Below are 576,716 nucleotides of genomic sequence, written 5' to 3'. Positions count from 1 at the left end.
TGACTCGCAAATTAGATCATTTGCCAATTATTTAAAGTGCAGCACGTACACATACATACACACATTGTACGTGCAATGAAAAAGGGTAATTGCTGGTAACTTCCTGGACAGGAGTGAGGCACAATGACACAGGGTACTGGAACAGCAAAAGTAAATATGCGTGTTTGGTTTGCACCGTGGCTTGTGGATAATGATGTCCAACGTTTGTCTCCACGTGCAGGGAGCTTGAGCAGGAGTTGGATGCTGCACGTTTACTATGGATGCAGGTCTACACTCACTGGACTGGAATGGGCCGATGTTGATACAAATAAACAACTATGAGGTTACATTGGGAGCGGTTGAGCCAGAGGCTTGCATCAGGACAAGCGGAGCCCAATGGACTTAGTTGATATTGGTGTAACGATGCGTGGATCCTTCAGCTCACTGAACATGCGTAACATTGTATATATATTAAACAATTTTTATTTGTGTTTTACCCATGTGTGGTGTACGCACCGTGGTGGGTCTATTCGCACACCGTACGACGTGAAGCAAATATTTGAATCTGAACTCGAATCACCGTTTGCTGAGCACAGAGCCAAAGCAGCCAGCAACAAACAGCACCACCGAATGTGTAATGAGTACTATTAACACAGCAACACAACTCATGTCACGTGCTACAGGCAAGGGATATTGCCGAAAACGTCACCTATGATATACCTTTGTCTTTCACGGCAGTGTTAATAAAGGACGTGTTGGGTTTTTAATTGTTGTTAATTTTGCTTGTGCACCGATGCCAACCCAGCAGCAGGAGCAGCATCGCCAATTAATTTGTTTAACTTTGAAGACTTAATAGACGAGAGGACAATGCATCGAATTTCCGGGGAGTTGTCGGGCATCTTCGTGGGCATTTGAAAGCAAACAGGTACGCAAGTCACTTTGAAAAAAAAATGTGAATAAAGGAAGTTGTCTTGCGTCATATGGCATTGCACGGGAGGCTTAGCGAGGGGTATTTCATCATCACACACATGTTCCCACCATTAAAGAGAGACCCCCATAAACAAACCCACAGTAGTTCAAGTGCCAAACGCGACTCCCATGCTTTACATTTGTTTTCCATATCCACCCCCGCCCCACTACTGAAAAAAGCCAAGAGGTTTCTTTTTTTTCCAGTTTTTTTTTAAACATGTGTTTGGTATTTGAGCTGCATGTTTATGAGATGGAACAGTGGTAGCACAGTGATTCACTCGTTGCATGCTGAACCCGGTGACCCGAGTTTGATTCTCTGCCTCGCGTAAAGGGTAAAATCAGAGGAAAGTGGTGTCCTGACCTGATCCCAGGCCTACTTTCATCAACCCGTACTGACTAGGGGAAGTAGTTAAACAGCCCCCACCTCCAACATAGTATAGCTAGGCCTGTGGCCTGCAGAGGATTGACAAATTGTTGTAAGTAATTATACTAAAACGTCTCATCTCAGCAAAGCACGATTATACATGTGCGTTTTAAAAGATGGAATTCAAGTCGAAATGGTCATTATATTATGAGCCGAATGGTGAAAACGGAAAACGTGCAAACTCAGAGGGAGTACATTAACAGCATGCATACATCAATACAAATGTACAATTTAATGCGAATGTTTGAAAGGCTTTATGTGTTGTACAATACAGGTACGGTATTGAAATAGTAATTGCATTGTTGTTCCAAATGGGTCCACACACATAAAAAAACAGCAGGGGGCAGGCAATACCCTGTAACCCGAGCCTAGCCTCTACATCAAAGGTCTGCCTTATTCTCCATAGGATTAGCGATCGAAAATGTCATAATTTCAAGTGAAGGGAAATGCGTAGGTGGCTGTGTGAGCACGCGTTCGTTGTCTTCCATGGCAATGCACGATTATTATCTCACCTCTCGTTTGGGCAATGTTGACATCAGAAGCCCCCAAAGTGGAATGTTCCAATGCCCTCTCTCTCTCTGAGAGATTGATAATCGGGGTGTACTTTCACATTGCGAAGTCAACGTTTAGAGCACTGGTTTTCCAAACCCGTGGTCCGCAGGCTACTTGCTGGTGGAGGCTCTGCAAGACCGTTGGAAAGCGGCCCGAGGAACGGCTTCAGAAACGAGGATTGTTTTATTTCACAAAACGCCCATGCGTTGTTTTTTTTACTGCCCATTGCACAACTAGCAACATCAGCCACCTCGTGAATGAGTCACGGATAAGCGAGTTCATCATCGTTATACCTTTTAAAATTAACAATGTATGGCGCTTTTTAGAGCCGTTTTCATTTGATGTAATTTAAAAAAAAATTGGTGGTGGTTGTTGTTGGTGCACCAACATTTGCTGTGGCTTGCCTGTGGCCCTCGTTTTCCAGAACTGTTGTGGACCACTGGACTGGAGGTCAAGCACAACGCATCCAGGGCCACCCGAAACATTGTGGAAGCAAGCGCATTAGCTACGTTAGTAAATGGCATTCGGCCAATTGCCTCCCTTAAGCAATGTGGATAATGGAGCTGAAGAAGCCTGCAGTGTAGCTACGGTCCGCTGAACCGTGTAGTGGAGTATTGCATGGTGGTGCAATTTGACTGTCTAACTTCACATGACATCTCCTGATAAATTGGTTGTCTTTGTTAGCCCCTACATCCAAAATAATCATTTTCATGCCTCAACTGTCAATTCCAGTGACAATTCGTTGGAACAATTCCGCACAACAATTTAAGAGCCACGCTTTTATATGCCAATTTCCTACTCGGCGCCCGGACACATGGTGTACGCGCACTTAATGTGTTTATTTATTTATTTACGTTCGCGCACGTACATTATGCATTAACATGAATTTGAAACATATCTATCTGTTGGTTCAAACCGACACCGGCTGAGTTCCAGGTTTTTAATGCGAGAAGCCATCCGCGATGAAGCCAAGGTCTCACCAAGTGTCGTGAAGTGATGGTCTAAGCCCGCTGACCAATGACTGCACGAAAAAAAATCACATTTAATTTGGATTTGCATTTGATGTGTCTATTATATTCCTGCTCTTGAGAATTATAAACATGCCGGTTTGGGCAATCGCGTGACGCATGCATCAGGGTGCTTGGGGAAGTGCTGCCCCCTGGTGTAGGTGAAGTCAGTCGATGGGATTTCAGAAGGAGTTCTGTGATATCTGCTGCTGCAGCAGACTGTTCTCACTGCTCTGCGGTAGTTCCGAACGGACTGTGCATCTCATGACATGACGCCCCCAGCACAATCAAGAAAACACGAGGGACAAAAAAAGAAACGAATCTGCATGCTTCGAACAAGTCGACTCCGCAGTCTCTAAAAATAAAACTGAATTATTTGCACCCCACGTGTTTATGTCATCATATTTATTTGTTTAAAACAATGTCTAAGTGGATGGATTGGCAAGCATAACGTGCCACCTCTCTTGTCTCCCCAGTGCTGAAGTTTAAACACCGCACTGATTTGACTTAAACACAAGGGGGATTTTGTATGTATCTTATATGTACTGTATCTTGAACTTATTTCGCGCCATGCGTAGCCAACCGTACTCATTGGAGGCGCCGTTGTGACGATGAGTTCCAAGTCAGCCTTCGCTGTGTGAAACGTAACCGTTTCCCCTCTCTGCTACCCCCAGTAATCTTGAGTTCCTTCTCACTGGTGATCCGTGCTGACAACTCGTGACCCCTGTTCAAGGTTCACGATCTTCCCCTTCTTCCTCGGCCTTCGTCGTGGAGGAAGACATTCAAACGCTTCCTTGTGTCCCTCGTGACGCGCACGTCCCACTCACGTGTGTGCGTGCAGCATCACGACGAGAGATTGTTTTCGGAGAGACGTGTACACTTAGACAAAGCCAAGACTGTTCTTGCTGTTATTATGCACAGCTGGGGAAACGAAACATTTCCTGGAAGCACAGTGCAGTGTACCCTAGGAGTGCACACTGTGAGAAACTACTTATTAAGCTAGGATAGCACACAAGTAGGATTATCACCTCTGCTGCTTTTGCTAGGCAGCTGTCAATCCAATATCTGTAAGTCTTCCCAGGACACATTAAAGGTCAGGTTTTTTGTCAGTTGCATAATTATAGACCAATCAAGACGATGCATTTACAAGCGATTCTCCCCTCGACTACAATTGTGAGATATTATAATTCCATGTGTCTGTACCTCAGAGGCCACAACCCTATTCGCAATGTGCTATGAATAATCGGGGCTATTTCCTGAAATGTCACCTATTGCACGTTCTCTTGAAGGCCACTCAGTGTTAGTGACGAATGTGTTTGTCTCGACATAGCATGGGTGGTAAAGCCAGCGCCAAACCTGCACACCGCTGTCTCCCCAGTGCTGATGTTCACACGCCTTACCAAGTACTCCAGGTACGTATTTTAAAGACAGTAATGCACACCTTCCCCACGCCCTCTCTCCTCCCTATAGGCTGAACAGACTGTTGGGGCAAGTGTTTTATAAGGCTGAGTCTACCCCGGGTAGGCTCAGAACCGGTTCAAACATTCGCGACTGTTATTGGTCGCAACTTTAAACAAATATAGACAACACGTTCTACTCAATTAAATAGACTTTTAATACATGTTTTCTCCTACAACATCAGAGTGCAGCGCACTACGATGACAATAGTTTAAAGCGATTTGAAGCATTTTTTTTTGCGGGGGGGAAGGGGCAGAGCTTTGTGACGTCATATTTGAGGGGGGGTCTGACTTTTTGTGACGCCGTGTGACGATGGGGGGGGGGGTCAAAATCGTCCAAAATCGCGTGACGTCATTTATGGACGCCCCCATAGCTTAGTATTTGTGTATGTATGTAACGCTTTTTTTAAGAGGAGACAAGTTTTGAAAAAAAAAAATCCCTCCCGGTCAAAGCCGGAGACTTCCTGCTAGTACTTTATACTAAGACGAGACACACACACGGGCGACTACGAGAGGTTGTGACCATGGCGAGTGAGTGAAATGAGGAAGTGAATCATCATCATCAGCATTGCAGCTGTGCCCTGCGCTCTTTAAACTTGCCCGGGCAGTAGTCGCGCGCTCCAATCACCGTTGAGTCGCCGCAGGTTTTACACACGGTGGGGGGTGGTGTGAGTGGGTGGTGGTGTGGGGTGGGGAGGTGGTGGCGGTGTGTGTGGGGGCGGTGACGTTGAAGTCCCGTGAAACAACCAAGAAAAAAACCGACTCGTCTGTCTCCTTGCTCGCAGGGGCCGCGTACCATCCAAGCAGGAAGGGAACTCAACTTACAGCGACCATCCCCCCCCCCCCTCCATCATCGGCGAGTTCCTTCCACGCTCGAGGCAGACAACTTGCTATCACGCCAGGTGGAAAGAAACTCAACAAAAGTTACTTTTGACGCCGGTAAGATTCTCTTCAAGCCGAGTTTACTTTCGCACTATCACAACAACAGGAAACTACAACGACTAAGTCTTGGATGCGGCGTCGTGAACGCTGATGTTTTGCCACTCCACTCCACTCACGAGTAACTGGGGTTTTTTTAAAAAAAAATTTTTGCTGCGCGTTCTTTTCCGGCGCCGCTCGTTTGGAGGAGCCGCCGCGGTTATGGGGCAGGCTGCGTTCTTTCCTCGTCGATGTCCACAACGGTAAGCCACCGGTTGTGTTCTCGAGCCAACCTGAGCATTAACGTGGATGGAGGGGGGAGGGCAGTAAGTCAGTCGCACGAAAGGTAAAGAACAATAGCAAAACGTCAAGGTCCCATTGCATGGCATGGCAGCAACGTGTGCCAAACGGGAGGGCCTGTATTCGATCTTAAAAAACAACAACACGAGAGAAATGAACATAGTGTATATGCATTCACGATGGTTTTTCAACGGCACAAACGGATTCGCGGATTTATCTATACCCCCGGCATTGTTTGGGCCAGCCTCGTCAAGTCTGTGCTCCTTGCCTCTCGTTACACGGTGCTTTCATTAAGCGAGGCTTTGACAAGCCCTAATTGGGACTCCCCGCTGTTGGGAATGATGTTTGTGGCTCAGTTCTTCACTGTTCCAAATCGAATCTCTGCGCGCGGGATCTGTACTGAATGTTGAATCGGCCCACGCTGGTTTTAACCCCTTCATATTCTGTTGAACGCCGTAAAGCGATAGAATCAGTCCGTGAAATATTGACTAACAAATTATGATAATGACAAGTAGGTGTTGTGTCATGCTCAAATAAAGTTACCCTGGGGTGCCACGGTGGCGAGATGTGAACTCCCTCGCCTGGTATGCAGGAGGTCGTGGGTTCGATCCCGACCCTGACGTCTGTATATTTGGAGTTTGCATGTTCTCCCCGTGGTCGCGTTGAGTTTTATCCGGGTCCTCCGGTTTATCCCTCCGCATTTAGAAACATAGTATTTGGCTGCTATACATTTCCACGTGATAAGCCGCTTCGGCGAGCTATCATTGGTGATAGCCAGGTCGCTTCTGAAAAATAGCTATATAGCTCAGTGGGCCTTACGTGGTAAAATAAAAAAAAAGTTTAGCTTCATAGTTTACGGTAAACATTGCCGTACCAGCAGTTATGGAACAGGGATCGACGTTTTAGCGGTTTTGACTCCATGCTAGATCCATACGAATGTCCCCATGCTGTAACCAATCCTCGAACACTCCAGTAGGCAAACCAATACAAAGATCCCCCGTGTACCCTAAACAGGCTTTTGGGGCAAGTGCTTTTAGCGAGCACCTATGAATGCCAGCACGGCACTCGAGGGGGTGGGTGGCCAGCACCACGCCCGACCGCCTTTGTCTCTCCAGTGGTGATGTTTATGCATCACACCAGGTACCAAGGTTGAGGCTGAGTCGACCTAAGGGAGTCCCAGGACGGGTTCATTTAATCGTCACTGGTATTGGTGGCCGTGAACGGGAATCAAACTCAGGTCGCCGGGTTCGTAGCGCAGAGCGCTAACCGCTACACTACCGCTCCCCATGTTGTAACCAAATATTCTCACACTGCAGCAGGCTTGCACCACAGGCACATGCAGCGATTTGGGAATTAACGCTAACCGCGTGGCATCGCCTACCATTGGTTGCATGAGGATGACGCGTATCGTCGATGCTCCCTTCATATTTAACCTCATGGGAAAATAGGGTTGCGTTCCTGGGTCCGAAATGATCACCTTCTCCCTCTTGTTTAACTAATTCTATCAAAGTCCCAACCTTGTTATTGTGCTACTGCAGCAGTTCTTAACCTGGGGTGCGAGACGTGCCGGATTTGTTATGGAAGGTAAATCATCGAAAGACAAATTAAGCATGGGCACGTAATTGCAACTTTTTTGTTTCATAAAACCCTGTGTATTTGTTAACATGAAAAAAATACCGATTGAGAACCAAATGGGTGTAAACATGAAGCACCACTGTGCCAAGTGATGCCGAGTCTCTCTCAATTCCGTGTGTGTGTACACTCTTTTTCAATTTCACCGCAACACAAACCACTCCCCCCCTCCCCCTGTCTCCTTTCCTCTTCCCGGGGCCCAAATATTCGCACCCAAAGCTCGCTCCTATCACCGTCACTTGAACGTCAACGATTCACCATCTAGGATTCTAGGCGTCCCTATGGCACCGTCAACGAGTGGATGGACAGATCCATGCAACAATGTGTGGGACATTTGCTTTGTATGTATGTTGAACTTCTTTCGCATCGTACATAGCCAATCGTGCTAATCGGATGTGCAGGGGAAGGACAACACACTAAACACAAAAAACACTTGGAAATGAATTCGTTTTCAGTGCAGTGGGTGTTGAGTGTTACATTACACTGTGTAATATTTTTTTGTTGGTCCTGGGTAGTAAGTGGAATTTCCTAATTGCTTATGCCTCAAAGGTACAGAAAATGGATATTATTCCCCACAAACTTTGCTTTTGTGACCAGGACATTGATATTTCGAAATTTATCTGTTTTCAATGAGAAAACGGGCGAATTTGTGTCTTTCGTTCACATACAGTCCTAATCACAAAAGCAAAGTTTCTGGGGAATAATAGCCATTTTTCTATACCTTTTAGGCAATTCTGTTTGTAGGGATTACAACTGCAATACACGACTTCAAAACTTGGGCAATTATGGAAGGCAGAGCAGGATCTAAATAATGAAATAAATAGTCGAGCGATAGCAGTTTCAAGTGCTTTTGTGAAAATGTATTATACAACTCGTTGCTTTAATTAAAGGCGCTGAACAGATGTGGCCGATATTACAGTAAAGTGCTGACAATCATAATTCAAACAAGAATTATCCATGCATGGCCAGGTGTAACACCTGGATGGTCTGTGCGTGTGTGTGCTACAAGCGACATGCAATTACTGCTTCAAATTTACAGATACTCAGAGGCAATACATTGGTTTAATACGTGTCATCTGAAATATATTCAGTCCACATTCATCTAGATTAACCGGTCTCTCGTGGAATAGTGAGCATATATGTTTCCAATAAGATACATGTATACAGCACATTGGACGGTTGCATACAGGATGCTTGTGTTGTGTGTGTTTAATTATGGGAATATGGGAATTATTTTCATTAACGTTGTAATTTCTCACTTTTGGTCACTTGCACTGAAATCTGCGAATGGGAATGTAAAGCGGTGAAACGACGAATGGGGGAGATTGATGCAACCACGCGGCCTCTTCCACTGATTTCTGCAGGTGCCAGATGTAACTGATGAATTTAATCAAGCTGGAATGTTTCCCGGAGTATAAATTGAATTGATTCTATCTCGCAAAAGAATTGTTTGGGGGGCAATGCGTGTGTCCATTGTGGCGCAAATGACATCTGCGAGAAATAATTGTCATTCTACTGTGAACTTAGCAGACACAGTTAATCAGGTCACCACCCACCGCTGCCTGGGTGCAGGGGAGGTAATATCGTGAGCCTAAATGGGCACTGGAAGAATTTTGTGAGCTTCATTCACAGTACGATGACACCCATTCGAATGAGCTCAAGGCTATTCGGAATACAATTGCCAGATTATTACGCCGGTATTGAACATGGGATGTGACCTATCATTCCATTACATGGTACGGAACATGTAACAGCATGAGCACATGTATTTCACGATCTGTTTATAAGTAAAATCGCATTCTCTTTTACATTAATAATGATCGCGTGTGCTGGCATTGTATCTTCCCAAACGTTGCCTCGATGGCTTGGGAAAACTCAATGTCAACAAAAAAAACACTGCTCTCGTGCTGCACGCAAAATGTATAATTATCTTACAACTGTCAATTACACACACACACACACACGTTATACTACGTGCTTTTATGTAAAGAATGTACAGCAATGGGTTTGTTTTTTTAAGTGAGAGCAGTGACCTGGTGGGTGAGAGCAATGCGCTACGAACCCAGTAACCAGTGACCTGAGTTCGATTCCTGGCCACGGCCGGTGTCCAGCAGCAAGTGGCATCTAAACCGGTCGCTTCTCTTCGCACACTCTCACGGACCAGCTTGGTGGTCATGGCAAGTTGGTGATACTCGTGTGGAGAGGCCTACGTCCAGCGGCGGATTGACAACGAGCAGAACCTTCATTAATATATAGATGTACAAACCTGAGCTTTGCGTTCATTACAAGAACACCGATCTCCCCCCCCCCCCCCCCCCCCCCTCGGAACGTTTCTAAAGCACATCCACAGATGATTCTTTTTTTTTGCCACGTCATTCGAATGTGGTGTAACCCACAAAGCATCACACAAACATCATCTAATGCGGTGAGCGCACACAGCAACAACAAGCATGTTCCACGACTCTACTCGCTGCCCCATTACGGATGGTGCTTGCATGCTGTTTTTAATTCAAAACACAGCAGATACACTCATGCGTCCATTACTTTACCTTGGGGGTATGATGTTGATGAAATATGGGGAAACAATGTTGCGTTTAATGATACTGACACAAGCTCTCTCCCCATTAGCGGTGCACACTGCGGTCTCTGTCAGACAGAGTTTGGCGAACAATGCGTGGTTGACCTCCCGCATCTGCAGACTTCTGTTGAATGCATTGCAGTGACGTGGTGCAGCTTCCACTCGTAGAAACGGCACTGCAAGGGACATTTAGTTTGTTTTTGTCCAGGGCTATGGATACATCTACTCAACAAACCTAATTGGGGCTGTGAGTGTCCTCGGGTCAGGGAATATGTGTGTGTTTTCATCATATTGTATCTGTAAACCCTCCATGTACGTATGAAGCACCTCTACCTGCAGAGTAATCCATTTATAGATAACGCCGCGAAAACAACATGAATATATTTATGACGGAAACTACATTTGTGTTTCAAAGTCTCTACATGTTTCCCACCATTCTGAACACGTTCACTTTGATGTAACGGCTCATACTCTCCTCTGTAAGATGATAAAAAGCCAACGCTTGCACTTTGTTCAGTCGCGTGTTCAAAAACAAACGGGGGGAGGGGGTCACTCAGGAACCACTGGAGCATCTATAAATGGATCGATAAACGTATCCAATGCTGGTTTTCAATTTCCAGCCATGCATGTTTGTGGCGAGTGGTATTTGTTCTGGTTTCATCATAATCGGCCGTGATTTTACCCATTGCTGTCCGCTGTTACCTCAAGGTATACTCCACATGAAATGCATACCTGGTGCATCGTGTTACTATCAGGACTGGGGTGAGAATGGCAGGCTGGGTATGGTGATGTCCACACCATCCATTATGTACCAGCCATGTCATCATTTACCCATGTCTTGACATTTATTATAATGCAAGTTATTCGATCACATTTTTGTGCCATCTCATTTGCATTGTTTTTACTTTGTAATGTATCTCAGTTAATCCTAAGTGTAAGATTGGAAAACAATTTGTGTATAATTTTGCACGTATTGTAAATATATTCTCGTGTGCACAAATCTACGCGTGTATCAAGAGCATCGATTTTAATCAATCGATCCATCAACGTTTGTACCATGAATATTGTACCATGTTAAATCTTGTAGGGCACTTTTCCGTGTACACTAATCTATTGGCTAGGTAGGGGAGTTGTCTTTATGCACCGGGGTGACAAAGGCAGACGGGCTGGGTACTGGCGACACCACCCCTTCGGCTTGCCATGCCGGTCTTCATAGGTGCTCGCTAACATCACTTGGCTCAGCAGTTCGTTCACGATATACGGGGGATCTTTGTTTGATGTTCGAATGTTTAAGTGCATATTTGCGTGTGTACTTGTGTGCACATGCATACTGCTGGGACTGCCATTATTTGTGAGCCAAACCAGACAACCATAATCGCTGCCATATGCCGAGCCATGTGCACTTGAAAACTCGCTGCATGCGGTGGCATGTCAGATAAGCGGGGTGGGGGGGGTCAGAGTTGGCTTCATCCCATGCTGAGCATCCTTTAAGAGGCATTTATGAGGTTATGGCCTCCACAGCCACTTTGCAAAGGAAATGTAATGCCGGGCGTGGTCCAGTGGCTTGTGTACAGAGTGGCTTATCAAGAGCCGATTACATGAGACGCAGGCTGCTCCATTTGGGGCAGCAGGGGAATGGCCCATGTAACTCAATGTGTTAACTCCTTCATAAATGTCGTTTATAGCAACAATACAGAAATGTAACTTTAAATACGCAAGTAATTCAACACGCTGCGTTAACCATTGTAATGAATGCTGGTAATTCCACATTCATGTGGTGGGTGGGTCTGAGCCAATAGGAGAACCACCGTTTAGTTCCCTGAATGGGGTAGTTATTGTATTTCTGCAGAGATGATCGGCTATATCGACACCCACATTTCTAAATTCAAGGTACGTGTACTAATGTGCCACGTGGCTCATTAAGCGATTCTAACTTAAAATGTTTGGGTTGTTAAAACAAATCTATTACATTAAAACAATATCATTAATCTCTGGGTTTGAGAGCCAATGATACTGTACATTTAATACAATGTTAATGTGTACTGAATTAAGTGTTTTCTTTGGAACTGGGCGTTGAAAAAAAATTAAGCCGCATAAAGTTTCGAAATAAAGCCATCTTTTTTTAAAGGTAACCTGGAGAAAAATGTGCAAGTAAGGTTGTTTATAGAAGCACCTGCAGGCATGTTATCAAACTTAGATCGATGACATCCCTGGAAAACATCATCCATCCACGTGGCAAAGCTTGAAGCCATGATTAGTTTCAAAAGTCATGCATAATTAATGTGCACTTTTATGGAAAATGGATCATTAACTTGTCCGGTTTAAAATGCGGGACGTTTCATTTGTTTGGAGAGCCCATAGAATTACACAGAAAAGTGATTGCCTGTTTCCTTAGACATATGGTCCTATCTCAGTTGCATAAAGGCAGGGAAAGTACTTCTGGATGCCAGCTGTTTGGGATGTTCCAACAGCAGCAATGAGTTAGATGCTAAATTTGCAAATGTATGGCCCTGCAATACTATGCAGCTATGCTCAAATCACTACCGGCAGAAGGGTCCCCACTCGAGATAGCTCTAGAGAGCCGCTCTTGGGGGGGGGGAGGGGGGATTTTGGCCTTCTCTTCCACGCTGGACCGACGTTTTGAAAGAAGTCAGCGCCCAAACTTTATACCACCACACGCGGCCTGCCGATCGACTCGCTCTGCTGTACCCATTTGTAAGACTGGCTGGACGGAGGCAGAGGACAATGAATACATTTGCAGAAATGTTTCAGCTGCCTTGGCGGGAGACAAAGCAGCGACCTATGCATTCCAAGTACAGCGCGCTAACCACTCTGGCGCGGCGGCATCCACGGTGCGCGCCCGCAGACTAAATCAATTGCGAAACAGCCGCCTGGCAATGTGTACCATCGGAGCGCCAACATCGGCGCCGAGGAGCAAGTCTGTCAGCCGCAGCCCCTGAGCGGGTCTCACGACGTAGGGCCGCAGCCAGACTCTTTAATTGCACACCCATTAGTGCCGAACAATTCCTTCTGTGCCAGATGCGAGAAATTCAATCAACGCACTGCCAATGTAGCTTTCCCCTTCAATCTGGACAAAGACTCTTCGGTGCTCTCCTCGGTAGGTTCGGTGGCAGTGCCGCTGGCCCAGAGGCAGCCAAGAAAGGGAACGCGCTCTAGGGGACGACTTAACACATGGACACGGTGATGAAATGTGGGAGCACTGTGGTGTGAAGAGTGATTACAGCGTCACTGGACCAGAGTCACTGGCATATTGTCACGAGCCATTCAAGCAGCAGTGGAAAGACAAACGTGCCTTTATAACCTACTGACGACAGTGGATATAACCACTTGCCCCCCCCCCGTCCCCCCCCCCTACTGCCGAGGCCTATATAACCTCGTGCCATGGAAGCTCTCTTGCATACTTCAGCAGTTTTTTCTTGCTGTGGTTGTCCCACCTGATGACGGTTGCTTGTGTTGCGATCGAAACGTCGTGATCTATTATTTTTCTACCTACGTGACTTTACCGAAAGAACCAAAGAGTATTATATAACCTGTTGATTTCTTATATCCATGAACAATGCACCTTGCTGCATTACACAATACCATACTGTACTGAGTAACATTGCACGTCTATGGTATTCAAATCAAAGTTCATGGAGTGTCCTCGCGCTCTTGCTATTAAGGTGTACTTCTGAGCTCTATAGGGAGCCTTGAGCCAGTCATGGACACTCGACATTTCCATGACGTGCACCAGTCTCATTCTTGAACACATCTCCTTTGGCTTGCACAGTATTTGACATTCTGGGTCAGTGTTCTTCACTGCAAGGCCCCCGCAGGCCCACCGGTGTGGCCCCTTGGTGGCCACGAGCGCGGCCCCTGTCGTGCGGCCCCCTACAATACACAACATGTGAACACCCCCCCATCGTCGTCGTCGTCCTCTCAAACACCGATGGTTTCAAATGTGCGTCGGCCCTCACACTTGCGATGTCTTAACGGCGACAGTTGCCCCCCCCTCCCCTCTGAAAATGAGTGAAGAACACCGCTCTAAACGTCACTGACGAGAGATACCCAAACCAGGCCCGGGCCTCCACACTCTTCACCAATAGGCACCGACCAGCACGGTGAGGTATGGTCAAGAAACAAACCCATGACTGACATGGCATGTGGAGGCCCGTCATCCAGCAGTGGATTGAAAAAAAGGGCCGTAAGTTTTTTTTATTATTAATTTTAAATGGTTTACGTCTGTTTTTGGAGATGCAAGGCAGGGAATCGCAAATCAGTTACTCGTCAGGGTAGGTACTCTTTTTAGCTGCTGTCAAAGGGACCATAAAAGTGACACTGGCTATAAATGACACACAAATGGAAGGCAAGCTGTGACCACAATGGCTTGGCAGCTTGTACAAGCCACTGGTATACAAATGTCCATGCACAGCACAGCAAAGATGTCAGTAACATCATCAGTGTTCAAAATACACTCTTGTGTATTGTAGAAAGCCATATATCAACGTATTTGGTGCTTAATTTGGGCCAGAATGCTCCCATGCTATTTCCCCATATTTGTGTCCTTGTCATACTTTCGTTGTTGTTATTATGGGAATATAGGATGAATACTGGGAACAATAATGTAGGCTTGTTGTGGATAGGTGTATCGTGTACTCTCGAGGTAGTAGTAGTGCCTTGCACCAACAATCCCTACTACAAGCTAGCCTAACAACATTGTGGAAATTATCGGGTGATAAAATTAGTACGTCAACGTATTCAATTAACGAGTTCGATTTCAGTGGCCAATGTTGCCATTTTTTTACATTCGTAATGTTACAAGTTGCACTAATGTGTTGGAATTAATGCATTGTGGAGTTTAAAAAAATCAATTGTTCTGTATTGAGTAATATGCAAGCATTGGCACACCGAGATTAATTCCGGTTTACATATAGAGAGATTTTTTTTTTATTATCATGGAATAACTGTATCATACTAGCATGAAAAACGAAGTAACAATGACTTTGAAACGCCTCCACTGACTAAACCGTCTGGATGAAACCATAACAATGATCCTATTGCTTATCTCCTGACTACATTTTCAAGCATGATGGGATGTGTAACAAACGTGGAAAGGAGGCTTATGCTGTGCTTTTTTATTTTAAACGCTTCACACCATGCACATTACATTTCAGCGCTACCAACAGCATCACTGAAACCCTAACATAGGGCCAGCTCTCACCATCACAACACATGACGCCATTATAGCAGCGAACGAAAAGGCTTGAACGGTAGCACAGTAGCTAGAGAACTTTGTTTTTGACGCTGGTGGCCAGAGTTCAATTCCTGACCAAGGATAAACACGAATGATATCGGAACCGGGTCCTGGATGACTCTTTCGGCAAACCGCACTGACAAGCGCGGTGAAGTATGGTCAAACAACCCTAATACTGACACGTCATGGGAAGGCAATTAATCCAGCAATGGAATGGACAAAGGACTGTACATTAATATCGCGTGAACAATTTTCACTAACAAATAAACACTCTCCTCACCTCTTGTATATATGTAAGGCACACTCTCAAAATAACGAGAGAGAGTATTTCCAGAAGGTAATTTCGGACACAATCTCGAGATTGTTCCTTGCTCTTAGCGAGAGTCAGAGCCGCCTCAACAGCCAGTGGTGCCCTTCGTGGCCATGGAGGAACGGGGCCTTGAAGAGCGATCGAGAAAGACAAACGTGTAAAGGGACAGACAGACGTAGACATAGACATAATATTTGCGGGAATAAGTGAGGCTCCTGTAATTGTGCATTTTGCACGTGCGTGGAAGAACAACGCCGATCACAATTGATTTATTCTTTTGACTTAAAGCATTTCCAGTGTTTGAAGTGCACGTTTAAATTACTGTACAGCACGCTTGATCACATCTCCTCGTCCCACGAGTTTTACGTTTAAACACTCGGAGAAAAAAAAGCCGTTTTGCCACGTAGCAAATATTAAACACATGTCAAGATGGAGTTTTTCACGGCACAGAATGTGCTTTCTTTATTTTTTTTGTTCTTTCTACATTTCTTTAATATTCTGAGCTGTAACTGGAACAAATTGTTTTCAATCGAATGCACTCCGGAACAGCACACGTGACTAGAGACAAGGTGAATTGATTGGAGAAGCAAATCAAATACCAAATGGCACGTAGCCAGTCAAATCATTTATTTGGTGTGGTTATGCCAAGTTTACAAGATGCTCAAGCCATTAAAGTTGCAATTATGTGGCCAGTTGCATAAAACACTTTGCTTGTTTTTCAAATCGTTTGTAAAAGAGAATGAGGCTACAATTGGCGCCAGCAGCAATTTCAGTGTCGTCCTCGGTTAGATTCCCTCGCCTGCCTCCGCTCCCTCCACTGGCTTCCCATCGCCATCGCGCCTCCACTCTGGGTCGTCCATCGTATCTCTCTCCTCCGCTCCCGTCACCCTTCACTACAGCTCACGGTGAAATTCTACACACAGCAGCGTGACTCACAACCTCCTCCCTATACCAAGGACCGTCACTGCCGGGCAATATTTCTCTGTGGCAGCCACCGTAACTCTCTCCCCACTCCTGTCACCCCCCGCACTACAGCTCACATTAGAACTCTCCGTAGCAGCGTAACTCGCAACCTCCCCCTCCTGCTCTTCTCTCCACCAAGTACCAGGAACTTCACTGCCTGGGCGTGACAGCTCCCACCGTCTGGAATGCCATCCCGTTTCAAATCCGCAGCAGAATTCAATCTGCCCCGACTTTGAAGAGGCGCATGAGGGCTCCACGTCTCTCGCCTTGGCTTTCGAGCGACACTGAGCTGGGCTTCACACCTCCGCAAAATAAAACATTGCGTGCGTTATAAATCTCATTATTCTTAAGGGTGAGAAAAACTCAGCTCAGCTATTTTTTTGCATCTGTCCACTGAGCTCGATGTGAATGGTTGTGACATACGTCCTATACAAATACAATTCCTGGCCATGGCTAAAATCGGTGAAGAGTAAAATCCGAAGTGCTCCCGGGCTTACCAGTGTGGTAAATTTAGGGTTAAACAAGCCCCATGATCAACGCGGCATGAGAACACCTGATTTCAGATGTAGATTTACAATTATTATTAGTGTATTCTTCTTATTTATAAACATCAAGTTGCTGCTTTAGTAAACTCATCAAATAATAGGCTAAATGAAAATAGTATTTCTAACCGCCACCGAGATGAAAGGAAGATCACAGCATTTCAGTTGACTGGCTTTGACTGGCTTCATGCCAGAATAATATGCAACAAAGTACTGCAGTGTACAGATTTGTGTTAATTAAAAACATTCTCGATGTTAAAATTGTTTCACTGCAGGTGTGACAGCAGAGAGTGTTCTACTATTTCCATCGGTGCTCACTCGGCATATAACCTCGTAGTGGCATGAAATAACGACACATCACACAGAAGGCAAAGCGGTTATATTATATATGTATGTAGTTGAGCACATCATTTGTGAACCTCACTAGGTGACACGGTTGTTACATTGCTCAGAGCGCAGTGGTCAGAGCGCGTGTGATACAAATCGGTGGGTTACAAGATCAGATCGTGGTCAAAGGGTTGACTCCAGCCTTTCGGTTCTCGACGGTTGATAAAACGAGCACCAGGTCCATTGAGATTGTGCTTTGATATGATTCGCATCCGTTAAAAAACGCGAAAATTCCACCATCGGCTCAATGCTATAAACGTTAGATGACTTAATCTCCATGCCCATTTCAGTAGGAAACACTTTTGACTTTTTTACATCACAATATTTGTTTTTCGACCATGCAGACAACCGATTTAAAACCATCGTTTGTTGCAAGCCACTGACGATCAATGCATTTATCTGCAGGTTTCATCATGAATGCACAACTCCTCTTCCTATTCAAGTCACTCTTCTGGATGCTCGTCTTCCTGGGGAGACCAACTACACAGCAGCAGCATCGCCAGCAGCAGCACGGGGTGAAACTGGGCTCCATCCTCAAAGGCAATGCCTTCACAACGGTGTGGAACGCCCCCACAGAGCTGTGCAGCAAGCGCTACAACATCAGCCTGGACCTCAACATCTTCGACATCGTCATCAACCCCAACGAGTGCTTCTGCGGAGACAACATGACCATCTTCTACCACACGCAGCTCGGTTACTACCCGTACATCGACGAGCACGGGGCACTGAAAAACGGCGGCGTTCCGCAGAGTGGTGACCTCGTGGGGCACCTGGACAAAGCACGGGAGGACATCCGCGCGAAAATAAAAGGCAAGGATTTTGAGGGCCTGGCTGTCATCGACTGGGAAGAGTGGAGACCCCAGTGGAGCAGAAACTGGGGCAAGAAGGACGAGTACAGGAAGGAGTCCAAGACAAAGGTGAAGCACGCTCATCCGAGCTGGCCCGAAGACCTCGTGGCCAAAGAGGCACAGAAGGAATTTGATAAGTCCGCGCGGGATTTCATGGAGCAAACGGCGCGGGTGGGGCAGAGCGAAAGGCCGGGTGGTCTCTGGGGCTACTACCTCTTCCCGGACTGCTACAACTACGACTACAATAAGACGGGGCCGGAGTACACGGGCCAGTGTCCAGACGTCGAGCGCGTGCGGAACGACCAGTTGCTCTGGCTTTGGAACAGCAGCACGGCCCTCTACCCATCCATCTACCTGGAGAGGCCACTCAAGTCCACGAAGTACGTGCGCAAGTTCGTTCACCACCGCGTGAAGGAGGCCATGCGAGTGGCCAGCATGCCCAAGCCCGGTTCCATCATTCCCGTCCTGGTCTACGCACGGATTGTCTACACCTACACCCTCGACTTCCTCTCGCAGGTGTGTGGGCTGACTCGACTATAAGCTCGACCATTGTTCATTGCCAGGTCTGCCGGGCGACTGGTGGCCCCTGGTGGCCATTAGTATGGTCTCTGATGTGCAGCCCCCGACAATACAAAGAGTGAAAACACCCCGTCATCAGCGTGCCATCAAACCCCAATGGATTCGAATGTGTGGCGGCCCTCGCACTGATGATGTCGCACCGGCAAAAGTGCCCCCCCACCCCCCCCCTCTGAAAATGAGTACAGAACACTGAGCTAGACGCTCACGGCCTAGCAGATACGCCGTTAAGCCTGGCATGAGAACGCTGCTGCTGCTGATGTATGGATTTTGAGCTTCTTCTGCACCGTACGTGGCCAACAAACTAAACACAAAAAAGCAGTTCTAAAGGAATGGGCGTGGAGATTAGTTGAGTTTGAAAGTAGCTTTTGCAGCATGCTGGGCAATGTTCCCCAAGGAAACTGTCCTCGTTTTTAACAATATTAACGGTTTTTTTTGTCTTTTGTTTTCGCTGCTTTTGCTGTGCTCGCACACCATGGAATCTCCCGCGTAAATATAGCCGGGAAACTCGCTCAGCGGGAGCATCCGTGTAACGGATCAAATTAACCCCACCTCAAAGTAATTCCAAGGTCAAGTTAAAATTGTACCTCGTATTTAACTTGGCACTGAGCATCACAATGCATGCATGGGTAGGGAGTTTGTAAGTAACTGTCTGTATCTTAATGTAAAACTTTATCCTAAAATACAATGCATAGCAAAGGTTTCACTGCAGGGCTTGACTGAGTAATTGTATTACTGCCAGTGTTCTATCATTACAGAATACAGAGCGATCTGCACTAGAATAAGCTCCATTAAATTATAACCGTGATGAGATTCACCAGGGTGAACAACTGAACGATGCACGCCATTTCCTTCAGCGCGGGGAATATCCTCGCCCGCGGAACCATTTTATGACATCAGCTCGGGCCAATTGGCCGCACAGAAATAAATGCGGAATGAGATTTCCACTTTCGTGGGCTGCTGGAACTGGGCTATGGAAGCACGACTTCCGCAAATAGTCGCGAGGTAAATCATCATCCACCGGTGCAGCTGAGGGCAGGTTTGCGTAATATGCACCGATAAGCTGAGCAACGTCACGAGGAATCGAGCTGCTCAGCTCTGGGCTCTACCCTCAGAGTGTGCGTCGCCGAAGGTGAAATGTAAACCGCTGCTACGTATTTTGCTCCGCCACTTTTCGGAAATGTGCATGGGAAGTGTAGGAGCGCATGCTGCTTGCGACCTCCTGCAACCCACTCAACCTCCCCCACCCTCTCATCATAATGCACCATGCTTGTTCCTCCAGATGTTTGTGCAACTTCCCTAGAGCTTTCACGACAAGCAATGAATGGGTCCGAGGTATGTGTAGAAACCAAAATAAAACGAAATATCATTCTGCTTGGATCGCTGCCACGATGCTGTGCGCTGGATTAGTCCCCACAGTGTAGTTTGAGGGCTGCCCATCGCAAATTTCTCGTGCGCAAATGGCAGCGGGAGGTAACGATGGCTAGACTGCCACGATTGGTCCAAACAATGACTCCTTGTTGCGGTACAGTCCAGCCTTCTGCTGTCTACATTAAAAACGCCACAGTCTTGGCCTCATTAAACCCGTGGTCGGTCATCGCGAAGGATGTTCGAGGAATGGGCGCAAGAATTGGGGGTGTCTTTTTCATGTGCCAGAGTGCGCTTGGCTTCCCGTTACAGCGACATTGTGACCTGCCGAGCGACGAACTTTCCCCCCACCCACTGATACTGTTGAGTGGACGAAGGTTGGTGGGGGTGAATTTGAGGATCTTGCGCCAATGTTTCGGCAGCAGCACCAGGAAATCAACCTTGCAGCCTCCAGATTACAAGTGCAGCGTGCAAAACCATGACACCATTGCAGCGTTGCTTGCACACTGTGCGTTTTGTGTCATCGGTGTTACTCCGCCATGATATTCCCCAGTAGACGTGAATTACCGCACGGCCCCCCAAATGATTGCGCACGTTAACCCTGCATCATTGTCATTCTGCAGGTGGATTTAATGCACTCCGTTGGAGAGACTGTTTCTCAGGGAGCATCTGGGATCATTCTCTGGGGAGACCACCTCTATGCCAAGTCGGCGGTAAGGAAGAGCGACTTCACGTGACCGTGTGTAATGAGCCATCCAGAGCCCCGGGTGCACGTGACTCTCAGAGCATTCAATTAGGATTTTGGCAACAAATCTGATGGCCTCGCTAACATTTGCTATGGTTTGCAATCCATTTGTCAATTTACATTTTAACCTCTTGACATTATTTCGGGGCACGACAAGTACTCATTATGCAAGTAAAGTGTGATCGACCTCAGCAACATGTTTCGGTTGACAAGATTTAATTTGTTAGTGCTGGAAGGGGATTTTTTAAAATGCATCTAAAGTTGTGTCCTGTCAATCGATGACATTTTTTTTAACTCGTAGGATTTTTTTTTACTTTCCACAACGCAATACCAAGTACCAACAACAGCAACGAACCTATGCGGTCGCTGTTTTATCACTTTGCTTGTTTGCTGTGCAGAGATAAGAGCAGCCGTGCAAAGGAAGGAACTAGGAATTCTGGGATATTGTGCACATTTTTTTTTTAATGTCTCAATTTAGGCTCCTAGATGGCCGTTTTCTAGATTCATTTTTGAAAAATGTGTTAATTATCTACACGTCCCTGCTGGCTGTACTCCAGTAGACGCTTTCTTGCCTTGTTCTTCTCCCGTGCCAAATTGACCAATCATCCTCTTATCTCTGCTCCTCTCAGCTACCTTTACATTGGATTATCCCATTATTAGCTGTCACGGCCGGGCATCTTTAGAGGTCAGTGTGCGAAGCTGGCATCGCTGACTTCATATCTGGTCACCAATGACTGTGCAAAAATACCCATCACATTGTATTCTCCACTTAGTTTTGGCTAAATTCCAATTATGAGGAATTACATTTTGGTTTGACTGTCGTGCGATGAACATTACTCTCACATGCAGAGGCAGCGGACGATCCCTTTGCCCCACTGTGTTGTTCAGAAACCATTTGAAGGAATATCAGAGGTGGTTTTGTGATAGCTGCTTCCACGGGCCATTTTCTAACAATATTGGCCAATTTATATGGTGATACTGCGCAATTGTGCACTAGTCCAAGTAACAAAAAAACACTTTAGCAAATAGCGCTGGGTTATTTGCTGCCTTGTCTGCCTGTCTGCGTGGCTGCCTAGCCGCGTGTCACCGGTAAACGGTCCGTGCTCATCCCAAAGGCAACACAGCAGGTCCAGTGCCGAACCCAGGCATTGCAAGCAGCAGTTACAGGAATATCCTGCCGTCACTTGTCCCGTTGTTTGATTTAACTCGACCTGGCAACGAAAGGCATGAACCAGTGCCTCACAGAAAATGAGGGCCTTGGTTCGAGTCTCAACCCGGGGTGCCTTTCTCCGTGGAGTTGTTTGTTCCCCCCCCCCCTTGTTCTGCATTTGGTTTCCTCCAGGCCCTTCAGTTTCCTCCTATAGCCAAACAAATGTATTCATTATTTTCACTTCTTTCTCTAGCTGCGGACTCGAGTAGATGCTCGCCTCTCTCATTTCTCGCTCCAGCGCCACGTTTGCCAATCATCCTTTCATCTCAGTATCATTTGCCTAGTTTTTGCCTTGAAGCCATCCAGTGCGATGTAATACAGTAACGTGCTCTCTGAGAGATCCGAATGAACTCTTTGTCTCGTGAAATGACGCCAATAGCACAATTTGGATAAAATTGTGGGGGAAGAAAAGGAGAAAAAATTACGTGGCTAATTATGGTGAACCCAATTTTTGACAATCAAAATTCTGAAAATTGTAAATTGCCTTCCCTTGCATCCAATTTGTGGGAAAATATGGATATATGGTATCCAGTTCTCACCATCATTATCACCATGGGCAAGGCTCGTATCAAACATCACTTCAGAACTGGCGGCTAATTCATTGCATAGTTCGACCCACAGTATGCATGTTAAGACTATGAACGCATTATTCAGATGAGTACTCGAAGTGGTCAGAGGTTACTGTGAAAAAAATAAACAGCTTGACAGCATTGTATTTGTAGCTTTATGTTGGATACTCTTTATAGAGGTTTTAAAATGACCAAGCAATTCAAGGGAATTAATGTTGGGCAATTAATATGCAGTGTGTGATGCTCTGATAATGAATGGGTTGATGGTTTTCCCTCCAATCCCCACTTACTCTCAGCCTCAAAGGAAAATTCAGCTGCAACAGCCGAATGGTTTCTCTGCATTGTTATACTTTCTAATTAACCAGGAGTAATTATAAAAATCTCATTAGTGTTTGCTAGGTGGGGGTGGAGAAAAATGTCTAAATATGCGGAGGAATGTTTTTTTCCCCCATTAAATTAAACTTTGGGCAGTTTTCCAAAAAGACCTTTGAAAAACCTTGGCACTGACCTTGAAACAAAAAGGAAATACCTTTAAAAAAATATCTGAAAGTGTGCCCTTCCATTATGTAATCGCTTCATGCTTAATAGTTTAAGTATGCAAATGCATGAAGGAGTTTAATGTTTCTTATTCTAAATATTATATTGCATATATATCTCACTGTCTCGAATACGCAATAAATGCCACATCAATTGTATTATTTCACATATTTGAAAACCATTGTTCGAGGGGTGAAGTTTGCCAGGTACTTTTTATCCCAACATAAGAAATATTCTTCTTTGGTTCTTTCGGTAAAGTCACGTAGAATGAGAATAAAATAATAAATTAATAAAATAAAATAACACAGTGAGAATTTTATTGTGTTATTTTATTAATTTATTATTTTATTCTCATTCTACGTGACTTTACCGAAAGAACCAAAGAAGATGAATCCTTGCAGTCACGAAAGCTTTAAATCGAAATATAAGAACTATTCCCAGAGACTTGCTCATGGACTCATTTGCGAACTCAATTCACCACCAGGTACGTGAATGATGAAGGGAGATGAATGTGTTGTAATCGCCTTCGATGAAAATTGAACCCCAAACTTTTTATTACATGATGGCTTATGTAGATACAGAGCAACAACTACAATTTCACATTCAGGCGGTCAAGCCAGACAACCGCGTCAGGAGCAGCAGAGTGTGCCGCTGACATCAATGTGACGCGTTTTCATTACGTTCGCGAGATGCTCGCATTTCACCCAAGAGAAGTCCCTCAGTGTTCAGTCGGAGCATCCAGGGCCTATCTCTTTGGCCCTTAAGAGGGCCATTGGCGTGGCTTGCGTTGTTGCTCTGAAGACCGGGATATCGATGATCGATGTTCGGTCGCCGCGTTGACTGTATTCGTCGTGATCTCTCACTTAACAGAGTGGGCCGCGTGAAGGCTGCCATCTTCCGCTCCTATAATTTGATGATGCGAAAACAAGAGTCCTTTTCCCGCACCTCCGATTAGCACAGTTGGCTATGTACGGTGCGAAAGACGTTCAACATACGTAATGCAATATCCAGGGAAGCCTCGCTGGGTCTCAAAACTCTTTTTTATGAGGTCCTGAATTATGATCCTTTGATAATTTATTATGGGAAAAAATAACTGAGCAATGCCCAAATAGGTCGGCATCCTATTTGGTGTACTGTACTTACAACCATTAGCCACCTATTATTCGAGCAAACTGGGATATTCACGGAAAATGTAGATACACTTAAGTCTATACTACAGCACGTACATGCGTGATGCCAATGATTACATTTTAAAAGTAACCATGAAGAGGGTGTCTTTACTGTGTTGGATTTTGTCATTTTAGCTTGAGCCTCAATGTTGCAAAGAAATGTTGCTGACGGTACACAAAGTATATGTCCTCCAGAATGAATATCAATGACAACTAAGCAGAAAAATCAACAACCTAGAATATTGCCGGCTAGAATTGCTTTATTTACTTTTATGTAAGCCCAACCCTATTTACCATGATAATTAATACAAAGTTTAATTCTACTTTATTGCTGCCGTAAGTCGAGGTCGTGTTAAATTGGAAGCTTGACTTCTTTTTTTAAATCAGTGTGGTCAATGAATGTTAGTTAAGTTTTGCAAAAAAAAAACTTTTAAAACATTTAACTCGGCTTGAAGTTTAATGAACTCGCGCATTGATTTAATTAATTATAGCAAATCACAATCATTCATCAATCACAATTATAATCTGCCCATTATAATCTCATCATATCCTGAGGCCTACAGCTTGAGGCCTATTTAAAAAAAAGACATCGTGCCAAAATTATTCTGGTATAACCTCATTCGATATGAACACATTAATGCGTTATCTCCACGTTAGATTTACCAATATCTGAAGCAATTTACCCACATTCTAACAAAGAAAATCCAACGTTCAAAGTGGCTGGGCTTGAGCTCTCAGTCACAAATTGAACAATTCCAGCTCTCAAGTGAGTAGACTCAGCCACTGCTATACAGAACACAAAGGACAATAGCAATTGCAATCAGATCACAACAGGAATTGTTTAAATTGGACCATCCCTAATACGTGAACATCTGCAGTGGTGAACTAGCATCTTATGTGTGCTACATAGGCATGGCCTTAATATAAGATAACTCTTCTTATCCATCACCCTATTAACCACCACTCCTATTATCTCCAGTAGCCACTGGGTCCAGAATAACTCCTGTTGTCCAGAGGCCATGATTTTCCAATTATGAGCAACTTTCCCACAGTTCATTGCAGAACAGCTTACAATAATGTGCCCGTTCTCGTACCGTTAAGATGGGGTTATGAAGCGAGTATTTCCAATTATCCACAGATTATTTAAATGCAGGTCTTGACTAGCCCCTCTTTTGTCTGCATGCACATTGGAAACAAAAACCCCATAACATCATAGCTCCAATTGTGCACAAGTTTGCCACGAATAAAATTGGTTAAGCAGAAAATTCTTCCAAAAAGGATTCAGCGGGGATCCTTTTTGGATAACCCCTCGGACAATAGGAAAAAAATATAGTTCCTGGCATTACTGCCGATTCGAGGACTCATCACGTACACAGGCCTCAGTCTAGGCAGCCATGTGATCTCGGTCCACCCTTGTGGACTCCTCCTGGCGGTAGCGAGCCCGAGTACAGCGCGTGACTTTCAGCACTTTAAGTAGCAGTTGCTTATTAAATTACTCAGTCATTCGAGCAATGAAGTCAAATGGAGAATAAATTAGCGTGCGCGGTCAACTCAATTACGTTTCTGCACTACTGCAGCATACGGACGGCTGCTCGTAGGTAATTAAGTGTGTAATGTATCACAGGTGTAAAAAAAAAATACAAAATAAGCCATGCAAAATGTTCCTTCTTCTAGTTCATACAATGCACAAGGACTCCACTCAGAAATAAAAGGCTGTTTACATTACTGCGAGTGGTAGAGGTGGCCCGGTGGCTCACAAGTCAGAGCACTAAGCAGCCATCACAAGAGATCCTGGGTTTGAATCTAGACAGCTGCTTATGATTAAACAGTGTAGCGATTTGACGGTCAGCAAATGGCTGTACAAGGAAGAAAAAAAAACATTACATCTAATTCGTTTTTTGCCTTTAAATTGGCTAAGTTCCAGGTATGAAGTGCGCAAATGTCGGTGTTGAACGTAAGCCCCCACATCGGTGTGTAAATGACGGCGAGGACACCATAAAGGTTTACTTTGGGGGGGGGGGATCGAAATGAGAGATCCTCGTTCACAGCCATGCTTTGACTCGAGGTGCAACATTGCTCCGAGGGGCTTGTCAGTGGATTCTTAAACACATGACATGACACCTAAAGCAAAATTTGGACCATGATGTAAAGTTTTACTTTTATTATAATTACTATTATTTACAAGCACACGAATTATCTGATTATGTATAAATTCAGAATCGGAATATTTATTTATACTGGAGGAATCCGATAAGCTATAAAGCTCATTTTGACAGATGTACAGTAGAGTGGTTAAGAAGGTTACAACAACAAACAGGACAAAAACACGATAGTCGTGCAAAATACAGGAGAGGCAAACAAATCGCCCAAACACATAAAAATAAAAAATAAACCATCCCCATCCGACCAGGCAAAGCCGACTGAGGTATTGACTTATTTTTCAAAAGCGACCTCGCCACAAATGATAGCTCAACAAAGTGGCCAATCATTTGGGCATTTATAGCAGCAAACTAATCCAAATAATCTCAATGCATGTTTCTAATTTCAGGACATTGGCAACATAGCATAAATACTGTGCATGCGATTTTTTAAAATGTGATCAAACAGGAAACCAATATGAATGTCTGAATTACAATGCTCCATGCTGATCTCAACTTGGCAGCTTTATAGGCTTAGGGCATGTGAAACCCGAGCAAGCCAACGTTTTACACGCCGTAGCATGCTGTTAAATATCATGCCACCCGCTTATATTTGATGGTGTGCTGCGTCCGTTGCATTCTATCAGCCACCCCGATCCGACGAGTTTGATATCTTTAGCAACCAAGAGCTGCCTCGATTAGTCTGAGGCAATCGTAGCGCTGTGGGGAATTAAAACGTGACAAAGTAAATAAGCAGATAACGTCTCCCTATTTATATAATGTGCATTATTTCCCGCTTTTTAAAATTTACTATACAAATTACGCACAATGATAACTATTATTTCACGGTATGTATTGCGTAATTTTCCGCCCAATTGGGACCCCATAGCGTGTGATTTCCAGCCCATCAGCATCGATGGTAGCAAGCCTGACTGCTGATGAGACACTGCATGTCAAAACCAATCGAGAGTTTGCTGGTATTTGAGTCAATGCTGCTGAAATGATGCACTCCCAGATGGTTATGCGATTGATGGGTTGAGTAAAAAATACTTTAGTTTAACACGTAGTAGGCTTTCACGACCAATATTATCCATAATAGAGGGGGGGGGGGGTTGGGGGGGTTAGATCACGTAAATATTCACGTGTCGTTTACTCTCCAACACGACGGTTTACTGAAGTAGTAACTAATTGGCATGTTTTTTTTTTCACATGACAGACGTTACTACTCGTCTGTGTCAGGTGGTGAACGGGTTTAACAACACATTTCTATTCATGCGATATAACAAAAAAAAACACTTTTATGAAGAATGCTTTAATTTTTAGTTTCACGTGAAGAGACAGACAGGTGAAGGAGACATAACGTCTGCTCATTTAACCAACTTCTGATTCCGAGAAAGCCTGCAGAAAATGTACATTGACAGTATGAGAACTCTCTCTTACGTTCTGCACAGATGGGTTGTACTTGAAATGAACATTTTCTACGGGCATATTTTGTGCTGTTGTCCCCCCCCCCGCACATCCGATTCACACAGTTGGCTACATACGGTGCAGAATAAGTTCAACATACGTGCATAAACAAACCTGGTTGGTTTTGCTCTTTTCTGTCCTTTAGAGTCACCTTGCTGCCCACCAAGGAGACCTCGCACACCAGGGCCCAATCATTTGCAATACACAAATGGCCTGATTATAATTGCGATGAAAATGCGGCGAACAATGGGGACCCGGCACGTTTCTCAAAAGCCAACTAGACACCTGCAGAAAACGAACTGTTCGCATTTGCAACAGAAATAGTTTTCTTCTTCGGGTCAGGTTAACTACACATTTAGGCCAAGGTTATGGATTGCACACCGTCATGTATTTGTCGAGGTTGGTATCCTCTGGAATACTTGATTATAATTATATGTGCACAGACTTATAATAAAGCGCCAATATTATATATTTGGGCCGTGCAGTTCTGGGGTCCTTTTGGGATGTGCAGAACCTCGTGGGACAGGTAATATGATCAGGGTGGTCAGTATCCACTGGGGTGGGTGCTGTGCTTTGTGATGGTGGACAGGCGACAGCCTTTGATCCCTTGTATGTACGAACTATTTGGTGATGCTACTGCTGCATTGACAGTGTGGTGCCCAAAGGACAATGAACTATCGAAAACTCAACATGTTCGTCGAGCACACTGCCTCAAAGGAAACAAGTATGTCATTGGCAGCGTTTTTGGGCAATGACCTTTTCTTCACATAAACATGGGCCATTGCCTGGAACGTCACCTGATTAATGTTTTTTTTTCATTTCGAGGTGGTGTTAGTCACAAATGTGTTGTTATTTTTCTGCCCTGTGAACCAATTGGATGTTCAAGCCACGGTGCTTCTAAAACCACACCCCTGCGTCTTCCCCACCTCCCTTGCTCTTCTGTCGCACTGCATTTTATCCCCCGCATTTGCCCCGCAGTATTGTCCGTTATACATGCTCTGTCCAATGCTTTGAGATGAAGTTGCACTTAGGTATTCTTTGGGTCTTTCGGTAAAGTCACGTAGATAGGTTAAAAGAAAATAACAAAAAAATACCAAAACTACGACGTTTCGATCACAACACAAGCGATCATCAGCAGGCTGTTTTAAAGGTTTAAAATTGTGTCATAAACAAAGTGGGCGGGGCTAGTGATGCTAATGTGAGAAATTAGCACGGAGGTGGCTGTTAATGTGAGAGATTATCTAATTCTCCACGTAGAGGCCGTTCTGTGATCTTACATTAACATGTCAATCTCTCACATTAACATAGCCACCTCCACTTAGAGGCCGCTCTCCGATCTGACATTAACATGTGAATCTCTCACATTAACATAGCCACCACCACGTAGAAGCCGCTCTGTGATCTTACATTAACATGTTAATGTCTCACATTAACATAGCCACCTCCACGTAGAAGCCGCTCTGTGATCTTACATTAACATGTTAATCTCTCACATTAACATAGCCACCTCCACGTAGAAGCCGCTCTGTGCTCTTACATTAACATGTTAATCTCTCACATTAACATAGCCACCTCCACGTAGAGGCCGCTCTGTGATCTGACATTAACATGCTAATCTCTCACATTAACATGCTAATCTCTCACATTTAACATGCTAATCTCTCACATTAACATAGCCACTTCCGTGCCCTCGTTGTGGAGGTCACCCTCCGATCTTACAGTAACATGCTAATTTCTTACATTAACATAACTAGCCCCGCCCACTTCGTTTATGACCATTGGGCTACGCCCATTTTAAACCTTTAAAACTGTGTCTGCCTCAGCAGCTGTCCCCCTTTTTGTTCTCTTCCTGATGACGAACGCTTGTGTTGCGATCGAAACGTCGTAGTTTTTTGTTTTTTTTGTTATTTTCTTTGAACCTATCTACGTGACTTTACCGAAAGTCCCAAAGAATATGAATTCCTGCAGTCACGAATGCAGGAATTACTACAATTTCGGAGATGCCAGCAAGCTCTTTGCTTCAAATTAACCTCCCGAAATGAGTATTTTACTTAAACTTAATGGAACGCATCGTTCTTTTGATACATTTCTACGAGACTGAACGGCACTTTAAGAAATGGAGATGTAACTTTTTTTTTAATACCCTGGGAAACTAGCTGAGTGCATTTAAACCGAATTGCTCTTTACAAAGTGTCTCTTAAAACAAACATGGCTTGATGCAATACAAATGTGCCTTTCCCTGTATCTGGATCAAGGTTGTACACTTCTATGGGCTCGACTGGTTACGTTTTAATGTCCACCAATGTTTCCCAAGGCCCTCCACAAATTGGATGAGTGTTACACTTACTTCTTGATGGGGGATGGCAAGGAAAGATGGACCGACTGTACACAGTGTGCACTTAAAATCGTTCCACTTGTTTTATTTACTCAATAAAACTAAGATGACTCTCTCGTAAAGGTGTCAACTGCAAGCCGGTGTGCCCCCCCCCTCCCGTAAAGATGTTAAATAAAATATTCATGTAGCTCCTGTTAAGCAAACTAAAGTTTAACGACGTTTAACAGGTGCTTTGTATCAAGGATAGAAAAAATAAAACGTGATTTGATAACACTGACTTGAGATTGTAACGTGGAATACACATTCTTGGTTCTTTCGGTAAAGTCACGTTGAAGGGAAACAATAAAGTAATAAAATATATAAAACAATAAAATTCTCACGACGTTTCGACTGCAACACAAGCAGTCATCATCAGGTGTGATGATCAGGTGTGATGATGACTGCTTGTGTTGCAGTCCAAACGTCGTGAGAATTGTATTGTTTTATTTATATTTTATTGTTTCCCTTCAACGTGACTTTACCGAAAGCACCAAGAATATGAATCACTGCAGTCACGAAAGCTTTAAATCGTGGAATACACAGTTTATTAAAAAAAATGCATCTGGCTTGCCCGTTTGACCTTACATTAAAACCCTATCATATTGCGAATACTTAATTCGTGTTGACTAGCCAAGCGTAATTGCGTAGTTTTTATTTAAATGTTTCCTTTGTTATTGACCATGACCTTCATCAAAATTGTCCGACCCCGCACCTCCTATTCCTTCCCGCGCACCTGCGATCAGCATGGTCTGCCGACGAAATAAGTTCAATGTACGTACATAAAGAAAGAAGTTCAATTTCGATTTAAAGCTTTCGTGACTACAAGGATTCATCTTCTTTGGTTCTTTCGGTAAAGTCACGTAGAATGAGAATAAAATAATAAATTGATAAAATAAAATAACACAATAATATTCTCACGACGTTTCGGCCACAACACAAGCAGCCTTCATCAGGTGACCGAAACGTCGTGAGAATATTATTGTGTTATTTTATTTTATCAATGTATTATTTTATTCTCATTCTACGTGACTTTACCGAAAGAACCAAATAAAAAGAAGTTCAACGTACGTACATAGAGAAGAGCGGCAGCTGTGCTCTGCTCGTTATGAAATAAAGTCCTGCCCACAGTTGCCACACTTCATGGTCCAGCGCTACAATGATCCATCTCACTCCCGCTCACGAGATAATTTCATCGCTCCGTCTCCACAGTGGTTGCCCTCTCGGGTGTCCGACTATTTCGGTGGCGAGATGTCACCTACCTCACCTGGTATGCATGAGGTCGCGGGTTCGATCCGGACCCCCGACGCCTGTATATTTGGAGTTTGTGCGTCTCCTCTCCCTGTGGTTGTGCGGATTGTTCTAATGGTGCTCCGTTTTTTTTTTCCTCCGCATTTATAAACGCGCCTTTAGAGTATTTGGCTGCAATACATCTCCACGTGATAAGGGACTTTGTTGAGCTATCATTTGTGGCCAGGTCGCTTCTGAAAAAAAGCTATATAGCTCAGTGGGCCTTACTTGGTAAAATAAAAACGAGTTTTTAGTTGTTTTGCTTCCACTGTCTTGTCTATCAGCTGTCATCGATCCCTTATAGCGGACATGGCCTGCCCCAAGCCCAATTACTTTCCTTACGAGTCAATATAATGTCTCGAATTGGCATTGGCTCTCCAGTCCATCTACTCCTCTCTCTGCGTCTCATTCCAATGATGCACCCGTTCCTGCTTCTTTGCACACTTTTCAGCTCTGCGTTACAGTTTATTTGCCAGTGTCCATGTTTTCTATCTTTATTTCAGAGCCGGTGATACCCACTGAATTAAGCATTCTTCTTCGGTCTCATTGGTTTGTTGATTTACATGATCAAGTTCAGTTTCTCAAAAGCACTCCTGCCTACTCTGTCTTGCATCATCATCTCTCTCTCTCGCATATTTTGATCCCAGTCTGCCATCAATAATTGCCCTAGGTGTGCATGTTTTCCAGTCATGATCCTCCCAAAAAATCTATATATTTTTTTAGCAATATTATCTTATTCCAATGGAATCATGGTTGCATGTTATAACCACACTGTATATATGCAAACATTTACAATTTATAATCCTTCGCATGTCTTCTATAAATCATCCTTTTTGTGCGTGTCCATTATAAAATATAATTATCATCTTATTTGGCTATTACCCAGTAAAACAGAGGAAAATGGATCGTATAATAAACACCACTCACCATACATGCTACATATATACGCACAGTTTGCATATATATAATGGATAACAAGGTTGTAACCAAGCGTGGAGATGCATGGCAGAGATGGCCCGGCAACTGTACATGTGTTTCTACCACTGCAGAATTTTCCCGTTTTACAAATTGTGCTGCAATTCAACTTTAAGTGGGGCGTTCGTGCATAAAAGTCGAGTGACGTACGAGCGATCTCGGCGAGCACAGCTTCTGCGAGCGCAGCGCTCGCCACAAAACGCGCTTCACATCCAATTTGCGAATGCGCGTTTCACTGGTGCAATTTTTACGGCCGGCAATCAAGAGATATCTTCAATCTGCGTCGCGTGATCTACGTAGGCATTGCTGACAAATGAGACGCGAGCGGACGAGGTGGCTAGTAGCTCAGCGTGACCTGGTGAATTGAAAGGCTTTGGCATTGCTCAAGCATCCGTAACGCGATTTGTTTTTTCGGAGTTACTAGATACTTCGCGATGCAAAAGTTACGAGAGGACACTGCGGTGCAATCAATGCAGCGCTATCTCACTGTGTGCTTTGTATAGCAAGCGAGCAGACGCAGCTATAATACATTGCCTGTAGTTTTCTAGACTTCCTTAATCCACAGACAAATGGGTGGGAACCGTTGCATATAATTGGCTTCATTGGAAAGGCAATACACAGTACATGATCTGAACCAAATACCCATTCACTTTTTTTCAAATGGGTTTACACAGCAATATTACTTGTTGTCGAATAAAACTTCACCATAATTATCAATTTCCATCCAATGAGAGGGTAACATAAGACATCTGCACAAATTCGCATGGACAATATCACTGCCTTGCTATTATCTAATACAGCAATGGAGGCAAATGGCATGCAATGGGGTTGTATTAAAGGTGACGCTGCTCAAGTCCACATTAGCTAACCACACAATTTAGACGGATGTATGAAGTCACGATTAGAACTGCTGCACGTTATATCACAACAAGTTTCTTGCAAATCCTGGGTGCCATTTAAAGATGAAGATAGAATAACCTAGTGGACAACGTTCTGGGATAATTGCGACTAACTGATTCAATACATGATAAACATTTTTTTAAATAATTATTATTACGCGTGCTTGCCCAGGTAAGCCTCACGGAGTCTCAAGACTCTCTTCAGGGGAGTCGGGCAACATGATTAGAGTAGTTTGTGAGTGGTGTTTTAAAATGTGTCAAATTCGGAGCATGATGCCAGCACACACAGCGGCCGCTTTCTTTGCGAATGACATCGGGGCATCTTTATTGTTCTCTACGAATTTGATGGCACGCTCACATTCGCATGTATTTTTTTAAGGTGTTTTTATTTGTATTGTTTATATACTGTCTAATTACAAACATGAACCTCTGCATCAAACAGCGAAAGTGCAACCGCACGACCATGTCCCCGCACGACCATGTCCCCGCACCAATATAGCAGCCAAACGTGTCACGTAGCTTGGAACAATGAGGCGGCACACCCCACAATTGGTATCTTTGAACCCGAAGCGAATGTCCCACATTCATACGGCAGGAGCTAATCTATCTAAAAAGAAAAAAAAACTTTGACACCAGATCAATGACGGCTTGAAATTACAATGGAAATGGATTTGAACTCGTGACCTTTTTGATTGCGAGTCAATTGTTATCACGTTATGCATTGCTTGAGCTCGGCTCCACGCCTCAAATGCGTCTTAGGTCCGCAACATTGCATGCATTATAAATTGCATTATAATATAAAATGTATCATGTATCGCATTATTTTTGTGGCAGTCGCCTCCTTGTCCATTTTGGCTTTACCAAAGAGAATCTTAACAAAGCGGTGAATTGCATTATGCCTCCACATCGCCCGCGATCTCGAGATTGCGATGCCAGGAAACTTTTTGCTGACTTTGACATTCATCAGCGTGGAGGGCAGTCGCCAATTTTAGTCGTAAATATGCTTAAAAGTCAACCTTGCTGCTTGTGACATCTTTTGAAGTCTCACTTGGCAGCTTTGGCACCTTGAGTTAGTGCAATGTCAAGCACTGTAGAATATGGCACATGCAGTATATTAGCCAAAAGGAAGTTTAGCTAAAACCAGACAATGTTTGTAACTTCACAAACTAAAAATGCCTACAGTGAAGTGAAACTGCGTACGGCAGTCTGGTTTTTAACCCCCGGGCATTCTACCCTGATCTGAATGAAGAATTACAGCCTGGAATGGATAACTAAGATATATCTGCAGTGTCAAAGTCAGATTGCCGAGTCAGTACCAGAGGGATGGTTGGTTCAAGTCCTGTGGTTCTTTTGAATGAAGAATTACAGCAGTCAATGGATAACTCTGATTGCTGCCGTGTCAAAGTCAGACTGCCGTGTCGGTACCAGAGCGATTGCTGGTTCAGGTCCTGTGTTGCTTTGCTGAGCTACGTCTAAGGAAATCCATGGCCTCAAACCCTGCATTGCTTCTCGATAAACATCGTCACGTGTAGCCGATGTGATAGTTTAAGCGCGGTCACCCTCCTTGGTGGCAAAACATAAAAATCCATCTCCTCCAATTGATTTTTACAAATGTAAATCTGAGTAAAAACATGAAACGACATTTGACCAAACATCAAAAGGAGCAGCGCCTTTGTGTGTGCGTGTGTGCGGCAGGTTAAGTAAGACAAGTGGCCTCATCTGTTTTCACAGTTTCTGTCAACGGTAAAGTTGAACGTGGCCACGTCAATCGTTGTTTTGCGAGGACGGCTTGTTCTCTTTTGTTGCCGTGTTTCCTCTCGAGAGAAAATCAGTAGGAGAGTGCTCTCCTCCAACGCACGAATCCGTCAAAGATCATCAATGAGTAAAGTCCTCTATTGTCAATTTTTTTTCTCTTCACCCCTTATTCAGTCGGTGGTATGTTGCTGTAACAGATTCGTGCTTGTGTCAGCTGACCAGAGGCGGATTGGGAAACTCCCCGAGGGAGGAGGGGCAGGTCCCAAAACTGCAAACCTTTTAAATAGGGCTCTACGTTCCTACGAAAAATGTCCTTCCCCCGCACCTCGGATTAGCACGGTTGGCTACGTGCGGTGCGATATAAATTCAACATACGTACATTCATACAAACAGTAATATTCACATTGTGGTTCCATGTATTGCATAGAGCAGTAACATGCAACAAAGGCAAACTTACCAACGTATCACTGAAATAATGCAATGTGTAATTTTCACAAAGTGCCCACATCACATTTCGTCTTTTAAAGATCAATATTACATTTTGTGGGATCTCCAGTGGGGTTGTTGGGGGGGGGGGGTGTCAGGTGTAAAGCCCCCCCACCCCCCCATCTCCCCCCCCGCTTTGTATCCAACACTACGGCAAACCACCGGCGCTCACTTTGTAACGCCGTGGCGTGCGTATCCCTCCAGGACAACTGCCGGGCGGTGAAGGCCTACGTGGACGACATCCTGGGGCCGTACCTCATCAACGTGACTGCCGCCGCCAAGCTGTGCAGCGAGGCCCTGTGCGAGGCTCACGGGCGCTGCGTGCGGAAGCACCCGGCCTCCACGGCCCACCTCCACCTGAACCCCGCGAGCTTTCGGATCGTTGCCCCGGGGGCCTCCGCCGACCGCCGCCGCGGGAGATGGCAGGACCGGGTGGTCGGCCAATTGCACCGCAGCGACGTGCGCGACATGAAGGAGGCGTTCCGGTGCCAGTGCTACGCGGGGTGGGAGGGGGCTCACTGCGAGCTGCCCATGGGTCGAAAGAGAATGAGCGCCTGCCACGTGGCCCTGCACAACTGCTGGGTGGTGGGACTGCTGCTGTTTCTTTTCCTCGCGATGTAGGTCGCTCGCCCGCCCGCGGCTGCGTGCAGCAAGGAGGAGGGCCCACGTGGGCGTACGGCCGCCGTGCGACGTCGTGTCGCGATGCACTCAGTTTACACGGGCGTGCCCCGCAACGAGTGCGGGTGTGTGTGTGTGCGAGTCCTCCACACCTATAATACTATACATACGTAAAGTAAAAGGTACAACGGTGCGGTCTGCAATTGTGTAATCGCGACACTGCTCGTGGAAGGGTCTCCACCGCAGAGAGCCCTTAACGGGTGTTTTGGCCAACTCTTCCACAATGACCGGATGTCTTTGAAGAGGTGGAAGTGCCCACACTTTACCCCACCACGCTGCTGATTGACCAGTTGTGTCGATCCTCGGCTTTACTGCTGGGTGGGAGATTTCATAAACCTGCTGCGCCGGGAGATCAAACCGGAGGCATCCGGATTGCATGTCCGGTGTGCTAACCGTTACACCACAGCAACACCGTGCAAGTAAATTACTTGAATGTGTATTTAACGAAAAAAAACCCGAAGGGAACGTTTACATCTGCATTATTTTCACTCACCACAGCTTTCAACTATCTGGAGACAAGAGACAATGTATATTAACAGGCTAATCTGTGACTTGTTGAGGCCAGAGGCACGGTGCATATAATTAAATTCATCTATGTGTTAACATCTCTCAATATCATGCTATTGGGTACTGATATATAATCATTATGATGCCTGTGTGCAGATGTGTAGCATTTAATATTGAATATAAATGTGTACTAACTTGTATAAATATTACAATGTAGCTGTAAGTGTATAATCATAGACACATATTGGTGAAAAGATTATGGGAATTATTGACACTTTTATAAATGTAGATTGCAATATGTATTATAATCCTAATAGAAATTCCCTTTCAATTATGTGTGAAACATGTTTTTTTTTTCTAGTTTGCCATTATAAGAATAAAGTTTGCGAACATTTATGATACGTTAACATTTTTTGGTTTATTGTCGAACTTTGGAGGCCAAAGGTCAAATTTGAGAGGTCAACACAGCCAATGCTTGTTCTGTCTGCCAGATCCTAAAGTTATTGTTAATGGATACCAATAATAATTTATAAATAATGCTTGCATTTATATTGCACCCACAATGTAATAAAACATCTCAATTGACGCATTACCTTCAAGAATTGTGGCCAGTTGCATTACACACCTGAACATTTTTTTCTCAACTTATGCAGCTGTGAATGATAAACTTAAGAAAAATGTACGCTTAAATTGTTTATGCAATCAGCCGCTGCTCATAAAGTATCCTTACGTCTGACTTTAGGTCTTGGTTCAAATAATTTTCAGATATTTTAACCAAACATAATGAGCCATTATATCAGAGTAATGGTACATTCTCATTACAATGTGCCTATTTAATATGGAGATGTTTACTACATTAGTCATGGTTAATAAATGAGAAGTAGCTATTCTCCTGGGGGAGGAATGTTGGCAGAGTAATTAGTGCACTGCATTATGGGACATGGTAACCGAACTTAAATTCCTGGCCATGGCTAACATCAGTGGAGTGTGATATCTGAACCAGTTCTGGGCATCTCCTAGGTCAGTTCAGCCTTACATGAGTACCTGGTATGGTGTGCAAACATCAGCAATGGGGAGACAAAGGCACCTACTCCATTCCTTCATCAACCCATACTGTCCAGCATTTGTTATGTTTAGTCAAACATTAATGTATGTTGAACTTCTTTCGCGCACCATACGTAGCCAACCATGCCAATCGGATGTGTGGGGAAAGGACAACAAAAAAACATCTCCAAAGGAATGGGGGAGGCCTTCACCCACAAGTGTATCTTCAGAGGGAAGTATGAAATTATACCGGGGCTTTCTAGAACACTCTCTAGTGGAGGCTTTTCTGTCAGTAGTGGCGGTGAGCAGCAAGTCATCGCAGGGTTGCGCCGATATATACCTTTTATTATCCTCGGGCCCAGCCAAGTCATGCTGAGACAACCCAGATATGGCGAATGTTCTTACGTGAAACAGGCAGTGCTAGATTTACTGGTGCCCTCGGGAATGTGGAGGGTGGTGTGTTGGGTGGTGTGGTGGGTGGTGGCTATTTCATCCCTGAAACACATTTTTAGTGTACTTCCTCACACTATGTCCTGCCCGAGGCAAGCACCTAGCCCTAATGCCACGACTGACGTAAATCTGTAATGTTAAACAAATTACTTGGCGATGCTGCATTGGCAGTGGAGCACAAACACAATTACAAACAAAATAACCCGACATATTTGTCAATAACGCTCGTGGACCGAAACATATATATAAAATGGGTGATGTTTTTGGCCAGTGCTTGTTCTTCATGGCATGTTTGTGCTATTCGTGTGCTGTTAAGAAGGGCCATTGCTGGAAACATCGGCCATCACTTTTTTCTTTGAAGGCTACAGAGTGTTATTGACAAATGTGTCGAAGTTTTTGTTGTTAAATTTACCATGCGGTCACCTCAGTAAGGTTTCAGAATTAACAAATAACAGCTCTAACAACTAACCTATGGTCAAAACTCAGCAATGCAAAAAATAAAACCAAGCCAAGTAATGTGATGATTCGTGCCAAGTGACACACTTTATGGATGTTTTTCATTGCACAAAATGAAAAAAAAACTCTTCACAGTGGTTATCATAGGTCATAGTTCAATAAAGAAAACATCAATATTAACGTAATTTCTTCGTCGCAAATCACGTGCACAAAACAGATGACAATCACTCCGGAGGAGCATTGCCTGCTCCCAGTAGTGGACAGAAAATTAATAACATTCTCAAGGATGATGATAACATCGTGGAAGTAAGATTGACATCTGTAAGGCATTTTAGACAATGGTGCCAACAAAGTGGGCTGCTTTTGTCCACACAATAAATGAAAAACTTGAAATTGTTCATTATGACAATGAATTTGAGTTGACTGGGTTGTCCACAGAGCTAATGGATGTTAGAACACTCAGCTGGGAATGTTCAGTTTCTGGGTTCAAATCTGGTTTTAAGCCACCCATGATTTTCCTGGGTACTCCTCAGTGGCAGCTGATTGATTTACCAATGTCAGTAACACGACCATAATACTAAAGGGCTTCTTTTTACTTAACATTTTTGTTTCTAGCTCATGAGGGTTTCTCCCAAGCGGTGAACACTCTGAACAGGGAACTATAAAGGCACTGGGTGGATAAAGAAGCCAAGTAAAATAATTCTGCAGTAATGCGATGTTATTTGTTCAGGCTTCGTTCATCAACACGTCGTGATTTTACACTTTTCACGTTTCAAGCTCCACAAGATCATTTCTCTATTTCATAACATGGTAACGATGATGACATGGCCCCCATCCGACGGCTCAAACACCTGTGAAATATGATAAGAATATCTTACAATATTAGAACAGGTGAAAACGGAATGTGAATGTATTGCATTCAGGGCCAGATTAAGATTGATGGGCCTAGGACTAATAGGAGAGACGGGCCTACGTGGATTTCAAAACATTGTCAAGAAGTCATCAAACATTCACCTATGTAAAATTCATACATGTATTCGAATCAAGGTAATTTCTTCAAACATAAATAACTCACTTCACTCCATTTCTTCAAGTGTATTTTTTTCCTTCTAACTTTGGCTGTCAAGCAGTCATGGATGAATGATGTCATCGTAATTCAAAGACAGAAATTCCGATAGCGCTGCTACCTTCGTTCAGCTGTTACTTCAACATGGAAGGAGGGCCTACAAACATATGAGGGCCTAAGGCATTATTTGGCTATGGGTTAATCCGTAAGAGGTGTTTCGGTTAAATCGCGTAATTATAAATGTATCGTGAAACCCGCCACCACCCGATACTGCCAATTAGTAAAGTTTGTCACGTAAACAAAATATGACAATTCGTTACTAGTTCAGCGGACCGGTGTGTTGGAGAGTAAACCCACAACATTAACAATTATAGTCCGACGTTTCGCCAGTAATTGCAACGAGCATCATCAGGCGACAGCCAGAGTTGGTCGCGGAAGCCTATGTGTTAAACTGAGTTAATGTGGCCGTGACTGTATTGGTGTATTACACATTTGATAAAAGCAAGACTTTTTCCCAGGAAGACTTACTGATTTTCCAGGACAGCTAAACCCAAAAAGAGAACTATCTTGGAAGAAAAAAAAACAGGTGGCAACCCAAGAAAAAGCTGATGATTATATGACACAAACCCAAAAACATCACAATTGTAACGTAATCATAGAAAACAAGATTCTTTTAACAACAACAACAACATCAACAAAACAGAACCTAAATAAAAATATCAAATCTTGGGGATGGGAGTGGCTGCCATGGCGATGCTCTCGAAGGCGCACTCGTCATTGCCACGGCGGATCCTGAAGTAGCCTCCCTCTCCCCAGCCCTCGCCCCAGCTGTTCTTGACGATCCAGAAGGGCTCGCCGGTGCCCTCCGGGCCCGCCGCGTCCGTGCCGTAGCCCACCAGCAGCACGGCGTGGTTGGTCTCCTCGAAGGGGTTGAACTGATCGCGCAGGCCCGTGTGGTGGTAGATGCCGCCCTGGTAGGCCATGAAGTCGTCGTACACCTGGAAGCCGATGGCCAGGGGCCCGTTCTCCACCAGCTCGAGACGCATGAGCTCCTCGCTGCAGGCGCCGTAGAACCCGCCCACGTAGTGGTAGCGAGCGGTGTAGTAGCGCAGGCAGCTAGGGTCCTTGGGGAGGCACTTGCTGTCCTGGCCGATGTACGGGTAGCAGCTTTCCTCGATGACGCCGAAGTCTTGCGCGAACTTGCCCGCGATCAGGTACGGGAACCCGCCGTCGCAGCCTGGTCGAGTGCGCGCGACACAAGGGCGTCAGCGAATCGTCAATAATAATAATAATTGTCATGCCATATAACAATATATAACAATAGCTTTTACCCCTTATGGCAATAACACAGGTGTTAAGATGTTAAAACCACCAAACAGAATCCCTTTTCAAGGAATCCTGTCTGCATTAACCACACGTACTTGTGGTGAGCATGCAAACAAAAAACATGCTCTAATAAAATGTAATGCATTGTCTTTGAAACTGATTGGTCCACAACCAGAGACAGCTTTCGTTTGAGCCTAGCCTCAAAGTGTGAGACCAGAGAACGCCAAAAGGCGAACGGCACAAAGACAATGCACTATCAGGGCATTTATATTATGCCGTGATGAGAATTGAGAAAAGTCAGCTGTATATATGTTGAACTTCTTTAGCACCGTACGTAGCCAACCGCGCTCATCGGAGGTTGCGAAAGTCGGCTTGGGTGGGGCTTGTCATGCCAATGGATGGTGGTTGATGATCAAAAACAATCATGGATTGGCAGCCGAGGGATGGAACACGTCAGGGGTAACGTCCACTGTGGAGATGGAGCGATGTACAGGTGCACGGGGGATTGTTACATTGCAGGACCATGAGAGGTGGCAGCAGCTTGGGGAGGCCTTCATCCAGCAGTGGATTGACCATGGCGTATGATGATGATGATGATGAATATTGCATAGAAAGGCTTTCCAAAGATGATGATGACAATGACGGTGATGATAATTGTGCAGGCTTTGATGATGAGAGCGGTATGTGTTGTTGTTGGTGGTGCTTGGTGGTGGTGATACAGATGCCAATTAGGGGCTGGGTGGCCAGCACCACGCTCGGCCACCTTTGTCTCCCCAGTGGCGATGTTTACACACCGCACCAGGTACTCATTTGAGGCTGACTCGACCGAGAGGAGGCTCAGCACCGGTTCGGATAATCGTCACCGGTGTTGGCCGCCCAGTTCGTAGCGCCATGCTAACCACTACACTACCGCTCCCCCGACCCACACACACACACACAAATATCCATCCGTTCACCCATCCTTTTTTCCCCTGCACCTCCGATGAGCACGGCTGGCTACGCACGGTGCAAAAAGCATTCAACATACGTACATTCACATGCATGTATCCATATTCCCGCGGCATGCATTCAAACAGACGGGGTTTGCCCCACACGTGAGAACCCCTCCACCTTGCGAGTAGGGGCTGCACGAGACGATGTGCTGGGGGCTGAACACGGGCTGCTGCGTGTTGTTGCTGAGGATGCGAACGCGAGCCTCCAGCATGGCCATGGAGGCGAAGGAGTAGCAGCTTCCACAGGCGCCTGTTCGCACGGAGCACAGCGTGCAACACGTTACACGTCAAAGACATAGGTCCGCCGTCACAGCCTTCATCAGACTGCTGGGGCAAGTGCTGTTAGCGAGCAACCGATGAAGGCCGGAACGGCACACGAGGTGGGGTGTGGAAAAAACACCACGCCCGGCTGCCTTTGTCTCCCCACGTGCTGGTGTTTACACACTATAGCAGGCACTCATTTTAGGCTGAGTCGATCTAGGAGATGCCAACTGTTATTGGTCGCGAGCGGGACTCGGACTCGGGTCGCCGGATTAGTAGCGAAGGTCGTAGACCATTAAACTAGAACTCCCTGCTCTATATATTCACACATGCACACAGATATACATATATACAAGGCAGGAATGGGTTACACATGCAACCTAGTGAATACTCTGTGTGAGAATTACAGATATATGTCAGGTTAAGTTCCCCCACCCGTGCTCAAATTAATGTTGTGCAGTGCCCATCCGTGTAGTTTTGCGGCAGCGTGGGAGTCAATTCCACATTCTCAAAGGAGGGACAATATTCATTTGATGACCGCTGCAGCCTTCTCACCGATCGTAGCAGACTTAGCATGTGTACTCTATAGGCACGTATGGATGCGTCAATTAAATAGCTGAAATAGATTTCTTAGGCTCACGATGTATGTAGTGCGAGATGCGTGTGAGAATGTATCATTTTAAATGTTGTATTAAAATAGTACGCTCACGCTACATTTACACCGAAGGAGTGAAACGACCGATTTGTAAGAGATGGAAAAAAAATCGAGACGAAAACCCTTGAATCGTTTCAACATCACGAATCGTGAAAATGTAACTTATTACTGGGCGGCGATTTTTTTTTTAACATCCCAAGTGTGCAACTTTAATTTTACTGGCACCAGATGGGCAGTTGAGCTGACCAGAGCCAGGATTTGAACTTGTGCGTCTATAATTGGGCACCTGTTGGTCTGCCATCTGAGTAACATCCAAAGCTAAAACATACGAGAGCACTTTTCTTTCAAAACTTTCTATATTAATGTCCTTGCATTAACGTTCGTTACTAATTGCTGAATATGTAATGGTTACCAAAAGTAAGAACTTTTTTTTTTAAAAACACACCTCTCCTTTTTAGCCATAAAATGAAAACTCCTGTATCATAAACACCCTTTCAAGATGCTCACGTGTTACTTTTTTACGAAGCATAATTTCCCCAATTACGTGTGGTCTCATGGCTGTTTAAAATATTAACCTCATTTCACACCACGCAAAAATAAAAATCTACTTTCATGTTCTCTAGTCATGAATTGTACCAGCGGGGAAATAACCAATTTAAAATATCCTTGCCCATCTCTTCATTATACATACTGTACCTATCATTTTAAAGGCCATTACTGTTATTATAAAACCTATATCGACTATACCGTTGTAACAATAAATATAACAATAGCACATAAGCCCTGCTCCGCAGGGTCATATCACCGATACATTAACTATGATTGCTTCAAGGGTTTATGGCGCATTATATTGGCCTCACTGCTGTGATGCTGCATATCATTTGGAAAGCTAAATTCCGGAGGAAAAAAACACATAATCCTACAATGACAACACAATTACACGGAAGCTTCACTTCATACCTTTTCTTTTCTCTCTCTGGCTTAAGGTCGCTGTGCTCAAAGAGCTACGTCAACATTCTTATTTCATTTCCAGCTCGTCCCTATTCTAAAGCCCAGGGGGCGAGATCCTTATTTGTTGGACCAAGAGCTCAATAGAAAAAAAAACTGCACGCGCACGTTTGTGCGGTGCGATGTGTGCGCGCGTGTGGATTGTTGACGCTACGTTTTGTCATCGTAATAATTGAACGTAGCGTCATTCAAGCAAATTGCATCTCGAAACGTCGACTTATTTAACCACAGACGAGCGGTGAGACAACCGGAACCGGTTGCAGATTAACAGGAGGTATTCACGTATCATTATGGTGCACTTTAACCCACATTGGAACACATTTATCTTCATCGCAGGCATGTGTACCTGGGTTTATGGCTAGTTTTCAAACTGTTTAAATTGATGGGCGGTCAGTACAACGACATTTTTAATATGTCCATGAATCACAAAACGTACCTGTGCTGCTTTTAATATAAGTATATGAAGCCTAATTTTCCATTAATTTTTCTGATTTACAATGTCCTTCGATGGGCAAGGTTTTGACATTGATGGCTCGAGGGAAATGGACTGTTTTTGATTATGCCTCCCCCCAAAAGAAACATTTGATATAAACAAAGGACATTATGACACGTGCTGTTGACGCAGTCATGATCACGTGTAATAAACAAATGTGTTATCAGTGTATATATATATTTTTGATTTAAAGCTTTCGTGACTGCAGGGATTCATATTCTTGGTTCTTTCGGTAAAGTCACCACGTAGAAGGGAAACAATAAAATAATAAAAATATAAAACAATGAAATTTTCACGACGTTTCGACTGCAACACAAGCAATCATCATCAGGTGTGAAAACCACAACAAGAAAATTTGAAAAAAAATTGACATTCTAGCCAAATGTCCCTTAAGACGAGGGAGTACCCACACTTTACCCCACCACACGCCACCTGCTGATCGACGGACTGTGATGCACCGATGTTTTGTTTGCTGCTGGGTTGGCAGAGGTGGGGGGATTAAGAAACGTGACTCTTTCTTTTGTGTTCCAACTGCCTCTGGATTCCACGTGCAGTGCGGTAACCATTATCCATAATACGAACCGACTACAGGCGACAGCCTGATGAAGCTGCTTGCAATTACTGGCGAAACGTCGTACTCAGATTATACATGTTGTGGCTTGGCTCTCCAACACACCGGTGCGCTGTACTAGTGACCAATTGGCCACGTTCTGTTTACGTGACAACCCTTACTAGTTGGCTGTGTCGGGTGGTGGTGGGTTGAACGACACATTCATATATTTACGCGATCTAACCCAAAAAAACCTCTATTACGGATGATATTGGTCGCCAAAGCTTACGTGTTAAACCGGTAACCATTACGTACCGTGACATCATCCCCCCCTGTATATTATCGGTCTTTTTGAATTATTGCCCGTCGCTTTTCCCAATCGTCGGCCAATTGTGCTAATTGGCGTGACGTCTGCAGACGACAGACCCACCGAGAGATCTCTCACATACCCGCTGCGTCACGTTGTATTGGAGCACCCCCGCCGAAGGCAATCTCACTACAACTATTTCCTGAAATCCCTCCTCTTTTCCCACGCGAGGGCACGGCAAACTTTCTCCTCGTGCTCCGCTAAGGTGGAAATTATCGTTGTGCGACAGTTACACCGATAAGTTTTCACTTAATTTTTGTTTTAATATTTTAGCCATATTCAGTGAGAAAGTATACTTCCTTTGAGCTGTCATTGGCGAGCGAGTTGAGCCTGTCAACTCACTGGGCTTGGAAACCTGGTTTAATTATGGTTGGTGACATGGATTTAAACCCAGAATCGCGGGGGTCCCAGTTCAATGCTATAACCTCTGAGCCACCTGACCACTTCAAGTATTCCATCTTTTGCTACCTTCAATTGAGTACAACGAATATATAACCCAGACAACATTCCCTCCCTAAACTGCATGTTGCCCGATTCTAATGTCGCAAGCACTTTAAAGGTGCCATTTCAGAAGTGTAATTGGAGTTTCAGATGCATAATTCCGTACTCGGTTCGTAACGGACCTTCTATTGCACACAAATTACCCGTGAGCACTGCTAACAAAATAATTGTCATATTTGATGCTAAGGCAAGAGTTTAACCTCAGCATTAATATTCATCAGCCTTAAATTACGAACGAAAAATAATAATGGCCAACTTCATAGTATACCGGTTGTTAAACAGTAATAGGCAGGTAAAATAATAATTATTCACGTGAAAATGTTATGGGTGAGGAGAATAGTTGCGATATGGGTAATGCCTACAAAATTGCTTCATGTTGCAGATAACATAGCCGGTCTAGTGGTGTTGACCTTAGCCTAGGGACCATGATTTGACAGGTCACTCCCATATGTCAGCCCCTTAATAATGCATCGCTTTTCAGGTGCACAATAAATGCACCATTGTCACAATATAATTTAACCCCTGCCGCCCATTCCGAAACACAATGTTTATCTACATAAATATGAGTGACACATCCTGGAATAGAAAAAAAAGAATTGTGCTTCTATATTGTTTCCATCTCTCTCAGAAATGTGGCCATTTACACCCACGCGTCTGTGGGTGTGATTTGCTCATTCAATCCGCCAGAGGGTGGGTCAGGCATTGCTGTTCCATAGCATGCAATGCCAACGGAGTAAGCATGCATCAATATTAGCTGAAAGGCGAAGGTGCATTTTTCTGCAATTCCATGCTCAGGCCACTGCTGGCGGAAAGACCTCCACTCGAAGCAGCTCTAGGGGGTATCTACCCAGACATCTTGGAAGACGTGGGAGTGCCCACCTTTGACCCCTTTGAGCGAGACCTGCCAATCGACTGCAGTGTTATCCATCTCTATGGCTGGATGGACCAACGGACTGGAGGAGGAGGAGGAGGCGTGGAACGGAGAGGAATGACGGAGGAACTTCAGAAACGGGCTATCCGTGAATGCGAAATGTTGGAGGACTCTTGCCATAAGTCCACGGGCCCAGCAAGTTGGTCACCTCCTCCGATCTGCCTCAAACGGTCTCCTTGTGAAGCCGGTCGTCTCCTCGAACCAGACGAACGTCGTTTCTCCGCCGCCGCTCCCGATCGTTCGGGACTCACTCAACTCCTCCCCCCGCACCGCGCGTCGCCCTTTCTCTCAGAATCTATTCTCCCACGCCTGTGCGTCTCCGTTTGAAGTCCAACACGTAGGAATCCGCGCTCCCGCGGTCCTGCTGACAGCAGGGTGGTGCAATCAGCACGATCCCCCCCCCCCCCCCCTACACAGGAACACGAGGTTCTAGGACGTAGTCCGTGCAGTATATATGCCCACCCCTACCCCCCGCCACCGCCCATTTTTCTTTCCCAGCGATTTGTGCTCTGTACCGAGCTGGTGTAGAGCTGTACTACAAAAAAAAAGAAGTTCAATACGTGGGCGTTACGTGCGTATGTATGTACGCCGAATTTCTTTCGCACCGCACGTAGCCAACCGTGCTAATTGGAGGCGCGGGGGGGGGGGGGGGTGGGTGGGGGTAAGGACGAGAAATGAAACACAAAGAGCAGTCCTAACGGAAATGAGTTCGGGGGGGCACCTTGGTCGCGCACTGGCGAGACGTAGCTGACTCCACGCACGTCCCTCCAGTCCCACGCCGCGGGCAGCACGGCCGCTCGCCTCCTCGTCTCGTCGCTCGCAGCAGCTGCCCGGGGCCGGCTGGGGATCGGAAAGGGGGGCGGATGGGGCGGTGGGGGGGGGGGGGTCGGGATGTGGGGATGGGAAGTGACACAATGCGCACGTCATTCCGTACGCGTTCGCTGTCACCGCTGCTACCTGTCCATTATCGCACTCGTTGACTCCGTCGTTGATTTGGAAGTTACATTAAAAAAACGTATCAACGAATAAGTAAAATAACTAATTAGAAAGTATAGCCATGCTTGCACGCGCAATCGGGCAGTGCCAATTTGCGCTGGCAGCTCAAAAAAATTGCGGTGGAAATTCCACATTCCCATGGCGCTGACCAATATCACCATGTGATGCCCACAGTTGAATTCCCCCGAATGTTATGAGGATAAAGCAGTGAGCTGATCCCCAAATGGGAATTTGAACTTGAAACCTTCTTGATCGTCAGTTGTGTGCGCTGACCATAGTAAGATGGATTTACAGCCAACCCACATCTGGACGAAGACATCCCAAAGCTGCACCATGGGCGTTGTTTGACCACACTTTGCAACGATGTTCAAGTACAAGGATAATGAAAGGCGGCAGGAATTGAGCCCAGATCACCAGGTTCATTGCACAGTGCCCTCACCACGGTGCCAGCATTCCATCTGTATGTATAACGATGTACACGTATACATAACTTGCACAACCCTCACTAACCTGTGTGGTGAAGTATGGTTAAACAACGACCATGACTGACACAGCAGGAAGATGCCTTCACAATTTATACATGATGGTGGGATTATTGCTACAAGCTATATATACACACACAAAAAAAACACAGACACATGCCCATTTAACCATGGCATGTTGTGGAACTATTTGTCTCGGCATAAAAACTCGGAGCTGAAAAATCGGTGATGCCAACGACGTGAGCATGAACCCCCTTACCTTACAATCCTCCCTCCCACCGCCACCCATCACAAAAACAACCAATAACAACAACAACATAACCTCGACTTCAATTATACGGGGACTGCCGCTGCCACGTTCAACTCACACCGTCCACTCGGAGCCTCCCGAGCCGGAGTTAACGCCACGCTGTGTTGGGAAGCGGGCTCTGTGTACATTCACTGCGGGGGAATCCAAAGGGAATTAACCCCATGGTTGCCAATTTATGGCAACATCTTAACGATGCCCAAATGGGTGCCAGGCATTGTAGCTTTTAGATTCCCTACACCTTAAGTTATTGTCCATCAACTACACAGCAATGATAAGGCCGAATTAAGCCTTCCCATTATGACTTGCTTCAGTGGCTTCATTCATATTTAACCGCTTATGTTATCATGATTGTTGTTGTCAGCCTGTAAAATCCCACTGCTAGCCAAAACGCCATCCATTCCTTTCCTTATTAATTCCTGTCTAGTAGTGACCTCTGAACTGTGACTCTGTCTTGTCATCTCTTCCGCTGTCTTCATCTTCCTTTTCTGTCCTCTGCTTGCTAACTACTCCATGGTTAATTTATCCCATCTCTCACCAGTTGTTCTCATGACGTGACCTGCCCATTATTTGCATCTCATCCTTAACCATGTCCATTCGTTCTCATTCCTTGCACTTTAGGATCTTTCCCCATAATTGCGAGTTAATGGACTGGACGGCGATGCAAAATAAATGACTATAACTTTATTCATATATGAGTTCACGTTATTTCTATATACGTTTACAAATAGCTACATTTTAATCTGCGATCTATAAAATATATTGATGAAATCAGCTCATTTCCAGATGCTGCATGGATTATTGCATCGCGACATTGTGAGGGATGGTGATGCTTTGTGGAGGTCTTCATCCAGCAGTGCATTAATCATGCCTGATGGTGATGGCTGTATAAGAGTCAGGCCTATTTTTTTTAAACGTTTTATTTTTTATTTTACTAGATGCGTACATCCCACACAGCTATTTCCAGAAGCCACCTGGCCACAAATAATAGCTCAACGAAGTGGCTTATCGAGTGGAAATCTATATCAGCCAACTACTCTAAACACGTGTTTGTAAATGTGGAGGGAAAAAACCGGAGGACGTGGGGAAAAATCCACGCGACCATGGGGAGACGGAACATGCAAACTCTAAATATAAAGGCATCAGGGTCTGGGATAGAGATTGGACCCACGACCTCCTGTACACCAGGTGAGGCAGTTAATATCTCACCACCGCGGCGCCCCAAACAAAATACCGCCGCATGTAAACAGGTCACTTGTGAGTTGACCGTGAGTCGGTCATCCGAGGCACCACACCACAGGGCCGCGCGAGAATGAGGAGAGTGAGAATATCTCCAGGACATTGTGCGGGTGCTCACTTAGGAATGATCGAGCCAGTTCCACCCGAGCGCCGCACAATCTCTTCCATGGGTCGCCTCTCCATGTCCAGGTAGCGCCCCGCCCTCCACGAAGACTGCGCCGAGTTGATGGCATGGACGAACGCCGGGTTGTACTCGTACAGCTTCTGTGGCTCGCTGCGGGCAACAGAGGTGCGAGAGGTGCTGGGTCAAGGGGCATCGTAGCGCGCCGGTCCTGTCACTGGGTTCCCATTAAGGAGCAGGGGTAATAGCCCAGCTTTTATTATGGGGCATTGTAGCCCGCCTGGCTGCTACCGGGTTTCCACAGAGAATAAGAGTAAACACCCCCAGCTTATTCATATTGTGATGTATTTGTCTACGATGACAGTGTCGTGTGCTGTGATTTATACGGCGATTTTACAGAAATGTCCTCATAACCGGGGCTTAAATTCAGCCGGGTCTATATTGGTCAGTGAAGTGTAAAATATTGACGCACCCAGCACACCACGTCCCGTATACGTCTCGCTGTGGCTGTTAGTCACGTGCCATCTACACCAGGCTACCAGCGACCCGGGAAATATTCAGTGAAAATTTCAGCCCGGATTATCACTGTCTGTCGATTAATTCCATTAAGTGGATTATATATCAATTAAAACTATTGACTTCATTCTAAACCCACTTATACCACAACAAATTTGAAGGCCGTTTCACGTGTGGGATACAATATTGGTAGCATTTAAAAAAACACACAATTCAATTGATTTCCAAACAATGTTTTTAGCAAACATATGACACTGATTCTAACCGCAGCAGCAGCAACAACAACAACAAAAAACCCCTGCAAACCCATGACCTCATCATCACTACGTTGCCTCTTTTCCTGGCTGACCTCTTCTGAAGTCTCCCACATTATTGCTCCCTTCCTCTGCCCTGGCCACGCTACTCGTCTCTCCTCATCTCGCCCTGCAAATTGTGTTTCCTTTGCCGGCCTCACACACACACACACACAGACACGCGGCGTTGCTTTGACCTCCTTCTTCACAGCCTGCAATGGTAAACTCATTACACACCTCTGCCTCCCCACCTGATTACATGTTTTGCAGTCTTGCAGGTCAATTTCTTACCACTCTCGGATTTGCATTGCTAATAATGATAGGGTTCAAAATGTGTTTTTTTCATTATTACGTTATTGTTTCCCATGTCAGTGTTAGAGCCCATTGTAGCCTTTCCATATTAACTATAGACGGCAATTTTCTCCGGGCGCACCTTGCACAGTTGCAGAAAATTGAGAGAAATGCAATCAAGGCCCTCTGATCCATTGTCAGGACAAGCCCCTCTTGGCTGGACTACGGAACCCCATGGCTCAACTGTCACGCTCTGTCTCTCCGTTGCTGATCTGCAATCATAATTTCTTGTACACGTTTTGTGAGCAACTTCAGACGCGATACAAAAATATATATAGAGTTGGGAAAGTGAAGCCTGGGTATGCAAACTGGGTTAGCTTGTTTTATGTCATGAGAATGAACTAGATGGGCAATGGGAAGCTTATTATCCTCACGATTATTGTCATCATCATTTGTAATGGGAAACTCATTATCCTCGTGATTATTGTCATCATCATCATTTATAAGGGAAAGAGGAAAATGCAATCCTATATGTGCATATCTATACACGCTCCTGAGAGACAGCTCTCAAATTAATCCGCTCCTCTTAATCTCACTGTACTCGGAGCAATAAAATTGATCTTCCGTTTGCATAATAAAACACCAACATAATAGGCATTATGAGGGTTTTGTTGCATTCTCTAGCATTTAAATCGCTATTCTGGCGAAATAATTATATACATAGGAGCACGAGTGGAAAAGTGAAAGCAATTTTAAATGGACCATGTCAGCTACGTGTCCGTCACTTCCACCTCTTCGGCATTGCTGCCTGTTAAAAGTCTTCCGAACTTTTTGTCTGCCATTTACTCTCCAAAATGTATTTCTCACGTGGGAAATCCAGGGGCAGCCAGTAACCCAGCTAGTCTTGGTGGCAGCGGCCACGAACAACAGAGTTACCAGCCAGGAAACTCGAGGGATAGATTGCGTTTAATAGTAGTGTGTTTATTCTATAACTGTGTGCAGGAATAGCATGCTTCGATTACATGCATTTGTATATATATGTGAAAATACTACGTGCTTATACAAATACATAGCTACGTATATGTCGGTAGTTAAGTACAAAACGTAAAATTACAGAAGTCAGCACAGTTTGTCGTGTAACAATGCATGGGCAATTAAATTTGCGCTGCATTATTGAATTAAATTGAACCATGTGTAATGCACGAATTTGAAACAGCCTTTTCAAATCAAATAAAATCACTCTGGCCAATCAGTGGAAGCAGATGGTACATGAAGAAACATTACCCTATGCGCATTGATATTAATTCCATTAAAGTGGCTCTTTGGAAGTCAATACAAGGTTATGTGTTCCACATTTCCCATGGTATCATATATATGGATCCCTCAGCACTATTAGGTTAAAACTACATGTCAGGTGCTGATGTTGATCGAAGTTTGCCCACCAAAAGCCATGGATAACGCATAAAATCTAACTTTGACAGCTCATTAACCGCGATAACGATTTGTACTTTGTGGATAACAAAAAAAAACCTGCTGTGTTTTTTACAGCTGTTTTTCCAAGGACATATTTCAAGAGTAAAGTACACTTAAATCCAGCATTGTCCTGTCGCTTATGGCACTTTGCATCAGAGACGTTCGATACGCCAAAAGTGGTCTCCGCTTTGTGGCTCCCACTTCAGTCATGGTCTAGATATTGTTTCTCCCTCTCTCTCTCTCTCTTCACGCCTGCCAATTTTAAATGCTTAATGCGTGTGGTGGCGGCTATCTAAACGGTCATCGTAAGTGAAAAGCAATTCAAGCAAACACGGGGTAATACGATTACGTTAAATTGCAAGTGACTCGTGTGGAAGCTATCGATATGCATAAAAGCAAAACAATCAAAACCCACCACAACATTTCTCCGAAGCGACGATGGTCTGCGGCATGGCTTTCTGGGACAAAACAAAGGATGCACATTAAACTACTTGTGCCAAGGCTCGCTTAACCAAGGTGGAAACGTAGATGTTTACAGTTGAATGCTCAAGTGGATTAATTCAGGATCACGTGCGAGCCAGAGAGTGAGCAGGCAGAACTGCGCCCCAAATACTGGGCTCCTATCTCCGCAAGGAAATCACATGTACAAGCTATATCTCACTTTGACCTTGTGATGAATCACTCAAACATGTGCCCAATGAAGCAACTATTATATTTATTTATTTTTTCATATTTTACAGCTCTTTGTCAATCCACTGCTGGATCAAGGCCTTCCCATGTGTCTGTCGGCCATGCCCATAATTCACTGTACTGGTCAGTGCCCACTGGTGAAATGGGGACCCGAGACCGTTCATATATCACTCGCTACCTATGCTAGCCATAGCCAGAAGTCAAACCCAGGCCGCAGGATTCACAGCACGATGCACCAACCTTGGTGGTGGAACCGCTCCCCTCGGTCCCCATCACACTTTGTGACAATAATGAAAAAAAATTGAAACGAAATACACCTTTCTTACCTTTGCGATGCCCCCGACTCCTCGCTTTGTAATGGGAGCCTACGACCCACAAATCACCCTGAAAGCACCAGATCCCGTCGGATCTCAGAAGCCAAGCAGGTCTTTAGCCTGGTTAGTATGCGGACGGCGGACTGCCCGGGAATACCGGCTGCTCAGGCGGTGCGTGCGGCACACGCACCTTTTGTAGGTGGCGGCGTCCAGCGGCGTCGACCTGGGGACACTGGGCCCAGAAGAAACGCGCTTGCCCTGGAAGCAGGCCCAGTTGTGGCCCAGGCTGTCGTGCACCCAGCCCGGGAACGTCTGATCGCAGTAACTGATCACCTTACCCCCGGCCTGCTCATACTGCAAATGCACAAAGACACCCCCGTGTAGCGTTAACATGCTGTTGGGGCAAGGGCCGTTTGCGAGTAGCACCTGTGAAGGCCCCGCACGGCGCACAAGGGGGTGGGTGGCCAGCAACCACGCCCGACCGCCTTTTGTCTCCTCGGTGCTGATATTCACACAACAACACTTGGTAACTCATTGAAGGCTGAGTCTACCTAGACGAGGGGCTCAGGACCGGTTCAGATATTTGTCACTCATGTTGGCCGTGAGTGGGACTCGAACTTGGATGGCCGGGTTTGCAGCGCATTGCGCTAACCACTGCGCCACTCGCTCGCACTGCACGCGCACGCACACGCACGCACGTAGACGGTCGCACATGCGGGGATTCACATACGCGCATGTCAACGAGCGAGCGCGCGAGCACAAACACGAGCAGACGTTGTCGGCTGCGCACGCGGGTCTGTACCCCGTGTTGTTTGGCAGCATGTCCGGCGTTTTGCCCCATGTGCTGGGGAACGGTGGCGAGATGTTAACTGCCTCGCTTGTTGTACAGGGAGGTTGTGAGTTCGATCCCGAACCTGTACTTGGAGTTTGCATGTTCTCCCCGTGGTCGCGTGAATTTTCCTCCGGGTCCTCGGATTTTTACTCCGCATTTAGAATAAACGTGCTTCCAGTGTATTTTGGCTGCTATTAATGTTGCACATGACGATGAGCCACTTCGACTGGGCTATCATTTGTGATAGCCAGGTCGCTTCTGAGAAAAGAGATAATAGCTCATTGGGCCTTTCTTACCTGGTATAAACAAAATAAAATAGTTTTGGTATTTTTTAAGGCCTGTGGGTCCCGTCACAGTTGAGAGGAAACTGAATTCGTTGGCGGTGACCTGTGGAATGAGTCGCAGCGTTTAAAGCAGCATGCTGCCCACCGCTGCCCCACATCACACCAAACTCCCAAGACCGATTTCAGTTTCTCTTATATGCCGTGCGTGTCAGAATTAGTGGAATAAAAATAATAATGTTAATATGTAAATAATGAAATTCCCTCATGTGATGAGCCATTTCGTTGAGCTATTGTTTGTGGCCAGGTCGCTTCTGAGAAAGAACTGTGTAGCTCCGTTGGCCTTACACATGGTAACATAAAAAAATAGATTAGTTTCAAGTACTTGCTTATTCAGAGAAGCTCCCAGCACGAGGAGGGGAACGTCGGACATAACGACGAACACCATACGCGGCGTTCTCCATTCTTACATTTTGCCATTGCCCTGGATCCATTGAAATTGTGAAAATTATTTAATAATGCAAAGATAGCTTGTGCTAGTTATTTTTTATTGTTCCCAACAAACGCTCCATGTAACTCGCAGCTAAGAATACAAGCTGTAGAGACTGAATAATGGGGGGGCCATATATTAGAGGAAATCTGGCTGTTGACCTGAAATCCCATGCCCTCCAGAATAAGTGCACCCCCGCATGTATTTGTTATTTACGATGTTAGGTGCATGACTTACGTTATTTTCGAGTAATGCATCTTGAATATAGACTGTCTATTCAATCAGCAATGGTCTGCCAGCAAATCCACACTGACAAATGAGATATTGTACCTGGGCCGTACATCACAGTAAAATACTGGAAGTAAATAAGCGAGGGAATAAACGCAGGGGAAAACAAATGAATAAATCGCTCATTTCCAGCGGCAGCGTGCCTCTGGACCAAAGATGAGGGCAGTTTGGTTCACAAGTCAAATGTACGAACTCTATAGGGCAACCTCCTACTCCGACAAACATTCACATTCTAATTTACAGTGCAGTATTGCATCACTTTCTACCAGCCTCGTAAATTTCCACATGTAAATAACTCGGACGCATTGGCTGTGTAGCACACACAGACTCTGAATATCACAGCTGTCTTACTTGACACTGCCGTATAGCAGATGCATATGTAGCGGCAGATGCATTTTATTTCACGGGCGGAGTGGTGGCAATGTTCAGTGCGCTGCACGACAAACCCTGCGACCTGAGTTGGATTCCTGGCCGTGGTCAGCGTCAGTGAACCAGTCCCGGGCCCTGTCCCGTCCGCTGACCCCCACTGAGAAGCAAAGTGAAGTATGGCCAAAGGAACCCCGTGACCAACATTATATTATTGGTAGCCCTTTCATCTAACCCGAGGTGCATGCACCCCTGGGGGTGCAAGACATGGCCAGATTTTTTTAAGAAGGTAAATAATCGAAAGGCAAATTAAGCACGGGCACGTAAGTACAACTTACTTTGTTTCATCAAACCCCTATGTGTTTGTTAACAGGTCCCTGCAGGGTGGGCTGGTAGGACAAGTCTCTGCGCTGTCTATTGCTGATTTTACACCCAACAGCACGAGATTTCACTTCGTTAAAGTATTGAAAGGGGACAGACGGACGGACACATTAATCTATTGCAGGCTGGTACACTCAGTTTACAACTTCGTTCCTACCAGTTATATATATAAAACTAATTAACGATTAAGAACCTGGGGTGCAAGGCTGCAGTTAAGGTTATGAACCACTGACCTATACCATTGGATTGACAAAGGGCTGCACATTTTTTAAAATTTCTATTCATATATATTATTTCAGGTTGTGGCGATTCGTTTTTTGTTTGCATCAGTTGTCTGTTTACATAAGGCTGCAAGACAACGTCAGGCAGTACGCTCTTCATTCACGTCTGCAGGCGATGCGCTGTCTGCGCACGATTCAATCTGTGCCTTGAAAGCCAGTGGGAGGAATGACGCAAGGCAGCTCTCGGCCCTACCAAGTGTCAGAACAATAGTGGCAACATGAACACATCCGAATAAAGCTTCCCCGAAAGCCACGGCACACCCATGCGCCACGCGTAGACCTGCCGAAGGGCACTTTCGGTGCGGTGAAATGCAGGCAGCAGATGCTCTTTAAAAACCCTCCCTGACAATTCTGGGTTGTAGCACTGCTGGGAATGGTGCAGTGTAAAAAGAAAACTGCTGCACAGCTGCAGAATGTATTGAAAAATGACGAATACCAACCCCCTTTGCATGCCCTGGGAATCCCGGCTTAGAAAATAACCATTTGATTTATTATTTGCAGAAGGCACGTACGACCCTTAATGCAGCTCAGCCCAGCTTTCGGAGACGTCTTGTTCTGACAGAGAGGGCTCTTCTTTTGATTGTTCAGTCATTGTCATGCATTGTCATTTATGGGTGTGGGCTCTACTAGCACATGCATAGACAAGCCAGCATCAGCCCATACTACAGATAGGGTCATGGTTTTGTTTACCTCGGTCAAAGGTCATTTGTAGTTGGCAGCACATCATCAATACCGCAAGTCCCGGGTTCCTTTGAGTTGAAACAGATTCTCTCTACAAATAAATGTACTCAAGCAAGTGGTCTGCCTGCCAATACTGCCTCACATAAAGGCAACAATCAAGTATGTTTGTATAAGGTGTATAAACAATGAAATAGTTACTTGATAATTTCGTTAAAAATAAATATCTTGCAGGAGTTTGGCAATAATTGTTTGCAAACCTTCACGAACCCTCCCACTCTCATAGTTCACGGCTGACCATAACGTGTGTGACCTCCACACCTTTTTTGAATAAAGCTGCCCATTTAAATGCAGATCCAGCGAGTCAGTCAGATCACGTCCGACAAGGCCCAATAAGCTAAGAAGATGTCTTTAAATGGCCGACCGCTCTTTGTTGGGTCTGGAGATGGTGCAGGTGTTGGTGAGGCTCCTTCACCACCTCCACACCCGCAGCCTCCTCCACCTCCTACACCAGCCACCTCCTCCTACACCAGCCACCTCCTCCACCAGCCTCCTCCTCCACCAGCCTCCTCCTCCTACACAGCCACCTCCTATCAAATCCTGGAGCGTCTCCAAGGCTGACCTCAATATGACAAACAATAGGTTTGAGCTGTCTGTCAATCTGTTGCTGGATGAAGGTCGCCAGGTGCTATATCGGTCATAGGCATTGTTTAATCATTATTCACCACGCAGGTTGGGTGAAGTGGGGTGCCAGGACCAGTGCAGATATTGCTTATCAATGATGATAGCAATGACCTGGAATCAAACTCAGGCGACACTGGGCTGACCGCACAACGTTCTAACCACTGTGCCACTGCTCTCCCAGCATTGTAATACGAGCGAATAAATTAACGAATGAGAATACCGCAACAAGGCTTAAAAAAAAGCTACATCAACGTGCCGCTGACAAAGAATAATTTGCCAATTTTTTTTTGTATCCGTCAGCACCTTCCTGGTCAACTGAAAGTCTAACGACACTGCGGGGACAACGCTCCTTTCAGCTGACAGCACGAATGAGCTCAGAGCGACAGAGCAGCACTGTGAAGCCTGACTTTGGTTAAGTTGGCACCAAAAAAAAGCAGGCATATGACACCTCGAGTTACAACAGGGTCTCATGACAACTTGCCATGTCGTCAGCACGTGCCCAGTCAGCGTCACGTGAACTTGAAGCCCTAATGCTTGCCCTTGTTCCAAGTCATCTGACAGGAATCACGTATGTGTGTGTGTGTGTATATCAGGATGACAGGTAAATAAATACCTCAAAGTGCCTTGCGGTGTTGTGATTGATTGATTTGCAGTGCAAGCGTGGCTGCCCTAGACCCGCGGTGTCAAAGGCACATCGTGCAGCGCAGTATTTCTGTTTTTTTTAATATCAATTCGTTAATGATCACATCCAGTTCGAAGGTACACTTAAACAGACGTTGCCATTTTCTATGAACTGCTTTAATTTTCTCACATTATCAGGCAAGCGGGTATAATCGCAGTACTAAATAAAGCGAAGCACATTTTGCCTCGACCTGAATGTCAAAATTTGGCTGCAATTTGATTTAACCCTTTCTAGATTTGAAGCTTTCGTGACTGCAAGGATCCATACTCTTTGGTTCTATTCGGTAAAGTCACGTAGGTAAAAAATAAAACAACAAAAATCACGACGTTTCGGCCACAACACAAGGAAGTGCTGTTGTCCCGACAGTTCTGTTCCTTCACCTGAAGAAGGCCACTTGTGTTGTGGCCGAAACGTCGTGATTTTTGTTGTTTTATTTTTTACCTACGTGACTTTACCGAATAGAACCAAAGAGTATTAATTTAACCCCTTCATCTGCTATTGAGTGTACCTGTGGAAACTTTTGGGACACGGAGAGTTTGTCAACTATAGATCCACTTATGTCAGCAGCACTTGGGGAATGATCGTAGTCTATCCAATGATGGTTGGTGTTGTCATTCATCTACACAGCAAAGGCACTGCTAAAGTAACATCAAGACTCGAGTCGCCATGAGGACTAAACATCTGCAGATCATCAACAAGGTCATAGTTGACATTGCCAATGCGCCATTTAAGCATTCAACAAATCCAGAGGCACTGATGTTTATTTTTCTTTCAACCTGATCAGTGTCACTCCTTGGTGCCAATTTGTGTTTAAATAGTATCTAAACACAACGACATTCCCAACACAGTGTACAAAATAAGTCGAGTTTAAATTATGCTGATGGGACAGCTAGGCAGCGCCAAGTGCCGGTTTCTTCATAGTCATACATTTACCCTGACAACAGCTGTTATCCCCGCACACAGGAGATTGTGGGTTTAATGCCAGACCCTGTCGATGCATGTCATTGTATATTTGAAGCCTGCGTGTTCTCTCTCTCCCCGTGGTGGCAGCATGGATTTTTATCCGGCTTCCTACAGCTTAGCCTCCTCCTCCACATCGAGAAACCACACAGCGTTTAGATTATTTGGCTGCTGTCATGAATTCCCAAGTGTGATGAAGATATAAGCCACTTCGACAAGCTATCATGCGTGGCCAGGTCACCTCTGTAAAAAAAATATATATCTTAGTAGGCTTAACCTGGTAAAATAAAATAGTTTAGCTTGTATCAGAAATATTAGTTGTTGTTGGCTTATTGACAGCAGCAACGTATGGTAGAGATATCTGGGAGAGATGGTTGATGTATTAACATAAATATTTAACAAAAATATGCACATAAGTAAACACTGACCAACTTGGGGATGCAGACAAATAGCTGGACACAGGGTGCAGAGGCCTTCATCCAGCAGTAGACTTCCGCAGGGATGTAAATTATTTATTATTCAAGTTTTAATTAGTATTAAAATGCGGTTATACTCATACTCTTTGGTTTTATTCGGTAAAGTCACGTAGGTGACTGTTCCACCTGAAGACGGAAGCTTGTGTTGCCTCCGAAATGTCGTGATTTTATTGTTTTCTTTTATTTCATTTTTCCCACGTGACTTTACCGAATGAAACCAAAGAGTATGATTCCTTGCAGTCACGAAAGCTTCAAATCTAGCGGTTCTACTCAATTGTTTGAACACAATCAAAACTGCACAACACTCCAAATCTATACAACTTGCATGAATATTGATGTATTATAAATCGAATAAGGAAGCGTTTTAGTCGATGCATTAAATATATATCTCTGGAATAGATCCAATAACTTGCAATACAGGTTTACCACTGATATGCACAAAAAAACAGCTCACCATCAGGAAAACTGAGACAGAAATATACACACAGCAGGCTAATGTTTTTTTAAATACCTTTTTTTACAGAGCAGACAATGGGCAGCCAATGCTAATGAATTAAGGTTGGAGAGCTCACCTTATATGCTAGGTAACTTTAAATACTTTCAAGGAATGTTGACACGTGGGCAATTTTGAATGCACAAATGTGCTATTTTTAAACAAGTACATAATGAGCGTTACATTATTCAACAGAAAAATATAGATGCGTTAACTTATTTAACTTCATAAATAATACAAATTATTATGATTGTTGTTTACAGCCCTATGTCAATCGACCACTGCGTAATTGCCTCTCCACACAATATTGGTCAAGACAGTTATTTGAACATAACTTTACCATGCTGGTCAATACTGGTTTGGTGCAGCACCGGTTCAGACATCACTAGTGACTAATGTTAGCCATGGCTGGGAATCAAACTTAGGTCTCGTGAACCACTGCCCCCTGCTCCACTACATAATGCATACTATGTTTCTGATTGTAAATATATAGATTCATAAAATATATATTTTTAAAAAATTATTACAATCAATTAACAGACAAAGGATCTGCTTAACCTCGCTAAAACTAAATAACGTATACCCCATCCACCTGCGAGACCTCTGGGCCAACGCTTCCCAGCAGCACGTGTTTAAACGAGCAGATTCTGTTGAAGGGGAATTTGAACGCCCACTGCTACACCACCGACAAGAGTGCTTCTCAGCCGTTACGAAGAGAGAACCAAGCGGAGATATGGGTACTTTCAGCCTTTCATATTTACTCTATTGTTAAACGCACAGTGTACTCACTACATATCTCTCTTTACATCGACCAACAGTTGCATGTGCACATGAACTGTGTGTGAGGTTCGTACAGAGCGTAAAATTGCTCACTAACTGGGGCAACAAGCGCGTCCCCACGTGGTGACAATAACTGCCGTTCACGCAACATTAAGCTTTGCCATTCTGTAAGGGCCCATCGGTATGATCGCGCGTCCGTCCACAATGGTTTTTATCAATTAAGCCCCGATGGTCCATGTGCACCCACGAGACTCCCCTAGCAGCAAGACGTTTGCTGGCCGCACGTGACAATGCGCAGATGGTCACTGTCATAACCAAGGCCGTGGGGGGGGGGGGGGGAAGCAATTTTAGTCAAACAATGAGGACAGGATAAATTGCATAAAAAATTGCCTTCTAAAAGGAGCGTCGGTGGGAGAGAGCTGGAATAGGCGGTGGGTAGAGAGGGGGGGGGGGGAGTTGAATTAAATCATTGTGCCCACCTCAGCATGAAATTGAAAACCGTGGGGTAACAACAAAAAAACATATCTCACACCTCAACTGGGACGGAACACCGGCCTGCTATTGGCCAATAATATGTTGAAAAGTTTTGGGAGGGGAAACCATCGCTTGAGCAATTAAAACCATTTTCTTTAAGTCACTCAAATATTCAGACGTCGCCCTCACCACCCAGTTAAACTGGATTGCAATTTAAAATGTTATTTAACTTTCTACAGAATTATTTTTTAGTCTTACATACCGAGCACAGATATTTCCTTCCTGTATAAAGCTCGTGTGGAGGTGGATTGTTGCATCATAAGACCATGAGGGTTTGGGGGAGGCTTCGATCGAGCAGTGGATTGAACATGTATAATTATTAGGATGGTGTCGATAATTATATAGCTGCTTTCACACATTTGCGAACAACACTAAATTCAGAGTGAGTTTCCGATTGGGCTTATAGCGTCCGTTTGCCCAGGCCGGTATGCGCAGGTTTAATAGCAATTATCATCAACTTAGATTTCCTCCAATTACAACGCTTTTTTCCCTCATGAACTATACAATAATTATGAATTTGGGATGTTCTTAACCTCTCAGTCAGGACCTCTCGTAAAATGAACACATTTCCTAATAAAATACGTAGACTATGTTTTCAAATTCACACGTAATCAAGTTTCCTTGTTTTATTTTGTAAAAGTTATTCATGAGCAGGAGAAAACAAAAGGGATTATTTATCTTCATCCTCAGCCATTGTCAATCCACTGTTGCATGATGGCTCCCGCAAGCCACCACCACCACCTCCTCCTCTCATGATCCTGCGATAACATGATCCACCTACCACCTGCACATCAACGGATTGCAAGACTGTTATGCCAAAAGCATCACGATATGCTGTACCGGGCGCTCATCAAGTAGTAGTTCGAGGCAGTCTGGCAATGATGATGATGATGATAATTGCTAAGTTGGGATATGAGAATTTGTCTTCAATTCACCTGGTGAGCAGTTACAACAATAATCGGTGGGTTAAAACGCCTGGATGTGTGATCAATGTTGGAGGGTTCGTAATGATAAGAACCAAAATTTGACCAGACCATCACGTGACCTCACCCACACATCTAATCTAATCTCGTATATTTATAGAGCGCCTTCACTCAGGGTGCTTGATATTAGAATAAATAATAGGTTTCAGCTTTTGTCAATCTTCTGGCTGATGAAGGCCTCCTTAGGCCCTATCCGTCATAGGCGTCGATTGGGTGGTGATGATGACGACGACGACGACGATGTCGTCGATTACTTCCCTGGGAAATGATTTTTTTTTTTTATTTGGGCAATTGAATGGAATCTATTTACCGAATCGTTTCTCAGCCCACATCTCTTAGGGGCTCCCGTTCGGCAGCGCGACTCACCTTGAAGAACGCGAACCACTTGTAGTTGTTGAGCTCGATCTCGAAGCCCTGGTTGTAGACGATGGTGAAGAAGCCTGGGCGTCCCAGTTCGTCCGAGGCGAGGTCAAACTTCTGCAGGTGCACGGTCACAGACTGCACCGGGGGGCCTACAGCAGCGTGGAACGGCAGCGTGGCACGGCGCACGGGGGTCAGAGGTGGCACGTGCAAAAGAGAAATCGCCGTTGTGGTGTGAGCTCGTTTCAAGAGGAGGGGGGGGGGGGGGGTTGGTGGGCGCATTCAAAAGGTTAATTTGGCACGACAACGTGGCAATGTTAAACAAGCGTTATACAAACATTAAACGTGGTATGATCCCCTCTTGTCCATCCTGTGTTTTGCTCGAGCTCTCATTAACCAGTAAACATGCAACGTTGGGCCAACGTTGGAATGTGTTTGAACCGTTGGCCCAACGTTCCATTTATCCCGTGTACAGCAAGTAGGTTTGCGAGCCAATATGTGTGTACATTTGAATGTTATCCACTCCAAATGCCTGGTGGCTCCTTCAGAACCCTGCTTCCTTCCACGAGCAAAATACTCTTTGACAAAATGGAATTGGCCAAATGTCTGAGACTCATTCAGACATTGTTTTGTAAAGATGCATTACATTGTGCTTACAGTGGCATTCAGTGATTCTAGACCTCGGGAGACAGCAAGACTCCTTAATATTGCTTCACAGATCCACTTATCCTTTTACAGATTACTTAATCTGTACAGATCCTTGAGCTTTCAAACCCTCCACACATATTTGGGGACTTATACTTCAGATCATGGCATCTCAATCGTCAGGAAGGGCTGCCGGAAAGCGGGATGGGAGTGGGTGGCTGGGCAAATTGCCCTTGAAAGCACACAAAATAGGGCCCCAGAATTGGCTTTTTTTTATTATTATCGCTCATGAATAAGGCGGGCCACAACACGTGGCATGCTGCCTGGGCCTCCAACCTCTGGGTGGCCCTGTCTGCAGTTTGCATGACCCACGTTCGGCGGTGCAAGTGTTTGTGCATACCAATAATATGATTTGTGCAGCGTGTACAACCCCAATCTTGCGTGTAAATTTAGACGATCGGTGAACGTGGAATGGTGACCTGGCGTGAGATATAAGAATAATATTTGTAAAAAAAATCCTGCCCAAGACCATATTGGCAGCGTGAATTATTGCCGCAGTTTAATTAGGTTCCTTACACATGCAGATGAAGACATGAGCACGATTTGTAGAGACAATGCTGTCTGGCGTGCCTTTTTTAATTATCCCTTGTGCAAGGTGTAGATGAGTGTGCACATTATGACTAAATGTGAAAGTGATGTTTGGACTCATGGTTCGTTTTAACGTGGACTCGAACCTCACTGCAACATCATTCAAAGATAGATGTAACTTATAGTCGCTTAATTTCTCCAACGACTACTCCAACTAATTAATATAATACGTGATAAATTAGGAAATAAATGCACCATGTTTATTAGGCGCCGCGGTGGCGAGATGTTAACTACCTCGCCTGGTATACAGAAGGTGGTGGGTTCGATCCCGACCATGACGCCTGCTGTATGTTAGTATGTTCTCCCCGTGGTCGTGTGTATTATTCTCCAGGTCCTCCGATTTGTCACTCCACATTTAGAAACACGCATTCAGAGTATTTGGCTGTTACAAATATCTCCACGATAAGCCACGTCGTTGAGCTATCATTTGTGTCCAGGTCACGTCTGAAAAATAGCTTCATAGCTCAGTGGACCTTAGCTGGTAAAAAGAGTAAAATAAATAACGAAATATCTAAAAGTTTATTAAACGCTCCTAACACCGCTGGTGAAACGGCCTCCAACTAGACAGAACTCTGGAGAGCCCCGCCTCTAGTTGGTGTTTTTGCCTACTCTTCCACACTGGCCAGCCGTTTTGAGACAGGTGGATGGACCGATGCTGCCGTGACCTGCAGTGATCCCATTTATACCGCTGGCTGGATCGAACGGGAGGAGGGAGGGGGGGATTGTGAAACTTGCCCCATTGTTTCAACTGCCGTGACAGGAAATTGGGAACGCTGACCCCTACAATGTAAATGTCAGTGTGCTCACCATCACACCCCAGCGAACGTCCCTATTAATTTAATACGAAGCAGAAGGAGAAAAAAAGACAACTCATGAGTCCGAAATCAAAACTGCTTCCGCAGATATTCTCACGATTCAGGATTAGTTAAAAATAATAGCGATGCATTTTCTTTTAACAGTGTGTGCACTAAATGGACTAATGCTTGTATCAGAGCGGCTATCTAGCACTGCTGAAATAGTGGATCGCATTGTTTACAATCTGAACTTTCATATATCTCTTGCAAGAAAGGAATAATTAATATCTTTCAGTCTCTCACCCAGCCCCAGAAAAAAATGTATTGTTTGATTAATGGCAGCGGCAGCTTACACAGGTCTGAGAATTACTATTGTGTTGATTATATCCTTAACATGGCAAATTGATCCCTTGTATGATCTCTCTATAACACACGTGTTATATTCTTTCCAACCCTAGTATTATAATTTTTTTGGTATAGGATGGAAATTTAAATAGAACGAACCATTGTTTTTGTCACTGTGAAGCGTTTGCTAGAAATAAAAATCTCGTCCACTCACACATATCAACTAATAAGCAAATGCTTTTTTAATATAAAAAATACGTGATGAATTCCGAGCTAAATTATTTCAGAAAAGATTAAACTAATTGTGTTTTATTTGCATAAGCAATATGCCATTATTGCATTATATATATTTTTAAGGATAATTCCAAGATTTAAACACTTACAATTTGAATATTTACAAAGAGTGAATGATTACTTTTGCTTTTTAAATTTTTCGGCGCGTGATCTTTCCATTCAAATTTGCGTTTTTCTGCAGATATGAGGCCTGCATGGCCGATGTCAGTATTGTCTTTATAGCAACACAAAAGGGAGGATTTGTTTTCAAGCATGATTCACCACCTGTGACAACGGAGCGTAGCTTAGTTTAATAGGCTCATTACACAAGAGACACCGTGGCTAGTTGGTCACTGTTGGATAGTTTACAAGATTTCCTGCAGACACATTAGCATATATAGCCTCGTGCAGCGTCGCAGTACGTGTTTGATGTTTGCAGAAAAAAGCCTCACTATGCTTTTCCATATTGTTGTATAAATGATATACGGTGTTCATTATTCTCATTTAACGTTGTACATTCTGTTTACGGTTTTGCTATGACAGTACATGCAGTTTCCTTATTTTTAAACATGTTCGAATAAATGCATGCAAGTGTGTTGAACTTCTTTCGTACGTAGCCGACCACGCTCATCGGAGGTGCGGGGGGGGGGGGGAAGGACAAGAAACTGAACACATAAAGCAAACACGAATTGCGCTAAATAATTTCACAATTGTCACATACACCACCGTGAAACGAAGTGTACATTGGTATGATTTAAAATAACAATGCACAACTTTCTGTATATGCTTAAATAGGCATTTGGTTGATATGCTTTGTATAATTGTGAACGCACATAATGCACACAGCATAAAAATCCTCCTGCTTGGCCTTATAAGCTACGAATGCACGTTACGTTCGTGAGCGCCTATTAAGGTCACCAAAAGCACACGGGAAGGTAGTGCAACCAGAATTATGACCGACCACCTTTGTTTCCCAAGTGCTGATGTTCCGATTACTCATGGAACGCTGAGTATCCCACGAGGCCAATTTCCAGCGACCACTTGCCATTGTTGCTGTACATCATAACTAGGATTAAATCTGGGTCAGTGGGCGCCACGAAATTACTGCACCCCGCACTAAACACGTGTAACGCGAGCACGCATCCGCACAGAACAACAATAACGCGCCGCACTTAAGGATGTAAGATACACGCGGTATCCAACTAGCAATGTCCTCATTCTGCTGTCAGGAAGCACTTGTGGTCGCATTAATTGTAGCTGTGAGGTCACCGAGGTCACCTGAGTCGCACGCATCTAGGTGCATAAGCACTCGTGGCTAATGCAAATCGTGCGTTAGTTCTGCGGGCGAAACGTAACGTGCATTGGCAGTTCTCACCGCATTAATTTCACTGGGCGTTTGTAATCAACATCTGCGGTATCTTTCTTTTCCATTCTTCTTTTGTGAACTATGTCCCAGAGGGGATATTGCGCAGGGACATGTAGATATATATACCAATGTATGCACATACATAAAACAAAGTCAAGGTGACACGTTGACATGTGCAACGACAAAAACAACTACTACAGAAACATACTCTGTAGCTGACAACATTTTGGGCAATTGTAGACACGTCAGAGTAAATGTCAATTGCTCTATTTCTGTTCCCAGCAACAACAACAACAACAAACTAGAGCAAGCCATTTGATGGTTTCGGGATAAGCCACCGCGGGATGTGGTTTGTGAGCCAATAAGCGCCTTCTGTCAGTGATGTCTCACCCATGCTGGAGCAGTCGATGCTGCTGTTCTGTCCTCCCTTCCCCACCTGGAGAACCCAGGTTCCCAGGAGGTCTGCGTACGAACAATTGACCGGGGTGTCAGCCCAGCCCCCTCCAAGTGCACCGAAAAGCACCAGCACCACCACCACTGCCGAGGACAGAGGCCTGCCCCTGCGGTGACCCATCGCGAGAATTCGTATCGCTTGGCAACCCACGATCGCTGAGACTTGGGGGGACTGAGCGGAGAACGCAGAGTTTAAATACCCCCACCCCACTCCCCGCCCCCCCCCCCCGCCACCGATCCCCGTTGTCCTTAGCCGGCACTTTTCGTGAGGTTCCGGCCACTGCTTGGGGTGGCGGGGACCGCAAATCGCTCCGCTCCGCTTTAATTCACCGCGTGCGCGAGATGCCCTCGGTTTAGTGCCGGTTCAAAGGCCCCTTGGCACGGTGGATTGCAGGCACATGTCGCATGCGTCATCGGTTTTTTCCCTTTTTCTTTTACGAGTAACGCATTAACTACGAGAGGCTCACGAGTTTCGGTCGTAAATTGTACACGGAGGCAACGCTTGCCGTTAACGGCATACGTTAAATCCATAGATGCCGCATTCGTGTCGATCCACTGCTGGATGAGGGCCTCCCCACGCTGCACAGGTCGTGGGGGGGGGGGGTTCTTTGACCATACTTCACCACGCTAGTTCGCGTGTGTTGGTGAAGGTGAGAAACACTGTCCCCGGCTGACAACAGAGCCGCACGATATCCCACAACGCCCGTGTTTAGGTTAGCAGGCTCAACGAGCTGCTTAGCTTCTACAGCTTTGTGATTACACCCGCGGATATTCCAGGCGATGTGGTTTTGCGTGGGATCCTGCTTATCCAAAAAAACATCTCCACCAGACGGAGTGATTTTACGTTACCCAGCAAACTAGGAACGTTGTGCCAACGTTCGCCCAACGTTGCTTCCACGTTGCATGTTTACTGGTTACTTATTCACACTTTGCTCTGAATTGTATGATCTGGCCATCATTCCCGGCCATGGCTAAGGGGCCGTCCATAAATGACGTCACGCACCTAGGGGGGTCAGACATTTGTGACGATGTGTGACGAGGGGGGGGGGGGGGGTTGAGAAATGTGACGTCACATCAAAATGCGCAACTTTAAATATAAACAACACGTTCTATTTATATTGTTATAACAACACTATTTTTTTGATTAATTTTCATTATTAACTATCTGAATATTTAAATTTACTAAGGTCACCTTTTATTTATTCCATGAAGGAGCATTTTGCTTCTCCATCGGAGAATGGAGAAGCATACATTTAGTTATTAAACATTTAGATTTTAATGATTCTACCAGGGCTTTTCATTATGTGGAATAAATATGTACTCTCCATTTTGCTTCATTCTACTGCAAAGTTTCAAGTATTTTTTATAGTTATAATTACTTTTAATATATGATAATTATAAGAGAATTTCAACATAATATTCTGAACATCTGCAGTTTTAGTTAGACGATTAATATTTTCAAGTGAATTTTATGCTAAAATTTCAGCTTTCTAACGCCTCCTTTTTAATACATGTTTTCACCTACAACATCAGAGTGCAAGGCCACATTAAATACGCACTACAATGACGATAATTTAAAGCGATTTGAAGCATGTTTTATTTTCAAAATGGAAATATGGATTTGGGGGGGGGGGCAGAGCTTTGTGACGTCATATTTGAGGGGGGGTCAGTGTGTGCTTTCAGCGACGATAACGATGATTCAGAAACACAAGTCAGATGCATACCTCTCTTTAGAAGTCTGCATGGCATGCAAGTGCAGACTGTACTCCTACCAGTTGCACTCACTACACCCTATTGCATGCCCACCCTCGCTTTTGTAAACACACAGGACCTGTGCGTGTGTGCGCTGAACCTCTTTCACACCGCACGTAGCCGCCCATTCTCATCGGAGGTGCGTGGGAAGGACAGCGAGGCAAAGTGCGTGCCACCAACCTCCGCTCTTCCATTATGAAGTTACAATCTGTCACTTCCTTTGACCTCCTGCTACAATCAGGAGCATTCACGGTCTCGTGCCTTCCATCCCCAAACTCAATTACCCCGCATGTCCCCGCAATGCAGCCCGATACGTCTCGCAGGTACGCACGCATGCTCACGCTCGGTTGATGATGCTGGTGGTGGCTTAACCCTCTCTCTCTCTCTCTGCCTCCTGGCCACGCGGTGACTTTGCTTCGAGCCGCCAGGGGTGGTTCCAAGAGGAGTGTCAAATTGATTTGCTTGCTGTGCTTATTAGGAAAGGGATGTCGATGATGGGAAACAATCAAACGTTTCTGTTGTTGTTGTTGTACTTTATACAATTACATGGATGCTGCTGCAGTTGTAACGGTTAACGCACTTATCTTGCAATCCAGAGGTCTCCGGTTCAATTCAATCTCCCCCCCCCTCCCCCCCTGCACGAAAGTTGAAACTATTAAATCCCCCCCCCCCCGCCTCCGCTTGGCTTCTGTCCACCCAGCAGCATAATTGGGAGCACCGCAAGTCGCCGGCGAGCGGCAGGTCGAGTGCGCGCGGCAGGGTAAAGTGTGGGCACTCTCACACTTGCTGCTCCACGTGGGAGCGCCGACCAGACGCCCGTGATGGGAGAGCCCTCCAGAGCTCCCTCGGTATCATCGCTTTAGGTGCCGGAGTGGGGAATCCTTGCTCAAGCATTAAGCTAATTAGTTGGCGACGCTGCATCGGCAGTGGTGCACGGGCACAAAAAGAAGGGGAAAAAAAACGTTAAACTCAAAACCTTGGTCAGTAACGCTGCCCTAGAGGGAAAGGCAATATATTGGTTGGCATTTGAGAAAACGACCCTTCTTCATAGAAGATAAATAGTCAGGCCTACACTACGGGGCCTGGTGAGAATTAAAAACATACTCTTTGGTTCTTTCGGTAAAGTCACGTAGGTAGAAATAAAATAAAACAAATCACGACGTTTCGATCGCAACACAAGCAATCCTTTTCATGTTTCCCGATGAACAATGAACCTTATGGCTGGACCCCGGGGTCCCATAAGCCCCCCGGCTCTCGCATCAACTGCATTGCGACGTCTGTTGAAGGCGAACGACACGGCAATCGATCCCTCTCGACGAGCTCTACACGATGCGATAATGAAAGTTTTATAGTTTTGTTTGTGACCACGGAAATTTTGGCAACGACGGGTGCTTGGTGAAGAACGAAGATAGGATTGGTGTCTGGTGGGTCGCGGCGTTTACGTGCGCGGTGGGACGGAGTCGCCAAAAGCCACAAGGTTCAACTTCTAAATTGGCACGTGAATAGTTACCTATTGCACGTGTGCGTGTATGCATTCGACCACGCGCATATGCAAAGGATAACATTAACACGTCCACACAGATGTGTTCACAAACCTCAAGTACGTTTGTGAGCTATTAAGAAATTGGGCCCATTATGTGTGTGATTGGGTCACAGGTGATGTGCGTGCCCTGGATATGACACCGAAGTAACGCAAGTGCGCGCATTGGAGACGCCACTCCGTAGGCTTCTCCAATGCACAAAAACGTCCCTCGACTCCGTTGTGTTGGCTTCAGGTTACAGATTAGATCTGAAGGGAATACAAGAGCCATCCTGCCGTGTCGTCATTAAATTCTGCTCAAGCATTATGGCAAGTGCGGGGCGAGGAAGCCGAGCATGAGGCACGTGTGGGGGGTTGCCGAGATACCTGACGCTGTATTTACATTCAGATTTAATCCCAGGGCAACTGCGGCCTAAGCGATACCGCATGCCTTGCAGACGATGCTTTATTTATTTCGGCTCTTTTAGTGTGTCTCAAAATAAGGGGAGGGGGGGGGGTGGGCAAGAGCCAGCCAAGGAGGGATGACTGATTTATTATGAAGTCACGATCCGTTTAATCTTCGTTTGTTTGGAGTTTGAGAAGAACCACCCAATCCATCGCCCTCTTTGTGTTCCATGCAGGCCAAACAAGGGCAGATACATTGCAGTCCAATGTCCTCTTTTTTCTATGCAAGCAGAGAAATGCAGACTCCATACGATGATTACGGTGCTACATGCATGCTTACAGGTGCAGCGGCCCCTTTGTCAGTTCACTGTTGGATGAAGCCCTCCCATGCGCCTTTCCTCGTTTTTTTGGGATTGTTCAACCATACTTCACCACGCTTGCCAACGCAGGTTGGTGAACGGGCTGCCCAGGACTCTGCCAAATCACTTGCCAGTGGTGTTAGTTATAGCTGGCAGTCAAATGCAGGTTTCAGAGTTCACAGCGTACTGCGCCAACCACCGTGCCACGACTGCTCCGTCCCTCTTGCAACACGCATGTCCTTTCTTTATCAGCAGCTTAGAGCCCATTGCAAGCAAGGGTATATATATAATTTTTTTAACGAGACACCTGGGATTAAATAAGTAGAATTTACGAAGCGTTAAATTGCATTGATTATAGTCACCCCCTCCCAAATCGATGATTTCATCCCCTCAGCTCAACTCCTGGAAATTTAGCACGTTAGCTCTTTGGTTTAGTGACATAATACTGACAATAATACCAACAATAATGTTACTAACAATAATAATACTGACAATAATACTAACAATAATAATACTACAAATAATAATACTAACAATAATACTGACAATAATAATACTAACAATAATAATAATACTAACAATAATAATACTACAAATAATAATACTAACAATAATACTACAAATAATGATGCTAACAATAATAATACTAACAATAATACTACAAATAATACATCAAATAATACTACTAACAATAATAATACTAACAATAATACTGACAATCTTTATTTAACCCGGATAAACCCTCCAAGGGAGGTGTGGCATGGTCGTAACAATACACTTTACAAAATCATCAAATATGACAAATTAATATTAAACACCACAATGATATATGCCATTTTAAAAGTTAACGTTGCAGTCCTGCAGTTCCTAACTCACGTGCCGATGGAGCTTAAGACAACCGTCTAAATGGAATTCAGGAGGATTTTCATACACACTGCAATGATGTTCTCTAAACGGCCAATGACATGTAAACACAGTTCACTATAATAGGTTGCATCTGCCAGGTAAGTACATTGGAAGAGATGTTATATGCAGCAATAACTTGCAGATAACATTTTCAGCCAAATAGTCAAACTTGCATAAGTTTGGCAAATCACTTTGGATTTCTCTTACAACCTCTGTCCACTTGTTGTGTTTGTTTTTAGAATTTTAGATTAGGTTGAAATTGATTGCAATATAAAAACACTTTGCAAAGTAATTATCTCCATGAATAATAAACGATGGCGATAATGACAAAACAAAACAAATGATGAGAAATACGCTACAGAGGGAAACACCCTTCACAATGTTATCGACTCATGTTCAAAACCGTGAAATAAATAAACAGAAACTCAACATTTGTGCATTGAAAATACAATAGTCTTAGAAAACAGTTGCAGACAAATTGTCTGATTGACGGATCCAAAAGCTGACCATCGTGTGTGTATTTATACAATAACTACAAAATCGCTAAAATTATTTATTTGAAAATTGACACGTGTATTGAAAAGTATCCATTCACCCATGGAAGCTTGGCTACCTTGTGGACTAATTCCGACCGGTGCAATTATCCTTCACGTAACACCGGGAGGAATCTAGTTATAACTATGTATATTATTCAAACTATATTTTTGTATTTTACCAGGTAAGGCCCATTAAGCTATATAGCTCTTTATCAGAAACGACCTGGCCACCACAAATTATATTTCAACGAAGTGGCTTATCATGTGGACATTTATAGCGGCCAAATACTCTCAGCGTACGTTGATTGTAAATGTGGAGGGAAAAAACCGGAGGACGCGGAGAAGAAATCCATGCCATCATGGGGAGAGAGACATGCAAACTTCAAATATACAACAGGCGTCAAGATCGGGATGGAACCCAGGCCCTCCTGCATACCAGGCGAGGTTGTTAACAACTCGTAATGGATAAGCTATACCTGATCGAGAATTTTAAGGCCGAGCAGAAGACTTGGTCTCGACTGCTCACGGATATAATTTGTGCATCACATCCCTGTAACGTTTGCACATCGCATCACCGTAACACAACTGGGGTTTAAGCGATAGTCCCCAGCGATAGTCCCAAGCGATAGTCTCCAGCGATAGACCCCAGCGATCACAGGCAGACCACAACGTGGAGTGAGCTGCCAGCAATACATTTTGGCGAAATGTATTCTCCCTTCACTTTACTCTTGCAACTCGATTTCGATATTTGAAAAAGCGTCGCGGAAAAATCATCGCCACCACCACCATCATCATCATCTCTCCCTTAACCGTGAAGATCGTGGAGGCGCCACACGGATGCCTTGGCTATCTACTCCACTTTCGCCTATCAATGTTTGTCTGGTGCTGCGCGTTATCACGTGCGTCATCCAATTGATCTTGGGGTCATCCTCTCTGTAATTGTCATTCTACCACGACCTGTAAGAAATGATGATGTTGATGATGATGTTGGATAAGTCCCCCTTTTCTTGTTACATTCAGTTTCAGTTTCATTTATTTGGAATAACCCTGTGAGCCATTCGGCTCTTGATTCGGGTGCAACCGCAACAAACAATAAAATTACAAGATACATTTAAAATTTACTGTACGCAAATTGAGACATCCCCTACAAAAACAATAAAATCCTCCGGAAAAAGCACCATTTGTTTGTGCTACGTACTAAACTATGCAACAAATCCCATTTTGATGTTAGATCACAATAACAATCATAATACAATCGAGATTAAAATTTTAAGTTTAACTCTATACTACATAAAAAAAATCGTGCTAAACTAAACCTTTCCAGAAATTACTAAAGTAATGCTATAAAAAAAACATGCGTAGTGACATTAAATGAGTCACTGTAGCCCGTGCCGCTGGGAGATTTGTCGACAATAGAATTAGGGGTAACAGCCCGTTCTACCAGTTGCACCCGTGGGCAAGGGACGGAGCCCTCTGGGGGATCCAGAGGGCTGCGGGGGGCCGAGGTGCGGAGCCTGGCCACGCTGTTCAGGACTCACAGACGGGGCTGCTGCGAGCTAGAGTGGAACTCGTCGTGCTGTCGTCGTCGTGATCTTCGCCCTCTTCAAGCTGTGGGTCTGGCAGCATGCTGGCTGTCCCGACCCGGGATGTAGTTATCCCCTAAGGCTGTGAAGGTCGGAATAAAAGAGAGCGAGAGAGAGTACCTCCTACTAGTGTCTGTGAATTAGTACACTACACGTGTTACACAACCATTGGGGTTTTGTTTTCTTCGCCGCTGTCAATGTTGGTTCGTGTTCTCCCGCATTGGCCACGATTTCAGTTTGAACGGATTCATCTGTGCGGTGAGCTATGCGTGCTACTGGAGGCGTCTTCTAAGTCGCCTCTCTTGGAATACTCGGATTGAGATAGCATTTAAAAGTCCGTTCATTGTGATGAGACAAGTTTAAAACAGTCTCTTCACGTCTAATTTAAAGGGAGTTATTTCATCACATTATTTTTTTAAACCATCATTTTTCTCAAGTTCTCTGGTCAAGAACAGGGCTACATTTTATGATTCCTACATCGTAACCGATCCAACTCAACCGTCTTCACATCATAACTTCGCATCCTGTACTCGGGTTCTTAAATCATTGCTCGAGAATGATAATCGGAGTGGCTTTTAGGTGACACCATCACTGGATGAAATGTGACATCATACCCGACAATCAAACACATGGGCACATTGGGCACCCACCTGACAAAATAAAATGTCAAACAACGCAATTTAACATTAACATACAAGCCACGGTACAGTGAATACTTTAATGTGCAATTTCACTCGGCTTGTGTTTGATATGGTCACGACTAATTCACATTTACTGAGAATTAAATATATTTCTGCGTATGGCAATATGAGATTGCTTGCAGATGGTAATGCAGCAATTAATGACTGAACGTGTGTGGAATCTTGCATATTATCTCCTCGCATGAGTGGGGTTTTCCCTGAGTTAACTGAGTTAAGAAAAACACGAATTCATAAAACTGGTCAAAATTCCCAATGCATATTCTTAATCCATGGTAATCACATAACTGATACAAATAATGACCTGCTGAATTAATCTTGTTCCAGACTCACACTCCTGCGTCTCTCAGCGTTTGTGCATACTTAACTTCAAATTTAACAATCTTTGGAAGAACGTAATCAACCAGGTAAAATTTGAACTGTTGTGTTAGCCGACTCTCTGTGTGGCATTGCATTACATTTCTAAGTTTACTAGGTTTGTTTTGTCATGCTTCAAATGTATCTCCCCCTCCCGCTCTCATTGACATGCTTTTCTCTGCCTCACTCCCCTCTCTCGATATATAAATACCTCGTCACAGAGGCGTTGTTTCTCTGTGGGTCTCTGTGTGCCTCTCTCTCTGCGTGTGTGTATCTTTATGTGCCTCTCCTCTATGTGTGTCTCTCTATCTCTGTGTATGTGTCTCTCTCCGTGTCTGTGTTTATCTCTCTCTTTCTCTCTGTATATGTGTATCTCTCCCTCTGTATATGTGTATCTCTCCCTTTCTGTATATGTGTATCTCTCCCTTTCTGTATATGTGTATCTCTCCCTCTCTGTATATGTGTATCTCTCCGAGCTTGCATTCACACCTGATGACGGTTGCTTGTGTTACAATCGAAACGTCGTATTCTATTATTTATTTGGTTTTATTTCTACGTGACTTTACTGAAAGAACCAAAAGGACCAAAGAGCACTAGCATCGTGAACGTGCGTTATTACCGCTAACTAGATCTGCATTTTAATGGTTTTTCATTTCACCAGCTCAGATGGAAATTATGCTTGAAAGTGTGAGGCTGATGAATGAACATGGGCAAATAAACGGTTATTTAGCTCGCCGAGCTCAATATTGTCGAAATTGCACACCTCAGTATGCGGCAACAATTCATATCTTATTCTTAGCTCTTTCGGTAAAGTCACGTTGAAGGGAAACAATAAAATAATAAAATATATATTAAAGTATAAGAGCTTTCATGACTGCATAAAATTACTCATTGGTTTTTCCGGTAAAGTCATACGTGACTTTACCGAAAAAACCAATGAGTAAAATATATATTATATATATTATTTTATTGTTTCCCTTCAACGTGACTTTACCGAAAGAGCTAAAAATATTAATTACTGCAGTCACGAAAGCTTTCAATCAAAATTCATATCTTCTGATCAACAAATACACTGGGCGATCCATTTGTATACCCCAGTAATCAAAGGCCGTGTTTACGTGACAAAAACCGTGACATTCCGGTGGCCTCTGTTTACCCGTCATTGAATGTTGCAAGCAAATCAGACAGGCCATGTTGGGCAGAGTGTAGCAGCAGAGTGTGACGGGATTTAACAAGCGCACTGAGATTGGTGTGAGACATGCAGAGGCTTTGAATTAATGTCTTGTTTTCTTTATAATGTTTCCATTATGTCTGTACCTTATTAATGGATTGCCATGTATAAGCAATGGGTAATGTTACACGCGCCGGCATATTTCATATTTTAAATGACTATTGTTTACCCAAGAAATCTACATTGAGTCTGAATAACAAGGCCCCACATTGCAATGTTTGGCAAATTCTTCAATGAGGGTTAGGCATATGGGAAAATAAACGAAAAATAAAATGTGTTTATTTTACCAGGTAAGCCCCATTGAGCTATATAGCCCTTTTTCCAGCAGCCACTTGGTCACAAATGATAGCTCAACGAAATAGCTTATCATGTGGAAATTTGTAGCACCTAAATACTCTCAGCGCACGTTGATTCTCAATATGCAGGAGTAAAACCGGAGGACCCGGAGAAAAATCTACACGACCATGGCGAGAACATGCAAACTTCAAATGGGGTGACACTCAGCAATGTCATCTCCAGGTCACTTTGCAGTCCCACACCGACAACACGTGATAAGCCACGGCAGTCGCCCCTTTAAGTACTAACCAGGCTCAACTCTGCTTAGCTCACAATATCTGATGAGATTGGGGAACGTTGAAGCTAGTTGGTTCATGAAAGTGAAAAGTAATAGGATGTGCGCAAGGGCTTGTAACTATATTAAGCGTTGAAGCTACATCTCTGAAACGTATTAATTGAAAAAAACGTATTATTACTGTTAAAATACTGTATATTGTAACGTAACAATATTATTGCAAAAATAGTAGAACTAGCTGCCGGTGGAGTGGGGCAGTAATCACGAACCTGGCGGTATCAATTTGATTCCCGGCAAACATTAATAGCACCCCTCCCCCCTGCACCAACCTGAAATGATCAACTTGGTAAAGTTATAGTAAAACAACGCCCATGACTCACATCGCATGGCTAGGCCTTTATCCAGCAATGCATGTACAAGGTTCTGTAAATATGCATTATTCCTAACTACTCTATTGGCATTTTATAAAAGAAAAATAATCAAGGAAAGCTCTGATGAAGGATTTCCATAATCAATTTTGAGACTCCACAGGGCTTAATTGGATTTACTCCAAACACCATAATTGCGCTATATTCCGTGTGAGATGCATTGTTTTTTGTAACTTGAATGCCATCAGGGACGGCTACATCCCCCGAACGAACACAAAGGCAAGTGCCAGTGTTCAACTGGGACCAGTATCAGCACGACAACTTTTGAACAGGGAGAGAAAGAGACAGAGAGATAGATACAAACTTAATTCAAGGTTAAAACAGGTTTCTGCACAATGACAGGGCATGGGTAAGGAAAGGAGTTAGAATGAAACTAAGATTACTTGGCTGAAGTGTTAATTTACCGTATAGATCCACGGTCCTTTTGGCAGAGAGAGAGAGAGAGAAATATATCGCTTTCACGTAATTATTCTGTAAATGATGAACACAAAGAGCAGCTCTGTGTCAATTGCCGTCGAGAGACTCGAGTGGCGAGTGCCTCACAGTGCCCCACACTGCCTGTTGGGGGCGCACGGAGTGGCGCGGACTCGGTTCGTATTCCCAGCGCAGCGCGGGTGTGACGAAAACCTCACGAGATGTGACGCAAACGATGATTTATGGCTCTCTCTCTCGCAAATTAAAGCTCCGAGATTTCCAGCGATGGTATAAATCGGTGCTCGTTATTTGTGACCGCAGACAGAACTCGGCGTGGGCGCAACCGACCGAATTCGGTACCGCTGGGGGTTGGCAAAGATTTAGCGATACCAGATTCTGAATACAGATGATAAAATTGGCTTACGCGATAGATACAACTAAAAATAATTAATCATTTGGTGAGGCTGCGTTGGTCGCGGTGCACTAGCACTATTAATATATGTTTCATTGAGGCGTGAAAAACATCTGAAGCCCCATCCTTGAAAGTGCAATCTCGAAATATTATTGTCCACTCTCTCTGTCCTCCCTATTTGTTTGCTATGAAGAAAAGCCATTACCAAATACGTCACCTATTTTTTAAAAAAATCCTTTGAAGGCAGTGTTATTGTCGTATGTGTTGATTGTTGTAAAATACTTAATCATCATTATACCTCCTTTGCCAGTACCAACATGTAATAATAGGGTGTTTCCCCTTTTTTCTGGCAACAAAACTGAAACCTTTTTTTACAAGGATTCATGTCTGCATCAACCACAATACCTGCAGTCAAAATGCAAACAAAAAACATACTATGATAATATATGCATTGTCCTTGAAACCTATTGGTCCACATCAAGGGACGGCTTTCTTTTGAGCCTCGACCCAATTGGTGCTCGACCACATGACGCCAGAAGGCGTACAGCTCAAAGACAATGCACTATCAAAGTAATGAGGGCTCGGGGTGAGCATCTACATCATTAGACCTCCTTTGCCAGTACCAAAATGTAATAATAATAAGGTTTTTCCCCTTTTTTCTGGCAACAAAACTGAAACCTTTTTTACAAGGATTCATGTCTGCATTAACCACAATGCCTGCAGTCAAAATGCAAACAAAAACATACTATGATGATATATGCATTGTCCTTGAAACTGATTGATCCACACCAAGGGACGGCTTTGATAGTGCATTGTCTTTTAGCTGTACGCCTTCTGGCGTCATCTGGTCGAGCACCAATTGGGTCGAGGCTCAAAAGAAAGCCGTCCCTTGGTGTGGACCAATCAGTTTCAAGGACAATGCATATATTATCATAGTATGTTTTTTGTTTGTATTTTGACTGCAGGTATTGTGGTTAATGCAGACATGAATCCTCGTAAAAAAAGGTTTCAGTTTTGTTGCCAGAAAAAAGGGGAAAACCCCTATTATTATTAATACTTAATCAATTAGGTCCTTTCAGAATTAACTTGATTAGCGATTTCAATATGTTGTTACAACTCCATTTTTACCATCTCAGGTGGCACCAATAAGTTAAATATTTGGTCTGGGCCCATGGACTAATGCCTGAGTCCGTGGCAACGCATTTGTATCTTAAGATGCACAGACAAAACAAATACAAGGCAATACGTTTACTTGAGCATGGGTATTCACGGTCGTTCTGCATTATTCTGCCATATACTGTGGGGTTGCAAGCACAATTTTTGTTCGGCGTGATGTCTGACTTTTTGCTCTGTGTGCTTGGAGCTTCTTCCACATCAGCTGGTGTACATCGATCGCCATATATAATCAACGGTGAAATTTGTAGCCTCTCAATTATGTTGCTGAAGAAGCTCCCAGTAAACCCGCAAACGTCAGGCCAACGTTTTGCATGTTTACTGGTCTCCCGGCACATGGGATGAAATGTCGAGCATTTTACTCAACGTAGGAACTAATGGGCAAAAAAAGTTAGCACGGTCGAAAAACCTTGTGTAGGTTTCAGGTCGAAAGTTGCACAAACGGTCGCGTTTCAGTGGCACAGACGTTCTCTCCACAGAAGTTATCTCTACAGAGGTTCTCTCCACAGAAGTTATCTCCACAGAAGTTATCTCTACAGAAGTTATCTCTACAGAAGTTATCTCCACAGAAGTTCTCTCCACAGAGGTTCTCTGTACAGAAGTTATCTCTACAGACGTTATCTCTACAGAAGTTATCTCTACAGACGTTCTCTCCACAGAAGTTATCTCCACAGACGTTCTCTCCACAGAAGTGATCTCTACAGACGTTCTCTCTACAGAAGTTCTCTCCACAGAAGTTCTCTCCACAGAAGTTATCTCCACAGAAGTTATCTTCACAGAAGTTATCTCCACTGAAGTTATCTCTACAGAAATTATCTCCACTGAAGTTATCTCCACTGAAGTTATCTCCACAGAGGTTCTCTCCACAGAAGTTCTCTCCACAGAAGTTATCTCCACAGAAGTTCTCTCCACAGAAGTTATCTCCACAGAAGTTATCTCCACAGACGTTCTCTCCACCGAAGTTATCTCTACAGAAGTTATCTCCACAGAAGTTATCTCCACAGAAGTTATCTCCACAGAAGTTATCTCCGCAGAAGTTATCTCCACAGAAGTTATCTCCACATAAGTTCTCTCCACAGAAGTTATCTCCACAGAAGCTCAGAATAGCCAGTAGGTTGCTCCAGGCATAACACCTCTGCATTTTTGTTTTACTCTGTATACATTTTAATTAGCATGCATGCTATTTTACAGATATTGCTACAAGCATTCAGTCCATGGGATACTTTTATTTTTGCCAAGCAGCATAACTTTAGGTAATTATTCACTCCGCTTTCTGCGTTGACAATGTCTAAATGTACGCGACTTATTCGGTGTTTTCAATATTACTTGTCAGTTAAGGCATTTTTTTCTCCAGGAGTTCGTCCCATGTCAATTATTTTAAGTTGCTTCTGAAAAGAAATGCGACAGATGGCAAAACAGGAATTACATCTAATTGAGTGATTGGCAGTCATTTCTGCCTCTGTCCATCAGTTTTGAATGTGCCGTACAATAGATCCTCACTTTTAATCAAGAAAACGGTCAAGGAGTGCCAAACATCCGATTGCACTTAATTACCATGAAGCCATTCTAAGCTAAGAACAATGCCAACTCTATCTTTCATTTTTATTCGGGTCTAACAACTGCCGCAAAGGAGGCATTGGCAAAGCTATTCTTTCATATTGAAATGCCTTATTGAAATGAACAAAATAAGATAATTTTAATTCGTGTTTTTTTATTATTTGCATCTGGTGCGTAGGAAATAAAACGCAAGGAAAGTCGACTTGCATATTCAGCCTATGCAGGTTTGAGTGGTCTCAACTTTGTGGCAAGCAGTGGGATGATGGAGCCTCATGTCCACGTGGACAGGATGACAGTGATTATGAAGATGAAGGAGATGAAGACAAGTAGGATGATGATGATGATGAAGAAGCACGCATTCAAGCTCTGCAACTATAATTTGGCTGCACATAAGAATGCAATGAAACTCCGGGGAACATTGTCGTTTTAACGTCAAGTCTTGAAGTAAAATGTATATCCAAATGCATGTCTGCTGCACTTCTTTCGCACCGTACGTAGCCAACCGTATTAATCGGAGGTACGGAGGAAGGAGAACAAACTTAAACACAAATGAATGGTTTCCAAATTAAAATCGACCACGTGTCTAAACGTACAGTAGACGGACTCGAGGTATCTCGTGCATGACAAAAATAAACATATATGTTTTATTTCCGCATGCATCACCCACACGCCAGTAACAGTTCCCTGGCAGATTGCCTAAAAGGTAACGTTTCAATCATGGCATGAAGCGTACCTTACTATGGCAAGCATCCAGGTGAAGATGACTTTGAAATTAAAACAATTTTCAGCAGTTAAATTTTTATGTATTTGAATTGCACAACACATGTAGTATATTCTATCCCCATCCGTGTGTAGTTTTAATTGTTCTCTCACATACCGGGATTCGCTTTAAGTTATGTCGTTATTCCTGTGCGCACAGAATACAATCCTAAGCGAGACTTTTTTGGAAAACGTCTTGCAGCAACACTCCCTGCTGTCTGCCCATATGTACGAAACTGTGTTGATTGATACAATGTGGCATACTTCATACGTGAGAGAATTAAAGGTAATAGTGTAGCCCTGGCACTTACTGACTCACCACTGCTGGTGAAAGGAATTCCACTGGTGGAAAGACTTCTACCGGTGGTGGAAGCTCTAGAGCAGTGGTTCTTCACCTGGGGTGCACGCACCCCCTGGGGGTCCGAGATTGCTCCCGTCTGGGAGTGCGAGACATGTCCAGATTTGTTTTTGAAGGTAAATAATGGAAACACAAATTTATCACGGGCACGTAAGTTCAACTTACTTTGTTTCATCAAACCCTCTGTCTCTATTTATATTAAGCATTTGTTTAACGATAGAGACCCAAAGTGGTGCAAGGCTGCGGTAAAGGTACAGAACCACTGCTCTAGAGAGCTCCACTAGAACGTGTTTGGCCTACATTTTAACTCTGGCCAGATGACAACTATTAATGTAACAACAAAATATATAGCAAAATCCAGATCTATATAATGTGGATGTGTTTTTTTTCCATTTTGGCCTGTGTTAGAAGTGAAAGTATGTCAATTTAAACTAGTATCGACATCTCACCGTCTATGAGATGGCTATACAGTGAGGGAAAAAAGTATTTTATCCCCTGCTGATTATTTACGTTTGCCCACTGACAAATAAATTATCAGTCTATAATTTTAATGGTAGGTTTATTTGAACAGTGAGAGACAGAATAACAACAAAAAATCCAGATAAACGCATGTCAAAAATGTTATGAATTGATTTGCATTTTAATAAAGATAAATAAGTATTTGACCCCTCTGCAAAACATGACTTAGTACTTGGTGGCAAAACCCTTGTTGCCAATCACAGAGGTCAGACGTTTCTTGTAGTTGGCCACCAGGTTTGCACATATCTCAGGAGGGATTTTGTCCCACTCCTCTTTGCAGATCTTCTCCAAGTCATTAACGTTTCGAGGCTGACGTTTGGCAACTCGAACCTTCAGCTCCCTCCACAGATTTTCTATGGGATTAAGGTCTGGAGACTGGCTAGGCCACTCCAGGACCTTAATGTGCTTCTTCTTGAGCCACTGCTTTGTTGCCTTGGCCGTGTGTTTTGGGTCATTGTCATGCTGGAATACCCATCCACGACCCATTTTCAATGCCCTGGCTGAGGGAAGGAGGTTCTCACCCAATATTTGACGGTATATGGCCCCGTCCATCGTCCCTTTTGTGCGGTGAAGTTGTCCTGTCCCCTTAGCAGAAAAACACGCATAAAGCATGTTTCCACCTCCATGTTTGACGGTGGGGATGGTGTTCTTGGGGTCATAGGCAGCATTCCTCCTCCTCCAAACACGGCGAGTTGAGTTGATGCCAAAGAGCTCCATTTTGGTCTCATCTGACCACAACACTTTCACCCAGTTGTCCTCTGAATTATTCAGATGTTCATTGGAAAACTTCAGACGGGCATGTATATGTGCTTTCTTGAGCAGGGGGACCTTGCGGGCGCTGCAGGATTTCAGTCCTTCACGGCGGAGTGTGTTACCAATTGTTTTCTTGGTGACTACGGTCCCAGCTGCCTTGAGATCATTGACAAGATCCTCCCGTGTAGTTCTGGGCTGATTCCTCACTGTTCTCATGATCATTGTAACTCCACGAGGTGAGATCTTGCATGGAGCCCCAGGCCGAGGGAGATTGACAGTTCTTTTGTGTTTCTTCCACTTGCGAATGATCGCACCAACTGTTGTCACCTTCTCACCAAGCTGCTTGGCAATGGTCTTGTAGCCCATTCCAGCCTTGTGTAGGTCTACAATCTTGTCCCTGACATCCTTGGAGAGCTCTTTGGTCTTGGCCATGGTGGAGAGTTTGGAATCTGATTGATTGATTGCTTCTGTGGACAGGTGTCTTTTATACAGGTAACAAGCTGAGATTAATCTCAGCTCGTTACCTGTATAAAAGACACTTGGGAGCCAGAAATATTTCTGATTGAGAGGGGTCAAATACTTATTTCCCTCATTAAAATGCAAATCAACTTATAACATTTTTGACATGCGTTTTTCTGGATTTTGTTGTTGTTATTCTGTCTCTCACTGTTCAAATAAACATACCATTAAAATTGTAGACTGATCATTTCTTTGTCAGTAGGCAAACGTACAGAATCATCAGGGGATCAAATACTTTTTTCCCTCACTGTACTTCCAGCGGCTCTTGACATTAAACCAAATTCAAACGCATGCAGAAGTATTTTTAATCACAGCAACATTGTCTGCAGCTGTCTAAAAGCATCACTTTGCATGAACCTATTAACATTCGACTGCATATCATGCCACACTGCATGGAATTAAAATATTCTAATCTGGAATTACAATGAACGGAGACATTTGTGTGCCAGACTATAATAATTGCAGATGCAATCCGAGAACAATCGTGAAATTGAATTTTAATGTGAGCCATCTGCCAACGTTCCAAAGCACGTGTCTGTCAGTTGATTGGCACATTTCCAGAAAACAAGTAGTTTTATAGCAGTTGTATGAAAACAATCGAAAACGTAATAATCTATTTCATCGTTCTTCAGTCATGTATCACATTTCCATTTTTTTAATTAAATATATTCTTACAAACAAAATAAAGCATAGCACTGACTGCGTGCATCATGGAGTTGTTCCGTAAGGTGTTGTTTATTTTAACTGTGCGTTTTTAATTTGGCTGCCACATTGGCTCACGTTGTTCCACTTTATCAGGGAGGGCCTTGCCATTGTTAATAGTTGTGAGTCAGCGGAGGGGTGCTCGTCCAATTTGGAAGGCATTAAGCCTCAAACAATTCATCACAGGCGCTGAGAGTCATTAGTTCCGTGTAAAAAAAGAAATGGCATTCTACCACGAGTCTTGTAAATTAGCCACGATGGATGTGGATAATAAACTGTCGTATGGACAGCGAACAAACTGGACCGACACCCTAATACCTAATAGTTACTTGCTAACAGCACCTGACCCAACAGTCTCTATGGTGATGAGGAGGGTCATTATTGTTTCCCGAGTATGGACATAAATATGAATATTAAACTCAAATCTTGCTGCTTCGGATTTGACATCTGACTGTGCATATCACCCGCAATAGTATACGACCTCAGCCTGGACCTCCCCGAAGTTGACTCAGCATAAAATAGTCACTTTGTGCATTATATTTGTCAACCTGGGGAGACAAATGTGTCACTGGCTAAAACACCCCTTCTTCATGTGCCATGCCCACTTTGCTTTGCACCCTCGCCCAGACATCGGGCGAAATCCAAATAGAAAATCTCTGCCATTGCCTGTGAACATGTGCAACTGCCGTTACGCAAAACTGTGCCACGAGCTTTTATATCCAAGTTTGAATCCCAGCCATGGGTAATATCAGTGGCGTACACCTCCCCAAGGTCAAATCAACCTTACATGAGACTATTTGCAGGCTACGCGGGGGACCTTGGTTCTTTGTACGTGTGCAGCATATGAAGCAAACCCCGTGTGACTGGGGGCACACTCCGACTGTCGGGTTTGTGAAATCTGCCCGGAACAGCGGCCCACCACACAACACCCGCCCGGGACTCCCCTGTCCAGAGGAGCCATCGCACGCACGGTGTCTCTCCTTCACAGCGACCAGACGACACTTGCCGCGGCCCCAGGGTAAAAAAAAAATAAGCCACGGTTGTTACATTGCACCGCTGTGCACCGAGCTGGAAGTAAAATTCCCATAGTCACAGACCCTGCACAAGTGGCTCGTGGAATAAGGCAATGCATGGCACAAGCACGCAGGCATGCGGGAGGATCTGAGATGCGAGTATGAGCACAATGCTGGTCTAGTGACAAACTATACGTTTGACATGGTATCTCGTTTTGTTGTTTTCACCTCTTCCCCATTATATTACAAATGTGCCATCAACGCCACCACCACCATCATCATCATCATCCTAACCATGTGACGAAGACGTGCAAATGTGGACCTCTTGAATATTAACTGCAAGTACCTCGAGTTAAAGTTACACTTTCGCAAAGATGGATGCTCGTTCACTGGAAGTAAATAAGCCGGTGTTACGACCTCCTGGTAAACATCATTATGGGAGCAGCCCATGCCACCTGCTGCGACGCAGATAGGGTCGCTCACGCCTTCGCTCTATGCGTTTCTTTGTCGGGGCAATGAAGGGCAACACGAACTGCATCCCCCTTGCCTGCTGTGCCATGCTCTGCTGGATACGTGTGCTAGTCAGCTACTCACTTATAAATTTAAGATTCTGATTCCCGTATTAATATATACACACATACATTTGCGAGTGAGCGAGCATCCAATAATTTGGTAGTCCCGTTCATCTGAGTTGATAGCCTTTGTTGTCCCAAGGATAAGCCCTGGTGGCTCCAGTGGTTCGAGTTGCCCAACTCGTGGTCCTAAGGCGCCACTACTGTTCGTGGGAGCCCCTGCTGGGGCAAAGTGGGAGGCCGAATTTCATGGAGCTGGCCCATGTATATGCTCGGCTTATACACATAGTAGATAACCTGGGTATCCACGAGGCCATCCAAGCCAAACGGGAAATCCCATCTTGCCTGAAATCCACCCTAGAATCGGGTTGGATATCGGGGCCAGTCCCGCTCGCTAGGAAATCAGCCATACGTTCCAATGGCTATCATGGTGATTTCTGTCAGCTTAAATTGGAGATCGATTCCAATTGGCCAGGATGTTCCAGGACCATAATTAACAATAATTAGGTAAGCATCGGCCACACATTTCAGTGGCAATTCCACGAGGGTTGACCTGGACCCACAGCCCCTGAGCTTCTGCTGTACCCACGTCCATGGTGATCTGCTCTAGCCACGCACAACGCACGATAGGAACAGCGCCGTTGTGGGGTCTCCTGCCAAACAAACCTGGAAACAGTTACCGTCAGATGTTCTAGATCCATCCTTGAGCCTGAGTCGATTTAGCTACAGACTTAAAAAAGGTGTTTGTTATTCCGAACAGCTTGCTATGTGTGTATGTTGAAGTTCTTTCGCGCCGTACGTAGGCAACCTTGCTAATCGGAGGTGCTACTATGTGTGATCAGTGCACATTCATGATCGACTGGACTCATAAGATTGCGCGTTTACAAGTGTTGTTCAGACTTATGTACTTGCCTGAACGTCACTCAGTCCCTCTCCCCGTCTCACCCCCCCCCCCCTTGTCCCCCCCTCCCTCCCCCCTCTTCGTCCCCCCCTCGTCCCCTCTCCCCTGTAACCCCCTCATCCTCGTCCTCCCCTCCCACCGTTCCCACTCCCCAAAGTCGCCGCCTTCGTCCCCCCTCCTCGCCTCTAGCTTCCCCCCGTGCCCCCCCTATCGCCCCCCCCCATCCCACTACACATCCAACATTTTCATTAAGTTAGGAATCTTGCCCCATTCTAAGAATGGAATTTGTAAGGTATCGTGATAATTTGCTGACTAATATATTCTATTTTATTTCGTATATGATACATTTTCAAACAAAGATATTTCGCTATTTGCTTGAAATTAATATTTAACCGTTGATAAATGTGGGTTAATGTTTACATCATTAAACTAAAACAATCTGCACCCCTTCGAAAGGATGAAATAGTGAAATTTATATTATATCATTCATGTATTAGTCTGAATAACATCGATATATACTTGTAAAAGTCTACAGAATACATAGCACTCATTCAACATTTATCGTGAATGTGAGACACATTTGTGGTTGTATGGTAATGTATAAATAAGAGGAAAAAAATCGAAAACACATTTGAGGACAATTTGCAATTACAAATTAAAAATGGAACAAATCATAGTGGGCAATTGATTGCACAATGAAAAAAAAACAGCTGGTTTGTTCGCTGGAATTAATGGTAATAATAAAAATAGTCTCTTTGTCGTGAAAAATATATATTTTCCTATCGTTCAACATTAATATTGCTACACCCACAGGCAATAAGATCTGCTATGAGCTGAATCCACAAATAATCCAATTCTACGATGGTAATGTTTTCAAAGTTTAGAGCCAACCGTACGAATATTGTACTTCAGTAAATAACAATCCTCTTAAAAATCACCGTAAAACAACTTTTAAAACCGCTGCACTTGTGAAAGTAATTTATTTTGAAATGCAATCGCTGTCAGCGACACGATTAGAAATTGCAAGTTCCATTCCCAGTCAGGGTTCGAATCAGCCCCTGAAGCCCTCTGGAGTGAATGACACAAGATGCATTTGGTGGGGAGGTTATCAATGAATATCCCATGGAAATACTCATTCCCACCATATGAATGTGGAATATCCACCATTGGCTCAGAGATGTAAACAGGAGATGAACACCACATTATGCTAAGCTGAGCAGGAAACCACTGACATATGTGTTCAATGTTGTATAGGCAGAATAAGATGCAGTTGAGGAGAAAAGTTGCTGTTTAATAACTTCAGCTGAAATCTAATGGGGAGAGAATTGTTTCTGGTGCAGCACCTGGGGGTGAAGCAGGATCGAATCTATAATTAATGCCGGGCCCTTTTTTTTCCACGAGTGGCAGAAGGCACTCTATTCTGAGGCGCACGAGATGAGCGTCAGACCAGATGACCGTGTGTGTGCACGTTGCCTTATTGCGCCGTTGTGTAAGAGAGACGAAGCTGGTGAGAGCGTCAAGGTGAGGAATGGAGCTCACGTGCCAGACACCGTGTGGTCTGATTTCCCTTAAAAAGAGGGGTCATGTAAATATACAGCACAATAGTTTTACCGTATTCTTCTTCTTCTTCATTATTATTATTACAAATGTGGGGGAGACAGGTAGTCTTCTCGCGGCCCACTTGTCACGGATTTCCGTGTTACCTTAAACACAACTTAGACGGTCGCCGAGGTGAAATAAATGCCGTTAATACGAATCCAGATACGATCTTTAGAGAAAAAAATGCATCCTTGTTAGAGGCCATAAACTAATTGTTGAAGGACTCTCAAGACCTCAATGTGACTCCCTGGCCACACAACTCAGGGAAAACAGCACTGCCGCGTGTCGCATTACAGGAGGCCCACGCAGAGGATGGCACGTGAATGGCAAGCTACAGAATAAGTGGTTTACACCCTTGGTGCTGTGTCATCTTACCACCCTAAATGTGACCTCACCACCTTCATCAGGCAAGGCCCCAAAGGACTGTGCTCTCAAGTCCACCACCATAAGTGGGATGGAACATCGACAATGGTTGGTCACGTGACGGTCATCAATGTGTGTACAAGCCCCCGAAAGAGGAATGGTCGCCGGTCATCTTTGCCAGCAGCCACTCAGCTGGCGATAGACGTGAGGGCCCTTCAGCAGCCACCACGCTGAGTAGGGCGACTCGGAAAATGACGAAGCCGGAGAGACAAAGTTCCTTACGTGCGACCCGCAAAACAGCCGCGCACAATTCACTCAGCCCGAATGGGGGAGAAAAACACAAAGGGACTGTAACTCAGCCACTAATTGCTTCACGAACAACGACGGGGCAATTTTGCAAAAAGAGGCAACAAAAACCTGCAGTGACACACACACAAATTCGATTACTGATACCGGTCATGACCTCAAAAACACGGCCGTGTTGGAAATTTCGGAAGAGCAACCAACCGGCCGGTCTATTCAAAATAAACCGAAGCCCAATTGAAGAACCTGGGAGCCAAAGCCTGAAAATATAATTGTTTAACATCTACACATCATGATGGCAACCAGAAAGAGCAAAACATTTGAAAGAGTGTTTATTAGAACTGAACTTTTCACAAAAGAAAACGTTGGAAAGACGTCACTGCAGTGCTGGATTACCGACACAGCATGGCGAGCCCTCCATTCAACAGTGGAATGACCCAGAGTGTAAATTACTGTTTTTATTATTGTTGTCATGATTAAGCCATGCACATTCATTTGCGTGTGTCTGTCAATGTGTGTCTTGTCTGCATATGTTTTTGTTTGTTAATTATATTAGATAATCACAGCATCGCTCCGTTACAAAAAATATTGTTGATGATGCATTCCTGCCATTCAGTCTAAAAGGTTTTCAATGTTTTTCCACATGAAAGGATTTTGTTTTAATTGCTTGCGCTGCGTGGGTGTGACTTAGAAACCAAGTCAATGCAGGAAACAAATAGCTAATTAAAACCTTCAAAGAACACCAGGCTTGCGTTTCAGTACAAATTACAAAGCTCCATTTCACATCCAGCACTTTTCCATAGAGATCCATATTCCTTTGTATACACCGGACCATGTATTACTGTTTGAAAAAAAAAGTACAATTAGCCTTGCACACAGTGATCAAATTAAATTTTAAAACGGTAACTTTTTTCAAAACTAACCCGCAGGACTGTTTACATCACGCAAGGACAGCTGCCTGGTCGTAAATATGCTTTGACGACTGACTCCACGTTCACACCTCCAACAACCTCGTCTCACACATACTACATATGGGGTTCGTGAAGGCTTGGGGAGGCCTTCATCCAGCAATGGGTGAGTTGTAGTGAATGATATGCATGTAAAATAAAATATCCAATGTGTTGATGATTCAGTCTACTCGTCGCAGCAGCAGTTGAAGTAATATTTAATATATTTTTTAGACATAAAACTAATTATGGGGTGATGCTGTGTTGGCAGTTGTGCACAAGCACAAATCATCAAACAATTATACACATGCATGAATAACACTGCCTTAAACGGAAAACCATATGTTATAACACTGGTCTATATATGTTTTAGATGTCGTCTGCTTCAGAGATGAAATGTGCTGTTTATTATGGCTTTTGATGTGCTAAATTCAAATATGACAATTAAAACAACTGATTGGCTACTGTTCCCAAGATAATTACTTTTTCTTTTACATTTTACATCTATGCATATTGTGTAGATAGTAGAGTTGTACTAATAAATTGTAAACCTAGGTCTTTTCATGTGTTTATGGTTGCTTTACATGATAACATGTCACGTGTCCTATTCATGTAAATACATAACATTTATTATGAAACAAAAGACAATTTTGTATTTATAAGTAAATAGTTTATTTCTTATTCTTGGTTCTTTCGGTAAGGTCACATAGAAGGGAAACAATAAAATAATAAAAATATAAAACAATAAAATTATCACGACGTTTCGACTGAAACACAAGAAATCATCATCAGGCGTGATGTGCTGTGGTTTTCACACCTGTTGATGATTGCTTGTGTTGCAGTCGAAACGTCGTGAGAATTTTATTGTTTTAATTTTTTTATTATTTGATTGTTTCCCTTCTACGTGACTTTACCGAAAGAACCAAGAATATGAATCCCTGCAGTCACGAAAGCTTTAAATCAAAGTTGAGTCCTTATTCAGTGTCTACTCAGTGCTTCTTGGCTTGTCTCTTGTATTCATCAAACGGAGCATCTCTTGTCACTGTCCAGCAAAAGTCTGCAGTCATTGATGGGCTCCATTGGCCCTGATAGTGTTTGTCCATTGTTGCAATGTCCTGGTGAAATCGCTCGGCATGCTCGCCGCTCACTGCTCCACATTTCGGTGGGAAAAAAATCTAGACGAGAGTGCAAAAGAATGTATCTTTAGTAACATGTTGCAACCAAGGTTTTTTTTACCAACTCCCTGTAGTTATCTGCTTTGTTGTTTCCGAAAAAAATGTGTTGCCACGAACTGGAAGGCTTTCCATGCCGTCTTTTCCTTGCCATGCAGTGCACTGTCAAATGCATCGTCTCGAAGAACTTCACGAATCTGAGGACCAACAAAGACACCTTCGTTTATCTTAGCTTCACTTAACCTTGGAAATTTTCCACGGAGGTACTTTAAAGCTGCTTGTGTTTCGTCCATGGCTTTGACAAAGTTCTTCATCAGACCCAGCTCGTTGTATAAGGGTGGTAACACAATCTTCCTTGATTCAGCAAGTGGTGGATGCTGAACACTTTTCCTCCCAGGCTCCAATGACTGTCGGAGTGACCAATCTATATTGATGTAGTGTGAATCTCTCGCACGACTATCCCATTCGCAGAGAGAACAGCAGCAGTACTTTGTGTATCCAGTCTGCAGACCAAGCAAGAGAGCAACAACCCTCAAATCGCCACAAAGCTGCCACTGATGATGTTCATAGTTTATGCACCTCAAAAGTTGTTTCATGTTGTCATAAGTTTCCTTCATATGGACTGCATAACCAACTGGAATCGATGGCAAAACATTGCCATTATGCAGCAAAACAGCTTTAAGACTCATCTTCGATTAATCAATTAACAGTCTCCACTCATTAGGATTATGCACGATTTTGAGGACTGCCATCACGCCATCGATGTTGTTGCAGGCTACAAGATCACCGTCCATGAAGAAGAATGGGACAAGATTCCTCTTTGACAGTCACAGAACATGGAAACCCAACATCACCTGCCAGGAGATTCCACTGCTGCAGTCTGGAGCCCAACAGCTCTGCCGTACTCTTGGGTAGTTCTAAATCCCCGACAAGGTCTTTCAGGAATTCCACACAACTCCCCCTCTGCCCCACCCCCCCTCTCTCTATTTAAGGCCACGACACAGAGATGTTGTCTTTCTGTGTGTCTATGTGTGTGTCTCTCTCTGCTTGTTTGTCTGTCTGTGTGTCAATGTTTTGTCTCTCTCTCAAATTTAGCAATCTTTGGAGGAACGTAATCAACCAGGTGGGGTGTTTGACTTGTGTTGGCCGACTCTCTGTGTTGTATCGCATTATATTTCCAAGTTTACTGTTTGTTTTCTCATTCATTTGTACCTGATGATGGTTGCTTGTGTTGCAATCGAAACGTCGTATTTTTTATTATTTAATTTCTTTCTACGTGACTTAACCGAAAGAACCAAAGAATTAGGTCTTTCAGTACACCTTGTGTCATGAGGTGTGGTTCAGAGGAGAAGGATGGGAGAAAATCTCGGTCATGTGACCTTGATGGTTCAGGACGAGAAGTTTCTTCCTCTCCATCGTGTGACTCAAGTGAGAATGATTCTGGTTCATCAGGAACCGGCATGCCTTCTCCGTGGCGTACGGGACGTATAGCTGATGGAATATTTGGATGATGCCCTGTCCACTTTTTCTTCTTGACACACCTTTCCCAACCGGAGGCACCATGCAGAAGTAACAATTGCTGATATGATTTGTTGGCTCTCTCCAAATCATTGGCATTACTTTTCCTGTTCAACCACTGGCAAAGATTTGTTACAGCATATGTGTGGGGCCCACATCTTGTCCTGATCTCCAATTTTGCAGCCAAAATAAAGGAGATAGGCTTTTTCAACCATAGTGGTTATACTGCACTTTTGTGATGCAAAAGTCCCTTCACCACGCACATACAGTGAGGGAAAAAAAGTATTTGATCCCCTGCTGATTTTGTACGTTTGCCCACTGACAAAGAAATGATCAGTCTATAATTTTAATGGAAGGCTTATTTGAACAGTGAGAGACAGAATAACAATACAAAAATCCAGAAAAACGCATGTCAAAAATGGCATAATTTGATTTGCATTTTAATGAGAGAAAAAACTATTTGACCCCCTCTCAATCAGAAAGATTTCTGGCTCCCAGGTGTCCTTTATACAGGTAACGAGCTGAGATTAGGAGCACACTCTAAAAGGGAGTGCTCCTAATGTCAGCTTGTTACCTGTATAAAAGACACCTGTCCACAGAAGAAATGAATCAATCAGATTCCAAACTCTCCACCATGGCCAAGACCAAAGAGCTCTCCAAGGATGTCAGGGACAATATTGTAGACCTACACAAGGCTGGAATGGGCTACAAGACCATTGCCAAGCAGCTTGGTGAGAAGGTGATAACAGTTGGTGCGATTATTCGCAAATGGAAGAAACACAAAAGAACTGTCAATATCCCTCGGCCTGGGGCTCCATGCAAGATCTCACCTCGTGGAGTTGCAATGATCATGAGAACGGTGAGGAATCAGCCCAGAACTACACGGGAGGATCTTGTCAGTGATCTCAAGGCAGCTGGGACCATAGTCACCAAGACAACAATTGGTAACACACTCCGCCGTGAAGGACTGAAATCCTGCAGCGCCCGCAAGGTCCCCCTACTCAAAATTAGAGGAGGAATGCTGCCTATGACCCCAAGAACACCATCCCCACTGTTAAACATGAAGGTGGAAACATTATGCTTTGGGAGTGTTTTTCTGCTAAGGGGACAGGACAACTTCACCGCATCAATGGGACGATGGACGGGGCCATGTACCGTCAAATCTTGGGTGAGAACCTCCTTCCCTCAGCCAGGGCATTGAAAATGGCTGGTGGATGGGTATTCCAGCATGACAATGACCCAAAACACACGACCAAGTCAACAAAGGTGTGGCTCCAGAGAAGCACATTAAGGTCCTGGAGTGGCCTAGCCAGTCTCCAGACCTTAATCCCATAGAAAATCTGTGTCGGGAGCTGAAGGTTCGAGTTGCCAAACGTCAGCCTCGAAACCTTAATGACTTGGAGAAGATCTGCAAAGAGGAGTGGGACAAAATCCCTCCTGAGATGTGTGCAAACCTGGTGGCCAACTACAAGAAACGTCTGACCTCTGTGATTGCCAACAAGGGTTTTGCCACTAAGTACTGTCATGTTTTGCAGAGGAGTCAAATACGTATTTCCCTCATTAAAATGCAAATCAATTTAAAACATTATTGACATGCGTTTTTCTGGATTTTTTTGTTGTTATTCTGTCTCTCACTGTTCAAATAAACCTACCATTAAAATTATAGACTGATAATTTCTTTGTCAGTGGGCAAACGTACAAAATCAGCAGGGGATCAAATACTTTTTTCCCTCACTGTAGCAGAAGTTATCTGCTTTGTTCACACAAGTACGAGGCATCTCTGCTCACTTTGGCTAAACAGAAATGTGTCCCTTTGCAAAACCAAACACTGACAAATAAGAGAGCACGACACTATGATTTCTGGAGCTGATTGTGGCACATGAGGAATGGACCACTCTTTAATAATGTCCTCGTGCAGCTAGGGAGTAAAGTGTTGTTTTGTGAAAGCCCTTATGTGTTGTTCAGTATAGCAATGCACGTGTGTACACCTGCATGCGATACCTGAGTTGGGCCGGTAGGTGGCTGGCAGGGTTATTGATTAACCACATTTGTACACCAGTCGCATGGTTAATGGTGACTCGGTTGAGAATTGCTGTGTGTGACACACGTGCTGTTGCATTTCATAGATTAACCACGATAAATGTTGATTTGAAGCTTTCGTGACTGCAGGAATCCATACTCTTTGGTTCTTTCGGTAAATTCACGTAGGTAGAAAAATAATAGATTGAAAGAACCAAAGAACACAATAAATGTGTTTGCCCTCGATTTGGAGCACCTGCCCACGTCCTTCATTTCGAGTGTGCAAATAGGGCAATTTGTTCAGCAGAGGGGTGTAAGCCTAGTTATGATTGCATCATCCATGACTTCAAGGAATAACAATGCGATTCAGATCATGTATGATGCAATACCAGGTTCAGATTGCATCATTCATTGTTTTGCTCAAAAAGCAAGTACTGTCCAAACCCAGTCATAGATTTATTCATAGATCCAGTCAAAGATGTATTTTACTCTTTTCTGATTTAAATTGAGATCCCATCCCTTTATAACTCACTTATCCTCCGCCATTCTCAAGTCAAGTGTCATATATACTGACCCAGCACCATATCTTGAAATCTAGAGCCAATCAAGCATCATTTTCATTCTCAGTGACCCAGAAATAGTAAAGTTGGACTACATTTATTTCGGAAGCATTTTGGCTGTAGACAAGTGTAATCGACGTTTTGGGAAATGGCCCTTCATGATAAATCTTGTCCACCACTGTCAAAGCAGCATCACATAATTATTTGTATTTTTTTAAAAAGACAATTGCATTGGTGTGCTGCTCACCAACACCATGGATGCATTATTAAGGAGTGATGAATTTTATTTGGCTGGGACAGTCCAGAATGCAGTTCGGAGGAATTATGTTGGTACTCCACATCAATATTGCCTTATGTTATCCTCACAGCATTACAGGAATGTAGGGTAAAATAATTTAGTATTAACGGATAGCCATACCTTGTACTCCAATGGTAGTGTATTACGCCGAAAATGCCTCTTCCCATATCAACCTAGAAGCGTCCTGGAATATACCTCATGAAAAGTGTATCCCTGGTATTAACAAATACACACACACAGGTTCTGGATGAACTCACAACAACAACAACAAGAAGCATTGCTGCGCATCAAGGATGTGAACACAGCATTCGGCTGCAATAAGGATGAGGTGGGATGTGGGTTCGGAGTGAGGGTGGGTACAAATGACTGTCCATTCGGGTTTGTCCACCATGTGCACTGTGGTGGTGGTGTCGCCACTGTGAGTTTTAAATGGTGGTTGCATTTAATACATTGTTTTGTTACATACGCGATCACTCAACAGGTGTTCATAGCTGCACTTTAAAGCCATATGAATGTGATGTTCAAAGGATGAAATCAGGTCAAGTCCTGGCATTAAGTGGATTATAACATCTGAGGATAAATAATGGCGGTGGCAGATTGCAGAGGCTTTCAATCAGAAGTGGATTGAACCATGGCTGATAACCATAATGACTAATGCAGTGTAAGGATAGATTACTTGCTATATTTGTGCACAGCCCAATGGATATACTGCCTCCTGCCATATAAATATGTAATTTCCTCCCCTGGCACGGGGTTACTAATGGTCATTATCCTTTGAGCATGGAGAGCCTTTGACTTTGATCTGTACTGATCATGTGATAACATATGTCCATTCATTATAGAACATTATTAGTCACTATAGTGGAGGATTGCCTTCTGTCTATTAACTTTTAAATAACGTTATATTAATGTCTGTATGTTGAACTTCTTTCACACCATACATAGCCAACCGCACTAATCGGAGGTGCGATACTGTTCACTGCTTAGTTAAATATAATGTTTTTGTAATTATAAGCTGTGGCTGCATTACGAGTAAAATCGATCAACCTCCAGGCTTGTTCAATTCATACACACTGGCTCAAATAAAATTGTACCAAATTTCAGCTCTCCAGCCCTTCTAGAAGACCATTAGAATGTACACAGGTTACACACTCGCTCAGCAATGGTAGCCTACATGTAAGAGTAAAAGAAAAGTAATGACTGCAGGTTATTCTACCAGTAGAACTCTCACAATACTTTTATTTTACTTTCACTTCTACGTGCATCATACATTAAATCACACACCAGTCCTACACACCGTTATACCACTACACTGAACACATATATCAGTGTACATGTATATACATTTGGACCTTATGGCGGTACCCTGGGGTACCAAAAAATACAAAATAGCCGAGGCAATTAAACATGTTATTTCTGGGACACTATATTTCCAGGGTTGTACTTAACTCCGCGACTGGGGTACCATTCAGTCTGAAATCAGTGCCACACTCCGCGATGTCGAAACGCCAAACAGCATAAAAAAATCCGTTATCGAAATTTTTTACTTCAACCTTGGAATAGTGCATCGTGTGCAGCTCGTCGAGATGAGTCGATTTCCGAATCAACAGACTAATCACGGAAATTATGCGAGAGCCGGGGTACTGTGTGAGGACACACAGTTCGGACCGCGAACCACTATATGCAGCAGTTCTGATGCATTCCAGAGTGTGCTTCAAGAGGGTGATGACTTGTATTTTTCTCCACCAGAGGAGCCTGGCCAGCCACAGCCCTGGGCATGAGGCTAAGTTTTCCGCTTCTGTTTCACTTTAAAACAAATGTATAAATTCGAGCATGGCAGCGCACCTTCCATTTGGCGTGCCCTGGGAGACTGCAGCCCACGCCATGGGATCACAGTCACCGACTCCCTTCGTGCCTGGGCCATGGCAGCAGGGACTTAGGGTGAGAGATGAAGCAGAAGCTAAGGATAATTTTCTCATCGTTTAATATTTATAGAGCGCCTTAGCTCAATGCAGAGTTTAAAAGCGGTAACAACAGAGTGATTTAGATGGCAAGGGCAGTGCAAGGGCCGTGTTGAGTCTAAGGGCAGTGTTGAGTCGGTGGGCAGTGCTGAGACTAAGGGCAGTGTTGAGTGTATGGGCAGTGTTGAGTCTATGGGCAGTGTTGAGTCTATGGGCAGTGTTGAGTCTAAGGGCAGTGTTGAGTTTATGGGTAATATATATTCTTGTTTTTTTCTGTAAAGTCACGTAGAAGGGAAACAATCAAATAATAAAAATATAAAACAATAAAATTATCGCGACGTTTCGACTGCAACACAAGCAATCATCATCAAGTGTGAAAACCACAGCAAGAAAATTTGAAAAAAGTGGCGTTTTTTTAACGTCAGCACCGCGGAGAGCGATTTGGCCGTTATTCAGGTGGACGAGTCCATCTATGTTCGGAAAAGAGGAGGGGGGAGACGAAAATAATGGATGCAGTCTGAAAGCCACCGTAAGCGTGAACAATCAATTAAGACCCGAAATGGTTTATCAAATCCTTCCAATGATTGCTAAGCCAGAATCCATCTTCTCGGTTGAAATTGTCTCTGTGTTTGTATATGTGGATAGCCTCATGAACGAATCTCTCATGGTAGCCAGATGGCTTGCAAAGAACCTCTGTCTTGGAGAAGTCAATGTCATGTGAGCCTACTGAATTATAACAGTGATCTGCCATGGCCGAGGTGTTGGTCCTACCGTGTTTAGGTCTGCTTTGTGTTCACGAATGCGGTCCGAGACATGTCGTTTGGTTTCTCCAATGTAACTACTACCACAGAGGCAACTTAGATTGTAGACGCCAGGGTACTGTATTTCCGGAATCACATCTTTTACAGAAGGAAACCAGATCACGGATTTTATGTAATGTGTTGAATCGGACCTGGATCTTGTGTTCATTCAAAAAGATCTCCAAAATCTTGCAATTTATTGTTGTGCTGAAATGTTTGGTATTGGAAATAGTTAAGTAACTTATGTGGTATCAGTCTGTTTCATATACAGCACATGCACGATACGCTTTTGCCGCATTGGATTGCGTGCGAAAATGTATCCATTATTTTCGTCTCCCCCCTCCTCTTTTCCGAACATACATGGACTCGTCCATCTGAATAACTGCCAAATCGCTCTCCGTGGTGCTAACGTTAAAAAACCGCCACTTTTTTCAAATGTTATTGCTGTGGTTTTCACACCTGATGATGATTGCTTGTGTTGCAGTCGAAACGTCGTGAGAATTTTATTGTTTTATATTTTATTATTTCATTGTTTCCCTTCTACGTGACTTTACTGAAAGAACCAAGAATATGAATCCCTGCAGTTACGAAAGCTTTGAATCAAAATGTAACTGACATCGTTTAAGCCAGGTAATGTATTCAGATATATCTCATTTGTAACGTGGTCTGGGTAAAATAGCAGCAGTAAATCAATTCCTAACAAAATTAACATAAAACTTTGCCAAGCTACTATGTTTGAAACAGTATTACTCCAACCTCTGTTTCACAGGCTTATGTAAACACCGCAGTCGGGTTCCATCAAGGTCAAACGAGGACACTAAGGAGTACAATTTTACTCTTCATAAAAGCCATTTTAACCCGTCCTTTAAAACATTACCGGGATCAATGAGTCTGAAGCGTGGACTATCCATCAGGTTCCATGACTAAGGTCATTGACAGTCTTCAAGAGAAGAGTATAAATCATCAGGGATGTTTCTTCACAAAGAACATGCGCAGAAATAAATGCGAGCCAGCAAATTTCAAAAAATTGCTGTGAAAAAATGACTGCCCTTACAGTTCAAAAACCCAGTACAATTTCACGTGGGATGCCCTCATTCATCTATGAAATCAGCTTGTGCGCCGGTACTCGGAACATTGTTTGAAAAAATTAACCGTGATATTTCTTGTTTTCACTTGACTATTATTTTACCAGGTAAGGAAGGCCCACTGAATTGCGACGTAGATCTTTTTCACAAGCGACCTGGCCACAAATGGTAGCTCAAAGAAGTGGCTTCTCATCGTATGGGAATGTAACCGCGGACAAATACTCTCGAACGCGTGATGTTCATTCTAAATGTGGAGGGGAAAAAACGGAGGATCCGGAGAAAAATCCACGCGACCACGGGGAGAGAGACACGCAAAACTCAAAATATACAGCAGGCGTCAGGGTTGGCATCAAACCCACGACCATCTGCATACCATGCGAGGAATATCACATCTCGCCACCGATGGAGAGGACATGAGTAACCCCTTCATCCAGCAGTGGATTTATCAAGGCTTAGAACGAGCATGAATGGAAAAAAAACACTCCTTTAAAAAAATTTGATGTCATGAACAATTTGAAACATTTGAAGGTAATAATCATACTTTTACTGCAATTTATTTTCTGGCATTGAGTGGTGAATGTCAGAATGCATATTGTCCATGCTAGCTCACTGTAAATGCGATATTATACACACAGTTTAGTGTTATACCGCACTCTGAAGGCATATCTGTGTAATGGGGGCTGTATAAATGAATAATGTTATGCCATCTGTAAAATGCATTCGGACACCTCACTGATAAAGAGCACTGTTTCCATCCATATAAATCCAATGAAATATTATTTCAAAAGATTATAATGGTTAACTAAATGGCCGTTATATGAACGTCCATAATAATAATGATAAAAAAGCATATACAAGCCACACTCATAAACACATTACCTATGCCATAAAACTTACTTCACAAAGAGTGTTTGCATTCTGTTGAGAACTCTGACTCAAGGGAAAAAAATAATGTAAATAACTATACTAAAGATTCACACACGCTTCGAATCTAGTTTGATACTAAAGATAATAATAATTAGTTGCAGCCCCTTGCCAATACACTTGCTGGATGAATGCCGTCCCAAGCTGCATCGGTCATGGGGGTTGTTTGACTATACTTCACCACACTGGTCAATGCAGGTTGGCGAAGGGGAGGGGGGAATGTTGGCAGAACCAGGTAGAATTTCACGCCACTGATGTTAGCCGTGGCTGGGAATCGATCCGGGTGTGGCTGATTTAAAGCACTTTTGCCAAGGCCCTCAGATTACGATGATAGTCCTTCAGTCCTTCATTTACGCAGAAAGCTTCAGTGAGTCTTTGGACGCAAGAGAAGCCTCCTGCCTGTCCTCACTGAATGTATCTCACTTCGCTTGAGCAGTGCCTTGCAGCAACCTCTCACTATCGCAGCTCTGTGCCTGCAGAGTTTTGTCCCCTCACTGCAAGGGGGTGGATGTTGGGCTGCAATGATGACAACTTTCTTTCCGCCTCGGCCAAACACGCGACGTTGTGCACATCTCGGTGTGTGTTCGACAGCTGTTGCTTGGAGGGCCCACACACGGCAGTGAGGCAGTTGTTGCCCGGACTGTTACGTTGTCTCCCTTCGAGAGATGTTTTGCCCCCTTCTCCAAGTTCAGGTCACAACCCTCGAAAGAATAAGAGTCAAGTATTTTGTAAAAAGGAATTATTCAGACGGTGTTGGCGGTATTGCTCATGCTTATACTATTCTGTTTAGTCGGGCGGCGGTGGCGCACGCTTGTAATCCAGCACAGACGCAGCGAAACTCCTTTCCCGTGTGCCTCGAGGTGTCATAACCCTGGCCTGGAAGGCGGTACGGCGTAAGCGTCGATGCCTCCTTACTCTTTGGTTCTTTTCGGTATAGTCACGTAGGTATAAAATAAAATATACCCACGTGACTTTACCGAAAGAACCAAAGAGTATGGATTTCTGCAGTCACGAAAGTTTCAAATCAATGATTGGATGCCTCCTTATCCGTATATATGGGATAGAGCGTTTCCCCCCTCGCGTTTATGGGTTTTTTTTTTGTATACACGTGCTCTGGTTTCCTCCCACAACAATCATTAATTGACCGATAACACGTTGGTATATAGAGGTCCACAGAGCTTTGGCAATTGTTGGTGCCGGCTCATCGCGTGTCTGACTTCCCACTTGTCTGTGGTTTCTCGCGCATCTTCGAGTCATTCATCCTGTACGATGGTGAGCGAATACTGCACACGCTACAGGTTGACATTGATTGTTTTCATTTTTGTTTTTACACTTTAACCTTACTATTCTGTTGGTGTTACGCCATGAGATGAAGTATCCATTCAGATCTCTTGCACGGCAGTGCAACCCTTCACATTACAGAACGGAGCAGAGACAAGACAGATTAACGCGATCTTGGGCCCAGTGAGTGTAGAAATGCATCCCGCTAGCATACGCTGTGTTCCACGAGAGGGGATCAGGAGGAGGAAACAAGGACACCATGGCAGAGATTTAGTTTCATACTGCGCTTTATGGAGTAAACATGATAAAGTAAAATATGACTATTCCCCAAAGGTCAGCCACTACATTTTGACAATATATATGGTGGATTAAAAAGATAATCAAATACATTCTAACGCGCTTAAATATGCGGATGGCTTTTTTATTTCTGAAACCAGAGAACAAATATTTGGCCTCATCACAAGTGACTGCATTCCTAGCATTTAATACTGAAATTAAACACATTTACGCCAAAAAATACATTTATTTTTTCAGGCTCAGGCAGAAACCATTCGCAACAACCACTTTGGAATGTATTGAGAATTAGAGAGAGAGAGAAAAGCACATGAGAAAAATGCAATCAGGGATTATTCACGTTCAATTCCATTTCAATTGCGGAAAAGCAATTGCTAGTGATTCTCCTTTGCACTTAAATGTTATTATGGGCACATGACTAAGTGATCATTTGGCAGAATTCCGCATTGAAACCTGCAACTTCAAAAAATGACGTACTATTTCTAAAATTTTACGTAAAAATTTTTTACGATAATTTAACGATACCTCCATGCATCAATAATAAATTGTATATTTATTCCAAAGGGCATTTTAATTTTCATTTACTTAGCTCAAACACCACTACTGACGTGGTGTATGAGCCCATTAATTTATTGAATACACAAAAAACTCCGCACAATGGTAAATTCTGAAATATTTCTTTCATAAAACAGCGATGCATTAACACCCATGAACATTTGGCAATGGATAATTTTAAACCGTTAAGTCTACAACACAACAATGTTAGTTGAGAAACAATTTTAGTCTCAGGTTGTATTTGAAAACATGTTTTATATATAAATTAAATATTTAAAACATCAACTATATGGATCCGTGGTTTGCAAATGCTGCTGGCACTCATTGGAATGCCTTGGAATTCCTTGACTAGTTTCTTCAGTCAACACCATGCATTTATTCCCATTGTCCTATAAAACGTGAATGGATACTTTTTTGTGCAATTTCTACATTTTATTTTTATATTACAATAATCATTGCTATTATATTGGCTTGGCTCACAATCTAATTCTACCTGGAGAAGCAAATTTCACTTGGGTAAATGGTAGCAATTTTAGAACATGGAAGAAAAACATAAAACGAACTATGGCTTACAGTCACATAAAGAAAAATAAATGTTCAACACAATTACCATTAAAAACGTGTTGTATTTAGCATGGTAAAAAAAAAACAGCCGCTGTGGAATATATACCAGGGTTTATGGGTGGGTAGATGGCTATTAACCAGAGGTGAGTAAGCACATGGGCGAGCCACGTCATGATAACAACTGACGAGAGATGGACGACAACAATAATGGATTGGACACTGAGAGAAGGCAAAAGGAGCACAGGGAAAGACAGCGGTAAGAGATGGCAGAGAGAGAAAATAAAATAATTAGGAGGCCACCACTCTAACGGAGGAAGTGGAAGAAAATGTGGGAGGCTTTTGCCGGGCAGTGGTGTGTTACAAAAACAACAGCAAACACAAGCACACAATAGCCATGCCTCCAATTTTTTTTTTGTTAAAAGCTGGTTATGAAATAAATACCCAGCAGGAGCGAGTAAATAAATAAGTGCCATACAATGCGATTTTATTTTCGAGAAGCCATTCTGCCTGCAGCGTTCACAAATGCATGGCCCCTGAGTCTGAAATGGCACCGGGATGTTAAGTCAGGGTATGGCGATGTTTTATTTACTCACTGGGACACGGATCGCAAAGACCGAATCCAACAGCGTGTTTCTGTGCATGCTAGGTTACAAACAAACATTTTCGTTTCTTATTTTGTTAAAAGTTTGTGTTTTTATGAACCTGGCAAAAACATTCAATGTAATATGTTCTCTGCACACATGTAAAAGTTATCGATGAGGAATACAGTAAAAAAAAACCTAGACTTGGCAGGAACCTCCTGCAAAGGTGTCTTGAGAGTCAGCGAGTCTTTTTTGTGAAGGAGCGTAAAAGCGTGATCTATTTATAGATACCCCATAGATGTATAATCAGTACTTTCGCAATCAAAATAAAATCGCCTCAAGAGCTGCTGAACAGGAAAAAAAACCCAATAACAGTTCACAAAACAACTTTAAAAGGAAGTGAACGTAAGCTCATTACTTCTCGTAAACATTTTCATAATTCATAATTTGTTTCATGCAATGACCCTCTTACACTCACCATTCTCAACAGGTGATTCAATACCATGGAAGCGATGGCTCCACATCCTACAGAGGGCAGCGTTAAAACATTTAATAAGGGCGTGTTGCCATGATGAAGACAATGCACGTGGGGGATTTGAAATAAAATGACGTTTAACCGGTACATTTTCCCCTCTCATTTTAACGAGTATGTATAAATTTTGATTTAAAGCTTTCGTGACTGCAGTAATTCATATTCTTAGTTCTTTCGGTAAAGTCACGTTGAAGGGAAACAACAAAATAATAAAATATATATAAAACAATAAAAATTCTCACGACGTTTCGACCATAACTCAAACGGTCGTCTTCAGGTGTGTTGGTTTGCATAAATTTATTTGTAAACGGTGCATTTATTTATTTATAAAAAAACGTTAGCGCCACGCGCAGCGATTTGGCAGTTTATTTAGGACTAGTCCATCTATATTTCGTCTCCCCCCTCCTCTTTTCAGAATAGAGGAGGGCGCTAACGTTTTTATAAATAAATAAATGCACCGTTTACAAATACATTTATGCAAACCAACACACTTGAAGACGACCGTTTGTGTTATGGTCGAAACGTCGTGAGAATTTTTATTGTTTTATATATATTTTATTATTTTGTTGTTTCCCTTCAACGTGACTTTACCGAAATAACTAAGAATATGAGTATGTATAAATGGATCTCCCCATATACAGGGTGCTTTAAACATTTTTTTAACACTTATATGGGACTATCCTGTTTTAATAGCGAAAGAATGGATAATACAGTACACTCTAACACAATAAATGTATGTTGATAGCTTCAAAAAGTCAAAAGAATCTCCACTTGTTCGCCATCGTTGTCAACGCTTTGCCTTGAATCTTCTCCTGGTGGTCTCCAGAGCCCAGAGGCGCATCTCTTTGCCGAGTTGTTGCAAATTCTCCGAAGCGTTAACATTTTTTTTGAAGCACCCTGTATTGTGGCCATTGTGGGTTTCTCTCCCTCTTCCTCTACTTGCTTTCTCACTTTTAATTCCGGTTGCGGGATCGGCGTCAATTTGACGTCGCCATTGCCACCCGGGCCTCTCCAGCACGAGGCGCATCAGCGGCGTTGAGAATTCACCGCTCCGTGTTCGCACTCCGACAAGGTCCCCGGGATCCTCGGACCGCCTTCTTCCAGGTGCTCCGAGACCACGGCCCATTTTCAGGCGATGGAACGCTCCGAGCCTTTTGGTTTAACTAGATAGCAGGGTCTCCGGTGGTAGCACGTTTGCCGCTCGGTGCAGAAGTTCACGGGTTCAAAAAGACCAAGCGTCCGCCCCTCGGTTATTAATGCAGCGTGCAGCAAGTGGAACAACGCGCCGTCTGCTCCACCGTGCACGGCGAAAGGGAACCTCTGGCGTCCTTCGCGAGAGTTGTGTGCCAGCGTAAGGTTCCGCATTTGCCAAAAAAAAAATCTGCACTTTACTCAATTTGGATCACACATAGGAATAACTTGCTCGACCCAAGCTCTAAGCGCTCTGATACGTGTGGCGTTGTCTTTGTACTGTTCGCCTTTTGGCGTCCTCTTGTCTAACATTGGTGGTGAGACTAGGCCCTAAAGAAGGCTGTCTCTCGTGTCGGCCAATCAGTTTCAAAGACAATGCATTTATGTACGTATGTTGAACTTCTATTGCACCGTACATCGGCAACCGTGCTAATCGGAGGTGCATGTTTTGCGACAAGTATGAATGGTTAATGCAGCCTGGATGCCTTGTTTTTGTTATCTATTTGGCGTTTGCACATCTTAACACCTGTTTTATTGCCAGAAAGGGTATAAGCATTTTTTTCATCAATGGCTCCTCTAACTGGCAGACTAATGCCAGCTTGCAGGCCAGGTGACCACAGGGACACCTGCCACTGGGAAGCGCCCCCCCCCCCCGCCCCTTTCAAATGCGTTGACACGAAATGCGATGCAAAGCACTCTGAGCCACTTTGGCACAGAGTGAACAGTGGTTGTCTTATGGATAAAGTCACCCCGGCCATAGGAATGGATCATTTCCAAAACTAGTTCAGGGCATGTAAACAAGGGATAAGCACCACGGCCTTGCTCATGTGGGCAGCAAACAACAAGAACACAATTTAAGCGGCAGAAATCCAATTCGTGTTTCCAACTGGTGTTTATTTAAATGCGGTACATTAATCTCAACACGTGTATAATTATGTTGTGTTCCATTTCTAGGCAGCATTAACAAAAAATAATGATCCTTTAAATACATCAGATGATCGTGGTTTACGAGGGAAAAATAACAGAAAGTATATTTTTAAAATTCTGGAAGTCAAAAATGATTTCATGTTCCATTATGATCGAGCAAGCCCACTGCCAAGGGTGATTCGGTCCTGCAAATGGAACCCTGCAATAGTTTGGTACACAGGAGGTCCTAGGGGGTTCGATCCCGACCCTGACGCCTGTAGATTTAGAGTTTGCATTCTCTCCCCGTGGTCGCGTGGATTTTTCTCTGGGTCAAGGCCGTAGACATGGTGTCAACATTGGGGGGGGGGACCAAATCTTCCAGGGTGTCTGGGGGTCCCAACCCAGAAAAATATCTACATTTGAAAACTCATTTCCTGCCAAAAAATATTTAAAAATTCCCTAACGCATGGGATGGACTTCTATTTATTTTTTTTACAATCATGTCTAAGAGTATATTGTATTACATTGCTCTTTTTACTTTTTTACCATTTCTTGTTTCATTGTAAGTAATGGCAGAGATTAGGGATTCATAAAGTACAACCATAACCACAATCATATAAAAATAAATCTATGCATTGATTTATATGAAGACAAGTCAGATATTGTGGCCAAGGTTTAGCAAATTGTTGTTTTTATTATTTTTATAGCAATATATTGGGGGGGGGACATTTTAAGCAAAATATATTATAATTACGGCCTTGCTCCGGGTCCTCCGTTTTTTTCCCTCCACATTTATATACATTTCCACATGATAAGCCACTTTGTTGAGCATTCATCTGTGGCCAGGTCGCTTCTGAAAAACAGCTATCGGGCTCAGTGGACCTTACCTGATAAAATAAAAATACAGCACAATACAATTTTCTTACGGCACTGCTAGAGGGAGTGCCTCTCGACTCTAGAGAGTATATATACATATTATGTTGTCTATATTCGAATGCTAGCCAGTTGGCTTTCAAAAGGTGGAAGTACCAACACTTTACTCCACCACATGCAGCTTGCTGATCGACTGAACGTGGGTTACACGTTTGTGGGTATGCATTTATACTTCTGGGTCGACATATTGGAGAATAAAAATATAATAGATAACAGCCATTGTCTCCTTTATATATGTCTCTCTACGCAAGAAAAAAAATATTGTTTACACAAACCATCAGCAGCACAGCCTTCTGGGAGAAAATGTTTGCTGCATTGATTCAGCAGACGCAAACTCTGGTTTCAACATACAATGTCTTGTCTGTAGAGTCAGGCTTGTTTGAATCAATGATGGCGAACTGCCAGAAGTTAAAGGCACTACTTTTTATATTGCTATAATTGTATTAGACAAAGCACGTTTAGCACTTGGGAAAAACAATCTGATATATTGGCCAAGAAAAAAATGTTGATCACGTGACCAAATGAACAATGAGCCGAATTAAATGGCATGTACACTTTTTTACACACTTTTAAAATATATCAGCATTGCTTAATTTCCTAATCAAGTGTGGAAATAGTTGAGGCACTTGAATTTTGCAGGCAATGCCTACCACTATATCATGGAACCTTTTTTGGCAGTATCGAAGTATAGAATAGGCTTTACCCTTTGTGTAAACAAAACAGATATTAATATGTCCTGCATTAACCACACATACTTGTGCTGAACATGCAAAACATGCTCTGACAATATATGCATTTTCTTTGAAACTGACTGGCCAACACAAGAGACAGCCTCCGTGCATTGCCATTGTACTGTCTGCCCTTTGGCGTTCTCTGATCTGACACTGGTGAGACTAGGTCATAAAGAAGGATGTCTCTGGTGTAGGCAAATACGTTTCAAAGACAATGCCATATATTATCAGAGCAGGTTTGTTTGCATGTTCACCACGAGTACTGTGTGGTGGTTAATGCAGACTCGATTCATTGCAAAACTTTCTATTTGGTGTTTGAACATCTTAACACCTGTTTTCTGAAAGAGTAAAACCTATTCCTATATCTTGTTTCTGGCAAAGGAGGTCTCATAATGTAAATGCTCACCCCGAGCCCTCAATACTCTGATAGTGCGCTGTTTTTGAGTTGTACGCCTTTTGGCATCTTCTGGTCCAACACCAATGGAGACTAGGCTCTAAGAAAAGCCATATCGGGTGTGGACCAATCAAATTCAAGGACAGTGCATATTATCAGAGTTGTCTTTTTTGTTTGCATTTTGACTGCTTGTGTTGTGGTTATTGCAAACATGATGCCTTGAATAAAGGTGTCAGTTTTTGTGCCAGTTAAAAGGGTTAAACCTATTCCTATAGTAAAACCTATTCTTAATGTCTACCAGTGTTGAACGCAGAGCCTGCTTCTTCTGGTACAAAGAGACAACACAAATGTAGATATTACAGGGGAAAGGTATCCATTACACGTTTGCTGAGTACACAGGCAAAAGCCGGTACGTGGTAGCATGGGGCTTTAACAATGGCGCTGACTCACCACTGTTTTCATCGCTGACTCACCACCCTTTTCCAAAGTAGAACTATTGCGGCAGTGAAGGCTCGGTTAAGCTCACTGCCTCTACTCATGCCGGGGAGTTCTGGGTTTCTATCATGGAAAAAAAGAAAAGCAGTTGGTTGCGAATAATGCATTTTAACTTACAAAAGCCGTTTCTTATAACATGTGTATAAAAAGCTGGGGTTGTGTTCATATAAAATGCATGAAGCCTTCAAGATGTGGTAACCGCTAAATTCCTGAAATATACAACATAAGAGCCAGTTAAAATCAATAGAATCGAATAAAAAAAAACATAGTGTTGTTTTGAGAACTTAACAAAAACATGAGTATTCTTAGTTTTTGTTGTTTCTCTTCAACGTGACTTTAAATAAAATATATATATTTTATTATTTTGTTGTTTCTCTTCAGCGTGACTTTACCGAAAAAAACTAAGAATATGAATTACTGCAGTCACGAAAGCTTTAAATCACAATTTAAAAACATGAGTGTTATCTATTTTCAAGTATGATTCCATACCATAATCAGGACCTACAAAATAATAAGTGATCTTCAACTCCCTAACATTGACAACACTGCTTTATTATAATTATAATTCAATGAGACTCATAATGCCCTACTGAAGCAATGCGATTGTGGTACAGGCAGACGTAAGAAAATTAAATGCATAATACAATATCCAGTTAATGTACGTAAATTAATGAGGTGAATTTCCTGCATATATATTAAAAAAAACACATCACGAAAGTGGTAAAACCTGGAGTCTGATATCTTGGTGTCACTCCCTGACCATCTGCTCAGCCAGTTTAAAGCCACATTGGCCCTCGCCTTGGCCAGCTCCTGTTACATCCTTAGGCTTGCTACAATGCACTTGCACGAGCCCACAGCAGCTTTGGATCACTACACCTAACGAAAGGGACTGGGAGCACACTGGAGGTCACTTATCCTGGGGCCAGATTCACGCGAGACATGGCCAACCTTTGTGAGTCCAATACAATTGCAGGACTTCGAAACTCAAGCCACCTGAAACTTGTCACACTTTAGAAATGCCAAAACCAGGAGACAATCACAGTGAATTCCAAACACCCAGCCCCGTCTCCAGCTAAAGTTTTACTTCTGCTGACATACATGATCCTTTGGAGAACACACAAACAAATCTCCCATGTCCCAAGGAGTATTTGCCGATTGGCAAATAACGTTTTGTTGACTTAGGGTGATAGAGTGAATGGCAGACTCTGAAATCCTGAACATTATTATTGTTATAATAGGGTTTTTCCCCATTTTTTCTGGCAACAAAACTGAAACCTTTTTATAAGGATTCATGTCTGCATTAACCACAATACCTGCAGTCAAAATGCAAGCAAAAAACATACTATGATAATATATGCATTGTCCTTGAAACTGATTGGTCCACACCAAGGGTCGGCTTTCTTTTGAGCCTCGACCCAATTGGTGCTCGACCACATGACGCCAGAAGGCGTACACCAAAAAGGGGGAAAACCCTATTATTATATTTTGGTACTGGCAAAAGAGGTCTAATGATGTAGATTATTATTGTTTTTGTTTTGCTGTTGCGCGAGTGACTGCACGCACTGCTAGTTGGTAGACAAGACAGATCAATAGCCAGACTCACCGAGCACCAGCTGACTGAACAGAGAAGTAATTCAATTTCCAGACGCGCGTGTGTGTATCACTCCAACACGATGTAAGTGGATCAAAGTAAAGTACCCATGAGGATGTCATCTACACGGTGTGGAGAAAGGGCAGAGCCAGAGCGATGAAAGCCTGCACAAGACACGAACTATTTCTGATACTGATATTGTGTTGTTGTGGTCGTGGCTGCGTGTGAATGGTCAGGCATTACGTAACTGTGTTCTTACACTTCCGTGCACATGTTTAGCAATGATGGAAAAAGCAATGGAGGTGCCGATTCCTTTTGCGGTGGTCGTGCATTCATTGATTGATTTAAAAAAATGGGGGCTTAATCCTTTCTGACACAAACGCAGGAGGTGTTAAGATATTGAAGCACTAAAGAGACACCAATTACGAGGCATCAAGTCCGCATTAACCACGCATACTTTGTGGTGAAAAATGCAAACAATTATGCTTTGATGTAATATACGCACTGTCCTTGAAACCGATTGGCCTACACCAGGGACAGCCTTGTATGGCTTTGTCTCACCAGTGCCAGACCAAAGGCCACCAAAATGCAAACAGTACAAGGACAATGAAAACACCGACGCATTACTAGCTCTGGGTTAAGCATTAACAAACATCTTAACGCCTGCATGTATGCCAAAAAGGGCAAAGGTACTTTTTATCATTTCATATCCTGATACTGCCAAAAAGGGTCCCGTAAAGGTAGCCATGCATCAGATTTGTCTTTCAAGTAAGCCCACCTCTTTGCTCATGAAACAGACTGAACAAAATCCATACCTCAGCATTATCGACGTATCGAGATCCATAGCACAATTGGACAGGCGTCAGTGCCAAATGTTGAATTGTGCTTTGATGCTTTGATGTCACCCGCCAGTCACTTGCCCATCGGCATTCAGCACCTCCGTATCGCTCTCCTAAGGCTACCACCGTGAACGTCACTCGTTTAATTCCTCTTCCTCCTGCGAGTCTGCCAGACTGCTCATCTCACCTCATCCGCACTGTCGTCAACCCCCACAACGCAGCGCTTCTCTCTCTGCGTCTTCCCTCGCTATTGCGCGACGTGAAGATTCCCTCCCATCCCGTCTCTCTTCCCGAACTCCCGTAACCTTGCCCAATTCGAGGGACGTGTTGGCCGTTCATCCAATGCATCTTTGCGGGTGCTGTTGGTTGCTGGCCACTTGACGTTTTGGGACTGTGTTAAAGATAAAAATAATCTCAGTGCTTCTCCTATTTCTTGAGCGAAAGCAAAACAACGGAGGGCGCTTTCCCATCTCAACCGGTCCCAGTGCTTCTCTCGTGTTGTTTGGGAAGTCTATCACCTCTTGTAGGCAAGATCTTCATCATGCATGTTTGATTGATACTTGAATGAATATGCACATATAAACAAACACCTTATCTTGCTGCATCATGTTAAAATATTCTGAACATAAGTGACGCACAGATTGATAGCTCAAGCTCCATATAGAGGTTGGGCCTTATTGTCAGATTCACCTATGCCAACCAATGCATCAGTATGGTTAATCAAGCAGTTATCCTCATAGTCTCACCAACGATAACATAACTATCTCCCGACCCTATGCTGTTTTCTCTATAATCTATTCTGCGTGAACACAGTGTACACACATGGGTCTTTCATAATGAAATAAGTGATAACTCAGCAATACGATATTTTGAAAGTTAAATGGCCACATCTGGTAAACAGTCTCCTGTGCTAATTTGCATATCACCAAAGCAAAGTGTTATAATAAACGGATAATGTTGCCATTGCGATGAAAGAACCTTGCATGGATGTGTTGGATTACGTGCATGTGTGCCTGTGTTTATGTCTGCATATGCACGCGGGTCTGGCAGTTCAACCTGCTCGTTGCAAATTCATGGTATTCATACGCGGCCTTGGCATTTTCTCTTCAACTCTTACTTGTCTGGCTATGCCAGCCAGATCCGTGCAGCTTGAGCGCCTGCCTAATTATCTCATTAACATATTAAAGTAAATAAACGGTTAATAAATGTCTACAAAGGAACACACATTTGGCACAAGACCGCACCCATGTAAAGTACAGTCGGCCTTGATACAACAAAATCATTCTCCTAAACTTTCACGGCCTTGAATTTAGCGGCTCGATTCGGCTCCTGTGATGAAAAAAAAATTATTCAACACAAAGTCAGGCATATGGATAGAGAATTGTGCAGAGAGCAGAAATGAGCTGCCTTATGCAGACTGAAGCTGGGACAAAAAAAATGCTAGACGCCTCTGTGTGGGGAAATACACGAGGAAGGATGTTTAAATCATCACGGCAAACTACTGGCTGATCTTTGTAAACCTCCGAAAAGCCCCTTCACGGTTTTAAAACCAAAAGCCGGAAAGGGGGGTAGGGCAACATACATTACGTATGTCATCATATTGGATGTACATAATTAAGATACATTTTATATATGGTTATAGGAGTGGATCGAAAGTAAAAAAAGGATATCTGGGAGATATTGATCTAGATTTAAAGCTTTCGTGACTGCTAGGATCCATACTCTTGGTTCTATTGGGTAAAGTCACATAGGTGAAAATAAAATAACAAAAAATCACGACGTTTCGGCCACAACACAAGCGGCCTTCAGACAGTCTCGTCCCTTCACCTGATGAAGGCCGCTTGTGTTGTGGCCGAAACGTCGTGATTTTTTGTTATTTTATTTTAACCTACGTGGCTTTACCCAATAGAACCAAGAGTATAGATATTGATCTGTGTGTGTGGCCATGTGTCCCCAGAGCATGTGACAGAGCAGACTTAAAACAATACAAAATTACGATGCTTATTTCGAATGCGTGAGATGCCGAAGACACTTTTCTGCATTAAAAAAAAACCCGAATTGAGCCCGGTGGGGAACACATTTTTTCAAGAATACGTTTGCACTTAACTTCTGCACAGAAAGTGACAACGCTGACGACACAGTTTGCAAAAATTGGTTATCAAGTGCCATTGTCATATTTCTATATTTTGTAGTAATTTCTCCAATTTAACTTAAATTGTGCTTTCGGCTTCGTGCAACAGGGCACAGTGGCCATATGGAACTCTCGCAGGGCATTTTTATACGCGTGTGTTGGAGAATCGCTCGTAAGAAAAGACACCACAGTACTACTTCCGAGACCTCTTCAGGTGACCTATTTTATCCGCCCCTCTACAGGAACACTACCCCACATATTCTGTTACATACATTATTCGTGTGGCAGTTCCACTGATAATTCTTAATTGTCTGAGTTAGCATTTTGCTAATTAAGTACAAAACTTATACAACAAAAATTATACCTGCAGCTATTGGTGGAGCAGGGTGAACCAATGAACTCACTCGACTTGAGAACCTGGTTTAATTATCGGTGGCTACTCTGATTGCACACCAGGATGTCAGTTTTTGGACGCCTGAGCTACCCAGCCACCCCAACTTGGGTCATAGTTTACATGGCCGTTCCTTTAAACATTAAGCTACTAGTGCAAGCAACGTGGGAATAAAAACTGCCAATCGCACGTCGTCTGCGCGGCCACAGTCGTGCACGCAGGACATGCGACCGTCAGCAGCGTCACCTTGGGACACAAACGGCAACTGCCACGATGTCATTTCAGTGTCAAACACGAGATTCACTTCACCCATGTAAATGAGCAGAGGTGGTCTCCGGTTTACGATGGACCACATTTAAGACGTTTATATAACGCCACCATGGATCTATTTACGACGCAGAAACTTGATTTACGGCGCATCTTCCGGCACGACTCCGAACGCATTTGAACAGAGTCGGTCCGGTTTCCGACGTGACTCGGCTTGGATCATTTGTTTGCATTATCTTACCGATTGAACCCTGTTAAATATGGCTTATAAAAGAAATAAAAAAAAAACACATCGGCAAGTGATGTTTCTACTGTTTTTTACTATGGGAAAATAGGGGTCTGCTTTATGACGATGCGATTTACGACGGGGTTTCATACCCGTCAACCCATACGGTTTACCCGAATTCTTGTACGGGGAAATTGCATTTTCAGATCCATACGGCGCAACAGCCGTTTCAATTCGGGCGACATTTTTTTTTGGTCTATTTGTGTTGTGTTTCTCCCTTGTGATGGGACTTTGTAGGATGAATGTTGAGATTTATAAGGGCACTGGGTAACCAATACAGTCTGAATTGGTCTGTAATAAGGTAAGGGCACCGATAAGGGGTTCACAGAAATGGCGTTTCCACAAAATAATTGCGTTATAAAAGCGGGGACCACTTGTATTTAGATCTGAACCGACTGGGAGACAGCGGACATCCACTGGTTCATCAGTGGAATTGAAACCATTCTTTTCACCCTTACTACATCATCATAGTTTTGGTCATTACACAGAATATTGGGGCAATGTACCAACCAACTTTGTGGACACATATTGCTTGTATTTGTTTATTCTACCTTGTTAAGGCCTAAAGGCTTCGGAGATAAACAATGAAAAGGAAACGAAAACAAAACGTACGCACTCATATCACACATTTTAAATGCCTGAGAACTGCATTTCTACCATCACTATTGCCATTTGCCGTTTAGGCAGTCTTTGCTTTATGGGCTTGCCACATGCCGGGATGTACAGTCTCATCCAGCTTGCTTCATACTCAGGCAATGCATCTCTGCAATAAAATGTCAACCTGCTCCTTGTTCTTGAGCACCCGGGGAGTCTTGTACTGGTTAGGACTGGCTCCAGATTTCTCCAGGGCATATTTCTTGAGATCCTGGAATGCCCCTTGGTGGATCAGGTTTACCCGGGCTGGCCCGATGCTGCCTTTGTTGCGAAATGACTTGTACACCGCCGACTCTTCCTGCAGAAACTGATCGAGCTGGGGACACATGCACAAACAATAGTTAATTCTTATTGTTGGTTGAGAAGCAAGTCGTATAGTTTGCTGTTTGTTACAGAAAGTAAAGGCTCAGCCATGCAATTCCTTGCTCATGCCACGGCTGGCGAAAGGTCCTCTATCAGACGACGCTCTAGAAAGCCCCTTCTCGTGGACATTTTGGCCCACTCTCTCACGCTGGCCAGACATCTAGAAAGAAGTGACAGTGCCCACACCGCTGCTGCTGATTCACTAACTGTGGTGTACCCATTTTCACTGCTGGGTGCAGAGAGGGAGGGAGATTTAATTGTTTCCACTGCCACGCCAGGAGATCGAACCGGCGACCCCTGGATTACAAGTCCAGTGCGTGTTAACCAGTAATCACAGCAGCGTCTCTGTACGGTATGGCACTAGTTCTGGCCATATTATTGTGGCCGACGTAATCATACACTCGCAATTCAAATCTCATCCACAGTTGACCAAGATATATATAAAAAAAACATCTTTACAATCTTACCTAACTTGATGCTGTTTTGTACGTGGTACTTTGTGTATGTGATGTGTTCTACCAGCCTTGTTGTATTATTTGTGCTGGTTTGTTTCATGTTGACGCACGACCTTGTCATTCAGACCCTGACCACGTACAGTTGTTTTTGGATTATTTTGTTTGTGTTTTTTTTCTTCTGTAACCAAGTTCCTATTCTGTAACCAGGTCCCCATCTAAAATGAGCAGTTCATTCCCAATGGGTTTTACCTGTGGCAAAATAAACCAAACCAAACATCCCTCCAGGGTTGGTAAAATTAATACTACCCAGTGAGGCCGCACAATTTGGCCAAAAGTTAACAGTAGTTTTCCTTCTCTGAGGACAGACTGGTTCCTGCCACAGTAACATGGAATTATCACTACCCCCTTAGAACGTTCAAGATATATAAAAAAATCAAGATCAAGACAGCATCATGGCCAAAGCCGTTGATGTCACCATCCCTTGTTAACGTTTAACACAACCAAATGCACATTTCAAAGTGCACTCTGTTCAATTCCTGAATAAAGCAGTTAATACTGAAGCAAGTTCTGTATCCCCTCAGCAATATAAAATACATTTCTTCAGGTAGCAAAAAATTACAGGTACCCACACGTAACATGTTCATCAAGTTTCTGTTGATAGGAGGCGGCTGTATGAGCAATGTCTCAAGAGGTTGTACCTTAACCATGAGATCAAGTCAAATCAGTATTTGAAATGTATACATAAATCTCACCTTGATGATAGAAAAAGTTACAACTGAAACAAATCACAGTGTTTTAAACATACAACCAAGCTCTCGTAAGTGCACATCTTAAAAACATATAAACAGGGAAACCTTGTTTCTCTTTTCATCAGATAAATACTGGGTTCCTTTGACTTCCACGAACACCTCATAGTGTGGGTCAGAAGTTCCTGCTGAGTTTCCTAAAATAAGAAAACAAACATTGAATACAAATGCTTTTAGGCTCAGAGAAAGGAATACACATAGTCGTCATCATCATCAGCAGCAACAACTGCAAATGTATAATCATCATCATCATCATCATATCAATGCACACATATATATTAGCAGTGCAAGAAACAATTACACAAAGATCCACTGAGCAATGTTGTACTGTACAAAATAATCGCTCTTCAATACATGTCTATTAAGGGAATGTGAAAGCTCAAAAGTGCTGTTATGCTTGCCGGCATAGTACAAGTATAGAATGCATGACATTCATTTCCTTAAAATTGTGTGCTTTATATATATTTTTTCCAATTGCATCCCAATTGTGCTATCGGCATTATGTCATGAGACACAGAATGAATTTGGATCTTTTTCACCACAGTGCAACCCTTGATTCTTAGCGAATGACCCGCCAAAGCGGATATCACATGACACTTCTAAGACTCCTTCAAGTGACGTCCATTCAATACAATAGGGGCAACACTTCCTCACCCACTCTACATCAGCGCGGTGTTTGTCGAGTGGCATTAGAATTTAGCCAAATCAAGCTGTGACCAGCGGCTCTCAATGCAGGATAACTCAGTTTAATCACTGCATGGAATCGCAGCCAGGATTTCTGCAGTTCTAAATTAGTACTCGGAACTCTGTACCACATACCTCAGAGGTAGCTTAAATAATTCCTGCTGGTGAGATATGAGTCTGGAAGGCTGATAGCTAAAAATAAACTGTATATTATGCTTACATTGTGGCATAGAATATAAGGTGACTTATTTAAATCAATACTAAAGGGTGTGTGTGTACTGTAATTGTCCATCTCAGTTACGATGTAAACTTTGAAATTTTTAATACAGAAAAGTGAAAAAATTCCCGAAAACATTTAATTGTCGAATGATAATATGGTCTTATTTCCATCGAGGGTCCTACTTGGTATCTGGCCAATTCCTGTTTCAGAATTATTATTACAGTAAAACCTTGGATTGCGAGCATAATTCGTTCCGGAAATGTGTTTGTAATCCAAAGCACTCGTATATCAAAGCACTCGTATATTAGTTGTGATCACGTGACGCTCGGCAGACAAAGCGTACTCGTATTGCAAGACCTCGCTCCTTTAACAAATTAATATTTACTTAAAATTTTTGCTCGTCTTGCAAAACACACGCAGACCAAGTTACTCGCAATCCAAGCTTTTACTGTATCTTGGAGAAAACCAGAGCATTGAAAAGAAAAAAAAGAACCAAGACCTATAGGGAAACAAGTCAAAATCAATTGAGGCTGACTTGTAAAAGACACGATAATGATGGACATCATCCATACGTAGTCAATTATTGCCTTGCGGTGACGTGGCTAATGGTGGATCCGGGAGAGCTCAGGGCTCCTTGCGGCGGCAAGCGTCCGAGGCAAGCGCCGCTAAAGCGAGGTGGACAGCTTGCTCAGCGGTGAGAGCGTGGAATCGGCACTGCTGAGATCTTGGCTCGACTTTGAGCAGCCACCCAAAATTACAACCGGGATTTCACAATAAGTTGACTGCACAAACAACCAATCGAATTAAATTTGATTTTCAATAAATTTGGCTAAACTGTAGCTCTGAATATATAGATATGAAAAAAAACACTCCATGGCTGCTACGTGACAAACATTTCATTCTCCAGCAGGGTACGTGTGAGAGTAGGCCTCCTTGTCAAAAATAGTTCCGTGATATCACCTTCCACAGGCCATTCTCGAACACAGGTTGATGCACTGCCCCATAGAGTTACGCATGGACAATCAGCCTCATGATGTGGCAGCGAAAGCACAACTTGGAGGACAAGTGCAGTTGAAAAGACAAAAGGAGATGGCAAAGAAAGATAACACAACTAACAGGCGTTAAGGAGAGTGGGTCTGTGTTGCCTCCACGTACCAAGAAGGCCACTCTCCGCACAGCAGTAGTCGAGCAGCTCGGAGCCAGCCCAGATGCGAGCGGTGCGCTTCATGACCCTGTCGAACAAACCCTCAGACGTCTTCTCTCCTCGCACGTTCAGCATCATGCCCTGCCTGTCAAGCGAGATGGCGGCGGGGGGGGGGGGGGGCTGCTCATGAACACTGTAATCCGGCAACGGAACAACGTGGAAATGTTGAATGGATTATTTTGGGCGCCCGAAAAAAAAATTACAGCCCGGAGGTTGATTGGTTTCACTCATAGGGCAGGGTGAACTTTGAAGTTCTAAATTGCTTTAACATCTCTTTCTGACAAATACAAACCCGCACAGCCCCCATCATTAATGAACCAAGTAATTGGCCTTCCGTGGAGTTTGATGCTCAAGCAGATAGAATAAATCAGGCAAAAGCTCACGGCCATGTTCTCATACTTTATATACACAAAAGGCTCACTAAATTTCAATAGAGCTTTATTGATTTAATGCTAAACCGTACAGGCTTCATTGCTGGAGAGAATGTTTTCTTGTCCAATGACGCTGCAATAAAACATCCCAATACACGCAATCAATAACCATACCAAAAAGTGAGTTAAAAACTTGACATCCCTGGCAATAACTTGATATTTACCTTCACTGTATTGTTTTGCACTCGATTGAGTCTCATGGACTATTGGGTTTTCGAAATACAAACGGAAAATTGGATGAGTTTGCCCAATAACTTCCAATGTGCCTTGGTAACTTAGCATATGTGCAGTACATAAATGTACCTGGGAACTGTAATAAGCTTCAACACGGTGCATTATGTCTCGGGCCGTCTAAACAACTTACCGCAAACACAAAACTCTCAGTCATCCACACTTTAATTAAATAGCAGAATGTGCAACCGTGCGTGCAACGGTTAACGCGATAAGTGCACACACAGGCAACGCACGATGGAAATTACAGCACCCCTTCCTGCACAAGTAGAATGTTGTGGTCAGGAGCACAAAGCAAACACGCCAGTTAATGGGACAAGAGCAAGCAAATTAAATATTTACGCCGTCCGTGTCGGCTGCAAGCTATTTTAAACCCCGGGAGTTTCATATAATAGAACGATTGCTTTCAGCAAAAAAGGACGGCATTTGACCCAGATTCTGCACTGCGCAGAATGCTTTCCCCATTTTTCACGCGCGTCTCCAACTTAACGCACAGACGCATGACGCGCTTTGACACCGCCTCGCCGCTATTTGTTGTGCGGGGATTTTCGAGTGAAAATTATGACGCCCACCTGTACATAAATTCCACGATGGGACACCGATTGTGGAATCCAACCACTTGAATCACGTCGCCAAAGCGATATCTGGGAAAGTAGAAAAGAGAAAATCGGTTTCAGGCATCCGCTGGGAGAGACAAACGACACGGATGAGTATTGCTTACTTTCCCTGAGGATAACAAATTATTATGATTGCCTGACAGACATGGACGGAGAAAAGAGCAGCAGAGACTTCATACGTGCGTTCATGCGTGCGTGTGGTGCAGTGGTTAGCGCGAGCTGTGCTTCGAACCCGGTGACCCGAGTTCGATTCCCACTCACAACCGATGACGGTCGCGAATATTTGAAGCAGATCAGGGCTTCCCCGAGATCGATTCAGCCTTAAATGAGTACCTGGTGTGTGGAGACAAAGGTGGCCAGGCGTGTGCCGGCAAAATGGTCCAATTTTGAGAATTTACCCACAAATTGCTCAATTTGGATTACACGCAGCAGCAATCATCGAAACTGACTCGGAGACTAACGCCGACTTCCAATTCACCTTGTGCCGCACTGGGACAGCTGCCATCTGGGGGCCAGTCCCCCTAGGCTACAAACAAGAAATTGCGCTGAAAAGACATTTAGTTACGTTATGGGCGCAATATAAAAGCGAGTGTTATTGTGATTTTATTCATCATTAACATGTAACCGGAATGGAATGTTAGTGGCTTTATTTGTTGGTTTATGAACATTTTTTCCCACCAGATGGGCAAGTGTCATAGGCTCATTCAGTGTCCCAGAAGGCATTGGTCTGCTGGTGGACCATTATGTGTTGCCGTGACGTGTCAGTTACCAATAAATGCACGTGCATGCATCACCTGAGACTGTAACAACAGAGGCACCAGGGTTTGTAACACCTCTAGACTAACTACAAGCCACTACTATTATCGCAATGTATCTTTACAATGGCCTGTCTTACACACATCACGGTGATAACACGCGCCGCAGAAAACGTGACATATCTTAGCAGACCTCAATTCTGTTTCCCCCAATGCAAAAACGTTATTGGCTTTCCAGGCCAATTTTAACCGGCAGCCTTTGTATAAGCAAAGCAAACTGCGGACCGGTTTTGATATTCTGGGTCTCGTCAGCAGCCAGACCAGTTAAATAAATGCTGCCTGGTTGCCACATGTTACTGGCAAGGCCGCTCCATATAAACGATGGGGCTTTGTTGAAAGCAAAAAAGCAACATTGTACACACACTCATTATGCATTGTTGTGGAGCATTGCAGGAAAGAGCATATACAGACATGCCTCTACGTATAAATAATTGCCATTGATTAAACAAATGCTGCTGGGTGATATTGGTTTGGAAAGCCAATAGGCTGATGACTAAAACATATTTTACTCGCATGTTAAGATGCTTATATACGTTATTACCCAGGAATCTTCTAGAACGATCCATAATGAGCTTATACAGAAAGAGGCATTATACGACTGTCCTTTGTCATCGGGGACAGACGATCCCTGATTTTTTATCTTCCACGAAGTTCATGGTCCACCCCAAACCGCATCCGCACAAACCCTCGCAGATGCAGATACCTGATGCACAAATGGGAAATTAAAAGCTCTCCAGTAGCGAACGACTGTGGTCACCCAAAACAGACCGTAGAACGTATAACGACAAATAAGATGGAGACATCACAGCGATACAACTCCGCTGCTCCTGACGCGGTTATCACAGCTTGACCACCTGCTTGCGAAATTGTAGTCGTTGCTCCGCATCTACGTCAGAGCCGTACGAAAGAAGAAGAATAAGAAGAAGGGCCAGCACTGACCGGTAGAGCCCTGAGCCATTCGTGAGTACCAGCTCATAGACCTGTCCCTCCTGCACCTCCTCCATGAGCAGCGTGCCCGGCTGCTCTTGCTCGGCGTGCTGCACGGGGATGAACTCGCACACCATGGCGCGGGGACACAGCAGGTAACGCCTTTCCCGACGCTCCGGCCACAGGTTCACCCCGATCAGACCTGCGGTGACCGAGGGTAACGGTGAGATCGCACGACAACAAACAGAGAAAATAAAAGGGCATTGAGGTGGAGCTCATCTACTATTTAAAACCTTGAGGGCGGAGATGGAAGTTCTCCATTTCCATGGCAGGGGGCAAGTCTCTCCATAGGACAACCACTGTTGCCTCACACACAAAGTGGGAAGAGTTTTATCGAGCACGGAGGGATGTTGGGGTGAGTCGGCCCCACCCCCCCCTCTAGCCAGGATTCAAACTCGCGGAGTTCTGATTGCGAGCCGCCCGCTCTTCCGCTTAGCCACCTGGCCCGGTTTGTGTAATCTTAATGATGAATATAATCGCATCGGCTTCTCGTGAGCCTGCGTTTAACTCTCTCATGCATGAATCATAATGCGGCGAACGCTCAAATTCCACCGGTCGCCACCATCACGGTTAAGCTCTGCTATGCCCAGTGTCGCTGGTCACAATGTCCTCCACTGGGTTGCAACACTGAATATACGATGACCTAAACAGAGGACTGCACGTGCCGAAGGTTCCGAGGCGTGTTGCGCACTGTGGCTGTAATGTCAATAAACAGTAGCGGTCCACCGGAGTGGACGCGGTGCATGAGCACGTCAAGAGCGAAACATGCATTATTGAGAATACATAATTTTTATTGAGTAAAAAAACAAAACAGCAATACATTAAAGACGGGTGAAATTTAAAACAGTGGCACTGTAGCCAATGAGGTGGGTCATTGAAAATGTCGTGTCATCTGAGGCAGGGAATTGAACCCACGTCCTGCGCTGCATGAAATTCGGCCTCTTGAACTTTTATCCTTGATCTATTTCACGTATTTATTTTGAGTGATTTGCTTACCTTTTCTGAGCATTGCACCCCTATCGCGTTTTTGTATTGTATGTTGTAACTTTCTGAGCCGGCCCTACTGGACATCTGTGAAAAAAAGCTGCATAGCTCATCGGATTTTTCCAGGAAAAATAACACATTCTGATTCTAAAGGCTCGTCCAGTGGCCCTTGAACCCCCATGACCCTTCACGCCCACTCCACCCCTGCTAAGAGGTTAAGTTCATCTCATCCCTCCCCCTCCCACTGCCAAAGCTCCATGGTTACGTTGGGACAGACCTTCAATAGTCTCACTAGCTGCCACCCCTCCCGCACGAACAACACGGAGTTGCTGTGACGCTCACCCTCCGTGGCTCCGTACAGAGGTGAGTAGAGAGGCACTCCCCGGCAGTAGTGGTTCTCCAGGGCCCGACCGTATGGCTCGTTGGAGCCGGAGTCTACGGCCAGCACCAGGTTGAGGCGCGGCCAGATCCTGCGGGCGATGCCATCGAATCCGCCGGCAAACGCCCGACGCAGCTCCTCGGCACGCGCCGGATCCGGCCTGAGTAGGGCGTTCAGCGAGGAGCGTACGTCGTCCGGAAGGTCGATGTTGGGGCTCACCTGTTGGAAAAGTGCAGCAGAGTGGTGTGGTGGTGCGGTGTGGGGGGTCGAGGGTCAGAGGTGGGTGATGCTCACAGGTCACACCGAGGGTCGGTGTCTGCGGCATGGTGCCTGACGTGGCAGCTTCGAGGAGGAACTCCCAGCGAGCGCCCAGCCAAATGTCAGGCCTCATGGCACGAACCGGGAACACATCAGAGCTCAGGAACGCAAACGCGCAAAACCAACGGTAACGGGCGCCCCGGTGGCGAGATGTTATCTGCCTCACCTGGTATACAGGAGGTCGTCGGTTCGTCCCAACCCTGACGTCCTGCATATGTGGAGTTTGTGTGTCTCTCTCTCCCTGCGGTCGCGTGGATTTTTCCCCGGGTCCTCCGGCGTTTCCCACCACATCTAGAATCAACGTGCGCTTACAGAGTATTTGGCTGTTGATGATAAGCCACTTCTCATTTGGGCTATCATCTGTGATAGCCAGGTGGCTTCTGCAAAATAGCCATATAACTCAGTGGGGCCTTACCTGATTAAAAAAAATACGTATATAAAATAAAAGATAAAATCCCTTACCCGGCCCAGCTCGATGTCTTCAGCCAACGAGCGCTGCCACCGCATCTCCAGCGTGGAGAAGGCGTGGTAGACGAGCGATGCGAAGTTTGCCTCCAACGAGCCCAGGCGGCGGTCGCGCAGCGCGAACAGCAGGTGCACGTAGAGGGCCTCCTGCTCACTCGCGATGGCGAAGGCGCACCCCGGGGTGGAGTAGATGCTCAGGAGTCCCTTGCTGCTGTCGGGTGACGAGGAGTTGGGTCCCACGGGTATGCCGGCCTCCGACGAACGCCAGCGCGGCATGTAAAATAACTTTGCCACCTTCTGGAGGTTCCTGGCTTCGGGGTACGTGTCGAACATGACGCACAGGATGACGGCCACTCCCTGCGATAATAAAAACAAACAACAACAACGACGACGATAGTGACAACAATGTAGTCACATGACAGAAGCCTCAAACGTAATGCTTATTTATTTTCTCATAATTTAACCCAATCAGATGCCTCTGATCTCTGCATCTGATTGGGTTAAATGATGAGCTCACCCTGCTCCTCTATTGAAGACGGGAGCAGGTGGAGGGCTTCACTATTCTGGCAAATTGCCCGATGATGCTGGATGTAATTAGCAGTGAAACGTCGTATTCAAAATTGTAAAGGTTGTGGATTCACTCTTCAACACACCGGTGGACTAAAGCAGTGAACTATTTGTCTTTTGTCAACGTGACAAATTTTTTACTGTTTGGCCGTGTCGGGTGGTGGAGGGTTACGACACATTTATAAATAACGCGATCTAACCCAAAAACCTTTATTATGAATAATATTGGTCGCGAAAGCCTACGTGTTAAACTGATATGCATATATATTCGTTCACGGTAATGTCATGAGAATTTGGCTACTTCTCAACATTGTCTTCACCTAAGTAAATGAACAAACACATTTCTACGTTGATAGAAGTGTCTGTCTTCCAATATTTCTATTTGGCATTGAACGATAACAAAATTAATCAAACTTGAGCGCCTGTCAAAATATTGCAAATGTATAACCTGTATAGCTGTACAATGTGGTGCCTAAAATAAATAATTTTGATTTGTATAAACACATTCACTCCAATTATTCATCATATCAAGGTAGGCCTCTCTGCCAACTCATCGCCACGCATGCTGATATGTCTCACACACACACACACACGTTGACTCCATCTGTGCACGCTCCACCGACCCCGCGCTAACTCTCCAACAGCAGCCACCCGACCTGGAGGAAGAACTCCCGGAGGGTGGAGGGCAGGCTGAGCAGCATGCTGCAGTGGCCTGATGTGCCGGACGTGAGCGCCAGGATCGACGGTTGCTGAGATGTGAGGACTCCCAGCTCCCCACACGCCACCCGCTCCACGTACGCCCGGTAGTGATCATACCTGCGGCAGCAGCAGCAGGCAGCAGCAGCAAGCAGCAGCAGCAAGCAGCAGCAGCAGCAAGCCAGCAGCAGCAAGTAGCCACAGCAAGCAGCAGCAGGCAGCAGCAAGCCAGCAGCAGCAAGCACCAGGCAGCAGCAGGCAGCAGCAAGCACCAGGCAGCAGCAGGCAGCAGCAAGCAGCAGTGATGGGTAGCAAGCAGCAGCAACCGGCAGTAGCAGGCAGCAACAAACAGCAGCATCAGACGGCAGAAGGTAGCAACAAGCAGCAGCAGGCAGCAGCAAGCAGTAGACAGCAGCAGGTAACAGCAGGCACCATCAGACAGCGCCAGCCAGCAACAGCCAGCAGGCACCATCAGACAGCGCCAGCCAGCAACAGCCAGCAGGCACCATCAGACAGCGCCAGCCAGCAACAGCCAGCAGGCACCATCAGACAGCGCCAGCCAGCAACAGCCAGCAGGCACCATCAGACAGCGCCAGCCAGCAACAGCCAGCAGGCAGCAGCAGGCAGCAGCAAGCAGTAGTGGCAGGCAGCAAGCAACAGCAGCAGGCAGCAGTAGCAGCAGGCAGCAGTAGCAAGGTGATTGCCCAGCATGTAATTATTCATATATTCATCATCATCAAGACGATGCACAACAATCCGTTAGCAATGTACTTTGTTAGGCGTGTAACGATGTGTCGATGCATTGAATGAAATTTATCATTGTGGTCGTGATACACAGACTGACACGTTTGTGTGGGAATCAATGACAGTATTTATGCAAATTACTGGATATTATAATATGATTATGTTGCATTCAGGATCAAATGTAGTTCATATCACAAAAAAGTTCAGAAAGTGCAATGTTGAATGTGCTTACTAAGTAGCTATTATTAACTGTTACATATAAGAACATTCAAAAGTATGAAAATGTAATCATCTAGGTACACTTTGCAGACTCACAGATTTCAGGGGGGTCCTGGTTTTAGGATGTTGGCCAATTCCTATTTGTGCCTTTCTGCAAGTGGTTTGACAACTGGAATGTGTGAAGAAAACCCACACTATATGAGAGAATAATCCTCAATAACTAAAGAGATGGGTTAGCAACCAACCTACCTGTCCTGTGAGATGGATAAGTCAAAATAGAGGTGGATCAGATTCATAAAACAAATGCTGAAAACAAACATGGCCAGGAATGGAATACGGTTCACAAAGTCGTGACATAGTAGTTATCAGGCTGCGCTATGAAACATGTCACCCAAGTTCGATTCCTAGCCACAGCTAACATCAGTGGCGAGTGATAGGCAAACTGGTTTAACCCTTCCCCCCCTCCCCCGTTCTTCACCAACCTGTACTGACTAGCATGGTGAAGTATGGTAAAAAAAATAACCCATGGGAGGCCTTCATCCACTGGTGGATGGAGAATAGCTGGAATTAATTATGTCCATAACTAAGATATTGCCACAGTATGGTTACCAATGAGTTTAGAATACCAAAAAAGCCAGATATCTCCTCCATAGAGATATAACTTGTTGAGGCGAAGTGTCGTTAGCAAGCACCTATGAAGACCAGCACCTACGAAGAACTGTGAACAAGGGGATGGTGCGGCCAGAAGTACGCAAGGCCCCCTTTATCTCCCCAGTGGTGAGTCGACCTAGCGGGTGTCCAGAAGTAATTCTCTTACCACAAGCCATTGATTTTTGCAGTGGTCAGTGATTGAACTCGAGCCGCCGGGTTCGCAGCATAGTGAGTTAGCCATTGTGCCACCCGTGTTCATCAGCTGAGGACCACATGACTCACTGTCCATAATAAAAGTGCTTGCAGTTGCGTTAGTCATGCCCATTACACAGGTAACACATTAATGGGAATAACAATCTGCAGTCCACCCGAATCATGAGGTGTTTGTTAACAGGGGGTGACTGTGAAACGCGTTGAGATAAATACTTAAAACAGCATATTACTTTCTGTACCCCAACCTTGGCCAATTGTTTAAGGAAAGTTTTTTTTTAGACTTGACAGATGATCTGGCTCTCTCTTCGTGGAATAACACACTTGATGGAGCATGTGACATTCTGTGCCCAAGGGGACAATTTTCAATTGGATTCTTTGCATGCACCGTGCACGTCGGGGCCATGCCCGCTAGCATCAGGTAGGCTGAATTAATGTGCACCTGCAAAGAGACACCGCTAATGAGTGCAAATTACTTGGGCGAAACGCTCACACGCTGCTCAAAAGTAGTTTCACAAGATGGGCGCAAAAAGGCGGGCGAGAAAAATGGGCATTTGAGTCATTTATTCAGCTGTCAATCAAGCAGAGGGGCAAGGCGGTGTAATTTCAACTGTGTCACTTGCGCATTTGGATGCTAGATTACAGCACATTGCCCCATCGCTTACACCGTAGTCGGCCGGGTGCCCACTGTGGGCCATTCGATCGGTGAGAGCAAAGACGAGAGTGGTTTGGAGGATAACAAGAGTTGAGGAAAAGTGTCAGGTTTGGGATCCGGGATGAGGCATTGTGCCAGGGGCTCTCTTCTCTGCGTGCGGGAACTTTCAAATGTGAAAGCTGCGACGCAGTATCATCGCGGAGGGCGCCTCTCTATGTTGCTGTGAAGAAGGGTCATTGTCTGAAACGTCACCTATTCAATATTTTTTTCCTTTTAAGGCCACAGCGTTATTATACGTATATATTTTTTTGCGTGACTCATTAAGAACATGCTTTGGGATAAGCATCTCCAAATAAACCGAGCAATTTCTTCGATTGCTAGAATTGAGCCTGTATTTTTAACCCACATGAACGTCCGTTAACAAGCACCGATTTGTTTTTTTGCAGCGTCCGCTGTATAATTTGTAACTTAGCTGAGTTTACACGTGCGGTTCAACTCGCACAGCATGGACAAAGACGAGCGAGGAGGCAAAATCAAATGCCCTTGATCGTTAGCTGCTCGAGAAAACAGCTGTGTTACTGGGGGTCAACAGCTGGAGTGACAGAGGCTTTCTGTTGTCTCAGTGACATGCCTTCCAGTGGCCAGAGCAGAGCAACCTCATTAAACCATCACGTGATATACACAGCCACGCACAAACTGTGGGCACAAGGGAATAAACAAAATTAAAGGTGACGCAATATTGCTTCCATAATTGCCACACAATTTAGATGATTGACCATGTCAATGTCAGACACTGAACATTGACCACGGTCCTATAACGCAAAATATGGTCAGCGTTCAAGAGCTGACCTTGAATGTCAGCAAGATATATATTTAATCCTATAATACACAATGAAGACATCAGCATTGTGTGTTGATGGATATACATCTATGGTGGTGGGATCAGGTTTGAGATTGCTGTTAAATGACACCTGGTTGGGGAATGTCTACTCATAGCCATAATCCAGTACAACTGCCCAGGAAGTTAAAGGACCTTTTGAATCAAATAGAATTATTAATTCATTTGACATTTTCACCATTATTATCGTACAAGGCTATCACAAAGGGGCTATGTTTCACATACACTGTCTGCCATAGCTTTCAGGTCAGAGGCGATGTTGCCATGTGTACTCCCAATTGAGTAATCTGCAGAAAATGTTTGAACTGAGCAAATGTAGACGACAACGCCAGCGCAAATGTCTTACTCTCTCACGTCACAGGAGCTTTAACGTTCACTGCAAAGCCACGCGGGGCGTATTTATGGTTAACGCACTCGCGACGTTAACCCGGTCGACTGTTAGGCTCGAACTCTGATCGTCTGGAACAAGCAGAACACACCCTTGCGCTGGGTCATGTTAACGCACACATATGTCCTTAGATTCAGAGTCATGGGAATAAACGGATGAGTGGCGAAGCAGCCAGAACCGCCATCAAGAATTGCCCAGGCTGTTGGGGCCTACATTGAGATGTCTGGCCACATTCACAACTGAGCGATTATCACAATCAGAATCTGTATTTGTACTGGAGGAATTCGATGAGCTATGAAGCTGTTTTTCACAGACGTCCAGTAGGGGGCGGGTAAGAATGTTACAACAACTAAAAATACAAAAAATAGCAAGTATAGGAAGGGTAAAGAAATCACTTAAAATATATCTTACCAGGTAAAGCCCACTGAAGTATTAACTTATTTTTCAAAAGCGACCTGGCCACAAATGATAGCTCAACAAAGTGGCTTATCGTGTGGATATTTATAACAGCAAAATAATCTCACTGCACGTTTCGAAATGGGAAAAAGTGGAGTCCCCATAGAAGTCCCCGTACAGGTGACAACCGATGGAGATTAACCCACTTGCTGTACTGTCATCTCTTGGAGATCCAGGGTAAGGCGACCTTGACGGCCATACCCTGTGATTCACCAACTCTTGGCTCCACAATACTGGGTTACAGGTGTGCGCCACTTCTGCCTACAATGTGTTATTCCCCTGGCAGCACAAATAATAATAATAATTCCATTTATATGGCGCTTTTCATCAAAAATCTCAAAGCGCTGTACAGGAAGCAGCAGCAGACACTCAGCATGAAAATAATCATATTATTAATACATTTTAAGAATCCATTTACTAAAGTAACTCAAAGCTAAATGAGCGGAAGCGTATACATAGGTTTGAAGACGCAAATAAAAAAAATGTCCACAGACTCTGAGATCCCTGATATCTCGTAGAAGAGGGTTCTACAGTCTGGGGGCTACATGGGGAAAAATCTCGGTCACCCATAGAACGAAGCCTCGGCCTGGCAGTGCAGAGAAGATCTGCATCCCCAGATCTTAGGGACCTTGAGGGGACGTGTGAGTGCAGCATGGCAATACAGTTTAGCGGTGCAACGGAACTAGGTATAAAAACAGCAGAAATTAATACCTTCAGGTCTGTTAAATATATTTGAGTCTATTGGCCAAAAAATATAACTTTTACTGAATATAAGACGATCATTTTCAAATTGACTTCAATTATTTGTTCGTTGAACCGAGGTAGTTTCAACCATTTTTTTCTTACAAATGCAACAAAGCCAATCAATTCAATACATACACATTGAGGGACATGCCATCACATATCTAAAAAAATAATACGTTTGCAGGGTTAGGATGCAAGCTTTAATGAACAGATTACCCATGGAGCAAGGAATTGCAAAGTCACCACCAGTGAAAGGAATATTGACAGGTCTGCATGGAGTATTCAAAATTTAATATGAGGTGTTTTCCTGTTAAGAGCTGATAAATGTCATTGACAGACAGTTGGCTCCAATCCTGTTTGTTTAGCTCTGCCAGATTCTCAATTATTAGCACTTGAAATGTCACATGCCCAGCATTTATTGACGGCTAAAAACACACACGGGCGCACGCGCGCACGAACACACACACCAAAACCCTCAAGAGATGACCGATTTCCCTGTTAATTTGTGAAAGGTGAGTTTTGCTGACCAAACTCTGTTATTTTCACTCAGCTATTTTCACTTACAAGGCTATTGTCCACAGATATGTCTCACCTGTTATTACCATTTGACAATCCAAAAAAATGCAACGCGCATCTGATTGTCTGGTAATAGTTATCAGATTTTGCACACAATTTGGATAAAAAGCATTTAATGTAGTTGCACCAAAGTTTTGGAACCACCTCGTGTCATCTCTTGGCATCTCCATTTTGCCACCTCTGTCCTCATTTCAATGGACTCGATTTACTAGATTGAAAACTCATTTCTTCAGAACTGCTTTTTGTGTTCAGTTTGTTGTCCTTCCCCCCGCACCTCCGATTAGCATGGCTGGTCTACGTACGGTGTGTAAGACGTTAAACATACATAGATTTAATAACCAAGAGTGGACTACATTTTTTTACCACTTTAATCAAATCGACAAGGAGCGTGACCAAGTGAAACCCACTGACTAAGACTCGAATTAAAATGCAATTCTCCAGGTTGTTGATGAAGGCCACGCATAAAATATATATTTCTAAATGCGAACAAAGAGCGGCGCGCACCTGGTGAGCGGGTGTCTCTCCCTCAGCTCCCGACGGCTGCGTACGGTGTCGAGGCCGTGCTGACGCCCGTACGCCGTGTCACCGTTCCGCTGCAGCCGAGCGAGCAGCGTCTCCTCCTGCGCCGTGGCCACGTCCATGGTGTCCACCTCCAACTTCTTGCGCTGCCACCTCCCCAGCCTGTGGGTGCACGTGCGCCGCGGCACAGGCAATTGTCCGTCCGTGTGTTCGTCCGCTCAGTCACTCCTGCGGCGGTGTGCCGATAATCCAGCACTTTGGAAGCAAGGGTTGGTAGATCGTGCAATCTTTCGAAACCCCCTCGAGGTCGTCATCTCCCGGCTCGCCAGGGTGTGGCAGTACCACCACAAGCAAATTCACTTCCATCTGTACTCCACAAGTACGGAGATTGAGTGGCGAGCGGTTACCCGCCTCGGTTTGGGGGGCCCAGGAGAGCCGTTAGTGTGGGCCACCATATCTGGGATATGCCGCTAATCCGACTAAACTTGGGCGCGACAAATGGGAGTTTCCTTTCTGGGGGTGTGAGATGCCCTTTCTGGGGGTGTGAGATGCCCTTTCTGGGGTGCGAGATGCCCTTTCTGGGGGTGCGAGATGCCCTTTCTGGGGTGCGAGATGCCCTTTCTGGGGATGCGAGACATGGCCACATTTGTTTCGAAGGTAAATAATCGAAAATACTAATTAAGCATGGGCACGTAAGTACAACTACTTTGACTCATCAAACCGTGTGTATTTATTAACGTTCTACTTTTTTAAACGATTGAGAAGCATAGGGCTCTGAGGCTGCAGGAAAAGGTTTAGAACCACACAGCTCTACAGAATATTTTTTTTGCCTACAATTCCAAGCAGGCCACACATCTTTGAAAGGGTTCAGAGTACCCACACTTTACCTCGTCACACGTGACCCGCCAACTGACTGTGGTGCAACCCATTTATACTGCTTTGTGGACATTGGATATAATAAACTTGCCCTATTGTTGCAACTGCCACATCAGCAGCAGAACGATCTGGCCACCGCTGTTGTCTGAGTCCAGTGTACTAACCAATATGCCACAACAGTATCCCCGTACTACATATATACCATCTTAATTGTGTCTGTGTTTATATATTATTAAGGGAGCTGTGCCGCAGCTTGGTACGTGGCAGACTGCATGACCAACCCATAGCACCAGCGAAAGCTAACATATATCGAGATGTAACAATACTTCTTATGGGCACTCCCCTAAGTCCACTCAGCCTTAAATTACGACCTGCTGTGGTGTGTAAAGATTAACACTCGGGTTGGACAAACATGGCCATGCTATTGACCACACAATCCCCTTGCCAGCCTTATTATGTACATGCTGGCAGCACTTGCCTCAATATTCTATACATCTATATGGATAATGTTTGTTTATGTAAATATGATCATTTTATAGTTAAACGTTTAAGCTGATGATCACATTTTCAAGAATTACGATCTTCTCTGTGTTTAGCAGATTCATGTAATTCTGTTTTGCATATTGTAAAATAATTGCAACACCATGTAGACAAGCACATACATTTTTTGTACAAAATTGAACAGAAATTATAGTTAAACGTTTCGTGGTCACCTATTTTATGTTGCTAAAAACTTAGTATTTTCTTCTGTAAAACATATCACTAAATATCTTCCCGACTACATGATGCACGTCACACTGTCTGTGTGCGGCGTCTTGAGGTGCAGTTGTATTTATATTTAGACTCTTTGTACAATGGTGTTCAGGGCAGGATGCTGGTAGGCACGTACTCTGCCGAATGGGATTTCGGTATCTCAAATGCAAGGGTGATTATGGTGACATTTTACATTTCACATGTAATCATCCCCCTGTGATGTAGGCTGAATGCCAAGGACTAGAAAAGAAGACGGATCTTGCTTGAACCAACGTTCTACGGTTGAAAAGGGTCATCTTTTGGAAGAAAAAAAATACAATCATGGCATCTGTATAGTGTACCGGGCGATACAGTCTCTAGGCCCACAGTTTTGTTTCCACAAAGGCGTTCACTTGCCAAGGGCCTCTCTCATATTAAAGTTGCATGAACATTAAGAGTTATTTGCATTTGTTATTGCCTTTAAGCTTGAGTGTTGCTCACCATGTAGGATGTGTTTACTTAGAGAATACGGGACCGGTGTGTTCTGTGGGTACCAAGAAAATAGAGGTCACTTTCCATGTGAGAGCACTGTGCCAGCACCACTAAGAGCTGGGTTCGAATACAGGTTTTAGCCACCAGTAGTTAAACATATTTCTCAACTGCGGCGAGTTGATGGTCTCAGGCCAGTTAGCAATTACGGTGCAAACAAAAAAAACATTACATTAAATGTGGTGATTCACTGCATTTAGATTATTCGAGCTCGGAGAATAAAACAGTTTGTGAAACGCGTGAGAACCACTTTGCAGGGCATGTGAAGTGCCCTTATTGGCCTACAAAAGTGGCTTCAGAAGAAGTTGTTTTGACATCTTCCAGGTCACAATACCAGATGCGAGGGTTCCGAATGGAAATGTCTCCATCTCACGTGAAGGTGATAACAGCACCACTCCTTGTGTATATTCTGCATGACTAATAAGAGCCGTAGGTGATTATGCTGAGGCTAAAAAGAGGTGTTTTCCTCGATTATCATGTTGTTTGCATCCTTGACACACTTATTTCCCTCATCAGTCACAGATGTTGCTTGAATTTGTTTGCCTTGAGCTTCTGCAACATTTTCCATATCATATAGAGAGCTATAGCTGCTCATAAAAAAACAACCTATCAGGCACAAATGGCATTGGAATATAAGGATGGCTAACATTGTACCGATGAGTCCTAACAGGAATGTATTATTTGGTGGTGCCGCATTGGCCCTGGTGTGCAAGCACACTTAACACATTCGTCAATAAGTGGCTTTTAACAAAAATATATATAGATACGTATAATCGGCTGGTATTCGTCCCGAGCAATGGCTCTTCTTCACAGCACATGAACAGAGGGGTCATAGAGATAGCGTTAATGAGAGTTGGAGACTGTGCCTAACGCCATGGGGCCTGGTGAGAATTAATTTTTTTAATGTTTTCTGATGACCAAGTTTTTTTTTTTAATAGGCATATTAATAGTTAACTGATAGGAGCTGTGGTGTTTAGTGCAGTCTCCAACCCTTGTTAACTCCATGCCTCAGGCCTCTCTATTTACGTGCTATGAAGAAGGGATCATTGTCCAAGACATTGAAGATTATATATATAAAGGCAGTGTGATTGATGTATCTGTCGATTCAAAAAAACGCATTCAATTCGGTCATTGCAGAATTCACTTGATTACATACCTGTCAATTCGTACGGCGTACCCGTATTCTTTCACAGGGAAACTGAGTTCAGGTCCATACGGTGTACAGCTGTTTCAATACAGGCAAAACATGTTTTTGTCTGTTTGTTTGTGTTTCTCCCTTGTGATGGGACTTTGTAGGATGAACGTTGAAATGTATAAGGGCACGGGCTGACCAATAAGGTCTGAATTGATATGTAATAAGGTAGGCACTGACAAGGGGTTGACAGGTATGTGATTAGCGATTTAAAAATGCTGTCTTATTAATGAATGTGTTGCTCAGAAGAACAAAAAACCTCAATGAGCAAGAAGCCATTATTTGGGTTGTGTAGTTGACCTATCACTTCCTTAGAATAAAACATACTCTTTTGAGCCTAGTGGTCAGCATGGGTTATGTCCAAGAAACACGTCCAGAGGTCGTGTGGGGACACGGCCAAGATTGAATGCAGGGGTCACGCAATGGACAAGGGACTACGCCCAGAGGAAATGAATTCAAGAAAGGTGCGAAAAAGGTGGTAGGGGATTGGAGGGAAAAACTCAAAAGATAAAGATTGGTGGGAAAGAGGAGGAGAGAAAGACAGGGGAAATACTGTATGTATGTTGCACTTCTTTCACAACGTACATAGCCAACCGTGCTAATCGGAGGTGTGGAGGAATCCGATACAAGGAGGTGTGAGACAAAGGCTCGGGGCTCCGGGGAAGAAATGCTGCAACTGTTCGTCTTGGTGCTGAGCGGAACAATAAACCGTTCCGTTTCCAGGATGAACCACGTGGACTCCCTTTCACAATGCACGAATTGTCATCTAGATATAAATGGAATGCTGGGATTTCCTCATTTCCAGGTTTGTATTGTGGTCTAACACTTTCTGTGCGTGTATTAGTTTGCGCACCTCCGATGAGCGAGGTTAGCTACGTACGGCGCGAAAGAAGTTCAAAGTCCTTCTGTACATTTTCACTGAATTTAGCCTGACAGTGGGAAACATTGCTCTCTCCTCCGCACCAAGTGACATTCAGTACGGCTGGTATGTTTTAAACAAGGGACTTATTCAGCCTCAGGTCAGGACATTTTTAAAACACGTATCTCGTCAACAACTCCCTGAAAAGGTGGAATTCTACAAGAGACAATTATGATTAAATGTCAGGTTTTTTTGTGCTAACTCAGTTCTTAAGGCTGCAGCCCAACACATTACTTATTTACATGGTGTACATACTGGCCCATCTATCTATTCATAAGTTGTACTTTCTACACGAGATATGAGAATTAACAAAACATGAGGCTACAAAGGCACCCATTAAAATGCAATTGTTTTGTTTGTTTTTCCAGCACCAATCAATTAAATCAATGTGTTCGACTGTTCAGTTGCTCCACAGGAGAAGAAAAGATGAGAACACATAATTAGTTACAGCAAAAGAATGCAATCGTGCTAAAGATCAATATAAAACATGAGACAACATTCACCCAGGGAAAAAATAACTCTGGATCTCAGGGTTTGTCGTTAAGACTGCAAAACCTCTGGACCCCCTGACGTGTGGAAGGCCACGTGCTAATTTGTAGTCTCGGCACAGCACAGGCAAACGCGTCACCACCTCGAGGTGCACAAGAGCAGGGATTCAATGAGTTTGTGAATATTCACAGGTTGGAACGTTCCAGCACTTTGCACGTTTACCAGTGAAATGCAAAACAACTCTGCAACATGTTATTCATAGAGGTTGGTTGACCATACTTCGCCATACTGCTCACTGCAGGTTGATGAAATTGGGGAGGGGGGGGAGTGCCCAGGAATTATTTGGATAATACTTTCTGCTGATGTTCACAATGGCCAGGAATTAGACAGTGTGCGAACCACTCTGCCACCATTACTACTTTCCAGTCCCCTTCCTAGCATAGGAGGTTTGAGCCCCCCCCCCAACCACGTGCTGAATCCTCACCCACCCCCCTTGTAAATTCTCAAGTAAAAAAAACAAATAGAGTTAAGCAATGAGAATCGCAGCCTCTTCGAATACACACAGGAAGTGAGAGCTAGAGCATGGGGGGGGGGGGGGGGGTGACAGACAAAGGCAGCTAATATAATTATTAATTAGATTTATCAATTACATGCGTTCTAAGTTTTTGTTGTTGTGTGCAACTCAACCGCCCCATCCCAGTTGATGTGGAGGATGAGTCCCAACTGCACCATCCTCCGCCCCCATCCCAGTTACGGAGGCGCGGAGCGGGTCACGCCGCACTGACCTGTGCATGACGGCGTAGCAGAAGTACTGTCCCAAGAGACTGCCCAGCGTGTGGCTCTCGGACACCGTGCGCTGCCTGATGTCCCACGCCAAGGCGAAGGCGCACGCCAGGCCGGCGCTGCAGATCGTGGCGACGCCGATGCCGAGGAAGGAGCCCATCGCTCCTGCTGCTCCTGCTGCTCTCCTAGGCTCGCGTTACTACCAGGAGGACACCGTCCGGCTGCAAGGGGACACACTGGACACGGCAGCCACAGAACGCAGACGCTGCTGAAGACTCGCACGGAGGATCTCGTTGAAGGATAGTATTTACGGGGGATCCTGCCGTGGTGTGATGGTTGGCGCACTCAACTTGCAAGCCAGATGTCTTAAATAACCCTGCCTCTTTCCACCCGGCTGTATAAATGGGTACATCACAGTTAATTGATAGGCAGTCTCGCGTTTAGTGGGGTAAAGAGTGGATAGTCTCATCTCTTCCGAGGCATCTGACCAACCAACGTGGAAGAGTAGCCCAAAATACACTCTAGAGCTTGCTCTAGTGGAGCAGCTTCTGCCAGCAGTGCAAACAAACATCGATCTCATGGTGTTCCCCATGCTAAGCTTGGTCTACGCCTGCCAAGCGAAGAGCTGTGAAGTGCCTATTGCTGGTTAGACAAAGGCAAAAGGATTCATGCAACATGGACTATTTGTAAACCGAACGAACCGGTCACCTCTGGATTGCAAGTCCAGTCTGTTAACAATTACACCACAGCAGCATCCCCTTTTCCAAAATTCCGAGTCTAACGTGATACAAGCTCTGTTATCAGTGCAAGCCAGAGCGGCTGATGGGAGTAGCGCCAGAGATGGGTTTCACAAGATAATGAGAACGATGACACAGGCAGGGAGCAAGGAGCTTAAACGAACGCTGCAATTAAATGGAAATTAATTTAAACAAATGAGACGAGCTTTTAAATGTTTTAATACGTATCATGTCCATCCACTAATCGGCATCAACTCCGAGTTCGGACGTCTATGATGAAGGTATGCCGACACATCCTCTCGGCACAAACCACCGTGATGTTCTCCCTGCTCAGCCGGGGTCACTCCATGATGTGATCCCACCACACGTCCCATCACCTTCGTCTCCTACCGTCGTTGATTTTTTTTTTGTTTAGTTTAAGCGGTGAAATCAATTTTACAGCGACTCGCTGGAACGCGTTTCGATTGGTGGGCCTGATTTAGTGGTACGCATTCCACATTCCTATGGAAGGGAAAGACACTTCACTTGACAAAAAGGTGCACACGGTACCTATAGTATCGACCCCCTAGACAGGCGCAAGAAACCCTGAGATTTAAACTTGCAATCCAGAATCCAACTTCAAGCTGTAGTAGCTGGGCAAGCTACTCCCTCTTATCAACTATCATTAGGGGCCGTCCATAAATGACGTCACGCGATTTTCTGACCCCCCCCCCCCCCGTCTTCACACGGCGTCACAAAATTTCAGACCCCCCCCCTCAAATATGACGTCACAAAGCTCTGCCCCCACCCCCAAACCATATTTCCATTTTGAAAATAAAACATGCTTCAAATCACTTTAAACTAAAACTATTGTCATTTAAGTACGTATTTAATGTGGCGCTGCACTCTGATGTTGTAGGAGAAAACATGAATTAAAAAGGCGTTGGAAAGCTGATATTTTGCATGAAATTCACTTGAAAATATTCAACGTCTAACTAAAACTGCAGATGAATATTATAGTGAAATTCTCTTATAATTATAAAATATTAAAATTATAACGATTAAAAAAATACTTGAAACTTTGTAGAACGAAGCAAAATGGAGTACAATTATAACAAAAATATATTCATTCCACAGAATGAAAAGCCCTTGGTAGAATCATTAGAATCAAAATGTTTAATAACAATCATTAAGAAAATGTCCAAAATGTATGCTTCTCCATTCTCCCATGGAGAAGCAAAATGCTCCTTCATGGAATAAATAAAAGGTGAACTTAGTAAATTTTAATAATCAAATAGTTAATAATGAAAATTCATAAAAATTAGAGTTATAACAATTCCATTTAATTAATATTTATTTAAAGTTGCGCATTTTGATGTGACGTCACATTTCTCAAACCTCCCCCCCCCCTCGTCACACATCGTCACAAATGTCTGACCCCCCCTCCCCCCCCAGGTGCGTGAAGTCATTTATGAACGGCCCCTTACTGGAATATAACTTCAAAGAAATAACCTATCCTAATCGCTGTTGGATCATGCTATCAATGTTATAGAAGATAACCAACCATTATTCTTTTTTTTATTAATAGCTACTGTTCATAACATAATGTGCACATATCAGCATGACAGGTGGCTGGGCGGTCAAGCAAGTGACCGCCAATTGGAAGGTTGTGAGTTCAGGTCCTGGAACCGAGTAAGGCTCCAGCCCATCATCTCTACTCTGGGTGTCGATGTGGCGAAGTCACAGCAGTGGTTGGCCTATGGATAGACTAACACCCGCCATGGGAACGTGGAATTTCCGCCACTCGTTCAGGGCTGCAAACCAGGAGATGTTGGACCGCATCGATCCTCAACTTAGTGCAGTGAAGTCAAGTCAAGTGAGCGCAGTGTTTATTAAAGTTCAATCTTGATTTGAAGCTTTAGTGACTACAGTGCACAACCAAGGTCGGACGCATTCCCAATGCTTCATTCCCAATGCGGGCATTCGCTAAGTGGAACCGAAACGAAAACAAACGACGCGAATTTTACGACCACCGACAAATTTAAGGAAGTCGCCCCCGCGATTATAATTAAAACGCTCGCGAGTCACACTTTTAATAGCTCGAACGAAGGTCACACAATCAATGATCGATTACGCCCGCACCCCGAGTAACAACTTAACTCATCGTCATCATCATCACCACCACTACCACCGACTTCTGACGGATCCAACAGCGCCGCTCTCATCAACGCATTCGCAGCGGTCACTGCGGATTTGGAGTTTCCAGCAGCACTGTGCGACCTCCGAATACAAACTGCGGCTTCACCATCTGCCTAACCCTCCGTGCACAGTGCGCTGGCGTGCTGCGATGTAGGCAGTACGACTAGCGTCACAATGTGACAACAATGTGACAACAATGACATGCAAACTCTGGGCTCTTATGACACGCGGCTACTCACGTGCCCTACGATACAACACACGAGCACATCTCACGTATTATACGGTATCGAACACTCACACACGAGTACATCTCACGTACTATACGGTATCGAACACTCACACACGAGTACATCTCACGTACTATACGGTATCGAACACTCACACACGAGTACATCTCACGTACTATACGGTATCGAACACACACACACACCTATGTGCGCTTACATTGTAACGAGGACACTGTACTCTGTTGTTATTACCACGATTTCCAAGCCCTTCCGTGTTTGTTATGCAACGCGGCCCACGTGTTCCCCTTCGTCAGCTGGTGGGGGGGGGGCGTCAGCTGTTCGCGAGTGGTGACGTCGACACTGCCGGGCAGCCGCATGCCATGCGCGTGCTGGTGTTGGTGTAGTGGCTAGGGGGGGTTCAGCTGGTGGTGGTGGTGTAGTGGCTAGGGGGGGGGGGGTTCAGCTGGTGGTGTTGGTGGGGGGGGTTCAGCTGGTGGTGTTGGTGGTGGTGTAGTGGCCGGGGGGGGGGTTCAGCTGGTGGTGTTGGTGTAGTGGCTAGGGGGGGTTCAGCTGGTGGTGTTGGTGGGGGGGGGTTCAGCTGGTGGTGTTGGTGGTGGTGTAGTGGCTAGGGGGGGGGGGGTTCAGCTGGTGGTGGTGTAGTGGCTAGGGGGGGGTTCAGCTGGTGGTGTAGTGACTGGGGGGGGTTCAGCTGGTGGTGGTGGTGTAGTGGCTAGGGGGGGGGGGGGGTTCAGCTGGTGGTGTTGGTGGGGGGGGGTTCAGCTGGTGGTGTTGGTGGTGGTGTAGTGGCTAAGGGGGGTTCAGCTGGTGGTGCATCTACCGGTCATCTTAGTCGGCCAACCTACGGCACCTGCTGAGTCTGTCCCGAGACCTCCTGTCAGCGAGCTTTTCGACACTTCACGTGATAGCCTCAAGGTGCACCTAGCCTGGCACAGGCGCCGTGGTGGCGAATTGCGGGTATTGGTATTGATATTGGTGCGTCTCTGTGTATGTGTGGGGGATAGCGGTAGTGTAGCGGTTAGCGCGCCTCGCTACCAACCCGGCAACCCGGGTTCGATTTCCGCTCCCATCAACCAACACCAATGATGATTATCTGAACCGGTTCTGAACCTCCCCCTAGGTTGACTTAGCCTCAAACGAGTACCTGGTGCGGTGTGTAAAAATCACCACCAGGGAGACAAAGGCGGCCGCGCGTGGTGCTGGCCACACACCCCCTCGTGTGCTGTGCCGGCCTTCATAGGTGCTACTCACTAACAACACTTGCCCCTACAGTCTGTTTAGGCTATACGGGGAATCTTTGTCTTTGTTTCCTCCCTTTGTGTGCACAGCACTGTACGCCGCTTTCTACATCCTGAAACACAAAGGAACATAATTACATCTCGGACTTCGCCAAGTTAAATGTGGTACGTTGAGTGAACGTTGGGGGACGGTTTGTTCAGCATTGTGTGAACGTTGGTTCAACGTTCGATGAACGTTGGGGGAAGGTTTGTTAAACTTTGTGCGAATATTGGTTCAATGTTGAGTGAACGTTGGGTGAAGGTTGGTTCAACGTTGGGTTAATGTTCTGCCCCACGGCAGATATGGGGGAGTGTTTACACAGGAACTTCCTGATAATATGGTGTTGAGTTTGGTCACGTGACCAGGAAGTTACGAGTTAAGGGTCTCTAAGCCACGAGGCTTCTGTGGATGTGTAGACTTTGACTTTAACATAGCCATTTCTGTGACCAGTCACAAGCTAATCACTCAGCTATTTCAATGCTAAATTCTCCTGTTTGATTTGTACTAGGTTCCTCTGTGGATGTGTAGGCTTTGACTTTAACATAACCATTTCCGTGACCAGTCACAAGCTAATCACTCAGCTATTTCAATGCTAAATTCTCCTGTTTGATTTGTACTAGGTGCCTCTGTGGATGTGTAGGCTTTGACTTTAACATAGCCATTTCTGTGACCAGTCACAAGCTAATCACTCAGCTATTTCAATGCTAAATTCTCCTGTTTGATTTGTTCTAGGTGCCTCTGTGGATGTGTAGGCTTTGACTTTAACATAGCCATTTCTGTGACCAGTCACAAGCTAATCACTCAGCTATTTCAATGCTAAATTCTCCTGTTTGATTTGTTCTAGGTGCCTCTGTGGATGTGTAGGCTTTGACTTTAACATAGTCTGTGACCAGTCACAAGCTAATCACTCAGCTATTTCAATGCTAAATTTTCCTGTTTGATTTGTACTAGGTGCCTCTGTGGATGTGTAGGCTTTGACTTTAACATAGCCATTTCTGTGACCAGTCACAAGCTAATCACTCAGCTATTTCAATGCTAAATTTTCCTGTTTGATTTGTACTAGGTACCTCTGTGGATGTGTAGGCTTTGACTTTAACATAGCCATTTCTGTGACCAGTCACAAGCTAATCACTCAGCTATTTCAATGCTAAATTTTCCTGTTTGATTTGTACTAGGTACCTCTGTGGATGTGTAGGCTTTGACTTTAACATAGCCATTTCTGTGACCAGTCACAAGCTAATCACTCAGCTATTTCAATACAAAATTTTCCTGTTTGATTTGTACTAGGTGCCTCTGTGGATGTGTAGGCTTTGACTTTAACATAGCCATTTCTGTGACCAGTCACAAGCTAATCCCTCAGCTATTTCAATGCTAAATTCTCCTGTTTGGTATGTAAACCCCTTTATCAAGGTGCCTCACTTCTCTAAACCAGCTTAAAAGACGCTACGAATCTTAACAACGTTCATTGAAGCTCTGTCGTCCCGACAGGTTTGTTCCTTTCACCTGAAGAAGGCCACTTGTGTTGTGGCCGAAACGTCGTGAGAATTGTATTGTTATTTTATTTTTATTATTTTATTCTCATTCTACGTGACTTTACCGAAAGAACCAAAGAAGATGACCCCACCCTCGTCACGGGGTCACCCTTAATAACTCTTTGGGTGGCTCCTCCCCCCAGGTCGGCCCCGCCCACTTTCCCGAAAGTGTTTTCTGAAAGCTCCTTATGTAACCCCTCACGTTACGTCATCCTTGGCCCCGCGTAACTCTCGACCAACTCACACTTCCTTATGCTCGCCCCTCATTGGCTCCTCACAATACTCTACACATGTGCTGTACATGTCCACAGTATGTGCACATCGATACGTTTGAAGTCTAAATAAACTACACCTGATATATTCCATCAAATTAACGGGCAGTTATAATTGGGGCGCTACTTCAAAGTGAATGCATTAATCACAGCGCACGTGCCAATGATGTCCATTAAAGAGAAATAACCGATTCCATTTTGTAAAAAAAAATTGCAATTCAATCTTTAATAAAAGCAATGCTGTGTTTTATATTCCACTTCCGAATGGAAATCAATACAAATGCTACTGACCTTAGCCACCTCCCACCATGGTCGTCATGGAGGTTGTTTGACCATAATACCTCACCACCCTGGTCAATGTCGCTTGATGTAAGGGTGCCAATACCAGTTCAGATATCGCTTGTTACTTGTGTGAGCAATGATCGGGAATCCAACTCAGGAAGCCAGCGCACTAACCGCAAGCATCACCACACATCCATTAAATTTGGCCAGTGTGATAAAAATATTGTATGCTATTTAAAATATATTTGGGACATTATTTGACCGTAAATACAATTTACTTGACCAATAATTATTGACAGATGTATATATCTCTAGGCGGGTGGAGAAATGTCCCTTTATGTTAGTCACATGCAGTATATATTTATACAATACTCATGCTACAAACTGTATAGAAGCTATAACTTTGTATTATGATGCTGTGTAAACCCTTTATATGCAATCAATGTCAATTATTGATGAGGAACATTATGTGTATGTGTGATGTCTTATTGCCACTTCTCTCTGATATAGTACTGTTATTTTCAATATTGATTCACCGATATATTGTTCCTACACTTAAGATGTTAGCCAGGAAAGAAATCCACTTTAAACCATTATTTATTTATAATATTTAGTGAATGTCATGTGAACATGAAAGTTAATAAAGAACTTTCCATTGGAACACCTTGGGTTTAAATTCCCACCAGATATATCATGTTGACGAGTGGTGATATAGCATCCCAGAAATTGCCATGATAAATGGTGCATATCAATACGTTTGGTATTTTTATTACTGATTAAAACAAGTGGGTGTAATGAACCATACAAATACATTCCATCTGCTTTCCGCAGTGGACGTTAAAGATCTTGTGACGTCCTCGGCAAGAGTAGGCCATTGTGGGCCGGCGTCATGGTGCCGAATTTGAAAAATTACCCGCAAAAAAATACTCAATAGGAAAACTCTCTATATAGGTAGCAATCATTGCCCCCTCATGCAAACAAAACTTGGCAGGACTCTCTTGAAAAGGATACGTGAGACTCAAAGAAGTTGCCTTGGGTAAACAAGCACAATGATGATAATATTCCAGATAAAAACCCTTCTGTTTGTTCCCTTGCACTACTCGATTTTGGAATTCCCTTCAATCGTCTCTGTTCCCAATCTAGTATAACCTTGCTTAAGACGTGTATTAAATCGTATTTATTACCACTCTGATACTATTGTGTGCTGTTTGGGCACTTGACGTTTTGGGTCTTTGGCCCTGTGATGAGAAACTGTTTAAAACGTAAATTCATCATAATATAATTGTCTAAAAAAAAAGTACAAAATATAATTTTGTAATTTGTATTGAAAATGAATATCAACAACGGTTGAAATGTACAATTATACAATATCTCAGCGAGCTCTTACCTGTTTAAATAAAAGGACCTCAGCCTACTGCAGCATATGCGTTTATCCCTGATGCTGCATTATTTTCACGTGACCTTGCAGGTCAAATGACTGGAGGGTTGAAAAGTTTGGAATGAGGTTTGTGCCAAGCCATGTCGTTTTGTGGTAAATGAAGGTCATCAAGAACCCATTGCGTCATCCTTTTCAGATACTCTGGCTGACAATGAAAGCAAAAATGTGGTTGTATCTGCTTTTTCACATCTACTGTGCCCATACATGGTGTGGATTAGTTTTACTTGAACGTAAGAATCCACCCTAACAGAACTCAACGAATAATTCCATGTTCAGCATTATAACACAAACAGATTCATACAATTTAAAAAGATAAAAAAGTATTAAAGTGATAACAAAAAATGGGGGAATGACTTTATAGTGAAGATATGCTCTTGCCTTCTCTTCACCAACACATATAGCATGCATACATGCTAAAATAGCAAGCTCGTAATTTATTCTTTGAAAAGTGACTTAAAAATAGAGCTGGTACCATTCGTCGAGTAAGTCGATTGCTCGATTAATGTCTTTATTCAACTACTTTTTGGTGGTTCAATGTTGGAGCCCCATTAAAAATGACGGCTGCCACGCATTCCTGAGTCTTGAAGGCAGGAAACCCCCTGCAAGCCACACCCAGCGTGACCTCACCAAGCCCAGCCCATCACCTCCCATCCAGCAGCACATGTGAGAATAAAGGTGAAACTTTTCTCCCCGGCTATTTTCATGTTGTCCGATTAGCCTAGTGCTGTATTCAAACCGATCATTTTTAGAGTGATCAATTACTTAAATAATAATCATATCGCCGAGCTCCACTTCCAAATCATTCCTATGACAAATTGTTCCCACATTTTTAGTTGCCATCATCATCATCACACACGCACAATACTAAAATTGAGCAAGTGTGAGTTTGGCTGTTAGTCTTTCCGGAATTTAGTTTTGAAGCCCATTTTTTGAGCACGTAACATTTTGTGACACATTAAAGTTAAATAAAGTATTGCTTTTGTGTAACTCTTTAATGTCAGTAAAAATGTTGATTTAAAAATTTAGAAACATTACATCCGGTTTACGATGGTCAGATTTTGCAAAATATATTTACGACGTCTGTATAAGGCCACGATTGATCGATTTTATAATACAGCAACTTAATATACCACCCATCTTCCAACATGACTCTGGACACATTTGAACAGCGATGTTTGTACTCTGCAACGTACTAGAAATTCGGTGAATTTTATTTTCAAAAGGTCAAGTCACTTTCGGAGAGGAAGGAAGAAGACAAGGTAAGGAAACATTTTCAAACTTTTATAAAAATTGCTTTTTGTCAATTTTGGTAAAAAATATCATGTTCAGCACTTACCACTCTTGGCCTCTCAATGTATAGCACTATGGGACAGTTTTCGAACATGTTATAGCAATGGTGAATACGTTGTTTTTGAACAAACAAAAAACGTTCATTGATGTTAATGTCTATTCATTTTTTACTTGGAGTTACTTAGATGTTACTAATTTTAGTCAACGTTGTTTGGCCTCGATCTCTCAGCAGCCTTCAACACCATCGACCATGAGATACTCATCAGGCGGCTAAGGTCAATATTCGGTGTATCTGGTACGGGACTGGGGTGGATTGAGTTATACCTACGTACATGGTCGATCACAGTTCGTCAAGCTGGGTGACGAACAGTCATCGTCTGTGCCGTGCCTAGTTGATGTACTGCAGGGGTCTGTCCTTGGGCCCTTCCTAGCTTCAACAAAAGTCTCTCCGATCGCTGATGTGTCATCTCTTTGCGTGACATCAAGTCCCATCGATATGATGGCGATGATGATGATAATGATGCACGATTGTACACCGCAGTGAAGTCAAAGCTAGATTGTTTTTTGAGAGCCTCGGTAACCTCCAAGATCGCACGCGAACGGTGCCCGTGTAGGTTTCACAAAACGAAATGCTGCTTAATACAGGGAAATCGGAGGTTCTGCTGATTAGCACTCGGGCTCAGTGGCAACAATTATTGGGAGGATCCGGTGTGGCAGTTTCACACTCCAGGATTCCGGTTTTTTTTTTGCTCATCTAAAGAGCCTCGGCACCATACTCGACCAGAATATATTGTTTGCTCACAACGTGAAAAATATAGTCAGGTTCTGCAATTTTCATATCGGGGCTCTACAACACGTTCTGTCAGTATCGAGTCATGGCATAGTCAACACGCAAGCGTGTGGCGTAGCATCGACAAGGCTTCATTATTGCAACTCACTATTCTACGGACGTCTGGCAAAACGATTATCAAGCTGCAGCGTGTACAAAATTACTTGGCACCTGTCGTGACGGATACTGCAAGATCCGACCTTGTCTGTCCGGTACTCGCCAAGTTGCATTGGCTTCTGGTTGCTAAACGAAATCATTCTAAGGTCGTTCTCGTTACACTTAAAGTGCTTGCCACAAACGAACGACAGTACCTTGCTGATCTCGTCAAGGAGCACAAACGATCATGCAAACTCAGGTCATCTTCGCAACGGCTTTTGGCTTATCATCAGACAAAGCCGGTCACTGCGTCGCGCACTTTCAGATGCCCTTCTGTGGCCGTCTGGAGCGATCTTCCAATATTAGGGAGCCACTGGAGCGATGCACTTTTACATCTAAATTGAAAACGTATTTCTTTAGAACTGCTTTTGTGTTCAACATAGTGCTTCACCACACTGGTCAGGGTTAGTGAAGTAGAGAACCAGGACCAGTTCCGATATCACTCACAACGGCTGGGAAATAAACTGCGGTCTGCGAGTTCATAAGGCAGTGTGCTAACTACCATGCCGCTGCTTCCCCACTGTAATGGTTATACGATCACGTGAAGTGATGTGGGGGTGGATACATTCTAGAAGGGCACGTTTAAGGGCCACTCAGCCACTTTAGCAGGTCTGTCATCACAGGTGAAAGTGCTTAATGTTTTCCATGTGGATGAAATAAAATAAAACAAAACAAACCAGACCACATTTTGGTGAACCCAGGCCAATTGCAGTTTGAATTTCTTGCTCTAAACTTTTTCACGCTCGCCCGCACGGTTGCAACTTTGTCCTTCTTATTTACTGGGCAGCATTGGGCTGGTGACGAGCTTCAGAGGAGGGGGGCTGTGGGGGCGTGGGCGAGGCACATGACGAATGGCTGTGATTTTCACGGTGAAGGTGTGCTGATTGAAAATCTGCACCCGCAGAGGTGGAAGGGGTATGACATGAAAATGGAAGAACAGGACTCGCATCAGAAAACGAGTGCTGTTCTATTGCCCGCATTCCTCCTTTGGATATTGTTGGTATCCACCCCACATCCCATTGCTTTTTGTATACAAACGCCCCATTGTCTCCGCACGAGTCTTGCTCCAGTAACACGTGACAATAACAAGTTAGAGGGAAAAAAACACGATGCAATAGACATTCTACATCTGGTAAGTTAAACAACGGGCGTCAATATAACTTCACAGATTCACCCTGCCCGCAATGTTTTCACCATTCGGATGTTATGCTACTGCAGAACCATAACATTCTCCGACTGTATGTTTTGTAGATAATAACTTTTAATTTGTGTGAAATGTAACAAAAGGAAACAGTTCCATTGCATATTTGCAAAAGAGATATTAAAACTCTTCCACGTGCTCGTATACTATTAATAAAGCAACGGTGCAATCATAAATTTGATACAATTAAAATGAAATACACTATTGTGCGACATCTGAATTACAAAATAAACAACCGTTGGGGTTGTGCAGAAAATTCGACATCGTTTGTGTGAATATTCACAGGAGATCAAGATCTTTCCTTTTGGCTCTGGCAGAATGTCCGGCAGTAAACGTTGGGAAGAACTGTCACTCGGAGCACGGCTTCAGACAGCTCTGATGAATGTTCGACTCTGCACCCGAAGGTAAAGAGGCGTGGCAGCCCTGTCGCGTCTCACACGCCCACGCCTGCCAGACGTGTTGGACGAGGTGGGAGTACCCACACTCTACCCCACCACGTGTGACCTCCAGAACAACTAGCTGTGGTTTCCATGCTTTTAGGTGGGCAGCGGCGGGGTGATTTAATAGCCTTGCCCTTAGTTTCAACTGCTGCACCGGCGGAAGATCAAACCGGCGACCTCTGGATTGCAATTCCAGTGTGCTAACCATTACACCAAGACAGTGTCCATTTGTATAGAAAACACCGATAAATTATAAGCTAGGGCAATTACAATGCAACACTGCCCCCACCTAAACTCTTGTCTTGATGACTTAACGCAGCAAATCGGCACACCGGTGAACGTGCCGTGTCATGTGTGGAGATGTTTTTTCCCCCCCCAATGCCTGTGGATAAAGAACATTGTGTCCGTGACTCGACTTTACGGGCTCTCCGTGGGCAACAGATCCACCTGCAGGTTCCTTCCTCACTAAAGGCCTCGATTGCTGTAACAGCTTCACATTATGCATCGTCATGACTCCTTGCGGCCTGCCAGTTCCATCGTAAAACACACAATGGTCTCTGGCAGCATTTACCACTGTCCGTCAAGGGGCGTGTCATTTGGGACTTCAGTGTCGTTCATCTGCTGCTGTGCGTGTCATTTGGGACTTCAGTGTCGTTCATCTGCTGTGCGTGTCATTTGGGACTTCAGTGTCGTTCATCTCCTCTGTGTGTCATTTGGGACTTCAGTGTCGTTCATCTCCTCTGCGTGTCATTTGGGACTTCAGTGTCGTTCATCTCCTCTGTGTGTCATTTGGGACTTCAGTGTCGTTCATCTCCTCTGTGTGTCATTTGGGACTTCAGTGTCGTTCATCTCCTCTGCGTGTCATTTGGGACTTCAGTGTCGTTCATCTCCTCTGTGTGTCATTTGGGACTTCAGTGTCGTTCATCTCCTCTGCGTGTCATTTGGGACTTCAGTGTCGTTCATCTCCTCTGCGTGTCATTTGAGACTTCAGTGTCGTTCATCTGTCCTGCGTGTCATTTGGGACTTCAGTGTCGTTCATCTGCTGTGCGTGTCATTTGAGACTTCAGTGTCGTTCATCTCCTCTGCGTGTCATTTGGGACTTCAGTGTCGTTCATCTGTTCTGCGTGTCATTTGGGACTTCAGTGTCGTTCATCTGCTGTGCGTGTCATTTGGGACTTCAGTGTCGTTCATCTCCTCTGCGTGTCATTTGGGACTTCAGTGTCGTTCATCTCCTCTGCGTGTCATTTAGGACTTCAGTGTCGTTCATCTGCTGTGCGTGTCATTTGCGACTTCAGTGTCGTTCATCTGCTGTGCGTGTCATTTGGGTCTTCAGTGTCGTTCATCTACTTCGAGGTTTCTCGATCAGTGCTTATGGGTTTCTGTGGACACATTTTCTCATGCCTGAGATCTGTAATTTGCCAGGTACTGGCTGGGTCTAAGGTTTGAGGCTATTTTTGAATTCTCAATATTTACAAATAGATACTTGACTTATCAGGCAAACAAGCCCTGTGTCAACGTACCAAATCAGCCCTCAGTGTGCAAGTTTCTTCCGAAATGGGTCAATTGTAGCCACGTCAGTTACAATTCTCCCCGGGGGTGTTTCCGGTTGGTCCGCGTGTGGTTCTGCGCGACAGCCCAACGTCCCGCTCCAACGCGCTGTGGGAACGTCTTGATGTTCTGAAGGAGGAACTTCCAGAAAAAAAATCTCGGCAACGTGGGAGCATGACGGCACAACCGGAGAACCACATCAGAGAGCAAATACAGCACGACCGTGAAACCCCATGCATGTTAGAAATAGGGTAGGGGACAGTTGGATTAACAAAAGTCAAAATGAAAAATGTGCTTTCACAGCTGAAGAGCAGTCAGCTGTGGAGCCAAGTACAGGACACCCATGAGTCAGATACTGGGATGTATGATCGAGTATATCGATGCTTGGTGCTCTCTGCCCGGCCGGACGTGTCACGTTCTGTGATTGAATGTTCTGATAACAGATCGGAGCTCTCTCCGGTAACTGCTCCTGGTATTATATACTGTAAGTACATTATATTAACACAAAATAATACAAATAAAACATGTACAAAGATTTAGAAACATCAGCCAGAGAGATTTATAATGCTTACAAGTGGACATTGTGAATCAATCAAGATATGATCTTTGACCTCAATAAGAATCCATTTTAAAAGGTAGCCTAAGCCACAATGGCTATTTGGCATGATTATTCAATGGAACCTTCTGGCGTGTGTACGTTATTTAGGGGCCCAGGCGATCAATCCACACCGACTCGAAACATAAGTCTAGGATAGCAGGTGTTGTGGCTTTGTCACACCTTATATTTCTCATACACACCGTTCTTGCAATGGTCCACAATCCTATGAGGTAGGGAGAGCGAGAGAGGTGGAGGGGAAAGGGGATGAGGTAGCTCACAGCACTTGTTTATTCGGGTGGCTTTTGTGACCAAACAGTGAGCTTCTTGTGCAGAACCGCCTGATTCACAGCAAAATGTTTGAACTGCCAATGCTCCTGCCCAGGGCGGAACTCATTACGCATTTAGGTAGTGGCTACCATTAAAGATGTTAAACTCATTTCCCAGTGGGCCTGTTTGTATATTCTATATTTGTTTATTTATTTGTGTGTGTTTATATTTCCTCCATTTCATTTTTTATTTTATACAATATATTCTATGTTCATAATCATTTAATGATAATGTACAGCCCTTTAACTATCCACTGCTGGATGATGTCCTCCCGATATGTTTGTAATGGTACATCATACCACGCTATTTGTACTGTGAGATCGCAACAGGACATATGTACTGCGACATCACAGCATGATCTGTGTACTGCAATGTCACAGCATACTTCACATACTGTATATAGTATATACATATAGATAGCGTATATCACTTGGTACTGACGTTACCAATGATCAGGAATCAAACTTAGAACATCTGGTTCCTAATGCAGACTGCTCCCCCCTGTATTTATTATGCATTTGCATTCATATAATACACCTATCTCACCATTTTAACCCAGGTTGTTGAATGCGCCAAGACAAAAAAATGCGATATTAGTTCTGCATATCAAATCCAGGAGGCAAAAAAAAAGTTCGCTCAGTAGTTATAATTTGTGTATGCAATCTTTTCATTCTGTCCGGCTGCTTAAAATAGCGCAGTTACCTGTGACATCTACAAATGTCTCTCTGAATGCCTCAAATCATCTCACCACCCCCCACTCCAAAATAATCATACAAATATCTCCAAATATATTTTTGAAATGAGCCGACGGAATCTGTTCCCACATACCGCTCGCAGGCAGAGACATTTTTAATAATCTACAGCGCTTCGTAAAAAAAAAACTCTTTTCCTGCAGTCATTCCTCTCTCTATCCTGATTCCTGCAGATATCAGAAGCAAACAAACCTTTGGTCTCCTCACTGCCTGGATCGGAGACTCCCCCCCCCCCAAAGGAAATAAAACAAGTGGCAATGTTAAGCAGTGAATGCCTGCCATCTGGACGCCCCCATTTAGCATCGTAGGTTTTTGTGGGAGATGGCGGCAGCTTGGGAAGCCCTCATCCAGCAGTGGATGATGATGACGACAATTTTAATGGCCCCTCGTCTTTAAAATGTTTCCTCTTACAGGCGAAACGTGAAGCAGAGGCAGTGTTTGCCAGGTCATCATTTCCAGCGGCAAGTGTGGGCTGCTGAGGCACTCGACAAACTCTCCGAGTAAATACCCTTAAATACATTTAAAGCATACAATGACATGTAATTACATCTTATCACAGCCAGGGGTATAGCTCTGATAGAGCACATTTCACCTCTCGCTACTTTGGCATTTGGCTCCTCATAATGAGGCTCTGGTTCCTATACAAGCACCTCACAATATTTCCGTTGTCATTATTTTATTTTTGTGTTCATAGCCTGAGCAGTTGTTACAGATATGCATACACTTTTCTTGCCCTCATACATGTGCACGCATATATATACATACTATGTATAAATCCTGTATATCTACTAGCCAACATCAATGCCAAATATCTACATCCCCTAGGTCGATTCAGGCTAAAATGAGGACGTGATTTTGATGCGTTAACATCAGCAATGGGGAGACAAAGGTGGCCATGCATAGTGTTGGCCAAACAAATCCCGTTGTGCGCCATGCTGGGTTTCATCGGTGGTCGCTAACAGCACTTTCCTCAACAGCCTGGATGACTATGTGGGGATCTTTGTCTTTGTTCGATGTACTGTGGGTCCTTTGCTCTAGAGAATTTACGAACCTCAATTGAAATTCTCTTGGTGAAGTTGAAGAGAATGTGAGGGCTGTTATGAACCATTTTTCATCACATCAAAGCTTTAGTGGACACCATTTAAAGGCATCGCTGGACCAAGTCAGTAGATATGAACAAATACTATATGTGTGCCAAAGATTGATTTAAACCCCCGTGCTGCTCCAGGGTAAATGTTCACTGGGATAAGTCAAATTAAGTCCATTTATCTTTGAATGCTTATAAAAAAAAACGACTTATGTGTGGGTAGATAATTATACAAGTTCTTTGTAGACCTTGAAAGGCTTGTGACAACGTACAAGTTTACATAATCATCCAAACTCTCACGTAACATGGCCTACATATAAAATAAAATAGGAATAATAAAACCCATTCAAAAATAAATGTTGCTTCACAGAGACCGCATGGAGAAAAGTAAACAAAGATTGGAAAGGGAGTCGAACCAGGAGACTCGCTTTTGCCAAAGATATCCACAGCAACATTAGAAGTTGTTTTCTTTCAATTGGATTGGAGAAATGAAGACATAAATATGATTGAAGAAAACATTAGTCATCTCAGATTTTCTGGTGGCGGTTATGAAGAGTGATGGATATCTTATCATTAGAACCAAAGTCACGTACAGCAAGGTCGCCAAACAATCGGAGATGTTTGTCGGAATATCACCACCGGAAAACACAGCAGAACATTTGTACCTAGGGCAGTTGTTGAAGGTGGATCTGGATTAAAATTATGAATCAAAAAGGAGGATGAGAGCGAGTTGGAGTGCTTTTGAACAACGGAGTTTAACGATGAAAGCCAACATGCCAATGTGTCTCAAAAGATAAGGTTTTTAATCGATATATAATGTCTGCTATGATATGGCTGAACAAAAACAAGCTAAACAAAAGCATTGGAACAAAATCTGAAAAGTGCGCAAAAAAGCTTGGGAAGTGCTTGTTTGAAGTGACATCGAGATACAAAGACACAGATAAAGATCACCCGTATAGCATTAACATAATTTTAGGGCAAGTGCTGTTAGCGAGCACCTATGAAGGCCAGCACGCTACACCACGCCCGACCGCCTTTGTCTGTCTTGGGCGATGTTTACACAATACACCAGCTACTCATTTGAGTCTGATTCGACCTGGGGGAGGCTCATGACGGGTTCAGATAATTGTCACTGGTGTTGGCTGTGAGCGGGAATCGAACTCGGGTCACCAGGTTCATAGTGCAGCGCGCTAACTGCTGCACCACCACTCCCCATACACCGAGATACAGGAAGTGGAACACGCACATCAGAGAAGATATGCTCGTTAGAGACATTCCTTTGATTGTTTAGAACAGTAAATGGGCTTTGGCCGAAGACATAAAGTGAAGTGATAATGGCTGGCGGTCGAGACTGACGATGGTATGGCAGCCAAAAGAGAAAAAAAAATCTCCCGAGAGGATGTCCACTGCAGAGATGGAGTGATGAAATTGCCTTGTGTGTAGGAGCTAGATGGCTTGTTACATCGTGAGGTTGTGAGGGATGACAGCTTGGAGAAGGCTTCATCCATCAGCGGATAGGTCATCGCTGATTATGATGATGTGATGACATTATCTGATGTATTGCCACACATTTATGGAGTCATAATTTATATTCCTAATTTGGGAGTTCAATAATTTGGTCATTTATTTTCTGTTAGCATCATCTGTCACCCAATAATTGTCAACCTCAAAATTACTTGCGAGATTGACTTGAACGTTCACATGCCATCTGCTATGAAAGAACATCTAAACCGTGATTTAAAAAAATAAATAAACCGCTCGATACGTGAACAGAATTCAGTTAAACACAAGCATGGGTGAGCATTTCAACTTTGTTATAAATTATACATTAAAACCAAATTCACTGCCAGAAAGAAAAAAAAAACATTTTCCGGCACTTCTGTTTTACACTGTGGAGCTGTGACAAATAAGGCGAAACAATGTTCAGTTATTCAACCGTATGCCTGAAGATGATACCTCGTGTCAATTGGAGGGGAGGCTTGCTTCAGAAACTGAGGAGCTTTAAAAAGGGGAAACACAGCCAGTCGCCGCTGTGGTTCCTGTAGCTGGCAGCAAACAAAGTGAAAATGTATTGAGCCCGAACGCAAGAAGATCTGAGCAGTCGAGCGTACGTCAATGCAAAGCAGATTAGCCCCGAGGCATATACATCCACTTGCGCGGGTGTGGATAACTTTGATTTTTCGTGCGATCTGAGCGATCCCCGTGCAATTTCTCTGCCCTTTCCACCGTGACTGGTTAAGGGTGGTCCAGAACATAGCCTCATTTTCGGAGTGCAATGGGAATGGCGCGATAGGTGGAGCTTCGAGCATAAAATCTGGAGGCTCCGTATTGAATTGTAAATCAATGGGAGAAATATGTTAAGGGAGACAATCACTTTGTATAGAATGAGGTGGCCAATGCCTTGCATCGGGGTGATGAGTGACAGGCCTCCTGGGCGAGGTCCTTTGGTTTAAGCCCGGTGGTCAATTTCGTGCGTGGCGTGTGAATGGTGATGGTCTCAGCTGGAACTGATTATAATTTAAGTAGTTGATTACTCTACCGATAATGATTTTGCTCGATAACCTCAACTAAAATCCGTGGCACGAAAATGAGCAGAACCCCCTGTGCCAGGTGTGCCACAGGACGGGAGGTGACGGGCGCGACTTGACCTTGTCTTCAGCCGCTTCACGATGGGGCCCTTGGCTGGTCGAGGCGGACATCAAGGTTGTCGAGGGCCGAGTTATCTACCACGAAACGGGAGTCGGTCAAACGATTGTTTTTAATATCGATTCATTGATTAATAGCTCTAGTCTCAGCAAAGTTAGCAAGCATTGCAAATAAAGACATAACCACGTGGTAATTGTCACTATTTAAGCTGTGCCCAGCTCTGAGGGGACACAAAACATAACACAGACACGCACATATATATTTATATATATGTGCCAAACCTTCTAAAGTTCAGGAAAGAAAAGTTAATCAAATACAGTAAATGATAAAAGACCTGTGGTGCTTTATTAGAAAAAGTTATTCCCTGCCTGCTGTTTTCCTGCAGGATATGCCACTGTGTAATATGCGGAGAGGAATTTCCAATTATTGTTCCTATTCTCGTGAACTGTGGTGATGGAGTACTGCTGCGTCAACTATTTATAGTAACCCGCACGAATGCATACTGTTTTAGGGGCTACAAAGCGGTACGGATCAAAAACTGAAAGAAAAAAATAATAACTTTGTAAATGTGCGTACGTTACTTTGAATTTGTGAGGCAAGTTGCCAACGATTTACCTCGGAAGTCTCACAGAGGCTCTAGGCTGTGACGGAAGAGTCCGGGATAATCCGGCCAATTCCATTCCGAGGCGTTTGATACGCGCGAGGAAACTGTAACGCAGCACAACATCGCACATCGGACGAGTCGTGGCACTGCTACGTGAAAAGGCCGTACAACCGTGCTAACCTCCGATTAGTGCGATGCCAAGCACGAATGCCACACTGGGCGTGGGCGATCGATTGGCCTGGGTGGATAATACGCGATGGTCGGATACGCGGCGTCGTATTGATTGTCCGTGGAGAAAAGTTTCGCGTACGAGAGGACGACGCCACACATTGCCGTGTCCTCAACCTCGTAGAAGCTGGGGATCATCTCCCCCCCCCCCCCGCATCTAGCCCCGATGCTCCCTCTCCTGTGCAGCGGACCTTGAAAATGCCGTGCCGTCTGCAATGCGTCGGAGTGCACGATGGCGTCCGGTAAAGGAACAGGGCTGAGCGCAGTGGGAAATGTGTTATGGCTGACGTTTCTGACCTCTACCCCTTCGGATGCATCCGAGGGTTTAATTTTGTTCGCGCTGTGAAATGATGAATCGAACATAGGCTTGAGAAGGCACATTAACGGCACTATTTCTTTCATAGGGAATCATGTGGGAAAAAAAACTCAAGGAACTGCCGTGAGATATTACAGCGTTACCAATTACATTTCCGTGCATCTGAAACAATTGCTTTAATAATTCAGGAAGGAATTTATAATATGAATTGCTAGTTGCTTTATCTTTTGCGAAGAGGATAATTATGGGGGAGGGTTATGCGCGGTGTTCTCAAATATTATCATCTTGGTTGAGTGGTGAGAGTTGGATCTGAATGTGTTCTGGCATCCTCTACACTGCCGTGTCACTGACCAGCTCGGTCAAGTGGTATTTTAAATCGTACTAAAGTGATATTTTAAATCGTACTAAAGAAATGCGTTCAAGATGGGAAGGTCCGTCAGCCAAGTTTACGAATCGACTAAAATAATTTAATTGGCTGTTTGTTTGTGGTCAATTGCTCAGGCGCTCCATCAAACCTGGTAGCTACCTGAATGCCCTGCCTCCTGAATGCGGGAAACCCCCCATACAAGCCACGCCCAGCATAACACAGCTGATGATGCACATGACATCACCAAATACAGCCCCGCCTATCACCTCTCGTCCAGCGGCACTCATGGTAATAGAGATTCTTTGTTTTTTTCTCTTCCCCCCAACTTGTTTTCTAAATACATTATTCGCCGAGTTATTACATCGATATTATAATAGACTAGCTTTACTACCCGGCTTCGCCCGGGACTTGGATTCACCATGCCCGGCCGCCTTTGTCTCCCCAGCGGCGATGTTCGCACACCACACCAGTTAATTGTTCGAGGCTGAGTCGACCTAGGGGAGGCCCAGAACCGGTTCAAATAATCGTCACCGGTGGTGGCCGTGAGCGGGAATCGAACTCGGATCGCCGGGTTCGTAGCGCGGCGCGCGACTCGCTACGCAGTCGCTCCCCCCACACCCACACACGCGCGCGCGCGTCCGTAGGTACACACACACGCGCTTGCTGCAGACACGCACAACTTTCAGGGTGCGTAAGGCAGTAAACGACTGAAACAATAAAGCAATGCTGCGCGAAGAACGCCTTAGACCTGCAACACATTTGTATGGCACTTTACTCACGGAGGGTTAGGGGGGGGTGCGTGACATCAGCAGGCACACTGGATTAGGCTTCCGCATGCGCGGGTGACATGACAGATGTGACATCACAGCTCACTTGCCGTGCAAAATGTATGCCTTATTGCGCCTCCCCCCCCCCAAAGAAAATATATACAAACGTCTATTTTTTATAATTTTTGCATGGTGTACAGTCTGGAAAGTACCCACACGGCAAATTTCAAGTTTGTTGCATGCCGGGAGGTACGCTAAACATTTTGAACAGACACACATTAAATTTGTATTTAAAGCTTTCGTGACTGCAGGGATTCATATTATTGGTTCTTTCGGTAAAGTCACGTAGAAGGAAAACAATAAAATAATAAAACAATAAAATTCTCACGACGTTTCGACTGCAACACAAGCAATCATCATCAGGTGTAAAAACCACAACAAGCAAATTTGAAAAAAGTGGCGGTTATATTTAACGTTAGCACCACGGAGAGCGATTTGACAGATTGTTCAGATGAACGAGTCCATCTATGTTCGGAAAAGAGGAGGGGGGAGACGAAAAATAATGGATGCGGTCTGAAAGCCACCGTAAGCGTGAACAATCAATTAAGACCCAAAATGGTTTATCAAATCCTTCCAATGATTGCTAAGCCAGAATCCATCTTCTCGGTTGAAATTGTCTCTGTGTTTGTATATGTGGATAGCCTCATGAACGAATCACTCATGGTCGCCAGATGGCTTGCAAAGAACCTCTGTCTTGGAGAAGTCAATGTCATGTGAACCTACTGAATTATAACAGTGATCTGCCACGGCCGAGGTGTTTGTCCTACCGTGTTTCAGGTCTGCTTTGTGTTCACGAATGCGGTCTGAGACATGTCGTTTGGTTTCTCCAATGTAACTACTACCACAGAGGCAACTTAGTTTGTAGACGCCAGGGTACTGTATGTCCGGAATCACATCTTTTACAGACGCAACCAGATCACGGATTTTATGTAATGCTTTGAATCGGACCTGGATCTTGTGTTTATTCAATATTTTGGAGATATTTTTTGTGATCCTCACAATGAAAGGTAAAGTGATGGTTTTGAAAGGATCCTCAAGAGAGTCCTTCTTCATATTCACACATATTCACACATTTCCCTTTTATATAGATTAATCGATCGATCACTTAAATAATTCGATGAACCAGAGGTAAAAACGCATATACATACTCAGTATTTTTACGGTTTTTTTTCATACCACGCAAAAGACAAGGGAGGCAGCTGGAGTATGAATTACGACGAGAACGATGTTGCTGACATGCGATGATGGGCGAGATTGACAATTTCTTACCGCTGGACTGCTAATGAGGCCACAGCCATTTGTGGAGGCACCATTTTTCCAACAAAGTATTTACTCACTCATACGTTGACAGGCGCCGATGCGATTTCCTGTTGCAGCTAATGCACGTGGTGTTAAGAATCAATGTCAAATTGCGGCAATTCTAGAGGGATTTTTTTTCATGATTGTTGCCAAATGTGTTTGTTTAAAAAATAAATGCAATCATTCATTCAGTAATTTACGTATTTTGACTCGCCTAAAATATTCATTCTGAGTATCACCTTGGAGAACAACAGACATGGCCATCTAAATTATAATCACCGTTGACGTGCCTTTCCAAATGTGAAAATTGTATAATGGCGTAATATTAAAGTGGAACGTCTCCACTTTCTGAAGCACCTGTGAACACTAAGCACGTACAAAAGTACAATACAGGCACCCTGTCACTATTGTAAATGCTAATAAGCTCATACATTTGACGATGTTACTTTATACCAATATTAACATTGCAAGCGCTTATGCGATCATAAATATTTAAATATGGCTAAGTTATCAGCATTGGGCTTGAATATTACTCAGGTAAATTAAACACGAAATGGAAAAATGGCATATTTCATCATAATCACATTATGATGAAATATAATCACATTATGAACGCGTATTAATGTAATTTTCTATTGCTTAAATTGACAAAATGCCTCATCGTGCAAGTCTATTAATATTCCAATTTACTTGAAAGCTTTTCCACTAATTTATGAATAAACACCTTGTGGGTGTGTGAGTCCTACATTGGAGGGAGGAAAAAAAACCCAGCTAAGGTTTAAATTTATTTAAAACCATTTGTCACTTGAAAAAAAATCATCTGGAATTAACCAATTGGTCGGATAGCACATTACGATGAAATGTATCTCGAAAATGAGCTGCATTAGATTATTTTATCATTGAATAACCTTAAAGAGGAGCCCTGTGAAAGAAATCGTGTCTGGGCAGCACGCTGCAATGCAACTCCAAGCTGGAACAAAGCAACACGTGAACAATAATTGTTTTTTGGCTTTGGTTGAAAAAAGGTTTTTGGCATGAGTTTAAAACAACAACAATAACTGTGCGTGCTATATGCTCTGACAATTATCCGTTCCATGAAAAGTTAGCTTACCGTATTATTTTCTGCAGTCATGGACGTTTCAATTGAATATTGAAACATGTATATCTTTACCTGTTCATTTATCAATATATCTCTACACTGCTTAACACGCATCTACACGATTGAATAAAGAGGTTTAATTCAGGCAGTAATTGCTATTGAGTAACATTAATGAAAGATAAAGATGCAGCCCTGCAATTTCTTGCTCACACCGCTGCTGACAGAAGAGCCATCACTAGAGGGTGCTCTAGAGAGTCCCTATATAGAGCAATTGGTAAACTGTTGCTGCAGGTAACACTGTTGATATCATTTATACATTACAGCATTACAATTTACCCCTATTAATCATGTTTGCGATTGATATGAACAGTATCTGTGCTTCTTCTCATAACAGGTAACACACAAATCACACAATCACCAATGTAAAAACACACATTTCTTATTAAAAGCTGTATATGAGCATCGCAATATGTGAGATGTCGTATGTAGGTGGGTATGATTAATTTAACACGCATAGTAAAAAAAACACATCTGGTGGTTTGGCCAGTAAAATGTGAGCACATACGGTAAACGGAAAATATAATTCACAGGCTTCCACACAGTTAAGATACAAGTAAGTAAAATAAGAATTATTTGACTGTGCAAATAGCATACAAAACCTGACACATTCTTTCTTAAAAATTGTATATAGGACTTTGCTGCCACTGCTGCCATTTCAAAATTATATTGTAATTTATTATTATTATTGCTGCTGCTGCACAGTAATTAATGGTCAATGCATGCATGCGCGCATTACGCCCATGCATTTATTTATACAGCCAAAGCTCGCGAGGTGTTGAACACCTGCCACAGCTGGAGCCTGTGCCGCGCGGAGCGAGCTGCTGCCAGGGAGTTGAACAAAAAAGCCTTCCAGCTTCCTCTCCCCACCCATCCACCCACCCATCCACCCACCCATCCACCCACCCATCCACCCACCCATCCACCCACCCATCCACCCACCCATCCACCCACCCATCCACCCACCCATCCACCCACCCACCCATCCACCCACCCACCCATCCACCCACCCACCCATCCACCCACCCACCCATCCACCCACCCACCCATCCACCCACCCATCCACCCACCCATCCACCCATCCACCCACCCACCCACCCCCTGCGAGCCAACGACGCCACCGGCATTGCAATGAGCCCACAAACGGCATTAGAAAGAGCAACAAAAAAATCGCAGTCACGCTATAGATTGCCAAAACCATCAGCAATATATTTAAGAATATAACGGCATATACATACATAAGAGCATTTTTCAATCACACACTGACTTCGAAGACTCCGCATGGCAATATGACCCGTATTTGTTTTTTGTTACTAAAATGCACGGCTGGCCCGCTATGCGATTCAATCTTTTGTTCCGTCTCATTGTTAGTCGTCCGCTCGCATGCATCCTCTCTCTTGGCTGCCGCTCCACCACTCGTGGTTTTGTCCATCGGTTTCTTTTTTTTCAATTGTTATTTTTGTTGTTGTTGTTGTTTCCCCTGAAGAATTCTGCCGTCTATCAAAACAGGGTACAAGAAAATGCAGCGTTGTGCACGTGTGTGCAATTACGTCTATACATTCCCACGCCCCACCTCTGTCGACCCAGCAGTATAAATAGATGCACCACGCACGATCATTCATGTCGCGTGTATGCGGGGTAAAATGTGGGTACTCGCACTGCTTCAGAGATCTCTGGCCTAGTGTGGAAGAGTAGGCCAAGCATTCCCCTCCAGATGGGCTCTCTTGAACTCCCAACAGTGGAGGGGACCCTTCCTTCAACTATGGTGCGAATAAGCAATTGCAGGGCTGCAACTTAACCATATATGTGCACACACACACACATGCGGTACTTTATACAGATTTCTGCACAGGAACAAAGGAATCTTCACGGTCACTCTGTTGGTGCCGGGCTGCAATATATATTTTTTCCTTTTTCCCCTAAACCTCGCACTCTGGAAACTCAATAATAATTGATCCACCAGTTTCTAGGGATGCCTCTCCCATAGGGGGAGGATTCCCATGGGCAGGCAGACATCCGTGTTGAGCTCTAGGCTGGGGGCATTAGTGTAATGATCTATGGAGACGGATGGGAATTGGCTTATTGGACAATGGCCGTTGATTATGGAGCAGTGAGCTAAAGGCAGGGGCACCGGGGTTACTTATGAGTAACCCTGCTCGCAGCACAGCATGCTGATGCTTTAAAAGTCAACGTTGAAATATCGTGGCATGTGGATTGATGTATTTTTAGTGTGGTGATGCCATCAGCTACTCATGACTTTCTCACTTGGCAATTTGTGGAAAGCTGCTAGGCTGGCTTGGAGTAGGGATTATTGGCGTAAGGCACCATAACTAGAGTTAGAAGGTACGCCTACCCATGACAATCCTATATTATTGTACCCGATATTCATATCATCCTTTAACACACCACGGCAGAGTCAGGAGGACATAATAGTCATGATGAATGGGACATGCCAAAATAATTCCGAAAATAGCGTTGATTATAATAAAAGACTAGCTGTACTACCCGGCTTCGCCCGGGACTTGGATTCACCACGCCCGCCGCCTTTGTCTCCCCAATGGCGATGTTGACACACCACAGCAGTTACTCGTTTGAGGCAGAGTCGACCTAGGGGAGGCCCAGGACCGGTTAAAATAATCGTCACCGGTGGTGGCCATGAGCGGGAATCGAACTCAGCTCGCCGAGTTCGTAGCGCGGCGCGCTAACCACTACACTACAATACGCTTACACATACGGGGGTCACGTGACAGATTCACGTCACAGCTCACTTGCCGTGCAAACAAAATATGCATCATTGAGCCCCCCCCCCCTCCCAAAAAAATAAAATTGTATTTTTATAATTTTTGCATGGTGTACAGTTTGGAAAGTACCCACATGGCAAATTTCAAGTTTATTGCATATCGGGAAGTACGCTAAACATTTTGAACAGACACACATTCACAACTTTGCCTTTTATATATATGGAGATTAACCAGGGTTGCTTTGAATTGCACATGTATTGTCGCACTCATTGCATTTTGTAGATTTACTGTATAAAGATATTTTTAAAAAAACATGCACTGCAGAATGGTGCAGTACCACTGCTTACTTTTATTGTCAAGTCAATTAAAAGAGGAAAGATAAATTGTGGATTTTTTGTGTGTTTCCGTCTGGTTTAAATATGCAAACAAAAGGACACACGTGTGTTGATAAAGACAGATCTTCATGGAACATTAACTCCCACTTAGCCTGCTTAAACGCGGATTGCTCTTTTTCTATTTTAGACAATGTCAAAGCCAATGGTTTGTGAAATGGATAATTTTTCACGTAAACAAATAAGTCACGTGCTTGTGTAAATTGAATGACGTTTAACATTTGGTATCCCTGGTATCCATACGAAGCACAGACGTAAAATGTTGACTTATGATGCGTCTGGGTGGCTCAGACGTTGGAACACCGAGTCAGCACCACTAAGAATCTGGCTTTGGATCTGAGTAGCCTCTTGTGATTAATGTTTGTATGTATGTATGCACGCATATTGAACTTCTTTCCCACGGTATTTAGCCAAACGTGCAAATTGGAGATGCTGGAAAACTGGATTCACAAGTGTTGTTAATTGGTGGCCTCAACCCAGTCAATAATGACTGCAAATAAACAGTCATTACATTTGGTTTTTCACTTAATTTGGTTGTGAGAATAAAAAAAATGATTGTCATACGATAATTTAATAGCATAATGTGTGTGTGTACAAATATAACGTCTGCTATGTAAAGGATAAAAACTGCTACTTGAAGGTTATTTCAGGATACGTCCTGTGGAAAAAAATATATAATGCAGTTGTTATCTGACTCACGGGGTCCACTGCTGTGTAAGATTTCTCACAATCGATTCCACAATCGACGCGAGGCCAAAAGTACAATTGTAACAAATTAGGAATAAGGCCAAAAGTGGTCTAATTAATTTAAGAAATCTACAGAAAACATGTTGCTCATCACCCACATAACATTTACATATTGTGGATGCCCATGTCTTATGCTAAATGTGCTCACTGAAATGCACAATTCACAGCGGGTCATTGACAAAAGTTTATTTTATTTTATTTTGCGCAGCTTAAAGGGATTATCACTTAGCAGAAATTTTGATAATAAAGCAAGAATATGAAAATAAAGCAAGTATTTACATAATTATGAGTGCTGTGATGGTGAGAATGCTGCAGCAGGTTTTATTCCTGGTCAAGCTAAACAGCGGCACTTGGTATTTGAACTTGGTCTGGACCTCCTCCTCTAGGTTGACTCATTCCGAGCAATGCATACTTGCCGCAGAGTTGTAATAGTAGCACTAGGGAGACAAAGACATCTGGGGCATTTTGTCGAGTGCCGCTGCATACTCTCGTCTGCAATCTCTTCCTGAATAGGTACTGAATAGAAACCAAAAAACACTTGCATCTCCACTCGGGTCAGTGCTAGTTTGCAAAAGGGGTGGGAGGGGGGATAGCACTCATTTGAGTCGTGCTTCCGCTTTGGTAGTTCACTTTGCTTTACCCCATGTATGTAATTGGTGTGGTTTACATGCATATATATGGCTGTGATCAAATATACCACTATTTGTGACAGATTTATGTTATTGCTAATATCAATACACACATGTAAGCTTTTTGGGATTGAATACTGAAATAAAGGTCACGTTAAATTATGATTTAAAGCTTTCGTGACTGCAGGGATTCACATTCTTGGTTCTTTCGGTAAAGTCACGTAGAAGGGAAGCAATAAAATAATAAAAATATAAAACAATAGAATTATAACGACGTTTCAACTGAAACACAAGCAATCATCATCAGGTGTGAAAACCACAGCAAGAAAATTTGCTGTGGTTTTCACAGCGGCACTCGACAAAATGGGATTACCCTTTACATAGCAGTCGAAACGTCGTGAGAATTGTATTGTTTTATATTTTTATTATTTTATTGTTTCCCTTCTACGTGACTTTACCGAAAGAACCAAGAATATAAAGGTCACGTTATTTCTATGTGTTTATTATTTGATACGTTTACGTGGACTAATCACAGCCCATTGCGCCTTAACACAAGGCACTTATGAACAAGTTGTTCCACTTAGAGAGGCAAGGTTATTCTTCTTAAGTAATCATACGGAATGAACTGAATGTGAATGAAGTCTTCCGACTCGGCTACGCGCGGGTGGAATAAGTAAACCAGGCTCCATGCCCATGATGTAGCAATGTGATGCGTCCTAATTATTCAATCAAGCCTATAGTGTTTTCCATTCCAATGTTTTGACATTCGTTTATTGATTTGAAGAGACGGCATTGCACTGCTTAACATGCAGACTATGAAAACTAAATTGAGAAACTTCTGATTTTGAGTTTATTTTTGTTCGTACAAAGTGTTGACATTGATGGCCTCTTGACGTTTACATGTACCGTTAAGCAGCGGGGTCAAAGCTCGCGGTCACCTGACGGGTAACCGGTGAACTCTTCACCTGGAAAACGCTGACTGCCAAGGAACATCATCTGAGCTTTAATATAAAACGAAGGAGAATTCACGTCTTACAATCCATTGCACCGCATTCTGCCACCTTGCATCAGGGCCAACATTATGACCGCTGACGCGTTCACTCTCCAGCACTTTATTAGAGCCAAGTCCACCGGACATCGCTGCATCGTGCTGCTTGTAAAATGTCCATCACGTCGCAAATAATGCTCGACAACGTGTGGTGCGGGTGCTCACGTTGCCGAAGCTCTTAGCGCCACCGGACTTTCCATCCAGAGGTCGCCGATGCGATTCAATCTCCTGGCGCGGCAGTTGGAGCGACGGGAATGCATCTTAAATCGCCTCGCCTCTGTCCACCGAGCAGTATTACAAACGGTTACGCCACGGTTGATACATCGGAAGGCCACGTGTGGTGGGGTACAGTGTGGGCAGTCACCTCTCGCAGTGTGAAAGAGTAGGCCAAATCACTTCAAGAGGGGGCTCTCTCTAAGCGTCCGCCAGAAGTGGTGTGGGCAGTAAATCTCCGGGCTGCATCTTTACCTTTAACACATGGTGGGATAAAGAACGGGCTTCCTCGCCTCTTACACACCCGCCTGAGCCGCGTGGATGAGCTGGCCTAAAGTCCTCTCAAAACGTGAACGATCCTTTGCCCGCAGAGACAAATTCCTGCTGGCTCGATCGTAAAGGTTTGCCCTTCAAATTGTGCCCGTACACACACACACACACGGCGCGGCTCAAAAGGAAAGAGCAACACTACAATTGTACGCCAGTCCAAGAGCAACGCTGATTTATACCTTAATGCTAAATCACAATCTCCAACGCCGCTATCCCAGAGGGAATACACACCCTGGCGAGCTTAAAAGCACACCACTCATCTTAAGGATTACAGTTGCGTCCCACACCGTCTGGCAAATTGCAAGGTACACGGTCCTGTTTGGGCTGATGTCGGTGACGGCTATGACATCCGATGTCTCCCAAGTTCATCACTTGCGATGTTGTGAGTGCCGATGCTCTGAAGGCCAATTTCTAGGAAGCCTCGGCAGGCAGACTGCAAGTTTGAAAGACGACGTTAGTCGGGTTTACGTTTTGGTAAAATCTGTGAAGGGGTTTTCTTGAAACCAATGAAGAGAATACAAAACAAGAAATTCTAATCAGCACAATGGCAGAATGTGGGGGTATGATGGCATTAAATAACAAGCACAAGGGGACATTTTTAAACGAATCGCGATGTATTAAATATATATTCACTGTACTGTATTATTCTGTATTGAACGTCTTGATCGGCTTACTGTATAGGTAATATTGAACGCATTTACATTTTACGTATTTAGTGATTCATATATGAATGCACTCACACAGTATGCATATGAATGTGCTCCCATTGTACGCAATCTTCAAACATGTCAAGTGTTACCCTCAATATTTATTTTTATAAGGGAAAGTAAAAAAAAATGCATTAGACCAAGAAAATGTGATTGTCCGTTTCTATTTTGTTTGCTAATGCTGCTGTCTCAAATATCAAGAAATTCATTTGTTCGGTCTCGGTGGCCTGGAAACGCATATCAGGAAAGTAAAACTACACGTGACAGCTACTTTTGTGAGTCTGTCCACATAAATTTCATTTTAAACCATTTCCTTCCAATGCAATTGTGCGGGAACCATGAAGCCACAAATGTCCAGTTTTCCTAGTATTTTGTCATGTGTCTTGGCCTGAATCTTTAAATGTGCTGGATATCAACAAAATGTTTTTTTAAGCATAGTTCTTTTTACGGTTACAGCTTATATTTGACTTATACAGAGAGAAACTGTGATTTTGGATTGTGAGCGCACAGATGTGTGTGCACCGATGTATATCTGTAGACCTATGTCTATCTGTACATGTACGCAGTTGCCAGTTGTGGTGGAAATGTATTGTCATCCAGCGACGCAGAGGAGGGTTTGTGGTAAAACTGGGACAATTAATCGATTAATTTTCATAAATCACATATAATCGACTCAAATTTTTGTGGTCGATCACAATTGCTGGTTCCCCCCCCCACATCCATGCCTCCTGAAGGTGGGATACCCCCTAAAAGCCACGATGAACGGCAGGTTGCTGGTCTCCGTATATAGATCCATCGTGTCTTCGCCTTTTTTTAAGTGTGGGTTAATTTCCGGTCCCTTCATTCTAAATACTCAAACATGCCAAGCGGTATCCTCTATAAAACAAGTCTTCAGACTGTGACATCCTGACTTATAAATCAACATATGTTATTGTTTATATGTACGCACCGCATGTATAAATACGTACTGTAGCGGAGGCAAGATCTGTTCTGAGATGGCATACAAGCATTACCACTGACAAAACCATTCAAGAGGCAATACATCTTTTTTTAATGGAATGCCCCATAAAAAATAATGCCCCTTGCCCCAATATGCACGATGAGCGTAAATTCACAGATTTGCTCAGTGTAGGTCAGTGCGTGCACAGCAAATGTAAAGTACTGTGGATACCAGACATACGACGGTGTTCTCAATATTTGTTTTTATCCCAATTGGACTCCGCATATGAATTAACTGAACAGATCACATAGAAAATAAAAGATAAATGCATAAAATAGTGGTGCGCTCAATTATCACCCTGGGATTGTATTTTAGAGATAAATGCCTGTACCGGGGTAAAGCGTGTAAATCCGTGCATTGGCAATGATTTCTGCCGAAAAAATATAGTAATTTAATAAATCATTGTTTGCTACGAATGATCACTATTTCAATAGGGGGCAATGTAGCATTAGGCAATCTGAAGGTAGTGATAAAATATGTATATATTTTTGGGAATATGTATCTGAATGTGTTACTATAAATCCGAAGATTTAATGATGCTGCCCACAGCTTTATAGTGGCACTGTGTTAAATTGTATTTGCTATATACAGAACATACGAGTTTGTAGCAACTTCAAGCTACGATAGAGGTTGAAGAAAATTGTGTGTGCATACATGACTACAATGTCAAACACAATTATAATATTGAACATTTCGATGGAAGGTTGATAATAAAAAAAAGTCAAAATCATCGAGCACGGATGGCACTCATTTCCTTCTGACAACCTTGAGTCAGTGGTGGAATTTCCACATTCCTATGGCAGGAGTAAGTGTTTCCATAGAATAACAATTATTGGCCTCCTCCCAAAGTGCTACTTAATTTATTTGACCACAATTTGCCATCTTTCGTGTGCAAGCCACACACTCGACCTCTGTGCCACTCAAGTGTGTCAAATAACAAACAGTAGGGTTGTATTTTGAGAGAGGGAGAGTGGGAAAACATCTACACTTATGAATAGTGGGAGAGTATGATGAGAAGGAAATAAGGTTGCATAGGTAATGCATATCATCAGAGGATCAGTTAGAACATTGTGTTGGGGAAAATGTGATAAATTGAAAGATAAAGGAATGAGACAGAAGAGAGTTGGACATGACTGAAGACTCCGACTAAGATGCTGAAGATCTCAACGGAAACGTACACAGCAACAGTAAGAGAGGTGAGCACATTTGCACCAAAAAAAAAAACGCGTAAAAATAATTCACTGGAATATATTGATATGAAAATTAATGTACGACACAATGTAGAAATAGATTTGCATTCACCCTGTGAATATTAACAAATGTATAAACGTATCCCAGTGTGGGTTTTATCTTTAACTTGTTTGCAAGTAATATTTTATTTTAATATGGGTATATGGGTACAGTATATTATTTTTTATTCTGCAAAGAGTAAAAAAAAAGTAGGAATATAGAATTCCACAGAATATCAAAGTGCAATTTATTCTCCAACAACCTGTACATGCGTCACGACAGAAATGTTTAGCACACAGGTAGGTGACAATATATTGGAATCTGGCAGCGTACAATTTGTCTACACAAGTAACACACGAGCATTATCGATTGCAAGCATGCGCCGATAACTTATTCGACCACGTTGTTTCATGAATAAAAAACAAACGGACCGAACGCACAGGTTTGGAGACGGAGCAAACGCTTTCCCTCCTCCCCTTCTTGGTACACGGGGTCTAGTGGCTGCGCATGGGCTTTGACAGCAAGATGCATGGAGCCACTGCCACTCGGATTCGATAGCGGGCTGGGAAAGGGATGCCGCGAATACATATTCCATGAGTTTAGCATGCCAGCTGATGAAATATTAAAACCGTCCTGTGCTCGCCATTTGACACTTTGCAGCTTCCAATTGGAGGTGTGTGCACTTGGCAGTCGTGGTAAATCTTAACCATTAAACACGAGTTAGCTGCCAGGCCCCCTTCAGGTGTCGCTTCTCCCAAAGTGCATTTGTCCACCCTGTCAGAGCTGCTAATGCTACACATCTAGCGAGCAGGTAAGAAGAGGCTGTGTGTTTCAATAGCTTGGGGCCACGCGTGCTTCTCACGGTGCTGTTGTGAGCGATGACCTTATAGGTTCACCCTGAGAATGTGTGAAATATGTTTATCTCTTCAAAATCTATACATGCTGGGAGCTTGATTATCTCTCTCCCAAAAGCGTTAGCATTAAACTGCTACATTATTTCACACTGAACCTATTTTGTAGTTTCAAAACATGACTGTCATTTGAACACTTTTATATAGAACTGTGTATATTGTGAAAGAGTATCAGATAAAAATGTTCGATTTCAGATATTTAAATACATTTCTGCATCTTATGGGTTCTCAAAATGTTGGATCATCTACACGATATACTTCGTTTAATGTGCCATCATAGGAACAAAAGTAATGCCACTCCATGTCATGTGATACCTCTTTTCGCGGAAAAATCAGGTCATGTTATTTCATTTCCCAAAAGCTTCAGCATTAAACTGATCAATTATCTCACACCAAAATTATTTTGTACTTTCACAACATTTTTGTCAAAGCGCTTTAGTAATGTCACCGCACGATTGTAATAACATACATTGAGGGGACATCACAGTGACATCACAGTGATGTCACCAGAGTGCTATGATATAGTGCCTGATCGTAACTTAAAATAGAAAATTATCGCCAATAAATCTTCAAACCTTCGTCAAGTAGACACTGTACACATAGCTACAAGATTTTTTTATTGGCATTACATATTCGTTTATTTTTCATGTACAATATAATTCCTTTTGGTTTACGTTATTGCTTGAGTTATCAAAAAAAATATGTACAACAAGGAACTGCATCGCGTTGCAGAGCGCCGCTGCAAGGGTCAGATTATCGTGACTCGCACGCGTTACAGAGCCTCCCACAGAGTTCTTGTAATTTAAATCATAACGAAAGCTAACATAAATCTCATTAAAACATAGTGGAGCCCACTTAATGCAATGTTCTTGGGGGTCATAAAAATTGATGGCAACAAGCGGAGTGTGAAATTAAAAGAAGTGATAGGAAGCAAAGTTAAAACCAATCCGACAGCAGGGCTGTATTGGTCAGAATCGTGGATTCGAACTGTGATATTGTGAGATTGACAGAACCAAAGAGCATGTTTATTGTCTGTTGTTGGCTGTTGTCTACAAATTGTTGAAGCGAAGTTAATGGCGGGAGGGACTTCAGACAAACAGTCTCGTATCGCTGGTAAAGTCTCCCTTTAGGGTCTTTCGTTTGATTCCACTCTTAAGAAGGAGCCAATATTAATCTGATTGCCGTTGAAGGATATCATATGCGACGTGCTTAATAATCTATGGCATTCACAGTCGCACAAACGCTATTATCTGCCTGAAGCAAATTTTCTCCAGTAGAAATATGTTTTGTTTACCAGAGCGTGACTAGAACAATGAGACATGCAGCCTTCCACGTGGGCATTCGCTTTCAAGGGAAAAAGTTAAGACGGAAATTACAACGGAACTAATGGAAAGAGAGATTTTGATTTAAAGCTTTCGTGACTGCAGGGATTCATATTCTTGGTTATTTCGGTAAAGTCACGTAGAAGGGAAACAATAAAATGATAAAAATATAAAACAATAAAATTCTCACGACGTTTCGGCTGCAACACAAGCAGTCATCGTCAGGTGTGAAAGCCACAGCAAGAAAAAAGTGGCGGTTTGTTAAACAAAAAGAACCGCCACTTTTTTCAAAATTTCTTGCTGTGGTTTGCACACCTGATGATGATTGCTTGTGTTGCAGTCGAAACGTCGTGAAAATTCTATTGTTTTATATTTTTATTATTTTATTGTTTCCCTTCTACGCGACTTTATCGAAAGAACCAAGAAAATAGAGATTTTAATGTTGATTACAAACATTTAGCAAACGTCTATGGATGCATTTAAAATTCCATGATTCCACATAAAAAATATCACACTCTTCCATGCCCAATGTGAAACCATGCGTTTTGTCATGCTGTGATTTTGTACATTTCATACATATTTTTTACGTACCGCCCTTTACCAATTCACTTCTGAAAGAGGGTCATGGGGGGGGGGGGTTGTTTGATCATACTTCACCGCACAGGTCATTGCGGTTGGGGGAAAGTTGCAGCCCAGGACCAATTTGGATATCATATGAAACCGATGTTATCCGTGGCTGGGAACCAAACTGAGGTGGCTGGGTTCACAGGACAATGCGTTAACCACTGCGCCACAAAATGTCATTCTCAGACGCTATTTTTTTTCATCATGGATGTAAATACCATTTCGCAGAGGTTTTAAGTTGCGTCTATGTATGCACGGGCACTTCCGCGTCATTAATCACTTTATTTATAGCCTTTTAATCAGAAAAAAATAATTGTGACAGCATGCACAGATTTCCTGCTGGTTGCTTGGAGACTTGTGCAAAAAAAAAACTCATTAGCCAGCCTTAGTCATTCTGGCCATTGTTCTGCAGACCAATGCGATTTTGCGCATTTTATACTTAACCATTCGCGTTCAGGGACTTGAACAGTGCACCCGCAAAATTGAGCGGCAAAGTTTCATTCCCAGTCAAGGCGATTGAATTCATCCTTCGGCATTTCTCGTTTCACGCGCTGTTGCCTCTGTGTACCCACGAATGAACATTCGAGCCCGCTTGCAGCCGAGCCCGTTGGGAGAACGCGTGCATAGTTCAGTTTACTCCTGCATTTGATATTATTATGACTTATCATGAGCAAAAAAAAACTGTGACTTTGCAAACACCATTTGCACATACTTGCTTTAAGAGGCACGTTCATGCCCGACAGCGGTTCAAGTGCTCGCTCACGCTGCTGCTAGCGGAAGCACCTCCACTACAGGGAGCTCTAGGAGGGACCCACATCGGTCAGAAGTCTTGGACGGAGTGAGAATATCCGCACTGCAGTCTGCCACACGTGATCTGTCGATCGACAAACAGCGGTGTACACATGAATACTGCTGAAATCCCCATGTTTTGGGTAGCTACTGGAGCTATAAACTTTTAAATCTCGATTGAAAACTAATTTATTGAGAACGGCTTTTTGTGTTTAGTTTGTTGTCCTTCCCCCTGACCTCCGATTTGCACGGTTGGCTACGTACAGTGCGGAAGAAATTCAACATGCATGCATATTCACATAGTTTTAATAATATTGAGGATAACTTAAGTTTTATAGGTAGGCTTTCGTGACCAATATTATTATTCATAATTAGTTTCTTTTGAATTTGATCGTGTAGGCATGATATCAACTTTTCAGTAAAACCCTCCAGAACCAGCGAATCGAATCAAGTTGTCACGTAGGCAAATGAGCCAATTGGCTTTGTTTATCAGCAAACTGGAATGCTCACAACCAGATAACAACCAGCATCATCAGGCGTGAACAAAAGCTCAGCTGTTGTGTGGGACAACCGAGCTTTTGAATCGCGACCGAGTTATTGTATCAACATCCCCTTCTAAAGGAAAGAGGTCCTGGCAAGTAAGGTTCAGCATCGTCTTGCCAGGCACCACCAAATATAATCTTGAAAGGCTCCAGAGTGGTTTCGCACAGAGGGGTGGTTGTGCACAAACACCGTATTCTCTGTCCGTCAGCTACGGCAGAGGTGAAGGAAATTTCCATAGGGTGAACACCTCTCTGCTTTTTTGACCTGGTCAAGGCCTACAGAACTATCAAGAGGGAACAGCTTTGCATTGTTCACCGTGTCTTTGGGGTCACTAACCCCTCCGCTCATGATATTAAGGACCATTAGAATGGTGGACAGGCGTAAGGCCAGGAGTCAGAGCTATTCTCGTTTCAACTTACGATTGCATGGATGTTTCTATTATACATACATTACTTAAAGGCATTATTTTATTTATTCTTTGACTGTACAGTACTGTAAGCCTTCCGATGTGCAAGAAGCTCTGTCTACTTCACCAAGATCCAATTTTGATACCATTGGCATCATCATAGGTAAGTCGACAAAGCTCCAGGTCCTCCTGCATTCATGCAAACACGGAAAAGTTTGAATCGTGCTTTCAATCAATCCCACGTTGTACCACACAGGATTGTGCAAAAAGGCTCACAGATTCTTAAAATATCTGGACACAGTTCAGTCAGTGGGCTCCTTTGGCAGGCCAGGATTTATTATAATCATTATAATATTTGACATGGTGGAGTGGAGGCTAAATGGGCACAAAACAAGCTGGAGGAGAGATAGACGGATGCGGAAAAGGAGGACTTGTATTTGCCGAGGTTGGCCTCTGTGGATAAAGTTCAAGAAAGATGCTACTGTCATTTTGGTTGCAGACTCTCTCCGGCAGTAATAGGGGCGGCAGAGGAACAACGCTCACATTTATGAGCAGTGACAGGTAGGTAAAACTCAGCAAGCTAGCAAGTGGGCCGTGAACGTGGCAACACATCATTCACGCTGGCCAATTCATTTATAAAGTATGGATCCGTCCCACGACCTCCTGATGGTGATACCTCACCATTCTACGTAGCTTCAAAGTACACCCAGCCTGGCACAAGCACCATTGTGGTATCATTGCCACTTAGTGGAGAATGGAGTTGTTGTGCTCAATATACATACATTTGGTAAATTGTAATTCGTACTTTGACCAGTTTTATGGTTTATTGTATAATTTATTATATTGCAATGAGAAAAGTCATGAACATTACATATTTTTTTAAAGCTATCCTTGCATATGAGGCCAATATTTAATCATTGTATGAATACCCTACCTATTACAAAGATCAAAACCTATTGGCAAAGTGTAAAATAATCCTTCAGAGCATATTATCTTTACAAAGAGATTTATACTTTTGGAAGAGCCATCCTCTTGAGTGCTGAAGGGCTGTGTCCAATTATATTGTTCAAACGGCAGACCCACTACCTTTAACAAATACATATTCTGTCTATGAATGCTGCCTAAGTGAAGAGAAAGTGGATGTGCGAGTCTGGGATTTCTGGATTTAAAGCAGCACTCCAACAGGATAGGTGGAGGAATAAGACATAGTGAAGAAAAGAATAAGTTTAACGTACTCAATGAGCTTCTTATTGCTAACCCTGGACATTATTTTGTCATTGAAGGACATGTCCAGGTAATTATTTTTTATGTATGTTGGACTTCTTTCGCACCGTGCGTAGCCAACCGTGCAAACTGTAAACCCACAAAAATCAATCGCTACAAACCTGACTCCTACGCAGCTTATCCAACACCACTGCCAAGAGACAGGCAGGATTCTCAATACAATTCTGTACTGAAAAAAAAATCTCAACCTTGCTCAGTACCAGTACAATTAGCACACGCGTGCTTACATGCAAGTTCATCGGTGTTAGTGTTTATGCCTACCATGTGCATTCATATTTCGTGCCCTTTTCCACGTTTCCATATGCAGGTTTATTATTGCAATGGTCAAAAAGGAAAATTGAAGATTGCTTAATAACTGGCTTGCCTCGCTTGTTTTTAGTTTCACGATATTATGTTGCTATTTTATATTCCGCCTAAACCTATGTTGACAACTAATAACTAATTTGCAATGCTTTGATCGCAATAATTAAAACGTAAATATGCATGCCTTTCATTTGCATATTCACGACCTATACTTAGCCCCACAAATATATTAACATTTTGTAGAATATATTAATGAGTCTTATCGGAAGCAGAGGTGATATTGTGAAGTCAATGAGTCTTACTAAAGCCACATTATGTAAGAAGAATGGGGAAAATGTAAATTCCATTATGATACGAATACTCTACCAAGTTTAATATTATGTACTGTGTGAGCACAATGTCATCCCATATTTAAACTAAGTGGCAAAACACAGCATTATTATTATAATTCAAACGATGAACCACAAAAGAGCTTTCTTAAAGGACTGTAAAGGAAACAAGATTGATCGTGACTTGTCCAAATATGCACATGGGAAGTTGTGATGCAGTATAGGAGTAGGGTTACCACTGTATAACAATTATACGGTATGTTGTATGATATAAGGTCAACAATGATGGTATCTTTCGTTTTTCTCTCTCTAAATATCGTTGCGTTGTGATGATAGTTGTTCACTTGATTTCTCTGTTTACAATATTTATATTCCCTGACAAAATATTCAAGAACTCTTTGAATAAGTACCTGGTGCCGAAGGTAAAAAAACATCACAACTGTAGAGTCAAAGACGGACGAGCGTGGTGGTGCTGGTCACCACCCCCGCCTGCCGTGCCACCCTTCACGGGTGCTCGCTGACAGCTGACAGCCCCAATAGTCTTTGCAGCGCAGAGGGGACATGTTTTTGTATTTGAGCTCACGTGTATACATGCACGCACGCGATTGAAATAATTTGAAGGTAAATTATAGTCACATCCCAATGAGATAAGACTGCACAGTATTCGACTGGCAGGAAGATGGAAGGACACTGTTAATAACAAGCAAGATGAACGTTTAGTAAATTCAACATACAAATTAATTGGAGAGCAGGGATTTGATTCCTATTAACAAACCTTAGCACTTTAAAAGATGAATTAAAGCCAACAATTATTCTGTTTTATACCGCGTACCTACATTATACAAAAAAAACCTATTTTAATAAACAACCCTAAGCCTGTGCCCATCATTGTTGACCTCTTCCCTGGTCTCAATATGAACAAAAAAAAGTAATTTATTTTAATGACCCATTATTATGGAAGCCATGAATAACGTAACTCTGGAGTGTTGTGCATAATTAACCGAAGACGTACAGCTCTGACAATGAGTCATTCAATTTGGTTGCTCGTTATGCTGTGTTTTCCCCGTTTAAATGCCGTAAACACACGTGCGCGCAATAGTTTGCCTTGATTAGCGATGGCTCTCAGACATTGCTATGCTAATGTGTGACATTTGCTACGACACTGATTGCCACGTGATGCATCTTGAACTTGCTGTGCACATATTTACTGCGGAGACAATGATTTATCCATTATTATGTGTAATTTACAGTCTCTTTATCCGATCTTTATTCTGTCTACCGTCGTTAAAACGTGGACCCTCCAATGACTGGTGGGTAAAGTGTGGGTGTCGTGCATTATTCCATTCCATCTGTCCGGCGTGGAAGAGTGGGTGAAATGAGAACCATCAGAAGTGCTCATTTAACTTTGGATGGGCGCATTCACATATAAAATATATATTTTTTACATGCAATGAGTGAGCAGAAGGGTGCATATTGTGTCTGTGTTAAACCGTCAAAGTGTAATTACAGCCTTTGGTTACTTAAATTATCTTTAAATTACTACAGTAGCAGTGGTTTATGATGATGAAAATAATTATCAGTTGAAGTTATAATATTGAAATTATAATGGCCAACCATTTGTTTTCATTTAAAGTCTTAATAGATTCAGCATTTTCATGGTTTATATTCATGCCTTTTTAATTATGAATCACATGCTTTATAAATGAACCTAATCATGGTACAGACTTTATCACAAACATTTTCATTAATTTGTTAGGCCATAAAGTATTGTTTTTTTAATTTATAAGGCCACTGAGCTGAGCCAATTTAAAACATATTAGCCATGACACTACTACAATCATTGTTAATGTTGCATGATCTAAAAAAATTCGCTTCACTTGCACATTTAGTAGAATCCTTAAAGTTACACTGCAAGACTTTTTTTGATAAATGCTTTGGCAGGATATTACAATGCGCTTTGGAATATATAATGAAATTCGGAAAATTTTCGAAGACATTTTTAATGATAATGCACTGAACTGTTATGAACCTCAGGGCCTTCACAAGGATTCTTGTGAGCGATTATGCTCAGTACATTTTTTGCAGGTAAAATAAAAAGCCGTCATATTTTTATTATAAAAGCAATTACAGACATGCATGTTCTCGTGCCTGTATATGAATCTTGGGACTTTGAATGTCTGGAGAAAGTGAATGCTCCATTTCCACTCAGCAGCCTCATAGAGTGAGATAGCCATATCTGGTATGTGTTGTTCTTGTAAATATGCCTCGTCCAGTTTATGTTTATATTGACCTAAAAAAATATAACATTCAAGAATCGGATGTTACTAACAATGTAATATTATCTTTACCGTTTTGTGGCAAATCAACAGTCGCTGTCTGCGATATGAATGTTAAATTGTTTATATCTGATCACGGCCGTCACTGGTCATTTGAGATTGAGGACATTTTAACATTTTAAATCGGCCTACAATGTTATCAGCCTCCATTGTTGTTTGATTACCCATGCAAAGGAGAACATGTTAACAAGCTGAGTTTTATTTCAAATATCGCCCTCAAACGTGATCACGATCGATCTTCATCATCAGCCATGGTCAATCTACTGCTAGATTAAGGCCGCCTCAGGCCCCCACCATCACTCACGCACCTCCATCCCCTCAGCGAACAACCTCTCGGACGCGTTGAGCTCCTCGCTTTTCACTGAACATTGGCCACCATCCCGTCTCGAGACGTGTCCTGCCCAAGGCCACGAACTTTCCTGAACACGTTGGGTATTGTCATTAACCCGCATGCATTCTCTCATCGACGTTGCCCTCTTTCTGATTCTCGATGCAATTCCAAAACGTGCACTTCCCCGTGCTTTTTCTGGGGGGCGCTTCCTCTTCCCCGCGCGTTTGTCCTCGGAGTTGTAATGCGACTCAATAATCGATTCTTTATTTTTTTCCACAACATTGTGGCGCATCATTGTGGGGATGCAGAGTGTCACGTGATGCTAATAACCACACACATGAATTAAAAATAATTCATGAACACATGCATGGTTTGAGTATGAATATTAATTAAAATGAATGAATCGATGCATTTACACACCCTAATTGATTCTACAATTCAGTGAGGGGTGGGGGTGGTTCAGGAGCAATGAAATTATAATAATTATAATGTATGGTGTATCTATCCATCTATCTGCTCTGTTATCGGTCAAACACAGACATTTCACAGACCGGGTCTGTAGTTGTATATCTACCCCCCTGAACTACAGCGTCAATATATCATACAAATATCTTGTTTTATATAGTGGTTTACACTGCAACAGATCTAAACCTCGCGAGACGGGCTCAGTCACGCATTGTAAATATCAAGACTTTGGCATTATTTTTAGCATTGAACCGGGTCAAATGTCAAGGGCTGTGATCATCATCATCATCATCGTCGGTCACGATCAATCGAGGCAATGTTTGTAAAGTTAAGGATAAACGCAAAACGTAGGATGACACACGAACTGAACGTGGCCATTTCGTCTTGGTAACGATGGGCTCTATTGACTGCGCGATGCCAAAAGTCAACTTCGCTTTGAGAAACTTACGTGGCCGCAGTGCGCGGCGGTGATTGACGACACGGGGCCATGGATTTGTATGACGCGCAGGCGGAATGAAACCATTGTCGATACAGTCCCTGCTTGTATTTGATTCGATGGTGATGACAATGGATGGCCAAGTTTGGCAACTCAACTGTGCCAACGAGTATCAGTGGAAAATGCGGCTCGATCTCACTGTCATGGTCGTCAAAGTGAAAGCACCAAAAACGATCTCCCTCTTTCAGTGAGCACGTGGCCGATGCTTATATGGTTTGGCAGCACTGAGCTTGTCGTGGAAATTCCACATTCCTTTCATCGAGAGCAGTCCCGTCTCTGTATCAGACCCCTGCTGTTGACAGTGCACATGGCAGGACTCCAATTTTTAACCACAAAGGGATTATAAGTTGTGTGTTTATCATTAAAACCTTGATATGAAGGTACAACCTTCAAAATTTTAGGAATTTCATTATCATAATCCGTTCTTAATCCAAGCAGAAATATTGACACCAGTGACTAATACATCTGCAATACAAGCGCCAACATATAATTGGCTCTCCTCTACATTGATTATCCCTTTAAGTTCTAACTTATGCTACTAGTGTATGCCATTTAATTGAGCTATTTCAACTAACACTTCAGATTGAGATCAATTTATTCCGATTTTTTTTAAGCTTCCATCTGGATGGAACCCGTGCAATAATCACATCAGATTGCATGATTACAAGCGACCAGACCCACAACAACGCGTTACACTTTATTCTAGATTTGAAGTTTTCGTGACTGCAAGGATCCATACTCTTTGTTTTTTTTCGGTAAAGTCACGTAGGTAAAATATATATATAAAATAAATTAGAATGAAAACAAATAAATGTAATCACGACGTTTCGGAAGCAACACGGTAATTTTGCTGGAGCAGTCAACGCCTGATGACGGTTGCTTGTGTTGCTTCCGAAACGTCGTGATTTAATTTGTTTTCATTCTAATTTATGTTATATATATTTACCAACGCGTTACACGCCTGCAATCGGGTTTACTGAGACCACACGGCGCAACGAGCGACCAGACCCACAACGACGAGAACCCTGAGCGATTGTGCGGAGAAGTGAATCGTGACGAAAAATAAAACAGCCCCGGGCACACCACGCAGACGCTTTGCCAACGATTGGAAAATCCAATGGATGTCCTCCCAACACGCGTTTGTTTAGTGCTTCCAACGACAACGAGCCAATTCCAATGCTCTTAAGCTGCCCCTCCAGCCCAGCATGAGGTGCTTGCTCATCTGGTGCCGGGCTCCACGGCAGGCAAGCACATTTCTGGCGCTTGCCTGTGCTGCCAATGAAAAGCAGCAGCAGCGGCGGCGGCTTTTGGTAAAAGCCGTCGAGCAAAAACACCGTGGTCACCGCATCGTGCGATGTCCGTCCGGGAAGGCTCTTCCCTTCAAATATTCGGGAGCCATCGGATTGTGCAGAAACTTTGAAATCACCCAGATAGAAATCTAATTTCTTTTAAAACTGCTGTTGTGTGTGAGTGTTTAGTTTGGTGTCCTTCCAACCGCAACTCCGATTAGCTACGTACGGGGGCGAAGGAAGTTCAGCAAAGACTAATTATCCTCCGTATAGCCTTCAACAGACTGTTGGGGCAGGTGCTGTTAGCGAGTAGCACCTATGAAGGCCGGCACGGCACACGAGGGGGTGGGTGGCCAACACCACGCCTGGCCGCCTTTGTCTCCCCAGTGGCGATGTTTACACAGCTCACCTCGGGGAGGCCCACAACCGGTTCAGACATAATTGTCACTGGTGTTGACCTTGAGCGGGAATCGAACTCGGGTGGCCGGGTTCATAGCGCGGCGTGCTAACCGCTGCACCACCGCTCCCCCACTACACACACACACGTAACAACGCCGATTGTTGTCGCGGCTGTCGTGCCCGTAGCAAAGCGAAGCCCTTTCCGGCGGGCGTGAAGACAACCTCGATCACCCCTCGATCAATCCTCAATCAACCTGCCCGCCCACCCACAGCGGCGGTTGCTGGGTGGGTGGGGTGAGTGAGGTGGGTGGAGTGGGTGGGGTGGGTGGAGTCGGTGGATGGAGTGGGTGGGGTGGGTGGGGTGGGTGGGTGAGTGGAGTGGGTGGAGTGGATGGGTGGAGTGAGTGGAGTGGGTGGGTGGGTGGCAATATAACCAGCCCACGTGTTACGCAACGGACCTGACCTGACGTGCAATTGTAAAGTGTATGTGCGTGTGTCTCGTATCCTCACCAGAGTAAAACAGTCCCTTGATACTACCTACAAGGATTCATGTTTTGCCAAAATGTACAGTTTGAGATTTCTAGTTTTCAGCAGAGACCTAGCAAGGAGGAGGGTCTTACTTGGCATGATCAACCAGGTGCTTATTGAGTAGTTGTTTGCATGTAATTGAAAAAAAAGTATTGGTAATGAGAAAACTCAACGTGTTATACAGATGTGTCATCAAACTTCTGGCTGTACTACCCCATCTGCCAATTTACGTGCCAAATATTACATCACTAGTTTATGAAAACAGCCAAAACATATATATCGTAACTTTCATGTCGCGTGAATAGATTAAATTGACTGTTTAGATGCACATTGTAAAACAGATCTGCGCCACTGATGTGGAGGATTTAATCACAGCACATGGTGGTGTAATGAACACTGTTCTGGAGTGCACAAGTGGAATGAGAAATTGAGTGGTGTCCATGAGTTCAGATAAAATATGGGTTTGTTCGCAAATATGAGTTTATATGCAAATAAATATGTTAGTCCTGCATCTTAGCTGCTGGTGATGATTATTTGAAGCCAAGGAAAAAATGAGAATGCACAATGAAATACAATGCTGTCATAATGAGTCAAAAGTTCATTAGATTAACACAAATTACATTCACTATCAGGCTGTAAGGTTGTAATGGTGGGGTATGTAACGTATTGTACAATAGTAACACATTTCTCGAATGTTGAAAACTTTTATTTAGTGATATTTTCAGTGTGGAAAGGACCAGGATTCTTATCATGGCTCTATCCCTGTCTGTTTAATTTATTGTTGTAACAAAGCAAGATGTAAAATTTTGATTTAAAGTTTTCGTGACTGCAGGGATTCATATTCTTGGTTCTTTCGGTAAAGTCACGTAGAAAGGAAACAATAAAGTAATGAAAATATAAAACAATAAAATTCTCACGACTTTTCGACTGTGTTGCAGTCGAAACGTCGTGAGAATTTTAGTGTTATATAGTTTTATTATTTTATTGTTTCCCTTTTCAGAATCAGAATCAGAAAGGCTTTTATTCGTCATGAAAGTTCGCACAGACAAGGAATTTACATACATTCAACATATAGTAATCTTAAATCTAAAATAAGTGGTATACAAGTCTAACTATACTAAAGGTACAAAGTCTAACTAACACTAAGGGGCTAAAGTATGTAAAATTTTGAATAAATATTGAATATAAAGTAGCTATAAGATACAATCTAAAAATACAAAAAATAAAAATAGGGTAACATAATGTAAATATGGCAAGGTGTCATCTTGTAGATAAAATGTTAAAGTCAGTGTAAGCCCTTGGCCTTGTTGAAGAGGCCAGCAGTGGATGGGAAGAAACTGTTTTCGTGGCGTGAGGTTTTGGTCCTGATGGACCGCAGCCTTCTGCCGGAGGGGAGTAGCTGGAACAGAGAGTGTCCAGGGTGGGAGGAATCGGCCACAATCTTCCTCGCTCGCCTCATGGTCCTCGAGGTGTGCAGGTCCTCGAGGGTTGGTAGATTGCAGGCAATCACCTTCTCAGCAGTGTGGATGATACGCTGCAGTCTGCTCTTGTCCTTGGCAGTGGCAGCAGCGTACCAGACGGTTATGGAGGAGGTGAGGATGGATTCAATGATTGCTGTATAGAAGTGCACCATCATTGTCTTTGGCAGGTTGAATTTATTCAGCTGCCGTAGGAAGTACATCTTCTGTTGAGCTCTCTTGGTGAGTGAGCTGATGTTCCCACTTGAGGTCCCGGGAGAGAATAGTGCCCAGGAAGCGGAAGGACTCTACAGTTTTGACTGGGGAGTCGCACAGGGTGATGGGGGTGAGTGGGGCTGTATTCTTCCTGAAGTCCACAACCATCTCAACTGTCTTTAGAGCATTTAGCTCTAAGTTGTTCTGGCTACACCAGGTCACCAGGTTGTCAGCTTCCCACCTATAGTCAGACGCATCTTCAATAAGCTGGGCTATTAATCACAAAGCAACTGGGTATAATAGCCCAGCTTATTGAAAAATATATTAAGTACATTTATTATAATATGTAATATAGACTTAGTTCTTTTCACATCGGTTTACTGTATGAAAGTTGGGTAGTTGGAGGCCTTTAGCGTCCATATACTAAATGCCTCTGTTGATAGGTAAAGACTTTAACATAGCTATTTCTGTCACAAGCTAATCCCTCAGCTATTTTAATGCTAAATTCTCCTGCTTTGATACTTAAACTCCTTTGTCAAGAGGTTTCACGCCTCTCACCGAGCTTAAAAAGACGCTACGAATCTTAACAACGCTCATTGGAACACTGTCGTCCCGACAGTTCTGTTCTTTCACCTGATGGAGGCTACTTGTGTTGTGGCCGAAACGTCGTGAGAATTTTATTGTCTTATTTTATTTTATTATTTTATTCTCATTCTACGTGACTTTACCGAAAGAACCAAAGAAGATGAATCCTTGCAGTCACGAAAGCTTTAAATCGAGAAGTAAGGATGTCCGATATGATCTGGCCTGCTTCATAAAATTCAGCATTGAAATGCATGGCCGATGTCTTTGTAATACGTTTCAATTGCCAAGTTGTTTAATACTTGCCAGCTGGTATCAACCACAATACGTGTGCATGTATATGTTTACTCACATATGTTCGTAAGTATGTGTGCATGCACAAACAAATGCTCACTCGTGAGTATTGTACGTGCATTTTAGCATGGGACTTGTTCACGGAAGAATCATTAATTATTTCTGCAAAAAATTCATAAATTGAAAATAATTCCTGCAGGAATTTCCCAGCTGTAATGAACAACACAGATGCCTTCTTTCGGTGGAATTACTGAATTAAATATGAAATGACACGTGAAAAAAATATCTCCCCCACTTTAGCCATCAATCAAAACTTTTCTTTATCAGGTTATGAATGCAACGAAATGCATACTCTCTCTGAAATTCCAACTTCATGTAAATGTCCATCAGCAAATACACCACTTACATGGGTAATTATCCTGCTTGTGTCCCAGAGCAATCACTAAACTCTCACAAATTTCAAATTATATCACACTGAAGTCTGTCTATTGAATGCAGCGGACAGGTTAAATAGAATGATAGTTGATAGATTAATGCAATAATCAAAATATGCAGAACATAGTATTCAACAATATTTCATCTAGCTTGGTGGCACTTGCCTGCAACTCGGCACTGTGGGGGGAAAAGGCTAATGGATCATGCAGATTTCAGAGACTCCCAAATCCACTGGGGCTGCAAGGGGAATCGAAAGCAGTACAGCAAATAAGGTTTATACATTTATTTACATGGAATTGGAGTGTTCTAGCCTCATATTTGTTAGTTTTCTGATAAGCATTCTAGTTTCAGTCCACCATGCAGATCGTACTTTTAAAATAAATTTGTCCAAACAATACCAATGCCGCAACTTCATTAAAAAAAGACTTGAGACATTTGTAAATAAATGGAGAAAAAAAATGTGTTAATACATAAATAAATGTTCACATATTTGTGTGTACATGTACACACACGCAACTTAAACGAGATTATGTAACTTCAACTTAGAGGCAACCTTATTCACTAATTCAATGGGTTTAGGAAGGATAGATGGACAAAAACAAAACCCCCTTCAACGTAAATTCCTCCTTGGCAATTCTACTTAATGGTCATGGGACAGGCATGCATCTGCAAGGGATTGATTAAGGGAGAGCATAATTACTCGTGATAATGAGGGAGCATATCGGTGACAACTTTATAAACAAGCATGAGCCGGCCTTAATAACCACACTGAGAATGACGGTTTCTGGCTTAGGGAGGAGATAAAGATTACAGTGACGGACAGGCAATTTTGCATTAAGGATAAACTGGAGTGATGTGCAGTGATGCGTGCATATCAATTTTACTCGCCCAGAAGCAGCTGCCTCGTTTCGCTGCCCTAATCGCACCACTGGCATTACGGATCAGTGAAACATGGTTTAAAACATTATTGTCGGTTTCTTATATCTGGGATTTTCACCCGCATTGGTTTAGAAAGTTACGTCACTTGATGTGGCCTGAACCATTGTTAAAACGTGAAATGGAAAAATACAGCTCAATTCACAATTTAAAGTGGCGTCCTACCTTTGCTGCGTACATATACGTATGTCTCCCACTTTCTGGTATATTTTTGGACCATAAAAAAATATAAACTGGCTGATAAGTAAGAGCTCAATTGAGATGATCCTAGAAGCCCGGGTTATTCAGTTGATGCGTCAAGCTTGTTTTGTTATTTTCTCGTGGATTTCACGAAGGGCTTGCTTCCCCTCCGCCTTGCTAACGGCGACAAACTTTCTCAAAATTGACTTCACTTATTCAAGACGACGTGGCCCCGCCATCGAGTGCTTGGTTGTGAGCGTTCCATCCACAACGCACACTTGACATCGTAAGCTGTGACAGCAAGCTTCAGCTATAACAACATTTTCGGGGTATCAGTGCAGAAGCGACGGTAAATGATTAACTTTGGAAGCCCACAACTCTCAGAAACAATCACCACGCTGCCGAAGAAGGCGCAGGACCACGGCAGTGCAGGCTTGAGCCAGGCCTTCCGTGTACAGCCACTCATGAGACCGAACTTCATAGTTTTTTTGCTCTTCTGACATCAAGATGCTCTTGCTAACGGCTGCAGGCATTGACTTTGGGAAAACACAGCCGAAGTCAACCCGAGCAGGATTGTCCCCGCGGCAGACATCGTGCCCGCAAATTTTTGCAAAAATGTTTTCATTTTTTCATTTTCATTTTTCCGCGATGCTTTCGACACGGACTTTCAGCCGCCCGGTAAGCTGCACCGTGAGCCCAAGCGCCGCGGATTCGTATGGCGGATGTCAGGACAAAGAGCAGTCAGAGTGGCTCTCATAGGCAGCACGGAATAATCTACCTTCCGGAAAAAAAAAACCTAAATCGTCTCGCTCGCGCCCTCGATAATTATTTAGCGGCGCGAAATGTATTAAATGCGTCACCCCCCCCCCGCCCCCCCAAAAAAAAATTACACATCTCCATCATCGATAGCTCTTAGAGCAGAGGGGTTACCAGGACAATACTGGGTGATTGGGTGAGTTTGCTTGTTGAGACGTTACGTGACAAAACATTTATGTATGTTGATAATAGCGTTCATACATTCCGTGGATTCAGAGCCGTGGAAATGAAGCTGCTATCCTGAAAAAAGAGACATGTGTCAGAGATTTATTGAAATGTGCTTGGCAACACATACAGGATTCTTTAAAACATAATATATGCGGCTTGTGTATATGCATATATATGAAAAAGGCACATTCACACTGCCCTTACCCTGGTCTCTCTACCACTTCAGTAAAAACATTTCCTTGCTGTGGTTGTCACACCTGATGATGGTTGTGTTGCAATCGAAACGCCGTGATTTATTTATATAATTTTTCAATATTTATTATTTATTTATGTCACCTACGTGACTTTATCGAAAGAACCAAAGAGTATGGATCCTTTCAGTCACGAAAACTTCAAATCTAGAATTGACTTGTGTTGTTCACCAGTGTACTCCATTAAACGTCATTTTCGTCTCATTTTGTATCCAGAAACGTGCTTTTAACTAATTTCAAACCGTTGCACTGCTTATTTGTATATATATAAATTACTATGGCCACAGTGAAGCCTCAAATTAATAACTGTTCAATATTTTGTTATACCTCTATGGAGCATGCAGTCTTAGTTTTATGTGTGCACCCAATTAATTCGTTTATTTTTGGCGACTCCGCCACACCGCGCACATAAACGCCGCGACCCACCTGGCGCCGATCGTTCTGTTGTCACGTCGTGTCCGAGCGCAGCGGCGAGGACGAACGCGCAGAAGAGCTGAACGAGCGAATCCACTCCATGCTCGGGTATGGGCAGGATCATAAGTCTTATGGCAGAAGGAAGGAAGTGATTGCCAGGTGTGGATACATCAACATCATTGGCTGCAATGACCCCTTAACCCAAACGCTAGCAATGACCCGGCGTTGCAGTAACTCCGAATGGGCTCTCTTTTGGTTCAGCAAAGAGTTCTTCTCACTTTGCCCTGCATCACCCGTGGAAATGACAGTTTTGTCGAGCCAAAGTGAAACAGGAGGGCACTCGATGTGTTTCCGAGACGCTCCATTTAAAATGAGAGACAGTGCAGGCGCTGTCAGAACGCAATAGTTCTGTAAAATACATCCTCTGTTGGCCAGTAAAATACGTCTATTTCTTATGTTGATCTTCAAATGCCACACATCACTCACCAGCAACACGAGCCTTTGCCTCCAGAATATAATTGGCAAATTAAATATCTATTGTGCATCACATCCAAAAACAGGTGTGGCTTTCTTGTGGACAAATTATCCACAGCTTCATAGAGCTGTGCCATATTAAAGATAATGCATGTGGAAATTAATAAACATAAGAACAACAGAGGATGAATGGAATTTGGGTGTGAATACATAATTCTATTCCTCGGTTGAATGATAAATTATGAGTTGCAATACTCGGTGCTGAATGCTGCTGAATGGATTAGCATAATTCATGGGTTTTATTATACAGTGATGAATACATTTTGACTTAAAACTTTCGTGACTGCAGGAATTTATATTATTTGGTTCTTTTGGAAAAGTCACGTAGATAGAAAACAAGAATAAAAAATGAAGTGAGTAAAAATAAAATAATTAAATAGATACACTAATGTAGACTGTAGCCTGGTTCTTAATCGGAGTGAGTGTACTGACAATCTATAATGTAGACTGTAGCCTAGTTCTTAACCTCGGTGAGCGTACTGGCAGTCTATAATGTAGACTGTAGCCTGGTTCTTAACCTAGATCAGCGTACTGGCAGTCTATAATGTAGACTGTAGCCTGGTTTTTAAGCTGGTGAGCGTATTGGCATTCTATGATGTGGATTATAGCAATGGTTATTAAACTGTGTGAGCGTACTGGCAGTATATAATGTAGAGCGTACTGGCAGTCTACATTATTACCTGGTAAAAATCACTTGGGAACTATAATTCATTCTGAATTTCAGCTTTATCTACTGAACAGGAAATGTGCACATCACTGCAGTATAATACATTTATGCCAAATTATAGTGGGGTAAAACGTGAGTACCAATTTTTGTTTGTTTACTAAATAAGAAATCATATATATATTTCATATTTTAATAACTAGGCCTTAACGACACACCAAAAAAGACAAAGATTACTTTTATAGACATGCAAACGAGATGTGCTTTTAGTGAACACCGGCCAGGGGCTGATTAAATGCACGAGAGGATTACGTGATTAGTTGCTTTATTTTAACTTTTGGAGCCTTTGGCGTTCACATTAAAGTATATACATCCTAAACATAGTATGGTCCGACTGAGTCAACTTTCAGCAACCCATCGTTTCATTGTTTTCTGAAACAATTATCATTAGCAATATCCCAATGCTTGTTTCTCAGATGGTGCAAATGCTGGCCTAATGATGGATGTTGTATCTCGGGCTCGCCGTATCCCACACGTCACTGATGTGCCGCTGTCACGTGACAAAACCACACCTTTGTTGCTGTTTTTTTCTGAAAATGGGTAAAAAAAATATCAAACATTGTAAAAACTACAGTGCTTGCTGTTTGGATTTCAACTTATCACAACTTTATGCCAAGCGCTTCAATTTGCGCTAAAACGTACTTTTTTGACGTGTGGATAAAGGAGGTTTAGAATAAAAAAAGTGAAATTGCGCAACTCTTCAGTGGGAATGCACAGACAAGTGCTGTTGCATTTTGATTTAAAGCTTTCGTGATTGCAGGGATTCATATTCTTGGTTCTTTCGGTAAGTCACGTAGAAGGGAAGAATAAAAACATATATATTTATATTATTTTATTGTTTCCCTTCTACGTGACTTTACCTCTGTGGTAGTAGTTACATTGGAGAAACCAAACGACATGTCTCGGACCGCATTCGTGAACACAAAGCAGACCTTAAACACGGTAGGACCAACACCTCGGCCGTGGCAGATCACTGGTATAATTCAGTAGGCTCACATGACATTGACTTCTCCAAGACAGAGGTTCTTTGCAAGCCATCTGGCTACCAAGAGAGATTCGTTCATGAGGCTATCCACATATACAAGCACAGAGACAATTTCAACCGAGAAGATGGATTCTGGCTTAGCAATCATTGAAAGGATTTGATCAACCATTTCGGGTCTTAATTGATTGTTCATGCTTTCAGACAGCATACATTAATTTTTCGTCTCGCCCCTCCTCTTTTCCGAACATAGATGGACTCGTCCATCTAAACAAACTGTCAAATCGCTATCCGTGGTGCTAACGTAATAAATAAATAAATACAAACCACCACTTCTTTCAAATGTTCTTGCCGTTGATTTTCACACCTGATGATGACTGCTGTATTGCAGTCGAAACGTCGTGAGAATTTTATTGTTTTATATATTTTATTATTTTATTGTTTCCCTTCAACGTGACTTTACCGAAAGAACCAATAATATAATATAAGTGCTGTTGCCTTTGCCATGTTGACTGGAAAAGTGTTGTTTCCAGCAATGCGCTGTGCATCATATTTTTTCCGCATGGCGTGAGAACGACAACCTTCAATTTTGTTCCCGAGCACACATTCCATGTGGAGGTGACCCAGATGAATATATTTCACCACGGTGGAAAGGCCATTTGAAACTGTTAGAAATATAGGCCGCGGAGCTCAGATTTCAAGCTTCTATCTTTAATCTGGGACGGGGGGAAAAAAAAAAAACGCTTCACTGTACTGCACAAATGTCACGCAGGCACAAAGGGTCACATTAACGAGAGGGGTTGTAAAAACAAGAGTAAGATAATGCTGGATATAAATGCGGTGGGTTGTTTTTTTGTCGCACTCTGCTACTGCCCTCTATGACTCTCTCTGAAGCATGCGTCCTCTCGTGATGGATGAAGGCGCTGTCCCCCCACCTTGACATTGCCCATTTCCCTATTGACGAAATAAATAAAAAAATCCACCGCTTAATTTGAGGCTGTGAATCAATTCCTATTGTGATTTTATGGCCTTGTGTGACACCGGCGAGGTTGTTGTGTCGTCCACCTTCAGAGAAGCACCTTTGCTTGCAAGTTGCAGGAGCCGCGTCTTAAACCGTGTGACCGACCCATCACTTTCCCTGGTCTCTGTTCAGGTCATTCATACCGTATGCTTGATTATGCCCTTGATTTCCAATTGTGCCCTTGATATCCCGGGTTGGGATATCCCATTTGATATATCTCATATCAATTGATATCCCAATTTTGCCGTTGATATCTCTGGTTTGTGTTCAGATCATTAATACCGTATGCTTCATTATGCCCTTCATATCCCAATTGTTCCATGAGACAGAAACGTTTCATGTTATGTTACAATTCGCTATTTATGAGTTTTCACGTGAAAAAATAACACGTTGGGTCTTATTAAAATATAACATTGTCGAGTATTTTTGATAATTTATACCAATACTGTCTTCCTTCTGAACATTAATGGCAAGTAAAACAATTAAATGTTCTATTTAAAGCTTTTGTGACTGCAGGGATTCATATTCTTGGTTCTTTCGGTGAAGTCCCGTAGAAGGGAAATAATAAAATAATGAAAATAAAACAATAAAATTCTCACGACGTTTCGATTGCAACACAAGCAATCATCATCAGGTGTGAAAACGACAGCAAGAAAATTAGAAAAAAGTGGCGTTTTTTTACGTTAGTACCACGGACAGCAACTGGCGGTTGTTCAGACGGACGAGTCCATCTATGCTCGGAACGGAGGAGGGGGGAGATAGAAAAAGAATGGAATGCGGTCTGAAAGTCAGCGTAAGCGTGAACACAATCAATTAAGACCCGAAATGGTTTATCAAATCCTTCCAATGATTGCTAAGCCAGAATCCATCTTCTCGGTTGAAAATGTCTCTGTGTTTGTATATGTGGATAGCCTCATGAACGATTCTCTCATGGTAGCCAGATGGCTTGCAGATAACCTCTGTCTTGAAGTCAATGTCATGTGAGCCTACTGAATTATAACAGTGGTCTGCCATGGCTGAGGTGTTGGTTCTACCGTGTTTTAGGTCTGCTTTGTGTTCACGGATGCGGTCTGAGACATGTCGTTTGGTTTCTCCAATGTAACTACTACCACAGAGGCAACTTAGTTTGTAGACGCCAGGGTACTGTATGTCTGGAATCACATCTTTTACAGACACACAATATCCGAACCAAAGTTTCAAATCAAGAAAAATCGATGCTAACTTTCCGAGTAGATTTTCTCTGGATATTTCCATTCACCGCACGCACTTGCAGGGATATAATTGAAATGCATTTTTACAAATCTAGGCGTTCCTAACGTGAAAATAAACGACTATTTCAATTATTGATGCCACAGGTGTTCGTGGTTGTGCTGCACAGCTCTCAGATTTTTTTCTTAGGTGGCACCACGTGCCATTTGGCACGATGCCGGGCGTTTCGCTTTAAGGACACTGCCCCAAAATCCTAAAACAGTGTATTCTGAAACATAGCGTGCGAAAATATAGCGTGGAATGATTATCTCCATGTGTGTCTGTTCAAAATGTTTAGCGTACTTCCCGACATGCAACAAACTTGACATTTGCCATGTGGGCACTTTGCAGACTGTACACCATGCAAAAATTATAAAAATACACTTTTTTTGGGGGGGAGCTCAATAATGCATTTTTTTGCACGGAAAGTGAGCTGTGACGTCAAATCTATTACGTGACCCTCGCATGTGGAAGCGTAACGCATTGTAGTGTAGTGGTTAGTGCGCTGCGCTACGAACCTGGCGACCCGAGTTCAGTTCCTGCTCACGGTCACCACCGGTGACGATTATTTGAACCGGTCCTGGGCCTCCCCTAGGTCGACTCAGCCTCATACAATTAACTGGTGTGGTGTGTGAACATCGCGAACTGGGAAGACAAAGGCGGCCGGATGTGGTGAATCCAAGTCCCGGGCGAAGCCGCGTAGTAAAGCTAGTATATATTCTTGGTTCTTTCGGTAAAGTCACGTAGAAGGGAAACAATAAAATTTGTGAGAATTTTATTGATTTATATTTACATTATTATTTTTATTATTTTATTGTTTCCCTTCTACGTGACTTTACCGAAAGAACAAAGAATATGAATCCCTGCAATCACGAAAGCTTTAAATTAAAATGTAGTCTATATATTTGTTATTATCCAATCACATATTTAAAAAACAAGACAAAGCGATCACAGGGCCGCACCAGAGTGCAGTGAAAAGATAATATTTGTCTGGAGAGCCAACTAAATATTTGTATATAAATCGAGGGACACGGAACAGACTTTTGCCGATATACGCACTCACCCAAGATGAGCGTTTTCAAGGACGTATGACCATTTCCTGAATATCCAGTTGCTCTTGCCGCAAGCAAAAGCCTCCACACACGTCAATCAGGAGAGGTGCATAACAGCAACAACTTAACGGGCTTTATATACGAGCGATATTTGGGGGCGATGGAATAAAGGAAGAAGCAATAAAAAAAGGAGTGCAATCTCTTGTGATTCAACTGTTCCCATGCGTCTTGGTGAAAGCCGTGTGGAGCTCCCACCCCCCACGCCCCGCGCTGATTTCCTCCCCTACGCTGCTCCCCGCTGCCGACAACACAGTCGCTTTAATTGCCACCGCGTCAACATTTTCCACTTGTCAACGGGGCCCTCCGCGTGTGTCACAGGCGGCGCGGTGTGGCGCGCGCCCGCGCGTGGCTCTCGCTCGTCGTCTGCTTTGCGCTCGAGCGGGATGCCGGCCCGTGGACCCTCGCTGGCCGAGCGTCTTCCAGCGAGACGAGACTCTCAGCAGCGCCCCACAATGCTCCATCTCGGCCTTTGCACAACGTGACGCTTTGGGTACGCTTCACCCGGGTGCGAACCTCCGCGCTTGTGCGGATCGGCTTACCAAGATGCTTTTTTTTTTGGGGTTGTTGCCCGGGCGCAAATTTGATGTTGTGGTGGTGCACAGGTTTCCACGGTTGTAATGTGTGCGTGCGGTCGCGCGGGGAGCGGTGGTGTTGCGGTTAGCGCTACGAAACCGGCGACCCAGGTTCGATTCTCGCTCACGGCCCACCAACACCGGTGACGATTGTCTGAATCGGTCCTGAACCTCCCCTAGGTCGACACAGCCTCAAATGAGTACCTGGTGCGGTGCTTAAACAGCACCAGTGGGGTGACAAAGGCGGCCGGGCGTGGTGTTAGCCACCCCCACCTCTTCGTGTGCCGTGCCGGCCTTCATAGGTGCTCGCTAACAGCACTTGCCCCAACAGTCTGTTAAGGCTACACGGGTGACCATTGTCTTTGCACTTGTGCACTTGCATGCATGTTGGGATTAAAAGCATATTTATTTTTTTACATAAGGAATCCTTGGTTTTGCTGAACTAACATTGTCGTCCGAGATGAATGTGTAAGGCCTATTGTCACACAGAGTGTGTAGTTAACAAGTGCCACGTCTGTTGTGTTGAAGACATTGTCTTTGTCGAGGTCATTATTTTACTGCCAATTAAACGAATTTGAAATTCCTACGTCTTTAGCATAAACTATACACCAGATATATCTGTCAGTAAAAGCACAGTATTGTACGGACGCGCGTGCATGTTTAAACATGAACAAACACATGTGCACGTATCATTAAAGTTCATTACCGTCTATTCCTCTCCCTTCAGACCAAAAGTCTGACACAAAATTACCCATTCCACACACTACCCATTATCTGTATTTGACCAGACGCGTTTCTTTTGAAACTCAAAGGCTGACCTAAGAGTTCACAACCATGTGTTCGCATGAAGGATATGTATTTCACGACCACAGCAAGCGTGCCCCCTATTTTACGAGACCAAGGGACACGGACTACGTGAGTCCTGTATAGTACGGGGGAGGGGGGGGGGGGGTCTTGTTTATAATACTGAGCCAAAGCAACAACAGTCAAACGTCGAGAGAGGCAATCTTCCAAAAGTGCCACGGGTTCTCCTCGATCTTTCCTCACCGTCCCCTCCTCTTTACCAATTACGTTTCCTCTCTCAACCAGCTGGTCTATAACCGACATTCCAGAGTTTTAAATTCCTTTAAATCAGTCCCCCCCCCCCACCGCCGATCGAGTCGGCTCGCCTTACACTTGAAGCAATCCGGCGTGCGCTCAACGACGTAGCCAATGGTGTGAACGGAGACAACCCTCGCTCTGCTCAGCTGTGACAGCTGACCAATCTCACCTGGCAGGTGAGGTATACACAGCTACTTACCTCACCTATGTTCACACACCTACCTACCTCACCTACAGTGAGGGAAAAAAGTATTTGATCCCTGCTGATTTTGTACGTTTGCCCACTGACAAAGAAATGATCAGTCTATAATTTTAATGGTAGGTTTATTTGAACAGTGAGAGACAGAAAAACAACAACAAAAAATCCAGAAAAACGCATGTCAAAATGTTATAAATTGATTTGCATTTTAATGAGGGAAATAAGTATTTTACCCTCTGCAAAATATGACTTAGTACTTGGTGGCAAAACCCTTGCTGGCAATCACAGAGGTCAGACGTTTCTTGTAGTTGGCCACCAGGTTTGCACACATCTCAGGAGGGATTTTGTCCCACTCCTCTTTGCAGATCTTCTCCAAGTCATTAAGGTTTCGAGGCTGACGTTTGGCAATTCGAACCTTCAGCTCCCTCCACAGATTTTCTTTGGGATTAAGGTCTTGAAACTGGCTAGGCTACTCCAGGACCTTAATGTGCTTCTTCTTGAGCCACTCCTTTGTTGCCTTGGCCGTATGTTTTGGGTCATTGTCATTCTGGAATACCCATCCACGACCTATTTTCAATGCCCTGGCTGAGGGAAGGAGGTTCTCACCCAATATTTGACGGTATATGGCCCCGTCCATCGTCCCTTTGATGCGGTGAAGTTGTCCTGTCCCCTGAGCGGAAAAAACACCCATAAAGCATGTTTCCACCTCCATGTTTGACGGTGGGGATGGTGTTCTTGGGGTCATAGGCAGCATTCCTCCTCCAAACACGGTGAGTTGATGCCAAAGAGCTCCATTTTGGTCTCATCTGACCACAACACTTTCACCCAGTAGTCCTCTGAATCATTCAGATGGTCATTGGCAAACTTTAGACGGGCATGTATATGTGCTTTCTTGAGCAGGGGGACCTTGCGGGCGCTGCAGCATTTCAGTCCTTCACGGCGTAGTGTGTTACCAATTGTTGTCTTGGTGACTATGGTCCCAGCTGCCTTGAGATCATTCACAAGATCCTCCCGTGTAGTTCTGGGCTGATTCCTCACCGTTCTCATGATCATTGCAACTCCACGAGGTGAGATCTTGCATGGAGCCCCAGGCCGAGGGAGATTGACAGTTATTTTGTGTTTCTTCCATTTGCGAATAATCGCACCAACTGTTGTCACCTTCTCACCAAGCTGCTTGGCAATGATCTTGTAGCCCATTCCAGCCTTGTGTAGGTCTACAATCTTGTCCCTGACATCCTTGGAGAGCTGTTTGGTCTTGGCCATGGTGGAGAGTTTGGAATCTGATTGATTATTTCTGTGGACAGGTGTCTTTTATACAGGTAACAAGCTGAGATTAGGAGCACTCCCTTTAAGAGTGTGCTCCTAATCTCAGCTCGTTACCTGTATAAAAGACACCTGGGAGCCAGAAATCTTTCTGATTGAGAGGGGGTCAAATACTTATTTCCCTCATTAAAATGCCAATCAATTTATAACATTTTTGACATGCGTTTTTCTGGATTTTTTTGTTGTTATTCTGTCTCTCACTGTTCAAATAAACCTACCATTAAAATTACAGACTGACCATTTCTTTGTCAGTGGGCAAACGTACAAAATCAGCAGGGAATCAAATACTGTTTTCCCTCACTGTAGGTTGGTATACACACCCACCTACCTCCCTACCTCGCCTACAAGAGGGTCACAAAAACAAAAGGTGGCCCACTTCTCAAATGTGACCGTTTGGGGCAATTGCTGTTCGCGAGCACCAGTTTCTGGTTTGTACAGCAAGTGACGAATCGTCATGCAAGTATCACGCACGCCCAGCCAACTTTGTACCTCCAGTGCTGTGTTTTCGAAGCTACCGTAATACGCTTTTATTTTAGGCCGATTTGACATCCTGTAATTTAAGCCCATGCCAAGTTTTAATATCAATTTCAACAAAATTTCAGGGTCAGTAAGCAAACCCAGGTTGCTGGTATTGTAGTGCCGTTCCGTTAACAACTGTATTGTGGCTGCCCACATTATTGTGCAAAACGCACACAGAATTGGATTTGAACATGCATTTCCTTGTTGTAGAATTGGGTAGCCTCGTGGTTAGTACACTGGAAATAGTTCGCCTGCTGCTACTCTAGAATTTGTTTGGGGGCATTACCAAAGTGGTCTGTCTGCAATAGAGTGGAAATTAACGATAATGCATCGTCAATTTCTAGAGTAGGTTACCCTGTGTAGTTGTCAAGGGCCAAGTGAAAAACATTTGATAATGGTAACTGGCAGGAAAAGATATGTCTCTCACAGTAACTGAGACTTTCATTAGCAGTCAAAGCTTAATGTGGTCATTTAACATTAGGTCATGTGGAAAATATAGAGGTCACATTTCTAGGCTGGAGGGTAATGACCTCTTGGGCTACTCAGCCTAACATGCAGCATTTCCAGGAAACGAAGACACGAAGCAACATGCCCATTTACTAACTTACCAGCATTAACAAAGGCATTAATGAATTAAAATGCAAAGCACATCTTAACAATAGAGAAGCAAGGATGTGCAGTTTTTTTTCTGCTTGCTATCCTTACGTTCGGGTACGGCCACCGTCATTGCCATTTCAAGAACAAATGAAGACTAAAATATGCCAAATTGTTAACACCGCTATAGTATATGAACAAAATTAAAGGTACACATTTAAACTAAATATTAATAATTTGCAGACCTTTATGAATCAACTGTCGAAGTCCTCGCATGAGGAACTTTTGTTCACGATTTACCAAATGTATGGCGTGCATCGGTAGTGCAGTGGCTAGGGCCCTGCACTATTAACCCAGTATCCTGAGTTCGATTCGCGACCACGGCTCACATCAGTGCCGAGTGATGTTTGAACCGTTCCTGCATCTGCCACTCCCCACTCCACTTCACCAACCGAAACCAACCGGCGTGGTGAAGTATGGACAAATAACTCGCGTAGTACGGGGGAGCCGCTCGTACAGCACTGCATTGCCAAACGGGCTGTTACATGTGCAATCAGATGACGCTGAAAAGCTGTCGAGATAGACCAGTAACCTACTTGCTGTACTGCATCACGTAGGCGCAGTCTTCCCTTGCAGGTGAGCGCTTCACGTGATGGCTCCATCAATTTACGACATAGCTAGAAGTGTAAAAATCTAAATTGAGTCTTTACAGCATTATGCAAATCCAACACCTAAATGTTTGGGCAGCGGAGAATGGAGGAATCTCGATGCTTGTCCAACTGTTGTCTGAATTCCCCGTTGCTCTGGAGGAGAACGGATATGATAGCAGCAATTCGCCCACTGGCAGGAAAGCAACGCACTTACACAACGAGGTTCGCAGGTTCCACCTGTTTTTTTCATGATAGATCCTGAGAGCCAGAGGATTGCAATATTTACATCAAGCTACGAATTGCAATGCTTGTGCACATTGTTGTGGTAAAGCTGCTTTTCTCTTTGCCATAATGCATCTTTTTGTTAGCTCAGATGACCCACTAACGATTTGCACGGTTGTCTACGTACGGTGCGAAAGAAGTTCACAAAAAGACAAAGACACACATGCACACTCAATGCTTCATCAACAGTCCAAACCTGTGTAACAATTATAATTACGATTTTATTTTACAGAAGTCAGGTGTAGAAATATAAACAAGAAGCAGTTTTCACCTTTGCCTGGAATGCATGCGAGAATCAAATGCATGCCAAAAAAGAATCAGACAGCATGACACGTCACTTTTGTGGTGGAGCTTTTGATTTGTTGAATTAAAACACCTCCACTCGAATGGATTCAAACTCAGTCTGGACAAAACCCCAGTGGTATGTTAATAAGAAGACACATACTACACGAGCGTATGAACAAGAGTTTTCATCAATCATTCAATAACCTACTTGTTTCCATTTTACTGACTTCACCATTAGTCCACGGAGATTTCCCTCCAGCAGGTTGAGGTATATTTTTTTATCTTTTTAAATTAATGTCCTGAAAGAACGAAAAAATGTATCACAGCCCAGTAGGGTTCTCTGCAAAGCCTGTATATCACCGTGGCCTCTTAATGGCTAAGACGTGCATGCACACTCAGCCATGAACTGCGTTAAGGACTGAGCAAGTAGAGAATTGAATGTGGCATTCCATTGAACCTGGCTCAATCCAGGAGTGTGTGAGATCCAGGAGGGAGAGGCAGAGGGATAAAGAGCTCACCATGAACAATGTGAAACATGCAGATACTCATCAATAGGATAAGCAGCCAGTTGGCCGAGTGGTACACATAGCGGTTCACAGTCGGAAGATTGTGAGATAAAGTCCTGCTTACTGGTTGGCTCAACCCATCATCCCTCCGGGGACAATAAAATAAGTACCATTTTTGTGGGTAAGTCAACAGCGGTTGCCCTATGGATCGACGCATTCCCCGCATATGAATGGGGAATTTCCATCACTGGCTGTAAACTGGAGGTGAGGATAATGCGGGAGCGTCGTGACGCACTCGTGGCTGCAGTTGAAACATTTCCACTTGGTATTCAAGTGAGCGTCTTCTCGAAAATCCCCAGCATACTCCAAACGCACGTGCTCTATGTGATATTTCTTGAGCAATATTCCTCTGAAGCGATGACACTTTTTTTTTTGTATCGGCCGCATGCAAAAACTCATTACGTGCAGCAGAAACAGCTGCATACCGATGCACTGTGACAACACAGCTAGACTTTGGGCGAGGCGATATAGAGATAGAAAAACACATACAATCATCAGATATAATTAAACAAGTTTTTATTTCTTTTCTGTGAGCTGTTAAATGCAGCTTCGGTAGACTATCGCCATAATCACGTTTAACTGCGCGTTTGTTTTTGCACAACATCCACTTGTGAGTCGACACTCGCAGTCTCCACCGTCACTCGCTGTGCCTCCCTCGCCCAGGCTCGCTCTCTCCTCCCGTCTCGCTGCCCATTACTGGAACAAAAATCCCACTTGCAGCACAGGAAACAATCGGCAATAGCCGGCTTCCATTCCTCCCTTTTAAACAACCCATCTCTTACACCGAGCCCATCATCATCCTGCTGCTGCTGCTGCTACTCATTACCCCCGCCACGCGGCTTCGACCAGACCTACCCCAATCACTATCCACATCACTATCACTACCCCTATCACTGCCTCGACCATTATCACTACCCATATGACTACCACTATCACTACCCATACCACTATCACTACCCCTATCACTACCACTACCCCTACCACTATCACTACCCCTATCACTATCACTACCCATATCACTACCACTATCACTACCCGTACCACTGTCACGACCGCTATCACTACCCATATCACTACCACTATCACTACCCCTACCACTATCACGACCCCTATCACTACCACTATCACTACCCCTATCACTACCACTATCACTACCCCTATCACTATCATTACCCCTATCACTACCACTACCCCTACCACTATCACTGCCTCTATCACTACCCCTATCACTACCACTATCACTACCTCTATCACTATCATTACCCCTATCACTACCCCTACCACTATCACTACCCCTATCACTACCACTATCACTACCCTTATCACTATCACTACCCCTATAACTACCCATATCACTATCACTACCCATATCACTACCACTATCACTACCCCTATCACTATCACTACCCCTATAACTACCCTATCACTATCACTACCCCTACCACTATCACTATCCATATCACTACCCCTATCACTACCCCTATCACTATCACTACCACTATCACTACCCCTACCACTATCACTACCCCTATCACTACCCCTACCACTATCACTACCCATATCACTATCACTACCCCTACCACTATCACTACCCCTATCACTATCACTACCCCTATAACTACCCCTATCACTATCACTAGCCCTATCACTATCCACATCACTATCACTACCCCTATCACTATCACTACCCCTACCACTATGACTACCCCTATTACTACCACTACCCCAACCACTATCACTACCCCTATCACTATCGCGACCCATATCACTACCACTATCACTACCCCTACCACTATCACGACCCCTATCACTACCCATATCACTACCCCTACCACTATCACTGCCACTATCACTACCCCTATCACTATCACGACCCCTATCACTATCCACATCACTATCACTACCCCTACCACTATCACGACCCCTATCACTACCCATATCACTACCCCTATCACTATCACGACTCCTATCACTACCACTATCACTGCCCCTACCACTACCCCTACCCCTATCACTACCCCTATCATTACCCCTATCACTACCCCTATCCCTACCACTATCACTACCCCTATCACTACCCCCACTACCCCGATCACTATCACTACCCCTACACTACCCCTATCACTACCCCTATCACTATCACTACCCCTATCACTATGACTACCCCTATCACTACCTCTATGACTTATCACTACCCCTATCATTATCACTACCGCTATCACTACACCTATCACTACCCTGACACCTATCACTACCTCAACCCCTGCCATTACCCCTATCACTATCACTACCCATATCACTACCCCAAACCCTTAACCACTCCCACCTATTCTTGGTTCTTTCGGTAAAGTCACGTAGAAGGGAAACAATAAAATAATAAAAATATCAAACAATAAAATTCTCACGACGTTTCAACTGCAACACAAGCAATCGTCATCAGGTGTGAAAACCACTCCCACCTGTATTACTGTCACCATAGCTACACCACCACTTTTAATAACCTCACTCTTTATCACAACCCCTATGTTATGTACAAATTCATAATTATCATAAAGTGCCTTGAACTAAGGCGCCATATCAATCGATAAAAGATCAGAGTCGGCAGCGAACCAAATGTGGCATTTACAGCAAACCCAGTAGCCCATTCTTAGACGAAAAAAACCCCATGAAAACGCCTAGTGGCTTCGTTCATAAACGAGTGGCGCTCATATCCCCTTCAACAGCCACGAGGACGCGGAGGAAATTCTACATTCCCATGGCGGGGGCAAGGAATTCCAGAGAGCAACCACTTTCCCAGAAAGTGGTACACACGGTATCTACACCAGAGGGCTCAGTCAACCCCCAGTACGTGTTTTAATTTACATCTTCTGGTGCAAGTAGCACACTTTACCACTATGCCATCCTGCAAGATAGGTATAGAACAGCGGTGGGTAACCTATATAGCAATAACAGACACTCTTTGTTGTTCAAAATCGGTTAAAAAAGTCTATATTTTAAGAGCCGCAATGCACTGCGTGGTGAATACGAGACGGTGGTGCTGAGTAAATAACGCGTCACGAAGCAGCAGCCCTTATAAAGAGCCGCCTGCGGCTCGAGAGCCGCAGGTTGTAGACCTCGAACTATTATTACTATTATAATGAGCCAAGAATGTCTGTGTGTAACGCGCGTGACGTCACTCCACATGCCGCACCCCCCTCATTAATATTCATGAGTGGGTGGATTTTTAGGCTCACGCAGAAGGTCGAGCGAAAATATATATATTTTTCGCAAATTCGCATTAAGTTGGACATTTCTTTATTGAAAGTGAATCTAATAAGTAATTATACGCAGTAACAAAGTGGATTTGGTGTCTTTATTTATTTCTTCAGCACTTGAGACAAAAAGTAGGTCTAATCTATGCTTGTACATTATGGTAAAATAGATATTTTTCGGTGATTTTCCAGATATTGTATCGATTTCCAATTTATTTCAACCCCAGCGACCGAAAGCAGAAGAGAATAAAGTATCAGAGCAGTGAATTTGAACAAATTGAAGGTCAGTTATATACAGTGCTCTAGTGACATGAAGTGAGGTGTTTTATGACGTAGTTTTGTGCAAGAATCACTGTCATTAATGCAGTATTACAGTGAAATGCAGTGAAGTGTTTGATGACGTACTTTTGTGCAAGATTCACTGCCGTTAAATTTACACAAGATACAATTATACGCTGCTCAATTTTTTCATAAATATTACAGCTTCCGTTCTGGGACGGGCAAACAAGCCCGTTATATTATAATTGAAGAACACATCGGTTTGACCTACATACACACACGTAGAGACATAAACATGTCTAAGGACCAATGTATACTGGTAGGAACGAAGTTGTAAACTGAGTGTACCAGCCTGCAATAGATTAATGTGTCCGTCCGTCCGTCCCCTTTCAATACTTTAACGAAGTGAAATCTCGTGCTGTTGGGGTGTAAAAATAAAATTGCGCAAAATTCCAATGTTCCTACCAGCCCACCCTGCAGGGACCTGTTAGCAACGTTCACTATATATATTATTAGTGTATTGAGTCCGGGAGCAAACATTGAAAATGAAAGCAGCGTGCAAGATGGCATGCGCTTTTAATTCTTTAAAAAGGTCTATACGCATTTCGCAAGCAAAACTGCACATACTTTCTGTCGCCAAGTTGAGTTACACTTCGCAAGAGGTCAAACTCCTTAAGACTGCCCCACGAATAGGCATGGAGGCTATTTTCACGCAATAACAACACCAATTATTATCCGAGTCTTACCCTCGAGGGCGAGTCAATCGCGAGTCGAGCCTGCAAAGGAAGCGGCGACGAATCACGGTGCGGAAATTGCAGAATTTCGCATCGGAGTGGTGAGCAAATAAAGGGCTTTAAACGACTGTCGAAAAAGCCCTTTCATACGAACTTGAAAAACATTTGCAGGGAGACTGTGCACGCGCGCGCTGCGTAACGAGTGACTTTGGTGCGGTTTCAAAGCATGTCTATTGTTGTTTTCGTGCGATCCCGCATGCCGCTCATTATTTCCTATCGTGAAAAAGCTGCACTTTAGTGGACATTAAGTTGGAAGCATTGATGTGGCCAGTGCCTGCCATGGTATCGGAGCATTGTCGTTCAGCGCTGTCAGAACGAGACGACCTTACTCGCGATGAGGGAAGGATAATTTGGAGGTTCAACGCGTGGCTCCGTGCACCAGATTAGAAGCGTAATTTCTGAATGGTTTATCTGCAGCTCTTTGTAAATGCCACTGCTGTGCGAAGGCTTTCCACAACTATGTCGGTCGTGAGGGTTGTTTGACCATACTTCGCCACGCTGGTCAGTGCAGGGTCGTAAAGGATATGTCAAAAGGCCAGGCGAGATATCACTCTCCACCGATGTTATCATTTGCATGGAATGCATCTCAGATCTCCCGGGTTCATAGTTTGCAATAGGATACAAAAAGCAATAATGAATTATATGAATGGCCGTTGAATTGTGCCAAGTATGACACTTCATTACATTACAAAGCAAATGCATTGTAAAGCTATATAAATTCACTGCACAATAACGTTTTAACCTAAGCTCAATAGCCTCAAGTAGAACTGGTATTGTTTTGAGGATACATGTGCTGCATTATTATGAAATAAGCCACACAGAAATAGTCCCTTTGACTTCTAATTGTTAATCTTTAAAGCTCGCATTTAAAGACACCGCTAAATGAGATGTTTTGAAGCAAAGTCCTCATGGTACTCTACAGCACATTAGTTTGAGTGGTTTTGAGAACACTTTGTTACTAACTTTGAATGAGTATTAGGAAACTTCCTGTCAGCGAGTGAATGACTTGAAAACAAAAAAAATTACCCAGTTTTCCAAAATGTGATAATTGGATTTATTATCTCAAGATTAGAAACCACCTTTGTATCACTTTTGCTCATTATTTTAAAAGCACCGTTTCATAACAATATATTATGTACATCGTATTCGTTGCATTCAGTCGGGATTTAAACAGCATTTGACTGCATCAGTAAGTACCCAAATGTGCTAATCGGTCACGTGCTCTCACCTGCACGAGTCTCCTGCCTGTTAATCATCTCCCCACCGACCTGCTAAGTTTGTCTTGCAGCAGCAGGTGGCGTTATCATCAAAGCACAGCTGACGTAACTTGGCATGCGTTAATGTTTCTTAATATAAACACGTGCTTACATTAAACATTGCTCAGTCGATTATTGTCGTATTTTTTTACGTAAAAAAATGTGCCTTCGTGCTGTTGGTTTATATACTCACTTTGTCAATTTATCCCAAGGCTGAAACTATAATTACGCACGTTATTACTATAGCACAAAAATCACCTACCAAAACGATTTCAATTCCAAACAAGATGTTTGAATTACTCTGCAATCATGAGTTAGGTTTGATTTTTCTTCACAAGTCTGGTAATGGTAAAAAAAAGACTCGAACATGTGATGCAGAGGCATTACTAAATTTTTGCTAATTTATATTATTAAGTAAATGTTCCCTGACATTTAATTATGTACATTAATGTTTGGAATATTACATTTATAATTACGTGCCACTTCAAAAATATATACATTATTTCCTCATTAATCGTTTTGGAATTATTAAAAATGTGTTTGGCATAAATTGTGGGAGGGCTCAATTAGTTAAGTGTGATACCTAATTAACAGATAGACACCCATGTGAAATGAAACTCATTTTTTCGATCCAATCGCATTTCCTAAATACCATTTACGTGGCAATTTCACAAATGATCATGAGGTACTCATCTGATGAAGAAATACAGTGGCTTAAACTAATATCCCAATGTGCTTTTACAGTATACACATGATATATATATATGAATGGGCCATTTTTACAATCTTTAGTAGGCTACAGGGGAAGAAATCTTGGGTTATATGCGTATTCTCTCCAACTGGGTCCATAGATCATTCAGCAGTAGACTGTAGCCATGCAACCTAAACTATTAGACCATATAGTAAACCACTGTAGTCTACACCCCTTCAAAATGGGAGGAATTGGACAACTACACGAACTATTTACTGAATCCCTCTCATGGCTAGCAGACCTTGACATTGTCATCTAGCTCCTGAACATATGGCCATATGCAAGAATATAATTGGTAGGTGAGCATCCCATCATTTGGTAGTTCCGATAGTCCAAACGATTCAAGACGTAGTCCTGGTGCTCTCCAGTGTTATTAGTCTTAGTGGTAGTCCTGGTGGTTTCAGTGGACCGAGTAGTAATTTCATTGGTCCTGGATGTCCAAATAGTGGTGCTCATGGTTCCTACAAGAACTGGTGAAGCTCCTGCTGGGCTCAGTGTATAACCTTGGCTGAGACCGTAACCGCTTCGTGTATATACTAGGCTATTGCCAAGGCTATGCACAGAATTGGGCCATGCTGGTGAAATTGGGCCATGCTGGTGAAATGAACAGCGGCAATGTGTTTTAATGTTGATAACAACATTCATAGTTAATTGGTACTGGAGTTGATTATGTATCGTAACAACACAGTTCGGCATTTAAGTGTACGACGTAGCATTTATCAAATGCTTTTATGGCAATTGTACTAGGCTAGCTAGGCCCCAAGGGCCCTGACTTCCTGGCTTCATGCCACAATCAGCTCTACTCATCCCCATTTACCGCCCCTAACATTCCATAATTCTGATTCCAATTGAAATTGCATTTGATTATTGGAATAAAATTGTGATTCCAGGCTCAGAATTGTTAGGATTGCCCATCTGTAATATCAATAATATAGTTTTTTTCGAGAAAAACCTCGTTGTAAATGTTGTCAGATTGGTGTCCAGCACACCCTTGTGCTGCTGAGGCAGTAATACATTGACACGCTTGTTTACGTGATAACTGTACGAGCTTTATTAACTGGCTGTGGTGCGTGAAGGAGGAGGGTTCACGACAAATATTTTACTTTCCCGATCTCAGCCAAATATATATATTTTTTTAATGATAATAGTGGTCGTGAAAACCCAGATTTGAAATAACATTAACACGAAAAAATGTAGTCAAGAAAGCAAAACTATAAATAAATATAATGCCAATTTCGCAATGATATTATATTTATGTTCCTTTCACTTGAACGTGCGACATTACTGCGGATACCGACTAGCAATGTAAAACATTTCCAGGTCCTTTTAATAAAATATTTTATAGCATGGCATAAGTAAAGTATGTGTAAGTGTCACTGTAGTCCACGAGCATTGTTAAATAGTATCACAATAGTCCACGAGCATTGTTAAATAGTAGGGAAAAACAACTCCTACGTGTAGGCATATTTGAGTTGGTAATAATTATCACTTAGACAACAACCGCGCTGTCCTTACTGAGAGCTTAACAATAGGTAGATGGGAGGCCAATGATTGTGATGTCTGTGTACGTCAGCCAAAGATTACAGCTTCACTTCAACTTGACGTGTCGTGCAATGTGCAGCATCGTCACGAGCCTTGCCCTACACATTGCTGAATGAAGGCTTACCACCATCATCCGTGTCACTGGCCTCTCTGGTCCTTGTTGATGCAATATGTCTTGCTGCAAATAGGAACGCTAATTTAATAACTCTCAACTCCGCTATGCTGGGTTGGACGTGTTCACGTCCACCACCCTGAGCCACCATTCCATCAATAGTTCCTCTATGGAAATGCATTCAGCCGTCTTCTTTTTAAAATATTCTTCACGATAAGTGTGCTCTCTCGCATCCAGGTTTTGGTCTCTGATCCGTGGACTTGTATCCTCGTCTTTTTGATGTGACGATACGTTCACGTGCTCTTACGTCCTGCTTCGAATGGCTCTCAGCCCTTTCTGCAGTATCCTTTGTCGGGAGCCACGCTTTCTGATCTCAGTGGCGTACACGTTGGCACCTCGCATTGTTTTATTTGATAGAAGACAACTTAAGGTTGTTGACAGGTGAAAGTAATCCAGTATGTGGAGCGACACGTGTATGGATTCATTTCATGTTCCATTCCTTAAATTCACCGCTGTCAAATTTGTGAGAATATTATAATGATGCGGCTCCAAGCGAAGAACAAGTCAGGGAAACACGTCCATTGAGGAGATGGAGTGATGAAATCAGTTTGTGGAGAGGCCGGCATGCAGGAGTGAAATTGACCATCTCTTTATGATGACAACGAACATCCTTAATTCTCCATCACATTCTGTAAATTATGGATTTTTAAACAATGATTAAGAAATATATGCATTTAAATTGCATAACAATGTTTGCGGTGAATATGATACATTCTATATATTTATTAAATCAAATGTATATTGTATTGGTTATTCATTAAGGGTCCTTCCATACAGCGGATACGTTTGTCGCCTGTTTCCACGGCATAACTTGCAGGCTGGTTCACGAACCAGTGAACTGTGTTTGACGAACAGCCTGACCCTGCTAAGGGAGCTGTAACAGAGCCATGCGAGCTCCCTTCTGTTGGGCAGATTAAGGTCACTTTGCCAAGACAGCCTACGACGCTTTTAGCCGGGCCCCACCGCCGAACTTTTTTGTTAGTTCTTTTGTTTCAGGACGATTTGCTGGTTTATCCAGGATGTTTATGTATCGCGTCGTCGCTTTAAGATGTTCTCTATTCATATTTTGTTTGTTGCACCCGACTCAAGAGCCGCATGGCTCACAGGGCTATACCTAATAAATGAAACTTGAACGCAGTGGTCATGTGAACAGGCCAACGTGAAAGAGACGGTTTTCAAAACGTGCCGAAAATTTCAGAAAAAAATAGATTACAGCCATTTCTTTGGATAGCGTATGCTGCACGCTAGACCAAATATATGTTAGGCCTTATTGTTTTTTTCTCGTAAATATGATCTCTTCCCTTCAGCTGTGGAAACGCAGTATTTTTGTGCTCCTGTACAAATTGTACGTGAAAATGCAATACGGTGCTATGTGTTGGCACTCTCCGTGTTGAGTTCTTTAAATGTGTGACTCTAAACTCTAAAGATAAATGCCAGCATGAGATTAAATACTGAATTACAATTGGCTGCATTTCACTGAATGTTACAATACGTAAAAAAAATATCTAAATGAGAAATACATTTCTGTTGATCTGAATATCACGTACATCTGTGCAATAACGATGATTGATGGGATGAGCAAAGCTATAGAAATGTAATTGTGATGTAGGAGGTTGTACTTGCAATGTTTTTTGCCCTGAAAAACCTGCTTAGCCTGGAACATTGTTCGGTACAGATGACCTGGCCTGCTAATTGGACTACCAGCCAAAAGTGTGAAGATAGCAGAACTAATAGCACATGCTAGGCAGAACAAATATACAGTAATGTAACACGAAGTGAAAATTATATTGCTCTCAAAAACGAACACGAAGCTATCCAGCTGCGTTGGCTGTATACACTGCAGGGGCACAGTGTTTTTAGTAAGCATATTTTGCTAAAACTTAGCCAAATATACAAGTCTGGCTGCACTTGTCTCCCCAATGCTGAAGTTGACAAACAAACACCAGATACATTTTGATTTAAAGCTTTCGTGACTGCAGGGATTCATATCCTTGGTTCTTTCGATACAGTCACGTAGAATGGAGAATTTTATTGTTTAATATTTTTATTATTTTATTGCTTCCCTTCTACGTAACTTTACCGAAAGAACCAAGAATACAAACGCCAGATACTTTAATCTGCGTTGCTCTGGTCCAGGCTCCGATACCAATCACCACTCTTGTTGTGTATATGGACAGGAAATAAACCAGGATAATTCGGCTAATAATTCAGCACGTGAACTACTACACCCCCCCCCCCCACATTATACACAATCATAAGCAAGCATGAAATAATGATTATAAACGTGGACATTAATGAGGACAATCGAACACAAACTGAAAATTGCCCAAAAGAAGCATGGAGAGATGCATAATTGGCATTACATTGGAAAACCGACATTGGAACACGTGGATTACAGAACATATGCAGGTCAAATACAAAACTCTAACCAGTAATGACATTACGTGGGCTTGGGCAGGACACGCCAATTAAAGGGATGACGTTGGCAGCAGTTGAGAATGAGAATGGCAGTGCCAACCAGGGGGTGAGGATGCCAGCCAGGGAGATATCCACTGCTGGCATAGAGCAATAAAGTACGGCTCGTGTCCAGGGGCTGTGCGGATTGGTGCGTCGCAGGCCATGAGAAATTGTGGCAGCTTGGTGGTGCTTCATACAGCAGTGGATAAAGCATGGTTGATGATGATGGTACACGTGTTAAATATGTTCTAAAGCGAGTTTCAATCATTTCCTGGTATGTATACCTCGAAGCTATATTTATGCAGTAATCTTAATGTTAGCAGTAACAGTGGTGACAAAAAATGGGGTAGCTATGATGCTATGCACACGATTCCATATAGTATAAGAATACCTTGATCAAAGATGAGTGAAATATTCTGTAAAACTTTAAAGCACCATGACATCCTCTGAACATCTGGATCCAGCCATGAATTCAAATCGGCGTAGGTATACACAGATCCAATATAACACATGGCAAACCCCCACTGTTAAACGGCCCATTTGTTAAGCATTGAACAGGACACATTTATAATTGCCGCGATTGTGAGTAGGCTTCAGTTTATCATGTATCTTGTTCAATGTGCAACATTCCACACTGTTCAGTATAATAATGATCCTTGCTTGATTTTAGAGTATTTGACTGCGCTACATTTCCACGTGATAAACCACTTCATATTATTTGGGTCTTTCGGTAAAGTCACGTAGATAAGTTCAAAGAAAATAACAAAAAATAATATTATTTTACCGAAAGACCCAGAGAATATGAATTCCTGCAGTCACGAAAGCTTTAAGTCCAGATATAAGCCACTTCGTTGAGCAATCATTTGTGGCCAGGTCGTTTCTGAAAAAGATTTATATATAGCTCAGTGGGCCTTACCTGGTGAAATACAAATAATAATAATAATTGAGTTTTTACGCGGAATTATGTGTGGTTTGAACGCCAGATTCAAATCTCAGAAGCACCAGTTTGATTGTCGGTCCAGGTCGTTGAAATCATTGATACATTTATTCGAATGCCACAATTTATCCAGCCACTAGTGAAGCAGAGGCGCTATGGTTATTATCAGACTGCGTTATGAACCCAGATACCTGCGTTAAAATCCCAGCCATGTCAGTGATGCGAAGTTGACATCTGAACCGGTCCTGGTACCCCCTGACCACCCCCTTACCAACCCGCACTGAACAGCGTGGTGCAGAATGAACAAAGTAATACCCACTACTGACAGCGTGGATAATCCTTCATCTGATAGTAGATTAACGAAGACATGTACATTGCTTTTATATGATTTATTGAGCCTGTAGTTTATGTCACCTAAATTTAACCAAGTGCAAACCATTGAGATGGCACGTTTTGTTTTACGTAATGCATTAAGTTTTGTAGCTGAATTAAGTTTCTGTGAGTTAAAAAAAAACGTAAGCGAAATGTGGGAGGCCCTCTGATTGGTGGTATTAGCCCGACCTCTGCCTAAAGAATGAACAAAAATCCCCCGTATAACCTGAACAGACAGTTATAGCAAGTTATGTTAGCGAGCACTGATGAAGGCCAGCACCACGCCCAGTGGCAATGTTTACACACCATTCCCAGCTGCTCTTTTGAGGCTGAGTCGACCCGGGGGGGAGGCCCAGAACCGATTCAAATAATCGTCATTTGTGTTGGCCGTGAGCGGGAATCGAACCCGGGTCAGCAGGTTCGTCACGTAGCACACTAACCACTACACTACCGCTCCCTACTGTTACTGAATGCCTGTTTAAAGAATGAACATGCATTCAGTCACAGACACAGACAATATATAGATCTTTGTCGCAGTCCTGCAACTGTCCCTCAGGTCATAAATAAATAAACCTAAGCCTACCCCTCGAAATAAACAAAGAATACAGATAATTTTAATAATGTATCTCTTTTTTATATATATTTCTTTGCTACCTGAAGAAATACAAAGCAAAGTCATATTTCCCCCTATCTTTGCTATATATATACACACAAACAGTTTTCTGCCATGGGAATATAAGCATTCAATCAGAAAAATGTAGAACTGCTTTCGTAAATGCTGTCATTCAGGAATTGGGTGCAGCTTAATTGGTGATTACAAATGCTTCCGTCTAATGAATAGGCACGCTTCCCAAAAAAGTCCTATCAATGAAATGTTCTCCATGGAAACAATGATATAATTGCAAGAATTTGATCCTTCTGACATACCCAATTTAAGGAAACCAAAATATGGTTAATTATCGCATTCGTGTTGACATAATCTCTGCAATTCCTATTTGATATCACGCATTCACACAGGCAATAATACAATTATTCCTTTGTAACAATTAATAGACAGTTGGGGCAAGTGTTGTTTGTGATTGAAAGGTGTACACAGGGGCAGTGTGGCCAGCCAGGGGATAACTGTTTGGCCACACAAAGGCTGCCAGGTGATGCCTGGCTGCCTTTGTCTCCGCAGTGCTCTCTATTTTCACAGCTCACCCGCTATTCACTTAAGGCAGAGGCAAACTAGGGGAGACCCAGTGACTTTCAGATAACGGTAATCAATTCCGTTAACTGTGGCCGAGAATTAAACTCAGGTTGTCAGGTTCGTAGCGCGGTGCGCTAACCGCTGCATCAACAACAACAACCGCCATTCGCCACTAAGTGGCGGTGACATCACCACGGCGCTTGTGCCAGGCTATGTGCACGTTGAGGCCACGTGAAGTGTCGAACGCCTGCCGGCAGGAGGTCACGGGGCAGACCAAGCAGGTGCCACGGGTCGACTGACTGAGATGACTGACCGATGCACCACCTGTGCCCCCTACTATGCCAACTTGTTGTGCTTTATCCACCCGGCGCTCTGCTCGTTGTTGTGAGCGTCGCTCATCTGAACCTTCTGCATCATAACCTTCAACACACACATTCTGACGTATGACAGTGAGGAACATTCTCCACGCATGACAATCAACCAAATCTGGCGTTTGAGCGAAGCCACAATCATAGCCTTGACTCAAACGCCCCTCAATCCATGTTCCTGAACGATTTTGTTTTTAATTAATTGCAAGGACACATCAACATTGCAGCATTTGTGTTTGTAAGTCAAAGTGCTTGGATTGAAATGCTCCGTTAAGTTTATTTCACTGGGCACTGACTTTCACGTCTCTCTGCCACCTTCATGAGATCAAAATGAATTGGGTAATGCGAGCAACGAGCGTAATTGCCGTTGTTTTACCAGTCGCTGTCGTTTTGCCGAGGATGCAACAAGGGTACATGGAGTACTCTGCAAGTCTGTGCGATGTTTGTGACACAACCAGAGAAGGAACGGAGTTCCTGGGATCAGTTGACCACCTCCACCATGACAATGAATGCATTGCTGTGATTCAGGGCCACGATTCAAGTTAAAAAAAAAAACATTTTTTAAATGGTATTTTTTTAAAAATATCTTTGGCAATGGACATTCGCACCTCTCTCGTTCGCTGCAGGAGTCATGGAAACGCATCACAATGCATGCGACATACACAAAGGCAAACGATGCAGCCCTGCGTTTTGACTTTCTCACACAACTGCCAGTGGAACGGCCTTCGCCAGATGGAGCTCTGGAGAGCCCCTCTTCGGGGGTAATTGGCCTACCCGTTCACACTGGCCAAACATTTTGGAAGAAATGCAAGTATCACAACTTTACCCCGCACCAAAGGCAATGACAAAGATCCCCCCTATAGCCTCAAGAGACTGTTGGGGCAAGTGCTGTTAGCGAGCAGCACCATTGAAGGCTGCACTAGGGGAGCTCCAGGACCGGTTCAGATAATTGTCATTGGTGCTGGTGGCCATGAGTGTGAATCGAACTCGGCTCGCCGGGTTCGTAGCACAGCACGCTAACTGCTACAGCACCATTCTCCACTTACTGTACACCACGCGCCACCTGACAATCGACGATCTGCGGCATAGTCACTTATACTGCCGGGCGGTATTTAAGGAAACCCCACCATTGTTGAAATTTCCGTGCCAGGAAATCCAGCCAGCAAACCTCTCCGTCGCAAATCCAGTGTGCTCACCCGTTACACCAAGGCAGCATCCAACACACATGCGGCAAACTAAATAATGTCATAGAAAGCAATGTCAGATGATGTAGATTTTAGGAGAGCAATATTTCGCTACTGATTTCCTAAAAATGTCATGTTTGCGACAGCACTGATATGTTGTCCTGTATCTCATTTAATGAGCGCAACATGTCAAATTGTCTACTCATCAAATAAGCATGAGGAAATGCTCATTTCCATTGATGGGCCGAAGGTGGTAGAAATTCCATATTCTTATGGGAAAACCAAGACTGTCCTTAGGACAGCCACTTATTGACTTCCTACAAAGTTCTACTCGTTTTATTGAGCACAGTAGGAAGCATTTGCTTTGTCAACCATTGAATGTGATTTTAAAGAAATATTGAACACATTATTCAGCCAATAAATTAACAGATGTGGCTATCGCCTATACCAATGGACACGTAACAAGAGGTGTCTGCAGTTCACTCATCTCATACAAATGTACCATGTAAACTTACTACAAAAATGTTACCCCAAAAAATGTACCACACAGTATAACCGCTGCACACTTTGATCATGCGCTGCCAGTATTTCTGATATTCACCGGGCTACTCCTGCAGCCACCGACCGGCTCACTCACCGATCTCCACATGGACATATCAACGTCGCTGATCAGCTCACCGCAATACGAAAGAACATCACAGCATTTAGGAACATTTTGTGGCTTGTCAATTAATTCATGAAATTATGGTTGCATAAAAAATATAGCCGTGTATGTGGGTTATTATATGTTTTTTTTAAAGAATAAGGCTTCCATTGTTACAATGTTTGCTAGAACCATTAACATTTGCATGATCAGCCAGCGAATGTTATGCTTATTTCAAGGTCAGAGTAGAGCAGTGAAGAAGTGGTTCATGTACTGTGCTCTTTGAATCCTGGCCACAGTTAACATCAGTGATGAGTGATATCTGAACTCGACCAGGGCTCCCTCTTCAACGAAGAGATGGATTGGTAAAGGGCTATAATTTATATTATTATTAATATTACATAAAGGTCATGATCATTTTTTTTGGAGATTAATTTTTAAAGGGATTGTATTGAAATCTTTGTGTGTTTACCTTACCGTGGGATTAATTAGTTTACAGAACTCAGCATTATACATATAATAGAGCGGTGCCAACCATTAAAGGTGTATATACTATATATATAGGCTGGGCTTATATAAGGTTATGTTTTTAATATAAATACCATTACAGCACTTGAATTGACAATAAGGTTCTAAACAAAGAAATGCATGGGTTTAAGGGATTTTGTCAACTTTTAATTGTATGCATTGCATTCGGCCTGTAACAATTGGATGGATGATTATAATTCGGGGTCACGATGTTTATTTTTTTTATTGAAGTAAGTTTAGTGGCCTCGAGCGAGAGCAGAGGTCACATGAGCCGAATATTTACAACATATATAAATCATGTAAAAAAAAAATCGATGATCACACGCAGCATTTAATGCATGCATATTGAGTAACCAGACTCGTACTCTTTTGGTTCTTTCGGTAAAGTCACGTAGGTAGAAATAAAATCAAATAAAACAAATCACGACGTGTCGATCACAACACAAGCAATCTTCATCAGGTGGGAACAACCACAGCAAGAAAATGCTGAAGTAGGCGAGAGAGCTGCCGTGGCATGATATTATATAGGTAATAAAAGGGGGAGGCAAGGGGGGAGAGAGATGGGGGGTGATGAAGCAATGCTGCTTTACACCATTACTGTGCAAAGTCAAAAGTCAGTGATTTCCTGTTCAAACGGCCATTGGGACGGTGCTTATGTCTGGTTTATAGCTCTGAGCCAATGGTGAAAATTCCACATTAATTTTGCGGAGGTGAATCTCTGCAGAGGACAACCACTGTTGACTTCCTTACAAAGTGTTAATCATTTTATCTACCCCATAAAGATGATGGGCTTTCAACCTCGAACCAGGATTTGAACTCAGATTTCCTTTTATGAGCCAATGACTCTGCTGCTGAGCCACATGGTCTAATATAATGCTGAAGGGTTTATAATAAACCTGTTCACACAATAATGAAACCAGGTATACAAATACGAAAATTATATTTTATTTTACGTGTATAAAATGGAGCAGCTAAAATTCTGCTCTCTGGATGGTAGGGAAAGATGAACCAAACACAGGTATACAAATTCGAAATGCCTCTCTGAAGAGGTGAGAGTAACCACACTTTACTCCACCACTTGCAACCAACTGATCATATAACTCTGGTGTACCTATTAACTACTGCTGGACTATGACATGTAATAGATGCAATGAAGCAAGGTAATGCTAATCGGTTTTATTCGCAAAAGTTGCAAATGAGCTTAATATAAAGAAAATGTGTATTATATTGCAGCAAAATATAACTATTAGTGTATATGGCACGAATTATATTCACTTAATGCTTTTACACTGAATCTATTAAGGTGAGATTTTTTTCCATTCAATTCATTACCATTTATATTCTTGGTTCTTTCGGTAAAGTCACGTAAAAGAGAAATAATAAAATAATACAACAATAAAAGTCTCACGACGTTTCGATTGCAACACAAGCAATCAGCATTCAGGTGGGAAAACCACAGCAAGAAAATTTTGAAAAAAGTGGTGTTTTTTTCTTAATGCTAGCACCACGGACAGCGACTGGCGGTTGTTCAGACGGACGAGTCCATCTACAGTGAGGGAAAAAAGTATTTGATCCCCTGCTGATTTTGTACGTTTGCCCACTGACAAAGAAATGATCAATCTAAAATTTTAATGGTAGGATTATTTGAACAGTGATAGACAGAATAACAACAACAAAACCCAGAAAAACGCATGTCAAAAATGTTATAAATTGATTTGCATTTAAATGAGGGAAATAAGTATTTGACCCCTCTGCAAAACATGACTTAGTACTTGGTGGCAAAACCCTTGTTGGCAATCACAGAGGTCAGACGTTTCTTGTAGTTGGCCACCAGGTTTGCACACATCTCAGGAGGGATTTTGTCCCACTCCTCTTTGCAGATCTTCAAGTCATTCAGGTTTCGAGGCTGACGTTTGGCAACTCGAACCTTCAGCTCCCTCCACAGATTTTCTATGGGATTAAGGTCTGGAGACTGGCTAGGCCACTCCGGGACCTTAATGTGCTTCTTCTTGAGCCACTCGTTTGTTGCCTTGGTCGTGTGTTTTGGGTCATTGTCATGCTGGAATACCCATCCACGACCCATTTTCAATGCCCTGGCTGAGGGAAGGAGGTTCTCACCCAAGATTTGACGGTACATGGCCCCGTCCATCGTCCCTTTGATGCGGTGAAGTTGTCCTGGCCCCTTAGCAGAAAACACCCCCAAAGATAATGTTTTCACCTCAATGTTTGACGGTGGGGATGGTGTTCTTGGAGTCATAGGCAGCATTCCTCCTCCTCCAAACACGGCGAGTTGAGTTGATGCCAAAGAGCTCCATTTTGGTCTCATCTGACCACAACACTTTCACCCAGTTGTCCTCTGAATCATTCAGATGTTCATTGGCAAATTTCAGACGGGCATGTATATGTGCTTTCTTGAGCAGGGGGACCTTGCGGGCGCTGCAGTATTTAAGTCTTTCACGGCGTAGCATGTTACCAATTGTTTTCTTGGTGACTATGGTCCCAGCTGCCTTGAGATCATTGACAAGATCCTCCGGTATAGTTATGGGCTGATTCCTCACCGTTCTCATGATCATTGCAACTCCACGAGGTGAGATCTTGCATGCAGCCCCAGGCCAAGGGAGATTGACAGTTCTTTTGTGTTTCTTCCATTTGCGAATAATCGCACCAACTGTTGTCACCTTCTGACCAAGCTGCTTGGCAATGGTCTTGTAGCCCATTCCAGCCTTGTGTAGGTCTACAATCTTGTCCCTGACATCCTTGGAGAGCTCCTTGGTCTTGGCCATGGTGGAGAGTTTGGAATCTGATTGATTGATTGCTTCTGTGGACAGGTGTCTTTTATACAGGTAACAAGCTGAGATTAGGATCACTCCCTTTAAGAGTGTGCTCCTAATCTCAGCTCGTTACCTGTATAAAAGACACCTGGGAGCCAGAAATCTTTCTGATTGAGAGGGGGTCAAATACTTGTTTCCCTCATTAAAATTCAAATCAATTTATAAAAAATTTGACATGCGTTTTTCTGGATTTTTCTTGTTATTCTGTCTCTCATTGTTCAAATAAACCTACCATTAAAATTATAGACTGATAATTTCTTTGTCAGTGGGCAAACGTACAAAATAAGCAGGGGATCAAATACTTTTTTTCCCTCACTGTATATCTGAAATCACATATTTTACGGACGGTACCAGATCACCGATTTTATGTATTGTGTTGAATTGGACCTGGATCTTGTGTTCAGGATTTTGGAGATATTTTTAGTGACCCCTGCAATGTAGGGTAAGGTGATGGTTTTGAATGGCTCCTCAAGAGGGTCCTTTTTCATGGTTGGAGTGATGGCTTTGCGGGTTGTGTAGTCAGAGTAACCATTAGCCTTGAGAGCTTGGTGTACGTGCTTGAGTTCACTGGCAATGTGTTGCTGGTCGGAGATGCATTGTGCTCTATGGTGTAGACTTTTGATGAAGGAATTCTTCTGGGATGGATGGTGGTGGGAATCCTTTTTAGGTAAGTATCCGTATGGGTAGCTTTCCTGTAGACAGAGTGGCTCATTGAACCATCAGGTCTCCTTTTTATTAGGACATCCAAAAAGGTAGCTTGCCATCTTTTCGACTTCCATGATGGCTGGGTGTATGGAATTGATGTGGTCGAGGAATTGGTCTAGAGCAGGCCGGCCATGTGGCCAGATGACAAAAGTGTCATCCACGTACCTCTTCCATAAGGTCGGGCGTAGAGTGGAAATCTGGATGGCGTCAGTCTCAAATTTATCCATGAAAACGTTGGCTACAACCGGAGATAGGGGGGAGCCCATTGGGGTGCCCTCAGTTTGTTTGCCATTTATTAAACTACAATGCTTTGGGATTCGTCTGCTAGTAAAATAATAATATTACCTTACAAATTAAGTTCCAGTTTCATTCTCACTTTCCAAAACATGAAAACAGGAATTTCAACACAGTTGCAGAAATCTAATGTTATTCACGATAGAGTTTATTTGGGTTAGATCGCATAAATGTAAACGTGTCATACATCCACCTCCACGCGATACAACCAATTCACAGGGTTTTTCACGGGAACAAGATATCCCAATTTATTTGTTCTTCAGCACGCCCGTGTGTTCGCATTCATACTTGAGTATGATGTTTCACTGGTGATTACCACCAGCATCATCAGTCGATTGCCAGAATTGTTCTGGCAATCGGTATGCTAAACTCGAAATAAATTGCCACGTTTTGTTCACATGACAAACCTCATGAATTGTCTCCATCGGGTGGAGGTGGGTGCATGATACATTGACATTTCTGCTATCCTATGGTTCATTGCACACTGGCGAGTTCCAATCCGGAGGTCACCATTCGAATTGGATCTCCCTGTGGGGCAGCGAAACGATGGGCAAGTATCTTAATTTTACTTCATAAAGATGATCATAATTTCTGTCCACCCAGCAATATAAATGGGCACGCCAGAGTTAAGTCATTTGGAAGGTGTTGGCGTGTGGACAGTGTGAAGAAGTAGACCAACTACCCTGTAGAAGGGCTCTCGAGCGCTCTCTTTAATGGAGGTTCTTCCATCATCAAAAGAGGACAGGGTTTTACTTCTTATTCTGGAACCACTTTTGGCAGCGCGTTTCAACACATGTACACAAGTAAGTTACAGCCCGTTGGAATGAAAACAAATTGCACCATGGTTTCAGTGGACAAGTAAGAGTTAATGAGACTCATTATGAATCATTAATTCAGTGGGGAAAATTTGCATGCAAATACAGTACAAAGTAAACATAAAAAAACGCTCTTTGCATAATGGTTGATTTTTTGGCACTCATGTTTAATGTCATTTCAGAAAGAAGCATGCAACATACTAATGAGCACAAACGGTTTAAAATATATGCCTATTGTTATTAGTTCCTTGCAAGAAAACTCTTAAAAAGTGCTATATTACCTCTTCAGAAGGAGCGTCGTTAAACACCCATTGATTAATGTAACGTCTTGCTGTTAAACTCAACGCTGGGGCTACACAAGCATTATTATCGTATATCAACCTGGCACATCCTAATCACATCCTGAACTTAGCCTGAGGATGCTGTTACTGTAAGTGCACTCTTGAGCCACATTAAATCTTTATTTTCCAATTGGTCATCGCCTTTTCTTGGAATTGCTCACAAACAGAAGGGCAAAATACACACACGGTGCGTGCATACCATGTGAAGGTTACAATACGGTCAACATGCGTTTGTGTATGACAGTGGACAGAGAATGTCGGACACTAAATATTAACAGTGGCAAATTTGTTTTTGTTGCTACGATTTTTGCGACTTGGCGGTCCGGTTTTTAACAGGGCATAGCAGGGCACTGATAACCCAGTGGTACATTTACCCCCTCTTCACGCAGCCCGACAAAGCCAATGGCGATTTCTTAGAAACACTCCCACCCCCGTAAACTCAGTCGCCAGCATCCCGCAGCAGTGTACCCAAAAGTGCAAGCGCATTAGGCAATTACCGCGCCATTCCCCGCAGGGGACTTGGCCTCCCTCGATTTACGTCAGCGGCTGAGACTGAGTAGTAGTAGTTGTTGTTGTTTGCGACGCAACACCGAAACGCGTCGATTCCCGTGCACGCCGATGGAGAGAGACCTTCATGCGTCGGCGTGAAGACGAGACGGCCACCTAAAACTCTGGGCGGCGACTCAGCCCCGCGGGCAGGCACTCCGCCCGCTGATGCTTCGGCGCGCGGTCGCAGCCTTCGAATGTCCGTGCACTTTTGATGACACTTTCACTTTACGTGCAAACGCGTCGACGCAACAGCCTATGGCCTGATACGCCCACGGGAGCTGCGTACGTTTCAGAACGTGCACCCAGTGTGTTCTGTTCAGCTATAGATGGGTACAGCCAACTGCCCCGGTACATGCCGAGAGGTAGCGTAGTGACATTTTATATCGCCAGGACCTGTTGTCGACAACAGGAGGCATTTCCTGAAACAACAAAAGTTACCTTGGGTTTAAAATAACATGGACTGATATAGACCATGGATGCTGCCTTGGTGTCAGGGTTAGCACACCGAGGTCAGTGGTGCGATCCCCCGGCACAGCAGTTGAAGCAACGGGCAAGTTGGAGTGTAAATGGGTGAACCACAAGTTACGTCGATTGGCAGGCAATGGCGTGTGGTTGGATCAAAACGTGGGTACTCACACCGCTTCCAAGGGGTAGAAGAGTAGGCCAAACATCCGCTGGACTGGCTCTCTAAAATTCTCTCTAGCGGAGGCCCTACCGCCGGCAGTGGCATGAGTGAGTACTTTTCAGGACTGCAACTCGACCTCAACCTATTGTCCACTACCCACATGAGATGCAGCGTGTGCTTTATGAACACAATCGAATTCGGTAATTGCACGTTCGAGATGAATACATGTCTTGAACTGAGCGAGGTGATGAGAACTTGGGAAAAAAGAGACAATGGGAGAGAACTCCACATTCCACAGGGAGATAAGTGTTGTGACGTGCAGGGTGGTGGTTGAACACATTAAGGGTGAGATCACAAAGTCAATCTGAGACGGCAAGTGAAGTTCATAGAAACAACCACCCTAGCAGTAGTCGGGTGATAAGGAGGTGACTGGCTGCTCGTGAATGAGTGACTGGAGTGAATCAGTTAGTGTTGGATCATTAATAAACCTGACTGCTCCATATTCTTGGTTCTTTCAGTAAAGTCACGTTGAAGGGAAACAATAGAATAATAAAATATATATAAAACAATAAAATTCTCACGACGTTTCGACTGCAACACAGCAGTCATCAACACAAGCAGTCACCTGATGATGACTGCTTGTGTTGCAGTCGAAACGTCGTGAGAATTGTATTGTTTTATATATATTTTATTATTTTATTGTTTCCATTCAACGTGACTTTACCGAAAGAACCAAGAATATGAATCACTGCAGTCACGAAAGTTTTAAATCAAAATCTGACTGCTCCATGTTTTGATTGCATACTCCACTATGTGGATGAGATGATAATGGATGATACCGATTAGACTGAATGGAGAATACATTGTTGACTTGTGCGCATATTCAAATACAACAAAAAGTTTTTTTTTAATGCATCAATTTGCACGTTTCCTTGTGTTGCCAAGTATAAACCAGAAATATTTGCGCCGCTAGACTTAAAACTAATGTGTTTCACTTTGAAATATGTATATATTATTGTGCTGTATAATTGCATAAAACGAATCAAATATTAATGATCCATTATAACACAGCCAGCAAAGAGTAAGTACTCATTTTTGTCAGTTGATGTGTGGTACATTTGGCAGGTGGTTGTTATTTTTTTACCATTTAAATTCAAGTCACTCACCTACGTGTCTTACACACAGAGGAGGTTTCTTGAATTACACATTCTAGTTTAGCCTGGCACGAGACTCACATCATACTCCCACGATAAAGTCTGGACGAGGAAACACAAAGGAGCTGAAAGACAACACAATTCTCAGATTGTAAACAGTTCATATGCTCAGTTGAGGACATGTTGGGAAACACATGTGAATCGATAATTTGGACTAGGCGGGTTCAATGGAGTCTGGACATTAAACTGTATTGGATCTTTTAGTATGTGAAAACCACTATAAAAATATATACATTAATGGTGCAGTTATAGGCACATAACTACAGTGCCATGTATCATATACTTGCACGACCTGACAAAGACAACCTTACTCAATTTTTATTTAAAAATCTTTACATAGCAGGGCTCCATTAACCTGCTTACAGATTTGTTTATGGAAAAAGTTTTTTTTTTTAAATTGGAAATCGTTATACTGGCTCGCTCCATTACGTTGCACGTGACTTTATATTTCACGTATTTTTATGTGTTTTTTTACAGGACAGAGATCTCCATTTAAATATGTTATGGGGTCACATTTATATTTGTTATATTTGAACCTTTCAAGATGGATGGATTGAGTGTATGTTTTAGCTTATGCACCAGCCTCTGATTAATAATACATTAAAAATATTACACCATTGCTGTGTCATATAATGGATAGAAATGCCTTCCCTTGGCTGGGCCAACCATTTCTAAATCTCCACGTCTGTAATCCATCTCACTTTCCACACAGACCTTGATCCCATCAATCAATTAACCATTCATCCTCGGGCGTGTTCCCATGCCTGGCTGCCATTGCATCGCTGCACTTTGCAACTCTGCCTCTCCACTTTCTGACGCTCGAGTAAGAAACGCGCAGACTGCCTCCTCCAAATAGTTATGCGGGTAGGGAAGGGTGGTTGAGCCACAGTCGCACGGCTTGTTCCACGTCAGCTGTTAGTGAGCACACGGAAAACGGGTCTCGTGTGAGCTAGTTCCACACGTGCAGCATCTGCACTCAAGTTTCTTCGAAAGTTCTCTTCAATAACATTAGGGGCACATTTGCGGGTCCACTTTATGCCCTGCCTCCCCCCCTTCTCTCTCCCCGCCTACTGCCGAGGCCTACTATATAATCTCGTGCCACGGCAGATCACCCGCATACTTCAGCAGATTTTCCTTGCTGTGGTTGTCCCACCTGATGACGATTGCTTGTGTTGCGATCGCAACGTCGTGATCTATTATTTTTCCACCTACGTGACTTTACCGAAAGAACCAGAGTATGAATTGTTGTTGTTATTAAACATTGCTTAAGAAGCGTTTTTTTTTCTTTTCATGCTGGCAAGTACGGCACTTTGGGCCACGTGCCGCTTGCGGTGACGTTGAAGGCAACGCTTCAGACAGCGAGCACTGTGCACTCACGAATGCTAGGGTTTGAAAAACCGGCGCATCCCATCCGCCAGTGATGACATCAACACAGATTGTATAATGAAGCCAAGCTGAGGCACACCATATATCACTGATGGTTGTCACCAGTTGGCTGAGGCAGTCCATTTGTAACGGAATGGCCCCGGGGCAGAGAGAAAACTTGAGTAAGATGGAAATTCGCACTGCACACTCACACACACACACGCAGAGGCGCGCTTACCTTGTGTTACACTTGAATGTGCACTTCACAGGCCACGCGTGTCCATTAAGACTTTGACAGCTGCAGAAAAAAAATAACCTGGCTCACACCTCGCCTTGCAAAAAAAAAACTGGCCGAGCATTTTAAGCGCCTTAGGGGATCACTCAATGTTACATTTCTTAGAATGTACAAAGACTGCACTGAAAAAAGAGGAAGAGGAGACACCCATATCAATTGTTGAAGTCACGGGAGATGTCAAATTGCAGATTTCCAGCACACATATTCTAAACCCATAGAAAAGTATGTGATGATGTGTTTTAAAAACGAAGAATACTGTCATGGGGTAATGGTTAGCACACTGATCCTTTCCGATCCAGGGGTCGCCGGCTTATCGTCCTTTGCGAGGCGGTGTAAACAATGGGCTCGTTTCTTAAATCAACCGCAGCCCCGCCATCTCTCAAATCTATCCACCAGCAGTATACAAGGGGACACCGCAGTCACGTCGATCGGCAGGTCGTGTGTGGTGGGACAGAGTGTGTGGGTACTCCCACCTATACCGAGATGTCTTGCCAGCTTTGAAAGAGTAGGCCATATTCCTTCTTCTCGAGTTCATCCTCTAGTGGAGGCCTTTCTCCTAGCAGTGACGTGGGGATGTAAATGCAGAACTGTATTCTCTTTCAATAAATTAAATGACAAATATACAATATTGTTGGTTCTTTCGGTAAAGTCACGTAAAATGGAAATAATAAAATAATAAAAAACAAAACAATTCTCACGACGTTTCGATTGCAACGCAAGCATTCATCATCAGGTGTTAAAACCACTTCTACGTTACTTTACCGAAAAAACCAAGAATATGAATCCCTGCAGTCACGAAAGCTTTAAATCGACCCAAATATACGTACAATGTTGCAAAAAATGCCAAGATGCCTGTCAAATATATATCACGTATCGTCCTAACGACATTTTGCCGAGGCTGAATTCCTGATATCATTCTACCCCACATATTCCTCGACGAAACAACAGCATGAATTCAGGGAAGGGATGACTCGAGAAACAAAGATAGATAAAGGGGAAATATGAATAAAAAAATAAATCCAAGAAAGGCTATTTCATGAGTTTCAAACTGTAATAGCCCAGCAGAATCCACGACAGACAAGACATTTAAAATGTGTGTTGTGAAATTTATGTGAAACAAATGCAATTATATTGTGACACATTTGCTGATCAGTGGCAGTAAAAAAGAAAAAATATATACAAAAATCAGCAGGAATAACATACGGAGGTGTAACCGTTTCTGTTTACACAGTAAATATCAGCGTGTTGAATGATTTTTTTTGGTCATATTTTGCCAAGGAGTGTGCGTGGTTTTTTTTGCGATGCTTACATTTCTGCAGCGTGCGAAAAGTGACTTGCACGAGTCAATGACAACCTCGTTCGGTTTGTGAGCCGAATGACGGCTGTGATGCCATGAGGGCTTGAACATCTTCATGGCATACGACATGGGGGTTTAAACAAAGCGATGGAAACAAAGTGTGGTGAAAGTGTTTGTATTTCTGTAGAGTATTTTACCACTTGATATACACGCAGTATCTTCTCTTATATTTGAATTATCAGTTTTCGTCGTTCTCACCCTCGCCTCAATTTGTAACTTTTGGTGTGAATGTCAACAGCTTTAAATGTCATTCTAATCAGTTAACATGAACAGGCCGCTCAGGTTCCGCCCTTATTCTGCGTCTAAGCCGACGCTATTGCTCAACTCAAATTGCATTTCACAACTCCGTTGAGCAACCGGTAAATATTTAGGGATTAAACTTGCAGTTTAACAGACAACATGAACATGAACACAACCAGGAGACGTGACCTTCCAAATAACAAACTTGCATCTTGAGTGGCACCCGAGTGTGGCAATGTTAACATGTGTGTATATACAATTAGATGTTGATTTGAAGCTTTCGTGACTGCAGGAATCCATGCTCTTTGGTTCTGCCTCAGCAGCAGACCATGCTTTCCCACCTGGTGATGAACGCTTGTGTTTGCCCGGGAACGTCGTGATTTATTTTATTTTATACCTACATGACTTTACCGAAAGAACCAAAGAGTAATCAGATATGTTGATAATATATTCATGAGCATGGATTCTTGTATTATAATTTTTGTGGGAAATATACTGACATGAAATGCATAATCTCAACCTAAAAAACAATTACCTTAATATGACTTCATGTTACTGTTTATTTTTCGATATATCATTTAATATATCTGGATGTACATGTACACATTATAAAAGGAAATGCTATTACAATCCATTCTCATTCTCTACTCTTGAGATGTCATGCTGGCTTCAACTCCTCACGTCCGTTGAACCTTGGTACCAATCTCACTCCTGCATGTGCTTCTGATGAAACTGCTCCCCTCTTTGATTCAATTGTCATCACATAGTCTCTCTTGGCTTGCCACTCTGACACTAATTGTGGGCCCTTCTGCACGCATGTAACCTGCCAAAAGTCGACACGATATATATATTTCGTGACGAGTGAGTGCATTCTTTCGAACCGCGTTTGTCAATGCCCGTGGTGGTGATAAATCTGTGAACCGATAATAACGAGTCGGGGGTGAGACATATAACTTTGGACTTTTATTTAAAGAGTTATTTTATAAAAACAATAATTTTGTTTGGTGGTCCATAATGAGGCATGAAAATAAGGGAGTTGGATCTCGGGGGGGGGGGGGTGGGGGTGAAAGAGGGGGCAGAAATTGCAACGGGTCTGAGGGAGGAGGGCCGATAATGGGGTGGTGGCAAGGCTGAATGGACACATGCCTCCGACAAACACTTTCAAAGGCAAATGACAAAAAAAACGTCAGTGCCCAATAAGCAATCCACATGTAAAACCACAAGATTGAAACAGACAGCATCTTCAAGCAGGATGGTCACAATTTAACACTATCAGTTGCGCCCAAGTTAACAAAAGCAGGCAATAATAACAAAGGACAGCAGACCTTGATTTTTTTTCGTGAAAAAAATATGATTATCCGGTAACTTTTTTTCAAAAAGATATTGAAATGCCTTCTTTTGGATGATTAACGATTATCTTCAAAATTGTTTTTTTATTCTTCTTATCGATCTGCCCTGTTCATCGTTGTCTTGCCACTTTGGAGACATAAGTTGAACTTGAAACTAAACCTCCGCTCTACATGATCTAATAATAAAAAAGGGAATACTTTTGTTTGTTCTGCTATCATACATTTTGGAAAAAAGTTGTTGACAATCTGGATATTAATTCATCAAGGCCCTTGTTTCATGTCACTTTAAATTATTTTTAAATCGTTTATATTTTTTTCGTAACGTATCATTTTAAACCATGTCAGGCATCACGCAACATTCTCAATAACCGAACAAAACCATATATAGAGCATGTATACATGACATGTATGTGTTTATACATGAATATACACACATACCTATACATATACACGCACGTTAGTAAGTCTTTACTTTCATAAAAAAAAGTCAAGGCATTTCATCAGTACAAATTGGTCTTTTCCATCATTCCGTGTTTTTCTTTTCTTGCAGTCGCTTTCCTCTCTCTCTCTCTTTTTTCCTCTTTATACATTTATTTATTTTTGCATGGCACAGTGGCCTGCTGTGCTGCAGATTGTAGACCAGCCGATTGGGCCGGTAGCAGATTGCAAACAGCATACTTTGGGAGGGGGGCCCCCGTGGCTGCGTAGAGATGTACAATCCCATCTCGTTATCCAGTGTGGTTGCTGTAATTAATGTACGTCGTTGGTTTCTTCGCCGGTGCCACTGGAAACCAAAATAAATAGTTTTAACACACGCGCACGTAAGCAATCCAATAAAGCAACTCAAAACAGCACGTTCTATCATCATTATGTATATATATACAAATTCATCTTTGTTGTTTCAAATAATCGCGTGATCATTCACACTCCGATGCGATTTCGACGTATTGCTTCATCAGCTACGACCAGCCCTTGCCTATCCTGCTGACCAACCTACCCCAGTCCCTATGACTACCCCAACCCCTATCACTACCCCAACCCCTATCACAACCCCAACCCTTATCACTACCCCAACCCCTATCACTACCCCAGGCCCTATCATTACCCAACCCCTATCGCTACCCCAACCCCTATCACTACCCCTAACCTATCATTACCCCAACCCCTATCACTACCCCAACCCTTATCACTACCACAACTCCTATCATTACCCCAACCCCTATCACTATCCCAACTACCCCAACTCCTATCACTACCCCAACCCATATCACTACCCCAACCCCTATCACTACCCTAACCCCCATCACTACCCCAAACCCTATCACTACCCCAACCCCTATCACGACCCCAACCCCTATCACAACCCCTACCCCTATCACTACACCAACCACTATCACTACCCCAACCCCTATCACTACACCAACCACTATCACTACCCCTATCACTACCCCAAGCCCTATCACTACCCCTACCCCTATCACTACCCCAACCACTCCTTAACCACTCCCACCTGTCCTCATAACTCTCACCATAACTACACCACCACTTTTAATAACCCCTCTTTATTTCAACCACTATCATATTTTGTACATTAAAAAATATATATTTTAAAGCAGCCTTTGACTAAGTCCGCTTTACAATCTATATAAGATAACAAGCCTCTTCAGGAATTTCCCAGGAAGCAAAGCTTCCAGACGTCGCAATGAATAATACGCGGCACGAATCGATCAAACATCTGAGAGTTAGACAGCGCAACTCCGCGAAAACCTACGCGGTCGTACTGAGTCATCATTTCATCGGCTGCAATCAAACATGCACTTCGCGTTGTATTGTAACGCTCCCCTCTGTTCCATCAATCGTCATCACGATCCACCACGGGAGGATATCGCGAAGGTGTCCACTGCACGTTTCGTCATTTTTTTTCCACTTTCCTCTGCCTTGTGTCAACATGCTCGAGCAGTAGGGCACATCTTACTGGCACCATTCTCTCGCGATGTCGTCGTTAAGCTTTTCTCTGCTAGGTCTTCCTCTCTTTCTGGTTCCTTCCATGTTTCGCGAACAACAACAACGACAACAACACACCTTGAATTTTCCTACACATGCGTCCAAATAGCGCCGGTTTCCTTCTCATCACTGCCCGCATCATCAGATCTTCTCCGTGCAACCTTGAACTTATCTCTACGTTGGTCACTATTTCAGTCCAGTTTCGATGCAGCATCCTTCTGTAGCAATATATTTAGAAAACCAATATCTGATTTGTTCCATCAATATTAGTAAAAAAAAATTCCTTTCATTTTGCAACTACTGTTCGCTGAACCATTCCTCTCGTATACTTATTCTGATTATGATTCAGAAGCTTTGCAATTTTACGCCAGATGTTAACCTAGCCAAATCCCCTGAAGTAATTACTGTGTTCAATCATGAAGAATATCTACAACTAAAAAGAATGCCCACTCGATCATGCATTCACTTGTGAGTTTTACATATCGCTCGTTAATGCTGGTGCACACACACAAGCAAGTTGGTAATGGCCTTTGTTTCATGGATTTTAATGGGAGTGCTTCAATTTCATGTAAAAACGGTCACAACTTGTAAAAGAAAGGTCGTAAAATATGACCACCACCGAGTTTTAAGTATCAGCACCCTAAACAATGTCGACTGAGAGCTCTTTGTCGTCTGAATTGAGTGCTGGAAGCCTACTAAAGAGATGTCCGATTGCATATGTGGCATCTCGTATCCCATACAAATACAAGTGCCTCTAAAAAATGTGTTTATGTTAATATGCACCACCTGTAATGGTGCAATCCAGAGGTCGCCAGTTCCAACTCCCGGTGCGGCAGTTGAAACAATGGTGCACGTTTTATTACATTTCCCCACCCCTGCCCACTCAGTAGAACACTGGCAATGGGAACGCCGCAGTCGAACATCAGATCGGATGTGTTGAGGGAAGGTTTTGGTACTGGCGAGTTGTTAACTCCATCGCCTAGTATGCAGGGGTCATGGGTTCGATCCCAACCCTGACGCCTGCTGTATTTTTGGAGTCTGCGTGTCCTCCCTGTGGTCGCGTGGAATTTTATTGAGGCCCTCCGGTTTTTCCCTCCACATTTAGAATCAACATCACTCGTTTTAGAGTATTTGGCTGCAATGCATTCTCACGTGACCAGCCACTTCTCGTTGGGCTTTCATTTGGGGCCCAGGTCGCTTCTGACAAGAAGCTACATAGCTCAGTGAGCCTCACCTGATCAAATAAAATAAGTTTCAATAGTTTTTTTTTTAGTTTCCAACACGTCTGGCTAGCGTCGGAGTGTAGATTAAATGTGCCATGGAAGGGGCTCCCTGGAGATCGCTCTACACCAGGGCATCTCGCACCCCTTAGGGCCAGATTATTTTAGGAGGTAAATAAAAAAAATCAAATCAAGCATGCTCACGTAAGTACAACTACTTTACACGTATGCTTTCACGACGCATATTATTAATAATAAAGTTTTTTTTGGGTTAGATCGCGGAAGTATAAATGTGTCGCAATCCTCCACCACCCGACACGGCCATTAAGGTTTGTCACGTAAAGAACGCGCCAATTAGTTGCTACTTCAGCCCACCGGTGTGTTGGAGAGTTAATCCACAACATTTACAATTTGAATAGTACGACGTTTCACTGGTAGTTACATCAACCAGCATCATCGGGCGATTTGCCAAAATAGTGAAGCAATCCACCTGCTTCCGGTCTTAGATAGAGCAAGATGACGTCATCACTGAAACAATCAGGTGCAGAGATCAGAGGCGGAGGAGGAGGAGGGGGTATTCTAATTAAAGGGGTGCAAGGCTGGAGTAAAGGTTAAGAACCACTGCACTAAATGGAGGCCTTCCCACCAGCAGTGGTTTGCGAGAGCGATTTGGAGGGCTGCACCTTGACTATTTTCAATATGCACAGAGAGAAATGGGGCACTCTCACGCTTTGTAGGCTGGACGTGAGCCAGACGTCATTGGCAATCATTATTTCTACCCAAACACATACACACACACATCTGTAAAATGTCACCACTTAGTGGACACTGTGACCATAATAGCACTTTAGTGATACTGGGAATCAGCAATGCACTCCTCTGGCCTTCACATACCACCGCACATAGTGTGGTGCTGGTGTGAGACTAATGTTGTAGAACGTGAACGCATGTACTGTATAGGCCATGGGTGTCTTAATGAATATACCATTATTTGAAAAATATATATGTTGATATGAATGTAGTGGTAGTGGCTTGCATTATCGATGCTCGGCCAGCCAGCTGCTAGCGGCAACATGGTCATGGGCGATGGGCAAAAGCCAACTATGCAGTTGGCATCACTTTCACACTCCAATTAATCAATACACCCCCTGCGTGCATGGCAAACTCGGAACCACAAGACAAGAGTAAGCAACGACTCCTTGTGTATTGTTTACCCATGAGAGCCTCATCTGAGTCTTAATAATAATTTTTAAGGAGGCATCCTGACAGATTTTCGCATACGGAGAGCCATGTTGCTGCTGCTGCTGCGTGATCCCAATTTAGTAAACTCTAGGTAATGTATCAGCATTGGGATCTTTGACACCAGAGAACCCGGAATAGCCTCATGCAGAATAGGCTGAGAACGTACAAGCTACTGGAGCTATGCACTTTTAGATCTAGATTGAAAACTCATTTCTTAAGAAATGCTCTTTCTGTTGAGTTTGTTGTCCTTCCCCCACGACTCCAATTAGCACGGTTGGCTACGTAAGGAGAAAGGTACTACAAAGTGACATAATGAGTCCGTGTAATATGTCGCGATACATTATGATGATATACCGTAGGTGTGTTATGCCCAACGATCGACGCTTCCCATTGGTTGCTGACTGTGTGGCATCGCCTCCCATTGGCTGGACTCGGCTCATGCGTGTTATCAGGGGTGCCCGATGCGGTACTCAAACCCAGGCCCTTCTTGCTGTGCAGCACACACGTGGTTACCCACTGCGACACCCTGCTGCTCACTTGTCAAAGTAGAGTTTTTACCACTTTTATATATTCACCGCATGGCCTTAGCAAAAATGTTAATCGTCAAATCTGTGAACGTATACATGTGCATTCCGTAAAAAAAAAATAAGTGCATTTATACTCATTTTTTTTTACGGAATGCACATGTATACGTTCACAGATTTGACGATTAACATTTTTGTTTAGTTGACATTATTTTTTCATATATTTTCAAAAATATCGTTATTTACAAAGTGCATTTATACTCTGTAAATAACGATATTTTTGAAAATATATGAAAAAATAATGTCAACTAAATTCGAGTGTTTACATGTATTCTAATGTAAATAACATTTTTATGCCCCGCAATAATCACATTCAGCATGTGCATTATAATTACAATGCGATAGCATGGTGACTTTGGAATGAAGCAATACTTCGCGAATTGGCTATTACAGAGGGTTTATGATTTTAAGCTGCAGTAAAATCAAATAGGCTACTGAATAATAATGTCTATGTATACGACCATATTCTTGACGAACTTTATTTTACAATTTTTATTTGATGTGCACACACATTAGCAAAGGGCTAATTGCTTTATTTAATGAAAGTAGATTATAACCTTGCTGGTATTTGTGACTTACAACCTGTCTCCTCCCCCACACCTTCTATTGATGCTCCGTGGACTCTCCCCTACCGAACTCTTCCTACTGGTCTCACTCTACTCCCCTCCACGCAGTACCACACCTCTCCCCTCTCATCTCACTCTACTCCCCTCCACGCAGTACCACACCTCTCCCCTCTCATCTCACTCTACTCCCCTCCACACACTACCACACCTCTCCCTTCTCATCTCACTCTACTCCCCTCCACACACTACCTAACCTCTCCCCTCTCATCTCACTCTACTCCCCTCCACACACTACCACACCTCTCCCTTCTCATCTCACTCTACTCCCCTCCACACACTACCTAACCTCTCCCCTCTCATCTCACTCTATTCCCCTCCACACACTCTCCTGCCTCTCCCCTCTCATCTCACTCCACTCCCTTCCACACACTATCACACCTCTCCCTTCTCATCTCACTCTACTTCCCTCCACACATTACCCAACCTCTCCCCTCTCATCTCACTCTACACCCCTCAACGCACTCTCCTACCTCTCCCCTCTCATCTCACTCTACTCCTCTCTAAACTCCAGCAACCAAGGCTTTCTGTCAAGGTCCCAAGTCAACCGTTTCTCAGTGAGAGGTCACTCCTTCTCTGCTGTCCCCATCATCTGGAACTCCCCACAGCCATCTGGGCTGTTAGCTCAGGGCTCAGAGGCTTTCTTTTTTCACATCTGCTTGAGGCTACTTATCTCTATAAAATAACAATGTACATAAATATTTTAGGACAGCGTCTTGAGATGTGCTTGCATTTATAGACGATATAAATGCAAATTGTATCGTATCGAGTAGCCTCTCCACTTTCTCCCTGCCAATCACTGAATGTCCTCACATAGATTTTCCAGCTCAGAATGTTTCTGCTTTGCTTCAAATGGACATCGGCGGAAGTGTGAGCAATGCAGGCTCATTGCCAATAAAGAGCCATCAGAGGCAAACCTGTTCAAACAGTCCGATATTCAATTAACTAACTTCAGAGTGAAAGTTGCTTTGGATTGCTTCATGCTCTTAAAGGTATTTTTTTTTCAACATGGCATTTAGGTTAGCCTAACAAGAGAGCAATTTGGTAATTTGTTTTAACCCAAAGTGCGAATGAAATGTGTTTTGTGCATAGACATATAACACAAAAGGGGTTAGCATATGAGTGTGGATAAAGTTAGACAGCTGTGGGCATGCACAAGCCAGATGTAATGACAGACCAAGCACCACATTGATGAATGGAAGCAGTCTTTGGCACATACCGTCAAGTCTTCCACACATCCCCTCTAAATCGCATCCCATACGATGGCAACTTAATTCAAGGTGGAGTTCTCTGTACATGTCTGTTCTGGATGAAATAATACGGCATGAACCTGCCCTGCTGATATGTGATTCGACACACGCTGACACATTTTAGGAAGTCCTTCACCATTCTTCTGGCGGCTCCTTTGTCTCGTCTACTGCTTGTGAGTACGGCCACTTTCACATCATTGGCTTATCGCCACCACGTCTCTCTTCTACTTTCGGTACATTGTTGGGAACTGTGTGGATTTCACCGCGTGTTTCCAGGATAATGGTCTACGCGCTGATCTTGTCAAGGAGCATCAACCATCACGCAAACTCCGGTAATATTCACAGCAGCTTTAAGCAAACCATCGAACAAAATAGTTTATTGCATCACAGCCTTTCAGATGTGCTTTTATGGCCGCCTGGAACGCTCTTCCTTCCGATATTAGGAAGCCACTGGAGCAATACTCTTTCAAATCATCTAGATTAAAAAAAAACTTCTTTAGAATTGCCTTTAGTGTTCGGTTTGTTGTCCTTCCCCCCGCAACTCCAATTATCACGGTTGGCTACATGTGGTGCGAAAGAAGTTCAACATACATACACACTCTCATGCATTACATGCTCAGCCAACTCACTGCAGGGCAGAACATCTCTCCTCTTTGTTTATAATTTGGTGAGAATCAAACTACCCCTCATGACCGACATGGCAAATGGAGGTCTACGTTCAGTAGGAGATTGACAAATAACTTATAGCATGTTTATTTTAGAGTATATTTCAAACTCCCTTCCCTCGTACGTCTTTCCGGCTGTATATAATAATTCAAGGCTCTTAACTCTCACCCAACTTTACTTACCACAACTCATTGTTACTGCTCCCTTTGTGGCCAGCACACACATTAGGGCATCTGGTTAGGGGCCGTCCATAAATGACGTCACACGATTTTGGACGATTTTGGACGCCCCCCCCCCCCCGTCGTCACACGGCGTCACAAAAAGTCAGACCCCCCCCTCAAATATGACGTCACAAAGCTCTGCCCCCCTCCCCTAAAAAAATAAGACATGCTTCAAATCGCTTTAAACTATTGTCATTGTAGTGCGTATTTAATGTGGCGCTGCACTCTGATGTTGTAGGAGAAAACATTGATTAAAAGGTATATTTAATTCAGTAGAACGTGTTGTCTATATTTATTTAAAGTTGTGCATTTTGATGTGACGTCACATTTCTTAACCCCCCCCCCTCGTCACACATCGTCGCAAATGCCCCCCCCCCCAGGTGCGTGACGTCATTTATGGACGGCCCCTTATCGGCAATATTTAATTTAAAAAAAACACGAAAATACAGCAGTGCCGCTGTATCAATGAAGGCTATCTGTATCAGAGTACATCAAATGGCAAAGCATTCTTGCCATAATTAAGGGGCTTAGCTGTTCTCCTTACTAGCTCGACACTGGCAGGCGCATGGCCTGCGCCTCAGCTGATGAGCTGCAACGGTTGATGAGGCAACCTGGCGCAGTTACGTCACAGCTACCCAGAGCAGTTACGTCACAGTGACCTAACACAGTTACGTCACAGCGACCCAGTGCAGTTACGTCACAGCGACCTGGAGCAGTTACGTCACAGCTACCTGGCACAGTTACATCACAGCGACCTGGCGCAGTTACGTCACAGCGACCTGGTGCAGTTACATCACAGCGACCTGGAGCAGTTACGTCACAGCGACCTGGTGCAATTACGTCACAGCAACCTGGAGCAGTTACGTCACAGCTACCTGGCACAGTTACGTCACAGCGACCTGGTGCAGTTACGTCACAGCGACCTGGTGCAGTTACGTCACAGCGACCCAGAGCAGTTACGTCACAGTGACCTGGAGCAGTTACGTCACAGCGAACTGGCGCAGTTACGTCACAGCGACCCAGTGCAGTTACGTCACAGCGACCTGGAGCAGTTACGTCACAGCGAACTGGAGCAGTTACGTCACAGTGACCTGGTGCAGTTACGTCACAGCAACCTGGAACAGTTACGTCATAGCGACCTGGTGCAGTTACGTCACAGCAACCTGGAGCAGTTACGTCACAGCGACCTGGAGCAGTTACGTCACAGCGAGCTGGTACAGTTACGTCACAGCGACCTGGCACAGTTACGTCACAGCGACCTGGCACAGTTACGTCACAGTGACCTGGTGCAGTTACGTCACAGTGACCTGGGACAGTTACGTCAGAGTGACCTGGTGCAGTTAAGTCACAGTGACCTGGGACAGTTACGTCACAGCGACCTGGGGCAGTTACATCACAGCAACCTGGTACAGTTACGTCACAGCGACCTGGTGCAGTTACGGCACAGCTACCTGGAGCAGTCACGTCACAGCGACCTGGTGCAGTTACGTGACAGCTACCTGGAGCAGTTACGTCACGGTGACCCAGTACAGTTACGTCACAGTGACTTGGAGGAGTTACGTCACAGTGACCTGGCGCAGTTACGTCACAGCTACCTGGTACAGTTACGTCACAGCGACCTGGCACAGTTACGTCACAGCTACCTGGAGCAGTTACGTCACAGTGACCCAGTACAGTTACGTCACAGCGACCTGGAGCAGTTACGTCACAGCGACCTGGTACAGTTACGTCACAGCGACCTGGAGCAGTTACGTCACAGCGAGCTGGTACAGTTACGTCACAGCGACCTGGCACAGTTACGTCACAGCGACCTGGCACAGTTACGTCACAGTGACCTGGGACAGTTACGTCACAGCGACCTGGGGCAGTTACATCACAGCAACCTGGTACAGTTACGTCAGTGACCTGGTGCAGTTACGTCACAGCTACCTGGAGCAGTTACATCACAGCGACCTGGTGCAGTTACGTCACAGCTACCGGGAGCAGTTACGTCATAGTGACCCAGTACAGTTACGTCACAGTGACCTGGAGCAGTTACGTCACAGTGACCTGGCGCAGTTACGTCACAGCTACCTGGTACAGTTACGTCACAGCGACCTGGCACAGTTACGTCACAGCTACCTGGAGCAGTTACGTCACAGCGACCCAGTACAGTTACGTCACAGCGACCTGGAGCAGTTACGTCACAGCGACCTGGTACAGTTACGTCACAGCGACCTGGCACAGTTACGTCACAGTGACCCAGTACAGTTACGTCACAGCAACCTAGAACAGTTACGTCATAGCGACCTGGCACAGTTACGTCACAGTGACCTGGAGCAGTGACGTCACAGCAACCTGGAACTGTTACGTCATAGCGACCTGGTGGAGTTACATCAAAGCGACCTGGAGCAGTTACGTCACAGCGACCTGGTGCAGTTATGTCACAGCGACCTGGTACAGTTACGTCACAGCGACCTGGCACAGTTACGTCACAGTGACCTGGAGCAGTTGCGTCACAGCAACCTGGAACAGTTACTTCATAGCGACCTGGAGCAGTTACGTCACAGCGACCTGGTACAGTTACGTCACAGCGACCTGGCACAGTTACGTCACAGTGACCTGGAGCAGTTACGTCACAGCAACCTAGAACAGTTACGTCATAGCGACCTGGTGCAGTTTCGTCACAGCGACCTGGTGCAGTTACGTCACAGCGACCTGGTACATTTACGTCACAGCGACCTGGCACAGTTACATCACAGTGACCTGGAGCAGAAACGTCACAGCAACCTGGAACAGTTACGTCATAGCGACCTGGTGCAGTTACGTCACAGCGGCCAGGTGCAGTTACGTCACAGCGACCCAGAGCAGTTACGTCACAGTGACCTGGAGCAGTTACGTCACAGCGAACTGGAGCAGTTACGTCACAGCGACCCAGTGCAGTTACGTCACAGCGACCTGGAGCAGTTACGTCACAGCGAACTGGAGCAGTTACGTCACAGTGACCTGGTGCAGTTACGTCACAGTGACCTGGGACAGTTACGTCAGAGTGACCTGGTGCAGTTACGTCACAGTGACCTGGGACAGTTACGTCACAGCGACCTGGGGCAGTTACATCACAGCAACCTGGTACAGTTACGTCACAGCGACCTGGTGCAGTTACGTCACAGCTACCTGGAGCAGTCACGTCACAGCGACCTGGTGCAGTTACGTCACAGCTACCTGGAGCAGTTACGTCACGGTGACCCAGTACAGTTACGTCACAGTGACCTGGAGCATTTACATCACAGTGACCTGGCGCAGTTACGTCACAGCAACCTGGTGCAGTTACGTCACAGCGACCTGGTGCAGTTACGTCACAGCAACCTGGAGCAGTTACGTCACAGCGACCTGGAGCAGTTACGTCACAGCGAGCTGGTACAGTTACGTCACAGCGACCTGGCACAGTTACGTCACAGCGACCTGGCACAGTTACGTCACAGTGACCTGGTGCAGTTACGTCACAGTGACCTGGGACAGTTACGTCAGAGTGACCTGGTGCAGTTACGTCACAGTGACCTGGGACAGTTACGTCACAGCGACATGGGGCAGTTACATCACAGCAACCTGGTACAGTTACGTCACAGCGACCTGGTGCAGTTACGTCACAGCTACCTGGAGCAGTCACGTCACAGCGACCTGGTGCAGTTACGTCACAGCTACCTGGAACAGTTACGTCACGGTGACCCAGTACAGTTACGTCACAGTGACCTGGAGCAGTTACGTCACAGTGACCTGGCGCAGTTACGTCACAGCTACCTGGTACAGTTACGTCACAGCGACCTGGCACAGTTACGTCACAGCTACCTGGAGCAGTTACGTCACAGTGACCCAGTACAGTTACGTCACAGCGACCTGGAGCAGTTACGTCACAGCGACCTGGTACAGTTACGTCACAGCGACCTGGCACAGTTACGTCACAGTGACCTGGAGCAGTTACGTCACAGCAACCTGGAACAGTTACGTCATAGCGACCTGGTGCAGTTACGTCACAGCGACCTGGTGCAGTTACGTCACAGCAACCTGAAGCAGTTACGTCACAGCGACCTGGAGCAGTTACGTCACAGCGAGCTGGTACAGTTACGTCACAGCGACCTGGCACAGTTACGTCACAGCGACCTGGCACAGTTACGTCACAGTGACCTGGGACAGTTACGTCACAGCGACCTGGGGCAGTTACATCACAGCAACCTGGTACAGTTACGTCACAGTGACCTGGTGCAGTTACGTCACAGCTACCTGGAGCAGTTACATCACAGCGACCTGGTGCAGTTACGTCACAGCTACCTGGAGCAGTTACGTCATAGTGACCCAGTACAGTTACGTCACAGCGACCCAGTACAGTTACGTCACAGCGACCTGGAGCAGTTACGTCACAGCGACCTGGCACAGTTACGTCACAGTGACCTGGAACAGTTACGTCATAGCGACCTGGCACAGTTACGTCACAGTGACCTGGAGCAGTGACGTCACAGCAACCTGGAACAGTTACGTCATAGCGACCTGGTGCAGTTACGTCAAAGCGACCTGGAGCAGTTACGTCACAGCGACCTGGTGCAGTTACGTCACAGCGACCTGGTACAGTTACGTCACAGCGACCTGGAGCAGTTACGTCACAGCGACCTGGTACAGTTACGTCACAGCGACCTGGCACAGTTACGTCACAGTGACCTGGAGCATTTACGTCACAGCAACCTAGAACAGTTACGTCACAGCGACCTGGAGCAGTTACGTCACAGCGAGCTGGTACAGTTACGTCACAGCGACCTGGCACAGTTACGTCACAGCGACCTGGCACAGTTACGTCACAGTGACCTGGTGCAGTTACGTCACAGTGACCTGGGACAGTTACGTCAGAGTGACCTGGTGCAGTTACGTCACAGTGACCTGGGACAGTTACGTCACAGCGACATGGGGCAGTTACATCACAGCAACCTGGTACAGTTACGTCACAGCGACCTGGTGCAGTTACGTCACAGCTACCTGGAGCAGTCACGTCACAGCGACCTGGTGCAGTTACGTCACAGCTACCTGGAGCAGTTATGTCACGGTGACCCAGTACAGTTACGTCACAGTGACCTGGAGCAGTTACGTCACAGTGACCTGGCGCAGTTACGTCACAGCTACCTGGTACAGTTACGTCACAGCGACCTGGCACAGTTACGTCACAGCTACCTGGAGCAGTTACGTCACAGTGACCCAGTACAGTTACGTCACAGCGACCTGGAGCAGTTACGTCACAGCGACCTGGTACAGTTACGTCACAGCGACCTGGCACAGTTACGTCACAGTGACCTGGAGCAGTTACGTCACAGCAACCTGGAACAGTTACGTCATAGCGACCTGGTGCAGATACGTCACAGCGACCAGGTGCAGTTACGTCACAGCAACCTGAAGCAGTTACGTCACAGCGACCTGGAGCAGTTACGTCACAGCGAGCTGGTACAGTTACGTCACAGCGACCTGGCACAGTTACCTCACAGCGACCTGGCACAGTTACGTCACAGTGACCTGGTGCAGTTAGGTCACAGCGACCTGGGGCAGTTACATCACAGCGACCTGGTGCAGTTACGTCACAGCTACCTGGAGCAGTTACGTCATAGTGACCCAGTACAGTTACGTCACAGTGACCTGGAGCAGTTACGTCACAGTGACCTGGCGCAGTTACGTCACAGCTACCTGGTACAGTTACGTCACAGCGACCTGGCACAGTTACGTCACAGCTACCTGGAGCAGTTACGTCACAGCGACCCAGTACAGTTACGTCACAGCGACCTGGAGCAGTTACGTCATAGTGACCCAGTACAGTTACGTCACAGTGACCTGGAGCAGTTACGTCACAGTGACCTGGCGCAGTTACGTCACAGCTACCTGGTACAGTTACGTCACAGCGACCTGGCACAGTTACGTCACAGCTACCTGGAGCATTTACGTCACAGCGACCCAGTACAGTTACGTCACAGCGACCTGGAGCAGTTACGTCACAGTGACCTGGAGCAGTGACGTCACAGCAACCTGGAACAGTTACGTCATAGCGACCTGGTGCAGTTACGTCAAAGCGACCTGGAGCAGTTACGTCACAGCGACCTGGTGCAGTTACGTCACAGCGACCTGGTACAGTTACGTCACAGCGACCTGGCAGAGTTACGTCACAGTGACCTGGAGCAGTTACGTCACAGCAACCTGGAACAGTTACTTCATAGCGACCTGGAGCAGTTACATCACAGCGACCTGGTACAGTTACGTCACAGCGACCTGGCACAGTTACGTCACAGTGACCTGGAGCAGTTACGTCACAGCAACCTAGAACAGTTACGTCACAGCGACCTGGAGCAGTTACGTCACAGCGAGCTGGTACAGTTACGTCACAGCGACCTGGCACAGTTACGTCACAGCGACCTGGCACAGTTACGTCACAGTGACCTGGTGCAGTTACGTCACAGTGACCTGGGACAGTTACGTCACAGCGACATGGGGCAGTTACATCACAGCAACCTGGTACAGTTACGTCACAGCGACCTGGTGCAGTTACGTCACAGCTACCTGGAGCAGTCACGTCACAGCGACCTGGTGCAGTTACGTCACAGCTACCTGGAGCAGTTACGTCACGGTGACCCAGTACAGTTACGACACAGTGACCTGGAGCAGTTACGTCACAGTGACCTGGCGCAGTTACGTCACAGCTACCTGGTACAGTTACGTCCCAGCGACCTGGCACAGTTACGTCACAGCTACCTGGAGCAGTTACGTCACAGTGACCCAGTACAGTTACGTCACAGCGACCTGGAGCAGTTACGTCACAGCGACCTGGTACAGTTACGTCACAGCGACCTGGCACAGTTACGTCACAGTGACCTGGAGCAGTTACGTCACAGCAACCTGGAACAGTTACGTCATAGCGACCTGGTGCAGTTACGTCACAGCGACCTGGTGCAGTTACGTCACAGCAACCTGAAGCAGTTACGTCACAGCGACCTGGAGCAGTTATGTCACAGCGAGCTGGTACAGTTACGTCACAGCGACCTGGCACAGTTACGTCACAGCGACCTGGCACAGTTACGTCACAGTGACCTGGTGCAGTTACGTCACAGCGACCTGGGGCAGTTACATCACAGCGACCTGGTGCAGTTACGTCACAGCTACCTGGAGCAGTTACGTCATAGTGACCCAGTACAGTTACGTCACAGTGACCTGGAGCAGTTACGTCACAGTGACCTAGCGCAGTTACGTCACAGCTACCTGGTACAGTTACGTCACAGCGACCTGGCACAGTTACGTCACAGCTACCTGGAGCAGTTACGTCACAGCGACCCAGTACAGTTACGTCACAGCGACCTGGAGCAGTTACGTCACAGCGACCTGGCACAGTTACGTCACAGTGACCTGGAGCAGTTACGTCACAGCAACCTGGAACAGTTACGTCATAGCGACCTGGCACAGTTACGTCACAGTGACCTGGAGCAGTGACGTCACAGCAACCTGGAACAGTTACGTCATAGCGACCTGGTGCAGTTACGTCAAAGCGACCTGGAGCAGTTACGTCACAGCGACCTGGTGCAGTTACGTCACAGCGACCTGGTACAGTTACGTCACAGCGACCTGGCAGAGTTACGTCACAGTGACCTGGAGCAGTTACGTCACAGCAACCTGGAACAGTTACTTCATAGCGACCTGGAGCAGTTACGTCACAGCGACCTGGTACAGTTACGTCACAGCGACCTGGCACAGTTACGTCACAGTGACCTGGAGCAGTTACGTCACAGCAACCTAGAACAGTTACGTCACAGCGACCTGGAGCAGTTACGTCACAGCGAGCTGGTACAGTTACGTCACAGCGACCTGGCACAGTTACGTCACAGCGACCTGGCACAGTTACGTCACAGTGACCTGGTGCAGTTACGTCACAGTGACCTGGGACAGTTACGTCAGAGTGACCTGGTGCAGTTACGTCACAGTGACCTGGGACAGTTACGTCACAGCGACATGGGGCAGTTACATCACAGCAACCTGGTACAGTTACGTCACAGCGACCTGGTGCAGTTACGTCACAGCTACCTGTAGCAGTCACGTCACAGCGACCTGGTGCAGTTACGTCACAGCTACCTGGAGCAGTTACGTCACAGTGACCTGGCGCAGTTACGTCACAGCTACCTGGAGCAGTTACGTCACGGTGACCCAGTACAGTTACGTCACAGTGACCTGGAGCAGTTACGTCACAGTGACCTGGCGCAGTTACGTCACAGCTACCTGGTACAGTTACGTCACAGCGACCTGGTGCAGTTACGTCACAGCTACCTGGAGCAGTCACGTCACGGTGACCCAGTACAGTTACGTCACAGCTACCTGGAGCAGTTACGTCACAGTGACCCAGTACAGTTACGTCACAGCGACCTGGCACAGTTACGTCACAGTGACCTGGAGCAGTTACGTCACAGCAACCTGGAACAGTTACGTCATAGCGACCTGGTGCAGTTACGTCACAGCGACCTGGTGCAGTTACGTCACAGCAACCTGAAGCAGTTACGTCACAGTGACCTGGTGCAGTTACGTCACAGCTACCTCGAGCAGTTACATCACAGCGACCTGGTGCAGTTACGTCACAGCTACCTGGAGCAGTTACGTCATAGTGACCCAGAACAGTTACGTCACAGTGACCTGGAGCAGTTACGTCACAGTGACCTGGCGCAGTTACGTCACAGCTACCTGGTACAGTTACGTCACAACGACCTGGCACAGTTACGTCACAGCTACCTGGAGCAGTTACGTCACAGCTACCTGGAGCAGTTACGTCACGGTGACCCAGTACAGTTACGTCACAGTGACCTGGAGCAGTTACGTCACAGTGACCTGGCGCAGTTACGTCACAGCTACCTGGTACAGTTACGTCACAGCGACCTGGCACAGTTACGTCACAGCTACCTGGAGCAGTTACGTCATAGTGACCCAGTACAGTTACGTCACAGTGACCTGGAGCAGTTACGTCACAGTGACCTGGCGCAGTTACGTCACAGCTACCTGGAGCAGTTACGTCACGGTGACCCAGTACAGTTACGTCACAGTGACCTGGAGCAGTTACGTCACAGTGACCTGGCGCAGTTACGTCACAGCTACCTGGTACAGTTACGTCACAGCGACCTGGCACAGTTACGTCACAGCTACCTGGAGCAGTCACGTCACAGCGACCTGGTGCAGTTACGTCACAGCTACCTGGAGCAGTTACGTCACGGTGACCCAGTACAGTTACGTCACAGTGACCTGGAGCAGTTACGTCACAGTGACCTGGCGCAGCTACGTCACAGCTACCTGGTACAGTTACGTCACAGCGACCTGGCACAGTTACGTCACAGCTACCTGGAGCAGTTACGTCACAGTGACCCAGTACAGTTACGTCACAGCGACCTGGAGCAGTTACGTCACAGCGACCTGGTACAGTTACGTCACAGCGACCTGGCACAGTTACGTCACAGTGACCTGGAGCAGTTACATCACAGCAACCTGGAACAGTTACGTCATAGCGACCTGGTGCAGTTACGTCACAGCAACCTGAAGCAGTTACGTCACAGCGACCTGGAGCAGTTACGTCACAGCGAGCTGGTACAGTTACGTCACAGCGACCTGGCACAGTTACGTGACAGCGACCTGGCACAGTTACGTCACAGTGACCTGGTGCAGTTACGTCACAGCGACCTGGGGCAGTTACATCACAGCGACCTGGTGCAGTTACGTCACAGCTACCTGGAGCAGTTACGTCATAGTGACCCAGTACAGTTACGTCACAGTGACCTGGAGCAGTTACGTCACAGTGACCTGGCGCAGTTATGTCACAGCTACCTGGAGCAGTTACGTCACGGTGACCCAGTACAGTTACGTCACAGTGACCTGGAGCAGTTACGTCACAGTGACCTGGCGCAGTTACGTCACAGCTACCTGGTACAGTTACGTCACAGCGACCTGGCACAGTTACGTCACAGCTACCTGGAGCAGTTACGTCACAGTGACCCAGTACAGTTACGTCACAGCGACCTGGAGCAGTTACGTCACAGCGACCTGGTACAGTTACGTCACAGCGACCTGGCACAGTTACATCACAGTGACCTGGAGCAGTTACGTCACAGCAACCTGGAACAGTTACGTCATAGCGACCTGGTGCAGTTACGTCACAGCGACCTGGTGCAGTTACGTCACAGCAACCTGAAGCAGTTACGTCACAGTAACCTGGTGCAGTTACGTCACAGCTACCTGGAGCAGTTACATCACAGCGACCTGGTGCAGTTACGTCACAGCTACCTGGAGCAGTTACGTCATAGTGACCCAGAACAGTTACGTCACAGTGACCTGGAGCAGTTACGTCACAGTGACCTGGCGCAGTTACGTCACAGCTACCTGGTACAGTTACGTCACAGCGACCTGGCACAGTTACGTCACAGCTACCTGGAGCAGTTACGTCACAGCTACCTGGAGCAGTTACGTCACGGTGACCCAGTACAGTTACGTCACAGTGACCTGGAGCAGTTACCTCACAGTGACCTGGCGCAGTTACGTCACAGCTACCTGGTACAGTTACGTCACAGCGACCTGGCACAGTTACGTCACAGCTACCTGGAGCAGTTACGTCATAGTGACCCAGTACAGTTACGTCACAGTGACCTGGAGCAGTTACGTCACAGTGACCTGGCGCAGTTACGTCACAGCTACCTGGAGCAGTTACGTCACCGTGACCCAGTACAGTTACGTCACAGTGACCTGGAGCAGTTACGTCACAGTGACCTGGCGCAGTTACGTCACAGCTACCTGGTACAGTTACGTCACAGCGACCTGGCACAGTTACGTCACAGCTACCTGGAGCAGTTACGTCACAGTGACCCAGTACAGTTACGTCACAGCGACCTGGAGCAGTTACGTCACAGCGACCTGGTACAGTTACGTCACAGCGACCTGGCACAGTTACGTCACAGTGACCTGGAGCAGTTACGTCACAGCAACATGGAACAGTTACGTCACAGCAACCTGAAGCAGTTACGTCACAGTGACCTGGTGCAGTTACGTCACAGCTACCTGGAGCAGTTACATCACAGCGACCTGGTGCAGTTACGTCACAGCTACCTGGGGCAGTTACGTCATAGTGACCCAGAACAGTTACGTCACAGTGACCTGGAGCAGTTACGTCACAGTGACCTGGCGCAGTTACGTCACAGCTACCTGGTACAGTTACGTCACAGCGACCTGGCACAGTTACGTCACAGCTACCTGGAGCAGTTACGTCACAGCGACCCAGTACAGTTACGTCACAGCGACCTGGAGCAGTTACGTCACAGCGACCTGGCACAGTTACGTCACAGTGACCTGGAGCAATTACGTCACAGCAACCTGGAACAGTTACGTCATAGCGACCTGGCACAGTTACGTCACAGTGACCTGGAGCAGTGACGTCACAGCAACCTGGAACAGTTACGTCATAGCGACCTGGTGCAGTTACGTCAAAGCGACCTGGAGCAGTTACGTCACAGCGACCTGGTGCAGTTACGTCACAGCGACCTGGTACAGTTACGTCACAGCGACCTGGCACAGTTACGTCACAGTGACCTGGAGCAGTTACGTCACAGCAACCTGCAACAGTTACTTCATAGCGACCTGGAGCAGTTACGTCACAGCGACCTGGTACAGTTACGTCACAGCGACCTGGCACAGTTACGTCACAGTGACCTGGAGCAGTTACGTCACAGCAACCTAGAACAGTTATGTCACAGCGACCTGGAGCAGTTACGTCACAGCGAGCTGGTACAGTTACGTCACAGCGACCTGGCACAGTTACGTCACAGCGACCTGGCACAGTTACATCACAGTGACCTGGTGCAGTTACGTCACAGTGACCTGGGACAGTTACGTCAGAGTGACCTGGTGCAGTTACGTCACAGTGACCTGGGACAGTTACGTCACAGCGACATGGGGCAGTTACATCACAGCAACCTGGTACAGTTACGTCACAGCGACCTGGTGCAGTTACGTCACAGCTACCTGGAGCAGTCACGTCACAGCGACCTGGTGCAGTTACGTCACAGCTACCTGGAGCAGTTTCGTCACGGTGACCCAGTACAGTTACGTCACAGTGACCTGGAGCAGTTACGTCACAGTGACCTGGCGCAGCTACGTCACAGCTACCTGGTACAGTTACGTCACAGCGACCTGGCACAGTTACGTCACAGCTACCTGGAGCAGTTACGTCACAGTGACCCAGTACAGTTACGTCACAGCGACCTGGAGCAGTTACGTCACAGCGACCTGGTACAGTTACGTCACAGCGACCTGGCACAGTTACGTCACAGTGACCTGGAGCAGTTACGTCACAGCAACCTGGAACAGTTACGTCATAGCGACCTGGTGCAGTTACGTCACAGCGACCTGGTGCAGTTACGTCACAGCAACCTGAAGCAGTTACGTCACAGCGACCTGGAGCAGTTACGTCACAGCAACATGGAACAGTTACGTCACAGCAACCTGAAGCAGTTACGTCACAGTGACCTGGTGCAGTTACGTCACAGCTACCTGGAGCAGTTACATCACAGCGACCTGGTGCAGTTACGTCACAGCTACCTGAAGCAGTTACGTCATAGTGACCCAGAACAGTTACGTCACAGTGACCTGGAGCAGTTACGTCACAGTGACCTGGCGCAGTTACGTCACAGCTACCTGGTACAGTTACGTCACAGCGACCTGGCACAGTTACGTCACAGCTACCTGGAGCAGTTACGTCACAGCGACCCAGTACAGTTACGTCACAGCGACCTGGAGCAGTTACGTCACAGCGACCTGGCACAGTTACGTCACAGTGACCTGGAGCAATTACGTCACAGCAACCTGGAACAGTTACGTCATAGCGACCTGGCACAGTTACGTCACAGTGACCTGGAGCAGTGACGTCACAGCAACCTGGAACAGTTACGTCATAGCGACCTGGTGCAGTTACGTCAAAGCGACCTGGAGCAGTTACGTCACAGCGACCTGGTGCAGTTACGTCACAGCGACCTGGTACAGTTACGTCACAGCGACCTGGCACAGTTACGTCACAGTGACCTGGAGCAGTTACGTCACAGCAACCTGCAACAGTTACTTCATAGCGACCTGGAGCAGTTACGTCACAGCGACCTGGTACAGTTACGTCACAGCGACCTGGCACAGTTACGTCACAGTGACCTGGAGCAGTTACGTCACAGCAACCTAGAACAGTTATGTCACAGCGACCTGGAGCAGTTACGTCACAGCGAGCTGGTACAGTTACGTCACAGCGACCTGGCACAGTTACGTCACAGCGACCTGGCACAGTTACGTCACAGTGACCTGGTGCAGTTACGTCACAGTGACCTGGGACAGTTACGTCAGAGTGACCTGGTGCAGTTACGTCACAGTGACCTGGGACAGTTACGTCACAGCGACATGGGGCAGTTACATCACAGCAACCTGGTACAGTTACGTCACAGCGACCTGGTGCAGTTACGTCACAGCTACCTGGAGCAGTCACGTCACAGCGACCTGGTGCAGTTACGTCACAGCTACCTGGAGCAGTTTCGTCACGGTGACCCAGTACAGTTACGTCACAGTGACCTGGAGCAGTTACGTCACAGTGACCTGGCGCAGCTACGTCACAGCTACCTGGTACAGTTACGTCACAGCGACCTGGCACAGTTACGTCACAGCTACCTGGAGCAGTTACGTCACAGTGACCCAGTACAGTTACGTCACAGCGACCTGGAGCAGTTACGTCACAGCGACCTGGTACAGTTACGTCACAGCGACCTGGCACAGTTACGTCACAGTGACCTGGAGCAGTTACGTCACAGCAACCTGGAACAGTTACGTCATAGCGACCTGGTGCAGTTACGTCACAGCGACCTGGTGCAGTTACGTCACAGCAACCTGAAGCAGTTACGTCACAGCGACCTGGAGCAGTTACGTCACAGCGAGCTGGTACAGTTACGTCACAGCGACCTGGCACGGTTACGTCACAGCGACCTGGCACAGTTACGTCACAGTGACCTGGTGCAGTTACGTCAAGCGACCTGGGGCAGTTACATCACAGCGACCTGGTGCAGTTACGTCACAGCTACCTGGAGCAGTTACGTCATAGTGACCCAGTACAGTTACGTCACAGTGACCTGGAGCAGTTACGTCACAGTGACCTGGCGCAGTTACGTCACAGCTACCTGTAGCAGTTACGTCACGGTGACCCAGTACAGTTACGTCACAGTGACCTGGAGCAGTTACGTCACAGTGACCTGGCGCAGTTACGTCACAGCTACCTGGTACAGTTACGTCACAGCGACCTGGCACAGTTACGTCACAGCTACCTGGAGCAGTTACGTCACAGTGACCCAGTACAGTTACGTCACAGCGACCTGGAGCAGTTACGTCACAGCGACCTGGTACAGTTACGTCACAGCGACCTGGCACAGTTACGTCACAGTGACCTGGAGCAGTTACGTCACAGCAACCTGGAACAGTTACGTCATAGCGACCTGGTGCAGTTACGTCACAGCGACCTGGTGCAGTTACGTCACAGCAACCTGAAGCAGTTACGTCACAGCGACCTGGAGCAGTTACGTCACAGCGAGCTGGTACAGTTACGTCACAGCGACCTGGCACGGTTACGTCACAGCGACCTGGCACAGTTACGTCACAGTGACCTGGTGCAGTTACGTCAAGCGACCTGGGGCAGTTACATCACAGCGACCTGGTGCAGTTACGTCACAGCTACCTGGAGCAGTTACGTCATAGTGACCCAGTACAGTTACGTCACAGTGACCTGGAGCAGTTACGTCACAGTGACCTGGCGCAGTTACGTCACAGCTACCTGTAGCAGTTACGTCACGGTGACCCAGTACAGTTACGTCACAGTGACCTGGAGCAGTTACGTCACAGTGACCTGGCGCAGTTACGTCACAGCTACCTGGTACAGTTACGTCACAGCGACCTGGCACAGTTACGTCACAGCTACCTGGAGCAGTTACGTCACAGTGACCCAGTACAGTTACGTCACAGCGACCTGGAGCAGTTACGTCACAGCGACCTGGTACAGTTACGTCACAGCGACCTGGCACAGTCACGTCACAGTGACCTGGAGCAGTTACGTCACAGCAACCTGGAACAGTTACGTCATAGCGACCTGGTGCAGTTACGTCACAGCGACCTGGTGCAGTTACGTCACAGCAACCTGAAGCAGTTACGTCACAGCGACCTGGAGCAGTTACGTCACAGCGAGCTGGTACAGTTACGTCACAGCGACCTGGAGCAGTTACGTCACAGCGACCTGGCACAGTTACGTCACAGTGACCTGGAGCAGTTACGTCACAGCAACCTGGAACAGTTACGTCATAGCGACCTGGCACAGTTACGTCACAGTGACCTGGAGCAGTGACGTCACAGCAACCTGGAACAGTTACGTCATAGCGACCTGGTGCAGTTACGTCACAGCGACCTGGTACAGTTACGTCACAGCGACCTGGCACAGTTACGTCACAGTGACCTGGAGCAGTTACGTCACAGCAACCTGCAACAGTTACTTCATAGCGACCTGGAGCAGTTACGTCACAGCGACCTGGTACAGTTACGTCACAGCGACCTGGCACAGTTACGTCACAGTGACCTGGAGCAGTTACGTCACAGCAACCTAGAACAGTTATGTCACAGCGACCTGGAGCAGTTACGTCACAGCGAGCTGGTACAGTTACGTCACAGCGACCTGGCACAGTTACGTCACAGCGACCTGGCACAGTTACGTCACAGTGACCTGGTGCAGTTACGTCACAGTGACCTGGGACAGTTACGTCAGAGTGACCTGGTGCAGTTACGTCACAGTGACCTGGGACAGTTACGTCACAGCGACATGGGGCAGTTACATCACAGCAACCTGGTACAGTTACGTCACAGCGACCTGGTGCAGTTACGTCACAGCTACCTGGAGCAGTCACGTCACAGCGACCTGGTGCAGTTACGTCACAGCTACCTGGAGCAGTTTCGTCACGGTGACCCAGTACAGTTACGTCACAGTGACCTGGAGCAGTTACGTCACAGTGACCTGGCGCAGCTACGTCACAGCTACCTGGTACAGTTACGTCACAGCGACCTGGCACAGTTACGTCACAGCTACCTGGAGCAGTTACGTCACAGTTACCCAGTACAGTTACGTCACAGCGACCTGGAGCAGTTACGTCACAGCGACCTGGTACAGTTACGTCACAGCGACCTGGCACAGTTACGTCACAGTGACCTGGAGCAGTTACGTCACAGCAACCTGGAACAGTTACGTCATAGCGACCTGGTGCAGTTACGTCACAGCGACCTGGTGCAGTTACGTCACAGCAACCTGAAGCAGTTACGTCACAGCGACCTGGAGCAGTTACGTCACAGCAACATGGAACAGTTACGTCACAGCAACCTGAAGCAGTTACGTCACAGTGACCTGGTGCAGTTACGTCACAGCTACCTGGAGCAGTTACATCACAGCGACCTGGTGCAGTTACGTCACAGCTACCTGGAGCAGTTACGTCATAGTGACCCAGAACAGTTACGTCACAGTGACCTGGAGCAGTTACGTCACAGTGACCTGGCGCAGTTACGTCACAGCTACCTGGTACAGTTACGTCACAGCGACCTGGCACAGTTACGTCACAGCTACCTGGAGCAGTTACGTCACAGCGACCCAGTACAGTTACGTCACAGCGACCTGGAGCAGTTACGTCACAGCGACCTGGCACAGTTACGTCACAGTGACCTGGAGCAATTACGTCACAGCAACCTGGAACAGTTACGTCATAGCGACCTGGCGCAGTTACGTCACAGTGACCTTGAGCAGTGACGTCACAGCAACCTGGAACAGTTACGTCATAGCGACCTGGTGCAGTTACGTCAAAGCGACCTGGAGCAGTTACGTCACAGCGACCTGGTGCAGTTACGTCACAGCGACCTGGTACAGTTACGTCACAGCGACCTGGCACAGTTACGTCACAGTGACCTGGAGCAGTTACGTCACAGCAACCTGCAACAGTTACTTCATAGCGACCTGGAGCAGTTACGTCACAGCGACCTGGTACAGTTACGTCACAGCGACCTGGCACAGTTACGTCACAGTGACCTGGAGCAGTTACGTCACAGCAACCTAGAACAGTTATGTCACAGCGACCTGGAGCAGTTACGTCACAGCGAGCTGGTACAGTTACGTCACAGCGACCTGGCACAGTTACGTCACAGCGACCTGGCACAGTTACGTCACAGTGACCTGGTGCAGTTACGTCACAGTGACCTGGGACAGTTACGTCAGAGTGACCTGGTGCAGTTACGTCACAGTGACCTGGGACAGTTACGTCACAGCGACATGGGGCAGTTACATCACAGCAACCTGGTACAGTTACGTCACAGCGACCTGGTGCAGTTACGTCACAGCTACCTGGAGCAGTCACGTCACAGCGACCTGGTGCAGTTACGTCACAGCTACCTGGAGCAGTTTCGTCACGGTGACCCAGTACAGTTACGTCACAGTGACCTGGAGCAGTTACGTCACAGTGACCTGGCGCAGCTACGTCACAGCTACCTGGTACAGTTACGTCACAGCGACCTGGCACAGTTACGTCACAGCTACCTGGAGCAGTTACGTCACAGTGACCCAGTACAGTTACGTCACAGCGACCTGGAGCAGTTACGTCACAGCGACCTGGTACAGTTACGTCACAGCGACCTGGCACAGTTACGTCACAGTGACCTGGAGCAGTTACGTCACAGCAACCTGGAACAGTTACGTCATAGCGACCTGGTGCAGTTACGTCACAGCGACCTGGTGCAGTTACGTCACAGCAACCTGAAGCAGTTACGTCACAGCGACCTGGAGCAGTTACGTCACAGCGAGCTGGTACAGTTACGTCACAGCGACCTGGCACGGTTACGTCACAGCGACCTGGCACAGTTACGTCACAGTGACCTGGTGCAGTTACGTCAAGCGACCTGGGGCAGTTACATCACAGCGACCTGGTGCAGTTACGTCACAGCTACCTGGAGCAGTTACGTCATAGTGACCCAGTACAGTTACGTCACAGTGACCTGGAGCAGTTACGTCACAGTGACCTGGCGCAGTTACGTCACAGCTACCTGTAGCAGTTACGTCACGGTGACCCAGTACAGTTACGTCACAGTGACCTGGAGCAGTTACGTCACAGTGACCTGGCGCAGTTACGTCACAGCTACCTGGTACAGTTACGTCACAGCGACCTGGCACAGTTACGTCACAGCTACCTGGAGCAGTTACGTCACAGTGACCCAGTACAGTTACGTCACAGCGACCTGGAGCAGTTACGTCACAGCGACCTGGTACAGTTACGTCACAGCGACCTGGCACAGTCACGTCACAGTGACCTGGAGCAGTTACGTCACAGCAACCTGGAACAGTTACGTCATAGCGACCTGGTGCAGTTACGTCACAGCGACCTGGTGCAGTTACGTCACAGCAACCTGAAGCAGTTACGTCACAGCGACCTGGAGCAGTTACGTCACAGCGAGCTGGTACAGTTACGTCACAGCGACCTGGCACAGTTACGTCACAGCGACCTGCACAGTTACGTCACAGTGACCTGGGACAGTTACGTCACAGCGACCTGGGGCAGTTACATCACAGCAACTTGGTACAGTTACGTCACAGTGACCTGGTGCAGTTACGTCACAGCTACCTGGAGTAGTTACATCACAGCGACCTGGTGCAGTTACGTCACAGCTACCTGGAGCAGTTACGTCATAGTGACCCAGTACATTTACGTCACAGTGACCTGGAGCAGTTACGTCACAGTGACCTGGCGCAGTTACGTCACAGCTACCTGGTACAGTTACGTCACAGCGACCTGGCACAGTTACGTCACAGCTACCTGGAGCAGTTACGTCACAGCGACCCAGTACAGTTACGTCACAGCGACCTGGAGCAGTTACGTCACAGCGACCTGGCACAGTTACGTCACAGTGACCTGGAGCAGTTACGTCACAGCAACCTGGAACAGTTACGTCATAGCGACCTGGCACAGTTACGTCACAGTGACCTGGAGCAGTGACGTTACAGCTACCTGTTGCAGTCACGTCACAGCGACCTGGTGCAGTTACGTCACAGCTACCTGGAGCAGTTACGTCACGGTGACCCAGTACAGTTACGTCACAGTGACCTGGAGCAGTTACGTCACAGTGACCTGGCGCAGCTACGTCACAGCTACCTGGTACAGTTACGTCACAGCGACCTGGCACAGTTACGTCACAGCTACCTGGAGCAGTTACGTCACAGTGACCCAGTACAGTTACGTCACAGCGACCTGGAGCAGTTACGTCACAGCGACCTGGTACAGTTACGTCACAGCGACCTGGCACAGTTACGTCACAGTGACCTGGAGCAGTTACGTCACAGCAACCTGGAACAGTTACGTCATAGCGACCTGTTGCAGTTACGTCACAGCGACCTGGTGCAGTTACGTCACAGCAACCTGAAGCATTTACGTCACAGCGACCTGGAGCAGTTATGTCACAGCGAGCTGGTACAGTTACGTCACAGCGACCTGGCACAGTTACGTCACAGCGACCTGGTGCAGTTACGTCACAGCGACCTGGGGCAGTTACATCACAGCGACCTGGTGCAGTTACGTCACAGCCACCTGGAGCAGTTACGTCATAGTGACCCAGTACAGTTACGTCACAGTGACCTGGAGCAGTTACGTCACAGTGACCTGGCGCAGTTACGTCACAGCTACCTGTAGCAGTTACGTCACGGTGACCCAGTACAGTTACGTCACAGTGACCTGGAGCAGTTACGTCACAGTGACCTGGCGCAGTTACGTCACAGCTACCTGGTACAGTTACGTCACAGCGACCTGGCACAGTTACGTCACAGCTACCTGGAGCAGTTACGTCACAGTGACCCAGTACAGTTACGTCACAGCGACCTGGAGCAGTTACGTCACAGCGACCTGGTACAGTTACGTCACAGCGACCTGGCACAGTTACGTCACAGTGACCTGGAGCAGTTACGTCACAGCAACCTGGAACAGTTACGTCATAGCGACCTGGTGCAGTTACGTCACAGCGACCTGGTGCAGTTACGTCACAGCAACCTGAAGCAGTTACGTCACAGCGACCTGGAGCAGTTACGTCACAGCGAGCTGGTACAGTTACGTCACAGCGACCTGGCACAGTTACGTCACAGCGACCTGCCACAGTTACGTCACAGTGACCTGGGACAGTTACGTCACAGCGACCTGGGGCAGTTACATCACAGCAACCTGGTACAGTTACGTCACAGTGACCTGGTGCAGTTACGTCACAGCTACCTGGAGCAGTTACGTCATAGCGACCTGGTGCAGTTACGTCACAGCGACCTGGTGCAGTTACGTCACAGCAACCTGAAGCAGTTACGTCACAGCGACCTGGAGCAGTTACGTCACAGCGACCTGGGGCAGTTACATCACAGCAACCTGGTACAGTTACGTCACAGTGACCTGGTGCAGTTACGTCACAGCTACCTGGAGCAGTTACATCACAGCGACCTGGTGCAGTTACGTCACAGCTACCTGGAGCAGTTACGTCATAGTGACCCAGTACATTTACGTCACAGTGACCTGGAGCAGTTACGTCACAGTGACCTGGCGCAGTTACGTCACAGCTACCTGGTACAGTTACGTCACAGCGACCTGGCACAGTTACCTCACAGCTACCTGGAGCAGTTACGTCACAGCGACCCAGTACAGTTACGTCACAGCGACCTGGAGCAGTTACGTCACAGCGACCTGGCACAGTTACGTCACAGTGACCTGGAGCAGTTACGTCACAGCAACCTGGAACAGTTACGTCATAGCGACCTGGCACAGTTACGTCACAGTGACCTGGAGCAGTGACGTCACAGCAACCTGGAACAGTTACGTCATAGTGACCTGGTGCAGTTACGTCAAAGCGACCTGGAGCAGTTACGTCACAGCGACCTGGTGCAGTTACGTCTTAGCGACCTGGTACAGTTACGTCACAGCGACCTGGCACAGTTACGTCACAGTGACCTGGAGCAGTTACGTCACAGCAACCTGGAACAGTTACTTCATAGCGACCTGGAGCAGTTACGTCACAGCGACCTGGTACAGTTACGTCACAGCGACCTGGCACAGTTACGTCACAGTGACCTGGAGCAGTTACGTCACAGCAACCTAGAACAGTTACGTCATAGCGACCTGGTGCAGTTACGTCACAGCGACCTGGTTCATTTACGTCAAAGCGACCTGGAGCAGCTACGTCACAGCGACCTGGTGCAGTTACGTCACAGCGACCTGGTACATTTACGTCACAGCGACCTGGGGCAGTTACATCACAGTGACCTGGAGCAGTTACGTCACAGCAACCTGGAACAGTTACGTCATAGCGACCTGGTGCAGTTACGTCACAGCGGCCTGGTGCAGTTACGTCACAGCGACCTGGAGCAATTACGTCACAGCGAGAAAGGAGTCATGGTACCTGCCTCGTCCATTGCGAGTGAGTATATTGTTTGAACAATGGCAGGGGACCTCTTCTTCTTTGGTTCTTTCGGAAGAGTCACGTAGAATGTTTGTTTTTTCTTTTGAAACAACTCAAGAGTTTTTTTAAGGGCATCGTTTCGTTGTGCTCTTGAAGGCACATGCTCATAACATGTTCCTTTGCTTAACACCAAATCATGTGTGTAAGTATGTTGAACTTCTTTCGCATCGTACGTAGCCAACCGTACTAATCGGAGGTGCGGGGGAAGGATCATCATCGCCATCCATGGTCTATCCACTGTTGGATGATGACCTTCTCTAGCAGCTGCTACCTATCATTACCCTGCGATGTAATAATTCACCTAGTGCCTGGGCACGATGTTATTTAATTGCGCGATCTCCAACTCAACTCTCTTCTTGCATATTGGCCATCGTTTCTTCTAAGTCCACTTACTTAAGATAAATTATATTAACCTGTGATATGGTAAATTAACTTTTAATACAATATTTTATTCCAATTTTGCTTTTGGCATCCATGTCATATATATATTTTTTTATTCATAACACCGGTAAAGTAAGTGCATAAGTCATGTTAAAGAGTGGCCGGTGGTAGGAGCTAACAGAAGATCACTTCTAAGATCTCTTCAAGTGACCAGTTACACACACTGGAGGCAAATGCATTTCCCCACATCATCTTCTCTGGAAATGTTCATCGCGTGACAGTCAAATACGTCGACAGTAAAATCTTCAATATTCGCGGGTATTGCAATCGTGGTTGCGCGTACTCGCGACGAATGTATCGGAGTGCCCTTTGAAATTCGTGCGGTTGTATTTAAAACGTTTGCAGGCGCCGTGGTACGCGCGCGAGACTACCCAGACAATTCGGGGCGTGAGAGCGCGGGGCGTGAGAGCGTGGAGGTTGCCCATCGCCCCCCCCCGCCTCCTCGGCAATATTAATTTACTCACTGATACTGTAATTGCGTTTGTAGATATGTTTATGTTCAATATTATGAAAGGTAAGTTAAATCATTAATATGACACTGCTATACGTGTATTCATTCATATATACGTACAGTTGTGCATGTTTGTATTGAAACGTAATGTGAAGGTTCATGCCCCCCCTCAACATATTTTCCTCATGAGCTTTAAGGGTTAATATTCGCACAGTTCTCCAGGAACGTATCCCCCGCGAATATGAAGGGTTGACTTTTTATATTTTAGCATTTTTTTCAGAGCTGGATTTCCCCCACGCCCGAAATTTAATTATGTAGAAAATCTAAATGTAGTTATTGGTGGTCAGAGCAAGGCTATCAATGCATTGTAATTGAAAACCCAATTTAATCTAGGATATCTACCCCAATTTCAATCTCGGATTTCAGCAGCGCTCTGCCCTCTAAGCCACCTGCTAATCGCCATTAATATGCATTTCCCCCTTCTTTATGATAAGTAGCCGCCAAGCTAATTGAACACAAGGTATAATGAACCTGCTTTTATTACCATGTTCACAATAACAATGACAACATTTTTCCTAGAAAATCCTCGCAATACCACTCCGGAAGCACGGTCCTCTTTGTGATGTTTGTAACATGTATAATGGGAGGAAATTCGAGTGTTCGGAGAAAACACGCAAATCCCCAGTACGACACTCAGAGACGAACGTGGATTGGTCAGCAACATCTTTACTGTCCTGCATCTACAGGCCACATCTTAACGGTGTAGTGGGTGCTTGACGCATGCGGTGATCTTTGAATGACGCACCAGCCTACCTCCCAAAAAAATAATTGCGGTGATTTGGTGAGATAAATATAGATAAATGGATTATAAATATTGATAAATACACATCGAGATTATCGTATTACCCGTATTGGATGTTGCAACAAGTACAATGAGCCATAGCCTACCAAGGTTTGTGGGCAATTCAGAGGGCAAGTGGGTAAAACGCAAACACTTCCCGAAAACAAAATCAAAACACGGCTACAGACACGGATTGCCGACATCCCCACGGGTGTTATCGTTTTGATATACACAACTGTCTGCAGTAGCTGGAGACGACTGAACGAAAAGCAAACGCGGAGTACAATGTAAGCGAGATCGCATCCAATGCGAAGGCTGAGCATGGCAGACGATACCGGATCGCATGGTTGCTCGTTCCGTTTAGCGTTTCACACTCGTTTGAAGTTAGTTCATCAAATGTATATTTTGCCACTACCCTCCCACCCACCCTTTAAATAAGGTCACGCCCCATAGGTTTTAATGCAAATTATATGCATGGTAAGGGGGTCAAAGAAACAGGCATACATAATATTTAGCAAGCTGAACTGATTGGCATCCCCATTTTCTGCTGCTCCCTGTATAGCTTTCTTTCTCTCTCTCTCTTTTATGAAAATAAGCACGCACGCACAGCAATTTTAATAAATGCCCTATCCTTTGCGGGCCCCCCTTAGCAAAGAGGTCAATATGCGAGTGAAGCTACAGTAAAATAAATTGTACACTTGCCGAGTGTTTTATAATGCCAATGTAATTGCACCTCTTTACCTGCCATGACAAATGGTTCTTGGCAATTAAATAAATTACCTTTATATACCTTTTTTCCCCCTCAGGACGCGCACTTCGAATAAATAGTCGCACCTCTTTGCCAACGCTTTAAATGGCTGGGTAAACATACATTTTCCCCGCAACGTGGGCTTCGTTCAGCATCTCGAGTTATACGTGTGTGTAACACACACACACACACACACCGAGCTGCACTATTTTTAAAATACCACAGTTTAAGTGGCTGCGCTAAAAAGAATAATCACCCTGCCCTTGGCAACAAAGCGGAATGTCATTGCCAACACGTGCTGCCATTCTCTAAAGGGATGTTATAATCAAGCATATGCACACTGCCTTGAGCTTCTGATAAGAGTCTAAATTGACAAAGACCCCCCCCCCATTTAGCTCCGTAGACTATATCAGAGCAAGTGCTGTTAGCTCAAGCCTATTGAGGCCGGCACGGCACGCACGAGAATGGCACGGGCAGCACCACGCCTGGCCGCCCGTCGTCTCCTTGGTGCTGATGTGAATACACCACATCGTGTTGTCATGTTATGCCAAGTCAACCTAAATGAGGCCCAGACCATTTTCAAAAGTATATTTTCCCAGCCCCTGGATTTTGCGTTGGTCATGAATCAATCCCATTTTGATAAGATTGTACAGTTGTAACACTGCCCCTTTTAGTATGCACACACACACACAATTGCAATTGGTCAACATGATTTCAAAATACAAAGGCATATGTATCGGTGATGTTAAATCGGAGAAGGGTAAAAACATGAGCGGTGACGCATTTGACGTTCGTTACAGAGGTTCGTGGTTGAAGAACAGCAGCCGCCATAGTTTCTAGCGCAGGTGTGTGAACCATAACATGCTCGCCGTCTGCTTCACAGTGAGCGTTAAAGATCCTCTCGGTGCTATTTGACAAAGAGTAGGCCATGTGTGCCAGCAACGTGGCCCAAATTTGCGATTTTTTTTTTAGAAACTACTCACAAATGTCTTAATTGGGTAAAGCCACATCGCAACATTTCCCCACTGATGACAGGCTATACTCGTCTGCGAAAAAGATCGTGCCTTTGTGGTAGCCTTGTGCATAAGACCGACGCAGATACCTAATATACTAAATTGCTATTAAGAGTGTCACATAGTTAAAATACCAAATGTACTAAATTGCTATCAGAGTGATATATAGTTAAGAAACCAAATGTACTACATTTCTATTAAGAGTGTTACATAGCTAAAATACCAAATGTACTAAATCGCTATCAGTGATACATATGTAGTGACGTTAATGGTGTCACTATGGTGTTAGCGCCAGCCACTGTCACAGGCGTACTACTGTGCGTCTCTCTCGGGGGCCAGAGTAAGTAAGGCATACGAGCAGGCCCTAGGGGGCGTAGTCCTGGTGACGGTCTGAGACAGGGCAAGTCAGGACGGGGTAGTCTGGGTGAACCCGAGAGGGCACGTGACCCGGGCAGGGTAGCGACGGGGGCTGGAGGGACACGTGATGCTCGGTCGGGATCCTTCGGGAAAGATCCCGAAGGGGGCGTGGTCGAGGGCGGAGCGAGGCCACGCCCAGGAGCATAAAGGGGCGGTCCCAAGAGCGTTCTTGGCTTTTCTTTGGAATCAACCCTCGGCGCCACGTCTCTCCGATCTTCGGTCTCCGCTCGGCATCGTGGGTCAGTCAGGATGTTACTGACTGACCCGGTTATGTAGTTACCCTGTTGGGGTCTAGTTAAAGTGTGTACGTTGATGTAGTTAGCCCAGCTGGGGCTGTGTAATAAACGTGTTGCCTCCAAGTCAAGTGTGTGCCTCCGTCAAGAACACTACACATAGTTAAGATACCAAATGTACCAAACTGCTATTGAGTGTTACATAGCTAAAATATAAAATGTACTAAATTGCTATCGGAGTGTTACATAGTTAAAATACCAAATGTACTAAATTGCTCTCAGAGTGATAGATAGCGAAGATACCACATTTACTAAATTGTTGTCATTGCGATATACAGTTTAGGGATAAGCAATTAAGCACAGGTATGATGTTACTTAGACACTTATTATACACTGTGCATCTACAGCATATAATAGGCAGGCTGTGTCAGTTAACACAGACAATACGCAAGCATTTATGAAATTTTCATATGCAAAACCTGTGATAACTTCAAAGTATTTAATTTAATATAAGCACTGTCTTATCTTGGTTGCTTTCTAAATGCTGCACTCTCTTCACAGGCAATGAAAAATAAAATAAAGTTACGTTAGCATTGTCTTGTGCAGAAAACAACCATGCTATAAATGTAATATAATGTGGTGTGGATAATATAGCAATGACTTGTAGTTATTCGTAGCATACGTCACACTATTTAATATCATAACCAGCGCTTTGCTTGTTTGTTTGGCCAAACATGAGAGACATTTACATCATGGGACCTCCATTGCCAGTACTAAAATATGAGAATAGGTTTTCCCCTTTTTCTGGCAACAAAACAGGTGTTTAGATGTTAAAACACCAAACTGAAACCTTTTACAAGGGATCATGTCTGCATTAACCACAATACTTGTGGTCAGAATGCAAACAAAAAATACTCCGATAATATATGCATTGTCTTTGAAACTGATTGGTCCACACCAGGGACAGATTTCTTTTGAGCCTCGTCTCAAACGGTGTTAGACCAGAGGACGTCTTTTGGCCTTTTTGTGTCAGAAAAAAGGGGAAAACCTATTCTCATGAGTAACATTTTTGCAAAGAAACATTTTATTTTCGTGAATTGTTTAATTTCGGATCTCAAAAAGAATTGCATTCAAATGGTTAACCATTTACTGACTACAGGAGTAAGCATTTTAAGATTGCTTTTTTAAGATGCAAATGAACGAGACAATGAACGGATAAACGTATGCAATTCAATACAATCACGTGTTCAATTAATTCTGCAAAAAAAACCCGAGCTTGTATGTAGTAGAATTACTGAACACTGCAAGTGCCAGCATGACATTGCTTTCTTGTGCTCATGTATTCACTCCATGTAATATTTTCAATCATTCGATCATCACAGGAAGACCGTGCAATAGAGCCTAACAGCTCATTCGACCCTTAATGCTGAAATAAATGCAATCTATCTGCAATCCAATTATCAATTGTCAGCCGATGAAGACACACTATTCGGAGCATCCAAAGGTGAGATGGAGCAATGCAAAGTCACAAGCACAAATGCAATGGATTACAGCCACACACGAGCACAGTTAATGATGCCAATACAGTGAGCGAAAAACGTATTTGATCCCCTGCTGATTTTGTACGTTTGCCCACTGACAAAGAAATGATCAGTCTATAAGTTTAATGGTAGGTTTATGTGAACAGTGAGAGACAGAATAACAACAACAAAATCCAGAAAAACGCATGTCAAAAATGTTATAAATTGATTTGCATTGGAATGAGGGAAGTATTTGACCCCTCTGCAAAACACGACTTAGTACTGGGTGGCAAAACCCTTGTTGGCAATCACAGAGGTCAGACGTTTCTTGTAGTTGGCCACCAGGTTTGCACACATCTCAGGAGGGATTTTGTCCCACTCCTCTTTGCAGATCTTCTCCAAGTCATTAAGGTTTCGAGGCTGACGTTTGGCAACTCGAACCTTCAGCTCCCTCCACAGATTTTCTATGGGATTAAGGTCTGGAGACTGCCTAGGCCACTCCAGGACCTTAATGTGCTTCTTCTTGAGCCACTCCTTTGTTGCCTTGGCCGTGTGTTTTGGGTCATTGTCATGCTGGAATACCCATCCACGACCCATTTTCAATGCCCTGGCTGAGGGAAGGAGGTTCTCACCCAATATTTGACGGTATATGGCCCCGTCCATCGTCCCTTTGGTGCGGTGAAGTTGTCCTGTCCCCTTAGCAGAAAAACACGCATAAAGCATGTTTCCACCTCCATGTTTGACGGTGGGGATGGTGTTCTTGGGGTCATAGGCAGCATTCCTCCTCCTCCAAACACGGCGAGTTGAGTTGATGCCAAAGAGCTCCATTTTGGTCTCATCTGACCACAACACTTTCACCCAGTTGTCCGCTAAATCATTCAGATGTTCATTGGCAAACTTCAGACGGGCATGTATATGTGCTTTCTTGAGCAGGGGGACCTTGCGGGCGCTGCAGGATTTCAGTCCTTCACGGCGTAGTGTGTTACCAATTGTTTTCTTGGTGACTATGGTCCCAGCTGCCTTGAGATCATTGACAAGATCATCCCGTGTAGTTCTGGGCTGATTCCTCACCGTTCTCATGATCATTGCAACTCCACGAGGTGAGATCTTGAATGGAGCCCCAGGCCGAGGGAGATTGACAGTTTTTGTGTTTCTTCCATTTGTGAATAATCGCACCAACTGTTGTCACCTTCTCACCAAGCTGCTTGGCAATGGTCTTGTAGCCCATTCCAGCCTTGTGTAGGTCTACAATCTTGTCCCTGACATCCTTGGAGAGCTGTTTGGTCTTGGCCATGGTGGAGAGTTTGGAATCTGATTGATTGCTTCTGTGGACAGGTGTATTTTATACAGGTAACAAGCTGATATTAGGAGCACTCCCTTTAAGAGTGTGCTCCTAATCTCAGCTCGTTACCTGTATAAAAGACACCTGGGAGCCAGAAATCCTTCTGATTGAGAGGGGGTCAAATACTTATTTCCCTCATTAAAATGCAAATCAATTGATAACATTTTTGACATGCATTCTTATGGATGTTGTTGTTGTTATTCTGTGTCTCACTGTTCAAATAAACCTACCATTAAAGTGATAGACTGATAATTTCTTTGTCAGTGGGCAAACGTACAAAATCAACAGGGGATCAAATACTTATTTCCTTCAATGTATGCATGTGCATTCATCCAGCAGTGGCTAGTGAATGGCCGTTGATCATTATGTTGTGTTCAAAGACAGTGGAGTGTTATCTGAAGACACATTCAGTTATGGCAGCGTATTATATTAAATTCTAGCTGCAGCTGTCATACAACGGCATTCTATATTTAACTCTGGGGTGTGCTGCAACCCATATCTATAAAGATCCCCTATGTGCAAATACGTATTGGGTGATGTTCATCTCTATTGGTAGTCCTAATCCAGTCGTTGAAATTCCAACTTCTGGTCTCTAAGAAAATACACATTCATTTCCCACCAAACGGTGAAGTCTCTGGTGGTACTCACTTTACCAACCCTAGATGGATTATGGGCTAAGCCTGGATGGTTATTGAACTGATGAATGGCAGCCTGCTGCTCTTCCAGCTGAGCTGTGCCCTGACCATACCCATTATAAAATCAATCTTAAATATCACCTTCCTAATCTTTCAAACTTTTTATTTCATTAGCATGCACAATAAGTGTTATATTAAATCCTAGCTGCAGCTGTCATATAACGTGAAGCACTATAAGTGCATGCATTGCAATTTAGCATGATGAGTAGCTCAGAGTCATTACATGAATCCAGAAAATATCTGGAATATTGATCTTACAAACTGCACGAATCAATCCCCAGTTTTGCAGTTTTTTTTTATCTGTAGCAAGTTAGGCAACGTCCGTTACAGGTATTGACAGCTCCTTCAAAACACTGTTACAATATTCCGTGTGAAAAAAAAAATCTACAGAAACTAAACTAGTAGCAAAAAAGTAAAGTGTCGAAACCTGAGAAGTAATACATTTTAGTCCTGGGTGCCAGCCGGTGGTGGCACAGTGGCTACTGCACTTCACTACAAAGCCAGAAACCAGAATTCAATGTCTGGACGTAACTAACATCCTTGGCGGGCGTTATCTGGACTGAACCTGGACATTCCCAAGGTTGACTCGGCCGGAAATGAGCACCTGGTGGTACAGTGTATGAATATCAGTATCGTGCTGCCATTCAGGCCCTGGCAGGTGATTGCTGACTACACATGCTCAAACAGTCTATAAGGACATATGAGGGATCTTTGTCTTTGTTTACTTTCAAGATTGTACGTGGTGGAAGTGAAAAGGAAAGCCATGCTAAATGAGATAATTGATCAGGAATTGAGGAAGCCAATGCAGTTACCTGGAGCTCTTTACTAATTAAAGTGGTATCTTGCCTTTCTGTTGGCAACCCACGTGTTTGCGGTTGCGCCATGTGTTTTCAGGTTGCGATTTGTCAATTTAGTTCCCCGATAATATTGCAGCATGCTGATGGACATACAGTACAACACGAAAGCACATCAGACAGCTATTGTATACCGGAACCAAAAAGAAAAGAAAGTGTTGCTCTTTTGTTCACAATCTGAAAATCCATGGTCACATGATGAGCTGTTAGTGTAACAGCAAATATAAAAATGCGGGCCAATGAGGTGTAGAGCGTGTGAGTGCGCTGTCGCGTGCGGTCACTGAAGCCATGGTTACACAGCTTCTCCTTGAGGTACGTCGGGTGGTTCAGGATATTCTTCACTGCCAGCGGTACATAGCATTAGACAGGTTCCACTGTGATGTTGATGACAGTGTAGGCTTTTAGCATGGCATCGCATGCCAATATTTCATTAGTGTGACAGAATTCGTTCGGCTGTGTTACTGCTAAAAGCCACCACTGGCTTAATGTCATGTGCGGTTTGGGCGACAGAAAAAAAACCTAATTAAAAGCATTATACAAAAAAATGTCTTCATATTGCTCAGGGTCAGCAGAACAGCGAAATATGTCAGGGCATACGGATCTATTTCCAATTAGAACAAGACCTTTAAAATGAGCCGTTGCTCGTCAAAGTTGCTCCCGCAGCTTAGCGTTCGTTAGTTTCAGACAGAAAAAATAAAGATCCAAAGTTAGGCCGAGATACGAGCAGATCAGCATCCTAATAAAGACACAGCCTTGATTCCCACTCATGCACTCACGTCATACAAACACAATTGCCTGCCGCCTTTGACATTCTTCTTCATTATAATGCATCATCGTGGGCCCCTTGACCAGGAATTCAGTATGTTACAACCCCTCGTGAGCCGTGGGCAAACATTAATTGACATTTTATTTCCCAAAAAGAATACAGGGAACTTTCGATTTAAAGCTTTCGTGACTGCAATGATTCATCTTCTTTGGTTCTTTCGGTAAAGTCACGTAGAATGAGAATAAAATAATAAATTGATAAAATAAAATAACACAATAATATTCTCACGACGTTTCGGCCACAACACAAGCGGCCTTCATCAGGTGAAGGGAGCGAGACTGTCTGGTAGGACAGCGCTGGAGTGAGAGAGCCACGTTCAGATCACGGCTTTTAAGCTGTGTGAGAGGAACAAAGAGCCTTGACTAAGGAATTAGCATAAAATTTAGCATTGAAAAGGCTGAATGATTAGCTTGTGACTGGTCACAGAAATAGCTATGTTAAAAGTTAAAGCATACACATCCGCAGAGGCACCCATTGTTAAAAGGAATTAGCATAGAATTTAGCATTGAAATAGCTAAATTAAGGCATTCGCTTGTAACTGCTACAGAAATAGTTACGTTGAAGTCAGAGCATACACATTCACCGAGGCACTTAGTACAAATCAAAACAGGAGAATTTAGCATTGAAATAACTAGGCGAATTTAGCATTGAAATAACTGGGTGATTTGCTGGTGACTGGTCACAGAATACTATATACTATATAGTGAACCAATAAAAACTAAAATATAAATTACCTTCATGTTATCAATAAACTCTATATTCTCCAATCAGCTAAGCTACCAACCATAAGTCGTTATATATCACAATGCTATATGGCGAAAAAATGGGTGGATTCTTACCCTCAAATTTCCGTCCGTCTGAACGAGGCCCGTAGCTATCCGTGGTACGGAAATTTGAGGGTAAGAATCCACCCATTTTTTCGCCATATAGCATTGTGATATATAACGACTTATGGTTGGTAGCTTAGCTGATTGGAGAATATAGAGTTTATTGATAACATGAAGGTAATTTATATTTTAGTTTTTATTGGTTCACTATATAGTATATAGTATTCTGTGACCAGTCACCAGCAAATCACCCAGTTATTTCAATGCTAAATTCGCCTAGTTATTTCAATGCTAAATTCTCCTGTTTTGATTTGTACTAAGTGCCTCGGTGAATGTGTATGCTCTGACTTCAACGTAACTATTTCTGTAGCAGTTACAAGCGAATGCCTTAATTTAGCTATTTCAATGCTAAATTCTATGCTAATTCCTTTTAACAATGGGTGCCTCTGCGGATGTGTATGCTTTAACTTTTAACATAGCTATTTCTGTGACCAGTCACAAGCTAATCATTCAGCCTTTTCAATGCTAAATTTTATGCTAATTCCTTAGTCAAGGCTCTTTGTTCCTCTCACACAGCTTAAAAGCCGTGATCTGAACGTGGCTCTCTCACTCCAGCGCTGTCCTACCAGACAGTCTCGCTCCCTTCACCTGATGAAGGCCGCTTGTGTTGTGGCCGAAACGTCGTGAGAATATTATTGTGTTATTTTATTTTATCAATTTATTATTTTATTCTCATTCTACGTGACTTTACCGAAAGAACCAAAGAAAAAAATACAGGGAACTGTAAGGCTGCAACTATATTTTTCAATCATTTTCTGTACCAGATTATTCAATAATTGTCTTATCTGTACTATAGAAAAACAATAAGTATAATAATGTTTATTAAAATATGTGTTATAGTTGTGGTTGTAAATGTACTTTTTTTTTTACAAATGATTATACTACGTAAATGTATATATAATTGTTTTTTTTACAACACAGCTTCACTGGATAATAATTAAAATTCTGTTTAAAAAAAACTAAAATAAAAAATACGACTTCCATGAAAACACAATAAACAACATATCTAGCATTTAATTAAGGGGAAAAACCCACATGCACATGTCATTGGTAATTTTACAATTTATGTTCATTTCTGTGTCTTTGGCTAAGGTCAGACATTCAAGAGCCGCTGTTAAGCTGTCAAAATGTTTTCATGTCCAACTCAACACTATGCTCGCCACTTCTTGCCACTGTCAACAATGCCTTTCTGTTTGTCGATTTAAAGTGCTCCTTGACTATGGATCAAAGCGCACACCATTCCTGCAATAAACACAACGTTCAACCAGTGGGCTCTCTGGGCAATAGTTTGAGGAATTAAAAAAAAACACGATTCCAAAATGTTCTTTTTGGGGTCAGATCGTGTGGGTAAAATGCCACTCAACAAATGCCACTGTCTGTCAATCACCCTCCACCACCTGACACAGCCAAATAAATAACCGCGTCAATTTGTTTTCCATTGTGATGAAAATAACATCCACCTTACATTTGACCAGTTTTGGATAATGTGAACGGGAGCTATTAGCTCAGTGGGCTTTAACTGGTAAATAAAAAAAGTTTAGTTTTTACTAATTCATTGTGTGTTATGGTGGAGCATCACGTGCAATAACATATATCAACAGATCTCCATCCTGCCTCCCCGCATATAAATATACTCATCGGCATATTGGCTTTCCAAACCAATATTGTCTGAAAAGCTCATAGGTGAGACATTTCAAATAAAAGCCTTTCTTGTGACCTAAGCTGACCAACCCTGGCGTGAAGTGAACTGCGGGCAGCTGGCAACAGCAGCAACTTACATCTCAGAGCGCAGAATTACAAACTAAAAACGAGAGAGAATCAAAGGGACCAAGCCAAGAAAGAATTAACTCACCCAATTACTCACTCACTCACTCATCCAGGAACGACTGAGCAAGGGATGTAGAGAAAGGAAGCAACTCACCCACTCACTCACCGGGAAGTAACGGGTTGGACCGAGCAAAGGAATGAGAGCACGGAAGCGATTCACTCACCCACTCACTCACTCACTCACCCGGGAGTGACTACGATGATGAATGAGAGAAAGGAAGCGATATTAAGACGTCCGAAGGCACGGAGTTGAAGAGGAAGGTGTTGAGGTGACACTTGAAGGCAGCGAGAGAGAGAGAGAGGATGTGGACCATGTGACGTTGCCTGGTGCATTGGTTTCCAGTTGCAGAATGAATACATTGTAAGGCCGCACTCATTAGACACAAAGCGCCTTGCCACGAATGATCTGCTGATCTCGTCAAGGAGCATAAACCATCACGTGAACCCTGGTCATCCTCGCAGCAGCCTTTGGCTGGCCATCGAATGAAGACGATCACCGCATCGTGCGGCGCTTTCAGATGCGCTTCTGCGGCCTTCTGGAACACTCTTCCTCGTGATTTTAGGAAGCCACCAGAACTATGCACTTTCGAATCTCGATTGGAAACTAATTTCTTGAAAATTGCTTTTTGTATTTGGTTTGTCGTCCTTCCCCCGCACCTCCGATCATTTACGGTTGGCTACGTACGGTGCAAAAGAAGTTCAACACACACACGTGCATACACAGGGGTGGCCGACTCACCAGCAGCAGTGTCGGTCGTGTTCTCGTACAGCTCCGTCGTCGCCTGACCGTTGGGCCTCTCGCTCGCCTTGTGGGACAGCTTCTGGGTGGCGGAGGCGGCCGTCACCACGGCTTTGAAGCTGCGCTTGCGCTTCTGCACGTTGAGCTCCGGCCTCAGGAGCACGATGTACACCTTGGGGCAGAAGAGCATCCCCAGCGAAACGGAGGCGCTGAGGCTCATGGCGATGGTGAGCGTGGTCGTCTGGATGCCCAGCTTCACACGCGCGCACGGGCGGGGGAGAAAGGAAGAGGGGCGGACAGAGAAGATGACAAGTTCAATGGGTTAACAAGAAATGTGTGCAACGGGTAAGTTCGCTCGAGGCTGAGTGAGAGCGATTGGAGGTGGCATTTCAATGTCTGAGATAGAGGTGAAGAAGTAATAGGTGGAATAGATAAAGGGGCAGCCCTGCAATTGCTTGCTTATGCCACTGCTGCTGAATGGCTTCCACTACAGGGAGCTCTAAAAGAGCCCCTTCCAGAAGGTATGTGGCCTACTCTGGCACACTTGCTCATATGTCTCAGTGGAGGCCAGGGAGGGCCTAGTATTTACCCCACCAAACGCGGCCTGCAAGTCGACTGAATGTGGTGAACCCATTTATACTGCTCGGTGGACAGAGAGGGGGGGTTTTAAGATACTTTTCCATTTACTACTGCCACGCTGGGTGATACGTTGTATCAATTTATTCATAACTTAAAGCTCGCCAAAATCAAATTACTTGGGAAATATTTTTAATTGATATAAGATACCACCTCTTCTCTATTTTTTTCATCTCATTTGTGCAGTTTTGGTTACAATTAGCATACATGTAATATCTGTGTATAATTTGCACAAATCACACGTATTCTACATTATTTTAAGGAAAGCGGCATAGATTGCCATGACACTTGTGCACAATGGCCCTGCATTAAATGTTCTGCATCTGGGGGGGGAGGGGGGGGGGAAATCAATAAAATAAACCAAAGTGCCCAATAAATTCACACGATGGAAAAAGGGTTCACCAAGCTTTGAGAATAGCTGTACAGTATACTTGCTGTACTGTAATATACTGGTTACCTTTACATTGCAGGTTGTATTAGCCATGTAAGAGACTATCCATACACAATATATAAATCAGTCTTCAGAGCGAAATAACAGCCCGCTGATTTATGTCACATTTTAGAGGGAAGCTTGCATGAAAATATATTTGGAGTTTGCATGTTCTCCCTGTGGTTGCATGGGTTTTAGAATATTTGGCTGATATTAATTTCCACGTGATAAACAACTTCGTTGGAGCTATCATTTGTGATCACCTGGTCGCTTCTGAAAAAGAGCTATATCGCTCAGTGGGCCTTACCTTGTAAAATAAAAAAAAAATAGTTTAGCTTAGAATACTCACAGGTATTCCAAGACATCTGGCGAGTGTGGAAGAGTAGGCAAAAATAGTATCTCTCTCTCTTACCTTTACATTGCAGGTTGTATTAGCCAGAGAGAGAGAGAGTGTGGCTGTCTAGAGCTCATTCTAGAGCGGCTCTCTGGAGACCTTTGTGCCAGCAGTGGCATGATGAGTATATGTGTGTGTGTACAGAGAGAGACACGGGTACTCATCACGCACAGCGGCTGTGAGAGACGCACAGACAGACGCGGGCAGCGCGAGAAGCAGAGGAAGAGTCAGGGTGAGAACATTTTACATTCATTACACAAAATGATGACGGGGAAAGATTACCATTTAACGGGATGGCTTCTGCGACCGGTATTACGAATCACAACGCAGTCGTGATGGCGGTGTGGGCTCTTGTGAGGATTCCATCAAGGCAATGCGCCCCCAATGACACGACAATGAAAATAATAAAATAATTGCGATGTAAAGTGCTGTAACGTTCAAGCGCACATTCCAGCAAATACGTGTGAATTTGAAGCAATCGTGAAAGTATAACACGCGATTTTTTTTTAACGTGTGTATGCTCAAATTATTTTGCACCGTACGTAACCAACCGTGCTAGTGGGGGAGTGAATGTGATCGCCAGGACTGCGCCCTTGCGTGTTTTACGTGTCGTGGTTGGGTGTCAGTAACCCCGGGTTGATGGAACCCCCACAAAACTTTTTACCTAAAGAACGGTAGGCCATAATCCTGAAGCAGTGCAGCAATTCGGTGCTTGACCTACTTGTGTGTTGTTTGGGTTATCCCCTGGCAATGGCGGTGTTCAGTTAGGAGGTTCTTCTCGCACAAAAGAGGTGTCCCCGACGCGATCTCGGGGTGTGCCGCAACGTTGTTCGGCACCATTGCCCGCCGCGTCCGCGCTTCTTGAGGGAGCTCAAAGCGCGGGAAGCGAAACGTGCCAAAGGGTACGGCGGTGCAACTCGTGAACACTTAGGTGGAGCCGTACTTACGTGACGCGACCATCAAAACACGACCCAGCCTTATTTTGCCACAAGAGGAATCTCTTAAACAGCCCAAAGCAGGGCCCTCCTAAGCAGTTGTGAAACTGAGCGAGGCTTTCCTGAACTACCATCAACATGAGTTGATAAAACATTTCAATGGTGAAGGATTATCGCCAACACCCCACCCCCCCAAAAAAAGAGGTACGTATTTATAAGAGACGTTACGAATGCGGCACCAAGTAAGGAGTGCAGACCGTAAGGTCATTGCCGACATTGGGAACATTGGAAGGTGACATAAAGCGCCCCCCACACCCCCCCCCCCCCCATTATTGTGTGGTGATGCATGTAGAGAAAGAGAGAGAGACGCAGGGGTTTCCAGGAGCACACATAGTGGGAAGGAGAATCCAGGAGGAGATTGGTTCACGGGGCTGGGCAAAGAACGAGGCCGTGACATTTTCCGACGTGAATAACTTTTACAAGTGAATGGCTCTTACGTGAAACAGTTGGTGCGCAAGTGAGCTTCCGATTGAATCTTCTGCGATGGGGAACACTCTTCTCACAAGCCTCGCGGAGAGTATTACAAACAATCGGAGCTGTAACGTAACTACTCTCCTTCGTCGTTTTGTTTCTCTGCGGAGATTCTCATCGGGCCTTCCTGCTAATGTGCCGCAGTATGGAGTCTTCGACGGGGCCTTCTTACTTGCAAGTATAATGACCCCCCCTGACCTTTTTCAGGCCAGTGCCGCGTACGCCTTGTGCCACACAGTGCCAGCTGCCACCGGGGGTCCCCTTGTCAAGACTACAGTAGGGCGATGGCATCGTTGAGGTGAGAGGTGATGCAAAGCCGCTTTGGGATGCCGAGGTAAATGCAAATGCTCATCGGCGGCTCGGCTTTGGCGAGCGAGGCAGTGCGGGTTGGTGGTTGGTGGTGGGCGGTCGTGCTGGTTGGCTGGGGCACTGAGACGGCTGGAAAGTTATTCCTCTCATTGCCAGGCTTGCTCTTGGTCTCGACTGATTCTTGGATTCTCCTTGGCTGTCTGTTGCCATTGTGAGTGTACGTTGCGTTCTTATTTATCCCTAGGTTGAGGATGTCCTGCCCTCATTATGGTTTCATGTCTCATTGTTTTCTCATGCTGTGTTTTCGCTTCTCTTTGCCCTGGCTATTTAGTGTATTTTTATTGATTATGTTTTGTTTGTAGCTTGTATATGCTGCGGCATTTCAAACAACAAATGCATTGCAAATCCTTACTTATTCTACCTGAGGAGCATTGCTACCCACTCCCAGTGTTTATTTGAGCAGGGACGAATGTGCCTTTGACTTGTTAATATCTGAAGTTGATGTTGATACCTGAACACGGCAAGCAGCGACGTACTCAAAGCTGCGTGTCTTTATTTTTCGTCTCTAAGCCAGCCGTTCAATTGGCTTGTTTGTGATTACGAAGCGTGCCTGGTATATCTCTTTTTGGCTGCTTCCCCAACACCTGCAGCTCGCTGCTGGAGATACGAATTGTTTGCCTGCAATCGTACGTTCAGTGGGGTTGGCGAGTGAGGTCAAGCAGAGAAAACACTCGGGAAGATAACAAGTCCAATCAGACCCACGTGCACACACATATACGTGCAGCAGCAGCAGCATCAGCTGCTTTCCATCTTACGCTGCATGCGGACAACAAAATCAAGATCCAGAATCACATCTCGACAAAATTCCCGAAACACATCGCCTTGGCGATTTGCCCCGTTGATGTTGTTGATAAGGTAGTACACTTTGGCATATGTCAGCAAAAAGGCAGACAAAAGTGAATATTCACCAACAAATGAATTGCGCTTTTGATATCCAGAGCACTGAAGTTCCACATTAGGCTCACACACATGATACATCCATAATTTAGACAACATTTGGTTTATCTTGTCAAGAAGTATTTTTTCCCCATTAAAGTACTGCTTCATGTTCACATTTCTCAGCAAGCCGGTACAGTATTATCAGCGAATTTGATAAGAGTGTATAATTAGGGCAGGGGAAAAAAGTGAACCAATATTTTTCGCATGAATTTGTCGTTAAAACTTGTAATATATCCCCATCCTTATTTCATTTTTTATTAACAGGATTGCAATGATTTTTTTCCCTTTCTGTTGCAGTTCACGAAATTTCGTTGCAAGATATTACAATCACGATGCTCACAATCTTGCTAAAAAAACAATAACACATTCCTTTAACATCTATAAGGCAAAGTAAAAGGAACTAAAATATTTCCTAAACCCAGTGGAGCATGGGGAAGTGTTCAGCTCCATCGGTGTATGCAAGTCGGTGATGGATATTCCACATTTCTATGGCAGAGGCCAGTCCCTCCATAAGATGACCACTGATAACGTTCCACAATAAGGCATTCGTTTAACAGTGGGTACGAAAAACCAATCTTCCATGGAGTAGCGTAGAGTAAGTGATGTCGAACATTTAACGGCTGAGTGACAATGGGAGGCAAGGATACTTGGAATATTTTGCCAGGACACACTTTGCATTTCGTCGCATTAAACCCCGAAGCCAGGAATGTCCCCCGCGGTGTCGCATACTCGTCTCCCACTGTCCCCTGCCGTGCTTCCTCCTTGCACGCTCGTGGCATGAGAATGAATTGTTGCCCAAGTGTGCATTGCTTACAGCAGATGAAAGCCACAGGGCCTGGAATCCAGCTGTTAAATGTGATGGCCAGGGCACACGTCTCTCCGCATGCTTGGCATTTGTAATGTTGGACAGGAGGGAAAATGACCTTCTTTGTCTCATAGCAAAAACATATTCTTCAATGACACTGCCCGAAAAGACAAAAAAATAAATATAAATAAATAGTTTTTTATAGAAATACATAACATATAAATACATAAAATACATACGATAGAACCTCTCCCTCTGCTCCAAAAAGAGGGCCATTTCCCAAAACGTGTTTTTCCTTTTGTGGCAGTTTTATTGATTTATTTTTCGCGAGTTAGTGTTATTTATACCTGTGCACCAGTGACAGTGGAGAATCACATTGATGTTTGTGCTGTGTCTCACGGTTAGCTTGATCGACATTGTGTGGCCATTTGGAATGTTTTGAAGCAGTGGGAAAGTGTAGATGTGTGCGTAAGTGGACATTTAAAATTCTCCACTTATGCGCAGCATATAAAAAAAAACAGAGAGATGATTATAATGGTGTTGTCATTGTTAAGTGGCATGCCAGTAAATCTCGACAGGATACATATCAGGCATTGTATGACTTTGTCCGTACATATTTGGTAAGCTGCCCAAGAACGGGCTCTACCGAATGCGCTATGTATAAACTACTGTGAATAAGAAGCATCAATGTGCAATTTCGGTGACTACACTATAGACTTTACTGTAGTTACCAGGGTATTTAAAATGCTGTATCTTATCTCATCTTATTTTATACTGATAGAGCACCTTAGCTCAGGGCGCTTTACGCAGTTTAAAAGCAGTAACAACAACAGAATGGTTCAGACGATAAAGGCAGTGCAAGGGCCGGAGAATGAGTGACCGTAACAGAGACCACGTGGGGGTCATGAATGGGCTACAGGGGGGGATGGGACGGAGTGGAGGGGCGAGGGGAGGAAAGAGGAAGAGAATGGGCGATGAAGAAGAGGCGAGGATTTCATAGAGGAACAGAATGAGGTTAAGGAGGAGGATTTCTTCATGTACAGGGGCAGTGTTGAGTCTATGGGCAGTGTTGAGTCTACGGGCAGTGTTGAGTCTGTGGGCAGCGCTACTCAATGTACATGCGAAGTGTATTCCAGTGGTAGGGTGAAATGAGGCAGAACGACTGAAAACGGCCTTGGGCACAGGGAGGAGGAGGAGGGACAAAGAGAAGACAGAGCGATGATTGTGAACGAAGAGCATGAGGGGGCGGACGTAAAAAAGAGATGAGCGAGGCGAGATGAGGTGGGACAAGGCCATGGGGAGATTTAGACGAGTGCAAGTTATTTGAAAAGACAGCGATTGTAAACGGGAAGCCAGTCAAGTTGACGAAGGAGGGGCGAAGTATGAGAAGCATCACTACTCTAAACCGTATAACACATAAAAATAATGAAAAACTATGGAGAAGGCCACACAGCGTAGGGAGGGTAGTCAATAATGCAGAACCATCCAATAAAAAAATGGGTCGTACACGATAAAACGGTGCAATAAATATGAATGTGGCACCTTCAACACCATGTTCTTATCACGCTTCAACGATCATTGCAGAGCATAAGCCACGCAAAATATGGTGGAGATGAGTGTACGTACATAACTCAATTTGACGTAATAAGTTTACGTGTTCAGTTGTTTGGAATGGTAATCATCAGCCAAACTACCCTAATTGGACAATGGCAAAAAAATGCATCCGTTCTTCTTATTTGGTGCAGGAAGAATTCAGTAATTTCAATGTAAACGAAAGTGAAGATTTTGGTATTTTTTGATGGAGAGATGCAGTCTCAGTACAGCCAAACACTTTACTACCAGTATCTTGAAGCAAATACATAAGCCAGTGCTTCTCCTCAGGTAGGAGGCTGAATAACCACCATGCTGGATCGCCCTTGATTGTCATGGTCTCGGACGATTTTAAATCGGGTGACTAATTTGTCGACCCGCTGCAACATGCGCTTAACAAATTGAATGGCAAGTATATTTAGCATCGCTCTTATCAGTCACGATGAACGCACACGATTGTTTTTTATACCTCTTGTTTTGCAACTGAACAAAACAGATCTCAGGCGAAAACTTGGTAAAACATTGTACCAGTGAACTTTGTAAGGTTAAACGTGACATTTGAATTAAATTGGCACCACTTTTGTCGTGAGTGAAGCACTAACTTTTCAAGTCATTGCCCAGCCTTGACATTTGTTAACAGAAGGCAGACATACAAAAGGTTAATTAAACATACCGTAACTGATGTTAGTTTAACTCGTAGGCTTTCACGACCAAAAAAACCTCTATTATGGACGTAACTGATGTTGCTTTATATGTGCATGCGAAGGTATTAAGGAATGAGGTAACAAGTCTGGCTCATGCATGAAACGGAGAAGAATGGGTGAATGAACTCATGTACAATATAATATGAAATGCATACTTCTTATAATGACTTTCACCATACATACACACGTATGTATGTACGTGTGTATGTATGGTTGAGCACCAATTGAGACGAGGCTCAAAAGAAAGCCGTCTGTGGTGTGGACCAATCAGTTTCAAGGACAATGCATATATTATCAGTGTGTTTTTTGTTTGCATTTTGACCACAAGTATTGTGGTTAACGCACACATTATTCCTTGTAAAACGGTTTCAGTTTTGTTGCCAGAAAAAAGGGGAAAACCTCTATTCATAATAATTGTACTTTTAGTTAATCATATCCTATCTATATCTAACAATGTAATAACATGCAAAATAAAGTTTTAAGTATAAGACTAGAATTATTGGCATTTTTTTTTTGTATCGGACCTTGAAAACATATCGACTGACCTGAAAAAAAACACTCAACACAAAAGTACCGCTCGTATATCCTGAGACTGAGCCATTTAACGCAACATCAGAATCTCTCAGACTCTGGTTCTGGATGAGAATGAATGCGAATGGCAGTGATAAAGGGTCAATTTCATTGCCAAGAGATTCGTTGTCGTGACACAAGTGGACATGCAGGAAAGCATGCCGCTTATAATGAGGGATACAGTTTTGTTACAAGGCGCGTGTGACATTTGCATTCTCCGACGTGGCAATTGTTGAGTACATAATTCCCAGTACAAGTCATGGATACGTACAATATGCAAGCCAATCCATGTAGATATTAACACTAATTAATGGAAATTATTGTCGGTGCAATAATAGTAATATTTTTTTGTAATTTCATTGTGCTGCACCTTCATATTGAACATAGCTACCGAAGCAGTTATAATCTCAGACAGTCACGTGGCCTTTAGAGGGGTGATTGTCTAGTCTCTGTTCATGATCTCTCAAAATAATCAGACAAAACACGAACTTAAAAGTTCAGCGTGTTCAATGCGTGTGTAACAGTCCACACGCATTTAAGCTGCTTTCAGATTCGCTTCTGCGACGGTCTGGAACGCTATTCCTTCTGTTATTAGGAAGCCACAGAGAGCTCTGCACTTTTAAATCCAAGTTGGAGATTAACGTCTTTAGAACTGTTTTTTTGTGTTCACTTTGTTGTTCTTCCCCCCGCACCTCCGATTAGCACGATTGGCTACGTACGGTGTGAAATATAAGTTCAACATACACAAGTACACGTACTTACATACGTAGCAGCCCTGTGTGGCAGCTCATGTGTAACGTGTGTGTACAGCTGATGAAGTTTGCAATGTGTTGTGGGTTGGGCTCGTAGGGATGTGGGCAGTTGGAAGAGACTGCACAAGCAGAGTACAAGGATAGGATAGAGAGTGGTTGGGTTGAAGAGGAGAGATATTCGGAAGATAGACTGTGCATGTATGTTGAGCTTCTTTCGTACCGTACGTAGTCAACCGTGCTAATCGGAGGTGCAGATGAAGATAAGTAGGTGAATAAAGATAAGTAGAATAATTGCTATGTTTAGCCTATATTGATAGCTCATCCGGAGACTGATTAATAAAAGTTAAATGGCTCCACTGGATTTCCTTACCCCGTGTATTAAACACCCACTTTACAAGCACATAGAAACACAGGTTAGACGGTGTTTTGTTTGCATGTCTTTGTTTTTGTTTATTGAAAGCGTTAACGTTGCAGTTGTTCTTTTCACTTCATTAAACCTTGTTGTTGAAATTTGCTAAAGTCTACAACATCGTCATGACACACGTGATGCCCCAATGATTGTTTTTAACATGGCACGTCTGGTTTTTTACCACCGATATTATTATTTAAAATGCACATTTGGATGAGGCCACGTAATTATTATCTCCTCGTAATTTGTGCAAAAATGTCGTATCTCAAACACGATTGTGCAGAGGTAAGTGCACTGATCAATAGGCTAATATCATTATCACCATATATGTTTTATGCACTGTTAAATGGGGGTCTGATCTGAAGAATTAGAGACCCATTAGCCACTCATCACACGCGTATGAAAAGTTCGCGAAAGGTTACAGATAATGGAACAATGATACATTTGGAAACGAACCAACCGTGAGGGGAAGCTGTTTTTTTAGAAATGCGTAATTATTGGGATGGACACAACTGTAACACACAATCGAGAATGTGTCCGTATGGCAATTACTGAATCAACATGGTGACGGAACGTGGCTCGCGAAGGCGGGGTGCAGTAATTTTCGAAATTAGTTTGACAATGAAAATCAACGAGCAAATCGTTGTACATTAGCTGCCTTTGCATTCATCAGCAATATGGTCCGTGGCAAAAAAGTCTACAAAACGTGATGGGAAAAAAGCTACACTGTGTACAACACCACGTTTATGTCCCGTGCAATGCACTTCGCACACCTGGTCAAGTTAAATTAGGATAAGAGAATCTCGTACCCATTAATGGACCATACCTGGATATACAAATGCAACAATAATGAACACCCGAGTATACCACTACAAGGGGTAGTGAATGATGGATATTCGAACAGAGTCAAAGGGAGGAAACATGCTTACGGGGACGAATAACGGTAAGATGAAGTGATCGCATTTTGATTTAAAGCTTTCGTTACTGCAGGGATTCATATTCTTGGTTCTTTCGGTAAAGTCACGTAGAAAGGAAACAATAAAATAATAAAAATATAAAACAATAAAATAATCACGACGTTTCGACTGCAACACAAGCAATCATCATCAGGTGTGAAAAACACAACCGCCACTTTTTTCAAAATTTCTTGCTGTGGTTTTCACACCTGATGATGATTGCTTGTGTTGCAGTCGCAACGTCGTGATAATTTTATTGTTTTATATTTTTATTATTTTATTGTTTCCCTTCTACGTGGTGACTTTACCGAAAGAACCAAGAATATGAAGTGATCACATTGGAGAATTACGAGCAGAGTGAATTGTCACTTCAGAACACTGAGGGCAAAGACAATGGCATGGACACCCATATGCTCAGCAGAATTTATAAATCGTGGCTAATCAAAATCGGAATCTTTATTTAGACTGGAGGAAGAATCCGATTAGCTCGGAAGATATACAAACAATACAAAAAAACCGACAACAGTGCAAACATAAAGAAAAGGGTAAGCAAGTCTCAAAACATAAATTTATAATAATAATAAAACGTCTATAATGACGCTGGTCGTGACAACGCACATTCGCATGTTCAGTGTATTATATGTAACGCAGAGTAGGACGTTGTGTAAAAGAGCTGTAGGGTAGAGGTGGGGAGGATGTGCAACAGTGCAAGCACAGTAATGCTTTATTTTAAACAAAGGTACGTGGGATGTCAATTTATATACACGACTTCGACATTGATTCATGTCCAGTAGTTGCCCAAGCCCGCAAGCACAGGTTGAGCGTCATATTCTCTTTCAATGGACACTTCAATACATTCACTGAGAGGTACCGTTATGGTATGTAGATACCAGTTGCAGCTAAATTGACAGCGTGGGTTTGTGCTGCTGCAATGACACCCGCAAGGACCTGCGTCTGTCATCGTTGTCACGCGGCCTCTGACTCCCACTCGTTAGCCGAAGGCAAAATAAGCAGGGGTGGTACCACAAACACACCAGATCTCAGAGGCTACGCCTGTAAGGGCTGGGAGGTGACAGCAGATGGCAGTACAGCAATGGGTGCTGTCCGCAGATACATTTCGTCCACTCAGTGTGTCCGGGTGTCTGTGGACTGAATCTATCTGTGCGGGAGCATTGAGTGATATCCCCTGGATGTGTTTTTTGGGAAATCCAGTTTCATCCTAGATGCCAAAGACGCATTAATGGTAATCGACACACGTACAAATACACGAGAGTATTTGGCTGCTTTAAATGTCCACATGACAAGCCACTTACGTTTGGCTATACTTTATGGTCGCTTCTGAAAATGAGCTATAACGTACAGCTCCAGTGGTCCTAACCTGATAAAATAATAAAAGTTTAATCTTAAAATAAAACTTAGGTTGTTTTTTTAGGATCCTCCTGAGCAAGCGCCGAGAGACTCCAGCATGGCTTTCCCCGGGTAAATATTTTGCATGATTATAATAATTGTTGTAGTTGTCCGATGCTGTCTTGGCATAACGATTAGCACACTGGACTCGTAATGTAGTGCTCGCCAGTTTGGTCTGATTTTCTGCCGCGGCAGTGAGCACGATGCACACACACACGTATATTAAATGGCCCCACCTATGTCCACGTAGAGGTGTAAATGGGAAAAGCCACAGATATCCGATGAGCAGGTCACATGCGTGGGTTGGGGTAAAGTGTGGGGAGCTCCCAGCTCTTCCGAGATGTCTGGCCAACGTAGAAAGCCAAACTAACAGTTCAACTTATTAAAATAAACGGTCAAATTTGGAAACATGAAAACAACACAAGTGGCAAAATGTAGTCCATCACCCCCATTGTGTGTTTTTTTTGCACTAGACGTACTCACAGACGTGTTAGTTATCAATGGCATGAAAATCTCCGTTTTTGAGGTCGCGCGTGGCAAAAAAAAAAAAAACTACCACACCAAATGTCTTCAAAATTGGTGGAAGGCCTCATATCTCGACAAAAAACAAACCTGCCAAATCTCATCGAGATTCACGTTTTCTCCTTGACAGTATGAATGCTGCAATTAGCCCACTTTGATTAAAGCATAAAAACATCCATCACAATGGCTGTGCGGCACGTGATGAGTGTGTTTGTTTAAAAAAAAAAACGTGAATTGCAATATGAAATGTAAACTCTTTGTGGAATTGCACCTCTGGGTGCTGCGAGCTTTCAATAATTCATCAACATTTAACAATGTCGAAGCCCACTTCCATCATCATTAGCCACAACAAGAGAGTTGGTCAAATACTCCAGCCCAATTTGTTCACAATTCTCAATTTGTGAGAGTGTCTGTCAATGAGATATGCCAAAACATTAGGGGGGGAATGTCATAAACAGGGTCATGCCAAAAAAATGAATGGGGCTCCCATTGAGATGTGGAATTTAAGGATGATTAAAAAGTAGACTTTGTTCTTCGTGCAGAGAACTTAAGAAGCCTGAGGCTAGACCTGGTAATAGCCCGTACGAATGTGCAAGCACAACACATTTGCATGGAAGGATGTAAATAATTATGCAAGGCTGTTAAAGTACACATTCAGGATGGGGTATTCTGTTGGAATAATATTCAATGGATATTTCTTCTTCTGTAAACCATAGAGAAATAAAGTTATACAAATTCAGATGTCACCTCTTTGTCAGACAGCGTCAGCTAGTGAGGTACAGATTGTAAATGTTGTGGCTTTGCTCTCCAACACACCGGTGTGCTGTACGAGTAACGAATTGGCATCTTCTGTTTACATGACAAACCTTACTAATTGGCTGTGTCGGGTGGTGGCGGGTTTAACGACACATTTATATATTTACGCGATCTAACCCCCCAAAAATACCTGTATTATATTGTGTTACAGATCACCAATGCTAACAAGCTTTGTCAGACATGCCGACACGCATTCTCCGGCCAGCAGGTATTAGTTGACCGATTCATGCTGCCAGATGTATATCCTATTCTTGGTTCTTTCGGTAAAGTCACGTTGAAGGGAAACAATAAAATAATACAATTTATTTAAAACAATTAAATTATCACGACGTTTCGACTGTAACACAAGCAGTCATCATCAGGTGTGAAAAGAAAAACAACGGCAAGAAGCACTTCTTTCAAATGCTTCAGTCACGAAAACTTTAAATCAAGATGTATATCCTGTTCACGATTTAATGTCAGTAAAAAACATATATATCACTCTAGGTAAAACAAATTGAAGGCAACGTTGAAATGGCATTCCTGCACCCTGTCGTGTTTATCATCATCAGCCATGGTCAATCCACCGCTGGATGAAGGTCTCCCCAATCCACCTCTCACAATCTTGCAATCATCTAACTCGCAGAGGCTGCACACGAGCTGACCTATTGGACATCTGTGAATACGAGCTTTATAGCTCATCGGATTCCTCCAGTATGAATAAGGATTGTGATTCTGATGTCACCGCTTTGTGCCCTCACTAGACACCGCCTTGCACGCATTCTGCCCCTTGTCTCCCGCGTCGTTATTATTCATGATCACCGTAAACTGTAAACAATTTTTGGAAAGAAACTATTCTTTATTTTACCAGGTAAGGCCCACTGAGCTATATAGCTCGTTTTCAGAAGTGATCTGGCGACAAATGATAGCTCAACTTAGTGGCTTATGTGGAAATGTATCGCAGCCAAATACTCTAAACGCGTGTTTCTAAGTGTGGAGGGAAAAACCGGAAAGACCCGGAAAAAAATCCACGTGACCACGGGGAGAGAGACACGCAAACTCCAAATATACAGCAGCAGCAGGCGTCAGGGTCGGGATCGAACCCACGACCTCCTGTATACCAAGCGAGGTAGTTAACATCTCGCCACCATGGCACTCTCCAAGTGATGCATCCCACACAAGCCGACTGTCTGTTAGGTTGAACGTATGATATTTGCAGAAACTTTCTGGTCCGTGTTACATTTGTGCCATTCAATGTTCTGTACATAATCTTGATTTGAAGCTTTCGTGACTGCAGGAATCCATACTCTTTGGTTCTTTCGGTAAAGTCACGTAGGTAGAAATAAAATGAAATAAATCATACTTTGCTCATATTTAAGCCATGCTAGCATACAGGTTGTGAGTTAAAATCCCAGTCCACGGTCAACTCAGACTGTTATTACTCCAGGGCACTGTTTGGTGGAGAGTCGAAAGTAGTTGTCCACTGAAATGTCCGACTCCATCCATGAGAATGCGGAAGTTCCACCACTGGCTCAGAGTCACGAATTAACACGAACGCTGCTTCATGTCTCATTTGAGTAGGGAGAAACCTTGAGTAGCGCTGGCTTCTGTGTATTCCTGCGAATACTAAGGTGTCTAATATTGAGGTTAGACAAAGGGTCATCTTCTTTGGTTCTTTCGGTAAAGTCTGTCGTCCGACAGTTCTGTTCTTTCACCTGAAGAAGGCTGCTTGTGTTGTGGCCGAAACGTCTTGATAATTTTTCGTGTTATTTTATTATTTTATTGTTTTATTCTCATTCTACGTGACTTTACCGAAAGAACCAAAGAAGATGAATCCTTGCAGTCACGAAAGCTTTAAATCGAAACTAAGGGTCATGTTTTGGTAAACAGATCAAACGCACACACGCTCAATAATATGAAGGTCTTCAGCAAAGTGGGCTATTGGCAATGTAGTGGGAGGAATTGAGGTCCATGTGCATCACTAAACTTTGATTGTAGCTGTAAATTATGTGCTGGGCCAAGACTTAGGGGCATAAGGCATGGCACAGGATCTTGAACAGATGCATGTAGCACTGTGAGCTGTAATTGACTGCCTTACAAGCAGCACATTTTTTTATTTATTTACTGTATGCATTAGCAGGAAATTTAATTGACACATCGTAAGGGATCATGCCAGAGCATAATGGAACATGTCAGGGCATAGTGGCACTGGGGAAACCTTAACCCCACAGTCGCTTAATGACCTTAAATCCCTGCAGGGAGCTTCACGTTGAGAGAGTAGCGAAGGAGGGAAAACAGACCTGCCTAGCAGCACGAGAACACCACTTATTTATTTCAGTTACAAGTAGTTTAAACTTTAAAATGAAAGTAGTGGAGCTCATAAACTTGTTTCTTTACAACCAGTGGTAGAATTGATTACAAGCCGATCCATTGGATACCCAGTGTTGACTTTCCACAAAGTTGTACTAATTTTATCTGCCCCAAAGGGATAAAGGGCTGAGTCAGCTTTCAATCCGGATTTGCACGCACAACCTTCCGATGAGACCATACACTTAACTAACGATCATCATCGTTCTGCTTAAAGTCAATCGCTTTTTTTGAGATTGCTTACAAATATTAAATATAAATCATTACAATAAACAGGAGACTAAATTGTATAATTTTGCATTGTTCTTTTGTCATGTCCTTATTCCATTCCGTACTTTAAGGGCATTACAACGAGCATTGCGATGCACTTGTTGCTTTCCGCCAATGCGGACGGATGTTGTTTCAAATTAACGTAGATTGCATTTTGTTAGAAGCATCTGCAATCAGATACGCGAATCACAGATGGCTAAATACGTTTGCAATCATTTTAACCAGTAAGTGTAACCAGGTGACAGGCAAATAATATCTAACAACCCTCTTGCATATTCTTGGTTCTTTCGGTAAAGTCACGTAGAAGGGAAACAATAAAATAATAAAAAATAAAATTTTATTGTTTTATATTTTTTATTATTTTATTGTTTCCCTTCTACGTGACTTTACCGAAAGAACCAACAATATGAATCCCTGCAGTCACGAAAGCTTTAAATAAAAAATAAACCCTCTTGCAATAAAGAACTGGGACAACTCATCCTGGGCCCTCTGGCTCCTAAACAATCTACTAGATCATCCTTTCGCCACCGTGACAGGACAAATTACGACTTAAATGTGGCAATGAATGGCAAGAACTATTAAAACAAATAATAAAGACACGTTAACAAAAAAATATCACTTCATCTCAGCAGTTACTCATTACTCAGTCACTGTAATCTGTAATGCTCGGAAGCAATGCCAATGCACAGATGCACAAAATATTCACTTTATTTGGTCTTACGAAGTGTACCTTGGTCCATAAACTGATTCAATAAGATTGCCTTGAAATACTGAGTTGTCCTTTGATGTTACCACACCGAGTGTATTCTTGGGGAGTACAAGAAAAATGCTTACCTGGCATTTCAATAAATATGTATATAAAATAAATAACAACTCCGATAACAGCGTTTCAACAGTCTTGATTATAGGGCTGTTGACTCGTATTACATAGTTTAAAAAAAACGGATTTGGTCGCTCAGGTAAACTATACTCCTTCCAAAACTATCCACGAGTAACTGCTTATTGAGAAAAATCGGAACCAAATTGACACCTTGAGAAAGCAACGCGTTGACAACGAGATGATGGTTTATTTTATATCCCAAAATACTACAACTTTGACATTAACCAGCAAGTGAATCGGGTCCGTATAGCCTCCAACAGACTGTTGGGTCAAGTGCTGATTGCGAGCACCTATGAAGGCCGGGAACGGTACACGAGGGGGTGGGTGGCCAAGCACTATGCCCGACCGACTTTGTCTCCCTAGTGGCGATGTTTACTACACACCGCAACAGATACTCATTTAAGGCTGAGTCGACCTAGGGGAGGCCCAGAACCGGTTCAGATAATCGTCACTGGTGTTGGCCGTGGGCGGGAATCGAACTCGGGTTGCAAGATTTGTAGCGCAGCGCGCTAACCGCTACACCACCGCTCCAATGAAGAACACACACACACACGTACAACGTGACTGCTCGTATTTCAGTTGCTCTTCACCCTCACTGTTTTTTTACATGAAAGCATTCAAAGATGACATCTCGTATTCGTCATTGCACGAGGAACCCCGCCTCAGTTCAGAGATAAGATATGTAAAGGAATGAGATTTGGTTAAAATAAAATGTTTAATCAGTGGAATGTGGCCGCGTATTTTTTCCCCAAGACCTCTTATTCTAAAGCAACTGTGAAGTCTTCATGTAGATTCCACCTGCAAGGCATATGAACGTGTTTAAAATAGCATCAAAAGTTCCATCTCTTTGGTGCCTTTAATGTGCATTACAAGACGCATTGATCACACACTGAACTGTTTCACCATCGGATCTTTGCATTTTATCTGTTTAAGCTTCAACTAATGTTTGCTAATGGGACACGATAATACTCAAACAATTGCCCACATTTTGAAAACTGGTAAACACAATTTTTATATATATTCAACTTGCACAAAAATAATGCTGCAATTTGATCAAATACACGTAAAAACATTCAGGTTACATCAATCATGTAATATAATATTAACATAATAACAATTTAAAGCCAGTAATCAGTACATTGCTAGACGTAGACCTCCCTACGCAGTGTTGGTCATGGGGGCTGATTGACCATACTTCACTCAGTTGGTCAGTATGGGTTGGTAATAGTGGGGGTCGTGACGACTTCGAACACCAGTTACCACTCATGTGGCAGCTGTGGTCGGGAATCAAAGCAAGGTCACGAGGCTCGTGGCTCAGTGCGCTTACCCACTGAGCCACCACTCTATCAGCCTTTATTAAGTATGAAAAACATCCACTTGCAGAGTCTGGCTCACGCCATAGGAACGTGTAATTTCCACCGCTCAAAACCATAAATGTAGCTAGCGCTGCCCAGGCTTGTTTAAGCAGGGAGGCAATCTGCATTTTGAATAAGTCACAAAAAATTTATTAATTTTGCAAGGAGACTATTTTGCTATTACTTTAAACGTTTTATTTTATTTTATCAGGCAAAGCCCACTGAGCTATTAGGCTGTTTTTCAGAGGCGACCTGGCCACAAATGATAGCTCAACGAAGTGGCTTATCACGTGGAAATCTATAGCAGTCAAATACTCTAAATGCGTGCTGTTTCTAAATATGGAGGGGAAAACCGGAGGACTCCAATACAAATCCACAAGACTGCGGGGAGAATATACAAACGGCAAATGTAGTATCGTCAGGGTCGGGATGGAACCCACGCCTTCCTGTATACTAGGTGAGATAGTTAACATTCTGTGAGGTAAATACAAATTATATTGAAAACAAGAAACAGATCCGTGGAAAAACTTGAACCTAGCAAAACCAGAGTAAAAGCAATCAATAAGTGCAAAGTTTGAAACTGAAATCTAACGTGATGGATAATATTTATATACCGCGTATTGAAGTAAATTGTTACATCTGGGAAAATATGAGCCGTGTTATAAGTATAATACATTTGGAAAGGTCTGCTGTCCTCAAAGTTTACATTTTAGATATTTGTCTGCAGCACTCTCAGTATGTTTGTATAATAACTAAGTTTACTGATAGCGGGGCTTATGTGTACAAGATTATCAAGGTGGGTACTAGCATATAGGTTAACACTCTCTATGTTTTGTAGTGTTTGAGGTACAAAGCAATATTTTACAGTATCAATTTTATTTTTAAAAAATGGTCCTGTATATTCATAACCTTTGTATTTGTAATAGTGTTGCTTCTATTCCTATGCGAGTGAAGTGTGTGTCTCTCGATAAAAGGTGACACCTGCGATCTGTCTTGCTTAGTTATGCTTTGCGAGCAAATGACAGTGAACAGGGAATGATGGCTTTGAGAGTGTCTATTATGACAAGTGAGATGACCAAGGGTCATAGGTCACACGTGCAAATTCATGAAGAAACATTATAACTCCTATCCCACCTATCCTTTGTTTTGTCCAGTATAGTATGAATAAGTAATAATTTAAAACAAACAAGAGCACTGATTCATAATAGAATTGGTTTAACGAAACATTTATGTTTAAAAGATCTAACCCCAAAAAACCTCTATTATGGATAACATTGGTCGCAAAAGCCTACGTGTTAAAATAACCAAATTAGTTATTTATCCATATTACAGGTTTTTTTTATGGGTTAGATTGCATAAATATATAAACGTGCCGTTAAACCCGACACGAAAGTCGCGAAAAAACACGTCAGACTATAAATATCCCTTGGTGTGGACCAATCAGTTTCAAGGACAATGCACATATTATCATAGTATATTTTTTTGTTTGCATTTTGACTGCAGGCATTGTGGTTAATGCAGACATGAATCCTTGTAAAAAAAGGTTTCAATTTTTTTGCCAGAAAAAAGGGGAAAACCCCTATTATTACATTTTGGTCCTGGCAAAGGAGGTCTAATGATGATATACATACAGTGAGGGAAAAAAGTATTTGATCCCCTGCTGATTTTGTACGTTTGCCCACTGACAAAGAAATTATCAGTCTATAATTTTAATGGTAGGTTTATTTGAACAGTGAGAGACAGAATAACAACAACAAAAATCCAGAAAAATGCATGTCAAAAATGTTATAAATTGATTTGCATTTTAATGAGGGAAATAAGGTTTTGACCCCTCTGCAAAACATGACTTAGTACTTGGTGGCAAAACCCTTGTTGGCAATCACAGAGGTCAGACGTTTCTTGTAGTTGGCCACCAGGTTTGCACACATCTCAGGAGGGATTTTGTCCCACTCCTCTTTGCAGATCTTCTCCAAGTCATTAAGGTTTCGAGGCTGACGTTTGGCAACTCGAACCTTCAGCTCCCTCCACAGATTTTCTATGGGATTATGTGCTTTCTTGAACAGGGGGACCGTGTGGGCGCTGCAGGATTTCAGTCCTTCACGGCGTAGTGTGTTACCAATTGTTTTATTGGTGACTATGGTCCCAGCTGCCTTGCGATCATTGACAAGATCCTCCCGTGTAGTTCTGGGCTGATTCCTCACCGTTCTCATGATCATTGCAACTCCACGAGGTGAGATCTTGCATGGAGCCCCAGGCCGAGGGAGATTGTCAGTTCTTTTGTGTTTCTTCCATTTGCGAATAATCGCACCAACTGTTGTCACCTTCTCACCAAGCTGCTTGGCAATGGTCTTGTAGCCCATTCCAGCCTTGTGTAGGTCTACAATCTTGTCCCTGACATCCTTGGAGAGCTCTTTGGTCTTGGCCATGGTGGAGAGTTTGGAATCTGATTGATTGCTTCTGTGGACAGGTGTATTTATTCCAGGTAACAAGAAGAAGCACATTAAGGTCCTGGAGTGGCCTAGCCAGTCTCCAGACCTTAATCCCATAGAAAATCTGTGGAGGGAGCTGAAGGTTCGAGTTGCCAAACGTCAGCCTCGAAACCTTAATGACTTGGAGAAGATCTGAAAAGAGGAGTGGGACAAAATCCCTCCTGAGATGTGTGCAAACCCGGTGGCCAACTACAAGAAACGTCTGACCTCTGTGATTGCCAACAAGGGTTTTGCCACTAAGTACTAAGTCATGTTTTGCAGAGGGGTCAAATACTTATTTCCCTCATTAAAATGCAAAATAATTTATAACATGTTTGACATGTGTTTTTCTGGATTTTGTTGTTATTCTGTCTCTCACTGTTCAAATAAACCTACCATTAAAATTATAGACTGATAACTTCTTTGTCAGTGGGCAAAGGTACAAAATCAGCAGGGGATCAAATACTTTTTTCCCTCACTGTATTAAGTTAGGTATTTATACTCTTTGGTTCTTTCGCTAAAGTCACGTAGGTATAAATTAAAATAAATCAGTTAGGTATTTACAAATTGGGTTGAGACGTGAAAGAGTGGCAGTGGGTGTGCACGTGATTAAATTTGCCCAGGAGACACAAAAAAAAGGAACGGCTTTAAAATGGAAAGCGTGAGTCAGTGAAGCTGTTAAAATGATCTGGTTCAGCATTCAAAAAGGTGTCACAAATAATTGAAACCGGGAGGAGGTTTGAGCCACATCGTCGGCACCTGCAGGGAAACACCACGGGGTGGCAGATACCAACACGGCAACAATTACCGTGATTGTGGTGAAGATGACAAAATTTGATGACAACAATAATAATTTGTGGCAAAGTGTCTGTTTTCTAATTAATTATCGTTCATTGGTTGTTATTTTTATTATCATCAACCTGGGACACGTGTACACTGCAAGAAGTATACAGGATATCTTTGTACTAACACATATCTCCCATAATACAAAATTACTTTTTTTTACATTTGCCGGACAGTGGTGGCTTTACTCTTTGGTTATTTCGGTAAAGTCACGTAGGTATAAAATAAAATAAATCACGACGTTTCGGTGGTGGTTTTGCACGCCTCTAATCCAGCAATGTGGGGATGGGGGTTGGTGGATCACACCATTTTTGTGACCATTCCCTTTCCGTGTGGGTGTCGATGCTGCCATAGCGTGGCACGCCAGGCAATGGCAGTCGAGCGAGTGGATTAATCTCCATCTGTTTCCACCTGTAAGGGGATAGATTGCTGCCCCTCCCACTCCTCCCCTGTCGCCCACGTGGGTTTTCTCCAGGTACTCAGGCTTCCTCTCACATGTTAATGGAGATGGCAGCAACAACAACAACAACAAAACATCCCAACATATAGGGCCTCAGAGCTTGGGCAATTGTCGGCACCAGTTACGGCTCGCCTCTGTTGCCTCGCGTTAGAAATGTTTAACTGTAACCTTATACATTGTTCTGTGGCCTGTCTGCAGCCTGCTACGCATTTGAACTGTCGCTTCAATTATACCATTGCTAATTGTCGCTCCGTAGCATGGGCTTCTTATACTTTGAATTCTAAATGTAAAAAAATTACACGCAGCATAAAATATTACTGCAATCCCTGTGTAAATTATGCATTCAGGTATCCAGTTTAAAAAACGTACAATTGATTTGAACGAACTCTGACGTGCTAAAAAATTAAGACTTTTATTAATTCGGTTTTAGGCGATATTGCACATGATTGATTGCTACATTACAGCTGCAATGGAAATAGCACATGTGCTATTTACTTATCGAGTTTTAAGACTTAAGAGACTTGAGGTCAAGTCTAAGCAGAACCTCGCAAGTAGTGATCATGACAATAACTCTGTTGACAGGCCTGATGATATTGAATAGGCACAGGAGGGAATGTACTAATCATGCACATTACACAGTGTACCGACAGTGTCCAGGCACTGAACATAGGAATAGAAACAGAGAATAAACACCTTTCACATGACGTGTTCCGAGACACATGTTTACACACATATGCAGTGGACATACATATACTATGTTGTATGATGATGATGTGGTGGTTAGAGTACTTAGCTTACACGGAAAAGGTTCTGACTTCAAATCCCAGTCACAAGTCAACCCAGGCTACATTCCCTCATTCTGGCTCTCTGGATTTTTAGTCCGACTTCCTGGATTTGGTTTTGAAAAATGTACTTCAAATTCACGGTGAGCTGAAACAATGAAAATTGGCACGTAAAATTTTTGTACCCTTACAATGTATCTTTTTTGGCTGTTGGGTGGGTGTAGCCTAATCCAAGTTTTGTTTCATAATACTATATTATATATTTATATAAGTATATTACGTTTTGCCGTCTAGCGGGCACACAGGCGGGCAATTTTGCGGTGGTGACGTTATGCCATGGGACGTGGCAATTCCACGACTAGTTCAGCGCTGTTAGCCAGGATGAGTGTCACCCAGTTGCTTGGTTGAGCAGTCAAGACACTGACCCAGCATCTTGTGCTGGGTGTTTGTTTTGTCGGACGTCTTCTTGTGAAAAACGTTTGCCGTCTCGATCATCGACAATGCGGCGAATCACCAAGGCGAGCCGTTTCGTCGAGACGTGAATCTGGCCCCATGACCGAGGACTCTCGGCATGCTCGCACACGTAGTGCAATTTACACAGCGAGGAGATGCGAAAAGACGTGCGACTCGATGAATTATTACGACGGCGATGCCTACGGTTTGCCACGGTATCGCGAAGTATCTATGCATGTTGAACTTCTTTCGCACCGCATGCAGGCGACCGTGATAATCGGAGGTGCGGGGGAAGGACAACAAACTGTGTATCGTAATTGTATGGCTTGTACAAATATTGTTATAAATCAAAAATATAATTATCATTGCTATAAAAAAAAACATTTATTATTTACCAAATAGTTCCAAAATAACAGAATTATTGAAGTTCCACGTAGACATGAGTGCCATTTCAAATTATATGAGTGGATTAAAAACATTTTACGGAGTAATTGACAGCATGGGGGTTATATGACATTGTCAATTTAATAGTATTTATTGTATAATTTAAAGCATGTGCAATGTAGGTGTTATAGATAGTAAAGTTTACATAATTAGTGTTGAGAGAACTGCAGATTTAGAACTTTTAAGAAATATCGATTCATACTGAAAGTACGGCAAATCACAAAAAACAATAAAACGATATTTAGAATGCAAAATATAATTACAGTCGATCAGCTGGTTACGTGTAAAGTGGTAACGTGTGGGTACTGCAACCTCTTCCAAAATATCTCACCACCTAAGAAGAGTAGACCAAGTACCCTCTAGAGGGGCTTTATAGAATTCCCTCCAGTGGAGGCCACTTCAGCGGCGTGAGTAAATCATTGCAGAGCTGCACCTTGTCATTATTACAATTGCAAAATCACGGGAAACTGAGATCGCGATAATCATGTTGCGTTGTGAAAAACGACATCGGTGGAGAAACAACAGACGGCGAGCATCCGATGCCCACCTTGTTGACGGACTGCGACGTGCCGAAGAAGATGGGGATGAAGATGAGCCAGATGATGCAGGTGGTGTACATGGTGAAGCCGATGGGCTTGGCCTCGTTGAATCCCTCGGGCACGCCGCGGGTCTTGATGGCGTAGACGGTGCACGTGACCATGAGCAGGATGCTGTAGCCCAGCGAGCAGATGAGTGCCAGGTCCGAGATGTCGCACTGGAGCACCCAGTGGGCCTCCATAGGGTCAAGCGTGCGCTGTTCGTTGATGAACACCTGCCATTTCACGAAGTGAACAAAGCGAAGAGACTTGTGTTGTGGCCGAAACGTCGTGATTTTTGCTGTTTTATTTTTTACCTACGTGACTTTACCGAATAGAACCAAAGAGTAAAGCGAAGAGACGCCAGCTTAGCGGAAAAAACGTATTCCGAAGGAGGATAGACCGTTTCCGAAAGTCCGTCGCTTGTAGCTACGCGCTTGAGATGCGCGATTCTCCGAAGCATTTTCGATTTGTTACCGCGTGCCGTTCGGCATGACGTCCCGGACGCTTCCGTGTGCCGGGGAGTTTCTTCAGCAAAACTAAAAAAATATCTCCCTAGGATTGCTGTCAGCGTTGCCGGCTCGTGAAGCTAATCGGTTGGGCCCCCGCTGACCGTAGGCCGGCCAAAGCGGGAGAAAACCGGAGATAGCCGGGGGGAAAGCTCACCCACGTGCGTGGGGTGGCAAGATTGGTCGAGCAATCCAGCTGGAGCTCGCTCGCTGCATCGAACAGCACGTGGCACGACCCGAGAACACGTCGGAGAAGTAGAAATTCATTTGTATCAGCCGTGTGTGCACGACACAGGTGTTGCCATTGCTTGGGGCACGTACGCCTGCACGGATTTGTACTTTTTGGTGCAAATTTATGGCGGGGAGCCACATAAATGGGGTATCGTGAAAACTGCACAGCCAACGGTTTGTGAATCACTGAGCATGCAATTATTGATAGTACTGTGTTTTATTCATGCATTTAATTATGTAATCATCTAATTTGCGGTTTCCTAAATTTTAGCACGGAAGTGCTTAGCAGCAAGTGTCATCTACTGTAATTATGCATTAATGCCAGAATAATAAGCACCCATTGTTTTAAACATCATAGGAAACATTCTCGAGATGTATTTTTTGTAGAGTTAGCAATATTAAATGATGTCATGGTGATTCCACCAAAGCATCACCTGAGACATTAAACGCACGCAGATGGATGTCTGCTAACAGCAAATATGTAGGTCTGGTTTAAAATATTTTTTCTCCATAAAACCATTTGTATGCAAAGCATTGTTACAATAACCTAGTGAAACACGCAAATTATTTAACATAATGCCATTATTACAATAAAGGCATGGAAAATATTAACATTCACCTTGCCTTTACCCGGTATTGTTAGCAGACAAATTTCCAATTTTAAAACGTGACTACATAGTTTGCATAGTTGAAAAACTATTTAAATAGTCATTAATTGATTGATGTATCTATTTGGAGGCCAAACATAAGTGCCTGTTTCATGTATAGTAATTCCATGACGTACTTAATTCTTTAAATTTTATTCTGAGCTGCAATAACATTTTACTGGCAACAGAATAGACGTGATCCTGCGAGATAGCACTGCGGTAACAGTGCTGTAAAGTATTTTGAGTTGAAATCCTGCTCAGCAGTTGGCTTAACTTAAAATTCCTCCGTGCTCACTCGAAATGAGTAGCCCTTTATGAAATATTAAAAACGGCCTTTCTATCGGGAGACTGGTTTCTGCTATGGCCATGTGTAATTTCCATCATTTGCCAAGGGCTACGGCCAAAGGATGAGTTTCCAACTTTCCAACAAACTTGACAATTTTGTCTAACACCTATGACAGGTTACTCCATGCCTCCTTATCAACACCATTAATTAAGGCGCGCAATCAAATCGTCGCTCCGTGCGCCAGAGCGATTCTAGACACGGGCCAACTAACCGAGAGACATTGAACAGTTCAAGCAAACAAAGCAAAGGAAACTTTAAAAATTCAAAAAACCTGCGGTGGGTTGGCACCGAACCACACGAACACACCCAAGAGCTGCACCGAGATGAGGCTGAACGCGATGACGAGCTGCGACGCGGGGCTGATGAAGCGCGGCGGCGCCACGGACTTCTTGCCCTGCTCGAAGATGCGGTGGATGCGGTTTGTCTTGGTGAGCAGCGCCGCGTAGCTGATGCACATGCCCAGGCCGAGGAAGAGGCGCCGCAGCGTGCACAGCGCCACGCTCGGTGCGGCGATCATCAGGAACGTGACGACGTAGCACAGGAAGATGCCCGTGAGCAGCGTGTAGCTGAGCTCGCGGCCGGACGCGCGCACGATGGGCGTGTCGTTGAAGCGGGCGAACGTCGCCGCCACGAACGACGTCGCCAGGATGCCGAGCACGGCGACGAAGAGGGGCACGGCCGCCCAGGGCGAGTGCCACTCGAGCTTGACGGTCGGGAAGGGGTGGCAGGCCGTGTGGTTGGCGTCGGGCCGCAGGTGGTAGGGGCACAGCTTGCAGGTGAAGTCCTTGTGCAGGTAGGTGTAGCCCTCGCAGCGCTCGCACGTCCAGCAGCACGGGACGCCCTTGAGCTGCCGGCGCCTCTCGCCCGGCTCGCACTGCACGCTGCACTCGGACGCGGGCGGCGGCTCGTGGGGGACGCGCACCCACTGCAGCGCGTTCATCTGTAAACGGTGGGTGGGGGGAGGGGGGCAGGGGCGGGAGGGGTGGGGGGCACGCGGGGGGCACGGGATGAACGACAGATGGGCAGCAGCAGCAGCAGCAGACAATGCACCAGGGAGTCGCGGTTGGTCGTGGCGGAGCCAAATTTGGTTCACGAGGGAAGGAGGTGATGCCAGGATGCCCCCCCCGGAGGTCAGACAGCCGAGTTCACGCCGCTGAGAACCAAGGTTTGATCCAGGATTTCGGACGCCCGCGACTCAACGGGGGTTCTCGAGTGTAGTGAATTCGTGGTCATCTTGGCCCGGTCACCAATGAGTCATATAGAGGCCCATTGACTTGAACAGAGACCCACATTCATAACATAGATTGGGCTGTGATTACACCAGGTTCTCTAGCGTAGTGAGTTGATGGTTTCAGCCCGATAACCAATGACTGCATAGAACAAAAGCCCATCACGTTAAATTTGTTCACGCACTTAAATTGGCAACATTCTTGCTCTCAGGATTAAACATATCGGTTTGATTTTCACGCAATGATTATTAAAAAGTGCTACCCTCTACCGTGCGGACCAAAGGCCACTTGAAGGGGTCCCAGAAGTAGCTCTGCCATCTCCTCTGGCTGGAGCCATTCTCGATACGAAGGGTTGCACCGCTCTGTAACAGATCCAATTGAATACTTTGTCTCATGGCATGACGCCAGGGACACAATTGGCACGCCCTGGAACTTTGAATAAAATGGGAACAATTCTTGTCTTGGAGAATGTTCCCTTGCATATACATTTGCAGAAGAAAAAAAAAATGCATATGCGTGTGCATCGCCAAAATAAAAGAGTAATTTAGCGCTGTGTGTGGCAGTTGTTTGTTGAAGATGAGAATCTGTACCATGATGTAATCAGGTTGATAATCACTTTAATTAATTATCATATTTGCGACATGCACAGTTGGATCCGTGTCCATTGCTCGGGAAATTGCATGAAAACACAACAACTGCTTTGTTTATCCAGTAAAGCCTAAAACATATTCGAGACACGTTCCTAATAAGAACCCTGCATGAGTTGTTTGGACCATTCCCACCTTCTTGTGATTACACGTTGGGAGGAAATACGAATTAATGGGGGGGGGGGGGTGGGACCCCTCAAACGCCACACGTCTATGTCAAAGACCAGGCCGTTGTACTCCATTGTAATGATACCCCACCTGATGTGTCATCGACTTGTACGCGTGTTGTTCAGGGACGCGAAGCAAATTTCAGACGTAACGCCGGAAACAAATTAACCACGAGGTACAACCCACAAACACATGAAAGAGACACTCACCATAATGGTGAAAATCTATGCATAAATAAGAATGATATCTAGCTCAGCCTTTTGGTGTGGGTGCCTCATCCGCGATCTTTACGTGATTCACCAACCTCACATTTGAGTCACTGAATGGCAGGCATGGAATGCAACCATGCCCGGCATACATTAAAATTCAACTGGCAATAACATTAGGCAGGTTATCACGTCGTAACAAAAATTGGGAATATGTATACACACACGTTGAGCCGATGGGTTACCTATTCCAATGTCTGGAAAATATAATTTTCATCTAATCTGTCAGTCCATACAATAACAATTATTTTATTTTATTACGAAACCCTTAAACCAATAATTGCTGATCGAGGTCTGTGTCGTAATTGGGAAGATTTCGAAAGAAAATACTTTGAGAAAGTAAAAGCATTCAAATAATCTAATTGGAACCCAAGCACATTGGTGTGAGTGTGCGAAGTAATTCACGTGTGTGGGTGGTGGAAGCATGCGTGTATAATACAACAGAGGCTCCCTCAATATAATGGCTTGCTAGTTTGTATTTTTTATTGCAATTCACTTTTTTGGCATTTTACAAATGTAGGATTTGGCTTAATTAGCCCAAAATCAAAAACAATGACTGTTATTTTATCTAGCTACCAAAGAAACTGCCGTTACAATCATTTCAATTACGAAATATGATTATTTGAATTTTGAAATGCATATCAACTCTTATTAATGGCAACGTCGTCCAACATTGAGCGGAGATAAATCCTTGTTGTTGTGCAATCAAAACTTCAATATTGTAAATAAAAAATGGGGGGCAGGAGGTGGTGGTGGGAGGAAGGGGTGGGGGGGGGGGATATAAAATTATTCCTTTCACATTCAATCACTTTCTGCTGGGGATTAATGCTTTTAAGATGGAAATGCCACTTATTCTATGGCAGGTGTGGGGGTAATTTGTAACTCGTCACTGTGAGCCTCGGTACACGAATGTTGTGATTATAATAAACATGACCTGTGATCTGATTTTTTTTATAAATGCATCAGGATGCATTCTCGCAACGATGACAGCCAAGAAATTATAAAAAAAAAATTGAATTAAAATTCCGCAATAATAATAATAATAACGGGACGTAACACTACTACAATGTCACACCCTGTTGCTCTGTCAGGTGCAATGTTATTGGAGCAAGGGCACTGGTGCGGTGCACCGTACCCTGCACTATCAACCTGGTGATGTTAGTTTGATTCCCCACCATAGCTAAGGTGAATGGCAAGTGATAACTGAACCGGTCCTGGGCCACATTTCACTAACCGACAGTGCCCAGCACGGTGAAGCATGATCAAATTCAATCAATTGCAATGCGCAGGGAGGTCTTCATCCAACATTGTATTGGAAAATGCCTGTGAATAACGATGAATAATATTAACACGTGCAACCAGGAGCAGTGCTTTCTTCTAAAACTGTGCACATGATAGCATAGAGAGGTGCATGTTTTGGAATTGAAGACAACACTGACGAGCAGAAAGAGGAATACATTGATTAGAGATACCATATTCACTGTTCCGAAAAGTGGGCTTGGGAGGGACAGGTCTCTAGGATGGGTGTTTGCCGATGGTCGAGACTTACGATGGAGTAGCAGTCGAAGGAGAGAACGGAGTCGAGATGATACAAAGGATGGAGATAGCGCCATGATAACAGCTCATGTGTAGGTACGAGATGAAATGTTACATCACAGGACCATATGAGCACGTGATGGCTCAGGGGAGACCTCTGTCCAGCAGTATATTGATCATGGCTAATGGTGATGACCATGATGAGAAATCATTGATGAAATGTTTGTGGACACCCTGCCATATATATGTTTACTAATGCCTAATACATGTATGTCATCGTCTTGGTTATTTCGGTAAAGCCACGTAGAAGGGAAATAATGATAAAAAATTAAAACAATAAAATAAAATTCTGACGACGTTTCGGCCACAACACCTTAACATCCTGCTAATCTCTTAGTACCTTTCAGCGTAATGTTTAATATAATTCATTTGGTAATATATAGTATCGTAATTGTATAGTGAATATACAGCTGTGTGGTATACAGTAGGGTTGGTAAAATAATACATAGTATAATATTACAAGTCTAATATTATTATAATCTAAAGTATAGGGTAGTGTATAGTAATGCAGTGTATAATTCAATGTTGGGGTCTGTCTATGGCAGTCTATCAAAAAAATTAGTTGGAGGCATATTATAATATTTTTTGCGACATAGAAGTGTAATGTATAATGACTTATTGTTAGTAGCTCAGCTTAGTGGAGAATATATTGAGTACATTGATTATACTGATGTAGTTTATATTTATTGTATTATAGTTGGGTAGTTGCAGTTCTTTAGCGTCAATATACTAAATGCCTCTGTTGATATGTAAACTCTGACTTTAACATAGCTACTTCCGTGACCAGTTACATGCTAATTCCTCACATTAACATCATGCTAATCTCCCAGATACATGCTAATTTATTACTTTAACATCGTGATAATCTCTCACATTAACACAGCTACTTCAATGCTAAATTATTATGTTGATATGTAAACTCCTTTGTCAAGGCGCTCTGCTCCTCCCACCCAGCTTAAAAGACGCTGCCAAGCTTAGCGGTGTTCATTGGAGCGCTGTCTTTCCGACAGTTATGTTTCTTCACCTGAGGACGGCTGCTTGTGTTGTGGCCGAAACGTCGTGAGAATTTTATTTTATTACGTTTTATTTTTAATTATTTCCCTTCAACATGACTTTACCGAAAGAACCAAGAAGATGAATCCCTGCAGTCACGAAAGCTTTAAATCGAAATTTACATGTATGTCATCATAATAAGTAGTAGATACAGAATTAACATCCATCTCAAACCTACGACATTTGGCTCCAGGTAGCCTCAGTATAGTATAAATATAAAGGTCAATGCATGCCTTGCACACACCCTGAGGAATTTTTGATAGCAATACTGTTTTACCCCATCTACGAGGGTTAATTGACCCGTGCCAATGACTGGGTGGAAGCAACAGCAGATTAAGAGATGTGATCCCCCTGGATTGCCTGTTCATAATGAACTAAATATTCTAAATATCCTCAGCTTAGGTGCAGATTAAGGCATATTGGGGAGAACTTCTGAATCCTCCCCTCCCACCACCACCTTCTGGTGATTTAGATCGACTGATAACGGTGCCGTCTATTAAAATACCGTACGAAGAAAAATGTACACCCCAAATAAAATAAATTAATGATAATTCACTCCTTTCACGTGACGTTATGCAATCAATTGATCAACAAAGTGAAATTGATCATTAAGATGCGGAATTTCAATGCGTTAACGATTTGTGTGCATTTTTGGGTGCCGCGACGTGTGAACATCCACGCTGTCGTGTCTCCTAACACGAGCTATATTAATACTTGATAAAATACGGTGATCATACGGTTACAGTCTTATTATAGCTATCCATTCTCATAAACACAATATTTGCATTGTATGCAGTGCCTGCGAAGGCTTAATACAGAGGATGTCGAACCGATATGACTGATTGCAATCGTGCAGTGGTATAAATCTTCCCCCTCGGTATTGCTTTGGGGCACATTTAAAATTTGCAGCAGTCACTAAATTACATAACAATTATAGTGCTCTCTGCCGTGTTTGCTTGTCAGAGTAAGAAGTCAGTACGCTGTTCTAAAGTGCTGGCTCGTAGCGAAGCCGCTGCAATGCAGTCACCATCGGCACACAGATGATGAATGGATGGGATAAAACATTTCCATACGATGACTCAATGGGAGACAACGTGGCACCCTCTGGCAATCAGCAAAGCACTTGGCAAAGCATTCTCCCACCCTGACCCCACAAGTGTGCGTTGCGCGCGTGTCAGGGTCGAATGCCCTCCTTCCCGAGGCTACGCGTTTACTTTCGCACGATTGTTTCCCAGAAATCTCGTCATTTTTTTTCTCTCTCTCTCTCGCCTAGCGCTCTCGTTCGCCCCGGTCAGGGTGAACGCTGAAACAATGGCACGTCACGTGAGTGCACTTTGAATAATTTTTTTTTTAATTTCTCCCGAAGGAACGCTCACCCATTGCGGGACGAGAAGGCCGCCGCGAGTTGCGACGTCTGGAGCCGCGATTAAGGACGTTTAAGAGAACATGGTCACTGGTCGGAATGTTTATGTCGTCATTGTCAACGTGGCGTCGAACGAATTGCGTTCGTTTCTTCATTCAGTCTCTCAGTGCGATTTCAAGCAACTAGGCTGTTCATATGCACGTGGCCGACAAGCTTTGGCCCAAGTTGTGATTCACCAAAAGTCAGTTAAAATATATATTAATTGTATTATTATATTTTAATAAAATATATATCACGCAGAGACAACCTGATTTAAAAAAGTAGCTCCCATCTAACTTATTAACGGCTCTATATCGAATGCTTCAGAGTGGGAAATCGCCAGGACATGACCATTATCTGGCTGAGACTTCATCGTGGCAGTAGAAATTTGACGCGCACGGGATCTTACATCAGGTTTCTCAAAGAGATGATCTTACTAAGGCCACAGCAGCAGACCTATCCTCAATCTATATAGTGATGAGCCAATGTTACTCTTCAATGGATAACCCAATGTTCACAGCCTGTGCCGTGGAATCTTAAAAATAACAAAAAAATTGCATGTAGTGATACGTATGATATGCAAGCATGAAATGAATATATTTATCTTAAAATATTATGATACATTGTATTATAATAAATTGCACTTCTGTTTTATGTTCAAGAGACTTACGCTGAATGAATGTATTTTATTTGAGAAGTGAATTGGTGGCACAGTGGTCAGCGCATTGCGCGATGATCCCAGACATTCAGGTTCAATTCTGAGCCATGGCTATTGTCAGTTGTGAGTCATCGCCGTACTGGTTCGGGGCTCACCTTGTTCACCAACCTGTGCTGACCACCGCGGTGAAGTATGGTCGAACATATATCACTCCTGACACAGAATGGGGAGGCCTTCATTCAGCGGTGGGTTGACAATGGACTGTAAATTATTAGAATGATGTTCTTACGTTCTCCAAACAGATGCGATGGTATTGGATTGTTCTGGTTGTTCACGTTGCTTTATTAAGACATTAGCCAGCACCGTTTGCTTAAATGCAGATACTCAACGCACCTTTGTGTGCCATTTCAACTGCATTATAGAAACTACCGACATGTTTTGAAGTTTAAACACACGCCTCACAAGGATTTTTTTTTTAATCTTTTCTCATTATCTTAGTTTGCGTCTTTGCGTAGCAGTAAAGGAAGACACGCTGTAAAAAACCGTGCACTCAATGTGCAATATACCAGAGTGAAATGTGGCGTCATTTAACTCGAAAAATATTTGTTTACAGACACATTCCAAACTAATGACAGTTATATTACAAACGAATAACGTTTATCAAGTATTTTACCGTTACCATTTTCAAGTTGTGCAGACAGTTGCCCTCTGTCTAAATGCATGTCCCCATCTCAGTTCCCCTACGGACTGACAAACTCCTGGTATAAGAAAACGCCACGCGGTCCGTCTCCTGCTCCCCTCACTCTGCTTTGAAGCCTCTCAAAATCTTCTTCTTCCACCTCGCCTGGTATGCAGGAGCTCGTGGGTTCGATCCCGACCCTGACGCCTGTATATTTGGAGTTTGCGTGTCTCTCTCCCCGTGGTCAAATTTATTTTTCTCTGGGTCCTCCGGTAATCCGCTCCACGTTTAAAAACAACGTGCGTTTAGATTATCTGGCTGCTATAAATGTCCAAATGATGGGCGACCATTTGTGGCCAGGTCGCTTCTGAAAAAACTGTATAGCTCAGTGGGCCTTACCTGGTAAAATACAAAGGTTACTTTAGTTAGTTAAGGAATTGCTTCCTCTCTCTCTTTCCTTCACTTGCTTGGTCACTCCCGTTAATTCTGCACTCTGAGACGTGTGCAATGGTCTGGGCAGCATTAAATATGTAAGTTGAGTAGAATTCCAATGATACGTGGTGACGTGAGGAACACTTCCCCATGGACCCTGTAATCTGCGTCTGACCGCGAAAAAACTAAAAATATATATTTGGATGAGAATTTGTGGTGAGCTTCGGTTTTTAGGAGGAATTACCAGCGCACTTGTATTAATTTGAAGTATATTTGCTTATTATTGGTGGAGTTCGGCTAAATTGCAGATGACAGGATTTGCACTCTCCTGGATTATGTGAGTTGTTACAAACCACTTGCACGATTATAGAATTATTATAGGATTCACTGATTATATAATTATTGGTGCGTGTATGTTTATAGTGCTGTTATTGATGTTGTTAAGAGGCCCATGGAAGAGGCGTGACATTGTCTGGGATATTTTTCTCATACAAGGTGGTACGCTGCTCGCTAAATCCAAATTTACTTCACCTCGTGATGTTATGCCATCGTGCAATCGGGATATAATTTTGAGAGAGAAATTAAAAAAGTAAAACGTAGAAAAAAATGTGGTGCTTCATGCACAATTGTAAGCACTGCTCAATGCTCATCAGAGCAGGGAGATACTTTGACCTTAACTTGTCCCTTTACACAACAACTAATGATATAAGAGACAAGAAATTCGAGCAAAGCATCATTAGTCTCACTGAGCGGTGCACAGTTGCAGGACACACAACAACTCTTCATCAGGTCAGGTGTCCGTAATCACTTACAAGCAAACATAACAGCTGGATCAATGAGCCATTACTGAAGCAAACGTCTGCTGCGCTTCACAAGATGCACTGTCCGAATCTTTCATGAGAATTTCAACATTTAACATATTGCACTTAAATCTGTTTCACGGAGTAATCTGGGCAAGGGGTGAAAAAAAATGTTGCCTGGTCAGAGATTGCATTGACCCTTTTAGAAGGTCTTTAGGGAAAGAATCGTGGATTTACACACATCTAGTTATCAAACAGAGACCAGGGATCATTCACATTTACATGCAGAGATCTTCCATATCCACACATCACCTCGAATTTAACAGGCAAATGTAAAACGGAAACAGCGCAGTCAATTTCTTCACGAGAGGGAGCTCTACAGAGCCCCATCTAGAGGGTATTGGTTAAATAGTTTTGGAAGAGGTGAGAGTACCCAACCTTTAACCTACCGCACGTGACCTGCCGATAAACTAACTGTGCTGCACACAAGTATTGCTGCTGGGTGGACAGAGGCGCGGGGATTTAAGTAGCGAGCACGATTGTTTCAACCGCCGTGCCGAGGAATCTAACCGGTATCCTCTGGATTGCAAGTCTAGTTTTACTAAACATTACCCCACGGCAGTGTGTAACTTTTATACGAAAACCAAACTCTACGGTGTTTGTCCCTTGTTGGTTTAGATATGACAAAACGCGGATCCCTGTTGTCATTCGACTGCTGTTTTAACTCCCAGTGCTTGTTGATATAAAATGTAAAAGTGAAATCAAATGGTGTTGCTATGCTGCATCTCCTTTAAGGGAGGACCAGGTGGCTCAGAGATCAGAGTGCTGGAAACCAGCTCCGCTCACATCTTATGTTTAAATTTAGGTTTCAGTCTCCCTTGATAAAAACTGGGTTCTCAGGCATAGCAAGTTAATGGTCTCAGCCTGGCTACCCAATACCAATCCAGTACCCGCCATTCGCCACAAAGTGACGGTGACGTCACCACGGCGTCTGTGCCAGGCCAGGTACCCAAAATCGACACACACACAAACTCCACCACGTAAAATTTAGAATTGCACTTCATTTTATTTCATTCTAGCTCGGAGAATTAAAAAAAAAACATATTGGGTTTACGCTCACGTGACAAATAATGTTGTATGAGAGTGTGTGGGGAAAGTGTCACTCCCACCATGCAAACGACAAGGATATTTATTTTCTGAACAAAGCATTGTGCAGCCACCCCCTGACACACATGGTGGTGCACTGCTCCGCTTCACATCGTTACACACTTGCAAGAGAACGGCCGTAATAAACTGGGAGGAAAACCACTTTCAGATTATTATATTATCAGTCGCACGTAGGGGTATAAGCATGAATAGACTCAATTCTAGATTTGAAGCATTCGTGACTGCAAGGATCCATACTCTTTGGTTCTATTCGGTAAAGTCACGTAGGTAAAAAATAAAACAACAAAAATCACGACGTTTTGGCCACAACACAAGTGGCCTTCATCAGGTGAAAGGACCGTGCTGTCACGAGGACAGCGTTCGGTCCCTTCACCTGATGAAGGCCACTTTTGTTGTGGCCGAAACGTCGTGATTTTTGTTTTATTTTTTTACCTACGTGGATTTACCGAATAGAACCAAAGAGTATGAATAGACTCATCAATTAATATTTATTCCTAAGGCGCACGGAACGTGCATTGAATCACATGTGTAAAATCCAATGTGTGCTTTATTAATGCAAAGTATATGCTCATGATATATTTAGGTGATTAGAAGGAGCAACAATGTCTGGAAAGGATGTAACAGGAACAATAAAAAAAACAAGATGGTGAAAACAAGAAAACACAGAAAAAAATCCACGTAAAAATCCTTCATTGGGTCGCGACATTTCATAAAAATTGCCAGAGGGAGATTGTTGTTGTTACAACCCTGGAAGCAAGGATGAAAAAAGGTACTCATCTCTGGGCAAGGACCTACATTTTACATGGAAGTCGTGCAAATATTTTTTTCTTTCAGCTGAAAACAATTTCCTAGGTATCAGCACACAAAGGCATCGAGAATACAACTTCCTTTAAAAAACCAAACCGACTAAAGCAATTTTCCACCAATTACCTTGCAAATTCTGAGAAGCCATTTTTGATGATGCACGGCAAATGTGTACAAACGAGAAGCAGAAAAGAACATCAAATTGAAGTCGTGTAAACGAATTACTCTATTTTGAAAGAAATTGAAAATACATTCTTGATATTGACTTCTATTTCGCATGTGGGTTTGCATTATTTCACACAAAATATTCGGCAAATATTTAGATGAAAGTCCCGTGCAATACAATCTTCAATATGTGTGTCAATAAATAATTTGAGCATAATAGCTTCAACCCAAGCATTTAATGAGAAATATAGGCTCTGCATGCAATACTACACGAAGATATGCACAAACAACGTCTCTAACTGCATTTGCATGAAACATAAAACAATTAATTGATCTACATCAGTAATATAACCAAAACTTGTTCGTTACCTGTCAGCGACACGCCGTAATTGTATATTATTGTTCCCATAGAGATGCTGCTAAAGTGTCGGCACCAAATAAACATCTTCATAAATAAAAAAATGCAGAGCAATTATTGCCACTGGCTCATGGCCTAGACGCCTTCCAGCGTGTCTGCACACAGCATCTCAGCCACTGCGAGATGCTATTTGCATGAGCAGCACGATATGAAATTAATCAGATTTTGTTTTACATTACACACCGAATTGGCAAGCCAAAAACCGCTTGTTTCGTTAAAACAATGGGCAAAACCTTTAAATGTCCCCTACATTGCAGTCAATCAAATTAGAGGTCTTGCGTGGTGGGTTGATGCGTGGGTATGGCCATCTCTTACAAGACATTTGGCCTATTCTTATTTTTTCATACTTTGATTCTGACAAAAAGGTCCCATTTTGTAGATGCTCACCCCTACCTATAGATGCCATGGTAGTGAATTGTCTTTGTACTGCTCGCCTTTCGGCGTTCCCTGGTCTAGCACTGGTTGAGACTTGGCCCTCAAGAAGGCTTTCCCTGGTGTAGACCAATTCTTTAAAATATAATGCCATATATTGTCAGAGCATGTTTGTTTGCATGTTCTCAAGTACGTTGGGTTAACGCAGACATGATTCCTTTCAAAAAAAGGTTTCTATTTCGTGTTTGAACATCTTAACACCTGTTTTATTGCCAGAAAGGGTAAAACCTCGTATGTTTTCATACAGCATGGAAGAGTAGGCCAAATACCCTCGACAGGAGCTCTCCAAAGCTCCCTCTAGTGGAGGCCCGTCCACACCAGCATTGACGTAAGACACTTGCAGGAATACGCCTTTACCAGTTCTCATAATCCAGGTGCCCTAGCCGCATAGATACTTGATGCTACGTTTCTCATGTAGTATCTTTCAGCACCATATAATGGAGGCTTTGACTATTTATAAAAGGTGAAAAAAATGTCACATTCATGTATCCTACTATACAAACAGCACACAGTGCGTATAATTAGAAGTAATTTAAAACAATTATCGTGTACTCGAAAAGTTTTAAGAATAAGATACGAATTTTAACTCGTAATTATGTGAATACTCTTTGGTTCTTTCGGTAAAGTCACGCAGATAGAACAGTAGCTAATAGATCACGACGTTTCGATAGCAACACTAAGCCATCGTCTTCAGGTGAAACAATACAGCAGGCGGACTGCTGAGGCAGGAGGAAATGTAGCGAGAGAGCTACTGCAACCAGAGGTTATATAGGTTTGTGGCGGGGCAAAGGATGGAATTTGCAAGTAAATGTAAGGCGAGCAAACGTAAGGCGAGTAAACACTTCAGATTGCCGTTATTCCTTCATGAAGTTGAATCACTTTATTATATATTCACAAGAACAATTCGAAAGTGCAAATTTATGTTGCATAAACCTTTAAAATGTTCTTCAGTAGAGTTGTTGACTGACCTTCATACAACAGTAAACAAAAGGCTAAGCTGCACAGTGATGTTGCCATAGATTCGAACACTAGAACATATTTTGTTAGACAAATGGTTTATTCTTGAACGTGGAGTCCTAACATTATCCTACTACGACTGCATTTATTTAACAAATCCTGTCTGATCTCTCACTTTTCAGCGACAAAAAGGTGCGGTTTTCAATCTTTCCAAGAAGTGTTTCAAAAACGACTGATCATTTTTAGAGTAATGAAGTATGCGCCTCTTATACGGGCGTAATTCCTACTCATGTTTCACAGCTTCACAAAGATTCATTTCTACAATTACTCAAAAAATTAAAACAATTTGCTTAAATGAATGTAGTCTTATTGTGGAAATTTTAGGGCCTCCGTCACATTTGCATGAATGGGTCTAACTTTTTACCGTTGCATGTAGGTGTTTTACTGAGCCAAGAATTTAACGTAGCTTGACCGTATCATTTTGAAGGACGCAAGTATGCTGATCAAACTATTTTAAAATGTCCGTGAGACAAATCCAGCTTCATTTTTTCAAGCCAAACGTCATCTGTTTTATATAACGATGGCAAAAAGGTTAAAAAGTGTTATTGCGTAAGTTTTGCGTGAAAGAAATTTCATATATATAAAACGTTTAAGAAACATACATTCGGTTCAAGCTATTCAAAATACAACTGTACCTTACTACACATTGCACACCTGCACATTCCATGGACATTATGTGAATTGATAATATGAATGGGGTTTCTCTTTCGGAATACAAAGTAGTTTGCGGAGATGAGTGATAAACCAAGGGATGATGTTAAGTATGGATTGTAATGGGATGCTAAAGAGCGAGAGAGAGAGGGTGAATGTGGGAGGAGGAAAATTAGTCTGTTGCAAGTCCACTGCAAAATTTACTTTATACATTGACCTTTTAAACCCAATATACACTGACCAAAGAAAAGTAATTTAGGAATGTCAAAGAGTGGTTTATTGTTTTTGTGTATATTACACCCTGCCTGTTGTAAAAGTGGCAAAGCGCTTGGCCAATAAACAGTAGGTTCGGAATTGGACTCAGCAGCCCTCTAGCCCATCATCCCTCTGGGATTGGTAAAACAAGTATCATTTTATGGGTAGTCAACAGTGTTTGTCATACAGAGAGACTTGGCACTAATGTATAAATTCTGAATTTCTAACACTGGCTCTGGCCCGCCAATGGAAATTAGCATGGTTTCATAGAGACACTTGGTTTGAACTTTGAGATATATAGACAGTATTTTCAAATGTGCATACTATACCATCAAGATGCACGAATAAATATTCCCCAAGGACCAGAGTTGAAAACCACCAACCCAACAAATGCCCTTGCTGTGTGTATAATAAAGCAAAGGTTTCCCTGTCTTACCGAGAAATGGCTTACAAACAAACCCATACCATGCGATGCAATCCATCTCCATCTAACAAACTATGACCTCCCAGAGTGAGCAGCTGTCCTGGTTGGCCTAGCGTCAAGAAAACATATTTTTTTTCTCCAGCCTTAGCGTACAACCCAAGAGAGTTGCACGACAATGTGGTTTCATATGCAGCCCTATGGCCAATGTGATGAGGTGGTGGTTAAACCATCAGAATTCAGTGCTCTGGGCCATAAGGTCCTCAAACTGCCTCTGAATCCCATTCAAAAGCCCCCCGCATGGATTACCATATCCCGAGGCAGGTTGGATAAAATTAAGTCGTAACAAAGCAATTCCCTGAATATCTTAACAATGACATATCACTTGGCCAAGGTATTAAGTGACTATTTCTTCAGTTTAACATTTGCTGGAGTGTTTGATTTTCAAGGAAGATATTTAGTTTTTCCTGCCACACGTGAATGCATGAACCGGTTTCAATACCCACCATTTGATAATCAAAAGATAATCACTCGAGGGTGATTTATTATCCATGAGTTTATACCGCTTGCATAGATAATGTAAAGGCTTGTTTATAGCTTGCAATGTGTACGTATGGGAGTGGTGGCGCATTGGTTAGGACACTGCACGACAACAACCTTGGTGAGTAAATGATTGCCTGCTCTGCGGTCTTCCCTGCTACATGCGGAATCACAACGAATGTCATTGAATCAGTGGCTGCATGCCCGACAGAGCTTTTCCCGGCCTGATGAGCAACAGTCAAATCGGCACTTCCCGAGGGCGTTAGAAATGTGAACGCCGGGCAGCCCCCATCGCTACCAATGATGCAGCAAGTTTACAACTACAAAAAAAACTCCACTGCACTCTCTCTCGAACGCTGTCAATAAACCTCCGCTTCCTCCAGCCGTTGTCTCAAATGGGGGAAATAGACAGACGCTGGTGTTGCCCACATTAAATCCGGGAAAGCCGTAGACCCACGATGGGATGTGCCCGAAATTAATCAAGAACCTGAGAACGCGAGCGAGGAAATGGCCGGTCACTTTCCTCGCCAACATTCACTCCTCGGGCGTGACACCACAGGAGCGGAAAGTGGCGGAGATCATAGCCCTTCTTGAACCCGGCAAGGATGCATCGGATGCTGAAAACTTCCGCACAATTTCCCTGCAAAGCGTCCGCTACAAGCTGTCGGAGCGACTCAAAGGCCGAAGCCTAGGCTTGAGGATATAGTCCCCAAGGAACAAGCCTGGTTCAGAACTGGCGGAAAATTACCGCAATCAAGCGCTCTCCTTTAATGAGCCACATTGAGGCAGGCTTCAAACGGCAGCTCAAAGCAGCAGCAGCAGCAATGATCGAACTCTCCTTGGCACGCAATGCGGTACAACAGAACGGTCTCCTGCTACAGCTTGCGACAGCCATGCCTCGCCACCCGACAATCTGATTCGTCGTAGAATCTCTGAACGAGCGACGGTTCACCTCACACCTTCGTGAAGTTGCGAACAACCCACGGAGATTGAACAGCGCACTCCCGCAGGGATCTCTTCTTGCCCCAGCGCTCTTCAGTCTCAACACCGGCGACACTCCGGGGACATCCTCCCGCAAATTCACGTACGTGGATGACATTATGCTGGCAACCCAAGCCCGCACAACAGAGGAAACTGTAAAAGTCCTTAAAACAGATCTAAGGAGCCTCAAAGCCTACTTAAAGAAATGTCTACATTCACAAGTTACTGCAAAGCATAGCATGTGTGAAATGTCTTCTATTACACATGTATGTACAACGCATGCTGTATAATATACATAAATGGTTGTAGAAACAGTGAGGGAAAAAAGTTTTTGATCCCCTGCTGATTTTGTACGTTTGCCCACTGACAAAGAAATGATCAGTCTATAATTTTAATGGTAGGTTTATTTGAACACTGAGAGACAGAATAACAACAAGAAAATCCAGAAAAACGCATGTCAAAAATGTTATCAATTTATTTTCATTTTAATGAGGGAAATAAGTATTTGACCCCCTCTCAATCAGAAAGATTTCTGGCTCCCAGGTGTCTTTTATACAGGTAACGAGCTGAGATTAGGAGCACACTCTTAAAGGGAGTGCTCCTAATCTCAGCTTGTTACCTGTATAAAAGACACCTGTCCACAGAAGCAATCAATCAATCAGATTCCAAACTCTCCACCATGGCCAAGACCAAAGAGCTCTCCAAGGATGTCAGGGACAAGATTGTAGACCTACACAAGGCTGGAATGGGCTACAAGACCATTGCCAAGCAGCTTGGTGAGAAGGTGACAACAGTTGGTGCGATTATTCGCAAATGGAAGAAACACAAAAGAACTGTCAATCTCCCTCGGCCTGGGGCTCCATGCAAGATCTCACCTCGTGGAGTTGCAATGATCATGAGAATGGTGAGGAATCAGCCCAGAACTACACGGGAGGATCTTGTCAATGATCTCAAGGCAGCTGGCACCATAGTCACCAAGAAAACAATTGGTAACACACTACGCCATGAAGGACTGAAATCCTGCAGTGCCCGCAAGGTCCCCCTGCTCAAGAAAGCACATATACATGCCCGTCTCAAGTTTGCCAATGAACCTCTGAATGATTCAGAGGACAACTGGGTGAAAGTGTTATGGTCAGATGAGACCAAAATGGAGTTCTTTGGCATCAACTCAACTCGCCGAGTTGGGAGGAGGAGGAATGCTGCCTATGACCCCAAGAACACCATCCCCACCGACAAACATGGAGGTGGAAACATTATGCTTTGGGGACGGGACAACTTCACCGCATCAAAGGGACGATGGACGGGGCCATGTACCGTCACATCTTGGGTGAGAACCTCCTTCCCTCAGCCAGGGCATTGAAAATGGGTCGTGGATGGGTATTCCAGCATGACAATGACCCAAAACACACGGCCAAGGCAACAAAGGAGTGGTTCAAGAAGAAGCACATTAAGGTCCTGGAATGGCCTAGCCAGTCTCCAGACCTTAATCCCATAGAAAATCTGTGGAGGGAGCTGAAGGTTCGAGTTGCCAAACATCAGCCTCGAAACCTTAATGACTTGGAGAAGATCTGCAAAGAGGAGTGGACAAAATCCCTCCTGAGATGTGTGCAAACCTGGTGGCCAACTACAAGAAACGTCTGACCTATGTGATTGCCAACAAAGGTTTTGCCACCAAGTACTAAGTCATGTTTTGCAGAGGGGTCAAATACTTATTTCCCTCATTAAAATGCAAATCAATTTATAACATTTTTGACATGCGTTTTTCTGGATTTTGTTGTTTCTTATTCTGTCTCTCACTGTTCAAATAAACCTACCATTACAATTATAAACTGATCATTTCTTTGTCAGTGGGCAAACGTACAAAATCAGCAGGGGATCAAATACTTTTTTTCCTTCACTGTATATATATATGACTTTCAACCTTTTGTGCAAATACTTATTTGGTTCTGAATACTACTACGCAGAAGCCCAGAGAGACTGAGCAGGCTGATAAATTGTGGCACGCACTGCTGCGGCCGGTGCGGGCTGGAGTGGGGATTGAGAGGAGCCCCACGTCACCAACAGGAGGCACCTGCAAAACAACCACTTCATGAACCCTTGCATATTTATTATTTTGGGACAAGCAATCAACTTATATCGCGACCTCTGTGCGAGAGAATTGCATACGCCGCGTCTTCATTCGCGAGTACAATTTTTCGCGAGCGTATTAAAATAATAATAATAATTTACACGGCCCTTTCTTAGCTCAGTTCCTGAACAACGCCTCCCCACCCCCCCTGCCCCCACCACGCTTCGTCAATCGTCGATGTTGTCGTGAACTCACTTCACCGTGGTGGTCTGTACAGGTCGGTGAAGTTTGTTGGAGGGGGTGGGGGGGGGGGAAGCCTGGTCAGAGATTTCACTCGCCGCTCATGTTAGCCGTGGCCAGGAATCAAACTCAGGCCACTCGGTTCATCAGCGCAGTACGTTGATCGCAGCATCACCGCCACATCCTCCTTGCTGAGTGCATAGTAATGAAATACATTTGATTATGTACTCTTAATATTAAATATAGATTCTGTTTGTGGATTTAAATAGCATAGGAAACATTGCTTCTGGAATGATATATATACTGCAAACAGTACAATACATTCACGGAGGTGTGTGAAATTACTCATTATATTAATGTCATGTGTACACATTTTAAAATGCAGTGTCCTAAATTACTTTCGAGTGCCACTCATTTTAGGGACGTATATATAATCCACTCGTAAAGTATATCTGGAACATAGGTAGAGCTTCACGCACGGCAGAAATTTCTGTTTAAGGAGATCATTGCGAGTGAGTCAGGCGAACAACTTTTATACGGGGCGTGTGTGTGTGGGGGGGCGTTCACTTGCAACAATTGCTGACCCTCATCTCTATACAGCACAGAAAACATTCTAAAATTCCATTGTTGCCATGGTGGATTTTTTGGCCAGAAATACCCAGGAGGCTCGAATCATTCAAGCATACAATGTGCCACAGTGAAATGTGGCACCCTTCAGGGAAATATAACGGTTAACTGGGTGGCATAAGCAATTGTTCTCTGTAAGCCTGATCCTAAGCTGACATTCAGATACTGTGCTAACATGGAGAGTACTGTGCTGTAAAAGAGAGTGTCCATATACGTAAAGGTTTGTTACTGTAAATAGTACTTCCTTGAAATGTAACAATACAATAGATCGCAAATAAAAAATGCCATCTTATTTAAATTGGCCGGGAGAAAATTTTACGAGCTAAAAAATTGGAACATTTCGGGATAGGAGGTACGTGATTTATACATCTTGAGATTCACCGCAATGCTGCATGCTATGTTTAACGAAATAATGTGCCTGCCTTCCGAAGGTTCACGACTATTGCAGCACACTTTGAGATGAACAGACATGTTGACCATTATGTTCTGAATATAATCTCGGCATGCATCACTAACGTCAGTCATGGGGAAATATCACGTGTGCGCCTAACTGTCAAATTCAACTCTTACCCAGAAATAATCGAGTCGGACTTAATCCCAGCAGAAACCGCCACACATAAAATCCGTGAAGCCAGAAAACCATTCAAAACATAACTAGACAGTTTAATCTTGCCTTAATGTTTCCGCTTGGGCCATTCTGCGTTCGTAACAAAAATTTTCTGCAATTTCGCTGAAACTTGCCAATGAAATGTAAACGTGGCATGCAAGGAAATCCTGCGCAACATCGCAAGCATTGCTTACAAAACCCACGTTGTGTCATTTTGTTCCGAGACGAAGAGATATACGGTTCATTTACATGCCCAATCTAATCCGCTTTCAACTTGAAACTCAAAGCAATCGATTTTCAAATCCTTGACACGCTTTCCATGTAAATGCATTGAGATGGAATAAAGCTACGATTTCAATCAGATTAGAGTGATGACGTCTACCAGTATTGATTCCTACAAAATAAAACAAATTACATTTGGCATGTAAATAGAAAAGCGGGTACTTTTGCGATCTAAGCATGTGCTAGAAGGGAGTTGGTGCTGGTGGCTTCTGACGCAACCACAGGGCAGAATATGTGCACGTGTCATACATTTCTAATCAGATTTAAATGAAAATAAGCTCACCTAAAACTTTCAACACAGCTCAGGCTCACACACTGCCCTTTAAACTCCGCAAGTAGCAGCGCAGATTCATCTTTAAAAAGCTCACGTTTCAAAAGTGGCTGAGTGACTCGCGTGGCTAACACTCACGTCAGATCCCTGCAAGACTTCACTTCCACCCAGTTTATAAAGAGTTGTGATCATGCACTGGTGGTTTGCGATTTAAGTCCTGTCACCGTCCAAATGCATGATTTTACGTATCTGAAACATCGTTGCCATGCCCGTCTGCAAATGCACGGAAAGAACATTGTACATAGTCGAATGAACAAATGTTTACTTCGGAGAGGTCATGCATGCACAAACGTGCTGGTGAAATGCCACATCCTAATTACCCAATTTGTTGCTGGATGAGTGTAACGGCACTTCCGATCAGTAGCACTTTGGTCCGCGTCTGAGGGCATTGGTAAAATTAGTGCGTGGATTTTTCATGGGGGGTTTGGGGCACAGTTTCTTCACGAACTGCATGCAGCCTTCTCCACGCACCAAATAAGCTCTCGGCTTGCGGAATTAAATGTCGGACATCGTGATGAAACACACAAACTTTACAACTGCAAAACGGATCCGAGCAAAAAAATACAATTTTGTTACATTCCAGTGGCAATCACGTGATTTGAAGCTTTCGTGACTGCAGGAATCCATACTCTTTGGCTCTTTGGGTAAAGTCACGTAGGTAGAAATATAATAGATCACTACGTTTCGATCGCAACACAAGCAATCGTCATCAGGTGACGGTCATCAGGTGACGGTTGCTTGTGTTGCGATCGAAAAGTCGTGATCTATTATATTTCTACCTACGTGACTTTACCGAAAGAACCAAAGAGTATGGCAACCACGTGCTTAAACTTAACCATATTTTTGCATAAAAGTGGCGAATGTATTTGTGCAGTACGTGTTGTACATGTATAGGCAGCACCAGTGCACAAAGTGTTCTCATTGTAAGAATTGTATGCTTTGGGAACCAAATGAGCTATCCTCGTGGTGATGCTATATATGGCTGACTTATGGACAGGTATTACAGATTTCCTTCCCTTTATACAGGTTCGGTTTGTGCGATTTCGCGGATGTGTGGCTAACCTATCTCTTCCCACATTCCCTGTGTTTTGTTTTAATTCACTTAGATGCAGGCGTGGGACAACGTTGACTGTGTGTACTGTGCATGTACTGTGTATGTACTGTGTGTGTACTGTGCATGTACTGTGTGTGTGTACTGTGTGTGTACTGTGTGTGTGTACTGTGTGTGTGTAGTGTGTGTGTACTGTGTGTTTGTACTGTGCATGTACTGTGTGTGTGTACTGTCTGTTTGTACTGTGTGTGTACTGTGTGTATGTACTGTGTGTGTACTGTGTGTGTGTACTGTGTGTATGTACTGTGTGTATGTACTGTGTGTGTACTGTGTGTATGTACTGTGTGTTTGTACTCTGTGTGTACTGTGTGTATGTACTGTGTGTGTGTACTGTGTGTATGTACTGTGTGTATGTACTGTGTGTGTGTACTGTGTGTGTGTACTGTGTGTATGTACTGTGTGCATGTACTCTGCAGGTACTGTGTGTGTACTGTGTGTGTACTTGTGTGTACTATGTGCGTACTCTGTGTACTGTGTGTGTAATGTGTGTATGTACTGTGTGTGCACTGTGTGTATGTACTGTGTGTACTGTGTGTATGTACTGTGTGTACTGTGTGTGTACTGTGTGTGTGTACTGTGTGTGTGTGTATACTCTGTGTGTGTACTCTGTGTGTATGTACTGTGTGTATGTACTGTGTGTATGTACTGTGTGTACTCTGTGTGTATACTGTGTGTGTACTGTGTAAACTGTGTGTGTACTGTGTGTGTGTACTGTGTGTATGTACTGTGTGTACTGTGTGTGTACTGTGTGTGTGTACTGTGTGTACTGTGTGTATGTACTGTGTGTATGTACTGTGTGTACTGTGTGTGTGTACTGTGTAAACTGTGTGTGTACTGTGTGTGTGTACTGTGTGTGTGTACTGTGTGTGTAATGTGTGTACTCTGTGTGTGTACTGTGTGTATATACTGTGTGTAAATAATGTGACTGCTAATCAGCAAGCAGCAGTCTCCTCGTGCGGTTTCGCTTCGTGCAGGCTCTTTTTAGAACTCATTTACTACACATCCACCGCACAGAGCGAGGGGAACATGCACATCAGTTATTTATATCTGCATTTCAGTTTGTACCAATACGTCTTGTGTGTATGTATGTTGAACTTCTTTCGCACCGTACGTAGCCAACCGTGCTAATCGGAGGTGCGGGGGAAGAACAACAAACTAAACGCAAATATCAGTTGTAAAGAAATGAGTTTGTCACTCTAGACGATTTTAACTTTCATAGCTCCAGTGGCTTCCTAATATCGGAAGGAAGAGCGTTCCAGACGGCCGCAGAAGCGCATCTGAAAGCGCGAGATGCGGTGACCGTCTTAGTTCGATGGCTGAGCCAAATTCTTCATAGAAGCATTAACCCATATCCCAAAATAACACGAGAAAATGATTTTTTTTAAGTAATCCATCCACGTTAAATTAAACGATTGATGTGTTGATGTTATTCGTAATACTGGTACGTGTTGTGAAAGTATTTCCGATTGAATACAAGTTTGGTAGATAATTGTTTCCATTTCAATAATGTCAGTTACAGTATATGCAATAACAGCAAGGCAAATTGCAATTATTTTAACAAACCATAATATAAAAGATGACTTAATATTGCACCAGGGATCTTAAAGCTGTGGTTGAACATTTAAATTCACCTGCCAGTACAGCGTGACTTAAAAACTGCTTTTGCAAAGTAGTACCAACAAATATGTAGATTTGCATAAAATACAATATAAATGCTAAAACAAAACTAAGCAAATATCCAAAGTCTAAAAGGTAATATACTGTATTTGACGGATATTCTTAGGTGAGAATCTAATGCTTAAGCCATTCAATAAACAACTCATCTAACCTCTAATACGAAGCATATACAATGTATTTAATATTCTCATCATTTGTTAGCATACCACAGCTTGGGTGAGAGGGTAAAATCCCAAACATTGCCAAATTTACATTGCCATCTCTTTGCTATTTTTAGATTGAGCATTTGCAAAAAACGAATAATCCTCGTGCATTCTGAAGGATGAATTATTCAACATGATGATAAGTATAAAACCCTACCTACCCTTTGTTTATTAATAATCCAGATTTGGGAGACATGTGTCCAATATGAAAGCATCTTTGCCTTAAAATGTCACGTTTTTCCGCGGGCAAATTTTTCCCTCCGCAGTGATTGAAGGAATTGCATTGCTGATTTTATGTAGCATTCCATGGATATTAACGCTGCGTTGCATTTCACCAGCATTTTTCTCCGTTGCAATAATATGATGAAAACACTCATTTAAAAGGCACTGACAATATTCCATCTCTATAAGCATCATCATTAATGTTTAATCATAACCTGGCAGAAAATACCCAACACCGTTACAATTTATAACGATGCACTATATATGAAAATTATTATTGCTAAACAGAAGTCAAATTCGTCCTTCAGTCAGCGAATTATAATTGGATTATATGTGTATTATTATCGTTATAAAAAAGTATAGATGGTATTTTTCAAATTTGTTTTCACTTCTAGCACTTCACGATTTGAGACTGGGTTTTTAAAACTGTCACTATTATTTATCCACCTTCCTAAAGCAAATAATTGGGAACAAATCAAACGTTAAGTTTGTTGTCCTTCCCACGGCACCTCCGATTAGCACGGTCGACTACATACGGTGCGAAAGAAGTTCAACATACACACATTGCGTCCTTGCGCTGCTTTATGGGATCTACTTGCACAGATTTGTATTTATTTATTCATAAGCCGGTACGTACTCACTTTCTGAAAGAGCACTTCTGTGCACGCTAATATGTCTGCGTGTGTCTCAAGGATAAACAGAGCTGGAAACGCAACCATTTTGTGTTATAGACCTTGGGCCGTGTTCACGTCTCTCCATACTGGGCCAAGCACATTGGCCCGGCTGATACCGTCCCAATCTTGATAATGGAGACAAGGCTAACTATCAGGTAAAAAAAGGTACGTTTGCCAACGTGAAGTCTTAAGAAGCAACATTTGAAAAATAAAAACAAACCACTTAAAATATTAAACTTTTATCTCCACTATTTCAATCCCTTATGGATGTATAGTTACGCAATTTTGTGGAAACTGCTGGCTATTAGAGTATTGTACAATACAACAAAAACAGGTTGTCAGTGGGAGGTATTTAGAACGGAATATATTCTTCATTCTGAGCTCAAACAGGGTTTTCACCAACAGCTTTAAAAATTAGTCCGGCTATTCCTTGTAAACGCCAATTATATGCAAAATGTACTAATTTATCATGCATGCAGAATTAACGGCTTATCATTTCATATCATCTCACTCTTTGACATTCCTTGACAGTATGCTAACAAGCCACATCGAGATGTACTGTAACGAGGAGGGACTGTAATTAATAAGTGAACAGCAAATGTGTGCATTGCATATCTGATCAGACAGCTGTAAAGATCTACATCATTAGACCTCCTTTGCCAGTACCAAAATGTAATAATAGGGGTTTTCCCCTTTTTTCTGGCAACAAAACTGAAACGTTTTTTCACGAGGATTCATGTCTGCATTAACCACAATACCTGCAGTCGAAATGCAAAAAAATACTATAATATATGCATTGTCCTTGAAACAGACATGAATCCTCGTAAAAAGGTTTCAGTTTTGTTGCCAGAAAAAAGGGGAAAACGCTATTATTACATTTTGGTACTGGCAAAGGAGGTCTAATGATGTAGATGCTCACCCCGAGCCCTCATTACTTTGATAGTGCATTGTCTTTAAGCTGTACGCCTTTTGGCGTCATCTGGTCGAGCACCAATTGGGTCGAGGCTCAAAAGAAAGCCGTCCCTTGGTGTGGACCAATCAGTTTCAAGGACAATGCATATATTATCATAGTATGTTTTTTGCTTGTATTTTGACTGCAGGTATTGTGGTTCATTCAGACATGAATCCTTGTAAAAAGGTTTCAGTTTTGTTGCCAGAAAAATGGGGAAAAACCCTATTATTAGCTGTAAAGATTTCTTGCAAACAAATTAATGCATACTAATGTACTTCACTGAAATAATGACATGGTCTTCAAATATACCTATCTGCGTAACTTCCTAACTACATTATTGTTATCTCACACAATAATTTGGATACCTGCAGCAATGTCCATCTTAATACAGACAAATCTGCCTGTGCAATGTCAATATGGCATTACGTATCACCGGATAAAGAGAATGACCACACCTCATTGTTTTCCCGTTAGTAATGAAAGAGGGGTATTTAAACAGGGCCAGGTATGATTATATACGTGAACAATATGGGAGAATAAATGCATCACCATTACCATCAGCAGCCTCACCGTGATCATCCGTGCAATCATCATCATCATCATCTGCAGCAGCAGAAACACCCACTGTAGTCATCAGCAACAGAGTCACCATAATCAGCAGAAGCACCATCAGCAGCACCTTTATCATCTTCATTATTCTCCAAATAATTAAGTCTCTTGCCCCCCACCCCCACCTCCGATTAGCACGGTTGGCTACATATGACGCATAATAAGTTCAACATCCGTATATGCATTTCTTAAATCTATCAAACTTCCTTCTCATTTTCAAACTAATGAGACTATTGGGACCCATAAATATGGCTTATGGGAGATAGACACATTATTTGAGTTCCCTTTGTGTAACTTACAACACTGGGGAGTCTCTGATGAGACATAATTAACGGCTCATTTGTTGGATATGCCGATAAACCCCATGAGTCTCTTTTGATGGAGAACGTTTCGAAGGTATGTAGGAAAATATTTCACGTCTAATCTCCTTTAGATGTAGGCAATACAGTACTCACAAGTCCTATACCTGCAAATTGCAATTTCCATGTGGTTCTTAATTAAATTTGAATCCTGGTGAGGCCAGGCTTCCCGGCAGCCCAGTATGATGTTCAAGTAAGGAAGGAGGGCCCGTGGAGCCTGGTTGACCATTAGGAATCGCCATGGAAAGGTTTTATATAGGTATCGCAAATCGCCGGAATCACTTTTTTAAAAACATAGCCAATGCCTAGTGTGTGGCAATGGTCTAAACCAACCCCGACTCTGGCATGGCCTAGGTTTCACAAAGAGCAACTAAGTGTACAGCCTAGAATATATAGACGGGGTAGCTACATATATATGTAGCCTTGGCAATATCCTCGCATACAAAGGGCTCAGCGTTTTGTACCCACTGCCTTGGCTACAGCTGAGCATATATAAGGGCCAACTAGATGTAAATTGAGCATCGGTATCCACACGTTTGTACTTCCCAATAATACAACAGCTTGTTCACCGACTGAGCCCAGGAGAGGCTTGACAAGGCCCTGCAGGCCCCCTCGGACCACTACCCAGATAAACGAGACCAATGGGACGGCCACTCAGCTGAACAGGAGGAATGGGACTACCACTGGGACCAACCAGGACTATTTCTCAGACCAGCAGATCTATCTAGCAGTTGGACTTTCAACTGCGAACGCCACCGATTAGTACGGTTGGCTGCGTACAGGCATACATACATACCAGCACCACCAAAGCTAACGATGAGACCACCAGGAATACAACTGAGATGACCAAATGAATGGATGCTCACTCATACATTAATGTATACAAAGACGATGCTCATTCCACTACATATGTATATAAAGCGATTTTGAGATGGGAATTGTCCACAGAAAACACATTCTTGCAGGAATGGTCTATTGGTGGAATTTTAGGAATTATTCATATCCTGCACGTATATGAGAGATTAACACTGAAAGTTACAACCAATGTCTACCTCTAATGTGCATGATGTTTCCACCTCCATGTTTGGCGGTGGGGATGGTGTTCTTGGGGTCATAGGCAGCATTCCTCCTCCTCCAAGCACGGCGAGTTGAGTTGATGCCAAAGAGCTCCATTTTGGTCTCATCTGACCACAACATTTTCACCCAGTTGTCCTCTGAATCATTCAGATGTTCATTGGCAAACTTCAGACGGGAATGTATATGTGCTTTCTTGAGCAGGGGGACCTTGCGGGCACTGCAGGATTTCAGTTCTTCACGGCGTAGTGTGTTACCAATTTTTTTCTTGGTGACTATGGTCCCAGCTGCCTTGAGATCATTGACAAGATCCTCCCGTGTAGTTCTGGGCTGATTCTTCACAATTCTCATGATCATTGCAACTCCACGAAGTGAGATCTTGCATGCAGCCGCATGCTGAGGGAGATTGCCAGTTCTTTTGTGTTTCTTCCATTTGCGAATAATCGCACCAACTGTTGTCACCTTCTCACCAAGCTGCTTGGCAATGGTCTTGTAGCCCATTACAGCCTTGTGTAGGTCTACAATCTTGTCCCTGACATCCTTGGAGAGCTCTTTGGTCTTGGCCATGGTGAAAAGTTTGGAATCTGATTGATTGATTGCTTCTGTGGACAGGTGCCTTTTATATAGGTAACAAGCTGAGAATAGGAGCACTCCCTTTAAGAGTGTGCTCCTAATCTCAGCTCGTTACCTGTATAAAAGACACCTGGGAGCCAGAAATCTTTCTGATTGAGAGGGGGTCAAATACTTATTTCCTTCATTAAAATACAAATCAATTTATAACATTTTTGACATGCGTTTTTCTGGATTTTATTGTTGTTATTCTGTCTCTCACTGTTCAAATACACCTACCATTAAAATTATAGACTGATCATTTATTTGTCAATGGGTAAACGTACAAAATCAGCAGGGGATCAAATACTTTTTTTCCTCACTGTAGGCATGAGCCACTATCCCCAACAAAACTAAATATTCTCACAAGTCGCTAGACGATTACCAATTCTAAAGCTACACGTTGTTCAGCATTTGGTTAAAATGAACGATGTTAATGTGACCTATGTCAATGTAGCCACAGCATCACACCTTTGGATTTTTTTTTATTATAATATAATCGTTTACTTCATTTTGCCAATCTAGTGTGAAGGTCTCCCCATTCATTTCCAGTCATGGCGATCATATGCGCATAATGGTCAATGCACGTTGAAGAGGAGTTGCCCATGACGAGTTCAGATATCAGCCACTATTGATGTTAGCTGTGGCTGGAGGTTTATCTCAGGTCTTTGTGATAGATGTAGGTAAATGGTAATCATAGCAATCGCTTTTGTTATTTTCTGGATACCATATTAAAACTAATTGGCCTGCGGCCACATCCAGATCCCCAAAGGTGGTGCTGCTGCTGTTGCACACCCTTCATTCCTGCAATCAACAGGAGAGGTTCGATTTCTGTAGACCACGCCCCTTCCTCTTTATACCCCGCCCCTTCCTCTTTATACTTCGCCCCTTTGCTCTGTAGGCCCCACCCCTTCCCGGTTAAGCCCCGCCTCTTTCTTTTTTAGAACCCGTCCCCTTTTTAGACCCCACCCCTTCCTCCAGACACAGAGTGGGGTTGGGTAGGGACAGTTCAAAATCAGAATCTGTATTTATATTCGAGGGATCCGATGAGCTATGAAGCTTTTTTCACAGATTTCCAATTAGGGCTACATACATCTTCAAACAAAATCATAATAAAAGATGTGAGTGCCTTCATTCCAAACGTAGAGCAAGTATATATATATAAAAAAATATTCTTCATTTTTTGCATCATTCTTACTTATGTTTATTTGTAATAAAAAAGTACGTTAACACAAATAAATATGAATAAATAAATAGTCACTTTGAAAAGATATGCGCGTTGACCACTTTGCACTGTCAAATTATATTGTAATTAGAACCATTTGAAACATTTTGTCAGTTTTACAAGTTATACAACAAAGGTAAATCTATTGGGAAACATTAGAAGCCATCTTCGTCTTCAGTGTGAATAAGAGCATTAATAATGAATGACTTGCAGGTTAATCAAACCATGCTTGAAATTCTTTGTCATGCATTATCTTTTTTGTGACAATACAAATATAATCCTGAAAGATTTGGTCCCTTTGGGAGCTTAACATTAATTCCCTCATATAGCTGAAATTGCAATATTGTGTGTTTACCCTTATTTTCATGTAATATGCCCATCACGAGATGGCACCTGTCAGCGATAACGTCCATGCTTATACTGTTCGTGCATTGCACAGCCACGTCTCTGAGTACAAAATAAGCAATACTAATAATAATAGATTAAATCTATTTAAACTTACCACTCTTTGTCTTTCCTCTGCTAAATGAGGGGCCTCCTTCGGCTGTACAGGTCATCGGGGTTATTCGACCGTACTTCACCGCGCCGGTGAGTGCATGCTAGTGATGCTGGGGAAAATAAGCACGGGAGTGAACATAGCGTAGTGCAACAATGGGGTTCCTGCACTTGCCTCTCGTGAAAACAGCCCTGCTGCAGCCTATGACACCGAATTGTGCACGGTGCTTGCCCCTCCGAGCACAAGTCAGGCTCGACAGTGCTCAGCTTTTGATGATGTCTGGTGAAATCGAGTGCATAACGAGCGATTTTTTTTTGTCAGAGGCCTTACAACATTTCGTACACGCATATCATGCCACCTTTTGTAATGTGATCACAGTAACTGCATGTTTAGCATTCGTTCGCGTACAAAATGAGGTGTAGCCCTTTATTCATGTTCCCAGCATTGTGCCTGTCGTTACTTTGTGCAAATTAACATTGCCAGCATGAACTCTCTTCCCTAATGCCCTCCCATTGCATCCTCTCCCACCATCTCTTCCTTGTGCCTTCTGCCATGCAATTTCCACTTTATTTATTTGATAATGTATTTGCAGAAATTAAGCAAAATCAAACAAACCTCGACGTGAATATATTTATCGACATGACAGTTGGACTGATTTAATTGACTTAACCAACTGACAGGCACGTGTGTTTATTTTTTAAATCAGAATTTTGGTGTAACTCTTTCAGCACAGTGACTTTTACAGAGATACAATTTTGTACAACCATGTCGTGGATACACCTTGAAATTCCGATGTTTACAAAAATAACGCAACAGCCTGCTCACTCAAGCAACATAATGTCATCGTGCGAATGTGCATATGCAAGTAAACCCATTAAACCGAAGCCCTCTTAATATCACCTAGTTTAAATACATTGATTATTGCTTGATTTTGTTTAAGTATATGTTTCTATAGGGGGAGTGGTAGTGTAGCGGTTAGCAAACTGCTCTACATTTCCGGTAACCTGGGTTCAATTCCTCCTCATGGCCAACACCGGTGACAATTATCTGAACCGGTCCCGGGCCTTCCCTAGGTCGACTCAGCCGCAAATGAGTATAAACATCGTCACAAGGAAGACAAAGGCGGCCGGGCGTGGTGCTGGCCACCCACCGCTTTGTGCGCTCTGACGGTCTTCACGTGTGCTCTCTACCAGCACTTGCTCCAACAGTCTGTTAAGGCTATAAGGGGGACCTTTGTCTTTGCATATAGTAAAAGTTGCAAACTTAAATAGAGGCGCATGTAAATACGTAGTATATGTGGGGGGGGGGGGGGGGGGGTGCTGGCACAGTGGTTAAAGCATTGCGCTATGAACCTGAACACACGAGCGTAACTACCAACCGTGGCTAAGTCAGTGGCAAGCGATAGCTGAACTGGTCCATGGCCCCTCCCACCCTTTACTCTCATGTGCACTGACCAGGATGGTGAAGTATGGTCAAACATCACCCATGTCTGACACGGCGTGGGGAGGCTCTCATCCAGCAGTGGACTGACAAAATGACTGTAAATTGTGATTATCATTGCAGCACCTCCGAATAGCACTGTTGGCTAAGTACGGTGCAAGAAGTCCAAGATACATACACACGTAGCACGTGTAAATACATAGAACATGTACATCATGCTCTCAAGGATATTTATAGCATTCTAAAGTATACAGATTAAATTATGGGTGCCATTATGGTGCCATCCGATGCGTTGTTGTTGTTGTTATGGTGCTGGATGTAATTACCAGCGAAACGTCGTACTCAGATTGTAAATGTTGTGGATTCACTCTTCAACACACGGGTGGGCTGAATTTGTAACTATTTAGCGTTTTGTTTACAAGACAAATCCCTTACTGATTGGCAGTGTTGGGTGGTGGAGGGTTTAGACACATTTATACTTACGCGATCTAACCCAAAAACCTTTACTATGGATTATAACGACTGTTTAGCAAGTCTGCGCAGTGTTTGCCAATGCATGCTGGAAATTGGTGAATTGAGCAGGTGAGCGTGCATCGTCCGCATCAATTACGCAGCGAAATACGGGCGTCTTACTCATCTCAAACAGGCAAGACGACGTGAGCGTCACGGGGCAACGATTAAACGTCAGCGATCTGGGTGAGGAGCACGCGATTACTGAACAAAACGCAAGAGGGCTTCGTAAGTCAATGTCAAGCATTTGTACGCCCATTAATTATTCAAGTAAGCGTCCAGCGGTGCTAAACGGTGACAGTAGGGGTCGCTTAACGTGGCGCCTTGAAGGCCCTGTTCAATAAGCATCGAGTACCCTGCGTATACGTTTTAAATGCTCCTTGCAACGGCATCGCACGTTGAACATCAGCGGCGTACACAATGCCCGAATAAGATGGAGTTTAAGTCACGTCCTTCCCACGCCAGCCCAAAGATTTGTCACGTGCTTAATGCTGAATGTTTTACTTACAGCAAGACCTCGATCTACGACGTTCTTTGTAGAGTGGTAACAAGCCAGTGTCGTGTTAAATGGGTCTCAAGTTGAATGTCAAAAATATGTTCAGATTAAAAGTGGGGTTGAAGATAGTGATGGCACAGAAAGGGCACCAACAGTTATACTCACCTTTTTTACCGTGGCTTTCACAAGTTCCTAAACTTATAAGAACATTTCACACCTTAACACATAGAAGCTCCATTGTACAACAACGTTGCATTTGGCTTTAAAGATGTAATAATAGAAACAAATAAACCAGTGTGCTTATATCACAATTCAGCTATATTTTCCAGTGGTCACATCATACAAATCAGCATGTGCCGATGGGCAAAGTAAGGTTGTATGGCACGTGAGTAGACGTTGTGATGTCACATGGCATCTATGCTGTCATCGTGTGTGTACATGTGTGTGCAATGCACAACCCTTGTCTCCAGCTCTCTCGACTTTCTCCTGCTTACCCCCACATTTATTGCACTAATATATACACCTCTCGCTTTCAGTTCTCTCATCACTATCTCTTATTTATGTCTCAGTGGGCCATATCTCCTAGGGGGTCACTGCAAGATCCTTCATGGGCCAGATGTGGCCCGCAGGCCATCAGTTGAAGAGCTTTGCTGTAGGTCACACAGAGCGTATTCCATTAATCAGGACAGGACCTCCTGTGGCTCGATTATTCTGCATGCTTCTTGACTCTGCATATATGTTGCATATATATAGAGCAGATATTCCCACAGCTTCCAAGACATCTGACTCGTGTGCAAGTGTAGGCCCGTAAAAAAAAAACCCTGTACAGGGGCTCTCCAGAGCTCACTGTGGTGTAGATCCTTCCACCAACAGTAGCCTGAGCCAAGGTATTTCAGGGCTGCACCTTTATCTGTCACAATACTGAGGACTGCCTAATGAAGATGGGGACTGCCCAGCTTTCACGTGAGCTTGAGAACATTGAAACTGCCCTTGATTGTATTATAATGCACCTATTTTATTCTTTGGCAGATATAAAAGCAGACATTCGACACAATCAATTTGCTCTGATTGCACCACCGTTTGAAGGCCATTCGAGGTTAAGTTGTGATTTTTTTGTTCTAGATAACCACAAAAGAATGAGAGGTTGCTGAAAAGCTGGTGGGATGGCAGTGGCAACATCTGGCAAATTCCGTGTGAAGTGACGTCAAAGGTGTGTGCAAATCAGTCTGGTCCTTCCCAAAGAGGCGACTGACTGATTTGTTGTGTGTTTGGGACAGCACTGTGTGATTAGGGGAATGAGTTAAAGACGGATTCATTTAAAAAAATCGGACATGTGAATATCTACAAAAAATGACAGTTACACTCTGAGCAAATACAGTCAGCACCACGAACGACAGCATGTTTGTGGGTACATCATTCTATTCTACCCTTGCGTTTGGCATGATGTTTAGGAGCTAAATGCCGATGTCGGGGTCTACTAGCCATTGGGCTTCGAGACTATAGCCTTCTCCCGGCCCACCTGCTTTACGCGTTTTGTCACGTTGCCTTAAACGCAACTGATGCCGTCATCGAGGCGAAATGGACTTGTGCAACGGGAACAAAAAGGTGAAAGCATTGACGGGGAACTCACATTCATCTGCAGTTTCCTGTGCCACTGCCCAACGAGCTGGAAACCGGCGTTCAGGGCGTTGCTCGCCTGGTACTGGTACACGTTGTACCGTCCGGGGGCATCTCCGTTATCGTTGAACGTCACCGGCTTGCCGGTGCAGCCTGGGGTACAAAATTAAATTACAAAATTACAACTTTAATTTATGCGCAAACAACTCAAGGTCCCTTGCAGCAACGGTTGCGATAATAATTAACTCAAAGAGAGACCAGAGAGATGGATGGGGGTGTACAATTCAAAAATAGACACGTACAAACAATTACAATTGTAGACAGTCGATCGTAAGCGGAAGGTGAAAATGTAGGTTATGATCGAGGTCTCGAACAGCGGGAGAGTCAGTAATGCAAAATCACGTGATGGAGATAATTACAAACACAGAACCAGCAGAGGAAATTAGAGATCCGCACACCGATTAGGTCTTAGCTAAGCAACTCACGGACAATCACCGAGACAAGGAATGTTTGAACATTCAGACATGGCAGACAGTATGTGTGTTTGTAAAATTCCTTATATTTATCGTAGCATTCACTTGAAGTTTCTCCCCAAATGGCAGAAATTAACTGCCATCATTATCCTTAATGAAAATGTAACAAATTGCGTTATAAAATTACACTTTGCACAACATTGTCAGAGACAGCCTTATATAATAAGTCAGAGACAGCCTTATATAATAGTGGGCCCATAAGAAATATACATTTAATAAGAGTTAGAAATAGCAAAATAAATGACACAGAAAAAACAAGTAAAAAAAGCCAGATTAAATATGCTTATGACCAAGTGCCATAATTATTGGGAGTGAGGTAGTAACGCCAATGGGCAACAGCTGATTTATATGAAAACAGGACAGTCCTTTGGTCTTGTTTGGCAGGGAAACTGGAATGTTGGAATCAAGATTTAGGCCTTAGATCAGTTGAATACACATTAATATGAGACATGAAATAATAACTGTGGCCAGGCCTTCAACATTGCTGCATCCCATCAGTTTGTACAGCGAAATGTGGGACGCGTATATTTAACATCAATATTGAACAATTATCACGAGTCTATATTTACGTAGAATGTATTATTGCATGAAAATATCGTGAGAAATGGTAATGGATTGGGGAGGCCTTAATTCACCAGTAAATAAATCCTGTCGATCCTCTGCTGACCCGCCCTTACTGGACATCTGTGAAAAAGGGCTTCATAGCTCATCAGATTAATCCTCGAGGCTAAATAATTATTCTCATAATGCTTTATACTGCTAAGCTTGAACTGCTTCTCAAGACGTTTAATGAAGATCCTTCTTGGTTGGTGGACCTCTACCAATATATATTTTTAAATCGTTTAAATGTTTAACGTTGTTTTAATGTTTTAACGTATTGCTTTCTTGAACAGGGGCTTTATATTTGTATTTAGTTAAATGGCAGGAGCAAAGGTATATGTTGCAGTTAAGATACTCCAATGCCTGCACCTCCCAAGCTAGATGATGTACAATCGAGTTGAACAGCCATTATGCCTACATGATCCCTAATTTATTTTCATTATAACACTAATAATAATCGATTGTTATTATTTTATCGCACATAAGGAAATAAGAAATTAGATCACACATTTAATGTAGAAAAAATACATAACTGACCCCAGATGAAACCAACGCACTTACAAAATGAAGACGCAACTTAAAAACAATTAAAAACATTCTTGGTGCTTTCGGTAAAGTCACATAGAAGGGAAATAATACAAATGAAACGTAATAAAATTCTCACGACGTTTCGGCCACAACGCAAGCAGCCGTCCTCAGGTGAAGAAACAGAGCTGTCGGAAAGACAGCGCCGTGTTGTGGCCGAAACGTCGTGAGAATTTTATTGTTTAATGTAAATTATTTGATTATTTCCCTTCTACGTGACTTTACCGAAATAACCAAGAATATGAATCCCTGCATTCACGAAAGCTTTAAATCGAAATTAAAAACATCATAATAAATTTTGATTTAAAGCTTTCGTGACTGCAGGGATTCATATTCTTGGTCCTTTCGGTAAAGTCACGTAGAAGGGAAACAATAAAATAATAAAAATATAAAACAATAAAATTCTCACGACGTTTCGACTGCAACACAAGCAATCATCATCAGGTGTGAAAACCACAGCAAGAAAATTTGAAAAAAGTGGCGGTTATTTTTAACGTTAGCACCACGGAGAGCGATTTGACAGTTTGTTCAGATGGACGAGTCCATCTATGTTCGGAAAAGAGACAATTTCAACCGAGAAGATGGATTCTGGCTTTGCAATCATTGGAAGGATTTGTTAAACCATTTCGGGTCTTAATTGATTGTTCACGCTTACGGTGGCTTTCAGACCGCATCCATTATTTTCGTCTTCTCCCTCCTCTTTTCAGAACATAGATGGACTCATCCATCTGAACAAACTGTCAAATCGCTCTCCGTGGTACTAACGTTAAAAATAACCGCCACTTTTTTGAAATTTTCTTGCTGTGGTTTTCACACCTGATGACGATTGCTTGCGTTGCAGTCGAAACGTCGTGATAATTTTATTGTTTAAAATTTTTATTATTTTATTGTTTCCCTTCTTCGTGACTTTACCGAAAGAAATGAATCCTTAGAAATGTCGATATCAGTTTTTTTTTTTACAATTGACCAACGCTATGCGCCTCCACCCCCAGCTCCAAACGACTACGAGAGACAGCCAGCGATGGCCATCCGCTCAGCGCATGCGCGCGCAAGTGCGAGCCGTAATGTTTTGCTGGGGGTAATAAACCAAAGGAAGTGACGAGTTGCAGTGGAAGCATCGAAGTTCGCCTCACAGCTACTCGTCGGAGCAGCGCCACGGTGGCTCAAAGAGCCACGAGTCCTGTCCCCGCCCCTGATAGCATATCACCACTCAAGCTGAGCCACGATGCCGGGTGCCGTGCGAACGTGGTGGGGGGGGGGGGATGAAGGTTGCATGCCGCACGCATCCAGGCTGAACGATGCACTCCGCCACAGCACCAATTGTAGGGGGAAACACCTCGAGTCGGAACGTTTAGGACAATGCACGAGCAGATCACAGGGGTTTAGGAGTCGACTGTGCAACAAATGTGACTCCTAGCAGAAGGAGGAGGAGGAGGTGGTGGGGGAGTGAATTGTCAATCCGCTGCCGGATGAAAGCCTTCCCCCCCCCATGCCATGTCAATCGCGGCGGTTTGTTTGGCCTTGCTTGTTCAGTGCGGACTGGTGAAAGGAGGAACTCCAGGACCAATTCAGAGATAATTTACCATTGGGTGTTAGCCATGGATGGGAATCGAACACAAGTGAGCAGGTTCATGGCACGGTGTGCCAACCACTGTGCCATTGCTCCTCCCCGGTTGTGCAGGTGTGGTGTCACAAAGAGGACACGGCGACGCGTGGTGGTGATTCACTTGGTATGATTCAAGATGAAGATTCAATTCTGGAATTCACTCCCTTTTGTCTCTATTTGTATTGCCCGTCGCTCACGATCTCTTCAGATTGTTCTCTCGCGAGCATTTACGATCTTGGAGATAACGTTTGCATGTAACTAGTAAATGCACAATGTAATCCATGCGTCGTGAACCATTTGAAACAATTTTAATCGATGACTCGTTCCAAAGCTAATAATAAACAACATTTGCCTGTGGTGACTTCTCAATCTGCTTTCGTGTGCAGGTTTACCCCGTTATGGCCTACAACTCTCAGATGTGTTGTTCAGGTCGCACCGTGTGGTGTCGAACACGCACATTGTACACCACACGTGGTACAACCCAAACATACATCAGAGAGATGACATTTTTTATCACGAACAACGTTTTGTGATTTTTTTGTAAAGTAATTGGAGACTAGATTCAGATTGTCAACCGGTCTCATTTGAAAACCCGGTTAAATATCATGACCCTAAATTGTTGGCTAAGTGCCCGGACATTGGTATTCCTCCCTTCCTAGTTGCTTTTGAGATCAATTAAACATCTGTACTTACTATGAAAAATAATAATAGGTGTTTATCCTTTCTGGAAAAAAAAACTGGTGTAAAAATGTTCAAACACCAAATTAGAAACCTTTTGCAAAGAATCAAGTTACTGCATTAACCACACACAGTACTTGTAGTGAACATGCAAACAAACTCTGACGATACATGCATTGCCCTATTCTTCACTCGTGAGGTTGAGATATGAACAAACAAACAAACAAAATCCACATCAGGTAACTTGTTCAAAATGAATGCTCCGCGAGGTAATTCTGCCCCGTCAACAGCAATGCACCCCACGTTACACAGCGCGTGGGGGACATTGTTGTGATCGGAGGTGCCATGTGTTGCAATGTAAAAAAATAATAATGCAAAAGTCCCCCCTTACCTTCCCTGTTGGCTCCAGAGGTCCCGTGGAAGCTCTTTGATGAAGAGCTAGGGCATTAACCCCATAGCCCTGGACAAAACCACACCAATACATCTCTCTAAAATATCTTTCCTGTCCAAGTTCGCCCCCTGCGTGGATAATTAGTAAATTAATGTATTATCCCTTTGGGGGCTGCACATCCCTGCAAATGATTTGCACAACTCTCCGTGTCGAGCTGGAATAGGTTTCATGTAAATAATGTAGAAAACAGAGAGAAATAATTCCCTCTCGAACTTTGAAATGTTTATCTTGCTCGATGAGCACTGTGACATTATAACACGGGTTGATATACGTGCACGGAATCAATTGCTACAGCTTATTGTCAGCTACTGTCTGCCCGCATGATGCTTGCAACTTCACACGTGGGTAACGCAGGTGCAAGTAATCAATTATTACAGCTATTGCCAACCGCTGTCGTCCTTCACGAAACCCCCCTCACCCCCAGCGACTGCAGCGCACACGAGAAGTGAAGGCTGCGTCTAGTAAATTATTACAGCTCATTCCTAACGACTTGCCCTACTGCATAAAGGATGCCACTGCATAGCCCGCCTGCCCAGGTCCCAGATTAATCAATTATTACAGCTCATTGTCACCTGCCGTCGTTCTTCATATAAACCGCGAGCACATACGCCGGAGCAGTGAAGGTGAGTGTAATAATAAATTGCCACGGTCTATTTAAAAACGGCCTTCTCCGGCGCACACTCACAACGCGCACAAAAGACGCAGAGATTCCACGTGACTACGCCATACCGATGAGCTGGACAAGTGCCGTTTGTGAATGCCTATTTATGGCCAGCGAAGCGCATTAGGGGATGTGGTGGGGCCAGTTCCTTGGATAACTGTCCACCCACAGCTCTCCCCAATAACGATGCACACTTGTCAATACCGTCCGTCCACCTATAACGCGTGTTTTCAGAACGCGAATTGGATGTATTCACCATCACATCTACCCCTCCATTGAAGGAACGAAACAGGAGGACTTCTCCACAAATCTGGCTGTAGCCTGATGAAGCTCGTAATTACTGGCGAAACATCGTACTTAGATTGTAAATATTGTGGCTTGGCTCTCCAACACACCGATTTTGCTGTACTAATAACGCATTGGCATGTTCTGTTTACGTGACAAACCTGACAAATTGGCTTTGTCGGGTGGTGGCGGGTTCACTGACACATATTTCCGCGATCTAACCCCAAACAACTGTATTATGGATGATATTGGTCGCGAAAGCCTACGCGTTAAACTGAATGTATTCGGGAACACAGTTTTTTATAACGCAGATGCGAATTAGATATGACGCGATTGAGTGAACAGAACTACATGGGAATAGGCGGCTGTACAGCTGCCTCGACGTAGCATCACACAAGGCGGGATGCTGCTGGATGCTTCTAGATGCTACCCACGCGCCTCGGCCTTTGCTCAGCCTGCATACGCATCTCACGGGTCATCGCGGACTGTGCTTTATTACTATATTTTATATATATATCATTTATTATAACGCGATTTTTCCCTGACGTGGTGCTCTTCAGGAACGCAACTACTACCGACATTATAGGAGAACAGACCGCACTGGTGCAGACTTGCCAATTCCAGCCAGGCTGGTGGTGTGCACGTGCCATTAATCCAGCACTGGCGCAGGCGGCGAGGGTTGGTGGATCGCACAGATGTTGCCAGGTGCCCCCATCGTACCCACGTGGCTTGCCAAGAGAATGCGGGGCAGGCAAAGAGCGGATTTGCGTCGTCTGCCCCTTCTGCACGGCACAGGCCGGGTTGTCCCCACGCACGCGCGGGGATTTCTTCCGCGGTTCTCTCCCACGCTCGTGAATCGACTGAACACACCTCGACATGTAGAGGACTGCAGAGCTTAGACAACTCCCGAGGCACCGGCTCACCGCCTGGTTGCCTTCCAGCTCGTCCGTGGTCGCTCAGTGATTGCGAGATGCAATTTGCACGAACGGCACTGTATAGCAATCCGCGTTTCTATTAAATCTGCTAATTTGAGTGGAAGGCTGCCAATGCTTTGTTTTTACCATTTTACTGCGCCTACCGCGTTATCGTTCAAAAACACTTCGTTGGCGTGACTTTGTGTTTGAAAATCAGGATGGATAAAAGGGGTTTATAAATCGGGAGCCTACTCGTTAAGCCTGTATGGTCATCACGTTCGCTGACCTACACAAAGTCTGCGTGTGTCTCAAAAAAAATTACAAACAATCACATCGCTTTTTAGAGCCTATTATAAAATGATGCGCAACAGAGAGCAGAACAAGGGATAGTGTTAATCACGGTCATGGACGTGCTTGCTTATTCATATGGCGACGATGATTTACAAACGAGGGCAGAAAAGGATTTGGCACAATTTATTAAATCCTTCAGCCTGTGGTGCATCGAAACACACAAATTGCAACACCTCAGTAACAAACACCAGTTTCCACTGAGAGTCGTCCAATTACAAATAATGGTCGACGTAAAAAAAAGTCTGTGGCACGATCAATTATATATTAATATATATTTCTAAATTGCTGACAAGTGCAAAGAGTAGCAGACGTCTGGGTAGGATTGGTGTCCTTGAAATTGCACTGAGACACGGGGAAGATGAACCCACGTGGAGCCGGTCCGCCCTGTCCCTTCTTAGACAAAATACGCAAAATGCTTTTTTGATGCTATGTGAGAAAGAAAAAAAAGTTTGTTGGCTTTATCTCTGCCTGGATTCCTGCCCCGGCCAGCGGTCAAGTGTGCGTGCGCGGTAGTGACGTCACCGCGTGACGTCACTACCGCGCACGCCACCCTTCACCTGATGAAGGCCGCTTGTGTTGTGGCCGAAACGTCGTGATTTTTGTTGTTATATTTTTTACCTACGTGACTTTACCGAATAGAACCAAAGAGTATGGATCCTTGCAGTCACGAAAGCTTCAAATCTAGAACATCTGCGTTGTTGACGTCACCCACATCTGCACGGGTTCCTTGGCACGATTGGCTACGTACGGCGCGAAAGAAGTCCGACACGCATGTTGACGTCACTCACCTGTCCGCCCCTCCACCCCAGCCCGTGGATAGGGAGTGGGGCGGGCCAGAGTGGGAAGGGCGTGAAACTAAGAGGAAAGAGAAAAGAAAGAGGGAGCAAAACGGAAAGACGTGAGCGACGAGCAGTGGGAGTGAGGATTGGGGAGGGACGAGAGAGAGAGAGAGACTGAGGCGGGGAATGGAGAGAGCGAGGGTGAGAAGAGGCGAGACCGGGAGAGAGGAGTGGGTCAGATGGAGTGGAGGGAGGAGAGGAATGCAGAGGGAGGGAGCTGTGGGAGGGAGAGGTGGGACAGGGGACAGAGGAATAGAGACACATTTAGAGACACAGAGAGAGAGAGTGAGAAATCGATATAAACTGGGACATACAGCACGGAGAAGGCAAGATAAAGGTGGAGAGAGACAGGGGCTCTAAGATAAAACACAAGTTTTGCTCGCTGGCTGTCTCGGACAGACGAACGGTCACGTCCAAAGGACGTGCGGTTTGCAAATGTAATGTTATATATATAAAATCACGAGTTGGAATGATGGGCAATGGACAAGACCAGTGGTGGCATGGCAGCAAAAGGAAGGAACGCATCAGAGTACAGCCACTGAGGAGATGGAGCAATGAGATCAGTCTATGTGCAGGAGTGATATTGATTGTAGCATCACTGGACAATAAGAGATGGCGATGGAACAGGTCGGCCTTCATCCCCCAGGGATAGAAATCAGCTGCTGATGGTAATTATGCAGTGACGGTGAAGGCAGCGGTGCAGCCCTGCACAATTTGATTTCTCACGCCACTGCTCTGGAGTGTCCCCTTCTCGAGGGCATTTTGGCCTACTCCTCCACACCTTCCCAGACGTCTTGGCAGAGGTGGGAGTTGTCACACTTTATCCCACCACACGTGATCTGCCGATCGACGAACTGTTGTGTGTATCCATTTATACAGCTGGGCGGACGGAAGCAGGGGATTTAATAAAACCTTGGCCATTGAGCAAGGGAGTCCACATTTTATAATTGTATCAACTGCCGCGCTGGGATAACAAATCTCGAGATTGCAGGTCGTGTGTTGCTAACCATGACACCAGGGCAGCATACCAATATCAATAATACTGCAATGCAACCAAAGATGATTGTACTTTGCACATCACATTTTGGAATGCTTTTCCGATATTAGGAAGCGACTGGAGCTGTGCCCTTTAACGTCTATACTGTATTGAAAACGAATTTCTTTAGAGCTGCTTTTTGTGTTCAGTTTGTCCTTCCCCCGCACCTCCGATTAGCACGGTTGGCTACGTCAACTGCGAGAGACGTTCCACGTACACGCATATATAGCTTAATTGAACATGCAATATCCCACTGTCATGCTTCCAATACCTGTTCTCGATGTCCTTGCTTTGGCTGGCACATTGATGGGTACAATAACGGTTCAGATGCTATATATATTGTATGCGCCAGAGATGATGCCGCGTGTGCGAGACATGCACGCCCACATGTTTCTTCCCCGCATTGAAAGTCGCAGCGGGGGTTGGGAGAAATAAAAAAAAATCCAATGGAAGGAACCCCCCTGCAGAATATTGTGCCGAATACGAAGAGTAATAATAATAAGAAAAAAAGGTGTTCCCTCGCTCCCTCGGGCACATTTTACATTTTACAAATTTTGTTTTCCGAGGGCCACGCCGAAACCTTGAAATGGATTTGAGTAATAATGCCACGTATAACGAGACGGGAGAGATGCACCGATGTCCTCTTTGTACTCGTGTACGCAAACGCGCACATTTGTATCACGAATGGCTTTTTTTTTATGAGAACATCTTCCTGCGTCAAAATTATGCTTCAACTTTTTTGTTGTTTGTGGGGGGAGGGGGGGGGGTGGAGACCCCTTAACTCTTCACGCTCTGATTGGGTTTTTTCATGGATATTTGAACAGTCTCTGTGTTGAGCAACTTGAGATCTGTGCAACTTGGATATACCGGGACAGCCACTGAGCTGTGTCACTGGACACGTGGGGACAGCCACTGAGCTGTGTCACTGGACACACGGAGACAGTCACTCTGAGCTGTGTCACTGGATACACGGAGACAGTCACTCTGTGTCACTGGACACACGGGGACAGTCACTCTGAGCTGTGTCACTGGACACACGGGGACAGTCACTCTGAGCTGTGTCACTGGACACACGGGGACAGCCACTGAGCTGTGTCACTGGACACACGGGGACAGCCACTGAGCTGTGTCACTGGACACACGGGGACAGCCACTCTGAGCTGTGTCACTGGACACACGGGGACAGTCACTCTGAGCTGTGTCACTGGATACACGGAGACAGTCACTGAGCTGTGTCACTGGACACACGGGGACAGCCACTGAGCTGTGTCACTGGACACACGGGGACAGCCACTGAGCTGTGTCACTGGACACACGGGGACAGCCACTGAGCTGTGTCACTGGACACACGGGGACAGCCACTGAGCTGTGTCACTGGACACACGGGGACAGCCACTGAGCTGTGTCACTGGACACACGGGGACAGTCACTCTGAGCTGTGTCACTGGACACACGGGGACAGTCACTCTGAGCTGTGTCACTGGATACACGGAGACAGTCACTGAGCTGTGTCACTGGACACACGGGGACAGCCACTGAGCTGTGTCACTGGACACGTGGGGACAGCCACTGAGCTGTGTCACTGGACACACGGGGACAGCCACTGAGCTGTGTCACTGGACACACGGGGACAGCCACTCTGAGCTGTGTCACTGGACACACGGGGACAGCCACCCTGAGCTGTGTCACTGGACACACGGGGACAGCCACTGAGCTGTGTCACTGGACACACGGAGACAGTCACTCTGAGCTGTGTCACTAGATACACGGAGACAGTCACTCTGTGTCACTGGACACACGGGGACAGTCACTCTGAGCTGTGTCACTGGACACACGGGGACAGTCACTCTGAGCTGTGTCACTGGACACACGGGGACAGCCACTGAGCTGTGTCACTGGACACACGGGGACAGCCACTGAGCTGTGTCACTGGACACACGGGGACAGCCACTCTGAGCTGTGTCACTGGACACACGGGGACAGTCACTCTGAGCTGTGTCACTGGATACACGGAGACAGTCACTGAGCTGTGTCACTGGACACACGGGGACAGCCACTGAGCTGTGTCACTGGACACACGGGGACAGCCACTGAGCTGTGTCACTGGACACACGGGGACAGCCACTGAGCTGTGTCACTGGACACACGGGGACAGCCACTGAGCTGTGTCACTGGACACACGGGGACAGCCACTGAGCTGTGTCACTGGACACACGGGGACAGTCACTCTGAGCTGTGTCACTGGACACACGGGGACAGTCACTCTGAGCTGTGTCACTGGATACACGGAGACAGTCACTGAGCTGTGTCACTGGACACACGGGGACAGCCACTGAGCTGTGTCACTGGACACGTGGGGACAGCCACTGAGCTGTGTCACTGGACACACGGGGACAGCCACTGAGCTGTGTCACTGGACACACGGGGACAGCCACTCTGAGCTGTGTCACTGGACACACGGGGACAGCCACCCTGAGCTGTGTCACTGGACACACGGGGACAGCCACTGAGCTGTGTCACTGGACACACGGGGACAGTCACTCTGAGCTGTGTCACTGGATACACGGAGATAGTCACTCTGTGTCACTGGACACACGGGGAGAGTCACTATGAGCTGTGTCACTGGACACACGGGGACAATCACTATGAGCTGTGTCACTGGATACACGGAGACAGTCACTCTGTGTCACTGGACACACGGGGACAGCCACTCTGAGCTGTGTCACTGGACACACGGGGACAGTCACTCTGAGCTGTGTCACTGGACACACGGGGACAGTCACTCTGAGCTGTGTCACTGGACACACGAGGACAGTCACTGAGCTGTGTCACTGGACACACGGGGACAGTCACCCTGAGCTGTGTCACTGGACACACGGGGACAGCCACTCTGAGCTGTGTCACTGGACACACGGGGACAGCCACTGAGCTGTGTCACGGGACACACGGGGACAGCCACTCTGAGCTGTGTCACTGGACACACGGGGACAGCCACTGAGCTGTGTCACTGGACACACGGGGACAGCCACTGAGCTGTGTCACTGGACACGTGGGGACAGCCACTGAGCTGTGTCACTGGACACACGGGGACAGCCACTGAGCTGTGTCACTGGACACACGGGGACAGTCACTCTGAGCTGTGTCACTGGACACACGGGGACAGCCACTGAGCTGTGTCACTGGACACACGGGGACAGCCACTATGAGCTCTTGTCACTGGATACACGGGGACAGTCACTCTGAGCTGTGTCACTGGACACACGGGGACAGCCACTATGAGCTGTGTCACTGGACACACGGGGACAGCCACTGAGCTGTGTCACTGGACACACGGGGACAGCCACTGAGCTGTGTCACTGGACACACGGGGACAGTCACTCTGAGCTGTGTCACTGGATACACGGAGACAGTCACTCTGTGTCACTGGACACACGGGGACAGTCACTCTGAGCTGTGTCACTGGACACACGGGGACAGTCACTCTGAGCTGTGTCACTGGACACACGGGGACAGTCACTCTGAGCTGTGTCACTGGACACACGGGGACAGTCACTCTGAGCTGTGTCACTGGACACACGGGGACAGTCACTCTGAGCTGTGTCACTGGACACACGGGGACAGCCACTGAGCTGTGTCACTGGACACACGGGGACAGTCACTCTGAGCTGTGTCACTGGATACACGGAGACAGTCACTGAGCTGTGTCACTGGACACACGGGGACAGTCACTCTGAGCTGTGTCACTGGACACACGGGGACAGTCACTGTGAGCTGTGTCACTGGACACACGGGGACAGCCACTCTGAGCTGTGTCACTGGACACACGGGGACAGTCACTCTGTGTCACTGGACACACGGGGACAGCCACTGAGCTGTCTCACTGGACACACGGGGACAGCCACTGAGCTGTCTCACTGGACACACGGGGACAGTCACTCTGTGTCACTGGACACACGGGGACAGTCACTCTGAGCTGTGTCACTGGATACACGGAGACAGTCACTCTGTGTCACTGGACACACGGGGACAGTCACTGTGAGCTGTGTCACTGGACACACGGGGACAGTCACTCTGAGCTGTGTCACTGGACACACGGAGACAGTCACTCTGTGTCACTGGACACACGGGGACAGTCACTCTGAGCTGTGTCACTGGACACACGGGGACAGCCACTGAGCTGTGTCACTGGACACACGGGGACAGCCACTATGAGCTGTGTCACTGGACACACGGGGACAGTCACTCTGAGCTGTGTCACTGGACACACGGGGACAGTCACTCTGAGCTGTGTCACTGGACACACGGGGACAGTCACTCTGAGCTGTGTCACTGGACACACGGGGACAGCCACTGAGCTGTGTCACTGGACACACGGGGACAGTCACTCTGAGCTGTGTCACTGGACACACGGAGACAGTCACTCTGTGTCACTGGACACACGGGGACAGTCACTCTGAGCTGTGTCACTGGACACACGGGGACAGTCACTCTGAGCTGTGTCACTGGACACACGGGGACAGTCACTCTGAGCTGTGTCACTGGACACACGGGGACAGTCACTCTGAGCTGTGTCACTGGACACAAGGGGACAGTCACTCTGAGCTGTGTCACTGGACACACGGGGACAGCCACTGAGCTGTGTCACTGGACACACGGGGACAGTCACTCTGAGCTGTGTCACTGGATACACGGAGACAGTCACTGAGCTGTGTCACTGGACACACGGGGACAGTCACTCTGAGCTGTGTCACTGGACACACGGGGACAGTCACTGTGAGCTGTGTCACTGGACACACGGGGACAGCCACTCTGAGCTGTGTCACTGGACACACGGGGACAGTCACTCTGTGTCACTGGACACACGGGGACAGCCACTGAGCTGTCTCACTGGACACACGGGGACAGTCACTCTGTGTCACTGGACACACGGGGACAGTCACTCTGAGCTGTGTCACTGGATACACGGAGACAGTCACTCTGTGTCACTGGACACACGGGGACAGTCACTGTGAGCTGTGTCACTGGACACACGGGGACAGTCACTCTGAGCTGTGTCACTGGACACACGGAGACAGTCACTCTGTGTCACTGGACACACGGGGACAGTCACTCTGAGCTGTGTCACTGGACACACGGGGACAGTCACTCTGAGCTGTGTCACTGGACACACGGGGACAGCCACTCTGAGCTGTGTCACTGGACACACGGGGACAGTCACTCTGAGCTGTGTCACTGGATACACGGAGACAGTCACTCTGTGTCACTGGACACACGGGGACAGTCACTATGAGCTGTGTCACTGGACACACGGGGACAGCCACTGAGCTGTGTCACTGGACACACGGGGACAGTCACTCTGAGCTGTGTCACTGGATACACGGAGACAGTCACTCTGTGTCACTGGACACACGGGGACAGTCACTCTGAGCTGTGTCACTGGACACACGGGGACAGCCACTGAGCTGTGTCACTGGACACACGGGGACAGTCACTCTGAGCTGTGTCACTGGATACACGGAGACAGTCACTCTGTGTCACTGGACACACGGGGACAGTCACTCTGAGCTGTTTCACTGGACACACGGGGACAGTCACTCTGAGCTGTGTCACTGGACACACGGGGACAGTCACTCTGAGCTGTGTCACTGGACACACGGGGACAGTCACTCTGAGCTGTGTCACTGGACACACGGGGACAGTCACTCTGAGCTGTGTCACTGGACACACGGGAACAGCCACTGAGCTGTGTCACTGGACACACGGGGACAGTCACTCTGAGCTGTGTCACTGGATACACGGAGACAGTCACTGAGCTGTGTGACTGGACACACGGGGACAGTCACTCTGAGCTGTGTCACTGGACACACGGGGACAGTCACTGTGAGCTGTGTCACTGGACACACGGGGACAGCCACTCTGAGCTGTGTCACTGGACACACGGGGACAGTCACTCTGTGTCACTGGACACACGGGGACAGCCACTGAGCTGTGTCACTGGACACAGGGGGACAGTCACTCTGTGTCACTGGACACACGGGGACAGTCACTCTGAGCTGTGTCACTGGATACACGGAGACAGTCACTTTGTGTCACTGGACACACGGGGACAGTCACTGTGAGCTGTGTCACTGGACACACGGGGACAGTCACTCTGAGCTGTGTCACTGGACACACGGAGACAGTCACTCTGTGTCACTGGACACACGGGGACAGTCACTCTGAGCTGTGTCACTGGACACACGGGGACAGTCACTCTGAGCTGTGTCACTGGACACACGGGGACAGTCACTCTGAGCTGTGTCACTGGATACACGGAGACAGTCACTCTGTGTCACTGGACACACGGGGACAGTCACTATGAGCTGTGTCACTGGACACACGGGGACAATCACTATGAGCTGTGTCACTGGATACACGGAGACAGTCACTCTGTGTCACTGGACACACGGGGACAGCCACTCTGAGCTGTGTCACTGGACACACGGGGACAGTCACTCTGAGCTGTGTCACTGGACACACGGGGACAGTCACTCTGAGCTGTGTCACTGGACACACGGGGACAGCCACTCTGAGCTGTGTCACTGGCACACGGGGACAGACACTCTGAGCTGTGTCACTGGACACATGGGGACAGTCATTCTGAGCTGTGTCACTGGACACACGGAGACAGTCACTCTGAGCTGTGTCACTGGACACACGGGGACAGTCACTCTGAGCTGTGTCACTGGACACACGGGGACAGTCACTCTGAGCTGTGTCACTGGACACACGGGGACAGTCACTCTGAGCTGTGTCACTGGACACACGGGGACAGTCACTCTGAGCTGTGTCACTGGACACACGGGGACAGTCACTCTGAGCTGTGTCACTGGACACACGGGGACAGTCACTCTGAGCTGTGTCACTGGACACACGGGAACAGCCACTGAGCTGTGTCACTGGACACACGGGGACAGTCACTCTGAGCTGTGTCACTGGATACACGGAGACAGTCACTGAGCTGTGTGACTGGACACACGGGGACAGTCACTCTGAGCTGTGTCACTGGACACACGGGGACAGTCACTGTGAGCTGTGTCACTGGACACACGGGGACAGCCACTCTGAGCTGTGTCACTGGACACACGGGGACAGTCACTCTGTGTCACTGGACACACGGGGACAGCCACTGAGCTGTGTCACTGGACACAGGGGGACAGTCACTCTGTGTCACTGGACACACGGGGACAGTCACTCTGAGCTGTGTCACTGGATACACGGAGACAGTCACTTTGTGTCACTGGACACACGGGGACAGTCACTGTGAGCTGTGTCACTGGACACACGGGGACAGTCACTCTGAGCTGTGTCACTGGACACACGGAGACAGTCACTCTGTGTCACTGGACACACGGGGACAGTCACTCTGAGCTGTGTCACTGGACACACGGGGACAGTCACTCTGAGCTGTGTCACTGGACACACGGGGACAGTCACTCTGAGCTGTGTCACTGGATACACGGAGACAGTCACTCTGTGTCACTGGACACACGGGGACAGTCACTATGAGCTGTGTCACTGGACACACGGGGACAATCACTATGAGCTGTGTCACTGGATACACGGAGACAGTCACTCTGTGTCACTGGACACACGGGGACAGCCACTCTGAGCTGTGTCACTGGACACACGGGGACAGTCACTCTGAGCTGTGTCACTGGACACACGGGGACAGTCACTCTGAGCTGTGTCACTGGACACACGGGGACAGCCACTCTGAGCTGTGTCACTGGCACACGGGGACAGACACTCTGAGCTGTGTCACTGGACACATGGGGACAGTCATTCTGAGCTGTGTCACTGGACACACGGAGACAGTCACTCTGAGCTGTGTCACTGGACACACGGGGACAGTCACTCTGAGCTGTGTCACTGGACACACGGGGACAGTCACTCTGAGCTGTGTCACTGGACACACGGGGACAGTCACTCTGAGCTGTGTCACTGGACACACGGGGACAGTCACTCTGAGCTGTGTCACTGGACACACGGGGACAGCCACTCTGAGCTGTGTCACTGGATACACGGAGACAGTCACTCTGTGTCACTGGACACACGGGGACAGTCACTCTGAGCTGTGTCACTGGACACACGGGGACAGTCACTCTGAGCTGTGTCACTGGACACACGGAGACAGCCACTCTGAGCTGTGTCACTGGACACACGGGGACAGTCACTCTGAGCTGTGTCACTGGACACACGGGGACAGTCACTCTGAGCTGTGTCACTGGACACACGGGGACAGTCACTCTGAGCTGTGTCACTGGACACACGGAGACAGTCACTCTGAGCTGTGTCACTGGATACACGGAGACAGTCACTCTGTGTCACTGGACACACGGGGACAGTCACTCTGAGCTGTGTCACTGGACACACGGGGACAGTCACTCTGAGCTGTGTCACTGGACACACGGGGACAGCCACTCTGAGCTGTGTCACTGGACACACGGGGACAGTCACTCTGAGCTGTGTCACTGGACACACGGGGACAGTCTCTCTGAGCTGTGTCACTGGACACACGGAGACAGTCACTCTGAGCTGTGTCACTGGATACACGGAGACAGTCACTCTGTGTCACTGGACACACGGGGACAGTCACTCTGAGCTGTGTCACTGGACACACGGGGACAGTCACTCTGAGCTGTGTCACTGGACACACGGGGACAGCCACTCTGAGCTGTGTCACTGGACACACGGGGACAGTCACTCTGAGCTGTGTCACTGGACACACGGGGACAGTCACTCTGAGCTGTGTCACTGGACACGTGGGGACAGCCACTCTGAGCTGTGTCACTGGACACGTGGGGACAGTCACTCTGAGCTGTGTCACTGGACACGTGGGGACAGTCACTCTGAGCTGTGTCACTGGACACACGGAGACAGCCACTCTGAGCTGTGTCACTGGACACACGGGGACAGCCACTCTGAGCTGTGTCACTGGATACACGGAGACAGTCACTCTGTGTCACTGGACACACGGGGACAGCCACTCTGAGCTGTGTCACTGGACACACGGGGACAGCCACTCTGAGCTGTGTCACTGGACACACGGGGACAGCCACTCTGAGCTGTGTCACTGGACACGTGGGGACAGCCACTCTGAGCTGTGTCACTGGACACGTGGGGACAGTCACTCTGAGCTGTGTCACTGGACACGTGGGGACAGTCGCTCTGAGCTGTGTCACTGGACACGTGGGGACAGCCACTCTGAGCTGTGTCACTGGATACACGGAGACAGTCACTCTGAGCTGTGTCACTGGACACGTGGGGACAGTCACTCTGAGCTGTGTCACTGGACACACGGGGACAGTCGCTCTGAGCTGTGTCACTGGACACGTGGGGACAGTCACTCTGAGCTGTGTCACTGGACACACGGGGACAGTCACTCTGAGCTGTGTCACTGGACACGTGGGGACAGTCACTATGAGCTGTGTCACTGGACACACGGGGACAGTCACTCTGAGCTGTGTCACTGGACACACGGGGACAGCCACTCTGAGCTGTGTCACTGGACACACGGGGACAGCCACTCTGAGCTGTGTCACTGGATACACGGAGACAGTCACTCTGTGTCACTGGACACGTGGGGACAGTCACTCTGTGTCACTGGACACGTGGGGACAGCCACTCTGAGCTGTGTCACTGGACACACGGGGACAGCTGCTCTGTCCGCTGGCTTCAAGGCTATTCCAGAGAAGCCCAACCATAACTCCTGCACACACACACACAGAGTCATGACTCCTTCACTTGCGTCTCTAGGTCCTGCTTTACAGCCAAGATTTTCCAATGAAACACCAGCCATCATTTCGTAGTCACACATGATCAACAAGCAGTCTAGGCCGTGCATACATTATGCATAAGGTAATCTCGTTACTGATGCTGAATACACAAAGGTTAATTTATTAAATTCATTAGCTGACGTGGTGTACAGTATTCCCTCGCTATTCACGAACTTTCATTCCGTGATTTTGGCTATCCGTAAATCGCATCTGGAGCATCATCATCATCATAATTTAAGGTAAGTTCATTTCTAAACTATAATTAAATGTTAATAAAATATTTCCTATTTACTTTATGTTCATAAAAAAAAAACAATTTATCGCGTTATGAGAATGCCCATATATTTACTAGCTTAGTTACGTATTAATTTAAGGTAATTCATTAAAATAAATATTTCCGTAGGCCAACATCATTATCCGCAAAAAAAATTGTGCTATTCACGGGCACCGCCGGAGTGTGTCCCTTGCGAATAACGGGGGACACCCGATGTATTCCACATGATGCTTGCTCAGCATCTAGATCAGGCTCAATTGCTCGTCGAGAATGCTGCAATTTTTTTCAAGTTTTCCCATCGACCAATCTGTCTCATGCGAGTACAAAAAAATACAAACAAAAAATCGCATTCCTCTGACAGTGATGTAATGTATAAAGATACAAGAACCAGTTGTATTCTCAATATATATCGGTTCTACCCGTTCCATTCCTTACAATTGATGTTGATAATGTAGATATTGTTTTAAATACAACCTTGGTTTGTGTTGCTTTGAGTGACTGCATCGGTTTGCACAGTCAAACGGCTTTCATAGCCTACAAACGCCGGGGGTAATGGCATTCGATATTCATTTGTCATTTCCAGAATCTGCTCCAAAGAACAACAGTATCACCTCTCAAGTCAGTCTTCGAGTCAACAATGGTTTTGGAAGGGCTCCATCCAGCAGCGGACACGTCACAGTTGACAATGATAATTATAAGAGAGCATGAACAGCACTGAATTTGCGTGAAATATAACTACTTCCATTTTTTTTACCTCAATATGTTAGGTACACATCTGCAGTGCTGTTACCTATATAAATAAGACTGTTGATAGTTGTAGCAGTGACTCATTGTGCATGACTCACTCATGAACACTCATGCAGGCGAAATGCTTAAATTGTTTGGCTGCACATGAAAGCGATGGAATCTGCAAGATTAAGAGGAAAGTTTGCCATCTATTAAATCGACGAAATATGTGTAAGCAGACAGACAAGGAAACGGGCATCAGTGCCACCCATCCTATCCCTATCCGATCACATATTTAACGTGAAAGCAATTCAGAAATACGTTTTTTTTAGAGTGGATGGGAATCCACCTGCATTGGGAAAGGCACTGTGTTCAGCGCTCACATTCCCCCTCTGTTAAAGTCGTTCGCCTCTTTATTTATCTAGAAGGTTGCTGGGTTTGAGCTACGGTGCAGAGAAGTGACAAATGTGACTAGGCCCTAATTACGTGTGCAATTACAGAGTGTCTTTTTTGTACAGGGGCTCGCTGTTTAGATGACAAATTGACTGGGACACGAAGCTATGACCTGTTGCTGTCTCATTCTGCCTGGCAGGTCATCCACTCGTTTGTTTATTCATTCTTTTGTTTGCAACGTTCATTATTGCTCCGCCCTAGAGTTAAAGAGGTTTTCAAAGGCCGCACAGCATTTATAATCAAGGAAACAAATACGTAATTTATCATATTGGATTAGGGGATATAGAAGGACTATGTAAAATATTTTCTCATCTCAAAGAAGAGGAAATAACCCGGCCTTTATGGAGCATGTGTCCGTTATGACGCCCATTTTGCACAAAGCAGGTCTGTGGACTATACACGCATATCCGTTGAGATTATTCCGTGCTGAATTTTCACAATGCAGATTGGGGTTTTTTTCTCTCCCAATTTCTCACGGTAACAGCACAGGACCCATTTTGTTGGTGTAAAAAAAAAATGATCGTGCGATGTCAGAGTGACATGGCACCTCGCGCTTGACGCGAGCCCCATTTCTCTGTATGACTCGCAGCAACGACAGCTGCCCAATCAATCGCTCACGTGTGCACTAGTGATGATTCTAGCACGTGGATTCAACCTCATCAGCGAATCAGGTCAATGCTCACTTTAATCACTGACAAGTTATTGCCATTTCCAAAATCAGCCAATATGCTGTGGCATTTGTGTATTCTGTACTTCTTATTAGCATTCTGAAATTAAAACAAATAAAAGTTCAACTTTTTTTCAATTATAATTATTTCTTTTATACTTTTAACTCAAATTGTGTTTGCCCAGATTGTGCACGCAAAATCACGTGCCTTCTTCTTTTTAATCACAATTTCCAATATATGGAGTAAGCAAAGTTCTCTGTTCAATTTAGTCAAACAAAAACATTGAGCCCTTCGTCAATCTACTACTGGATGAAGATCTCCCCCATGGTTTGTTGAAATTGAGGCTGACTATACTTGCCCACAATAGTGGGAATAGATTGGATCAAATACAATAATAGTGCTTAGTTTAGATAGCACTTGCTCTTTGGTCGACAGATTCATATTGAAATATCTTCACTATTGCATCGCCATTCCCCCCCACATTCAATTAAATCACGTAGTTTACATACTATTGATAATTACAACGCAAAAATACAACATGTTGTTACTGCAAAGGCATTTCAGCGCAAAACTAAATCTTTTTTTGTAATCATACACTTCAATTTAAAATGTCCGTCGTGCCTAATGTTGTTCTATAATTCTCTCGCAACTGTTTACCGTAACACGATAAAAAACAATGTACAGTCAAAATTAGGTAGGAAAGACGAAGTCGATGATGCTACAGATGATGACGAAGCAGGAAATGCATTAACAGCTCGTAAATTATTTATCCAGATTTGTCTCAAGGCATTACACAATATACACACACACGCGCGCTGCACTAAAGGACCTAACAATAATTCACTGCGTGGGCAGTTTGGCCCTGTTTTCCCACAAGCAAGGTTCAGAGTGAGTGGCCAACCTTTTGTAATGAGCTTGTCTCTGCCTGCAACCATAGCAGACAGTCTAGAGGGATATTGATTGGCTCCTCCAACCCATCCGAGTGAAATCAATTAACAATTACATTGAGAGTAAAAAAATAATGAAAAAAAGCATCAGCCTTATATCTTCTCTCTCTTTCATTTTAGCGGAGAGATACTTGAGATGTCTCAACCGGAAGACTCCGCTAGCACAGAGAAAACATTGCGAGCTCGTTTTTTTTTCATCACGAGAAAATTATCTCAAGAGTTCAATTTAAATTGTTTACAAACACGCTTAGAAATCTGTATAGTAAACATCAATATGTGACCAATTTAGTAATTAAATAGATATATATTTTTGCGAGGCATGTAATTATTCACCCCTTGCACGATTCACCACATTCTCATGATTCACGATCGTGAATAGATTTATTTACTAACGCAGTGCATTTAGAACCTGTGGTGATATCCATAGAAGCTATGACGGTATGAATGCATATGATTTTGAAATAATTGATTCATATATGTACAATTCAATGCATTGATTGTGATCGTGAGTATTCATCTTAATTGAAGCACAATTGCATTCCTGATGCTAACCACCGAAAAACATATTCTGTCGCCAAACAATTTAAGCATTGTTCTGTGTAGGATCGTTGGCCAAATCATTATAAAATATTTGGTACACACGAGGAAAACAGTGTCTGGAGAAACCCCATACATACCCTTTGCAGCCTACTTGCTGTACTGTCTCCGATATGCATATTTTACCCTCTTCCTCACGTACCATCCCAGTGCTATCTAGGGCATTAATTAACAGGCATGCACAGCCCCGGATATTGTAAAATATATAAATTATATGTAAATTATAACGTGGTTATGATTCTGCCATGAGACTGATTTTACATCTCTCGCCACTGATGTTAGCCGTGGCTAGGACTTGTGCGTAATGGGGTTTAAAGCAGGTAGTCTCTAATTTGATGTGTGTGTGTGCTCCAGTTTCTATATATATGCGAACGTTGCTTAACATATGATGTATATATGAGGTAATTATTATAATTTCTGCTGTTTACAGCATGGATTATGCAAACTCACTGGACCGCATGCCATGGATAAATGTGTTTTTTAAAGGTGATCTGCACGGCAAGCAGGAAACACGAGCCATTTTCACTGCCAGGAATACGATTACGAAATATCACGGGCTACTTAAGTAGTCGCATCTCCCTTCCCATCCAACTTCAGTGATTCTCTATTATTGAATTAACAACAAATGCAAATTCTAGATTTAAAGCTTTCGTGACTGCTAGGATCCATACTCTTTGGTTCTATTGGGTAAAGTCACGTAGGTAAAAAATAAAATAACAAAAATCACGGCGTTTCGGCCACAACACAAGCGGCCTTCATCAGACAGCGTTGTCCTCCAGACAGTCTCGTCTCTTCACCTGATGAAGGCCGCTTGTGTTGTGGCCGAAACGCCGTGATTTTTGTTATTTTATTTTTTACCTACGTGACTTTACCCAATAGAACCAAAGAGAACAAATGCAAACTAAATGTGTAATGTATTCCCTGCAGGAAAATAAATGCCAATGGCATTATGCTGGGCCACGCATATGTCTGCACATATATAATTACCGCGAAGATGTAGCGAATAAATGAGGTCATGGGGAAGATGAAATGTTACATCGCAATGCCATGAGAGATGGTATGGGGAGGCCTTCAGTCAGCAGCGGATTGTTCGTGGCTGACGATTGTCGTGGTAAATAATTAAAATCGGGTCGCCACGGTGGCGAGATGTTAACGATCTCGCCTGGTCTACAAGGAGGTTTGTGGGACCCTGATGCATGCTCTATGTTTGGAGTTTGCATGTTCTCCCTGTTGTGTGGATTTTTCTTCTGGTCCTCCCGTTTATCTCTCCAGATTTAGAAACACTGTTTTATAGCATGTGGCTGCAATACATGTACACATGTATAAGCCACTTCGTTGAGCGATTATTTGTGGCCAGGGTCGCTTCTAAAAAAGAGATACATAGCTTAGTGGTCCTTAGCTGTTATTTTTTTAAAAATAAATTTCGATTTAAAGCTTTCGTGACTGCAATGATTCATCTTCTTTGGTTCTTTCGGTAAAGTCACGTAGAATGAGAATAAAATAATAAATTGATGAAATAAAATAACACAATAATATTCTCACGACGTTTCGGCCACAACACAAGCGGCCTTCATCAGGTGAAGGGGCGAGACTGTCTGGTAGGACAGCGTTCTACCAGACAGTCTCGCCCCTTCACCTGATGAAGGCCGCTTGTGTTGTGGCCGAAACGTCGTGAGAATATTATTGTATTATTTTATTTTATCAATTTTTTTAAAATAGTTTTACAGTACATAGATGAATCCAGCAGGCGTGGTGCAAGAGGACTGAACTTGGCTCACAAAACAAACATCGTGAGTTTGAATTCCAACCAGGGGTTGATGCAGTCCATCATCCTTGTGGAGATTTAAAAATTGCTACCACCTTTTGGAAGCTCATTAGCAGTTATCTCTTAAAAGGACTGGCCCCAACACAGGAATGCGACATATCCACAAGTGACTCCACACTTTTACGACTTTTAAGTTATCTATAAGTAGTGCAACAACCTTGCCAAATTGCTTGTTTATCGCAAGCGGTACCGTGATGAAATACACACGGATATATTACTGCTGCTACATCACGTAGCGTTGTTATTTTTGCTTTTTTCGTGACTGCGTTAGCATGGCGAACTTTTTAAAACGTTGACATTGTACACGGCAACAAAGTGTGTTGCACTCAGCCGAGGCCAGGCAAGTGTGAAGTTGACGACTATAATCCGGAAGGCGCAACATGCCTATTGTGTGGAGACCAAAACATGTCAGCAATGACTCACCGAGAATCTAAACATCCCTTGTCTTGCTGTGTGTAATATATATGTAAATGTATATGATGTATACGTGCCCCAACATCAATGCTCCCGGTTGACAAACACGGTGAAGTTATGGTCAAATAAGCCTATTGCCAACGTGGCATGGGGAGGCCCTTATCCAGCAGTAAATTGACTAAGTGCTGTACGGAGTACTGAGATCCCTGGATTAATTGTGCCTTATATATCTAAAATATTATTATTGAAATGGTAATGTAGTTGCATTTTAAAGTTGAATACATCTATAAAAAAACACGTAAAAATCCTCTTTAAATATTTAATCGGATCATGGCTGCGTTACCTTGCAGACCATTATTTCGCCAACTAACCGAGCCTATGAAGTGTGGAGATGCACAGCAACCAGCCGAGTGGGTGTGCTACATTTGGTGTTTGCACCCACAAAGTAATATCTATAGTTCTAAAAATACTCAATCACAGAGTGCTTGAGAAACATTTATGAGCAAGCAATGGTAAACCCATACACTACATACGTAGTCAATGTCAAGCCCTTAAAATAAGTGGTCTCACAATTAGATTTTTGACTCCGGTTAAGTGAATGTCACTTGTCCGCTACTGTCTGAAACGTGCTGCACAGTGGAACGTAACACCAGCAGTCACGTGGAGTGTAACCAGTGCCGGATTATCCAAGTAGCAAAAGTAGCTACATATGCTGCGGGCCCCGCACTTTCAAGGGCCCCGCGCTAAACGCTTTCAAGCTATCAATTCCGGTTCAGTGATTCTGCACTTGCTCTATTACTATAGTACTATACCGCCTTCAACTTTTATGAACGACTGGGTGTTTAAGGTTAGCGATTTGTTGTATTATCTGGCTGTATAGCAATTACTTTACTGTCCAAGTTAAAAGATATGTTTTAATATTTACGTTTTTTTTTAATGTAGAGCTCCTAGCTTAATCTGGCACTGAGTGTAACGATTGTATCCGAGCCCTTGGTTCTGTCCTTTTTGGCCCACCCCAACCATGGACGGTTGCCAGTTCACTCACAATTTACTCGACGTTTTAAATTTCCAACCGAACGGATAAAACGGCACGTTAACCTTACACCCTGGAGATGTCACTAGAGTTAGGCTTAAAATGCAATTAAACCATGCTACGTGCGATAACGGGATCCAAGTGTGAGCCCATCTTCGGCATTCCCATAGGTACGTACGCATGTGTGTTGAACTTCGTTTGCACCATACGAAGCCAACTGCGCTAATCGGAGGTACAGGGTAAGAACAAGAAACTAAACGCAAAAAACAGTTCTCAAGAATCTTGACTTAAAGCTTTCGTGACTGCAGGAATTCATATTCTTTGGCTCTTTCGTTAAACTTACACCCATTTTAAACATTTAAAACTGTCTGCCTCAGCAGCTTTCGAAACGTCGTACTTTTTTGTTATTTTCTTTGAACCTATCTACGTGACTTTACCGAAAGACCCAAAGAATATAGTTCTCAAGAAATTCGTTTTTAATCTATATTTGAAAGTGCATAGCTCCAACGGCTTCCTAATATCGGAGGGAAGAGCGTTCCAGGCAGCCGCAGAAGCGCATCCAAAAGTACACGATGCGGTGACCGTCTTTGTTCGACAGCTCACCAGAAGTCACTGCTGCAAGGATGACCGGAGTTCGGCAAGGTATTGTGGTTAATTTCTAGCAAATTAACCAGATGTTTGCACGGATATCCTCGTTTCCCAAGTTCTCTTTGGTGATTTGTTTTTTTGTCTCTGAGTGTTAGGTGAACCTGATGAATTGTAATCAATTGTACACGAGTTTTTTTTTTATTCTAACCACGTTTGAATTCTAAAACCACATACGTTCCCGGAGTAAGATGTGTGATCAGTGTGATTGTTTAAGTCATTAACATTAGACATGCCAATTCGTTACTAGTTCAACACACCAGTGTGTTGGAGAGAAAACCCACAACATTTACAATCTGAGTACGACGTTTCACCAGTAATTACAACTAGCTTCATCAGGGCGGACAGCCAGATTTGTGGGGAAACCCTCCTACTTCGTTCTGAAATACAGCGATGAATGCGACATCGTCACTTGTGAGCCAACTTGTGAGCCAATAAGAAACCTGAATTGTCTGACGTCTTAAAATAAAAAAAACCCAGAGAAGGACCCTCCTGAAAAAAAAGTCCTTGGCACTGAGAATGGCTTCTATGGATACATAATTACAAATTCTTGTTATAGAACCAACACTGAGATGCCGTAATAATAATAATATATCTCTTCGTCAATCCACCATTAGATGAAGGCATTCCCATATTGCGTTGGGCATAGGGGTTGTTTCACCATACTTCACCAGACTGGTCAGTGCGGGTTGATACAGGAGGACAACCAGGACCGATTCAGATATGCCACTCACAAATGATGTTACCCATGGATAGGAATCACATTTCTTGAGAACTGCTTTTTGGTGTTTAGTTAGTTGTCCTTCCCCCGTACCTCTGATTATCGCGGTTGTCCACGTACGGTGCGAAAGAAGTTCAATATACACACATACATATACGTACATGCACTTTGGCAGCGGGGTTCATACTGAATAAATTACATGAACCACGACATAACTGCTCACCCCCGTCCAGTTTTCCTATTGATTTAAACAAATAAGTGCGCCTCAGATTTAACATTGTTGGACAACACGATGACCTTAGGTAATTTGCACATTGTTTATACTCTTTTCAATGTGTCTTGTCTGCTGAGCAGCAATTTAATCCCATAAGTGCACCATTTTGTGAATGCAATTTGGAAGATTGGTCTGAATTCTATCATCTGTCATAATTGTATTGCTATTGTACTCCAGTGCAGCTCATTTTTGGAGGACAACCCCCTGCCAATGTCACCTGATGAGGCACAGGTGTATACATGTACCAGTAAAAAATTTAAAGAGAAAATAACATAATTGGAAGCTATAAAGGTATAAAACAAATTACAAGCTAAAGTAAAACACTCCGTGACCTCTGCGACTTTGTCTTAGAGCAATGGACAAGGCAATTACGAACGGTGTCCCTTTGGCCCAGAATAGTTAGTGCTGTTCTGTCTGTGCTCTAACTGGTGATTTCAAAATATTCAATATACACAATATAAACTACGTAAAATAAATATCAAATTATAATAATACACGTAAATCAGTAGGTTTTGGTTTTCAATTGCTTAAATTGAATAGCATCATTAATATAGCCAGGTATAATTTAATGAAGCCTATTTGAATCTGGCACAATGCGACTTTACCGAGTCTCATCAGCAAGGTGTGTGGCCTGTTAAACGCATGCCACTAAATAAACTAGCATGAACAAAATGTTAGGGTCCAAAAGAGTATAATACAATTCTCAATTTCTAAGTAGTCGAGACAGATTTTTCAACAACAAATTGGTAATAGTACAAAAAAAAGTTGTGGAGTTGATTAAATTAATATGCCAATGCCAACGAGGGTTCTCAGTCGTTGAATTGTAATGAACTCATCGGCTCAGTGGAGGGCACTCCACTGATTGGGGGAGACGTGGCACCACCACCACAGCTGGGTGATAAAGAGTCGGAGGGATGGCGCCCGTCAACGATGAACCTAGGTGGCAGAATTGTTTGCGCATGGCCACACATGCTAGGGTTCACAAATGGCCCACTGGTGCCCATCGGTTTCTTCACGAAGGTCATGTGATTAAAGCACGTCCTCCACAGTAATCAGGTCCTGTATGTGACGTATCGTGTTCGTTAAACAGATGGAATGAATGTCAAACAGACATATGATATTATTGGTTATTTCGGTAAAGTCACATAGAAGGGAAACAATCAAATAATAAAAAATACAAAACAATAAAATTCTCACGACGTTTCGACTGCAACACAAGCAATCATCATCAGGTGTGAAAACCACAGCAAGAACATTTTCTTGCTGTGGTTTGATTTTTATTATTTTATTGTTTCCCTTCTACGTGACTTTACCAAAAGAACCAAGAATATGAATCCCTGCAGTAACGAAAGCTTTAAATCAAGACATATGACATGTTTGGTATTAAACTAGTTCAATAGCCTAGCGAGGTGGTGAATGCCTATGATATGATGCTATGGGAGGTGAGGGTTGGTGGCTCATGCAGATTGTTAAACTGTCAAACCCAACAGGCTGCAGGATGGCCATAGGATGGCACTACAATAAAGTGGGTGAGTGCTAACCCCTAGTGTGTGTGTGGATTTTCTATCGTATGCTCTGATTTCCTCCCTCACGCAAAACGCTACTTAAAATAGGATTGGACAAGTCTCCCATGGAAGCATTCCTCTGAAGAATCTTGGAACCCAATGAGTATTTCCTGAATAAATACACTACTGCATTAAAGTTATCGTATACAATAGCTTTTATTGTGTGTACTGTACGTGTGTTTTATAACAACCCAATGTTTATCTCAGGGCCCGTAATATAATAATAATAATGTCAATTTGTCAGGTGCACCGTGATCACTTGCTCGAAGGCATGACCCTGAAAGCAGCTCAGAGATGTGCTCAGTAAAAGCCGTTCATAATGTTTATCGTGTAGCCGTGTGTAACAATTATTATACACTATGTAACACAATTTTTTGTTCCTGGGTAGTGTTATTTCCTAATTGCTGATGCCTAAAAAATACAGAAAATGGCCAGGGGCGGAGCCAGGGGGGGGGGTGACAGGGGTGACATTCTGCGTGTAAGTGTACGACACTCGGTCTGGCGGATTCCGTGCACCTGCATTGTCAGAGTGTGTCGCCAACCGATGGCGTCTAGTTCAACAGCCTGACTCTCTAATCATTCTTGAAATTAACATTTGTTGAATGTCACCCCGGCCTGAAATCCTGGCTCTGCCCGTGAAAATGGCTATTATTCCCCACAAACTTTGCTTTTGTGACCAGGACAGTGATATTTTGAAATGTACCTCTTTTCAATGAGAAAAAAGCAAATGTGTCTTTTTGTTCACATAAAATCAGAAAAAAACAACATTAATCAAAATTAACATGTATTTATACTAAAGTAATACAAAACATACTATAAAAGATTTAGAAGTGAGTAGTATTTCTAGATTTATGATTATACCGTAAATGACTTTCATGAATCAGCCCCCAAATGTAGTCTCCCATTATGTTCTCGTTATACTGTCCTTGGTAGCGGTGTTCAAAGTCCAGAATGTCCTGGTGGAAGCGCTCCCCTTGCTCCTCCAATTACGCTACCATTCTCATCTTGAATTTATCAAGATGAGCATCAAGGATATGGACTTTGAGGAACATCCTACAGACCATTGTGCCGTAGTTCTTCACCAGAGTCTCAACCAGCTCCACATAATTTTCGACCTTGTGATTGCCCAGGAAGCCACGAACCACTGCGACAAAGCTGTTCCAAGCCACTTTCTCCTTACTAGTGAGCTTCTTGGTGAATTCATTGCACTCCAGGATCTTCTTTATCTGTGGTCTGACAAAGATACCGGCTTTGACCTTTGCCTCAGACAGCTTAGGGTAGAAGTCTTGAAGGTACTTGAAGGCTGCTGACTCCTTACCTACAGCTCTGACAAATTGTTTCACGAGGCCCAATTATGGCCCAATTATGATCAGCACCTTCCGGGGGTCCACCAGTGGCTCCCACTTGACGTTGTTCCTCCCCACGCTGTGGCCAGTCCGGCCTGTGGTAGTGCACCTTGGTGTCCCTGCTGCCCCAAAGGCAAAGATAGCAGGGAAACTTGGTGAAACCGCCTTGGAGACCCATCAGGAATGCCACTATTTTGAAGTCTCTGATGACCTCCCAGCCGTACTCATCATACTTCAAGGCGTCCAGCAAGGTCTTGATGCTGTTGTAATCCTCTTCGAGGTGCATTGGCAGAGCATGTTTTTGTTTGCACGTTCACCACAAGTACTGTGTGTGTTTAATGCAGACATGATTCCTTGCTAAAGGTTTATGTTTGGTGTTTGGATATTTTAACACATGTTTTATTGCAAGAAAGGGTAAAACCTATTATTATTATTATTCTTAAAACCTGGAAGAGTAGGCCAAATGCCCTCTAGAGTGGCCCTCCAGAGCCCTTCTACTGACGGTGGAGGCAATTGCAAAGGCTGCATAATTACCAGTGCCATATACACTTCAACAATGTCCCTTTTGTTTTGCAAATATTTTCGGGGACACCATTGTACAGCCAAATTTACTGCAGGTTACACATTCTAAATATTGCTACAGTGAAACTCATCTCCCCATTGTCTTAAATTTCATTCTGCCTACCCTTTTGCCATCCAGTGCAGTCGCATGAACCCCACGCTATGTTAATTTGCAAGCAACAACAAAATAGGTTCTTTTGTGCTCAAATAATTGTTGCAATTTTCTCCCTCATACAAATGTGGCCGCAAATGTAGCACGCAATTGCCCACTTGACAATGCAGGGTGGTATTTTTACATCCGCAGGTCGTCAAAAGGGAACACGCTCAGTATAGCCGAAGACTAATATATTTCCGTGGAACGCCATGGAACAAGAATGAACTAGAGCCTTGTATCATATCTTCGAGATTTTCAGTGAGTGCTGTGCACATATAAGGGTGACCTCACTACGTTTGTTTTGTGTTTTCGTTTTTTTGGTTGTTGTGATTTTGTCATAATCGACCTTCAACCAATGTTACATCCACTTTCCAAGATCCTTATCTTTTGGGCAAAATACATGTGAACATCGTGAGTTATAAAACCTTCCCCAACCAATGAAAAATCGCCCTTGCTCATCAACATTATTTGTCATCGCTTAGGAGTGTGGCGGTTTCATTATCGCGAACACGATCTTCATAAAGATTACGAAGCGTAATAAAAAGAAATCGCTCGCAAAATATAATTTAATATACGGAGGCCACAGGTCAGGAATTTGTTGTTGTTTTTATTTAAGTTAGATGCAATACGTGCTTCACGTGTGGTCTCTAAGTCATTCGCGTGACTGAGCATTCCGCCGGCAGAGAAGCGTCTTGCATCTATCCTCCTCCGAGCAGCCGTGGTGCAACTTAATTGTTTACCTGAGACCTGAGAGTTCACAAACAATGCTTCCACGGCGTGATTTTATCGGTGTTCCACGTGACAGATGACGCCTCAGCCTTGAAATAAAGAAATAAATGGATGAATAAAATGGCACGGGTCGATCAAAGGGGGGGGGGGGGGGGAAAAGGTCTGAAGATAAATCAATCACTCCGAGGGGATCCTATGAGGTCAGACTAATTGTTGCACAAAAAAAATGGCAGGCTCTGGACGAATTATCCGCATTGATTACGGAAAAACCCAGTCATAACGTTTGATTAACGTGCGTGGACATTTGAATCAAAGCTCCGATTGATTTGTGTTCAGGCATTTTCGCCCATGCAGCTTGCCCCTGCAGCCACATGCCGGAAAACTGCTGCTCTCAAAAATCCCCTTCCATTGGATGCAACAAAACCTCAACTGACACGCATGCACGCCATATCACTTAAGACAGGTGCAGGGTCATAATGCACCTTTAAATTAGATAAAAATGCTCAGGCAATGGCAGGGGATTAAGCGCAATTGCCCCTTATTTGTGCAGAAGTGCTAAGCACTTCACATCCGCGGTTTTGGTGACCTTACAAGCCCTGGAGAGATTGAGTCAATTCAATCCAATTTCCTTTGTTTAGGACCTGCTGAGAGCACATTGAGCTCCACATTTCTATTGAAAGAGATGCCTGGGTTAATCATACTGTCACGGTACGGGCCCATGAAACAGGTCTAACTCTACAGATCGCTATGCTTGCAATTCTGAGATGGCGCGCTGTTGTGGTAAACATTTTAATCATTTTGCGGGACCCCGGGGTCCCGCAAAAATCAGGTCAAAAACGATGGGCGCCACCCCACCGGCCAAACGCAAGCCCCGGGGGGCGTCGGCCGCAGTCGCGCGCGGCGACGACGCCCTCCGGTCAGCCGTCGATCCTCAGCTTCTTTGCCAAGGCGAGCCCGCCCCCCTAGTCAGTGAATTTAACGTGTTTATGTAATTTTTCAACTTTTTACGAAACTTAGTGCCCCGAGTAGCTCTCGACGAGGCCAATCGATTGACACTAGTTTTGTTGTCGGTAAGGCAAGCCTCGTGTCGCTATGCGGTTTTCCCCACTCCGGGGCAGTGATGGGACCCCGCGGTCCCACCAATTGCTTCATTTGTCGACAGTGCAACTGCATGTATGCAAATCAACTTAAAAAAACATTCTTAAAAATGAATGACGGTTTCCAAGTGTGAAAGACACAAGTCAAAACTTTCCAAAATGTAAGGATATTTTAAAATTATATTACGAACAAAAATTGCACTTTCAAACTGTAAGTATATATCTTTGTTGATGAGTTAGGAAATATGTGTAATATCTTCAAGTATGTCCAAGCATATGATCATTCAAAGCAGCTTCCATACTCATTTAAGTTATAGAAAGCATGTATATTCATTCATAAGTTATTGGTGGTTTTGTTTTTGATTTTATAGATGTAAATATGATGAGAGAATAACATAAAACATTGCAATAAAGAATCTAAAATCCATGATCAAATGCTGCAGCATGCAAACAAAAGACAAAGATCCCCCGGAAAACATAAACAGGCTGTTGGGGCAAGTGATGTTAGCAAGCACCTATGAAGGCCAGCCCGGCAAAGGAGGAGGTGGATGCCCAGCACCACGCCCGTCCACCTTTGTGTCCCTAGTGGCGACGTTTACGCATCACGCCAGGTACTCATTTGAGGCTGAGTCGACCCAGGGGAGGCCCAGAACCAGTTCAGATAAATCGTCATTGGTGTTGGCCATGAGGGGGAATCGAATTCGGCTCGTCGGGTTCATAGCGCGGTGCACAACCACTCCTCACGACATGCAAACACACGCACACAACGCAACTAAAGTATTTGTAACTTAAGAGCGAGTCACTGCAATGCTGCTAGAAATGTAATGCAAAGAACGCGCCAAGGTGATGTGTTTCTGCCATTATTAAGTGTGAAACAAAGAATACAAATGTAATGTAAATGAGTCAGCTTCAGTGCAGAAAAGTAGTTTTCATTCACATCATTATTTTGCTCTTTGTTAATCTTCTTTCATACTTTTTTTATTATGTTGACCTGGTGAGGCCCTTTGGGCTAAGCAGCTATGTTACCAAGACGACCCAGAGGCACGGCCGTCAGTCGTGGTGGCAGTTAGCAGACACTGAAGGGACGGGGATGTGCAAACTAATGAGCACAAACTGAAATCGTTTGCACGGTTACCCGTGCCAAAACGTCCTGCAAACAGGATGAACAAACAAACAAAAACATAGTGCTTAAACACAAACGTGTCACACAAAAGAAGTCGTGCCACAGAAGCGCATGAATAAAAGTAAGTCACATCCCAATATGTGATTCTACTCCAAGGCAGCGTGGGACACTGGACGTCGAAACGTGTGCAGAGTTTGCTTCCGTTAACCCAACGCGGCTGAAGGAAACACAAAAAAAGCACTCCCTGAGGGATTGTGTGGCCAATGGGATGTTTAAGAAAACGACTTTAATGTTTTATGCGGCGAGACAAGATCAGGCGGAGGAGGCTCAGTGTCCTTCTATTCATCGTGTCCCACACAATCTCCACAGCGACGACGCTGCTCACGATTATTATTTAGACTGAATCGCGGGTGACTTGAATCCCGATTTGAATCCAGGATCTCAGCAATGCCGGCTCAGGGCGCCGACACACGGTGAGAGCCGTCTTGAGTCACTCGCTCAACTCTTGCAGGAAGAAAAAAAAACACTTGTTTTTTTGTTAGCAAGAGCCATAAATTTGATAATGAACGGCTCAATCCGTGGTTTCACCTGTGAGTATTCTGGCGCCTCACGGCATGATCAGCAAAGCTTTGGCTCACGCTCATGCCAGTACAGCATTACGTAGAACTCTACTGATCCATGCTGTTGTATATCAACCATGTTGTTCGTAAAATGTATAAGATATATACACGGTTGTAGATCTCCAAGCGGACATGCAACAAGGAGATGGAGTGATGAAATCAGCTCATGTGCAGGCGCTACGAGGTGGATTATTTCATTGCAGAATCGGGAGAGATGGCCACAGATTTGTGAGGCATTCATCCAGCAGTGGATTGATAACAGTTACTGCTGCTGATGCTGCTAATGATGGCGGTGATATACAGCTGCATCAGTGTGAGTGTTTAAGCGCATATTCAAATGTGATTAATTGTCTCCGTGAATGGGGTTAGAGGATAATAATGCACAGATAAGCCAGCATATGTGTGTCCACGTTATTTTAGTCCTGCTTATCAAACATGAATGAATTGATGTCTCAGTCGTATAAGGTTTTGCCTGGTTTTGAAACATTTCAACGTAAATAATATATGTTCACTGACATTTATTTATGTATGTAGCTTACAAGACACCATGCAGAGATTTAACGATAAAATCCATTTCTTGACAGCTGTTCACAAGCAGAATACGTATCAATTGGTGTGTGTGTGAATTAGAGTAGGTCAAATGCATGCATCGTGCACATCCTAAGTGGCAAATGTGAAAAAATAAGACGTTAGGTGCGAGCACGGGTTTGGGCTGAAAATCAATGTTATTAAGAGATAGGGCAGCCAGAAAATCAAATGTTCCTTTCCTATGCGTTGATTGGCCTTTCATACAAACAGCAGATCCGCACGCATTCTGCGGCCGTCTGGAACGCTCTTCCTTTCGATACTAGGAAGCCACTGAAGCTATGCACTTTCATTACCATCGTGCTTTAGAACTGCGTTGTGTGTCTAGTTTGTTGCTCCCCCCCCCCCGCCCGCATCGCCGATTATGGTTGGTTCTGTCAGTGCCGGATTATCCTAGAAGCAAAAGTGGCTACACATGTAGCAACGGGCCCCGCACTTTCAAGGGCCCCGCGCTAAACGCTTTCAAGCTATCAATTCCGGTTCAGTGATTCTGCACTTGCTCTATTACTATAGTACTATACCGCCTTCAACTTTCATGAACGACTAGGTGTTCAAATCAAGATTGGGTGTTTAAGGTTAGCGATTTGGCGTATTATCTGGCTGTATAGCAAATGGAAAAAAAATACAATTACTTTACTATGCAAGTTAAATATTTACGTGTTTTAATATGAATGTTTCATTTATTTATTTATTCAGGGCCCCTTTATAACATATGCTACAGGCCCCGCACGAGCTTACGGTAATCCGGCACTGTGTGTATGTACGGTGCGAAATAAGTTCAGCATACGCACACCCCTTGATGCACCTTTGTTGCTCTGCCCACTGCTTGGCAGCACGTGTGGTCTGACAAATTGCACGCGTGCGGGAGAGCTTCGACAATGTGCACCTCAACTATAGAGCGACGACGTTGGCTTTATAAGATTTCCCCTGCGGACGGCACAACCCAGTGCATTTAATGGGGAGGAGCTGTGAATCCAGCGGTGAACTATATTCGCCGTTCCGATGCAGAACGGGCAACGCGGGTGAGCGAGACTGCATTCGATAATCGTGCGTGTTACCCGGGCATCTAACTGCGCCCCCCACCCCCCCCACCTCCATATCAGATATTCCCAGGAAGTTTCTAATTTTTTCTGTCTGCAGACTCCTACAAGGAGATGAGTATGATTCCTCATTGAAAACCAGATTAAAATAAAGACAGAGAGGGAAGCCGTGGTGAGTTGGTGGCGGGTGGTGGGGCATGAAATCTACATGATCCCTAGGCTCCATTCTAATGGGAGATTTGTTGGGCGGCTGTCTGGTAAGAGATCAGAAGCTGTGTTTTAAATTGAAAGTGTAAAGCAGCTTTGGCAAGATTGCCTCAGTACCCTTTCGATGTTGCTCGCTATGTTTGTGTGCCGGGAGCGGATGGCCTTATGTGCCAAGCGCAGATATTGTTATTTTAAATGCGTTCACGTTTATTTTGTTACTTTCATTGAATCAAATAATTTCACAACATCCCTAACAACTCATTTCCATCCGCTGATAGGCGAAACATTTTCCCCGGTGCCAGTGTCCGTGTCTGAGTCACACCCGTGGCAGGAGTGGCAATCTTCTCCACCGGAAGGACAATTAAACAGCTTGCAGTGTGACTGCCGTCTAAATTTCCAACCGTGGATCGAATAAGAGAGCTACTGCTCGATTTGTAAATTTGCATATACTGTATACAGGGTGCTTCAAAAAAATATTTACACTTACATGGGACTGCATGTTAATAACTTCAAAAAGTCACTTGTTTGCCATCATTGTCAACACGTGCCTGGAACCTTCTCCAGATGGTCGCCGGTGCTCGGAGGCAGCACATGTCTTATGACAAAGTCTCCAAAGTGTTAATATATATTTTTAAGCACCCTGTACATTCAGCGGGCTACCTCTAAAGCCATCCACTGACCGACTGGCCTCGACATGAATGTGTAATTGTTCCCGATTAATCCTCCCATCACACAACAGAATACGATACTCACCTGCAGTTAGCCACTTCCTGTCACGATATGCACAAGGGAATTCACAAAGATGAAATGTGCTGGATATGCACCGTTGCACATATGCTTACAAATGCCCCAGAACAAAACCAGGTATTGACTCTGAAGATTAAGGTGCACTCGTGTGTGTATGTATATATGTGGGTGTGTTTGTATTCTGTTTGATGAGACTGGCCAAGCCTGGCGTAGAGCAATGGCAAAAAACATCTAAAGATAAATTCACTCCCATAATGGCATAGCCTAGTTAATATAGTCCATCCGTAAATCAAAGAAATGCACCATTCAAATGAGCATGGGGAGGTAGTCATTTTTGTTAAGGTCCTGAGTTTCTAGGGAAGTACTTTGGCATTGGGCAAGGAAATACAAAGGACAACACTAATTATCTTCCAAAAACTGGTACGAATTTAATCCTGCCCCCTCCCCCCAAAGATGAATCTAGGACTGAATCCCTTATTGGACTTGAAATCACAACACTGTGCTGTCCGGCTAAATCATTCAATATAAACGTTGAGTATAATTTACCTTAAATCGCATCACACATTTATGTTTGTGCAGTGATATTTTAGTATACTTTGCTCATTGCTTATGGCTGGATATTGGACATATTTGAAAATTTATTATTTTTTTGTGCATAATTCTGAGAGAACTGTTGTTTCCCCCTTGCCTAAACCCATGAATGCTCACACCTACCCACCACTGGTGCACATCATAACTTTGACAGTGCCGTGACAGCCTCCCACAAAATGTACTCACCTCATTATATCTCCGTATAGAAAGTCGAATGGAGAGTTTACATTTTCTTTGAAATATTTAATGCATTACAACTCATTCTATGGGTAGGGACTCGTCAGTGGCATCTGAATATGGCAGGTTTCACTCGCACGGCCAAACTCTCGATTGCTTTTTCATGACTCGGGAATATAGACGCAGGCAAAATAAATGGTGACACAAAGAGAGAGAACATACACTAACACGGTTAAGGAAGCATATCAGAAATGGGTGCATAGTTTTGCATAGCCATCGAACAAAAGACGGTCACCACATTGCGTGCTTTCAGATTCGCTTCTGCGGCCGTCTGGAACGCTCTTCCTTCCGATATTAGGAAGCCACTGGAGCTATGCGCTTTGAAATCATCATCTAGATTGAAAACTCATTTCTTTAGAACTGCTTTTGTTGGCCTTCCACCGCACCTCCGATTAGCACGGTTGGCTACGTACGGTGCTAAATAAGTTCAACATACAAACACACATAGCTCATAATGGAGAGAGAAAGGGGTGATCACAGATTAGAAAAAACATTTCTGACCATTACGGCATCATGAATTATAAGTAAATTCGGCAGAAATGTCTACACCAGACCCCATACTGTTCTCCTGTGGGACCACGAGAGGATTGGCTTGGCGCCAGTTGAGATGCAAGGCTTACGTCAAATGTTGGCCATTGATGTTAGCTCTCCTTTACTCGGGACCAACAGGATCGGATTTTCTATAAAAAAAAAGTATTCTCGACAGAGGTTCACACGTCAGGTCTCAGAAGACAAAATACGTCACAAACTGGTCATTGATATTTAAATTTTGATTTAAAGCTTTCGTGACTGCAGTAATTCATATTCTTAGTTTTTTCGGTAAAGTCACGTTGAAGAGAAACAACAAAATAACAAAATATATAAAACAATAAAAAATTCTCACGACGTTTCGACACACCTGATGATGACCGTTTGAGTTATGGTCGAAACGTCGTGAGAATTTTTTATTGTTTTATATATTTTGTTATTTTGTTGTTTCTCTTCAACGTGACTTTACCGAAAAAACTAAGAATATGGTCATTGATAGTTTACTTTTTCCACGTGTTTCGTTTGCTGTCCTTCCACGGCGCCTCCGAATAGCACGGTTGGCCACGTACGGTGCAAAACAAATTCAACGTAAAGCATGCTAACTATAGGAGTGAAAAGAAATGTTCATATCTAGAGCCTGACATTATTTTAAATAAAATGAATTCACTTCATGGCCTTCTACGTGGGTGGTTTAGTCATAGGCCTCAGCGTATCTACAATTGCTGACACGCACACTGTATGTAGAACCTCTATCACCACCGTACGTGAAGGTGGGGAGCATAGACGTAGGAACGTTGAAGTACAGAACAACAATGGACTTAGCTCCCACTGCACTCCGCTGACTGCCACGTAGTCCCGCAGATCTATGGCAACCTGTTTTTACAGTGGTCACCTGTCCAAGCACTATCTAACGTTGCTTAGCTTCTGGAATCCGATGCGAACGTGAGAATTCCGCGTAATTTGGTCATAGGCTGAGGGAAATTACGTGGATCAAAATTATGGAATAAAGATGCCAGTGAGAGCAGGTTGAAGTGTTTTCGAAGCTGTGCTTTGATAAAAAAGCAAACTCCCTATATACCCGAAGAAGAACGATTCCAATCACCCGCTACAACAAGCGGACTGTAAACATGGAGAGTGATGCAGACAATGGAAGAACAACTGAAAAGTATCCAAAGAAGCTTGGCCAGATGCATGCTGGAAATTACCCTGCGACAGAATGAGGAACACATCCATCAGTGACCAAATGCCAGTTGTTGTTTTTTCCCCCATACCTTCGCAAGTTTACCGTCTTTCCGCCGTACCTCCGATTAGCAGGGTTGGCTACGTACGGTGCGAACAAAGTTCAGCATACACACACGCAGAGAGAATATATGACTGCTAAGAAACGTGGGCTTGGGCAGGACACATCGCTTGAAACATTACGGAAAAAGCATGAGATTGGAGATGACTTTGCAGCCAGAGGAAGGATCACATCCAAGAGGGTGACCGCTGTAGAGATGGAGCCATGCGACTTGCTCACGTGCCAGAGTGAGATGGATGGTGGTACCACATGACCACAAGGGAGGATAGACCCTGGTTGCTGCTGAAGATTATTGTAGCTACTGATTTGAAATGAGGATTACTGATGGTGGAAATAAGTTGCATGCGTGATCTTTAAAGCTAGATTTTAAAAAATAGTTGATGTTCTACTTAAGTTTTTGCACAGCAGTGATCTGATTTCCAAAGTTTTAGAAGGGACATGGCTGTGTAGTGAGTGCACACGTTAACATCGGAAACAAAATAAGAGATGTAAGATCTCAGTAGATTTACAATTCGACGTAAAAACTAAATTATACCTTTGGTGAATCTGTGTGTGTGGGTGTTTGTGCGTTTTGTGTATAACTCGATTTGTGTGTGTACAGAATTGGGAAAGTATAAATTCACAGCACATGTACAGCATCAACAAAAATGGTTGAGATGTCCAAGAGTTATAGAACTCAGTATTAAATCCAATAAGCGACATCCACATACATAATGCTTGTATGTGGTTCTGGCTTTCTGAACTTAACTATGAAAAGAAATGAACCGAAAATTATCAAGACATGCCTAATCAGTTCAATTCGGCAACATTGTGCTGATTATGATGCTACATTAATTTTTGTTTATTTGTACAGGTCTTGTGTTATATAACATTATATTTAGAATGAGATGGCATCTCTTGCAAATCTAATACAATAAAAAAACTACTATAGTCGAGCGTGCAGAGGTATGCATTGCAATACGTCATATTAATATCACAGCACTCATATAATGATGTTTTGAAATATATAGCACTATAATTACAAATACTTTACATGATCCGAGGTAATACTCTTCCGGCAAATGTTCCAGATTTGTGAGTGTTTTGCAAGAACACACAACCTTGTCTAAAACACAATTTTAACATAGCAAATTTTGACTTTAAACTTTCGTTACTGCAGGAATTAATATTCTTTGGTTATTTCAGTAAAGTCACGTAGATATAAAAAGAATATTAAAAATAAAGTGAATAAACATAAAATAAAATATTAAAAGAATACAAACAAAAAAAACACTAATGTAGACTGTAGCCTGGTGCTTAATCGGAGTGAGTGTACTGGCAATCTCTAATGTCTGGTTATTAAGTTTGGTGAGTGTACTGGTAGTCTATAATGTGGACTGTAACAATGGTTATTACGCTGGGTGAATGTACTGGTAGTCTATAATGTAGACTGTAGCCTGGTTCTTAACCTCGGTGAGTGTACTGGCAGTCTGTAATGTAGACTGTAGCCTGGTTAAGTTTGGTGAGTGTACTGGCAATCTATAATGTAGACTGTAGCAATGGTTCTTAACCTGCATAAGCGCACTGGCAGTCTATAATATAGACTTATCCTGGTTATTTCAGTAATAAAATATAAAATAAACCACGACGTTTCGATCGCAACACAAGCGGTCGTCATCAGGAAAAGGGGAGTTAGCCTCTAAAGGCAAACTGTTTATAAAGGTTTATAAAGGTTTAGAGTTGGGCGTGTCAGCAGCATTGGCGGGGCAGCTAATGTTAATGTTGCCCAAGTGTGTCAGCAGCATGGGCGGGGCAGCTAATGTTAATGTAGGAGAAAACCCCGACACCTGCAGTAGGTCTACACCAATCAAAGGGCCGCCAGGCAATCATTGAACCGAGCTCCACACACCCACACTGCTGACGGTGGAGGTTCACAAGAAAACACAAATCGGGTCATGACCCAAAGTGGTTGATGACATCTTTCCAATGATTGCTGAGCTTATAACCATCCTCTCGGTTGAACTGGTTTGTCTGTATATATGGATGGCTTCATGAACGAATCTTTGTTGCTAGCCAGTAGGCTTGCAAAGTACCATCGTCTTAGAGAAATACATTTGGCGTGAACCAGCCGCATTAAAATAATGATCATCCACGGCAGAAGTATTGGTCCTACAGTGTTTCAAATCTGCCTTGTGCTCACAAACACGGTCCGAAACATGTCGCTTTAAAATTAATATTTTATTTTTATTCACTTCATTTTTATGACTATTTTACTATCTACGTGACTTTATCTAAAGAACCAAAACATATTTAACATAACTAGGATATGTGTATTTATGACTGAGTTTTTACCTCCATCTGCTAAAAAAATGTGACAGTGCAACAGTGTATTGGAGGGAGCTCGAAATAAATTCTCGGCAATGTTTTGACCTCCAAATTCCACGCTGGCCAGTCGTATATGGGAAGAGGTCTGGGTACCCACAGTCCACCCCACTGCATGCAACATGCCGAGTGACTGTGGTGTACCCATTTCGAATTCCATGTGGGCAAAGGCAGTGGAGATTTAAGAAACTTGAAACTGGTCTCAAATGCAAGCCCATTGCACTAACCATTACAGCACGGCACCATCCCTTCCTGTTTGACCTCTGCCATGAACAGGAGTGACGCTCTTCGATGATTAATAGTTCATTTGTAAACACGTGACCCTAATTAGAAACTGCACATACCTGGACCAAGGTCAACATAGCTTGGGGTTTTGTAAAAAGACAAACGGATGGCAGCATGTGTTCATTTGGTTATCGTTCGTGCTTATTCTTCAGCAAAAAAAATAATTTAAAAAGACAGTTTAAACACGTATTTTATACGTAATTATAGCTGCAGCAATTTTCCGAGACATTGTTATTGTTTTTTTGGAATTGTGCACGAGTGTGGAGAGCTATGCTGCAAGTAGGCAATCAGCAAACAACGTACAGGAAATGACCCGGGAGGGCAGGCAAATGATTAATGCAGCCAAGTAATATGAAGAGAATTTCATATAAAAAAGGAATAGGGGAAAAAACAATGCAATTTGCAGTATCTAGCGCAATACCGAGGAATATTAGCTTATGGAAAGAGATGCAATACTAAACCCCAAGTAATTGACCTTAATGCATTTTGGTTAAGCTGCAATGCTGATGGTCTGATCTTTCAATTTGTACGCCTGGCGTGTAAAAAAACAAGTGTCCTGGACTGCAATGCTGCGTGTTATGGGGGGGGTGCATCACTGCCGTGCGGCAGCATCACACAAAGGAGAGAGAGAAGGATGTCCTGGCCAATGAAAAAAAAAACAAAAATAGATTGGAAAAACGACAACGTGCCCTTAATCCTAGCACTTTGCAATTGGATGCTACGAGCTTGTAACTAATCCTAATTCGTTGCCTAATTTGTTCTATTGTTCTTTTGCTTGGGCCTGTGTGGTGTGCTGTGGTGTGCGTGTCCAGGAAGGAGTGGAGTGGTGGCGCAGTGGTTAGCGTGCTGCGCTACGAAACCGGCGACCCGAAGTTTAATCCTCGTTCATGGCTAACACCAGTGACGATTAACAGGTCCTGGGCCTCTCAGAGGTCAACTCAGCCTCAAAAATGTACCTGTGTGATATGTAAACATTGCTACTAGGGAGACAAAGGTGGCCATGCGTGGTTGCTGGTTAACCACCCCTCTTGCGTGCCGTTCCGGCCTTCATAGGTGCTCGCAAACGGCACTTGACCTCACAGTCTGCTTAGGCCTTACCGGGGAAATTTGTCTTTGTTTGTGTGCATGTGTCTAGGAGGGGTCGGAGGAGGAGCGACGCTCAAGATGAGTGGAGTTCCAGGCGGATGAAACACAGCAAGGCGGTACAGCGGGAAGCACGGGTGGTAACATCTGCCAGTCATCTCGTCAAGTTAACCCACGACACGTGGGTCCATGCCCTGCTCCTTCCTTCCAACGAGTCTCCGGACACTTCCAAAGCGGCCTCGAAGTGCACCTACCCTGGCACAAGGGCTGTGGTGATGTCGCCGTCACCGAGTGGCGAGTGGTGGTGGTGGTGGTGGTTGTTGTTGTGCAGTCGGGGTTTGGCTGAAGCATGAGGGGTGTGCCCGTGCACGCCCATAACGGAGTGACCGGTGGATTGCCTGGTCACAGGCGATGGAATCCTCGTGAGATGTCCACCTGCAGGCGATTGAGATGTCTGCAGTGGGCAGTGCATCAAGTCGATGTTTTTGACCTTTGGTCCAGAAAGCCGATAGGGGGTTATATGGGTTAAAATATCTGCGTCGCACGTGGTTGGCGCTACGGGCATGGTAGTCGCAGTATTAATTACTCGTAAAGGGCGGAGTAGTGGTGCAGTGGTTAGCGCACCTGGGCTGTGAAACCAGCAGCTTGAATTCTAAGATCGGTGACGAGTGATATCTCCCCCGCCACACCCACATCACCCAACCTGCACTGAACAGCGTGGTGAAGAATGGTTAAACAGCTCCAAATCCACGATCAACACAGCATGAGTGGATTGACAGAGGGCTGCGCATTACTATTGTTCATTAGCCGTAATGCTTTTGTATGGAGTGGTGACACTGTGGTTCATGCGCGGCACTCCTAACATTATTACCTAAGGTTGATTCCCCAGCCATAGACAATACACGACTGAAGCCCCACCTCCTGCATTAGCCTGCATTGGCAGGTCTTCATCAAGTCGTGGATTTGAAAGGCCAGTAAATTATTGTTACTCTTAAATTATCGAGTATTTTTGTTCACCCAAGTTTTATGTTTCCCAAGTTTAGTAAAGTATACTGAATTCCTCACACGCAATAGCAGCAATGAATTGGCCCATTATACCGACTTAATGTCGACAAGCGAGTGTGGGCATAACTTCTCTACAGCCCTTGATGTAGAAACTCCACTCATAGCACAATTCCTCTGTTGGCATACAATGAATTGCAGCGAAGCGTGCAGCCCTCACCAAGGATCGGGAGGTACCAGGCCTGAGTGTGGATGACTTTCGCCTGTAAAGTGCATTGCCGTACAAACAATCAACAATCGACGAATTATTACCTCGCTTTTTTGTTTTTTTTTACCAGCCACAAATGTGTCGTCCGAGTTGGAGGTGCTCGAGACAGCGCTGTTTTGCAAGATGAGGAGTGCACGCCTCCCCTCACTCGGCGTATTAATTAATGTGCACAGCACGCACACGGTTAAGACAGCTGGGCAGCCTGCTGGCCAGCCACGCTCGCCAATGAGGCAGTGTGCGTACTCTTAATGTGCCGATTCCCGGAGCTGCCCGGCACATTCCCGTTGGGAATTAACCAAAGCAGAGTGAGCATTAACGTCCGCATGGCAGCAAAATTCTTCGGCGATCTGATGTCATAAACAGAATCCATAAACACCGTAGAATGCATCGATTGAAATTGGGACATTTCTATGCTGGTTGCCGGTCTCTGTGCAGGAAGGCTACTTACTAATTTTATTTTTCACATTGGAATGTTTTTGCCTGTGTACTTTTGTTTGCGAGTTGGATGCTTTGGCACCAGCACCACTGGATTTCATGGATCACGGTAAATGCAATATTGGCATAAGAAACGTTATAGCGTCAAGGGCATGTTTCAAGTGAGGTATTCGACAAATTAGGTAGTGTTCCCCCAATAATATAGAGCTAGATACATGGAGTGGGATGTTGCTATGGTGTAATGATCAGAACACTGGACTTAAAGTCCATAGGTCACCAGTTTCATCTCCCCGGGTGGCCATCCAAACAATGGGCAAGTTCCTTAAATCCCCCTCCCTCCCCCCACCTATTTCGATCGAGCAATATAAATGGGTGCACCGCAGTTAGTCTATTGGCAGGTCAGTCGCGTGCAGTGGGGTAATGTGTGGGGATACTCATACCTCTTTCAAAACGTCCGGCCAGCCTGGATGAGCAGGCCAAGTACAATCTACAAGAACACTCTCGGAGCTGCTACCTCCAATGCAGGCCCTTTCACCAGCAGTCGTGAGAGCAAGGAGACAGAGGGCCGCATCCTTACCTCCGAGAAGTTCATAATTGAACCCTGTGAAATGGCCTCTCTTTCGAGGGCGACCTGGGAGAAATAAAATACTTGAACACCATTCTGATTCCGAGCACACGCGCAAGAGTGTCGACCGTTCGCGTTTAAGGATGCGCAAATAATAGCGAGCGCATTCTTCACACGCGTGGTGCGTCGGCAGAGTCAGCGCACACTTCACCGTCGATCGTACACCGACTCGCGCGCCACGGCGAATGATTCATTCACGGCGAATGATTCATTCACGGCGAATGATTCATTAATTCGCCGTGGCGGTGCGTCACGTGGCAGTGCACAATGAGTGCGCTGAGTGGTGCGGGCCTCGTGAAACGGATTCTAAACGCGCGCTCCAGGCAAAAAGGGATCGGAGGCAGAAGCGCACCTTGCAAGAGAGGGGGGTGGGATGGTGGGGGGCAAATCCAGACAACTCTCACGGAACGCCCGAGTGGCTGGATTAATGAGAAGGCGCGCACGGAGCAATCATTGCATACACGCGAGGATGGTTATGTTGAAGGCAAGAGGCCTCAATGAGTTCTGCACGGTTGAGTTTAACTGTACGATACCTGAGCTACCCACCATGAGCCCAATCTAATGCATTTTTATGTACGCTGTACACTTCTTTTTCTGAATGAATATCTGCTTACCCGATGTGCGACGTATTTAATAATTCTGTCCAGCCTCACGATGTAAACTTCTATTTTGGTACGCAATATGCCGCATGTTCGCCCTTCATTTGACGACTTAACCGGAATGCTTTGTGCAAAATAAAACATCGAGCCACTCGGCGTCCTGAGATGTGAGAAAACCGAGCGACAGTACGGTCAAATCAGAGAGGCCTGGTGCCTCCATGCACACTGAGGGATCACGGGTGCCACGGTGGCGAGATGTGAACTCCCTCGCCTGGTATGCAGTAGATCGTGGGTTCGATCCCGACCCTGACGCCTGTATATTTGGAGTTTGCTTGTTCTCCCTGTGGTGGCGAGCATTTTTCTCCGAGTCCTCTGGTTGTTCCCTCCACATTTAGAATCAACGTGCGTTTAGAGCATTTGACTGCTGCTATACATTTCCACGTGATCAGTCACTTCGTTGAGATATCGCTTGCGAGAGCCAGGTTCGCTTCTGAAAAGGAGCTGCATTTCTCAGTGGGCCTCACGAGCAGAAATAATTTAAAGAAGGCAATAAGCAGATACTTTATTTAAATCATCGTGGGCAGCGATTAGCTACCCACTGCTGGACGAAGGCCCTCCCCCGTTATGGTTATCCCTTATGGTCTTGCGATGTCATGATCTACATGATTTCTCCAGGATAAATAAAGATTCCGATTCGACATTGCTTCTGCACACGAGCTAATCTCAGCGCTGCGTCTCCACTGCGGTCATCGTTTGCAGGCGAATCCCTCTCCTTTTGCTGCCGTTCCACTACCAGTCGCACCAATTGGCCGTCCCACTGATGTTTACTTCTCCGGCTGCACTTACGATACAGCACATTTATTATGTGGCCTGATTTGTCTTATTATTAGTATGAAAAAGGGACATGGTACTATTTTGAACACATATGTAGGATGGACAACAACAGGAACATTCAAAGTGTGTTGTTGTTGTTGTTTGGAAAGCATGTAAGGAACTGGAAAGAGAGGGAGACCTCGCAGATGTCGTCTTGACGACGACATCGCGAGAGAATTGTGCCAGTAAGATGTGCCCCACTGCTCGAGCATGTTGACACAAGGCAGAGGAAAGTGGAAAAAAAATGACGAAACGCGCAGTCGACACCTACACGGGGCTATCTGCGCCTATGGATCGTGATGATGATGATGAATTTGTATTTGTTATGTTATCCATGAGTTTCTCTTTCTTTCATCATAACCCAGCAAAGTATTGGTCTGTGCTTTTTAGTGCACCTTCAGCTTTCGTTCCATAATTTGTTCCATTGCATGTGTTTCCGCTTCACGTGTCGTAACACCTAATGTGAAATTATTGACAAGTTTCTGCTCAAGGAATTTTGTTACTTTGGCTTTTCATTATTAAATAAAATGTTCCAAAATCACTCCAATATACTCTCGCTGGCCAGTTTGATTAAATATTTTCCAGCCATGTTCAATAATCATCCTCCAAACACATCCTCTCTGTTGTATTTTCCAGTTCTGTCTTCCCATCAATAATTTGATTTAGTTTCCGTGAACTTGACACGCTTGACTAGTTTTGTTCATATTCTTGATTCTTTCGGTAAAGTTACGTAGAAGGGAAACAATAAAATAATATTGTTTTATATTTTTATTTTTTCATTATTTTATAAAATAATATTGTTTTATATTTTTATTTTTTCATTATTTTATTGTTTCCCTTCTACGTGACTTTACCGAAAGAACCAAGAATATGAATCCCTGCAGTCACGAAAGCTTTAAATCAAAATTTAGTTTTGCTCATATGTTAGTTTTTTTCCCGAACTTTTAGCTCTCATATATTAATAGTAAAGGGAAAAGGCAAGATAGATTTTGATTTAAAGCTTTCGTGACTGCAGTGATTCATATTCTTGGTTCTTTCGGTAAAGTCACGTTCAAGGGAAACAATAAAATAATAAAATATATATGAAACAATACAATTCTCATGACGTTTCGACTGTAACACAAACGGCCATCATCAGGTGTGAAAAACCCAACGGCAAGAAGCATTTGAAAGAAGTGTCGGTTTGTATTTATTAATTTATTTTGAAACGTTGTTTGTATTTATTTTTAAATGGTGTTTGTATTTATTTATTTTTTAAAACGTTTGCACCACGGATAGTGATTTGACAGTTTGTTTAGAAGGACGAGTCCATCTATGTTCGGAAAAGAGGAGGGGGGAGACGAAAATTTAATGTATGCTGTCTGAAAGCCACCGTAAGCGTGAACAATCAATTAAGACCCGAAATGGTTATTCAAATCCTTCCAATGATTGCTAAGCCAGAATCCATCTTCTCGGTTGAAATTGTTTCTGTGTTTGTATATGTGGATAGCCTCATGAACGAATCTCTCATGGTAGCCCGATGGCTTGCAAAGAACTCTGTCTTGGATAAGTCAATGTCATGTGAACCTACTGAATTATAACAGTGATCTGCCACGGCCGAGGTGTTGGTCCTACCAACACCCCGGTAAGGCCTAGTTACATTGGAGAAACCAAAGGACATGTCTCGGACCGCATTCGTGAACACAAAGCAGACCTTAAACACGGTAGGACCAACACCTCGGCCGTGGCAGATCACTGTTATAATTCAGTAGGTTCACATGACATTGACTTCTCCAAGACAGAGGTTCTTTGCAAGCCATCGGGCTACCATGAGAGATTCGTTCATGAGGCTATCCACATATACAAACACAGAGACAATTTCAACCGAGAAGATGGATTCTGGCTTAGCAATCATTGGAAGGATTTGATAAACTATTTCGGGTCTTAATTGACAGCATACATTAAATTTTCGTCTCCCCCCTCCTCTTTTCCGAACATAGATGGACTCGTCCTTCTAAACAAACTGTCAAATCACTATCCGTGGTGCAAACGTTTTAAAAAATAAATAAATACAAACACCGTTTAAAAATAAATACAAACAACGTTTGAAAATAAATTAATAAATACAAACCGACACTTCTTTCAAATGCTTCTTGCCGTTGGGTTTTTCACACCTGATGATGACTATTTGTGTTACAGTCGAAACGTCGTGAGAATTTAATTGTTTTATATATATTTTATTATTTTATTGTTTCCCTTCAACGTGACTTTACCGAAAGAACCAAGAATATGTAAGATAGATTGTACAGTATTTTAAATCAATGAATATTTTAATCAATCTAATCATGTCCATGCTTTAATAAAACATGATAATTACTTAATGTCTGTCGAGGAAAAAGTAGCATATACATGTTTATAATCTATATATATTACGACAAATTACGTGACATGGGTAATTTCAGACACTTAAAATGCAAGCAGTCTCTGTCCAACAGTTGCTATTATCTATGGGATTATGAGTAAATAAAATGGCTCATTTCCTTTTTTTATCGGCTGTAATGGAGCTTGAAGTCCCCTTGCCACCCAAGAGCCATGGCACGTTTCCTATTCTCCCCGTGCAAACATTCAAAGCCACAAAAGTAGCCCTACATCTCTTTGGCTTAAGTACCGCTCCACAGTGCCTCAATTATAATAACGTTCGAGGCTACTTACTGCAAGTTGTGGTACTTGGTTCCAACAAACGTGCAATGGGACCAATCTTAGCCGAACAGAGTGAACTCGAGCAGATTTGCGTGACACTGGCAAATGTCAATGTGTGGCAGCTTTATCCACAGCTCCCCAATCGACGCAATCCTGTAATTTCTCCAGCATAAGTTTGGACAAATACGTTTTTAACGAGAGCTATCCATCACGCGAAACCCTTGGCGAGTCACGCTGTCACAAACCAACACGTGATACATGTGTGCGCGCGTGTTTCGGTGCGCGCGTGTGTACGAGGTGTTGGCCACCAGCCTCCTCGTGTGGCATACCAACCTTCATAAGTGCTCGCTAACAACACTTACCCCAAAAGTCTGTTCAGGCTATACGGGGGATCTTTGTCTTTGTTTAGGTGGTGGGGAGCGGTAGTGTAGTGGTTAGCATGCTGTGCTACAAACCCCCACGACCCAGGTTTGATTCCCGCTCACAGCCACCGCCAGTGACGATTATCTGAACCGGTTCTGGGCCTCCCCTAGGTTGACTCAGCCTCAAATGAGTACCTGGTGCGGTGTGAGACAAAGGCGGCTGGGCGTGGTGCTGGACACCCATCCAATTGTGTGCCGTGCCAGAACTCATAGGTGCTCTCTAACAGCACTTGCTTGAATAGTGTGTAGGGCTGTATGGGGCATCTCTTGTTCCAAGTGCGTGTGAATATTTACGTGAAAGATGATGCCGAGCAGCTGGCAGCAACAATGGGAGACGGAGGAGCGATGCGAACAATGAGTAGAGCATTGGGTAAATAAAACGCAGGCATTTGGAACAAGGGAATTGTGCATTTTGTATTTCTCTGTGACCTTGAGCAGTGGAGCCATGAATTCTACACCTGTCTCGTGACCTACCAGCAAGCCTTTTGCACTTAGCCTGGCACATATGCCGTGATAACATCACTGCTACTTGGTGGTGAAGTGTGGATGGAGTTTGTATGTTTGCTTGTGCCTGTGTGCGAAGGGAGAGAAGTGTTCGAGTGGTGTGGGATCGTTGGTGCAGTGGTTAGCATGCTGGGACTCCCATAGGTCAACTCAGCCTCAAATGAGTACCTGATACGATGTGTAAACATCACCACTCGGGAGGCAAAGGTGGCAGTGTGTGATGCTGCTGGACATCCACCACCTCGTGTGCTGTGCCAGCATTCATAGGTCCCCGCAAATATCACTTGCCCCAACGGTCTGTTAAAGGCTATACGGGGGGTCTTTGACTTTTTTTGTGGGAGTGTTGGCACAATGATGAGACAAATGAAAGGAAAATAGGCAAGGCTATAAATATATATCTGTGTGTATTTACATATAAGTACCCTGCCACCTAAGATACATCATTTTAGAATTAAGTTTCTCTGCATAATTGAAATGGATTCACATGGTCCCATATTAAGCAGGAGCTAAAACCAAATCCCTAAACGTCGTTGTGACAATAATCAAAATGAACCAACGTGAATTATGGTTGTGCATTGTAAGCGAAGCAAAACACAACAAATGGATGAACACAATGATGCCATGTGGTTATGAAAATTTGAATTTCATTGCCAGCAATGGAGTCACCTCGATTCATGCCCCACATTGTACGTGAATGTACAGTCCGCTCTAAGACACCGTGCATTTTCATGACGCGAGTTGGACAGAGCACGATGAATGTATCAGGGAACACGTTTTTTTATTTGATCACGTGGATGCGAATTGGATATAACGCGATCGAGTGAACAGAACTACGTCGCACGAGTAGGAATACGCTGTTGTACGGCTGCCTCGGCGTAGCATCGCACAAGGCGGGATGCTGCTGGATTCTTCTAGATGCTACCCACGCGCCTCTTTGTTCAGCCTGCGTACGCATCTCACGCGTTATCGCGGACTGTGCATTACCTCCATATTATATATCATTTATTATTACGCGATTTTCCCATAACACCCTCGTTCCTCAGAATCGCAACCACCGCGTGATAGGAGACCAGACTGTAAATAATCCCCTTTTATGTACCCAGCAAAACTGCACTGAATATTAAGGTTCGAGATAGAAAATTGGTGAATAACGAGGGAATGGTTCCCTTTCCTAGGGCAAACTTTCTGTCTGGGACCTTTCCTTTCTCTGTGTTACTTTGTATTGGCATTGGCTGTCACTTTTGGACCGATGTCACCCTGGGAAAAGAGACAAGAATCTCCGTTGGTGTGTCTCCCGGTAATATAAAGTGAATCAATCAATCTGTCGATCAGATACGCGCAGTGTGTTAAATCAGTGAGCTGATGGATGGTGTGGAATGTGTTTGCCGATGTCTACGATGCAGATGCCGCTGTTAACCATTTCACTTCGTGTCCCTCCTATTCTCAAGGTAATGCTTGAGACAATTTCCTGGCACAGCCGTTAACCATGCATATTTGATCTTACTTAATTATACCAGGGAGAGCGTGCGATTAATGTGCAATTAATTAATACAAGGTAAACATGTACTTAAGAATGAATGCAATTGTGTTTTAGCAAAGAGAATAAATGTTATATGATGTTCTTAGGAACAATGGTATGTACTCTGATCCCATATAGCATACCCTTTGTGCTACAGGAATGGTCCCAATCCCAAATTTACTTCCTTATTTATACTGGAAGATTTGTATATATATACAAAATTAAATAAAAACATTCACACGTACAATTGAACAATTCATTACAAATATCAATGAGCACAAATCCATGGGAAAATCCCTGCGTACGAGGGGATAATTCAAATGTCCACTCAGGCAGGTTCTTGAGCCCACATTAATCATTAATCTCCTGGTCACCTCACACCCCAGCTGGTATAGGAGTCTCCCCGACCCTTGCCTCCAAAATATAAGTGTGACTCCTGCAGCCATGTTATATTCTTTATGATCAGATTCTACAAAAAAATAGCTCTCTGATCTGATCAGCTGGTTGGGATCATAGCCAACTGCTGTACCACCACTCGGAAAGAAATACTCCGTGACCTTTTGTTATAGAAAGTTTCATGAGTTTCACTTTGTCATTGGAGAACTACAAAGGATACGCTATTCATGAGTCACAAATGTTTCCTCTAAGCCGGCTTTGTCGTGTCAGATTACAGCCCAGGCAGGGGCAGGTGCAATGAATGGGCAAAGATACATTAGCTCTTGCTCTATTCTGATCTTCCCATTAAGGCCACCTTTTCATTTCTCTGCTTCCAGTGACCTTTAGGGACATTTCCGATCTGAGTTTGGCTGCTGACAATTCTTGACGTGGACAAATAATCAGGTGGTTTTAGTTTGACATCCCTGATTTTTCACGTGCCCAACACACGCTTGTATCACTACTGCAGCAGCAGCAGCTCACAGTTGGCTATCGACGGTAGTAAGCAATACAAATGCAACATCGAAGTTTTACGTCGAAAGCGGTCGCGCAATTTCAGGTCAATATGAAATCAAAGCATTGGGCTACGTTTCAATTAATCCGTCACCAACATTGCAACGTGCAAATGTGTCTTGCGAGCAGTTGGAAGCGATCGTCCTTTGGCAACGATGGAGGGCAGAGGAGCAGTGTTCACGACAATGAGCACAGCGTCGGGCGAACTAAAACAGAGCAAGTTGGCAGTGCGGAGCGAAGGTGATGCATTTGCCAGTCATCTCATTCAGTTAATGCACAACACGTGGGTCTGTCCCGTGACCGGCCCCCTGCCAGTGAGCCTTCGACACTTAACGCTACTTCAAAGTCCACCTAGCTAGGGGAAAGTGCTGTGGCGATGTCGTCACATATCTGAATTATTATGGGCCATCCTTAGGTGAGCTCAGCCTAAAATCAGAGCATGGTGCGGTGTGTAAACATTAGCGCTGGGGAGACGAAGGTGAGCTTGATGTGGGGGCTGACTTCACTATCACCACCACCAACACCACCACCACGTCGTGTTGTATATCAGCCTTAATAGGTGCTGCTTCCTAACAGTGCTTGGCCACATGGTCTATTATGCTAAACACAAGCTGTAAGTATATATGTGTATGTCGGGGTACACGAACACATCCGAGTGTGCGTGTCTTTGGCTCTGTAAATGTGCATCTTTGTGCGCTCACACGCATGTATGAGCACACACGCACACATGCGCATGCACACGCGCGCGAGCTCCACAGTGAGTTTGTTGGTGGAGTGTGGGGGGCTGCATGGGGCTGTTCCCCCTCTGCTGAAAGCTCAGCACCCTCCTCAGCCACCCCCCACCCCAAATATGCATTCTTGTAGCCAATTAAAAAAAAATTGCTAAAATATGTAATGCCAGCGGAGGGTTTTAATTCAACATTAGCCAGTTTGGCGAACACGCTTGACCGTAAGGAGTGTGCCCGTGTGTTTTTGTCTCGGTTACAGCGAATCAGAATGTGTGCACTTCCAGGCTAATCTACAATCGAGGAGCGCCCAGGGCTCTTGCTCGAAAGCAGATCGTATCGTTACCCATTCTGCTCAGCCTTTAATGGTCGATTCAAGTTAATCTAATGTCGGCGATGTTGCGTGTACGTTGAACTTCTCTCGCGCCGTACGTAGCCAACCGTGCTAATAGGGGGTGCGGTCGTTTCATTACTCCATTTAGTTCGGACTTGAACGGTTTATTTAAAGTGTATCTAACGTCAGCGAAGATGTTGTGCCGCTGCCGCCGCATCTTCAAACGAGGGCAAGCTGCCGAGCACGCCAAGCGCGTGCGGGCTGAGCGAGCGATCACCATGGGACCGCGCGGGTCTGCGGTAGGGGGTTGCGTTTCACCTGTGAAGTTGACCTTGCGAATGTAGCGCAGCAGCTCCTGCCCGTTGACGGGGTTCATGCGCGGGCAGAGCCCCACGGCGTCCGGGCACAGCTCCTGGTGCATGCTGTGCAGCGCGTGCGCCATGGCGTACACCGCGTCGATCACGAACGGCACCTTCCCTTCTTGCTCGTACGGGGCGTCCACCCCGATGCGCTCCTCGCCTGTGCAGACACAGTTCTTCAGGAACTGGTGTGTGTGTGTGGGGGGGGGGGGGGGGGGGTGTTATTGTTGCTAAAAGTTTTTTTTTTGGGGGGCGGGGGGGTGTTTCGCACGGTCGCATGCTCTTCCCCACGTCCGTTCAGGCCCGTGCCAATTGTCTCCCGGGCATCTGCCTGGTACCTTTCAAATATGTCTGCATCACAATTGGCGACCAACGAGGAAAAACACCCCCGGGCACTGCCATCAAACTCCTCCCCGACGCTCCTATCGATCGACTCCCGTGACGCACGGCTCACGCTGGATCAATTGGCATGAATCAAGTGAGTTCATTGCGCCTGCTCCAAGCAAACTGCACAAGATACCCACGTGAGAACTCCTCTTATCTGTGACCCGATTACCCACAACTCCTCTTGTCTGCTGGAACTGTAGTTTCAGGGAAAGAAAATAAACTCCAATCATCTGTTGTCCTATTACCCACAGATTATGCTTAGAGTTTTCCATCTTGCTTTGTTGAACGGATTCATATCATGTGCATTGTTTGGTGGATGATGAGTCACGTGGCTAATTCATTCTGAGCGATTTATCCCCCCAAGAGGGTCCTGCTGAGTGCAGTAGAGGGCGCTAGACGCGATGTAAAAAAAAAACTCCAAATGAGTAAGTTGCGGTTACGTTTTTCAAACTTGCCAAATTTGGACCCTGACGCCAGCACACAATGGCCCACCCTTGCGCTTGACACCGGGGGATGTTTTAGCATCCACCGTGAAGTGGACAGCGCACATTATGGTGCTTGTTACTCACAGAGTAATAACCAGGGCGGACGCTGGATTCCAATCGCGGACCTTTGCAACAAGTGGTGAACGTGCTACCGAGGGGTTATTTCACCACCACAATTGCCTGGCGCAGCACTGTTGCCTGATACAGCACCAGTGCCTGATACAGCACCGGTGCCTGGCGCAGCACTGTTGCCTGATACAGCACCGGTGCCTGGCGCAGCACTATTGCTTGATACAGCACCAGTGCCTGATACAGCACCAGTGTCTGGCACAGCACTAATGCCTGATACAGCACCAGTGCCTGATGCAGCACTGTTGCCTGGCGCAGCACTATTGCCTGACGCAGCACTGTTGCACAGTAGAACATTTTTAAAACCAGGGTAACCCTAGATGAACGTCAACTTATCTGAGCCATCAGCAGATTCAACAGTAATTCAGATTTTTGATACGTTACACCCTGCTGATGAAACCCAAAAAGTCAAAACCTTTGAAGACTTTTGAATTAGAAGCAAGTGTTGTTCGTGAGCACCGAGATATACAAATACTTTAACAAAGACAAAGATCCTCCGTGTAGCCTGCATAGACTGTTGGGGCAAATGCTTTTAGCGAGCACCTAAGACAGCCGGAAATTCGCAGGAGACGAGGGAGTGTAGCCATTGCCATGCCCGGCCACCTTTGTCGCCCAAGTGCTGATGTCTAGACACTGCACCAGATACTCATTTAAGGCTGAGTCGACCTATCGGAAGGCCAGGAACGGTTGCGATATCATTCACCATTTATGTTAGCCATGGCCAGGAATAGTTTAACATGTAGGCTTTCGCGACCAATATTATTCATAATAAAGGTTTTTGGGTTAAATACACACACGTAGAAAATGTTAAAACAAAAAATATTTACAGAACAGAACAGGAGGATAAATTGATATTTAAAATACCAAGTGACATACATCTTTCATATAATTACACACATTTAGTAAAGCTTACATAAACAGGTATGGTTAAGTGGTGCCTTTGAGCTATGTCTCTCCATCTCTCCTCCGGGAACACTTGATTTTAATTGTCATATATTATTAACAAGTCGGTAATTGCAAACAATGAATGTGCTGCATAGTCTAAGTGAATGTCAAGGGCGCCCTGTAAGTTAGCTGAATAGCCGAGCCCGTGAGAGCACAATATTTGTTACGCAATCTGAACTAATCAGGGTTACAATTCCTCGCTTTGTTTTCTTGCATTGACGCAAATCAATGTCGAGCTAACACAGGGACCGTGCATTATGATGGGAACCTCTTTTTTTAAAAATGTTTCCGAAGGTAAATTTTTTAAAAAATTACATTATTGTAAACAAACCTTCTTGGGGGCAGCATCGTCAGTTATGGTCTACCAACTGCGGGATGATTGCTTTCCTGGTCCAACGTTGTCACACGACGCAACAAACCATCTCACTCCTATCATGGGACCTCTTTTTTGCCAGTGCAGGCCAACCAGTTTCAAAGACGATGCATATATTTTCAGAGCATGTTTGTTTGCATGTTCACCACAAGTACTGTGTGGTTAATGCAGACTTGATTCCTTGCAAAAGGTGTAACAGTCAAGACTTACTTCTCTCTTTGTAACCCGATTCACCTGCTCCCTTTCCTGTCTCCGAATATAAATCCGACCGTGAATATGTTTGCATTTCTTTGTGTTCATTTCAGTTTATGTGCCATTTCATTCGCCAGTGTACCATTTTTTTTCTGAGCCGCGTCACAGATGGCTGAATGCAATGATTGAAAATGTTCTTCTTCAGGGACATTGGTATGGCGTTTAAATACGATATGCAGTGTCATGTCATGAATATAATTTTTGATCGAAAATGGAATATTGTATAGAGCAGTTGAAAGCGTAAGCCATTGTGTTAGTTCTTCAGCCTGAATCCAACGTAATAATACGTTTAAAAAAACCTCATAAACTGCTTGAAATTACTTACAGCCCTATGTCAATATACTGCCGTGTGAAGGCTTAACTGTGCCTTTCAGGTATTGGTTGCTTAAATAACTCTAGGATCTCAGATTTCCCTTATTTTTAATAAATCTCCCAAGTAAGAACACGAATGTATAATCATTGTTTTATTATGTATCCCTCGAAGCCACACTGAGGTGTAGGATTATTATGTTTTTTTCAGGAGGCTCCTGCATTTTTTTTATTTAAGGATTTTTTTGGCAGTGTTAATACGTTGTGGGAGGAAACCACAGAAACCCGGATAAAACTCAAAAATGTAATCTGCCCGAGATCATCCGTGGGCCGTTTTGTAAAATAGGAAACCTCGTGGTGAAACTTTCAAAATTATCCTAATGAAACACCGCGAGGAGTCATTTTGAGGGCAATAATATTTGTTGGAGCGTACGGATTATTTAAAGCAAAGGTTTGGCCTGTGTACGCACCATCACCACTTCAGCATTATGAAAATGTAATTCTGTCCGAGTACATCCGGAACTGCATTGTTTGACGACCCATGTATCCCTTATCAAGATAATGGGACGCATTATTTCCCTCCGAATTAAAGTCCTAATTGATTGACGCACTATTTCAAAGTGAAAACAAACAACATCACGTCACGATTATAACAATGATAACGCGCATCTTTAGAGCGTACGAGAAGGTTTCGTCTGAAATCGTGGACCCGCCTGTGTACAAAACATGAAGAATTCACCGTCAGGTTTTCTCGTATCACCCTAACGCCTTCCATCACGCGACTCTATCCGAGACAGCACTTACGCTGCCAGAAATTAAGCCCCGGGCTTTGTAGATAAACGCTGCCGTTATCTTCAAGGGTTGGAAATGCTGCCGGACATCAGTGGAGATCATGGAAACTGGCCATAAGTAATCCTTCCCTCCTGCGTGATAATCCGCTCCCAAAGCACCGTGTTCAATGTAAAATAGCCCTGCAAGGTGGAGATGCTTCTGTGAGAAAATGCACATTAAAGTGAAGTTTTGATAAAGCAGGAATTTCCAACTCCATTCCTTATGCTGCCCTATATAGTCTATCCATCGACGGCAGCCAATATCACTCACCCCACCCTGTAAATTAAACGGTGAACGTCACAGAGATCTGTTGATTGGTAAACAGAGACAACAGATTGGTAGACCTGGGACACCTTACAGGACGTGGGTGCCCCCTGTCCATCACACAGAGGGAATATCTCTACAAGTGTTCAAAGTTAAAGTTAATTCAGTTTAGCGAGACCACGTCTTGGTGCTGTGCTGCCGCAGTAGAACGGGTTCACGAAGTACCGAATCGGAGCCAGGATGGTACCATTGAGATAATAACGTAAACTGTGTAGACGAAAGGAGCTGGAACAACTTAAACGCGTGGCTTGGAGGTTCCAAATGATTTTGGAATTGAAAGAAGCATCATCTGATCCACCTGACGAAGTGTTCAAATTGCAGTCGAATTTTTGTGCAAAGGTTCACATGCAAAGTCTGCGCAAAAAGTTCCACAAAGGCAGTCGGAAAGAGCTGTAAATCGGCCGATTTTGAGCTCTTCATGCGCAGAGAAGCACAGACATAGCAATGATACAACTCTCTCTCTCTCGAATGGGCAATTGTAGGAGCATGGGGAGGAAACGTTGATCGTGAGTATTATTTAATGGCTTATAATACAAAACACAATGCAGGATTGTAACTGGCTGCGCATAGAATTGCATAAGTAATGTTGCAACTCACAAGCATTGATTACTTTGCGTATAGGAAAAAAAAAGTGACATTACACAGACCGTGTTTGTATAGAAATTAACAACGCTATCAATAATGCATGTATAATTAATACTTTGGTCGAGAGAAAACATTTACGGGAAAAGACAGTGCACCTGTGCACTTATAAAGTATCTCGTGACAGGAGACGGGGGGGTTGTGCGTGCACACACACACGCGAGAATCGGGGAGGGACTCGGCATCCTTGAGTACAATAACAAGGGGGGCTATCTTGTAGAATTAATGAAACAAAGAGAGGGTGGGGGTAATATTTTCGGACTCAGGAACCACATTTTCCAATGAGCTCTATTATTTGTCGCACGCAGTTTTTTTTTTTTCCCCAGCGTGATATTTTGCAGGAACGTATCCCCCGCGTTTGATGAGGCCTGCCTGTAGTGTCAGATTCAGGAATCACCTATAACACGACATTTCAGGCTCTCGATATGAACATTTATTTTGCAACCCTATAGTTGTTGGTATGTATGTTGAACTTCTTTCGCACCGTACGTAGTGAACCGTGCTAATCAGAGGTGCGGGGGAAGGATAACAAATTGCATTGTTTGCTTTAACTGGCTGATCTGCCCCTACTGGACATCTGTAAACAAGAGCTTCATAGTTCATTGGATTACTCCAGGATACATGAAGATATATACGTGTATGTGAGTGTTCAGTCATTGCTCCACTTTCTGATTAACAGCCAGATAAAGCCAATGCACTTGACTGTTATCGAGCCACATGCGTCTTTGTTTGATTCCAAATGGTTTTTAGCACAGGTGTTCTGTGAACTCTGAGCACCGCATTGCGAATAAATTGAAAAGTGTCTATGGCAGCAGTACAAGGCAATCGAAATACATAAATAAATGGACAAATATATTTGCTCGAATGCCAAACAATTAAATGCGACACATTTTGTTTACGTCTTTACTTATGCGGGACTTTCATGATTTGCATAAACCAATGATAAAGCAGCATGATGTGTACGATGCAACGTGTCAGACTAAGGCTGGAGGCGGTCGTCGTTGTAACCCTAAAAACACGGTTACGTTATTGCATCAGATATTCCATAAGAAATGTATTTCGTCACAAAAAAGCAATGTTCTAGGATATATTTATATATGTGAATAAATATACATTTTTGTTATAGTTATAATAATATTACAGATCTTACTGTAATATATATTTTCAGCAGATAACATCAATAAATAATACATATACAGTCCAATTGCATTGTTTTAAACACATACATACTTTTTCTAAAATAATGTTTTTTTCTGATTTCATATCAGCTGCATTACGCCGATTCAAGAAAAACAAAACATTCAGAAATTTTTATCCGGGAAGATATTTTCGTTTACTATTTCTCTTATAATTCCTATCTTTGATATGTAAAAAAAAAGCGACATTATCTGTTCAAGACTCCATCGTATATAATTGTCAACAGAGAATTGGAATAATGAACAAAACACCTGAAGCAAATATCTCACTGAATTTCCCGCCGAGGTAGCTGTTTGTAGAAATGAGCATTCATCACCTTGAGCGTCTCATTAAAAATGCATCGCACCCTCAGGTGGTCCCCGGGAAATTAAAAAAAACGGAGACGTCTTCGACTCCATGACATGGTTACGTGACTTGCCGTCACGCGGGCTGCGTCTGTAACTCTGGGATTTACCAAATAAAAGCCCAGCGCTGCACACTCAGGACTTTTTCCCTGCACATAAATTTTATTTTATTTCACATTCAGCCATAATCTGGAATTAGGTAAGGAGAAAAACATGCGAACGCATGATTTCATTTTATTTATTTGTTTTGGCAAAACTTGAATTTCAAAAGCGTCGCGTTGAAGGACTGCCTCGCAAATGTGAACTACTTTTATCGTGGTTAGTTTGTTGTACTTCCCCCCGCACCTCTGAACAAATACTGGCGGAAGGGCCTTTGCTGTTGATGCCCCCAGGGTCTGGAATGCTATCGCCAATAAACTGCAACTTGGATCACTACCTGTGAGATCTTCACTCAAAACTGCTCTTGAGGAGCTGTACACCCCTAGCTGCCACTGCTGTGCAGTGGTCTGAAATCAAAAACATCGCTCCGGATGACCGCTGCAAAGTATGATCTTGAGTTTTTATTTCAGTGTGCTGATCTTTAAAGGTGCATCGACATTTTTTGATACTCCCACTGATGATCCTGCTGTTATGGAGTGACTCATGCTGCCAGCTGTGGCTGCAAAGTTTAGTCGTACGTGTTATGTATATCGTTTATTGTTAAATTTGAATCACAGTTCCTATGATCACTGTTACATTGTTTTTAGAGCTTTATTTTGGTGATTCCGAAAACGTATTGTTTAGCCATGTTTGTTTGTTGAAGTACAGAGTTAGCCTGCTAACTTTAATCTAAATTGTCTTATGGTTGTTATTGTTTGACTTGCATCCCACTGGGATTTTTGCACACAGCGTTGATATACGTTTTTTTTTTCTGGAAGATTTTGCTGTTTTTTTCCTGGATTTTTCTGTTGCGCATCATCACTTTAAGATGTTCTTTGCTCATGTTTTTGTTTGTTGCGGTTGCACCCGAGTCAAGAGCGTGCATGGCTCATAGGGCTATACCTAATAAATGAACTGAACCATGGTTGTCTACGTATGATGTGAAACAAGTTCAACATGCATACATACATAAACAATGCCCTGTGCTTCTGGCTGCCCCCCCCGCCCCCCCACCATTGGCACCACCACATCGTGTTGGTATCCTCAGCCTGTAACCTCTCACTGCTGGGCAAAGGTCTCCCCCATTCTCCATCCCATTCCCTCCTCCCCTTGGCTGCTCTTGTCCAGCAGTGAGCTCCGAACCCTTCCGAGTTTGTCTCGCCATCTCTTCCGCTGACCTCCCATGGCTTCCCTTCGCTCGGTCTCCCTTCCCCTCGAGTGAATCCGTCGCTCAGTCTCTCGTCAGTTGTTCTCGCGACGCCTGCTCACCATTTCCAGTGGACCTCCTTTTCTCCAACAACAGCATCGGTGATCCCCGTTCTTCGCCTTATTTATTCATATCTGTACTAAACTATTTTACTTATTATTACCAACACACTTCTTGCCATAGTTTCTCGGCAAACTTATACATTTAAAAAAAAATGTTTACTTTTAATGGGTTAAAAGCTAGCCACACGTAACATCAAGTGCGAGCTTGGCCCAATAAGGTTTCTGTGAGAAATCGGATCGCCTCCTTCCCGATGGCGGAGGGGACATGGCTTGCGTGTCAGATGCATTGTTTGGGAACCCGCTAGCGATGCATCAAACGATACATTTGGAATATTGTGCATTTTCCCAGTTTTAGCTTATGGATCACGAACGTAGTCGCCAACAGTTGAAACAAGAAGCTACACATGTTTACCAAATAACTATATCTATACCTCGATCTTCCTTCTCTGACCCCGCCCACTTACCCTTTGGCCTGCACCCATCTCAGGCCTATATAACACCCTGCTGCAGAAGCTCTCTTGCTATATTTTTTCACCTGAGGACGATTGCTTTTGTTGCGATCGAAACGTCGTGATTTTTTTAAATTATTTTTCTATCTATGTGACTTTACCGAAAGACCAAAAGAGTACAAATAACTATCGTTTGATGCAACGTGGGCTGCCCTCCGAAACAGTCACGACATCGCGGGGTCAACGTGAAAGAGAGATCAGTGGTGTCCCCATATGGGTACACTTAAGGGATGTGTTGGACATGGAGCAAACGGCTCAGTAGACTTTAACTCGATATGAAAAAAGAAATGGCTGCCCGCTAAAACTAACCGTTGGTGGTGTGCACATCCATTGGGCCCCAAAAACAATGGTCAAAACGCTGCATTCCTATCACAGGGGTCACTGTTCTGATAACAAATTGTTGTACCAAATACAGCAGCACAGCCAAATAAGCATTGTATCAACAGCGTTGGGATGATGAGTTACACGTGTCGATCTAACGAACCCACGAGGGATGATGGTGCTGCAGACGCCGTACTCTGGGATTTTAACGTGCAACCTATCTTTCAGCATCAGTCGCGCACTTTTGAGTGCAGCAATCACCCTGTCTGCACCTTGCTTGCGGCTGCGATCAGTGACGCGCGCAGACAGCGGTGATGAGTGGGCAGCTGAGGAAATGAGTTTTCTCGTCGAGCAGATGTTTTCCGTTTGAGGGTCAAGAGGCGAATTGAGAAAGGCAAGAAAGAGAGAGAGAGATCCTCCCGACAGCCTGTTTGAGACTTTTGGGGCAACTAGTTGGCAGGGTGGCGTAGTGGGTAGCCCACAGCAAGAGGGGCCTGGGTTTGATTCCAAACTTCAGCCTGGGGTTTATATGTACTACCCCTGTTCTGCATGGACTTCCTCCGTTTTCTGTGATTGCCTCCCCATGGCTAAAACATAATATAAAATATAACAATTGGTATTAGACAAACATCCAAGTGCGTAAAAACTAACAAAACAATTGCTCATTTGGGATCACATCTTATTCCTCTGCTGTAAACAAATACAACTCGGCACAACCCCTCACGGAAGCGAGAACCAGTCTTACGACTCCTTGAGGCTTTCCTTGGTAAACGAGCAATAATTTAAACTCACAAACTCCCGTATACCAGGCGAGGTAGTTTACATCTCTTCACCGTGGTGCCAATTATAATTGTGTACGTTTAGCGAGCACATATCAAGGCTGACACGGAACACGATGGGGTAGTGTGGTTAGCAGCACGCCTGGACGCTTTTGTGTCCGCCATGCTGCTGTTCTGACGTTTGTGCACTCAACCCTGGTACTCATTTCAGGTTGAGTCGACCAAGGGGAGGCCCACGACCAGTGCAGATATTCGCCACTGACGTTGTGGTGATTACAGTTGGTGTCGCAAGGAAATGTGACTGCTTGTGAGCACAGGATATTGAATCAGATGTTTTATTTTGCTTTATTGATCATAGGGCCATGGAGGATGAGATGCAGGCATGATGAAGATGGTGGTGGTTGAAGGAACTTTCCTTCCTTGCTTCCTTGAAAGTTGCTTTCTTAAAAAATATGTTATCTTGTCATTGCCAATCTACTCGTTCAGGCCCAGTCTCTCCGCTCAGGAGCAACCTTGGCTATGGACGCGGTCCCTCCCTTGCCGCCTGCTGTCTAACAATCTCACGGCCTCGTTCGTCGTCTTTCCCCTCTGCTCTGCGTCTTCCATTCACCTCCGTCGGTCCGACTCGGTCTCTGTCCGCCGCTACTTCCCCAGGCCCTGCATTCTCGCGCGCCTCACCGTATTCGGCATTTGTCTCGGCGTCTACTCGCGAGTCGCGTTCCCACCGCTTGCACCACTCTGCTTACTTGGATCTGTCGCGACGGCGTTTTGTCTCGTCCGAGTTCTCTCCTGACAAAGCCTCGAAACTGCCGCTACACATCCCTCCACGAAACCCGTTTCTCCGTCGTCAACAGCCAGCTGCTGGAGTGGCAATGCAAACTCACGTCACGTGGCGCCGCACTCGTCCTCGTCGTCGAGTGCGCTAACCGCCACGCCACCACCTACCGCCCGCAAGGAAGGTGGTGGCGGTGAGAAATGCCAACCCTGCGTAATCGGTGCGCGGGTTTGATCGCTCATCTCACATGGAGACACGGCCGCCAGGTGCAGCCAAATATGCACACCTCCCCCACTTTCCCGGTGCTGCATGCGAGATTACTTTCGGTCGCTTTGGCTTCTGATCTCACCGTCGCGGTGTCAGGTACGCAGCCCCGCGGCAACCTCGCATTGGGGGTGTGTTCCGCGATGGGTGCTATCGTGGCCCCCACGCTGAGCTGAATTAGGCTGCAAACAACACGCAGCGGCGACAGCGCCACTTTCAAACGAGTTCAGGTATCAGACGCGGAGTCTTGCTTTGTGGGATGCTCAATAAATAAACACGCGTGCAATACTTGAAACGTCGGTCACAAAGAGGCAGCTTTGTGACAGGATTAAATACAAAAGACTTGAGCCGTAGTTATTTGCCCCATACTGTATATATATTTTTTAATATTCATAATGGCATGATGCTTCTTTGTCAATCCACTGCTGGATGAAGGAATCCCCACACCGAGTCAAGTCACGTGGGTTGCTTCACTACGCTGGTCCGCGTGGACTGTGGCTCGTGCAGTTTTCTACAACACCAAACAGGCATTTATCCAGACTCTTTTTGTTGCCTATTATCGTTGTTTTCTCATTGCTAATAAATTGACAAGGCAACAGGCCAACGATAAATTATGTCCATGCTGAGATTCACCCTGGGTACTACCGCGAAGGTTATCGCAGTCGTGCTGAGTGGCTCTACTGTGTGCTTTCGGGTTGTGCCCCGTGCTGTTCAGCATAATTGTCTGATGTCAGTCCCTGAAGAAGCTTCTGGCACGTGGAGTGAAACGTCAGACACCATGCTGAACAACACGAAAACACATCGAAGAGCTACACCCCATGTTCTATTCTCTTTCATCATCCGTCCCACTGCAATCCAGCGATTAACTAATACGCAAATGCTAAATTAAACGTCAACTATTTTTGATGTTACCAGGTAAGACCCACTGAGCTACAGTGAGGGAAAAAACGTATTTGATCCCCTGCTGATTTTGTACGTTTGCCCACTGACAAAGAAATGATCAGTCTATAATTTTAATGGTAGATTTATTTGAACAGTGAAAGACAGAATACCAACAACAAAATCCGTAAAAACGCATGTCAAAAATGTTATAAATTGATTTGCATTTTAATGAGGGAAAAAGTATTTGACCCCTCTGCAAAACATGACTTAGTACTTGGTGGCAAAACCCGTGTTGGCAATCACAGAAGTCAGACGTTTCTTGTAGTTGACCACCAGGTTTGCACACATCACAACCTTCAGCTTCCTCCACAGATTTACTATGGGATTAAGGTCTGGAGACTGGCTAGGCCACTCCAGGACTTTAATGTGTTTCTTCTTGAGCCACTCCTTTATTGCCTTGGCCGTGTGTTTTGGCTCATTGTCATGCTGGAATACCCATCCACGACCCATTTTCAATGCCCTGGCTGAGGGAAGGAGATTCTCACCCAAGATTTGACGGTACATGGCCCCGTCCATCGTCCCTTTGATGCGGTGAAGTTGTCCTGTCCCCCTAGCAGAAAAACACCCCCAAAGCATAATGTTTCCACCTCCATGTTTGACGGTGGGGATGGTGTTCTTGGGGTCATAGGCAGCATTCCTCCTCCTCCAAACACGACAAGTTGAGTTGATGCCAAAGAGCTCCATTTTGGTCTCATCTGACCACAACACTTTCACCCAGTTGTCCTCTGGATCATTCAGATGTTCATTGGCAAACTTCAGACGGGCATGTATATGTGCTTTCTTGAGCAGGGGGACCTTGCGGGCACTACAGGATTTCAGTCCTTCACGGCGTAGTGTGTTACCAATTGTTTTCTTGGTGACTATGATCCCAGCTGCCTTGAGATCATTGACAAGATCCTCCCGTGTAGTTCTGGGCTGATTCCTCACCGTTCTCATGATCATTGCAACTCCACGAGGTGAGATCTTGCATGGAGCCCCAGGCCGAAGGAGATTGACAGTTCTTGTGTGTTTCTTCCATTTGTGAATAATTGCACCAACTGTTGTCACCTTCTCACCAAGCTGCTTGGCAATGGTCTTGTAGCTCATTACAGCCTTTTGTAGGTCTACAATCTTGTCCCTGACATCCTTGGAGAGCTCTTTGGTCTTGGCCATGGTGGAGAGTTGGAATCTGATTGATTGATTGCTTCTGTGGACAGGTGTCTTTTATACAGGTAACAAGCTGAGATTAGGAGCACTCCCTTTAAGAGTGTGCTCCTAATCTCATCTCGTTACCTGTATAAAAGACACCTGGGAGCCAGAAATCTTTCTGATTGAGAGGGGTCAAATACGTATTTCCCTCATTAAAATGCTAATCAATTTATAACATTTTTGACATGCGTTTTTCTGGATTTTGTTGTTGTTATTCTGTCTCTCACTGCTCAAATAAACCTACCATTAAAATTATAGACTGATAATTTCTTTGTCAGTGGGCAAAAGTACAAAATTATGCAGGGGATCAAATACTTTTTTCCCTCACTGTATGTTAGCTCTTTTTCAGAAACGACCAAATGAGTAGAAGGTCAATGAGTAAAAAAAAGCAGTTCGAAAGAAATGAGTTGTCAATATAGATGATGATTTACAAATTGCATAGCTTAAGTGGCTTCCTAATATCGGAAGGAAGAGCGTTCCAGACGGCTGCAGAAACGCATCTGAAAGCGCGCGATGCGGTGACCGTCTTTGTTCGATGGCTTGACAAAAAGCCGCTGCTGTAAGGATGACCACCGGAGTTTCCGTGATGGTTAATGCTCCTGGACGGTTCCTCTATATTTATGAATTGTTCGTACACAGGTGATATTTGTTTCCAATGCACTTCTACGGTTATCTTTACGTGGAAGCCATTCCATGAACAGGAGGGCAATACACCATATGTTCTCGTTTTAGGTTTCACTCTATTATAGCTTAGTTCTTGAGAAAGGTGGTGTCAAATCACTTGTTGTGACACATATCAGAAGCCATTATAGCACCTGGAACTTTATACTTTCATCATCGGCTCAGAATGTACACTCACCCCATGCAGGAAATAATTGGACTGCATATACTGTATATGCATATATAGTTTTACAAATTTATTTTAGGGTAGTTTAGAATATTTTAACATTCATATATGTATGTTTACTGCATCAATCGATTTCGATATGATATATGTACTTTTGCTCTGTAACAAATATGAGCTGTATATTAATAATATAAAAGCAATGTAATTGTGCTTATTTATGACAAATCTGCATGTTGATATATATGAAAACATTCAAAACACCACTCAAAAACACGTGCATTCATGCATAAACGACCTATATGTGCAGTTAACAAGATAACCAAATACACTGACAACACACGGAATATCACGCTGCATACCGCCTTGCTCTTTCCCACAAATTACATTTAAACTGTGCACCATATCACGAGTCTAAGAAAATGTCATTTGGAGCCCTGCATCTGACAAAAACTTCTCATGAGATCACTTCAACATGTCCCCTTCATCCACACCAAAGGCACAACCGTCCTGTGCAAAGCTTCGTCTATCACACGTCAATAAATAAAAAATAACATGCTTAAGTCGCAGTCACATTCATGACGAAAAATGTTCATCCAAAAAACAAATGTGCTATGTGATGTGAAGAGCCGGAGACCGTCAATGCACTCTCCTCTTGAGGACCCGATTTAATTACAGTTGGACAACACTCATTTGAACCCATGATCTCAGCAGTTCTGGCTCAGCGCTCTGAAACATCAACCACCACAGCCACCCAGCCACCGGTATCACAGCGTATACGGATGTTAAAAAACAACTATAGATAGACAGCAATTGTGCCAGCACACAAAACTATATCCGGCATTTCCCCACCTCGAGCTACCCATTAATATGTATGCACTGTTCATATTTGGAAGATAGAGTCATGTTTTGTCGTGGTCTGTGTATGCCATTTAATTCGATGTTATCAGCATTTACAGAAGATATCCGTGCAACTAAATAGCAATGTATATGTAAATAACAAGTTACTTTTGCTACATTTAAATTCACATTTGCGCCTTGTTTCCATGCACAGAACACACTGCGTTACAATAGAACACTGATTAGTCTAACTATAATTTATTTTAAAAATGTGTCCATTCAAAAAGCACATCGCTGTACCAACAAAACGGATTACTACAGAATAATTAGATAAGACGTCAATAATAATGGCATTATTGATTGACAAATGAACACCCAGAACCCTCATTGCGTTCGCATCCCATTGCATTCAACTGCCTGATTACAGCGCAGCAATACGCTTGGCGCAGCCGAGCCAAGGATCTGCCTGTTTCGGGATATCTGCCGGGGTTTTTGTTGTTGTTGTTGTTGAGACATGCGATGTAGACTCCAGTGAACATCCCCAGGGAGTTCAAGCTGTGAACGGTAAATTAATTGGCGTGCGTGAACACGAGCCAGGAACAACGTGGCAACCGGTCTTTTCTGCCGGTTCCGGAGCCGTCTGCTCCTGCTCGTCCAGGGTACCCCGTTCATCCAGTCTGGGAGAGCTGCTCATTCAGCCGAACATGAAATGCAAGGGCAGTGGGGGTGGACGTGCCTACCCATCGACAGCTCCCACGGAGTGGAACGCACTCCCGCTCCTCGTTCGTCAAACTGAAGTCCCTTCCACTGTTTAAGGGGCCGTCCATAAATGATGTCACGCGATTTTTGATGATTTTTGACCCCCCCCCCCCTTCCTCGTAAAGACGGCGTCACAAAAAGTCAGATCCTCCCTCAAATATGACGTCACAAAGCTCTGCCCCCCCCCCCCGCCTCAAAACCATTTTTCCATTTTGAAAATAAAACATGCTTCAAATCGCTTTAAACTATTGTCATTGTAGTGCGTATTTAATGTGGCGCTGCACTCTGATGTTGTAGGAGAAAACATGTATTAAAACGTCTATTTAATTAAGTAGAACGTGTTGTCTATATTTATTTAAAGTTGCGCATTTTGATGTGACGTCACATTTCTCACCCCCCCCCCCCCTCGTCACACATCGTCACAAATGTCTGACCCCCCTCCCCCCCTAGGTGCGTGACGTCATTTATGGACGGCCCCTAAGTCGCATTTATAAAGGTTTTGTTTCCCACGGCCTTTCATTGAGTTGACCTTCGTCTGGGTGTGCTGTGTGTCTTTCGAGGAGCGATACATATATAGTTTTGTTGTTGTCTTGTATCGTGTTGTGAGATGCACTTTTTCATGGATGATATATATATTTAAAAATAAATACATTATTGTTCTTTGCATGGTTAAACTCATCGCCCGCTAGTCAACGTTCACGTGACATCACAGCCGTGGAAGATGCAAGTCAAAGTTTAGTGTATATCTGACGTGTGTGGGGGAAGGGCACTACTGATACCAATTTACATGCAGGAACTGCCTGTGGAAATTCCTAATTTCCTTGCTAGAGCATATTCTGAATAACCCAACTGGCAATGAATACCCATTGTAATTTATATGCATTCATAACCCCCACGACCCCCTCTGGCATGTGAAGGGCTCACGAGTGATCACATCTATCCCTCTAGTTAAAAGTTTATCCACAAAACTGGCTGTCCGCCCTGATGATGCTAGCTGTAATTAATGGCGAAACGTCGTACTCAGATTGCAAATGTTGTGGATTTGCTGTCCAGCACACCGGTGTGTTGTACTAATGTAGTGACATAGAATTAGCAATGTAGCAGCATAGCGCTGGCTGCTGGCGGAGAAGGGGATCTGCAGCTTACAGCAGCCCTGACGTCAGCAGGCCACGTGATAGACCAGAGGGGCATGTAGGGGAAAGGCCACGGAAGGGACAAAAGAGGAACCGGCGGGTAGGTTCTAGAAAGGGGGCGTGGCCGGGGGCGGAGCCAGGCCACGCTGACAGAATAAGAGGGGCCCCCGGGAGGCGACCTCGTGGCTGTCGTTTGGAGTGGGATCAGCGTCGTGCTGCTGCTGGAGTCTTCACCATCTCGGCGTCGCCAGTCAGAGGCAGTCTACCAACTGTCCTGACAAGGAAACCGTAGTCGACTCTAGATGGATTTATTGGAAGTGTTAACCCGTTGGTGCGTCTTAATAAACAGAGTGCCTCCAACTATTAGTGTCTCCGATTCAGTCATTACACTCGCAACGAATTGGCATGTTCTGTTTACGTGACAAACCTGACTAGCTGTGTCGGGTGGTGGCAGGTTTAACGACACATTTACATTGACACGATCTAACCAAAAAACACTATCTTATAGAGCCTATTCTGTCCAAAACATGTATATATATTCAATCTCCCACTTAGATGAAAAGTATTGTTTTATTACCCATAACGATGATAGGCTGAGTCAACCCCTGACCACGATTTGAACCTGGCAGGCTTATGAATGTGATTTGAGGACTCTAACCATCACGGCCACCCAGCTCAGTTGTCACCACCACCACCATCACCACCGCGATATATGCTCCTCTCAAATCTGTGTCGGTAAAAGTTGGAGATTGTAAAGGTGCAGCCCTCCAATTGCTCGCACAAACAATTGCTGGCAAAATGGCTTCCACTTGAGGGAGCTCTAGAGAGTCGTTTGCTAAAAAAAAAAAACTACAAGATCATCCACAATCCATATGTAGCTGTTAAAAATAAAACATAACACCCTACTTGGTACAGCTCTATAAAGCTCCCTAACGAGAGTATTTTTTGCCTACTCCTCCATGCTGGCTAGACGAGTGCCCACACTTCACCCCACCACACGCAGCCAGTCGATTGACTGTTTTGTTCCCCGTGTATGTTGCTGGGCAACCGACACCGAGGGATTTAAGAAACCTGCCCCATCGCTTCAACTGCCGCGCCAGGAGATCGAATTGAACCGGTGCCCTCTGGATTGCAGCTCCAGTGTGCTGGCCACTGCAACAGGAACCACCCCCTACCACCACCCCCACCAAAATAAGACATTGCATTGTGTTTTTAGAAAATACTCTCGGTCAAAATACAGGAGCAATTGACAATATAATTTTACCAACATTTTTGCTGTTGGTGTATACATCACATTTGCACTATATTAATATTAAACGTATCTTTTTTTGTTTTGCTCAGAAAAAAAAAACCCTGAATGGAAGTTTAAAAAATAATCATTGCACATTACAGTTTGGTCCACAACAGACCATTTATGTAATTCGAATGAAAATACCCCATTAATTTCTGAAGCGCGCTGAAACACGTTTTTTTTATATGTCTTTGGATGCATCGGCTATGATGGCGGGTGAACAGCAATGGCGTCCAAATCCTCATTTCAAAACAAATCGCTGTTTGTATTATGGATAAATTGCTGTTTTTCAATTTCAGGAGATGCTAACGGAACGTTAAAAACCCCCTTACTTTGGCTGACGTTTCAATAAGGCTGGATCAGGTGCGAGGGCAAGGCGACCCAGGAGAACGGCTATCCAAAATCCCTCCGCATACCTTCACGGATTCGTAATAGAAAATGCATCTCTTTTCGTTGTAATTATTTTATTGATCCCATTTCCTCGCCTAACTCCACCTTTTCTCCATGGAAACATCGATTTAATTTCTTATTTCTTCACACACACACCAATATAACACCACCCATGAACCAATGAAAAATGGCCTTGTTTAACACTCGACCTGCATTACAAACCAATCGGAAAGCGGTGCCATTTCACGCAAGTTTACACCGATCGGACTGTTTTGTTCAATTTTGAACCTCACAGTATGAAAATGGATCCATTACCAGCCAGCAAAGATCAAGTTCTTATAAAGTCAATGTAAAGTGTATTACCCAAACGCAAGATATCGATGCATTCGTTACACCCCCGTTAATTTCCTGGTGGGAAAATAAGTGCTGTGCCAAAAGCTTAGCCAAAGGGATTTGATGAAAGCTGAATCACACGTGTAATCATAGATTGCATCCTGTTGTCAACTAAGTAACTGTCTATCTTTGCTCTCCAAATTGCAATGTTTACGTGATCACACGATATCACTCACCCCAGTTCAGTCTTTACTCAGACACATGTTTTTTTTTAATCGTAAACACTCTTCACTCTCCGACCAGGTGACAGGGTGGTTAAAGCACACGACTCACAATTGGAGGATATGCAAGTTCAAATCACTCTGCCTATTATTTGTGTGGGGTTTTAAAGATGATTACCACTTTCTGGGAAGTCAGCTGTGATCGTCCTATGGATAGACGGGCCCCAACTATAGGCATTTCGTATTTCCAACACAGAGCACCACTCCAATGCTCAAAATGACTTATATTTTTTATCCTTCGGTGCTGTGATATCAAATAAACAAGTCCATGCATTGACCAACACAGTCACACTGCTGAATTTAATTTGTGTTGCCGAGCACGGCCGTGAAAACTAAAATGACAACGGTGTAATGCAGACATTTTTACGCTTATGCAAAAGTGACAATTCGTTCACATATAACCAGAGCTGACACTGGCCTGGAAAGTTCTGATTTATATCTTTGTGACCAGTGAGGCTTTTGACTGAATATCCAACCAAAACTCTAATTTCTGATCATTGTATGATGAACAAAATGTACTTCCATACACATTAAAAGTGTGTCACCGTTAATTGTGTTAATGAATATACCTTTATTAGACCTGTCCACATGTGATGATAGTTAATATCATCAATAAATCTGGGACTTTATAGTCGCAGCTAAATAATCCAAGCGCATGTTTCTAAATGTGGAGAACAAAACTGGAGGACCTGGAAAAAAAATCACCCGACCACCACGGGGAGAGAGGACACGCAAATCTCCAAACATACAACAGGCATTGCTCGGGCTGGGATCGAACTCACAACCCCCTGCATACCAGGCAAGGGCGATAACATATCACTACCATAGCACCTTGTTTTGTAATCATATAACATAGTTATATTACAATATAATATTCAGACTGAGAAATGTTTCGGTACAAGAAGCCATTGAAGACAACAAATTAAGAACATCAACTATTTGAACAATCGGATGCAGTTTAATACGGAGGGGGAGAGATGGCGTGGCGCGGGGCGCTGTGCAGAAGGTTGGCAAGGACAGCGGACCGCACATGAGTGGGACACGCGTGGTAGAAGAAGACATCTTACAATTACTTATAGAGGAAACAAATACTAATTAACTGATTACTAATCTATTATATAATTACAATACCCCCCCCTTCCTCCGCCTCTGATCTCTGCACCTGATGGGTTCAGGTGATGACGCCACCTTGCTGCTCTACTGAAGACCGGAAGCAGGTGGATTGCTTCACTATTCTGCCATATCGCCCGATGATGCTGGATATAATTACCAGCGAAACGTCGTACTACTCAAATTGTAAATGTTGTGGATTTACTCTCCAACACACCGGTGGGCTGAAGTAGCAATTAATTGGCATTTTGTTTACGTGACAAATCCCTTACTAATTGGCTGTGTCGGGTCGTGGAGGGTATCCTAATAAAAAAGAGACCTGATGGTTCAATGAGCCACTCTGTCTACAGGAAAGCTACCCATATGGATGCTTACCTGAAACGGAATTCCCACCACCATCCATCCCAGAATAATTCCCTCATCAAGACTCTGCACCATAGAAGCCCAATGCGTCTCTGACCGGGAACACATTGCCAGTGAACTCAAGCACGTACACCAAGCTCTTAAGGCTAATGGTTACTCCGACTACACAATCCGCAAAGCCATCATGCCAACCATGAAGAAGGACCCTTTTGAAGAGCCATTCAAAACCATCACTTTACCCTACATTTCGGGGATCACCAAAAAAGATCTCCAAAACCTTGAATAAACACAAGATCCAGGTCCGATTCAACACATTACAGAAAATCCGTGATCTGGTTCCGTCTGTAAAATATGTGATTCCAGACATACAGTACCCTGGCATCTACAAACTTAAGTTGCCTCTGTGGTAGTAGTTACATTGGAGAAACCAAACGACATGTCTCGGACCGCATCCGTGAACACAAAGCAGACCTTAAACACGGTAGGACCAACACCTCGGCCGTGACAGATCACTGTTATAATTCAGTAGGCTCACATGACATTGACTTCTCCAAGACAGAGGTTCTCTGCAAGCCATCTGGCTACCATGAGAGATTCGTTCATGAGGCTATCCACATATACAAACACAAAGACAATTTCAACCGAGAAGATAGATTCTGGCTTAGCAATCATTGGAAGGATTTGATAAATCATTTCGGGTTTTAATTGATTGTTCACACTTACGGTGGCTTTCAGACCGCATTCCATTCTCTTTGTCTCCCCCCTCCTCTTTTCCGAACATAGATGGACTCGTCCATCTGAATAACTGCCAAATCGCTCTCTGTGGTGCAAACTTTAAGAAAAAACTGCCACTCTTTTCAAATTTTCTTGTTGTGGTTTTCACACCTGATGACGATTGCTTGTGTTGCAGTCGAAACGTCGTGATAATTTTATTGTTTTATATTTTTATTATTTTATTGTTTCCCTTCTACGTGACTTTACCGAAAGAACCAATAATATGTTCTGTTCTGTTTACATGACAAGCCTTACTAATTGGCTGTGTATGGTGGTGGCGGGTTTAACGACACATTTATATTTACGCGATCTACCCCCCCCAAAAAAAACCTGTATCATGGATGATATTGGTCGCGAAAGCCTACGTGTTAAACAGAAATAATATCGAATGTTAAAATGCTGGCTTGATCCGGATGCATCACCCGAAGGGATTATCCCTGGCGGCCAATGTTAACATTGCAATAGCATCCAAAAGACGAAACAGACCCAAGAGGACGACTGTAATCTAAGTGAGATGGAATCACCGATCATGCATATATTAGCTAATCACAAAAAGCCCACACATGGCCAAAGACGCGCCTACGGGGGCAATGCCACGCTTATTGTCTTCCACGTGTGGCTGATGATGATGAAGGCCTGTCCGAGTTTATCGTACGACACGCCCACTGCGGAGATGGGGTCATTCAATCAGCGACTTTGGGGAAGCTAGAAACACATTCCTGTGGAGGGAGCTGGTAGGAACGTTGGGTTGCTCGGTCAATGGCCAGGGTCAACGGCGGCATGGTCTATTCCGCAAATGCGCCCGACTGTGGGGGCGGGCACAAGCCGGCGTGAGTAGGTTAAACGTTGAGTTTTATAAGGGCACCACGGGGTGACCAGCCCCTCCCCACCCAGCCCCACCCTCCCCTCCCCACCCAGCCCCTCCCCACCCAGCCCCTCCCTCCCCAACCAGCCCCTCCCCACCCTCCCCTCTCCACCCAGCCCCACCCCTCATATTTTTGGATGCACGACGGACGGACGGACACAATAATCTCCTGTGGGCTGGTGTAACCAGGAGGTTCCTACCAGTAATATTGTTGCGCTGTGTTACAGGTAGGCATGGCAACACATCGGGGAACCTTTATCCAGCAGTGGTCAGATCATGGCTGATGATAATGGTGGATTGTACTTGAGTCGTCCTACTTACTCATACAACAGAACATAAAAAAAACAAATTTTAGGACAGCCTCTTGATAAAAAATAAAAGGATTACCCATACCATGTTTTACTCGAAAATATGTGTGTTTTGTCAACGAATAACCAAGCTCGAGTGACAGAGACCACAAACTGCAAACTCACATTGCTGTAATGGTTTTTGTAGGGGGACGCGGGAACTCTATGGATACGGTATTACAATCGTTCCCGTCAATGTATTACAGCCAGCCAGGGCCCAGTGTCAAACACACATTTTCATTACCTATGCAATTTCAGGCGTAGTTTTTTTTTGAAGTGTGAAACATTAATTAAGTGAAGTCAAAGTTAAAACGAGCGAAAACTATTTTAATATCGGCCCTTAACTAGTTATACTACTCATGGGTGAAGCGCTATGGTTGTAATCCCCCAATTACCTAAAGGATTTATCCGAATGCTTAGAGTACATATTGTGTTCCAGCCATGACAAAGCAGGGTATGTTTAGTTTTGGAGGAACCCTCAAAACTCCTGAGATGCAGCCCCCCCTAAAGCCCCTTGCGTTAATCCCGGCCATTGTCATAATTGGTAAACATGAAAAGCTAAACACTGAGTAGCTCTCATCAAAGCTGCCAGCTGAGAAGCACACTAGCAGCACACAAGCAGCAGAGACGTACATTAGTCCTGCTCAGCATGTGTGTGTGTGAGGAGACGCAGATTTTGTTAATTAACTTTGCTTTTACAGATCTCTTAAGGGCTGGCTGCTACCACCATACAATCCCCATTTCCTTGACGAACGAGCCGCGAGGCCCGCTGTGAGAGTGAACGCGCACCAATCCCTCCGGCGAGATGTCACGGGGCTCTTGCCACCTGGCCGAGCATTTCACATTTTCAAATTCTGCCCCTGCAAATTGTTTCTCCAATTCTCTCAACAGTCATTTTCCTCCCACCCCCCCCCCCCCCCGCCAAACTTTGCAGAGTAGAGTTCTTGCACCCGAGGTATAAACGAAAAAAAAATCACGGGTCGGCAATAGCCGAGCAGATGTTCACTCATGTTTGCGAGAGACTTAACGCTTTAGTTTGAATTCGAATCGCATTTCCGTTTGTAGTTTATTTTCTGAACGCAAATACGCACTTTTTTTTGGGTTTCGGTTTAAATGATAACTGACTCGCACTTAAGACAGCGGCTGAAATGCCGATGGGTTTTAAGAAGGCAGCACACACACACTCTCGTCTGCATGCACAATCTGCGTTGTGTAGGCGGTGTAAAAAATAAAATGTCAAGGTGCAGCCCTGCAATTGCAAAGAGGGCCTGCTCTAAAGAGCCCCCTCACAATCATCATGGGACCTCCCTTGCCAATACCAAAATATGAGAATAGGTTTTCCCATTTTTTTTCTGGCAACAAAACAGCCGTGTTAAGATGTTAAAACACCAAACTGAAACCTTTTACAAGGAATCATGCTGCTGCATCAACCGCATATACTAGTGGTCAGAATGCAAACAAAAAAATGGCTCTCTTGGCCTGCCGATTCGACGAGTCGCGCTGTTCCCGTCTACGCTGCTGGCTGGACAGAGGTGTTGGAGTAGCAGTAAGTACACGTCACTCCTACAGGTTGACTCGGCCTAAAACCACGACGAGTGCACACTTGTGGTGTAGTTAACATCGGCACTGAAGTGACGGAGAGAGTCAAGGTGACCTCAATATGTGCTCACTAACAACATTTTCCCTATCAGTCAAAAGGCAGTCTTCGCTCTGTGAGTATATGGCACACACACAGCCTTATAGCCCACTGAGGCAAGTGCTGTTAGTGAGCACCTATTACGGCTGAAACAGCACACAGTTCACTGTATTACTAACAACATGCTTGACCACATCTGTCGACATACTGCTGAAGTTTACAGACAACGACAGGCACTGTATGTATTTTAGACTTCTAGCGCACCGTACATAGCCAATCGTGCTAATCGGAGGTGCGGGGAAAGGCCAATAACACATATACACACAAAAAGCAGTTCCTATATAAATGAAATGAGAAACCTAGAGAGACTCACATAGCATTTGCCACTGAAGTTATCCATTTCCACAAATCAAACCAAGATTACTGGGATTGTAGTGACTATGTAAAACACTATACTAGTGATCCACATGCACATATATACATGCAAAAACAAAGATAGCCTTAAACAGACTGTTGGGGCAAGTGCTGTTAGCGAGCACCTTTGAAGGCCGGTGGGTGGACATATATACATTCACACACACTCATTGTGCATAAGTATAGCAAGGGTTAAGAAACAAACCTTGGCTATTTCGATATTATAACAGACACCATTCTTTAAAAAACAGAAATCCACAACAAGCCCATGACCCTTACAATCCAAATACGACCCCAATTAGAAAGAGGAACATTTTGGAGCACAAAAAACACATCTCCTGACAACACAAGCAAAATGAATAATATTTCAATGGCGGGAGCTTATGGTGAGTGTTTGTTTGTTGCGATAACAAGAATCGCAGAAATTATACAGTATATGGCTGCAGAGCACTTATATATTTAAAAAATCACAGATAAAATCTGTCAACCACAATCCTCTGGAGGAATATACTTTCTCACCAAGATTGGCTTACATGATTTTCACTGGTTCTTCTCAAAATAGTGGTTCAACAACTGGGCTGCATTGTTCGAGCCAAGAAGAGATTGCAGATGATCGAAAATGTAGATCCACGCACAGTAATTTGGCAGTTGATTTAAAATATGCAAAATCCTATTACAGTATTTTACAGAGCATTCCGTCTCTTAAATTGCACATTCATATGACATACGTCCACTATTACCACTAAATTAATAATGAATCAGATTTCTGCTCTCGGGCATTACCGCAGCGCCACTTGAATTGAATGACAGTGCATGCAATGCATTTCCAATAGCACTCACTTATGTAAATATACAACCCTTCATATCCAATCGCCTGCTGGATAAAGGCCTCCGCATGCTATGTCGGCTAAGGGGGTTGCTTGCCCATACTTCGGCCAGCGCGGGTTGGTCGCTGGCTTCTTAGCTCGGTGCAACTAATAACCTCACCACCACTCCACCGCTCACTCGCTCGTATCGCATGAGAAACAGGCAACGACATCGGATTCCAACTGTCTTCTTGCTCATGTTGGGTGTGGGTTACGATCATATCCTTTAACGGACATGGGGACAATGGTGCCCATTCCACATTCTCATGGCAGGGACTATTAACAAAATAGGATTTAACACGAATGACTTCCCATGAAGGTATACCAGGGAAGCCAACGAGTCGGTCACAAACCACGATTTGAGCCTGCAGCCTTCCAAACTGGAGTATTGGGAGGCTGATGGGACTTGAACTCGCCCCCATATAAACTATAATCGCCAAAGTTTTAAAACGCTACTGGGTATGATATCTCACGATATACATAGGGGGGTTAGAGCTAGAGCAGAATGTACTTTGGAGAGTTTTGATGAGTTGCTTGAACTTTGTTGTCTATAAATTATTGTCCACCACAGGTTGGTTCGCTTTCATGTGCAATAGTGTGCCAAAAGTGCATAACGATTCAAGGCATCGTTAATAAATGCCAAATCTAGTTAAGATTCATTGTAGTCTGGATCGAGTTATCGTCCGATAAAAAAATATTGGGGGAATTGCATGGGAGATAAAATGTATCCGTACCCCCTCAGTCTCCCGTATTAAAAATGAATATCCCTCGCAAGTGACTCATTCTGTTTGGCGTTTAATGCTTCGTATAAAGTTCAACACGGACTTGTTTCGTGCCCTCCCCGAGTTTTCCGCACTGCTCCCCTCTTCAAACAAGGTCACGCTGCAAGCGCTGGATGTTGTCTTCTCCTCGCTGTGCCACCGGGCATCGGACAACATTCCTCGGAGTATACAAGCCGATCAAGCTTCCTCTTCCCATGCTCGACACATCGGTTGAGAGGCATGCACCTACGTTGATTAGGCAATGAGCGTGCGCCAGTGGCTTGTAATGCCATTGTTGAATGGGACCGTGCCCTTATTTGACGTAAAACAAACATGTTCACACCAGAGGATGGTCACAATGTTAAGAGGTTACGTGGTGTGTCAGTTGGCACAGTGGATGAGCACAGGTGATGCATCTGCCAGTTATCTCAAGTCAGTGAATGGACAACACGTGTAGGTCTGTCCCGTGACCTCCTGCCAATGAGGCTTCGAAACTTCTCCGTGGCCTCAAAGTGCACCTAGCCTGGCACAAGCGCCGTGATGAGGTCGCCACCATTTGGTGGTGAACGGCGGTTGTTGTGTGTGCCCATCATTTATGAACTTTTATATAGGCAAAATAAAAAAAAAGATTCATTTTGATGAAAAAGGTCAAACTTTGATTAACATTTTTTTTTACCTCAATAACTCGCACGAATGTCTGATCGAGTTCAGAGGTCACACATGTACACTCAGACCTCTCAACACCTCCAGCTAATCCCTTCTCAGTAAACCACTTATGATCTCTGAGTTTGCCACCAATAACATCCCAAACTTGCTTTTTATTTTGTTGTGTCCTTAAAGTCGGGTATCGTATCTTGGTACAGTCCTGGAATTGCTCTTATTGTAAGTTCTCATTTTTTTCCCCTCGTGACATTTTAACAAATGGCAACCGTTGGATTGACTCGACCCCCTATGTGCTACCTCGACCCTGATTGACTGCCGATGCACTCAACATTTGTAATGTTGACTCTTGCGAGCCTTGTGTATGTTTAGCGCTCATGCCCCTCAATCACTTAATTGAGGATAAAGGTGCCAATACATGCCATTGCGTTTATTAATGCATCCTGTGTGAACCCATACTTTGTAATTCATCCAGGAAAGTCCCAGTGAATCTCAAGACTTTGTTCTGGAGGGTCATTCATTTGGGTGTTTGGCCAATGCCTTGTTCATGAGTGCATTGCATTTGGGAGGAAAACATGATAGCCAAAAATGCCCCCAAATGTATTGGCCAACAATTATAATGTCTGCACATAGGTTCACAAATGCATTTTATGTACTGCCATACCTTAGTCATCTAACGCCCCAGAGGATTTAGGAGCTTCACAAAGCCGTGTAGAGTTGCCACGGAGATACAAAACAACAGGGACACACCACGGGGTAAAAAAATAGCTCGGAATATTTGAGGAGTGGAGGGCTTCAAGTAAATGCGTTTAAACTTAATGTAAATGCAATTTACTCAAACCAATACTTTTATGGCCACATTATTATTCATGGCTTGGCTCAGAGTGAGCCAGCTCAAAACCATGCTTCGGTTGAGCTGACGACTCGGAGAGTAGCCATGCTGAGCATTTCCATGGGCTCAGCCTGTGCCAAACCACGGCTGAGCCGTTTATGCATCTTTGTAAGCAATTCAGCGACTCAAGCCAGAGCTGAGCCATGACTAAGAATATGTCCCAGAAAGACTTAGAGAATACCAGGGATAGCTCCCGTAAAAAAAAAAATGGATCCTGGCATCCACTATATCTGCACGATGCTCCGACAAAATTACTTTCAAGTGCTGCATTCATGACGTGCACCACGACACCTGGCCTTTGCACGTGCAGACAAAGGGTTTCTTGTAAACGAGATGTCCACGCCTGAGTTTTGAATTGGTTTTTGGATACGAAATAGTGCACTATCGTAGGTTGCATTAGCATGATACTCGAAATGACATATACAATTGTATTACTTCACCTTAACATTGCAAGTGTGTATGCAAGTGTAGAAGCCTATAATTGCCACAAAGTCGTAAATTAGATGGTTAACCTACCAATTAAATTTGCTATGCTTTAAAGCCTGCATGCAGTATGTAACATTATCTGCTTTGTCCAAATGAGCACAATTTCTATCTGAACACACCTCTGAAGATTTTCCAAATTAATGTATTCTTTGAAATTATTTAGTTTTTCTGATGATAATCACAAAAATCAACCATCCTTGTGCAGGAATATATTTCTCAAGAGCGAAGAAATAAATGGCAAAGCCCGTGCTGTTCATTTTTTCATGGCACAGTTCAAAGACAAAATTTATCCAAATTTTGATTTAAAGCTTTCATGACTGCAGGGATTCATATTCTTGGTTCTTACGGTAAAGTCACGTAGAAGGGAAACAATACAATAATAAAAAATATAAAACAATAAAATTATCACGACGTTTCGACTGCAACACAAGCAATCATCATCAGGTGTGAAAACCACAGCAAGAAAATTTGAAGAAAAAAACCCGCCACTTTTTTCAAATTTTCTTGCTGTGGTTTTCACACCTGATGATGATTGCTTGTGTTGCAGTCGAAACGTCGTGAGAATTTTATTGTTTAATATTTTTATTATTTTCCCTTCTACGTGACTTTACCGAAAGAACCAAGAATATATGATCCAAATTGTAAAAGTAGAAAACAATGTAAATAAAAACAAATATAGCTTTCAAATTCAGCGCAATGGGGGGGGGGGGGGGGGGGTACTATAGCTAGAGTATCATGTAAGGAAATGAAATGAAGTGTTCCTTTTCAAATCATTATCTGACAATAGAATAAAAAATGAATTCTCCGCCAGCAGTTGGCCAAAGCGCTTCAGAGACAGGTGGCTATAATTATTACTCCAGCAGGATAGTAAAAAAAGTTATGGAATAGTGTTTGGTTGTGTCAATCTGGTAATTAATTTCATGAGACACTGACTCGAACAATAACGATAATCTAATTGAGCGAGCTGGATGTGTGGATATAGAACTTTCTCATGAATCACTTATGACGAATGAATACCGCATCCAGATAAAGTTTGAGGTGTTGTTTTAAATTAACATGTAAGAAAATAAATGTCTTCAGAATAATGTAATTAAAATATATGAAATGATTTATAAGGTCATGATTAATTTGTAAATGTGCATGTCACTAAAACATGTACTATTAATATGGAGACTCCTCTACTTACGAACGAGGTAGGTTCCAGAGGTCTGTTCGTAAGTCGATTTGTTCATGAGTCCAACTTTACTCCTGTCGATTCCAAACATCTTGTACGGCATGTGCACTAAACACGGGGATTTGCTTTAAAAGTTGTATAACATATATATTACATCTCTGTTCAGACTACAACAAATACAATTTCCACAATTACACTTACCTCCGTAAACGCTTACTTAAGAAACATAATCACATCTCGACTCTTTCTTGCAGTGTATGTTGAACTTCTCTCACACAGTACGTAGCCAACAGTGCTAATCGGAGGTGCGGGGGAAGGACACCAAACTAAACAGTGACTCTACACATACCAAAGCAAATGCAGCCGCTGTGTTTTATCGTATGCGTCGCGATAATCTTTCAAGAACAGATTGCGCCTAAAGAGCTGATAGTGTTTCCAAAGCACTCTGACCCAATGTCCCATCGCGAGTGTGGCTTTCTTTGGGCCCCAAAGGGTAGCAACATATTTGCCATCTGTCGTCGATTACTGTGGACGAGCCGTGGACTCTGGCGAGTTAGGCGGCAGGAAAATGGCATCTGCATCACTTCGGGGGCCGTGTCTGCGGTAAGATACTCAACATTTAAAACCGGGCACGTTTCATTCTCTGCTCCATGTTGGCCGCCTGGCTGTGAGCAAGATGTCCAGGAACAGCCTGGTGAGGCTTAGGTGGTCAAGGCCTCATGGGCTGATTGGAGAGCTCCCTCCCATCTGCTTCAGCATCCCATGATGCCTCGTAATTGGCCGCTTTTGCCGTATTTGGTATACAATAATGACTAATTTAAATCCTTGTCTAAAAGTAACTCTTAATAGATGCAAGGGATGCACTCATCGACACCAGGGTTTCTTCTACATCAGAGTTTGATAGCCAATAATTAATCAACCCTCATATTAGTTTGGGCTAAATGGCAGTAGCAAATATTGACATTTTAAATTAAGTTGAATATTTTCTAATTCATAAATAATAACAATGAGTCATCCTACTAAAAGGGCTCTTGCTCAAATAAGGCAATTATATATTTAAATGTTGTCAGGTTGTACCGCTGTTTTGAATTATATTTAAAAATGTGCGTTCAGAGAATGTGGCTGCCATTAATTTCCACACAATAAGCCACTTTGTTTTGCTCTCATTTATGGTCAGGTCGCTTCTGTGAAAAAGAGCTATAACAGCTCAGTGGGCCTTACCTGATATAGCAAAACAAAACTGCATCACGCGCTGGGAGTAAATTGTCGGGCACGATGCCAAACAACATTGCACTGCAACCTGAAGACACATCCGAGAGCTATACAGCACAGTCGCAAAAAAAACCCCGAGAAAATGGCATCAAATAAGGCAATGCTCACGTCCTTTGGCTGACCTGAGCCAGTGGCAGGAATATCACGTCCCGTACGCTGTGGGATAGTTTATCCTCAAGGCAAGCGCTGTTGACTTACTGACCAATTGGCAGTCATTTTGTTGAACCCCAGAGAGACGATGGCCTGAGTTGATCCCCAATAATGGTTTGATCTCGGAATCGTACCCATTGTGAGTCAAGCTACCAGCACCGGGAGGGGAGTAGCATGGTGACAGCTGTATTGCCTCATGCTTTAGCTTCTTTATCATTTGATAATGAATAAAGCTGAGAGTTTCCATCGACCAGTTGCTATGCAAAACTACGTAACATTTTACACTCTATTCTGCATTAATTTTAAGTACACATTTGGCAAGTGACCACAGTATGGAATTTCTGACCTGTGCAGAAGTGATCTACACGAGCCAAACTTTGTACGGTCTTCCGAGAATAAAAAAAATGATGCGTGCGCGTTAAAACAACATGAAGAATCCGTTTACCGCTTCCCACGACGAGGAAGCCAACTCGATTAAAAGTTGTAAATAACTCAGCTCATGCCAATCTACTTCTGGGGCAGTTCCCGTACGACAATTAGGAACCAGCAGTGAAGCACCCACGAGCCCTTGCAATGTCTAATTCCAAGACGCTCCTATCGATCGACTCCCGTGCAGCACGGCTCACGTCCGATCAATGGGCATGAATAAAATGGGTTCATTGCACCTGCTCCAAGCCAGCGTCACAAAACACCTGCAGTAGAACTCGTCTTGTCTGTCACCAGATTACCTGCAGCTCCTCTTATCCATGGGAGCAATAGGGAACGTGAATACTCCTTTAATCCATGGAGATAATCTTGCAATTATGATGCCCTGCTTTGCCGAAGGTCTTCCTCTTATTCGCACATATTTTGTGTGGATGAGAGAAGGTGATTGGTAAATGTATCTTATTATCCACAATTATCCGTGATTTTTTTGCACACATACGTGGGAGTACATTCCCGGATACTAGGATATGTGATGTTCGTCCTCCACATCATCCCAGATAAGTGGAGCTTTCTCGGTTTGCTCTTCAATGCCAAGAAGAGGACCCGTGGCACTGGTGCAGAAGCGTGCTTCATGGTGGCCAGTCAACTTCTGAGGGTACGAAAAAAAACAGCACTTGACTCGAAAAGGTTGCTCGTCAAATTAGTGCATCGCCGCTACACCCCTGTAATATGGCGCAGCAAGTGTATTTTCCCCAACTATTAGCAAACGGCGAGTTCCTCTCGGGAAATCATGCCTAAGACTACTCTCGGCTGCACCAATGCGATCTGGGAATAGGCAGCAGACGAGGAGGAGGAGGAGGAGTGTCAAACATGCTTCGCATTTTCGGGCAACGGTTTAGGCAACGAGCTGAGATATTATGACAGTGCAACCTAAACACCCTCCCTGTATGCCCCCCAATACGGCCAATAATTTTCAAGGCGGTATTACGTACCTGGAGCTTCTGCGTGCAAACAAATAGGCTCAATTTAGCCGCATTCAAAATTGTGGCAAGTGCCTTTAGCAAGGGCCTAATGGGGCTCGCAGAGGATGCAACACAGGCTGTGAAGATAGCGCTGCTCCCAAGCCAATGTTGGCTCTCCGTGCTGATGTTTACACACTATAGCCGAGTATTCATTTGAAGCCAAGCCCAACTGGGGAACGATGAGGACACAATTTAAGTTACCATTTTGTCATCGTTTCCCCCCCCCCCCATGGCCAGGAGGTTATCCCAGTTTACTAAGACTGTAGCACAATGCGCTATCCACTTACACAGGCAAATATCCGACGTATAGCTCTTAACAGACAAATGCTGTTAGCGAGCATCTATGAAGGCCGACACAGCAACACACCCAGCCGCCTTTGTCTCCGTAGTGGCGGTGTTTTACAGATGGCATCCGGTACTAATTTGAGGAAGAGTCGACCTAGGGGTGGCCCAGGACCAGTTCAGATATTCGTCACCGATTTTGGCCATGAGGGGGAATAAAACTCGGGTCACTGGGTTTGTAGTGCAGTGCGTCGACTACTGTCCCACGAGTTCCCACACTGAATACGCACACGGTAAATTGCAAAGCCTAACTATTTTTGCTTTAGCGTCTGTGCATAGTTCTTGTACCATTCATAATAACCTTGACTGCGGTATGAAATATTGGAATATGTTATAACACGCACAATTACAAATAAATGATACATGCAGTGCAGTATATATGTACACATACGCACAACTGAGCATATAAACATACAATTACATACATATATTCCAAGAATCCATCATAGTTCACGTGCCCTGTACATTATTACACAATAATGCATTCGGCATAAAGCAAAAATGCATCACTGTGCAACAAATGGAACGGCTGCATTGCCCCAGGTGTGCCCCTTGAAAAAGGTTGCATCAGGGCCCCCATTCATTCTGAAAGTGCTCCGCGCTTGCTGAGCTTTGGGAAGAAACATCTCTGGGCATGGGCCAGTCGAATAGCGGAGGCACGACGGGGCTCAAGCGCACACGAGGCAACTGATCGCGCACGCCGGCTGCAGCGCTGACCAGAGTCCCGTGAATCACCCGGCGCGAATGCGTTAATTAGTAATGGACAAGAAAACGCCATTAGCAATGCGCGTGTACGCTCGGAGGCCGATGGCTCGCCCATTTGGTCAGCGATTGCTGCGCTAATGCTGGACGCTGCACAAATTGGGACAACGGGGACACGCCACGAACGCTAACGCACCCGTGCAATGATACAGACCCCCCCCCCCCCCCCTGGGCAGTATAAAGGATGAGTCTTTGCTCACGAGCCTAATGTCTCTTGGTTCAAATCCAGGCCCTGTGTTTAGCGTGCTAATGATGGCCGAATGCCAGTCTCCTTATGATCCCCACCCTGCACCTGAGCGCTCACCTACATGGTCCCATTCCACGTGGTAGGTGCACTCTCAGTGTTTCACACTGAGCTGCCATGCACGTTCAGTCTTGAACAAGGTACACTGCGCCAGAGACACTGGCAACGGAAGGCTCTGTTTACCCCGTGCAGCCAGCAGACTCCTTAATCTCACACTAGGACGCACTGCTCAAATGAAGTGGAGTCATGCTGATAGGCAATGCAATGTCCACACCTATGGGACTAACAATGTACATCAAACCTCACTTGGCCAAGCATCACTTGGTGCAAGAGAAAAAAAATGCTTCCCCCAATGAATCATCAGAATGTGTACCATGTAAGTTGGTCAGACTCAAACTTAACACTATATTTCGTCTTTACCTCTAATTCACTCATTATAACGAGAGAGTCAAATTGCACTCGACGTTATCATTGATCACTATTCATCTGTGTGCGCATCTTGTCCTGTGGGGTTGGCCGAAGTGCTGGTGGTGCAATCTGCAAGTTAGCCGAATCGGTTAACCCATAACATCTGGGTCTGTCCCGTGACCTTCTGCCAGCAAGCCTCTGTCACTCCGTGTGCCTCTAAGTAAACCTGGTTTGGCACGAGCGCCATGGTGAAGTCACCACCTCCCGTCACTTAGTAGGGAGCGGCGACTGCTCATCCTGTGTGCACGGCTGTCAGAAAGGTGTGATGTGAGAGGGCACGCGCGCGTCACTGGTGTTGGCTCACGGCCAACACCAGTGACGATTATCTTAACTGGTCATGAGTCTCCCCTAGGTCGACTCAGCCTCAAATGAGTACCTGTTGTGGTGTGTAAACATTGCCACTGGGGAAATAACGGTGGCCGGGCGTGGTGCTGGCCACTCACCTCCTCGTGTGCCATGCTAGACTTAATAGGTGCTCACTAGCAGCACTTTCCCCAAAAGTCTGTTAAGGCTATACGGGGGATCTTTGCCTTTATGAGTCAGCTGGCTCTTTGCGAAAAATATATCTTACAATGACATCACCTTTACCGAAAGAACCAAGAATATAATGACATTACCGTTTAAAATAAGGCCAATGGGCCAATAAAAATAATTAATCCTGTCGAATAGATGAAAAGCATTCAAACGGGGATTACATACAAAAGTGATTCAATTAGTCCAAGGTGGCAAAGAAGGTACCATTAATCAAGCAGAGCATTGGTCAAACATGCGCACCATAGCCCAGTGGGTGAATGCTAATCAAACAGAGCACAGCACTGACACAACGTGGCATAAGCTCTCCCAACCCCATATAACATTGACAGAACACTGAATTGCAGCAGGCTGTGGTGGCGATAATCTGCAATAGCCACATTTGTAGGCTTATCAATGTCGATGCCTTTCACTTGCCAAAGCAGCCCCTTTTTTATTATTAGCCGAGCATTAACCATTCCAGAGCATGACATCTCACTGCATATTTCTGGGTGTATTTTTGGCGAATTCTTAACTAGATGACAGGGCGGTCCACGAAGAATAATGATTGTCTAAGTTTGGATGGCTGTCAAAGTCGAGCACGCGAACTGCTGAATACTAATACGGAATGCAAGAAATATCACTCGCCACTGACATGAGCAATGGCCAGGAATATAACTCAGATTTTGGGCCACATCTTAATGGTAAACAACACTTTCGGAAAACAAACTCACAAGTTGATAAATAAAACAAATCCATTGATACTTCCATTTATAGTCCTAAGTCAGTGGTGCAAATTCCACATTCTTGTGGTGATGGCCAAACTCACTGAAGTAAAACAAGAATTGCTTATATATATTCTCTGTGCATAATTAACCCGGCAACATTGATGTTACTGGACAAGGGGAGGTGTACACACGCTCACAAGCAGTTAAAGGCCATAACATGAGAAAGCCAACACTTTTATCCTGAACAGACTGCTGGGACAAGTGCTGTTAGCGAGCACCGATGAAGGCCGGATCGGTACACGAGGGGGTGGGTGGCCATCACTACGCCCGGCCGCTATTGTCTCCCCAGTGGCGATGTTTACACACCGCACCAGGTACTCATTTGAGTCTGAGTCGACCTAGGGGACGCTCATGACCAGTTCACATAATCGTCATTGGTATTGGCTGTGCGCGATAATCGAACTCTGGTTGCCGGGTGTACAGTATAGCGCCGTGCGCTAGCCACGACACCACCGCTCCCCACTAGTACACACACAGACACATACACAGCGCGCTAGCCACGACACCACCACTCCCCACTAGTACACAGACACATACACAGCGCGCTAGCCACGACACCACCGCTCCCCACTAGTACACACACAGACACATACACAGCGCGCTAGCCCACTAGTACACACACAGACACATACACAGTGCGCTAGCCCACTAGTACACACACAGACACAGCGCGCTAGCCCACTAGTACACACACAGACACATACACAGTGCGCTAGCCCACTAGTACACACACAGACACATACACAGCGCGCTAGCCACGACACCACCGCTCCCCACTAGTACACAGACACATACACAGCGCGCTAACCGCTACACCACCGCTCCCCCCTAGTAGACACACAGACACATACACAGCGCGCTAGCCACGACACCACCACTCCCCCCTAGTACACAGACACATACACAGCGCGCTAGCCACGACACCACCGCTCCCCCCTAGTACACAGACACATACACAGCGCGCTAGCCACGACACCACCGCTCCCCCCTAGTACACAGACACATACACAGCGCGCTAACCGCTACACCACCGCTCCCCCCTAGTACACACACAGACACATACACAGCGCGCTAACCGCTACACCACCGCTCCCCCCTAGTAGACACACAGACACATACACAGCGCGCTAACCGCTACACCACCGCTCCCCCCTAGTACACAGACACATACACAGCGCGCTAACCACTACGCCACCGCTCCCCCCTAGTACACACACAGACACATACACAGCGCGCTAACCGCTACACCACCGCTCCCCCCTAGTAGACACACAGACACATACACAGCGCGCTAACCGCTACACCACCGCTCCCCCCTAGTACACACACTTGGCCACACGCCTTGTGAACTGTTTGCGTTGCGGGCAGATCGTTTTACACAGCCGCTTGGTTTTAATAATGTCAGTAAGTGATTAATGGGTGACCTTTTAGCCACCTGCAACATGGGGCCTTTACACGGTAAGCCCCGCCCCTTATGTCTCAAAGCCACATCAGTTGGTCTTACAGAGTGAGATAATACATCCTTATATTATTTCTCCTCCACCCCTAGAGGGAAACCCATTTCTAGCCGAGGTCACGGGATGAAGTGGAGGACGGTGTCTGCCAATGGCTACTGTTGAGTGGGCCCTGCGCTTGAGGTCGCTTGATAAAATCACGGGTGCTGAATGAAGCGGCCAAGCAGTTCACACCATCTGTGCTGCGTATTCACGTCCCCCCCCCCCCCCATGGGGTTTCTGAACAAATCAAATGCGCTGTAACTAAACGAAGCCTAATGGATTATTATTATTATCCATCGCCTGTTACCATTGGTTTTATTGGCTCAAGGTATCCGGATGATTGTCTCATGATAATCAACAAAAGGATGGAGTGTACAATTAGGTGAATGTCCACTACCTCGATTCCATATCTCCACGCAAACAAATAGCGAGCGTGTGAGCCTGTTCGCCTATTGGCACTCCGAATTTAAGTTGAGCGTATTTTCGCTCTCCCGATGTGTTTTCGAGTCGTGCCACAAGTCGCTTGTGCCGGGAGCTTCTGGAGAGACACGTCGGACAAGATGTGGAACAACACACGGTGCGACCCGGCCACACGTCCGGAGGCGATACAGCACAACTTCAAAAAAGTTATGCAGTAGGGTAAAATAAAACACGTAGAAATCATACTCTTGGTTCTTTCGGTAAAGTCACGTAGTTAAAAATAAAAGAAAACAAAAATATAAATCACTTAACCTCGCGGCCTTCCAGATTTAATGTTTTGCGTAAGGACACGGAATCTCAACAAGTTTTTGCTCAACATGCCTGACTGCTGATGATACTCAGTAGGTCAAAACTGGTCTTGCGTTTGCTGGGTTTAATTTTTTTTGCGTATAGAAATAGGTCAAATAAGTTCACGTATTTCATTTATTTCCGAGAATGCGCCACTACAACTCTGAGTGTGGCTGCAAATGAATGTCGTTTACTTCTCTACAGCTGCAGGGAAAACAACTGTAATTGGATGCATTATTACCCAAGAGTCTAGGTGACAGATGATTACCATAGACGGCTGACACAATTATACTCTTATTACTCTGCCGTTTATTTTACATTCTCTGATTACCGTATCCAAGTGGCCATGATCTAATGTTAATACGTTAAGATGCGATCAATATCTGCTTTATACATTGCGCCATAATGACACGTTATGATATAGCAGCTGGCAGCCAATATGAGAAAGTCTATACAATGGCGGGGTTAAACTACGCCTGTCTGTTATGTGTTTATAATCAATGTTTCTGTGTGTGTGTGCAAGTGTTGGTTGTGTATTAAGCAGAATACATTGGAGACACAAACCAATAATCACAACTCTTCATTTTTCTTAGCTCTTTCGGTAAAGTCACGTTGAAGGGAAAAATAAAATAATAAAATATATAAAATTAAAAAATTTATCACGACATTTCGACCATAACACAAACGGTCATCATCAGGTGTGAAAAACCAACGGCAAGAAACATTTGAAAGAAGTGACGGTTTGCATTTATTTATGTATTTATTTCTAAGCTGCCTATTTATTTATTTAAAAACGTTAGCGCTACGGGCAGCGATTTGGCAGTTTATTTAGAAGGACGAGTCCATCTATGTTCTGAAAAGAGGAGGTCCTTGTAAGCCATCTGGCTACCATGAGAGATTCGTTCATGAGGCTATCCACATATACAAGCACAGAGACAATTTTAACCGAGAAGATGGATTCTGGCTTAGCAATCATTGGAAGGATTTGATAAACCATGTTGGGTCTTAATTGATTGTTTCACGCTTACGGTGGCTTTCAGACAGCATACATTATTTTTTCGTCTCCCCCCTCTTTTCAGAACATATATCGACTCGTCCTTCTAAATAAACTGGCAAATCGCTGCCCGTAGCGCTAACGGTTTTTTTAAATAAATAAGTAAACAGTTTGAAATAAATAAATACAAACCGCCACTTCTTTCAAATGTTTCTTGCCGTTGCTTTTCACACCTGATGATGACCGTTTGTGTTATGGTCGAAACGTCGTGAGAATTTTTATTGTTTTATATATATTATTATTTTATTGTTTCCCTTCAACGTGACTTTACCGAAAGAGCTAGGAATATGAATTACTGCAGTCACGAAAGCTTTAAATCAAAATTTTACAACTCTTCATTGTTATCATTATTAGCCATGATCTATCAACTGTTGTTTGAAGGTCTCCCCAAAGTCGTTATTGTGATGCAACAATCCATCTATCATCCATAAGAGGGTTTTTTTGGGTTAGATCGCGTAAATATATAAATGTGTCGTTAAAAACCGCCACCACCCGACACAGCCAACTAGTAAGGTTTGTCACGTAAACAGAACGTGCCAATTCGTCACTAGTACAGCACGCCGATGTGTTGGAGAGTCAAGCCACAACATTTACAATATGAGTACGACGTTTCGCAATCCATCTATCCCTTGCACATGATCTGGTCTCATTACTCCATTGTTAGTCTCTCATTTGGCTGACATTCCGTGAGCCGTATCATCCACCGGTCATCGTCGGTGGCGTGATGTTATCACTCTCGCCTGGTATGCAGGAGGTCGCGTTGATTTTGTTTTTTCTCCGGGTCCTCCGGTTTTCCCCTCCACATTTAGAAACATGCGTTGAGAGTATTTAGATTATTTTGCTGCTATAAATTTCCACATGTGAAGCCACTTCGTTGAGCTATCATTTGTGGCCAGATCGCTTCTAAAAAAGAAGCCTATCGTATTTTTTGTATCGTTTGTTGTTGTGACGTTCTCACTCGCCCCTACTGGGCACCTGTGGAAAAAGAGCTTCATAGCTCATCGGATTCCTCCAGTATAAATACATATTCTGATTCTCTGGTGATGCGTCCTGTCCTAACCCACTTCCTGTTCGAAACACCCAACTGCTCTCTTTCATTTGCACCTGCTCTTCTTTCTGTCTCTCAGTGTAATTACAAGAATGCACCTTCCCATACCAGGTTATGTACCTTCAAACTTTTGTTCCATTTTTGCCAATGCCGATGTCTCTGATTAATGCCATAGCACGTCATGTGCACATTGGCATGCCATTACGAAGTTCAGTTTCGAAACTTTATAAAGCGCTCCAACGTGCTCTCACTCATCTCTTTATTTCATCGCTCTTATCATATCAGTGTGACTTCTACCATCGTTCTAAGCATACACACTCTGAAGTGAATTTCAGCCTCGTGCATTTATGAGGAAATCAACATTCTAAGTTGTCAATGATGTCCAGCTCAAATGCTTGAAATGTACACATCATAAGCATATTATTGCATTTACGTAATTCGTGTTTATCTATTTTATATATTGGCATAAAATTGTATCCTGAATCTATGGAAACATCCACAGAAAACAATAGCGTAGGTACTTTATGATGAAAGCGATGTATATTTTTGCAAATTGCATTCTCTGACAATATAGCACAATGGTAACTATTAATATTCCTTTGAGACAACACATAGGATTACTCACGACAGGTTTCATGGCGCAATACGATATGTTTGGGTAGCTAGCTCAGCATATGTTGAGATTTATTTGTATAGCTGTCAACACAGGCATACATTGTTCAATTTAGAGATGATAGGAGTGAATGCTGGGGCATTTGTGTGTGTGTGTGTGTACTGCACATCACGCCACTGCCTATTCCTCTTTCTAAATGTATGATGAAATAAATATTCACAGCCAGCAGGGATCAGAATGCTAAATAACAGACATTCATCAAAGTTTAACACAATGCAACATGTTTCCTTATATACAGTCGACATATAAATGGCATTTATGAAGATGTACACGAAGCTCAAACAACATCGAACAATGCCGCAGGGTAACGTGCTTGTAGCTTGTTCACCTTATAACCATTTGCAAGGGCTCCTGAATATATATTTCAAGTATCTTCTTCAGCGAACAAGGTCAACAGCACAAAGCTCCGAATCACAATCTTCATGTATTTTGACATCTAAATATACACGAAAGAAAAGCATTGCAAAAGGACTCTAACATAAATGTGGCAAGAAAGAAACGCATTGCAAAACAAAATAACGGCTCATTAAACAAATACAGCTGGGCTGCCAGATTATATTGGCAAGAGCATTCCAAATAAACAACGGGACCCTATTCAAAGTAAATATAAATATTGTAAATATAAATAATGTAATTATAAATATTGTACACAAAACGCAGTGCGCTTTGCTGCAGAGCATAATGGGTAATGACATGTAAAAGCAAAACTCTGTTCGGTATCCTTACACGTGAATAAAATATGTTTTAGTCCATCTGCTCTGGACTAATATTATCCAACAGCACTTGTTTAAGCAAGATCGATTTTTTTTTACATTCTGGGTCTCATCAGCAAGTCAGGCTTGTTAAATAAATGCTGCTGGGTTACCGAATGTTAATATAGGTCTGGAAAGCCAATAGGCTGATGGATTAAATCGTATGTATTTATGTGTGGAGATACAGAATGGAGGTGCTATTATAGTTTGTTGTGACCCATAATGCTTCACAACAACACGTAGTGAGTTGATTGACATAGAAATAATAATAATAATAATTAACTGCCTTGTGTAATCCTGTGTTGGATGAAGACTCTCCCATGTCATGTCCATCATTGACCATACTTCATCTCACTAGTCAATGCGGGTTGGTGAAAGGGAGCCCAAGATTGATTCTGATTGTATTTTCACCGTCGAAGTTAGACATGGTGGTGACGTTAACGTGGGTCACTGGGTTCATGGCCTTGTGCAATAACCACCGTGTCTCTGCACTCCCACACAACGGTTGAGAAAACTTTAATTGAAAAGGTGTTGGAATAAAAATGTGGCGGGGTGTTGATGTGCTTCCCAGGAGGCTATGGGAAAAGCCGTTGTGATGCTTCAGAGACTTTTGAATTGAGCAAGGAAATAAAAGTTTAGATTTTTGTTTTTAATGAAGTAATACGCCTGGGAACCAGAAACACCTAGGTGCTTTGCAAGCGAGGCATTGGGCATGCGTAGGTTTTCTCTGGGCACTCCAATTTTGTCCCAAATGCGAGACACTCACAGCGGTAGAGGCTGGCTGCTTCACCAATGAGCAATTAGGAGCAGCCTCACCGTGCACCCACGGTCACCAATCTCAAACCACGCGGCACATGGCAACACTGCTGCCCGGTTACATCATTCTCCGGTAACTTTTCAGATGCCTCATCCAGTCTTATAGAGATGAATATAATGTCTTATTCCAACAATTGTACGTGAGATGATAGTGCTTGAAATAAAGGGTGAGGTTATTAAAAGTGGCGGCGTAGTAATGGTGACAGTTGAACAGGTGGGAGTGGTTAAGGAGGGGTTGGGGTAGCGATAGGGGTTGGGGTAGTTATCGGGGTTGGGTTAGTGATAGGGGTTGGGGTAGTGATAGGGGTTGGGGTAGTGATAGGGGTTGGGGTAGTGATAGGGGTTGGGGTAGTGATAGGAGTTGGGGTAGTGATAGGGGTTGGGGTAGTGATAGTGGTTGGGGTAGTGATAGGGGTTGGGGTAGTGATAGGGGTTGGGGTAGTGATAGTGGTTGGGGTAGTGATAGGGGTTGGGGTAGTAATAGAGGTTGTGGTAGTGATAGGGGTTGGGGTAGTGATAGGGGTAGTGATAGGAGTTGGGGTAGTGATAGTGGTTGGGGTAGTGATAGTGGTTGGGGTAGTGATAGGGGTTGGAGTAGTGATAGGGGTTGGGGTAGTGATAGGGGTTGGAGTAGTGATAGGGGTTGGGGTAGTGATAGCGGTTGTGGAAGGGGTCGGGGTAGTGATAGTGGTTGGGGTAGTGATAGGGGTTGGGGTAGTGATCGGGGTTGTGATAGGGATCGGGGTTGTGATAGGGGTTGGGGTAGTGATAGGGGTTGGGCTAGTGATAGGGGTTGGGGTAGTGATAGGGGTTGGGGTAGTGATAGGGGTTGGGGTAGTGATAGGGGTTGGGGTAGTGATAGGGGTTGGGGTAGTGATAGGGGTTGGGGTAGTGATAGGGGTTGGGGTAGTGATCGGGGTTGTGATAGGGGTTGGGGTAGTGATCGGGGTTGTGATAGGGGTTGGGGTAGTGATAGGGGTTGGGGTAGTGATAGGGGTTGGGGTAGTGATAGGGGTTGGGGTTGTGATAGGGGTTGGGGTAGTGATAGGGGTTGGGGTAGTGATAGGGGTTGGGGTTGTGATAGGGGTTGGGGTAGTGATAGGGGTTGGGGTAGTAATAGGGGTTGGGGTAGTGATAGGGGTAGTGATAGGAGTTGGGGTAGTGATAGTGGTTGGGGTAGTGATAGTGGTTGGGGTAGTGATAGGGGTTGGAGTAGTGATAGGGGTTGGGGTAGTGATAGGGGTTGGAGTAGTGATAGGGGTTGGGGTAGTGATAGCGGTTGTGGAAGGGGTCGGGGTAGTGATAGTGGTTGGGGTAGTGATAGGGGTTGGGGTAGTGATCGGGGTTGTGATAGGGGTTGGGGTAGTGATAGGGGTTGGGGTAGTGATAGGGGTTGGGGTAGTGATAGGGGTTGGGGTAGTGATAGGGGTTGGGGTAGTGATAGGGGTTGGGGTAGTGATAGGGGTTGGGGTAGTGATAGGGGTTGGGGTAGTGATAGGGGTTGGGGTAGTGATCGGGGTTGTGATAGGGGTTGGGGTAGTGATCGGGGTTGTGATAGGGGTTGGGGTAGTGATAGGGGTTGGGGTAGTGATAGGGGTTGGGGTAGTGATAGGGGTTGGGGTTGTGATAGGGGTTGGGGTAGTGATAGGGGTTGGGTAGTGATAGGGGTTGGGGTTGTGATAGGGGTTGGGGTAGTGATAGGGGTTGGGGTAGTGATAGGGGTTGGGGTAGTGATAGGGGTTGGGGTAGTGATAGGGGTTGGGGTAGTGATAGGGGTTGGGGTAGTGATAGGGGTTGGGGTAGTGATAGGGGTTGGGGTAGTGATAGGGGTTGGGGTAGTGATAGGGGTTGGGGTAGTGATAGGAGTTGGGGTAGTGATAGGGGTTGGGGTAGTGATAGTGGTTGGGGTAGTGATAGGGGTTGGGGTAGTGATAGTGGTTGGGGTAGTGATAGGGGTTGGGGTAGTGATAGGGGTTGGGGTAGTGATAGGGGTTGTGGTAGTGATAGGGGTTGGGGTAGTGATAGGGGTAGTGATAGGGGTTGGGGTAGTGATAGTGGTTGGGGTAGTGATAGTGGTTGGGGTAGTGATAGGGGTTGGAGTAGTGATAGGGGTTGGGGTAGTGATAGGGGTTGGAGTAGTGATAGGGGTTGGGGTAGTGATAGGGGTTGGGGTAGTGATAGGGGTTGGGGTAGTGATAGCGGTTGTGGTAGGGGTTGGGGTAGTGATAGTGGTTGGGGTAGCGATAGGGGTTGAGGTAGTGATCGGGGTTGTGATAGGGGTTGGGGTAGTGATAGGGGTTGGGGTAGTGATAGGGGTTGGGGTAGTGATAGGAGTTGGGGTAGTGATAGGGGTTGGGGTAGTGATAGTGGTTGGGGTAGTGATAGGGGTTGGGGTAGTGATAGGGGTTGGGGTAGTGATAGTGGTTGGGGTAGTGATAGGGGTTGGGGTAGTGATAGGGGTTGGGGTAGTGATAGAGGTTGTGGTAGTGATAGGGGTTGGGGTAGTGATAGGGGTAGTGATAAGAGTTGGGGTAGTGATAGTGGTTGGGGTAGTGATAGTGGTTGGGGTAGTGATAGGGGTTGGAGTAGTGATAGGGGTTGGGGTAGTGATAGGGGTTGGAGTAGTGATAGGGGTTGGGGTAGTGATAGGGGTTGGGGTAGTGATAGCGGTTGTGGAAGGGGTTGGGGTAGTGATAGTGGTTGGGGTAGTGATAGGGGTTGGGGTAGTGATCGGGGTTGTGATAGGGGTTGGGGTAGTGATAGGGGTTGGGGTAGTGATAGGGGTTGGGGTAGTGATAGGGGTTGGGGTAGTGATAGGGGTTGGGGTAGTGATAGGGGTTGGGGTAGTGATCGGGGTTGTGATAGGGGTTGGGGTAGTGATCGGGGTTGTGATAGGGGTTGGGGTAGTGATCGGGGTTGTGATAGCGGTTGGGGTAGTGATAGGGGTTGGGGTAGTGATAGGGGTTGGGGTAGTGATAGGGGTTGGGGTAGTGATAGGGGTTGGGGTAGTGATAGCGGTTGTGGTAGGGGTAGTGATAGTGGTTGGGGTAGCGATAGGGGTTGAGGTAGTGATCGGGGTTGTGATAGGGGTTGGGGTAGTGATAGGGGTTGGGGTAGTGATAGGGGTTGGGGTAGTGATAGGGGTTGGAGTAGTGATAGGGTTTGAGGTAGTGATCGGGGTTGTGATAGGGGTTGGGGTAGTGATCGGGGTTGTGATAGGGGTTGGGGTAGTGATAGGGGTAGTTATCGGGGTTGGGGTAGTGATAGGGGTTGGGGTAGTGATAGGGGTTGGGGTAGTGATAGGGGTTGGGGTAGTGATAGGGGTTGGGGTAGTGATAGGGGTTGGGGTAGTGATAGGGGTTGGGGTAGTGATAGGGGTTGGGGTAGTGATAGGGGTTGGGGTAGTGATAGGGGTTGGGGTAGTGATAGGGGTTGGGGTAGTGATAGGGGTTGGGGTAGTGATAGGGGTTGAGGTAGTGATAGGGGTTGAGGTAGTGATAGGGGTTGGAGTAGTGATAGCGGTTGGGGTAGTGATAGGGGTTGAGGTAGTGATAGGGGTTGGGGTAGTGATCGGGGTTGTGATAGGAGTTGGGGTAGTGATAGGGGTTGGGGTAGTTATCGGGGTTGGGGTAGTGATAGGGGTTGGGTTAGTGATAGGGGTTGGGGTAGTGATAGGGGTTGGAGTAGTGATAGGGGTTGGAGTAGTGATAGGGGTAGTGATAGGGGTTGGGGTAGTGATAGTGGTTGGGGTAGTGATAGGGGTTGGGGTAGTGATAGGGGTTGGGGTAGTGATAGGGGTTGGGGTAGTGATAGGGGTTGGGGTAGTGATAGGGGTTGGGGTAATGATAGTGGTTGGGGTAGTGATAGGGGTTGGGGTAGTGATAGGGGTTGGGGTAGTGATAGGGGTTGGGGTAGTGATAGGGGTTGGAGTAGTGATAGGGGTTGTGGTAGTGATAGTGGTTGGGGTAGTGATAGGGGTTGGGGTAGTGATAGGGGTTGAGGTAGTGATAGGGGTTTGAGTAGTGATAGGGGTTGGAGTAGTGATAGGGGTTGAGGTAGTGATCGGGGTTGTGATAGGGGTTGGGGTAGTGATCGGGGTTGTGATAGGAGTTGGGGTAGTGATAGGGGTTGGGGTAGTTATCGGGGTTGGGGTAGTTATCGGGGTTGGGGTAGTGATAGGGGTTGGGGTAGTGATAGTGGTTGGGGTAGTGATAGGGGTTGGGGTAGTGATAGTGGTTGGGGTAGTGATAGGGGTTGGGGTAGTGATAGGGGTTTGGGTATTGATAGGGTTCGGGGTAGTGATCGGGGTAGTGATAGGGGTTGGGGTAGTGATAGAGGTTGGAGTAGTGATAGTGGTTGGGGTAGTGATCGGGGTTGTGATAGGGCTTGGGGTAGTGATAGGGGTTGGGGTAGTGATAGGGGTTGGGGTAGTGATAGGGGTTGGGGTAGTGATAAGGGTTGGGGTAGTGATAGGGGTTGGGGTAGTGATAGTGGTTGGGGTAGTGATAGGGGTTGGAGTAGTGATAGGGGTTGGGGTAGTGATAGGGGTTGGAGTAGTGATAGGGGTTGGAGTAGTGATAGGGGTTGGGGTAGTGATAAGGGTTGGGGCAGTGATAAGGGTTGGAGTAGTGATAGGGGTTGAAGTAGTGATTACGAGTTGGAGTAGTGATAGGGGTTGGGTTAGTGATAGGGGTTGGAGTAGTGATAGGGGTTGGAGTAGTGATAGGGGTTGGGGTAGTGATAAGGGTTGGAGGAGGCCTGGTCGTGGCTGGGGGGCAGGGGTGGAGAGTAGTAGTCGATGGGCTCGGGATAAGATACTCATCAGGTTACTCCTGAAGCCATCCACCGGCTCACTCACCAACCAGGACATGACCAAATAAAGTTTGTATGTTGAACTTATTTCGCACCCTGACATAGCTAATCGGATGTGTGGGGGGTAGGACACCAAACAAAATGCAAAAAAACACACTTCTAAAGAAATTCGTTTTCAGTCTAGATGTATATGTGCGTAGCTCCAGTGGCTTAGTGATATCATAAGGAAGAGCGTTCCAGATGGCCACATCAGCGCATCTGAAAGCGTGCAATTTGGTGTCCATCTTAATTCGATGGTTAGCCAAAAGCCACTGTGAGGATGAAAATCATTACTTATCCACTTCCCACTGTAGTAAAGCAGAAGGAATAGTTCAAACATCCCAAGCAGGAGCATTATCAAACGTTGTCTTTACGTTTGACTTTCCCAGGTAAATAAATAAAGCATTTCAAGGCTGTAGCGGTCATCTCGACGGGCTACCCAGAGTCAGTGGTGGGAATTCACATTACTATGGTAGTGACCATACATCAATATAATTAAATTACTATCATGAAGGAGACACAAATTCAATGTCAATTAACAATCAAATTAAGTACGTAACTTGTAACGTGTTTTTCTTCTGAAAATCACCGTAATTAAATTCGTATTTCCTCCAACAATGCATGAAGGTGTTTGCTTGGAGGTTTGCTGCTTGTGTATAAATGTCACCATTCGGGATCAGAACAATACACAATATGAGGTGTTACATTTTATAAGCTCGCACTCATTACACACAAAGTGCTTGCCACAAATGAACCACAATACCTTGCTGATCTTGTCAAAGCGAATAAACCATCACGCAAACTCTCTCCAGTCATCCTCGCAGCGGCTTGTGGCTGGACATCAAACAAAGATGGTCACTGCATCGCACGCTTTAACATATGCTTGGCGACCGTCTGGAACGTTCTTCCTTCTGATATTAGGAAGCCACTGGAGTTTAGCACATTTAAATCATCTAGATTGAAAATTAATTTCTTGAGAACCGCTCTTGTGTTTAGTTTGTTGTCCTTCCTCCAAACCTCCGATTAGCACGGTTGGCTATGTTCAACATACACACATATTGTGTATGCATTTCTATTATAACTGATAAACAATGTAAATAATGTATCCAATTGGCTTTAGGGTGCCAAGGTGTTGAGATGCTGACAATCTTGCCTGGTATTTAGGAGGTCGTGAGTTCGATCCCGACCCTGATGCCTATATATTTGGAGTTTGCATGTTCTCCCTGTGGTCGCAGGCTTTTTTCCAGGTCCTTCAGTTTTCCCTGCACATTTGGAAACATGCTTTTCGAGTATTTGGATGCTCACCGCCATCGCGGTCACTGCCCATCGCTTACATTAACATTAGCTGCCCCACCCATGCTGCTGGCATTTGGGCCACGCTCATTTTAAACCTTTATAAACAGTTTGCCTTTAGAAACGAACCCCCTTTTCCTGATGACAAACGCTTGTGTTGCGATCGAAACATCATAGTTTTTTGTTATTTGCTTTGAACCTATCTATGTGACTTTACCGAAAGACCCAAAGAATATGTATGTCCAATGGTTATACCCAGGGCAGATATATAATTTTAAAAAAACATGTAATTATAATTCTGAAAGGGTATCTCAGTTGAGAATGGACATGTATCCCCTTTGAGAGACCGCTGCATTGCATACAAACACTCCATGGCAAAAAAAAACACTTGAAAAGGAATACATACAGCAAACATTCACACATGTAGGGAAACAATGTTACGTAGAATTAAGTGTAGAGTATGAGATCAAACTAAATGAGAACAGAAGCAGGGATCCACGCGTTAACCCATTGTCTGTTTCTTGCCTACACTAAATGCTTTTTTTGTTACATCTGGCTTTCATACTTTAATTGCACTCAATTAATATATAAATGTCCTCTTTCTCCTCTCTCTCTATATGTGTGGATTATACAATTCACCGCGTCCATAATTCACGTATGGTGGGTCATTATATCTATGGGTGGTCACAAGCTACTTGTTAAAATTCCACAACTCTTCAGCAATGCCCAGAATCTTGATTTTAAAAAATATCTATATTTTTTTTTAAAACAACCACTCTTGCTTTATTTATCATGTTCTTCATTGTGTCTGCCCAGGAGAGACGCAAGTCTAAATCAACCCATGACCAGAATCACAAGTTCGCAAATGAAAGCCTAGCTACAACTTAGCTGTAGCGTGATTTATATATACACCCACGTATATATCTGCAGTAGAATTGTGAGTAAAAGAAGTGCATGTGAATTGGATTATGGAATACGCACTGAATTGATTTCTCTAAAAATAATGAGTGAGCACAGATTGACTGATTGACTTCAAAATTGAAGACCAACTTTGTCTATCTGCAAGGCATTTATCAGGATATATTTCTTTAAACCTCCTGCCATCTCATAGCACAACCACAAATAACTGGTTCTTACCAGTTCAATCTGGAATACGTTTCCAGTATTTTTTTTGTTATATAATGTAAAAAAAAGATGATTGCACGCCGAAGACCTAGTGGATGGCGTGCAAGGTAAAGTGGCTCCCCTCTGGAACAAAACCATAAAAAAAAACATTAAAAAACGAGGCGATGATTGTGACTCTAATTCCGAGTATTCACGAAAATAATGCAATTTTGTTGAAGTGCGGTAATGAATGTGCCAGCCTGGCAGGGAGCAGTACGTGAAGCGCAGGAGTTTAAAGCACAGATCGTTGAGTTCCAATCTACAATAAACACTGCAATACATGTACTACCTTGCAAATTGGGAATAAAAAAAATACATACCTACAGTTCTTTGTAATTATTGTCTGCTTTTGTAACAATATATTCTCAGTAAAAAGAATAATTGCATTTTACATACATCTATCACCTCACACACCACAGACAGACAAAACAAACTCAACACATTCATAAATAACACTGCCTTGAAACGAAACTTATTCGGCAACATTTCGGGGCAATGTCCCATCTTCATGGCACAGAAATGTTTCCCTCATTTCAATCTACTGCCCTACCGGGCGCAGCCTCATCGTCCTCCTCAACGAACTCTCAGGCTTGACTTACCGTTCGGTGCTCACAGGAACTCCGACTGTGTGTGCCCCAACTTCAAACCACTCAGCGACAGCCGTCTCAAGGCAACTTTACTCTGACACAACCTGGTAATTGCCCAATGCTGGCCCAGCTAAAGTATTTTCCACATATGGCCAAGAACACACGCAGTCTCTTGATCGTTTGCCTCTCTCTCTCTCTCGCTGATTGGCTCGTGCCATGTAGGCTATTCTGAACACCACCTTATCGTTTTTACTCAAATTTCGGAGGTCTCCACACATCAAAACTAATCAGTAACAGGCACCCCATTAAATAAGCCTAAGAGTATAACTAAATTAACTCGTTTGTGTTAAAAGTTAAATCAGAAAATATTCCATGATACAGGTTTTTTGGGTAAGGTCACGTAAATATAAATGTGTTATTCAACCCGCCACCACCCGAAACAGCCAACTAGTAAGGTTTGTCACGTTAAAAGAGCACGCCAATTCGTTACTAGTACAGCACACCGGTGTGTTGGAGAGTAAAGCCACAACATTTACAATGGATCATATTGGTCGCGAAAGCTTAAGTGTTAAACTTATAAAATGTTGCTGGCACATTGCATTATGGGTAGAACTATTGCGGTGATGTGAATGCATAATTCCCTTAGTGATACGTTCTTTGCACACAATTATAATTTCAATAGGATTCGAGCAGCTCTCAAGAAATACAAGGACCAAAGGACAATTGCAACTGTTTGAAATTCCTGAACATTGTAAGAGTAAGTAGAGGATTTTTTTGGGGAGATAATACTTTTTTTTTTATTTAAAGCTTTCGTGACTGCAGTAATTCATGTTCTTAGTTTTGTTTCGGTAAAGTCACGTTGAAGGGAAACAACAAAATAATAAAATATATATAAAACAATAAAAAATTATCACGACGTTTCGACCATAACTCAAACGGTCGTCTTCAGGTGTGTTGGTTTGCATACATTTATTTTTAAACGGCGCATTTATTTATTTATCAAAAACGTTAGCGCCACGCGCAACGATTTGGCAGTTTATTTAGGACTAGTCCATCTATATTCTGAAAAGAGGAGGGGGGAGACGAAATTTTTTATAATGTATGCTGTCTGAAAGCCACTGTAAGCGTGAACAATCAATTAAGACCTGAAATGGTTTATCAAATCTTTCCAATGATTGCTAAGATAGAGTCCATCTTCTCGGTTGAAATTGTCTCTGTGCTTGTATATGTGGATAGCCTCATGAACGAATCTCTCATGGTAGCCAGATGGCTTACAAAGAACCTCTGTCTTGGAAAAATCAATGGCATGTGAGCCTACTGAATTAGAACAATGATCTGCCACGGCCGAGGTGTTGGTCCTACCGTGTTTAAGGTCTGCTTTGTGTTCACTAAATAGATGGACTAGTCCTAAATAAACTGGCAAATTGTTGCGCGTGGCGCTAACGTTTTTATAAATAAATAAATGCGCCGTTTAAAAATAAATTTATGCAAACCATCACACCTGAAGACGACCGTTTGAGTTATGGTCGAAACGTCGTGAGAATTTGTATTGTTTTATATATATTTTATTATTTTGTTGTTTCCCTTCAACGTGACTTTACCGAAAAAACTAAGCATATACATTTTTTGTTATCTTTGTCTTTTAAGTCCTTGCTGACCAACCTTATTGAGAAATGTTTTGTAAACAAATGTGTGTTCGAATAAGAGGTTACACGTGATATGATCCTGCAAGGGGTATAAGCTTTGTCTAGCGCTCAATAATAAAGGAATGTCTTAATTGAAGATGAGGCATTGCGTCCTACCAGGTGAACGGCATTTCGTTTGGATATCAGGCAGCCTTCTCTCACGCACTGACACGTCACTGCGGATATGGTCCCTGCTGTGGCGAGCCACTGGTGTGGACATGATGTCTGCAAAGCGAGCTGACAGAAGATGTTGGGCACATCTATCGCCGAGGCATTTACCAGTTTCCCCGATGCAGTGAAGTACACAGCGTTGGCGTGTTATGCAATAAGTCAGAGTGGTGGCAGTGCATGTATCGATGGTCACCGCATAGCACGCTTTCAGATGCGCTTTTGCGGCCATCTGGAACGCCCTTCCTTCCGATATTTGGAAGCCACTGAAGCCATGCACTTTTAAATCTAGATTGAAAACTAATTTCTTTAAACCTGCTTTTTGTGTTTAGTGCGTTGTCCTTCCCCCACACCTCCGATCAGCACGGTTGGGTACGTACGGTGTGAAATAAGTTCTACATACATACATACGTGTGTCACAAATGATCAATTGATGTGAAGATACACGAGATGCATGTCATCCATTGGCATGGGGAGGTGCCTATGTAAGGTGCCTTCCTGGTGCGTCACACAGAGCTGTGTACCTACTTGCAGATCCCCGAGGTTTGTGTTTCTGTGGAATTCACAAAGAGGTGGTTCCTTGAAACATGTTGGCAGTATAATTTGTATCACTCCTTAGGTTGTGAAAATTATTCATGATTATTGTTTTTATAGCTAGGCTGGATGGGTGATATGTTAGGACAGTTGGCACACTGCCCTGGGTCTCTCGGTTGACCAGTTGCATTGCCGCTTCACGGCCGTATCAGACAGTCCTTCAACCTGTGCCAATGATATCAACAAAATATACTTTTAACTTCCAAAGTTTGTGGCAGGAAATATAAGCGTTTTGCAATTAATGGGGGAGAGCTGAACTATGCCAGTAAGATTTAAGAAAGTTGAGAATGTGTTTAGGGAAGAGTGCGGTATTATTATCTCCGACTCTCTGAGTTGCATTGCCCTCTTGGATTCCTCTGCATTAACGGGCTGGGGTCTCACTAACATGGCCACCTCTGCTCCCTTAGCCTCGATGCATTGATGGTTCTGGCTGATGGTCTGTGTGTCTCACTGGCGCGACCACCGTTGTGTGTGGACGTGCTTGCCTCTCACAGCGCAGTTGTCAGCGCCGCAGCTTGTGTTACACATAGACATGACATCAACTTGCCAATCCCTCTAATCTCTCTGCCTAATCTCTCCCATCAACATAGTGCTCATCTCCCATTAACACTTCTGCTGTGCGCATATGCGGGGATGATACTCTTAAGCGGCGACGGAAGCTCATTTCATGCTAATCTCTCTCCCTAATCTCCCCCATTAACACAACTGACGTGCTTGCGTTCGGGGATGGAATTCCTTTCCAGCTCAGACCCCGCTTGCTTGCCCTTCGCCACATCTATAACCTCTTGTTGTAACGGCTCTCTCGCTGTGTTCTTCCTGGTTCAGCAGTTCCACTGCTGGATTATTTTTTCCGCTTGAGGACGACCGCTTGTGTTGCGATCGAAACGTCGTGATATATATTTTTTCAACCTACGTGACTTTTCCCGAAAGAACCAAAGAGTCTCGTGCTGTATTGTTCCAGAGAACATGAGCTTTGCTCATCTCTGTTGGCAGCCCTGAACCATCATTGTGAAAACAACAAATGCAAATAATAAAATGGAATATACATGATTCCAACAATGCCCTTGTCCTTGGAAAGCGCGTGATTCGCGATAACAGTGGTAGCGCTTACACCATGTGCACACGGAGCAGTTTGTCTGTAAGCCGCAGTGAGGCATTGGGGCTTGGATAGAAGCTCTGCTATGGGGATCGGATAGCGGCTCTGATAGCACGGATATCGGCGCTGCGATGGGGCTCAGATAGTGACTCTGCCATGGAGGATGCAGGAGATGTTTTGTTCAATGTGGCCACAACACAGCCTCATACTCACGTTGTGTCCACATTGGTTCATCTTTCGGAGAGTGATTGTGCCCTCGATACAGACAGACCTAATGCATTGTTTTTCACTGTATTCATAGAGCATTAGCAACAGTTTTTTTTTCAGGACTACCACTGTTGAAATTTTTACAGACCGGTACTTATTTTATTGACCGTGGAGAGGTAATCAGCTGAGTCGGCCACCAACTGGGATGTGAACTTGCAATTTGTATGATTGTGAGCCAAGCGATGTAAGCACAGCACCCACCCAGCTTGATATAGGTCTATATTGCATTACAAAGCTGGTCAACGCTCCATTTTTGTATCCAAGTTACTGACCCTGAGGCCCATTCCAATGACGTTTGTCCCCATTGTAAGGGACGGGGATAGGGTGAGCATCCAATTCAAGTTGACAGTAACCACGGCTCCCTGGTTTTAAAAGAAAAAAAAAAGATGTCTTGAAAGAAAGCTTGTTTTTCTTCTTTCCCTGCTCAGCTGCCACCAAACCACTCATCATTATGCACCTCCTATTTGGCTTCACAATCTCTGGACCCACAACCCACGCAGACTTCTTGCTGCAGAAAGAAGTGCCCAGAGGAAATCACCGCACCGTTACACAACACGGCCGACCCAGATAAGACGGAATGAAAAAGTGTTTCTGTGCGGCATGGAGCTCATCCTGACTTTTGTAAGACTTGAACTACACTGTGATATTCCAGCACGCACTGCAATCACATAGAAGCCAAGAGTCAAGCGCCCAGGCCAGTACTTTCTGTTCCTGCGATAGGATTACACAAAGCTTAACGACGTGCAATGTTATCAGGGAATGACAAAAAACATTAGCAAAGGCGAGAAAAGAAAGGTTATCCCAGCTTCAAAGGTATTTCAACACTCAACACTACAAAAATAAAAGTTAGCGAGACATTTGGGACCTTAACATATGTTTTACAACTCACAAAATTAAACGTGTATCATGGTGACCACTTTGGCACTTTTTTTAAATGGATGAACAGGAGGATTCAAAATTAATCATAACCAAGCTCAAGCCAATTAACATTACATACATATTTAAATACTTGGGACATGTACGGAGATTGAACACACAAGAACTCCTTGCCTTCAGAGAAAATATTAATTTACCCTGCTCATGATCCACTCGAAAAACCTGTGTTCACGAAAATCCCCAACTCTGCAGACATTCATTGATAGCCCTTGCAATTAAATGCTTATCAGTGAACAACAACAGCGAGACAGACATTCATACCTGTGTAATGACAATAGAGCCTGAATGGAGTGTGAGGGCACTAGTGGCCAGGGGAGGTAATGACAGGGGAGTCAGCCTGCAGTGCGAGTGCACTAGTGGCCACGGGAGGTAATGCCAGGGGCATCAGTTGTGAGTGCGAAGGGACTGGTGGCTACGGGAATGATCGAGAAGGGGGGGCGTGGCCTCTTGTCGGTATATAAGGGGGAGATGCGCGGGAGACTCGAGGCAGTTTCAGTGGGGGTCTCTGCCTGATATCAAGTGAACGTGTCTTCAATAATGTGCCATCTCAAGAGAAGTGTGTCAAGTCGTTATTGCACCTGAACGGAAGTTACACAGGGTGAGCCACAATGCCATCTTTCCCAAGTCCCCAAATTTCAACAGCAATGCGACGGTCTGTGAAGCGTACTAAATTGTAATTACCATCTCACAGTACGCCACCCTTACCTGTGCACTTTCTGCTGCTGAGTTCTTGTTTGGTGTTTAGCTTCCCCAGTTTGCACTGGAAGTTCTCCTCCCAGAATTCCGCGAACCACACATTCCTACGGTTGTTTTCCAGCTTGCGACTGCGGAAGTAGGTATCAAACCCTGTCAGGCGAGAACAGATGTACCACCACAGACAATTTTAGATATTACAGTATTTAGGAAGAACACTTTTTTTGCTGGAATAATATAACAAAAACTAAAATTACTACCCACATACCAAGTTCCAATCGCTAACTCTTCTGCAAATTGTTAATTAAAAGAAAAAGTTACATTACACAGCACGAGTTCCAGATATTTATTGCTGTTTTAAATACTTGAGTAATCATGTAAAATATATATCTATTGCATTGTAAGATCATCGGTTTGGGGAGGCCTTCATCAAGGAGTGGATTAACCATGGGCGATGATGATACTGATACGAATCATGAATTTGCCTCCACAGGGTATATTATGTCGAATAATACTAGACTCTTGTTCAGATGTTTTTTTGGCCAATGCATCGATTATTTTTCGTGTGATTGTAATCCAGAGTGGGTGGAAAACGGCCGCACAACCAACTGCATCTCCATCCACCATCCTCACCCCATAAGTTTCTCAATCACAGCCATGCACCCTGACAGCGAAACTGGATGCGATGGTTACTCTGCATCCAATTCAGCGAGCAACTTCACCAACAGCACCCGAGGTCCGTCGTCGGAACAGCAACTCCGGCGGTGAACAAAGTGGTCGGGGGTCGGTGGTCAGGAGACTTTGCCTACTTGTTTGCCCGGGTGGACGCCTCCTTGGCCCATCGCACCAGAGCCCTGTGCCGCCATCATTAACGGCGGCGGTGGCAGCACTACTGGGGGAATGGAGCCGACCTCGGGGAAGACCGCGCGGTTGACGTGGACACGCGCGGAAAACCGTTGACGCTGACGTCAAACGCCGCGTGCCATTATTCATTTATTTTTACTGGGTAAGGCCCACTGAGCTGCACATAGACATTTTTTTCAGAAGCGACCTGATCACAAATGATAGCTCAACGAAGTGACTTATCACGTGGAAATGTATACTAGCGGACAAATGCTCTGAACGCGTGTTGGTTATGAATGTGGAGGGAAAAGCCGAAGGGCCCAGAAAAAAATCCACGCGACCACGGGGAGAGAGGCATGCAAACTCCAAATATACAGCAGGCGTCAGAGTTAGGATCAAACCCACGACCTCCTTCATACCAGACAAGGTCGTTAACATCCTCGCCAACACGGCGAAATGTGGAGCGCTCTTGCCAATTACATCTGGCAACCCAACAGTATGTGTTTAACGAGCAATTATTTTCTTAACAATTCTGCTTTTTTATTGCCGTATTTAAGTTTTTTTATTTTTGTGGTGTTGTTTATTTCATATTTAGATGTACACGTACAAATACAATAGATGCATTGTGATTGGGAGCTATCTGCTGTTCACCTTGTTTACTCATGAAGATACTTGCAAAGATAATAAGGAGCCCTCGCAATGTTCCACACGACCACAGGGAAAACATTCAAACTCCAAATATACAGGTGTCAGAGTCAAGAGCGAACCCACGACCGCCCGTAAACAAGGCGAAGTAGTTAACATCTCGCCACCGTGGCTCAGCACGGCGGCATGCTCGAGACAGGGGTCGCCTGGCAGCACCTCATGGGGAGCGTTGCACTCCAGTCAGGGGCAAGCAACTGATGATGACCACTGCCACGACTCTCATTGCCACCAATCGACGGTATTTAGCATGCATGGCACTTAACACACTTAAGCCATGGGCGACATGTTCCAGACTAGGTCTGTGCATTAATTGTGCAGAGCGGCATATGGCATTGCCAGGCATGAGGGTTCATCTGTTACTTATCCAGCCGCAGCAACCACTGTGACACCTGTTACAATGAAAGTTAATGGTGTGATGAATAGGTCCCCTTTGGAATGATTTTTCATGCAGGAAACAGGTGGCGTTTGCTGCCATGAAATATGATGTGTTACCACCAGTGTCTCTCCCTGACTGCTCTGGAAATAATGAACTGGTACAATGTCCGATAGGCAATCTTGGAATAACTATGTTGAAATCGATATTGTTTGCATTTGATACATTTCCGTTATTGATGCATTATTTCAATATTTGTCTTTATTTATTCTTTAAAAAATTCCACGCACATAAAAATTATTATCATTAAAAAGGCAAAGCGTTCGTACAATGACATTTCAAAAGATGGCATAGCTCATTGAACGTGATTTTGGATACACCTTTTATTTTGAAGTTTAAATCTTTACAAAAAAAATCGAAGTGTGTCCACGTTTAAAATTAGTATTGAGAACTGCTCATATATCTTAAGGCCCACAGCCAATGGTGGAAAAATCCATATTTTTATGACTCCCTACAACGTTGTACTTATTCTGTTCACTTTCCATGGATTGTGAGCTAAGGATACGTGCCTAATCTATTAGGGTTAGAGTTGTTAGGGAGCACGAATCGTGATATTGCTGGCATGGCACACAGAGGACAGGTTAGGGTTAGGGTTGTTATGCAGCACAAGTGATATTGCTGGCATGGCACACAGAGGACTGTTAGGGTTGTAAGGGAGGACATTTAGTGATATTGCTGGCATGACACACAGAGGACAGGTTAGGGTTAGGGTTGTTATGCAGCACAAGTCGTGATATTGCTGGCATGGCACAGAGCCAGCACCAACCACACCGACCCACTTATGCGTTGCGTATTGTTGGCACTGATCATAATGTTTAGACATGCATACAGATACTGCACAGATAATACATGGGCAAATATAACATACACATACTTGATAAATACCATAGAAAGTCCTAATTACTGAAATAAATAAAGGAAACATTTTTAAAATCATCATGTGCATCACTACCAATTCGTTATCTAGTGCCTGTTGTCAGTGCTACGTTAATTGGTGTAGAGTGGTCGACGTAAAAAAACACCCAATTAGCAATGCATAACTTCGGTGGACAGTAACGCCACACATCATTCCACGATACCAGCGATCAACCAAGACGATCAAACATGACGTGCTATTACAAGTGTGTGTGTGTGTGCGTGTATAATAATAATGACAATATGAGGTATGGGTAAAGTCAATTTTACGGACCTGTGAGCATTAGCACAGCTGGAGGAAAGTGATCTTACACACGTAGCAGAACGTAACCTTGGGGAAAGCAACAGATTCAATGACGGGGGGCGCGGGGTTGGGGGGGGGTGGTCAGGAAACATGGAGGGGCAGGTGTACGCATTGTCTGGGGACTGCAACATTACCAAAATCAAGATCTGTCGCATTGCAGCACACCCATCCTGGCACCAGTGGCATAGCTAAAGCCGTGAAATGTTACAAAATGAGGTCTGACACAGGTTATGAAGCTACCCCCCCCCCCCCCTGCCAAGTGGTGCCAATAGAGGTTGCCGAAGCGTGAATGTTATACTCCTGTTTCGTTTGCGTCCGCCACGCAGCTGCACAACGTAAAGCAATATTGGTTTGCCAGCGGATTTACAGAACAAAAATTAACGTCATCATGGGGAAGGTACTGTAATAAGAACAACTGCGCCGACACGCAACAGCGGTTCTTAACATTGGTCTTCATGACCCCAAACACAAGCGCAAGGTTTCACATCAATCAAGTCTCCTTCATCGAAACGCAGGCCAGGCACGAGTGGGTAAATGAATAAGGGTAAAGCATAACGCACGAATGTTGTTGGCTGGCATGGATGGCAGGGTTGCCAGCACTGCAGCTGACAATGGCTGATTGAATTATCGGTTTATACTCGCGAAAAGAAGTGCCTCGCTGCTTAATTTACCAGAGCCAATGCCCATGTAAACCAACGCTAAAGAAACACCGTCCTATAGGTACGTAGGTTGAACTTATTTCGGACCCGTACGTAGCCAACCTTGCTAATCGGTGGTGCGGGGGGAAACGACAACAAACTTGACACAAAAAGCAGTTGTAAAGAAATGAGTTTTCAGTCGAGTTTAAGTGCGTAGCTCCAGTAGCTTCCTGATATCATAAGGAAGAGCGTTCCAGATGGCCGCAGTAGCGCACCTGAAAACATGTGATGCCCAAACTGCAGAGAACACGAAGCCTGCCAGGTGGCTCAGTCGTAGAGCAAGCGGCTCTTAAGCAGTAGGTTATGAGTTTGAATCCTCGTTGAGGGTTTGACTCGGCCCATCACCTCTCTGGGATTAATAAAATGAGCACCACTTTGTGGGGAAGCTCTGAGTGGCTACTCTACGGAGAGATTTGCCCTTAGCATAGGAATGTGGAACTTTCATCAATGACTCAGGGCTGTAAACAGGAGTTAAGCGCTGCCTTAGTGCTCATTGGAGATGGAAATCATATGGACTTTTTTTTGTTTAAGCGTCAAAGGTAGCATGAACACAGGATGAAAAGTACCAATCCATCTGTTCTGCATTACAAGTATTACGGGTGTCGCAAGTAATAAGCTGTCTTTGCCGAATTATATTTTCAAAAGATGAGTGACCACCAGCAAATACAAGCCACCATTCTTCTGAAAATCAGGGTCCTTGGGATACCACACCAATTGCATAACACTTTAGTGGTGCTACATTATTGTTATTAGTATTATTATTATACAGAACCAACTGGGCAAAAAAAAAACCGCGTTGTAGATTCAGTGAAGAATTCTGTCCTGCAGCTGCACCCGCTGTTTGTTGTTTTTTGTGAAGGAACGAAGGGCAAGTCCAGCTGCAAGGGCACACGCAAAGCGGTGAACCACGAAGTGACAAATGTCAGTCAATAAAAAGCTCCCTGGCATTTTCTCAGCGGAAGCTCCACTTACTCAAGCGAGTGCTCGCACAAACCAATCGCACTGCGTTAAGGAACGCCAATTGTAAGCCGCCCAGGAAGTCAGGCATGCAAAGGGTATAACCCGGGGATGTGGAACCACCTAAACTTTTTGGTTTTGCTTTTGTGTAGTTTATCATTTTTTGCAGGGACGGTCTTTTTTTTCTCTCTTCAATTTGCTTTTCTTGAACGGTCAATATATACATCCTTTTGAGGAAAAAAAAGTGTATATACAACCTAAGTAGGTTCACACCCGATAATATAAATAAAAATTGGTTTCAGATAATAGTAATAGTCAATCCCCCAATACTGTGTCAGTTGAGGGGGGTTGTTTAATCATAGTTGACCGGACTGGACAGTGTAGATTGGTGAGGGTGGAGAGAGCCCAGGAATGGCTCATATGAAGATACACTTCAAAGTGCCACGTTGTCTGCGAGAATTGGCACAAATGTACCACGTGATGATAATGGCATTAGTCAAATCGACTGGGCTCACACATTGCAAAGTGCCTCCAAGTTGGAAATTTACTTTGGGGGCTTAGATTGTTGACACCTGTGATGCGCCATGTGTCAAAGTGCGGCGCATTATTTCTACATGATATCAACACAATGGCAGTTCAGTGTTGCCACTCATGTAATATTTAGATACAAAGAAAGAGATCACCCAAATAGCCTTTAACAAACTCCCGGGGCAAGTGGTGTTAGCAAGCACCTTTGAAGGGTGGCACGGCACAAGAGAGGGTGGACAACATTATTTTTCAACTGATTTGAGGCTGAGTCGACTTAGGGGAGGCCTATGACCGGTAGAGATAACAATTATATATCGAACTCGGGTCGCCACGGTGCGTAGCGCACTAGCCGCTACGCTACTAAATGCAGGACAAAGACAAAGGTCCCCCGTATAACCTTAACATACTTTTGGGGCAAGTGCTGTTAGCGAGCACCTATGAAGGCCGGCACGGCATACGAGGGGGTGGATGGCCAACACCACGCCCGGCCGCCTTTGTCTCCCTAGTGACAATGTTTACACACCGCACCAGGTACTCATTTGCAGCTGAGTCGACCTAGGGGAGGCCCAGGACCGGTTGAGATAATCGTCACCGGTGTTGGCCGTGAACGGGATATCGAACCCGGGTCACCAGGTTCATAGCGCAGCGCGCTAACTGCTACACCACCGCTCCCCAGGAACACACTCCCCAGGAACACGCTCCGGCATGTACACATCAAATGCATAATACATATGCGGCAACGCGGTAAATACACCTGGCAAAAAAAATATCCCGCTGCTGCAATCCTCATTGTATAAGCATACCAGTTTCGGCACGGGACGCTTTGGTGCAGTTTTCTAACCTCTCGTTGCCGTCCTTGGGGGGTTATTGGTGTTTGTGCGGTGCGCTGACAAGCCGTCACGGAAAAGCGGGCATTGTTATACAATGTGAAACCAGCGGGGTTGATGGAGGCTGTGATCATACTTTGCAGTCCGATCAGAACACCCCCCCCCACCCCCCCCAGAAACTATAACCCTCTCACCTCGTGTCCAGGACAAAAGCGGAGCGATGAAATAAACCACTCGCCCTGACCTTGCCTTTCTGAGGCTGCCCGGCTGCCAACACGGCCCCCATTGGTCACCCGCGAGCTCACACGCGGCAGAGGACGTTCTTGAATAGTGAACGACCGCTGCGCGTGTCTCTGCTAAGAGGCCAATGATCCATGAGTCTCAAGATGCTCGACACCAGCCGTGACTTTGATTTGTGAATCTGCATGCTGTTTATGCATTCTGTGCACACAATGTGTATTTCATGTTGTTGTTGTTGTTGTTCTAGTATATAGACAGCATTGCTTGTGTCTCATTTTATGGATGGATTGCTCGGGCTTTTCTTTATTTATTTTTCAACCTGAATGTATTATAAGTTTAAAAGTAGCTCTCGATATAAATTCAGTGACCTTTATCCAGGTGAGAGATCATTGTGATCCGTGATTTTATTTTGAGAAAGAATTACACGGATAAGCAAAAATATATTCAACGTTTTAATTAATACGTTCAACATTGCATTTTTATGAAGTATTTTTTTTGTATGTGTAGTGATGTTAAATGGTTCACTAAGGCTAACACACCGTGAAGTACCATTCAGTGGGCCACTAGGGGCATGGTACTGGGTGCTAGCAGAAGGAAGCCAGATGTGTTCTACCAATAGAGTAGGGGGTAGCAGCCTCCACCAGCGCCGCAGGTAATCGCCAGAGTCTGCCACTGGGGGAGTGTGGTGGGGGCGGCTGGCGGTAGGGGCCATGTGAGGACGAGTCACCCCGGCACCGGGCTAAGCACGTGGTGGGCCGGGGTAAGGAAAGTGGGCCACGGGTGAACGAGGGGACACGGGAAGAGTCGCTGAGAAACGTCTGCAGAGTTCACGAAGGGGGCGTGGTTAAGGGCGGAGCCAATAGAGAGAGGGAACAGGTGCGGTGTAGCCTGGAACCATCGGGAATATTCCAGAGGTAGGCGCAGCCGAGGGTGGAGCCAGGCCGCGCCGAGAAGGATAAAAGGGGAGCTCCGATCGTATATCGGGGCTGTCTGCAGGTGAAGTGGAACCAAAGTGCTACGTCTACGTCTTCGACATCGATTATAGTTATCCTGCATACGAGATGGATAGGTGTATTGTGGTCCCGTGTGTAACAAGCGTGAGAGGTAGGTGTATTTAGTCCCGTGTGTAACAGTGTTACGTAATTGTAGAATAAACGTTGTTGCCTCCTAAATAGTGGCTCTGAAATGACTCACTACATATGGATAATCTGGCCACCACCTTTGGAACATTGAATTTCTACCACAGACTCAGGGCCATGGTTACACAGTGGCATTTCACTTTTGCATCTTTACACAGAGAGTCAAGTACTGACATTATTTTGGCACACCAGGGCATGGCACTTATCGATTACTAAACATCACCAGGGTACCCAACTTTCCCTTTACAGTAGATGGTATGGTATTTCGGCAAATTCCCGCAGAAAATAACTGGCAGCTATAGGAATCCTGCTGCGGTCTCATTGCAAACTAAATTGGCTCAGTGGCAAAGCACAATAACCCTGAAACTATCAAGATGCCCCAAAATAGCTCAGGATAGGAGATGTCAAAAGCTCGTAGCCTGGAGGCAGTCGGATGACTCAGGAGGCTCATAATGCCAGTGTCAGAGCACTGAGCCAGCGCCGATGAAACGCTGGGTTTGAATCCGAATGGTCGCCTGTGATGAAATCACGTGTTCAATCACAGTGAACTGATGGCTTCAGCTTAGTCACCAATTATATTATTGCACGGATGTAGTGGCATCAACGATCCCTTTTACTACTTTAATCTCACATTTTTGGGACATTGTTCGTGATATTTTTTTTCACACGATGTTATTCCAATTGCGCAACCAGAAATGTGTCATAAGTAACCATCCCGAACGCATCAGCCCCTATTAGAGAATGGCACACTGAAGTAGATATCACGGAACGACTTCTGACGTCCATTAAAGGCACCTCTCGCCATACTCTGGGTGCTGCCATTCTCCCAAAGTTCTGAGACAATTTGTGTTCATTGAATGGCAATCACGTGTTTTTTTAAACTCACACTCATAATGTTTCTAAATAGAGTAAACACAATTGATAATTTAATATTATGCGTTTTTTGTTTGTGCAATCATTGATGACCAGGCCGAGACCATCAACGCACACACTTGAGAATCCGGATTAATCACCGGTGGCTACCCAGATTCGAACGTAGCCTCCCGGCAGCGCTGGCTCAGTGTTAATGACCTCTCAGCCACCCGGCCGTCTCAGAATCCTGAACCTTTGTTTTTCCCCAATCAAGCATATCCCAGCTCTGAGGGCTGAATTATATCGCAAATGACTGACAAATAGCAAAACACTTCACAGAACAGGAAGGTCAAATAATGTTGGGCACGAGAGGCCCTTTTAAGTAAATTTCAAAGTAGCTCTGTGGTATAAATTTCTGCTGGCAGTACACCGACACAAAGCTCTGCAGATTGAAGGAGCTTCACAAGGACATTCCTTTGTCTCCTGACACATCGCTGATTGAATAATTTGGGGATTTTTTTAATCTATAGAGACTAAGGGCTGGCCAGGTGGTATTGCAGTTATATCATTCAACTCACTATCAAAAGTTTGTTAGTTCAAATCCCGTGTCTCTTTAAAGTGAGTGCCATTTTCCATGAAGTCAAGGATTGCCGTCCATTGCTTAAGACTGGCTCCCGCCATACCAATGTGGAATTACAGCCCCCAACGCACCCCCTTGCTTGGATCGAGGCTGTATAGCAGATATGAGTGCCTCTACGTTGTTCATTTTGAAACGGGCAGACGCTTTTGACCTGGACATTTGAATCAAGGCATGACAACAGCAACAACAACAACAAAAAAACAAAACCGAGCTGCTTGCCTGGGACAGTCTCGCTTTGCGGGTAGATGGTGATGGCACCGTCTGCCACTTCCTGCTGGTTCAGTGCAGGGCCCAACTTGACTCCCCAGCTGTCCGAGCCCAGCCACAGGAAGTGCTCCGTTTGGTTTGCCCTGTGCGCTGCTTCCAGGACGCGTCTGCCCATCCGGCCGTTCAGTAGGGACAGGAAGGGAAAGAGTAGGAAGAGAGGGAGGGAGAGATGGGGATGGAGGAGGTGGGGGACGTTTAATTAAGCTCCACTTTGAGGCAGTGGCAAAACAAGGCAGCTGCAGTTGGCATGGCTGTCTTAAAGACCCAAAGAATATGAATCCCTGCAGTCACGAAAGCTTTAAGTCAAGAGTAAGGGATGTTTTGAAAGGAGACATTTCAAAGCGGCCGAGAGTGAAAAGTTAAGTTGAGAAGGATTTTATATATTTCTAACTACATATAGATAACCAACATAGGAATGCAGTATTATCATCAATGGTTTTGGACGAACAGTGCAAATGATTTACTGGACATGTAACGTGTTACTTCAATAATTGTGGCCTTGCTATTGCATTTCATTGTATTTTTACAGGTCTGTCTAGCTCGATGTGTATATGCATTTATTTAATCTGCTCATATTCAATATCTTTAACTAATAAAAGCAATATTCTGACGTATTTCAATATTTATCTGAAGCTATGACACACACACACATATGGGGATGGAGTGGTGGAGCACAATATCACATACCGCAAGATTGACCCAACTACCAGAGTTATTTTCCAGGCCACGGCTAACATCAGCGGCACATTATAATTGAATTGTGTTTGGGCAAACCCCCTTCACCAATCTGCACTGACCAGAGGAGTGAAGTATGGTCGAAACATTATCATGACCAACAAGGCACGGGATGGCCTACATCCAGCAGTGCATTGACAAATGGCTGTGAATCTAAATTGTACACAAATACATCGTGTCTGAATATGACGTGGACGTTCATACAAATAAACATACCATTTGTACAAGGGTTCATACACAAAAGTTAATTAACATTTGACATAAGACAATAAATGCAAGCTGACGGCAAAAGCATAACATAGGCACCTTAACGATATCTGGAAACACGTACCAAATTGCAGATGTACACAAATAAATAGTTACTTCCTTTTAGCCCCACAGACAGTTGCAGCTGTTAGTAAGTACCTATTCAAGCAGGAATGGCACGTGAGATAGTGGTGTGGGGAGGATGTTTTCATTCTCTAGTCCCGATGTTTCTACACCATACCATATCCTCATTTGAGGGCGCGTGCACCCAGGCACGGTCCAGGACAGGTTCAGACACCGCTTGTCACCGATATCATCCACGGTCAGGAATCGAACCGAGCTCACGGTGTAACGAACCATCTTGCCACCAATCCACGCACGCACACGAGCACGCCACTGCTATACGATATCCCATCACCGTGGCATGCCGCCATCAACTGCTGACGTTTCGTTGCGCCCAGACATATTGCCTTCATTACCACTTTTGTGCGCACCTTTGTGCCGGTCTCTGAGCCGCCGCGGGCATTGATATATCATTCCATTCCTGCCTGCAGCCGGTTGCCGTTGACCGTCAATACGCCGCGTGATAAGATAAATCAATGAACACGCATTCCCTCACTTTTGCTGCGGTATTTTGCCATTACCAAATTTGAGAAGCGGCACAAATCACGTTCGCCGAAAAGGATATAATGCTATCTATATTCATTTACCGGCAGCACACACGAAGGCACCGAGAGTGGCACAGAACATTTTTTCAATTGTGGCTCTAAGAGACAGGAGATTACCTTATGGATTTGCTCACGGACGTGCTTACGCCGTGTAACGAGAGGGAGTCTAAACCGAGACGTGTTAGCAGCTGCTCCTGTAATCCTTGTATATGGCAGTAAGAGGTGGTGGGTGGTGGTGGTGGGAGAAACAAAATGAGAACCTTGCAATTACAAAAGCCATCATAGCAGCATCCGAAGCTAACGTGTTTCAATAACCTTTGTCAAATCCATCCGTGCGATATTGTATTTCCACCACCTGCCCCCTCTCACCCCCGTCCTTACAAAAAAAGTTATCGTGATATAAATTCACAGACCTTGTGTTTGGCTGTTGAAAAAAAGTGCTGCACAGGATTTCCTCTTGCAAAGATTAAAACTCCACTTTGATTTATGGTACTGTAGCCATTCCCAAAAAAACCAAATAATATTACGAAAATAAGCAGTGATCAAGACATAATTTTAGAGGTCACTCGGGTTAACCTCGTCCTATCAAGAGCTAGACGCTTGATATCATCTGTAGACCATAGGACTACGGCAACAAGTGAAACACTCAACACGTTTGTGTTTACATTTCATGGGTACAGAAGGGTGAAAAAAAAACGTTTTAAGCTTCTGCAGCTTGGTGTCACCAATTATCTGACCAAGTGAAGTCGGTGCACCGAGGATTATTAGTTGGAGCACAATCCCTATCACCGTGACTAATTCTTCAGATACAATGCTAGCATGTGCACTGTTAAAACATAATAACGTAGCTCCCTACCTGCCAACGCGTTTAATCAATTGTGCCAGATCAGAGCGCGTCGGTGTACAAAGTATGAACAAATGTGGACTTTATATTACGTCTTGATGTTTGATGCCACAGCACTGGCAATAGTGATGACACTGCTGATAAACAAGCAGACAACATATCTCCTTCATGTGTCCACTTACGTAAACAAATATATATTACATTTCTCCATCAACCACAAAACCTTCTGGGAGTGCATCATTTCAACAGCACTGCTTCCACACAAATCGTTTCCTGTTGTTCAGAGTAGTTTGAAGCGATGATTCGCAAAGGCAGTTTTGCTGATAACCGGTGGTGTTTGTGATTTGTGGCAATGGTCTTGGCTATGGAGAATGCTCTATGTTTAGCTCCCCAATGAACACGTGCCTCTTTGGCATCGGATACAAGTGCAGTGTCTACATCACGTGTGAACTTAGTACTCCTTCGAAGCTCTCCGATGTGCTTTCAGGTTGTGCAGTACTCCAAGGACGTGGAGCAAACTATCAGACATCACGTGGAACTGCAATCCGCGGAACGAGCCGAAAGTTTGCAACGGAGCACTACCACAGCAGCAGGACGACTGCGACAAACCTATACGGCAAGTGTTGACTTAATACACACCGGAATTGAATACTAGCCGTAAGAATGATTTGAAGCTTTCGTGACTGCAGGAATCCATACTCTTTGGTTCTTTCGGTAAAGTCACATAGATATAAAATAAATCACGAAGTTTCGTGGTGCAACACAAGCGTCCGTCATCATGATTTATTTCATTTTATATCTACGTGACTTAACCGAAAGAACCAAAGAGTATAGCCATAAGAAGTGTAATATTTCTCGCTTCACATAATGGCATTCAGCACAAACAAGTGATAAGGTTTGGGAAATGTAGCAATTTAAAACGTACGTAAACACCACATGAACAAATATTTGTTTTAATCTCAATTTCAAAATGACTGAACCACTGTGCATGTAGATGTAGAACTAATCGGTTTTGAGTGTAGTGAACCTGATTAACATGTAAAACTACACATGCAGAGAGACTGGGGAGGAGGTGAGAAAATGTATTTCAGTTTATTTACCATCCTCTCAACTCAGCAAAAGAGGTAAACACACAAAAAAACTATGCCAATGTCATTAGGAAATTAATAGGCAGCATAATGGGTGCACCATGTGCGACATGGTTTAACAAAACGTGAATATTAAACAGCCACTTTACCATACCTGGTAACCCATACGGTTTACCCCGTATTCTTGTATAGGGAAATTAAGTTTTCAGATCCATACGGCGTACAGCCGTTTCAATACGGACAAAAAAAAGTGGTTCGTCTTTATGTGTTTCTCCCTTGTGATGGAACTTTGTAGGATGAACGTTGAGATGTATAAGGTCTGAATTGGTCTGTAACAAGATAGGCACTGATAAGGGGTTGACAAGTATGCTTTACTCACAAATATGTTAAAAAAAGAATTGGGACGCGACAACATTTCAGCACTTCTCGTCGAACAAGGCCCTGTGTTGAATGCCTGAGATTGTAACGCTCCTCCCAATTAAAACGCAGAAGCATATCAGTGCCAAGTGACACGAATAAACACGATGTGGCACTAAAAACCACGCGGTCCAATGCAAGTTGAACACACAAAGCGAATTTGCGAGTAAGCCTTTGATGGTAAGCCATCCCCACACCATTCATCTCATCCCATCACACTCTGCCAAAGAGGCCGCCAATCAGTGCCAAGTGACACGAGATAAACACGATGTGGCACTAAAAACCACGCGGTCCAATGCAAGTTGAACACACAAAGCGAATTTGCGAGTAAGCCTTTGATGGTAGGCCATCCCCACACCATTCATCTCATCCCATCACACTCTGCCAAAGAGGCCGCCAATCAGAAACACATTTTCGGTCATCCCATCCCAGGACGGGGGGGGGGGGGCTCTCTGAGTCGAGCAGTCAATGAGACGTTGCTTATGTGCCAATTATGGCACCAATTAGAAGCTAATAAAAATTCCGGCCTCAAGAATGAAACGGGTGTGGGCAATGGTGGCCCCGTGACCCGTCTTGCCGGCATGCGAGTGCCAAGATTGTGCAATGGCATTGTATGTCCCAGTGCAAACTCAAGTGGTCGATCTGCCGCAGCGTTTGGTGAAAATGAGTGCACATTTAAAGGGACCTTTCCCTGTCGTTGTCTTTGAGATACGTTTGTTTTGACTCATCAGCCTGCAGTATGCACCTCCCTACACCATTGTGTCAGCATTTGTGTGATGTTTTCGTGTGTCTGACACTCATCGGACACCCACAATTAGCACGGTTTAAGATAATGCGCGTATATCTACGTACACACATACTTGCCTACGAAGACAAATATCCCCTGCAACTACTTAAAGGCTGTATGAGACCAACTACATACATACAGACAAAAATGCACGTGAATACAAAGATCACCCTATATTGCCTTTTTGATTGTTGGGGCAAGTTCTCTTTGTGATAACCTATTAAGGGTAACGAGTAAGTTGTTAGGCCAGCAGCACGCGAGGCCACTTGTCTCCAAAGTTGCGATGTTTACATACCACACCAGGTACTCATATGAGGCTGAGTCGACTTAGGGGAGGCCCAGAACCGGTTCAGATATCGTGACTGGTGTTTGCCATGAGCAGGGCTAGAACTCACCGGAATCATAGCACTAACCGCTGCACTACCACATATGTACACACTCAATTCTAGATTTAAAGTTTTCGTGACTGCAAGGATACATACTCTTTGGTTCTATTCGGTAAAGTCACGTAGGTAAAAAATAAAACAAAAAATCACGACGTTTCAGCCGCTTGTGTTGTGGCCGAAACGTCGTGATTTTTTGTTGTTTTATTTTTTACCTACGTGACTTTACCGAATAGAACCAAAGAGTATGTACACACTCATTTCTGTCCATGCAAACATACATATATGCACGCATACGTACATAAGACGACATGAAATAATTGACACCATTTTGACAATCCACTGCTAGATGAATGCCTTTAATACACCGTGTCAGTCAAGGGAGATGTTTGATAAAACTTGGCCATATTGGTCAGTTCATGTTGGCGAAGGTGAGGGACCGCTTAAGGGTTGAGATATCACCATCTGCTCATCTTACCCATGGCCAGGAATCAAACTCGGTTGGCCAGGCTCACAGTGCAGTGTGCTAACTGCTGTGTTATGTATATGTTCTCCCCCTGTTCTGCATGGCTTTCCTTTATCCTTCTGCAGTTTCGCCTCAGATCATAACCGGTCTTGGACAAACATCCACATTTGTGAAATATTACCTGGAAATGACTCAATTGGCATTACACATATAGGAGTAATATCTGCCCCGTGCAGCGAAAATTTGAGTAGGACCCTCATGAACAAAAAAATGTGTTGTGATTATCTTAGTGAGGCTTTCGTGGTTCATCGAACATAGTAGTAATAATAATAATACTGATCGTGGAGCCGCACTTACCTCACGTCCTCCTCGTTGGCGAAAATAACGACGGCACGAGCAGCTGATGTTTCCAGCAGACGGCGAATGGTCTTGTCAAAGTCCCGCGGCTTGGAGTCTCGTGCTATCTTCATCGACTGGGCGATGCACACACCACCTGCCAGACCAATTAGGATGATGCGACGCACAAATCGTAGCACTTACCGGGCTAATTAAACCATTGTGAACGGTAACCCGTTCGATTGGATTTTTCATTCCAGACCAACCTCCCGCCTCTGGGACGACCGACGTACCTATTGCGGCAGTGCTTAAGGAGCCAACCGCTTGCAATGACGGCGATGTTAATTGGCCGCATCAGGTGGCATAACCAGCACAGGTTAAATGGAAGCTCCGGTTCACTTTCATAGAGCAGTCAATTGTTGTCAATATATAATCCGCGTACAAATAATCCGAATATACTTGCATAAGCATCCCTGTAAAAATGACCATGAAGCCTTAACTTGTTGTGGTGTGTTATACTACTGGAACAACATTCATTCTTACATCAGAACTAGAAAGGTGATGAAAATCAGATGATACCGGATCAGAAACAAAAGCTTTGTTATTACAACAAGGCAATGTAGCATCATACAGTGGTTTGAGTTTTTAATACGAGTAATTCCAAGAAATATGCATCTATGCGAATGGTATACAAACATTTATGAGGCTAACATGTCAATAAAGTATTTAAATAAAAAAGAAACACATTATTTGTTTACATTGCCACTCTCTTTAACCGATTGTGTCTTTTGCTTTTCAATTATCTATAAAAACAAATATATATTTAGACATACACAACCCGTCCAGGTTGCCCTGCACGTCATCACGATGCTGAAACGCTGGCAAAGAGGAAAGGTGAGAGATTCTGGAGACAGCTGAACCCATAACACAAAAAAGAAAAACACAAAAATACACGCTTTAATATCCATTCATCATTATGACGTAAAAATGTATATGACAGAAGGGAAATGATTATAAATTGAGGACAAAAAATTACAGTTTCAGATGAATGTAATTATAATTGATCCACCTGCAGTGATGTTTACATTCTTTGCTGTAAAAAATAAATGAGCGTTTACGTATTTATGTACATTTTCAAACAAGTTCCCATTAATTAGTGACTCACTTTGCATGAGATACAGCGGCTGTCTGTGAGGTCAGGGAGCCTTGCATTCGTCAATGCTGTCAGCAGAGATTATGGCATGTTTCTTATATTTTGAGTGACTTAATAGCCGTTCATTTGCATATAACCCACAGTTCAATACGGTATATGCAGGTGATCCTGTCAGGAACAAAAAAAAACAAGGCTTGCCTGATGTTGTGCAATGAATGTTAAATAGCCTAGTATACCATGGGCTGCAAGGTAAAATGAGCGTTTACGAGTTGGATCATCATCAGCCATGGTCAACCCACTGCTGGATGAAGACCTCCCATATGCGCCACCATCTGTCACGATCCTGCGGCATGGTAATTCACCGAGCACATGTGGATGTCCCCTTGGACACGTTGCATCCCTTGGCTCCAAATTCCACCGTTAATATTGACAATCAGCTGGCAAGGGATTGCTCGAGGCTCCTGGGACTCATTTGAGGCCTTTTGGTGTCCGTGCCTGTGCATTGGCGTCTTCTACCCTGTGGAACTCTCCACATCATCGCGTCAGGGAGCGAGAGCGTGAAGATGTTTCAATCTGCACGCAAAGACGCACCGTCTTTCCGTGGGTTTTCCTGAGTTGTAATCTGTGTTTGGACGACTGATATGTCTTCAACGTATTATATGTATTTATGTTGACTTCATTTTTGGTGCAAAAGCACTTTGATACACGCAACTATCAGAATTGAATATTGATTGATTGATCATGCCTTCTAACAATGTATCCTGCACAAGCTCACTATTTTGTATTAACACTTGGAATGACGGTCATTAACATGGACATGTTCTCTAATCCACGTGTGCATTCCTCCTTGTCTCCCAATGTAAATCCTAGCTTGATAGCCCAAATTAAATGCAGTGTTTAAATGTTGCTAAAACAGCTCACAATATAATCCTGTTTTTGAGGCCAAATAAGCTCCCTGCTCTGAGGTTTATAAAATAAGTACCACCTAGTGAGAAGTCACCAATGAAAATGATTACATCTGTCATGGCATTGTGAAGTTTCCTTCACTGGCTCAGGGCTGTAATCAAGAAGTGAGCACCATCTGCACGACGTTTAACAGAAAAACCACGTTGGCTTTTTTTTCTTTGTAAAAAAACAATCTTTAACTATTAAGAGAAAATCTTAGAAATAAGCAAGGGGGACTTTTCAGACCTAAAGAAAGCATGGGATGTTATCAGTATTACCTTATTATTGTTTAAACTTTTTTTTCCCGAACCTCCAATTAGCACGGTTAGCTAGGAGAGGTGCGAAAGAAGTTCAACATATTTGTTGAGTCATTTTTTTTTATGTGGCCACGATGCCATTGTGTCCAACCTAATCAAGATGCATTCAAAAGTAAAGGTGACACTCTGCATTTGCTAGTGGAGTGGCCTCCACAAGAGGGCACTCTAGTGGGTATTTGGCCTTCTCTTCCCAGAGATATTGTATTAATGTTGAACTTCTTTCGCACCGTACGTAGCCAACCGTGCTGAAAGAGTATCCACACTTTGCCCAACCTCACACGACCTGCCGATCAACCGTGGCTGTATCCGTTTATACTGCTAGGTGGACAAATGCGGAGATTAAGAAACGTGCACATTTGTCGCAACTGTCGTGCCAAGAGATCTAACCGGTGACCTCGAGGTTGATCTCGAGGTTGACATCGCAGCGTGCAATGCGCCACAGCACGCCAACATCGCCATCCGCCTGTGAATGGCACGGATCGAAAAATATGCCCGTAGGCAGAATTAGAGGACTCCCGTTTGACTCTCGCCGGTGATAAGATCACTCGGGGCATGTAAGTTAATTTGTTTTGCAGTTTGTTAAACGTTCTCCTCCCTCCCCCCATTCATTCCATCCTTCACATCCCCTTCACCCCTTTCACGTTGTGAGTTCCTCTTCTTCTCCACGTCTTTTACTCCCCATATACGGTATATATAGAAAAACGATCCATGTGGGGCAATGAAGCCCACTTCTTCCCCCTTCTCTAACTACGAGAACACGAAGTCCTAGGACGTGGTCCGTGTATTATAGACACCCACCCTACCCCTCCTACCCTTGTGTTCGATCCAATTTGTGCTATGTACTGGGCTCGTGTTGAGCTATGCCAAAACAACAACAACAACAACAAAGAGGCCTCGCGTTTGAATTCAGATGGTCTACACTTGGGCAACGATCACGTACGAAACGATGCAAGGAAATGAGTCGCGGGGTGTTACGAGTGAAGGTTTGCTCGGATTTTGCCCTCCACCTCCTCTCCTCGTTATTCCACTACCGTGCCACGCCAGACCCACTGCTCTACAGCAGCCTTCGTCGCCATATGGCCAGGAGAGGCCCGGGCAGCAAAGGGAAGCTGGCAAATGCCATTAAGCACTGCTGCAACCTTCTTCACTTACCTCAACCCCACACGACGCACACTTATACCCCCCTCCCCCCCACGCATATAGCTTGGCTCAAACTGACAATGCATATCCACCTCCGCCCCTTGCTATACACCCTGCGCTGTTTACATCTCTTCGGGCAAATTTCCAGTCAGGTAACGTCAAAAAAAACCCCGCACAACGACTGCTCGGAGCGCAACAACTACATTAGCATTCCTGTGCGCGGCACGGTTCAGCCACGCGCCGATGCATTTAAGAATAAACCCGGGAGGTGCGAGGCTGGAGACACAGAGAGCCACCTCGTCGCTAATGGGGAATGCTGCCGTTCGTTCGTTCACTCTCCTCCCGTCTTTCTCTGTGCCTCAAAAAAAGACAGAGAGAGAGAGAGCCTCAACAAATGTTGGGGCAAGCACGGAGTGGGTGGGTGGCCAGCACCACGCCCGGCCGCCTTTGTCTCTCTAGCGGCAATGTTTTTTTTTTTACACATCCCACCAGGTACTCATTTGATGCTGAGTCGACCTAGGGGAGGGTCTCAGGGCCGATTCAGAAAATCGTCACCGCTTACACCGCCGCTGCCCCCTCTGTCTCTCTCTACCCCACGGACACACACGCATAGGGGCGAGCGATTGCCTAGCAAGCCTCGCGTTCATTAGGGGCGTTATCATCCAGGCGGCAGGTGGCAGGGGGGGCCCCTGCCACGTTTGTACCTTCCCGTGTGAGATTGCTCAGCGGGGTAGGTAGGGGGGCGGGGGTCGTGCGGGATTGGTGCATATGGAAAGTTGCAATGATTGTCAATAGGTGGCAGCAGTCCCGTAGACTGTGAAGAAGAGCCACCCGCACAGGTCGCTTCGCCGCATTTAAATGCACGGGACTCGTTGGGCATGACTCACGCGCGTACCTTGCGATGATAACAAGGGAAACGTGATTTATAATGTCGCTTGCTCACGTGCGTAACTCCACAGGGTTGGATAGACGCGGAGTGCAAGTGGGGGAGGTTGTGAAGTGCTGCGCGAGGGGCCTTGTGACCCGAGTTTGAGTCCCAGCCATGGCGACTGCTAACTCAACTTGTCCTCGACCCCACCATCCACCCCTCCACATCCACCCCCACCCCCCCCCCCAAAAAAAAAAATCATAATAAAATACTTAAAGTTACTTAAACTGCCGGGACATTTCAGCAATGTAAAAAGACGAATGTACTTTGTCCTTTCTCCACGAGCACATGAGAACATCAACAGGTCCAATGCGCACATTTCCTTCGTAAATGGAGCGTTGAAGGCCAAAGGCGCAGTAGTGCCACTGTGTCCATGCAAACAAAACTATGGACCGCACAGTCTACGCTCCTTCAACGGAGGTGGAGCGGTAAAACCAAACGAACTCTCTCCTTAAACCCTCTCGTTGTGGCCATCAGATCTCGACATTTGAGATTTAACTCCTGAACATATCGCCACAATTGGCAAGAATAGAACGAGAGCACAGACGCGTACTATTTTCTTATCCGTACTACTCTGCAGGCATTGATTTTGTACTTATGAAAACGTGCTCTTTGGGAAAAAAACCTATATTTTAGTGTTATACCTTCATTACTCTAACTCTGAGCAAGATAGACGTGTTCACACATTCATATTATTTCCCTTAAAACATTTTTGTGTCAGTTTCACGAGCATAGCGAACACGTCATAATCATGGCCTCATTTCTGGTACCCTGGAATATACCACCGTAACTGCCATACCACATCCAATAAACATTTCACTCCAGCTGTGGCTACTAGTCAAGTGGCTACTCCATCCAATCTACCAACACACCCGAAAATACCCAGTGGAAAATTAAGTGCAAATTATTATTATTATTAAGCATGTATTTGTTTTAAGGGAAATATCCAACTGAGCCTTAGACAATGCCACAGCAAGTAGAAGCCTCTCTTGAGGCCCGCATGTTACACGGAGAGAGATGATGTGGCCAACGCCGCCTGACTGTGATTCTCTCCGCCAAGCTTTTTGTGCTCAAATGCTGCTCCAGGCTGCGATCGATTTCAGCCGGGGGTCTGTCCGGGTCAGCGGCGCTGAAAACATTTCCGCAACCCGGCACACCACGTCCACGTGCGCCCCTTGCTATGGCTGTGGCTACCTGTCGTGTGCCGCCTAATCCAGCGTACCAGCGAGCCACAACGTATTCAGTGAGAAATGTAAGCCCTGGCTCGAGATGTTTATGTTAGGCCATGTTGGAATTAGTGGAGCCTCTTACGAGGTTCATATACAATTGCTGAACACCTTGTTCGCTCAATAATTGTATCAGTAACCAATCATGCATACATAAACACACACACACACATATATATAGACAACACAATTACTGTAGTGAGAATAATATATACATAGAGACCTACATTGAAACTCACAACATGCATCAATGTTGAATTGAATAAGGCAGCCTTTTCATTTCCAAGAGTCTTACGTCAGGTGCGGTAAATCGATGTCATAATCATTCCGCAGAAAGCTATCAATCACCCAATTAACCACATTGGACACATCTGACAATTGGCTCTACGTTCAATCGCAAACCAAAAACGAACCCTGCAAGCTCACGATGACACCCGACGTTATATAATTATACCCGCATGTTTAATTTGACCCGCGATACATGCGGCAGATGGGTAATGTTAACAATCAGTGGTAGCTATAGAGTTAATCTCTACCCAGTCAATTTATATAATCTCGAGAGCTAATCTCGGTACAATATCTCCATCCATAGACATTTAGGTACCCTCTTTTTCCGTAATGAGAATTTCAACAAAAATGTCTTAGCTGCAATTTGCAAAAAACAATTTAAGAGTTCAGAGATGTGTATATGTTTCCCTTTCTATCACACTGGGCATATATTGGAAAACCGAGTCTAGTTTGGCTAGGCAATGCTGCTCGCTCGTTTTTTTTATTCTTTGTCAAGAAGGAGCGTTGTGCAAATGACCAGGTGGCTCAGGTATTAGACCGGTGTGTTTGTCCTCTTGAGATCAAGTACCAGCAGCCACTTGTGTTTAAACTGTGTTATCAAGTGGACCGAGTTGATTTTCTGAGCGTGGTTATACCAGTAACAGCACCAGAAAAAAAGAACCCGTAACATTATTTTCTTTCACATCATTCACCTTATACTCACTGAGAAAACAATATATATTTTAAAACGTGTTTTACTGCCATGTGATGGTATCTTATTTTGTGTGCGTCACTCTCTAACACACCAGGTCTGCATTGCTCTGCAAAATGTCCAAATAGATTTTTGTGACACTGACGGCACAACTGGAATACGAATTGAAAGAGGCAAAAAATTAAAGGCCAGCCAATTGCTAAACAATGCACCAATGTGTTACAACCATTTTCTTCTCATCAAACTCAATGAGCCACATCTCAAGTGTCAGAACATTTCACAGACAGCCTGGTCACCACACTGAACCTGCCTTGCCCACTCACTCAAATCATCTTTGTACCGCACTTTTTCATCAGTAAATCAGGCTTATGAATAACCCACAAATATATCAGGAACATTATATCTTTTTGGCAACAAGTATCCGCTATGATGTCTTTAGCGGGGTAAAGTATAGCTGTTGCCTGTCCCACTACCCACACTTATTAAAAAAAAACTCCTCTGGGAAATGCCCTGGCTTACCTATTTTTAACATGCGATACATACAGCCCACCTGCCTTTGAAAACCACTCAATAACGGGCACCTTTTGTCGGTCCTAAGTAGTAAAAAAACATATCACTGCGATGCACCGTCTCAATAATTCACAGCATTTGAGATCTAAGGGAGGCAGCTTACAATCCAATATTTGGAGTCAAAATGAGGTCTAGTTATGGTGTGAATATTTTGTCACCAATGCACGTTAGTGCCATGTACTTGAATACATTTGGAGCATTGCACGTTATCAAAACTGTTCATTTTGGAGGTTTTTCAAAGCAAATACCACATATATGCGCAGCCAAATGAATGCATGTAGCTTTTGTTCTAAAGATAATCTGTCTGAGTAGCGCTATTCATAGTGTGTTCAACACAATCAAAAATCCCAGTGAAGAGTCGTCTGAGTCCATTATTCCTCTGGCATTGATACAACTAACACCACAGTGACTGTTATTTAAGGAGGCTGGCCACTGCCATTTGAATGTGGAATTTCCATCACTGAACCAGGGCTGCCAATACAGCTGAGTACCGGGGATGATCTTTGGCTGAATTTTAAATGTTGCCAAAGTGGAGTGTCCTCTGATTCTTCCCTAAAGACATCCAAGCAATGTTATTTTGATCACAACACAGATAACATCATGCAACCTACAGCTATTTAAGTAAAATTTCCTCCATCGTGAAATTACACGATTCTATGCTGAGGGCATGTGAAGTATCTTCACAGGATAATTCATGACAGGGAGTGATTTTCATGGTTTGAAAATGCACGTCTCTGTGAAAAGAAAATAATAATCATATTTTATATTTCAAGTAAAAAAATCTATATGTTATATATTCTCAATTTATAAAATATGTAACGTAAAGTAAACGTTAAATTAGAACTTTTTAGCGTTAACTTTTAATTTCAAGCATTCACCATACAGCTAAACAACCAAATTAAACCAGGGTAGTTCTTATTTTAGCTACAACCTTGTTACAGAGGAGAGTGAAAAATGTCCAACATTATTTAATTTGGTTAGGTGGCAGATGGGCATGCATCAAGTATTACTCATGTCAGATACATAATTAATGAATGGCCAATTAATGCTCAGCACCCATTACAAGAATGAGATTGTGTTTAATAAATGCACCCTTCTGATAATGAAGAAAGTGTTCTCAGACACAACACGGTACCAGCAACAACAACAACAACAATCTGAATTAATATTAACGCGGCATATTTCAATATTTGTTTTGTATTACTATTGCAAGGCGCATTATACAACCTCATGCATCATATGACAATAAATTATACATGCTGAGCAGATTCCCATAAAGATATGGTTATATATGTCTATATTTCCACATTCTCTTCTTGGCTGTAATTTATATAATATATTGGCCGTCTTGCTGAATTTGTCTGGGATATTGAGCAAAGAAAGTAAGAACATACGAGAAGAATGTAAATCAAACGTGTGCATTCCCACAATTAACGGTTCACATTCTACCCATGATGCATTGTACGTATGCTAATGAGTACCTGCAGTACCATTGTCTGTAAATAACATCTGCCTTTGGAATATGCACCTTGTGCAAGCGTATTCATCATGTAAGTGCAGTTATGTTGAAGCTGTAGTAAGAGCACTTAACTTACAATTTGAAGATCATGAGTTAAAATCCTGCTTGCAGGGTTAACTCGAACAATACTCCTTCTGGAGATGATCAAATTAGTACAACTTTGCGGGAAGTAAACAGTGGTTGTTTTATTGATACAAAGGTGTCTGTCATCGGCTGAGAAGAGCCCACGCTTGTTTGAACGTGAATGTACACATCAGCAAGTATTCATAATAAGGAAGATAATGTTGTTCTGATAAAATAAATTTCAATAAAAATAACCACAAGTCTAGTGTTTTCATATGAGGTGCATTGTATTCCATCCATCAATAGATAATAGAGCCGCGATAAACCAACTAAAATGTTACTGGGATGCAAACAGAGGTAACTAAACAAAATGCTCGTACGTGTAATTGAACACTTACGGTGAATTTCAGAATTAGAGTCTTTATTTATCCTGGAGATATCCGATGAGCTATGAAGATCCTTTTAAAAGGTGCCCATTAGGCGCAGGTCAATAAGTTGCAATAACAAACAATACAAAAATAAAACTACAGGAGTGCAAAGTAAAGGAAAGGTAATCACTAAAAATAAACAAATAACCTAAAACTAAACTATGTTTATGTTACTAGGTCAAGTCCATTGAGCTGTTGGTTATTTTTCAGAAGCAATCTGGCCACATATAATAGCTAAATTAAGTGGCTCATCGTGTGGACATTTATAGCAGCAAAAAAATGTAAATAATCTATCTATGAGACTGGTCAGCCTCCAGGAATCAGCCGGTGCCTATGTAATACATTTTAATGGCGATAATGACCGATACAGGCCAATAATCTAAAACTCATGCTTCTAAAACGTGGTGTTCCAGCCACACTTTTGGGATGTCGCAGGCGTAGATGTTAAAACCATTTACCAATCGCAGACACATCTCCATTAAAACAGAAGTAACAGATAATAAAATAAGACCTGAGTGTTTTTCCTCTCCCTCCTCCCAACTCCTCTATTTTTGGAGGTGGGGGTTGTGGGGCTGTGTCGTGCATATTCCTTCTGTCAGATCCTTCCGCCTCACACGGACAGAAATCTTATTGCTGTCATTTTTACGGGCTCCTGGCTCCTGCAGCAACCCATCTACTTGAACCCCGTGTGAACCCTGCTCCCCCCGAAGCCCCTTTCTCTTCCCCCGTCCTCACCTCAATTTTACTGCCCTACAATGGCGGTCGCAATCAAGGACCTTATGACCATGCGGCTACTTTGACCGCGATGCACATAACTATGTCTGACATCCCACAAACCTACCCTCCGTCATCCCGAGGAGGGAAAACCCGAAACGGCGTGGATGTGCAGAGGTGATAACACCTGCACATCTACAAAGCCTGCGATCGCAGGCACCCATAATTGATTATCATAATGAAAGATATAAAGTTTTCAATCAATAGTTATGGCCTGCTACGAATCAGAAACGTCGTATCGACAAGTAAGAAATGTAACATGACACATTGCGAGGAGGGATAACAGCCGATGGGAGGAACTGGCGAAGGAATGGCAGCCAAAGGAGGGAATCTGCCCGGGAGAATGACTGCCACGGCCATGGAGAGACGAGATCAGCTCCCGCGCTGGAGTGAGGTGGTTTGTGGGATTGCGGGGCTGTAAGGGACAATTGGTAATTTATCTGAAAAGCTCTACTAGGTCTCAAGAGATCGCTTGCATGTGTCCCGCATGAAATGTTTGCTCTTCCTGATTTTTACTCGAGTGATTTCTATGAATGTCTGAAGCAACTGGAGTGCCCACTGAAAATACATGCGTTTCAAGGGAGAAGAGCCAATCCTTCCACAAGTGTCTCAGAAACCTAGTTGTTGTGCTGCCATCTCACTGCCATCTCACTGTCTTTGCAGGTGGGCATTTCTCACACTTAATCGCTCCATCTACACATTATCCACCAGCCCTGCCTTCAGGTCATGGCGTTATATGCATGTGCCAGCACGCTTGGCTTGTGATGCATTAGCAATTCCCCAGGCTATGTTCGCACGGCGAAGAAAGAAAGATCCCACATCATTGATTCAAGGCGAGAGCCCTGGAAACCTGTAAATGGCTCCTATGCATGAACGGTCATCGTTTGGGTCATGAGGCATGAACAATGGGATATTCCTACTCCAACCTCGCAAGCAATTTACAACCACCCCAACCATCAGCTCCACCACTATCACTGCTACCACTACCACCACCACATTTCATTCCATTAGCCAGGGCAGCAGCTGAGTCAGCACTTTATTAATTACAGTTTGATTTAACGTGGTTTGTAGAACCATTCAGGAGAAGTTAGGATGTTGGTGAACAAGAAGGAAGGCAATACTCTGTGGTCACTCACTGATGGCAGACACACCATGGACATGACCCTGGTGCACACTGTTGTGTGCAATGCACCACCAGTACGTGCCGCTAAGTGAAAGGACAAAGCCCTCTTGCCCCAGTAAAACTGGATGCAAATGGCACTGACAATGCAAGACAAGAAGCACGCATTTCCACGTGCGATTGACCACATTTGTAGCACCAACCATGCACTTGGTCTTGACAAATCTTCAGGAATTGATGTGCTTGTTCAATTTGTACTTACACGATTTATTTATATTTATTTTTAGTGACTTGCTGAACTTTTCTCGATCTACCTCCGGTATCCGTTATTGTATTTTGTTGTTGTTGTTGTTGATGTAACTTGCTGACCCGCCCCTACTGGACATCTGTGAAAAAGAGCTTCATAGCTCATGGGAGTCGTCCGGTATAAAGTAAGATTATGATTCTGAAATTGGTAGAATTGTGTTATTTATAAAATCAAGGGATTGCTGAAAATTACAGCACTGGTTCTGAGGATGGATGACGTCACTAATTAATGAAAACTATCATTGATGAGTATAATTTAAGAGGTATTTTTTTGTATAAGTTCCACATATAAAGTATTTTGAAAACGACTGCCTTGACGACACAGACACATCTCTCCAATCAATATTAAGCAGTGCTGCCGGTACATTCATGAGAATGCATTTTCTCTGTTTATTTCAGGCTTATTATATATAAGTTATTTTAAATGCTGTTAACAATGCTGAGTGCGAATTATTAATAAAAATTGCTCACTCCACTGCTGGCTGAAAGGGCCTCCACTCGGGCAAGCTCTACAGAGCCCCTCTAAAGGGCCTACTTTTCCACGCTGGCCAGACGTCTTTGAAGAGGTGAGAGTACCCACACTTTAACCACCGCACGCCACCTGCCAATCGACTGGCTTTGCGGAGTACCCATTCATACTGCTGGGTGGACAGAGGGGACAGGGAGGTTGGGCCTGGGTTTAAGAAACCCTTTCCCATTGTTTATGCTGCCGAGCCGCGAGTGAATTCTAGATTGCAAGTCCAGTCTCCTACCCATTGCACCACATCAGCATCTCAGCAGCAATATATTCACGACGTACCATAACATCAATATATAAAGGCGTTCATGGCACTTTAGGTTTCTCCCGATACATTAATCTACCCGCGCAAGATTCATTCCACAACTGTTTGAGTCCTAAAAATCCAATTCAAACTTTCATTGCCCTAAGTGAAATAAACAAGAAAGAATCACTTCAGGAACGGATAACTAATGGGTCCATTAGAAACGAAGTTCAGACGACAACTTATCCACATCGGGTTAAATTACAAAGCTACAGCCTCCCTTTTTGGACAACATTACGAGATATTCGACACGCGCGTCGCTTCCTCGTACGTGCAACATTATACACCGAGCACCATCCAGGTTCATAGGGCCCACGACAAGCGGTGGCTCCGCACCTGCGAGTTCTCGATCGAACATTGTGTCCCCACTCGTGAATTATTCACGCGCAATACATTTTGCGTATTCTTCCTCTCATCATTCATTATTTGTATACATAAGTGTCACTTATCAAATATTGTAGTTTGTGCAAGTATATAAAGTAAGGGGGGCTTGGGCAGGACACGAAGCTAGAAGGGATGTATGTATGTATGTACGGGATGTTGGCCGGTAGCACCAGTAGCAATTATCTGAACCGCTCCTTGGCCTTCCCTAGGTCGACTCAGCCTCAAATGAGTACCCGGTGCGGTGCGTAAAAATATCGCAACTAGTGAGACAAAGGCGGCCGGGCATGGTGCTGGCCACCCACCCCCTCGTGTGCCGTGCCGGTCTTCATAGGTGCTCTCTAACAGCACTTGCCCCAGCAGTCTGTTAATGTGATATGGGGGATCTTTGTCTTCAATGTTGGCCGGTGGTCGAGACTAATGACAGAGTTGCAGCACATGGGAGGAAACAAAGCCAACAAGATGCCCGCTACCGAGATGGAGAGGTGGAAACGGCTCGGGTGCAGGAGCGAGATTTATTCTATCAACGCAAGATTGTGAGAGATCTCGATGGAATGGGTAGATGCTCATCCAGCAGTGGATATTATGATGAATACGATGACGATCATCAGAATGATAATTTATACTGGAGGAATCCGATGAGCTACGAAGCTCTTTTTTTCCCCCATAGCTGTCCAGTCATCATCCAGTGATCGTCCATCATGATGATGAAACGAAAAAAGCAAGACAGCTTAACGTCTCGGAAAGATGCCCCACTCAACAATGCTACCCTTGCAACACGGCGCGAGGCGCTAATATTTACTCGCCGAAGCTTTAATTTGTATAGGTGATGTTTGATGAAACGGCATCACAACTCCGCGTCGAGCTTTACGCCACAACACGGTACAATTGAGCAGCAATAACGCGGAAGAGAGGATTTATTGTTCCTGTTAAAACGGCAAACATTAACATGCAGCAGACTTAATTGACAGTCGAATAAAAACGGATTGCCAAGGAAGAAATACATCAACGTCTATAAGCTGGGAGTGCTGTACTCCAGTAGGACTCAGAGCAGGTTGATTATGGTTATCGGGATAGATGATGCATTTCATTACAAGCTGTAAAGCACTCTGCATAGCTGTTGTCCTGTTCTATTTATTTCTGCCACTACTATTACAATTTGAATCAATGAGTATTGAATCGGGTTTTTTTCTTTGCAACTGCGTTTTGCCCGCGAGGAAAACTGTTTCACAGTTGGAGTTAACCAGACCGTCTGCAAAGTTCCCAAGAGTTTGTCATTGATTTGTTGTGTTACCTTTACCAGTGTGTGTTCTTGTAGGTGTCTAAGTACAGTACCGTCAAAATAATCCTGCATCGAGAGTAATGAAAAATGCCCAAAGAGCAGCACACACGACGGGTGTTGGGAACTTTACTACGCGAGTACTCGTATGAGCTCTCAGGATAACTGTGCATCACGTATAAGCATGTATTTGCGCTCGCTTGCATTAGCTCTGGCTCAGAATAGTTCAATTTCTTATTTTAGATCGGTTGTCATCGGTCCCCTGCCTTATCCCAATCGTGCCAAGTCACGAGACGGAGTACCCATCCAGAACAGCACTGCGACCCTTCGTATCAGAAGGATAGTGCACGGAAGCAGATATCACTAAACTAGCTGATTAGTTTACTGAGTACGGGGCAACTCGTTCCAACCGGCTCCGCCGTACAAGAGTAATGTTTGTCGCATGGCAGTGACACTGATATTTTATTTTCTCACAGTGGGAACATCGTCGGGTGAAGTGCAGAAGTTAATTGTATGCATTTGCTTTTTCGTGCAGTCACTGGTGACCAGGATGAGACCGTCAACTCGCTGTTTTTGAGAACCCAGTTTAACCACGGGCAGCTGCCTCAGCAGTACCAGCTCAGCGCTCTGACCTCTGAGCCACCCAGCCACCTCTGAAAATATCTATTTCATATTCACTGTTACAATGCTAAACATGTGCTACAATTGCTACGTTAACCACATGTCAAGAGCTGGGGTTAGTTGTGCGTGGTTGTGCACGCATGATATCCAGCAACTCAGAGGCTGAGTTTGTGGATCATGCCATGACAGATGCATCATATCGAGTGTATCTGAGACACTCCTCTGCAGTATAGCATGTAGGTTACCACAATGTGGGTATTTTGTCACTCGTATGCATGAAATTCCTCTGCACGCCAACTCATCCTCATTTTCAAAACTAAAAAAATAAAACAAATAGCTAAAGAAACATCCCAAAGCAGGACCCTCTTAGCATTCGATGTTTTTTTTGGTAATCAAATTAGTTAAATGATTAAAAGATTTTCAGAAAGCAAAACATATTGTGATGGTATTACAATTGCACATAGGTACGCATTACAAAGGGGGTTAAGGTGCCACAGATGCGACACGGTTTTAACAAACTGTGCTGACAACTGCACCTTTCTAGAGCTGTGGACTTTCACAGTTGTATTTCCAGAGGTTAATCGCCAATATATCTCAATTTAAATTGATTACCATAGGACGGTGCATTCATTGTTTTATTCCAAGTCTAGCAGTACTTCCCCTGCACAGGACGAACGATTTCCCAACAGAGATGAGACGAGGACTTTCACAGCAGTGGAATTTTCATAATCATCCCTCACGGGGATCGTGAATTATGGACAAATCTTTCGGCGAAAAACCTTCCCACCCATTTGTGCGCTAATGGAGTTACACATATTCAATTTAAAAGCTGTAAAAGCATCTGCTCTATATTGATGGCATCATAGCTTCCTGTTCAGCGATAAGAGAGTCCTCTATTTTGACTCTGCAAGTGCTGCTATCATCACTATCTGGTAGGACCCCATGGTGCTAGAAAGCAATGAATGAGGGAGAGAGACAACAGAGTAAAAGCTGGAATATTGACCAGCACTTCCTGCTTAGGATGTGGTTAGCAAGCATTTGTGAAGCAACAATTGTACCCAATCAAACACCGGTCAATACCTTATTACTATTCACTTTAGAATAAAATAATAATAAGAACAAACTTCGGTGCTCCTATGACTGATGCTCCTTTAATCAACGTATGCGTCTTATGTGTTCAACGTTTTATGTGTTCAACGTTTTATGTGTTCAACGTTTTACGTGTTCAACGAAAAAAAAAACTGCCACATATCAGTCTTCACCAAATGATCGACGGCCTCCAAAGTTGCCGGTGTTTCCAAGGAAACAACAAATGTATCATAATTTCATGCGGCATGCAATTATGAGACATTTATGAAACATCGAATGCAACGCTAAAAATCAAATGGGACCGGTTGTTCTAAGGGAGAGGTTATGGTCACCGCATGACTTAAGACGGTGTTAAGATAACGGAGACTGCATTGACAACGCACCGTCCCCTCTTGGATGCATTACAAATTGCATTTGTAAGTATTTTGAATGTGAGGCGCTCGTGGCTTTGTGGCTTAATGGCTGCAGCAGTCAATAATCAATTAGAGGGCTGGGGAACCAAGTCAATAGATGTTCTGAAAAACCATGCGAATGCTGATTTAGGTGACCCCCCCCCACACACACACACACTTGAAATGTGTTGAGTTTGATGAGCGTGATTGGATTTGTGTAACACATGGCACAGTGGCAAAGAGCATGACAAGGCTTCAGAATAACTGGACAGTTCAAGGACACACGCAATGCACTACTATACATGAATATTCTCAATTATTTACAGGTACGCGGCTCCTGATAACTCCATTATGGATGAATTTATGTATTCCAATTACAAAAGCCAGCCGAATGTGCACATGCAGTTGAGTATCCTACATAGACTGGAGCTGGACGATTCGTGTCAGGAATAATTTTGAATTGCTACGATTCCATCTCAGACGATTCCTGCAGGGAGCGCGATTCTTCCTTGGGCGATTCCCAAAGCTGTTTCGATTCCTTTGAATGGAAACGCGAACAGGAGGATGGGATTGCAAGTGGTCATAGTCGTCTGAGTGGTAGGTCAGGAGGATCCCAGTCGTGGCTTTGGTGGTTCTGTCGATCGACCCCTTACCAGCTGGCCTGTGTCGACCATAATTGGCATAAACATGTATAACATCGGCACCGGCTGATTCCACGAGGCTGACCAGTAGCCATAGGTAGATTATTTAAATAATTTTGGTGCTATAAATGTCCACATGATAAAAGCCACTTCGTTGAGCTATAATTTGTGGCCAGGTCACTTCTCATGAGGAAGCTAATAGCTCAATGGGCTTATATTTTTTTTAAGTTATGTGTTTAACTTTCCCATACTTTGGACTCCTATAATTTATTATATTGGTCTTTCGTGTAACTTTCTAACCTGCCCCGACTGGACATCTGTGAAAAAGAGCTTTATAGCTCATCAGATTCCTCCAGTATACATTTTATTATTCTGATGTGAGGTACTTTTGTATTGCCTGCATGCCACACTGGGGAGCTCACCCCCACCTCTTATTCAATACTAATAAGAGAATCGTGATTTGTGAATTTAGGCTAGGAACCATGATCATTTCCTCAGCTTGAATATCTTTAGAGAGATAGATATTGTTATCATCGTTATGATGCATCGACTGCGCATGCGAATACAAGTGATTGGCATGCCTGTCAATTACATGAAAGATTGCAGGTGGTAAGCAGTTGAAGTGAAACTTCGCCCTTTGTAAAACTCACTTGATACAAACCGTAAATGTGTTTAAAAGGGACATTACAGATTTCATAGCATCGTTAATTTGAGCAGGTCATGTTGTACCAGTGTTATGGCACAATTAAACATCAATATGAAACTCATCAATACATCTATAACATAACCACAGAATTTATCCATTATACATTTGGTGGGTGACTCTGTGGACTTATTAATTAGTGCGTTGAACTACAAACCCAATAACCTGAGTTCAATTCCTCGCTAGAGCTAACATTGGTGCTGCGTGATATTTGAACTGGTCCTGGGGGTGTGCCCCATGCTCACCATGGTGAAGTATGGCCCAAAAACCTTCACGACTGCCACAATGTAAAAAAAAAACATCACATATAGCTGTGGATTGAAAGGTTACTTTGAATTATTTAACACCTCAATGAATATATCAAACAACGATAGTATGCCCGAATCAAGTCAAGTTAAAGTGTTTCACCACTCAAACAAGCAATGGGGTGGCATTAATCACCGTGACCTAGTTCCGTGGAAATTCCACATTTCAGTGGGGGTGGGGGGGGGGGCGGGATATTCCTCGGATTAGCACTGTTTTAAAAACATGCAATATACACACATATGGGAACAGGCAAAAAATAAGTGGGAATCGGGCAATTAGAGCGGAGTCAGCCTTCGCTGTTACGATGCGCGTAGGGAATCTAGGAGGAGTTGATAGCATAACGAGTGATGAGAGGGCACTTTTGGGATTAGCTTGAGTGCCGGTGAGATTAAATGAAAACCAGGCTGAAGCTGGCTTTGAAAGAGCTCCAGCGTAGGCATCTTTGACTTCCGGTGATGATGAGAGCTGTTTCTTTACTTATTTGGGCTTTGACATGTGACTTTAGGAAACATGAAGCTCCAGATCAGGTATGTGCGTTCTCAAAGCAAGTGATTTAATAAGAATGCAGCAACAACGTACAGTACTTCAACTTCAGCAGAATATGGTGTGGGGATGTGGATAATAAGACCAGAGATTGGTTCAAAGTATTACTTAACCACGAATCACTGCACAGTGTAAATTTGATGGGACCTGATCATGTCAGATTCAATCATGATCCATATCCAATTATGAGCTCATCAGTTCCAATCCCTCGGCAGCAACTTCAGTTGCATCGCAACTACAGTTGCACAACAACTACAGTTGCAACAACTACAGTTGCAACAACTACAGTTGCAACAACTACAGTTGCAACAACTACAGTTGCAACAACTACAGTTGCAACAACTACAGTTGCAACAACTACAGTTGCAACAACTACAGTTGCAACAACTACAGTTGCAACAACTACAGTTGCAACAACTACAGTTGCACCGCAACTACAGTTGCACCGCAACTACAGTTGCAACAACTACAGTTGCAACAACTACAGTTGCAACAACTACAGTTGCAACAACTACAGTTGCACCGCAACTACAGTTGCAACAACTACAGTTGCAACAACTACAGTTGCAACAACTACAGTTGCAACAACTACAGTTGCAACAACTACAGTTGCAACAACTACAGTTGCAACAACTACAGTTGCAACGCAACTTCAGTTGCACCGCAACTACAGTTGCAACAACTACAGTTGCAGTGACGTGGCCGAGTGCTCGCGGATTTGTCACTTGTTGTAGGGGTTAATAATGCAGGTGTGTTAACAGCAGTGGACGCTTTCAAATGCGGCATACGCGTTAAGCACTCATAAACAAGGATAACATACGTTAAGGTAATGTATTGGCATCATGAGAATAGTTTTTTTGATACTGGCAAACAAGTTCCCATAGGTATAGAAGCACAAATGAAATTAAGATGAATAATTCACCACCATCAACCTTAACGATGCTTTACAATGGAGAAACATATAAAATACACCAACATTTTGGACAAAGGTCTTTTCCTAAGAAAGTTCATTTCGGGAAGTACCTTGCCTGACACTTTGGCCTCCGTCTAACACAGTCCGTGTTGAATCCTCTGATTTGTGCGCGTTAAGCCCCATTGTGCCTGCTCACACAATGGAAGCTTCGTCCCATGCTCGAGATCACGGCAAGGAAGCGGGTGGCTCAGTTTGGCAGCGCCACCGCCGCTGTTCAATCGCCGACATTGCCGTCGGAACCTGAACGTCTCCTCAACCTGAACGTCTTCGCTCAGGTTAAATAACGAGCTCACTGCACCAACTGAAGAACAGGGTGCGCGCGCGCGCACACACACACACTGTGGCCATCGCACAATGCCAGGGGGCTTCTTAATTGGGCTACGAACCGGCAGGGCTCAAACGAAGGGGCCGCTGCCGCCTCCGCCGAGCAACTCCCTGCCATCGCATCAAATATTTAACGTCGCCTTCTCTCGCGTCCCGCACACTTGCCGTGGCTCGCGCGACGCAATAACCGACGGGCAACGTCGCCGCTGTCGCTAAACGTAATCCGACTTTCGTAAATCCTCGTCTGCTTACGACTTGCAATTACGCGCGCGGCCGCAAATCTTCCCCAGAGGGACCCAAAAACGAGCCCGCGTGCGAGCGCCTCAATCGCGAGGTCACGCCGTTAAACAGCCGGGATCTAATGATCAGAGTCGTCGGTGGCCGTTATAAACAATGGCATTCCAGCGGAATGATTAAATCCCGAGGAAGTGGCCTCCTGCGTAACCATGCAGATTTAAGGCCCGCGGACGCAGCGGTGCATGGGAAACCGAATCCGATTTTGGAGTTTGCAGCGAAGGAGAACTGCCCCGTGTACCTGGTGGAGTGGAATTTGAGGGTATCGCACGGCAATCAGTGTGTGATTTGCACGCGTATGCACTCTGGCAGTGTTGGCGGAGCAGTGTGAAGGGGTGATATTAAATCTGTAGCGGGCCACTGGCTTCTAAGTGTATCACACTAAATTGTGTCTTGTTCTAAAGAAGTACATTTACTGCCTGTCGTTACCTGTAAGACACACACACACATGTAAGCATATGCTAATATATCTTACACGCATGCCAAGAGACGGGCTCCCTGTTTAGCGTGACAGAGTTAGGAAGCGCTGTAGGTTGAGCAATTATTAAGACTGGCGTGGAGCGCGTGAGGCTGGGCTGGCCAGCACTGCCGATGCTGACAACATAGAGTCAAGTGGTCACTTTAGGCTGAGTAAACTTAGAGGAGGCCCGTAACATAAATGTATTATTATAGTATGTACATGTCATGCATGTACAGGCCTTTTTTTTCTCTCAGTCTAGTACTGGATGAGAGCCTCCCCATGCCATGCGGGTGGTGGGGTTTATTTGACCATACTTCACCATACTGGTCAGTGTAGGTTGCTGTGGCGTGGAGCATAGATGTACAATACAACCATGGATTGTGCTCCAATGCCCTCTCCTGCCCACCACGTAGCCTCACAAAGTGCTTTGATAAGGTGTGTGTGTGTGGCGAAAACCCACCCAAGCAGGATCTAGGCTCAAAACTGTTTAGCTTCCGATATCTGACAAGATCAGGCACATTCCAGGTGACTTGATCAAGGGCAAAACACACGTCAGACTTCATTGGCAGAGCGTATTAATAAGTATCCACAGGGACACCCGGAAACACGACGAACTGTGGACCAAATAAGTCTCTGCTGTGCATGCGCATGTTGACATTTTACATCAGCTGTGGAATACATTCTTGAAATATTAATAATGAGCATATTTAGCTTTTTTGCACTATACGAATTACCATATAGGGTTATTTCCAACATCTAATGGTAATTATCAGTGTAATTAACTAGATACTGCAACATTATAGTCTCATTAAAAGTGTTATTAATTGAGACTGAGCATAATTAACACTTTGTAAAGTGTATCATTTAATAGTTTGGTAAATTAAGTGGGGCTCTGCAGCCAAAGCAATGCTATAATGCTCGATTGCTGCACATGTGACCTGGTTTACAATGCGTTGACAGATTCTACGTTTTTTTTCCGAACAAGAATAGCAGCAGCATTTTGAACACCGTAGGGTGGTTGTGATTCTAAATAGCTCTGGAAGACTGGCTGTAAGATTAGGGTAAATATTATTTACACGTTCACACCCTCACAAAGACATGAATAATCACCCATGATCATTAAAACATGTCAATGATAATCGTAATGTACAACCATTTGCCAATCCACTGCTGAAGGCCTCCATATGCTATGCAAGGGGTTGTTTGACCACACTTCACCATGCTGGTCTGTGGCAGGTTGGTGTAGGGAGGGTAGAACTTGTTCAGATATCACTCTCCTCTGATGTTAACAATGACCGAGAAATTAATTCAGTCTGCCAGGTTCATAGCAGCGGTGTGGTGACCGATTAGCCACCACTCCCACCAACATGTTATGCTGTATATTAAACAAACTATCATCTTCTGGGTTCTTTCGGTAAAGTCACGTAGAATGGAGATAAAATAATAAAAAAAATAATGGAGATAAAATAATACTTTTATTATTTTAGCTCCATTCTACGTGACTTTACCGAAAGAACCCCGAAGATGAATCCCTGCAGTCACGAAAGCTTTAAATCAAAAATTAAACAAACTAAATATGTATAATCTTATTATTAGTTCTTTCGGTAAAGTCACGTTGAAGGGAAACAATAAATTAATAAAATATATATAAAACAATAAAAATTCTCACGACGTTTCGACCATAACACAAACGGTCATCATCAGGTGTGAAAACCAACGATGATGACCGTTTGTTTTATGGTCGAAACGTCGTGAGAATTGTTTTTTTATATATATTTTATTAATTTATTGTTTCCCTTCAACGTGACTTTACCGAAAGAACTAAGAATATGAATCCCTGCAGTCACGAAAGCTTTAAATCGAAAATTAAACAAACTAAATATGTATAATCTTGATTTGAAGCTTTCATGACTGCAGAAATCCATACTCTTTGGTTCTTTCGTTCAGCAGTTCTACTGCTGGATTATATTTTTTTTCCACCTGAGGACGACCGCTTATGTTGCGATCGAAACGTCATGATTTATTTTATTTTATACCTACGTGACTTTGCCGAAAGAACCAAAGAGTATAAATATGTATAAATGAAGACAATATAAGGCTGAGTGATTATTTAATCCTCGCAAAGAATTGTGGAGGTGTTGTAACAGCGGGCTTAAATGTGACGTGCCATTACCTGCAAGAGTAATTTATCAGCATTTATGACACGCAGAACGAGATTAAAATGAACGAATTACTTTGGGCACCAAATTTCCATAACTCTGCTAGATTTCATACATTTGTCTTTATATGGGGTAGTTTTCTCAATGGAATTAAGAACAAAAAACATATGCACGAAGGAGGAATGTATTTTTGTATTTCAGAGTAACATTACACTTGGAAATTCGCGCCTAGATACGGAATTGTGGATAATCCGGATAAAATAGTTTAAGGTTGATCCACAAGAGGAGGTTATGTCACTTCCATGGCATCACTGCTGTGGTTGTCCACAAAGAGTGCCGTCACATTATGTAGTTTTTACGATATGTGATGTCATTTTGTAATAAGTTTAGAAACGTGTGTATTTGCTTGCTATAAATTTCCACGTGATAAACCACTTGGTTGAGCTATCATTAATGGTGAGGTCACTTCTGAAAAAAAGAGCTACATAGCTCAATGGTTTTTACCTGGTAAAAATATATATAGTTTCATTTTTTAATTATCAAAAATGTTTTGCACGAAACTTACATTTTTTTTACTGATGGCATCTTACATGAAAAATATCAATTTGTTAATGTTTGTTATTAAAGTCTTGAAATTAATTAAACTAATGCATAAGCAATGAAAGCTTTTTTAACGTTTATGAATCCAAAATGTAGCCTACAAATTCAAATATACGATATCCATTTTTTGTTTTATCTGTAACTCATCCGTAGCATGCAACATTCTGTGTGACATCAATATCATTATCATCTACAGTCCCATCATCATGTGGACTGGGTGGGAAGCATGTAATTACAAGGATATGGTTGATTATGGAATTAATGAATTAATTGTTTCATTCACTCAAGGGAAGGACAAAAATGCACGGGAAGAGCAGATGCACGGCTCAACTTTAACCCTCTTGATAGACACAGCAGAGTGATTAAATTATGTAAACACAGCAGGCGCACACTGATCATATATGGAAATAACGTGTGGCTATACAATCAGCTGAGGCTCATTTGGAGACCAAAAAAAAAAACAACCAGAGCAGGTTAACCTCGTCGCTTTGGCCTGTGGGTGTATTTAACCTGTGACTAGCTTGATCAATTATCAATAGCTAGATTGACACACTTACATTTGACTAAAGTTCGTTATTAAGTCCAACTCAATGGAATGGTTCTCATCCTCCTACTTGTAGCCCTGAGCTTGTGGTTGGAATTCCACCTGCATATTTTAGGGGAAAAGTGCATCTATAAGAGAGTGATTGTTGACTTTCTCATTTCATTGACAATGGAGGTAAAACCCGGAGGACCCAGATAAAAATCCACGCAACCACACGGAGAACACACGAACTCCAAATATACAAACTTGAGAGCCGGGATTGAACCCTCGACCTCCTGCAATCCAGGCGAGGGAGGAGGATTTCTCCACATCTCCGGCTGTCCACTTGATGAGGTAGCTGTAATTACTGGCGAAACGTCGTACACAAATTGCAAACGTTATGGGTTTACACTCCAACACAGCGGTGTGCTGAACTAGTAACGGATTGACACATTTGGTTCAGGTGACAAACCTCACCAATTGGCTTTGTCGGGCGGTGGCGGGTTTAACGGCACATTTATATGTACGCGATATAACCCGACAAGCTCTCTTATGGCAGGCGAGGGAGTTAACGCCTCGCCACCATGGGCTCGAGGTTGCCACAACGGACAAACAAAGGTGGCGGCAGCGCAAGCATCAGGTGGCGGCGAGCGTCGGGCTGCTGCGGCGAGCGTCGGGCGGCGGCGAGCGCCGGGCGGCGGCGAGCGTCGGGCGGCGGCGAGCGTCGGGCGGCGGCGAGCGTCGGGCTGCTGCGGCGAGCGCCGGGCGGCGGCGAGCGTCGGGCGGCGGCGAGCGTACCGTTCTCCTTGGCGGCTTGGACGAAGGCTTCAGCGGAGCTCTCGCCGTAGCTGCCCTCGGAGGCGAGGGTCGAGACGAAGCTCCAGCGCAGGGAGCGGGCCACGTCGAGCAGCGCCCGCGCCTGGGCCGTGTCGGCCGGCACGACGCGCGAGAAGAAGTCGTAGCGCGTCGAGTCGCTCAGCTCCGGCGACGCCGACGCGTAGCTGATCTGCGGGATCTGCTCCCGCGTTCCCGGCGTTCGCGCGCACACACGCACGCACGCACGCGAAACGAGCGAGATAACAAAAAAACAACAACAAGCGTACGGTTAGACGATGGGTAGGGGCCGATTTGAGCCGAGTCATCGACTGAAACGCTGAAAACGATTACGTTCGTTTCGTGGTCGATTGGTCAAGGTCCAACGTCAACCTCTCGTCCAGTGGCAGATTTCTGACGAAGACGGGCAATACTTTTTTTCCCCAACTATTATCTGGGGATTAGTCGAGCAATCGAACAAATAAACCATAGAGTAATCGATTACAGTACTTAATAAATCGAATAGTCCAACTCTCATGGCAAGTACTGTAGTACAAATATGACGTTCCCCATACTCATACTCATCTACTGGGCTATTCTAAATATGGATAATACCAAGTAAAAACAAAATAGAGTGGCATTCAAATAAAATAAACATTTGACAGTTCTCATCTATTGTTTAAAACACTGAGCCAATGGTGGATATTTCACATTCCTACATGAGAGCCAGTCCAGACATGGAACAACCATAGACATGGGACAACCATGCCTATAAATGTGATATGATAGTCATCACTCCTTATACAGCAACTCAATATACATAATTTCTCTCTCACGTAACTTTTAAGTTAGATAATGAATTTCACGTTTAACATTCAATTCGCAATTACAGATTTTTTTGGGATGGTGGGAGGGGGTGGAAATGTTATCCCACTGTGCATTTCATACTGCTCCATCGATTCCAGTAAAATATGTGCTTAAAACAAGGTTTGATGTATTCTTAAGTGAGATTTTACTCAATCTTTGGTCTGTTTTTTTTCCATAGGAATGCATCTCTCATTATAAAATGCCAACGTGAAGATAGGGTTCGATATTCGAACCCTATTAGTAGGAACGTAGCTGTTCCGTATTTCGAGGGATGCATGTATTATGTAATCATCAGAAGGATGATAACCCCAGAGCAGGCTATAACTCTGTAACCTTCAGAATGACAGTCAGGCACGCTTACCACAGCATCGGCCAGTCAGCTTATTACTACAGTGTTTTTTTTAAGAACCAGGTCGTCTTAGCAATAAAAGTCAATTTCACGGATCTTTGTCCGAACCATATGTATTGCCAAGCTAAGCCCTGCATCTTGTACTTCATTTACTGTCTTGGGGGTTGTTCACTGGGCGAAAAGGTTAGGTCTGAGCAATGGCCTAATTCCCCAGTCTTCCCTCTCATAACGAATGGGGCCACGCTGTGACTGCTCAGCTGCTCTGTATTAAAAGCGCAGTGAGAGGCATAAGTGTCAAGAAGCCGTGGAACAAATTAGCCAACATCAGCACCAGCCCATCTGGCCATTCAAAAACAATGACACAGGGTAATTTAATGGATACATCAACGTGCGTATAATTTACAGCCGCTTTGTCAATACACTGCTGATGAAGGCCTGCCCATGCAGGACTTCATCTTTGAAGTGGAACAAAAAAAAACTGGGACGTGTGAAGGGGAGACGAGAATGTTACACAAGTGATGAAAAATATCCGAGACTTTTAGTGTTCTGAGAATACTGACAGATTTTCCCAGGATAGCTACATAAAGAAAAATAGGAAGATCCTGGAAAAAACAGGGCAGGTGGCAACCCAGTATGTTCGTCATGGACAATGTGTTATCATACTTCTCTCTGCTGGAGAGTTCGAGTTGGGGAAGGGAACTACACAGGATTGGTTTAGACATCAATCGCCACTGACGTTAGCAGTGGCGTGGAACAGAACTTGTATCGCCGGGTTCAGAGTGCAGTGCTCTAATCACTGCACCACTGCTTCCCAATAGGACAATTTCTTTCTGATGAAAAAACTTACCACAAAAGATATCAACTTAATGGCATTATTTTTCCTCAGAGTCAAGGATACAAATGGTTATTGCATCTGGAGGAGCAAGCGTAAAGCTTCACATTACACTCGCCATCGTTCTAATGAGCGATGTACTCTTAAGGACAATTCACATCGGCGCAATTGCATATTAAGGGCTTATTAAACAGGGGCCACTCAAAGGGGCTGCCTGTTTAATTTGAGGGGACACTATCAATTCCCTGCTGATCGGGCAATATCCTTGGCTTGTGGCCACATTGAAATGGGAAGGCGTTATATTAGAAAAAAGGCCGCTTGGGTTAGACGAGATTGCTGCCAGCCAGGACAAACCCTCTCCCTCCTCCTCCCCGCGAAGCGATTGAATTTGCCGCTCCGCTCGTAGACCTGGCGCTTGATAATTGACAGCTGTGCCCGAGCCTCGACGAAAGTGAATGGGCAATGCATGAAAACGAACGCACTTTTTTTTTCTCATCGCAGCGCAGGCGACGCAATTGATTCCAATTACAACCATTTCACGTCCAATTGGAGAAGCCACGAGACACTCCTTGACATCGCTGCCGCTGTGTAAAGGGCCTCACTCCGGGCAGGTGGCTCAGCTCAATGTCAGCTGCCTTACTGCAGTCTAATCTACACCTATTTTTTTTTTTACCAGGTAATGCCCATTGATCTTATGTAGCTGTTTTCCAGAAGTGACCTGGCCACATATGATAGCTCAACGAAGTGGCTAATCACGTGGAATTGTATAGCAGCCAAATACTCTAAACGCACGTTGATTCTAAATGTGGAAGGAAAAAAACCGGAGGAACCGGAGAAAAATCCGCGCCACCATTATCAATACCCGCCATTGGCCACTAAGTGACGCCACCACGACGCCTGTGCCAGGCCAGGTGCACTTTGAGGTCAAGTGAAATGTTGAAGGCTCGTGGACAGGTCTCAGGACAGACCAAGGTGCCATGGGTTGGCTGACTGAGATGACCGGTAGATGCACCAGCTGTACCCCCTACTGTGCCAACTTGCTGTATTTTATCCGCCCGGTGCTCCGCTCGTTGTTGTGAGCCCTCCGTCGTTGCTGGAGGGCGACTGCCTCCAACTGCCCAGTGGCAGCGTCCTCATCCATTGGGAGAGAGACATGCAAACTCCAAAATATACAGCAGTAGGCGTCAAGGTCGGAGTCGAACTCACGACCTCCTGTATACCAGGTGAGGTACTTAACATCTCCCAGCCACCGTGGTGCCCTCACAACCATGCGGTTAAAAGTCACGGCACTCCACGTGGCCGTGCGGCGGCGCATTTTGCCGCTTGTTGCAGGCAGTCCGCGGTTCGAGCCCAGCCACCGCCACGGTTAATCCCACGAGTGTGTTCACCAAAAAATATGAAGCCACGTGCTTCAGAGTAGAGCTAAAAAATCCCATTACGTTATTCTAGAAAGTGTGGGTTTGCGTGTGTGCTGACATCGTGGCCTACATTTGCAATATTGCTTGCAAATTACCCATTTGGGTTAATCCACCATTGCCCCATAATGTTAAGGTATTGCAGACTATATTTGTGCTTGACACACAGCGCCTTTATAACAGCCTTGCGCGATGAAGATGGCATGAATATAAATGTATCAATTAAAGAATCCCCCCAGCTAAATGAGCAATGGAATGGTCACATTCAGTGAGTGGTGGAAATTGAAAGTGCCGACCATAAGGGGCTAGTTTATCCATGGGACACCCAAGGTAAACTTTACGCAACTCCAGATACATCAAAGTCTACTTCCGATTATCAGTTTTTACTCACAACCGTTACAATTACAAATCAAAGAACTTTAATCACGGTGTCACATGGCTGAGTAATGAATAATAACAATTCTACACTTTTTTTTTGCTTGGTTTATAAATTTCGCTAGGCATCCTGTCGCCATGACATTGCAAGAGAATGAATCGCAAGAGCAGCCTTTGTCTACATGGCTTGGCAAATACAATGAATTTCGATTTAAAGCTTTCGTGACTGCAAGGATTCATCTTCTTTGGTTCTTTCGGTAAAGTCACGTAGAATGAGAATAAAATAATAAATTGATAAAATAAAATAACACAATAAAATTCTCACGACGTTTCGGCCACAACACAAGCAGCCTTCATCAGGTGAAGGGACGAGACTGTCTGGAGAATCAATGTGCGTTTAGAGTATTTGGCTGCTATACAATTCCACGTGATTAGCCACTTCGTTGAGCTATCATATGTGGCCAGGTCACTTCTGGAAAACAGCTACATAAGCTCAGCGCTGTCCTCCAGACAGTCTCGTCCCTTCACCTGATGAAGGCTGCTTGTGTTGTGGCCGAAACGTCGTGAGAATTTTATTGTGTTATTTTATTTTATCAATTTATTATTTTATTCTCATTCTACGTGACTTTACCGAAAGAACCAAAGAAAATACAATGCATTTATTCATTCATCTCGACGCCAATCAACTGTCTCATGACATTATAGCCAATAAAGTACTGTACTCAAATCTAAGCACAGGGACCTCTTACCCTAATGGGTATACAATGAAGTACGTTTACTGTTTTGGTTATATTAAAAATTTACATTTTCGTGAACTGGACCAGTGGCGTTAATTTAATGATTCAGATCTGTAATCTTTACTGCGAATGTTGCATTTGATGTTGCTTATTTTTTTATGATGAATGGAGCACAACGGCACTGTGAAGTGTACCAGGGTACTGCGACATGGCCCAGCAGTCGAGCAGTCGCCACTTGTGGCAGAGGTTCATGGTTCGATTCCAGCAGGCCACCCTGGTTATTACTACAGATGTATTATTCATGAGGTGGGATAGCAATCTCTAAAGGCATTGGCAAGTGCCAAAGCCACCAGTCCATACTATAGTCTTCAAATGGATAACACACTTATATTATTTGCGAATGATTAAATATGTAAAACCATCCTGGAAAATTACCTGCATCCTTAATGTAATTTTTTTTAAAATCTATAATTCGGTGTGTATTGTGTGCGAGTGTATATAACACCATCATGTTGACTCACCCCAATCCTGAATGGAATGTATTTGCAACGACCAAGCATGCTCATTAACGAATCAGGTCCATTAGAGTACAATGAAAGGCGTGGTCTTCAAACAGTGCATGAGTGAGGGTGGTTGGGTGGCTCGGAGGTCAGAACACAGAGGTGGCACCGTAAGATCCTGGGTTTGAATCCAGGCAGCTGCTCGTGATTAAACTGAGCTCTCAAACGCAATGATTTTGGTGGTCGTCAGCCCATTCTACCACTGGCTGCAGATAACAAATAAAAACAAATGGTTTTGAAGCCCGAGTGTTTCTGAAAATTAACAAAAACTTTTACCGTTATACGGTAAACAATCTAAAAACCAGAGTGTATGGGGAAGTGCTACTTGTAAAGTATGAAGTGGTCGTTGGAAGTATTTTTTTTAGAAGCTACGCGAACAATCTCTTCCACTGGGTATTTTCTGACACACGTGGTGCACTGCTTTGTGTAATTGCCGGAACACGTGATTTGTCTCAAGACACGACTCCGAGGGCACAATTGCAGTACATTTGTGGGGAAAAGACAAAAAAATACCGTATATAAAAAAAGATCGCACAGCAATAAAATGACAAGCACAGTCATATGGAAATGTCTGCAGATCGTGTTGCCTATGTGATAGTCCCATTCTGTTTATATTACCAATAACTATTGCATGGGTAATTTGGCAACTTGTTTCAACACACACTGTTTAAACAACGCACGTATCGGAATAAAATGTGAGCGTTACCTAATTCTCCCTCTGTTATTCCTTAAGAGTGCATATGGATGCGAATCCGTATGTGTTAGTTCACTAGAAATTAATGTTAATTACTAAAACACCCAGTAGTTTCTGAGAGTAATGTGAATCTAATAACCCATCAAATTCCCACCAAGTGGAGCGAGGCATTGAGCCTCATGCCGAACAACACGCTGAACAACCTGAAACACATCGGAGAGCAAATGTGGGATTAGAAATGTATTACAAGAAAACGCAATACTTTACCTCATTACCAAGGAATGCTTCAAAGTATCTCAGCATGTTTTTTTTCACGGGTTCCTGCTCAGAACGTTGAGTACGTATGCATAACGAGGAGGTATAAGTGGCTGTGACCATCTATTTAAAAGTCATCTATCTGCAGCAAAGTGAGGAACAACTGAACCACGGAGCAGCTGTCTCATTTACTTAAAGTGGAGGAGCAAATGTTAATTCCAGGCGAACATGAATTGGATGATGGCCTTGCATTGTAAACAGGAGGGTCTGCTACTAAAAGTAGGGCCAAGCACAATTCTGGTAAATCGCCCTTATGTAGCTGGTTGTAATCACCAGCGCAACGTCGTACTCAAATTGATCAATGTCGTTGGTTTAAACACCAACACACCGGTGTGCTGAAGTAGCAGCTAATTGGCACTTTTATGTACGTGACAAACCTCACTAATTGGCTGTGTCGGGTGGTGGTGGGTTAACGACACATTGACATTTACGTGATATAACCCAAAATAACCTTTACCAATCATATTTGTCAAAACTAAAATATACTGGTGCCAGAGCTTAGGATTGGAACAAAAGGTCAATCAGATGGAAGCGCAGTACAGAGGACCCTATGCCACCGCTGACCCCGACACCACGAGCACGAGAGAGAACAAGTCCAAAGCATTGCAACAGCTGATACCGACACATTGAATACAGAGTGACACGTGACACACTTCTAAATGACTGTCAAACTAAATAGCGTGACACTATGAAACCCAAAACACGTTACTTTGTTGTATCGTACACACATATTTTCTTAAAGAGCAATGAAGGCCACCTGAAATGTTATACAATTTCTATTTATACCCTAAATTATGTTTATATACATTGTGTATTTGTGTTATTGGTGTCAAGTCACGAGACGAAGTGCCCCTTCGGGACTCACAGAAGAAGATTTCACGGATATAGTTCCGATGCCCTTCGAGTGACTGTTTTTTTCATCCCACGCCAGTGGCCACCGCACTTTATCAGACACGGTGCATGAAATAAATGTTTATTGAAGTGCTACCAAATTGACGTTGTTTCAATTCTCACAGCTGGAATTTTGCCAAATTGAAGCCAAACATTAAAATTTAGAATGGATTTATTTTTGCGCAGTCATTTGTGGCTGGTCTTACACCAAATGAATGCACTTAAAAACCAGGTTAATAATTGACAAGGCAAAGGTGCAACCCTGCAATTGCTTATGTATGACATTTCTGGCAGAACGCCCTTTGAAACAAGAACCTCCAGAACGCCCCTGTGGTGCCCTGCCTGTCGATCCCCTAGACCACGTGAGCTCCAATGTTCTCTTGCAAGGTCCGTGGCCTCAGGCGAAAGCAAACTGAGACTTTGTGTCACTGTTCCTGTGGTTTTCTTACCAACTCAGGAGGTGAGGTTGAGAATAAATCTCGAGAAACTTAGCTGTGACCGGCCTCCATCGCGTGTTTATTAGTGGCTGCTTGATGTATCTGAGCCAGTGAACCGCCTTTAGAAAAGGTTTGGGTTTTAGCCTTTCAGAGTTTCTCCAATTTCACATTTGAGAGGTGATAGCCCCTGAACCCAAGTCTGCCCGTTAGAGCCCGTCTGGAGTGCATTTGGCCTAATCTTCCACGCCGGCCAGATGTCTAGAAAGAGGTGCACAGAAAATGTACTCCGCCAGGCGTGACATGTTTTTCGAATAATTGTGGCGGACAAAAGTATACTGTTGGGTTAATGATATACTGTACTATACTTTATATATTTTGTCAGTTGTGGTGGCACATGCCTGAAATCCAGCACCTTCATGCCAGGTTGGGTGGATGGTGTAAAACTCTCATGTCATCCACCATCAGAGGAATGAAGTGTCCTGTAGGAAACAGAACAGCTAACGCTGTCCTCGTGACAGTACGGTCCCTTCACCTGATGAAGGCCACTTGTGTTGTGGCCGAAACGTCGTGATTTTTGTTGTTTTATTTTTTATCTACGTGACTTTACCGAATAGAACCAAAGAGTATGGATCCTTGCAGTCACGAAAGCTTAAAATCTAGAACAGCTAATACGTCGCTGATGTCTGAAAATGTGTGCGTATGATCCCCTCCTGGCACTTCAGTTTCCTGCCACAAGTTAAACGACTCCTAATGAGCCTGGCCAAGCATCCAAGCAGAACTCGTCTTTAAAAATACAAACATAACCCTCTGTTGGGTCTTTACCGGGTAAACAATATTATTGCCTGTACGTGTATAAATACCATATATATTATTTATTAATAGGATATCACGAAAATTACATACGAATGGATCGATTAAGAATGTTTCTCTACGGCAACATATATCGCTACTATTACATGTTTAGCGCGTCATACATTTAAAATTATAATTAAAAATGTATATAGCCTTTGTCAATTCACTGCTAGATGTCTGGCACAGATATCACTCTCCACTGATGCTAACTCTGAACTTCCCATGCGCACTTACGTGCAGGACATATTTTTATTATTATTAATGCACAGGCAGAGACATGACATAGCCAGATACTACATTCCAAACTATAATGGTATTTTTCCAATCTCATGCACTGTACAGTAATTATTTCAAAGTATTGCATTCACGAACAGTGCAGTTTTATATATTTGGTTATTTATACGTTGCCAAAGCTGTTGTTTTGCAGTCATAAAAAATATTCCGTTAAGCATACACTCCTATATATCTTGATTTATCGTGGAAGAAAATGTATGTTTTATTGTCGTTGCATGTTTAAACTTTTATAGGCTTAACCATCAAAACTGGTCAGCAAATAAAACGTTCTCTTAGACTTGATGAAGTTGTTTGTCAATAGTTTAGGGACACTGCATTATGCAGCTCTGATGTACGTTATTTCTACAGAGGAGACTCCACGCCAAAGGTCCATTACATTAAATTTATACTTTATTCCTGTGCAGGTAATAAAGTAGAATTAGTCGCAATCGGAGATAAATGCCCGCATAACGATTGATCTCAAGCACTTAAAAGCCCTTCTGGAGAAAGGGGTCCTCTGTCGTAAAGACAAATAATCGCAGGTTGCAGAGGCAGAATGCATAATGTGACTGGGATGATACTGGCTAAGAGCATGGGCTGCATGATCTCTTCACGTGCTCGCTGGCAGGAGACAGCACAGCTAATGAAACATTAATGCCCAGCCCTGCCGAGGGACAGCCCTACTGCATGACATGCCTTACAACTTCCGCACTGTCATACATATTGTTCAGCATGAGAAATCTGCCTAATGGCTGCTAGGGTTTAGCCAAGCCAGACAAAGCGCTTTTGCGATGTGGGGCTGATCTCATTAAAATTGTGAGCTGCATAACTGTCGTGGCGGTGGAGAGGCGTAAGGTGGATTATAAACAGAAATAGGATATTCTAATGTTAACAGTTTTGAGGCGTATCATGTAAAGAAGCCACGACACACCGCGTAGCTGAAGTCATTTTTTTACATACAGTACAGCTTTATAGACATTATTCGAGACACATTCGTGACAAAGTTGTTTTCCTACAGACATTGAAGTGCTGCTACCGCTCGAGAGGGGATATTGTTTTTTTTGTAGAAACCTATCGGGTAATCGCCACCGTGCGTGGCACTCTAAAGTTGAGCAGAAACATTGTGTTTTTACCGCATAGGCAGTCGTGAAATAGTTTTAAAAAACGAAATGTGTGCACACAAAAGCAGTTACAATCAGAGCCTGAATGTTACTCGTGTTGAGAGTATTATCATTTTGTTAAATATTTTGCTTTCTTGGCCTAAAGCTGAAGCTAAAGAGTTCATTTTTTTGGCTGAAAACTCTTCCCTTGGGTTTTAACATGGAAGTGTTTCCCAACGTCAATGGTCAGACAATCAAAATAGATTACTATGGAGCGAACGTATGTACCATGGTATTGTGTCATGCTCTCATGCATTGCGGTCGAGAGTTGAGCAAATATGAATTTGTTTTCCAATGATTTCCACACACACACTTCAGCAACGGGGTGAACTTGTCCGACAGTAAATGTGAGCACTGGGCAATGAACCTGGTTACCAGAGTTCAATACCTGGACATGGCTAAAATCAGTGGCAACATCCACCATGACAAAGTTGGCATGGGGAGGGCCTTCATCCAGCAGTGGCTTTGACACCAGGCTGTATATTATGGTATGCCATGCAGAATTGCAGATGCATCAATGCTGTCTTAACCACAGCATGGGAAGGATTTGTAAAGTGTAAATAACAAAAATGGCTAGTCTTGTCATCGTAATTGTTATCTATGGGTTTGGGGTTCACAGTTGGAATTCAGCCTCATCCACAAACAATACATAAATATGCTTAATATTTATGACAGATGTCATATTTATTCATCTATATATAATGCAGTCGACTTAATACATCAATCCTTGGTTTTGGATGGCAATACAACACGTTTATTGAAGCAGGACTGGCAGATAATTAAGCCAATATTAATTTCTGGCACAACCTACAGCACCAATGTTACTTGGAAAACCTTCGTAATTATGCAAATGATTAATCTTTATGCACCTGAACGCCAAATAAACAAACATCTTTAGCTTGGCTTTCTTTAACAGGCCTGTCACCTTGGCTATGCTATGCGGTTTTTTATTAAGAAAAAGTTCCACGTGGATGGCATGAACCGGAAGGAAATATTCACAGGTAAATTTAGTTCAACCAACCTCACACACAACCTAAAGAATCCACTGAAGTCTAATTTTGCGTGCCAAATTATATATCCATAAACAGCCGTCTATATGTCAACGATAAAAAAACCCCACTCCATGGTACACTGCATTACTCAAAATCATTTAGCATAGCGGAAGCAATTGACAGGCAGATTGGCAGAGGACTCTGTGAGTAAGCAACACTGAGCCACGTAAAAACAGTCACTTATAAACACCTAGTAACGTATAAACTCTGAGTCACTTATAAACACATAGTCACTTATACACTCTGAGTCGTCACGTATAAACACTGCATACGCACAGACACCAATGGGCACACGTACGCACGCCCAAATCGTCCACATGGCCCTTGCCATGCACAACCGGGTGGTGTGGCTAACACAATGATGCTCAGCCACCTTTGACTCCCCATAACCAGGTATGTGCTCATTTTAAGGCTGAGTCAACCTAGGAGTGAGCAAGTACAGCTTCTGGTGTTAGCTGTGATTGGGAGTCAAACGTAAGCCACCTGGTTTGTAGCACACGACATAACTCCACGCCAAACACAGACAGTACGTTAAGTATAAGGGTTACTTTGTAGTAAAATAATTTCCCCATTGATACATCATTTGTCTATCTTCTCTGTGTGATATATTCCCGCTTACCTGTTTCATTTTGTCATTAAATTACCATGCAAATAGCATTTCCTTACAAAACATCATTATATAAGCATTATAGCATCCGTTATTTTGTTTGTTTTCGTTATTGCATTTTCACATTCCATTCAAATAAGATGTGTTGCCTGTTATTTGATATAAAAGAGCGACGCATCAAGGTTAACAGTCTTCAAATAAAAAAAGTGCAGTTATTACGTAATTTATTTTTACCAGTGACTAGAATCAGACCAAATATGCCACAAGCAACATGCATGTTAATTCCAAAATAATAATAATAATGTACGGCACCTTGTCAACACATAGTTGAAGGATTCGCCATGCCGTGATATTCATGGGGGCTGCTTGACCATACTTCACCACGCTGGTCAATGTGGGTTGGTGAGAATGGAGTGGCAGGGGGCAGCGGAGGATGGGGGGACGGCTCAGGACCAGTCCAGAAGACATCGCCACCGATGTTAGCCGGGGCCTGGAATTTAACCGAGGGCTCCGGGTTCATAGTGCAATACCAACACTGGCACGCTTCCATGCAACGTGCTCACCACTCCACCGATTGCTCTACGCTTACGTATAGCGTGAATTAAATATCAACTTGAGGGTTCAAAAATAAGTCCTGCTCGAGTGAGCATTGAGGCAGTGCTCATTTCCTGTTACACATTTCTGTGCCAGTGATGGACATTACATATTCCTGTCTCGGGAGTGAATCTTTCCACGGGACGACCACTGTTGACTTCCCCCACGAAGTGGTACTCATTTAACTAACCCCGAACGGATGATGGGCTGAGTCAATCCCTTAACCAGGATTTGAACTCTCAATGTTCCGATTGCAAGCCACTCACTCTACCACTGAGCCACTTGGCCGGGTTAGCGGTTTAAAACAACAGGTACTTTTAAAAAATTAATGACACTTAAACGTTACTGTCATCATTGGCGATCACTCGGGGTCGAGTAAGATTCTTCCCTTGGTGGGTTCTGTTTGTGGTTCTTCGGATGACTGAAGAGGCCGATCTGAGAGCCAAAGATTCTGCCGCAGTGTGGCCAAGGGAATGTGATCGCAGTGGTGGTAAGCCTCCCCTTGCCTTGCCGCTGCTTTCCCTCTGCGGCACGGCGAAGATCTTTTTTTTCCGTAGAGTGGGTCTGCCCTGTGCAATGGACTCCCAGTTGGTGGTGTCGTTGCGGCACTTCTTGAGGTTGATCCTGACGTTGCCCATGTCGCGCCGCTTCTGCCCCGCTCCCCTACGTTTGGCTGGGGGCAAAGGACCCGTTTCGTGAGGCGGGGAGTTGGGCACCCAAACAACGTGGCCAGTCCATCTGAACTGGTTTCGGGTGAACATTGCGCTGTCACCAGAATCATTGACAACGACATCAGTGAGATGAACACACACGCAGAGAAAACCAAAGGAGAGTTGGCAATGCAAATCAGAAAGCACGATTGCTTAGCCATGAATGCGTCTATGGAGATCGAATGGATTATGACAGCGATGGTTCTGATGAAATAAAAAAAAACATTCGTCAACATATACAGCCAAGTTGTATCCAATAAATACAGATGATCGTGACTGATTGCCGTCAATTCTAATCACATTCTATAAGAAAATTAGCTGAAATTTGGCACAAATATAGTCGGGTCTATGCCATAAAGCAATATAAATAATGAAAAGACAGCCTGGATGTCTACCAGCTTTACTCTCCTGGCAGGGTTAGTTCCAAACAGAGATGTATGTCTCATGATAAACACTTACCAATGCATCAGCATGATCCCTATGATTGGTTAGTCAAGTCATTTCCCATGGAGTGTAACGCCAAAGCCAAGAAAATCAGGTGAGGTTGACCATGAGAGGTACTGCTCAAATATCTCCTCAAGTGCCACACCGGCCTTAATAGATGCCCACCCACCACACTTGAACTGACAGTCTATTCCGCTAACCAGATGACCTTGGTGTGGGTGCAGTGTTTAACGTACCGCACTATGTTTGTAGCCACCTGAGTGTGATTCGTCGCTATGGCGACCATCAATGCTAAGTCTGAAACTAATTCTGGGCCTCCCCTGAGTCTAGGCAGCCTCAAGTACTGTTGTGGTGTTTAAATATCAGCACTGAGATCACCAAAGTAGGCGAACATGGTGCTGGCCACACCAACTGCTGCTAGAAATTTGGGGATTTTTTTTTTTATCAAAGGCGCTGCATGGATCGTTGCTTTTTACGAGTATGAGTGTGCATAGTCTCAGAATATTGTTTAGAAATGGATTCTGGCCAAAATACAGTCTTCTTTGTTGTCCATCTAACAACAATTATTTGTGCATTTAGTCATTTATATGAAGATTCACCTGTGTGTGTGTATATATGCATGCAAAACTCTATATGCACAAGTAATGGCAATTGATTTTGTGGCCTTTATATAATGTATTCTTTCACATGAGCAAGCTTGATGAATGTGCTAATGAGATGTACCGGTGACACGACTGTCAGTCTGGTGTCATCCCTGCGGGAGCCACCACCCAACTTGTTTATGTTTGCAAATAAGTGACTGCTATTATTCAGGCGCAATTAAATACTATTGTGCTCAATAGGGTACAGGAGACCCATTTATTTGTCCTAAATCACACATGTTTGTTGTGGCCTGTGCTTATTTCCTAGCCGGTTCACGTCGCACCAATTTATCGATAAAAATTTATTTGTATGCTCAAGGTAGATTCATCAAATTGGGCATGTAAGAACCCATTATTTTTTTTATTAATATGCTTCATGTAATGGAACCCGTTACACCCCCCATAAAAGCCATCTCAACCCAATGTAATTCAATACAGACAGTGAATTGTGCCCTAGACCGAAATGTCATTTTTTTATTTGATTTGAAATGGAATTGTGATCTAAAATTCAGAATATCTATTGAATTGTGAGAGCCTTGAATTGCTACTTGAATATAAATGACATTGTCTCGTCAAATTGTGCAAACGATACAATTCACAAAATCATCATCAATCCAATGTCAAAGTGTCTCCGTCTTGAGATAAAGCGTGTAGCAGTGTCAATCTCCTTTCGAGGCTCTGAGCCACTGCAGTCATATCCACGTTACTGATCCCAGAGAAAATAAGGACCGAGTTGACTTAAGACAAGGATTTTTACTTTCAAAGTTTTGATTGTGAATCAGTTCATTATTAAACAAGAGTGCTGCACCACTGCATATAACGCTTAAAAAAATAATAAATAATAAAAAAATTTAAGATAACACACACCAATAAAACAGTTCATTTTTGTAGCCTAACAAACAAAACATGAAAAAGTATACAATAACTTACAAGACAAAACTAAAACTTTTTTTTGTACAAGTTAACCCAGATTCATGCTATAGCCCCAAATATTCAGTGCCCATATTTAAATATCAACACATACCTCATACGTGTTAATGTATAATATGCATATTATATGCGTGCACCTATACGTGCATTCAGAAAATATTTAAGCTGTGATAATAGGTACTTGTAAGGCTTTCGCGGCAGCTCAGTAATGATGTATGACTGGCTCATTCCTAAATCACCCTAAAGGGATGAAAATGCAAAGCACACTAAACGTAACAAATTATCCACTTCTACAGCGAGATGCTTCCCACAAGCAAGCGACATTCGTGTGCGCAGGTCACAGAATCATCTCGGCGATCATCTGGCTGAATAAAATATTCCTCTTTGTCCTCAACGGGCCTTGGATTAATGTGAGAGTTATGCACTATTTGATATTCCATTTAATGTTATACATCTATGGGTGCCGCCGTGGTGTATTGGTTAGCAGCGCACTGGACTTGTAATCCAGAGGTCGCCGGTTGGATCTCCGGGCGCGGCGGTTCAAACAACGGTGCAAGGTTTGTTTTACATCACACACCGCCTCTGTCCACAAAGCAGTACAGACGACCAGAGGGTCGTGTGCGGTGGGGTATAGTGTGGGTACTCTTACCCCTTCGAAGACATCCGACCAGAGAGGAAGAGTAGGCCAATGTATCCACTAGAGGGGCTAATGGGGCAAGATGGGCCATCTAGCTCGTCAGAGCTCCCTGTTGAGGGGGTGTTTCAGAGCTCTCTCAAGTGGAAGCCCTTCCGTCAGCAGTGGTGTGAGTAAGACGATTCGAGGCTGCCCCTTTGCCTTTATTAAATATTAAAAATACATAACCATGTTTAGTTCACTTGAAACCTCACTTTTAGATAATAATAATAACAATGATGATGATGATGAGTATCATAAGAATGTATACAGCATCTAACTACTTGAAATGCTGCAGTGCAAACATATAAACAAAACTAACATGCACAGCCGAAATAAATTTGCTCTAATCAGCACAGGACACAAGGCTCGAGTCGGGCAGATTGAGAGCTGTGTAACAACGCCATCACAATCACTGTAATCCATCTCAATCACTGTAATCCATCTCAACCACTGTAATCCATCATGACTACTTTAATCCATCACAATAACTGTAATCCATCAAAATCACAGTAATACATCACAATCACTGTAATCCATATCAACGAATGTAATCCATCTCAACCACTGTAATCCATCTCAACCACTGTAATCCATCTCAACCACTGTAATCCATATCAACCGCTGTAATCCATCTCTACCACTGTAATCCAATCACTGTAATCCATCTCAACCAGTTTAATCCATCTCAACCGCTGTAATCCATCTCCAACGACTGTAATCCATCACAACAACTGTAATCCATATCAACCACTTTAATCCAGTTCAGTTCAGTTTATTTTGGTATAGCCCTGTGAGCCATTCGGCTCTTGAATCGGGTACAACCACAACAAACAAAAAAAACAAAAACACGAACAAGAAAAACATCTTAAAGTGACTATGTGACTGTGCGAACAGAAAATCCATGGAAAAAAAAACCAGCAAAAATATTCCTGAAAAAAGCACCGTACACCAACGCTGTGTGCAAAAAATCCCAGTGGAATGCAAGTCAAACAACAACAACCACAAAAACTTAGATTAAGGCCATCAGTCTAATTCCGTACTACAACAAAACAAACATGTCTAAACCAAAAAACTTTTCCAAATCACCAAAAAATAAAGCCATAATTGCAACGTAACAGTGATCACAAGGACTGTGACCGAATTTTTACAATAAACTACATAAATAACATGTAACACCAAATCCTAGAGCCATAGCTGGCTGCATGAGTTACTCCACAACAACAGAAGCATCGGTCGGAGTATCAATTTTTTCAATTGACCTTTAAGATCACGCTAAATTAAAATACAGATAATACTTTGCAGCGTCATCCGGAGCGAAACATTTTATTTTAGTTTACGCCAATGAATAGCAGTGGCAGCTAGGGGCGTACAACTCCTCTAGAGCAGTTTTGAGAGAAGATCTCATTGGTAGCGATTCAAGTTGCAGTTTATTGGCAATAGCATTCCAAACTCTGGGGGCATCAATAGCAAAGGCCCTTCCTCCAGTTTTTGTACGGCAATAGGGAAATAGGGAAATCCATCTCCAACGACTGTAATCCATCACAACCACTTTAATCCATCTCAACCGCTGTAATCCATCTCAACCACTGTAATCCATTTCAACCACTGTAATCCATTTCAACCACTGTAATCCATCTCAACCACTTTAATCCATCTCAACGACTGTAATCTATCTCAACCACTTTAATCCCACACAAATGGTGAATTGTGCTATGAGGTGTGAATCATTGGGGGTGGCAACGTATTTTAATGGTTGCAACTCGGGGAAGAACGGAAGGGATGAACAGGATGTCAATGGAAGGGCAGGTGGCCGGGTGCCTGTAAAGTAATTCTGCTTTGGGGATGTTCATCCATTTCCTTCTGTGAGCGTTTTGTGTGTGGGAGGTAGCCAAAGTGCTTGGAAAACACTCACGTTTGAGTGGGTAACACTCAAGCCGCAGACCTGGAAGGAGGAAGCTAACAATTCACCCCGCTGGTAATTTGATGATTTGTCACGTACGTATGTTGACATTCTCTCGCACCGTATGTGGACATGAATCACAATCAAGATGCGATTCTCTATCTCTCACCACCCCCCACCCCCTGGATCTTGTTGAGTGCCGATCGTGGCAGCCCAATCTCCCGCACTGGGGGATCAAAATGGACAAATATAAAAAAAAAAAATCCAACGCAAGTAAAGGTGCAGCACTGTAACTGCTCCCTCTCGCCACCGCTGGCAGACGAGCCTCCACTAGAGAGAGCTCTAGAGATCCATCTCCAACGACTGTAATCTACATAGCATATAATAAAGTTTTCAATCTTGATGAATTAAAAGAGCATAACTCCTAGCGGCTTCCGAACATCGGAAGGGAAGAGCTTTCCAGACGGCCGCAGAAGCGCATGTGAAAGCGCGCAGTGCGGTGACCGACTTTGTTCGATGGCCAGCCAACAGCCGCTGCGAGCATGACGACCGGAGTTTGCGTGATGATGGTTTATGCTCTATGGCGAGACCAGCAAGGCACATTTGTGGCGAGCACTTTGTGTTTAATGAGTGCGACCTCATAACATGTGACACCCCGTCTTGTCTGCTGGTCCGATAACCGAAATGGTGAAATCTCATCACAAGCTGCACACCTCCAAGCAAACACGTTTACGCATTACCAGAGGCAATTCCAAATTTAACAACGATAATAAGTCGGGGGCGGGGGGGGTGTGTAGAAACTTTCACCGTTGTTTCAACTTCCACGCTGGGAGATGGAACCAAACCGGCGATCCCTCTAGATTGCCAATCCATACCTACCTCTCTATATGTATGAAATTATTTAGTATTAATTGCGGATTTTTTTGCTATAAATTAACATTTGACCTCGAAGAGGTTCTTACAACGCGTTCAATATACCGACTCAATGGTAAGGCCAGTTCTCCGATGTGTTTTCAGGTGTCACTGCGTGTTTTTCAGCAAGATGCGTGACATTTCGCCCCAGGTGCTGAGGTCTTCTTCAGGAAATGAACGCGAAACATTTTCAGCACAAACTCAACGATACAGCACAACTGCGAAAACCTAACACAGCGGTGTCAATTCCGAGGTCTTTTAAACAGCCTCCTGCCCTTTGGGAAATATGATCTATCGGCTTTGCTGGCTACATCTGACGATTTGACCAATGAAGAGACAACCATAATTGTCGCTTTTTTTGCCGTATTTTCCGAGCAAAACGTCGAATTCGGCAAACGACACTGGTGCGCACAATGGCCCGCTCTTGTAAATTTACGTTACAGAGACTTTAATGCCAGTTGCCAATTCCCTGAAGAAATTACACGGGTGGTTTGTGAAATTGATCGGTCAGCTCCACGCAAAACTGTTCTGGTGGTGAGCAAACCGACTGTTCAACCTGACCACGGAGCTGTGTTGACCTGAGGAGGCTGCCCTTACTCGGTGCTTAATTTAGGCCTAGTTTTAGCGAGTTTTTTTTATTCCAGTGGGTGCAGAGCATTGATGCAGCTGGCTCTTACTCCACGGAAACTACTATACAACTCCTCCATAGCTTGAATGTTTTAGATTTAGCAGAAATGCCTTTTGCCCAGCCATGCGAAGGCACGGTAATGAGAATTAATGAGGATTGAGACAGGGCCTGTGTTCATGTGTGCTGGGACTGCTAACCTATGCTATATCCTGGGGGAATCCCAGTGTTTTGACAGCCCCTGAATTATGGCGTGTCCTGTAATGCGACCTGACGTTTGAATGGCCAGGACATATTAAATGCCTTGAAAACAGCTGATTCACAGATGCATTCTACAGTGGTGCACCAGTGATCGTGATTCTTATGTAAAAGTAAAAAAAAAACGTAACCAAACCTCAACATATTCTTAGTTTTTTCGGTAAAGTCACGTTGAAGGGAAACAACAAAATAATAAAATAGATATAAAACAATAAAAAATATATATTTTATTATTTTGTTGTTTCCCTTCAACGTGACTTTACCGAAAAAACTAAGAATATGAATAACTGCAGTCACGAAAGCTTTAAATCAAAATTCAAACCTCAACATATTTGTCATTAACATTGCCTTCAAATAAAAAGTTAATAATTGGTGATGTTTTGGGCAATGTCCATTCTTCATAATACGTAAACAGAGAGGCCACACAGAGAGTGAATCAGGGTTGCAGACAATACTTGACACCATCGGGCCGAATGAGAATCAAATTTTAAAAAAATCGTATTTCTCGTCAAACAATTCCCACGAGTAAAACAATGTGGGAAGACTGTCATCCAACAGTCGATTGACAAAGGGGTGTACATTATTTTTTCATTTATAATGTATCGGCTTCACCGTGTCTCTTAATGATGACTGGTTTATTGTTTGTGGCGTCTGATTATATGACACAGTCCATACAAACCATTACGTTTAATTGTAAATCGTGTTTGCATAGAAAGGAGGTTGCCTTTAGCAGAAAATCAGTCTCTTTCTCTAAGTAGATGTGGCATTTTCTTGTTATAACACTCAGATAAAGACAAAAATCTCCATTTCAATAAGATGAAAATTAAGCATACAGTCATTTACATTCAAAATTTGAACAAGGTGTCCACTCTTGATATATAACGATGGAGAATCATTAATGATGTGAAATGCGAAAAAAATGCTTAAATATTTTTTCCACAACACTGGCCTTTCACCGTGTGATGATACAGTCAGTCGGTGATTAACAGAAAAAGTGGTGGTGGCAGGTTGTCTCATTGGGAAATTGCTTTGCCTTTGCCCAAGCACCGGATCGGCTACTAACTTGACATCTTGGGTTTGACTCTGACTGGCCAGATGAGATTAAAGTAAGTTGCCAAGGCTCGTGAGTTTGTTATTTCAGTTCTGTTACCAATGACCTCAAAATATAATTATAAAAAAAATCTTACCCATTTAAGTCTACATTCAACCCAACCCGCTGCCCATTTCTGCCCATTAATAGAAGATCAAAGACTTAACAAACTGTGAATGTAGTGAGGTGCAAACAATATCACTGATGACTGCCCCAATACAACAATTGTATTCTGGTGGAACAAGCAGACTCCACTCAGCTACCACCTCGGATGGAATGTAATGGCTTACAACGCTAAACATACATTTGTAGCCCTGTTGCTTTATTCTAACGCGATATGAAAGAAGAAGAATCCTCCATATGAACAGAGTCCATGTGAACCACTTGCTCATCTGCAAAGTGTCAAATTGCTGTCAGACAGATCCTGCAAATGTGTCAAAGGATGTTTGTGTCACTTATGGACAATTTCATGATATGAAATTAGATTTTAATGATGCAAGACTGCAATAAACAAATACTGATTTGATACATTTATGAAAATTAGGAAATTAATATTTTTTTACAAATGGCAAAATTTAAAGGACAATGTACCAATTTCTATAATAAAAAACCTACAATGAATACAATTTCTGCCAAGGTAGCATGGGCCATGCTTTGGTAGGTTGGGTGCAAGGTGCCGATAGCTCAGTAAGAAGGGAAGAAAAGGCTGGATACAGTTGAGCAAGTCGTTATTTAAATACTTTTCGAGTGATGTCTGTGCCAGACAAAAGGTGTCTTTTGTGCTGGGCTTAAAATAACAATGCGTGATGATGAATAATTATGTATGATGATTATCACTGATGATGGATAGATGGAGGATAAAGATGATCATGGATGATGATTATGCTTCATAATTGATAGATACAAATATGATAATGGATTATGATGATTGATTATTGTTGATGATGATGTTGTTACTCATGGTGATGACCATGATGATAATCATGTGCCCATGTTGAACAAAACAGATATTAAAAAAAACACTTTCATTTGAAAAAAAAACAGCAGTCACATTGGCCTTGGGATATGCTGGCCAACACCAAGACTATCGTGTTTGTCGGTTGAAGCAAAAATCAATGCCGATGTTGAATACAAAGGAGGAGAGCACGCATGCTTTGTCATGGACAGACAATTGGGGAAGTGGGCAGACAGGTGGATGATGATGACTATGATCAACCATCAATCTGATCACTTACGCTGCACATAATCCCGTGTGTTGTCCGTATAGTAATTGCAAAAAAAAGTAATTCCGCATTAATGAACACAGGTATGCGAGTGAATGAGGCTTTGATTTGATTCTCTAATCCCTCACCCGTGCCCATAATCTTGAACATATGAGCCACAAAGCTAGAATGCTGTGTTTCTGTGGAATTACATTTTAGTAGAAAGTGGATAAGATTACCTAAGCATTGTGGTAATGAGCTATAAGCCCATGAAACACACGGATTACAGTGGTGTGCTTATTAAATTAAATATGCCTGGATGCTGGCTTCTAGGTACTGTTATTTGTTCCTAATTGGTTTGCATTTGACAATTTTGTTACCGATGTGCGCTTATCGCCCTGGCACGAAATAATGGTAATTAAAACACGAATTTATTCATAAGAGGTTTTTTGGGTTAGATCGCGTAAATATATAAATGTGTCGTTAAAACCCGCCACCACCCAACACAGCCAACTAGTCAGGGTTGTCACGTAAACAGAACGTGCCAATTCGTCACTAGCACAGTACACCAGTGTGTTGGAGAGCCAAGCCACAACATTTACAATCTGAGTACGACGTTTCGCCAGTAATTACAACTAGCTTCATCAGGCGACAGCCAGATTTATTTATTTCTCATTATTGAAGTTTTTAACCTGTATTTGACAACCTGGGACGAACTGGTTAGCTATGTACGTGCAACATTATAGCTCTGTTTTTACAGGGGGGGGGGGGAGAGAATGGGGGGTTCATCTTCATTTAAATGAATGACGTCTTTATTCAAGTATTTGGCTGTTCTCATCCCCTTGAGCCAAATAAAAAGTAATATTATATCCATGCTCAATCCAGCATTGTAGCAACGTCCATCTCTCTTGGCAGTCAAACACCAGTGATGAAAAGTATGCATTTCTCTGGCAGGACGTGTATGTATGTTATTGTATGTATGTCGAACTTCCTTCACACCATACGTAGCCAACCGTGCTAATCGGCGGTGCGAGGGACGGACAAACAACGACATGCAAAACAGTTATAAAGAAATGAGTTTTCAATCGAGATTTGAAAGCGCATACATAGCTCCAGTGGCTTTCTAGTGTTGGAAGGAAGAGCATTCCAGACGGCCTAGTATTTCTAAAGGACTCTCACTTTTGATTTGACACCAGTTTCAAAATTGCCACTAAATCAGCAAAGGAGGAAGGTATGAGCAGCCTTAATTCATCGCGCCTACTTTATGCGTTCATAAATCACGATGTTCGTTTCGTAAGGCACTTAAGAATGTGAGACAACGCAACGGCAGTGCTTATGATAGCCACATCTGAGCAAGGGTTAACAGCCTCTTAAACATCAATACCATCCATTAACAAACCTCAAGGGAGTATATTTTAAAATTCCCGATTCTTAAAAGTCATTCTCAGCGAAGTTTGCTGTCAATTTCGTCTCCAAATATTTGAAGGCACTTAGAAAAAAACAAAGCACATGTATTAACTTGGACACCGCTCCTGTACCTGTGCAAACTTTAGAGATCGAACACCAAAAGCTGCCATTTCTGTAGATCCGTACTGGTCTGTGCAAATGTTTGAATTACTTAATAATGTTCGGGGGAAAAAAAAGTTTTGCAAATTGCAACATAATCCTAATATTGACTTTAAACATTGCCAGCAAAGTTAAAGACGTACATATAATTATGTGTACTTAGGACAATGCTTAACATGCATTGATCCCACCAAATATCCATATACTGTATAATTAGATGGACAGATTCACTGCAACAACAACCACCATTCACCAAGAAGAGGTGGTGACAACACCACGGCGCTTGTGCCAGGCTAAGTGCACGTTAAGGCCAGGTGAAGTGTCGAACGCTCGCTGGCAGGTCATGGGACAGACCCAGGTGCCACGGGTCGACTGAATGAGATGACTGGCTGATTCGCCACCTGTGCCCTCTACTGTGCCAACTTGCTGTATTTTATCCACCCGGCGCTCTACTCGTTGTATAGGGACATTCATTTATGAGGACAATGTATTTTTAACATATGCAAAACCTCTATTGTTTGTGGTGAATTCATGAAAGTGAAAAACATTGGCAAAAAATATATTTGTGCTGCTCTAAAGAGGCGTGACATGGATGTAATTTAAATCCCCAATGATGGGATGTTATGTCGGTGAGTTTCTCGCCTAGCAATTAAATTAAGAGAGTGGGAATTGGGGTTGCAGGATAACACTGAGTTGGTCCTAAAGATAATATTTAAATACTAATACATGATGGTAGTGCATACTGATTGCCCAGAAGAACAGTCCGAACTTCGCATTTGAACCAGAACTAACTCATTTTTTGATAATAAATTTTGCAAAAATGTAATTTTCTCGATTAAGCGCAGTGTGCAGGTGGTGCTGGAACAGACCATCCATCCCACAATTCATGGTTTAAGTCTGGGCTCACCAATCGGTGTGGTCCACCAACGGTTACATGTCCACATGTGCACCCAATCCCAGCTATTTCCATATACAGCACTGGAGTGTAATATATTTTGTAAACCTAATACAAAAAGTTTAAAGAACGGATTACTCCCCAGCCAACTGTCAAATTATATATCTCCAGACCAATCAACCATCTGCTTCTGAACTGCATACCTAACGTACTCCGCTCCTTGTCTTTCAACCGGGAACAACAAATAATCAAAGCTATCCAGCTGCCAGGCACATGGTTAGTGTGATCAACTCGATCAAAAGGTCGTGATCTCAAATTCCATTCAGAGACTGTAACTTGATTACGACAGTACCAGAAGTTAACGGTTGTTTCCCTATGGATAAACATGTCCCTGCCATAGAAATATGGAATTTCTATTACTCGTTTTGGAAATGAGCACTGCCCAAGACTAATTTTAATATGCGGACATCACCTAGAGATGAAAAGTAATTTACATGCATTAGAAACTAAATTTGCATTACTCTTTGGTTTTTTCGGTAAAGTCACGTAGAAATAAGAAATAATAAAATTACATAATAGCATACGACGTTTCGATTGCAACGCAAGCAATCATCAGGCACAGAATAACTAAATTTAAGAGAGAGAGGAAACACAGAACCGCAGACATATATACAGACACCTAAGTAGAGGGAGTTAACACAGAGACACAAAGAGACACACGTATGGGACACAGAGAGACAGGGTCTCTGTGCCGAGGCCTTAGCATGTAGGGGAGACAAAGAGAGATGGAGAAGCACACTAAATCGAACAAGATTTAGTAAAATTTGGAAACAATTTAATGCAACACAGAGGGTCGGTCAAAACACAATTAACGCATGGTCTGGTTGATTACGTTATTCCAAAGATTGCTAAATTATAAGTTAAGTGTGAAATTTGAGAGATAAGACACATATACGGAGACACAAAGACAGACATACAAGTAGAGAGAGAATAAGCAGAGACACAGAGAGGAATATAAAACAATACAGCGTAGATAGCCGGCCAACATAACAATCAACACTCTGCCTGGCTGATTACGTTCCTCTAAGGATTGCTAAATTTAAAAGAGTGATAGAATACAGATCGCAGACACATATATAGACATCTAAGCAGAATATGGGACACAGTGAAACAGTGTCTCTGTTGCCGAAGACACTGTTTCACTGTGTCCCATATGTGTGTCTCTCTCTCTGTATGTCTCTGTGCTAATTCTCTCTGCATAGATATCTATATATGTGTCTGCGATCTGTATTCTATCACTCTCTTAAATTTAGCAATCCTTAGAGGAACGTAATCAGCTAGGTAGAGAGTTGACTTTTATGTTGGCCGGCTATCTACGCTGTATTGTTTTATATTCCTCTCTGTCTCTGCTTATTCTCTCTCTACTGGTATGTCTGTCTTTGTGTCTCCGTATATGTGTCTTATCTCTCAAATTTCACACTTAACTTATAATTCAGCAATCTTTGAAATAACGTAATCAACCAGACCATGCGTTAATTGTGTTTTGACCGATCCTCTGTGTTGCATTATATTGTTTCCAAATTTTACTAAATCTTGTTCGATTTGATGTGCTTCTCCATCTCTCTTTGTCTCCCCTACATGCTAAGGCCTCGGCACAGAGACCCTGTCTCTCTGTGCTCCGTACGTTATGTCTCTCTTTGTGTCTCTGTGTTAACTCCCTCTACTTAGGTGTCTGTATATATGTCTGCGGTTCTGTGTTTCCTCTCTCTCTTAAATTTAGCTCTTCTGTGCCTGATGATGATTGCTTGCGTTGCAATCAAAACGTCGTATGCTATTATGTAGTATGCTATGATGTAATTTTATTATTTCTTATTTCTACGTGACTTTACCGAAAAAACCAAAGAGTAATTCCTGCAGTCACGAAAGCGCCTAATCAAGTTTAAATTTGCATTGCATTGCGGCCGAACAAAAATAAAAACGAATGAACAAGGGACGGTAGGATAAATGAGCAACTGTTATATACGGCATGGGACATTCATATTTATCGAAGTCAGTGTGGGTGCAATTTTTAGCTATGCTACTATATCATGCAGTGATTTTTTTTCTGTATCAATGCAGCTTTTTCTAAATTATGTATCTTTACTATAATACCAGCGTGATGATATATCAATGTCATGTCGGAAGTTTTGGACAAGATAATGCAAAAAAGTTTGCCTTAATCTGCAGAAAACTGCCAATGGGCTGGTATTCTGTGATTATTTTGAAGCAGCGTATATGCTGTATGATATTCCCACTATTCAGTTAAAACTTCTAAACAATTGTTGAATTATTAAAAAGCGAGAATAAATATTAAGGTTTAACACGTAGGCTTTCGCGACCAATAGCATCCATAATACAGGTTTTTTTGGATTAGATATTTACACGATCTAACCCAAAAAAACCTGTATTATGAATGAAGTATTACCTTCCAATAGTTTATCTCTGAGCACTGTGTTAGCAAAGAGTTCAGTTTTCTTTAACACTGTTTGGTGTTTACGTTCTGTAAATCTGCAGCGATTTCTTGTGAGTGGCACGGGAGGTCACATCACACACGGGACGCGCAACGAAACTAGTAAGACCAGCAGTGATCATAATCTTTTTTTTTAAATCAATTAATTCACGAGTGTTAGTATTTAGATAGTATTTCATATTTTTTTATTATGGGCGATTTTAAGAGGCCGTCTGTTGGCACAAGATGCTCATAAATGGCCAAGTCAGAGCGTCGGCATTTTGCGACCCCCACTGCAACTGTGTAGCATATTACTACGTGCCAGGGACTCTATGAGATGATAGGACAATAGTCTGAGTCCATAATTGGCAATAGTAACGGCAAAGCGGTTCTAAGTGACTCACAGAATTGTGCGCAGTTGCGTATACAGTCCACGACTTCCCTGAAGGCATCACTCACCTTCAGCGAGCGCGATGCCGATCACACAACGCGGTTCGAATTCGACTCCTCTCGATCGACGGCTGCACCAACGCCGCACACGCGTCGAATAAAAAGCAAGGGACAAGTCCTTACTTACTTACAACTCCTCTATAATTTTTCATTGCTGGAGGGGTTGCCCCCCGCCCCCCCCCCCCCCCTGGCTCCGCCATTGAGTACCGCTGAGCTCGTGTGTTGGGGTATGGGCAGCCACTCATTAAAACTGGTCCTCAAGGGATCTGAATTGACAGTCTCAGCACGATCGTAGATGACCGCAGAAAAAAAACAACGTTGGTGTAAAAAACATGGAGTTCCCTTAATATTCATTCCCTATCTCTGAGCACTAACATTTATAATGTCGTGGGTAATATTTAAATGTACCGTCAAACCCCACGTATCCATGGCCTTATTGCATGCAACTAAGATCATATGTGGCACACAACTGATCTGTGAAAAATCTCAATATCCAAGAATGAATTATTCATATTGTATACTTTTTTTCACGGATAACAGGAGTGACCTAAAGTGGCAGCAAATACATCCTAACATCTGCAATTATCCACAAGTCAGTCACAATAAAAGTGTTACATTTATGATATTATCTGCGTTTTATGACACAGAAGTAGCAGTAAATGTACTCTATTATTCCCATATATCCATGGCTCATGGTTGAGATATCAGCAGTTATTTTTACGGATAATTATGATCTGCCAATAGCATACCCCAAAATGATTAAAATAAAAAGGAGTCTTATTGAATGCAGTTGTGGTTTTTAGAATAGCCTGCTGTGGCCCACTCAATGTATATCTGTATAAAGATCCGTTCTATAAGTAGATTTAATCATAGGGATTGATGTCAGAAAACTTTTATAAATGCTCAATTTTACAGGGGAATATAGTTAATTGACTTTTATCTCCACAAACGATTGTTCACTGCCTGCACATACACGCTTCAACTCATGAAGTACAACACTGCAATTGGACCCAAAAAAACAGCCCCTACAAAAACAACAGCCTCTGCGTCCGTGAAGTTCGGTAGATTGGAGGACTCATGCGGATGGAAGACGATTTTCAGTCACGTGATGAAAAACAAATAGTATTTCTGACATTGAGCCCACCGTGGTCTCAATTATACACGTGGCTGGAGCTTTTTTTTCTTGCTCCGGCAACTGAAAAGCTTCATCAACGTCAGCCGCGCATTATCGACGAGGGTCTTCTGTGAAGAACCAAAGCCGTCGGTGCCTCCCGGCGTCTAAAAGGGGTGATGATATGGATCCCTGAGTGCCTCCACACAGAGGCACAACATTGTGATTCGGGGCGTCTTGGAAAGATGACCCCGAGCCTTTACAGGGTCGTACATCTCGCGTCACGCACAAAGGGAGCTCTCTCGACGTGGGAACGTTACGGCGGGGAAGCTGCTGTACGTTCCCCGCTCGAGCTTTATACGTTACAAAGCTAAGCCACAACCGCTCTGTAAAAAAAAAACATGTTGTGAGCGCTCTCTCTGCGTTCAGGCCGGCTGTTTGTACCATTACACAGCAGCAGCAGCAAGACATCACCCATTGGCTACCAGTGAAGGCAGTGAGAGATGCACACAAGCTTCTGTGCATTTGCACGCATGTGCGCACATTCCGTGGCACTATTATAAACGGCCCACGTACCTCGGTTTCGACAGACACAAGTAAAGAATGGGCGCTGTGCGTTGCTCGTGATGCACGGCCGTGATCCAGCGACGTAGAGGCAGGATTGGTGGATCGTGCGTGGATACACGCGCCTTCACAGCAGCTAGGTGGTGTCTGTTCCGTGGGTAGCACAGTAAGTAGGTTTCTGGAACACTGTGGATTTTTGGCAGTTATCCCGGCTCATGAATGAGCACTGTGTACGTATGCACGTTGAACTTCTTTCGCACGTCGCCGACGGATGCTAACCGGAGGTGCTGGGGTGAGAGGAGAGGACAACAAACTCAATGCATCAAGCCGTTCCGAATAAATGAGTTTTCGATTTGGATTTTAAAGTGCCATAGCTGGTCTCATCATGACACGTACAGAGGAGCTGGCCGCTCGTTTCGGAGCTGCCGGGCACCGCTGGAAAAAAAAAATGTTCACGCGACACGATGCTGGCTTTGCTGCACGAAGCACGTTGATTGTTATTATTAATCAGTCTGCCGTTGGATAAAATGTAATTGCCATTTGTAACTTCCGTTCAGGTCGATTAAGTGAAACATAAGAGGCAGATGTTGATATCAAATCAATGTGTCAATAAATTACGTTGACCAATGCAAAGCTGTTCGAACGTTGAACTTCAATGGTTCCGTGCCTATTTGACCTCTCTTCAGTTTCCCACGTAGTAGGCTTTTGCCACCAATATTATTCACAATAAAGGTTTGTTGGGGTTACATCGCGTAAATATAAATGCGTCGTTAACCCGCCATACTCAAATAGTAAATATTGCGAGTTTACTCTCCAACACACCGGTGTGCTGAAAGTAGTAACGAATTGGCACGTTTTGTTTACGTGACAACCCTTACTCTTCGGCCGTGTCGGGTGGTGGCGGGTTTAATGGCATCTTCATATGTACGCGATCTAAAACCCAACAACAACAACAAAAAAAAACATTATCATGGGTCTATCCCTCTTGTTTAGCTCTCCCTCCCTTCGGGTGCCCTCTGTCCAAGCAACCAAACCTTTCTGACGAAACCCTCACTTGACCTGCTGCAATTGCCTCCTGCTTTCCCATTTCATGCTGCTGAATCACTACCCCTGTTCCAGTCCAGGCTCAATACTTCCCTTTCCTCTGATACGTATCACTGGCTCTTCTCCTACCCATTAAGTGTTATTAAACGTACACATGTTCTCGTAAATAACAACATATCCTGGTCTTTGTTTGCAAAGCTTCTTGAGATGCAGTTGTTTTCAAATACACATAGAAACCAAATAAAAAAAATGTGATCGCATTGCATTGTATAGTGTATTAATGCATGCAATATTCTATGAGGAACTTCTAAATATATAAAATAAGTAATCCAATGGTTATGTAAACAAGTAGGCTGTCACAAACAAATATTATCCATAACCCAAAATCAACCCTTTATTAGGTCCAATAGCTATTATATGAGTTTCACTCTTCAGCGGTGACATTTTACAACATGATTAAAATATACTTCATGAAAGAAGAAAAAATAAATGTACGTGTTGTACATTTACATTGCTTCGTTGCCATTTGGCAAAACCTATCCATGCCACATACAAGAGTAATAACAAACTTTTGTAAAAAAATATATATATGATACAAACTTTTCTCAAGCTGAGCTCTAAATATTTTATCACAACCAAACTGATATATTCTGGAAGGTACATCCACAGTGCATGAAACAGGGTAAATACAAAAAACATTACCCAGGCCTATGAAAAGAGAACACATGTAGGTACGTGTTATGTCCAGGAATGTATCATCTTCTGCTATGGTCATTTCGCATTCCAGATCAATATTTCAGCCAGACAATTTCTCCGCTGGGTTTATAAAAACACACACTGCATGGCATCCCAATTGATTATGTCCGACTGCCTTTGCAACATGATTATCCCATGCAGCTGCTACATAAATGAATGGCCCAATCAAAGTTTAATTAGTATGGATGCATATCCTCTTTACAAACAATTGTCCCAAACGCCTCACCCTGCAAAAACACACAAAGTTAGATACTCTGCCTCAACCGGGTACGCTTTAATTGTGATGGATATGCTTGCTGATTGAGTATACAAACATGTCTCTTTGTGTTCACGTCACTCTCCCCCATCGTGAACGATTCTCATCCTTTTAACACTCAGTGAGCCACAGGTGAATGTGTGAGCACAACCTTGCTTAAATGGACCCAATCTAAGTGATGAAATGCACTTAAAACGCTTTCCCTTCAACTCCGCTCAATTTGCACACGCCTCGCAAAGCGTGGCGAGTCGTGTGCAAGAAAACGCGGTGCGAGGTGTCCACTGGGGGGGGGGGAAGGAAAACTTTTCAGAGCGCAGTAGCCGCTTTCCGACGCAGATTTCCATCAACGCCACAAACCCCACACGTGGCTTAAAATTTTCAGCAAAGGAGGCGCTCACCCCGAGTCCTGGGAACGCTCCAGTTTTTGGCGGGCGCCTCGAAAACTCCGAATGATCCAACATTCCGCTGCGAGACTTCTCACTCGCACCCGTAAATGAGATCACGGCACCCCGATACCTCAATCCCCCCCCCACTGCCTCCCAATCCAATGCTGGATCAATTTGAGCATTGCGCTAACTGTTTTAAAGATCCTCCGTGGACTCGTCCCTGCTTACCTCTCCCGTCTCATCTCACTCGACGCCAATTCCACACGAGCGCTCTTTCCGCTCCAGCGACCATGGCTCTTTTTTTATCGAAGCCCCCAATCGACCTTCACCCAGTGGGAGGGAGGTCGCTCATTCTCATCTGCTGGCACCATGGTCAAGTTCACACTTAAGAACTCCGTTTGTTAATTTGCCTATGATCCTGAGATGTGGTCACATTTAAATGATATATACATTGAAATTGTATCTTGTAAAGCGTGGATGCCTGTGAAATGCAATGTATGTCCTTTGCATTGTTTAAAACATGCATTGAATATGAATATCGCTTATGATATCAGATGTGGGATTCGCAAACCCTCTGCATTTGTGTTTCTAGCTCTAAAATGTCCAACGGATTGGTCATACTCCTGTGTGTGAGCTTTCTATGGATAATTCAGTCTACACGTGACAAATGCCCATTAATTGGCCAAACGATTCCAAACAGGACCCGAGGGAGCGTTTTGGAGAATCAGTCAAAATGTTCCTGGGCGAGAGATTGGTATTGTTACTTGTTCACATCCCCTAGGCAGTAAAACGAGTTTTTTTTTCATGAAAATAACTATTTTACACGCTTGATGCTGTTTGTGCACACTCAGTGATCCGCGCGTTGTACAAAATGTTACGTAGAAAATGTGATCCGGAAGAGTCAGGAAGTTCTTCGTATTCCGATTAGTGTAGACGAGACAGCCACAAGTGGTATTCCGGAAGTACTCCAGTCTTCACATTCTCCGAGTTGTCTTGTGGGTAAGAAGTGTGACCTCGAACTTCCCTGGCAACGTTGATTTTGCTCCGATCAGAGGAATTTGCTCAAACAAGAGGGAGTGACCCAACAGTAACAGCGATGGCATCATATAATCCGAGCCTTTTCAAGGATAAGAGAAAGCATTCCATGAGTGACGGCAACAGTAATTGCATTATCTGTGATTATGCTCAGTTGAAAGTAGAAAGAATGCAACTGAATCCAAATAATTATAGGAATCACGCACAGTGTCCCTCTATGAATTTGGATAAAGGGGGTTTACTGTCTGCACATAACAAATTGAAATCAGTTCCTGTGCAGGTGCTAGGTGGATTATTAGATTGCTGTATCATGAGAGATTACGGTGGTTTGGGACGCCTTCATCAAACAGTGCATTGATGATGGCTGAAGATGATGATAATTATGACGATATTGCAAATACTATTGTGCTCTGATCAAGGTGACCCGAGTTAGATTCTCAGCCATGGCTAAGATCAGTGGTGAGTGATATATTAATCAGTTCTGTTCTCCTCATTTCACCAACCTACATTGGCGAGTTTGGTGAAGTATGGACAAACAACCCCAATACCTGACATGGCATGGGGTGGGCGGGGCCTTCATCCAGCAGTTGATTGACAAATGGTTATAAACCATTATTATTATTATTGTTACAACATCTCAACATATATGCACGCTCCTCCATATATATGTGAAGTAAAAGACCAAGGTCTCCAGATATACAAGCCCTTGGCTATCATATCGCCTGGCATTTCTCAACCGGAGTCATTGAGCACCAATGTTCCCAGCAGCAGCAGCAGCAGCACGTAGACGTGAGCCAATGAGCATCGCGGCATCGTGCGTACGTACGGCTGAAGAAGTCGTAAATAATGTAGCGTTGTTTATCTCCGCAGCTAGGTGTGTCACACTTAGCGGCTAGCGCTCTGGATTAAATGACGGATAGTATCGTCAGTGTTTTTTGTTGTTGTTGCTAATGCCGAGCATAGCTGCTCAACTGTGGCCGTTTTATATATATACTGTAGCTGCAGTTGCCTTTTTGCGTCTTCCGTGCATTCAAATGATCGATAAGAGTGGTGAAAGCATGTGAGGAATCAAAGGTTGAGAGTTCAATTCCCAGTCAAGTATAATTTTTATTTGTTTACATATGTGGCGTTTTCTGGCAAAAATCTGTCACTCAAAGCGCCACAGTATTAACACTGGACGTAAAATTTGAATATTCTAAGCAATGAAAAATATATTACTATCTTCAGGGGTCGACTCTCAGCCCTTTATTCCCTTAGGGTTGATAAAGTGAGTGGTATGTAGTGGCAAATATCCTACAGTAGTGCACATCCTCCTGGTACCAATCTCTTATATCGTCCGTCGCAACGTGACAACAACTACACGACTGAATAAATGATGCGGGTCATCACCACGGACACGACCAACATCAAACGAATCCGTTTGATAAATATCCCTCAAACTGGCAATACTTAACGTTCCGCACTAATCTCCCTCGGTGGGCCCTGAGCCAGCGGCGCGGCCAGCTCGCTAGGCCCCACACACCGGCCACGAGGGGCCTTCAGCTTGGGCCGGCCCTCACCTGGAAGAGGCGCAGCATGTTGGCCACCATGATGGAGACGGGGCTGGCGGCCGCTCCCACCACGCCGGCGATGCGCTCCGGCTTGGCGAACGTCGCCGGGTCGCCGTTGGTGCAGCGCACGTCCGACGAGTCCCTCTCGAGGAGCGCCTGCACGAAGGTGAGCGACTGCTCGAGCGCGTGCGTGTCGCGCGAGCACGTGTCGAGCACGCGCGCTCCCAGCGTCACGTTGGGCAGGATCTCGGGGTCGGCGTTGATGCGGTCCAGCGCGTACAGCATGGCCTCCAGCCGCTGGACGCCCTTCTCCTTCTTGATGTCGCCGCACGGCGACAGGCCGCCCGGCCCGCGCGCGTGCACGGGGAAGAGCCCGCCGATGGAGACGTTGCCCTCGATGCGGATGGAGCGGGAGTAGGAGACCATTTCCTGAGCGTCGCCCGGCGACGCCAGCGCGGCCGCCAGCGCCGCCGCCGCCACCGCCAGCAGCAGCGGCGGCAGCGGCGGCGGTCGTGGCTGCAGGCGCGGCGGCGATGGAGGCGGCGATGGAGGCGGAGATGGAAGTGGCGGGGAGATGCGCACGGGACGCCGCCGGATGTTCTGACCGCCGCTCGATGAACTCATCCTCAGGTCCTCGGCGGGAAATGGCTCGCCCCCCACAAAGCGGCAGGGAGATGAAAAATAAAGTTGCATCAGTGGCTTCGCAAAGGGCCACTACGAAGTACTTAATCAGCACGTGAGTGTTCGCGGTGGCTTAGGTGCTGCTCACGGGAGAATCGGCCGAGCTTAGCACTTGATCCACACGAGGCGATGATATCAGGGATGTAATAGCTTCCCGGTCTCGTCAGCACCACTACCCGCACTTTACTTATTTTATACAAACGATTTCCTTCTCCCCTTTTTATATTTTTTTATTTCCTAAAGCGATTTTTTTTTATTACAGTGCCCGATCCCTCAGCGGATGAAGTGTTCTCCTTGTCAAGAGGATGACGCTCCCAAGTTGTCTCGACCTGCTGGGCGGCTTAAGCTGCAGACGGTCACCCTGCCCAGCGAGGACGCTTGAGAGCGGCTCTCCCCCGGGGGAGCGAGGTTATGAGACCTCAGGTTGTCCACCGCGTCCCGAGCGCGAGTAATTCCCTGTAATTGAGCGAGAAATCGATGCATGAATAAAGAGTGACGTGGAGGAATACCCTCCTTCGCGTTCAAACGAACGAGGGCGCAGACACGTTAAGATGTAAACAACAGCAGCAGCAAAAAAAAAACCGTGCGATACTGCATAGGCAGTGCCGCGCAGGAACACGCATGACAAGAACCCATGACACGCTGGCCCAAAAGATAAAAAAACACACACACAACATATGTATAATCGGCAACGTATGGGGCAATGGACCTCTTTCGCAGAGAGGTAGAGACGCTGCAGAGATTCAGTGAATAATAGTCGAACATTCTATAATGCACACAATCTCTCCGCTGTGAAGGGCCATTGCTCGAAACGTCGCTTATATGTTTTCCCCTTGAGGTAGTGCCATTGATGAAAGCGTCACGTGCAGAAAGAATGACGTTTGCAGTACACATGCTCATGATGAGCAGTTCCAGCTTATTCGAATTTGTAGCAATTAATGATAGTCTAGTTGTATTATTGGAAGCTTGGCACAACACAAAAGCATTTTCCATTGTGAATGTTCACTGCAACGCCTGTGCCTAGGGAGGTGCTCGAAAGGGCAAGGCAGTGGTGCCCATTCCCATTGGTGCCCCGAAGCAAGCAGTGGAAATTACACATTCCCGTGGCAGAGTTCTGGTGCATGAAAGTAATCGTTATCGCACGCTAACAATATCAGTGTGAACTTCTAGGCATCACTGGGTTTAAGCACTCACCAGTGTGACAGAGCAAGTGAACTTAAACAAAGCCACCCATGTAACATGTCCTCAAAACTCCAATGAGCAATGGGCTTTACCCATCTCCGCTGCTAGCGCTGAGCCAAACATGGAAGTTCCACATTCACGTGGCAGGGATCTAAGTCTAGCATTCGCAAAACGAACAACAATCACTCCTCACCCATGTGACCAAAGCGATGCAGCCTCGCCAGGGAACCGAGGTCTCAGCGCATCCACGCGACAGCGAATAATTCTGCTACACCGGCATCGCTCTCGCAACTGCGATAAAGCTGCGAGTGGAAATGACGAACGCGGCACGCGCTCAAAGGCAGCTGCACCGCTCCGGCACCACGGAGAGCGTAGTGCCCCACAGGGTGGACGGGGAGGGAAGGGCTGGATGGATGGGTGGTGGTGGTGGTGGTGGTCTCAAGGCGATCACTTAAGCAATAAAAAAAACTGCCGCCACCATTGATCACGGCCCATCTGCCCGTTAATGGACGCGATAATGCAGCCTTTCCTATTTGGCACGCAGCCCTTTTGGAAGCAGGCAGGATGGTGGCTGTAGCGCGTTCCCTGCGCTTAGTCAGATAAGGAGCTACCACAACCGAAGCTTTCGCACTGCTGCGCGTTAACAGGTGTACGGCCTAGATAGTGTCAGTTTTTTTTTTTACAAATTGAAGATTTAAGGGAAGTAATCTCTGACTTTTATTCAAAAGCACGTGAGCATGCACACGTGCTTGCGTACGTACAGACGTACACACGCTCACATTCATACGTTCATTTCCTACATGCCGTGCAGTACCTGTCACGTAACAATCTGGCTGTGTGGCACTGTGGTAGATTTCTCGAGCCAAAATCCAGAAGGCTGCCAATTCAAAGCCTAGTTCAGAGCCCACTCAGCCTTTCATTCCTCAGGCATCGATACAATGAGTTGCACTTTTGTGGGAAATCGATAGCTGCTGTCCGAGAGAAAGACGACGCACTTCAATGGGGAATGTGGAATTACAGCCAGTGGTTCAGAACCGACAACAGAGCAGATGACTGCGAACGAGGAGATGATTTTCTGTTTACTTTGTTTTAATAATAAAAACATAGTCTCTGTTTATTTGTCTGTTTGGACAACAAGAGCTCACCGCATGTAGGAAAGAGGAGGGTGATTAGGGTCTTAAACTGGAGCCGATGAAATGAGTCATCACCAGTTGAGTTTGTAACAAGTACGGAGGGAACAGACACAATTAGGAAGGAGAGCGATGGTCAGTCGGTTGAGCTGTTGGGAGTCTGTAGTTCTTTCTGGCCACGACTGGCACTGCTGCTTACATTTAACACGGTCTGTACGTTATGCAGAAATTACCCTAAATAAACAAATTAAAAATACAGTTGTTTTGTTACTTACATTGCTTTGCTTACATATAAAGAAAAACATGCTATCTAACTGGTATTGGCCAAACATCCCAAAGCTGAAATGTTACCTGCAAATGACTCAATTGGAATTGCACAAAACAACATCGCCCCCTGCTGGAAAAAAAACTTGGCAGAACTCTTCTGAAAAAGTCTTGAGTGAATCTTCTTTACTCGATAGACAAGGATAATGATGATAATAAGGATTATATGGTGTTCATTAGTTTGTAATTAAAGTACAGATTGTGGGTTCCACGTTGTGCATATTAGTTCTGCCTATAAATCGAGACATCACACTATTGGGCTTCTGTGTATTCAATGGCTTGCTGATGAATGCCAAGAGCACAAATCCAGTGTAGGTATGTTTTGCTGCACATTTTATAATGTACAGCATCGACCTGGGCGGTGTATAATTTCAAAGTATAAACCTCCTGAACATTAGTCTCAAGACTCAGTGAGGGTACAAAAAACGGCAGGATCCATCCTTACAATAAGAATTTCAAGAAACTAGCATGTTAAAACAGATTCGAATATACGAATGAAATCAATCATATACCACACATATTTATCTATGCTATATAACACAATATCTTCCGATAGAATGACTTTATTTAGCATGAATATAAAATATAAATATATTGACATACTCCATAGAAATATGCACACATCTGTACATCATGTGGTTGAGATGTGAGTGAAAATCATTTTAAAATGATTCCAAATATGAACTAATGTTGCTGACAATTAGTCCAAAACGTGTATTAGCTTGCATTGATTTTGGCACGGAAAGGTTAATGCTCGCACCTAAGCAAGACAACAAATCCTGACCAAGCAGATACATTCTTGACTTAGGCTATCGTGCTTGGTCACACTTAAAAAAACAAACATCAGGTCAACTCCAAACGCAAATCTAAAAGTGTACGTGTATGTAAACGCGTATCTTTTTTTATTTTTTACCCCCACAGCTAACATCGCCATTGCGTTTGACAGCTCACAAATGCAAGAACTCAAATTAATGAGACTGCTTATACGTATGAGCTTATATGTGTATCTCATGCATTTATGTATGACTCATGCGCACAAGAACGAATTGCGCTCATGGCAGCCACAATGCGTGCTCTGCACATTAAAAATGCATCACCACTTCGCATGGACTACGACGATAATCGTGATGATGACGATCATCATCATCATCATCAAATGTATACAAGTTTAAAGAAGTGGTGACAATGCAATGTTTTCCTTCGCACTCAAAGGACAGTATTATCATTATTACTGTGCTGGCAACACTGGTTAACGAAGCTGTGTACAAACAGCAATCCTGTGCAGCTATCGCATCAAATGCATAGTTAGAGTCGTAGTAGTGCAAGATCATTAGAGCCGGCAAACAATATTCGTCCGGAAGCAAGCAAAACAAAGTGTGATCATCCGTTGGCAGTGGTGCGCGAGCAAAACATGACATAGACAAATTCGTCTGCTGTGGAAGGTGAAAAACACATGACAGGCGACGTTTCGGTCACTGGTACTTCTCCATAGCGGTGAGACATCCGCAGCGTATTTATTGATATCATCCGTCTGCATAAAGCAGGGTCATTGTCCGAAACGTCACCTATTTTATATTTAAAATACAGCATTCAACTTAGGGCAGTGCTATTGACGCATGCGTTTGAGCGTAGCGCTGCGTAGAGGTGGGTAGCTTGGTCCAATTTGCCCACAGGTTCACGTGTGCACGACACCGCCGCGTCTGTCGGGGTGTCACTAATTGCGGACTCTGCATGTGATCGACGGAGAGGGCCCTTCTGTTGTAGGCGTGCGGGTGTGCGGGTGTGTGTGTGTGGGTGTGCGGGTGTGTGTGCGGGTGTGTGTGTGTGCGGGTGTGTGTGTATGTGCAGGTGTGTGTGCGGATGTGTGTGTGTGTGCGGGTATGCGGGTGTGTGCAGGTGTGTGTGCGGATGTGTGTGTGTGCGAGTGTGTGCGGCTGTGTGTGCGTGTGTGTGCGGGTGTGTTTGCTGGCCACCCGAGGTCGATTCCCGCTCACGGTCAAACACCAGGTGACGATTATCTGTACCGGTCCTGGGCCTCCCCTAGGTCGACTCAGCCCGAAATTAGTACCTGCTGCGGTGTGTAAACATCGCCGCTAGGGAGACAAAGGCGGCCGGGCGTGGTGCTGGCCACCCACCCCTTCGTGCGTACTGGCGAAAAGGCTGTGTTACCTGGAGAGGAGCGGGAGACGACTTGCGCTTGTGAAGGGGACAGCATAATCCCACAGATGCTCCAGCAGGCGCGGTGCCCGGTGGCTGATCAATATGTTGCAGAGGGAGAGAGGCAGAGGATGAGTGTGTGTTGTGTATACACGGACTGTGACACGATGCTTGATGTTATACTGAGCGAGGATGCTGCGCTATGAATCTACGAGAGGCTATTTTAGTCGGAGGTAAATACTCCGACTCGATGAGAGGCGAGGATATTGAAACATTTACGGGGACTGACTTCGATGGACTCGGTGAGAAATGGGCAGCTTAACTCCGCGACATTTAAAACTACGAACGCTTCAGAGAAACTGACTCCACGTGCCACGAGACACCGGCAATCATCACCGACATGTGCACACGGACACAGGTATAGCACACCTATAGCGGCAAAACTCCACACACCCACATACACTACGACTTCATAAGCCTGCTGTGCGTACGAGAGACGCACACAGAGAGGCTTGCTCCACAACAGATGCACGCGCACACAGACACCAGCATCTCGCACAAGACAGGTAAGACGATACTGACCGACTGATTCAGCCCTGAGCGCGATGGGGTGTTTGGTCATTAACATTCACGAACTCGGCATGAGACGAGAGAGGAGAGAACGAATAGGGGAGGGAGGGAGACAGAGGAGCGACGTCGGTGCTGCTGCTGCTGCTGGTGGTGGCGGCAATGATCGAAAAAAGAGCACGGGTGGGTTGCGAGCGGTCCGCACCGAGGGCGCTTTCACAGTGAGCGGAGCGCGTGTCGGGTGATGTTGGTCGGCTTTGAAATCCGCCTCCCTCCTCCCCCTCTACCCACTCGACTCCTCCATCCCAACGAAACCCTGCGTACAGCCTCGCTCACTGCTGTGTGTATATAATATATACACAATATATACACACAGTATAAAACCATGGGCATATATAATGTATAGTCCATATATAGTCAATGGGTGTGTGTGTGTGTATATAGAAAAGGCAACGCTGTGTGGGTGCTTGACAGTAAAAGCAAAATATAAAAGGCATGCAATGTTACTTGCAGTATGGCATGCAGTGCTGTATTGGCTTTTAGTTTTATACAGCAGGCACTCATAGCAATGTGCTTCGCCTAGTATGCATCATAGCAAATGCGTATTATGTAATGCGTTATAGTAATGTTACGTGTGTATATAACTTACAAGCAAACTTGTGGCAATATTAATATACTTTGACTATATTTTTACGATACTGTCATTGGACATACGGTAGTCTCTACTTTATTGCATGTTATTATAATGCGGTATAATGTTATGATTGTATAACATGTACATTTAACACATTCAAGTGTGACATTTTTTTGTATAGATGAGTATAACTTGTCTATGGGATCCTTTGGGCAGTATCAAGATATTGAATGATACAAAAAAGGGGTTTTTACCCTTGCTGGAATAAATACAGGAGGTGTTAAGATGTTCAAACTCCCAAATAGATACATTTTTAAAGTCATCATCAAGTCCGCATGAACCACAGGTACTTATAAATCAAACATGCAAACAAACACACTTTGATGATCGATGCCCTTTCTTTTAAACTGATTGGCATGCACTAGAAACAGGCAATTTTACAGACGAAATCTCACGAGTGCCAGACCAAAGGCCGCCAAAAGATCACCAGTAAACACCAAGTCATTCATAATTCGGGTTATGCAGATATATCTATGACATGTATTGCTATTACTGAATACCTATGGTTTGGGATATATACGTGTAATATTGTTTTATAAGTGTATACAAATCGGTATGCACAATTACGTATACATTGATATCAATGTAATGCACGTACACAATGCTATGTAATGTATATGGAATGTTCACAGGCGTTGTTGGACCAACGCGGGCGAACGTATGAAAATTGCTGTGCAATCATTACACTCCACGTTGTAAACGCACACGGCAACGAGGCATTTCAAAAGCCAGTTTGTGTGTGTGTTGTGTTGTGTGTGTTGTGTTGTGTGTTGTGTTGTGTGTGTGTGTTTAACCAGCGCTTAATATAGGGCTGGGATGCTCCCTGAGGCTTGTTCAATGTTTTGTGTCATCAAGCAGTGGCAATGCGTGCAATGTTAGCAGCACGATGCAATATGCAGCATCACTTGTGCTTTCAAAACACCAACACTAATAATAATACGTTTTAATTCTAATGGCAGTAACAGTTATACTATTAATACGTATGCTACTTGTCCAGGCATGTCTGCATGTATGCGTGCATGAAAATGCACTGTTTGCGTGTGACAATAAGCACTCTCATTCAAGTATTTCTTGCAAAATGAATTTCTCTTCGTGGAATGACCTTTCATTCTATGCAATTCTGCCACCTTGTGGCGTAAGACGGCAATGTTTACAGCTTGATGTACCGACACCAGCAGGGCTAGGTGATGTCTTAAATAACAACACTGATTATGTTGTCACAAATTACTGTATTAACGGCGTTATTCATTCACTGCGTTAATGCTCTTATGTCTATGTTAATGGCTTTTGGTAAATGTTTTTTTCTTCCCATTTGCAAACATTAGTTGTTATTCTTTGATAAAATGTCACGTGTTTTAACAAAAGCTGTAATTTAAGCACATTAAAAATGGTGAGCCAATGCAATATGAAGCATGTGTCAAAAATGTGATCTGGCATAGACTATATCTGCTGACGCTGCTCTAGAATTATGCCTTAAAATATCATTCTCAGTGCAGACACAATTAGACTGTCTCAATAATGTTCGGAAAAATACAGTGTTTTGTCCGTCATCAATTTTGGGATTCTTGTTCGGTTGCATTCAGTTATGCGTTCTATTAAAATGGTACTCTATTTGGAGACCACTGTTCTATAACCGAATGGTGCATTTGCACACAAACGAATAATTTGATGTAAATAATACACTGCTGCATATTAGCACAGATTACTGTCAGCTACGGGTTATTTCCCTTGGCAAAACAAAAAAAAAGCATCACGAGAAATCAATTAACAAGTTGGCAATCTAGCCAATTAAGAGAGCCTTCAATTTGTTAAAGATTTAAGGACTGTATCTTTATAACCAAATAGTTGCGCTCAGGGCGGTCGATGGCTATTGCCGTTGCTATTATGCACGGAAGCTGACGCCCACACATGCGCGTTTGTCGCACTGGTATGCAATGCGATGTTTAATTTCTGTGAAGTGACTTTTTTGCAAGTATTATATGGATAGTTTTCTCCCCAAAACCCATAGCGATGCTCGACATCTGTGAAAAGGAGGTATATAGGTCATGGAATTACTAGAGTAGAAATACATTTTCTAATTATTATGTTGGTAATCGTGTTGGTAAGTAGTGCAGCAATTTTCATGCACACCGTTTTCGGGGCATTGTGTTTTGCGTGTGAAAAACATGTGAAAGTGTTCTGAGATGAATTGCGGTGGTGGTGGTGATGGGCATAAGCAAGCCAAGCAAGAAAAAAGGCTAAGGGCCCTAAGTAGCTCAAGGGACTCTGTGCATGGAAAACAATAATAAGGGTGCATCAAATGTCAGCTGAAATGGACATCTTAATAAACACAGCAAGTTAATTAACACATCGGAGCCAAGTCAGTTATCTCACCTCTATATTTCATGCATCTCTCTTATCTCACCTCGCTATATATAATTTTTTTACATTTCTCATATATCACTATGTATCTATTCCTCGTTAATTTGCAAAGGGGGTGCCAAAAGTGTTTTTTTTCCTCATGGCCGTCAAATAGGCTGGCACCACCACTGATGGAGGCGGACACGGACAAAACAGGTGGACACATTTTCCAGTCTGTTGACGACTTTGACACATGTGCATGTATCAGGACCGAACATGTATCAGTGTATTTGTTGAGCAGAGCTTTTTCCTGGCCACGTGTTGTTCAACATTTCCATCACCTTACAGTGCTTCTCTTTTAGTAAAAAAAAATATCCTTTTAAAATCACGGCCTGGGTCAGATTGCAATTCTCATGCCTTTTCTAACCAGTTCATCAACGAAACACAAAAGCCTCACTTTTCCATTCCCTTCTCGACTGGATACTTTAAATGTTTAAAACATGCATACCAAATTAACCCCTCTGTGCCAAACAAATCCTGAGCCCTCTACACCAAGTAGCCTTAACATTTTCAGCAGAAATGGACCTAGAATGGCATACAATCTGTGAGTATATTATGTTTTTAGAAGCCCTTCTTCCATATGGTTAAGCTCATTTTAAAAACACTGAATCCCAACCGTTAACAATAACTGGTCAAATAACACGCATGTTCTTCATTTATATACATTTCATTTTTTTACTTGAATAGATCCCCCCCATTCTTGTAGATCTCTTTCCAATAACATCTGGTAAACCTGCAAGATTGGTATAACGAGGCTAACTCTGCTGATGATACCCTGAAGGTCAAAACTGGTAAGCACCTTGCTTGTTTAAACAAATGCTAACGGGCAATATTGGCCTGAAAAGTCCATAGGTTTATGGGGGGAACAGATTTATTTTGTAAGTGTACATATGGGGCTTTGATTATTTATTTAATTAAGCAAAACACATGGTATTCTGTATTCGCCAGTGATCCGAATTATGATTATATTTCTCATGACAACTGGTAAATGAAATACAATAATAACGTTGCAGTTCCACAGGAGTTCCATTTTAGAGCTTATTTAAACTGCCAGTGCATATATAGTTGATCAAATATTGTTGGTTGAGATATACGACACACAAAGTAATAATTCGAATACACATTTGTATGCATACTGTATTTGTAAGTACACTTCCTTGTTAAATTGTTTACATTTTGTTTGTAAACGTGGAAAGTAGCCTTGTTCTAAATGTAAAAAAAAAACAAATGCACTAAATTTTGATTTAAAGCTTTCGTGACTGCAGTAATTCATATTCTTAGTTTTTTCGGTAAAGTCACGTTGAAGAGAAACAACAAAATAACAAAATATATATAAAACAATAAAAAATTAATAAAAAATTCTCACGACGTTTCGACCATAACTCAAACGGTCATCATGGGTGTTTTTTTTTAATGTATCATTATTTTAACTCTACTGGATCACATCGCTTTGATGACGATCTTATTCCATAGCATCTGTGACAATTGGGGTTGTATCTGCCGATTGGAAGGGCCAGAACATCAGGCACAAGGTCTCACATTACATCTTTTACCACACTCTTTGGTTCTATTGGGTAAAGTCACGTAGGTAAAAAATAAAATAACAAAAATCACGACGTTTCGGCCACAACACAAGCGGCCTTCATCAGGTGAAGGGACGAGACTGTCTGGAGGACAGCGCTGTGAGGACAGCGCTGTCCTCCAGACAGTCTCGTCCAGACAGCGCTGTCCTCCAGACAGTCTCGTCCCTTCACCTGATGAAGGCCGCTTGTGTTGTGGCCGAAACGTTGTGATTTTTGTTATTTTATTTTTTTACCTACGTGACTTTACCCAATAGAACCAAAGAGTATGGATCCTTGCAGTCACGAAAGCTTTAAATCTAGAATCTTCTACCACCCCACATACTTGTGTTCTTTTGCCATTCATCCAGAAAGGCTTTTCAAAACGAATTGTCTAGAAGGTTCTACATTTGGATATTTAAATACACACTACTCTATGATAGGGACTCAATTTGTCCCATCACCGTAGAACGCTCCATGTGTACGTTTAAAAATGTATCGTACTACCACGTACTTTGAATGATGCTGTGATTTAATGGTGAGGCTTTTGCAAACCAGAAGTCATCAGTTTGATAAACACTCCCAGTGCAGGAGTTTAAACAATGGTGCAAATGTCTCAAATACCCGAACCTCTGTTCACCCGGCAGTACAAACGGTTAGTCAATCGGCAGGTTGCGTGTGGTGGAATAAAGTGTAGATGCTCCAAAATTCCTGGCCTGTGTAGAAGAGTAGGCCAAATTATCTCCAGAGATCCCTCTCGTGGTGGCCCTTCCACTTTCAGTCGCATGAGCGTTACCTGCATTGGGATATGTCACATTCTTTGATGGGTGTTATGCCTGTGGGAGCAGACAAGCATTCTCGCAGAAAATAAACCATGATGGCACTTCAATCTATTTGCATACATGTTGGTAAGCCACTTGCTTCCTTCTTTCTCCTGCCAACGTCATCGTGCAGTAGGCTGGAAGTGATGGAATGCGTATGATCCACCAACCCTGCACGACGCTTCAGGCATCTTTATTCTTAAAAGGGCAATTAATGGGTTCACTGGCCCAATGATTTTCATTGGTATTTATTATAAATGAATGTGTTCATTTGATAGGAGACCCTGGAGGTTTATAGTAAGCATTTGCTCAGTTTACTCAGCCCTGAGCCAGTTTATATCGTGGTTAATAATACAATAAATGCTGAGTCATTACCAATCCATTACAGCTGCTGCAAGTTTGACTTTATATATTATACCATTGCGTGCCGTGCTAATTTACCAACCTTACATGTCAGCACCGCTCATTGATACATTTCATGGCAATGCACCTTGCTGAAATAAACAGGCCTCGCTCGTAACCAACGGCGTATCTCAGGGAGTTCGTAAGGGTTACAACATTGATTTTCTTTACACAGTCGGATATAGAACCTCATCTCTGAAGTGTAACATGTGATATACTACGTCACTTACGGATATAGAACCTCATCTCTGAAGTGTAACACGTGGTATACCACGTCACTTACGGATATAGAACCTCATCTCTGAAGTGTAACATGTGATATACTACGTCACTTACGGATATAGAACCTCATCTCTGAAGTGTAACACGTGATATATTACGTCACTTACGGATATAGAACCTCATCTCTGAAGTGTAACACGAGGTATACTACGTCACTTACGGATATAGAACCTCATCTCTGAAGTGTAACACGTGGTATACTACGTCACTTACGGATATAGAACCTCATCTCTGAAGTGTAACACGTGGTATACTACGTCACTTACCGATATAGAACCTCATCTCTGAAGTGTAACACGAGGTATACTACGTCACTTACGGATATATAACCTCATCTCTGAAGTGTAACACGTGGTATACTACGTCACTTACAGATATAGAACCTCATCTCTGAAGTGTAACACGTGATATATTACGTCACTTATGGATATAGAACCTCATCTCTGAAGTGTAACACGTGATATATTACGTCACTTACGGATATAGAACCTCATCTCTGAAGTGTAACACGTGATATATTACGTCACTTACGGATATAGAACCTCATCTCTGAAGTGTAACAGCTGTTATACTACGTCACTTACGGATATAGAACCTCATCTCTGAAGTGTAATACGTGATATACTACGTCACTTACGGATATAGAACCTCATCTCTGAAGTGTAATACGTGTTATACTACGTCACTTACAGATATAGAACCTCATATCTGAAGTGTAACACGTGATATATTACGTCACTTACGGATATAGAACCTCATCTCTGAAGTGTAACACGTGATATACTACGTCACTTACGGATATAGAACCTCATCTCTGAAGTGTAACACGTGATATATTACGTCACTTACGGATATAGAACCTCATCTCTGAAGTGTAACACGTGATATATTACGTCACTTACGGATATAGAACCTCATCTCTGAAGTGTAACAGCTGTTATACTACGTCACTTACGGATATAGAACCTCATCTCTGAAGTGTAATACGTGATATACTACGTCACTTACGGATATAGAACCTCATCTCTGAAGTGTAACAGCTGTTATACTACGTCACTTACGGATATAGAACCTCATCTCTGAAGTGTAACACGTGATATATTACGTCACTTACGGATATAGAACCTCATCTCTGAAGTGTAACACGTGGTATACTACGTCACTTACGGATATAGAACCTCATCTCTGAAGTGTAACACGTGATATACTACGTCACTTACCGATATAGAACCTCATCTCTGAAGTGTAACACGTGGTATACTACGTCACTTACGGATATAGAACCTCATCTCTGAAGTGTAACACGTGGTATACTACGTCACTTAGGGATATAGAACCTCATCTCTGAAGTGTAACACGTGGTATACTACGTCACTTAGGGATATAGAACCTCATCTCTGAAGTGTAACACGTGATATACTACGTCACTTACGGATATAGAACCTCATCTCTGAAGTGTAACACGTGGTATACTACGTCACTTACGGATATAAAACCTCATCTCTGAAGTGTAACACGTGGTATACTACGTCACTTACGGATATAGAACCTCATCTCTGAAGTGTAACACGTGGTATACTACGTCACTTACGGATATAGAACCTCATCTCTGAAGTGTAACACGTGGTATACTACGTCACTTACGGATATAAAACCTCATCTCTGAAGTGTAACACGTGTTATACCACGTCACTTACCGATATATAACCTCATCTCTGAAGTGTAACACGAGGTATACTACGTCACTTATGGATATAAAACCTCATCTCTGAAGTGTAACACGTGGTATACTACGTCACTTACGTCTCTCGATAGATATTTTTCGTCATCACCGCTTTTTACACGGTGGCTTTTTCTCACGAGGGATCGTGATATTTATAAATACCAGCGCCACGTTTACAGTCCTCTCTTTGGTCAAAAACTGGGGAACACTTTATGCAATGCTTGATAACCACTGGGACCGGCAGTGGGAATTAAACTGTTCATGTAATTGGGCTAATGACCTCACAACGCTGTTCACAAAAATGGTAGCAAATGTAAATCCTGTTTATAACTTTTTTTATGAATATCAACAAAATAGTTGGCATGCGTCTAACTTTGGTGTTTAATTGCAACAAATATAAGTTTAATAGGAAAACACAGCCGGTAATTAATTATCCAGTTTACTTAATATATTAATTGCCCAGCTATCAATCTACTACAGACATACAATTATTAATTTAACATTTTAATATTTTCGTGCTAGTTTCATCTCGCCTGGTGGCACTGTCAGAGCACATGACTCACAAATGGAAAGTTGTGAGTTTATATCTTGGTCAGGGGTTGACTCAGGCCATCATCCCTCCATGGTGAATAGAATTACTCTGGCAGACATTTGCAGCAATTCCACATGTGGTTTCCCTAAGAAGAAAACGGCTCCCATCAGGAGAAAGTGACATTTCCACAAACTCAGGGCCACCAATGGTGATGAGCACCATGCCATGCTCAATTGAGTGTAGAGACACTTTGCCTTGCATTTTAAATGCAAGGCAATGCTCAATGGGAGACTGGGTGTGCATGTGTCGCCCCCCCACTTGTGTTGAATAGAGATCACTTGAAGGAATTGTAGAGGTCACTCTGATATCCGCTTCCGGGAGACATTCCCTGACAAAGGGTTGCAATGCTCTGCGAGAGATCTGAATGAATCATTCGGCTTGCGGAATTTTGTTTTTATCGCAGTTGCCGAGCGCAGGTCCAAAGGCCCAAATCGCCAAACAGCCAGCAACAAAAAGCGCAGTTGAGGGTGTTAATACATACTGTACGCATGGACATGTTTCCTGACTTGAGCAAGATAATGAGTACTTGGGGACAAAGAGACGATGGGAGAAATTTCCAAATTTGATAGTTCGAGGAAATACGCATTGGTGTTTTGACCTGCAGTATTGTGGTTGAACACAGATAATACAATTGGTTTGACATTCAGAAAAAAAAAGATCGTTAAAAATGTTTAAATGGGAAAATACATCCAGCAGTGGTTGGTTGGCCTCTTTATAAATTCGCCACTGCACGCGTATCCCTGCACAACATCCCACCGGGTAGTGAGCTGCATGCAACATTGTCCATTCATATGCAATCCCAGTGTTGAGGGCTCTTAGAGGCTTGCCGACTCTCCCGCCTTTGCCTTCCTAGAGCAAATCAAGCCGCCCAGAGACCATAGCCAACAGAGAGGCAGCCAGACATCTCTTAATCTGCGAGGGCGAGTCGTGCTGCTCTGTGATGGATGCAATGGGTGAGGAGCAGCAAAAGGACGGAAGGAGGGATCTGTGTCCCTGTTGCTTGGCACGTCACGTGTGCGGGCTGTATGCAATCACGTGCGAGAGCATTCGCCCAACGTCAACATTTTATACCGCGTGTAGTTTCCACGCAATTTGGCACGTAGTGAAACTGGTTTAAAATAGGTCACTCCAATATATTTTCTGAGCGACTGAAAATGTTAAGCGAGCTACGAAAGGTGTGCGTTAAAGTGCTGTGTGAGTCACCCGCCGCTATATATAGAATACACAAAAAAGTGAACAGCGGCACAGTGTTACTGAAGTACCCGAGGAAGAATGAAAATTGTTCATCAGTGCAAGTTGTCACGACGACATACGGATCACAAACATGGACACTGATATACAATGGAACAACATCTGGAGAGTATGCAAATAGGAATAACTAAATTCCAGCGTTTAATTACCATGGGGGAGAGGAAGGACACCTAGGTCGTCAGGGAACAATTGCTAACACAGGTACACGCATCCTTTTTTCTAGGAATCATTGTGCAGAATTGCAATGCTGGACTGTCACACAATTGTGTCATGAATAATTCTGAAGAGTCCCGTTTTATATTTTAACAGCAAAAAATAATCATCGTAAAAACACACTGCCCTAAATATTTAACCAGTTCCTACGTCGGGATGGCTGCCCATTTAATTGTTGATATCTGAAAGGAAACGGCAGTGCCGCAGGGAAACCCATGCATATGGAATAATAGCACTCAATGCTCCCACACAAGAGATTTACAAATCCTCTTTGCACTGCTGTTTCCTGGCTACGTCACAGCTCAAGCTTCCAGTCTCTGACATTACCTCCAAGCGGGGCTCTCCAGAGCTCCCTCTAGTGGAGGCTCTGCTGCCAGCAGTGACGGGAACAATACATTTGCAGGGCTGCACCTTCACCACTGTTTATGAAACATATATCTCACGAAAAAAACCTCATGTCCTTGGCAAGCGTGCTTAATGTTAGACCATACAGCTGCCCCAAACTGATTAAATCATTTTAGCTTTACACTCCGAGCCAACCATAAGTGCCTCCACGCTTTTTGAACATTTCTAAATAACATTTTTTTTCCGGTCATGCCCCAGGATCTATTACTTGTGCCGTCTGCCCATCTTATTATGATTATTATATTTCACTGAGAACATTGCATTGAATGCAAGAGGCCCCACGTTTTTGCACTCATTCATGCGCTCTTGTGCACAGGACAAACAGGTGGAGCAATTGGGACACAGCATTGGGGCACGAGAGGAATTGTTTCTGTGAACGCCCATAGATGAATGACTCCACACAGGGGATTTTACCCAGTCGCAAACTGAGCATAAATGCCACAGGCTAAAGCATTGCCAGCTTTGCTGTATGTAGTACAGGTGGATGAAGCATGTGTGGCATTATGGAGGCAGGATTGGTAGATCGTGCAAAGATGGAAGATTCACTTGTCTGAGAAACCGAACTGCAGACCAGCAAATAGATGACTGCGGGCTACATTACCGGAAGTAGAATTTTCACTCGTATGTGTTTTTTGTTTCCTTTCTGGAGCAACCTCGTATCTTGCCATATACACAAATACGACACAATGGCCACACTGCATGCAAGGCCATCCTAAAAAAAGGTTTGGATGCGCAATGAGGTTTTCCTGGATTATATACATGTAATATAAATAATAGCATAAAAAAAATCAGCAATACATCACCACTAATGCAATTAATTGTATGTTGCAATTAATATAATATGCCTTAAAATTACAACGAAAATGAAAGGATAACATATATGATAGGTGGAAATATCCGTGAGTATTAATTAAATCAAAAGCGTTAATAAGATAAAAAAATTAGCTTTGTTTTGATGTATCCCTGGCAGTGAGAGAATATATCCTGAGACTAAACTTGTGATTGAGTGGCACCTAGGGATTGACCCATTGCATGTCATGGAGGTGACCAAAGGAGAGTCTGAACAATGGTATACATTTATGTGTGGGAGCAAGTGTGGCTGCAGTTTCACAAGACAGGTGGCGAATGACGTGACAGCAGTCAGGTCAAAATCCGTCCAACAATGGGTTGGGAGCATAGATCAGCTTCAGTGGGGACTATCCAATTTGTGCCGTGCGCTTTCAGATCATTTTCCAATGTTCTTCACTGTCCTTCCATCATGAGACTCTTTTTCGTCGAGTGCAAGTGTCACATGTACGATCAAGATGCCGTGATCTCTACCGCCCACTCCCCAAAGGCACCATCTTCACTTAATGCCACCACATTCTCACGAGCCCACTGCAACCGCCCTCCCCCACTCCCCCCACCACCAAGCTGTATGACCACCTCTCACAAATCTCCCCTAACCCATGGGCTTCGTGAAAAGGGTAGCGCCCAGGGACCCGGCGACAAGGTGCAATTTTGATGGAAGATGGTAAGTCTGCAGAAAATAGCTGTTAGGGTATGGGTTTGTGTTGCCTGTATGCACACACAGGAAAATATGTCACATGTGGCCATACAGCCTGCCGGGAATTGGTTATGTTAGCCGAGCACTTATTGAGGCTGGAATGGCACGAGAGTGATGGTTTGGCAACCTCTGCAATCAATCGTCTTTGTTTCTCCAGTGTTGTTTTGGTCACTGCACCAGATATTAATTTAAGGCCGAGGTGATCCACGGAAGGTACAGGACAAGCTCTGACACGACTTGCCTCCGATGGTAGCCATAGCTAGGAAGCAAACTCAGGTTATCACTATGTCACCCCTCCCCATGCATGCATCGTCTTCATGCGGCAGCTGAAAGAAGGTGTGCGAGTGCATTTGGCAACCAGCGCAATGTGTGTGTTATTCCTCATTATTAAATTGAACCTCAGTCGTTGAAACTGTATTCAGAGTGCTATCTAAACACACGAGGACAAATATCCCCTATGCAGTCTAAAGAGATAGAAGGTGCAAGTGTTGCACGTGAGCAGCTATTAAGGCTGGCAGGGCACTTTGGACGGTGTTGTGTCCAGAATGATCAATTGCACCACAATTCTCACTCGCAAAAGACAAAGATCCCCCACATAGTCTTAACAGATTGATGGGGCAAGTGCTATCTATTACTTTTCAAGCTGGCACGGCACAAGAGTGGGTGGGTAGCCAGCACTCTGCTCGGCCGCTTTTGCCTTTCTTGCGGCGATGTTTACACACCGCACCAGGTACTCATTTGACGTTGAGTCCACCTATATATGGGAGGCCGAGAACTTGTTCGAATAGTCGTCACTGGTATTGGCCGTGATTGGGAATCAAACTCGGGTCGCCGGGTTCGCAGCGCAGCGAGCTAACCGCTACACTACCGCTCCCCATCAAACAAACACACGCACACACAGACACACACACGCGTGTACACACGAAGTGAAGAAACATACATTCTCCAAGTCTCTTAGGAGCTGCCAGGTCAGCTGCTGTTAGTGAACACGTACAACAAGGCCACGCGAGGCGCACCACTCCCGGCTGCATCTATCCCCTCGGTGCTGACAATAGCAGCACCAGGTGCTTATTTCTAAAGGTTGAGCCGACCCACGATGTGCCCTCTCTGGCAATGGGAGCCAATTACATCGCAATTCCTGACTTTATTTCATTGCAGGGGGATCGAATCGGGGGGTTCATTATAAAATCTCTGGGTTCGCTAAATGCCCAAGCGAGCATCCACGAGCAATGTTGCACTCGCACCTGTTTAGGTTAGTACTGCCATATCACTGTCCGGAGCCACTCAAATGACGATAGACAGGCAGTTGAAACATTTCAATAAATGTTTTGCATTTTAGGTAATTTGGAATTTAGATGTATACTTCCAAGGCATTGTTTTGATGGGGTGTGTGTGTGTTTTTCTTTTTCCTGAGAGCATTCGGAAACGGACAAACTATGTACCTTGGTGAGAATCGTGCAAAACAGTCACTTATAATTTACCTTTATCGTAACATTTGAGAACATAATGAGACCAGTCATGCCAAGTCTCCCGAGTGTGACCAGCCTGCCGCTGCTTCTCTCAGGCCATCGTTAAGCCGGGCCGCCAAACACAAATCTCGGCTCTCCTGCTGATGTCATCACAACCGGTGACAATGTGATGGTAAAGTCTGCATTGTGTTCCGTCTCCCCGTTTTGAGGACACACAGCAGTACGGAGAAGGCTCACGAGCTTGCAGATGGTTGGAATGATGTTGAGATTTATTCATGGGACGTTTGTAGAATAGAAAGAGATAGGTCGCTGTGGCTTCCACGACACCACATAACATCCTCCTCAGCCTGTCAAATACTCGTCTTGATCTCAGCACGAATGTGATGACTTCATTCATCAAATCAGTAAATAATAAAACGAACCATTAATATTCATCAATAAGGTTACATTTATCAGAACCGCAACGCCAGTGCATTACGTAACCAACATCACTGTAATATGTTACTTCCTGACGAAGATGACTATTAAAATACAGCCATACACATGAATATTAGCCAATAGAGTATGTCAGTGAGATGCCTATCTCACTGCAAAACAACTCTTATGTACAATTTACTTCAAGCACGCGCCTACCCGTGCTGCATATGCTTGAATATAAACACGGAACGTTCTAACGTCAACATCCATCAATAATGAAAATATATGTTTAATGTAATCACGCAATTGTAAAACGGAGAATGAAGAGGCTTTCCTGACACCACATTAAAGCCACTGAGCCTCTCTGCAAGCATTAAATTATGCAACAATAAAAATACGTTTTGCCATTAATGTTACGTAATTTTTTTCATATTAAGAAAATAAAATGAAGACAACTGCTCGTGTGACTTCTGCAACAACTGTTTAACTCTATTTTGCAGCTGTGTCAAAACAGGGATAAAGGTAATAATAAAAAGTGTGACCTTAATGTGACCGACACGGGGTGTAAACACATCTTACCCGTTTAGATCCACGTGTTACCCGTTTCGATCCACGTGTTGGTCTGAGGCGCAATGGACGTCACAAAGGGGGAGGAGGCACCCACGTGACGGTCATCTACACGTGGGATGACGCGGATTTCAGGGCAACTCTCAACGTTAACACGCACACGCTTATTATACAAGGAATGTTGAATTAAACGATGACATCTTACTTTAACGAATTTGTCTGCCCTTGCAAATATTGCAAACTATATAGGGACAATGTAAAACCCGTTGTTATTTTTTTGCTGCTTCTTTCTTTCTTTGGCTGTCCTTCGCGAACGATGATGACTGCTAAGAACAGCGAGCAGCAGCGGTTTCCCCGTACGCTGGTGGGATGAGAAGCCATGCCTTGAGCAGAAGCATCGGCCACACAGTGGGCAGAAGTCGCCCGTTCGCTGGATGGGATTTATGTTGTGCCACTGCTGGTGTCGATGTCAACAGGTTTTTTATTTTCCCCTCTTACATATGTGAGCGTCGCTATGAGTGAGCCTCATCAATTAATTATTTTCATTGCCGAGCACAGCATAGACCAGCGGCCAGCAACCTGTAGCTCTAGAGCTGCATGCGGCTCAGTCAGGATTGTGTCATAACGTTATTTATTAACGACCACCGTCTCGTATTAACATGCATTGCGGCTCCTGAAATATTGTTCATTTTTTGACCTAAATCGAAAAAAAAATATTCTTGTTGTTTTGGTTGCTGAATCATGGCATAGATGGCAGCCTCAACGTTGCAATGGGTGAGGTCCTACCCTATCGGATAGCTTGGTGGATAGTGAGCTGAAGTTACTAATTGGTAGAATTAATTGAAAGGTCAATCAAGATCGGTTAAAGACCTGCTGGGGATAATTTGCGTTTGATTGGCTGAAGGGTGAGGAGTGGATGAGAAGTTTCCAGAAGGGGAAAGTTGTGTACATAAGAGCTTGAGTTCAGCATATCAGGGCTCACTTGGAGACCGTACTCTATAATACTTGGTATTCATGGCAATAAACTGCCCTCAGTTATTAACGCGGTTAAAATATTCCTTTTCATTTGGTGGCAGCCGTGGAATACGTCAACCTGTGAAATAAATCCACCCGAATGTCAAGAGGACTCCGAAGGAATATGGGGGGAAGAAGAAGTGGATGTGATGGACAACTCAGAGATTTCCCACCAGAGGACGACTTCCCGATCCATCTCGCTGCCGTTGTACAAGCCTGCCGATGTCCCCTGTAATCCCTTATTAACATGGCACTCTCTCATTGTCGGTCTCGCGCTTTCTGTTTCTCCCACGTATGACCTTTCCCTGGTTCCCTGCAGGTAGTGAGATCACAGACACGCCCCATTGCAGTCACTCTCCTACGAAGTGATATCGCGCAATTTATTTTGGAATTGTTATTTTTTTCCCCGTTCAGGATTGTATTCGCACTTATTGTGTCATGTACGCAAACATTTGGATAATAAACAACGTGCCACCTCCCTGGACCTCTCTTTGGCTTTTGACGCTGTAGATCATGAACTCGTACTCAGTAGATTGGCATGCCTAAACTTCTCCAACTCGGCAATCAGCTGGTTCCATAAGTTACCCTTTCGAACCATTTTTATCTTGGTTCTGTAAACATTTCATATGATAAAACACCCCATCACAAAAAATTGTTCCTCCCAAGGTTCCCCCTCGATGTTAACACCCTTCAGCTAAATCCCTAATCCACTCAGATACAAACATATTTTACAATGGCATCAGCCCTCATGGTTTCCAGAAAATCGTCGGACAATTTGACTCCAAATTCCAACAGTGTTTAGATTCCATGCAATTACAATTGTCTGCCCTCAGACTTGTCCCCAACACAAAATAACCAATATGTATTCTTTAGCAACACAAGCCTGACACTCCTCCACTCCAAATCGTGTCTCTGGACTCTAAGAACTTGACAATTTGGATCGTTTATGTGTTATCCCAGATTCCATAAACTCTTCCTAGGCTCATATTGAACATATTTCTCATAAAGTAAAAAAAAAGTTTTCCTCTACAAAAACAGGCATTGCAATCCCCTCCGTCTCAGACTGGACATTGCCAAAGCTACCATACTCCCCCTAATCTTAACTCGTACTGTGATGCCATCTACAGACTGGCCTCAGAGACTGTCCTGAAACGCTTGATCCCCGTATACCATTCAGCCCTTCGCTGTACACTTTATGCCCCGTACCTCGCCTGCCATGCAGGAGGTTGTGGCTTCGATCACGACCCTGACGCCCGCTGCTCTCTATTTGGAGTTTGCGTGTCTCCCTCCCCGTGGTGGTCACGTGGATTTTTCCCAGGATTTTCACTCCATATTTATAAACATGCACTTTGAGTATTTTGCTGCGATACATTTCCACTTCATTGAGCTCTCATTTGTGGTCAGGTCGCTTCTAAATAACAGCTACATAGCTCAGTGGGCCTTACCTTGTAATATTTTTTTCTTTTAATACTTTATCTTTAATTAAACGCAATACTCAGCGTCATCGGGCACCGCTCATCTTCAAAACACTCCAAAACAAATCAGCTCATTACCTCCACGTCCTGACACGGCAGTCCTCATCACGTTGCCTTCGAAGCCCATCTCTGCTTCTCCTCAGTGTGCCAAGTGAGATCTAACTACAATTACGGTAAAAGATAATTTCGTGTTGCCACCGCTCACTAGTTTGAGTGAGTTCTCTTCATGGTTTCGGCATAAACTCCTCCCTTCCCTGGCCTTTTAAAATGTCTTACCTTCAATTAAAAATGTCCATTCTTTTGCACATGTGGTTAGCGACCGACCGCTAGTGATTCGGTGTTAAAGTTCCGAAATTTGCACGACAGGTGTATTTACGTGCCAGTGTTACTTGAATTATTTTTTCCTCACATGTGTTTACTTGATCAGTGTCTGCAATGTTATGATTTAATGCTGATTTTTTTATCCTCTTCACGGGTCATTCTTGTTAAACGCCTCACGGCTGAACGTTTCTTACCCGCGTTAACAATTAAAAACTACTCGCGAAGGAATATTGTGGGGTTTTTTTTATTACATTTGTGATTGTGTGTGTACACACTTAATTGCGTAGAGAAAATCATACTGGAATGTGTTTTTTTTGCTTTACGTTCATATGTTCACTTATGCTCACATGCCTATGTTCACCAGAAATCTTTACCGAGTTATTCTTGTTAAGCGGGGCTCGGCTTCGTTTTTAAGAAGGATGAGGTGGGGGAGTGAATAGTGAGTGGGGAGCGCAACATTTGGTGGAAGAATTCAAAAGGCTAAAAAAAACCGCGGGAAATAGGTCTTGACTGCAGGAATTCATTTTCTTGGGTCTTTTGGTAAAGTTACGTAGATAGGTTCAAAGAAAAGAACACAAAACTATGACGTTTTGCTCGCAACACAAGCGGTCGTCTTCAGGAAAAAGGGGCGTTAGCTTCCAAGGCAAACTGTTTATAATTTTCACCTGGCAGCCCTTTGATTGGTGGAAAACCAACCACCGTCGGGTTGGCTGCCCACCACTTACATTTTCATTGGCTGCTGACATTTGGGCTACGCCCATTTAAAACCCTTATAAACATACTCTTTTTTTTCGGTAAAGTCACGTAGGTAAAAAAAATGAAAACTAAATTAAATCACGACGTTTCGGGCGCAACACAAGCGTCCTTCTTCAGGTGCGGACAACGTAGCGAAAGCACAAAAAATAGTATGAATCATTGCAGTCACGAAACCCTAATAAACAGTTTACCCTTGGAAGCTAACCCCCCTTTTTCTGAAGACGACTGCTTGTGTTGTGATCGAAACGTCGTAGTTTTTTGTTATTTTTTTGTTATTTTCCTTTGAACCTATCTACGTGACTTTACCGAAAGACCCAAGAATATGGGTTTAAATAGGCTCGGTTAAAGTACCCGCGGAGGGTAATTAGCGTTGGGTTTGCCTGAAGAGCAATGAGCGGGTTGAGACGGCTTCAGGAAGGGGTGAGTTGGATTCTGTGTATAAAGGCTTGAGTACTTGGGAATGTACTCCATACGTATACTCTCTGTATCAATGACAATAGACTGCCCTCGGTTAACTGCACGGTTCGAATACCACGATTCATGCACACCAACAATAACCGCTATTCGTCACTCGCTGGCGGCGATGACTAAACACGGCTCTCGTGCATAGGAGTAGGAGAACCTTGAGAGCACGTAAAGTGAGGATGTCTTGTTGATCGAGCATGGGAGAGACCCCAGGTGTTATGGGTTAACTGCCTATGACTAACAGACGCACCACCAATGCCACCCACCCCACTGTGCCAACCTGTTGCGTTCTGAGTGTCGCTCCTTTTGCCTTCCATTATTGTTGAAGGGCGACCTCTTACATCTGCCCCATGGCGTATTGCACGATATAATCATATAATACAATGAAGTATACATTAAGAGGGAAGGCCGTGCACTGCGATTGCCTTCTTATCATTAGCGAACGTTGTTAGTAGGATTAGCGGTCAAAAGTCACTTCCAGGGCCACAACGCGGATGATTCTACTGTGACCCCGATGTCAAAAGGTAATGAATGGGTATTGTCAGGAATTGAACTCAGGTTGTCAGTCATCGTGCAGCATAGTAAACAGTGCCACTGTTTTCCCCACGATAAGACAAAGATCCCCCCATATAGACTTAACAGACTGGAGGAGCAAGTGCTGTTAGCTAGCACCTATAAAGGCCCGAATGGCACGAGGGGGTGGCCAGCACCACGCCCGGCCGCCTTTGTCTCCCCAGTGGCGATGCTTACCCCACTATGCACACACATACGCTGGTCACTATTATCGCTCTAATCAAGATCCACTTGGCCCAGTTGGCGAATTCACCACAATGCACAACACATTAACCTAGATCTGTGTGGAGAGCATCCTTCCTTATCTGTGGCTTGTCTGGAAAACTCGAGAGTATTTTGCTCCTCGCTATCGATTGCTCAAGATTTCATCTGCAGCACCGTCCTGCAACCAATTCATTTAAAAGCGCCGATATTTCAGATAGGGAACTTCAAAAACGTTATCGTACAGCTCAATTATCGGCTTCCCATAACACGGGGTGAAATTAAAATTTTGAGTGAGCCTGTAGTTTCTTTTCACTAGATTATTTTTTGGCAACAACAATTATCGGCGACATCGGTATACCAGAAGTAAAAGTTAATGTGTCTTAGTGCCGTGCATGGCCGTGTTTCTTAATTGAGTAGAAATATAGTGATGACCTTTATCTGTGCAATGCAAATTGTTGATTAGATGTCCTGCTGCTTTAATATTTAATTTCGCTACAAAACTGTGATTATGCAAAAACCTCACTGGAATGCAGGTTATCTTTCCCCCCCAGTAAACTATAAAAAACGAAACACATCACAATTACAAATGTCTCATTTGACACTGCCAATATATTATGCTACATACAAGAAGTGGATTTACTATAATAAAAATAGGTCTTACCTGTCTTTTGGCACTGCCAGTCTACCAAGGTGTTGTGTCATTGCGGTAGGCTCAATTATGACAGCAGCACATAAACAAAGATCGCCAGTATAACATCAAAAGACTGTTGGGGAAAGTGCTGTTAGCGATCACCTATCAAGGCCGACACGGCTCACTAGGGGGGGGGGGGGGTGGCCAGGACCACGCCCGGCCGCCTTTGTCTCCTGAGTGGCGAAGTTTACACACCACACCAGATACTCATTTGAGGCCGAGTCAATTTAGGGGAGGACCAGCACGGTTCAAATAATCGTCACTGCTTTTGGCCGTGAGCGGGAATCGAACCCGGGTCACCGGGTTCGTAGCGCAGCGCGTTAACCACTGCACCACCGCTCCAGCAACACACACCGACGCACACACACACGCATGCATGGCGACAATGATATAATTTGATGAGCAACTACCATGGGTCCCACGCCCCCCGCGTCAAACGGCTCTCTTTTTAATGGATGTGGTCTTATTGAACGACCCTTCCATTGTGTTACAGTGCTTTTCCATTATATCCCTCGGAGTGCCCATTGTTGGTTTCCATTAGTTCTCATTGGGCCTCTCAATCACCGATGGTTGCGTGGGGTTTGTTGAGGAAGCGGCGGCCTCATTCCGTCCGTTCTGTCCCACGAGAAACAGGTCCCCTGATAGAGCATGACCTTCCCTGTCGCTCAATAGCCAAAGTGGTCTACACACCTGATCGCGCCGCACCTTACTTTGTACAGACACCAAATCCCCACAAGCTCATGCTGGGTGTGTTCATTGCTATCGCTGGGCATTGTCTTGGCATTGCCTTAAGTGCAGCAGGAAAGCTGATACTCCAATTATATAACATCGAATGCTCAACTTATGCACGCATATGCATATGCGTAACGTGGTTAGTATGACTTTATTTCATATTGCATTTGTATTCTCAGTTGGTCGAGCAGTAGAGCACCTAATCATGAGGCTTACGTTCAACTGCCATATGAATGTGGATTTTCTACCTTAAGCTCAGGGCTGCTGTTGGCCCATCAATCGATTTTAAGCACACGAAAACACATTATGATTCAAGATTGGTTTATTTTGTGCTAGTTTGTGTAGGTGTAGTGCACTAAATCAGAGACACTAGTAGGAGGCACTCTCTCTCGTTTATTCTGGCCTTCACAGCCATAGGGGATAACTACATACCGGGTCAGGACAGCCAACATGCTTACAGACCCACAGCTCGAAGAGGTGAAGACCACGACTATGGCAGCACGACGAGTTCCACTCCAGATGACAGCAGCCCCGACTGTGAGTCGGAGATCGCCTTTTATTCTCCCCAGCGTGGCCAGGCTCCACCCTCAGCCACGTACCCTTCTGGATCCCCCAAAAGGCTCCGGGCTTCGCCCACGGGTCCAACTGGTAGAACGAGCTGCTACCCCCAATCCCATTGTCTACCAGTCCCCAGCGCTATGCGATCCAGTGACTCATTCTACGTCACTACATAGGTATAATGTAATTTTCTAATTCAAGCATCCACTATTAAAAACAGCCAATCAAATAAAGTTTTCGCATGGAGAAATGTGGGTTTTCAGCACACCGAATGTTGAAACGAAAGCTAAACTTTGTTTTCATTTTAAACGGATTTTTCTTGTTTAACACCCTCTTCTGTTTTGGGTATATAAGCTCAGGTACTACTCTCGTCTCTAAAACAGAATATACTCACATCGCAAAGCAACAGTCTGACACATTTATCTCCAGCGTCTTGTTACATGCAATCCTATATTACAACCCTACATGAAACAACAGAATAATACCCCTGCAAACAGGCCACGCTGGGGCGGGCATAAAAGGGAGGTCCCAGGGCTGCATCGGGGCTGTCTGCTGGAATGGAACCCGCCTTGCTACGTCTTCTCCTCGGTCTCCGGTCTTCGTGCTCGGCATCGTGGGTCAGGCAGTGTGCCGAGTGACCTGACCTGTTTATATAGTTACCCCGTGGCGGTTAACGGTTTTGTAGTGGTTACTGGTTATGTAGTTACCCTGTTGTGGTCATATAATAAACGTGTTGCCTCCTGAATTAGTGTGTCTCTCAATTGAACCCACGACAAAAGTATGTATATATAAAAAACTGTTCTAAACCATCTTCGCAGAAATCCGGTCATTCTCACAGAAGCGTTTGTCTAGCCATCAAACAAAGACATTCACTGGATCGTGGGCTTTCAGATACACTTCTGCTACCGTCTGGAACGCTCTTCCTTCCAGTATTAAGAAACTACTGGAGCTAGATTTAAAACTAATTTATTTAGAACTGCTTTTGGTGTTTAGATTGCTGCCTGTCACCCTGATCCTTCGATTAGCACTGTTGGCTATATATGGTGCAAAATAAGTTAAACATACACACATTCAAAGGAAAAATAGATATTAGGCAACGTTTTGGGCAATGACTCTTCTTAATAGCAAGCTTATATATACCACATGCACCTGATGCTTTTGTAATCACTAGGTTTGCCGCTATAACAACTTGACAGATTACCACATTTCAATGCGATTTTTACAATATAAATTTCTCATAGTTTTTCCATTCTTCACTTTGAAATAGGACTGTTTGTGTGTTGCTGTACGTTAATTCGTTAATGTTTATTGAAAAGTTATTAAATTCCAGTTTAATGTATAATATAAATTGTTTACAACTTTGTTGAGTTTGCCATTTCATACATATTATGTTAGGATATAAAATATTGATGGAAATATAAAATGGCCAACTATAATTACGATATGCCAATACTTTGCAAATGGATAGTAGGCTTTTAGTAGATCTTTTATCATACAATATATCACAGTAATGCCATGTCACAGCAGTCCTGGCAGTCATGGAAAGCAGTAGCAGGGGTGAGAGATGCGGACTGGGAGTGTTTTTCTTTCACTATTTAAAATCCAAACCCCTCGCATCCATCTATAAACAGAGGTAGCTAATCTTCTTAACCATACGAGCCATGTATCAGAATCTGCATATGGCTGAAAGCCACAAGACACACATGCTTTACACGTGGCTTTGATTTTTTTAAATTAAGAAATCTGTGGCAGCGCGCTTGGCATACTCGTGCCTAGCTCCACTGTTGGAGCCAAGTGGCCCGGGCTGCTCCAACTTCCGCATTTTTTTTCCTGTTTCAAATTAAGTTATATTTCAATGTTAAATGTTTGCGGGAGTGCCCTATGAGTACTCCTGACAGGCTCTGCTGCCAGGGGCAAAGCGGCCCAAGCTCCTCTCCTTCCACAAATATTTCATGTTTCAAATCAAGTCATAGTGAAAAGTTAGAAATCAGCTTCGGAAAGTGTATGCAGCTAATGAGCCGCTGGTTTGGCTGCCCCTGATCTTCAAGGTTGACAGTCGTTTACATTGTTCGTGACATTCCCCAGCTGCACTCATATCATTAGAATTAGAAATGCAAACAAGCTCCTAACTGATGATTAAATTCCAATATTCTTGTTTGTAGTTACTCCCGCAAAATAACATTTGAAAAATGTGCATGAGAAATTTGGAAATTGCCATTGCATTCAAATGCCTTCTTTTGCTTCAGTTAAGACAAACAACTGTTGGTCAGTGTTGTAAGCTTAATGTGCTGTTGCAAGCTATTGCACATAAAGTCAGTGGATAGGAAAGCTTTCTGTATTAATTCAATGAAAAAATATGTATGCCTACAAATTTAAGAAAAGGTTAAACATGATGTACTGGTGGGTAGTGGGGAGAAATAGTTGTGATTAACATCCATTAGACTGTATCTTACTTCTTGCATGAATATTTTTATATATTTTTGTGGATTGCATTTTGACCAAATAATTAGGTGCACTCCTTGCAAGTGTACATCACATTTTCTGCATTTATTTCAATTATGTATTGACGTTAATAAATGCACCACGTTTATGTGCATGCAATTATAGTGCTGTTGCCTGTGGCTATTGCGAAAACGGCTTGTTGATAAAAAAATATATTGCATGAATTTACGTATTTACATGAAAAGTATTTTCTTTTCCATTTTTGCACCTAATTTGATTGTTCCATGGCCAAGAAAGATTCAAAATAAAACAACGTATACAAAGATATTACACTCTAGTTTCACACTTGAAATCACAATCGAGTCAACGTGTGATATGTTAAGAAAAATAATCTCCGTTTATTTACTCTACTCGAATATACAAATTTGGCATTGCAGTACCACGGTCAAATATACGACCGTGGTATTTCAAGGTAATGTGATGCACATGCTCGATTGTGCTTGCCTTGGTTCCAGGAATCCAAACCAATGTTGAATGATAATTGGAGGTCATTATTGATTTTGAGGTCCCTATAGGTTATAATGAGCACCTGATCATCCTAAAACTGCATCATTACTTAGCGTCTCATAAGAGTACCTATGCTTGGTAATGTATGGCTGTTGAGCAATATCCAGCAAAAATGTGCATGTAGCACAGTGTACTTGATATATTTTAACTCCATTATGATGGAACTGATCTGGTGGCAGAGAGATGTTAACTCTCTCACTTTGTATGCAGGAGGTCGTGGGTTTGATCCCGACCCTGACGCTTGTATATTTGGAGTTTGCATGCGCTCCCCGTGGTCGTGTGGATTTTTCTCCGGGTGCTCTGGTTCTTCCCTTCACATTTAGAATCAACATCACGCGATTAGAATCTTTGGCTGCTACAAATTTCCACACGATAAGCCACTTCGTTCAGCGGCCATTTGTGGCTTGTTCACGCCTGAAAAATAACTACATAGGGGGCCTTATCTGGTAAAAATAAAAAGTTTAGTTCAGATTATAATCAGATGGGCGTAAGTTCAAAATCGTGTTGGCTGGTACAATTAGCACTTCATCCCACCGGGTCAATAGTGCTAATCCTATGATTACACTCACCCTTGCCATAGGATGTGTGAGTTACACTGCTGGATCAAGGCTGTAATAGGTAAAGGAACACAACCACATGCTGCAATGAGTTGTTTTACTTAAGGCTATTGCATTGCTGAATGCTTAAAAAGGTTTTATCAAAAAACTTTTGAGCAATTCTTGGATATTGCTTTCCACATATTTTATTCCTATTAATATATTCACACTTCTAAATGTTGTTTTAATATCCCATATATTCTTTTTTACTTATTTTAGCTAATAGCGTGTCATTTTCTAAAACTTCAGTGAAACAGATGAATGCAGACCCTGTTACGTAGTCATTAACGCCAATAGAGCTGTACATGGCATTTACCATATACCATACCCAAATACTGCCTTCGAAAATAGCCCCATTGAAACGTGTGCTATATGATGTCTTTGTTCAGTGCAAAAGATATGCGTATTCTCAGTTAAAGTGTAGTAACGTAGAATGAGTCACTGGAGCGCGTAGCGCTGGGGACTGGTAGACAATGGGATTGGGAGTAGCAGCTCGTTCTACCAGTTGGACCCGTGGGCGAAGCCCGGAGCCTTCGGGGGGGATCCAGAAGGGGGCGTGGCCGAGGGCGAAGCCTGGCCACGCTGGGGAGGATAAAAGGCGATCTCCGACTCACAGTCGGGGCTGCTGTCATCTGGAGTGGAACTCGTCGTGCTGTCATCGTCGTGGTCTTCACCTCTCCGAGCTGTGGGTCTGGCAGCATGTTGGCTGTCCTGACCCGGTATGTAGTTATCCCCTATGGCTGTGAAGGCCGGAAAAAAAAACAAGAGAGAGTGCATCCTACTAGTGTCTCTGAATTAGTACTCTACAAAAGTTTACTTTCATCAGTAGAGCACTCTGTGTAATGCGACTGGATACGAGGTAAAGGCGCAGCCCTGTAACCGCACGCTCATGCCGCTTTTGGCGGAAGGGACTTACCCGAGAGTGGGCTCTACAGAGCCGCTCTAGAGGGTAATTGGCCTACTCCTTCACGCTGGTCAGACGTCTTGGAATAGTTGGGGTGCAGCATTGGAATACACACGGGTCCTAAATGTAAGCTACGTACACGACAATTGCAATAATGCATGCATTCATAAATAAGAACAGAAATTTGCGTCTATTTATAAACGTTTTGAAATTCTAGGATATAAGATGGAAATAATTTTAAAGATCACAGTAAGTGCGGACCAATCCATAAGTGCCTTATTTGAATAATAAGGGCTTTCAGAAATCTGGTATAAAGCCTGGAAAATTACCCATATTTAATTTGATGTGGCTTTTTTTCCTCTGAGGGTCTACATTGTCCCCCGAAGCTGAAGTCTGCCCACAAAACCTGCTTTGGAAAGCGTAGCTCATGTGGGGGTCACATTGAAATCTCTATCGCAAAACTGGAGATTAGGCGGTGAGTTTGATGAAGGATCGGGGGGTGGGAGGGCGGGGCTGAGGTGGTGGGTGGAGAAAAAAACACAATATCACAATTCATCTGGGATCTCTCGGCGAAGACGTCATCATTCTCGCTAAGCCGTTCCAGCGTGCCATCAGACACATTATTGGGGTGGTGGGAAGGGGGAAAAAAAAGAATGCTACTTTCATAATAAAATTCCTCCAGAAGGTCACGCTCTCATCACGATCGCTTAATAAATCCCAAAATGCTCACTTTGTAATACGTGTTCATCTCAGTAGCAATGCATGACGGTACTATGGCAAGTGACAGTAGAGCAACTTTTCCAGACTGCTCGTCTCACAATGAGAAGACTGCGCTTTGAAAGCCTCACTGGGAGGTCAACTCAACCTCACAACCTTCTGGGATCAAGGAAACAAGTTCCACTTAATGAGATGTCAATAGTAGCCATCGTATGGGACACACTGGCCTTCTGAGATGGTACTGTATAATGTTCCACCACTACTCAGTGCCATCAGCAGCAATAACTAGCATCCCAATGCTTGTATTGCGGTGCAATCCACGACTCCGAAGCAGGTTGCGATTAGGGGCTCACGCCACGTTTATTAAGGGCTTACGCCAAAGTGTGTTAGGGGCTTACGCCAAAGTGTGTTAGGGGCTTACGCCAAAGTGTGTTAGGGGCTTAGGCCAAAGTGTGTTAGGGGCTTACGCCAACCCACCCCCCTAGCCGATAACTCCCCAGGGGACAGGGGTACCAGGATCCCTACAACCCCGGCTAACTCCCCAGGTGACAGGGTACCAGGATCCCTACAACCCCGGCTAACTCGGCTCTCCTCCCTGCCCTGGGCCGGGACTACCCCAACCTCGGCCGGTCGGGCGGAGTGGCCTCCCCTAGCCTCGGGTGAGGATCAGCTCCCCTGAGTCCCCACTCCTACCCCCAACGACCCCCCGTTACATCCCGGGTCCCCCTTTAAATACCCCCCTGGGGCATGACGTCACCGTTCCCCGAGGGTCCGCCTGACGTCACATTCTGCGACGCCACTCTCTCCGAGGGCGAGCGTGACGTGACGTCACCCACTACTCCCCTACACTTGTATTGATCATGGGATTACTGAATGTTTGGCCGTGCGATAATAGTTTTATCATAAACAGGGAAATGCATGACGACTGACATTGCAAAATGGGCAAGCCAGCACAACATGCATATGGAGATGAGACAACATGCAATCTCCTTCCAACACCTCCTTTATGCCTGTTCTATGTGTAAGCACAGCCCTTGGGATTCATTGTAAAAGTCATCATATGAAATGCTTACTGTTGCTGGGTTTGTTAAGATTTGTTGGAAATCTAATACGTAGCTTGCACCTACAGCCTCCCTGTGTGACTAATGTTTGGCATCCAAGCCTTTGTTACGTATTCATGTGACTGCTGCATCATACAACGAGTAAAACAACACTCCGACGATGATGCTGACAACAAGAGGATGGCACTTTACAGCATTGCATCACGATGATGAGAATGATAAGCACTGACACTGATAGCCACCTTGACAATGAGTTGGATGATGGCAGTGATACCAGTGATGGCAATGGTAACAGTTACAACGACAATGATCTTTTAATCCACCGCATGCCCTAATTTGCACTCGATACCGTTCTTAATGAGCATGTTAGCCGGTCGATGAGAAGGAATCTTAACCTTGATGCCGTATGAAGTGGCGTCGGGGATCTGTGATGTGTGCATTGTTGGTCGATCCAGTGCACATTAGGACATGCAGACCGAATCAATTAGCATCTACCCGCGCACCGTACATGACGACAAACACGCAGGCTAATGCAGTTTCATAACCGAGCAGCCAAGCGATGTGAGAGCTTGCTTCGTGATTCCTTGTCGAAATCGGCATCGGGTCAACCTGAACCTGGGTTCGACCTGGAAATGTGTGCACTTTGACTCCTGCCCCAAGGCAAGCCTATGAGCCAGTGCCACCCAGGATATAACCCCCCCCCCCCATTTTTTAAAAGCTCAGCGCACTGGTCCGCAAGGACCCTTGTGCACGCGTCTCTGGCCTGATGCGAATGAGCGGTGGCACAGTGATCAAAGCACAAAACCCGCCTCCAGGTCACGGTCTCTGCATGTGCCAGATGCCGTAAGAGAGACTGAGAGAGATCCAATTAACTAAGCGGTGAGTTTTTGAGGTTTGAATGGTACACATGTCATCATGGTAGGGATTCAAGGGGTGCTATTTAAACATCTGCTGCGCCTCTTCCCTCGCATAAGAGAATACACGCAGGTGTATATCCTTTTCCTGCACGTTTGATAAAAACAAAACACATACAATTTGTAAAAGCAATTGTCAAGCATTGATCACACATTTCTGAAGTTTGTGAGATTTTAATTATTATTTTGTCTCAGCAAAATGGCTGGTTTTATGGGACGTGTATATTTTTTCAGGTGTAACACGAATACAAAACGGATTGGGCTTGTTCTCCTCTGTTCCCAATGCTGCCTCATCCTGCCAAGCAAATTCAGCCAAATCATTATGCTCCTCTCGTATTATGACACTTATGACGCTGGCTCATCAATGTAAAAAACTGACAATTTTTTTTTTTTACAAACAGCAGCAGAAGCTCATATATCTGACTCTCAGTTAGTCCCAGGTGTAATTACTCACACACCCACACGGATGCTACATATATAAATATTTTAACACGTTCATCTGCAAAAAAAAAACAGACTATGCATCAGCGGCCCAAAATTTTCAAGTCTGCATTCACATGCAGACCTGCCATCGAATGATGTGTGAATTGTGATACAGATGTGCATAATGCACGTCTATATGTACTCACCTGACCTGCACGAGAATGATTTCATTTTAATTAACACTGCCTGCAAATGCATGTTCACTGAAACAAAAAAAAATACACTTACACACTGTGCTTTAGGGCAGTCATTACTGTGCAATAACCGTGCGATTAACCTTTAATTACACTGCAACACCAAAAGCAAATATACAATTGCTTGCTAATAAGCTGTTATAAGGCAGCTATCAAGTTCCAGAGACTGTGAGTCAGCGATGCAGTTCGACAAAAGCTCTCAGCAATTGTTCTGGCAAATGCATGGTAACTGAAGTCTTTTGAAGGATATTTTGCAATTAAACATTTGCGCTGGAAGTCTGAAATTATCTTTGAAGCTCAATTAACGTTCAACTAAGTTCCCACTTGTATACCTTATGAGATCAATCTTGCATGCAATGTGTGCGTTGTGTTTAAAAAAGAAAGGCTGTTGTTTTTACACATCTATTAAAAAAACTTGTTTGTTCTTTAATGTACAACATGCTGATGTTCATTATTTTGCCTTTTGTAATACCGTATGTAGGGCTCGTGATTTACCCGAGTTAAAGTTCAATACACACACACACGTACACCCACATGCATATATATGCCGTGAATGCATTGCTAACAAAGATTAGTATGTGTTGGCTCTCTTATGTTGCATCAACACACAGTTCGAGAGCAACCGTTCTTTAATCATAACCGTTTAAGACCCGCAATGTGGCCCGCATTATGGCAATTATACCAACATGCAAAATGATTCTAGATTCAAAGCTTTCGTGACTGCAAGGATCCATACTCTTTGGTTCTATTCGGTAAAGTCACGTAGGTAAAAAATAAAACTACAAAATTCACGACGTTTCGGCCACAACACAAGCGGCCTTCATCAGGCGAGACAGTCTGCTCCCTTCACCTGATGAAGGCCGCTTGTGTTGTGGCCGAAACGTCGTGATTTTTGTTGTTTTATTTTTTTACCTACGTGACTTTACCGAATAGAACCAAAGAGTATGCAAAATGATGTGGTTAGCATACTGGACTTGCCATCCAGAGCTCATCGGTTCGATCTGCTGCACCTTAACAGGACGACACACACACACACAACTTATCTGCATCTGCCCAATTTGCACAACTGACAAATATGCAGGTTCACAGCCGACGTAAGGTTGATGACATAGGTGTCCGACAACTGTTAATCAATCAATCTTTATTTTACATGTCAATATGGCCCTCAATAAAGTAGTAATCAGTGCACGTTACAACATAACGGGAACGGTACAGACTTAGCCTTGAACCCTGTGTTAAGGAGAGCAGGCCTGTGTTACATTTTAGGAGAAATAAGAATCAATTGTATTCCTCGTCGTGCCATGTATTTAATTTGAGGGGGAGTTGTGAAGAGTGGTGAGCACACCTGCACGACGAATCCAGTTGTTTGAGTTCGATTCCCAACTTACGGCCAACACCAGTGGCAAGTGATATCTGAACCGGTTCTGGTCCACCCTCCTCTTCACCAACCCGTACTGAGAAGTGTAGTGAAGTATGGTCAAACAATTCCCAATAACCGACATGACGTACGAATGGCCTTCACCGAGCAGCGGATTTACAAAAGGCTGCACAATGTTATCATCCAAATTATATTGAGCCTGTTGAGAAGCCATTAAGATTCCTAACCTTAACTTGTACTGAATGGAGAGCAATAAATAAAGATACGTAGATGGGGGAACATTGCAAATTCATCAACCTCAGACACTGTCAATCCACTGCTCAGAATCATAATATTTATTTATACTGAAGGAATCCGATGAGCTATGAAGCTCTTTTTCACAGCTGTCCACTCTTGGATCAAGGCCTTCTCAATCTACTACTATCTCTCTGCAATGCAATAGCCCACCTTATATTGTTGAATGCAATTTAATATTTAGGGATTCTATTTTTTATGCAATATTCAGACTGGTTTTCAATACCTGTAATATCCAATTTGGAGCCATGAAAAATTCCGCTTCAGAAGATGCAGACTTCACCTAGAAGCAGTTTTCTGTTATGATTATATTATATTTGTAGCCTTCAGATGCAGTGGCAATTAAATCATTTTTTTTATTAAAATTGTATTGGATGATGATTGATCATTGAGTATTGTGACCATGGCGATGATGCACAGATGATGGTGATCGTGTTGATTTAACACCAAATATTATATGACAGAAATGAAAGTATGTTCATCAATACTCCCTTATTTGAAATAATATGAATGTTTGCATTTGTAAAGACACTGACAACATTAACATATCGTTCATATTCGTTAGCGTTGGAATGTATACTATTCAGATGGACAAATATGGAAATCTGAACGGAAAACCCTTACGATGTTACTTTAAATAAATGTATCCACTGGGTGTTGACACACACACATATATGTGGTGTAAATTATATATGTCTCATGCCACCTCCACTGTCTTTACAAAACGAACTGCCTACAGTTGTTGACAGTTTTGCTGTTGCTGTTGTTGTGTATGCAAGCAGTTTACTGCTAACGATCAGACCGTGTGGCTCACTTCCTTCACGTGACAGGATCCCATCAAATAGTTTTGTTTGTCTTTTCCATAATTATTCTAACAGTTCGTGTTTTCCATAATTATTCTAACAGTTCGTGTGAGAATAAATTAATTAACAACTTTATATAATGCAACGCATTTATATTACCCGATTCATCCACTATCTTCAAGAGCATTCCAAAATATATTTTCGGCTCAACAACACTTTCCTTGTTAAATAAAGGAATACCATTTATGTAATTGCAAATAAACAGGTGCAATCCCTTTGATATTCAGTGCTTACGTGATAATTATTCATTTTATAAATTACCAAGGTAGAGTTGTTGTCTGCTTGTAGTATGGGTGCAGGTGGTAATACAAGATAATAGCAAATTCATATTGTGCACGTTACAAGTCATTATTATTAAAAATTAGACTTGTGTTCGCGTTGAATTTTTCTGTCAATACCACGAGTGAGTGGCATGTGGAAGAGAATGGCCAAACCTGGAGAACACCCACAAGCACAGAGAAATTCTCAACATTTTGATATCCATGTCACAACTTCACACCTAAAACGGCAGGCAAGCACTGCTGATCAACCATCCATGCCCTAGTCAGGCTCTACTTTGCTTACCTTACGAGGTTTGAAAGCAGGCGTACTTAAGCTTATTTGGTTGGCTTTGCGGTAGCAATCAGCAGACATATGTTTCATCATAGGTGACTTACTGTACAAATGGCTTCATGAAGTCCTTAGGATTCACTTTAAACGAGTTTATCATTTGACAGGTGGTAGGATAAAGTGTGGGTACTCCCACCTTTTCTATGACGTCCCACCCAGCATGGAAGAGTAGACCAAGACACCCTCAGAAGTGGCTCTTAGAGCTTCCTTTAGTAGATTTAGGGTTGCATCGGTAGCGAGAGGTTAACTCTCTCGCCTGGTATGCAGGAGGTCGTGGGGTTCGATCCCGATCCTGACGCCTGCTGTATATTTAGAGTTTGCTTGTTATCCTCGTGGTCTTATGGATTTTTCTCCGGGTCCTCCAGTTTTTTCCTCCACATTTAGAAACATCAAGCCACTTCGTTGACCTATCATATGTGGCCAGCTTGCTTCTGAAAAAGAGCTATCTAGCTCAGTGGGCCTTAACTGGCAAAATAAAAAAATAGTTTAGTAGATTCGTTTCGGATGGCCCTTCTGCCAACAGTGTTTTTGCAATAAATTGCAGGTCGGCTCTTTTACCAATTTACCTTTAACCAAATGCTGATATTTGGTAAATTATGGGGAATGTCATTTTTCAGCTTTAAATAAATATGTATTAATCGCAGATTTGATTCAAACCAAAACACGCAGACATGTCTACATATATATAAACTGTACCAATTAATGTCAGGGAAACGGTTAATTATTTATGTTTAGAAGCCACTTGACTGTTGATAAATAACACTCAGTAAAAACGTGTTGGCTCCTTTCACTTAATGTATATTGAATACTTTATCAAGTGCTGCTTATGTATTATGCAGGCAAGTTACCGTGTTGTTTTAATGTTTAAAGTACCCTGCAACCATTCGGACTAGGTCAATGTGACCGCTTTAATTAATACGTCCAAGTAAAGCAATTAAAAATACAGTCCAGAAGTTTATAAAGCACCGGATGATCCATTAATCATGAAGACCATGCATAATTAACTTGACCAGCTGCAAGCTATTTTGCAATTGCACAATATTTCGCCATGTATACACAATTTTTATTATTCATTAAAAACCATTAACCTTTCGTCGTTCCGGGCGGTGGGTGAATCCTCCATCAATTGTGATTCATCGGTGGGAATTCCCATATTATATAATATTCATTCACCTGAAATAGAGTTCGAACAAACGAATCTCCAACAGACATAAAATGTCCAATATAATCCCATGATTTGGAATGAATAATTGGATGCAGGAATTTCCATTAATATGATTTGTTTTCTTCTCTTTTTTGCTTTTAATTGCCGGTAAAATCACCATTTGTTCTCGTGGGAATGCCAGGAAATGCCGTTGAAACATATAGCCGATTCCTGGTGCGCAAAGTTGGCTCTGTTTCACTCCAATCCCACGTGGCATTGAGGTAAGATGGCAGGACCAATGGGGCCTCGCCGGCCTTGTGAAATCGCCATTGAACCGTGAGGTTGATGCCTGGGTAACACGTTTCAATCGTAAATCCAGTTGATATTAGCAATCTGGTATCGGAGTCACTTCCCTACCATTTCAATGGCAATTGCACAAGGCCAGTCGAGCCTGACAAGTCCTCCCTTCCTGTCTGAATATCACACCAGGTCCATGCAGCTCAGCCCCACTTCAATTGCATGATTCTGCCAATCCTACAATGCCATGAGTAATCTTCCTAGATTCTCATCGTGGAATCATAGTTCTAAGCAAGAACATGTGAGAATCAACCATCTGTAGTCAATATTTCAGTTTAAATTTTGACAGTGCACTTTAAAAAGGGAGCAAAGCGTGTCATCATTCATACGAATCGTAGAAATGAAAGGATAAAGGCACCAAATAATAATTCTGGTGTCTTTGTCAACAGTGACCATGTGCAATAACAAGTATTATTATCATTTTCGCTGTGCATTGTGTTATTCATGTTGCATTGAATTGTCATATTTTTTTCGATGACATTGAGGACATTCTGCACAAGCAAATGACACATACCATCATAAAGCAGTCGAGACTAAGATTCTACATTGCACCGGTATGCACTGAAGTATATCAGCTAAGGGAATCCAAATAGGACACACGGTACAAATGAGAGGCAGAAACAGACCTAGAAATATGATGCTCAGGCTATTGGGAAATTTATTTTCAATGCTAAAGTATTTTATTTTAGCTCTGAACTAGATGCTGCAAAGCGAGTGCAGTAAAAAAAAATGCAAATATTAATGAAAGTCCATGGTAGAGTTTTTTTGGGTTAGATTGAATAAATATAAATGTGACAATGTTCAATACAGTGAATGACAAAACACTTCTCGACTAAATTGTAATCTGATGCAGGTGAAATGCGTAGCAGTGGTGAGGCTCTTGGTTATATGTCTGTGCCTATCAAAGGCAACGTTTGACTGTGTGAGGAATGGATATGCTACTGAAATAATTACAATTGTTGTGTCGTGCACAACAGTCACGTGAATTTCTCAATGAAACACTGATTTTGAAAAAATCTACGTTTAAATGCAGAACTGCAGATCCTTTCCGGTGAATGATTATGTAACAGGTGTGTTACTGCCTCGTATGAATTACGTGTGAAAGAGCGTTTCCATAAGTATGTGTTATGTTTGTCATGATGGACGGTGCCTTAAGCAAGGTTCATGACCTTCCAACAGTGTGTGCTCTTCAGTTGCCTTGGTGAAAAGTGAACTAGACTGTGCCCAATCCTAGCCAGCTGGCTCAAATACTTAATACAATAACGAACTAATAATAATATGGCCTCGCAGACCGCGGTTGTTCACTTCACAATTACCGTAATAATGAGGTTTTCTGCAGTTTTGTCCACAAGCTTTTGAGGACTGTGCACCTGAGAAATGTAGTCAAGTTAATTATTTTAAACAGCTGAAAAAAGAGATTTTGGTTTACTGTTAAATTGCAATCGTTAACTTAGCATCATAAATGTAGGAATTTGGCATCATCCACATCCAGTTATTTCTGCGTGGGACTCTGGGAGAAGTGAAACACCACGTGGGCAAGGACTGGAGGACATATTTCGCACCTCCGATTAGCACGGTTGGCTACGTATGGTGCAAACAATTTTCACCACACATACATACATATGCAACGACTCTGACAACGAAGTAGTAAGAGCCACTTTTATTTGGAAACAGCCACAATAAGAGACCCCAGGCTCCGTGCTTTGTGTCTTCAGCTTGTAATTCCCTCCGAACGTCCCCACTCCTCGTGCTCTCCCCTTTTATATTCCTCAGCCCCCTTTCTCGATGCTCCTTGTCCTTGTTTTCCCTTCAGCCAACCCCCATCCTTCCCCTCTAACGGATCCTCCCTGTTTTTCGTTTAATCGAGTTAATATCTTATTCCTCTAATCCCTTTAAAAGTCTGCCTCCCGACCAATCACCGTGGATGCCCCCTTCTACCAATCGCAGAGCTCTGTTTAATTTCAAATAGCCGTAAGTCTGCATTATTGGCTTGGGGTAATTTTTCGGTCATTACACGTACGCACATCGTGAATGCAGATGGTGCGTCAATAAAGGGCCTCATCGTTGGGACGTGGCGTCTCGCCCGTGTCCTCTTGAAGGGAGTGTGAGCAGAGTTCCAGCATGGAGGGGAAACTGTATCGCATCGCACTGATATCCCATCCACGGAGTTTCCCCGAGTGCTGGCAGTATGACCACGCATCGCATCGGGGGGTGTGTTAGAGGTGCCCGCCAGATACGTATACCGTAGATGCCACAGCATTCAAGATTTTCACCTTCATAAATCCACTCAGTCATAATGATTTCAGGATTATTTGTTAATATCTCACCACAGCAGTCAGTGCACGTTGGTGAAATGGTGAAATAGTGGGAGGACCGGTTCAAATATCGCTCCCCACTGATGTTTGCTCTGGTCAGGAATCTAATTCGGTTCGCCCGGTAGCAATAACAATGATTGGCATCTGAGAAATAAAAAATGCGCAAGCAATTGATATCTGCTTATCATTACAAAAAAAATGTTTCCATTCCCAGCATCCATTGACCCACATCGCTAATTATTGTCTTGTGCACGCATGCCACAGTGACTCTTTTACACATTATTGAGCATGGATGCTCAGCGACTTTGTTCATTAAGCAGAGCGTCGCAGCCATCAACATTGATCCTGGGCACAGATATTAACCGTGATGGCTCAGTTATAGGCGCACTGTGCCTGTGGGTTTTTTGAGACTATCCAAGCATCATTCCGAACACAGAACAAAGGCTGCCTCTTTCAGTTTAAGTTCAGTTTATTTTGTGCCCATACTGTTCAAGGTTCTGTCCACATGACAATCCTCGCCAATATTCAGACACTTGACTTACCTGCTGCACATTGCGATGCCACCACTTATCTGAATATAGACACAGATGTGTCTTTCTCGCAGTATTTTACTACCGTTTTCACAAACAATGCATATAAAATGAATACCATGCCATACTACGTGATGCTATGATTCAATCAGACCTGGATATACACATAACCACAACTGATTTTTTGCAGTATACACCAGAAATCCAATACATTTGCAATCAAATTATCTGTGAATCTCTGTAATTCGCAGATTATTGCCAGTTATTCCAGGACTATGGGGGTGGAGATCCATAAATCCATAAAAATATATATTGCGGCGATATTCTCTCATAGCACTCCACATCAGTATATATTTTTTGCTAATTATATAATACTTATTTATTACATAAAATACGTATATATAATACTTATATAATGATACCATACATATATAATATGTATAATGCATATGTATCATTGTTATATCGTATATACCAGGAATATGTTAGAATATTTCATCTAATTATTTATGTAAATTTATACTTACATAACAATATAATATTGATTTGAAGCTTTCGTGACTGCAGAAATCCATACTCTTTGGTTCTTTCAGGAAAATAAAGTAAAATACCTACGTGACTTTACCGAAAGATCCAAAGAGTAACAAAATATAATAGTATAATAATTGGTCTAACATTCATGGAATACAAGATCTACGATATTGTCTCCCTATATCACGTGGCTATTCGGAGTTCTGCTGCGCTGTATTTAATTGGTTCTATAATCTGCTTCTCGTGATTTTTGCTTTGTTCATTTATTCTACGTATCATTTTTTTCACACGCTATTTTCATTCGGATGCATTTTTTTTTATTTCTACATGGACTCTGCACGGCATTGTATGTTTTTTTTGCCACATTTGTATCACAAGCTCTTTTTGTTTTACCTTGTTATAAATTGAACTAAAATACAAATCTTAATTTTAAGCTTTCGTAACTGCAGGAATCCATACTCCTGGGTTCTTTCGGTAAAGTTACGTAAGTATAAAATAAAATAAATCGCGACGTTTCGGGCGCAACACAAGCGTCCGTCCTCAGGTGGGAAAGCATGGTCTGCTGCTGAGGCAGACTGTTTTAAAAGGTTTGAAATGGGTGTCGCCCAAGGGTCATAAAGAAGTGGGCGGGGCTAGTGATGTTAATGTGAGAAATTAGCATGATGTTAATGTGAGAGATTAGCATGTAACTGTAAGATAGGAAAGCGGCTTCCTCGACGAGGGCACGGAAGTGGCTATGTTCACGTGAGAGATTAGCATAATTTTAGTGTGAGAGATTAGCATGATGTTAATGTAAGATCGAAGAATGGCCTCCACGAGGCAAGAGAGAGTGCAATCCAAAGGACATGTGAGCATGAGAGATCTAAGAGAGAGGCATAGAGAGAGAGAGACACACACACAGAGTCGGAAATAACAGCTGACATAGGCAGGTAGGATGGAAACATCACAGTCAGTTAAGACTTTACCTGGTTAATAACGTCCTTCCAATGATTGCTCAGTTTGTACCCATCTGTTGAAGTTGTGTCTGTGTTTACATATCTGGATGGCTTCATGAACAAATCTCTGAAGGTAGCCGGTAGGTTTGCAGAGTACCTCCGTCTTGGAAAAATCAATTTCGTGTGAGCCCACAGCGATAAAACAATGATCAGTAACGGCAAAGGTATTGGTCCTACCGTGTTTCAGATCTGCCTTGTGTTCGCGAACGCGGTCCGAGACATGTCGTTTCGTTTCCCCAATGTAACTGCTGCCACAACCACAACTCAGTTTGAAGACACCAGGGTATTGCATGTCAGGAATCACATCCTAAACAGATGGGATTAAATCACGGATTTTAAATACTGTGTTGAAATGAACCTGGATCCTGTATTCGTTTAAGATTTTGGAAATCTTTTTGGTAACCCATGCTATGTATGGCAGAGTGATGGTTTTGGTTGGATCCTCAGAAGGTTGTCTCCCCATGGCTGGGGAGGCAGCTTTGCGGATTGTACGGTCCGATTATCCGTTCATCCTGAGGGCTTGGTGTACGTGCTCCAACTCACTAGCTAGGTGGTGCCTCTCTCTTAGATCTCTCATGCTAACATGTCCTTTGCATTGCACTCTCATGCCTTTGGATTGCACTCTCATGCTCACAGGCCCTTTGGATTGCACCCGTTGGGTTGCACTCCTTCGTTGATGAGGCCGCTCACCTCCTTTTCTACAGTTACATGCTAATTTATCACATTAACATCATGCTAATCTCTCACATTAACATAGCCACTTCCGTGCCCTCTAATGTCTCACATTAACATCATGCTAATCTCTCACATGAACATAGCCACTTCCGTGCCCTCGTCGAGGAAGCCGCTTTCCTATCTTACAGTTACATGCTAATTTCTCACATTAACATCATGCTAATTTCTCACATTAACATCACTAGCCCCGCCCACTTCTTTATGACCCTTGGGCTACACCCATTTCAAACCTTTTAAAACAGTCTGCCTCAGCAGCAGACCATGCTTTCCCACCTGAGGACGGACAATTGTGTTGCGACCAAAACGTCGTGATTTATTTTATTTTATACCTACCACGTGACTTTACCGAAAGAACCAAAGAGTATGAAATACAAATGTCTAAATTATGTTACAAACATATTCTTGACCTATCATTGTTTTATTTATACCATTAAACAATTGAGTATTATGATGTAAGCTTCACAAAACGTGAGTAATAATAACAATACAATCAGAATATCAACTCATGATACCAAACAACTATACTTATCCTATGGTGCTTTTTTATTCTAATAATTTACCACAGTAGGTATTTGTTCTAAATGCATTTAAGAAATAAGCACATTTCAAGCTGCCTTGCACATTACATTTTATTCAAGAATGATTAAGTACCATTGCCAACAGTATTGCATTACGTGTTAGCTTATTGTACGTGTGTTTCCTTCGATAACAAATGACAATGCAACATTCAACAATTGAGAATGTAGAGTTGTCAGCCTTCGATTCTAGGGTGACACCGACAAAAGTCCTTTAAATTGTATTTGAAGGTTTATTGAAAGTGTTATATTTCTTTTTTAAACATGGGTGCACTTTCACTAAAATATGTATACTTGGTTCCAGCAGCAGACTGTTCGCCAGCAGAGCATATTATCATTTTGGCAGTGTTCTTACTTAAAACAGACATTATATATATCCACACACATGAATCTTTACAGTTTGTTATTTGATGTATCCAGTGCCGCGAGGTATGGTTTTAAAATGTAAAAGTATGATAATCCGCATCTTTTATCTGCAAATATTGTCTCTTCTCAAAAGAAAACCGAACATATGAATCTATAATATCTTTACCATTTAAGCTTTGTACTTGATCAGCATACTCCGTGGAGTTTCATCATGCAAATGACAGTGGTATATATTTGTCTATAACAAGCAAAAACATGTCAATAGCAAACTGTGTCGTAAAAGCTGATGCACACTTAGGTTTATACATGAAGGAGGAACCTTCGGACCCCAAAGCATAAAATAAACATTGGGTTAAGTGTGCAAAGAATGAGACGACCACAATACAAACAAATGCCAACATTAAAGAACAGGGTTCTTTGATGATATGTATTTAAGTGCACTATCTTTCTCATGGTTTTTTTTTACCATGTGTGTGTTTCATGTGCCTGAAGATATCTGCGATGCAACTTCAATTTAAATAGGTTTGGTGCTCTTGTGCATTGTAGTGGCTTGCTGGTCACTGATGTGGTGGATTATGCAAATTTAAACATATACAAGGCTGTCATCGTTGGTTTACAAACCTAACACTGAACTATTATTTGTTTATTTCTACCAGGTAAGGCCCACCATGTCAACCTGAACCAGCCAGTGGTTGAAACTCCACATTCCTATGGCAGATCTGAATCCACCGGCAAAAATAAACACTGATGAATTGTCATTCGCAAATAACTAATGCAATCCAGCAAAAAAATTGTCTACACTTCCATTGGTTTCCATAAAAATGACTACACATACATGCAAACCAATGCCCTTGCAGTTATACATATCACTCACTACGTTATACATGACCAGGTGACTACAAACCGTCTCAGAATTAACAGAGCCTTTGTGACATTAACACGCAAAGTCCTTCCAGTGACTGAAATTCAACAACCTTCAAGTTATAATAGAGTTTTTTCCCCTTTTTTCTGGCAACAAAACTGAAACCTTTTTACAAGGATTCATGTCTGCATTAACAACAATACCTGCAGTCAAAATGCAAACAAAAAACATACTATGATAATATATGCATTGTCCTTGAAACTGATTGGTCCACACCAAGGGACGGCTTTCTTTTGAGCCTCGACCCAATTGGTGCTCGACCAGATGACGCCAAAAGGCGTACAGCTCAAAGACAATGCACTATCAAAGTAATGAGGGCTCGGGGTGAGCATCTACATCATTAGACCTCCTTTGCCAGTACCAAAATGTAATAATATGGTTCAAGTTACCAATATCCAATCTATATCTGAATACTCATTGCTCTCGCCTGACATCAACATTCAATGTTACACAGTTAAGATGTTTTTTTTTGTGTGTAAAAACATAATGGTGCAGCACTGCAATTGCTGGCTCAAGCCACTGTTGACTGAATGGCCACTGCTATAGGGCGTAGCTGTCAAGATCGTATTCTCTTCGACCTTTCTATGCTGGCCGGAAGTCTTAGACGAGGTGGGAGTACCCACACTACCCCACCAAACACGATCCGCTCACTGTGGTGTACCTGGGGATTTAATAAACGTGCGCATTGCCCAAATTATCACCAAAAAATAGAACTGGCCAACCTCTGGACTGCAAGTCGAGTCTGGTAACCATTATACCACAGCAGTATCCTTTTTTGGTAATAAGGGAAAACACAACTCTTCCCTGCAAAAAGAAAAAAAAACAACCCTTGCTATCAATCAACTGCAGTCGGCTGTGGGATGGCTCAGATTTACTCCAAAACCCGGGCAATAAAAACCAAACAACAACCTGAGGTGGAGGAGTTCTGTGAATGAGAGAAAAAGGAAACGAAAATGATGAAGTGCTTGTGAGGCTTGGGGCTAATATCCATGGCAGGGTACCGAGCCAGCAACTCCAAAAATCCTGGATTCAAGCTTTCATGGACGACTGCGAAATGAATGCTGATTCGGTGGTTTGGGATGGTGTTCATGTGTGGAATTTAAAGTTGTCTTAAGTTTTCTACCAATTAGTTGCCTCACTTTCCCCAAAACATTCTAAATACTAAGCTGGCATATCCCTTTGGGGGGAGAGGAAAACGTACATGAAAAAAAATACGTAATCATGCCTCCCCTGTTGTTATAAACTACTATCTTGTAAATATCACAATTTCCATTATCATCGCGATTCTTGCACTTCTGCGTCGACTGCTGCTAATTGAAAAATCACAATTACAACAAATTTGCACATCGCAAAAAATCCTCATTTCAGCTGGGGAATTATCAAAGCGTGCCATATAATGTAAAGTAGGCATTACATATCTTGTGACATTATCAATCGCTAAAGTCAGTTGCTGTTTGCCAGTGCTGTGCGCCTAATTAACAAATTATTTGTCAAGTAATTTAGAAGTATTTTCCCTACTTTGGTGTAGCTACAGTCAAAATTACTCAGGTCTGCGGTCGACGATAGATAACAACATTAATAGGTCATGTCCCTTAAAAATATATATCAAGCAATAAACTCACATTAATTACGTACATTGTATACATAATACAGTATTGCAGTAATATTTATCAAACAACTTATACCGTCACCCGTAATAAAAAAAAAGTTTAATCAAACAATGTATATAATTTTCTGTAATGTAATTTGAAAATATCATGAAGTTCACCAGAATCTCAAATGCCTCATCTCTTAGAAGTTTAATGGACACGTGAATGTTCTTGCGTGTTACGATGGTCCACTTAATTACACAGAGCCAGGCAGGAGATAGGAGCAAGCATTGGGATACATGTCATCTAGACCGCATGAATGCTGCTCAAATAATATCACATTGTGTGTACATAGCGAAGTAAATCATCATTACCTGCTGTGTAATGACACTGGATTAGCCCACAGTTTTGTTATGCTTAAATAAACAAACGTCTAAGCACTATTGTTAGTCCCACCCACCTTGCAAAGGGAAGGCAATGAACCATTAATATATATTTTTATAAATTCAAGAATATGTGAATAAGAGTAAATTCAAGCGACTCTATACTAAGTCGCTGTCAGTGTAACTTATCTGTGTCTTAATCCATTGACATATTGTTATAAATCAACTCTCGCCTGCCATAAAGCAACGTGACTTATGTGTGGCCACTCCCACTCTGAATCCCCACCCCCTCTCCCCACCCCCTGTGAAAACAAACGCCGCTCCGTGCAGCTCACTTCTGTTCGCTCCTCCTTTCTCTCTCCACCGCTCCCCTCTAATTATCACCCTCTCATCTCCAACATGTTGGCCCGGTAAATTTCCTCTCTCCTTCCTCCCCTTGCTGCCTGGCCCTCTTTCTTTCTCCCTGCTACTCACCTTTAGCCACGCCCTCCTCTTTTCCTGCTTTGGAAACTTCCGTCACGGCATCCATTCTCTTTCTCAGTCACCTTGCCCTGGCTGTCCTTTTGTGCAACGAACTCGACTCCTCTTCCCATGGTGTGCCATGGGTAAATGTTTTACATTTCATTAATTCATCGCAAAACCACTTATTTTTGCTTGTTTACACCGTACTGCATATATAGGTACACAATGTTGATGCAGCAGACCTGCTTGTGCCGATTCTCCTTCTTGCATATGGAACTATTATTAGCAACATATGATGTTTCCATATCCAAGTGAGACAGCCACACAGCGGCTTCAGATGACACGGAGCGGATTCATTCGATGCCGCGACCAAATTTCCAAAGTTCACGGTAGTCGACGATGTGATCCCACGCGGCTTATTCCAAGCTGCCACAGTGGCATGCCACCGGCCTTCCTTTATACTTTACACTCGTGCAGCAAATGTCCGGACCTTGCATGGGTGGCTCGGATTCAGTTCTAATTTGCTCCCTTGTTCCTCGGGGAGGTCAGATCCGGGCGGGCTGACAGCGGGATTCGAGCACAACGATGTTTGTACCCTGCTACGCCGACAATGATTTCGTTTTTAGGAATGGCGACAATTTACAGCACGTTGCTAAGTTCGGATATCCATTCGGGAGGCTCCCGGGAGACGCGGAGTGAATGTCAGCGATGTTCCCGCGGAGCGAATGCAGGTGTTACACCGCTTGAAATTATTCACTAAATTCGCCCTGAAGGAGTATCCTTGGGGCTAGAGCTGTGATCGCAGTGCTTGACTCACGGACTGGAAGGTTGCAATCGTGTACATTTTTAGTATTGTATGTGATCATTGGCTACTGGGTTGAGATCATCGAAATATGCAATTCCAGTTTAATCTTTGGCAGATGTACAGCTTCACACCTCGAGTCTCAGGAGAGTTAGCTCCGTGCTTTCACGTCTGAGCCATGCAGACCCTCAAATCGTTTTCTTATTATTTGTTAGCAGGAAATTGTGCGCACAGTTGACCAACGCTTGAGTGTGTGTGTGTATTTACTGGAGGTACTGACAATGAGCATGAAGAGTAAGGCGGATACTTTTTACTTATCACAATGCACAATAACACACGAAGAATGTAAACATTACACAGTATGTATTATATATATACATTGTTCCATGTATATAAATGTATATATCAATCCGGTGAGGTAATTGATCCTCTGACTGAGACCATCAACTCACGTTTATGTCCCTTTTAAAGAAAGACCTTTCATCTCAATAGACTTGCCACCTGGATTTTACGGAGGGTATTTTTATTTTATTCGGTCTTAAAACAAAGCATGCTATTACAAAAGCTCGTCTGTCTCCCTGGAGACATGGGAAGGCGAACAGTGATTTGTGAAACAAGCAAGAAAAGCTCCACCCGGTTCAGTGTCCCACGCGATCATTCGTGCCGTGTCCACCGTGAACCCTCTTCAATTTCAGGCAGTTCGCGAATCTAATATCGCGCGTAGTTTTTGAGACCGAGCCTATTGCGCCAGCCACTATGGCATAAACGTCACACTTTATTCACAAGTCACATTTTTGGGGCATTTTGTTTCCATTAAAGAAATAAAAAAACATCTTTATTCAACCAGATAACAGATCTTTGAGGTGGACTGCTTTCTTTCAAAGCAGCCCTGTTTGGAAAAGGACAGCAAGAACACAATTTAAAAAAATTAAAGCAGCGACAAAAACAATCTACAAATATATGACAGCATTACAACAAAGTGAAAATTCAATAACTTTTTTCGCTGGATCATCCACAAAGAGTATGCATAACTCTAAGTTTGCCAATTAATTACTCAAAGAAAAGTAATGTTCCTTGTGATAATGATGATGATCATGTTGTTCCGTTTGAAGCAGTCAATCATTATCACGCGTACTACCCACTGGAGTAGTCACATAATTTGCAATCGTAAGGCGCCTTTCACAAAAAAAAGTCTCAAGGCACCATTAATAAAAAGAAGGATATTGAAGAACCGGGTGGCAAAAGAAAAGCCAAAGAGGAAGGAAACGAATTAGGAAAAACTAGTGTTTGTTTTAAGGTGACTTCAAAGATGCCCACAATATCCGAGCGAGAGCCTGATTTCGAATTATGGGTGGGACACCACAGCAAATACACAATCACCCCGATCACGTAACTGAGCTCAAGATATGCATAAATAATAATACAAATAATGTGCATAAAGATCAAGCTAAACTAAACTATTTTTTATTTCTTTTACCAGGTAAGGGCCACTGAGCTATATAGCTCTTTTTTCAGAAGCGACCTCGCAACAATTGATAGGTCAATGAAGTGGCTTATCATATGGATATGTACAGCAACCAACGCATGTTGATTCTTCATGTGGAGGGAAAAACAGGGGGACCCGGAGAAAAATCCACGCGACCACGGGGAGAGAGGCACATAAACTCCAAATATACAGGCGTCAGGGTCGAGATCGAACCCACGACGGTGGAGATGGAGAATTTAATGATTATTACACTCTGCTCATTACATAACCATCATCTCTTCGCGTCGTGAAAAACAATGAACACAAACCTGCACCTCCGATTAGCACGGGTAACTGCGTACGGTCCAACAGAAGTTCAACATATATACATACATACAGCCTGTTGAACAATGGCGTTAGCATAATCGTAAATCCCTGCGATTCCCTGTTCACGTCAGTGCTGGCAGAAGCAGCGTCTTCCACGCTGGCCTGAAGTCTTGGACTAGTGGGTGGAGTACCCACACTTTACCCCACCATACGTGATTTACCGATCAACTAACTGCGGTGCACACATGAATACTGCGGGGTTGATAGAGGCGAGGGTTATTGAAGACACGTTCCCAATCAATGTCGGGAGTAATCAAACAGGAGTTCTCTCACGGACAGACTGGTCACTGCCATAGTAAGCGAGAGTTTTCCAGCAACAATTCAAAGATTGAGATAGACATATTAATAGTGCAATGCATGTTATTGGTTCTTTCGGTAAAGTCGCGTAGAAGGGAAACAATAAAATAATCAAATAGTGAGAATTTTATTTTTTCGATTTTTATTATTTAATTGTTTCCCTTCTACGTGACTTTACCGAAAGAACCAAGAATATGAATCCCTGCAGTCACGAAAGCTTTAAATAAAAAAAATTAATGCTTGTTTGCATTAGGGGTCACCTTCAAAGAGACTTATTCGTATTAAATAAACGGCCCTAAAAGTAGCCACTTTTCTATGTTTACACAATGACTTCCCCTCAACTTTTCCCAGAATGCAAATCTGTCTATGTGTTTTTTAACAATCTGCAGGCTCTAGAGTAATTGAATGGAACAGTCGTTATAAACACTTAGGCTGTAGATGACACATTTCTATAATTGATTTTCCTAGGTATATACTTACACTTGAAACATAATTGACATCTAATTACAGAGGGGACGCACAGTGAGTATGATTATTTAAAGCCCACAGTGGGTAGGAACTCATGACATATTAATTGATGACACATTATCAGAGCCATGACAGTTGCCTTATTCAGTGTGCTTCACGCACAGTGTTCATTATGTGTGGAATATGTTAATGTCTTTATATTACATTTATTATCGTTTTAGTCAACTCAAACACATGGCTATTATCACAGTTGATACCGTTCCCAGCAAACCCTTTTTTCTGTAAACCTGACTGTAGGGCATTGTGATGTCTCGGGTCATTAAACAGTATAGGTGCACACATAAAATGACACGCATTCATATAAACTATATATAGCCGGTTGCGAGTAACTGAGTAAATATTAGCAATTATGATGTCGTAGAAGGGCTATGGAACTTGAACTTGGTACGTATATAGTGAATTATATGATGATGTCTGGAGCATTGGCCTATACATGTCTACATTTATAAGTTGTACAGGGGCCTGAGCCCGTGCAATACATCATAAATTGAGTTTCTAAATGTTCTAGACAAGTTTACAAGATGGAAAATGGACAGATACCACTTGTATTTGCGATACTAGTAACATATAACTGTACGTCTTCTTTAATACAGGATGAACTCACCATTGTTTCATGTCAAGATAGATCTGAAGTTATGTACGAGGTATCTCTGTATGAAATATTTGCGTGTACATATACGTACCTCCGGCCTTCATCCTGCAGTGGATGTATCATGGCCGATGATAATGATTTGCATGAGAATATTTCACTTTTTGAAATAACAGTGCCCCATCTCTGCTGTTGGTCCAGATCCATTGGTGGTAATTCCATATTCTTTTGACAAATCTCAGTCCATCTGTAATGACAGGGTGACACCTGCCAGCCTGTCGGGGTAATTACGGCTATAGCTGCATTACATTATGCCTTATTATCAAGGGGCGTATCTGGGGTAAAGGTCAAGGGCGGAGTCAGTCAAGAAGCTCCGGGAACCATCCCGAAGGTTCTGGAAAGGGGGCGTGGCCAGAAGTGGAGTGTGGGGTCTGGGTCCTGGTTCCGTCACTGCCGTCGTCATCTCTTTGTCTTCGACCACGTGGCTGTTCTTCTGCAAGAGCAGCTCCATCACCGCCGCTACGCTCGTCAACCAGCCAGCGTAGCGCAGGACAGAGATGGGCTGGACAGCCTAGGTGTAGCCGCGTTACAAAGTGTATCGCCCTGTGTGCTCTTAATAAATAAGAAGCCTTCTACTAGACGTGTGTCGGAAGTCGCTCACTACACATCTATAAGACAACCACTGGTGCAGCTTATGATTGCTAATTATTGATGATTATGATGATGATGGATGGATGGATGGTGAATGCATGGTGTTAGATGGATGATGATGGATAGATGATAAATGGATGCGTGTTAATTGGTGAGTGATGGATGGATGGTTGATGATGGATGAATGGATGTACGTACGGATGGATCAATGATGAATGGATGAGGTATGGATGAATGAGGGATACTAAAGGATTGACAATGGCAAAACGCTGAGCTAATGACATCAACATGATAATCCCACTGCTCTACAGATCGAGCTATGGCGAGCTCTACGTACATGTGTGGTGACCTTAAAGGAAGTCCCGAAATTTGTATTTTTTCAAACATTACTACAGAGTCAATGGAGAGTCAATGTCGTGGATTCGAGGTCAGGATGCATGAGGTCAAAGGTCGAGGCCAGGAGCCACAAGACCAAGCTGAGGTCAGTGTCAAGGTCAGCCAAGGCCAGGTGCAGTGTGAAGGTCAGTGCCTCTAAGCCAATTCCTCCAAATGATCAGGTCAAGAGCAAGAATTGAGAAAATATCCTCCAGATCCCCTTTAGGCCCATGACTGGTATTGAGGACCCAAGACTTCTCGAAGCATCATTGTTCAGTCACAGGACCTTGTGCCACTCTTTGTTACCACACAATGTGCTCTGAGCACATTCAATCACATGCAGGCACCGTTCTCACTGGATTGTTGAATGATTTAAGAAGGTGCAACAGGTGACAAAGTAGTATGTACACTATGCAATGAATTCAGAAACATAAGATGTATTCCTGGCCATGGATAACATTTGTGTCGAGTGAAAACTGAACCAGACCTGGGACTCAGTTTACTAACCTGCATAGTCAGTGAAGGTGGTGATTTGAAGGTGACCGGTTAGGGTGTGACAATACATCGATTTATCGATTAATATAAGGCTCAAGATCATGTACAATAATTGGGGTTTTCCAACGTAAGCAACTCTAGGTAAAATGATTTGCTAATGTACCATTGGGAAAATCACAAGTCCTCCGCATCATTATTGACATAGGCATTCTTCACCATTGTATAAACATTGAGGCCTGTACACAGAAACTGCAAAAGAAGGAAAAAGGGCATGATTGATCATATATTATACAAATTAGACAGTAAAATTGAGACAAAAAACATCCCGTGGTGGCCATGTGTTTTTGTTATCTTCCTGCGTAGTTCTCAAAATACTCGTCTTTCAAGGTACACTAAAAAGGTGTTAGCCATTACATTGGCAGCCTTCTATAAATCCGGAAGTGCACTTTGCTGTACAGAAAGCCTGTTGTTAATTGAGTTTGAAGGGTGAATGTATTTCTTACATTGTTTAAACATTGCATAAATCATTGTCCCTTACCTTTCATTCAAATACATAAACTATCATATATAATGGGGCCTGCAGCCAAAATACAGCACACATGGAAGAAATCTGAATATGACACTACTCCTGTTACCGTAAACAACCCCTAAGAGATGTAAATATACTGGCAATTTATAATAACAAAAAGTGTTGCCTAGAAATTACCATAAAGAGGATTGTTAGTGGAATAATTCCTGCTTATGTTTTATGCATTAACAGGTGCCAACATAAATGTCACGCAGATAACATTCGCAAATTGGCCACATAATGAAGACCGTTCAGGCCTGTGTTCAATAATTATTGATGATCAAATAAAGATGGCTGGCACTTGTATTGTATGCTAAATTAACAAAAGAATGGCGGCTATATTCCCAATCATCATTATCTTGTATGGATTCTATTTTACCGGACCCAAAGGTGGGTAAAAGCGCAACCCTACAATTGCTTGCTCATGCCACTTCTGGCCGAATTACCTCCACGAGAGTGAGGTGAAGAGAGCTACTCTCTAACATATTTGGTCTGTATTCTTTGGGTCTTTCGGTAAAGTCACATAGATAGGTTCAAAGAAAATAACAAAAAAACTATGATGTTTAGATCGCAACACAAGCGGTCGTCTTCAGAAAAGGGTTGTTAGCTTCCAAAGGCAAACTGTTTCTTAGGGTTTGAAATGGGCGTAGGCCAAATGTCAACAGCCAATGTTAATGCAAGTGGTGGGCAGCCAACCCGATGGTGGTTTGTTTTCCACCAATCAAAGGGCTGGCAGGTGAAAATTAGCATGTTAATAAGAGATTAGCATGTTAATGAGAGATTAGCATGTTAATGGCAAATCGCAGAGCCACAACCCAGGGGTAGTCGGCGCGTGAAGTGACTGTGTTGGTGTGAAGCTTGTGAAATGGGTGTGAAGCACAACTAACGTCGGAAGGTGGTATGATGGGAACATCATAGTTATTATTTAAACTGGTTGATAATGTCCTTCCAATGATTGCTCAGTTTATACCCATCTTCTCGGTTGAAATTGTGTCTGTGTCTATATACTGTATATGGATAGCGTCATGAACGAATCTTTGTTGATAGCCAGTGGGCTTACAAAGTACCTTCGTCTTAGAGAAATACATTTGGTGTGAGCCCACGGCATTCAAACAATTTGGTCTGCTCTTCCACACTGGCTAGACCAGTAAAATAGAGCAGTGGTTCTCAACCGTGAGTATGCGGACCCCGGGGGGTACGTGGCAATGTTCCATGGGGTACGGTAAGTGATTTATGAATGTACATTACACCATACACGAACGTAATTGGTGAATGATCACGTATGAATCTGCCAATTTAAAATAACTACGATAACATTTAAATCTATATGGTAACCTGGAACGATATAAAAGACCTTTCTAAACTCATTGGCAGTAAACAATGTGGTTAACCAGTGAGCGTCAACAAATGACGCCACGCGTGCAGAGTGTTGATTTTGCTTGATCCGCTTGCAGTTACTAGCTTAGGATATCTATAAAAATGGACAGTTGATTAAGATATTGACGTTCATTATGCATACGTTTATATCTCAGAACCAAGTTGGGTAGAGGCAAGGGGTGGGGGGCACTCGGTTGAAACAACATTCAACAAGGGGCAGTAACATATTCATTTGGGTATTTTGGTAAAGTCACTTAGATAGAAATAAAAATAAAAATATCATGACGGTTCGATCGCAACGCAAGCAATCGTCATCAGGGACATTCCCTGTTCATTCCCTGTTCCTGATGACGACCGCTTGTGTTGCGATCGAAACGTCGTGATAATTTATCATTTTTTATTCACTTTATTTTCGTTTTTATTTTTTATTATTTTATTGTTATTATTTTCTATCTACGTGACTTTACCGAAAGAACGATAGAATATAAACAGAAACATTTCTCAAATTATTCATTTTCAATCGACATATCTGCGGTGGCTTCCTAATATCGGAAGAACGTGCCAAATGACCATTACACTAAGGCAACATCCCTACGTGACCCATATCCAACATTGAATAACACCTACGCTATGTTGTTGATGATCGATGTCCTAAAAATACTCCCCTGTGCAATTTCCACCACTGGCTCATGACTGTAAACTTTAAATGTGCACTGTCCCATGTTAGTTAGGAGTGGGAAACTGAGAATTAGAATCATAATATATATTTAGACTGGAGGAATCGGATGAGCTATAAAGCTATTTTCCACGGATGTCTAGTAGGGGCAGGTGAGAAAGTTACAACAAAAAATATATAAACGATATGAGTTCAAATTATAGGCAAGGTAAACAAATCACTTAAAAATATTAGCAAAACTAAACAATTTTTTTGTTTATCTTAATAGGTAAGGTCTACAGAGCCATTCGATTATTTTTAAACTGCTGGGTGTCGACTTTTGAGTGATTAGGAGAGATTGAAAACTTTTATTTTATTGCATCATAATGAATGAAGATATATCATTATTACATGGGTCAGATTAAATGCGATGCTGTTATCGGGCTGTTATCGTTATTGGGGTCCCTTTCTGTATATTAATCTCCTTCCCATTACCATTTTACCACCAGCTATGCCCGTTGCCAAACGCACATTGTTAATTACTTGTTATTTCAGTTCCAGTTTTAAAATTAGATAAAAAAAATCATGAAGCTAAATCAAAGTAAATATGTACGCTATTTTAATTTCGACACGTAACTGGTAGCAATATGCATCGCGAGGTTACGGCTTTAATGATGAAGTTACTTGAGGATGTATCATATAGCTACATTCAACCACTGAGGGGCCTTTAAAACAGAGACCCTGGGCTGGAATCGCTAAAGCCCTTGTGGTAATCGCCCCTGATTACAACCACTAATGAATAAAACAAACATTAAGGTGTGTTCCATGAAGTCCCTATCTCCGTTGGTGGTTCTGAGTCAGCCGTGCAAATTCTACATTTCCATGACAGGGACCGGTCTATCCATAGAATAACTATGCTTTCACTTTCACAAAATGGTACTTGTCATCGCCAGGAGCTCTCACCTAGAAAAATAAGAGTGTAGCAAAACAAATATACAAAACCAATACTAACGTAAGCATTCAAATTGAGTTCACACATGGCATAGCACATTGTATGGTCGCGGTGTTTCTTGAAAACCCTGCATCAACATAAATTGCGATGCTTTCATGAAATGCTGGCAAGCAGCGAAGAACAACAGATGGTGAAATATAAAGGTTTCACCGAGAGTGGAAGGCCCCAGAGCTGCACTTAATTTGTACACAACCCTGAAGTTTGGTGCTGAATTTTAAGTATCCGTCTTATTCATCTCAACACCCATGCCGCTCACCCACTCATCTGATCAAACTACCCCCTTTCCCTGCCATCTCAAAGCTAAACCACTGGCTGACATTTAATGAGATGCTCCAGAGAAAATGGCGAGAAGAATTATGGGCACTGATTATAAACAGCAAAAATTCTCACATCGACTTAGAAAACACGTGAATCAACACGTCTACCACTGTTTATTTTAGCAATGGATGGAAAAAGACACAATTGTGCTGCCAATGGTGTTTTTTTCTCTTTCATCAGCATCAAATGGATGTATTAGCTTCCTCAAATAAGTAAATACAATAATCAATACAAATAAATAATTAATGGATAGCCATCCATCCCTTGGAATAAGAAAGCATATCAATTTAATCAATGAGCTCATGGACCTCACTGGGAAATCTTTGAATTTACATAACAAACATTCAGCACATTCATCAATAACACTGCCATAATATGGGAAAAAATAGGCAATATGTTGGGAAATCGCCCTTCTTCATAGCAGATAGATAGAGAGGCCAGAGAGATTGAGTTAATAATAGTTGGAAACTACACGAATCGTAGTTGGACACTCAGTCAGTTTAGACATCCTTGGTTTTATTAGCAGAGCTTGTGTTGCACAATCAAAATGAAGGACGTGGGCAGGTGCTACAAATCGAGGGCAAACATTTATTGTGGTAATCTGTAAAATGCAACAGAACGTGTATCGCACACAGCAGTTTCCAACCGAGTCGCCATTAACCACGTGACTGGTGTACAGGTCAGGTTAATCAATAACCCTGCCAGCCACCTACAGGCCCGACTCAGTATCGCATGCTGGTGTACACGTGCATTGATGTACTGCGCAGAACAAAAGGATCTTCACAATACCACACTTTACTCCATTGCCGCACGAGGAAATAATTCAAACAGTGGTCCATTCCTAATGTGCCACACTTGGACTATTAAATAACTTCAACATGTGGGGTCCATCGGCGTAAAACAGCAATATTGTATAAAACAAGCTACTTGTGATGTTCTGTTCTGAAATTATGGATATGACTCTCACCAACAATATCTGGCAACACAGACTTAGCAACTGTTAAACAAGCCTGACTTTGGTGATAAGACCCAGAAAGACTAAAGAGTGCAGAATGTGCTTTCCTAGACAAAACCTGCTGGGAAATATTGGACCAGAAGGTCAATAGATCAATGGAAAAATGCAATTTTTATTTTATGTGGACAGATTGACTTTCTCTGTCTGTTCATAATCTTGATATTACCCATGTTCCCCAACAAGAGCACATCGTGGAGTTTTTATATATGACATTTACAGGGTAAAATGGTTTATTTCAGCTTAAGCAATATTAAAGTGTTCGCTTTGAATGTGGATGATATTGGTCGCGAAAGCCTACGTGTTAAATTGAACATTCGCTGTGGAAATAACAAATAATACATTACATTCAAACTAGTTTAAAGTAATTCTGTTTTTAAAACTTAACCAGATATGTCTGGGTAAATTAGACGCGTTTTATGTGTATATTAATAATAATTTGCAGCCCATTTTCAATCCACTGCTGGATGAAGGTCTGCACATTCCATGCTGGTCACGGCAGTTTTTGACCATACTTCACCACACTGGCCAGTGAGTTTTGATTTTATCCATGTTCAGGAATCGAACTCAGGTTCATGGGTTCGGGGTGCCATGTTCTATTCCACCTTAAAAGGTTGTGCAGTTAATCAATGAGACCACTGAGAAAAGTCCATATAGCATGTCTTCTTCTCTTTGGGTATACATGTGCATGGATGTGCACATGTTTTAGTATTACGTATGTAGATGTATGTTGCTGTGCTCCAAACCTTTTTACTAAGCACCCTATATATTAATGAACCGATTGTATGTGCCTCCACAAAGCACTGTGGACAGAGATTATTACATAATCTCCAACTTTTGTGGATACTAGAGCTTTCTAGGGCTACCGGTGGTGTAATATTCCTTTCAGTCTGATATTTGTAAGCACCACCTTCAGTTTGACCAGCAAGATGAAAACGAAATAACTTTATTTTGCTATTTAAAATTTCAAAAATACGTGAAGACTTCTCTCAAATGCCCTTTGAATAACTTCTGTATTGGCAGATGAATGCTTACAGTGAGGGAAAAAAAGTATTTGAACCCCTGCTGATTTTGTACGTTTGCCCACTGACAAAAAAATTATCAGTATATAATTTTAATGGTAGGTTTATTTGAACAGTGAGAGACAGAATAACAACAAAATCCAGAAAAACGCATGTAATTTTTTTTATAAATTGATTTGCATTTTAATGAGGGAAATAAATATTTGACCCCCTCTCAATCAGAAAGATTTCTGGCTCCCAGGTGTCTTTCATACAGGAAACGAGCTGAGATTAGGAGCACACTCTTAAAGGGAGAGCTCCTAATCTCAGCTTCTTACCTCTATCAAAGACACCAGAAGCAATCAATCAGATTCCAAACTCTCCACCATGGCCAAGACCAAAGAGCTCTCCAAGGATGTCAGGGACAAGATTGTAGACCTACACAAGACTGGAATGGGCATTGCCCAGCAGCTTGGTGAGGTGACAGCAGTTGGTGCGATTATTCGCAAATGGAAGAAACACAAAAGAACTGTCAATCTCCCTCGGCCTGGGGCTCCATGCAAGATCTCACGTCGTGGAGTTGCAATGATCATGAGAACGGTGAGGAATCAGCCCAGAACTACACGGGAGGATCTTATCAATGATCTTAAGGCAGCTGGGTCCATAGTCACCAAGAAAACAATTGGTAACACACTACGCCGTGAAGGACTGAAATTCCGCAGCGCCCACAAGGTCCCCCTGCTCAAGAAAGCACATATATATGCCCGTCTGAAGTTTGCCAATGAACATCTAAATGATTCAGAGGACAACTGGGTGAAAGTGTTATGGTCAGATGAGACCAAAATGGAGCTCTTTAGCATCAACTCAACTCGCCATGTTTGGAGGAGGAATGCTGCCTATGACCCCGAGAACACCATCCCCACTGTAAAACATGGAGGTGGAAACATTATGCTTTGGGGGTGTTTTTCTGATAAATCTGTGGAGGGAGCTGAAGGTTCGAGTTGCCAAACCTCAGCCTCGAAACATTAATGACTTGGAGAAGATCTGCAAAGAGGAGTGGGACAAAATCCCTTCTGAGATGTGTGCAAACCTGGTGGCCAACTACAAGAAACGTCTGACCTCTGTGATTGCCAACAAGGGTTTTGCCACCAAGTACTAAGTCATGTTTTGCAGAGGGGTCAAATATATTTTTTCTGACAAAGCCACTGTGACTAATCTTTTTTTCAAATCTAGGAGTTTTCCCTTGAGAATGTACGCGAATAATGTGTATAATGCATGACAGTCAGCCCATGTTTGTTCTATATGTAGTGTTCGACTTTACGCGGACAACTTCTGTCTTTCTTCGAACACCGCTTTATTTACAACATTCAACGTCCTCCACACACCACAGTATCCTGGTCACCACGGCTCGCTCACCGTGCTCCGCTCGTCTCGCTCACCACCTTTGTCTCCCCACTATCACTTCACTTGCTTCACACTCAGCGACTCCCCGTTCAGCAACTCCGCACACAGCGACTTCGCACACTCCGCACACAGCGTCTTCAGTTTCGCTATCGCTACGCTCACTCCACTGCTAACTACTTTGTCTTGCTTCAGTTTCGCTATCGCTACACTCACTCCACTGCTAACTACTTTGTCTTGCTTCAGTTTCGCTATCGCTATGCTCACTCCACTGCTAACTACTTTGTCTTGCTTCAGTTTCGCTATCGCTACGCTCACTCCACTGCTAACTACTTTGTCTTGCTTCAGTTTCGCTATCGCTACGCTCACTCCACTGCTAACTACTTTGTCTTGCTTCAGTTTCGCTATCGCTACACTCACTCCACTGCTAACTACTTTGTCTTGCTTCAGTTTCGCTATCGCTATGCTCACTCCACTGCTAACTACTTTGTCTTGCTTCAGTTTCGCTATCGCTACGCTCACTCCACTGCTAACTACTTCGTCTTGCTTCAGTTTCGCTATCGCTACGCTCACTCCACTGCTAACTACTTTGTCTTGCTTCAGTTTCGCTATCGCTACGCTCACTCCACTGCTAACTACTTTGTCTTGCTTCAGTTTCGCTATCGCTACGCTCACTCCACTGCTAACTACTTCGTCTTGCTTCACACTCTGTTCCAACTCCGTTTCCAAACTCTGTTTCTACTCTGTTTCCAACTCCACGTCTTCCTCGTCCAGCTCCCAACTCCAACTCCCTGCTCTCTGTGTGTCTCCCCCAATTTATCCCCATTCTCATTATCGCTAATTAATTGGCCCGCGTGCCTCCACACGCTTCGCGTCCTCAAACACCTGTCCTTCTCCAGACATCTCGACGCCTCCTCGCACTTGACAACAGCCACAGTCAATCACCGCCGTTGCTGATCCTCTGGCTTAATTGGCCCAACCGTTACCTCATCATCCCAGCCTTTGCACCTGGCTGTCCTAAGACGACCCACACTGTTTTCGCCTTCTCCACAGGCTGACCCCAGATAACCCACACTGTCTGTGTGATCATGCAATCGCACAGTTTCCACAACACACCTTCATACTCCACTACATATATAACACCCAAATGGCAAAAGGCACCCTGCATTAGTGATGGGCTAAACTACTTTGCGAAGAGTAGAAATATAAAGGATCATGTTAAAATTGGGCATTTGAGATGCATGGGTAATGTTACCGTAACAGTCAATGAGTTGGACTTTAAAGGCACAACCAAAAAAATAATCTTTGGTTCTTTCGGTAAAGTCACGTAGATAGAAAAACAACTGATAAAACACGACGTTTCAATAGCAACACAAGCTATCGTCTTCAGGTGAAACAACACAGCAGGCGGACAGCTGAGGCAGGAGGAAATGTAGTGAGAGAGCCACCGCATCCAGAGGCCACATAAACGCCTGTGGTGGGCACAACCCAAGGGCAAGTGGGCAGGGCTAGGGATGGAACTTGCAAGGCAATGCAAAATCGCAGAGCTCGCACACCTCGGCCAATCCGAGGGGGGGAGGGAGGGGATGGGGAGGGGCCGCCGCAAGAGGATGGGGTTGGGGTGAAATTTACAGAGGGGACAAGATGATAGAGAGAAATAAGTAATATTAAAAAAAACTTTTTAAAAAACGCTTTAATGAAATGTACCGTACTCGTAATGCCAGAACTCCACGACTCCAGGAAGTGGCCCCGAAGCTTGCCATAACGTAAGGGACCCATGGTGATTTACAGTCAACGTCAGTTGAGCGTGGACAATTAGACCCAAGCCGAAACATAACATATAAATAACAATGTTAAAAAAAAATGTTTGACAGAATATAGTATTGTCATCAGTATGACATACGTATACCAAGTTTGCAGTCGATACCACATTGGGAAGTGGGTTAAAGTTGAGTTACAAGATTTGAAGATACAACAACAACAACAAAAGACAGCGAGTTAAATAAAAGCGTGTAAAAAAGGAAAAGTATATCAAACTTAGCAAACTTAGAAATGTAATGCAACTCAGAGAGTCGGCCAACACAACAGTTAACACTTTAACTGGTTGATCAACTTTTTGATTTAAAGCTTTCGTGACTGCAGTAATTCATATTCTTAGCTCTTTTGGTAAAGTCACTTTGAAGGGAAACAATAAAATAATATATAATATATAATATATATTTTATTATTTTATTGTTTCCCTTCAACGTGACTTTACCGAAAGAGCTAAGTATATGGTTGATCAACGTCCTTCCAAAGATTGCTAAATGTTGCATCCATCTTCTCGGTTAAAGTCATGTCTGAGTTGTGTGGAAATCCTCCCCGTAGAGGCGGTTCAATCTTGATTTGAAGCTTTCGTGACTGCAGGAATTCAAAAATAAGTTTATCGGCATTAAATACGGATGCATGCCGATGATTCTTCGAATTTAATCGCAGGATGGTGTAATGAACTCGGATGAGTGGAACAAAATTGGCTGGAAAGAGCTGTTGACATGAAATGCGAAGAGTTGGTTTTAAAGGGTAGGGCATACGTGCATAATAGGTGGGGGGAGATTAACAAGACAGGCATTGGAGTGGCAATCAGAAATGTGACCAAGTGTAACATCTACCGATGGTGATGTGAAAATTCCGGACGAGATGGTGACATTGTGGAACCATTGACCTTGGTCGTAACGACCTTCTAAGTTTGAAAACTTCGATTTCACCCCACAGAGGCTACGTTTATTCACCCAAGTTCCCAGAGCATAAGGTCTCACTCAACGTTTTGCAGACTGCCGCAAGGCTGGCTTGGAGTAGGGGTTATCGAATTAAGGCACTACCGCTATAGTGCAAGATACGTTTATCCACAATCATCCTATATTATCGTCTCCAATATTCCTTTCATCCTATGAATTGCTTTAGGGAAGAATAAGGCGAGATGGATGTGGCATGCCAAAATATCGACCGTTCTGGGTAAAATTAAGCACTGCTTAAGACCCCTCAACGTGGATTTAGATGCCTTGGAAATCTTCCGTTATACTTGCTGCCAATGGGTCATTTACAAACTGCTCAAATTAGTTTCTTCATAGCATCCTTCGGCATGCCTTAACACAATGCTGTTTTGTTGAACTGCACGCAGTTTGCTTTCAGTACCTTATTCTCTGGTGGTGAATTTCAGCAACGATGAATGTCTAATTTTGCTAAACGAGTGCACAGTTTGGTAATCTCACAAATATTGCAAGAAACTCATTTTAGGCATCTGTTAACTTGTTTCACAAGCTTTGTTTGAAAAGCAATGATGACAATTCCAATTCTAAGGCTATTTAACCACGACATAGCTTACGGTGAGGTTGATTTATGATTATCTATGTTACGTACATTGAGAAGCCTGAAATGATGGACATAGGCAAGTTTCACACTTGGAAAATGAAACGCTGGGATCTAGACTAACCACAGCTTCCAGCCCTTACAGTGACTCACATCCACATTGTAAGTTTTAAAAGTATTTTTTTTTAATCAGCTAAGGCCCATTGAGCTGTTTCCAGGCTGTTTCAGAAGCAGCCTGGTCACAAATGATACCTCAACGAAGTGGCTTATCATGTGAAAATGTATATCAGCCAATTACAAATAATAATAATTTATAGCAGTCAAATGGTAGAACAAAGTGTATATGAGTTCAGAAATATAATAATTGCACGAATCATTTACTACATATGTATGTGTGGCAGCTCTTGCATGAGGATTTAGTTTAATATCTCAAGAAGCATTGCTTATTCAAATGTATCGGA

At 43.9% G+C, this 576,716-nt stretch overlaps 4 protein-coding genes and 1 long non-coding RNA gene across 12 annotated transcripts; 2 read left to right on the top strand and 3 right to left on the bottom strand.

Annotated features, from left to right (window-relative positions):
- The first annotated feature begins 4,791 nt into the window (after positions 1-4,791).
- On the top strand, positions 4,792-37,256 carry LOC116949404 (hyaluronidase-1-like). 6 transcript variants are annotated; one of them, XM_076072038.1, is made up of 5 exons: positions 4,792-4,919; positions 5,174-5,327; positions 17,678-18,636; positions 20,688-20,777; positions 35,166-35,697. In XM_076072038.1, exons 3-5 carry the CDS (start codon positions 17,686-17,688, stop codon positions 35,583-35,585), a joined length of 1,461 nt encoding a protein of 486 aa, XP_075928153.1. In that variant the 5' UTR covers positions 4,792-4,919; positions 5,174-5,327; positions 17,678-17,685; the 3' UTR covers positions 35,586-35,697. The 6 variants fall into 6 exon arrangements, with proteins under 6 accessions (XP_075928153.1, XP_075928154.1, XP_075928155.1 ...); XM_076072039.1 differs by lacking the exon at positions 4,792-4,919 and adding an exon at positions 5,000-5,017; XM_076072040.1 differs by lacking the exon at positions 4,792-4,919 and adding an exon at positions 16,170-16,285 and having other exon boundaries at positions 5,073-5,327; positions 35,166-35,701.
- Positions 37,257-38,870: 1,614 nt separating this feature from the next.
- On the bottom strand, positions 38,871-67,967 carry LOC116949405 (dipeptidyl peptidase 1-like). Its single transcript, XM_032966698.2, has 7 exons — positions 67,693-67,967; positions 63,238-63,383; positions 53,873-54,036; positions 50,103-50,258; positions 47,682-47,800; positions 42,313-42,444; positions 38,871-41,113 (listed from the first exon to the last, which is right to left on the bottom strand). Exons 1-7 carry the CDS (start codon positions 67,874-67,876, stop codon positions 40,596-40,598), a joined length of 1,419 nt encoding a protein of 472 aa, XP_032822589.2. The 5' UTR covers positions 67,877-67,967; the 3' UTR covers positions 38,871-40,595.
- A 39,205-nt stretch (positions 67,968-107,172) lies between these two features.
- GHDC (GH3 domain containing) lies at positions 107,173-141,211 on the bottom strand. 3 transcript variants are annotated; one of them, XM_032966699.2, is made up of 11 exons: positions 141,099-141,211; positions 137,742-137,975; positions 132,185-132,361; positions 126,100-126,259; positions 124,874-125,233; positions 124,057-124,312; positions 122,683-122,872; positions 120,884-120,955; positions 119,601-119,734; positions 117,590-117,678; positions 107,173-116,233 (listed from the first exon to the last, which is right to left on the bottom strand). In XM_032966699.2, exons 2-11 carry the CDS (start codon positions 137,897-137,899, stop codon positions 116,012-116,014), a joined length of 1,818 nt encoding a protein of 605 aa, XP_032822590.1. In that variant the 5' UTR covers positions 137,900-137,975; positions 141,099-141,211; the 3' UTR covers positions 107,173-116,011. The 3 variants fall into 3 exon arrangements, with proteins under 3 accessions (XP_032822590.1, XP_032822591.1, XP_075928152.1); XM_032966700.2 differs by having other exon boundaries at positions 141,134-141,192; XM_076072037.1 differs by having other exon boundaries at positions 141,137-141,170.
- Positions 141,212-151,719: 10,508 nt separating this feature from the next.
- Positions 151,720-161,779, top strand: LOC142930074 (uncharacterized). Its single transcript, XR_012946029.1, has 2 exons — positions 151,720-153,342; positions 156,540-161,779. It is a non-coding gene; the product is annotated as an uncharacterized LOC142930074 (long non-coding RNA).
- Positions 161,780-227,529: 65,750 nt separating this feature from the next.
- LOC116949408 (metabotropic glutamate receptor 8-like) lies at positions 227,530-517,585 on the bottom strand. The gene is made up of 13 exons (XM_032966701.2): positions 516,937-517,585; positions 516,367-516,450; positions 510,890-512,017; positions 477,367-477,583; positions 453,013-453,148; positions 446,974-447,128; positions 437,686-437,826; positions 383,086-383,286; positions 328,755-328,894; positions 295,803-296,471; positions 293,771-294,034; positions 270,158-270,410; positions 227,530-228,712 (listed from the first exon to the last, which is right to left on the bottom strand). Exons 3-13 carry the CDS (start codon positions 511,571-511,573, stop codon positions 228,657-228,659), a joined length of 2,916 nt encoding a protein of 971 aa, XP_032822592.2. The 5' UTR covers positions 511,574-512,017; positions 516,367-516,450; positions 516,937-517,585; the 3' UTR covers positions 227,530-228,656.
- Between the last annotated feature and the right edge of the window lie 59,131 nt (positions 517,586-576,716).

The sequence above is a fragment of the Petromyzon marinus genome, chromosome 36 (assembly GCF_048934315.1).
Source record: "Petromyzon marinus isolate PM22_M1 ecotype Great Lakes invasive population chromosome 36, UKy_Petmar_22M1.pri1.0, whole genome shotgun sequence".
In the NCBI taxonomy this organism is placed as follows: domain Eukaryota; kingdom Metazoa; phylum Chordata; class Hyperoartia; order Petromyzontiformes; family Petromyzontidae; genus Petromyzon; species Petromyzon marinus.
This window is presented reverse-complemented; position numbering and strand designations above follow the sequence as displayed.

Excerpts from the sequence above, each read along its gene's own strand:
- LOC116949408 (XM_032966701.2), bottom strand. The coding sequence starts at position 511,573 with ATGCAACTTTATTTTTCATCTCCCTGCCGCTTTGTGGGGGGCGAGCCA. Across the intron at positions 296,472-328,754 it reads ACAGGAAACTGCAGATGAAT|ATGAACGCGCTGCAGTGGGT; the intron begins GTGAGTTCCCCG and ends CACCGTTTACAG. Across the intron at positions 228,713-270,157 it reads CACGACCGACACTGCTGCTG|TGGCACCGGCGAAGAAACCA; the intron begins GTGAGTCGGCCA and ends TTTGGTTTCCAG.
- GHDC (XM_032966699.2), bottom strand. The coding sequence starts at position 137,899 with ATGGGCTCCTTCCTCGGCATCGGCGTCGCCACGATCTGCAGCGCCGGC. Across the intron at positions 125,234-126,099 it reads TCCGGGAGTTCTTCCTCCAG|GGAGTGGCCGTCATCCTGTG; the intron begins GTCGGGTGGCTG and ends TTATTATCGCAG. Across the intron at positions 119,735-120,883 it reads ATCGTGGAATTTATGTACAG|GCAGGGCATGATGCTGAACG; the intron begins GTGGGCGTCATA and ends CTCGCTTGACAG.
- LOC116949404 (XM_076072041.1), top strand. The coding sequence starts at position 17,686 with ATGAATGCACAACTCCTCTTCCTATTCAAGTCACTCTTCTGGATGCTC. Across the intron at positions 18,637-20,687 it reads CCCTCGACTTCCTCTCGCAG|GTGGATTTAATGCACTCCGT; the intron begins GTGTGTGGGCTG and ends GTCATTCTGCAG. Across the intron at positions 20,778-35,165 it reads ACCTCTATGCCAAGTCGGCG|TTTCTGTCAACGGTAAAGTT; the intron begins GTAAGGAAGAGC and ends CTGTTTTCACAG.
- LOC116949405 (XM_032966698.2), bottom strand. The coding sequence starts at position 67,876 with ATGGGTCACCGCAGGGGCAGGCCTCTGTCCTCGGCAGTGGTGGTGGTG. Across the intron at positions 63,384-67,692 it reads CATCGACTGCTCCAGCATGG|GCCCCCCGGTGCAGTCTGTG; the intron begins GTGAGACATCAC and ends ACGCTGCTGTAG. Across the intron at positions 47,801-50,102 it reads ACTGGCTCGATCATTCCTAA|CCGGCCCCGGGCAGCTGCTG; the intron begins GTGAGCACCCGC and ends TCCGATCCCCAG.